This window comes from Mesoplodon densirostris, chromosome 3 (assembly GCF_025265405.1).
Source record: "Mesoplodon densirostris isolate mMesDen1 chromosome 3, mMesDen1 primary haplotype, whole genome shotgun sequence".
NCBI classification, from domain to species: domain Eukaryota; kingdom Metazoa; phylum Chordata; class Mammalia; order Artiodactyla; family Ziphiidae; genus Mesoplodon; species Mesoplodon densirostris.
The window spans coordinates 46,600,685-47,088,271 of NC_082663.1; the positions used below are offsets into that span (position 1 = coordinate 46,600,685).

The window sequence follows — 487,587 nt, forward strand, 5'->3', positions numbered from 1 at the left end:
TTTTCTTTTGGAATCTCCTTATGTCTATTCTTTTCCTTGGCTTCAAACCTAGTCTAGGCTCTACTTACAATTACTTCCTAAAACACTCCATGCCCTTAGGCTCTCTGCTCAAGTCCCGGGATCACCATAGTTATCCTAACCATCCTCAGACATTAATTTCATCATGTTTCTCAAGAACCTCTTTGTTAAATTCTGATAGCATGGGAGAATAAAAAGTGCTTGGGTTTTGGAATTGGTTAAATGTGGGTTCCAATCTCTGATCTACCCCTAAACTCATAAGTTACTTAACCTCCTTCAGATTCATTTTCCTCATCAGCAAAATGGGAATTGCAATCATAAATAAAAACAATACAAATGGTAGTTATAGTGAGAATGGATTGAACTCATGTATATTAAATTGCCCAGCAAATTAAAGATGTTCCAAAAATGTAAATTCCCTTTCTAAAATTCACACTGTTTGCAATATGGCTCACACCTGCCTTCCAGTCTTTACTTCTGCTGTCCCACGAGACAAGTTCTTTGTCCCAGCAGCTTGGCCTGGCTCCTGAACACACTGCAATGTCTCAGCTGCTAGAGTTAATCCCACTCCCCGAAGATGTTCATCCCCTTTCTTCTTGCTTATACAAATCCTTTTAATTTACCCCAGCCTATGTCACTCAGTTTGTACTTCTACTCTCCAGAAGGAAAAGGAGGTGTTCAAACAGAGCATGTGGGAAACAGTCTGCAGTCTGTAGCTCTGAAGTCCCAAGCAGGTGTCTCTCTTGTGGCAGGACCTGTGAGATCCCATGATCTCCCGGATGGGACTTGTCACCCTTCTCTGTTGGTGCTCCCATGCTTGCCACCTTACTCTGACAATCACATCCTCATCCTAGCCACTCTCGCTGTGTGGCACTGGCACTGTGTGGCCCTGCGGCTGCCCACCTGACATCCTTCTATTCCCAACGTGGTCCTCAGCACACCTTCCCTATTCTGCCCCTGCTCACCATCATACCGGATGACACTAAATAATTCTGGGAAACTTTGGTGTCCATGGATGATTTAAGGATCTAACTTGCTTGCATTCCTCAGATCTTCATCTCATCAGGTCTGGGTCCATCAATATATCTAAAGGGAAAGATGGCTCCATGGGACACAGCCCTGAATAACCTGTGAACAGCGTCTCACCATCTTCTCTCTGAGACTTTTAATGAGTGTTGTTGCCTCTCTTTTATTAGGCATGGTTTCCCAGTTTGAGACAAACACTCCTCCTTCCCTCTCAGGGTTGTAAACTCTGGGCCTGAACTGGGAGGCACTTCCAGGAGCTCCGGTGAGTGTCTCATACAAATAAATACCAAGGTTTCTGAACTGATGGAAGACAGTTTTCTTCTCCTGCAGGCTTAGTTCTCAGCTGAGTCAGAGCACTTTCAGGAAGCTAGGATGTGCCCTCAGCCTTCCCGCTCCACCCCTTCCTGCTCAGGTGAGTGATTTTAGTTCACTATGCTTCCAATAATAGTTTTCAAACCATAGAGTTCTCATTCTCACAATTAAGTGAGTTAATCCACATAAAGCACTTCACACTTCGTGTGACTGTGTACGTTGCACCATGAACAAGTGTGCCTTGCTAAGGCAGCAAGTGGGGACTAAAATCCAGCCCACACTCCATTCTCCAGACCTGGGCCTAGGCCAGGGTATGGACTGGAACTGCCCAGAGGTGGGCAGCATGCTTTTTAACCTGTACGTAGGGACCATTGCTTGTCAAGCCCTGTGCTCACCAGATGAGGGGGGAAGGGTTGTCTCTAAGTTACATGAAGGCGCTGTGTGGGCCAGTACAGGCCATGCTAAGGCATGACACAAGCTTGATATATCCCAGTTATTACAGCTCTTATGACTGAGCCCCAGTAGTGACTACCTTAAAGAGACTGTCTCAGAACCAATTTCTGAGATACCAAGTGTTAGGGCTTTAAGTTGATGGAAACATCCAGTACACAGCCAAAGGAAATGCATTGTAATCTAACTAAACATGCTCTCATCAATCTCATGTTTATTGCCCATAAACTAGCCCAAAATAATTCCTGGATATAGTTGGTCTTTTTCAGTCTTTGAAAACAGAAATCTTCCTTTAAGAGAGAAGCTACCTCATATTTTAATTTTGAACTGTAATGCCTCTGACTTAGTTATCTGCTGGGTTAGAGACTGGCTCATGGTAGTCCTATAGAGTTCTTGTTCGAGTTACAATCAGGCATAGAACACATTTATTTTAAACAAGTGTGAGAGATAGAGCAGCGTTTTATTCAGAGAGGGGCAAGGAAAATAAAAAGTACTTTTCTTCCCATTGTAAATGCTGCACAATGAAATTCTCAGACATGACATCATCAGTTTCTGGTTTCACAATGAGGAATCTTAGTCAATAGAGCTGGTTGGAGCAGAATGAGAAGCAGATGCAACTAGAATCAGAGAAGGTGACTTTTTAAGTATTTAACATTTTAAAACTCTGTTAAAAAGTATCCATTTGAAATAAGCTCTCCAGGAATTCTAGATTTTTTTTCATGAGAACAAAGGGCCGATTAAAGTGGTAGGTTTAAGGAAAGCAAGGTTTTCAAGAGTTACCTAATTTATAATATACTATTATAGTAAAAACCTGGAATACTATACTCTCATGCAAGACTTTGCTTTAGCTTCAAGGAAATTAAAGTCATCAAACAGGTTTAAATAAACGCCTACAGCCTATACTTTATGAACCTTTCTAGATAAATGGTACCACTTTCAAAGTAGCTGAAGAAAAGAGATACAAATATTTCAGTTTCAAAAAGTGGTATAAAATGTTCAGGGTAACATAGGCATTCAGAGTCAAGCACCTGAAGACTCGCTGTTGAGAGACTGAAAATCTGCAGTTCAAGGTCGGAGCAATGCCAAGGAATGGAGACGTTCTGTTAAAGTTTACTGTTCACAGTACTTATATGACTTAAGAAAAAATATGGATTCCCCCACTCTAAGTGCATGTCATTTTTGAAGAAAACATATCAAAGGAGACGTATGCTCTTTAGAAATGGTAATGTCAAGAGTGTAACATCTTCCAACTTCAACCTAAAATACTGCTAAATGTTGTAATACTTCATGGGGTTTACTATTTGCTATTTTCACAGGAATATCACAGAAAGCTCACAATTATGTCACATTCAGGAAATATCAGTAATCCATTTTGTGAAAAGCACAAAGAAGAAAGAATCTATATCAGTAATACATAAGTAATTAAAATATCTATGAGTAAAATACATTCAACCAAATAAGTTATAAGAGAAATAAAGCTTAGCCAAATTAACGTATGAAGGAGATGCTCAATCTCATCCATTAAAGGGATGTAAGATCTAAAGACTTTTTTTCTCCTGTGAAATTGATTTCAAACTTTTTTTTAAACTTGGCTAAAGTTACATGAAAGTGCAGAAAATAGCACAAACATATAAACCTACATACACACTATTAATGGGATTAAATCTCAGTGCTATCACTCAGAAGGGCAATTTGGCAGTATATAAAGACTATCACTCTTTGATCCAGAAGGTTAATTTCTAGTAATCTGTTCTAAGAAAATATTCAGACATAACAAAAGTAAAATATTTTCATATAAGTTTGTTCATTACAATATTTTTTATAATGGCCAAATATTAAAAACAAATAAAACGTCTGTCTATAGTGAGTTTTAGAAACATAGTTTGAGTGCTCGCTTCAGCAACACATATACTAAAATTGGAACGATAGAGAGAAGATTAGCATGGCCCCTGCACAAGGATGACATGCAAATTCGTGAAGTGTTCCATATTAAAAAAAATAATAATAAAACCTAATGGTATAGAGAACGGTCATTAGAAGTAAAAAAAGCACAGTATAAAGCTAAATAGAATTGGATTCCATTAAAGTGTGTTAAAAATTTAAAAAAAAATAGTTTGATTACTCAGCCTTAAAAAAGGAATGAAATAATGCCATTCGCAACTACGTGGATAGACCTAGAGATTATCATACCAAGCGAAGTGAGTCAGAAAGAGAAAGACAAATACCATATGATGTCACTTATATGTGGAATCTAAAATATGACACAAATGAACTTATCTACAAAACAGAAATAGACTCACAGACATAGAGAACAGACTGTGGTTGTCAAGGGGGAAGGAGGTGAGGGAGGGATGGATTGGAAGTTTGGGGTTAGTAGATGCAATCTATCATATATAGAATAGATAAACAACAAGGTCCTACCATATAGCACAGGGCATTATATTCAATATCCTGTAATAAATCATAATGGAAAAGAAAAGGAAAAAAACAAAAAAAGCAAAAACAAAAACAGTGTTTGTAATATGATGCAATATTATGCAGCCACTAAAAAAATCATGTTTTAAATACATAGGGAGAATAGAGAATTGTTCACTTTATAATGTGAAAAAACAGCAAGATACAAAGCTCAATATACATTAAGACTTCAAGCAGGTGAACGTGAATATAATGTATGTGCCTGTATGTGTATCATGGAGGTCACACTAAATGCTAACAGTGGTTATCTACACTTGGTGGAATTAAAATTATTTTACTTTTTTCTAAATGCAGAACATCTGTAACCAGCCTGTACATCAATTGAAATATCACAAAATATTCTTAATTCTGTATTGAATGTATTTGCCTGACACTTTAAAATACACTCAACAGTTGAGCTGAGGAAATGCAGTTGCAGTAACTCTATACTGCTTGAATGGGTTTGAAGAAACATCTGTGACCTAATAAACAAATGAGGAGAAAATCAGGATCCCAGGTACCACCTCACAGCATGTTCTCTGTAATGAGACACACTAAGCCAATCTCAACCAAAAAGCATTAAAAACTAGGGGAGACTAACCTTGACTAAGAAAAATTTGAATGTCTCACCACAGAGTCAGAAGTAGAAAATGAGGAGTCCTGTTCTCCCTGACTCTACGTGGGAAAGAGAGCTATTTCTTTATCCCCATTAAAGCACAAGATGCCCTGAACATCTGTCACAAGTGCATCTGGCTTCAAGCCACAGAAACTCCAAGCAAGCAATGGATTAAACAATTTAAGATTTTTTTTTTCCCCTTGTGTAACAACATGTCCAGCTGCCCATGGTGTAGTAGCTCCAGAATGTTATCAGGTACCTGGGCATCTTCTACTCTCTGATTCAGTCATTTTAGTGGGTGGCTTTCACCCTCATGCTTCTTGCACTGTGGTTGCAAGATGGCTCTGTCCAAGCAGAAAGGGCACGAGGAGATAGGAGAAAGGCAAAAGCTCATGCTAAGGGGACTTCCCTGGTGGTCCAGTGGCTAAGATTCTGTGCTTCCAATGCAGGGGCCCTGGGTTCGATCCCTGGTCAAGGAACTAGGTCCCACATGCCGCAACTAAGAGTTCACATGTTGCAACTAAAGATCTTTCATGCCGCAACTAAGCCAAATAAATAAATATTTTTAAAAAAAGTTCATGCTAAGGAAACTGCCACCTTAAATAGCTTTCCTGCCCAGAAACTTCCATGCATATCTCATTGGCCAGGATAATGACCACATCTTGTAGCATGGGGGGCTGGAAATTAACTTTTTTATCTGAGCATATTGCTTCCCCTTGCTGAATAATAAGGAAGAAGAAGAGTGGGAAATGGACAGGGAAATGGGAAATCACGGTCTTCCATATTCTGGTACCCAACAGTCTCTTGCACCTAGTACCAAAAGCAGACAGTTTGTGTGGGCCAACAGGTAGCCTCAAGTCTGTCTAACCAGCTCCCCATAAGCTCTCCTGATGGAGGCTGATACGTCTAAGACTATTGCCTTTACAACTCCATAGCACAAGAGCATAAACCCTCCAACCGCAAACTTGGAAAAAGAGGGGGAAAAGAATAAGTCAAGAGAACGTTTCTGTCCTCAACCGCAGACACTATTAGTTCTACCCATGATCCCCTCCCTTCTTCCTTGCTCATACATAAATCTCAGTTTGGCTTGGCAGCAATGCACCAAGTTGCAGTTTGGGGGTTGGTAAATTATAGCCACCCATCAAATTAGTTCTGCTCCCATTTTTAGAAATAAAGCTTTATTGGAACACAAATGAGCCCAATTTACATATTGTCTATGAGCCACTTTTCCACTACAAAAGCCACACACCTGAGCAGCTGCAACAGGGACCATCTGGAAAGCAAAATCTAAAATATTTACTATGTGGCCCTTTAAAGAAAAAGTTGGTAGACCCCTGCCCTAGATGATGGCCCATGGTTGGACTCATCCAACTAACACATGGGTCTTTACTCTCCCCCACTCCCTCGCACGTGGGGTGGCCATAGAACCATATAACTGGACAACTGCTGAGACACTTCTGGGGAAAATTTTAACTTCCTTGGATAAAAGGGTAGTCATAGCTGATCCATCTTCCTTCCTCCTTCTTCCTGCCTTGAACAGGGACACAAAAACTGAAACTGCAGCAAACAACATGGGGCCATTAGGAGAAAAGCCAAAAAAATCATAAAGATCTTGAACCTGACACCCTTAATCCAATATATCCATGCTGAGAACAACCTACCTCCAGACTTCTTCTTATGTGAGAAATGTAAATCCTTATTTATTTAAGCTCTGTTATTGGACTTCCTGTTTTTCATTGCAGCTGAATGCTTCCCTAACGATATGGCTTATGTCCAGGAGGGCCTTTCTGATAATTCCCAACTAAGCCCTCATGAGAGAACAAAGCCCAGCACATATTATACAATATTGTGTGGCCACATTTTTTTTTTTTTTTTTTTTTTTTTTTGCAGTACACGGGCCTCTCACTGTTGTGGCCTCTCCCGTTGCAGGGCACAGGCTCCAGACGCACAGGCTCAGCGGCCATGGCTCACGGGCCCAGCCACCCCGCGGCATGTGGGATCTTCCCGGACCAGGGCACGAACCCGTGTCCCCTGCATCGGCAGGCGGACTCTCAACCACTGTGCCACCAGGGAAGCCCATAATTTTGTGTAATTTTTGAATAGCAATACATTTTGTATTCCTTACATTAATATAATCAATCAGAGGTCTGGGGCATCACCTTATAATTACCACATTACTGCAGTAAAATATATTAATATTCACTCCAAGAAGAATGAATAAATACCATAAACAGAGGTGTAGTTTATGTCAACTTTTGCTGCTAAATTATTTAGGCTGACTGAGGTTTTTTTCACCAAATGGGTTACATAGATCTTTTTATTTCTTCAGGTCTTTTGAATTTCAAAATGGTAGAAAAAGACTTGTAGACTTGTACCACACATTTCAGTAAGATGTAGTGCAGTCTAGACAGATGAGCAAACCAAAATGGCTTTTCTCTCAATAACTTTTTGATTATATGAACTAAGCCAAGGACAGACATCCATGTTCTCAGACCCCTTTTTGTAAACTATATAGAAGAATCTCAAATAGAACGATCTTCAAAAAGCTATGCGAAATCCTTCTCCCTGACTCCAAATTGCAACTTTGGAGAATCCCAACTCCCACAGATTAGAAGGAAAGCTTGTGCTCTCCTAGGAGGAATGTGTATAAATGAACATGATGAAGACCCTACTCTTGTATTTTGGAAGAAGTCAAAGAAATATTTTTTCTTTCTTATTTATGATTTTGAGATTGTGGCCTGTGTGAGCAGAACAGGAGGTCCTGTCCATTCATCTCTTTCACCGTTCCTCTTTGGAAATGTGAGATGCATGTCCAATGCCCAGAAAACCTGAAAAGAACCAATTTCAAACATTCCTTCCCCCACCTGGTTTGATTTTCAATTTAGCTGGAAACTTGGAAACTAATCTATCCTTGGAAGACATGGACCAAGCAGAACAGCTTTGAAGATCTCTTAAGCTGAATAGCATAAAGCTATAAGCAGACTGTTATTGTTAATATCAATTATTAAACTAATAAAAAAAATCAAGGTAAACAAGTTTGATAAAGAGTTCCTCCAGGCTAGACTGGAATCAAAGCCAAAATAACAGACATTTTGGAAAATTTCCAAGCCCACATACTGGCCCCAACATATAAAATTTATTAAAAAGTCTGTCATTTAATTTAGCATTCACTTCTGGTAGCCTAGTTTACATAAATATTCTCACAGGTGGTAAGTGTATACTGACGCCTTCATTCATTGCCTTGACCTTGACTTGTCTTGACCTTGAGTCTCTGACTTTATTCACCTCCTTTGGGATCAAGGGCAAATTCTTATTTTAACGGTGACAGCTCAAAGGTGCAGCTTGTGTTTGTAGCACCTTTGTGCAAATTACAGAATGCTGCCAACTCTGGGAAGACGAATTAGAGCAGAACCGAGGGCATCATGTCATCCATTACCTGCCTTCTGAGCCAATGGCACTGCACAGCGCACAAACCCACTGTGTTATATGGGGCCAGTGTAGCTGTTGTCAGAGAGACAGAAAATTTGCTGAGGCTGAACACTTCTCAGTTCGATCAATTTTTTAAAATCATTCATCACAATTTTTGTGATCTCTGAACTTTAGGGCCCTGAGGCCCTAGAATCACCCCAGACTCTCCACTCTGCTTCCTTCCACCAAACCCTATCAACAATGAGATTGTGCCTCTTGTGCTGGACCTCCGGCTCCACCCTCCACCCTTCTCTGCCCTGTCCTGGGCTCCAAAGGGCTGACGTTCGGTGAGTGTAACACTCAGATCCCTTTGTCCTCTGGTTGGGTTTGACCAGTGTTGATGAGAAGGCTGCAGGCAAAAGAGAGACAGAGGTATTGATTCCCAAGCTCCAGCACAGCCCCCCCACACACACTCTACTTCCCATGCTTGGTAGGCTTATGGCACTGCTTTAAGATGGCACAGTTTGAACTCTGAGGTGGCCCTACCTACAGCCACACCTCCATCTCTCCAGCTCTCTTGGCTTCCACTAACACTGCTCCCTCCTGGTTTTCCACTGTTGCCAGTCCCTGAGAGCTTCACCATCTGTTGCTTCTTCTCCTAACTCCGACCACACCCTGCAAAGGTCAGAGTCCATTCATGACGGTCTCTGCAGTTACTCCTTTTGAGTGCACCATCATGCTCCCTGCCACTTCTGTCACCAGGAACTCTCACATTGGTCTCACTCCTTTCTTCAACAGTGCTACTCATCTTTCTTTCTCTTCTAAATGTCCCAGTCCTGGTTTCTGTCTTTTCACCATCTTCATATTGCCTGCAGAGAGATCTGATCAAGTCACCCTCCTGGAATCAGACAGAACCGAGCCCTGCATACTTAATTACTACATTTCAACTCTACCTGTCTCTCTCCCTTTATCTCTCCGAGCAGCAGCCATGCCCAACCGCTTGCAGTACTGACATTCAGTGCTCATCTCACCTCCACTTTTGCACTTCAGCTGTTCCTACCTCAAAATCCCTTTATCCCATTCACATTCCCTGCTGAATGCCTACTAAATATTTGAGGACTAAGTCAAGTGTTATTTTTTCCATATCTTTCTTGGACTTTCAGCTTCTTCCTTTTCTTACTGACTTTTTTGCCCATCCCACCTTACTGTCTGTGTCTTAGGAGACTGTGATAATTCTATCAAAACACCTATAAGATTTTAGTATATTAATTCGTTCACTTGTCATTTTTTCTCCTATTAGCCCTTTGAAAGTCAGCTCCCAAAACTCAGTCAGTGAAGGCAAAATGGAGGCATTTAGTACATTGAAAGGAAAAAAAAATAGAAGAAGAAGACAGACTAGTTAAAGGAAATGTCCTGTTTATGTTGCAAAATATCATATAAGGTTTTCACGTGTTGCATGAAGACAGAGTGACTTTGTGAATTGCATTTGTTATCTCAGAGTTTGGGGGTGACTATCAAATCCCTGCAAAGATTTTGATAGTAGTAAGGGATGAGTGCAAATATTCTGGGTTTTTTTATTCCAAAATTTAAAAATAGAAAATTCTAAAAGTGAAATAATGCTAGAGTTTTAAAAACAACAAATTCAGAATGAAATAAAGAAAGGACTGTTTCTCTAACTTGAAAAAAAACCCAAAAAAACACCTTCTAATTAAAAATCAGGATATCTGCATTTAACTGCTTTATGGTGACCAGCTTTTATTATTGCTGTATCAAAATGGAATTCAAGACACATTGGATGGCATCACTAAAAATATGCTAGAGAAGTTACTCGAAAAAAATGAAAGTTTGGATTTAAAGATCCCATGTTAATAGGAAAATGGTATTTATTTGACTAGTATTTACTAGGTGTCTATTCTAGATGCTAGTGATACAACTGTGAGAAACAGCAGCATGTACTTCATAAGGGTTCCATGTCATAATGCAAGTAAAATGTTTAGTGCATTTATAGGGTATTTGAGAATTATGCTCATCTAGATATTTATCAAAGGTCAAAGTTTTCAAAGATCTTTAGTTACTACATGAATCTTTTTCATCAACGAAAGAATTGGAGAAACATAAGACCACACTTTTAAATATGAAAAAAAGGCCCCATTCCCCCATTGGGTTTTGTAAATATTTAATATATTCTAATCACAATATGTTTTACCTTTCTGTTTGAACTTGACTGCCTAGTCTTTCAGGCTTTTCCTTTTCTTTTTGTGATAATGGGACTTAGGTCCTAATGGTCATGGAATAGTCCCCCATATCAGAATGCGAACTTGGCCAATTTCTACAAACTAGTAAAGCTCAGTTTGTGTCCTGATGCCTATGGACCTTAAACCTTACCCTCACTAAGTGAATTAATATTCATATAAATAAGCGTAACTCAAATCCAGAAAAAAATTTAGACTTGGGAAAATTCAAAGCACAACAAAGAATTTGTTGTTTTGAAGCATTTTAATATTTGGCCATGCTGTCAATATATTAATGAATGTAATGTCTTTATCAGGATCCTTTCTTTCATGATGATAATGAAGAAGATGATGATTCACTCACCCTCTACCAGCTCTTTTGAAAATTTATTAAGCTTATTCTGTAGGTAGTAGCATTGAAGACTGGCAGGGAAATTCAGAATGTGTATAGAATTCCAGCAGCTAAATAGAGGTTTATATATTATCTCTATATTAATACATGCCTTATTAATTCAAGTTTCACTTTGCAAGTGAAATGTATTTTAGAAATTAAATTAGCAAGGTATGTGAAAATGATCTTTTTTATATGTTTTTGTCTCCATCTCATAATTAGATCATAATTCTACCTCCAGGTTATCGATCTGATCTAAAAGACCTAAGAAAGGAAGATTTTTGCATTATTTGGTCAGTCAACATGTTAGTGCTCTATTCAGTGACAGTATTTTTGAAGACTGAAACTAAATTGCTTTACCTGCCTATCTTGCTTTCTATTGAACATTGTAATAATGACTTTCAATATTGCATGTTATGCAATCATACATTTTCATGCACTTTAACTGCATCCTTTCAATGTATAGCAGTACATTAAAATAAATTTATTATTTATCTTTTTGATATTTTTAATTTATAAAAATTTATATATTTTGATTTATAAAAAATTATGATTAAGTATATTTCTGATTATAATGATAACTTGTGTGATTCACTCTCACAGCTGTAGTACCTTTTAAAGTTGATAAAGACTTCCCTTCTTTAGTTGCCAATCATGAAAAGGGACAAAGTTGCCAAAAAAATCCACTAATTTTGAAGAAGAGAGTGCTAAATCACACATTGAAATAACATCAAAAGGATGAGAAATGTTTTTTTTTTTTAAATCTCCCATGACTCCCCCTAGTATTCTGTCTTTGATGAAATAACTAGCAGGGGAATATAACTTACAATTTGAATCATAATGAAACCTTTCTTGTTTCTTAAGATATTCTCTCATCTTTCTCTTTTTAATGTAATGGTTACTTTTTATTACAGATACAAGGTAATACTTCCTCAGGAACTTTTAAATGAAAACAGAGGATCTATTGTCTGGTTTGACCTCTAAATTATGTCTCTGATAAAATGTCACACAAATTAAGTGGTCTCTTTCTGAGAAGATGTAAGCTGTCATTTTGGGTGACAGTCAAATGAATTCCATTTACCATATGCAAATGGGGTACTAGAATCATAGGGTCAAGGCTGGGTCATCTAGAGAGGGAAATAATGTATTCAGAGTGATCAGGAAGCTGCCCCAAAGGGTGTCAATGAAAAACTACTATCCTACTTTAGTATGTAAAGAAACTGCTAGAAAATAGTGCCCAAAGTGCTGAAATTTCCTCTCTGTGGGATTTCCCAGACTGATGATATCATGTTGTTATATCATTCAGTCTCACCACATTCTCTTTAAGTATGCCATGGTGAATTTTACAATAATTAATTAATAAGGCATATCTAGTATTAGGGTAAAATTTTACTTTCCAGTCCAGTAGAATCACTTATTGCCAGAAAACTCAAATTGTAAAGCATACCTTAAAAGTACCACCCACTGAACACAGCAAGATAATATTTCCCCAACTCCTTGTGTAGGTGCATGTGGCCTTGTAAGCTGATTTATGGGCTATGAAGTGTGAGCAAAAATAATGTGTGCTATTTAGAGGTTAAAACTTTAAGATATGGGTACACCCCCACTGTCTCTTTCACCATTTGCCAAGAACAAAGACTAGGGTAAATTCACAAAATGAAAGAAGTCTGGGCTCCTGAATCGGACTTCTACCCAACTGGAAAAATAGAATTGGGAATTTTTAACTTAAGCATAATGGCAAATCATTGGAAGGTCTTATGCAGGGGAGTTCTGTAATCCCTGTGGTAGAGAGTAGATTGTAAGAAGATGTGGCAGCCAGTCTCCAAGATGGCTCCTAATGATCCCCACCTCATGGAGTTCACACCCTTATCTATTCCCCTCCCTCACTGTAACATGATTTATCACTGTGGCCAATGGAATATAGCAGAAGTGATGGGATGTCACATCCAAGATTAGGTACTAAAGACACTGTGGTTTCCATCTTGGTCTCTCTGTCTCTCTCTAAGATTCTGGGGGAAGCCAGCTGCTATGTCATGTGCAGCTCTGTGGAGAGACTCACATGTTGAGGAACAACCACATGAGTGAACCATCTTGGAAGTGGATCCAATCCCAGTGAAGCTTTCACTGGGATCCAACCCCAGTAACCATGCTGTTGGTCACTCAAGCCAACAGCTTGAGTGACCCTCAGCCAAAATCACCTAGCTAAACCTCTCCTGGCTTCCTGACCCACACAAACTGTGTGATATAATAAATGTTTGTTGTCTTAAACTACTTAGTTTTAGAGGAATTTTATGCACAACAATAAATAACTAATATAAGAGATAAGAGTATAAGCAGGATGATTAGACATGAGACTATTGCAATGATCCAGCAAAGAGATGGTTGTGATATTAACAGATTTGGAGATAAATGAGAGGATCATGTATTTTTTTTTTGTGGTGGGGTGGAGCCTAACCTGATACAGTTTATGTGGAAGAACCTGGAAAATAATCCTCTCAGTGCAAGATATTGATGTGATTTGAGTGCTGAGAAAGCCAACTGAGGCTTCCCCAAAGTGATAGTAGCAACTTTTGTGATGGTATGGACTGCATTTGTATGCTCCCCCAAAATTCTTATGTTGAAACCCTAATCTCCAATGTGGTGGTATTTGGAGATAAGGCCTTTGCAAAGAAATTAGGTCATGAGGATGGAGCCCTCATGATGGGATTAGTGCTCTTATGAGAAGAGACACACGAGAGCTTGCTCATCTTCTCTCTCCCTCTCTCTTACTCTCTCTCTTTTCTATATGAGGATATGGCAAGAAGGCATCTATCTGCAAACGAGGAAGAGGGCTCTCACCAGGAACCAAATTGCTGGCCACCTTGATCTTGGACTTCCCAGCCTCCACCACTGTGAGAAATAAACTTCTATTGTTTAAGCCACACGGTCTATGGTATTTTAATTATAGAAGCCCAAACTGACAAAGAGAGATGGAAAGGTGTTTCCTCTGTTTCTTGCACTGTGTAGGCTATTCTTGGAGCGATTTGTCTAATTCTGGGTGATATACTTGCAAAGAGCAATTGAAAAACAAGACTTATGCAGAGGATGTTCCAAAACGGTAGACTGAGGGATGGTAGAATGGAAACATGACAGTGAGAAATGACGAAGGGAAAGAGCAGTATCAAGCTTGGGGAAAAAACTAAGATCGAACATGATGGACATATAAAAATGTTTGGAGAAAAATCCAATCCTCACCAATTCTCTTTATCTGAGGCTTTGGAAATTTTACTGAGTGCTTAGTTTCTTAATTATAACTTCTTTCCAACTATTCTATCTTCAGTATGAAAGAATTAGTGAGAAAATTCTGTCCCCGAGAAGAAGCCAGAATCAATTCACTGAACTGATATTTGTATAATGTCCACAAGACATGGAGAATTATAACTCAAGAGATTAAAAGTGTATTAGAGCATTGTACTTTTTGCTCTAAGGAATAGTGGTAATTAAATAGATATTTTGTTCTAACATTGTGATCTCATTTTTAATATCCTTCAGCAAGAAATTATGGCAAATTTTCTCTCATTTCTAGAAATTAAATTTTTTTTTCCTCAGGAGACAAATGTTTGTTGTTTTGTTTTATACCAGTGTAGACTTGCCTGCTCCAGAGAGCAAGGATTCATTAATATAGCTCCCAGGAGGTAGACAGGCAGCTCATAGCTTGGTGATGAGAGGGGTCACATAGAAATAAGAAGGGAAGAGTTGAATAAATTGCACTAAGAGTGAATTGGGTAAGAAAATGTTGGAAATATTACCTACAATAGAAATACAAGTATACTTTTAAACAAACCCATGAAATTCACTTAACAAATATTAATTTAGCTCCTACAATGTGTCAACCATTTTACCAGGTACAGTAATCCAATGGTGAACAAAAACAAAACAAAATAAAACAAAAAAGCACTCAGTATATTGTCCTTACAGGCAAGTGGGAGAGTCAGATAATTACATGAACAATTATATAAACAGGAGTAAAATGGATGTAAAAGTACAACTTTGCCTAATACTATAGATGATATAATGGAGAGCTGCAAGGTATCATGAGAGCCTAAGACAAGAAGATTTGACTTTATGAAGGAGCTTAGGAAAGGTTTATCTGGAGAAGTGATAAGGTAAGATCTGAAGAAAGAAAAAGAGTTAACTGGGTTGAAGATGGTAGAAGTTGAGGGCATGTCAGGAAAATGGAATGGCTTGTGCAAAGGCCCAGTGGCTGAAAGAAACATGAAAAATATGAAACACTGACCTGAAGCCAGAAGGCCTGTACCCAGCAGAGAAGGGCAAGAGGGAGTAAAGGATGGAGAAGAAGCTCAGGGCTAGACCCTGCAGAGTCTTATGAGTCATCTTAGGAAGTTTTGTTTGCATGTTTGCAATGGGAAGCAGTTGAAGAGTTTAAGTCTAGAGAGGGGAGAAGAAGGTGACATGATTAGCTTGTCTTTGGGGGAAGGTGTAACTCTGACCACAAAGTAGAGAAACAGTTGGACAGTGAGCAGAATAGAGAAGAGCAGATCAATAATTGAGGTGAGAGGTGATTGTAACTTGGAATGGAATAGCTATGGTATGCATGGAAAGAAGTGGATAGGTCTTTGGCAAAGTATTGACAATTCGATGTGTGAGAGAAGGAGGGGTCAAGGATGATTGTGAGCTTTCAGACTCACACAACTGTTTGGATGGGTGGAAATAGGGGTTAATCACTGTGAAACAGAATACTGAAATAGGCCTAGGAATTAAGCCAGATGATTAAAAGTTTGGTTTTGGAGATGCTGAATTTAATCTAATATGAGGCCACCAAGGTGACTTTTCACACAGGCAGTTAAATATATGGGTATGGAGCTCAGAAAAGAGGTCAGAGCTAGAGATCACTGCTGTGAGTTACCTGCAAAGATGTCATAATTGAAGCAGGAATGGAGAAGAGGTAACCTGGGACTGCACGTTAAAGAACTTCAACGTTTAAAGAGAGAAGATGCGGGTAAGGAATACTGAAAGGGAGTGGCCAGGCAGATAGGTGGAGAACCAGGCATGTGCTGGGTTTAGGAAGCCAAGGAGAAAGAGCATTTCAAGGATGAAGTTATTGAGTCAACCACTGGTGACAGATCAAATAAAAAGAGAATATGAAGAATAGACTCTCCCATGCTAAACAAGAAAGATTATTTAAAGCTTCTAGAGGAGAGGGCTTCCCTGGTGGCGCAGTGGTTGAGAGTCCACCTGCCGATGCAGGGGACACAGGTTCATGCCCCGGTCCGGGAAGATCCCACATGCCATGGAGCGGCTGGGCCCGTGAGCCATGGCCACTGAGCCTGTGCGTCTGGAGCCTGTGCTCTGCAAAGGGAGAGGCCACAACAGTGAGAGGCCCAAAAAAGGCTTCTAGAGGAATTTGCTTCAACTTTATTAATTCCCTAAGTCTCAGAACTGTAGGAAGGAGTAGGAGGTTTTTTAACCTCTTGATATTGTCATAAAGGACCATATGTCTCATACACCCAAGTTCAGAGAGATGGCACAGTCACACTACTGTTATTCCCAAATGCAGGAAATCACAACTTGTAAATTATGATTTTAAATTAACCAATTATTTAAATTAGGTTTAAGTGGCCCCCATAGCCATCATCCTGACTTCATTTTGAAAATGCAGAGAAACACGAACCTGCTATTTCTAAAAGTTCTTTAGCAACATTAATATAGAAATAATTTTTAACAGTTTGAGTAGGAAATGAGAAGGAAGAAAGCTGAAGAAAAGTAGCCTGCAAATATATCATCTTAAGACTCTAAATCATCTATATTTATTTGCTTTTATTTCTTATGAGGTATGGGGATGTATTGCTGTAGCTTAGCATATTCTTGGTACTTAGTGCTTACTACACAATTTTTTTTTTCTTTTGCCATACGCGGACCTCTCACTGTTGTGGCCTCTCCCGTTGCGGAGCACGGGCTCCGGATGCGCAGGCTCAGCGGCCATGGCTCACGGGCCCAGCCGCTCTGTGGCATGTGGGATCTTCCCAGACTGGGGCATGAACCCATGTCCCCTGCATCGGCAGGAGGACTCTCAACCACTGAGCCACCAAGGAAGCCCCCACAATTTTTTTAATAGTGGGAAAGAAGAGGTAAATTTGACTCAGACAAGCCAGAATTTATTTTTAAAGTAATATTTTTAAAAATCCACGTTTATTTTCCAAAAGAACACTGGCTTACTCCTTCCAACGAAATGATGAATTATTAATATTTAGGGGAAAAAATGATGTTCTTCTGATTACCTAATACATTTCCTGATCCTCTTTCTTCCTTTTCATTTATTATAACAATATATGGGTTTTTAAAAAATATATTTACTCTGTAGACCAGAGAGAGCCTCCCTATGGGGGAAATAGGAAGAGGGGAAGGAGAGCCACAATCAAATGAAAAGCTGCCCAACAGCAAGAACAGAGCTGGACACTGCAACGGACATCTCACTCAGTCCTCAGGATGAACTCCTGTGTCTCCCTAATCTTACAGAGACAGAAAGTGAGGTTCTGAAAGGAATGTTCCTGCTCCAGAGTGAACAGAAAGAGTTTTCACTCCTCTGAGCTAGTGTCCATACTCCTCACACTATATTATCTTCTCACACAGGGTTGTAAGGCTGCATGAGAGAATATTATGTCCCCTCAGTCACCATATTTACTTGGCTGTGGAAGTCTGAAGATGCATGTCCATTCCAACTTAGACGTAAAGAAGTAATACATTTGGGTTAAAACGTGTGATATTGATTTTTTTCCTAGAAGCAGATTATAAAATATAGAGAGATAAAACCTCATTGGACATCTGAGAGGGATGGGACATGAAATAAGGGAAGAAAGGAGTATTAAGAAGGACCTAGGGATACCAAAAGTGTCCTCTTAATTTTGCCTGCAACCAACACAGTTGAAGGCAGAGTAATTGTGTTGTTGATGGAACATTCCTTCCACCTGGCACAATTAGCAAGTTATTACTAATAGATTTGTCCCCTCACATAGTCTCCAAAATAATTTTTCTCCATTTCAGAAGCAACAACTTTCATCAGGAAATACTGAGGACCCTTGCATAAGCTGCCTTTGAAAGAGTGCAAGTTACACAGCTAGAACGGCCCAGTACACAATCCACTGATGAACTCTCAACTACAACACCTTGATTTTTGCCAAGGTCATGATAAAAAATAAAATTAAGAGATCAGAATAAGTTCATGACCACAGAAATTCAGTTCTAGCTAGTGTCTTTCTCAGAATTTCCCAAATAGAACCTCTATAAATAGTCACCCTCTACCCAGAAGAATTTGATTTGGAAATTAACAGCTGCCTCAGTGAAGAATTTTAGCCACACAGGAAAAAAAAAAAAGTTTATTGGAGAAGCAGCTGCTAATTGCACTACTGTATTTCCCAAATGTGTGACTGCTTCTGAACTGCAATACACTGCTCTTTCCTGCATACAGCCTGGCTATTCCAAAAGTAGAACATTGCATCCTTAAAGTGACTTCAGTGTAAGTCTGTACAACTATAAGACTGAATACCTGATTCAATGAAGTGTCTTCAGTGCTCTTGGTTTATTCTACTAGCTAATCTGAACTCAGTACTTTCCTTTATTTTCACGCAGCTTTGCCTGCACATAGAATGAGATATGGAGGCTGAAGGAGACTGGAGCCCATCCTAAGCCATGACAGGTGTCTGGGGAAGAGGCTGTATTTTGTCAGTGTGATCTGCCGCACCAGTTGTTGGAAGACCATCACAATGTTGCTATCCAACCTCAGTAGAAAATTCAACATTTGTTTCAAATGTTTAGGTTTTCTTGAAATATTTTAAGTACTTTTAAAAGACATTAAATAGACTACTCAGCTTTTCCTTGTTTGAATGATTCTTCTTTCTCCCTCTGTTCCTCAGATTCTAGAGTTTGATCCATTGTAGATTTCTATGAATATCAAAGAATAAAGGACTAAAAAATAGGAATAGGATACATTAATACACTTACTTATTTAATAAATATGTAGTGGGAATCTGTTATGTGCCAGATGCTGTTTTAAATTTCCAGAACTCTGTGTCTAGTCCACATTCATAAATGGTTACAATTTAAGACCATATGTAAGAAGTTCCCCCAAAAAATAGGTATAAAGAAGGTGCAATATTAGTGTAGAGAAGTGGCTGGGATGATGATCATAGTATTCAAGAAGGGCTTCCCTGGTGGTGCAGTGGTTGAGAGTCCGCCTGCCGATGCAGGGGACACGAGTTCGTGCCCCGGTCCTGGAAGATCCCACATGCCGCGGAGTGGCTGGGCCCGTGAGCCATGGCTGCTGAGCCTGTGCATCCGGAGCCTGCGCTCCACAACGGGAGAGGCCACAACAGTGAGAGGCCCGCGTACAGAAAAAAAAAAAAGTATTCAAGAAAATTATAATGCCTATTGTTTATTGTCAAGTTAGAACACCTTCTGTTCTCTTCTGTCTTTCCTCTGCATCTTAGGGGCTGGAAGGCTGAGAGCTGCATTTCCATGAATCCCTTGCGAGTTAACATTTTGGGTAAGAGTCTGCCAGTGATAGGCACTTACATAAAAATATGTAAGTAGGGGCTTCCCTTGTGGCGCAGTGGTTGAGAGTCCACCTGCGCAGTGGTTGAGAGTCCACCTGCCGGTTCAGGGGACACGGGTTCGTGCCCCGGTCTGGGAGGATCCCACATGCCACAGAGTGACTGGGCCCGTGAGCCATGGCCACTGGGCCTGTGTGTCCGGAGCCTGTGCTCCACAACGGGAGAGGCCAAAACAGTGAGAGGCCCGCGTACCGCAAAAAAAAAAAAAAAAAAAAAAAATGTGTAAGTAAAAGAGACACAAAGCCATATTATTGTTCCTTTGACAGTAACAAGTCAATGTGTGAACTACAGTATAGTTGAGGGATTTTTTTAGTGACTTTTGGCATTTTCCTAAGAGTTACCTACTTTCATGCTCCAAGCAGCTGTTAACAGTAATGGTAATTTCCTGTGGTTTTTTGAACTTCCTGATTCTCTGAATGTTAGTGGCAAACCTAAGAACTAGCCATAGCCTTCCCTGACCTTTATTTCCTGTAGTCCTTCAAGCACTTACATCCTTATATTAAAGCCTTGCTTACATAAATTTCCTACATATGGCACTCTAGCTGAACCTATACCAGTCAGGAGGGTTTGGGTATGGTTGGCAGAGTGACAGGTGATCAGGAGCCAGGATTGTCTAGAGATCAGGACGAGAACAAGTACATCATCTTATCATCATTAGCATCACCACCATCATTACTAGTGTTTACTGTGCTTACTATGTGCCAGGTACTGTTCTAGGCACATATTTACTCAATCCTTAAAATGACTAATATAGGTGCTATTATTGTAAAAATGAGAAAATAAGTGCCAAGAGGGGTTAATTAAACCTGTGTAAGGTCACAGAACTACCAAGTGGTGAAACCAGAATTCATCATGTTTGGAAAATGAAGGGTACACGTTAAACAAAATTGAAGATATGACCAGAGAAACTGAGCCAAAACATCAATGAGTGGTCTTAAATATTGTTGATAAATTACTAGCTTTGTTAAAACGTTAAAAGTATTGACAGACTCACAGAAAATTGCAAAAAAGCAACAGCGAAATCCTGTATACCCTTCTCCCAGTTTCCTCCAAGTATTACATCTTTCATAATTATAGTACAATACCAATAGCAGGAAATTGACATCGGTACAATGCCATTAACTAAGCTACAGATCTTATTCAGATTTCACCAGTTTATACATACACTTGTATATGTGTGGTCCATGTGTGTTATACATAATGTGATCGAATAAATTACTGTTTTTAAACTCAAAAACTTAACTCCACAATTTTAATATGTCTTAACATATTTTCAAGACAAACAATCTTTGCTTGATATAAACTCAGTGTGAGTGAGTTTATATCAGGCTGTTTATACTGTTTGTGAGTTTATACTCAGTCTCAGGCTGCCTTGATAGAAACACCGTGCCCAGCCTCTTGGTGGTAAGAGCTCTACTATAGTATACACTGATTAGACCCACTCAGTGGTGTTCACCCACAACCGGAGAGACAAGACAAACTGGAGGACCTCCAGAGAAAGGAAAATGGATGCTGAAGGGTGATGATCAAGGGTCTGAAATCCCTGCCATACAAAGAAAGGTTGAGAGAATAGGCACTGTTTATCCACGAGAAGAGATGATCTAAGAGGATGTGATATTAAGCTGCTCATCCAACCCAGGGTCTCAGTTTTACACATGACACTTAGTTAAGCCAAGTACCCACTTATGCATGAACATCCATGCTCTTCTCATTTGGAAAGCCCTATTTTCAGAAAGACTTCATGATTCTTATTAATTAATCCTTTCTTGAATATATATATAAATATAAGTATATATATATATACGTGTGTGTATATATATATATATATATGTATATATATATATATATATATACACACACACACACATATATAGCCTTTACCATATGACCCACATAATTTAGCCTAGTGATTCTCAAAGTGTGATCCAGGATCAGCAGCCTCAGTAAACTTGGAGATTTGTTAGAAATGTAAATTCTTGAGCCCCACTTCAGACTTACTGAATCAGAAACTCGGGGGTGAAATCTGTATTGTAACAGGCCATCAGGTAAGCTAATGGATGCTAAGGTTCCAAATCTATGGTGTAGTCCTTAACTACCTGGGGTATTGTTGTATTGAATATGGATATCCTCTTTCCCCAGCTACTGCTCTGTGAGGGAAGGTTCTATGTCCTTTTCTGTGTCTCCCTAATTGTGCCCAGAACCGAGCTAAGCAGTTTACTTATTGATTTACAAGACTTACTCTATTTTGTTTGGAAAATTGTGTCTGTTTCAACATGTATCTGGAGTTGGCTTCTATCCTAGAATAACAGCTTTCTCTGACTTCCTAGGATTTGATATAGTTCGCTATCAAAGCCAAGACGATTAAAATTATAATATTCATCAGCAACTGTCAGTGGTATTAATGCATTTTTGACACCAAACTCAGAACATAAGCTTCTACTTTCCCTTAAAGCTGTCCTATCATACAGATTTGGCATCTGTACACCCTTGGCTGACCAACAGGGCTAAGATCACAGCTAAAAGAAAGCTAATGTGCCCTTAGCATGCAGCTCTATTAGCTGGCTTCCATATCAAAGCTCAGGTCAGAGAGCCTGCAACGTGTCCTTTTATCCTAGTCTATCCTGTTCTCTGAGAACACTGGAGCTAAATGCTTCCATCATTTCCACAGAAGCATCACATAATCAAGAAGTAAATATTCCTAAGTGACAGAAGACATGGATCCTGCTCTTTTAAGAATTATTTTTAGGGTCACCAGAGGGCTTCTGAGATTAGCTCAAGAGGCAATCCTTCTGCCTCCCATCTCTGCCCTGAGTCCACAGGCTATATGCAGTGAGGGCCAGGCACCCAGGATAGGAGACCCTTCGGGGGTCTGATTCCAGGTTTCCTAAGGGAGTTCCTGAACTCCTTCACTGGCTTGAGGGGGCAGGGGCTGTGGTTCTCAAACTTCTGTGTATTTGAGAATCACCTGGGAACACATTTAAAATGTACCTGGGTCCCTCTGCAGAGATTCTGATTTATTCGTCTGAAGGGAAGCTGGATAATCTAAGATTTTAGCAAATGCTCATGGAGACTCTGATTTAGGAGGTCTGTAGTTTACACTTAAACCAATTACGAGGAGAACAGCCCTACTTAGAGTATTTAGCATTGCTTCATACACCAGGGAGGTGGCACAAAGCAGAGGTCTGTTCACCACCTCTTTGCAGTCAGTTGTTAGAACTGCATTAGTGAGAGAGCATGTGCTGCATTATTATATATATGAATATATATCACTCAAGTATTATTTGTTCATTCAACAAACGTTATCACATATACTATGTCCAGGTCCTGTGCTAGATACTGGGGGAATGAGAGTCAGTTTCTCCATTCAGAGGAAGACAAATATTAACCGTGTCAATATCAAGGAGTCAAGTCCTACAAAGAGAGTACAGCGATCTGAAGAAACAGAATAGAGCTAAACTAGTGGCCAGGGCTGAGGGGGTAGGAATGGCTGATGAGGACAAGAGTTTATTCCCTTAAATTAAAATCTTGCCTTCAGTGAGGCTCATTTTAAGGATATGCGGAAAATCATATCACTATTGGTCTCATCATTTGGAAATAGAGTCTGAAGCAATATAAAGTCTTCTCAATCAACTGGCTAACTAATATATCTCAAATTTTATAAAACAACCATTTAAAAATGTGTGTAGACATATATATATGAATGACTATGCATAGAAAAATACCTGGAAATGCACACTGAAACTGTTTTGATCTCTGAATTCAGTGATTACTGGTTATTTCTGCTTTTTCTTTGCCCTTGTCTGTGTTTTCCAAATTGTCTATAATAAACTGGTATTATTTTTGTAATCAGAAAAAATATTAGAAACAAAACTAAGGCAGATTCTACAATAAAAATGAAAAGCATTCCTATAAGGAAATTATGAAGAAATGTTTTGAGCCAACATACATTTATTAAGCATCTCTTATATAGATACTAATATTCCTAGAACCACAGCTTGTAGATCTTCCACTTACCAGTTGTGTAATGTTAGACAAATTACTCTCTCTTTCCCTCAGTTTGTTTATCTGGAAAAGCAGTTCAGTCATTGCAAGAATTAAATTAATTAATTAATGTTATGTGCTTAGAGCAGAATATGACATTTGATAGTCCTCAATAAATGTTAGTTATTACTGTTGCTACTGCTACTCTAAAGAACTACTGTCTCCATTTGTGAGTCACCAGACTCTGCTGGAATATGATCAGAGATCAGGATCTCATTACTTCCTAAGATAGCCTTTTAGATTTCTGAATAGCTCTACTTATTGAAAAGGTCTGCTTTATGCTGAGCCAAAATATGCTTTCCTGGAATTTCCACCTACTGGACACTCTTATTTCCATTACTGCACTGTGTAAAAAGGTTGCTTCTCCTCTACATGAAATTCCTTCCTATATGCAGGTTACCACCATTTCTTCTCTGAGGCTTCTCTTTCTACTTGGTAAACAGTTCCTCAAATGACATAACAAGAGCAGTAACACCTGCCTTATATTTTATAAAACTTTATTACATGTCTTATGTGAGCATCTCAGCACATAGAATAAATATTACCACCATCACCTTTTTATAGGTCAATAAATTCAGGCTTGGAGAAGTAATTGACTCATGCAAGATCACAGCTAGTAGGTGGTGGTAGTGAGAATTAAACACAGGATGCCTCTTAAAAACAAGATGTCCAAGCCTCTCTTCTACATCACGTCTATTTTAAAATGTCATACTTTAAGTATAATGCTCCAATTGTACACAGAAGGGTTCTCCTGTGTCTTCAAGTACATCTTTTATTACATAGCTTGAGTTTGTTATTAGCCAGAATTCAGCCAGGAAACAAAAAACCAGTCTACAACTTCCAAACACAGAGAACTATAATAGAAGGAATTGGTTTCACATACGATAGAAGAGGTGTGAAGCCAAACAGAGGACATGAAGACATCCAAGAAATTCGCCAAAGGTGGAAGCCATTACCACCCCTAGAAGTGGTGTCCAGAGCCAGCTCTGCACAATAGAAGCTGGGAATCAAGACCTAGCAGGATTTGAGGGAATGAGAGCCACAAGACACTGGGAATGGAGGAAAAGAAATATTATGGCTTCTCTCTTTTCATCCTCTAGTTGTCAGTCAGGGCCCAGCATCAGCTGAACGCACCCAGAAACTAGGGTCCAGGGGAGCTCGGAAAATATAGATCCTGAATTACAGAGCAGAGGTGGGGAAGAGTGGGGACCAGGTCTGAGAACAACCTGGCTATTAGAGGCACACACCACACTTCTAATTCATTTTGAGCTTACTGTCAAGGTAAAATCAAGTCATTTTTCACATGAACCCTTAGTACACTAGTTCTTTTTTCTTTGTTTGCCTTTGGCAATTGATATTTTTTTTAACATCTTTATTGGAGTATAATTGCTTTACAATGGAGTGTTAGTTTCTGCTTTATAACAAAGTGAATCAGCTATATGTATACATATATCCCCATATCTCCTCCCTCTTGAGTCTCCCTCCCACCCTCCCTATCCCACCCCTCTAGGTGGTCACAAAGCACCGAGCTGATCTCCCTGTGCTATGTGGCTGCTTCCCACTAGCTATCTGTTTCACATTTGGTAGTATATATATGTCCATGCCACTCTCTCACTTCATCCCAACTTAGCCTTCCCCCTCTCCGTGTCCTCAAGTCCACTCTCTATGTCTGCATCTTTATTCCTGGCAATTGACTTTTTGAATTTAAGTAGGGTCTTTAATTTATCTTGCTTAATATCATCTTCTGACTTTTGGTCAGCGTTTCAGATGCTGTAAACCTCTCATCCCCTCTAGCCTTGTGTAATCTGGAAATCAACAAATATGATTCAATACCTATATTCAAATTATTATTAAATATTTTGAATGCGGCAGGGCTAAGGCTCGAGATCAACAAATAAGAGCGACCACAGTGGAGCACGTGAGGTACCTACCTTGGGCGCAAAATTGGGGCAGGGGGAATGCCAAAAAACTCAGTAATCAAGATAAACAATATTTTAATGTGATATATTAGAAAATCAAAATTAATGCAAAATCCCAGGGTAAACAAAATATCAAAATTATAAATAAAAACAGACCTCACAGTGATTAACATTTATCAATTTCTCAGCCTCCTGTAAATTCTCCTTTTTATGCTCTAACCTCTCCCACCCTTTTCATCTATTACTGAAGGATAAAATAAAGTATGCTGTTAAACATCTTTCAAATGCTTTGATACATTATGTTCTTGAATCTACTAGAACACTAATTTACTGACCGTGTAGAGAAAGAGAAGAAATTCAAGATCACATCTGAAGCTGATATAAATTAATGGAACATCACTCTCTAAAACCATTTTATACTAAATGTATTCCCAAGTCGATATCACTTCATACAAAATTCCCAAAATGTGGCCACTCCAACGTTACTTGACAAGAGGTAAAGTGTGGAAAGTGGACGTGGAAAGAGACCATGGTCTTAACTGATCGTGGTTAGACTATTTTGCAAACTTTACAAAATGCATGTTCTTGTGAACATGTTGTGCTGCTTCTCAGACTGTAGAAGGGGCCTTTGCAAGCAAAGTTTTATTAATTTTGTAGTAAATCCAACTCTGAATTTAGACAAAACTCCTAGTAAAATTTCACGCATGGACAATAAATCACAGCAGACCCTTCCATTGTGCACTGTTACACAGATTTGATTTCTTGCTAGATAGAATCATGTCTTCTGAACAAAATCTCTTCTCTGTAGATGAGTAGATTGGAGCATATGGTTTTGAAGATGCTCTCTAATTTGAAAAACTTACTCCATTTCATAAAATAAAAACTGGCTATTTCAGAAATAGTCCAGAACAAAAGTGACAGTCAATTTCCCCAGCATAGGTTTTTTTTGGTTTTTTTGCGGTACGCGGGCCTCTCACTGTTGTGGCCTCTCCCGTTGTGGAGCACAGGCTCCAGGCGCGCAGGCTCAGCGGCCATGGCTCACGGGCCCAGCCGCTCCGTGGCATGTGGGATCTTCCCAGACCGGGGCACGAACCCGTGTCCCCTGCATTGGCAGGCGGGCTCTCAACCACTGCACCACCAGGGAAGCCCCCCAGCATAGCTTTTATAAAAGGAAGTCTGCATATAAAGTACCTCTCTTTTATAAAATATCTCATTTACAAAAATGTTGTCTAAATTAGGAAGAAGAGCAGTCAGTTTTTTTTTTTTTCACTAAAAAAGACAAATATCCTGGTGTTGTTTATCAAGAAACCAGAAAAGAGAAAAGTCGCTGTGCACTAAAACTCCAAAAGGTGGCCTAGATTTTGGTACTTGCTAAAGAGGAGCTTGTCTAAAAATAAGCCCAAGTGTCTGGATAAGCTTGAGGATTTTAGAGAAATGATTCCAAAATGCTAATATGAATGCTAAAAACTCAAATCCATAAATGTCTTATGTTAATAGTTTAAAATTAATTGCCTTCTGAAAATAGTATCATTGCTTTACAAATAAGCAGAGAATGGCAAATCCCCACAATGAGCATCATAGTCAATGTGTTCAGAGGTATGAGAGAGTGGTAGGAAAATCTGAACAAAATGATGGGTAAGGAAGAGATATTTTGGGCCTTTAATCTTGGAGATGGTAAATACCCATTTTAGAATGAGGCACAGTCTGACTCAGCTAATCTAAGTTCATTTTTTAATCACTCTGTTAAAACCACCCACAAACAACAGACAGCTCTTCATCACTCACATCATAATAACTTCTCAAATCTCTTTAAATCTGTAAAACTGCCAGTTGACTCTAATAAAATACAATCAGCATAATACCCTATGGCTTGATATTTAAACGCTGAATTTGATTATTTAATTGATGTGGATTTTTTAACCTCAATGTTTAAAAGACAATTTGAAATATTAAGATTCGATAGTGGGCTTCCCTGGTGGCGCAGTGGTTGAGAGTCCACCTGCCGATGCAGGGGACACAGGTTCGTGCCCCGATCCGGGAAGATCCCATGTGCCGCGGAGCGGCAGGGCCCGTGAGCCATGGCCGCTGAGCCTGTGCTCCGCAACCGGAGAGGCCACAGCGGTGAGAGGCCCGCGCACCGCAAAAAAACAAACAAAAAAAAAGGATTCGATAGTTTAGAAGCATGGATTTCACCTAAAACCCACAGAAAAAAAATAGAATAAAGCCTGCGTCATATTATCAAGAGTGTGGTGTTATTTTGACAATGATCTAATTTTTTGGGTAGCTTATAAACAATACTTCTTTAGTTGTTGTTTATTCTAATGAATGTTATCTATTTTAGATACATTGCGCAGTTTTTGATTTGGCAATATTATGTCCATTAGTCAATCTTAGTTGTTTTCAGGAACATCTTTAAATCTTATCAGATTCAGTATAAATAAAATTGGATTTCATCCCTTCTCTATGCAATTGTACCTTTCAGCCAGTAAATCAGTAATTGTTTTGTAGCTAATGACTTCATATCTTTAAATCCTAGAACCACCACTGTAGCAAAAGATGGGAAAAATATAAAATATACTGAGTTCTAGCATTAGAAAATACCATCTGATGGTTTGAGTTGATCCAAATGAAGGGAAAATAGATATTGTACAAAATTATTTGTAGCAACTTGATTCTATGTGCTCTTGTTTATGCAAAAGAGGTCAAGTAAACCCCTAACAACCCACTCAGTTCAGCTTTCACATTGTGGTCATGAACCAGTTCTTGTCTGTAAGATATTCAATCATTTGTGGATAGAACAAAATTGATATTAGTCTATTCATCTTTATACTTTGAAATAAGTTTTGGCACTCATTGTTCATGAATTTAAAAAAATGTTATGCAGTGAAATCCTCTAAGGCAATTAGCATAACAGGGTTTATTTCTTCAACCAAAACCTTCTACTACTAAGGGCCTTTTTGGAAATCGAACTTAATGCTTCAAAGTACCTATGTGAAAAGAAGATGAAATTTAATTTTTAAGCTTGTTTTTTTCTTTTATTTCACAGGTTTCCCCTAGAGACAATGCAGCAGATACACTTCAGAAAATATAAAATAATTCTCTGCTTTATCTATGCTGGTAGAAATGTCTAGATTCTCATTCTGACCACAATTTATCTTTTCTCCTGTGTACATGAAAAAGGATTAGGAATCTAACCTGACTTCAGCATATGGTAATTTTCCATCTGTGATGTTAATTAATTTAATGGAAATGCTTGGTTTTAGAGATAAAACTGGGTCCTCAATGTTGTACTTACAATGTATCATTATTATTTATAGAGCACTTTGCTTTTCAGAGCATTTTCAGGAGTTTTACTAGTCAGTTTTCATTGTATCACTTACAGTTGTATGAGTACTCTCATTTGACACATAGAGAAAATCACAAATAGAGACATGAAAGCTATGGTTTACACTATGCCAAAACTATGCATTTCATTCCATCAGTGCAGCTAATCCAGTCATGGAGGAAAAAATAGCAGCTCAGTCAAGATACTTAGCACTATCTGGACAAAAAAGAAAATCAAACAAAAATAAATACACACATCTGTAGTGATGTCCTAAGTGAAATGGTCAACCAAGATATAAGTTTGTTACATAACTTCAGACCTAGCTCCTATCCACCCTATGAATTAACTCATGGTAATGAGATAAGATGAGAAGGTGACATTTTTCCTCCTGAAGAGCTAAGTAGCTTCCATTCTATGCATACAAAAAGCTCCTAAAAAGGAGTTTTTCCTATGTTTATTTAAAATAGTTTACCTCAGTTTTTCACATTAAGAATTAGATTTCCCCAAACTGTGAATATTTTGAAAAAAAAGTGATATCTGATATTTATCGAGTCTTGACTCTGTGCCGGCCACTATTGTGGATTATTTTAACAATCCTCGGAGGGCTCATATTTCTATGACATGGATTTTATGCCTAATTTACAGTGGATGTGATAGAAGTCCAGACAGAGAAGTCAAGGAACTTACCCACAGTCACAAAACTACTTTTGATAAACCTGGGACTTGGACTCAGGTCTGACCTTAGAACCTGTATGCTTTGCCACTCCATCAGCTGAGAGAGAGAAAATCCAGGGCTCAACATGACGTCCATCACTATGATTTGTCCTCACTCTTGATTCCATAGTCCCCAGATAGAGGAGACACTTGTGAGTATAACCTGAAATCATTGTTTTCACTAAAACCTCCCAGAAAAGCAATACTTCGATACCCACAGGACAGAGTGCCATACAAAACAGGAGTGTGTGGGCTTTCTCGCCTCTTCTGCACACAACATGCCGTGTGCTCCATGTCTTCAGCCATTGAAGTTCTCGGAATCTGTACTCTCATTTTGGCATCTGGAAGGTTTCAGCATAAGAGCAGGATATTGCTTATAATGGTACCTAGGAGCACTGAGTGGATGGGCCTCCTATGCATTTTTTACAGGGGCTCCAAGAGCAAAAGGAACAAAATGGCCTGTGACTAGAGCAGCTAGAAGAACCCATAGGAGAATGCCAGTGAGATAGCGCCTGCAGAAACCATAAATAAGTGGTTAGAAAAGTGTTTTACTGGAAGTCGAAGGTTCTGCAATAACAAGGGGGAGCGAAAGCCCAGAAAACTTATATCATAAGTGCTCATCTCACTCCATTTTTCACCTGTCCACCCTCCACATCCCTCAAGGCTGGGGCAGCCTAAGAAAATACAAGCTGTGAATTTAATCCCTTGACAATGTTCTTTGTACACTAACTCTTGGATAAATAATTTTTTAAACATGTCTCACTCCACTTCGGATGTCTTCAAGTCTCATGTTTTCATTATACATAGGATCACTGCCCATTATGACTAGTATTGTGTACTGTGATTAGCAAGGCCTGAGTTTATCTCCTTAATACAGCATATAATTGTCTCTGGCCAAAAAAGAAAATTGATATTGTAATTATATTCAAAGTTAACACATAAATTTAGGACGTAATCCAAAGAAACAAGTCAACAAAATAGCAGCCGTGTAGGTGCCAGAACAGGGCTAGACAGGGCTGTTACCCAAGCCTAATCATTGGTTTTTGTTTGTTTGTTTTGTTTCATGCTTCTGATATTTTTAAGGACCTACAGATGAGTAACATTTATTATTGCTTTTCATGGCTATGACCATTCTCGGAGATTCCTAATAGAGAGAAGAAAATACAGGTATGGTGTAAAAGATTTTATATTCAAGGACAATATAGTAGGCATATTATGGCAGGACATTTTGAAGAGAATGATTATAGCATACATGCACACATGCATATGAGAGTGTGGTTACAGTCGTCCTTGATAATCTTCAGGGCCTTTGTTCCAGGACCCCCAGGGATACCCAAATCTGCAGATGCTCAAGTTTCATATAAAGTGGCAATCCGCCATTGCTTGAATCCGTGGATTCAAAACCTGCAGATACAAAGGACCCACTGTATACGTTTCTTGGAAGAGGGATGGGCAGCTCAGTGCTGGCGGTATCCGAGTGGCAGGCTGGTCTTGGTAGACAGCTGAAACAAAGACATCAAAAAAAATAAAAAAGAAAAGAGCCATCTGAGTTTCCAGGAAAGGTTAGGTTAAAATCTAAAGGTTAGGACTCCCCTAACAGGTGTGGCAGTCAGGATCTGGGATTCACTCTAGTTACACACTGGCCACCCAAACATCCCCCTTGAATTTGGCTTGGGAAATAAAGAGTGACCCAGCCTTGCTTTGCCGCTAATGGAAGCATGAACTTTGGGTCCCGCATCACTCCACATAGGTGTCCTCACAGTATCCTCCCGAGGTCCCTTCATAGAAGAGCTTCTGCCTATCATGGCTTTGCTTATGATACCCATAACAACGATTAGTAATAATGCCTCATTTTGGTAGAGCACTTTGCATCCTGCTTTTGTCCATTTTACACCTGTTATTCAGTGTGATCCTCACAATAGCTCTGATGTAGAGTGAGGGTGGTATTAGCCTTGATTTGCAGATGAGGACTGACTCAGGGAAGGACTTGGTCTATGTCCAACAGCTAGTGAGTGGCAAAGCCAGTACTCCTGACTTCAGGCCACTTCCTTTGCCAGAGCCCTGGGCTGCCTCACCAGCTGTGGCCAAGCTTCTGAAAAAGTGAGCCCCAAGGCTGCTGGGAAGATTCATCTTTCAGTTTTGCTTCTCCCAATGGATTCAGGGGCAGTATGGCCTCTTTACAATGTTGAATGAAGTGAACAAAGGGATGAACTTTATTTTATTTGTACTCTCTGTCTTCGGGTTCTATTTACCACTGACTCTGCAACAATGAACAATATAACTTCTCTGATGATTGATCTCTCTGTCTTTAAAATGGCAAAGGTAATATTTGTCTCCCACTGACATTGCTAGAATTAAGGAACCAGAGCTTCTAAAATACAGTGAAAGAGATTATTTCAAAGAGATGCTCTAGAAATATGATATTTACATTCAATACATTTAAATGTGATTTTTTAAACAGAAATTAAGGTTTCACCAAAGAGTCTTGCCACATTGAACTCATCATAATTTGTGTTTTTATTATTCTTATTATTACAATTTCTTTCCTTTTCAGTTTCAGATTCTGCCATTTTATGGCCCACTGCTAAAGATGGAAATTTCATCATCTTATACACTCCACCCAAGACTTCATTTTATTCAGCTTGTTCTAGCTAAGGTGATAAATAAACATGGCTTTTTTTTTTTGCTATACGGGACTAACAACATGTTCTTTAAGCACTGCCTCATAAAAAAAGCATAAGATGATGAATCAGGTTTTACTTCAACACTAAAAGTGCCATTTTGCACCATAATCTAGCAATGGCACAACAGTGTTGCTGGCCCTGGTGAACTGATGCATCACAGTGACAGCCTAAATTAGTCAGGCTGGCATGTCTCCCACTCGGGGAAACTATAGGATGTGTAATCTCTCCAAGGAGAGCTGAGGTATAGCAACCAGACTGCTGAAGGCTTCTTAATGAATGACTCTAACAGTCCAGAGTTACTAGGAATAAAACTATTAAGCCAGAGAGACAGCTATGGCTTGCAAATTTAATATGGTGTGTTTGTTCTTGAGAAGCCATTTTTAGATAAGAAGTGCAAACTTTCACACTGAATTGGATTGTCTAAAGCACCTGAACCAACAAAATGCTTTCCATAAAGGTGCTATTGGTTGTTGAAATTGACCTTGAAATGATACAGAAGCATTTTTCTGAAAGAACCTGAAATTCACAAATCCGGATTTTCATGAACGATATTATACATTATCTACTATTTCATAGGAACTTTTTTCAAAATTGGGTTAGTGTCATTTAGCTTTTCTATCTGTCTCCTGTTTTCAGGAAGACAATGAATTAATATACTGCTAAAAGTCTTCTAAGAAATAAATACCTGTCTTTTAAAGACCTGTCTTTTAAACATCTAAGTGCTTCATTTAGTCCTGATAACCAGGGTCTGCTACCAAGAAAACAAAAGGAAAACAAACAAAAAACAAGCAAACAAAATGGTTTGTTTCTCAAAAGTTTTTATTTTCTTAAATACAGCTAACCCTAGCTCAAAGTGCTCAAAAATGTTCATCTTCCTCATGACATCTGCCTTATATTTTGGATACTTTGGTTAGGCTTGTGGATTTTGTGTTGTTTTGCTTTAATTTCTAAAGTGAGCAATGGTCTTCCATTAGCTTGCCAGGAAACTGGCCTTTCATTCTTCTCACACCCACTTGAAACAAGCACACAATGTTTGGAAAACAATCCACATTACCTTTCACAGTGTCGGAAGATTGGAATATGACCAAACGTTGAGATTCTGTCTACTTTATTGACCTAAAATTTCCTTCACGTTGTCAAGAAACTGGTTCCTGTAGACACTTGTTACACTTTAATATCAGACTGGTACTGTGGCAATGACGTTAGGTAAATAACATCGATATGTCTAATACGTTTTCTGGAAACCTCATGGTGCTTCACTGAAAAAAAGTCATCCAAACACATAGAGAACTCAATACCATGTCTGTGTAATTAAAATAAATGATACTTTAAAAAAATAAGTTACTTTGGCCAATTTGGTGCTAAACTAATAGAGTGCAAGAACAAGAGCTCAAATCAACTTTCTTTACAAGAATTTGGAGTATTGTGATGTGACCTGCAATATCTGTATTTTTTAAAACACAAATTTTTAGGTTTTCAATAAAAATATTGATATAACCCAAAGATTTTTTTAAATGTTTCTTTTGATTGTTAATTCTTGAAATATTTACATACATGTAATAAAACTTTCATATTTATTGTTGTTATTAGGACTCTCAATCTTAATTCCTGTTTTTGTACTTCTGCCCATTAAAGTAAAAGGATAACTGCAAGAAACCATATAATGTCACTCTTATACCATGAATGCTAAGAGAAAAGCCAGTTAGAAACTGGGAAACCCTAATGAAAAATTTAAATTTGCTATGCAGTCCATTCTGTGTAGTATCTACGTCACTAAAGCAAACCAGCTGTTATATGCCTGATATAAAGTGCATTCTTACTTTTAATTCTTAGCTAAGCCCATAAAATGTACCAATACAATCGCAATTCTAAATGCGTCACTAAATTGACAATGTTACTAAGTTCAAGGTGAAATTCTTTTGATGTATCTAGGAATTCAGAATACTATTATTTTATAACCTCCTTTCTTAGATAAATAATTATGACATCTTGGTATGTTTAGTTAGCATTGGCATTTCAGCTAATATTTACCAAAGAAGCTGGGGTGTCTATATTTAAATTCTTATTTCCATAAGAGCTTCACCACACTCCACAGAATATTTTAAATATTTTTAAATCGATGAGATCTATTATTTTCAGAGTACATTTCAAATTCATTCATTTTCCTGTTAAATTATTTGTCCAGTCTATCCACCTGAATTGAAGGAAATCAATTTTATTTGAAACAAGAACTCCATATTTCTATTTCAGTCCTTCCTCTTTAAAGCCAGGATGAAATCATGTCACTGTTTACTTCAACCATATACCTCTAAGTTGAAATGACAGATAATTGATTATGAGTCAGAGTCTGTAAAAGATTAGTGATCAGAGAAACCATATCTTTTCCAAATATGTTTCTTTCATTCTCATTTACCAGGTGCTACCTGTGTCATTGACTGTCATTAATATTTTTTACCATCATTGTCATAGTGGTCTTAACAAGCAGATAAAGTAAAAAAGCATGTAATGTGAACCAGCATCTAAATAAATTTGTGTAGCCTGGATTCAGTTTTTCTGCTTCTCTGTTTAGTGAGGCATAAAAATAAGGTCATAGACACTAACAGTACTAAAATATTCTAACCTAACTTTCATAGGAAAAGGAATGGAAATCAAAGGTACAGTAACATGGAAGCGGGTCACGCTAGATGCATCTTAGCTCATGTGGGATAGCACATGAATGGGATAGCAATGAATATTTCATAGGGTAACCATATAATTCATCTTCCAAATCCAGACACATTTGACTGGGACAAAGTCTGGGTAAGATTTTCCCAGGTACACAGAGGTGTGTGGTCACCCTCCACGTATATGTATCACATCTTTGCAGTACCTGGCTGTTCAGTATTAATGAGAAAAAAACAAATTGGACAATTAATCAATAGCTAAAACAACATGTTCCAAACCATCTAGTGGACATTGAAAGACCCTCTTCATTTGGATTGGAACTATAAAATTATGTTCCTGGTGCAGTGTGAGATATATTCAATTAGGGTTTCCTGACTTTTTCTTTTTTAACTGAACTGAGTTTCTGTATCCCTTCTGAATATATAACTCCTTTCCTTCTCACTCCATTAAAATAAGTCAATTAAATTTTGCCCTTCTACAATGATTTCACAATGAAGTTTAATTAATAAATCTTGCTCTAATGTATTCAGTGTGATAGGTCCACATGCTCTGTTCAGTAGGCTCTTCACAGGAGGTGGCATATGGAGGAAGATGCTTTACATCTTTTACAGCTGTGCTCTTCAGTGTAAAGAACTATCAACATGCTCTCTTCAAACCCAAAATGTCTTTTGCAAATCATAGTGAACATGGACTAAAATTTATTTTAAAGCATTTCAATGCTATTATTGTAAAGAAACAGAAATGTACATAAGTCGACTGTAGGCCTCTCCTTATTATCTAGGAATGGAATGTCTGCACTGCAAAGTTGACATGGTTACCTGGCCATATGGTTGATTCCTGGGCCATAAGTTTCTCCCTCTAGAGGGAAAATTTTCCTACTAAGTAAGACTGTAGAAGATATCTAAGGGCTCTGGAACTGTGATATCAGAGGTGGTATTAAATTCCCTATTCACCTAAATATTGTCTTACCACCATAAAAATCTGGGCTTTCATCCCAACCTATTTGACTGATTCAAGGTCTTTTTAAAGTAAATTTCGGTTACTAAATATGATTACTACATACATTGGCAAACTACATTCCAAGGAACGTTGCTTGTGATCTTAAAAGTTAATCCAAAACAAATAGTGTACTATGGCAAATAAGTTTGGAGAAACCTTTCCACTCTATTCCTCTCTGGAGATTCACAATACAGGATATAGGATACTCAAGTTCCTGAGAAGTTTTGACTTAAAGAAATGTTTACATTTATTTAATTCAGTATTTCCCCAAATAATTTGCCAGTGAGTACATTTTTCAGGGAATCTTCATGATATTGAAAGAATTTGGTATTCCTTGGAACACAGTAGAGCAATTATTTTTTAAGATAGTTGAGAAAGGATTATAACAAGAAAAAGCAACAAAGGAGGACTTACAATGTGGGAGATGTTTATGTGACTGGACTTAAATTTTGTCGGTTATCAGAAATTAAATTGCTCTCACTTTGGGGCATTCCTTACTTGATTCCTAGGAGCGTGGTGAATGAAGGAATTAATAATTGAAAAGCTCTAATGCTATTTAATTAGGTACAAAATATACTCTTTACTGAAGTGTATATCACATATTATATTGCACATACTCTTATTTACTCTTCAGTAAATGATATCAATATAAAACAAAAGGAAATATTAATAAAGACAATATTAAAAGAGGGAAGAAAACTTTCAATCTGATTTCTTCTCTTATTTTTTTTGAATGAAAAGAAATAGTTTTTGTTGTAGGTCAAAAATGTTCAAATATCATCAATATCATATTGTTCATCTTAATAGATTCCAATAGAATTTTTATTTTCCTTATTTTACAGATGAGAAAGATAAGAATCAAGCAGTGTCGTGTTCCTGATACTCAGCATGCCATTGGCCCAGTTCAGTCAAGCTTAATATAGCTGATTAAAATTCCAAACTTTTCCTACTACATCATATATTTTTATAATTTGTTCATTGTGGGTTTTGTTTTACCACAAATGTTTCTTATTTGAGGAACTGACTTTTTACCACAAGTTTTGTATTTTAAACAAGAAATATAACTTGCATATTGTCTTTGAGGTTAACTGTAATTTCTTACACATTAGGACTTTGAAAATGTATTAGCTTTCATACTTATATTCAGCTCAATTTGATTTTCACTGCCATTTATGAATTCAGTTATAAAAGTCCATTTGCAAAGATATTTTTTCATTCAGTTTAAAAATTCTTATGGCATGTTCGACATGATCCCAACTTTAAAGGTCATTTGGCTGCCGTTGATTCCAAAGCAGTACCAAAGAAAGGCATTGCTGATTTTATTTCATTTAGGCCTGCTGCCTGGTTTCTTGCAGTACTAATTTGCTACAGGCCTAAAAAAGAGAATTTGTTCTAACTTGTATGGTTGGATTAAGATATCCGATCATTCAGTATTTCATAGGCGAGATATCTCAGTACATTTATTATTTTCACCTTAAGTTGGTAGTGAAGTTATTGTACCTCAATCATTAAAATCAATTTTGCTTTGTATATAATTGTATTATAAAGCTAATCCCAGGGGCAAAATCTATGTATTCTATTCAGTTGAATTCCAAACACTAATGAACCATTATATTAAATTCTAACTCTGCATATGGGAGTTTAACATTTTAGTTTGAATTCACTAATATAATTAAATTGTGGCAATTCAAACAAAGGGATACTTTCCATTACTAAAGTTAATAAGGCATAAAGAAGTACTAGAAGAAAGCATGAGTCTATTCATATATAGATTAGAATCTCTTGCAAGTCAAGGAAAAACAAAATGGAATCTACAGGTTTCTGTTTATAGAAGAGGTTATTCCAAGTCTTGGAAATATACTAAATCTACCATGCACAGAATTGCTATAAAATACCAACATTGATTTCTCCATGTACCTTATGAAAATGTATCTTACTCATTTTTAAGTCATATCTATTTTCATTAGACTAACGTCTCTGTAGTGTAAAAAAGTCTGATGATGTTTCAAATCAGAGGCTTAAAGCAAGAGTGACTCATCTTAAGATTCCTCACTCTATCTTGTTCCTCCTCTAACCTTCCCCTGCCTGTCATCCTCCTGCCTAGTGAACTAGAGCCCTTAGCACTCATGTCACTTTGGGATTTAAGAGGAAGAGAGGATAAAGGTGGTGCAAAATTAATGGAAGAGAAAAGTTAAGAAAGAAGGAAGGTATTGGCCTGTTCAAGCTCAGACCCACCCTTGCCCTTCCCTGCTTCATTCTCCAATAGAAGAATGATTCCTGCAACTATATTCATCAGGGTTCTTTTCCACTAGTGTCCAGTTCACTTGGTCAACAGTAGACTGTAGGGCAAAAGGAAGAAATAATCCAAAATATTTTATCCCTTTACTTTCCCAACCAGATGTGTACAGGGGTTATCTCAAGCAGTGACTATATTTGCTCCATGATTTCAAACTCCTGGTAGGCAGTGACCACCATAATTCTACTTTCTGCCAGAGACCTCCAGTTCTGGAGTATTCCCACTTTCTCTCTGGGTCTCTCCAGCCAAGGGCATGGTAGCGGCTTCCTGCTGTTGCCTATCTCTTGGTTGCCTCACCACCTCCCATCTGACTTCCGAGCTCTTCCATCATCTATACAACCAGTAGCCTCCAATAAATTCCTTCTCTTTGAAAGCCCTAAAATGACTTGTGCATTCCTGGCTCACCCATGACTGATACAGAAAGGAAGACTGGAAAGGGCAGAAATGAGTCAGTTATTTTCTTTTCTAGGTAACCAGGGTTACTGTCATGATGGGTGTGGAAGAAAGCAGGGGAAACAGGACAAGAAAAGGAGCAAACATTTATTGAGCACCTTTGATGTACAAGTGCTTTATTATCATTTAATCTTTGCAGGTGAGGAAACTGAAGCTTAGAGAGTTTAGGTATTTCTTGAGATCTTATTGGTAATACATGGTTGAACAGGAATTTGAACTTAGGACTGATTCCAAAGCTTTTCCACTGCAGTACATGTCTTATCTAGCAAACATAAGGTTACATTCAAAAATAGTTCTTGAAGGGTGGGTTTTTGTTTTTTTGTTTTTTTTTTACTACTTTTATGAAGTAGTAAATGTCAAATAACTCAGGATCTGAGTCCTGCCATGGTCACATCACACTTAGCTGAAGTTAGCTATTACTATGCACCAAAACTGAAGTTTTACATCTTAAAAGATGGCCTTGTATCTCAGCCTATAGACTGCCAGGATTGGGGATGGCTAAGTGAGAAACATTCTTGAGGACCGAAGGTGTTCATCATGCACATTTGTTATTTGGGGGTTGTTTTTATGGAATCCAGGGTCCTTGCTTTTGAAAAGTAGAATTTATTTGGGAATTTTTTATCTTCTTTCCTTCACTGCAAAGGTTTATCAACACTGTTACATTTTACATAGATGTCCTCAGTACCAAAAAACAAAAATGCTGCTGGGTAGAAGGGATGACAGAGACCCATTTTTGTGTGCTCTCATCCAAAGCCTGTTTACTCCCAAATCTCGCTCGCTCTTGAGATGTAGACATGTATATCCAACTGTTTTCTGGACCTATTTGAGCATCTTCACACGAGTTTGATTCAAGCTCTCCTAAACTCACTGTATTTCCCTGAATATCAGTCTCTTCCTTCTACATTCCTAATTTATTTCGGTTAATGACCCCACAGTACGCTGACTACCCGCCATTGACTGCCAATCATCTTAAGGCCCACCTTCTTCCTCAGGCTCTTTATTCAATAAAGTGTCAAATCCTATTCAAACCAACTTTCTAAGTCCCTCCCAAATCTACTGTCATTTATTCATTCAATATTTGATTGCCATATGCCACTGTACTGGGGATACTAAAATAAACTATTGGTAGACGGGCCAAAGGAGACACTACCTAACGCTTTATATGCTCCTTTTTATAAAGTCCTTTCTCACCTGGATCACAACATTAGTATCTTTACTGTTTGGGTCATCTTTCTCCATCTTCTTCCCCACCCATCTTACTTATGTCCCCAGAATGAATTTAATAAAACTGAAATACTAGGTCACTTGCTTCCTTAAAATCTTTCAGTAACTACACATGGCCTTTGGTGCAGCCTAAATGCCTTGTGATGGAACTTGGGGGCACATCAGGTCTGTTTCTTCCAGCCTTTACCTATGATGCTTCAGACTTACACATCCACTTCTCCTGTGAACTCTTTCACCCTCGGGCGTCTATATATGTTATTCCCATTGCTTATAATACCCTTCCCCATCTCATACCTTTATTTAACCCTCACTCATCTTTCAAAACCCAATAAAAAAGAATTTTCTTCTCTAGAATCTCTTCTCTGAGTCCACCCCACGCCTGCGGCTCCTTCCCCATGATTCCTGTTCTTGGTTCCCACAACACCCAGTGCATATCTTTATCATAATATCACAGCACTTATCAGACTACAAGACAAATGCACTAGACAAATGTCTCCTCCACTCTGCTGTGATTTCCTCAAGGGCAGGGAGAGGTTTGGGCTCACTCAACATCTCCAACGCCAGGCCCTGGATTTGGCACACAGTAGACCCTCAGTACATACAAGAATGGATAGGTACCTAATTTTGAAATGGTGAAGTAATATACAACCTAACACCGTAAAACTCAAAATGAAAGCACATCTTTTACTATTTACAAACTCCTACTTCTACCTCTCTGCTCACAAAGATAAAAATAGATTCTACTTTTGCACACCCAGCTATTAGTGTAATTATCCAGTTTTCTTCAGCTATTACTATTTTCTGCGGCTATTACCATAAACCATTTAACAGAGACTGAAGCTGTACACGTGGCCCAAGAACTCCAGTCAGCAGGAGTTACTCTAGGAACTGTGAAATATCCATAAACAGTTCTCCAGATTTGACTTTTATTAATAAAGCATATCAGGGGCAGTTTGTAGTAATTTTAGAAAACTGTAAAATTACAACCACCATCTCTACACTACTCTGTACAGGATCCTAGTGCAAACAGAGCCTAACACATGAGAGAATGCTGCTTTTCTCAGGACAAAATTTTCCTTATAGTGGGATTACAATTGAACAAAAAAAGTATTTGCACTTTATACAGATCACTGTCAGTTCAGAGTAACAGGGAGAAGCTTTGTACACCTGTCAAAGGAGAGATCCCACTGAAAGAGAAAACTGTCTCAGATTTACCCCTTGGATAATTTGATAGTTTAAAAGATGGGCTTAAAACCAAAGCTTGGTACCCTTACCATTCCTCATCCTCCATGCACCAGAAGGAAAATGACTTATTTACAAAGTACTTCTCACTACTGGTGGCCATGGGAGTGTTTAGGTAGGTTCAAGCTGAGTTATACATTTAGGTGGTGCAAGTATTATAAAGTACAGAGTCCTGCCCACATTAAGATAAACTTCCGGTACCTACTGACACTTAATAACAGAGATCCGTTTCCACAGGATTACTCTAGCTTTTAGCTCCAAGCTAAACGAGTTTTGGGGAAATACTCCAGAGAGAAATTGGTTTTGGATTCAGTAGGAGGTCTATATTCTGGTTGTGAAAAGAGTGGTATTTTTGTTATACTCGTCTCTTCTCAAGCTAGATCTACCAGAGAGCCTATGACTTCACTTCAGGTATTAAAGACTGACTTCCTAGAAATTATTATTAGCAAAGTTAAAACTCTAACTTTCTAGCCTGCTTCTACACTCCATGTCCTGCCAAAGAGGGCCAAGAATCCATGATCAGAGAATGCTGTGATGCAGTGCTGGTGCCACACCAAAGACAGGAGATCACTGTTTCTGCTTTTTCATACTCTTTATTGCCAACAGTTTAAAATGGTCAACATAAAAAAAAACTGATAATAAATACTGCTCTTTGGGCTGTAATAAATAAAAAGTTTATTAACAAGGAATGCACTTTTCCAGCCACAAGTGTCTTCAAAAAAAAAAATTATATATGGCCATAGTTCACAGTTAAGCAGCCAAAAGCTGCTCCAATTACAGCCTTTAAACAACATGGGAGCGTCCTCCCTTCTCCCTCCCCTTCAGGAAGTATATTCACAGTTCCAAGTCCTCTGTCTGAAGTGCTCTCCACAGAGAGAAGTTAAGTCAATGCACCTTTCTGCAAAATTGTCTGAAAAACCTTTTGAAACAGGTACGTCAAGGAAAACTGCATTCGGGGTCACTCTCAGCTTGTCCAAGGTCCAGAACTGTGTGCCTCAGCCTGGTCTGGTTCCACCAGGTCCAGCAGGCCACGGAGGAATTGTTTTCGTACCACCACCTGTCCACCTTCTTCAACGTGCTGTAGATCATTCTACTGGCTTCCCTGTAGATCTCACAGTGGAAAAGAGGAGTCCCATAGGATCCATTCAAAAAGTCTCTTAGTTACACCTCTGTAAGAGCATGTTCAGAGCATATTCCATTCGATTTTTTAATTCTAATGAACAGCCAGACATCAGCAGAGTTGTCAGTCTAAACGTTGTAGATATCCTGTCCTCATTGATGTAGGTGAGAAGGTATTCTTCATTTTGGCTACAGATGATTATTTTTGTATGATCATGGTAGAAATTCACCTTTAAAAAGTAGACATAGATATTAGATCTCTCTAAATATTCAAGATGTGAAGAGTTGTGTCAATGATTCAATTGGCTAGGTAAAAATCATTTTTTTAGGACCTAAACATGTGCTTTCCTCAAGGGCTCATTTACCTGAAAGGTGCCATCATTGAAGAGCATCATTAAGGCCTTATCAGATTTTAGCCACTGAAGGAGGTAGAGGCGAGGTCTTCGAACATCAGTAACACTAGGCAGATCTCCACCCTGGGAGAGATTGGGAGACTTAGTGCCTATAAAAACTTTGCAGTGTGTGCACTCAGTTCTTCTAAGCAAATGCCTATCAAACTTAAGCAAGTGCCAGAATGGCCTGGAGATTCCTGGTCCCACCACCCAGAGATTCTGATCCAGTAGATTGAGGGTGGGACATAAGAGGCTGCATGCCTTAAAGTGTTGAGGTTACACAGATGCTGCTGCTCTGTGGACTACACTGCAAACATCACTGCTTGAAAGCCACAGTACTTACATCCATGAGGTTTTCCTCCATGTAATGAGAGAAGTATTTCAGCACCGTCACTTGACTAATGAATTGTTCAGGGGCATCTGTTGCTGGGAAAACAGAGCATTGGCCAAGCTCTGCATAATAGTGAACTGTTCTAAAGAACAGGAACGGTACGGAGAAAAGAACGAAAAACGGAAGCAGTTAGTCACTATTTTCAGATTTCCTTAGGGCCAAACTAAAGAACTGACAGGGCTTCCTTAATTGAACATGCTTACTTTTTATCTGGAAGGAGGCTCATGTGAGCACCGTTGTTGAAGAGGACACCTACAGTGTGGTCTGAGAGCTGGTACCCAAAGCCATATTTATTAGAGTAGTCGACCCATTTGGTGACCCACTGAAAGGAGGTGCTCAGCTGCTCTTTGGGGATGCAGTCAGCTTCGGGCATGTTTTCTAGACATCCTCGAAGGACTCTTGCCACTGTGTCTGCGACACTTCCCATGGTGCTGTCCTCGAGGCCTGGAAAGTCAGAGAGATTTAGAAAATAATGAACAACAAAACCTCAGGCTATGGTAGGCGCTAAGTCTCCCTTCACTAAATCTAAGGATGGAGGGCTCAACATTGTTCCAATCCTCTAATCGTGCTTCTTCTATGTTAAATCAGGCCTAAAACCGAACTGACTTCAGTTACTTAGTATCGAACACTGGCATTCAGAGCATCATTATTTAAAATGCAGTTGACAGCAACTCACATTCACTGCTACTGCTGCAGCTGCCAAGAGTTCCTCTGACTATCATCCGAATAGCATCTCCAATCTGCTGCTTGTTTTCCACCGCGGGTGTTCCAGATCTGGCGACTGTAGTGGTAGGTGGCTGCAGTTCCTAGAAGAGAGAAGAGCCAGGCAATAGTCAAGCATCTAAAATTCATTGGGGGTTGAGAATCCTAGTTTAAGATGAGATTGTGGCAATTAGTAGGAAAGCTTATCAAAAAGCAATGGACACAAGCCAGGTAGAAGATATTTTGGTCACTCAATCACACGCATTGTTAAACTAAGAGATAAAAATCTTCCCTTTTAAAGGGTTGGAAAGAAAACTTTAAGTAAATATGTGATCCAAGCGATAATTAACAAAGAATGAAAATGATATAAAGTGTTTATAACTATTTTACTCTTCTTTAGCATACCTCATCTGTCCTGTGTTTGCTGGGCTGCTGAGTTATCGAAGTCTTTTTCAAATCATGCCTAAGCTTGTAAATTTCTTCATCTTCTTTAGCCACTTTATCTGTAAATCAAGGAAAAGAATTATGAGCATTATTCTATCCAAACAAGGTAGAAACAGAGCTAGCCATATTTCCTCCTTTTGCATTAATAACCAACTTAAGAGCATCCAAGACAAAACCATCAGCTTTTACTTTTATCTTTGCCATCAGCTGCAATTATGTAAGAAGCACACTTTAATGCATAGGAAGCAAAAAGCTATCAACCACAATTTGCAGTGTGGATTTTTTATGCTACAAAAAGTCAAATAGTATACAAACATAGAGGCCAAATTATCTTAATATAAAAGCCTCTTTTAACTAACTTATCAACTTTATATATAATATTGGACACAGAAGAACAAAAGAAGTCTTATAACTTACTATGTGTGTCAATATATCTTGCTTTGTCTTTTTTGCCACCAAAAAGAGCAGCAGCTGCTTTCTTAAAGAAATTCTTAGCTGGGCTTGACAAGTGGAAATCTGGAACTGTATGACAACAGCTAGAAGAGAGTCTGTCTGGAGTGAAGCCCTATGAAGTAAAAAACAAGATCTTCAGTAACCTGATGGGAAATTAGGGTCAAGAGCATGTAATAAAAAGATGTCCAAAAAAAAAAAAAAAAAAAAAAGCACCAACCTGCAAAAAAAAATCATGTCGAATGATGTCATCCAAACTGGGACGATCTTCTGGATTTTTGGACAACATGCTGGCTATTAAGTGCTTAGCAGGAGCCAGCAATGAAGAGGGCATTGTATACCTTGCTTCTCTTATGCACCTGTAAGTTTCTTTCAGGTTTGTAGTTTCAAATGGGGGTCTTCCTAATAACATTGTATACCTGTATGCAAGGAAACACTTCTTTAGGAATGCTCAAAAAGCAACTCTTTTCGAGTGTTAAAAATCTACATCCAAATTTGCTTTTTGACTATTTTGGTGCATTTACTTACATTACACAGCCTAAGGCCCAAATGTCTGATTCACAGCCGTGTCCTTGTTTGTTGAGGACTTCAGGAGAAAGATAATTTGGGGTACCACATATCGTTCTAGGAAAACAAAATATGAAGATCTCATTAGGAACTATACTACTGTTTAAACTTAGTTCTCCGGATAAAACCTTAAAAGCACCATGTTGAATTTCTATTTGGAAACATTTGACTTTCGATTTCTGGCATGTAAACAACTGACATTTGACCAAGTGACTTGGTAATTTTTTTTTTAATGTGTGTACAATTTTTTTCAGCCACCTGACAAAGTGTTTTAAGCCAACTGAGACCAGGTACAGCAGGACATATTTATATATTTCAGGCAAATATAAGACAGATTTGTTTCATAATCAACTTATAGGCATAAGGTACTCTGCCTGGTCCATAGTGGCACTGGATAAGTGTTTCCTTCAATTAACACTGCAGCGGTTTGTAGATTTTAGTATCAACTGGTCTTTGAAACATTAACCGGAAAATAAAAAGGTCATATTTGAGCTCCACAAAACCCTAGCAGGATGTATCCTTCTGACTCTTACCTCCTTCTGTGTTCCAAGGGCTCCAGCCTGGCTGCCAAACCAAAGTCCCCAACTTTTAGTTCCATGGCTTCATTAATAAAAAAGTTTCCTAGATGATTAAAAAAAAAAAAAAAGATCTGAATTCCCTTGAAAAGCTGTTCTAACCAAGTACACACACATCCACTCAAGAGGCAGACAGCCAGTTGCTTCAAGTGAAAGCCATCATTCATAAGCAACATTGCACTGGTTAGATTCCAACTAAGAACATTAATATGTAAAAAAAAAAAAAAAAGGGAAAGAGGAAGCACACCTCTCTGACACAAAAGTCAGCATTTGGAGTAAAAGGCTTACCTAGTTTGAGATCTCTGTGCAAGATTTCTTGTTCATGAAGGTACTTCAGTCCAGACACAATCTGCCTGAGGTAGTATCGGACTTCCGGCTCTGTCAACACCTTCCTTGCTTTCAAGATATGAGCCATGGACTGGGAAGAGGAGAAGGAAAAAAGAGAATCTGTCAAACAAAGTTACCAAACTCAGGGGTTTCCTTGTGCAGGATGAGTGATGAAAGTTAATGCTGCAGTGTAATAATGACCTCCACAACGAAATTCCCAGATAAAGTTCAGTGTGAATGCCGCGTCAGTTTGCGGGAAGTAAATGCATTCAAATAGGAGTGAACACTTACCCTTCTACTGCAATATTCCAAAAGAATGTAAATGTTTTCTTTGTCCTCAAAGTAGTGGTAAAACTGCACTACATGCTTGTGATGGAGAATTCTGTGAAGCTCTATTTCTTTGTCAATCTAAAACAAAAAAGCAAGATCCGTCTTATTAGCCTCCCTCACCTCTGAAAAGCCAGTCTTACACATGCAGAAGACATTTTCCTAACAGGGAAGGGCCATCTTGCACACAAAGAAAATACTTTACTCAACAGTCATACACACCTTTTCCCTTTGATGAGGTTTGGCTACTCTGCTGTGAGGAATAATTTTTGCAGCGTAGACTTTGTTGTTTGTCAAATCTGTCATCTCGTAACATTTTGCAAAGCCACCCTGAAAGGAAACAAAGCCGAGACGGAATTGAGTATGGCAGGGACATGGACGGCAGATTTTTGTTTTATATATATATAAGTAAATGAGAAAGAAAAGCAAAAATATGGGAGAGGAAGGGCGGACAGAGGGATGCGGTCTACTTTTTTAAAGCTCTTTCACGAGGAAAAGCATTCCTGAAAACAGTAAGTTAGAACAGTGCCCCTTCTCCCTTTACAGAGAGGAGCTTTCCGGAGGGGGGCTTGGGGCTGGGGAGATGAGAAATAGGGTCTGAAGAGACTTGTCAAGAAAATCCTCTGGGGGGCAGCTCGAGAGAGTTAGGTCTGGTATAGAAAACCCTCGCTTCTGGCCTCAAAATCAATGTCTTTGGGCGGCGGGACGAAGACTGAGCCGCGGCTAAGGATGTGCAGTCGATCCCGGCGCTGCCAGCGCACAAAAGCAAGAGGAGGGCAGGTGAGCAGCCCACGTCGCGCCGGGATCGGACTCCCGAGACGCCGAGAAGCGGTGGGCGCGGGGACTCGGCGTCCGGCCAGGCCCGGGGAATGCCCGGGCAAACCTCCCTCCCGCCTGGCAACAGGGCGCCCGCCGCTCATCACCTTTCCCAGCACTTTGCCTCGGCAGTAGCGCTTCCCCGTGGTGGGGTCGACGATAATCCTCGAGATCTCGGCCCCTGAGTGCGAGTGGTGGTGATGGTGGTGCGGGGCGGCCGGCTGCACCTGCACCTGGGGCTGCGGCGGCTGCGGCTCCTCAGGGGGCGGCTGCGGCCGCTTCTTCTTCGAGTCCCCGCCGCAAGCCTTGCCCAGCGCCTGCTCGCACATCTTGGTGCCGGCGGCCGGCTGGTAGGTGATAGTCCGCAACAGCTCCATGGTCCCCTCGCCACCCTGCACTGCCCGCTGCCACCTCCGAGGCGCGGACACGCGACCGAGCCGGCCTCTACCCTCGAGCCCCCGCTGCAGCCACCGACCACCCACGCCCGACGCCTTCGTTCACTTGTGCGAGTGCAAACGCCCAGAGAAGTCTTATATACGGGCGGAGAAGGGGGCGGAGAATCGAAACGGGATGCGACGTCACGGGTGACGCTCCGCCCACCGGCCTCAAGAGCGCCCGGGGCCGAGCGGGAGATTGTGACGGGCCAGCGGCTTCCAGCTTGCGAGCCGCGTGTCGGCCGCGGGGAGCGCTTACCCCGACGGGGAGGCGGTCACAGACGTACGGCCGTCCCCGTGACCGCCATCCCATTCTTGGAATGTTCCGAGCTTCTGGGTTTGAAGTAGAAACCCGAGGGCCGACGCCTGGCTCCGCCCCCACCCGCCCCGCGGCGGGCGGTGCAGTGATCAGAGCCCCGCCGGGTGCTGCGGTCCTCGCAGGTTCCCTCCCCTGCACAGCCCTTCCTCACCGCCCTACAACCTGACGCCTCCGGTGTTAAGGTGTGAGTGTGGCCGGAGCCACTGCACAGGCACGTGAGGCTTCCCGGTGGCCACCTGGAGACCTTCTGGGCTGCCGCCGCCCCCGCAGTTTTACCCCGTTAGCTCCTGTCTAGAGGGACCCTGAGGGGAGGCCGTGCCCATGAAAGACAAGGGTCCGCGGAACAGGGTGTTCCGAGCTCCCCGCCGCTTCTGAATGAAGCGGACTTCGGCTGGGGCCGGCCGGCTGACCATGGCCAAGGCCTACTTAGGCCCGTGTGGCCTCTGCCCATCACCTTAGAGCAAGCCTTTGTCGGAGGTCAGGCCCTTAACCTTGGAGGGGGAGGCCAGCGCCTTGGGAAGGCTTCGCGTTCAGGATGACCGAAGACTGGGAGCAAAGGCGCCATCTCGTGGACTGTTCCAGAAGCGCAGTTAGTCCGAGTGGGCAGCGGTTAATGACTATATGGGCTTTCTTTGACAGTAAGTGGTTTAAAAGTGCTCCTGGTGCTAACTATGGTTTTACAGTCTAAATCATCTATCACTTCTTATTCCGAAGGGGTTATACGGAATGCGTCGTTTAAATGGCTCATTAAGCCACGTGGCTGCTCTGGTGCTGGGAGAGTCAATCCTAGGCCTTCCAAGTGGAGGGGATTGGTAGCATGAGGGAGGAGCATAGCCAAGTGAGCTAAAACATCGCTTAGTTTCCTATTTCCAGATTTTACGATTCAGACTTGCTAACCTGGGACCACCATTGTTTCTTGTTCTAATGACAGTAGTGCATTTCTGTGCAGGGTACCATGCTTAGTATTTTGAAAAGCCTTATTTAATTCTACATCCATTCTAAGTAGGAAATATTGTTATTCCCATTTTACAGATGAGGAATCTGGGGTTTAACGAATTTAAGTTAACTATTCTCTCTATATATATTTAGTAGAACATCCAAGTTATGTTAATTAGCAATCGACAGATTTTTAAATCCAAGTAAAGAGGTGTTAAACAGTTTTTTGATACTAATTTCCAGTGCTATATAGAATACCAGATTAATAACCCCCTGGAAGTTACCTAGAAAAGGGTTGGCTCCAGTACAGATACCATCAGGGTATGCATAGTATCAGTTAATTAAATGTGCATGGTTTCGAAGATTCTGTCTCAAGTATTTCCCACATAATGTAGAAAGGAGTTTCATTGGCATTACAGGGTAGAAAGGGAAAGTCTTCTGTGACTCTTCCTTTTTGATTCTGTAAGCAGTTCAGGGCAAGCCAAGGCATGTTTCTCATAAAGTGAAAGTAGAATTTACCCCATGATTATCAGAGCTGGAATAAGGGGCCAGCCTGGTTGTGGATATGAAGAATTACACAATCCTCCTTTTTAAAGATAAACCTAGGGGTGACCTTTGCTCCCCAGATTTATGCAAACTTATTTACTAGCCTGTAGTAGGCTTGCTGGTTTAGAAAATACTACCTAAATTTCCAGAGCTAATTTTACACCTTGTCTTTATTTTCTCGGTTGATAATGAACTTTTTAATCTATATCTGTTTATGACTTTCTATGATAAAAGGACTATGAAGAATAGTCATGATATTTTCATTATTATTTCCATTCTTTGATTGTCATATACTATAGTATATCTCTTTACCAAATGTACTTAAGCATTTGATGGACTGTTGAACATGCCATGTAAAATTCAGGTCTATCCTCCAAAACATTTGAGCATTTAATAAAATATTAACATGTATATGTGTTATGGGGCCTTCTGTCCAACTGAGAAAATCTGATTTTTTGGTTTGTGGTGCCATCATGTGGACAGAACTAAAATTGTTGTTAGTAGAACAAAAAAGAAAATGTACTTTCCAATAGAGATAAATCTTTAATTACAAAATATTTCTCTGTAGTTCTGTAGATTTAATGTAATTACAAGTGGAATCCCAATATGACTTTTAGTGAAACTTGACAAGCTGATTGCAAACTTTGAAAGTGTAAGTGATCAAAAATAGCAAACTAGGGCTTCCCTGGTGGCGCAGTGGTTGAGAGTCCGCCTGCCGATTCAGGGGACACGGGTTCGTGCACCGGTCCGGGAGGATCCCACATGCCGCGGAGCGGCTGGGCCCGTGAGCGATGGCTGCTGAGCCTGCGCGTCCGGAGCCTGTGCTCCGCAACGGGAGAGGCCACAACAGTGAGAGGCCCGCTTACCGCAAAAACAAAACAAAACAAAAAAATAGCAAACTAACTTAAAGAAGAATTAGAAGGGGGAAGGTCTTTCTTTACCAGTTATCACAACTTATAATTAAGCTAGAGCAATTAAGAAAAATTGGTGCTCTCACAGGGATAGACTGACCAATGGAATAAAGAGCCTAGAAATAAATCCACTTATATATGGAATTTTGGTATATGGCAGAGGAAACATGATAGATCATTGAGGAGAGGAAACTATTCAGTAAATGGAAGTAGAAAATTGATTTTTCCATATTAAAAAAAATGAAATCCATATCTTACACTGTATTAGTTTTCTAGGGCTACCCTAACAGAATACCACAGACTGGGTGGTTTAAACAACAGAAATTTACTTTCTCACAGTTCTGGAGGCTACAAGTCCAGGATCAAGGTGTGGGCAGGCTTGGTTCCTCCTGAGGCCTCTCTCTCTGACTGCAGATGGCTGCCTTCTCATCGTGTCCTCACGTGATCATTCCTCTGTGAGAGAGCATCCCTGGTGTCCCCTTGTATGTCCAAATTTCCTGTTATAAGTACAGCAGTTAGATCGGATTAGGGCCCACCCAAATGACCTCATTTAACCTTAATCACCTTTTTAAGGCCCTATCTCTAAATACAGTCATATTCTGAAGTACTGGGGACTAGAGCTTCATTATATGAATTTTGAAGGGAAACAATTTTTAGCCCATAACACACACCATGTACAAAAAATCTACTTCAGATGGAGTAAGGACTTAAAGAGTAAGAACAAAACAAAATATCAGTAGGAAATATAAGTAACCAACTTTCAGAGCATAGGGTAGGGAAAGATTATTTTTATTGAGATCTAGTTGATGTATAATACTGCATTAGTTTTAGGTATACAGCATTGTGATTTGATATATGTATGTGTATCTATATATGTGTGTGTGTGTGTGTATATATATATATATATATATATATATATATATATATATATACAGTGAAATGGCTAACACAGTTTATATCACCACATATAGTTATAATATTTTTTCCTTGTGTGATAATAAATTTTAAGATCTACTCTCTCAATAACATTCAATATACAATACAGTATCGTTAGCTAGAGTCACCATGCTTTACATTACATCCCAGGGACTTACTTATCTTATAATAGGAAGTCTGTACCTTTTGACCCCCTTTACCCATTTTGCCTACCTTCCCTGACTTCTATTAACCACGAATCTGTTCTCTGTATCTATAAGTTCAGTTTTTTTTAGATTTCACATATAAATGAGAACATACATTGTCTTTCTCTCTTATTTCACTTAACATAAATACCTCAGGGTCCATCCATGTTATTGCAAATGGCAGGACTTCCTTCTGTTTTATGGCTAAATCATATTCCATTATGTGTGTGTGTGTATCAAATGTTTTCTTTATCCATTCATCTGTTGATGGACACTTTGTTTCCATACCTTGGCTGTCATTAATAATGCTGCAGCGAACATGGGAATAGCGATATCTCTTCAAGATTATGATTTCCTTTCCTTTGATTATATACCCAGCAGTGGGATTGCTGGATCATATGGTAATTCTATTTTTAATTTTTTGAGGAATCTCCATTCTGTTTTCCATAGTGGTTGCACTAATTTATATTCCCACCGACAGTGCATAAGGGTTCTCTTTTCTCCACATCCCCACCAACGCTTGTTATTTCTTGTCTCTTTAGTAATAGCCATTCTAGACAGGTGTGAGATCATATCTCATTGTAGTTTGGATTTGCCTTTCCTTGATGATTACTGCTGTTGGGCATCTTTTCATTTACCAGTTGGCCAGTTGTATGTCTTCTTTGGAAAATATCTATTCAAGTGTTCTGCCCTTTTTTTTTTTTTATTGAAGCATAGTTGATTTACAATGTTGTGTTAGTTTCTGGTGTACAGCAAAGTGATTCAGTTATATATATACATATATATAATATATTCTTTTTCATATTATTTTCCATTATGGTTTATTAGAGGATATTGAATATATATAATTCCCTGTGCTATATGGTGGAACCTTGTTGTTTACCTATTTTATATATCTCAATAGTAGTTTGTATCTACTAATCCCAAACTCATAATTTATTCCTCCCCGCCCTTTCCCCTTTGGTAACCATAAATTTGTTTCCTATGTCTGTGAGTGTGTTTCTGTTTTGTACATAAGTTCATTTGTATCATATTTTGGATTCCACATATAAGTGATGTCATATGATATTTGTCTTTTTCTGACTTACTTCACTTAGTATGATAATCTCTGGGTCCATCCATGTTACTGCAAATGGCATTATTTCATTCTTTTTTATGGCTGAGTAGGATTCCATCATATATACATACCACATCTTCTTTATCCATCATCTGTCGATGGACATTTTGGTTGTTTCCATGTCTTGGCTATTGTAAATAGTGCTGCTGTGAATACTGGGGTGCATGTATCTTTTCAAATTAGAGTTTTCTCTGGATATATGCCCGGGAATTGGATTGCTGGATCATATGTCTTCTACCCATTGTTAATTGGATTGCTTATCTCTTTACAGTTGAGTTGTATGAGTTATTTATTTATTTTGCATATTAACCCCTTATTAGATATATGATTTGAAAACATTTTCTATCATTATATAGGTTGCCTTTTCATTTTGTTGATGATTTCCTTTGCTGTGCAGAAGCTTTCTTTGTTTGATGTAGTTCCACTTGTTTATTTTTGCTTTTATTACCTTTGATTTTGTCATCAAATCCAAAATATCATACCCAAGACTAATGTCAAGGAGTTTATCCCCATGTTTTCTTCTGGGAGTTTTATGGTTTCAGATCTTGAATCTATTTTGTGTTGATTTTTGTGTATGGCATTAAGGTAATGGTCCAGTTTCATTCTTTTGCATGCGGCTGTCCAGTTTTCCCAGCACCATTTATTGAAGAGACTATCCTTTATATATGTCCAAAACTATATTATGGGGAAAGGATAGCCTGTTCAATAAAGGCAAAGATTTTCAACATGCAAAATCCATTAACCATATAACAATAGATTGATAAATTTGGCTAAATTAAAATTAAGAAACTTGATTCATCAAAAGACATCATAAAGTTGGGAAATCCCATGGCAGTCCAGTGGTTAGGGCTCCACACTTCCTCTGCAGGGGCACAGGTTCAATCCTTGGTGGGGGAACTATGATCCCCCATTACGTGTGGTGCAGCCCAAAAAAAAAAGATACTTTAAAGTAAAAAGACTGGACAGCCTCTTCAATAAGTGGTGCTGGGAAAACTGGACAGGTACATGTAAAAGTATGAGATTAGATCACTCCCTAACATCATACACAACTATAAGCTCAAAATGGATTAAAGACCTAAATGTAAGGCCAGAAACTATAAAACTCTTAGAGGAAAACGTAGGCAGAACACTCTATGACATAAATCACAGCAAGATCCTTTTTGATCCACATCCTAGAGAAATGGAAATAAAAACAAAAATAAACAAATGGGACCTAATGAAACTGCAAAGTTTTTGCAAAGCAAAGGAAACCATAAACAGGACCAAAAGACAACCCTCAGAATGGGAGAAAATATTTGCAAATGAAGGAACTGACAAAGGATTAATCTCCAAAATGTACAAACAGCTCATGCAGCTCAATAACAAAAAAACAAACAACCCAATCCAAAAATGGGCAGAAGACCTAAATAGACATTTCTCCAAAGAAGATATACAGACTGCCAACAAACACATGAAAGAATGCTCAACATCATTAATCATTAGGGAAATGCAAATCAAAACTACAATGAGATATCATCTCACACCAGTCAGAATGGCCATCATCAAAATATCTAGAAACAATAAATGCTGGAGAGAGTGTGGAGAAAAGGGAACACTCTTGCACTGCTGGTGGGAATGTGAATTGGTACAGCCACTATGGAGAACAGTATGGAGGTTCCTTAAAAAACTACAAATAGAACTACCATATGACCCAGCAATCCCACTCCTAGGCATATACCCTGAGAAAACCATAATTCAAAAAGAGTCATGTACCAAAATGTTCATTGCAGCTCTATTTGCAATAGCCAGGAGATGGAAACAACCTAAGTGTCCATCATCGGATGAATGGATAAAGAAGATGTGGCACATATATACAATGGAATATTACTCTGCCATAAAAAGAAACGAAATTGAGCTATTTGTAATGAGGTGGATGGACCTAGAGTCTGTCATACAGAGTGAAGTAAGTCAGAAAGAGAAAAACAAATACCATATGCTAACACATATATATGGAATTTAAGAAAAAAAAAATGTCATGAAGAACCTAGGGGTAAGACAGGAATAAAGACACAGATCTACTAGAGAATGGACTTGAGGGTATGGGGAGGGGGAAGGGTAAACTGTGACAAAGTGAGAGAGTGGCATGGACATATATACACTACCAAACATAAAATAGATGGCTAGTGGGAAGCAGCCGCATAGCACAGGGAGATCAGCTTGGTGCTTTGTGACCACCTAGAGGGGTGGGATAGGGAGGGAGGGAGGGAGGGAGATGCAAGAAGGAAGAGATATGGGAACATATGTATATGTATAACTGATTCACTTTGTTGTAGAGCAGAAACTAACACACCATTGTAAAGCAATTATACTCCAATAAAGATGTTAAAATAAATAAATAAGTAAATAAAAATAAAGTAAAAAGGCTATAAGTTGGTAGAGAGATTTGCATGCATATAACTAACAAATATATAGGGGTCCTACATATATATTGGTAAGAAAAATGACCCAACATAAAAATAAGTAAAAGATATAAACAAGCATTTCATAAAAAAGGAACTTCTTATAGCCAATAAATGAATTTCTCACAGTTATTAATAATTAGGGAAATATATATCAAGACCCGTTAAACTCATTCAATAGGTAAAAACTAGGAAGCCTGAACACATCAAGTGTTGGAAAAGAGGTCAACAATTTGCATGTACAGTTTTTCTAAGAGAGTGAATTGATCATTCTTCCATCCTACAACCCAGCAAGAGAAATGCTTGCACATATGTACCAGGAGACATATACAAGTATAGTCATGGCAGTACTTTTAGTAATTGCAAAAAAAAAGAAAAAGAAAAAGAAAAACCACACAAACCAAATGCCCATAAGATAGGAGAATGGATAAATATATAGTGGTACATACACATAATGGGATATTATGTGAAAATCAATGAATTATACATTTCCATATCAGTATGAATAAATCTTAATGTTTGGTTTTTAAAAGGGCAAGTTAAAGATTACTCTTTTTATAAAATTCAAGAGCTAAATCTACATATTTTGTTTATACATATATATGTATTGATTTAAAATTCTGTTTTTAAAAATGTGGAAATGTTAAACAGAACATTTAGAGCAATGATTACCACGTATGAAGCAAGGGGTGTAAGAGGGAAAGAACATGCAGGTCCATATAAGTTATTGTCCGATCGGTTTTTGTATTGGATTATAAACTCAAACAAGATGTGTATACCTGGGGAGACCAATGATAACTATGTCATGAGCCAAGGAATATGGTTAGTCCAACTATGATACATTAAATCCAGGTAAAAAAAAAATACATACTTCTAACCAGCATGATTTGAGGGAAGTGAAACAATGGAAAGAACATTTCGTTATATGTATGCATTGCCAGGAGGCTACAGGGGCTAGGCTGACCATGGTACATCTCCACTGAAATATCCTGAGCATCTAAGGAAGGTGAAAAGAGACCAAACCTAGTTTTATATTTGTCACAGTATATCTAATTGATTGGATATTTAAATTTAAGGTCTAACTCTTTGAAAAGCAACTTAATAAATATAAAAGAAAAGGTTAATTTTAAGATTTAAATTTAAATATTAGGCGTGGCAGCCCTTGCAGGTCCGGGGTCAGGCAACCGTGCCCCCGGCCCAGCCATGGTGCAGTCCTGGTACATGGACGAGTCGCCGGCGACCCGCGGCGGCCCCACGGTGCAGAGCCCGTGCGCCCGGTCTGCCTGGAGTGGCTGTATGGGCTCGGCGTCCTTTACTGGACGTTGGATGCTGACAAAGATGAGAATGATCCAGAATTAGAAAAGATCCGAAAAGAGAGAAACTACTCCTGGATGGACATAATAACCATATGCAAAGACAAACTACCAAAGTATGAAGAAAAGATGAAGATGTTTTACAAGGAGCATTTATACCTGGATGACGAGATTCGCTACATCCTGGACGGCAGTGGGTACTTAAGATGTGAGGGATAAAGAGGACAGGTGGATCCGGGTCTTCATGGAGAAAGGAGACATGGTCACTCTCCCCGCCGGGATATACCACCGCTTCACACTGGACAAGAAGAACTACACAAAGGCCATGCAGCTGTTTGTGGGAGACCCAGTGTGGACGGCGTACAGCCGGCCAGCTGACCACTTCAAGGCCCGTGGGCAGTATTGAGTTTCTGGCACAGATGGCCTAGCGGTGCCCTGGGGCCTCAGGCACCCGAAAGTCCAGGACATGATAGCGGCAGAAAATCTGTCCTATTCTCCTTGCTTTTGTGTTGTAGACTTGAGGCTAGGTGAGCTTTCCTCTGCAAGATTGTTTGATCACAATACGTTTTAATGGAAGTAGCTGTAGAACCGGTTGGTACATGGAAGCACCTGTGGAAATCTGGGCAAATCCGTTCATTTTCTCTAATTCAGGACCAGTGGTTAGTGGCCCTGTATCAGCTCGTGCCTTCAGCTGTGACCGAGTGAGTTTCAACTCCCCAAACGCAGCCACTTAGCTGCCCCATCTGGACCTGATTCTTGGACTTTAAGCAGGTACCAAGCAAGGCCATGCCTGCCTTGTGTGGAGGAGTGACAGTGGATGACAGGACTGGGCAGAGAGAAGAAGCTTTTCTCCCAAAACATGGGGGGAAGCTGGGTGGGGGAGTGCCGTGGGGGATGAGCTGGCGAGTTAGGGGGGCCCTCACTTGATTATGCCACTTTCTTCTTCAAAATAGAGTAGGTGCCTTAATGTTTAAAAATAAATAAATAAATAAATAAATAAATAAATATTAAATATGTTGAATACCTTTTATGTTACATTCATTTTGACATACTGGCATTTTGTAAGTGAATAAAACTCTGTGGTAAATCCTGCCAGTAATCTTTGGTGAAGGTTTATATTATACATTTATCAAAATAGTTGACCAAACTTTTATTCATTCATCTGTCTGTCTACCTGTCTACCTACCTGAATACCCATCCACCTGTTTCCTGGACATGATAATAACAGTGTTTGAGAGCAACTCCCCTTTCCCTTCATTCACTGTTGCACAGACTGAAACTACTAATTTATTGCAGTGGACATATATCTCCCTCTACTGGTACAAAATGATAATGCCAATCAATGCTACAAAGTTTTTGTTTGTTTGTTTGTTTTTTATAATTGCTTTACAATGGTGTGCTAGTTTCTGCTCTACAACAAAGTGAATCAGCTATACACATACACGTTCCCACATCTCCTCCCTCTTGCGTCTCCCTCCCTCCCAACCTCCCTCTCCCACCCCTCTAGGTGGTCACAAAGCACCAAGCTGATCTCCCTGTGCTATGCGGCTGCTTCCCACTAGCTATGTATTTTACGTTTGGTAGTGTATATATGTCCATGCCACTCTCTCGCTTTGTCACAGCTTAACCTTCCCCCTCCCCATATCCTCAAGTCCATTCTCTAGTAGGTCTGTGTCTTTATTCCTCTTTTACCCCTAGGTTCTTCATGACATTTTTTTTCTTAAATTCCATATATATGTGTTAGCATACGGTATTTGTCTTTCTCTTTCTGACTTACTTCACTCTGTATGACAGACTCTAGGTCCTTCCACCTCATTACAAATAGCTCAATTTCATTTCTTTTTATGGCTGAGTAATATTCCATTGTATATATGTCCCACATCTTCTTTATCCATTCATCCAATGATGGACACTTAGGTTGTTTCCATCTCCTGGCTATTGCAAATAGAGCTGCAATGAACATTTTGGTACATGACTCTTTGAAATATGGTTTTCTCAGGGTATATGCCTAGGAGTGGGATTGCTGGGTCATATGGTAGTTCTATTTGTAGTTTTTTAAGGAACTCCATACTGTTCTCCATAATGGCTGTACCAATTCACATTCCCACCAGCAGTGCAAGTTCCCTTTTCTCCACACCCTCTCCAGCATTTATTGTTTCTAGATATTTTGATGATGGCCATTCTGACTGGTGTGAGATGATATCTCATTGTAGTTTTGATTTGCATTTCCCTAATGATTAATGATGTTGAGCATTCTTTCATGTGTTTGTTGGCAGTCTGTATATCTTCTTTGGAGAAATGTCTATTTAGGTCTTCTGCCCATTTTTGGATTGGGTTGTTTGTTTTTTTGTTATTGAGCTGCATGAGCTGTTTGTACATTTTGGAGATTAATCCTTTGTCAGTTCCTTCATTTGCAAATATTTTCTCCCATTCTGAGGGTTGTCTTTTGGTCCTGTTTATGGTTTCCTTTGCTTTGCAAAAACTTTGCAGTTTCATTAGGTCCCATTTGTTTATTTTTGTTTTTATTTCCATTTCTCTAGGATATGGGTCAAAAAGGATCTTGCCATGATTTATATCATAGAGTGTTCTGACTATGTTTTCCTCTAAGAGTTTGATAGTTTCTCACCTTACATTTAGGTCTTTAATCCATTATGAGCTTATTTTTGTGTATGGTGTTAGGAAGTGACCTAACCTCATACTTTTACATGTACCTGTCCAGTTTTCCCAGCACCACTTGTTGAAGAGACTGTCCTTTCTCCACTGTACATTCCTGCATCCTTTATCAAAGATAAGGTGACCATATGTGCATGGGTTTATCTCTGGGCTTTCTATTCTACTCCATTGATCTATCTTTCTGTTTTTGTGCCAGTACCATACTGTCTTGATTACTGTAGCTTTGTAGTATAGTCTGAAGTCAGGGAGCCTGATTCCTCCAGCTCCATTTTTCATTCTCAAGATTGCTTTGGCTCTTCAGGGTCTTTTGTGTTTCCATACAGATTGTGAATTTTTTTGTTCTAGTTCTGTGAAAAATGCCGGTGGTAGTTTGATAGGGATTGCATTGAATCTGTAGATCGATTTGGTTAGTAGAGTCATTTTCACAATGTTGATTCTTCCAATCCAAGAACATGGTCTATCTCTCCATCTATTTGTATCATCTTTAATTTCTTTCATCAGTGTCTTATAATTTTCTGCATACAGGTCTTTTGTCTCTTTAGGTCGGTTCATTCCTAGATATTTTATTCTTTTTGTTGCAGTGGTAAATGGGAGTGTTTTCTTGATTTCACTTTCAGATTTTTTATCATTAGTGTATAGGAATGCCAGAGGTTTCTGTGCATTAATTTTGTATCCTCCTACTTTACCAAATTCATTGATTAGCTCTAGTAGTTTTCTGGTAGCACCTTTAGGATTCTCTATGTATAGTATCATGTCATCTGCAAACAGTGACAGCTTTACTTCTTCTTTTCTGATTTGGATTCCTTTTATTTCCTTTTCTTCTCTGATTGCTGTGGCTAAAACTTCCAAAACTATGTTGAATAAGAGTGGTGAGAGTGGGCCACCTTGTCTTGTTCCTGATCTTAGTTGAAATGCTTCCAGTTTTTCACCATAGAGGACAATGTTGGCCATGGGTTTGTCATATATGGCCTTTATTATGTTGAGGAAAGTTCCCTCTATGCCTACTTTCTGCAGGGTTTTTATGATAAATTGGTGTTGAATTTTGTCGAAAGCTTTCTCTGCATCTATTGAGATGATCATATGGTTTTTCTCCTTCAATTTGTTAATATGGCATATCACATTGATTGATTTGCATATATTGAAGAATCCTTGCATTCCTGGAATAAACCCCACTTGATCATGGTGTATGATCCTTTTAATGTGCTGTTGGATTCTGTTTGCTAGTATTTTGTTGAGGATTTTTGCATTTATGTTCATCAGTGATATTGGCCTGTAGTTTTCTTTCTTTGTGACATCCGTGTCTGGTTTTGGTATCAGGGTGATGGTGGCCTCGTAGGATTAGTTTGGGAGTGCTCCTCCCTCTGCTATATTTTGGAAGAGTTTGTGAAGGATAGGTGTTAGCTCTTCCCTAAATGTTTGATAGAATTCGCCTGTGAAGCCATCTGATCCTGGGCTTTTGTTTGTTGGAAAATTTTTAATCACAGTTTCAATTTCAGTGCTTGTGATTGGTCTGTTCATATTTTCTATTTCTTCCTGATTCAGTCTTGGCAGGTTGTGCATTTCTAAGAATTTGTCCATTTCTTCCAGGTTGTCCATTTTATTGGCATAGAGCTGCTTGTAGTAATCTCTCATGATCTTTTGTATTTCTGAAGTGTCAGTTGTTACTTCCCCTTTTTCATTTCTAATTTTATTGATTTGAGTCTTCTCCCGTTTTTCCTTGATGAGTCTGGCTAATGGTTTATCAATTTTGTTTATCGTCTCAAAGAACCAGCTTTTAGTTTTATTGATCTTTGCTATCGTTTCCTTCATTTCTTTTTCATTTATTTCTGATCTGATTTTTATGACTTCTTTCCTTTGGCTAATTTTGGGGGGGTTTGTTCTTCTTTCTCTAATTGCTTTAGGTGCATGTTTAGGTTGTTTATTCGAGATGTATCCTGTTTCTTAAGGTAGGATTGTATTGCTATAAACTTCCCTCTTAGAACTGCTTTTGCTGCATCCCATAGGTTTTGGGTTGTTGTGTCTCCATTGTCATTTGTTTCTAGGTATTTTTTTATTTCCTCTTTGATTTCTTCAGTGATCACTTCATTATTAAGTAGTGTATCGTTTAGCCTCCATGTGTTTGTATTATTTATGTATTTATTTATTTATTTATTTATTTATTTTGCGGTACGCGGGCCTCTCAGTGTTGTGGCCTCTCCCGTTGTGGAGCACAGGCTCCGGACGCACAGGCTCAGTGGCCATGGCTCATGGGCCCAGCCACTCTGTGGCATGTGGGATCTTCCTGGTCCGGGGCACGAACCCATGTCCCCTGCGTCGGCAGGCGGACTCTCAACCACTGCACCACCAGGGAAGCCCATGTGTTTGTATTTTTTACCGTTCTTTTCCTGTAATTGATATCTAGTCTCATAGCATTGTGGTCGGAAAAGATACTTGATACAATTTCAATTTTCTTAAATTTACCAAGGCTTGATTTGTAACCCAGGATATGATCTATCCTGGAGAATGTTCCATGAGCACTTGAGAAAAGTGTGTATTCTGTTATTTCTGGATGGAATGTCCTATAAATATTAATTAATTCCATCTTGTTTAATGTATCATTTAAAGCTTGTGTTTCCTTATTTATTTTCATTTTGGGTGATCTGTCCATTGGTGAAAGTGGGGTGTTAAAGTCCCCTCCTATGAATTTGTTACTGTCGATTTCCCCTTTTATGGCTGTTAGTATTTGCTTTATGTATTGAGGTGCTCCTATGTTGGGTGCATAAATATTTACAATTGTTATATCTTCTTCTTGGATCGATCCCTTGGTCATTATGTAGTGTCCTTCTTTGTCTCTTCTAATAGTCTTTATTTTAAAGTCTATTTTGTCTGATATGAGAATTGCTACTCCAGCTTTCTTTTGGTTTCCATTTGCATGGAATATCTTTTCCATCCCCTAACTTTCAGTCTGTATGTGTCTCTAGGTCTGAAGTGGGTCTCTTATAGACAGCATATATATGGGTCTTGTTTTTGTATCCATTCAGCCAATCTGTGTCTTTTGGTGGGAGCACTTAGTCCATTTACATTTAAGGTAATTATTGATATGTATGTTCCTATTCTCATTTTCTTAATTGTTTTGGGTTCATTATTGTAGGTCTTTTCCTTCTGTTGTGTTTCTTGCCTAGAGAAGTCCCTTTAGCATTTTTTGTAAAGCTGGTTTGGTGGTGCTGAACTCTCTCAGCTTTTGCTTGTCTGTAAAGGTTTTGATTTCTCCATCAAATCTGAATGAGATCCTTGCTGGGTTGAGTAATCTTGGTTGCAGATTTTTCTCCTTCATCACTTTAAATATGTCCTGCCAGTCCCTTCTGGTTTGCAGAGTTTCTGCTGAAAGATCAGCTGTTAACCTTATGGGGATTCCCTTGTGTGTTTTTTGTTGTTTTTCCCTTGCTGCTTTTAATATGTTTTCTTTGTATTTAATTTTTGATAGTTTGATTAATATGTGTCTTGGTGTATTTCTCCTTGGATTTATCCTGTATGGGACTCTGTGTGCCTCCTGGACTTTATTAACTATTTCCTTTCCCATATTAGGGAAGTTTTCAACTATAATCTCTTCAAATATTTTCTCAGTCCCTTTCTTTTCCTTTTCTTCTTCTGGAACCCTTATAATTCGAATGTTGGTGCGTTTAAAGTTGTCCCAGAGGTCTCTGAGACTGTCCTCAGTTCTTTTCATTCTTTTTCCTTTCTTCTGCTCTGCAGTAGTTATTTCCACTATTTTATCTGCCAGGTCACTTATCCGTTCTTCTGCCTCAGTTATTCTGCTATTGATCCCATCTAGAGTATTTTTCATTTCAATTATTGTGTTGTTCATCTTTGCTTTTTTCATCTTTAGTTCTTCTAGGTCCTTGTTAAATGTTTCTTGCATTTTGTCTATTCTATATCCAAGATTTTGGATCATCTTTACTATCATTATTCTGAATTGTTTTTCAGGTAGACTGCCTATTTCCTCTTCATTTGTTAGGTTTGGTGGGTTTTTATCTTGCTCCTTCATCTGCTGTGTGTTTCTCTGTCTTCTCATTTTGCTTATCTTACTGTGTTTGGGGTCTCCTTTTTGCAGGCTGCAGGTTTGTAGTTTCCATTGTTTTTGGTGTCTGTCTTCAGTGGCTAAAGTTGGTTCAGTGGTTTGTGTAGGCTTCCTGGTGGAGGGGACTAGTGCCTGTGTTCTGGTGGATGAGGCTGGATCTTGTCTTTCTGGTGGGAAGGTCCACGTGTGGTGGTGTGTTATGGGGTGTCTGTGGACTTATTATGATTTTAGGCAGCCTCTCTGTTAATGGGTGGGGTTGTGTTCCTGTCTTGCTAGTTGTTTGGCATAGGGTGTCCAGCACTGTAGTTTGCTGGTCGTTGAGTGAAGCTGGGTGCTGGTGTTGAGATGGAGATCTCGAAGATTTTCGCCGTTTGATATTATGTGGAGCTGGGAGGTTTCTTGTGGACCAGTGTCCTGAAGTTGGCTCTCCCACCTCAGAGGCATAGCACTGACCCCTGGCTGCAGCACCGAGAGCCTTTCTTTCACAAGGCTCAGAATAAAAGGGAGAAAAAGAAGAAAGAAAGAAAGAAAGAAGATAAAATAAAATAAAGTAAGATAAAATGTAAAGTTATTAAAATAAAAAATAATTATTAAGAAAAAAAAATGGACGGATAGAACCCTAGGACAAATGGTGGAAGCAAAGCTATACAGATGAAATCTCACACAGAAGCATACACATACACCCTCACAAAAAGAGGAAAAGGGGAAAAAAATCATAAATCTTGCTCTCAAAGTCCACCTCCTCAATTTGGGATGACTCGTTGTCTATTCATATATTCCGCAGATGCAGGGTACATCAAGTTGATTGTGGAGCTTTAATGCACTGCTTCTGAGGCTGCTGGGAGTGATTTCCCTTTCTCTTCTTTGTTCGCACAGCTCCCGGGGTTCAGCTTTGGATTTGGCCCCTCCTCTGCATGTAGGTCGCCAGAGGGTGTCTGTTCTTCGCTCAGACAGGACGGGGTTAAAGGAGCAGCTGCTTCGGGACTCTGGCTCACTCAGGCCGGGGGGAGGGAGGGGCACCGATGCGGGGCGAGCCTGCAGCTGCAAAGACCAGTGTGACATTGCACCAGCCTGAGGCGTGCCATGCATTCTCCCAAGGAAGTTGTCCCTGGATCCTGGGACCCTGGCAGTGACAGGCTGCACAGGCTCCCCGGAAGGGGGGTGTGTATAGTGACCTGTCCTCGCACACAGGTTTCTTGATGGCAGCAGCCTCAGCAGCCCCAGCGTCCCACGCCCGTCTCTGGGGTCCGTGCTTTTAGCCGCAGCTCACGCCCGTCTCTGGAGCTCCTTTAAGCAGTGCTCTTAATCCCCTCTCCTTGCGCACCAGGAAACATAGAGGGAAGAAAAACTCTCTTGCCTCTTCGGCAGGTCCAGACTTTCTCCCCGGACTCCATCCCGGCTAGCCGTGGTGCACTAACCCTGTAGGCTGTGTTCTTGCCGCCAACCCCAGTCCTCCCCCTGCGCTCCGACCGAAGCCCGAGCCTCAGCTCCCAGCCTCGCCAGTCCCGGTGGGTGAGCAGACAAGCCTCTTAGGCTGGTGAGTGCCAGTCGGCACCGATCCTCTGTGCGGGAATCTCTCCTCTTTGCCCTCCGCACCCCTGTTGCTGTGCTCTCCTCCATGGCTCCGAAGCTCCCCCACTCTGCCACCCACAGTCTCCACCCACGAAGGGGCTTCCTAGTGTGTGGAAACCTTTCCTCCTTCACAGCTCCCTCCCACTGGTGCAGGTCCCATCCCTATCCTTTTGTCTCTGTTTATTCTTTTTTCTTTTGCCCTACCCAGGTAGGTGGGGACTTTCTTGCCTTTTGGGAGGTCTGGGGTCTTCTGCCAGCGTTCAGTAGGTGTTCTGTAGGAGTTGTTCCACGTGTAGATGTATTTCTGGTGTATCTGTGGGGAGGAAGGTGATCTCCATGTCTCACTCTTCCACCGTCTTCCCCTCGTCCTCTAAAGTTTTTAAGGTTGTTTAAAATGCGGCTATTCCTTTAAGTCATACCCACCATTCCATTGCCTTGTGTAGCATCAGCATAAAAAGTAATCTCACTTTTGAATCTATCTTAAAGGCCACAGTTCTTTTCTAAAATCAAATTATCTAAATTTTTATAAATAAAAACAAATTATTAAGTGAATATAACACAAACAAAAACAAGGTAAAGGTGTTTTAGCTTTTCCTCATCCTTGGAAGTAAAATCATCTTGTCTTATTGAAATCTTAAACAAATTTTTTTTTCAATTTTATTTTATTTATTTTTTTATACAGCAGGTTCTTATTAGTTATCCATTTTATACCTATTAGTGTATACATGTCAGTCCCAATCTCCCAATTGATCACACCACCACCCCGTCCCCAGCCACTTTCCCCCCTTGGTGTCCATACATTTGTTCTCTACATCTGTTTCTCTATTTCTGCCCTGCAAACCAGTTCATCTGTACCATTTTTCTAGGTTCCACATATATGCGTTAATATACGATATTTGTTTTACTCTTTCTAACTTACTTCACTCTATATGACAGTCCCTAGATCCATCCATGTCTCTATAAATGACCCAATTTCATTCCTTTTCATGGCTGAGTAGTATTCCTTTCTGAATGTGTACCACATCTTCTTTATCCATTCATCTGTCAATACTCATTTAAGTTGCTTCCATGACCTGGCTATTATAAATAGTGCTGCAGTGAACATTGGGGTGCATGTGTTTTTTTTGAATTATGGTTTTCTCTGGGTGTATGGCCAGTAGTGAGATTGTTGGGTCATATGGTAATTCTATTTTTAGTTTTTAAGGAACCTCCATACTGTTCTCCATAGTGGCTGTATCAATTTATATTCCCACCAATAGTGCAAGAAGGTTCCCTTTTCTCCACACCCTCTCCAGCATTTGTTGTTTGTAAATTTTCTGATGATGCCCATTCTAACTAGTGTGAGGTAATACCTCACTGAAGTTTTGATTTGCATTTCTCTAATAATTAGTGATGTTCAGCAGCTTTTCATGTGCTTTTTGGCCATCTGTATGTCTTCTTTGGAGAAATGTCTATTCAGGTCTCTGTCCATTTTTAGATTGGGTTGTTTTTTTAATATTGAGCTGCATGAGCTGTTTATATATTTTGGAGATTAATGCTTTGACTGTTGATTCATTTGCAAATAGTTTCTGCCATCCTGAGGGTTGCTTTCCATCTTGTTTGTAGTTTCCTTAGCTTTGCAAAAGCTTTGAAGTTTCATTAGGTCCCATTTGTTCATTTTTGTTTTTATTTCCATTACTCTAGGAGGTGGATCAAAAAAAATCTTGCTATGATTTATGTCAAAGAATGTTCTTCCTATGTTTTCCTCTAAGAGTTTTGTAGTGTCCAGTCTTACATTTAGGTCTCTAATCCATTTTGAGTTTATTTTTGTGTATGGTGTTAGGGAGTGTTCTAATTTCACTCTTTTACATGTAGCTTTCCAGTTTTCCCAGCACCACTTATTGAAGAGACTGTCTTTTCTCCATTGTATATCCTTGCCTCCTTTGTCATAGATTAGTTGACCATAGGTGCGTGGGTTTATCTCTGGGCTTTCTATCCTGTTCCATTGATCTATATTTCTGTTTTTGTGCCAGTACCGTACTATCTTGATTACTGTAGCTTTGTAGTATAGTCTGAAGTCCAGGAGCCTGATTCCTCCAGCTCCTTTTTTTTCCCTCAAGACTACTTTGGCTATTTGAGGTCTTTTGTATCTCCATACAAATTTTAAGATTTTTTGTTCTAGTTCTGTGAAAAATGCCATTGGTAGTTTGATAGGGATTGCTTTGAATCTGTAGATTGCTTTGGGTAGTAGAGTCATTTTCACAATATTGATTGTTCCAATCCAAGAACATGGTATATCTCTCCATCTGTTTGTATCATCTTTCATTTCTTTCATCAGTGTCTTTGGTATTTTATTCTTTTTCATGAGATGGTAAATGGGAGTATTTCCTTAATTTCTCTTACAGATTTTTCATCGTTAGTGTATAGGAATGCAAGAGATTTTTGTGCATTAATTTTGTATCCTGCAACTTTACCAAACTGATTGATTAGCTCTAGTAGTTTTCTGGTGGCATCTTTAGGATTCTCTATGTATATTATCATGTCATCTGCAAACGGTGACAGTTTTACTTCTTCTTTTCCAATTTGTATTACTTTTATTTCTTTTCTTCTCTAATTGCCATGGCTAGGACTTCCAAAACTATGTTGAATAATAGCAGTGAGAGTGGGCAACCTTGTCTTGTTCCTGATCTTAGAGGAAATGCTTTCAGTTTTTCACCATTGAGAATGATGTTTGCTGTGGGTTTCTCATATATGGCCTTTATTATGTTGAGGTAGGTTCCCTCTCTGCCCACTTTCTGGAGAGCTTTTTATCATAAATGGGTGTTGAATTTTGTCAGAAGCTTTTTCTGCATCTATTGAGATGATCATATTGTTTTTATTCTTCAATTTGTTAATACGGTGTATCACATTGATTGATTTGCGTATATTGAAGAATTCTTGCATACCTGTGATAAATCCCACTTGATTATGGTGTATGATCCTTTTAATGTGCTGTTGGATTCTGTTTGCTAGTATCTTGTTGAGGACTTTTTCATCTATGTTCATCAGTGATATTGGCCTGTAGTTTTCTTTCTTTGTGACATCCTTGCCTGGTTTTGGTATCAGGGTGAAGATGGCCTCATAGAATGAGTTGGGAGTTCATTCCTCTGCAATTTTTTGGAAAAATTTGAGAAGGATGGGTGTTAGTTCTTCTCTAAATATTTGATAAAATTCACCTGTGAAGCCATCTGGTCCTGGACTTTTGTTTGTTGGAAGATTTTTAATCACAGTTTCAATTTCATTACTTGTGATTGGTCTGGTCATATTTTCTGTTTCTTCCTGGTTCAGTCTTGGAAGATTATACCTTTCTAAGAATTTGTCCGTTTCTTCCAGGTTGTCTGTTTTGTTGGCATAGAGTTGCTTTTAGGAGTCTCTTAGGATGCTTTGTATTTCTGTGGTGTCTGTTGTAACTTCTCCTTTTTCATTTCTAATTTTATTTATTTGAGTCCTCTCCCTCTTTTTCTTGAGGAGTCTGGCTAATGGTTTATCAATTTTGTTTATCTTCTCAAAGAACCAGCTTTTAGTTTTATTGATCTTTGCTATTGTTTTCTTTGTTTCTGTTTCATTTATTTCTGCTCTGATCTTTATGATTTCTTTCCTTCTGCCAACTTTGGGTTTTGTTTGTTCTTTTTCTCTAGTTCCTTTAGCAGTAAGGTTAGTTTGTTTATTTGAGACTTTTCTTGTTTCTTGAGGTAGGCTTGTATTGCTATAAAACTTCTTCTTAGAACTACTTTTGGTGCATCCCTAGGTTTTGGATCATTGTGTTTTCATTGTAATTTGTCTCTAGGTATTTTTTGATATCCTCTTTGATTCCTTCAGTGATCTCTTGGTTATTTAGTAATGTATTGTTTTGCCTCCATGTGTTTGTGTTTTTTACATTTTTTCCCTGTAATTGATTTCTAATCTCATAGCATTGTGGTCAGAAAAGATCCTTGATGTGATTTCAGTTTTCTTAAATTTACTGAGGCTTGATATGTGACCCAGGAAGTGATCTGTCCTGGAGAATGTTCCATGTGCACTTGAGAAGAAAGTGTAATCTGCCTTTTTGGATGGAATGTCCTATAAATATCAATTAAACCTATCTGGTCTATTGTGTCATTAAAAGGTTGTGTTTCTTTTTTAATTTTCTGTTTGGATGATCTGTCCATTGGTGTAAGTGAGGTGTTAAAGTCCCCCACTATTATTGTGTTACTGTTGATTTCCTCTTTTATAGCTGTTAGCAGTTGCCTTATGTATTGAGGTGCTCTTATATTGTGTGCCTATATATTTATAATTGTTATATCTTCTTCTTGGATTGATCCCTTGATCATTATGTAGTGTCCTTCCTTGTCTCTTATAACATTCTGTATTTTAAAGTCTATTTTATCTGATATGAGTATTGCTACTCCAGCTTTCTTTTGATTTCCATTTGCATGGAATATCTTTTTCCATCCCCTCACTTTCAGTCTGTATGCGTCCCAGGTCTGACGTGGGTCTCTTGTAGGCAGCATATATATGGGTCTTGTTTTTGTATCCATTTAGCGAGCCTGTGTCCTTTGGTTGGAGCATTTAATCCATTTACATTTAAAGTAATTACCAATATGTATGTTCCTATTACCATTTTCTTAATTGTTATGGGTTTGTTTTTGTACCTCCTTTTCTTCCCTTGAGTTTCCCACTTAGAGAAGTTCCTTTAGCATTTGTTTTAGAGCTGGTTTTCTGGTGCTGAATTCTCTTAGCTTTTGCTTGTCTGTACAGCTTTTGATTTCGCCATGTAATTTGAATGAGATCCTTGAGGGGTAGAGTAATCTTGGTTGTAGCTTCTTCCCTTTCATCACTTTAAATATATCATGCTACTGCCTTCTGGCTTGAAGAGTTTCTGCTGAGAAATCAGCTGTTAACCTGATGGGAGTTCCCTTGTATGTTATTTGTCATTTTTCCCCTGTTGCTTTCAATAATTTTTCTTTGTCTTTAATTTTTATCAGATAGATTACTGTGTGTTTCAGCGTGTTTCTCCTTAGGTTTATCCTGCCTGGGACTCTCTGTACTTCCTGGACTTGCATGGCTATTTCCTTTCTCATGTTTTGAAGAACACCTTTCTATGTGAATCCTTGCAGGTTTCTTATCCTCTACACATGTACTTCTGAATTTTTTGTTCATTTTAGACCTTTTCTTTTTTTGTTCTTCTAGCGTTACTGAGATATAATTGACATATAGCATTGTGTAAGTTAATGTGTAGAGCATAATGATTTGACTTACATATATCATGAAATTATTATTGCAGTAAGTTTAGTGAATATTCATTATCTCATACAGATACAAAATTAAAGAAAAAGAAAAAAATGTTTCCTTGTGGTAAGAATTCAGGATTTATTCTTGTTAAAACTTTCATATATAACATATAGCAGTGGTACATTATATCCCTAGTACTTTTTATCTTATAACTGGAAGTTTGTACCTTTTGATTGCCTTCATCCAATTCCCCTTCCCCCCACCCCCTACCTCTGGTAACCATACATCTGATCACTTTTTCTGCGAGTCTTTTTTGTTTATTTTTGAATTATAATTAACCTTCACCACCAAGTTAATTCCTGTTATACAACATATTGATTCTATATTTCCATATGGTTCAAAATGATCACCACGATAAGTCTATAGTCACAATCTGCCATCATACAAAGTTACTACATAGTTACTCACTATATTCCTCACCCTGTACATTTCATACCTCTGATTCATTTGCTTTGCAACTGGAAAGTTTGTATCTCTTAATCTCCCTTACCTATTTCTTTCCTCTGCCGCCCCCCCAAACTCTCCCCACCCCTGGGTCTGGCAACCGTGTGTTTGTTCTATGTATCTATAACTCTGTTTCTGTTTGGTTACATTTGGTCATTTGTTCTGATTTTTTTAGGTTCACATATAAGTGAAAGCATACAGTATTTGTCTTTCTCTGTCTTACTTATTTCACTTAGCTAATACCCTCTACATCCATCAGTGTTGTCACAAATGGCAAGATTTCATTCTTTTTTATGTCTGAGTAACATTCCATGTGTATATTTATACCACATTTTCTTTATCCATTCATCTATTGATGGGCACTTAGGTTGCTTCTGTATCTTGGCTATGATATGGAATAATAATGCTGCAATGACATAGGGATGCATATATCTTTTCTATTTAGTGTTTTCATTTTTGGTTTTGTTTTGTTTTGCTTTGTTTTGTTTTTGGACAAATACCCAGGAGTGGAATTGCTGGATCATATGTTTGTTCTATTTTTAGATTTTTGAGAAATCTCCCTACTGTTTTCGATAGTGGTGGTGCCAATTTACCTTCCCAACAGTGCATGAAAGTTCCCCTTCCTCCACATCCTTTTCAATACTTGTTACTTGTTGTCTCTTTGATAATAGCCATTCTGACATATATGAGGTGATATCTCTTTGTGATATGCATTTCCCCATTGATTAACAGTGTTGAGCACCTTTTCATGTGCCTGTTAGCCATCTGTATATCTTCTTTTGAAAAATATCTGTTCAGATCCTCTGCCCATTTTTTCAATTGGGTTTTTTTTTAATGTTGAGCTGTAGGAGTTATTTGTATATTTTGGATATTAACCCCTTATCAGATATATCATTTGCATATATTTTCTCCCATTCAGTAGGTGGCATTTTCAGTTTCTTTATAGTTTCCTTTGCTTTACAAACACTTTTTAGTTTGATGCAGTCTCAGTTGTTTATTTTTGCTTTTGTTTCCCTTGCCTGGGGAGCATGGCCAATAAAAAAGAAAAACGTTACAAGGACCAATGTCAAAGAACATACTGCTTATGTTTTCTTCTAAAAGTTTAATGGTCTCAGGGCTTACATTTAAGTCTTTAATCCATTTTGAATTTATTTCTGTATATGGTGTAAGAGTGGTCCAGTTTCATTCTTTTGCATGTAGCTGTCCAGCTTTCTCAACACCATTTATGGAAGAGGCTGTCTTTTCCCCACTGTACATTCTTCCCTCCTTTGTCATAGATTAATTGCCCATGTACATATGGGTTCAGTTACGGGCTCTCTATTCTGTTCCATTTATGTATGAGCATGTTTTTGTGCCAGTACCATACTGTTTTGATGACTGTAGCTTTGTAGTATAGTTTGAAGTCAGGAGGCATAATACCTCCAGCTTTGTTCTTCTTTCTCAAAATTGTTTTGGCTACTTGGGTCTTTTGCTTCCATACAGATTTTAGAATTTTTTATTTTAGTTCTGTGAAAAATAACATTGGTATTTTGATAAGTATAACATTGAATCTGTAGATTGCCTTGGGTAGTATGGCCATTTTAACAATATTAATTGTTCCAGTTCATGAACACATTGTATCTTTCCATCTGTTTCTGTTATCTTCAGTGTCTTGTAGTTTTGTGAGTACAGGTCTTTTATCTCCTTTGTTAGATTTTTTCCTAGGTATTTTATAATTCTTGAAGTGATTGTAAATGGTATTGTTTTGTTAATTTATCTTTCTGATAGTACATTGTTAGTATATAGAAATGCAACATACTTATGTTTATTAATTTTGTATCCTGCAACTTTACAAAATTCAATGATGAGTTCTAGTAGTTTTTTGGTGGTGTCTTTAGGATTTTCTATGCATAATATCACATCATCTGTAGTGATCTGTCAATGGACAGATCATCCAGTCAGAAAATCAATGGCAAATGACACACTAGGTCAAATGGATTTAATAGATATATGTAGAACATTTCATCCAAAAACAGCAGAATACACCTTTTTTTCAAGTACGTATGAAGTATTTTCCAGGATAGATCACATGCTAGGCCACAAAACAAGCCTCAGTAAATTTAAGAAAATTGAAATAACATCTAACATCTTTTCTGACCACAATGCTATGAGTCTAGAAATGAACTACAAGAAGAAAACTGCAAAGAACACAACTATGTAGAGCCTAAACAATGTACTACTAAACAACCAATGGATCATGAAAAAATAAAAAAAGAAATAAAAAAAAAAAAAAAAAAATACCTGGAGAAAAATGAAAGCAAAAGCACAGTGATCCAAAAACTATGGGACACAGCAAAAGCAGTTCTAAGAGGGAAGTTTATAATGATACAGTACTACCTCAGGAAACAAGGCAAATCTCAAATACGTTAACTTTACACCTGAAGAAATTAGAAGAAGAAGAATAAATAAAACCCCAAATAGGGCCTCCCTGGTGGCGCAGTGGTTGAGAGTCCGCCTGCCGATGCAGGGGATACGGGTTCGTGCCCCGGTCTGGGAGGATCCCATATGCCGCGGAGCGGCTGGGCCCGTGAGCCATGGCCGCTGGGCCTGCGCATCCGGAGCCTGTGCTCCGCAACGGGAGAGGCCACAACAGTGAGAGGCCCGCATACCGCAAAAAAAAAAAAAAAAAAAAAAAAAAAAGCCCAAATAGTAAGCGGAAAAAATCATAAATATCAGAGCAGAAGTAAATGAAATAGAGACCAAAATAATAGAAAAGATCAATGAAACTAAGAGATGGTTCTTTGAAGAGATAAACAAAATTGATAAATCTTTAGCCAGACTAAAGAGGAAAAAAGATAGAGGGCCCAAATCAATAAAATCAGAAATGAAAAAGGAAAAGTTACAACTAAACCGCAGAAATACAAAGGATCATAAGAGATTACTATGAACAATTATATGCCAATAAAAAGCAAAACATAGAAGGAATGGACAAATTCCTAGAAATGTACAGTCTCCTAAGACTAAACCAGGAAGAAGTAGATAATATGATCAGACCAATTATCAGTAATGAAATTGAGTTTGTAATTAAAAAAAAAAAACACTCCCAACAAACAAAAGGTCAGGACCAGATGGCTTCACAGGTGAATTCTACCAAACATTTAGAGAAGAGTTAACACCTATCCTTCTGAAACTATTTCAAAAAATTACAGAGGAAGGAACACTCACAAATTCATTCTGTGAGGCCACCATCACCCTGGTACCCAAACCAGACACAGATATCACAAAAAAGGAAAATTACAGGCCAGTATCATTGATGAACATTGACATAGAAATCCTCAACAAAATCTTAGTAAATGGAATTTCCAACAATTCTGTTAAAAGGATCATACACCATGATCAAGTGGGATTTATCCCAGGGATGCAAGGATGGTTCAGCATCTGCAAATCAATAAATGTGGTACATCATATTAAAAAACTGAAGAATAAAAATTATATGTCATCCCAATAGATGCAGAAAAAGCTCTTGACAAATTTTAGCATCTATTTATGATAAAAACTCTGAACAAAGTGGGAACCTACCTCAACATAATAAAGGCCATATATGACAAGCCAATATGTAAAGTCATACTCAGTGGTGAAAAGCTGAGAACATTTCCTCTAAGATCAGGAACAAAACAAGTATGCCCACTCTCTCCACTTTTATTCAACATAGTATTGGAAATGTTAGCCAAGGCAATCAAATAAGAAAAAGAAATAAAAGTAACCCAAATTGGAAAGAAAGAAGTAACACTGACACTGTTCACAGATGACATGATACTATACATAGAAAATCCCTAAAGATGCTACCAAAAACTACTAGAGCTTATCAGTGAATTTGGTAAAGTTGAAGGATACAAAATTAATATGAAGACCTCTTCAAATATCTGCTTGAAAAATAATAATGGATAAATTTTTTCCTTATATTGTACAATCCATTTGAATCTAGACTCCTTCAGTGTTCATGACAAACTTCACAATGAAATCCCTTTCAACTGGAATTTTATGCATGGATCAACATCAACCTATATCCCCTTAAACATATTTTCTTGAAAGTAAAGAACCTTTTCATCATTCTATTTTAATACTGATATTTTATGCTATCACATTTTACCACTTTTAAGACTATTTGATAAAACCCGTCACTTTTGTGCATTAACCTTGAAAAATTATTTTGTTGGGAAATCTATGGGTAATGCAAGTGGGAAATCAAAAACCAGGGGGAAAAAATCTGGCTAGATTTAGTTTTAGTTTCCCATCAAAACCTTCCATACAACACAAAGACACATGTGAAGATTACTTAGAGCTATTCCAAAATAGTGCTCTTAATGTATAAGAAAGAGTTAAAGTTATTAAACTTATAAATGTTTATAAACTTATAAACTTATTAAACTTACAATTTATCAAACTCAGGCTTGATAAACAAAGTGTATTTAACACACAATGACAAAGTACACTCCATCTCTTTCAATGGATGGATGTTAACTAGTTCCACCTCAGTGATTACCCACTTTGGTTGCTGTTGTAGCCCAGGGACTTCTTCCCCTAGGAGGAGTTCCAGTGTCATCAGGAAGGAAGACACACATATATAGATGTGAAGCTGTCCTTTGTTTCAAATATCCTTTCCTCAGTGCTTTTTTATCCCTCTCAATGAAGTCATTTCCATAGGAGGCAGGAAAAGTTACAACTCAAGTTTGTTAAAATGCTTCAGACACAAACCATGCTGGAACAACCAGTTAGCCTGGGTCACACATTGTGCTTGCCTTGTCCACCAGAGGGTGACCTTATACTATTCTTCTTCCTCCTTGGAACTGAGGTGTTTTCATTAACTGAAGATCTGTTTAAGAAATATTTATACTCCATTTATTAACTATAACACCTCTGGCAAGCAATTTTGAGTCTTTCCCCATCTCAAAACTGGAGATAATATTATCTACCAAATAGAATTATTGTGAGAATTAAATGAAATATTCCATATAAAATGCTTTTGAAGGTGCTTGTAATATATCATGTTCAATAAATATTAACCATGAGGAATTTCCTATAGCAATGAGTCTAGCAATTTAGCACTTTTCCTTTGTAATGCGGGAAGCCATCTGAAAGGAGAATGGTTAATAAAACCACAAGCTCCATGTTTTTTAGTAAATCTAGGGAGAAAGATTCCAAAATATTTATAATGTCTGTCAAAAACAACCATAGTTATTCAAAATTTATATTCAAAAATCTATCTTAAATAACAATTAGATCACATAAAAATGCAAACCTAAACTTTAGAATATGTAGGAAAAAATGAGAAAACACTAACTATTAGAACAGCTAAAGCAGTGATTCTTAACTGGGACAGTTTTGTCCCCAGTAAGGGGACCTTTGGCTATATCCAAAGACATTTTTGGTTGTCACAATTGGGGAGGGGGATACTGTTGGCATCTAGTAGGACAGACTAGTGAAGCTGCTAAACATCCTGTAATGCACAAGAAAGCCTTTCACAGCAAAGAATTACCTGGACAAAATGTCAATAGCTCTGAGGTTGGGAAACTCCAAGCTAAAATAATGCTCAGAAGCAAATTTATAGCTTTAAATATTTATACCAAAAAATAAAGAATGAAAATAAATCTATTTTAAAAGTAATAAAATAGATTAACTGTTGGCTAGCCCAAACTCTACCCTTTCCTTGAAAATAGAGGCAGAGAAATAGAAAATGTACTTAAACAAAATAACCACAGAGGAAATTTAAAGAATAGTTGAAGACTACTCCATATAAATAATTTAAATCTAAGATGAGATGGATACTTTCCTAAGAAAATATTTATCAAATATGACCCCAGAAAAATTCAAAAGTTTAAACTGACCAATTTCCACAGAGGAGGTAGAATAATTTTTTTTAAGAATTGCTCCCTAAAAAGACATCAGGCCTGGATGGTTTCACAGTGTAATTCTATGAAACTATTAAAGTTAATATAATTATAATACTATTTTAGCTGTTCCAGATCATAGAATAAAAAAAAAACTTAGAATTTATTTTTATGAAGCAACCATAACATTGACATCAAGACCTGACAAAGAGTACACAAAGAAGACTGCAGATAATCTCACTTATGAATATTTATAGAAGTTTTAAAATAAGACATTAGCAAACAAAAGCCAGCAATGTAATAACAGAATATTACATCATGATGTAGTAAAAGTTTATTCTAAGTATGCAAGGATGCTTCAATATTGAGAATTTAATATCATTGATCTACAAATAATACACAATATTAATGATTTATATTAATAGACATAAAGAGAAAATCAAATAGTCATTTTCATAAGTGATTAAAAGGCCTTTGACAAAGTCAGGATCTATTCTTAAAAAAACACTCAAATTGAGAATCAGTAGATATTTACCTACAATGATGAAATGTACCTCTCAATTTGAAAGCTAGCATTGTGCATAGTGGGGAAACACTAGATGCACTAGAAGTAAAATTAGGAAACTGCCAGGATGCTCATCTTTATCATATTACCTAATACTCTACCTACCACAAGTACTGGACCTTGTAATTAAAGAAGCAAGATTACAGATATTAAAATGGAAAGGAAATAAAACTATTACTGTATGTATATGATGTGACTGTATTCCTGGAAAACCCTGGAGAATAAATTCAAAAAGAATCACTATAAAAAGTAGAATTCAGTAGCAGGGTACAGAAATTGATACTCAGAAATCAGTTAGAAAATGTAGTGGAAGAAAAGATCTTACTTACAAAAGCAACAATAACAATGAAAGGCTAACATATCTAAGAATAAATAAGAAGTACTCAAGACCTATGTGAAGAAAACTCTTGGAAGGATATAGAAGAAGACTTTGACAAATGGAAAAGCCACACCATGTTCTTGGAGAGAAAGACTCAGTATATCTTAAAACTGTTTGTTCTCCTTGGATGAAATTATAAATTAAATTCAATCCAAATAGAGTCACTTTTTAAAGAAATCTAGGCTAAAGGATTCTGAAGCTCATATAAAAAATTAGCAAGACTGTCAAGGAAAACACTGAAATAATGAACAGTGGGGGCAGGGCATTTGCCTTATCATGTACTGAAATATACCATAAAGTTTCAGTAATTAAAATAATGTGAAACTGGCACATGAATGGTCATGTAAATCAGTGAAACATGATTGAAAATCCAGAAATAGGCCCAACATATGTAGTGTCTTAGTATTTTATAAAAGTACCAACTGAAATCAGTGAGGTTTACCTTACTGCTTAGGTGTTTACTAACTGCCAAAGTGTCAACATGGTGACCACCAGGAACGAACATAAGAAGAATTCACACTCTATACCTGGCTTAATTCCAAACAGATGAAAGTTTGAAATATAAAATAGGAAATCATAAAACATTATGGGAGAGTTCTTTTATAGGCTTAGAGTTTGGTAATCTTTTAACTATTACCCACAATCCAGAATCTATAAAAGAAAAGATCCATTAATGTGACCATATAAAAACAAAAACTTTTTATCTTAAAAAAATAAGTAAAGTCAAAAGATAAATAACAAACTGGAAAAATTATTTTCAACATATACAGAGAAAGGGCTTATCTTCCTGTTGTATAAAGAGCTCTTATAAGTTGATTAATAAAAGACCCATTAGCCAATAGAAAATACATAGTTCTTATATTGGCTTAACTTCACTCATAAGAATAGAAATTGAAATTAAAACTGTAATGAAATACCATTTTCTACCTATGAAGTTGGCAAAATCCTCAAAATTTGTGTGAACATAATTAGTGAAGATAAGGAAAGAAGCAGTCTCGTGTATTCCTGGTGGGAATGCAAATTGGTACAATCTCAGTAAAAGGTAATTTGGCAAAATCTATCAAGATTAAAAATTCATGTACTCTCTTCTAGGAATTTATCCTATGGAGATAATCCCATATATAAAATAATGAATGACAAGCATCAATAAATAAAGCAGCCTGCTGGCCAAATTTAGTCCAATGTGTGCTTTTGTAAATAAGGTTTTATTGTAAAACAGCCATGCCTGTGTGCTTACGTATTGTCTATGGGTGTCTTCATGATACTCAGCAGAGTTGAGACCACATGGCCTACACAGCCTAAAATGTTTACTATCTGACCGTTTATAGAAGCAGTTTGCCAACCCCTGAGGTATAAGTTTATTCATTGGAGCATTGTTTGAAACAACGACAAGACTAGAAAAAAATCTAAGTACGTATCAATAGAGAAATGGTTAAATGTTGATATCTTCATATAATGAAAATGTAGGCAATTGTAAAAACAAAATGAAAAGGCTTTTTAAGTATTGATGTGGTGACATCTCCAAAATAAATATTTTGAAAAGCAAATAGGATAGTGTATGGTATAGTAAGGCATGTTTCCTTAGGGTGAAACAGGAAAGGAAAATAATATACTTTTATAGTCTCAAATGTGACTAGGGCATAAAATTTCTGGAAGGATTAATAGGAAACTAATAACGATAAAGGTTTTCTCCATTTACTTGTTTATACATTTATTTTTGCAGGTGGGTTATTTACTTTTCTAATCACTTTTTTATAGGTTTTAGTGTTTGGACCAGGAGAGTATATTACCTATTTTAAAATATGTAAAAATATTTTTATGACAGGATTCAGCTCCTCAAAGAGGGCTTGTTGGTCTACACTCCGTCTGTTACTGTCAATCATCTGATCAAGATTTCTGATGTGTACCTTGCCTTGTATTATTTAATTGTTTGGTGGTTATTTTTCTTCCCCACAGGTGTGAAAGCTTCATGAGTACAAGTTCATTACTATCTTCAGTGCTGTGTTCCCTGTGTCTACAACAGTACATGGTACAGAGTAGGAAATCAATTATTTTTTGGATAAATAAATTTATAATTATAAAACAGTTGAGGAGACTAGACACATTCTAGATTTGGTCTTGCATAAATTACTGAACCTCTCTGTGGCACAGAGAGGTTCATGGGGATTACAATATTGTATAAGGTGGTTGTGATTAAATAATCCAATGCCTAGAATGGTTTTAGAGCAGTGCTTGACATATAGGAAGAGATCAATAATGTTAGTTACTATTTAATATTCAGGAGAAAGGAAGGGGCAAGACAAAGAACTAGCAAGGGCAACAGGGATGGACAAAGAGAAGTTTAACCCAAGGCCTAGTGGAAAGATCTTCTCTCCAGCATCTGGTTTACTGAAAGTTGAACAAAAATAAATGGAACTAACAAGGAGAAAGAGTGAGCAAATAAGCACTGTTTTTGTTTGCCTTTTTGGTTTGTTTTTGGCTTGGGTAAGTGGAAAGAGAGAGGAGAAGCATCTAGGAGGTTGTTACCACCAGCCAAGGGAGAAGATGTACCAGCTCTGGACCCGGAACGTGAGGGAAGCTGCAGCTGTTCTGAGGGCTGGGAGAGGCTGGTGTGCTTCTCTCAGTGGCTGCCTAGGCAGTCCAAGTGGGACAGGCTTCTTCAGCTCTGCTCCAGGAGGCCAGCCCTGACAAACAGTCTGGTGCCCGGAGTGGCCGTGTGCGTAGGAAGCGACCTGCTCCTCTTGAGATGTCCCAAACCCACTTTGTCCAAACACCTCTCCACACCGCCTCCCACCGTGGCTCCCACATCCACACCTAACTCAGCTTTTGTGAATTCAGGGGTGCAAAGAGCAAGGCTGACTCTGGGAACTCAGTGTGGTGCCTGCAACCCAGGACCTCCAACCACTGGGGTAGGGACAAAGCCCTGGCAGAGAAGGAGGGATCTGGGCCGCTGGCATCTCACTGTGGAGCTGCAGTGACAGGTTGGCAGCACAGAGCATATTTTTGTTTAACATAATTGTGAAAAACAATCAAACATATAGAATTGTAAAAAAAAAAAAAAAAAAAAAAAGGGCACGGTGAATGCCTATACATCCAGCACCAGATTCAACAGTTGTTTACACATATTCGCCCCACTCTCTTGCATGCCATTTAAAAGTATGTTGTAGATATCATAACATGTTATCCTTAAATACTGCAGCATGTATCTCTTAAGATGAGGAAATTCTCATATATAGCTGTAACACTTTTATTGCACCTTGCAAAATAAACAATAATCCTTCATATCTTATACCTAGCTCATATTCACATTTTCCCACTTGTTCCGCAGATGCATTTTATAGCTGATTTGGTTCAAACTAAGAGCCAATCAAGGACCACAGACTGCATTCTGTTATGACTCCTAACTCGATAAACCTGCAAGTCAGTCCTTCTTTTGGCTTTTTGAAGAGACCGGGCTAGATGTCTTGTAAAATGTCTGTTTTCTGGATTTGTTTTATTTTTTTTCTAAAGGTTTCATTTAACATATTCTTTTGTCTGTATTTCCTTTAAACTTGAAGTTAGAAATGCAGACTGATTTAGATTGGGGCTGAGCATGTTGTAGTAAGAATACATCCTAGAGAACACTGTATAATGCCCATGTGTCCCATTAGGAGGCATGTGGTGTTGTCCCGCCATTCCTGATAGTCACTCTGCTCTCCGAGTTAAGATGCAGGCAGCCAGATCTCACCGTTATAAAGCTGCAGGGAATCTGGGGGCAATGTAGGAAAATTTTTCCATCAGCCATTCACCTAATGATTCGATCCCACTTTGATGATTCTTGATAGAACCAGTTATATCATTCATGGTTGCAGAATGGTGATTTTCTGATAGTGTCCATTCTTTCTACATTTATTAGTTGCTATTGCATAAAAAATATTTTCTCATCACCAGAGGCTCGGAGGATGGGGGCAAGGGGAATTGGATGAAGGTAGTCAAAAGGTATGAACTTCCTGTTATAAGATAAATTAGTAGGGATGTCATATACAACATGATGACTATAGTTACCACTGCAGTATGATATATAGGAAAGTTCAGAGAGTGGATCCTAAGAGTTCTCATCACAAGGAAAATTTTTTTTCTTTTATTTTTGTATCTATATGAGATGATGGATGTTAATTTAACTTAGTGTGGTAATCATTTCACAATATATGTAAGTCAAATCATTATGTTGTACAGCTTAAACTTAAACAGTTCTGTATGTCAATTATATCCCAGCAAAACTAGAAAAAAGTTTCCTTATCAACTGGGGTTATATTGTTATCCTCAACTGTAAGAAGAGTAAATTAATCCGTTCCCTTTAATTACCAATTTTCAGAATAAGGATTCCAGTGAGGGCAAGGAAGTTTTTGTTTGCATGCTTACTTTTTTTTTTTAATACAACTGTGGTTTCATGAATTTTTTATGTCTCAAGTGTATTAATCAATTATATTCACTTTTTTAAAAAATAGAGGCCCATTCAGACAGCAGAGGTAGGAAATACATTTTTTTAAATCAGGAGTTTAAATTGACATTTATCAATTCAAATTTGACTTATAGGGTTTTATCTAATTCTTTAGATTTTATACTTCCCCTCTTAAAATGAAAATTTTATTTTATAGTGGCATAACATTTATTTGCTTTAGCTCTATAATGTACATAAAATGACTTCCAAATAACAATACCAATATAACTATTAACAGTAAAACCACTGAATTTGAAGCTCTTTTTGACCTTAGAATATATCTTTCCAAAGGTTTGCAGCAAGAATACAATATTCTAGAGTGATCTAATGTAATTGTTTCCTCTGTCTGGTTATGTTAAATTCTGATATATAGTTAGTATCTTTCCTTTTAAAATATTTTCAATTTTAGGGATTACTTTTTTTTTAATGTGTAAAATATTTACATGATTCAAAAGCCAAAATTTCATAAAAGTATACTCCAAGAGGTCTTGCTTCCATTTCTGTTCATTTAATACTCTTTATGTCCCAACCCCCATCCCTAACCAGTAGATATTTTCATTAATGTTGGGTTTACCTTACAGAGTTTCCTTCTGAAAATATAAGTGGATATGTCTGCCTATCTATATCTACCTATCTACTTATCTATATATATGCATAATATATTATATTCATATTCAAATACTTTTATTTCTCTTTCTTTCTCACACAAAATGTAACATAACCAGTCCTCACTCTGAATCTGCATGAGACTCATTGAATCACCCAGCAGCTGGGCAGACAGAAGAGCCTGCTGGAAGATTGTGAGTTTGCCTTTGTCCAGTGCAAGTTCAAGCCAGAGACAATTAGGTTGTTGGTGATACACGTGAATTTTATCTCAAGCTTGGGGTAGCTGAAGAAACACCTTCACACAAAAATTTTAAATTTTAAATAGATTTGATTGTCATGCTGATGTGAAAATCTCTAGTTAAATGTGAGATCTTCAAGTAGAAACATCTGGTTGGTGTTTCTGAATGCAAAAAGAGATCAATAAGATTTCTGAGTCATCCACCTAGGGGTGATAATTGGATTTGTGAGAATGAGTCAATTCTCCAAGAGAAAAAATACAGAGAAAGTAACAAGTAACTAATTTTGTAGAAAAGTCAATTCAAATGAGCATATGCATATATTGGAATGTTTCAAGGAGTGCTGGGGCACACAGATAGTTTCAAAGAAATCAATTTACGAATTCCCAGGTGTTACATGAACTCTTTCCTGAAACTCATCTGCCTGTGAAGTACCCCTTCTGCTTGTTCTCCTTTCCCAATTTCTCTTTCACAACTGCCCTTCTCCCATTTTACAGTAGGAGAGCATGCCTCTCATCTGTGCATCCATCCATCCATCCATCTATCCAGAATTTTACTCTTGTGCATTTCCTCCAGGTGTAAATGTTACTGAACCAGGTTCGTTTGCTCGACACATGGCAAGCCAAATGCTGAGACATTGAGGTTGGCAGCAGATAAAGGGTTTATTCACGAGGCAGCCAAGTGAGGAGATAGGAGAACAAGTCTCAGATTTGCCTCCCAAAGGTGAGGGGCTCAGGATATTTATAGGATAGAGAAGCAGAGTGGTCTTAAGTGTGGGGAAAGGAGATTGGAAGTAGGAAAAAGGTGAGGTAATCAGTGTTCTGTGCAGGCATATCTGAGTTACATGCTTCTTCGTGGGATGCATGATCAGAAAGTGGCGGTGTTAGCGAGATCTGAGGGTGGAGTTTTTGGCCCTCTGACATCAAAAGGTCATCTGTGGGACGCTCATGCAGGCCCAGTTGGAGGGTCAGTGGTCCCAAACAGCCTTAACCAGCTTGAACTTGAACTAAACAAATACTCCAAGTTCCTAAAAAAAAAAACTTAAGCAACCATTACCATAGTGACCCATACGTTAGAAGTATTATCTATAGAGGGCAGTTAAAGGAGGCTTGCGATATATTGTCTAGGCTACCTGAAGTTTGGAGTGTAGGCAATTTGCAGGAACAATTAAAGGGAGCTTAGTCAATGAAGACAGGTTACAGTGTATCATTTATTAAGCAAGTTATAGTTTAAGGGATCCTAATTAATGACTGTCCTCAGTTTCATAAATACCTCTGGAGTATTTGTTCCCGAGAACAAAGGGAAAGTTTGAGACTGCAGAGCTTCTGCAAGAAGCTTCCTCCAAGTGGCAAACCTGTGGCAAGACCTCATGCCTCATCATTTCTTTTCTTTTTCCTTTTTTACTTCTTTCTTTTCTGTGCCAAAGACTTAGAATTTAGAAGCAAGATGGTTTACACAGAGACAGGTTTTAACACATTTATTTGAGTTGGAACACAAAGTCAATTTTCTGATTGATTTGTTCGGCAGTGAAGACTGTGTTTGCCAATTGAATTACATAGTGGAAGTTTTCCATAAACTGAAGGTGCAACTCCATAGTTTTGTCAAAAATGTGTTAGAGGCACATATACAATATTCACTGTGTCACATATTATATTCCTTGTGACCCTTAATCTTTTTTTTTTTTTTTTTTTTTTTTTTTTGCGGTATGCGGGCCTCTCACTGTTGTGGCCTCCCCCGTTGCGGAGCACAGGCTCCGGACGCGCAGGCTCCGGACGCGCAGGCTCAGCGGCCATGGCTCACGGGCCCAGCCGCTCCGCGGCATATGGGATCCTCCCAGACCGGGGCACGAACCCGTATCCCCTGCATCGGCAGGCGGACTCTCAACCACTTGCGCCACCAGGGAGGCCCGTGACCCTTAATCTTATGAAAAAGATTTACATATCAACTTAAAAATGTGTGGGGTGGTACATAATTTTAAAAGTTATTTTATTATGGAGTACAGGGACCAAAACATTTGAAGTCCTGTGAGTTAGAGGACCTGAAGAGAAAGAAAAGGACCATAAAAAGTCAGGGGCAAGGAGGAGAACCAGAAGAGAAGGCAGAAGAGACTCCAGTCCAGGAGGTAAGTATGATGGCAAAAAAAGAGGGGTAATGAGAAGCGCTAAACATTGCAGAAGGGTTAAGGAGAATAATAGCTAGATACAAGTCTTTGTGAATGCAGTTTCTGCAGGTGGGATAGAGTTAATAGTCTGTTTAGATCATTCAAAAAGTTGGGCAGTGATGACAAGGAAAATAGAATACTGTTTATAATACAATTTGCCAGATCACTGGGATTAAAATGGATTTTGTAACTGAAAGAGCAATTCAGGATGTTGGGCAGTGAAGACTGTTTGAAGGAATACAGTGGCAGGGGCGCAGGGGACATAGAGAATGGAACTTGCCTTCAGGAGAAGGAAGAGAGCTCTTGCTCTGAAACTGGCGGGAGTGAGCAGAGAGCTGTTGAGGCAGCTGGAGAGGAAGGAAGTGGCCAGAGCCTCCAGCTCCAGGCAACGGTCTCAGTGAAGGAGAAGCGGAGCTCCTGTGCTGAGAGTAGCCGTCTGGGTGGAGAGCAGAGGTCCAACGACTGCTGAGAAGTTATGCCAAGAAATTTCTAAGAGAAGTTTGGGAGAGAGGACCACTTTAGGATTGTTGGTCATTGTAATTTTTTTATGAGTTTTTAAAGTGTAGTTTTGTCAATACTGTCCCCTTTAAGGTTTCTATATTTTTCAAATTTCCTACAATGAACAAGGAATAAAGAAATTTTTTTTCCAAAATAAGGGGTTAAAAAATAAAAGATCAAAGAAGGTGCAGGTAAACAATGTCATCAGCCTACATCAAACTAAAAAGCTTCTGCACAGCAAAGGAAATCATCAACAAAATGAAAAGGCAACATACAGAATGGGAGATAATATTCACTAACCATTTATCTGATAATTCATTAATATTCAGGATATACAGGGAACTCGTACAACTCCACAGCTAATAATAATAATAACGCAATTAAAAATGGGCAAAAAACTTGAATAGACATTTTTCCAAAGAAGATATACAAATAGCCCACAGGTACATGAAAAGGTGCTCAGCATCACTAATCATCAGGAAAATGCAAATCAAAACCACAATGAGATGTCACCACACACCTGTTAGGATGTTTATTATAATAAAGACAAGAGATACCAAAAGCTGTCAAGGATGTGGAAAAATGGAAATCCTTGTATATTCTTGGTGGAAACGTAAACTGGTACAGTAACCATGGAAAACAATATGGAGATTCCTCAAGAAAGTAAAAATAGAACTACCATATGATCTAACAATTCCACTTCTGGGTATATATCCAAAGGAAACAGAATCATAGTCTTAAAGAGTTATCTGTGTCCCACGTCCACTACAGCATTAGTCATGATAGCCAAAGTATGGAAACAAGCTAAGTGTCTATCAATGATGAAGGAAGCAAATGTGGTATATGTAGGCAATGGAATATTATTCAAATGCCTTAAAATAAAGAAGGAAATCCTGTTATTTTCAACAACATGGATGAACATGGAGGGCATTATGCTAATTGAAATAGACAGACAAAGACAAATATTGCCTGGTATCACTTATATATGAAATCTAACAAAAACATCAAACTCATAGAAACAGTAAAACGGTGATTGCCAGGGGATGAGGGGGTAGTGGGGGAAATGAGGAGAGGTTGGTAGAAGGATTTAAACTTTCAGATACAAGATGAATATGGTCTGAGGATCTAGTGTATGATATGGTGTCTATAGTTGACAATACTGTGTTGTATAATTGAAATTTTCTAAGAGAGTAAATCTTGTGTTCCCACCAAGAAAAAAAAGTAAATATGTGAGTGATGAATGTGATAATTCAATTGGGGAATCCTTATATGTATATCAAATCATCACACTGTATGCTTTAAATGTATCATAATGTGTCAGTTATGCCTCAGTAAAGCTAAAACAGTTTTAAAACAATGTCCTCAGCAAACTCCCTTGGTACTGTAATACTGTAACGTAAAGGAGGAATCATTGCATTTATGTGGAGTAGCTCAATGTTTCCGAGTTTGTTTTGACAGTTTGAGGAGGCTTATAAAGATATCTTCTGAAACGTTAGATGAGTACTTTCCAGAAGTCTACCCACAGCTGAGCCGACAGTCAGCCATACTACCTGGTCAAATTTTGCTGGCCCTGAGTATGATGGTTTCTAATGATCAGTTTGCATAGAAGTCACGTTTATAACAAAGATAGTGATGACTTGGCAGGTATACAGGAATTGGGTGTGAAAAAAAAAAGGTTCATTGCCAAACCCAGATTTTTAGCCAGTAGAGGGCAGACTTCTCTAGGTTTTGGGTTCTACAGCATTTGCTCCTAGTTTTTCCTAGTGGTGATACAAGTATTAAAGATAGATAAAGCCAGACACTAGGTAAAGTGATAAGAACACATTATAATCAGTAATCTACTACTGCAATAGGGAAAGTTCAGCGTGAACTGAACTCAACTTTGACTTATACAGTGGTGACTGGGTGTTTAAAGGGAGAATGAGAATGAGGGTGTTGGTGAGCAGAGGCTCAGCAGAGTCCAGAAGGTGAAAGCTTACAAAAAGCAGGACGAAGTGGGGGTAGGTCCATATGAAACCCATCTGGGTTTGCTAACTAACAAAATTAGGCTCCTACCATCCCACAGAGACTGGGAGGTGGGCTTTATCTTTAAGTATTGGCTGGAACAAACAGTAAAGTCTTTTGGCAGCAATGAGTTTTCTCAGGCGGGTACTTTAAGGGGGTGTAAGGGTCATCCTAGGGGTTCAGTCTTGAGCTACTAGAAGCTATGTTGCTATTTGTTCAAGTCTTTATAGGCCAAGGTTGAGGCCTGCTTGAGAAAGGGCTTGAGAGGAACCTGGCTAGAGTTTGGTCAAGGAGACAATTTTTGTCACAGGGAATGGTATTAATACTAGTTTTATTGACAAAAATATAATTCCACTACCTTCTTCTACCAGTGGGACAATGCTGGTACTTCTCGACTTATTGACAATAATTCTGCTTTGGAACTGCCTTAAGATCTCAGCAGAATTTGGGAGACAACTTGAGAAATGGTTCTCTCTGTCCTGAGAGAACTGTTGTCTTGCCCCTGTCATTTTTCCTTTAAAGAATCTTCAAGAAGAGAAAGGGTCACTTGTGTTTCTTCACAAAACTCCATAATGTCCTTCTGTAAACCGTGCATCAGCCGGCAAAGAGAAGTAGTTAACCTCATTTGTCACTTCCGCTCCTGGGGAGGACATGCAAGCTTGACCTAACCCATCAGAGCATCATACACCCTGAGTCAAACAGTTCTTCCAAGAACTGACTTGAAACCTGACACAGGCCAGTGGTCAACTCTGGGACTTCTGGAACTGTTGAGAAGTCAGGTACTCTTGCCACTAAACTGCCAGCTGTAGATATAGCAAGCTTGGGGCTGCAGCAGATTCCAGCTGGAGAGGGCCTGCAGAGGAACGGGGGGTGCAACCAAGAGGAGGAGGTGCCATTGCTGATGACATTTCTTGAGCTGCTTGATCCATCCACTTCATGTTGTTTTATCTTGGTTTGTTTTAATTTATTTTGAAGTATTTCAAATATTCAAGAAGGTATGAAAATTATTGTAATGAACATCCATGTACCCATCAGGCAGTTTGGGAAATAAAAGATTACCAATGAAATTGAACTCATGGACTTTTCAGTTATAAAGGTCAGTAAATCTATTTTGTGTGAGCCAGTTTGAGTTGAGGCTGTGTCCCTTACAACAGGAGAGTTCCAACACATATCCAGTAAAGTATGTCCTAAGATGATCTGAAAGCATAGTACATAAACAAATGTAAAAATATAAATAAATGCACAGTGCATCAGTCACAGTTTTAGTTGCAAGTAATGGATCCTATTGAAGCTGATTTTTAACCCTTTTTGAAAAATTAAGACTTTTGTTTTTAGAACAGTTTAAGGTCCATAGCCAACTTGAAGGGAAGGTATAAAGATTTCCCATATACTCCCTGCCCTCACACATGTGGGGCCTCCCCAGTTATCAACACCCCCTACCAGAGCAGTACATTTGTTACAACTGACCTACACTGACACTTCATAGTCACCCAAAGCCCATAGTTTACATTACCTGTTCAGTCTTGGTGTTGTGCAATTTATGAGTTGGATAAATGTATAATGTCACTTATCCATCATTAGGGTATCATAAATAGTGTTTTCACTGCCCTAAAAATCCTCTGTACTCTGCCTATTCATATCTCCCCCCTTCCCCAATCACAAGCAACCACTGGACTTTTTACCATCTCCCTAGTTTTGCCTTTTCCAGAATGTCATATAGTTGGAATCATACAGTGTGTAGCCTTTTCAGATTGTCCTCTTTCACTAAGTAATATGCATTAATTTTCCTTCATGCCTTTTCATGGCTTGATAGCTCATTTCTTTTTAGCACTTTAGTATTCCACTGTCTAGATATTTATTTATCTATTCAGCTACTAAAGGACATCTTGGTTGCTTCCAAGTTGTTTTTTTTTTTTTTTAGGGATGTTTGCATATTTTATTCTTTAAAAAATTTATTGACTAAAACATTCTTTAAATTCTGTAATGCTTTACAATTTTCAAAAGTTTCACACACATTATTTCATATAATCCCATAATAACCCTTTTTCCCCCTACCCTTATATTGCCCCTCCCCCCTCCCTCTTCCCACTGGTAACCACTAGTTTGTCCTTTATATCTGTGAGTCTGCATTTTTTTGTTTTATTCACTAGTTTGTTGTATTTTTTAGATTCCAGATATGTGATATCATACAGTATTTGTCTTTCTCTGTCTGACTTTTTTTTTTTTTTTTTTTTTTGCAGTACACGAGCCTCTCACTGCTGTGGCCTCTCCCGTTGCAGAGCACAGGCTCCGGATGCGCAGGCTCAGTGGCCATGGTTCACGGGCCCAGCCGCTCCGCGGCGTGTAGGATCTTCCCGGACCGGGGCACAAACCCGTGTCCCCTGCATCAGCAGGCGGACTCTCAACCACTGCGCCACCAGGGAAGCCCTGTCTGACTTATTTAGCATAATGCCCTCCAAGGCCATCCATGTTGCAGCAAATGGCAAAATTTCATTATTTTTTTATGGCTGAGTAGTATTCCATTGTGTATCTATCTATATCTATCTATCTGCCTATCTATACCTGCCTACCACATCTTTATCCATTCATCTGTCGATGGACACTTAGGTTGTTTCCATGTCTTGGTAATTGTAAATAATGCTGCTATGACATTGGGGTGCATGTATCTTTTTGAATTAGTGTTTTTGTTTCTTTGGATATATACCTAGGAGTAGAATTTCTAGGTCATATGGTGGTTCTATTTTTAGTTTTTTGATCTCCATACTGTTTTCCATAGTGGCTGCACCAATTTACATTATTATAGCAGAATAAAGCTGCTATAAACATCCTTGTGCAGGTTTTTGTGTGGACATAAGTTTTTAACTCCTTTGGGTAAATACTAAGGAGCATGATTGTATGGTATTGTGTGGTAGTTGTACGGTAAGAGTATGTTTAGTTTTGTAAGAAACCACCAAGATTTTGCACCCTTTTAAGTCTAAGGACAGAAGGTCTCAGTGAGCCTGGCCCTGATACTTTCCTATACTTGGCTTGTCTTGACAATATGCTGTCAGGACACTTGAAGCCCCTTTTTACCCGACAGAAATGCTCTTCTTTGACCTACCACTTAAGGCCATACTCAGAAGCAGAAAATACAGAGCACCCTTTGTCCCTGACCTTGTCTCCACTAGACATCCATGTCTAGTCCATACTAGAGGCCTACCAGCTGCTTGACAATAAGCTGTACATTTTCATGCCACTTCCTAGACCTGTCCAGAGACACGCCAGCCCACCAGAAGGGACTTTGTACGCACTCAAGGAGGCTGAGGCAACCGGTGGTCTCGTGACTCAACACAACTTCTCTTCTCCAGAGAGCCTCATCTGACAGTGGAGATCTTGCCATGTCAACATGAACTGAGTCTGTGCTGGCTCTGCAGTTTTCCAGACTATTTAGTGATATATACATAGGTGGTGGAACTGTAACGAAAAGCAAGGAATGATTAACAGAAAAAACCTGGATTGCCGTTACTCTGGAGATGAGGGAAGACAGTGTCATAGGGTGGCACAAGTTTGGGGCTTCCAAAGTAGTGATGATTTTCAGTTTCTTTATCTGAGTGTTGATACATACACTGATGTAACACTGTGCTAAAGGGAGCAGCTAATGCAGGGCCTAAAGGCAAGAACGAACTGAATGCAGTGGAGGGTTCGCAGACAGCAAATGTGTCTGGGGTTCAGTGAGGGAGGGAGAAAGCAGGGGCCAGATTATGAAAATCCTTATCAGTAAAAGTTGGGTAATTCCAAGACTACAGGAAGCCACTCAAGGGTCTTAGTAAGCAGGGGGCTGATGTGGTCTAATTTATGTTTGAGAGATATCACTCTGTCAACTTTATGGCAGTATTGGAGGGTGAGCAGTGTAGGATAAAGAAGCAGTAAGAAGCTATTTCATTTGTTCAGGCAGAGATGGTGTGGTCTGGAATAAGGACATGTCCATGAACATACAGAGAAGAGGGCAGACTCTATGTGTAACAGCTTACTAAGTCCAGTCAGAGCTAAACATGAGGTCATTTCCATCAATCTCCCTGGTAGTCACAAGGGTCACCAGCCTCAGGCCATTTTAAGCATATCACTCCCCTTCTGTGAATTGTTTAATCTGGTACATCACAGGCATTTGGTTACACAAAGAGAAGGAGGGCAGTTCATAAATACCATAGAGGTTAAAAACACTTGCTCTAGATTCAGGTCACATGCTGTGAGTTTGAATTCAGGCTCTGGAAAGAGATATGGCCTTGGGTAGGCCTCAGCTTCTTCATCTCTGAACTAGTAAATAACACCCATCCCTATTCTTGCAGAAATTAAAAAAGAAAATCCACATAAAGAGATGAGAGTATGGTCTGACATATGCTCAAGTGTGAAATCAATGTGTATATACTATTAGTGCCACTTTAGCCATCATGCAAATTCCTGGCAGTTTTTAGTAACATATATTTTTGTGGTGAACTTTGAGCACTTTGCAAATCTTTTTTTACAACACTACATTTCAAGTTCTCTTTATTTATTTTTGGTTGCATTGGGTTTTCATTGCTGCGTGTGGGCTTTCTCTAGTTGCAGCGAGTGGGGGCTACTCTTCATTGTGGTGCACAGGCTTCTTATTGCAGTGGCTTCTCATTGCAGAGAACGGGCTCTAGGCTCACGGGCTTCAGTAGTTGCAGCCTCAGTAGTTGTGGCACACAGGCTCAGTAGTTGTGGTGCAAGGGCTCAGTAGTTGTGGCTCGCAGACTCTAGAGCAGAGGCTCAGTAGTTGTGGCACACAGGCTTAGTTTCTCCATGGCATGTGGGATCTTCCCGGACCAGGGATCGAACCCATGTCCCCTGCATTTGCAAGCAGATTCTTAACCAATGAGCCACCAGGGAAGTACCTCAAGTTCTCTTTTTATAGTGAAGAAAACTGAAGTAAAGAGTTAAGCGGTTCTCAAGATCATACAGCACAGAGCCATAGAATATTAGTTCAAAAGAGGCCTGACTATTCAATACTGGCTTGCTGGGGACTTTAAATACCTGAAGACCTTTTAAAAACTAGTAATGCTCAAGTTACACCCTCAGAGATTTTGCTCTAATTTTTGTGGCCTGGAACCCAAGCATCAAGATTCTTAAAGCTCCTTAATGAGATTCCAATGAACAGCTAGAGTTAAGAACCATTAACTCATTAAGATCCATTTTACAGATGAGAAATTGAGGTTCTCTGTGATTAAATGACTGGCTCAAGCTAGTTAATGTTAGAGATAACGATAGATTCTGAGGACAAGGAGATGGTCTTCAAATTCTGATAAACTAGCTAATAAAAGGAACATATTACGGTGAGATATGTCTCTTAAGAATGAACAACACGATGTTAGCCTGGTCTACTAACGAGAAGCCAGTGGTCTACAACGAAGCATAGAAAATGGGTTTCAGAGACATCGACTTGGCTGGGGCATAACACTGGCTTATCTGAGCCTATTAACAATTTATGCCTTACCACTAAATGCCCTCGTGCTCTGGGTGAATGTTCACCAATATTTACCTGAAGATGAATTGGCTTCCAGAGTGTGTTTCCCACAAGGAGAGAGAAAGATGCCCTCTTTATTGGGACCCTTTTAGACAGGTCCTCTGCCCTACCCACTCCGTTAGTGTTTGTTGTTTTCTTCACCCTCTACTCCTCCTCCTGGGAATAAAGTTATATAGGGCGCCATCTCAGAATAAAGTTATGTAGGGCACCATCTCAGTTTGGGGGGAAAAAAGTGACTCTAAATAGCTGCGATTCTCTCTCCCCCACCTAATTTCCTGCTCAGAAACAGTGTATAACTCAGATCACTCGGGGTCTTCAAGCAAAGGCCTGAGAATATGCTTTCCTCTGATGGGTGAGCCTCCCCTAGTACCCGCTTCCTGTGCCAGGTTTGAAATGGTAATAGATTGACGCTGTTCTTGGGAGAAAGGTGTCTGCTATCCAGTAGTTCTTACATCCAGTCTGACTACAGTGTAAAGTTTCAAAATATGTGCAGTTATTTTTACAGTAATGATATGTTATAATGTGCCTTGCAGAATTTTCTGAGGAAGTTGGCAGAATCAACCAGTGACTGATTTGGTGCCTATTATTAATCCTAGTTTATAATACTCTCCTCAAATGAACAGAAACCAAAAATCTGTTGAAATAGTTTATCCGTTATTTGACTTGTGAAATTATATACACAGTCTAAGATGAACAGTGTATCTTCTGTTGAACTGCTAAATTATGCATCTTTCAAATTTTTCATGAAGCAGTAAAATGTTTTCAATTTTTTTCAGCTTTCCCAATGTCCATTTATTTTAATCTGAAGGAATAAAAGGGTAAACAGTGAGGGAAGGAGATGGAGTGTTGTTCAACTGAAGTTGAAACAAGCTTCAAGTCATGTTATCTGATATGCACTAGCAATTAGGAAAGACTTATGATGAAAAAGGAGTTGGAGTGAAAGGAAATATATGGTAAACATGAAAACTGCTTTGAAATATCTTCTGAATGTGATGGCCATTTTTATACTATTCATTTGTACTTAGTAGAATTTGAAGGAATCTTAGGGATTACTGAATCCATTTTTGTTTTGTGGATGAAGAAAGCAAGATGGAGAAGTCATATTATTTGCCCAAGATCACAGAATTATTCCTTTTAGGCTAAATTGCTTTATACCTGTGTTTTAGATTGAATATTATTTTTCAGCAACACATCCCTTAAGTAAGTCAAGGTGTGCCAATGAAAGACCATATTCATAATCTCAGAAAGTAGAAATTCCCTGCTTTGACTGGGTGGAAGCTCAAGGTTCATTAGTAACTCCCATCCTTCTTACCACCAGCCTTTACCAACCTTCAGGCTCAGGAAGCTCCAGATAAAGTTATAACTCATCCAGCTCAAAGTCTACCTGCAATTTAGCAAAATTTCCCCTTCCAAATTAGTAGACCAGTTTACTGAAGAAGATGGTAATCTGAATGAATAAAAACATATATCGTTACCTCAATTTTTCATGACTTTTAAAGGTATTGTCTTCATCTCCAGTTTCTTTTTTTAAAGTAAGATACAATTACATAATGTAGTGCATAAATCTAAAATGGACAGCTTGATGAATGGTTATATATAGATACGTCTTTGTAGCCACCAAAAAGATCAAGATATAGAACATTTTCTAGCATCTGAGACGGCTCCCTTATATACCTCCCAGTCTATAATAATCACCTTTCTTCCGACTTCCACCATTATATGGTTGTAGAAAGCTTTACATGATTTCAGGAGTGGAATCATAAAACGTATACTCTTTTGTGCATAGCTTCTTTTTTTTTTCTTTTTTTTTTTTTTTTTTTTTTGCGGTATGCGGGCCTCTCACTGCTGTGGCCTCTCCCGTTATAGAGCACAGGCTCCAGACGTGCAGGCTCAGTGGCCATGGCTCACAGGCCCAGCCACTCCGTGGCATGTGGGATCTTCTTGGACCGGGGCATGAACCCGTGTCCCCTGCAACGGCAGGCAGACTCTCAACCACTGCGCCACCAGGGAAGCCAATAGCTTCTTTAATTATATACTAAGTTTGTAAGATTCATCCATGTTTTTGTGCATATCAGTAACTTGGCTGTTTTCATTGTTGTGTAGTACTCCATTGTGTGGATTTACCATGCTCCATTTACCCACTGTATTGTTGATGGACATTTGGAATGTTTCTAGAGCTTTGGGACATTATGAAGAAAGCGGTCATAATCAGAAACGGCCTTCATTTCTGTTGAGTATATACATAGGAGTGCAATTCCTAGGTCTTTTTCTTTGTTTTTCTTTCAGTGTCTTCTTTTTATAGTCCTTGACCATAATCTAACCTTTCTAAGTTGTTAAATGAACCATAACAATATACGTCTCTTTAGTCCTGATAAGTGTTTCAGGTGGCAGATTTCATAGTTTAAAATGGTCCACCAATAGAGTAACATTTTTCATGGTTCACTACCTATGGCATCCCTGATGGATTTTGCTCTCTCATTTTCTTATCTCTAACTTCCTGTCCTATATAATCTGACTTAATGTAAGGAGAGAAAAACAGATAGACTCTTGAAGGGGACATCTAGGACTTTCTTTTTATCTATTCCTCACGGAGGTGGTGTAGTATAGAGGAAAATTACTAGATCAGAATCAGGAGACTGTTTTGATATCTGGTCTAGATTTCTACTTTCTATGGAGTAAATCACATCACTTCTTTGACCTTCAGAGTGTTCAATTATATCAATAGTTCCCAAACCTGGCCACAATTCAAAATCATCTGAGGAGATGTCAATGTTCCTTTTTCTTATGAAAGTGGTACATGTTTATGAAAAAAGATCAAATAGTATAAAAGACTGTAAAATCAAAAGTAAAAATTCCTCCCCCCGACACAGTCTGTGCAATCCCTTATTCCTCTAACTCAGAAATGCCTTGGTATTGTTCTTAACTTTTAAAATGAAGATCCCTGGGCCCGACTCCAGACATAATGAAGCAGAATCCCCAGGGTCCTATGTATTTGTTATTTTTTTTTTTTAAGTTTCATAAGTGATCTTCATAGACTTTCAGGTTTGAGAATGAATTCGTTGACTAAATAATATCTCACATCTCTTCCAGTAAAATCCATTCCAGTCCCCTCAAAATTAGTTGATTTAAGTTTGCCAGCTGCTAACAGGATTGACACTAAGCATAACTAAAGCAACAGTGGTTCTATTTTGACCTCTTCTTATTCGTGCCTTCTCTCCTCACCTTCAACTGCTCAGCTTCCTCACTTTAAAATTTTCTTCACTCCTTGGCCCACACAGTGAAACTTTACTAGTTGAAAGGCAGTGACTCATTCCATTAAAGCTCTAGTTGCCTTTTGGCTCATCCCATAAACCCATCAGTATTAATGAATTTGCTAGCTAATAATATGCTACCTTTCCCAGGCAACATAATGCCTTATGCTAAAATGTATGATTCCATAATGCCTTTAACCAGTAGCATGGAATTTGGGGGCTCCCTACAGAATATCCAGGAAGATGTTTTTAGTCAGTCATGCTTTCAAATAAAATCCACATTCACAAACATTTTTCCACATCTGTCATCACCAATATTACTCAGTTCAAGTATCTGAAAAAGTACATGGTTAAAATAAATAGATATTAACTGACACAAAAGAAATTGCTAAGAATTTTAATCACAGTTAAGTAAATTGTTTGTTAGTCATCAAATAATAGGGGAAGAAATATTATCTGGATAAACTATTCAGTCCAAATTACACTAGAGAACAATTTACCTCCCACGCCCTCTGCTACCCAAACGACATGGTGGAAGGAAAATCAGGAAAAGAAAGCCTAAGTATAATTGCTATGATTAAAAAGGGAACTGTAAGAAGACATTAAAAATGTGTCTCGCTAGACCAAAGATAGGAAGGTAGGAAAACAGAACTCAAGACATAATATCTGATCCATACAAATGATTTTATAATAATTCTATTTTGAAAAAAAAATATATATAGCATCTCTTCTGTAAATTCAAAGAATGGTTATATCTATTACTTAAAAATAAATCATATCTAGAGAAAAAGGCCAGGGAATATCCCTTCATTTTATTTATCTTTAGAAAAACTAAAGTGATAAAGGGTTAAAACTTTCCTAAGTTCAAACAGCAAAATCCAGATGAACTTCCAGTTGTCCTGAGTTCTAGAGTAGACTGTATAATCTCACATAAATATTGTATTTATTACATTCCTTGCAGATTGTGTGCATGTGTGTGTGTGTGTGTGTATTATTACTTGGAAGGGTCACTAATGTTGCAGTTAAAATATTGGTAGACTGAAGATTGAATTCCCATTTCAAGCTTCACAACTTCATAACCTCCTTCACTCTGAGATCTTTGCCTAGAACACTCCTATTCTGCCTTGCTTATCTCCTTCGTGCTCTGTGAGGCTTTGCTCATGTCTTCCCTTCCCTGAGAGCTGTGAGCTGGTATCTCTTTTCCTTGCTCCCACTGTTCCCTGTGCATAACGGTGTCTTTCTTACCTCCTACTGTCTTGATCTGAAAAGATCTGTGGGTACAGCCTCTTCACTAGGCTTTAGGTGCTGCAAGGGAGTTTGTTCACTATTGCATCCCCATTGCTTAGCATAATGCCTGGCACAATGTCAGTGTCCAGTCAGTATTGACAATATTGTTCTTCGAATGTCCAATTGGTATTTCATTAACTAGATCTTCTTTTAAACTGCCTCATGCAAAGTTCATCCTGTGTGCTTGAAAAAGTTCCAGTACAACAGAAAAGGCAAAATTTCCATTACTTTATCATCTTGTCTGTCTAATTCAGCATTTCCCATTTTGGTATTCCACAGAGTTGTCCTCTGAGAGATGCTGTTAATTAAGGGTTCCGTGATGGAGACTTGTCATTCAGCCTAGCGAGACAGCTGGTATGGTGACTTTAGCACACAGGTGATGGAAGCAAACTGCCAGCCACACAGGGGGAGTGAGTACCTCACCACTCTGCCTTCCTCCCCTCCTCTGTAAGAAAGGACGTATAGAGTCCTCTCCTATCAAGTTGTTGTCAGGATTTACTGAGTAGCACACAAAGGATTTAAATACATAGTAGTGCTCAGAAAATGCTGGCGACTATTATCAAATGAAGTTAAACAGTTTTTCTTTCATGTTTGGTTTTGTTTTGTTTGCTTGCTGTAGGACTGCTCATAGCTTTTAGTATGCTGAGTGCCTATGAGTCTCCAGGTAAGCAGTACTTTCCAAATTTACTTGATGAAACTTCTACTAGAAAATTCCAGGAATAGTACACTTTGGAATATACTTTAGGAAATCCTGTCTTATCAATTTAAAAGAATATGAGCATATTCTGAACCAAAATTGGGACACTGGTTTGACATGTATAGATGTCACCTGGGGCACTGGGACATAGTAGTTGGAAAAAAGACTGTTCTAACATACAAGCAAATAAACAAAGACCTATGCATTACTACATTTTAAAATATTTCTTTTTAAAAAATTTAAAGAGCAAATAAAATGACTTATTTATTCTAAAGTGAGGACTGCCTGAAGATTACACACAGCATTAAACTTTTTAAAAATTATAAAAATTTGGGCTTCCCTGGTGGCGCAGTGGTTGAGAGTCCGCCTGCCGATGCAGGGGACGCGGGTTCGTGTCCCGATCCGGGAAGATCCCACATGCCGCGGAGCAGCTGGGCCCGTGAGCCATGGCCACTGAGCCTGCGCGTCTGGATCCTGTGCGCCGCAACGGGAGAGGCCACAACAGTGAGAGGCTCGCGTACCGCAAAGGAAAAAAAAAAGTTATAAAAATTAAAAGGTAAAATGCACACTCTTTTAGGTATTGTAGTGGGTTGAATGGTGGACCCCCAGCCCCCAAAAGAGCCATCCAAATCCTAATTCCTGGAAGCTGTGAACAGGACCTTATTTGGAAGTAGGGTCTTTGCAGGTGTAATTAAATGAAGGGTCTGAGAAAAGATCATCCTGGATTATCTGGGTGGTCCTACATCCAATGACAGTGACCTTATAAGAGATACATAGAGGAAAAGACAAGAAGAGAAGCCATGAGGCAATGGAGCAGAGGTGGGGGTGATGTGTCTATAAGATGAGGAACACCGGGGATCAGCAGGAAGCACCAGAAGCTGGGAGAGAGGCCTGGATGGATTCTCCCCTGGGGTGTCCAGAAGTACCACCCCTGCCCACCCCTTGATTTTGGACTTCTGGCCTCCATAATGTGAGATAATTAATTTCTGATGTTTAGAAAAAACAAAAATAAAGTGGAGACTGCAAATATTGCTCAAATAAAAGAACCACCTAGGCTTTATGCATCATTTTCTGATATAGTTGGAGAATTATTACTGGGTAAAGATGAAGGGCTGGACTTCCTTACTCAAAAACTCGCAATTTATCTTAATTCTTGTGCATCTGATAAGAACTTCCTCTAGAGCCAGGAAACTTTGCAAGTATGAAATGATCTGAAAGGAGGGAGTAAAGAAGGAAGTAACTGACCTATGTGAAAAAGAGGAACAAGTTCTAAACAAAAGTGGGTTTAAAACATAACCAAAAGGACAGAAGAGAGCTCGGCATACCAATCTCAAGGTAAGTAAGAACCTGCTTTAAGGTGTTTGTGTGAAAGGAAAACTATAATAAACTAGTTCATTTTAAATAATCAATGGCTTTTTATCTTATCAAACACAGTTTGTAGAATTAGGTGGCCATACGTTGAAAAACCACTTTACAAATTGAGAGTGAGGTTGATGTTTCTTTACTAGTATAAAGCCTCACAAGGATAAGAGTATGCTCTGTTGTTGCCTTGGTTTCAAACAGAAGGGCAGTGTCTGACTTAAAATTTCAGAAGTTTGTCAACAACTTGTGATTTTAAGACAAATAATTGTTAGGTAATCTGTTGGAATTGTCTTCCAAAACAGAAGCAGTCTTCCTTCAAATTGGGCAAAGTGAAACCTATAAGTTATATTTGAAGGACTCTTGTTTAACATAGGTATCCCATTCTAGTAGGTCTTTATTCATGTCTTGCAGGGTTTTTCCTATTAAGTTATTTTGAAGAAAGAGGACGGATGCATTTATTTTCCTGTAAAATGTCTCCTTGTCTTTATCTCAGAGAATACTACTTTGACAAACAGCTTTAATATTGGGAATGTACTGGAATGTCTACATAGAAGAACATAGATGGTTAAAAATAAATTCTCCTCTCGAAAATCCAGAGAGCAATTTCTTACCTTATCCTCAGAGGACAATAGTTAGCCTTCTTCACTGCTTTTGCAATCCTGGCAGCTTTTTAAAAGCTGATTAATTTCAATCAATATGTGAAATTTAGTTCAGATATGCTGGCAAATATTTACTTAAATGAGTAATCATTTATACCATGAAATATCTTACATATGGTCAGTTCTCAGCTGCTGCAAAAAAGGAAGTGGACTCTGAATTGTTAAAGTCACTTGCCAAACCTTTGCCTTTGAACACAAGCACTGTGTCTGGCCTTTTAAAGGACGGAGCCTACAAAAGTTCCAAAGAGAGTAAAAGTTGTTGCAGGCTGGGGTGTCTGTCCCTATAGTTTTATGAAATAAATGTTACGAGTTAACTGCATCTCCTATTTAATTTCATATTTTATGTGAAAGGCCAATTGAAAATTTGCATATTGATGTATTCTAACCTTGAACAAATTTAGAAAAGTTCACTGTTGTACATGAGTTCCTACTGAGAGCAGGGCACAATTTCATGGGGTTTCTTTTTTCCTGTTCATCGTGACTCTTTTTATCCTAATGCAGGTTGCTCCCTTCATTAACACATATTTAACAAGCTAGCTATTCTGTGTCTAGTACTGCTGCTGGTAATATAAAGATGAAAAAGATATGATTCTGAACACTCAAGAACCTCAGAGCTAATCATCTATAAAAATTTAGTGATGGATGTGCTTGATAGACATTCATAGAAATGTGGGTAGGAATAAGATTTGGGGGAAATTTTTACTTGAATCCAGGTTTAATCACTTCTTAGTCATTAAAGAAGTTAACTTTTTTAATCCTCTCTTTTCTCACATATAAAATGGGCATAACAGTAGTATCTATTTAACATGACAGCTGTGCATGGTAGGATTAAATGAGATAATCCGTGTAAAAGTGTTTAGAAGCTGACCCCAAATAACTAAATATTATTGATGATGACATTCAGTGGATGATGATAATCATCTCATAAGCACTATGAAATTGGATGACTATAGTTAACAATACTGTATTATTTACTTGAAAGTTGCTAAGAGAGTAGATCGTAAAGTTCTCATTACAAGAAAAAAAATTGTAACTGAGCTGAAGCATATTAACTAAATTTAGTGTTTTGATCAATTCACAATACACACATATATCAAATCATCATGTTGTACATCGTAAACTGATACAGTGAAATATATCAATTATATCTCAATAAAACTGGAAGTAAACAACAACAATAATGAAAACAATATTGGATATAAGTATTTCTGTGACTAGGCTAAAAACATACAATAATAATATTTTGTTGATAAAATCATAATAGAACATTCAGCCGAGTTGAACACTTCCATTTTTCTCTCCTCTTTGCCATTTTAAAGCATCAACAGGTAGCACTCTAAAATTATCTTAATTAAATGAAAGTTATTTGTTGGAAGTTGTGAGAAGACTAGTGATAGGAAGTCTTTCAAATTTTGTTTTAAATATTTTTAGGTATTTTGTGTTACATCAAAGAGCTCTTTTCTTTTTTTAAGTATACACTGTACCTTTTAGAAGACATGTCTTGAGTTTTAAACTGTGAACTTAAACAATTAGATGCTTAGATTTGGAGTCTTATGTTTATTTAATCATTCATTCAATCAATATTGACTGAGTGTCTTTTTTGTGCTAGGTGTTATGCTTTTCTCTAGGAGTATTCAGAGGAAAAGACCTGACCCCTGTCCACCATTTAACCAGGTAGGAAGACGCACAATTTCCTGTAATTTAGATTGCCATGCTATAATAGAGAACTGACTCATTAATATGGGGATACAGAGGAATGTGTGATTAAGGAAAAAACATGGTCCCAGATCACTACAAAGAGGGACAGGCAAGGTTTCACAGAGGAGGTGATAGGTAATGGAAATGATTGCACATCTTATGCACATCTCTTATCTCTTTGCTCCTATTGTGTTTGAAGCATTATTTTTCTCTTGAAAATTATTAGCCTTATGGTCAAAAACCACATTGAAATCTAAGTGATCAAACCACTCAGGCTTCAGCAGAGACAGGTTCTTTTAACTCTCCCCCCACCACACACACACACACAACAGCTAGTACTGTATTTTATATTAAAACAAAAACTCACTAAATGCAACAGCTAGTACTGTATTCTATCCCGAAGGAAGAGCTCACTAAATGCTGGTGCTTAATGTAGTGGTAGAAATTGGCAGAATTTTTATTACGCTATGTAATAAATATGCAATTAAAATGTTTCTAATTTACAGCAGGCACGTGGATTGCAGATCGTTCAACCTTCCCTTCCTTGAGTTTTCTACTCTGCTATTAGTTTCCACTCATTGGTGCTTCATTTTGTGATTCATTGATAAAAAAGGAAGTGGAGTTGAATGAAATCCCCCCGACACGGTGCAATTATACAACAACAATTGTATAATCATCAGCTACAACAAGAGCCAGCTTCCAAAATCAAGTTTACTCATCTCTCCTCTATGTACACCAGAATTTTGCCATGATGTTCTTTCATATCTGAAACAGAAATGCCTAAAAGAGCTTCCGAAATTACTTTCAAACCATATCCTACAAAGAATTACAGTGGACTGTACCTGTGAATTCATTAAGGGCTACACCATACTGTGAAACAATACTGTGCAGAAATGCTGAAAAGCTGGGGAAATACTTCAGTGGCCATTTCCATAGGAATTTCCCTTCTTTTACTGTTGGTGATCTGTGGAATTGGGTGTGTTAGGCACTGGAAACAACATAATACAGTGCACTTTACCTTACCAAAGTTTTTGCAAAGGAGAAAAGACTATACTAAAAGAGTCTCCTTGAGCTCCCAGGTTATCGGCCCAGGGCATAAAATCTCAGTTCAAACTGAAGACCACAGCTCTCCTGGGAAGGACACTAACATATATGACAACTATGAAAATGTGGAAGCGTGTCCTCCCCAAGCTAAAGAAGAAACAGATGAGGGAATATATGAGAACACTTGCCAGACCAATTTCAAGGAACATATCTATGGAAATGAGACATCATGTGACTATTATGACTTCCAGAAGCCTACTACTTCTGAAGAACCTCAAGATGAAAACATATACATTCTTCCGGATTCATATTAACTTTTCAAAATGTGGGTTTAGTTATTGAAGGATAAATATTTGCTGGAACTTTTACTGTACTGATAACATTATTAATCAAGTTCTTCTGTTGAAACTTAATGATCTCTGTTTTATCTCCACCCTTCTGAATCCTCTCTGCATGTATCACTGTGGATTAATTCTAGATATCCTCTCCACCCTCCTTGTCCTGGATTAATTCTGCATTATGTTTTATTGATTCTTCCTTCTGAACATTACTTGTTATATTTTTCTTCTTTTTCTATCTCCACCATCTTTTCTGGCTCAGTCTGCTAACTAGTCTTTCTGGCTCTAGTTTCTACATAATCAGTGATGCTGCATCACTCCCCATGATGTTGCCAGATTCATCTGTAGAAAATATTCCCAACGGCTACATCATTCCTTTGCATATAACCTTTCAATGTTGCCTCTTTGTAAAAGACATACTACTCATAATTCTAACTCCAGAATTCATGATTTTACACAGTTGGTTCAAATTCACTTTTCCAGTGACTTCTACTAATCTCTCACTTCGTTTTCATCAGAATCATCTGAAAACCTGCCGAACTCATCCCTCCTCCACAGCTTTGCTTGTCCACCCCCTCTTAAGCCTGCCTCGGATCATAACTTCTTCCACAAATCTCTTGAATCATTCCAAACCTACGTTTGCCTTTTTTCTTTTCCTGATCTCCTATAGATTTTGCTGCCTGTTCAATTCTTTGGGCGTTTAAACATATGAATGTTTGCAATGGCATTTTATTATTTAGTGTCATATGGCAATGTCTTAAATTCCCTACTAAATAGTAAGGAACTGTCTCATATTCATATTTTAGCTGCAATACCTAGACCACCATATGAGGCACTCAATATTATTCCGTTTTGACAAGAATTGAACTGTATATTTTACTAAGTCCTTTTGAAAACAATCTAATAAATTCATCCATCCAAGGAATATTTATTGAGTACCTTCTATTTACTTCTTACTGTGTTGTACACATGGAGGGGGTAAAAGAGGGAAAAGAAAGACATGGGTACTGAACATGTTCAGTCTAGTATGAAAGAAAAGACAAAAAACAAACAAATACTATGCTATTTATTAAGCTATGATATCTCTAAACCCACCCTTGGATATGCTGCTCTAAATTGCTCAGGCTGGAACTCTGCAAACTATCCTTTTCCCTTTACCAGGTGTATCCACGTTAGGATCTGTCAATAGCGGGCAGTGAGGAAGAGTGGTAGGCAATAAACAGGAAGCAAAAGGGGCCTTGCTCTTTCTCGTTCTCCTTGCTGTTCTGAGAAGGTACTGTTGTTGTTTAATTTACTCCAGCATCACTGGTTGTTCGCAGTTACTAGTTCTTCCAGCAGCACTCCCAGAACCAGCTTCTTTGCACCTTGTCAGAGATGCCGGCACCAGCCAAGCAGCACCCTTTCCTTGGTATCTGAGAACCAGCCCCTCAGGCCCTCCTCCAAGCTCCTGAGGGACTGGCAGGGAGCAAACGGCACCTTGAGCTCTGGGTCTGAGCCCTGCAGGACACCTCCTCCTAGTTTCTGATGATCCCCAGCCTTAGGTATGGTGGCTATTTCCTGCATTTCCTATCTCTCTGGTACCTCAGTGTCCTGTTTTTGTCTTTTCAGTCTACCAGTACTTTTTTAAAATTGATGCTTTATATTTGGTTCTCCCTTTTCAGAAAAACTGGTATGGTTTCCATTTCCCCAAGTGGACCCTGAGTGATACAACTAAAAATGGGATAGTAGGTGTTGTGAAGAAAAAAAAGCTTTCTGTTTTTGAGAACAATGGCATTCGTTCAGTAGGGAAGAGGATTTGAATTTTAATAAGATGGCCCAAGGAGGCCTCTCTAAAGGCACACTTAAGATAAGACCTGAGGGTGAAAGGGGTTATGTAAATGTGGTGATGGGCAGGAAAGGAACCAGCATATGGAAAGAATCTGAGGGATGAAAGAATGTATGGTGCTCTGGGAACTTAAAGAAAGCCATGGTGGCTGGAGCTTAGTGAGGGAGGGCTGAAGTGACACCTGATGTGTTGGCAAAGGGGGGAAGAGTAGACACAGCGCAGCTTCTCATAGGTCTTGGCAGGTGGCTTGGACTGACATAGGTGCAAGTGGAGTCTAAAAAATGATTTTAAGCAGAGGAGTGACAACATTACATTTTTAAAAGAGCTACCAGGTTGAGAAATGATGGGAAAGGGTCAAGATGGAAGTGCTTAAGACAGTAAAGAATATTGTTCAGTAACTTACTACTCATTAGTGAAAGTCCATAAAGCCTGGCAAGGTTTGAAATGGCTCCTATTCACTTTCTAGAGGAGAAAAGGATTTATGTTGATCTCAAGCATTTATGTTGGTCCCGGACTGCATGGTCATTTTGAAGTCCCAAACAGTAAGTTTTTTGCTAGAGTAATCTATACCCATGCCTACCTAGTACTCAATCTTAGGAGCTGAAAATTACCTGCCAGAAACACCACCAGAGAGTATCTCTGTCTTGGTAGGATGGTGGGAATCAGGCTGGAACGAAGAGGGGGTTTAATCCAGAACAGCTGAAATGGTTTTATCTAAAGGGATCATGAGACTCCCTGTGGAGGTGAATAGCCACAGGTGGGCACTGGAGGAGCCGCCTTAACAGTCTGGTCTGAGCCTTCATTGGGAGGTGGTAAAGCAAGGTTTCTCAGTGAGCTAAGCAAGGGCCCATTTGCTGTGAGATTAATAGTGGGTTGGGGTATATTACTCTACCCTGTTATTGGGGTATATCATTATTACCTTTATGGTGAAGTGTTAAGTCAGACTGAAGTGAAACGTTGCAAGTTGCAGGCGTGAGCACGGGGGCAAGGAGCCCGGTGCTCATTGTTGCTGGATGTTGGCCATGAAACCCTGCAGAGACTAGCTACGAGTCACAGGGTGTGAACACGCCGACATTTCTGTGAGTACATCGTAAAGCCACGCTCATTATATTTGACGCTACTGGGTCTTTTTCCCCACCCCCAACTTCCTTCCTCTTTTAATTGTGGTACGTGTGGTTACTTTTGCTAATAACTAACTCAAATGCAAACTGCTATTCTCAGCCGATGTAGACAAACTTTGTTCTTTTTATCTCTCAAGGACGATTTTCACTTTTGAGATTTTAAGAAGGTACAGAAATATTGTAAAGGATGCAGACGGGAGATAGAAATTTGAAAGGGGAGGTGGGGAGGAAGGTAGAGGAAGAGGAGGAGGAGAAAAGTGGGGGAAATGAGAGAAGGAGAGAGATAAACAAGAATAGGAAATTGGAGCGGGTCGGAGAAAGGAGGGCACGTATGGTAAAAAGAGAAGTTGAATGGCAATTTCCTTTACCCCCTCTGTTGTTTCCCCCCAACACACACACACAAGAATTGCTAGTAAGGGGCTTCCCTGGTGGCGCAGTGGTTGGGAGTCCGCCTGCCGATGCAGGGGACACGGGTTCGTAACCCAGTCCGGGAAGATCCCACATGCCGCGGAGCGGCTGGGCCCGTGAGCCATGGCCGCTGAGCCTGTGCGTCCAGAGCCTGTGCTCTGCAACGGGAGAGGCCACAACAGTGAGAGGCCCGCGTACCGCAAAAAAAAAAAAAAGAATTGCTAGTAAGGTGAGTAGATATAAAAAGAAGGAAGAAGTTTCTGCCTTTACTGCCTTTCTAACCTTGTTGAATGTAGATAACAATTGGCTACTGGTAAACACATTGGTAATTGCACCCGTCCTTGTCATGGAAGTGTACTTATGTGATCACTAGCCTTCTCGCTGGTCCTCAAACTTGCCTGAATTCAGGGGCATTACATTCTCTCAGCCCTGACTGCTCTTCCTCCAGATATTCACACTGTGAACTCCTCATTTTATTGAACTCTATGATCAAAGGACACCTACTCAGATCTGACCCCCCCAATCTGAAAGGGCCCCCTACCATGAATCTCAGACCCTTTTCCTTGCTTTAGTTGCCTTCACAGACTTATCACTACCTGACAAGTGTGCTTGTATGTTTATAATCTGCTCTCTTTACCTAGAATGTAAGTTCCATGAGGGCAGAAACATTTTCTGTCTGACTCCCTGCTTGATCACCAGTACTTGCTTATAGGAAATGCTCAATTATGTTTGCTGATCAAATCATTAAGGTGTTTTCTTGAAGACTAACAGTTTTAGTGAAATTGCTGACATACTTTGGAAAATAACAAAATGGGAAAACTTACAAAGAGTATTTTGAACATCACTAATATGCAAGGATATATTAAGCCAGATTTTAATAGAAATTCAGTGCCGTGAGACATCTTGGCCGTTTCAGTACAAGTGAGCTTTGTGCCACATCAGTAGAAGGAGCAGAGAAGATGTGGCACTTAGGCCAGTGGGGAGACTGGACATGGGGTTCCGTGGAGGAAAGGGAAAAGAGGAGAGAGATGACCCTATTTCCACATTTTTAACTGCTATTCTAAGCCACAATAACCAGCTGGTTTTTACGATTCAGGGAGTTATAAACTCCATCATCCCCTTTTAGTGCTTACATTGTGTTATCACGTTGCAGCATGGTATTCTTGTTCCGTCTCTCCCCTCCTCAGCTCTTTTGCAAGTTCCTCCCCGGGTGACTTAGACATTTATGCCTGAACTCTCCTGCCCCCAATGTCCTTTGGAAGCATTTGACTCACATAGCTCACCATCTAATGCTTATTTCTATGCAGTATTATCCTTCAGACATCTGAAATTCAGCATGGGCCAAACTGATGGCTAGAGGTCAAGGTGTGGGTGTCACTCAGAAATAGAAATGAAATTAATGACGGGATCAGAGAAGGCTCAGAGGTAAAGGGAGGGTATCTGTTGCACGGGATGCTTGCTAATAATTTCAGAAGCTGACAGTTCAGAATGTCCCAGTGTCAAAAACTTCAGCCTCAAAGTATCATGGTGTCAGTATACCATGTACTGAGTAGCTGCCTCTTCAACATTAGTGCCTGGCTCAAACAAACAAGATTTGTCCCTGTGATCCCCAGTCACTGAATTCAGGTGGTGTCACATTTAGCAAACAGTGTGTCTGTCCTTCTCTTCCCCTGACTGCTGACTGTTGAGATCTGAAACATAAAACTCTGTGTATAGTAGCAAAAGGGGTCCAGGGCTTGCTAGGCATCAGGCTAGTGGACTTGTCTGATGACTATAGGTGTATGGCTCAGTAGTGCTACTTATTTCATTTACTTCAACATTTTTGTTTGTTCCTTATTTTTAAATCTTTTAAGGATAACTGCATTGAGCTGACCTAAAAGTCAGTGGTTAGTGGACTAAATCATGAAAAAAAACACAGACCACAGACCACGGATTTTAGAATTTGTCCACTTTAAGTGAATGGTTATCTACTGATATCCCTGTGAAGGATAGGAAAATTGCAAATACATCTTGAATAAAAGCAGCTTCTGGTAGATGCTTACAGTTGGATAGACAGGAAGTTGCAGAACACCAAAGTCATGAAATTTATAACAAGGGACTCTCGTGATCTAGTAGGATAAAGTGATTTCCGTCATGTAACAAATATTTGTGAAGCACCTGTGATGTATCAAACCCTGAAGGAGTACTGGAAATTCAGCAGTGGGGTTAGTGGATGGAGAGTGTAGAGACAGACCCTGCCTCTGCATTTGGTGGGCTTACACAGTTTTGAGGAGTTCTGATACTTCTACAGGCTATTAGAATGTATTGAGGTAATGGTATAACAGGGAAGCTCGTGGTGTAATGGAAGACTCACCAGGCTTGGGGTTAAGAAGGCTTTCCTGTGGAAAATGACACCTAAACTGAGACCTGGAGGACAATTACGAGATCGCCAGGCAAGGAGGCTGAGGGAATGATGTTCCAAAAAGAGGGGACAGCATATGTGAGGACCCAGAGTACAGGATGTGTTCAAGAAGTGAAAGAAGATAAATACCACCTAAGTGTAGAGTGTAAAGGGAGACGGGTAAGAGGAAGGTGGTGCTGTGAGCAAAGGTCAGCTGATATAAGGCTTTGTATGACAAGCTGAGGAATTTGGACTCTATCCTGACAAAGCTGATACCCATGATACCAGAACAGGATCTTGGAAGGCAGAAATGGCATCGATTTTCCCAAAAACCATAGGGTATTGCAAATAAATAATTTCTCAGCTGTAACAGAATATGGGAAGCGAGATTCTGAGGTTCAGGATATGGGACTTGATTCTAACAAGCACATGTCTATGAGTTTTATAAAATAAGCCATGCTCTCCAGTGTTTTATTAAGGCTCCCATAGCTTTTAATTTAAATTCAGCTCCCGTAGTTTTGCATTTTGCGATTCTCCCAATAGAGATGGGAATTAAGCAAATGAGAGAGGCTCAAACAAAAGGAAGCATAGAAGATGGTAAATTGCCAGATGCAATCAAGGCTGATGAAGGTGTGACTGCAGCTATTGACCTATGCTGTTGCCATGGGAACAAAAGCTCTGTGGTTCTGGAGTGCTTTTCCTTTTTAAGGACAGACTGGCTTTAGTGAATAGTTAAGACTGAAAATTATGGAAGTCAGATATCCACTGCCACATGTATTCTAAACCTTTGTTAGTGACAGAGATGGTGGCTAGCTGGGTCTGAGGTGAGCTCCCCAGAAGCCCGGAAGCTGTCAAAGGCATAAGGTTGAGGCTCAATGAAAGGCAGAGTTTAGCTGTTGCCTCAGGCCCACTTCCCCAGCTCCACTCCATGCTAGACTGACATATTAATTGTGATACTGAGAATTTAGGAGGAGGAATATAATTAACTAGGCTTTATTAACATATGATTTTTTAAATATCAAATTAGGATATTGGAAACTCATCAAGCAAATACACAGAAATGTACATTTATTTTCCTTCTTAGGTGTTTCCGAGAAGACTGTAGTCCTCGTTACATTCCTACTATTAGAGTGGCTTCTGAGCACCAAGCACCATGATAAGGCTTTATGTGAATTATCTTTCTTTTTTTTTTTTTTTTTTCTTTTTGCGGTCTGCAGGCCTCTCACTGTCGTGGCCTCTCCCGTTGCGGAGCACAGGCTCCGGATGCGCAGGCCCAGCGGCCATGGCTCACGGGCCCAGCCGCTCCGTGGCATATGGGATCCTCCCAGATCGGGGCACGAACCCGTATCCCCTGCATCGGCAGGCGGACTCTCAACCACTGCGCCACCAGGGAGGCCCGTGAATTATCTTTCTTAATTCACCAACAATTCTATTGCATTTGTACTGTTGTTATCCCCATTTTACAGATGAGAAGACTGAGACTTAGAAAAGTTAAAATCTGACCAAAGATCTTAGTGTCAATAAAAGAAAAAAATGGAGGCAGGATTTGAACCCAGTCATTCTGATGAGAGACTTGCTCAGGTTATTTTATTACAGTATTATTAGTAGATGATATCTTCTGTCTTAGCATCATGGAATTTCAGACCTATAAAATAACTTGGAAATTATCTAAACTGACTTCCTCATATTGCAAATGAGAACAGTGAGTCCCAGAAAGTTTATGTGACTTTCCTAAAGTAAGACAGTGATTCCTGACTAACCAGGATCAGAACTCAGGGCTATTCAACGTAACTTGCTGCCTTTCTTATTGACAGAAAATAGAAAGGTTTTGTTTGTTTCTTAATCCAAGTCTTCTTCATAGCATCCTTTCAAGTCTCATTTCCTGAGGGCTTTGCTTTTATCTATTTTATTTTAGCTGGGCCTTCTCTTCTCTGCATTTAGAAATGATGCTGATTTTTCTAAATGTTAAACAAAGATAGTCCTAAGAGAGCAGAGTATACAGATTTCTTAATGCATGTGGTTCTCGTGTGGCTGGAGCTAAGTAATGAAGCCCATCAATCAGGAGTGGAGTGGTGCACGACATGTCCTCTTTTGGTCATTATTTCTTAGAATGTACTCTTTTGTCATCTTGTCTCATCTGGCAGAATTTGTCTAGACTATATACACTTTTAACTTAATTATCTGATAAGAGAAACACATGACCAACAGAAGAGGCGCATTCAGGGCGAGGGGAAGGGGGAGGAAGTGGGGAAATGTCTGTGACAACTGCATTACAATGAGAGGGCTGGAGAGCACATTTGAAGGAAGAGCTAATGACAAATATTCTCTCTGAGCTGGAATGGCAGGGGCCTAGAAGCTATTTTCAGTCTGTTTGTTCCAGAAGATCAAGAAGAATACTGTGAAGTACCTGAGCAAGGAAAAATCTGATGTTACATTTAAGGGAGAATCTCCTCCTTTTAAAATCAAAAGATGCAAAAGCAAAAGCAAAGCAATAATTACTTTTGAATTTGCTAGATCAACTAATTAAATCTTAGAGCAAAGGTTTGGGAGAGGACTAGAAAAGTGCACGGGAGGGGGAACATTTAGAAAAAGGAGGAATGAAAAGATGCACCAAAAAAGAACACTTGAGAATATATAATCCCCTTAATGGTCATCAAAAGAGAACGTTCTGTCTAAAGGAGAAAGCTAGACATCTACAAGGGCTAGGCAAGGACATATATTCATGAATGAGGCTGCTGAAAGGCAGTGGGGGGCTAAAAGTCTTGTATGTGGAGCAAGTGAAAGGGCTGCCTGAGTGTCTTTCCTTTTCAGACCCTCTGCAGAACAAACAATAATCAAACAAATGTGTCCCTTAGCTCTAAATCAAGATGTAGTTCTTTGTTCCTACTATTTCTAATGCGTCATGCAGATCTGTAGAAATGGTTTGATTTTACTGTTTAGTAAAAGTTCTTTCTAATGAAACACTTTATAGTTCAAGGATATATAGTAGTAAAGGAAACCAGAGGGGGAAGTGGGAGTCTTTTCATTTCAGAATGATTTTCATTTCCTCTTTTAATTAGCTGTGTTGCTTAATATAACAATACCTTCTCACCCACATGTGTTGAAAAAGAAAGCTGTGAGGCTTAATTTAGGATGCATCTCCTCGATTTCACTTAATGGGAAAAAAAAAGCTGTAATAAAGGGTGTATATTTTTAACATGTGGATTGACATGTTAAACATTTTGCCCCCTTCTCAAAGCCTATATTAAATTCCAGATCACATATGAACCCTTGTTTAATGCCAGCAGTCCAAAATGACCTATCTTGTGCTGATTTCCTTCCTCTGTCTATCCATGCATCCATTTAGCCATTACCCAGCTAACAGATATTTACTGAGGGTGCATCACCTGTTAGGCATTGTGATAAGAACTCAATGGTGAATAAAAACATACAATGCAGTCTAGATGAAATACCAAAAAAAAAAACCCTACAAATAAAAGCATAATTAGAAACATAAATAAATGCAATGAAGGAAAGAAACATGGTGATATTAAAGCTTGTAATAGAAGAACTTGACTTAGTTGAGCAGTCAGAACAGGCTACTTACACTGGATTACTAAAGTATGAATTATATAGCAGAATTTACCTAGAATGAAAATAAGAATTAATGACTGCCTTTCTACAAAAGAGGCCCATTATTATAGGACATTATCACTGTGTTGGCTTGTTTGTGTAAAAGAAAGGGAAAAATCTCCAGTTGCTTTGAAAGGCTTGTAAACTGCTATTAAAAATAATTAGAGAGAAACATGAAAATATGGGTTGAGAAAATTTCATACAGATTAGCTTTCTACACAGGTCTGGCAGGAATTTAAATATTTCTAGGCAGTGTAATAGAGTGGAAAAAATAAATGCTAAAACATATACTAGACCTATATTAGTATCACAGTTCTAATGAATATTAGCTATGTGGTTTTGCAAAAGTTATTTATCCACTCTGAGTCAGAAAATCCACAGCTGATAAGTAACACTAATAAGAATACAGTAGGGTTATTGTGGAAAGTGAATAATATGTGAAAATGCCTCAGACATTAAGATTATTCAATGCCTGGACTTCCCTGGTGGTGCAGTGGTTAAGAATCCACCTGCCAATGCAGGGGACACGGGTTCGATCCCTGGTCTGGGAAAAACCCTCATGCCACGGAGCTACTAAGCCCACGAGCCACAACTACTGAAGCCTGCGCCCTCAAGGCCTGAGTACCACAGCTACTGAGCCTGCGTGCTGCAACTACTGAAGCCTGCGTGCCTAGAGCCCGTGATTCACAAGAGAAGCCACTGCGATGAGAAGCCAGCTCACCGCAAAAAAAGAGTAGCCCCCCGCTCGCCACATCTAGAGAAAGCCTCTGCTCAGCAACGAAGAGCCAACGCAGCCAAAAAAAAAGATTATTCAATGCCTAAGATGCATGTAAAACATTAATCTGCTGTATTACTTGTCTCAGTTATATTACCTACATATTATTGTTGGACTTTTCACCATTAAGGATTTTTTTTTTTTTTTTTTTTTTTGCTGTACACGGGCCTCTCACTGTTGTGGCCTCTCCCGTTGTGGAGCACAGGCTCCGGACGTGCAGGCTCAGCGGCCATGGCTCATGGGCCCAGCCGCTCCTCGGCATGTGGGATCTTCCTGGACCAGGGCATGAGCGCGTGTCCCCTGCATCGGCAGGCGGACTCTCAACCACTGCGCCACCAGGGAAGCCCCATTAAGGATTATTTTTTATGATTTTCTTCTTCAAAGATTTTGTGCTTTGAAATATTTTGCTCAATAAAATAAGCATTTATTATATAATAATTGATTTTGATGGACATATATACACTACCAGATGTAAAATAGATAGCTAGTGGAAGCTGCTGCATAGCACAGGGAGATCAGCTCCATGCTTTGTGACCACCTGGTGGGGTGGGATAGGGAGGGTGGGAGGAAGACACAAGAGGGAGGGGATATGGGGATATATGTTTACGTATAACTGATTCACTTTGTTATACAGCAGAAATTAACACACTATTGTAAAGCAATTATATTCCAAGAAAGATGTTAAAAAATAATAATAATAATTGATTTTGAAATTTTCAACAATCATGCACTTGTAACTACCAATCAGAACTTCTTTTTTTTTAAAATTTATTTATTTATTTTTGGCCGTGTTGGGTCTTGTTTCTGTGTGAGGGCTTTCTCCAGTTGCAGCGAGCAGAGGCCACTCTTCATCGCGGTGCACGGGCCTCTCAGTATCACGGCCCCTCCCATTGTGGAGCACAGGCTCCAGACGCGAGGGCTCAGTAGTTTTGGCTCACGGACTCAGTCGCTCCGCGGCATGTGGGATCCTCCCAGACCAGGGCCCGAACCCGTGTCCCCTGTATTGGCAGGCAGATTCTCAACCACTGTGCCACCAGGGAAGCCCCCCAATCAGAACTTCTGATCAGCATGATCACAATTGAATTTATATAACTAAAAAAAAATTCTTGCACTACTTCGACTTTTTAAAATTCAAAATAGCTACCTCTTATGTGAACAGTGAAGCAGCTCTTGTCCAAATTCCTTTCCAGGAAAATAAAGGGCAAGAATGCTGAACCAAGGGCAAAGTTGAGGGAGGCTGGGCTGGAGATAGATGAGTTCTGTGCTCCTCGCACCAGCTCTGAGAGTCCTAGTTGAACTCCAATGCACTAGAACGATATAGCTTAATCCCTTATTTCAATATGTGTCAATTAAAAATTGTATCGGTTCTACTGTTAAGTCGTTGACTCAGATGTTTGGAATGACTTCATTGTCACAGAGCTCACCTTCTGAAAGTTGTCACACTTATTTTGATGAGTTCAAAGGGTATTAAAATTTGCTCAGTTTAGTCTACATTTCTGCTCAAAAGTCATCAGCTTTTGTATATCTTACTGCCTCTCCTTGGCTGCCATACTTTACAAGCTTCCCTCCTTGGAGCATTATGGAGGGCCTTGAGAAATTCTCATGATGGATACAGAAGTAATACCTAAAGAGACAGTGTCCATAAAAATTATATCCACCCCCATTTGGGCCATGCCATGATGATATAAGTTTCCCTCTTTTCAATTACGAAGATTGTTGATATGCCCTGAAGTTACTTCCACCACATTGACTGCTGGTTGAGTGTGTGCACTTGTCCAAGAGTCAGAATGATATAGGAGGTTGTTGCCTGGGTCAAAGTAATTTAAGGATGTCCAAAGTCCCAATTACACATCCCTCCTGCCTGTCACAGAGTTTGAAACTCACACCAATACAAGGTTCTTCCTTGCTCTTTAGAGTCTCTCAAATCCTTTGTTTAGATGTACAAAAATGTACAAAATACTTATGTGTTCTTAAACCATTACCCACTACTTAATACTTTCAAGAGTTGATGTTTCACATAAGTGACAGGGATTTAGAGAAGAGCCACCACACATCTGAGCAACTAATTAACTGCTTTCTTCTAAGACAAGTGATCACATAGTGCAGAGGTTCTGGAATTCTGAGTTGGTTCAGGGGGAAGATATAATGGAGTTTCAGATGACTTTTGGTAAAAAGACGCTATGAAGAAATAAGCCAAATCATCTTCATATTTCTTCTATATTCCTGCCTTCGGGTACTCAGTTGTCCTTTTTAATCCTTGACATTCATCACCATGGCTGCCTAATTAAGAGCATCTCTTACAGCCCTCCAGGTATTAGCCCATGTAATACCTCAGCACAGTATTAAGCTGAGGATACAGATACATGAAAGGCAAGCCACTACCCTTGAGGTTTATAGTCTGCTAAACCTTATAATCATTTTTCCCCCTCAAATCATGGACTGATATTGCCACTCACTTGTTAATTTGCATTATTAGGCCTGCAAATCTTTGGAATTCAATGTCAATCCAGATAAAACATGTACTGCTTTATTTTTTTTAAATGTATTCATATGCCAGGGCCATTCTAGACTGTAGTGACACAGAAATGATGTCAAATGACTCATAGACTCTTGTGAAAGCCATATAAATAAACCAACAGTTTTAGTACAATGTAATAAATTCTATCTTTAGTAGAAGTGTAAGTTCATAGTTATGGGAGCAGAGATGAGGAAGTCTAATTCTGACTGAGAGGGTAAAATGTGTCTTCAGAAAGAAATGGTGAGCTAAGATAGGGGGACAGTACAAGACTTCATTACCTTGGAAGTCGCAGGAAATATTAAATACAAGATACATATGACTTGATATGAGAGAGAATCTGAGCATGGTCACTATGGGGACCCAGTGGGGCATCATGAGAAAATCAGAAGCATCATGATAAATTCTGGGCAACCAGAGGTCAGAGAGAGTTTTACTGTTAGGAAAACACTAAAAGTAGGAGAGAGACTAAAGAAGGAGAGGTGGAAAGCTTGTAAAATATAAGTCCACACTTTTTCACTATTTTGTAGAATATGTATATGTCAGTGTGTATAGGCAGTTCAGATAGAGGGAAGTTAATGAAGGAATTGGTTGCAAAGATGTTGCAGAACTGCGAGAACAAAAAGGAGTAGGTAATTCTACTCAAAAGATCAGTAACTGCAGGAATCTATTCCCTCCCTTACAGCAGGGAGAGCTAAAGCGAAATGATCCAGACTAGACTAGAGCTCACAGTTCCCATACCCCTGAGCCTGCTGCTTGGGGACCAAGCTGTGTGAGCAGGAGCCCAGGAAGTGATGCTCAGCAGCCATCACTGCAGGAGGTACCACGAGAAAGCACAACAAGAGCTTCTGCCCACCTTCAAACCTAACAAAAAGCCAACCGACAAGGGAGCTTGGGAGTTTGAGAAATATAACATGCAGATTCTCATCCCCAGTGGTATAGAGGAGACCATAGGAAAATGATTATGGAGTTGAGAGATAATAGACACTATCTAGCAACTACATGTCCTGACTTAAGAATCCCTTAAGAATCTCCCTCCATCATCCCTACCCCCAGTATTCCATCAACAAAGAACAACATGGAGGACACTCGTGTACTTGTTTTCATTTTCTTCAGCATTACCCACATATATAGTCATGTCTACTCTTGGGAAACAGGAAATTATTCTAAGTATGTACTGGTAATAAATGAGGGAAAATTGGAACAAATAGGAGAGATACAGGTTCAGGAGAGAGCCTTTAAAAACAGTAGAAACTAACACAGCCCTGTAAATCAGCTATATTCCAATAAAAATTAATTTTTTAAAAAAGCAGAGAAGGCTAGTAGTAATTATCTAGAAAAATAATAGTCCCCTCTACTCCTAAACTATTCTTTACCAACATAAAATTTTTAAAAATCTACTTATTTTATACATTTATCATTTCCTTTTTATTTTTTTAGCTCACCATATCTGCTTTACTCCCACAATTAAAGATTTAAGAAGAAAATAAGTTGTATTTTTCCAACCCAACAGTTTCTTTTTTTCTTTTTTTTTTTTTTTAGTTAAGTACATACATTATTTTATTTAATCCTCAAAACATTTCTGTGGAGTTAAGTCATAACCATTTGCCCAACAAAATAATGAGGCTACAGAGGAATTAAATGAGTTGCCTGAAGTTACACAGGAAATAAGCATCACAGTTGGGAATCAGACATACAGTGTGATTTCCAGCCACCCTTTCCACAGCATCGTAACAGCCTGAACAAAAAGGACCTAGAAATCTTCATCTATGAGTCAGCTATCTCAGGGTAGATTACTTCCACAAATCGTATCCATTCTGTAGTGATTTTTAGTTGACTCAACTTCAGAATGACCATTCCTGCCTCTGTAACCCTCCTTGTTAACTGGCAGAGTGGGAGAAAATAAAAGATTACAGGTCTTTGAGAAGAGAAAGAATAAGTGTTGAAGTTGGGAAGGTATCAAGTAAATGGAGGGCTGGATAGTTTTAGCAAGGGAATGAGAAGGAAAGCTAAGGATGTATGTATAGAAATACAGATAAATTGAAAGATGGAGAAACTTGTACCTCAGGACTGGATCTTCTCCACTCAATGAGAAATAAAAGTGGTTTTTGGAGTGAGAAGAGAAAGGGATGGTCTGGGGAGATTTAGAGAAAGGAGAAGGTCTGGAACAGTCTGGGATTCAAGAAGAGAAAAATGTTTGAAATTGTTGAGAGACTTGTATCTTAGGAATGGATATTTTGGGGGCTTTCTAAAACATAGAACGTACCTTTTAGACCTTTTTAAAAAATTTTTATTTTATTTATTTATTTTTGGCTGTGTTGGGTCTTCGTCGTTGCACGTGGGCCCTCTCTAGCTGCAGCGAGCGGGGGCCACTCTTAATTGTGGTGCGCGGGCTTCTCATTGTGGTGGCTTCTCTTGTTGCGGAACATGGGCTTTAGGTGCACGGGCTTCAGTAGCTGCGGCAGGCAGGCTCAGTAGTTGTGGCTTGCAGTCTCTAGAGCACAGGCTCAGTAGTTGTGGCGCATGGGCTTAGTTGCTTTGTGGCATGTGGGATCTTCCCAGACCAGGGATCAAACCTGTGTTCCCTGCACTGGCAGGCAGATTCTTATCCACTGCACCACCAGGGAAGCCCTAAACCATTTTTAAGTGTACAAATCCGTGACCTTAAGTACGTTCCCAGTGTTGTGCAACCATCACCACTGTCAATTTCCAGAATTTTTTCATCATTTCAAACAGAAACTTTGTACCCATTAAACAATAACTCCCTGTTCCTGTCTCACCTTGGTCTCTGGTAACCGCTATTCTACTTTCTGTCTTTATGAATTTGACTTTGCTACATACCTCATATAAGTGGAATATATAATAACTGTGCTTTTGTGACTGGCTTATTTCACTTAGCGTAATGTTTTCAGAGTTCATCCATGTTGCAGCATGTCAGCATTCCATTCCTTTTTTTTTTTTTTTTTTTTGTATTGGGAAGTGCCCTTATTTATTTATTTTTTTTATTTTACAAATTTAATCAGTTATACATATACATATGTTCCCATATCCCCTCCCTTTTGCGTCTCCCTCCCACCCTCCCTATCCCACCCCTCCAGGCGGTCACAAAGAACCGAGCTGATCTCCCTGTGCTATGCGGCTGCTTCCCACTAGCTATCTATCTTACGTTTGGTAGTGTATATATGTTCATGCCGCTCTTTCACTTTGCAGCTTACCCTTCCCCCTCCCCATATCCTCAAGTCCATGCTCTAGTAGGTCTGTGTCTTTATTCCTGTCTTACCCCTATGTTCTTGATGACATTTTTTTCTTAAATTCCATATATATGTGTCAGCATACAGTATTTGTCTTTCTCTTTCTGACTTACTTCACTCTGTATGACAGACTCTAGGTCCATCCACCTCATTACAAATAGCTCAATTTCATTTCTTTTTATGACTGAGTAATATTCCATTGTATATATGTGCCACATCTTCTTTATCCATTCATCCGATGATGGACACTTAGGTTGTTTCCATCTCCGGGCTATTGTAAATAGGGCTGCTATGAACATTTTGGTACATGTCTCTTTTTGAAATATGGTTTTCTCAGGGTATATGCCCAGAAGTGGGATTGCTGGGTCATATGGTAGTTCTATTTGTAGTTTTTTTTTTTTTTCCAAGTAAACATTTTTTTTTATTACTTTCTGCTTTATAACAAAGTGAATCAGTCATACATATACATCTGTTCCCACATCCCCTCCCTCATGCATCTCCCTCCCTCCCACCCTCCCTATCCCTCCCCTCCAGGCAGTCACAAAGCACCGAGCTGATCTCCCTGTGCTCTGCGGCTGCTTCCCACTGTCTATCTAGCCTACGTTTGGTAGTGTATATATGTCCATGCCTCTCTTTCGCTTTGTCACAGCTTACCCTTCCCCCTCCCCATATCCTCAAGTCCATTCTCAAGTAGGTCTGTGTCTTTATTCCCGTTTTACCCCTAGGTTCTTCATGACATATTTTTTTCTTATATTCCATATATATGTGTTAGCATACGGTATTTGTCTTTCTCTTTCTGACTTACTTCACTCTGTATGACAGACTCTAGGTCTATCCACCTCATTAAAAATAGCTCAGTTTCGTTTCTTTTTATGGCTGAGTAATATTCCATTGTATATATGTGCCACATCTTTATCCATTCATCCGATGATGGACACTTAGGTTGTTTCCAGCTCCGGGCTATTGTGAATAGAGCTGCAATGAACATTTTGGTACATGTCTCTTTTTGAATTATGGTTTTCTCAGGGTATATGCCTAGTAGTGGGATTGCTGGATCATATGGTAGTTCTATTTTTAGTTTTTTAAGGAACCTCCATACTGTTCTCCATAGTGGCTGTACCAATTCACATTCCCACCAGCAGTGCAAGAGTGTTCCCTTTTCTCCACACCCTCTCCAGCATTTATTGTTTCTAGATATTTTGATGATGGCCATTCTGACTGGTGTGAGATGATATCTCATTGTAGTTTTGATTTGCATTTCTCTAATGAGTAAAGATGTTGAGCATCCTTTCATGTGTTTGTTGGCTGTCTGTATATCTTCTGTGGAGAAATGTCTATTTAGGTCTTCTGCCCATTTTTGGATTGGGTTGTTTGTTTTTTTGCTATTGAGCTGCATGAGCTGCTTATAAATTTTGGAGATTAATCCTTTGTCAGTTGCTTCATTTGCAAATATTTTCTCCCATTCTGAGGGTTGTCTTTTCGTCTTGTTTATGGTTTCCTTTGCTGTGCAAAAGCTTTGAAGATTCATTAGGTCCCATGTGTTTATTTTTGTCTTTATTTCCATTTCTCTAGGAGGTGGGTCAAAAAGGATCTTGCTGTGATTTATGTCATAGAGTGTTCTGCCTATGTTTTCCTCTAGGAGTTTGACAGTGTCTGCCCTTACATTTAGGTCTTTAATCCATTTTGAGCTAATTTTTGTGTATGGTGTTAGGGACTGATCTAATCTCAGACTTTTACATGTCCCTGTCCAGTTTTCCCAGCACCACTTATTGAAGAGACTGTCCTTTCTCCACTGTATATTCCTGCCTCCTTTATCAAAGATAAGGTGACCATATGTCCGTGGGTTTATCTCTGGGCTTTCTATCCTGTTCCATTGATCTATCTTTCTGTTTTTGTGCCAGTACCATACTGTCTTGATTACTGTAGCTTTGTAGTATAGTCTGAAGTCAGGGAGCCTGATTCCTCAAGCTCCGTTTTTCGTTCTCAAGATTGCTTTGGCTATTCGGGGTCTTTTGTGTTTCCATACAAATTGCGAAATTTTTTGTTCTAGTTCTGTGAAAAATGCCATTGGTAGTTTGATAGGTATTGCATTGAATCTGTAGATTGCTTTGGGTAGTAGAGTCATTTTCACAATATTGATTCTTCCAATCCAAGAACATGGTACATCTCTCCATCTATTTGTATCATCTTTAATTTCTTTCATCAGTGTCTTATAATTTTCTGCATACAGGTCTTTTGTCTCCTTAGGTAGGTTTATTCCTAAATATTTTATTCTTTTTGTTGCAATGGTAAATGGGAGTGTTTCCTTGATTTCACTTTCAGATTGTTCATCATTAGTATATAGGAATGCCAGAGATTTCTGTGCATTAATTTTGTATCCTGCAACTTTACCAAATTCATTGATTAGCTCTAGTAGTTTTCTGGTAGCATCTTTAGGATTCTCTACGTATAGTATCATGTCATCTGCAAACAGTGACAGCTTTACTTCTTCTTTTCCCATTTGGATTCCTTTTATTTCCTTTTCTTCTCTGATTGCTGTGGCTAAAACTTCCAAAACTATGTTGAATAAGAGTGGTGAGAGTGGGCAACCTTGTCTTGTTCCTGATCTTAGTGGAAATGGTTTCAGTTTTTCACCATTGAGGACGATGCTGGCTGTGGGTTTGTCATATATGGCCTTTATTATGTTGAGGAAATTTCCCTCTATGCCTACTTTCTGCAGGGTTTTTATCATAAATGGGTGTTGAATTTTGTCGGAAGCTTTCTCTGCATCTATTGAGATGATCATATGGTTTTTCTCCTTCAGTTTGTTAATATGGTGTATCACATTGATTGATTTGCGTATATTGAAGAATCCTTGCATTCCTGGAATAAACCCCACTTGATCATGGTGTATGATCCTTTTAATGTGCTGTTGGATTCTGTTTGCTAGTATTTTGTTGAGGATTTTTGCATCTATGTTCATCAGTGATATTGGCCTGTAGTTTTCTTTCTTTGTGACATCCTTGTCTGGTTTTGGTATCAAGGTGATGGTGGCCTCGTAGAATGAGTTTGGGAGTGTTCCTCCCTCTGCTATATTTTGGAAGAGTATGAGAAGGATAGGTGTTAGCTCTTCTCTAAATGCTTGATAGAATTCGCCTGTGAAGCCATCTGGTCCTGGGCTTTTGTTTGATGGAAGATTTTTAATCACAGTTTCAATTTCAGTGCTTGTGATTGGTCTGTTCATATTTTCTATTTCTTCCTGATTCAGTCTTGGCAGGTTGTGCATTTCTAAGAATTTGTCCATTTCTTCCAGGTTGTCCAGTTTATTGGCATAGAGTTGCTTATAGTAATCTCTCATGATCTTTTGTATTTCTGCACCCAACAGTTTCTAATAATGAAGTATGACAAAGCTAACTCTATTAAACAGCTATTCAGGTTGTTCAAATATGCTCTATGGCACATATTTGGATAGGAAAATAAGATGTATCTCTTTCAAAAGGGGATTAAATGGCTAAAGATCAGAGAACAATGACAACTGGAAAATTCAACTGGAGAACAAAAATAGATACATACCCAAAGAGAGAAGCTTGGGTTTTCTATTTAATTTATAAAAGAGTTCTGTTTTGCAAAAAAACTGATTGCATTTGTTGATCTTTAAAAGATTAATATAAAAATTTAAAAGAAGTTAAAGTAAAAACAGTAAAAAATACTTTATGCTTTTGCTTTTACATTGCTATTTCCTCTGTATAACAGTTTTTAAAAGCAGTGAGCACTAGAGGCCCAGAAATATACAATATTCTTTAGGGTATATTTTATTTTATTTTATATTTTTTTTGTACTTAAAAAAAATTTTTTTTTATTTTTTATTAGTTTCTGCTTTATAACAAAGTGAATCAGTCATACATATGCATCTGTTCCCATATCCCTTCCCTCTTGCGTCTCCCTCCCTCCCACCCTCCCTATCCCACCCCTCCAGGCGGTCACAAAACACCGAGCTGATCTCCCTGTGCTATGCGGCTGCTTCCCACTAGCTATCTACCTTACGTTTGGTAGTGTATATATGTCCATGCCTCTCTCTCGCTTTGTCACAGCTTACCCTTCCCCCTCCCCATATCCTCAAGTCCATTCTCAAGTAGGTCTGTGTCTTTATTCCTGTTTTACACCTAGGTTCTTCATGACATTTTTTCCCTTAAATTCCATATATATGTGTTAGCATACGGTATTTGTCTTTCTCTTTCTGACTTACTTCACTCTGTATGACAGACTCTAGGTCTATCCACCTCATTACAAATAGCTCAATTTCATTTCTTTTTATGGCTGAGTAATATTCCATTGTATATATGTGCCACGTCTTCTTTATCCATTCATCAGATGATGGACACTTAGGTTGTTTCCATCTCCGGGCTATTGTGAATAGAGCTGCAATGAACATTTTGGTACATGTCTCTTTTTGAATTATGGTTTTCTCAGGGTATATGCCTAGTATTGGGATTGCTGTGTCATATGGTAGTTCTATTTGTAGTTTTTTAAGGAACCTTCATACTGTTCTCCATACAGGCTGTACCAATTCACATTCCCACCAGCAGTGCAAGAGTGTTCCCTTTTCTCCACACCCTCTCCAGCATTTATTGTTTCTAGATTTTTTGATGATGGCCATTCTGACTGGTGTGAGATGATATCTTATTGTAGTTTTGATTTGCATTTCTCTAATGATTAATGATGTTGAGCATTCTTTCATGTGTTTGTTGGCAGTCTGTATATCTTCTTTGGAGAAATGTCTATTTAGGTCTTCTGCCCATTTTTGGATTGGGTTGTTTGTTTTTTTGTTATTGAGCTGCATGAGCTGCTTTTAAATTTTTGAGATTAATCTTTTGTTAGTTCCTTCATTTGCAAATATTTTCTCCCATTCTGAGTGTTGTCTTTTGGTCTCGTTTATGGTTTCCTTTGCTGTGCAAAAGCTTTGAAGTTTCATTAGGTCCCATTTGTTTATTTTTGTTTTAATTTCCATTTCTCTAGGAGGTGGGTCCAAAAGGATCTTGCTGTGATTTATGTCATAGAGTGTTCTGCCTATGTTTTCCTCTAAGAGTTTGATAGTTTCTGGCCTTACATTTAGGTCTTTCATCCATCTTGAGCTTATTTTTGTGTACAGTGTTAGGGAGTGATCTAATCTCATACTTTTACATGTCCCTGTCCAGTTTTCCCAGCACCACTTATTGAAGAGACTGTCCTTTCTCCACTGTACGTTCCTGCCTCCTTTATCAAAGATAAGTTGACCATATGTGCGTGGGTTTATCTCTGGGCTTTCTATCCTGTTCCATTGATCTATCTTTCTGTTTTTGTGCCAAAACCACACTGTCTTGATTACTGTAGCTTTGTAGTATAGTCTGAAGTCAGGGAGCCTGATTCCTCCAGCTCCATTTTTCGTTCTCAAGATTGCTTTGGCTATTCGGGGTCTTTTGTGTTTCCATACAAATTGCGAAATTTTTTGTTCTAGTTCTGTGAAAAATGCCAGTGGTAGTTTGATAGGGATTGCATTGAATCTGTAGATTGCTTTAGGTAGTAGAGTCATTTTCACAATATTGATTCTTCCAATCCAGGAACATGGTATATCTCTCCATCTATTTGTATCATCTTTAATTTCTTTCATCAGTGTCTTATAATTTTCTGCATACAGGTCTTTTGTCTCCTTAGGTAGGTTTATTCCTAGATATTTTATTCTTTTTGTTGCAATGGTAAATGGGAGTGTTTCCTTGATTTCACTTTCAGATTGTTCATCATTAGTATATAGGAATGCCAGAGATTTCTGTGCATTAATTTTGTATCCTGCAACTTTACCAAATTCATTGATTAGCTCTAGTAGTTTTCTGGTAGCATCTTTAGGATTCTCTACGTATAGTATCATGTCATCTGCAAACAGTGACAGCTTTACTTCTTCTTTTCCCATTTGGATTCCTTTTATTTCCTTTTCTTCTCTGATTGCTGTGGCTAAAACTTCCAAAACTATGTTGAATAAGAGTGGTGAGAGTGGGCAACCTTGTCTTGTTCCTGATCTTAGTGGAAATGGTTTCAGTTTTTCACCATTGAGGATGATGCTGGCTGTGGGTTTGTCATATATGGCCTTTATTATGTTGAGGAAAGTTCCCCCTATGCCTACTTTCTGCAGGGTTTTTATCATAAATGGGTGTTGAATTTTGTCGGAAGCTTTCTCTGCATCTATTGAGATGATCATATGGTTTTGTCCTTCAATTTGTTAATAAGGTGTATCACATTGATTGATTTGTGTATATTGAAGAATCCTTGCATCCCTGGGACAAATCCCACTTGATTATGTTGTATGATCCTTTTAATGTGCTGTTGGATTCTGTTTGCTAGTATCTTGTTGAGGATTTTTGCATCTATGTTCATCAGTGATATTGGCCTGTAGTTTTCTTTCTTTGTGACATCCTTGCCTGATTTTGGTATCAAGGTGATGGTGGCCTCGGAGAATGAGTTTGGGAGTGCTCCTCCCTCTGCTATATTTTGCAAGAGTTTGAGAAGGATAGGTGTTATCTCTTCTCTAAATGTTTGATAGAAATCGCCTGTGAAGCCATCTGGTCCTGGGCTTTTGTTTGTTGGAAGATCTTTAATAACAGTTTCAATTTCAGTGCTTGTGATTGTTCTACTCATATTTTCTATTTTTTCCTGATTCAGTCTTGGCAGGTTGTGCATTTCTAAGAATTTGTCCAGTTCTTCCAGGTTGTCCATTTTATTGGCATAGAGTTGCTTGTAGTAATCTCTCATGATCTTTTGTATTTCTGCAGTGTCAGTTGTTACTTCTCCTTTTTCATTTTTAATTCTATTGATTTGAGTCTTCTCCCTTTTTTTCTTGATGAGTCTGGCTAATGGTTTATCAATTTTGTTTATCTTCTCAAAGAACCAGCTTTTAGTTTTATTAATCTTTGCTATCGTTTCCTTCATTTCTTTTTCATTTATTTCTGATCTGATCTTTATGATTTCTTTCCTTCTGCTAACTTTGGGATGTTTTTGTTCTTCTTTCTCTAATTGCTTTAGGTACAGGGTCAGGTTGTTTACTTGAGATGTTTCCTGTTTCTTAAGGTGGGATTGTATTGCTATAAACTTCCCTCTTAGAACTGCTTTTGCTGCATCCCATAGGTTTTGGGTTGTTGTGTCTCCATTGTCATTTGTTTCTAGGTATTTTTTAATTTCCTCTTTGATTTCTTCAGTGACCACTTTGTTATTAAATAGTGTATTGTTTAGCCTCCATGTGTTTGTAGTTTTTACAGATTTCTTCCTGTAATTGATATCTATTCTCATAGCATTCTGGTCGGAAAAGACACTTGATACAATTTCAATTTTCTTGAATTCACCAAGGCTTGATTTGTGACCCAAGATATCATCTATCCTGGAGAATGTTCCATGAGCACTTGAGAAAAATGTGTATTCTGTTGTTTTTAGATGGAATGTCCTATAAATAGCAATTAAGTCCATCTTGTTTAATGTATCATTGAAAGCTTGTGTTTCCTTATTTATTTTCATTTTGGATGGTCTGTCCATTGGTGAAAGTTGGATGTTGAAGTCCTCTAATATGAGTGTGTTACTGTCGATTTCCCCTTTTATGGCTGTTAGTATTTGCCTTATGTATTCAGGTGCTCCTATGTTGGGTGTATAAATATTTACAATTGTTATATCTTCTTCTTGGATCGATCCCTTGATAATTATGTTGTGTCCTTCTTTGTCTCTTCTAATAGTCTTTATTGTAAAGTCTATTTTGTCTGATATGAGAATTGCTACTCCAGCTTTCTTTTGATTTCCATTTGCATGGAATATCTTTTTCCATCCCCTTACTTTCAATCTGTATGTGTCTCTAGGTCTGAAGTGGGTCTCTTGTAGACAGCATATATTTGGGTCTTGTTTTTGTATCCACTCAGCCAATCTGTGTCTTTTGGTGGGAACATTTAGTCCATTTACATTTAAGTTAATTATCGATATGTATGTTCCTGTTCCCATTTCCTTAATTTTTTGGGGTTCATTATTGTAGGTCTTTTCCTTCTGTTGTGTTTCTTGCCTAGAGAAGTTCCTTTAGTATTTGTTGTAAAGCTGGTTTGGTGGTGCTGAACTCTCTCAGCTTTTGCTTGTCTGTAAAGGTTTTAATTTCTCCATCAAATCTGAATGAGATCCTTGCTGGGTAGAGCAATCTTGGTTGCAGGTTTTTCTCCTTCATCACTTTAAATATGTCCTGCCACTCCCTTCTGGCTTGTAGAGTTTCTGCTGAGAGATCAGCTGTTAACCTTATGAGGATTCCCTTCTGTGTTATTTGTTGTTTTTCCCTTGCTGCTTTTAATATGATTTCTTTGTGTTTAATTTTTGACAGTTTGATTAATATGTGTCTTGGCATATTTCTCCTTGGATTTATTCTGTATGGGACTCTCCGTGCCTCCTGGACTTGATTAACTATTTCCTTTCCCATATTAGGGAAGTTTTCAACTATAATCACTTGAAATATTTTCTCAGTCCCTTTCTTTTTCTCTTCTTCTTCTGGAACCCCTATAATTCGAATGTTGGTGCTTTTAATGTTGTCCCAGAGGTCTCTGAGACTGTCCTCAGTTCTTTTCATACTTTTTCTTCATTCTGCTCTGCAGCAGTTATTTCCACTATTTTATCTTCCATGTCACTTATAAGTTCTTCTGCCTCAGTTATTCTGCTATTGATCCCATCTAGAGTATTTTTCATTTCATTTATTGTGTTTTTAATCATTGCTTGATTCATCTTTAGTTCTTCTAGGTCCTTGTTAACTGTTTCTTGCATTTTGTCTATTCTATTTCCAAGATTTTGGATCATCTTTACTATCATTTTTCTGAATTCTTTTTCAGGTAGACTGCCTATTTCCTCTTCATTTGTTAGGTCTGGTGGGTTTTTATCTTGCTCCTTCACCTGCTGTGTGTTTTTCTGTCTTCTCATTTTGCTTATCTTCCTGTGTTTGGGGTCTCCTTTTTGCAGGCTGCAGGTTTGTAGTTTCCATTGTTTTTGGTGTCTGTTCCCAGTGGCTAAGGTTGTTTCAGTGGGTTGTGTAGGCTTCCTGGTGGAGGGGACTAGTGCCTGTGTTCTGGTGGATGAGGCTGGATTTTGTCTTTCTGGTGGACAGGTCCATGTCTGGTGCTGTGTTTGGTGGTGTCTGTAGCCTTATTATGTTTTTAGGCAGCCTCTCTCCTAATGTGTGGGGTTGTGTTCCTGTCTTGCTAGTTGCTTGGCATAGGGTGTCCAGCACTGTAGCTTGCTGGTCATTGAGTGAAGCTGGGTGCTGGTGTTGAGATGGAGATCTCTGGGAGATTTTCGCCATTTGATATTATGTGGAGCTGGGAGGTCTCTTGTGGACCAGTGTTCTGAAGTTGGCTCTCCCACCTCAGAGGCACAGCACTGACTCCTGGCTGCAGCACCAAGAGCCTTTCATCCACCTGGCTCAGAAGAAAAGGGAGAAAATATAGACAGAAAGAATCAGTAGAAGAAAGAAAGAAAGAAAGAAAGAAAGAAAGAAAGAAAGAAAGAAAGAAAGAAAGAAAGGAAGGAAGGAAGGAGGGAGGGAGGGAGGAAAGAAATAAAGAAAGAAAGAAAGAAGGGAGGGAGGGAGGGAGGGAGGAAGGAGGGAAGGTAGGAAAAAGAGAAAGAGAGAAGATAAGGTAAAATAGAATAAAGCATGATAAAATATAATAGCATTATTAAAATAAAAATGTAATTATTAAAAAATTAAAAACAAAACAAAACAAACAAACAACAAAAAAAACGGATGGATAGAACTGTGGGACAAATGGTGGAAGCAAAGCTATATAGAGAAAAGCTCACACAGAAGCATACACATACACTTTCACAAAAAGGGAACAAGGGGGAAAATAATTGTAAATCTTGCTCTCAAAGTCCACGTCCTCAATTTGGAAAAATTTGTTGTAAAAAGAGGAAAAGGGGGAAACATCATAGATCTTGTTCTCAAAGTCCACCTCCTCAATTTGGGATGATTCATTGTCTATTCATGTATTCCACAGATGCAAGGTACATCAAGTTGATTGTGGGGCTTTAATCTGCTGCTTCTGAGCCTGCTGGGAGAGATTTCCCTTTCTCTTCTTTATTCTCACAGCTCCCGGGTCTCAGCTTTGGATCTGGCCCCGCCTCTGCGTGTAGGTCACCAGAGGGCATCTGTTCTTCGCTCAGACAGGACGGGGTTAAAGGAGCAGCTGCTTCGGGGGCTCTCGCTCACTCAGGCCGCGCAGGGAGGGAGGTGTACGGAGTGCGGGGCAAGCCTGCGGCAGCAGAGGCCTGCGTGACGTTGCACCAGCCCGAGGCGCGCCATGCATTCTCCCGGGGAAGCCATCCCTGGATCCCGGGACCCGGCAGTGGCGGGTTCCACAGGCTCCCCGGAAGGGGGGCGTGGACAGTGACCTGCGCTCGCACACAGGCCTCTTGGCAGCGGCAGCAGCAGCCCCAGCGTCCCACGCCCGTCTCTGGGTTCTGCGCTTTTAGCCGCGGCTCGCGCCAATCTCTGGAGCTCCTTTAAGCGGCGCTCTGAATCCCCTCTCCTCACACACCAGGAAACAAAGAGGGAAGAAAAAGTCTCTTGCCTCTTCGGCAGCTCCAGACTTTTTCCCGGACTCCCTCCCGGCTAGCCGTGGTGCACTAACCCCCTCAGGCTCTCTTCCCGCTGCCAACCATAGTCCTCTCTCTGTGCTCCGACTGAAACCCAAAACCCGAGCCTTAGCTCCCACCCCCACCCGCCCCAGCGGCCGAGCAGACAAGCTTCTCGGGCTGGTGAGTGCCTGAGGGCACCGATCCTCTGTGCGGGAATCTCTCCACTTTGCCCTCCGCACCCCTGTGGCTGCGCTCTCCTCCGCTACTCCGAAGCTTTCCCCCTCCGCCACCCACAGTCTCCGCCCGTGAAGGGGCTTCCTAGTGTGTGGAAACCTTTTCTCCTTCACGGCTCCCTCCCACTGGTGCAGGTCCCGCCCCTATTCTTTTGTCTCTGTTTATTCTTGTTTCTTTTGCCCTACCCACGTATGTGGGGAGTTTCTTGCCTTTTGGGGGGTCTGAGGTCTTCTGTCAGCGTTCAGTAGGTGTTCTGTAGGAGTTGCTCCACGTGTAGATGAATTTCTGATGTATCTGTGGGGAGGAAGGTGATCTCCACGTCTTACTCTTCCACCATCTTCCCCCAGCTCTCCCTAGGGTATATTTTAAATGGTACTCTGTGTCACTCGATTGAAAATTTAGGTTGAGAAATCAGGAGAAGTCAAAACTTAAACCTATAAAACAAAATCCTGATCTTCCAATTAATTTACAAAGTTATAAAATCATCCTCTAAGTATAATTTGGGGGGCAATTTGCATGGCGCTGCTCTTAATAGACATAGTTTTGGAGTAGTAAGAATTTCACCATAATCTCCTCTCCAGGGTGATTTCACACACCATAAAATAGGGTCCTTCAGACCCCTTTCCTAGTTGTTTCCTCTTCCTGGAATGCTCTTCCCTTAGGTACCCATCTAGACGATTTTCTCACTTTCTTCAAGGCTAGTTGCTTCATTTACTCTATAGTAGTAGCTAACACCTTCCTAACACAGCAAGAGTTGTAAGACATCAATCATCCAGAAAGGGCAACTTCAATAGATAATTTTTTTAATGTAATGGTTATATATTTACGTGGTTCAAAATTCAAAAGATACAAGAGGATATACAGTGAAGTTTTCCTTCTAGCTCCGTACCATATTTTCCACTCTCACCTCTTGTCACCAGGAAAAGCGGTGAGATCCAGGAATATAACCTATACATAAATGGTGGGTCACTCCACAGGATGAAGCTCACAGATTATTTCTGTGTAATACAAATATGGAGAGTTTATATTCTTTCAGGACACATGTCCCGGAGGTATGTTACACAGTTTAATGGGCTATGATATTTCATTTTCTATGTCATGTGAATAATTCCTTTTAAAAAAACTCTGAAGCACCTAAACATTACATTATGATGCAAAGTGAGCATTGTTCTTCGAAGTAACCATCAGTTCTTTAATGTCTGAGGTGAACACCTCATGGAGAAGAACATCCATTTCTATTTGTATTTTGTTTAATGGTTTTATTAGTCAGGATTATCCAGAGAAGTAGAACAAATGAGATATATTGTCTGCAAACTGGAGACCCAGGAAGGCAGGTAGTGTAGTTCAAAGCCTGAGAGCCAGGGATCTGCTGGTGTAGATTCTAGCCTGGGTCTGAAAACTTGAGAACTAGGAGTGCTGAGGGTAGATCCATGTTCAAGTAGTGAGGCAGAGAGAACAGGAATCTAACCTTCTTCTGCCCTTTGTTCCATTCAGGCCCTCAAAGGATTGGGCGGGCGATACCCACCCACACTGGAGAGGGCCATCTGCTTTATTCAGTCTACCAATTCAAATGCTAATACTTTTGGAAACTTCCTCACAGACACACCCAGAATAATGTTTAACCAGCCATATAGGCATCCTGTGTTTCAGTCAAGTTGACACATAAAATTAACCATCACAATGGCAAATTTATTAAATTTGTTAAAATTATGTATTTAATAAATCTTTGAAAATATTTTTTCATAAATATTTAAATATAAATAACACATGAATAGCAAAATATCCTTTCAATTTAAATGGGAAATACAAAATTACTATGACTGATTATTTTGAATACTCCAAAACCACTAAGATGAAAAACTTACACACATACAAACTCAGCAAATTTATTATTCTACTAACTCTTAAAACTATTCTACAGTTTCACTATCACAAGCTTAATTCATTCCTTTGTTGTTTCACACTTGATGTTAATACCTTCCTATGTGGATAGCTATACTAATTTTAATACATAGCTAGAGCTGTAGTCATATTATTTTGATAACTTCCTGGAGGTGGAGTAATCTTAGCAGATGCATTAGAAAAATAATACCTTCTCAGACCAGCCAAGGATTTTTGTTGCCAACAGATGGGACAAAGAATTTGGTTATTTTTCCCATAGTGAGCTTTCTTTTAGGTGACATATTTTATTTGTTACTTCATTGACTCTAAATCCTCACTTCTTATGTGGATATTATTATTGTCATTATTTTGTCTCCTGTTGTCTTCCCCCAGCCTTAATATACTTTCAAATAATCACTTAGCTACACAACCCACTGTTTTTATGGTATATTGACCTAGTCTATTAGCAATATTACAAACTGATATATTTCTTGGTAAAATTTTATTATTATCAATAGTGCTATATAGGAGCTTCACCTTCTAGGCAATAAGCAGTTAACATTAGGTAGTTAGCTCTCCTCATTAAGAACACTGGCTTATTATTTATTTTCCTGGAACAATGGTGACCTCCTTCTCTACTTAGTTTTGTTTGTGGCCACTGATACTGACTACATGTTGAACTCCCTTTCCACCTGATTTTTATTTTGGGTCACCTGTTAATGTTCATTCCTTCCTAGTTTTGGTATAGACTCCTTTTTTTCCCCAGACTTTCTCCATGCTTCTCTCTTTATTCTTTCCATTGTACACAGATGAAAGCAACAACATGTCTATTCTTTATAAACAGACATATAGCATATATATAAAAGTATAAGAAACTGAGCACTTTTATATATTGCAACTTTATTTGTTAAAATTGTTGTCAAACCCAAGTTCGTGTGCCCGACTCACAGTGAAGCCAAACAAACAAAAACATCGGAGTTAGGAGGAGAGAAAGGTTTAATGCAGGGGCCAAGCAAGGAGTATGGGTGGCTCATACTCAAAAGACCCGAACTCACCAGTGGATTTCAGGGAAGTGTTTTTTAAAGGCAAGATGAGGGAGAGAGTCACAAGATGCATGATCAGCTTGTTCATAATTTTATGACTGGTTGATGGTGAAGCACATTGGAATGTGGTGTCACAGGGTTTAACATCATCAGTGCTCAGCCTCCATCCAGTCTGGGCCCTATGTGCTCACGGTTATCATGCAGTTAGTTTCTCCCATCTGGTGGGATTTTATTATCTACAAGACAACTCAGGAATGTGCATCAGACACTGTTGCCCATGTTCTTTAGGGAGGAACCAAAGGTTCTGTGACTCTGCCATATGGCTGATCTACTGTTTAAACTGTTACCAGTTTTCCTGGCCCAACTGCTATTTTTTTGTAACTACATTTTCACATTCTTCTAATCATTAACTCCTTAGCTAGCTTTTTGTGACTCAGGGGAGGCCTGAGAGCCTCAACTTTTTTATAAACCAGAGGCAGGTGGAGGACATGTCGGGGGTCTGTCCCAGGAAGGCCCCATAGGTTCCTGCTCAGTTACAAAATCATTGTAAATTTGAATGTATTTACCTTTCTTTTGCTCTGTATTTTTAAAATAATGTTTATACAAACTGTTCTCTTTGGAATGGAATTAGGAACTCACTGAATTTCACAGCAAACCTTGTTCAAACTGACATAACAAGAATAATCATAGTTATTAGTATTACAGTATTATTGCTGTGGTGGCTGTGGTTTAAATGATCACAGCTTGATTAATGAGATGTTTTTTGCAGAGTCTTTGTCCTTTCAGCACTACCCCTTTTTGGTAAGAGTTAGACATGTTTTGATATTTCTTTTCCTTAAGATATGGAATCCATGACTTTCCTGTAATACCCCTTGCCTCTTAGTTGAGAATACTATTAGAATAAAATACCTGGGTTCTTGGATTGCACAAGAGGGTTGGTGATGAGCAGAAATATTTCTTCATTTGATCCATTTTCCTTGGTGACAGAGGTAAAACATATGTTTGTGTATATGTGTGTGTGTGTGTATGTATGTACACATTTGTATATGTACATATGTATTTCTTTCTTATTGAATATAATTGATGTACAATATTATGTTTCAAGTATCCTACATAGTGTTTTGACATTTGCATACATTATGAAGTGATCACCATAATAAGTTTAGTAACTATCTATCTAACTTAGTAGTTACTAAGTTTAGAAACTACTAACATACAAAGTTAGTACCACGTTATTGAATATATGTATTTCTTTTTAAAGCATAAGTTCACACTGATTTTTCTAATTGAAGCATGTGAAGTTTCATCAATTACTAAGACTTTCTTTTACATGAACACACAGGACATTGTGACGTTCCCACCCTGATAGATACTACATTGCTAGAGAAGAAAATGCTTAGCTAATGATAATATTGAGTACTTTACACTGTCTCTGTGAAATGATTAAGTCTAACCTTAATCCTGCCAACAATTCAGTTTTTGAATCTGATGACTTCATTTACAGAACGCAGTTTACCAGAATCTTAATCCCATCATCAGGTGCTCCATGTGTGTACCATCCATGCAGTTATATAGGACCTCATGCTTAGAACGGCCCCATACTTGGTTTACTGCTTTGTTATTGCTGCCTTAAAATCCTCAATCATTTTTTAACAAGAGTCTCTGCACTTTCATTTTGCCTTGGGCCCTGCAAATTACATCCCCAGTCCTGCCCACAATATATGAGCTGTTAGATTAGAATTTAAGGTCCTGGTTCCTTTACCTTTTTATTCATCCACAGTAAGAGGCAAATTTTTAGCATGTGCCTTTCCAATGAATAACAAATCATATTAAATCCAAGAGACTCACCATTTCCCCTGTGAGACTGAAATCCTATACAAAAAGTCTTCAGACAGAAGAAAACCAGCTTAAATATTTGACTGGTCACTAAGAGTTTCCAAGAGACTTAAAACTACAGATTTCTGGGAAGCTCTGCAAACTGAATCCAAATCTTTATAGAAAAGAACAGGGAAATCTGCATTTTTTTAAATCTCTAGACTTATTTTTTAACTGGTTGCGAGTAAGTATGGAAACAAGAGGCTTCATTACATTAGGCTGCTGAAATTCATGACGTGAGAGGCTCCTCTTACCGAACTCAGTTTCTGTTGGGTATTAATCTGATATGGTTTCTGCCTGTTTCCAACCCACCAGCAGGGTACCCATCAGGAGGGAACTAACAGCTACTACTCACAACCACTGTGGATGTGAGACCTCTTAGCTCTTACAATCATGCTCAGCTAACATTTCCAAGAAAACATTGGCAGAATAAGTCCTTTCTTTTTTACTTCTTTTAAAAGTTTATTTTATTAAAGTATAGTTGACTTACAATGTTGTTTTAATTTCTGCTGTGCAAAGTGATTCAGTTATATACATATATACATTCTTTGTAATTCCTTTCTAATTTCTAATTTAACCTCTCTCCCCACTTGTCTATTTCCTGTGGTAACTATGTGGGCTCATTTCATTATAACTTATTCCCCTTTCTCTTCCCTGAGTCTGATCTTAATTACAGCTGTTACTTTCTTCTGCTCAGTCTTGCCCCTTTGTGGGAAAGAGAGAAAAGAAGACAGGAGCAAAGCAGAAGCAAAAGTACCATCTCAACTTAGACACTTGGTGGGGGAGTTACTGGGGCTACCCTGACATTTGCTCTGCATACTCATCACACAAGGGGTAGATTATTTTCCCCTGCATACTCTCTATAAGGTACAGAGTGTAGGGCTTGTGAGCTCTTCAAGGAACCAGGACCTTAGACAAACAACCAAAAGGGAAGTATCGACTCTAAAGTGCACAAATAAAACTGCAAAATCAAAATTAGTCATTGCTAGCTAATGTATATTACACTTACTTAATTGTTACTATTAATAATCACAAAAATTTCATTATATTTGAAAATAATGCATAGGTTAGCTTTACCTTGCTTTGCAAGAATTCCCGAGTATACTTGATAATTGCTGAGAATTATAGCCAAATGTTCATGAGATGCATTATCCATAGCCAAATAATTTCAGAAGCAAAGTTTAAAAGTTCATTTCAATTTTTTTAATGAAAAAAAATATGTTTAGGGACACAGGGGACAACATAAAGAGCTCCAAGTAGCCAAAACTGGAACAATTTGAGCAATAAAGTAAATAAATAGTATGTAATTATAACCTAAAGTATAAAATAAACATGTATGAATCCATACTGACATAAGTAATTGAATTAAGAAATTTAAATATATTTAATGTGAGGAATTTTTAAATGTTTAGAATACTATAGGGACACCATCAAACTTAAGGATGCCAAAAGTCCTCTAAGGTCTTAAGACATCCCCATTAAAGTAAACTGCCATTATGTTTATATCAGTACTTTAATAATAGTTTGGAAAGTCAGATCATGGTTGACCTAGTAAACAGTTACCACAAGCTGCTATGTTATAGTGGTAATTTCAAATGTTTTGCTAAAGCAAAATATTTTGCAGTACCCCAATATTAAAAATATGTAAATAGAAAGACAGGCAGACAGATAGCAAAACCACTCAGCCCCTTACCCACCTCAGCAGCCCCAGGGAGCTCTGCAGAATTCTGATTATCTGTGGAACTCAGCTTGTAATTTTTTTTTTTAATACAGTGGGAAAAGCTGAGTCTTTGAAAGCAAGCCACAGAGTTGGAGAAAATAATTGGAATATAATTGTCTTGTATAGGGCATGTATCCAGATAATATAAAGGACTCTAACAACTCAGTAGGAAGATAAAAATCCCATTAATAAAAATGACAAAAAGTGAGAAGAAACACTTTACTAGAGAAAATATATGAATGGCTAATAAGCATATGAAAAGCTTCTCAACATTATTAATCACTGGGGAAATACAAATTAAAATAAGTTAACGGGCTTCCCTGGTTGCACAGTGGTTAAGAAGCCGCCTCCCAAGACAGGGGACATAGGTTCGAGCCCTGGTCCGGGAAGATCCCACATGCTGTGGAGCAACTAAGTTTGTGCACCACAACTACTGAGCCTGTGCTCTAGAGCCTGTGAGCCACAACTACTGAGCTCATGCACCACAACTACTGAGGCAGTGTGCCACGACTACTGAAGCCTGCATGCCTAGAGCCTGTGCTCTGCAACAAGAGAAGCCACTGCAATGAGAAGCCCGTGCACTGCAACAAAGAGTAGTTCCTGCTCGCCGCAACTAGAGAAAGCCCACACACAGCAACAAAGACCCAACGCAGCCAAAAATAAATAAATAAATAAATAAGTTTATATTAAAAAACAAAGTTACCACTACATGCCTACTAGAATGGATGCAATATAAGGGCTCCATAGCAAGTTTTGGGAGGTTGAGGAATAACTGAACCTCTCACACATTGCAAGGATGCAAAATGGTACAGTTACAGTTGAAAATAGTTTGACAATTTCTTATAAAGAAAAACAGCTATTTACTAAAAGACTCAGCACCCTCCCTCCTAGGTATTTGCTTAAGATAACAGGAAACGTATGTCCCTACAAAGACCGGTAGGTGAGTGTCTACAGCAGCTTTATTAACCTCTGAATATTTATTTACTTCCTGAGGAGAATGTAAACTCAAAAGTAAACAGAAATGGTCACAAGTTGTCTTTGCTGTAGAGTTCGAAATTCAAAAATCTGAATTTACTACAGAATGTTGTTTAAAAGTCAAATACTTCTTTCAGAACAAAATGTCATAGAATGACATTTTAACACCCAACTTAGGCTTTTTTTAAATTAATTTTTATCGGACTACAGTTGATTTACAATGTTGTGTTAGGTTCTTCTGTACAGAAAAGTGAATCAGTTATACATATACATAAATGTACTCTTCTTTAGATTCTATTCCCATATAGGCCATTACAGAGTATTGAGTAGAGTTCCCTGTGCTATAAAGTAGGTTCTTATTAGATATCTATTTTATTTACAGTAGTGTGTATATGTCAACATCACAAAGTCATTACTTAATGTGTCCAGTAGGACGTGCAGTGCTAGCTGATTCAATGCATGCTTTCTTAAAAACAAATAGGTGCTGTAACTTATTAATAGTATTCCTGAAAATTACAGTAATTTTAAACCCTATCTAAAGTTGTATAAAATTCATATTTTAAAAATTCTGTCACTAGTTTTAGGTTACCACATTTACGTGGATATCACAGATTGAGATGACATGTTAAGTGATAATGGATTTTTACTTGCCACAACTCTTACACTTCAAACACCAAGAGAGAAATGATAGTGCAAAGCCCTCAGGAGGCAGTTTTCTAAAAAGACTTTTTAAAATCTTCACAAAGTAGAGATGCTCCATTAGCATCTTCTCAGAATGGAATTGTTTGGTTTTTTTTTTTTTTTCTTTTTTTCTTTTGAGCGGGGGTTACTCTTCGTTGCAGTGTGTGGGCTTCTCATTGGGTGGCTTCTCTTGTTGTGGAGCACAGGCTCCAGGCACGCGGGCCTCAGTAGTTGTGGCTCACGAGCTCTAGAGCGCAGGCTCAGTAGTTGTGGATCATGGGCCCTGTTGCTCTGCGGCATGTGGGATCTTCCCCGACCAGGGCTCGAACCCGTGTCCCCTGCATTGGCAGGCGGATTCTCAACCACTGCGCCACCAGGGAAGCCCAGAATGGAATTGTTAAATCATATGTTAAGCACTCATATTTTCTGCTTTCTATGTCCTCTGCTAGAACTACAAATGTTTTCACAATTCCTTTGAGACAGATTCTTAAAATTCTCCGCACTTCTTTTAAGTGAGATAGTGGCATCACCTAATTATGAAAGTTGTCTGCTTTTCTTCTGGGAATATTAATTTGCCCGCCACACATCTTAGTAATTTTACAGCCCAGTGTTTGCTGCACCTTCCTTCCTTCTTCTTGCCGTGTTCTCCCTGATAACTTTATCTTAACACTCTTATCTCCCACCTAAAAGTTACCCAAAGTAGCTTTATATTTTTTGTTGTTATTGTTGTTGGAGCATTTAATCCGTTTGCATTTAAGGTAATTATTGTTATGTATGTTCTTTTTATTTTTTAATTTTTTAATTTTATTTACTTTTTTATACAGAAGGTTCTTATTGGTCATCAATTTTATCCACATCAGTGTATACATGTCAATCCCAATCACCCAATTCATCATGCCACCACCACCAGCCCCCTGCTGCTTTCCCCCCTTGGTGTCCATACATTTGTTCTCTAAATCTGTGTCTCTATTTCTGCCCTGCAAACCGGTTCATCTATACCATTTTTCTAGGTTCCACATATATGCATTAATATACGATATTTGTTTTTCTCTTTCTGACTTACTTCACTGTGTATGACAGTCTCTAGATCCACCCACGTCTCAACAAATGACCCAATTTCATTCCTTTTTATGGCTGAGTAATATTCCATTGTATATATTTACCACATCTTCTTTATCCATTCGTCTGTCGATGGGCATTTAGGTTGCTTCCATGACCTGGCTATTGTAAATGGTGCTTCAATGAATATTGGGGTGCATGTATATTTTTGAATTATGGTTTTCTCTGGGTATACACCCAGTAATGGGATTGCTGGGTCATATGGTAATTCTATTTTTAGTTTTTTAAGGAACCTCCATACTATTCTCCATAGTGGCTGTATCAATTTACATTCCCACCAACAGTACAAGTGGGTTCCCTTTTCTCCACACCCTCTCCAGCATTTATTTTTTGTAGATTTTTTGATGATGGTCATTCTGACTGGTGTGAGGTGATACCTCACTGTAGTTTTGATTTGCATTTCTCTAATGATTAGTGATGTTGAGCATCCTTTCATGTGTTTGTTGGCAATCTGTATATCTTCTTTGGAGAAACATCTATTTAGGTCTTCCACCCATTTTTGGATTGGGTTGTTTGTCTTTTTGTTATTGAGCTGCATGTAACTCCTTATAATTTAAATGAGATTATGTGTTGTGTAAGACAGTCTCATCGGTAGCAGCTGTGAATGTGTCTGACTGTATGTCTCTGAGGGGGTTACCTAAAAGTTACCCACAGCAGCTTTAAAGGTTGAAAACAGAAAGTGTGCTGTTTTATTGCCATACTCAGATACCTTAGGCAAAACTATGAAATGAAGCACGCCATTTTATATTCAACATGGCTCACCTTTTCTCTCCTTCTCTCCCTGACTTGGTGCCTTTTCCCATATCTTTTCCACCTCTAACTCCTAGACGCCCATATGCCAACTTCTTCTATGTAAATTAATGTGTTTGCTTGCCATCGAGAGAGAATTTGCATTTGAGACGAGCCAAAACAACCAATTGAGGAATTTGAACAACTCCAGCAAGTTGACAGGGAGCTAATTGGGGAAGGAAGTAAAGGTGTGGAAAAGGTAAAAGGAGTTTTGGTTTTCCTGCCCCAATTAAAGTGTACAGATTATTAACTATACCAATGTATTAGGCTGAGCCTAAACCTTGCCAGAATAATTCAAAATGTACAGATTATTAACTATACCAATGCATTAGGCTGAGCCTAAACCTTGCCAGAATAATTCAGAATGGGTTGAGATCACCATTATAATGAAAATGTGGTTAGAAGGCACCATTTAAATATCTAGTGTTATACATATATACATATGAAAATGTGGTTAGAAGACACCATTTAAATATTTAATGTCAAGTCCCACAGTTGAATGTATATAATGTAAAAAAAATCCTTGCAAAAAGGTGATGGGACTGCGTTATCCTGATTAGTTTCTTGTACATTTGTTTCACTTCTCAAAAAAGAAAAAAGAAAAAACCCTAAAACTCAGTATTTCTCTCTCTACACCTGCATCTGGTTACTCCCTCTTCTGCATTGACTACAGGGTTCCACTAGGAGGAGATCACTTCTGTCTTCTCACAACTTCCTGTTCTAATTCACATTGCTTTTACTCATCTTTTAAGTTCATATCATCCACTAAAAAAATCACACAGACAAACCCCTTTTGGTATAATGAGAGAAAATAAGCTTAGTGGTTAAAAAATACATGCCTATTCTTACAGGTGTCAGCTCTCAGCCCCCACTGCCCCATCATCTGTGTACCTTTGCACAGTGCGCAAACTGTACAACAATCCACTCAGCCTTGGCTCCACCCTTCCTTTCCTCCTCTCTTTCCACTTCCCACTATTATCAAATGTACTTTACTTTTCAATCTTTACATTCTATTTTGCAACCAAAATTACATGTACTTTGTATACAGATTGAATATTAATATAAAGCATTTACGTTACTATACCAATATATTATTCACTGTAGACAAAAGTATGGTTACATTTCCTATCTTTTGTATAGCTCATTGTTTTTCCAAAATTGCCATTTTTCTTTTTTATATTACCTCTCTCTCTCTCTCTCTCTCTCTCTCTCTCTCTCTCTCCCTCCCTCCTCCTCATTGGAACCCTCCTTCCTTTACTTTAGGCTAGACTATTTGATCTTGGAACCGGCTGTGTGCTTGGGTTTTTCTAATTATTTTCTTGGGTTGATGCCATTATTTCCTGGAATTCATGTCTTTTGAAAAATTTACTGTCTTGTTTTACCTGGTTGGAACAGAGCCTCAAGTAAGTGCCTACCAGCGAGATGAAGTTTCACATTCCTTGCACATCTAAGTTATCTTCTCTTTGCCCTCAAATTTCACTGATAATTCAGCTTAGAACAGAATTCTAGATTGAGCACCATTCCTCTTAGTATTTTAAGTTATGACTCCATTGTCTTCTAGCATCAAGTCTGGCAGATGAGATATCTATTCTCAGTTACATCATATCTTATCTGTTTTTTCTTCCCTTGTTCCACCAGCATACCTCTACTGCCAATGGAAATTTTTAGCATACTCTCCTTCTCTTTATTGCTCCCAAGTTTCACAGGGATTGTCTAGGTATCTTTTTTTTTTAAGTCAACTTCTATATTATTCTAATAACCTTTTTTGATAGGAAATCTCATGTCTTCTTTCAGCCTGGGCACTTCCCTTTTAAAATGTATTTGATGACTTCTTCACCTCCATTTTCTGTTCTTTCTTTCTGAAATTATTCTAACTCAGATATTAACTTGCTTGGTTGTAGACCTTCTTTTTCCATTACCTTCATATTTTAGCCCCTTGTGTTTTAGATAGTATAATAGATTATGGAACAAGGCTGCATAGATTTAATCCCACCTCCCCCTATTATCTGTGCTATCCATAGGAGTTTCTTCACCTTTCTTGTTACATTTCCACATTTCTAGAATGGACTAATAGTGGTGTCTACTCATAAGGTTGTTCTGAAGACTAAATGAGTTAATTCATTTAACGCAGTGCTTGTCACAGAGTAAGTGCTTTAAAATACCGGCTTTATTTTTGGAAATAGTATAGCATCACAGTTAAGTTCATTGACTCTGGAGCTAGACTAACTAGGTTTTAATCCTACCTCATTAACTAAGTGACCTTGACCAAGTTGCTTAATTCCTCTATACTTTAGCTTAAAAAAGAGCATCATATTATTACCTACATAATGGGCTTGTTGTGTTGACTAAACTGCTTAGAACAGTTCCTGGCTATTTGGAAAACGTTATCTATTTGGAAGAGTCCTTTGACTTTGTCTTTTAAACCTGATAATGATTTTTATATTTTGTCAATCGTATTTTAGATCTCCAAGACCTCTTTCATGTTTTCTAATAGTTCCTTTTTCATAGTATACTGTTCATGGTTTGTGGGTATAATATCTTCTCAAATTTCTCTGAAGCTACTTATTTAACATTCCATTTCCAGAACAATCTTAATTTCTTTCTGAGTGATTCTTAAAATTTGCTTATTTTCTTTTGTTTTCATTTAGGAGTCTTTCCTAAAAGTCTTGGTGAGCATTGATTGGGTCATTTTGTATTTCAGAACAAGATAATAAAAGGCTATCCTGGGTACCTGTGAACTGGAGTGGTACATTTTAATGGGTACTGTGGCTTTAGGGGGAATGGGTAAGAAGCTGGTCCTTATGTTGGATGGTCCCCGAAGTCCAGGAATCCCTGAGATTTGCTTTGGCATGGCAACATTCGTGCTGGCTGCCCTGGTTCTCCCAGACAATTTTTGTCCAGTTTCTTTAAGGAGGAAGCCTCATGTTTCCCCTCAGGGATAAATGCCTGATCCACAGCTTTCAGGAGTGACGGGGTGGGGAAGTCAGCTACTCTGTATTCAGAACTTTCAGTAATCCCCTATTTTCGCTCCCTCCATAGGGCCTTGAGTCTGAAGATTTGCCAAGGCTCCACTGGGCAGGCTATTTGTTTCTTTGGTGGCAGCTCAGAAAGCATGAGTTCTAGGCTCCAGTTTTCTCTCATTCAACCTATATGGTGAACACCATCTTTATCTTTCTGCTTTCCAGAGACGTATTGAAATCTCTTTTCGACTGATAGTCCCTCTCCAATTCTATCTGCTATTATGCATGAATACATTTTTAAATTCCTTTCAGAGTGATTTAATGGGGACTTGGGTGGGAGAGGAGATAAATACAAATGTCCAGATGGCCATCTTTAATAACCACTGCTGAAAATGTATTTTAAAATGATCCCTTGGTTTACCTCAGCTCATTTGGACACACTTGCTTTTAATTAGTTAATCTCACATCATTATCAAGTACAAAGTATGATATGTAAAGAGGAATATTTAACTGTAAAGGCATTTGTCGTGTTTGTAAATACTAAGGATTATAGAGCCCCCTCTCTGCCTCTTAATAGCTGTAGCTCATGCCTTCTGGGCCTCAGGTAGCTCTTCCTTATTGGCTTCACACCTCGTTCAGTCTCCTTCTGATTACTATATTATTCCCAAGAATATATAATTTGGGGGATTTGGGTAATATGAACATTTTAATTGCTACTTGGCATATCTCCTTTTCCCTCCCCAAAGTCCTATGTAGACTCGCCCTGCTGTTACAGGCTAGATTACAAAGAACTTTCAGGGAGCATCTCACACAGCCTGGTACTGAGCTAGCCCTAAGAAATTCACTTGATATTTTAAAATTTATTTTCTTATTGGAAAAAAAGTATTTTAGATATTTTCTGTGTGTGATTCATGGGAGATAGAGTGGAGGACAGGATGACATGTTTCCTCTGATTGTATAGCTTCATTCTATAGGATTCTTGTTAATCCAGGCCCACTGAGTTCTTATCAGTTTTTCTGACCTGAGTACCTATCAGCAGAATGCATTTCCAGGCCCTCATACTATTTTGAAGGGGAAAAGGAACCAGTGAGAGTCACATAGGAGAAAGCTTGGATGCACTTTGCTGCTCTCACCAAAGGCTGTGTTCATTTTCTTCTGTTTTCTTAGGGGCTTTCTGAGCATGGGGGGTGGGTTGGGGAGAGGTAAGAGTGTGTAACCAAATGTACTAAAAAGTTTTTCTATATACCTACTCAACATTTTAAGTTGGACATAGGAGGATGGTAGAATTACATTTCTTGGTACAGTGTACAGTGACCATCTCTCTCTCTTTTTTTATCAGGGACCTGCTTGTGGTACTAACTCAATAACATACAAATAAAGTCAAGAATGACCAATGTCTCTCTTTCTCTATTATAGACTCCACTCTAAAACTCCCTATCACAAAAAGAGGGCAGCCTTAAAACTGTCACATTTTACATTCTGGGCATAAAACTCTTTAGATGACATAGCAATTGTTCTTTTTTTTTCCTAATGAGGTTGACAGCCACTAGAGGCCCTCCAAGCCCAGAACTCAACAAGGGAACTGGAATGCTAAACAGCTCTCAGCAGCAGTGTCAGCCCAGAGGTAACTGAGGGGTTGATTACTCCTTCTGAAAGCACTTATCTGCCAGTCTTGTCCACAATGGCCACATTAAACACCTGCAATCTGTTACACAGCCTAGGTGGGTTTCTTTTCTGAAGAGTACTATAAAACCAACAATCATTTCTGGGCTCATGCATTCGCTTTTTATTCCTTTCCAGAAAATTTTTTCTTAATATTCTTCTGCTTCAAAACAAATTCTCAATGTTTACCATCTCTTTGGAGAGATTTTACAAACTGGCAAAGATGATTCTGCTTTCCCAGTGTTGATAATACTCACTGTTATTCAGCAGAGGGTCCACAGAAGATGCTTCCTTCTATCCCACGAATAGTGATGCTGAGGATTTGATTCACTGAGTCAGTTGAGTGAATGAGGTTGAGAGGCCTGAGTTTTACATCCACAGGCCATCTTGCTCTTGCCAGTATCTGGATATCCAGAGGTTTAGTTATGGGATAGTCCAGGACAGAATTTAATGGTCTGTCTTTTTCTCCACATGGGGCTCCGATAACAGAAGGAGACAGTGTTTCATATGCTTGGTCCTTCCAGGGAGGGGAGTCAAACAACAAGATGAGTATGCCAGTGCTGCATAAGTGGACCAGAGGAACACCTTTAACCCTGATCTTCCAGGCCAGGAATAAGGAGGGCTAAAGACCTCCCTACGATCGATCAATTCAACACTGAGTATTTGTAATGACATTCACTCTTTACTAAAACCCATCCCACCTCCAGAATGGCCAGAGCAGACAGATCTCTCAGCTGGTAGTCAACTCCCCTTTTAACCCATCTTCATCATGATACCACATTATCTTCCTTAAATCAGCATATTATTGCATCACTACTCTGCATCCTCCCCCACCAGTACTTGGATGACTCTGCATTGTCATTTGGAAAAGTCCAAGTTTAGCATCTTATTCAAGGTTTCCCATTATTTTCTCTTCTAGTATATTTTCCACTTCTCTTCTTTCCATGACCTTTTTATCCAAAAGCTCATATTTGCAAAAGGCCCACCTGTTTGAAATTCTCTAACAGAATGGAATTCTGCAACAAAGACTCAAGTCAGTTATAAGAAGTTCAGTGTTAACTGCCCCGTGAGTGGGAATGAACGTGAGCCAAAAAGGAAAATTTCTGGTCTTTGGGAGTGGTTCCATTCTTAACCTACTTCCCTAGTGAAGCTCTGAAAGCCCCAGAACATGGAAAATACACTTGCTTTCTAGGGACTGGGCTGCCATGTTTAGGTAAGGTTACCCATCCTTTGAGGATACCCTAGAATTTCCATGAGCCTGGAAACGTTTCGTCTTGTCTATCACAGTGGGACTAAGGAGTATAGCATGTTGATTTTAATATTGAGAAATTCCATTTTCAGCAATTTATTTTAACTTCCTTAAAACAGCATATAATTTTAAGTATCTCTAGAAAGGAGACATGGTAGATAACACTCCTTTGCCATTTATGAGAGATATTGATTCTATGATTGAACACATTGTTCATGTTGTGTTTCAGATTTGCCCAACTATCTAAGTCATTTGAAAGATTAATCTGTTCAGATTTCTTCAAGAGAAGAAGGTTTTAGATTTTTTGGATCATTTTAATCTGACATAAAAAAATCATAATATCAAAATCCTGATCTTAACCAAATGATCTTTTTACTTCATTCTAGGGAAATAATATGAAAATACCTGGTTTAGCTTCTTTTCTTAAACCTTCTTCTGGAATGATGTTTTCTAAGTTCAAAGGGAAGCAGTTGTTTTCAGGATTTTGACCTTGATTTGCACAGAATCAATCTAGCCATTTTGACTTCCCAAATCTTAAAGAAAGGGTCTTTCACTTTAACTTTGATAAATGCTGCTGTAAATGATTCCTTGTACCTTGGTACAGTGGAACATTGACCACTTGCTTTCTGAGAATCTTCATTTTTATTCTAGAAGTCAAGGATTAAAATGAGCTATTCTCTACCACATTTAGATATGGTGACCTTAACAGGACATAGTAGTTTGTATTGTCACCACCCTTGATGCTGCACATTGAAGGGAGCAGAATACGCCACCCCAAAATAAGCCTCTTTGGTATAAGGATTATTTTGAGAAACTGCACACACAGGAGAAGCTCTGAAAGCAGAGTAGAGATTATCCTTTTTTAAGGGAAATCTTTATTTATAATGGAAATTTACATTAGAAAGGAGATATGTACCAGGAAAAGAGCTATTACCAGAGATAACTTTTTTACCTGAGAGATTTATCCATATGTCAGGGCAACCTTTGTTTATCTAACATTTACTCCCCTCTCCTTCCCTGTGAATTGCTCGCCCTCAATTCCCCAACATCTTCCTTTTGTCTTTACCTGAAGATGGTATCTAAGATGGTGGCTTGGGACATATCAGGGAGTTACTCATTTTTCCTGAGTTCTCTCATGAAATTGTGAGGTATACATGTTAATAAACTTCTGTTTTTCTCTTGTGAATCTGTCTTTTATTACCGAGGTCTCAGCCAAGAACTCAGAAGACTGGAGGGAAAATTCTTTTTCCTCCTCTTCAACATTTAATAACCACTGACAGAAACCCATAAACAAAATTTATAATGATTAACACTAGCTGCTGCTTTTGTAAAGTGGTAGATATTGTTGCCAGGAAACTAAATGGAAAGAAACTAGAGAAAATCAAAGCTTTTACATTTGCAGATTTAGCATATGTGGAGGTAAGATTTGTTTCAAGGGTTTGATTCTTTTTAGCTTGATTTAATTTAGTTGACTGTGAGGTAAGGTATCTGCATACTCATTTTTAATAATCATAGCAACACTGAGTGATATTTTAGGTGATGATTTATATTTGATTTATATTTATATTTTAGGTGATGATTTATATTTGAAGCTGAGAAATTATTTCGAGATCTAGCCTCAGGAAAAACACGTGCACACACGCACGTGTGCATGCACACACACACATATATAGAGTATGAAATCTAAAATGTATAGCATTTGCCAGAAAGCAGGGCTCTAATAGAGTAAAATGTGAGCTTCAAACACTGGCTACCCAGCAGGGAAGGGCCTCATTACTAAATCTGAGATGCACTTATAAATCAAAAGAAGCCCTGAGGTAGACAAATAATTTATGTAAAATTTTTGCTTTTGCCTACATAAGTGATTACTCTAATTCACTATTTATTTAATCTTGATAACTCAAATGTTTTATTATTTAGTGAGGGTCACCATGAATTAAAAAATCACAGATGTCGGGCTTCCCTGGTGGTGCAGTGGTTGAGAGTCTGCCTGCCAATGCAGGGGACACGGGTTCGTGCCCCGGTCCAGGAAGATCCCACATGCCGCGGAGCAGCTGGGCCCGTGAGCCATGGCCGCTGAGCCTGTGCGTCCGGAGCCTGTGCTCCGCAACGGGAGAGGCCACAACAGTAAGTGGCCCACGTACTGCAAAAGAAAAAAAAATCACAGATGTCATAGATTAACTTACGTTTAACAGTAAGCTGCATTGTTTCCAAAGCCTTCTACCTGCCCAACACATATACCTTTCCCCATCTCCTTATCTAGAACACATTGAGAGCCTAGATTAAAATCACCTGGAAATCGTACACTGGTTAAAATTATAATTTTATTACAGATGTTTCAGTACAATAATAATTAAGTCATTTTAAAATCACCTGGAGGGCATTAAAACAAATAATAAAAGATAAACAAGACCCCAGCCCCACTCCAAGATGTTGGGATTTAATTGTTCCTTTATGTAAGGCTCCAGTATTCATTAAATCCCATACAGATGATCCTGATTTGCCTCCAGATGATTGATTTGCCTCCCTCTGATCCAGATGATTCCTTTCTCTGCCAGCTCCTTTCCCTGAGAGGTTATCCTGCACGCTGATGTCACATCAGTGCCCCAAACACTGCTTCATCACATCATTCCTCACATGCTCCCCATTAGTGAGCTGTTTCCAACTGTTTAAACTATAACTTCTCTAAATGGGAAAGGCTCCATTGTGTATAGTAGTCAATACTCAGTATTAATTTTAATGCTAGGGAATTATTTTAAACCTTAAAAGACTGACACAGAGCATGATACATGAGTCTGGTACCTAGTTTGTAAAATATGTGGTTACCCGTTGAGGTGAAAAACATCTTGCTTTGTGGACCATGTCTAGAGAACTGTAACTCCAGCATCAGGGCTTTATTTTTGTGGGTTAGAGAGTGGATCATTTAAAAATGCCTATATCTGTAAGAAGGAGGTCTGACATGGGATTGCCTTTCCTTTCTAATTGGACCACTAACTAAAAGGAAAATTTGGTGGGGGGTTGGTAGAGACACCTTGAGAACACCAGGCACCTCCAGAGACTCTAAGAATGAGGAGAAGTCCATGTAAGGAAAGGAGTGAGAACACTGGAAATCGACTCCCTTTACTTCACCATTTTCCTGTAATAAATCTGCTGTAAGGGGTAGGTTTACACTTGTGAAATATGCATAGTAAAGTGGGGAAATATCATTTAAATCACAATTGACTTCTAAGATTAGACAGTGTCACCAAAATAGCAGCAGGCCTTTACTTCAAATTTTTAAAAATGGGCAATTATGCTCAATTAAATATGAAAAAGTACTATAAATTTACGAAAACTAAACCATCACAAGATATTTTCTCATCGGAATATACAGAAAGATAAAAGAATGGAGAAAAAGTAAGTAAACAGACACATCTATGTTTATATGTGTATGTATACATTACTCAGTGTCTCATAGAGATGGTGTAAATTCATGAAGCCACTAAAACAATAAATAATGTACATTAAATACAATAATGTAGAAATGTACTTATTGGCATAGAAAGAAAGCATGAGACACTTGTTTTATACACATATGGTAGATTGATAATTCTGGAAAAGCTCAATCAAAAACAAGGTTATCTCCAAGTGGTACTTTGGGTATTTTTTATTTTCTCTTCTTCTTTATCTGAATTTCAAAAATCTAAGTTATACTTATATAACTTGTATAAAAATGCTTTATCATTTAAAAAAAGGCTAAAAGTGAAAAGGTTTTCTTTTTATATTGCAAGCTTATAACTCAGTGATAATTTATTCTGATACCATTTTATAATTACTGCAGGGTTTGCCAGAGATTAGATTGCGTATAAAAATAGAAGCCCAAGGAATATAGAGCCACACCTGAAAAAAAAATGGGTTCCTAAAATCTCAGTGGAAGATCATATAAATGAAGTAAATACTAGGTTTATAGAATAATATGAACACATGAATTATCTTCCAGCAGAGCAGACACAGTAAGCGAAAGTTACAAACATTTTACTGAGGCATGGGAACTATAAACTAGGTTAGAAGAACTCATTTTATCAATATTTCAAGCCTAAAGAAGTAAGAATAAAAGGAAACTAAAATTATTTTTTTGTCTGTAGTTCTCTCTTTTCCCTTTTCCAGGGACAAGCCAGCAAAGAGTGAAAATGTGCACAGAATAACGTTGAGGGTGGTGGCAAAATAGCCACAGGAGTGACACGACCTGGGAGCCCACACAAGGATTGAGGCGCAATATTTCCCAGCAAGCCTGTGCTCCTATTGCTGAGAGAACTGTGTAAATCAGATACATGCCAAACTCGTAATTCACCCAGGCACAGCTTTTACACCAGCTAGGTCAATCCAATTATCTCAGAGCAGGGACAATGGGAAGAGTGCATGAGGACATATTAAACAGCATTGCACTGGTAAAAGAGGTAAAGAGATACAGAAACTCTATACCACCACCCAGAGGGTGCCTTCATAACTTAAAGCTGAACAGAGCTTCAAGCTCCTGTCCTGCAGCCCAAAATCACCCTCCCAAGACCATGGGTCCACTCTCCTCTTGGAGCAAAAGTAAACTTTTCAGCAAGTTTTGTACATGCTACATTTTTACTCAAAATAAAGACCCTTTAGTGTCTTGAAATGGCTCCAGATAATAACAGCCAACACTTATTAAGAGTTTACAATATGCCAGGTACTGTTCTTCACCATTTGTGATTATTAACTTATTTAATGCTCATAAGCTAAGACAGGTACTGTTATTATCTCCATTTCACATATAAAGAAATACAGGCACAGAGAGATTAGGTAACTTGAGCATGATCACACAGCTAGTAAATGACAGAGGAGGCATACAAACAAAACCTTCTCTTTTTAAAAAGAATCTTTTTATCGTAGTATAGTTGCTATACAATATTATATAAGTTACAGGTGTATGATATAGTGATTCACAATTTTTAAAGGTTATACTCCATTTATAGTTATTACAAAATATTAGATATATTCCCCCTGTTGTACAATATGTCCTTATAGCTTATTTTATACCTAATAGTTTGTACCTCTTAATTCCTTACCCCTCCCCACTTCCCTCTCCCCACTGGTAACCACCAGTTTGTTCTCTATATCTGTAAGTTTGCTTCTTTTTAGTTTTATTCACTAGTTTGTTGTATTTTTTAGATTCCACATATAAGTGATATCATACAGTATTTGTCTTTCTCTGTTTGACTTATTTCACTTTCACTTAACATAATGCCCTCCAAGTCCATCCATGTTGCTGTAAATGGCAGAATTTTATTCTTTTTTATGGCTGAGTAGTATTACACTGCACATATATGCCACATCTTCTTTATCCATTCATCTGTTAATGGACACTTAGGTTGCTTCCATATCTTGGCAAGTGTAAATAATGCACCTATGAACATTAGGGTGCATGTATGTTTTCAAGTTAGTCTTTTTGTTTTGTTCAGATAGATACCCAGTAGTGAGATTGCTGGATCATATAGTAGCTCTATTTTTAGTTTTTTGAGGAACCTCCATACTGTTTTCCATAGTGGCTGCACCAATTTACAGTCCCACCAACAGTGCACGAGGGTTCCCTTTTCTCCACATCTTCGCCCAGCATTTTTGTGGAGAAAACCTTCTCTTTTAACCACCACAATGTGTCTTGAGAGAAAACATTGGTTTAGTATGAGTTTATTGCTGCTCATTAGGCTCCAGCCACAAAATAGGATCAAATAACTATCTTAAAATCTGACCAAATAGAACAGTACTTCGCCTGCTTCAGGGTGGAGATAGAGATGAATAGGAAGAGAAAACAAAAAAGAATTGAGGAAGAATGAAGAGAGAGAAATCTTGAGTAATTAAAAACAGATCCCACGATGGATAAACAAACTGTGATACATCCATACTATAGAATACTACTCAGCAAGAAAAAGGAAGAAATTACTGACACTGACATAACAGCAACATGGGTGAATCCCAAGAACATTATGCCAGGTGATAGAACCAGACACAAAAGAGTCTGGGATCTGCAGCTTATATGACATGCTGTATGATTCCATTTACCTGACATTTTGGAAAAGGCAATACCTTAAGCATGGCAAGCAGACCATACTGGTTTCCAAGATTTGAGGTGGGGGACGGTTGACTATAAAATTGTATGGACAAGATTTTTGGGTAATGAACCACTGCATGCATTTGTCAGAACTCTCACAAGTGCAACCTAAAAGGGTGAATTTTGCTCTGTCTAAATTATACCTTAATTAAAAAAAAAATACAGGACCCACAGCACCCAAAACAATTTCAAAATCTGTCTTAAAAAGAATCCTAGCAGGTTAATTTTGTTCTTTTTTGACAGATCTTCATTGAGCAGCTGCTATGCACATACAGTTGGTAGGGCTGAGAGGGTGCCAAACAATAATACACCATCCTGACCGCAGGAAGCTCAAAGCCTGTTACATTTAATCATGTGAATTGATTCTCTCTGAAGAAATCCGAGGGACCATAAATATAGCACAAAGTGTGCAATTTTTTTCCTTTCAAAGGTACCAACAAAAAAAAAAACCAGAAGATTTTAATAAGTATGAAATATAAATAATGTAATAGCGCCAATGTCCTTAGTACAAAGTGGAATGTTTCAGATATACCCCAGGGGTGCTCTTACTGAACAAAATAGTTCATGCAGCCATTAATTTCACAAATATTTATTTAGGTGTTGAGGTGTGGTGGTTAGTTTCGTTTGTCAACTTGGCTAGGTTATAGTCCCTAGTTGTTCAATCAAACACTAATCTAGGTGTTGCTGTTAAGGTATTTTGTAGATGTGATTAAAGTCCATAATTAGTTGACTTTAAGTAAGGGAGATTTTCTCAGATAATCTGAGTGAGCTGGGCCTGATTCAATCAGCTGAAAGGTCTTATGAGCAGAGCTGAGGCTTCCCTGAAGAAGCAATTCTGCCTGTGGATAGCAGCTTCAGCTCATTACCAAGAGTTCCAGACTGTCCTTCCTGATGGCAAGCCCTACACATTTCAGATGTGTCCAGCCAGCTCCCACAATCACATAGACCAATTCCTTGCCAAAAAAAAAAATTCTTTTGTTGTATATCTCCTATTGGTTCTGTGATTCTGGTTGAATCCTGACATACTCAAGGAGAGAGGAATCTAAAAGATAGACACAGATCTGGTCCTTACCAATTGTGTGGTTTGGTGGAGATGACATGGAAGTAATCTGGTGATTACAAAATAATTTTTTGATGGTAGAAGTACAGGGAATATATTGGGTGATACCTAGCCTAGACTTCAAAGTGGAATGGGTAAGGAACATTTCCTAGATGATGGAAAGTTTAATTTGAGAGTTAAAAAATTGACTATGAATTAAAAAAGTAAAGTGTGTGTGTGTGTGTGTGTGTGTGTGTGTGTGTGTGTGTGTGTATTACAGGGAGGATGGTGATAAAGTGTTCTAAGCAGAAGACCTAGTCTTTGCTAAAGTCTAGAGGCAAAAGGGGGCATTGCACAATGGATGAGTGAAAGAGACTCAGTAGAGCTGGTGTGTAGAGTGTGGAGGTGAGAGAGGAAGGCTGTGAGAACAAGCAGAAGCTAGATCATGTGGGCCTTGTGAGTCATGTTAAGTTGCTGGGCACAGGGAAGAAATTAGAGAATTTTAAGCATAGAGAACAAGTGATTAATTTTGGATTTCAGAAAGATCATTCAGGACATGATATGGATAATAGATTGGGAGAAAATGGAGGTTGGGGACTACAATCAAAAATTCAAATGGCTGATTAAGGTAACCTAGTAGAAATGGAGAGAAGGATTTAATTGGATAGATATTTAGATGGTAGAAAGTACAATACTTGCTGATTGATTGGATTTGAAGGATGATGAAGATTGAAAAGTCAATATCAAGCCAAGATTTCTGACCCGAGCAACTAGGTGGATGGTGGAACCACTTGCAAAGATGGGGAACACAGAGGAAGGTGCAAGTATGGAAGAGGGAAGGACTCTTTTGGACCTGCTGTGGCTTAGGTACCCTTGGACATACAGGTGCAGAGATCCAGTAGGCAATTGGCTGAACCAGTCTAAAGGGCAGGAGAAGATCTGGGCTCAAAATATGGATCTAGGAGCATCATTAGATCAATGAAAATTAAGGGTGTGGGTGAGCTCATCTATGAAGACAGTAGATACAAGGCAGGAGAGAGAGCAAGTTATAACCAAGAGTAACGCTGATATATCCAATGGGGAAAGAGAAGGAGAGCCTTCAAAACAACAGACACTAGTTTTTAAAATCAGGTTAAAATATGACATATCACGGCCTTCCACTTTTTTTCTTTTTACCACAATTAATATGTGGTTATGAAAAGCAGTTGGGATCCAAAGATATCAAAATGTTTTTTAGTTGTGGATGTGCTTCCTGTGTATACTAATGTGGTCTGGCTAGCATATGCTTTGTCGTTTGAAAAGCTTTTTCACAGGCATACATCTATCATTTAATCCTGAAAAAAAAAAAGCCCTCGGAGGAATCGATTAACATTATTCCTATTTTACAGGCAAGGACATTGAGGCTCAATTCAATAATTTGTCCAAGCTCACTGAAGTCCATGCCAGTGCCTCTGACTGTCAATCCCATCAGCATAGCTCTTTACAGTGGACATATTCAAAAACAGCCCTGCAGCCATGATTGACCTTATATTACAGATAGGAAAATAAAGGTTCACAGAAGCTGAGAGGCTAATCAATATTTCTTACTCTGAAAAGGGAGTAGCTGAACTTTCATTCAGATATTTTGATACTATAAAACCAGCTTTCAATACTTGTTGACTAATATAGTAATAACTTAGAAAACATTTATGGTCCATAACTTCAGTGAAGTTTTTGTTAGTCTGAGTATGTAATTGGGCCTCTGATTATCCACAGCAAGCATCATGATTTTTCTAGGAACTCACTAAATTTTTGCTAGAAGGTATATAGTTCTTTCTGAAAACAAAGTAATAAATAAATGTGAACCCTAGTGATTACTTCTCTGTTTTAGTTTCAGACTCTCCTGGTGCCATAAAGTAAAATTAAAATATAGGGGTATGATTTTGTAACCTTTAAGTTTCTACAAATACTAAATTTTGTCATTAGGATTATAATCATCAGTTACAAGGAAATTAATGAGAAACAGCAGTATAAGTCAGTGATCAATGCAACAATACTAAAAGACACTTGCAGTTTCTTCTATTATAAATTTATGAACCATTATAGGAAGAATCCACCTATAAATGTTTCCTTAGTCTACCCTCAGCCATAGAAATATATAACATAATTAAAAACAGCATATCTTCCACCTAAATGATTGTCTTGAGAAACAATGACTTAATTAATATGAAAGTGATTTGTAAATGGTAGATATCCCTGTGAAAATGGGGGTATTCTTCTTGTTATTTTATTAATGATAGCAATAAGAGTTTTATTTCAGTTAGGTAGGGTCATCCCACTGCAAAGCAAATCACCCTGCTTAAGAATCGTTTCATGAGCCATATTTTATGTTTCAACCAGAAGAATTCAAACATTCCAGAAGAATCCAGCATCAACCAAACAATATGCAGATTTATGATTCAGTAAAGAAGGCTGATGTTAGTAGGGAAAGAGCCTCAGTGTCAATGAATGTTTGTGGTTATGTGAGTGACTCCTTTTTAATGGTACATTTATTTCTACTAGGTTCTAACTGCTCAGTTCCCATAGCAACTCAAGTGCTGGAGTGATGACCAAGGGAATGACCTTGTACTTCCTGGTATAGCTATTAAGCCCAGGATAAATCATTTCTTCTTTTGCAAAACTGCCTTCCAGTCTAAGGTCTTCCATCTGCTTGACATGCACTCTAGGTAATTCACTTTACCTTTGGTTTTGTTTCCTCATCTATAAAATGAGATTCATAATAATAATGCTTATATCACAGTTGGTATGAAGATATAAGAAATTATTATTTTACTAATTTACTTTTTCTTCAAAAGTTTTATGATACCACACCTTTCACTTTGAAAAGACTTGAACTAATGTTACAGAATTTAAAAAGGGAAGATATTTAATTTGGACATAAGAAACATAATGTGAAAAAGAACACATACACTCTGCATATAATCCTATGAACCTAATGAATCTCAAAAATATTAACTTCGTAAAGAAATAAATGCATATTTTCCTCCTTCAAAATTCAAATCCAACATTATGTTTCTGTTATCATTATCTTTTTCATTGATAATTTTCTTAATTCAAAATTTGTTATGTGGAAGTTAGGATGAAGATTCTTGGACAGGAAAGTTCTGAAAGACTTGATTTCTGAATACGTACCTAAAGGGACAATTGGCAATTTGTATGCTAGTTTGGGAGTAATTTTTTTTTTTAAACTTAAGGAACTCAAATTCTGTAGTTACAAAGCAAAATACCAAAGCTGCCTCTTTGACGTTATAGGAAATTACTCAAGAACTTCAAAAACGGTCCTGCAGACCATTTCTCATTATAGAGGGGTGGGGTCACTTGTTCACTCATGTGAAATACCTGTGACATAGTGGATAAGCTTGTAGCTCTAGAGCCACACCACCTGAATTGGAATGCTTACGTTTCTGCTGATAAAAAGCAAACTTCCCATGCTTCAATTGATTTTCTCGTCTATAAACAAGGATAATCACAATATCTATCTTGTGGGTTTTATGTGAGGAGAAAATGATAAAATAGCATGTTCAAAAAGCTTAGTAAACTCTCTTGAAAAGACAGCTATTAAATGTACTACTGGACATTTTTGCCTCAAAAAAATGCCTTAGGGTTGCCTTTGTCTAATTTGTGCCTGTGATCCATAAGAATGAGACAACAAATAGACCAGTAATTTAAGCCACAATCATTCACAAGCACATAAAACATAAAACTCTTAGTGAGCGAAACTTTTTCTTATGTATTCACCTACCTGCTGTTCCAGAAATTCACTTGAGCTGCATGATTTAAACTTCTAATCATCTCTTGGATTCCAAGCTAATGAAAGAGCTGAGTTGCTGCTGTTCTCCTGGCTTCAGTGTTAGATTCGAGAGCAATTCCAACCTTAGAGTATATTCTATCCACTTCATTTCCTGAATAAGAAAATCAATTCCTCAAAACCTTGCATAATTTTTATCCTTGTTCTATCATCCACCAATCTCTTTCTCTACAGGCAAAACCAAGGAACCCAGTAAAGAAATAATGGAGTGAATTGAACTGAAATTCCATTCACTGGGGTTCAATTCAAATAGTGCTGAGGTGCTTGGTTGTGAATGTTCCAACCCAGTGTCTCCTCTAAGAGATGAAGGTAATTTTTCCCTCAAGTAGCTTCTGAGAGTTAAAAGCAACAAATCAACAACTACAAAAACACTTCCTACAAATCCATCTGTAATGAAACATCTAAGATGAAAACTCCCTACTTGGAAGTTCTTACAATCAGTTAAATCACGAGGACTAACTGGGAACTTGGAGAGAACCAATTACTGTGGTATGCTAAAAGCAACATAATGGAAGAGCCTAAGAATTCTCAGTCTCTTGACTGGCTACTCTTCACAGGGTGAACACTTTTCTACTAAGACATAATGTTCCATTAGTCAAAAGATGAAAAAGCAAGATCAGAAATTACATTTTTCAGCACTAACATAACATTAGCTAGTGTTTACAGGCATAGCACAGTGCATAGAAAAGCTCCTTTTTATCGGTTTTTCATTTACCACTAGGGTGGGACCAACTCACCTCAGTTTGCTGTGACTTTTGAGGATTTAGCACTGAAAATCCTATATCCCAACAAAGCCCTCAGTCCTGGGCAAACCGAAATCGTTGGTCACCCTATATCCCAAACCAAGTCAGTCCTACACCTAGCCACATCTACAATGTAATTTTCAGGGCTCCAAAACTGCCTTCACCAGAAAAGCATCTTCATCAGCTTGAAATACAGCATTTGAGAAAAGATAAGTAGAAGCATATTCATAAAATAGCTTAAAATCCTCCCTGTGGCTTATTGGTAACATACAGTCATTCATATATTGTATGGCAACAGGGAGACAGTCCCAGAACTCCTGCCACTCACCATGGGGAGAGAGGCCATAACGCAAGCCAGCTAAATACACCTCAAAAAGTGCTATGATGGCTAAAGTTCTGAGTACTATAGAAGCATAGGACAAATATACCTGGATCCTGGAAGAATCAAGGAAATCTTCCTAGATAGTGATAGCTGACAACTTTTTTTAATTTTTAAAAAATTTTAATACAATTTTTAAGGGTTACTTTCCATTTGCAGTTTTTACAAAACATTGGCTATATTCCCTGTGTTGTACAATACATCCTTGAGCCTATCTTACACCCAATAGTTTGTACCTATTGACAAGTGTGAGGTAATACCTCATTGTAGTTTTGGTTTGCATTTCCCTGATGATTAGCAATGTTGAGCATCTTTTCATGTGCCTGTTGACCATCTGCATTTCCTCTCTGGAAAAATGTGTATACAGTTCTTCGCCCATTTTTTAATCAGGTTGTTGTTGTTTTGATGTTGAGTTGTATGAGTTGTTTATATATGTTGGATATTAATCCCTTATTGGTCATATCATTTTCAAATATTTTCTCTCATTCAGTAGGTTGTCTTCTTGTTTTGTGGATGGTTTTCTTTGCTGTGCAAAAGCTTTTAAGTTTAATTGAGTCCCATTTGTTTACTTTTGCTTTTATTTCCTTTACATTAGGAGATGGATTCCCCAAAATATTGCTGTTATTTATATCAAAGAGTGTTCTGCCTATGTTTTCTTCTAGTTTTATAGTGTCTGACCTTACATTTAGGTCTTTAATCCATTTTGTGTTTATTTTTGTATACAGTGTTAGAGAATATACTAATTTCATTCTTTTACATGTATCTGTCCAGTTTTTCCAGGAACACTTATTGAAGGGACTGTCTTTTCTCCATTGTATATTCTTGCCTCCTTTGTCATAGATTGACCATAAGTGTGTGGGTTTATTTCTGGGCTCTTAATTCTGTTCCATTGATCTAGGTATCTGCTTTTTGTGACATAAGCTGGGATCTTAAACACATGTTTAATTTAGTGCTAGAAGTCACTAAACAAAGCCTTATTCTGAGAAAGGAGGCTAGACAGGCAGGTTTTCCTGAATATCATGCAACCAGAAACAGCTGACATTTTTGGGAAAAGGAGATGCTCCAGAGTGGGGGGAGGGGGAATGAGGACAGGAAAGATCTGGGAAGGCACCAGAAGGGGCAGAGTGTGTTCCTCCAGAGCAAACTTCTTCCTCTTATCATGTTTGCTTTCATTTCCTGTAGGAAAAACCTAGTCCGCTAAACTATTTCCCCTCTAAAGTACCCAAAGTCCTTCTCTAAAGTACCCAAGTGTCCTTCCCATTTGTATCTATTAAACCTTGCTCATCTTTTCAGTTTCCTCTGAACATCTCCATTTTCACCAAAGCTTCCTCGATCTTCGCTGATCCTCCCTGAGCTTCATCTTCCCAGGCCTCTAACCCTTTACTACATGTGTCACACACTTATGAGCTTCATTATATTTGTTTTCCAGTATTTTACATTTAAATTCATCAAAATTTGTTGAGCACCTACCATCTGCCAGGTATTTATTACATAGTAGTGAACAACTTAAATAGGACCCTTGGTCTCCTGGAGCATATAGACCTTCATTAAAAAAATAGGATTATAAGCACTGAAAAGTACAGACCATGCAAATATGTCAGTTGTACCCTCTACAGTGTCAAAACAACTATAGTGCACATTGGGTAATTCATAAGTATTTGTTGACTTGAGGAATTAAAAAATTCACTAGTGGAATTGTTCACATTAGGAAACAATAATAAAAGCAGACAAAAAAGAGATGGTACATAGAAATTATTCAAGGGTCCAGTTGAAATGTGATGATGCATGTACACACTTAATTGTATAGTCCTGGGGATGTTAAGGCTGTGAAAGTTAAATGAGGAAAATGGAGTTGGAATTTTGGGAAAGCTCCCTATGATGAAATTACAGATTATTTGTCTCTTAACCAAGCTCAATAGCATAGTTAATACATATAATGAATGCAAAGAGAACTAGAAAGGTCTGAGTTTAAATTTTGTTTTGCCTCTGTGACCTGCAAAAGTTATTATTTGCTTTGACTCTCAATTTGCTCATCTTTAAAATGGGACAGTGTGCTGATACCTCCTATTTACCCTCCTTTTCCACCCTACTCTGCCATTCTTTACTCTGCTCTCTGTCTTCGGAGGCTGAATCAACAGATTCCAAGGCTCATGATTCTGACTGGGTTTAGCCAATGGGGAGCTGGCAGGGGACAGAGGGTGGAAGGCTGGTTATTTCCTTCCAGTGCAGGCTCCATCTTCCACAGCAGTTTCTTCTCTCTTCAATGCTGCCTTCCTGGACTTTAGCCATCTGGCTGTAACTACTCCCTGGTTCTCTGTTGCTTCTAGTCCCAGGGTACACTACCATCTCTTGTTGGTTTCCACTAACACTGCCCATGGCTCTATAAATAGCCCCTTTATTAAATTTTCTACCAATTACCCAGTTTGACTGTGCAATCTTTGCCTGTTTATACAGACAACAATCATATTTGCCTCTTGCTAATGTAAACATTAAGCTAAACTATACAAAATGTCCAGCACAGTTCCTAGTATAAAGTAAGTCTTAGCAAATATGACTCTCTCACCCTCCTTCTCCTTTCTGTAGAACACTCTGGCCTTCCTAAAGACAAGGTACTAGTCTATGCTAGTATAGAATCTGTACTAAATCTGATTTTTAATAGTTTAATAACTTCTCCTTGAATAGGTCTTTGTTACTATAAAGAAAAAAAACTGTTGCTTATATCAGGGTCATTAGCAAATAAAATCAAGAAAATACATCTTTCAATGAGTCATGGCAATCTAAAGAAAAGTGTACTTCAACTATAAGTGCCTTGACCAGAGTTAAATGTGTGCTTTATAATGATATAATACTCCTCCTTTCAGGAGCACATACATACTCAGACTATAAAAGAGCACAAGGATCAGACAGAAGAAAAAGATTTATTTGACATAGGCAACAGCTTTGTGGACAAAATATTGCTTACAAAAATTTGTTTTAGAGATGATTGATAATATTTCTAGCTCAAGTTTCCTATAGATTTTGTGGCAGGGAGAGTAACTGAGAATTAAATGTGACAGAATATCTGTTGGGAAATGACCGAGTCTCCCTTTTCTCCATAAGATGATCATGGAAGAATGAAAGGTCTTCTTTCCTTGCAGTAGGGGTGATAAGGCTTGTGAGTTCTTTTGTCCAGGAATCCTTAACTTTCCTTACCTCCTGGGGATGGTTAACAGTCAGAAGAAGGAGTAATCAGCTGTTGTAAGTATGCTGGAAGGAATTTTCTGAACATGACTTTGTTATTAAAGGCTCAGGTCCATGTAAATAATGAAACTGGATTACTCAAAGAGAAACTTAATCAGCAGAAGTACTGTGATTGAGGATTGAAGAGAGGCTCTGTGAGGTTGATAGATCCCCTGAAGCCAGGGAGGTGGTGGGAGTTCTGGTCAAGAGCAGCAGAGGCAGGTGCTCATGGAAACACAGAGCCTTTGAGGTGGTAGAGACTTGATGCAATGCTGGGCTGTGTGTGGCAAGTTGAAACAGTGGCCACAGTCTCCACAGCTTCCTGTATCTGAGTCCTTTTGAAATGTGACTATTCAGCTCCTCTCATCAAGAAGTGGAGTTTATTTCTCCACCTCTTCAATCTGAGCTGAACTGTGATGTCTTCTGGTAAATATAACGGAGTGGAAGGGATGATATGCCAGTTCCAAATCTAGGTCTCAGGAGGCCTTGTGTGTTTCTGCTCTTTCTCTTAGAACCTGGAAAACTGCCATGTGAACAGATTTGAAATATCCTACTCTATGAGAGACACATGGCCTGGTCCTTCTCCCATTCCCCATCTGATAGCCAAGCAATCCAAGAAGCCACTTTGCTGACTTGTAGCTCACCACAGAGGTATGTGTAAACCCAAGTGAGACAGAAAGACCACTCAACAAAGTCCAGTCCCAACTGTCAACCCATAGAATCATGAACTAAGAATGTTTGAATCACTAAGTTTTGGGATTGTTTGTTACCCAGCAAAGCTAACTAATACACTATGAACCTATGATCTTAGGATTTTGATCAGAATCTCTATGGCCTAGCTTGGCATGGGGAGAATGGTGCTACCTGACTACAAATGGGCCATGTTGACCTGAAAAAATGCAGCATCAGTGACCATCAAAAATGTCCAGCATCTACCATTTTGCTGTGCTGCCTGTCCTTCAGGGTTCTGTGTAATCTGAGGAGGGAGGAAGGAGAAACCCTTGCCCCCATTTCTGTCAGATCAGTTGATACTGAACTTTCTAACAATCTTAATATATGGGGACTTGAGTCAAACTTTATTTTAATTAGAAAAATAATAAAACCTGGTTCTGTAGCTTATGTCACATTTTTAAAATAATAAAATTTAAAATATTTAACAAGCCCTTATGTGAAAAGGAAAGTATTATACTTCAGCTTTCCTTAGATTTTATACCCTGTTTCCCAGCCAGCATAGGAGAGATAACCATCAGATCACATAACTTTCTGGAGGAGGTTTTTGCATTCTGATTTAATGTGTGGTAATTTCATGATTTTTGAGCAAAAGTTTGGTTAAGTTATGAGATGGCAAATAAGTGTTCAAGTCCAAAGTAGTGATTGTTGAAATGTTGTATATTTATAAAGAACTCTGGTCTTAATGTCATGTGAATTGCATATTAGTCTTGGCTCAGTTATTAAGTAGTGTGTTGCTAGGTGAGTCATCATCCATATTTGAGCCTTTATCTGCAAACTCAGAAAAATACTAAATAATCCTTAAGTTCCTTTGAAGGTCTTCTAGTCTTTGTCTCGACTTCTACATTTACAATTGAATACCTTCTTATTCAGAGGCATAATTTACTTCTCCATAGAATATCCTTGAACTGATTACTCTTTCCTATAAATCTTTAAAGCAGTTACTAATGAGAAGAGCTGGCAGGCAGCTAATCAGGCCCAGCTCTGTGTTATCTCTCCCACTGATATCTTGTTATCTGTTACCTGTTTACCTGCTCTTCTGAACTAGTTTGGAACCCCACTTGAGGATGAGGATGGTGTCTTATCCTTTCTGACTGTCCATTTTAAAGTATAAAATGTAAACCTAAAAATAACTCAATGAAAATTATTGATACACATAAAATTGACTATATTAATAAATTGTGATGTACTTTCAAGATAGCCTGTTTTCCAATATTTGTTAGACCCCTTCAATGGCATCTGATGACATGCGGTGCTTTAGGCAGGTCATTTCACTTTTCTGGAATCTAATTTATAATGCACAAAATGGGAGGATTCAGCTAGATCATCTGTAAGAACTCTTCTTCATTTACTAGTGTGTCACGTTTTAAGTGCTATGGAAGTTCATGACATAGATGTTTGTCATGAGCCTCATTCTTCTTAGCTAGACTTGGCTCTCAGATATAAGCTTAGCTTAGAGCTATTGAAGGTATGCAGGCTGGCTGTCGCAGGTGCTCTGGCTGGGTGCCCACAGCATGCTCTTCCATCTCACCCCTCAACCTCCCACCTTCACCCCCAAAACACACACACACACTCCACACTGTTGCAATTCTAAGAGATGCTGCTTAGGGCCACCCTCTGTTCTCAGAGTTAGTATGTTAGATTGACTCTTTTTTGACTGGTCAGAATCCTAGAGGTAGAAAACTTAATATCTACACTCGACATAGTTAAGTTGGGTCTTGATTATAAAATTATTTTCAAAATTTTTAATAGCTTTACAAGATAATTGTTTTAAAAAGATAATGATATCTAGCTCTTTGGAAGTAAGACCTGGCTTCTGTAAAGATGTACGTCACATAACCTTCACACAAGATTACCAATCTGAAACCTGTAGCTGAATAAGTACGTTGCATGAAATGTGCAGACTGTTGTTTAAAATTCCTTTGTTTTTCTCATAATCTGCATAATTATAATGTTTGTTTTGTTTTGGGGTTTTTTTTTTTTGCGGTACACGGGCCTCTCACTGCTGCGGCCCCTCCCGTTGCGGAGCACAGGCTCGGGACGCGCAGGCCCAGCGGCCATGGCTCACGGCCCAGCCGCTCCGCGGCATGTGGGATCTTCCCGGACTGGGGCACGAACCCGCGTCCCCTGCATCGGCAGGCGGACTCCCAACCACTGCGCCACCAGGGAAGCCCTAATGTTTATTCTAAAGCTATCTTCTATGATTTGGAAATATAACATATACACTTTACCAGAAGATCTGAAATTGATACAAAGCTCCTTAGTAATATCTCTAGTGCATCAAATGAATCAGTATCTGAAAATGTTGACAGTTTTCAAATTTAAAAATGTATGAAAAGATATAAGTAACCCAGTAATTCCATGAGAGGACTATATGTAGTATCCTTGTTCCCAAGCAAGGTCAACAACAGCAACAAAGTCTAGTAAAACTTCTTTGTAAGACATTTTAAACATATTATCTTGAATCAATATTGCCTTTTTTTAAAGCTTTTTCTGCATCTATTAAGATGATCATATGGTTTGTATACATCAATTTCATAATATGGTGTATCACATTTATTGATTTGCATATAATGAAGAATCCTTGCATCCCTGGGATAAATCCCACTTGATCATGGTGTATGATCCTTTTAATGTGTTATTGGATTCTGTTTGCTAGTATTTTGTTGAGGATTTCTGCATCTATATTCATCAGTGATATTGGTCTGTAATTTTCTTTTTTTGTAGTATCTTTCTCTGGTTTTGGTATCAAGGTGATGGTGGCCTCATAGAATGAGTTTGGGAGTGTTCCTTCCTCTGCAATGTTTTGGAAGAGTTTGAGAAGGATGGGTGTTAGCTCTTCTCTAAATGTTTGATAGAATTCACTTGTGAAGCCATCTCGTCCTAGACTTTTATTTATTGGAAGATTTTTAATCACAGTTTCAATTTCATTCCTTGTGATTTGTCTGTTCATATTTTCTATTTCTTGCTGGTTCAGTCTTGGAAGGTTATACCTTTCTAAGAATTTGTCCATTTCTTCCAGGTTGTCCTTTTTATCGGCCTAGAGTTGCTTGTAGTAGTCTCTTAGGATGCTTTGTATTTCTGTGGTGTCTATTGTAACTTCTCCTTTTTCATTTCTAATTTTATTTATTTGAGTCCTCTCCCTCTTTTTCTTGATGAGTCTGGCTAATGGTTTATCAATTTTGTATATCTTCTCAAAGAACCAGCTTTTAGTTTTATTGATCTTTGCTGTTGTTTTCTTTGTTTGTATTTCATTTATTTCTGCTCTGACCTTTATGATTTCTTTCCTTCTGCTAACTTTGGGTTTTGTTTGTTCTTCTTTCTCTAGTTCCTTTTGGTGTAAGTTTAGATTGTTTATTCAAGGTTTTTCTTGTTTCTTGAGGTAGGCTTGTATAGCTATAAGCATCCCACTTACAACTGCTTTTGCTGCATCCCATAGGTTTTGGATCATCATGTTCTCATTATCATTTGTCTCTAGGTATTTTTTGATTGCTTCAGTGATCTCTTGGTTATTTAGTAACATATTGTTTAGCCTCCATGTGTTTGTGTTTATTATGTTTTTTTTTCCCTGTAACTGATTTCTAATCTCATAGCGTTGTGGTCAGAAAAGATGCTTGATATGATTTCAATTTTCTTAAATTTACTGAGGCTTGATTTGTGACCCAAGGTGTGATCTATCCTGGAGAATGTTCTGTGAGCACTTGAGAAGAAAGTGTAATCTGCTGTTTTTGGATGGAATGTCCTATAAATGTGAATTAAATCTATCTGATCTATTGTGTCATTTAAAGCTTCTGTTTCCTTATTTATTTTCATTTTGGACGATCTGTCCATTGGTGTGAGGTGTTAAAGTCCCCCACTATTATTGTGTTGCTGTCAATTTCCTCTTTTATAGCTGTTAGCAGTTGCCTTACATATTGAGGTGCTCCTATGTTGGGCGCATATATATTTATAATTATTATATCTTCTTCTTGGATTAATCCCTTGATCATTATGTAGTGTCCTTCCTTGTCTCTTGTAACATTCTTTATTTTAAAGTCTATTTTACCTGATATGAGTATTGCTACTCCAGTTTTCTTTTGATTTCCATTTGCATGGAATATCTTTTTCCATCCCCTCACTTTCAGTCTGTATGTGTCCCTAGGTCTGAAGTGGGTCTGTTGTAGACAGCATATATATGGGTCCTGTTTTTGGATCCATTCAGCAAGCCTGTGTCTTTTGGTTGGAGCATTTAATCCATTCACATTTAAGGTAATTATTGATATGTACATTCCTATGACAATTTTCTTAATTGTGCTGGGTTTGTTTTTGTAGGTCCTTTTCTTCTCTTGTTTTCCCACTTAGAGAAGTTCCTTTAGCATTTGTTGTAGAGTTGGTTTGGTGGTTCTGAATTCTCCTAGCTTTCGCTTGTCTGTAAAGCTTTTGATTTCTCCATCGAATCTGAATGAGATACTTGCCAGGTAGAGTAATCTTGGTTGTAGGTTCTTCCCTTTCCTCACTTTAAGTATATCATGCCACTCCCTTCTGGATTGTAGAGTTTCTGCTGAGAAATCAGCTATTAACCTTATGGGAATTCCCTTGTATGTTATTTGTCATTTTTCCCTTGCTGCTTTCAATAAGTTTTCTTTGTCTTTAATTTTTGCCAATTTGATTACTGTGTGTCTCAGCATGTTTCTCCTTGGATTTATCCTGTATGGGACTGACTGTGCTTCCTGGACTTGGGTGGCTATTTCTTTTCCCATGTTAGGGAAATTTTCGACTATAATCTTTTCAAATATTTTCTCTGGTCCTTTCTCTCTCTCTTCTCCTTCTGGGACCCCTATAATGCGAATGTTGTTGCATTTAATGTTGTTCCAGAGGTCTCTTTGGCTGTCTTCATTTCTTTTCATTCTTTTTTCTTTATCCTGTTCCGCAGCAGTGAATTCCACCATTCTGTCTTCCAGGTCACTTATCCGTTCTTCTGCCTCAATTATTCTGCTATTGATTCCTTCTAGTGTATTTTTCATTTCAGTTATTGTATTGTTCATCTTTGTTTGTTTGTTCTTTAATTCTTCTAGGTCTTTGTTAAACATTTCTTGCATCTTCTCGATCTTTGCCTCCATTCTTTTTCCGAGGTCCTGGATGATCTTCACCATCATTCTTATGAATTCTTTTCTGGAAAGTTGCCTATCTCCACTTCATTTAGTTGTTTTGCTGGAGTTTTATCTTGTTCCTTCATCTGGTACATATCCCTCTGCCTTTTCATCTTGTTTATCTTTCTGTGAATGTGGTTTTTGTTCCACAGGCCGCAGGATTGTAGTTCATCTTGCTTCTGCTATCTGCCCTCTCAATATTGCCTTTTGTGAGAAAAACTATGGACAAGAATCTGGGCTTTGGAATCAGATAACCCTGAGCTTCAAATCCTGGCCCAACATCTTGCTGACTAGGTGTCCATAAGCAAAATCATGAGGAAGAATGAGTTAAAATTATTTTCCTTTTAATTAAAAAGAGATCAATAACATCATGGGGATATTCAATTTCTTCCAAAGGCAAAATGAGACAATCAATAGCAATTCTTGATACAGATGCTGCACAAAGTTGAAATCAAGGACAGCTTTAACACAGAGAGTCAGACAAAGGTAACAGGGCTCAGTCCAGGAAAACCTCCTGTTTGTTTGGAAATGGTCCCAGAAACACCTAGGATTAGACACCCCACCATATCCTTGCACAGTGGATTTGAGTAAGGCGTGCATGAGGGAGTAAGTGAATCCCCAGGGTCATGCTTATCTCTTATACCAAGCGTCAGTCATTTAATTTTTCAGTGTAAGTCCTAACAGAGAGATGGTAACAATGGTAGAAACAAAATATCTAATGCTATTTTCCATTTAACCAATGTCATCATTACTAATTAATAATTATCCTTGTTCTTGGCTTTGTTTAGCCAAATAAATTATCCCCATTTAACCCTACTTGATAGAATTTTACAGTTTAATAGAGCTGATATAGACAGGGACTGTAACAACAAAGTGAATAATAGATAAACTGGATAAATACAAAAAAGAAAGTAAATGCTAGTAAATATCAGATAAACACAGGATAGGTAAAAGCCAATCAATAATGAAGAGTGATGTCAGACAATGAAAAGAAAACTGAATCCAAAGACAAAGATTTAAGAGTTCTTATCTCAGCTATCCCTCTAATGATCTATGTGACCCTGGGTAAATCATGCTCTCTGGACCTCAGGACCTTGAGCCTGCTCTACTTTCTAACATGGGGAAGTGCTCATGTTACATACTTTGTGACACTCACTGGTGGGCTCTTTGCCTTCACTTAACTCTACTTTGCCTTTTAAAACCATTTTAATGTCAACTAACCCCAGATTCATATGTAAGTGGAGAAGACTTCCCTCTTTCCTTATTTCCTCCACAAGAGCCAGACTATTCTAATCTTTGGGTAATTCCTTGATTTTAAGGCTTTAATTGCTCTTAAATTACAGAGATCCCTGGGAATGGATAAACTTTAAAACTGTTAGACATTCACATTTCAGTAAAATTGCAAAAGGAAAAAAGCAGCAAGATTTATCTTATAGTCCCCCTTATGCCCTGTAGTAGAGATTACCAGCTGTTTCCCAGCACCTGTTCTTCCCCAGTACCCATTTTATAACAGAATTCCTGATTTTCATCTGGGCACAAGTTTACCCACAATAGGGGCTACATTTCCCAGCCTACCTTGCAAGTAGGTATGATCATAAGATTAAGGTCTAGGCACTGTAATGTAAGAGCACTGGTGTATTAAAAGGGATGCTGGAATGCCCTTCTTCATTGTATCGTCCTTCCTGCCGGCTAGAATGTGGATATAAGAGATGGAGCTCCAGCAGTCATCTGGTGACCTTGGGAATGAAACTCACAGATGGTGGCCTAATTTCAAGCAAAGGTAAAGTGCTCTTCTGACTTTAGGAAGATAATCAGTTCCAGTCCAGTTTTGCTTGTTTAGTTGATCCCTGGCTAGCTTTTTTTTTTTACTCCCTTCACCCACTTAAATAACCAACTAAGGCAGGAGAAACAGGACAGAACTAAGTTCCCCCAAACCTTTCACAACGTGTTTTTTTTCCCCACAATTCAATTTTCATGGGTTCTTCCACAAATAAAAGACATACGAAAAAACTGAGGAGGTAAATCATTGTAATAAAATTTTAAGAAGGGATGAACTTCTCAAATAATAGTAAATCTGAGAAGGTTCAACACTTGTAATATTTCAACATGTTCTGTGGTATCAGACTCTTTGAATTCTGAGAATTTCAGAAGGTGTTGATGATAGTATGAAAATTATAGGAAATTTTTTTGAAGAAAGACAAGCTCTAAGTAGCTGTGCATATTTTTATTATTAAATGCCAATAATTATACACATTTAAGTGTCAGTATTACTTTATTGGTACTTCTCTTGGAAAAAAATTATAAAGAAGTGCACCTTTACATAGATCTAAAAAAGATCTGCAGTATGTGTAATAAGCTATCAATAAACATATTGATATTGGTTTTTACCTTTTAATTTTATTTGCTATTAGCTAATTTAAATGAAATTGCTTGAAACCTCCCATAACCAGTGCTCCCCTATGAGGGGAGCATTTTCAAATGTGTTTTCTGAGTAGCTATAAAAACTATTTACCTAGGTGATGTCACATTCCATTCTCATTGATTGCAAGATTAGAAGACAGATCTTAGATTTCTTTAAAAAAAAGGCAAAAACAAAAACACAATCTAAAATTATTGGGACATTTTGAACATGGTATGTTCCCAATGCATTGTTGTTGTTGCAATATTGAGTCAGTCTGTGAAGTTTTCTAGGTGTGTATTTTTGAAAAATTCTTTCACATAAAAAATTTTAAGGCAGTGTTTCTCTGTTTAAGGACAACTTGCATCAGAATTGCTAGAGTGTTTGTTTAAAATGCTAATTCCCAGACACCTCATCACTTCCAGTGAATCAGAATCTTTATGCATGCCTTGAGAATATGAATTTTAACACTCCCAAGAGATTTTCAAGCACATTTAAGTTTAAGAACCTCCGTTCTGCTGCTTTGTCTAGTGCAATGAAGTTTCAAGCAGTTTTAAGTTATTACTTCCATGTCTCTGTCAGTATCAAGTTAATTCTTTTCCCATTCTGCCTCCAATTTTTGACCACACGTGAAAGGCGGGGATGATTACTGGACTGATTAACATTTACTCTTAAGGGGAAAAGAGAGTTTTTAGATCGGGACAGAGAATATGGATAGTCACACATATCTGTGAACTGAGGGGAAAAGATAAGTGTAATAAAAGTACAGTTCCGAGATTTCAAAACTATTTTTGAACTAGTCTGGAGGAGCATGATTGTAATGTAAGGCATGACTCTGTGTTAAAGAAAGGACAGGATAACTTAATAGAGCTCTCCTATCTTGCTCTGTGGTGGTGCTTCTAGGCTCTGGTGATGAATGTGTTCATTTTCCGTGACTTCCTCTGGGTAAATAACCCGGTGCCCTATCAGCTCTCCAGCCCTGGGCCAGCAGCGGCCGTGTGTGCGCACTAATGACGGTGGTAGGTGTCTGGGGGAGGGCCTGGGGAGGGGCTGCCCAGCACGATCGCGCCCCTGGCACTTCCTAAGAGACTCTCAGCTCTTTCTCTGCAGCTGGTACTTGAAGACTCCACACTCTCCCTCCAGAGAAAAGAAACCATCTCTCTAAATTAGCTGTGCTCCCTCGTCCCTCGTTTCTCCCTCCTCCAGCCGCCACCCCCACCCCTTCCATTGTGTAGTGCGTTTAGCTTCCCTTCCTGCGTGAGACCTTAACCTCGTTTGTAGCAGGAGGGATTACTGAGAATTTCGGAACCTTGAGTTGCAATGGAGCTGTATGGAAAGGTAAGCAGAAGGGAGTTCCTCTGCATGCTATCTCGCTTTGATGGACTTTAGTGTGTGTGTGTGTGTGTGTGTGTGTGTGTGTGTGTATGTGTGTGTGTGTACGCGCGCGCGTGGGTGCCTTCTCAATGCAATTGTGTGAGTAAACCACTTTCTTTATGTGTGTGCCATTCATTCTCATTCTCCCCCGCGTTTGGTGAATGAGATTGTAAAACCACCCCACTCTGCCTGTGGAAATGTATAAACTTTCCCGATTCAGGATGGGGAGGTGTAGGGCGGAGAGTTCCAGAACGCAGCGCAGGTTTGTTTAGATTGGGAATTAGCACAAGGTAGTGCGTTTCCTAACAAGAAAAATCACAATCTAGCTTCGGAAAGCGATAGGTAGCAAAGAAAAATCTCCAGCTGAGATGAGCTGGGGACACTTTTCGCCTGCACCTTGCGAAGAAATGGTCTGTGAGGCTGAGAGCAGCAACAACCGGGAGCGATTCCAAAAGAGAAGGGAGGCTCCGCGGCCGAGTCCAACAGGAGGAGCAGCCCGTTTTTATGCTGGCTTGCCGGGAAATGTAGTTCAGGGCTCACCGATTTGCCGGAAAACTCAGCAGAGTCAGACTACAACTCCCAGGAGCACGCGGGGCTCCCAGCCAGTACGCGTGTGCGGCGCCAGGAAGGGACAGCTCCGGTGCTGATGTTGGAGCCGGTTAGCGAACACCAAGAGTGCAGTGTGGAGCGTGAAGCGCGCGGGCTGTGCACGCTTGATCGGGCTCCCGGGCCAGCACTGTCTTAGCCAGGGAGAGAGGACACTTTGCGAACAATGAGACACGAAGCTCCCATGCAGGTGGGTCTATATAGAAAGTGTGGCCTCGGGAGGAATTGAGAGAGATGCTTTCTCCCTCGCTCCCAGCATAAACTGCGCCCGATCTAAGGGAAGGTCTTAGGCAGCCACCCGCGGGGATGCGGTTCTGACTTGGTCCAGGGAACAGAACTGGGTTCCTCTACGCTCCGCGGGGCTGTGACTGGGGATGTTTTGACGCGGGTAAGAGTATACATTATCTTCCTAGGCTCCACAAGGAGGATTATAGTGTCTAAAACGTAAACTTGAGCAAACAAAAGTCAGAGGAACATGCAATCTCGTATTGGCATTGATTGTCCCTCCTGGCTTGCCTGGTTTGTGATCGCGGTGCAGACACACGGACTTACGGCGAGGTTCGGGGTTGCAAACTGTACTGTACGGGATAGAGCGAATACCGCTTGGTTAAGAGCGCGCTAAGAAAGGAGAAGCCAGTGTTAGGGTCCCCATAGTCCTCTTTCTTCAGTTAGGGTCCTAGTAGTATCAACGGAAAAAGCAAACCCATTGGGGCTTGACTCTTCCCAGAAGTAAGCAAGCCTTTATCGCTGTCCACACAACTGGTTTACTGCTGCGTTTCAAAGACTATCCTCTGAGCTCTCCTGAGTAATGTGCCCATTTGTTGTCCGTTCCGATTCCCTATTTCTGTCACATTCTTATGTTTGCTTCCTTTGATTCAGGTGCAAAGGTGCCTCTGCCTAAGCACCTTGCTTAAGTTTCGTTTTTAAGTAAAGATGAGTGATGCTTTCTCCTTTGTATGTACAATCAGTTAACGCTAAACATCAGCCTGTGTTCATTACCAAGCAGAGTGATCCCAATGCGTAACAGAAAGGCACTTTATGAATGGGATTGAGAGGGGAATGGAACACACGTTTGGAACGTGTTGTCTCTCTTGAGAACCCAACCCTGCTACCAAATCCACCAATATAAATGTTTGACTAATTCGTGCTTAAATATTTTCCACAAAAATCAAGGGCTTTAAACGTATGCTTCAATTTACTTTTTATTTATGGTATGGGTTATGTATATTAAGGTATATGCTGACTGGACTGTTCAATGAAAAAAGGTCTGTAGAATTTAATTTGTTTTTTGAAGGATTATATAATAGAAGCTCTCGAATTACCTTATGAGTTATGGAAAATTTGATTTGTTCCAGAGAATATTGGCCCCATTGTGAATCTTCTAATACCTCTGTTTGTGACTTAGTTTTTCATTATAGACCTGATGCGAAAAGAATCTGGACAGACAATAAAGGTACAGGCTGTTGCAATCAAGATATATTGGCTTATGATAATTTCCCACTACTAGAGGTACTGCCAGGAACCAACTGGCTAAATTAATCATATCTGATTACAAGTAAACATTGACAGTAGATTTTAAAAGTAGATTGTTAGTATTTAACATCAAACCCATATATGCGCTGAAGTGTTTATGTTAAAATAAATTTCTAACATATAAATCACACTGCATCTTTATTTTTATTTTCTTATAATAATTGATTAGAATGTTCAGAAGGGTCATTAAAATGTTACAGAACTGTATGAAATTAGTGCCTTAAGAACTATTTTAAATTATTTCATATCAACTTTGTAGTAGGCACTGTAATTCCATATTTTAGTCAGAACTTTAATGAATAATTAATATAAAAATAGGTAACAAAATTAATTTGCTTCTGGATGGACTTGTCATATTTAGGATGTATTTTATTCATTGGACTTGATTTTTGAAATTAAAAATTTCAATGCCCAAATGCTATCAAGAATAACATGTACATTAAAAAGAAATCAAAGACTATTTTCTGTAATATATTTCATTTAAGCACATTTATTGATTCAATTTACCAAGTAAATTGTTATGGTGGCCCTCTCTCAATTACTGTCAGGTTTTCAAACATATATAATGATAGGAAGAATAAAAACTATAAACATGCTTTTTATATATATAGAAAGAATAAAAGCTATAAATATGCTTTATATATATATATATATATACATATATATATATATATATATATATATATATGTTTTTTAAGTGACAAGTAATGTCTCAGCACCTGTACTTCTGAATCATAAGCACATAATCACTTTCCAGGTGATTTTGACATATGAAAATGCAATGAGATGAATAGTTGACTTTTTTTTTTTTCCATTTAAAGACTGAACCACATCATCATTTAAAATACATACCCCTAAGTTTCCCCTTAGGTTTCTGGAAAATGAGTCACAAGCAAAACCTCAGTCTATAGTTTCATTATCCTAGGAGATTCTTTTCCCCATATAAAAATATTTAGTTCACTTATTCAGTGAAACAAAATGTGCTCTTTAATTGCTGATTTCCTAATTTATTTCATTTTCTTAAATCAAAGAATCCTTTAAAAATTCATGTCTTTTACAAAGTATTTATTGTGCCTATGTACATAGCTTGGTGCTCTGTTCAAGGTAGTTATCTTTGATATATGCAAATTTTCTGAAGAATATTTCTCTCTGAGTTGATGCAAAATGAGGGATAATAATTGTTTTATAGGGATTATTAAAATAATAAACAGTAATAGTCTTTGCTGTCTGTATTTCCTTTGCAACTAAATAACCAGGAATAGCATTTGGTAAGTGTTCCAAATGATGGGTTAGAATTTTAATGCAGGAGATGGTCATTTCGTGTTTTTTCATTCAGTGCATCCATAAATCCTGAGGGCCAAATGAAATGGGGAATAGTAGCACTCCTGACTTGAGGGCAAGACTCTCATGAACAAATTGTCATTTGATTCAGGAGCCAGGTTGAACAAATTCCAGTTTATCTAGTGCTTTGTGCCAAGCACTGTGCCTTGCATTCAGATCTCTGTGTGTGTGTGTATGTGTGTGTGTGTGTGTGTGTGTAAAATATAAAACAGTCCTAGAGGTCACCATTATCCTAATTATGGGCAGATAACTAGAACTTTTTAAGATTAAACAACTTTCCCAACATGGTAAATTCAAAATTCTGCCAGACTCTAGAAAGCCCTTTTTCTTTCCTCTATTATTTTGGGTTCCTCAAGAAGACACAAAATGGTGGTGTAAAGGTTGAGGGCACCATTGATATAATTTGATTCATTCATTTGGTTCAGAAGAAAGAAAACTGTCTCTTCTGTTTATAAAATTATCTTGTATAAACTAAACCAAATATTTGAGAAGGGCCAATGTTTTAAAAATGGCTAGCTTTCTGTTTCCTGGGTTTGAATTTCTTGCAGGTTTGCTTACTCTCTTGCAGGACCAGTGGAATTCATTGTCTCTGTTTAAATGCTTATCTTCCATTTTGTCATCCACAAGCTTTCTGGGTCATCACATAAGTGCAGAGCCCTCTAACTATTTAGGAGACTTGAAAGGAAAACAACTACTCAAAGCATGGAGCAGAGTGCCAAAAAAGGTTATTTGGCTAAAAATTAGGAGGATTGAAGAAAGAATGTAAGTGTAGGCTGAAAATGAGGTTGAGGTGAAAACCACAATAGATATTAAATACAGCCATGCTATATAACAAAAACAACTTACAAAGAATCAGTCTAAATATCATTGTTTCATTTGGCTATGGAAGGTACATGGCAACCTTGCATCTTATTATTGTGGAATTTCTAATCACATCCAGCCTCTATGATGATCCCTTTATCTTTATAAGAAATGGAAGTTTAGTCCTCATCCCTTACAGAGACAGAGAAAAACTCTAGTTGACATTGGAGAAACAAGAACTTTTTTCCTGCTCCATTTGAGCAAATTCCTCAAGTATCCACCTTTCTTCTGTAAAGGAAAGTGGAGGATAGAGAGGGAAATTACAGTAAAAATAAATTTCTGTGGTGTAAGAATGATTTTCAATTTTCATTTTTTTAGTCCAATAAGTTGTGGTTTTATTACATGGCATTACCACAATTTTCCCCTGCCATTCTAAGCTTATATTGGAACTGCAGGTTCCTTTCCTGACCATCATATTCCAAGATGGAAATATATTTTCATGCTAAGGATTGAATTTTCCTGGGACTATTCTTACACCAAGAATACTCAACTTACTAAGTATAAACAGTTGTGCCACCTGAAAAACATGTTGTATTGGTTAAAGGTTGTCCAACAATTTCCTCCATTTTTCATTCGTTAATTGGGTCCAGAGGTTCTAAAGGAACCCTCTTAATAGCTCATAGTTTTTTACCATGCATACTATGACCTGTGAAGATGAAATCTTTTAGATTTATTTGGAATTATGTAAATTTTTAGCATTTTTCATTTGTTTATTTACAGTTTTTGAGATATTTCTATATGTTGAAATGTACAAATATTAAGTGAACAACTTGATGAATTTAAAAAAATTATTTATTTTTATTTTTTTAAAGTCTTTATTGAATTTGTTACAGTATTGCTTCTGTTTTATGTTTTGGTGTTTTGGCTGCAAGACATGTGGGATCTTAGCTCCCTGACCAGGGATTGAACCCGCACGCCCTGCATTGGAAGGCGAAGTCTTAACCACTGGACCTCCAGGGAAGTCCCAAATTTGATGAATTTTGTTAAATGGGTACACCTGTGTAATACATACCACTATAAAGATGTAGAATATTTCCAATCAGCCCCCCAAATTCCTTCATTCATATTCTTTTTCCAGTTAATCTACCAAGGCAATAAATTCTTGACTTTTTTCACCATGAATTTGTCCTGTTCTAGAATTCTATACAGTTCTGGAAAACATACAAAATGAACATATTGCAGAATATACAGTGTGTACTCTTGAGTCTGGCTGATTTTGCTCAGTATAATGTGTAAGGGATTTATTCATGTTTTTGCACGTATCAATAATTCATTTTGTTTTATTGATGCATATTATATTGGTGTATCAATCTACAACACTTAAAAAATCTATTTGTCTGTTGATGGACTTTGAGGTAATTTCATTTGGTGCTACTATAATGAAGGCTATAAACATTATCACATGGGTCTTTTTATGATAATGTGTTTTCATTTCTTATGGGTAAATACCTAGAAGTAGAGTCGTTGAGGTAAGGGTAAGTCTTTGTTTAACTTTCTAAGAAACAGTCAAATCTCTAGCCAAAATCGTAGTGCCATTTCACATTCTCACCGGCAATGTATGAACATTCTAGTGGCTTCACATCTTAACAGTGTCTGGTGTCAGTGGCCGTTTAAATTCTGGCCACTTTAATGGGTATTTATGGTATTTCATTGTGATCTGTATTTGCATTTTTCTGATGATGGTGATGTTTAGTATATTTGTATCTTTTAACTGGCCATTTGTATATCTTCCTTTGTGTAGTGTCTGCTTAGCCTTTTATCCATTATCTGGGTTGTCTTTTCATTGTTTAGTTGCAGAAGATCTTTATATAGGTTTTTTTTTCTTTTCTGGTATCTGTTTATTTAGTTTTGAAACTAGTTCTTTGAATGTATTAAAATATTTTCTGCCAATCTGTGCCTTGAATACTCATATCTTAATAGTGTCTTTTGATGAGTATTTTTATTTTGATGAAATTTAGGTTATTAATTATAAGTGGGGTCTATATTTGGACTCTATACTTTCTTTGATCTATTTGTCTTAACCATGTCCCAAGACCTTACTACATTTGTTATTTCTAGTAGTATTTTTTTAGATTCCTTAAGAATTTCCCCATAAATAATTGTATCATTTGCAAATAGAGACAGTTCTTTCTTTCCAGTGACCTCTTTTTTTTATTTCCTATAACTTATTCCACAGGATAGGAAAGCTAGTAAAATGTTTTATTTTTTTAATTTATTTTTTATTTTTTTCAATTCATCACACCACAACCCCCATCCCCCCACCACTTTCCCCCCTTAATGTCCATACGTTTGTACTCTACATCTGTGTCTCAATTTCTGCCCTGCAAACCAGTTCATCTGTACCATTTTTCTAGGTTCCACATATATGCGTTAATATACGATATTTGTTTTTCTCTTTCTGACTTACTTCACTCTGTATGACAGTCTCTGTGTCCATCCACGTCTCTGCAAATGACCCAGTTTCGTTCCTTTTTATGGCTGAGTAATATTCCATTGTATATATGTACCACATCTTCTTTATCCATTCGTTTGTTGATGGGCATTTAGGTTGCTTCTTGACCTGGCTATTGTAAATAGTGCTGCAATGAACATTGGGTACATGTGTCTTTTTTTTTTTTTTTTTTTTTGCGGTATGCGGGCCTCTCACTGTTGTTGCCTCTCCCGTTGCGGAGCACAGGCTCTGGACGCACAGGCTCAGTGGCCATGGCTCATGGGCCCAGCCACTCCACGGCATGTGGGATCTTCCCAGACCGGGGCACGAACTAGCGTCCCCTGCATCGGCAGGTGGACTCTCAACCACTGTGCCACCAGGGAAGCCCCCCAGCACCACTTATTGAAGAGACTGTCTCATCTCCATTGTATATCCTTGCCTCCTTTGTCATAGATTAGTTGACCATAGGTGCGTGGGTTTATCTCTGGGCTTTCTATCCTGTTCCATTGATATATATTTCTGTTTTTGTTCCAGTACCATATTGTCTTGATTACTGTAGCTTTGTAGTATAGTCTGAAGTCAGAGAGTCTGATTCCTCCAGCTCTGTTTTTTTCCCTCAAGACTGCTTTGGCTATTCGGGGTCTTTTGTGTCTCCATACAAATTTTAAGATTTTTTTCTTCTAGTTCTGTAAAAAATGCCATTGGTAATTTTATAGGGATTGCAGTGAATCTGTACATTGCTTTGTGTAGTGTAGTCATTTTCACAATATTGATTCTTCCGATCCAAGAACATGGTATATCTCTCCATATGTTGGTATCATGTTTAATTTCTTTCATCAGTGTCTTATAGTTTTCTGCATACAGGTCTTATATCTCCCGAGGTAGGTTTATTCCTAGGTATTTTATTCTTTTTGTTGCAGTGGTAAATGAGAGTGTTTCCTTAATTTCTCTTTTAGATTTTTCATCATTAGTGTATAGGAATGCAAGAGATTTCTGTGCATTAATTTTGTATCCTGCAACTTTACCAAATACATTGATTAGCTCTAGTAGTTTTCTGGTGGCATCTTTAGGATTCTCTGTGTATAGTATCATGTCGTCTGCAAACAGTGACAGTTTTACTTCTTCTTTTCCAATTTGTATTCCTTTTATTTCTTTTGCTTCTCTGACTGCTGTGGTTAGGTTTTCCAAAACTATGTTGAATAATAGTGGTGAGAGTAGACATCCTTCTCTTGTTCCTGATCTTAGAGGAAATGCTTTCACATTTTCACCATTAAGAATGATGTTTGCTGTGGGTTTGTCACATATGGCCTTTATCATGTTGAAGTAGGTTCCCTCTTTGCCCACTTTCTGGAGAGTTTTTATCATAAATTGGTGTTGAAATTTGTCAAAAGCTTTTTCTGCATCTATTGAGATAATCATATAGTTTTTATTCTTCAATTTGTTAATATGGTGTATCACATTGATTGACTTGAGTATATTAAAGAATCCTTGCATCTCTGGGATAAATCCCACTTGATCATGGTGCATGAACCTTTTAATGTGTTGTTGGATTCTGTTTGCTAGTATTTTGTTGAGGATTTTTGCATCTATATTCATCAGTGATATTGGTCTGTAATTTTCTTTTTTTGTCATACCTTTGTCTCGTTTTGGTATCAGGCTGATGGTGGCCTCATAGAATGAGTTTGGGAGTGTTCCTTCCTCTGCAATTTTTTGGAAGAATTTGAGAATGATGGGTGTTAGCTCTTCTCTAAATGTTTGATAGAACTCACCTGTGAAGCCCTCTGGTCCTGGACTTTTGTTTCTGGGAAGATTTTTAATCACAGTTTCAATTTCATTACTTGTGGTTGGTCTGTTCATATTTTCTGTTTCTTCCTGGTTCAGTCTTGGAAGGTTATACCTTTCTAAGAATTTGTCCATTTCTTCCAGGTTGTCCATTTTATTGGCATAGAGTTGCTTGTAGTAGTCTCTTAGGATGCTTTGTACTTCTGTGGTATCTGTTGTAACTTCTCCTTTTTCATTTCTAGTTTTATTGATTTGAGTTCTGTCCCTCTTTTTCTTGATGAGTCTGGCTAATGGTTTATCAATTTTGTTTATATTCTCAAAGGACCGGCTTTTAGTTTTATTGATCTTTGCTATTGTTTTCTTTGTTTGTATTTCATTTATTTCTGCTCTGATCTTTATGATTTCTTTCCTTCTGCTAACTTAGGGTTTTGTTTGTTCTTCTTTCTCTAGTTGCTTTAGGTGTAACATTAGATTGTTTAGTTGAGATTTCTCTTGTTTCTTGAGATAGGCTTGTATAGCTATAAACTTCCCTCTTAGAACTGCTTTTGCTGCATCCCATAGGTTTTGGATCATCGTGTTCTCATTGTCATTTGTCTCTAGGTATTTTTTGATTTTCTCTTTGATTGCTCAGTGATCTCTTTGATATCTAGTAACATATTGTTTAGCCTCCATGTGTTTGTGTTTTTTACATATTTTTCCCTGTAATGGATTTCTAATCTCATAGCGTTGTGGTCAGAAAAGATCCTTGATATGATTTTAATTTTCTTAAATTTACTGAGGCTTGATTTGTGATCCAAGGTGTGATCTATCCTGGAGAATGTTCTGAGCGCAATTGAGGAGAAAGAGTAATCTGCTGTTTTTGGATGGAATGTCATATAAATATCAATTAAATCTCTCTGGTCTACTGTGTCATTTAAAGCTTCTGTTTCCTTATTAATTTTCTGTTTGGATGATCTGTCCATTGGTGTAAGTGGGGTGTTAAAGTCCCCACTATTATTGTGTTACTGTCAATTTCTGCTTTTATAGCTGGTAGCAGTTGCCTTATGTATTGTGGTGTTCCTATGTTGGGTGAATATATATTTATAATTGTTATATTTTCTTCTTGGAATGCTCCCTTGATCATTACATAGTGTCCTTCCTTGTCTCTTGTAACATTCTTCATTTTAAAGTCTATTTTATCTGACATGAGTATTGCTACTCCAGCTTTCTTTTGATTTCCATTTGCATGGAATATCTTTTTTCATCCCCTCACTTTCAGTCTGTATGTGTCCCTTGGTCTGAAGTGGGTCTCTTGAAGACAGCATATATATGGGTCTTGTGTTTGTATCCATTCAGCAAGCCTGTGTCTTTTGGTTGGAGCACTTAATCCATTCATGTTTAAAGTAATTATCGATATGTATGTTCCTATTACCATTTTCTTAATCGTTTTGGGTTTGTTTTTGTAGGTCCTTTTCTTCTCTTGTGTTTCCCACTTAGAGAAGTTCCTTTAGCATTTGTTGTAGAGCTGGTTTGGTGGTGCTGAATTCTCTTAGCTTTCGCTTGTCTGTAAAGCTTTGATGTCTCCATCGAATCTGAATGAGATCCTTGCTGGGTAGAATAATCTTGGTTGTAGGTTCTTCCTTTTCCTCACTTTAAGTATATCATGCCACTCCCTTCTGGCTTGTAGAATTTCTGCTGAGAAATCAGCTGTTAACCTTATAGGAGTTCCCTTGTATGTTATTTGTTGTTTTTCCCTTGCTGCTTTCAATAAGTTTTCTTTGTCTTTAATTTTTGCCAATTTGATTACTGTGTGTCTTGGCATGTTTCTCCTTGGGTTTATCCTGTATGGGACTCAGTGCACTTCCTGGACTTCGGTGGCTATTTCCTTTCCCATGTTAGGGAAATTTTCGACTATAATCTTTTCAAATATTTTCTCTGGTCCTTTCTCTCTCTCTTCTCCCTCTGGGACCCCTATAATGCGAATGGTATTGCATTTAATGTTGTCCCAGAGGTCTCTTAGTCTGTGTTCATTTCTTTTCATTCCTCTTTCCTTATTGTGTTCCTCAGCAGTGAATTTCACCATTCTCTCTTCCAGGTCACTTATCCGTTCTTCTGCCTCAATTATTCTGCTATTGATTCCTTCTAGTGTATTTTTCATTTCAGTTATTGTATTGTTCATCTCTGTTTGTTTGTTCTTTAATTCTTCTAGGTCTTTGTTAAACATTTCTTGCATCTTCTCGATCTTTGCCTCCATTCTTTTTCCGTGGTCCTGGATGATCTTCTCTATCATTATTCTGAATTCTTTTTCTGGAAGATTGCCTATCTCCATTTCATTTAGCTGTTTTTCTGGGATTTTATCTTGTTCCTTCATCTGGTACATAGCCCTCTGCCTTTTCATCTTGTCTATCTTTCTGTGAATGTGGTTTTTGTTCCACAGGCTTCAGGATTGTAGTTCTTCTTGCTTCTTCTGTCTGCCCTCTGGTGGGTGAGGCTGTCTAAGAGGCTTGTGGAAGTTTCCTAATGGGAGGTACTGGTGGTGGGTAGAGCTGGCTGTTGCTCTGGTGGGCAGAGCTCAATAAAACTTTAATCTGCTTGTCTGCTGATGGGTGGGCCTGGCTTCCCTCCCTGTTGCTTGTTTGGCCTGAGGCGACCCAACACTGGAGCCTACTCGGGCTCTTTGGTGGGGCTAATGGCAGACTCTGGGAGGGCTCACGCCAAGGGGTACTTCCCGAACTTCTGCTGCCAGTGTCCTTGTCCCTTGGTGAGCCACTGCTGCCCCCCGCCTCTGCAGGAGACCCTCCAGCACTAGCAGGTAGGTCTGGTTTTGTTTCCTATGGGGTCACTGCTGTTTTCCCTGGGTCCCAATGCACACACTCTTTGTGCGTGCCCTCCAAGAGTGGAGTCTCTGTTCCCCCCAGTCCTGCTGATGTCCTGCAGTCAAATCCCATTAGCCTTCAAAGTCTGATTCTCTAGGAATTCCTCAACCCGTTGCCAGACCCCCAGGTTGGGAAGCCTGACGTGGGGCTCAGAACGTTCACTCCAGTGGGTGGAATTCTGTGGTATAAGTGTTCTCCAGTCTGTGAGTCACCCACCCAGCAGTTATGGGATTTGATTTTACCATGATTGCGCCCCTCCTACCATCTCATTGTGGCTTCTCCTTTGTCTTTGGATGTGGGGTATCTTTTTTGGTGCATTCCAGTGTCTTCCTGTTGATGATTGTTCAGCAGTTAGTTGTGATTCCGGTGTTCTCAAAAGAGGGAGTACTCAAATGTTGAGTAGAAGTGATGAGCAGACATTCTTTTCTTATTCCCAATCTTAGCGGAAAGCCATCTTTCACCATTAAGAATGAAGTTAGGTATAATTGGCTTTTTGTTGTTGTTATTTTTATTATAGATATCCTTATCATACAGAAGGTATTTCTTTTGATTCCTAGTTTGCTAAGAATATTTGTTTTTAAAATAAATGGTTGCTGAATTTTGTCAATACATTTTCTGCATCTGTTGGGGTGATCACATGGTTTATCTCCTTTATTCTATTGGATTACACTGATTGATTTTTATTTTATGTAACATTACTTAGATAAACCCCAGTTAGTCATGATGTACTGTCTGGATTCAATTTGACTATATTTTGTTGAAGATTTTTGCATTTAAGTTCATGATGGATATCGATATATGATTTTCTTTTAGTGCTTTTATGAGGTTATAATGTAGGAGTTATGGAAACCGTATAAAACAAGTGAGAAGTGTTCTTTTTCCCTCTACTTTTTGAATGATTTTTGTGTGTAAGATTGATATATTTTGTTCTTGAAAGTGTTTGGTAGAGTTTATCAATGAAGCTATTAGAGCCTGGAGTTTTCTTTGTGAACACTTTTTTTAAACAAATGCAACTTTTTTGATATACAAATATCTCTATCTTCCAGCTATCTACTCTATCTATCTATCTATCTGTCTCCCTTTAGTATATTGTGGTAGGCAGAATAGCCTTCTCCCTAACTCCTTACAGAGATGTCTGCCTAATCCCTGGAACATATGAGTAAATTATGTTACACAACACAAAGGCCTTTGCAGATGTAATTAATGTTATGGACTTTAAAATAAGGAGATTAACCTGGATTTTCAGCTGAGTCCAGTATAATGACATCAATCATTATATTGCTTGAGTCAGAGAGATGTGGCAGAAGGGGAAGTCAAAGATTTGAAGCATGAGGATTGTTGGTTTAAAGATGAAGAAGGCTATATGTCAAGGAAATAGGGACCTCAGTCCTATAACCACAAGCAACTGAATTCTGCCAACAACCTGAAAAAGCTTGGAAGTGGAATCTTCCCCAGAACCTTCAGGTAGGAACCCAGCCCAGCTGGCACATTGATTTTGGGCTTGTAATGCCTTAGCAATATGAGCAGAGGACCTAGCTGAGTTACACTGGGTCTAGATTTCTGACTCGGTAAATAATAACTGGGTGTTGTTTTAAACATCCATTATGGCAGCAATAGAAAATTAATTATACATATATAAAATTTCCTATTTCATCTTCAGTCAGTTTTTGTAAATTATGTTTTTCACCAAATTTTTCAAATTTATTGACATAAAATTGTTCAAAGTATTTTTATTACCTTTTAATTTCTTTAGGATCTATAATGATATCCCCTCATTCATTCCTATTATTGATAATATGAATCCTCTCTCTCTCTCTTCCTCCCTCCCTCCCTCCCTCCCTCTCACCAGTCTTACTAGATATTTATCCATATTATTAATGTCTTCAAATAACCAACTTTTGCCTTTGTTAACTTTTTTGTTGTTTATTTTGTATTGTATTGACTTGGACTTTTAGAAAACAACTGTGTTCCTTGTATAATACTTTAGTATAACCTTTTTGTTTATCAGGCTTAAATTATTGACTTAGAAATTTAGATCACTGAGTTTAAATGTTTCTTTTTAAAGAATAAACATAGTATTTACAAAGATAAATCTTTACTACTTTAGTAGTTGACTCCCCCAAATTTCTGAATATAGTATTTGCATTATATTTTATTTCAAACTATTTGCTTCTTTTCTTGTGGTGTTTTCCTTAATTAATGGGTTTAGAGGTATGTTGTTTAATTTCCAGATACCTAGGTATTTTTCAAATATTTTATTGATACTGATGTCTAATTAAATTCTCTTGCTACCAGAGAACATATTCTTTTTTTTTTTTTTTTTTTTTTGTGTTACGCGGGCCTCTCACTGTTGTGGCCTCTCCTGTTGCGGACGACAGGCTCCAGATGCGCAGGCTCAGCAGCCATGGCTCATGGGCCTAGCCACTCCACGGCATGTGGGATCTTTCCAGACCGGGGCACGAACCCGTGTCCCCTGCATTGACAGGCGGACTCTCAACCACTGCACCACCAGGGAAGCCCCAGAGAACATATCTTTAAGATTTCATTCTTTTGAAATTTTTTAGACTTGTTTTCAGGCTAGTGTCTGGTCTAACTTCATGAACATTTCATGTGCACTGTGAATGCTGCATGCAGCAGTTGTAACGTATAGTTGTCTGTAAACATCAATTAGCTCATGGTTTTGTGTGGTGTTGCTAAGATCATCTATAACCTTAGTGATTTTGGTCTAGTTATTCTATAAATTACTGAGAAAAAGGTTTTAAAATCTCCAACTATGGTAATCAATCTTTCCATTTTTTTAGTTCTTTCAGTTTTGCTTTATATACTTTGAACTCCTTTATTAGGTAAACACACATTTGTAATTGTTGTGTCTTCCTGAAAATTTTTCCTTTTTATTATTATGAAATGTCCTTTTTTATTTTTGGCAGTGCTCCTTGTCTTAAAGTCTATTTACTCCATATTAATACAGACACTCTTGCTTTCTTAATAGTGTTCTCATGCTATATATATATATATATATACACATACACATGTATATGCCTGTATATATATGTATATATACTATATTCCTTAAAGCTTTAACTCTGCAGAAACAATATGCCTTTTTCAACACCAGCATGTTTGAGATTGGTTTGAAGCATTATGTCAGTTTTATTGGGGTCATGAAACACTCTTCTGTCCACTAAACAATGAAACCATAAGAGTGAATGTACTAGGTCTTCAGTCGCCTAGTGACTGGTAAAAAGTCAGGGTTGGTAGTTCCCTGATGAACTCTTCAGTAAGCTGATTGGATTGGGTCTAGCATTAGGAATTTAGCTCTAGCAGGCCTAAAAGAGTCTCATTTTGTGCCTACTTGGCCTCCTAACTGAGAAAACCCTGGAACCGTAGTCACTTTGCTCCTACACTGTCAACTTTTCATGGTCTGGGAACCCAAATCATAATGTAACTTTAAGAGGTGAGGCACTGATCCTCTCATCATGAGTCTACCTGCTTTTAGTTTAATTACTTGTTAGTTGTCCAGAACGGCTCAGATGCATGCCTGAGTCTCATGAGCTAGAGACTCTTGCTAGTCAACACAGTGAGTGATGCCTGCTAAAATAGCCATAGCTTGAAGAGCCTTAAAGATCTTGAGGAAAGAGCATGTTAAGTACCGATTAGCAAAATATGACTCCCACGTGACACTTATATATGGTGTTCGCAGTAAAAGACAGTTTTTCTTTTGAATGTTTGATTCACTGAACACCTGTCTGAGTAGCAGGACTGATGAAAGGGGACAATGGAAACACAGCACACCTGTGCATGTGAACATTCTTTTGTAAGTGTGCTTGGGCGGGCTTGTTCTTTGTAGTAAATGATAGTAGCAGTAGCTTTTGAATGAGAAGTAGGGACAATTATAACTAGAAAAGTGGCTCTGTAAGTCATTCCAGTTGCACAGTCTGGAAACACAAACATGTAGACTGCTAGCCCACCGAGCTCCTCAAGAATGGTCCCGATAGTCCCTTTGTCTCATAAATGTGTGGACCATGGGGTGTTTGCCCCTGTACATGACCTACCTCGATGACTGGAAGAGGGGAAGAGAAATGTCGAGATTTAGAAGGAATGTATAGCAAATCCCTGGAGGCATTTTTCAAGGACTTAACTATTTAAAATTCATGTGAAATATTTTTTAAATGTTTAATGTTCTAAAAATGTTTAATGATGAAATTTTGGGGGGAAACACATGTTAATATTAAAATATAGTTTTTTCCCCCCACTGGGGATTTTTAGAGTATTTTACTACGTGTTTTTAAGAGAGGTTTTCCTTATACCACATAGTACTGGGTATGTCTACTGTTTAATTTTTATTTTCTTCTCAGGAAGAGATATTCTTCATTTTGTGGTTTCAGTTTAGACACTGGCCTCCTATAGATGTTGGGTGCTTTCTTATGGAGTGGAGGGAAGAAAAATCTAATTGTGTGTTATTTTTATTTTTTAAAATTTTTTTGTGGTAGGCGGGCCTCTCACCACTGTGGCCTCTCCCGTTGTGGAGCGCAGGCTTAGCGGCCATGGCTCACGGGCCCAGCTGCTCCGCGACATGTGGGATCTTCCCGTACCGGGGCACGAACCCACGTCGCCTGCATCAGCAGGCGGACTTTCAACCACTGCACCACCGGGGAGGCCCTTGTGTGTTATTTTTTAAAATGACTAATGAAGAAAGGCAGGGCCACGCACCACAGAGCTGAGTAGAGCAGAGTTGCATGTGCTGTGAGAACGGGATTGCTACCTCTCACTAGGCTGTACTTCCTCCGAGTCTGATGGGGAGCTCACAGTGAGTATCACTGGTCCTCAGAAGGTCTGGCTCCTACCAGGGCAGAGATAATACATTTCTCAGAATCCAGCTTGTCTGTGCAGGCTGAGCATTTTAGGGTATAGACCCTCTGTGCTGAGCCAACATTCTGGTGAGATCAGCTGTCCCCATCAGTGGAAGGGGTGACTGGTGAAGACCACAGCTGGTAGAGAGCACTAGGATTCCATTTCCTGTCCCACAGATCCGGGCTTAAATGTCAGATTACTCAGTCTCCTCGTATGTACGTCCCTGAGACCTTGACAGCAGACACCTGCCCTGGATTCCCTGCGGACATTTGTTAATCCAATCAATTCCAAACGTGACTGGTCAAAAGAGTCTTAAGGGGATCTTTAACAATTTAGATACCTGACCCCACCTTGAATATTCTAATTTTGCAGAATTCAGGTGGAGTTTCCCAGGTTTGGAAATCTTGAATCTAGTGAAGATTTAGTTTTGTATTCCTGAATAAAAATATATCCAGCTCTAGAGAGTGGATATTTGAGAACACAATGTCTGGTATTTCTTGCTACCAAGAAATGATGAGAAAGCATATGTATATTTTATCCATATTCATGAAAAACGTTTTAAAGGATTCTTTACATTTCGTTGCTAAGAGAGAGGCTCTTTCATTTTTATAAATTGACATCTGCATATAGGAAGTGTGAATGCCAAGAATGTTTGATGACTTTTATATTTTAAGCTTAATTTTGTTTTAAAGAAGTCGTACGTGGGGAAGATGGTTCCTTGTCTCTACAGGGTCAGAGAGAGATGTGGGACTTGGATTTTCAGCTAGTCCTCCTGTTTGCATGCCCTAGAAACACATCGCGTGACCAACATCTCAGCTTGCTTGTTTTAACACTGAAAGTTCTGCTGTGTACCATGAAACCCCACAGTCCTTGGCAAATGAGGAAAGTTGGTCACTCTAGCCACACCCCATGATCAAGACACTTGATGTCTCCAATCCCAAGGCCATCCCAGGTTCTTCAGGGTAAGGGCTTTTGTGGACTTGCCTTGCAGGCCTAGGATCCCCCTTTCCCCAGTCATGCACTTCCAAATCCCAAACTTTTGTTGACCTTTCTTTTCTACTTTTCTTTGTCTATCTGGAATTTTACTTTTGTGAATACCCTTTGCCATTATTTTAGAGAGGTATTAGCAAATGCTGGAAATGACCATCATGTATGCAAGATACTATTTATTTATTTATTTATTTATTGTGGGCTTAAACATTTTTTTATTTCTATTGAGATAGAATTGAAATATAACATTGTGTAGGCTTAAGGTGTACAACACTTTGATTTGATATGTTTATATATTACAGTATGGTCACCACCGTTGTGTTAGCTAACACCTCTATTTTATCACATAATTATCATTTCTTTTACATGGTGGAAACAATTAAGTTCCAGTCTCTTAAAGACTTTGAAGTTCATAATTCAGTATTGTTGTCTATAATGATATTGTGGACTTTGATGATTTATCAAATTCCACATCAGAAATTAGGTTAAACTTTACCTAATACCTACTCTAAGGCCCTATAAGAAGAGAGCTTCCCCATAATTATTAGAAGTTAGTTCCTGGAGCTCCCTTTCTTTTATTTTCAAATTTATTTTATTGAACTATAATAGATTTACAATATTGTGTTAATTTCTGCTGTACAGCAAAGTGATTCAATTATACATATACATATTCTTTTTCATATTCTTTTCCATTTTGGTTTTTATCATAGGATATTGAATATAGTTCCCTGTGCTATACAGTAGGACCTTGTTATTTATCCATTCTATATATAATAGTTTGCATCTGCTAATCCCAAACTCCCAATCCATCTGTACCCCACTCTCCCTCCCCCTTGGCAACCACACCTCTGTTTTCTGTCTGTGAGTCTGTTTCTTTTTCGTAGATAAGTTTATTTGTGTCATATTTTAGATTCCACACGTAAGTCACATCATATGGTATTTGTCTTTCTCTTTTTGACTTACTTCACCTAGTATGATAATCTCTAGGTCCATTCATGTTGCTGCAAATGGCATTATTTCATTCTTTTTTATGGCTGAGTAGTATTCCATTGTATATATGTACCACATCTTCTTTATCCATTCATCTGTTGATGGACATTTAGGTTGTTTCCATGTCTTGGCTATTGTGAATAGTGCTGCTATGAACATAGGGTTGCATGTATTTTTTTAAATTATAGTTTTGTCTGGATGTATGCCCAGGAGTGGGATTGCTGGGTCATGTGGCAACTCTATTTTTAGTTTTTTGAGGAACCTCCACACTCTTTTGCATAGTGGCTGCACCAATTTACATTCCCACCAATAATGTAGGAGGTTTCCCTTTTCTCCACACTCTCTCTAGTATTTATTTGTAGACTTTTTGATGATGACCATTCTGACTGGTGTGAGGTGGTACCTCATCATATTTTTAATTTGCATTTCTCTAATGATTAATGATGTTGAACATCTTTTCATGTGCCTGTCAGCCATCTGTATGCTGAGCACCCTTATTAGTCCAATCCCAGTTTCCATAAAAGTCCACCCACACCCAAGGGTTTCATGAGTTAGTAACTCTCCAAATGTGACCAGGTGGCAGGCAGTGTCATATGACAGGTCATATCACAGGGTGTACGGCCACTGGCCACATTTCCCTCCCCACAGCCTCTCCAGACCACAGAAGACTTCTATCTTTGCCACAGGTACTCAGGGTCTCAGCTTCTGTTCCAAGACGTGTTTTGATGAATGCTCTTTGTTCCATGCCACAATATTTGAAATGAGAGAGTAAATGTAATGTGTTTATTTTGGTAACTATGAAACTCTACAGAGTGGGAGTATTGGGTATCAAAGCCTCTTGTCCTCTAAAGTTAGGAAATGAGAGGGAACATGTCCTATAAAATCAAACGTTTCCATTTCAGAGAGTAGCAACAGTGAGAGTTGGGAGAAAGTGAATGGCTTGTGTATCATTTCAGTATAACAAGAGGAATAACAAAGATGATGATGGATGCTCTATTCAAGGACTTTACACATGCCAGCAATTTTACTTTGAAGATCCCACTATTATTCCTATTATTTCTATTTTCTATTTCTCCAATAGATGAGGAGATTGCAGCTTAGAATATTTAAAACAAAACAAAAACCTTGCCCAAGTTTTCACAGGTAACAGACCTAGGATTCCTTCTCAGGAAGCCTGACCCAAGAGAGTATGCTCTTTACCTACACCCACATTACACCAAGAATGTGGAATGCTCTTTTTCACAGATGTGTCTGCTGCACATACTTTAGACCTGGTAGAAAAGAAGTGGAATGGTGTTTCCTTAGCTCTCTTCCCGCTGTGATTATAAAGCCTGGGTTACCAGAACCCCAGGACTGCACTAATGACCTTCTGGCTTCAGCATCCATGTAGATGTACAGGAGCTACTGGGCAGGGCTCTGCTTCATGGCAACTGTCAGGGTTGCATCACTGGAGTCTGGAGAGCTCTCCCAGCCACTGTGGTTCCCTTCACAGCAGACCTCACTTGCACTCTTGTCTGTGTGATCTGGGTGGCCCCTTCACCTGCTGCTGCACAGCCCTCTACAGGTTCTCCCTGCCGGGAACCCTCAGTAAGCACACTAGGAATTGGGGTGAAATGGAGCATGGGCTGAGAACACTGGTCTGTGATACTAATAGGAACCAGTTTTATATGGTTTGGTAAAATTCATTTCCTTTTTCTTGACACTGTAGTAACAAACATCTATAGACATCAAAGGAGTTGCAAAAACCATTATAATGAACTTTAAAATATATCAAATTTAGAGCATACCTCTCTTCAACAAAGGAATGGATATTTTTCTAGAAGCAAAGAAAAGAAGGACCCTTACCTCTTTCTTTCTTTTTTTTTTTTTTTTACAAAATAACATACTAGTTTATTCAATGTTTTGCAACAATAGATTAACACCACCTTTTTGAAACAAATCACATCCAGTCTTATCAAATTTGTTTCCTCAACTGTAAAATAAGCATAATAATACTTGCATCTTCAGGTTCATATAACTTTTTTTATTTTATTTTATTTTTTATTTTTTTTATTTTTTGCTTTGTAACAAATTTAATCAGTTATACATATACATATGTTCCCATATCCCCTCCCTTTTGCGTCTCCCTCCCACCCTCCCTATCCCACCCCTCCAGGCGGTCACAAAGCACCGAGCTGATCTCCCTGTGCTATGCGGCTGCTTCCCACTAGCTATCTACCTTACGTTTGGTAGTGTATATATGTGCATGCCGCTCTTTCACTTTGTCACAGCTTACCCTTCCCCCTCCCCATATCCTCAAGTCCATTCTCTAGTAGGTGTGTGTCTTTATTCCTGTCTTACCCCTATGTTCTTCATGACATTTTATTTTCTTAAATTCCATATATAGGTGTCAGCATACAGTATTTGTCTTTCTCTTTCTGACTTACTTCACTCTGTATGACAGACTCTAGGTCCATCCACCTCATTACAAATAGCTCAATTTCATTTCTTTTTATGGCTGAGTAATATTCCATTGTATATATGTGCCACATCTTCTTTACCCATTCATCCGATGATGGACACTTAGTTTGTTTCCATCTCCGGGCTATTGCAAATAGGGCTGCTATGAACATTTTGGTACATGTCTCTTTTTGAATTATGGTTTTCTCAGGGTATATGCCCAGGAGTGGGATTGCTGGGTCATATGGTAGTTCTATTTGTAGTTTTTTAAGGAACCTCCATACCGTTCTCCATAGTGGCTGTACCAATTCACACTCCCACCAGCAGTGCAAGAGTGTTCCCTTTTTTCCACACCCTCTCCAGCATTTATTGTTTCTAGATTTTTTGATGATGGCCATTCTGACTGGTGTGAGATGATATCTCATTGTAGTTTTGATTTGCATTTCTCTAATGAGTAAAGATGTTGAGCATCCTTTCATGTGTTTGTTGGCAGTCTATATCTTCTGTGGAGAAATGTCTATTTAGGTCTTCTGCCCATTTTTGGATTGGGTTGTTTGTTTTTTTGTTATTGAACTGCATGAGCTGCTTATAAATTTTGGAGATTAATCCTTTGTCAGTTGCTTCATTTGCAAATATTTTCTCCCATTCTGAGGGTTGTCTTTTGGTCTTGTTTATGGTTTCCTTTGCTGTGCAAAAGCTTTTAAGTTTCATTAGGTCCCATGTGTTTATTTTTGTCTTTATTTCCATTTCTCTAGGAGGTGGGTCAAAAAAGATCTTGCTGTGATTTATGTCATAGAGTGTTCTGCCTATGTTTTCCTCTAAGAGTTTGATAGTGTCTGGCCTTACATTTAGGTCTTTAATCCATTTTGAGCTTATTTTTGTGTATGGTGTTAGGGAGTGATCTAATCTCAGACTTTTACATATCCCTATCCAGTTTTCCCAGCACCACTTATTGAAGAGACTGTCCTTTCTCCACTGTACATTCCTGCCTCCTTTATCAAAGATAAGGTGACCATATGTCCGTGGGTTTATCTCTGGGCTTTCTATCCTGTTCCATTGATCTATCTTTCTGTTTTTGTGCCAGTACCATACTGTCTTGATTACTGTAGCTTTGTAGTATAGTCTGAAGTCAGGGAGCCTGATTCCTCCAGCTCCATTTTTCGTTCTCAAGATTGCTTTGGCTATTCGGGGTCTTTTGTGTTTCCATACAAATTGCGAAATTTTTTGTTCTAGTTTTGTGAAAAATGCCAGTGGTAGTTTGATAGGGATTGCATTGAATCTGTAGATTGCTTTGGGTAGTAGAGTCATTTTCACAATGTTGATTCTTCCAATCCAAGAACATGGTACATCTCTCCATCTATTTGTATCATCTTTAATTTCTTTCATCAGTGTCTTATAATTTTCTGCATACAGGTCTTTTGTCTCCTTAGGTAGGTTTATTCCTAGATATTTTATTCTTTTTGTTGCAATGGTAAATGGGAGTGTTTCCTTGATTTCACTTTCAGATTTTTCATCATTAGTATATAGGAATGCCAGAGATTTTTGTGCATTAATTTTGTATCCTGCAACTTTACCAAATTCATTGATTAGCTCTAGTAGTTTTCTGGTAGCATCTTTAGGATTCTCTACGTATAGTATCATGTCATCTGCAAACAGTGACAGCTTTACTTCTTCTTTTCCGATTTGGATTCTTTTTATTTCCTTTTCTTCTCTGATTGCTGTGGCTAAAACTTCCAAAACTATGTTGAATAAGAGTGGTGAGAGTGGGCAACCTTGTCTTGTTCCTGATCTTAGTGGAAATGGTTTCAGTTTTTCACCATTGAGGACGATGCTGGCTGTGGGTTTGTCATATATGGCCTTTATTATGTTGAGGAAAGTTCCCCCTATGCCTACTTTCTGCAGGGTTTTTATCATAAATGGGTGTTGAATTTTGTCGGAAGCTTTCTCTGCATCTATTGAGATGATCATATGATTTTTCTCCTTCAGTTTGTTAATATGGTGTATCACGTTGATTGATTTGCGTATATTGAAGAATCCTTGCATTCCTGGAATAAACCCCTCTTGATCATGGTGTATGATCCTTTTAATGTGCTGTTGGATTCTGTTTGCTAGTATTTTGTTGAGGATTTTTGCATCTATGTTCATCAGTGATATTGGCCTGTAGTTTTCTTTCTTTGTGACATCCTTGTCTGGTTTTGGTATCAAGGTGATGGTGGCCTCGTAGAATGAGTTTGGGAGTGTTCCTCCCTCTGCTATATTTTGGAAGAGTTTGAGAAGGATAGGTGTTAGCTCTTCTCTAAATGCTCGATAGAATTCGCCTGTGAAGCCATCTGGTCCTGGGCTTTGGTTTGTTGGAAGATTTTTTATCACAGTTTCAATTTCAGTGCTTGTGATTGGTCGGTTCATATGTTCTATTTCTTCCTGATTCAGTCTTGGCAGGTTGTGCATTTCTAAGAATTTGTCCATTTCTTCCAGGTTGTCCATTTTATTGGCATAGAGTTGTTTATAGTAATCTCTCATGATCTTTTGTATTTCTGCAGTGTCAGTTGTTACTTCTCCTTTTTCATTTCTAATTCTATTGATTTGAGTCTTCTCCCTTTTTTTCTTGATGAGTCTGGCTAACGGTTTATCAATTTTGTTTATCTTCTCAAAGAACCAGCTTTTAGTTTTATTGATGTTTGCCATCGTTTCCTTCATTTCTTTTTCATTTATTTCTGATCTGATTTTTATGATTTCTTTCCTTCTGCTAACTTTGGGATGTTTTTGTTCTTCTTTCTCTAATTGCTTTAGGTGCAAGTTTAGGTTGTTTATTCAAGATGTTTCCTGTTTCTTAAGGTGGGATTGTATTGCTATAAACTTCCCTCTTAGAACCACTTTTGCTGCATCCCATAGGTTTTGGGTCGTCGTGTCTCCATTGTCATTTGTTTCTAGGTATTTTTTTATTTCCTCTTTGATTTCTTCAGTGATCACTTCGTTATTAAGTAGTGTATTGTTTAGCCTCCATGTGTTTGTATTTTTTACAGCTCTTTTCCTGTAATTGATATCTAGCCTCATAGCATTGTGGTCGGCAAAGATACTTGATGCAATTTCAATTTCCTTAAATTTACCAAGGCTTAATTTGTGACCCAAGATATGATCTATCCTGGAGAATGTTCCATGAGCACTTGAGAAAAATGTGTATTCTGTTGTTTTTGGATGGAATGTCCTATAAATATCAATTAAGTCCATCTTGTTTAATGTATCATTTAAAGCTTGTGCTTCCTTATTTATTTTCATTTTGGATGGTCTGTCCATTGGTGAAAGTGGGGTGTTAAAGTCCCCTACTATGATTGTGTTACTGTCGATTTCTCCTTTTATGGCTGTTAGTATTTGCCTTATGTATTGAGGTGCTCCTATGTTTGGTGCATAAGTATTTACAATTGTTATATCTTCTTCTTGGATCGATCCCTTGATCATTATGTAGTGTCCTTCTTTGTCTCTTCTAGTAGTCTTTATTTTAAAGTCTATTTTGTCTGATATGAGAATTGCTACTCCAGCTTTCTTTTGGTTTCCATTTGCATGGAATATCTTTTTCCATCCCCTTACGTTCAGTCTGTATGTGTCTCTAGGTCTGAAGTGGGTCTCTTGTAGACAGCATATATATGGGTCTTGTTTTTGTATCCATTCAGCCAATCTGTGTCTTTTGGTGGGAGCATTTAGTCCATTTACATTTAAGGTAATTATTGATATGTATGTTCCTATTCCCATTTCCTTAATTGCTTTGGGTTCGTTATTGTAGGTCTTTTCCTCCTGTTGTGTTTCTTGCCTAGAGAAGTTCCTTTAGCATTTGTTGTAAAGCTGGTTTGGTGGTGCTGAACTCTCTCAGCTTTTGCTTGTCTGTAAACGTTTTAATTTCTCCATCAAATCTGAATGAGATCCTTGCTGGGTAGAGTAATCTTGGTTGCAGGTTTTTCTCCTTCTTCACTTTAATTATGTCCTGCCACTCCCTTCTGGCTTGTAGAGTTTCTGCTGAGAGATCAGCTGTTATCCTGATGGGGATTCCCTTGTGTGTTATTTGTTGTTTTTGGCTTGCTGCTTTTAATATGATTTCTTTGTGTTTAATTTTTGACAGTTTGATTAATATGTGTCTTGGTGTATTTCTCCTTGGATTTATTCTGTATGGGACTCTCTGTGCCTCCTGGACTTGATTAACTATTTCCTTTCCCATATTAGGGAAGTTTTCAACTATAATCTCTTCAAATATTTTCTCAGTCCCTTTCTTTTTCTCTTCTTCTTCTGGAACCCCTATAATTCGAATGTTGGTGCGTTTAATGTTGTCCCAAAGGTCTCTTGAGACTGTCCTCTGTTCTTTTCATTCTTTTTTCTTTATTTTGCTCTGCAGTAGTTATTTCCACTATTTTATCTTCCACCTCACTTATCCGTTCTTCTGCCTCAGTTATTCTGCTATTGATCCCATCTAGAGTATTTTTTATTTCATTTATTGTGTTTTTAATCGATGCTTGATTCATCTTTAGTTCTTCTAGGTCCTTGTTAACTGTTTCTTGCATTTTGTCTATTCTATTTCCAAGATTTTGGATCTGGGAAATAGAATCTTGGATCATCTTTACCATCATTATTCTGAATTATTTTTCAGGTAGACTGCCTATTACCTCTTCATTTTTTAGGTCTGTTAGGTTTTTATCTTGCTCCTTCTCCTGCTGTGTGTTTTTCTGTCTTCTCATTTTGCTTATGTTACTGTGTTTGGGGTCTCCTTTTTGCAGGCTGCAGGTTCGTAGTTCCCGTTGTTTTTGGTGTCTGTCCACAGTGGCTAAGGTTGGTTTAGTGGGTTGTGTAGGCTTCCTGGTGGAGGGGACTAGTGCCTGTGTTCTGGTGGATGAGGCCCGATGTTGTCTTTCTGGTGGGCAGGTCCACGTCTGGTGGTGTGTTTTGGGGTGTCTGCAGACTTTTTATGATTTTAGGCCACCTCTGCTAATGGGTGGCGTTGTGTTCCTGTCTTGCTACTTGTTTGGCATAGGGTGTCCAGCACTGTAGCTTGCTGGTCGTTGAGTGAAGCTGGGTGCTGGTGTTGAGATGGAGATCTCTGGAAGATTTTCGCCGTTTGATATTATGTGGAGCTGGGAGGTCTCTTGTGGACCAGTGTCCTGAAGTTGGCTCTCCCACCTCAGAGGCACAGCACTGACTCCTGGCTCCTCAATTTGGGATGATTTGTTGTCTATTCATGTATTCCACAGATGCAGGGTACATGAAGTTGATTGTGGAGCTTTAATCCGCTGCTTCTGAGGCTGCTGGGAGAGGTTTCCCTTTCTCTTCTTTGTTCTCACAGCTCCTGGGTCTCAGCTTTGGATTTGGCCCCGCCTCTGCATGTAGGTCGCCGGAGGGCGTCTGTTCTTTGCTCAGACAGGACAGGGTTAAAGGAGCAGCCTCTTCGGTGACTCTGGCTCACTCAGGCCGGGCGGGAGGGAAGGCCACGGAGTGCGGGGCGAGCCTGCAGTGGCAGAGGTCGGTGTGACGTTGCACCCGTCCGAGGCGTGCCGTGTGTTCTCCCAGGGAAGCCGCCCCTGGATCCCGGGACCCCGGCAGTGGCGGGCTGCACAGGCTCCCGGAAGGGCGGTGTGGACAGTGACCTGCATTTGCACACAGGCTTCTTGGCGGCGGCAGCAGCAGCCCCAGCGTCCCACGCCCGTCACTGGGCTCCGCGCTTTCAGTCGTGACTCGCGCCCGTCTGTGGAGCCCCTTTAAGCAGCGCTCTTAATCCCCTCTCCTCACGCACCAGGAAACCAAGAGGGAAGAAAATGTCTCTTGCCTCTTCGGCAGCTCCAGAGTTTTCCCGGACTCCCTCCCGGCTAGCTGTGGCACATTAGCCCCCTTCAGGCTGAGTTCTTGCCGCCAGCCCCAGTCCTCTCCCTGCGCTCTGACCGAAGCCCGAGCCTCAGCTTCCAGTTCCGCCCACCCCGGCGGGCGAGCAGACAAGTCTCTCGGGCTGGTGAGTGCCGCTCGGCACCGATCCTCTGTGCGGGAATCTCTCCGCTTTGCCCTACCCAGGTATGTGGCGAGTTTCTTGCCTTTTGGGAGGTCTGGGGTCTTCTGCCAGCGTTCAGTAGGTGTTCTGTAGGAGTTGTTCCACGTGTAGCTGTATTTCTGGTGTATCCGTGGGGAGGAAGGTGATCTCCGCATCTTACTCTTCCGCCATCTTACCCGGAAGTCACCTATTTCAATATTCTCTGTGATTGAAGGCTGAGACTTGTTAGTTTGATGAAGGGAAGAGTGAAGTAGCTGAGCTGCATGTCTGTAATTCTTTCTTTGAAAATTTTATTGGAGTGTAGTTGATTTAAAATGTTGTGTTAGTTGCAGGTGTACAGCATGGTGGTTCACTTATACATATACCTATATTCATTATTTTTCTGGTTCTTTTCCCATCTAGCTTATTACAGAATATTGAGTAGAGTTCCCTCTGCTATACAGTAGGTCCTAACCCATTTGGTCCAGATCATGAAGGCACAGTCAGTACACAGACAGAGGAATCAGGATAACAACCTACTGAAAAACAAGGACCTTCCCCTCTACTTTAGCTTCCTCTCAAATACTCTTAATTTCATCCTTAAAATGGGGATAAAGGCTTTGAGTTTTCTGTCTAGTACGGAGCGAGCTTGGAAATGGTCACTCCCATTCTCTCACAAGAAAAAAGCTGAACAAACTGAAAATTAACAACTCTTCTTAGATCATCAGAGAAGTGGGGTCACGGGAAAGACTGCTGCCCTGCAAATTGGAGAGACAAATAGGCAGACACAGAGAATCACAATTTACTGGAATAGAAACCTTCACAGGGATCAGTACTAGGGTAGGAAAACCTAAATGTAATTGATGAAGAAAATGTAGACTGTAATTGATGAATTGCTGGAGGCTCAGTGTGGACAACTCTAAGACATAAAACTCCAGAGGGCCTCACACTTTTGTGAATATTACCTTCAGGAGGTCTATTATGTTCTCATAGTGAAGGTTGGAGAAGAATCTGCTCATGCTTCTGGCAGTGGGTTGGGGAAGGTAGCCATTCTGAAATACACTCAGCATTCTGTTCCTCTAACAGGGGGGTGCTAAGAGTTAGATTCTGATATCTGGGGACAGTGAAAGGATGAGGTGTGATAATATGTGTAAAGCAGAGTACAGTGTCTGTGAGAGCTGTTGTTGCAGTTATTGTACCACTTTCCTGTGCATCAGCCGAGTGCTACCCACATGTACTAAAGAAGCTATGCATGCAATAGAGGTCCAGACGCAGACTGAAAGGAGTTCTGTGAAACTGAGCTTGAGGGATACCCTTAAAACATAGAGCAATGTGCATCTTGGAAGCGTTACCATAATTTGGCATACCATCATATACCTTCTCCAGGAGTCCCACGAAATATAGAACTAAGTCAATCCCTGCTAACATAAAAGGAGACAAAGACGATTTCCAAATGCTGCCCTACTTTCCAGGCCCTTTACTTCAGATGCCAGGGTTAGAGTTTAAGTCTTCTAGTGCCTTGGCTGCTTCCAATTCTCTGGACAGCATCCTTTCAGCTTGATGGTGATGTGTCCACAGTGATACAAGTAGTGTTTATTGCTTCCTAGCTGGCTCTTGCCAGAGCAAACAGTAGCAGACACATGGAGAAACTGCTGGCCAGAGACTGCAAAGAGCATCACAATTCCAATCCACCCAGAGAAACAAACAGGGAGACAGGCAACCAAGCGCAGACGAGACCTTCACCACGAGAAACCACCAGGGGCCAGATGACATGTCTTTGGAAATCCTATCTTTTCCTTCTTGGTTTTAAAATTTAGTCTTTACTTTGGAGCTCTCAGGAATAACTCCTTTTACTACCTTTTTCTTTTCTTTTCCCCTAGGTAACAACAATTGAGATTTGAAACTACTTTACATATTTCCACACACTTCCCATACATATGTCCCATCCTTACTTTCACTCTTCCAATTTCAAAGAATTGCATTTCATTTTCTGGATAATTTACCCTCGTTCGTCCTCCCCCTGACCCTCAGAATGTTATCAGTAATAGTAGATGGAACATAGTACATTTTAAATGACTTCTTTTTGTTTTTCTCATCAGATGCACAGATGGCTTAGTACAGTTTAAATTCTTAAGCACCCAAGGGAATCCCTGCAAATAATTTGCCTTTCTCATTTATTTGGAAAAGGTAATGTCAAAAATTCTGAAGAAGGCTATGGTTACGTGTGTTAGTCAAAGGTAATCTGCTTGGTCCCTGGTCAGTAGGACTTCTGGGGAGACTAGAATTGAAATTAAAAATGACACATCAATTAAATCTACGATCTGTTCACCTGCTACTGAGCCAAGGCACACCTAGAGGGATAGCACAGTGGCTTTGCAAGGCACCAACTACCAGAGGTTAAGGATTTGCTTCAAACTTGCTGAGTTCCTTAATGACATATTGTAGAGTTCATCCACAGATTTATGTATTCAGCAAGGTAAAAAAAAAATTGTGATTTGTCTACAAACTGATTAGCATTTTGATTAGCATCTTAAGTGAGAATATGAAATGCATACTGATCAAACTTAGGAATGAGACAAATCTGGAAGGGATAACTAATATTTTTGATGAAAGGACAAAAAGTTATCAAAACAGAATGGAATTGTAAATCAAAACAAACAAAAGGAAATGTAGTAGAGTACATAATAAAGGTTGACACTTCCATTAAAAAAATAAATTGCCGAGGCATAGGAAGGGGTTAGGGGAGACCTATGTTTATAACAGTGAATGTGAAAAAAGTGCTGAGCATTTGAGGAGACCATTGTGAAGTCAGATGTGATAGGATATGAGAATCTCATTTCACTCTGCAACGACCAGATAAATATCTGGAATATTGTGACCAATTGTGGGAGCCATGCATGGGACTTTGACATCTGCAGAGATGTCACCTTTAACCTAGAAGACATGTGGGATTTTTCAGACATGTCCTGGGTGGAGAAAGGGGCTAAAGCAGATGAGATTATCCAGGCAGGAGGAGAGAAAGCTATGGAGATGTGATTGGGAAAAGAGTCAACTCTTTTGAATCATAGGCAGAATCTGGAGCACATGGACAGAAGCTGCAGGGAAGTAGATTTTAACTCAAATCTAAGGAAGAAATTTATAACAATTGCAGTTGTTCAGCAATGAAATAGGCTGCTTCACAGCCTAGCAAACTTTCTGTCACTCGCGGTGAAGGGCTGGGCTAGAACACCAATGACAAGAGGGACACTTGGGGATGAGTAGGAAGGAGGGCTTCGCTGAAGAGTCTTTCCCACTCTATGATTCTTTTTTTTAAAAAAATTAATTCAAGATTAATGCAATTTAAAGAGTTTCTTATGTATCTTTTATAAAATCCTGTTTGCTCTCTAGAAGGTTCCTTCATGCCCACTCCTGTTTTCATATTTTCCCATGAAAATTTTGGAGACGTTCACATGACTTAGTATTTAGAACTGTTAGTAAATTTACATAGTGACTGTCTATATGTTCCTTTGACATTCATATGCTGTCAAATTGCTTCATCCTTTTTTTTTATTGGAGTATAATTGATTTACAATATTGTGTTAGTTTCAGGTGTACAGCATAGTGAATCAGTTGTACATATACATATATCCACTCTTTTAGACTCTTTTCCCATATAGGTCATTACATAGTATTGAGTAGAGTTCCCTGTGCTATACAGTAGGTCTTTATTAGTTATCTATTTTATATATAGTACTGTGTATATGTCAATCCCAATCTCCCAATTTACCCCCGCTTCTGGTAACCATAAGATTGTTTTCTACGTCTGTAATTCTATTTCTGTTTTGTAAATAAAAATTGCTTCATTTCTATTCTCAGCAAGATTCGGGAAGTCTACTTCTCCATTCCCTAAGCCAGGATTTATTTCATTATTCTAAAGTTTATGAAACACATATGTTCTGAATACACATCTTTGGGGCTCTCTGTGAATACTTTGGGGGATATAAATTAGGAAATAATTTAAAGAAACCACACATCATCTTCAAGAATAGCAGGTTAGCAAACTCTTCTAATTAATCCCTTGGAGGATCTGGATCCACATATCCACCAGCCTCATGCCCCATCATCCTCGGTGCTCCTACCACCTTCTTTGCTGCTAAAACAGCTGGTATAATCTGTCCTTAAAATTGAACATCTTCTATTTCTCATGCTGGAGAAAACTCCAGTATGGTTTTCTCTATCTAAATCTCTACAATTACCTTTAAAAAATACATACAATGATGATGTCTATATTTCCACAGGTTTTGGAGTTGGTCTAATTTTGGACTAGGACTTGTGATTGATAGCGCCTTTCTTTATCACGTGTTCTTTCAAGGAAGCCTAGAAATCCACAGGACTCAGAGTCCCACCTCAGGGTAATGGTAGGCTATCAGGCTGAGAAAATGAGCAGCTCTAGGAAACTTGTAAAGTCTATTATCTAACTGTGGCTTAACTGAACATGCTTAATCCAGAACGTAGTATTTGGGCTGCTTCATATAAAAGATGGTAAAAGATCTTCTTAACAAAGGTCATTTGCAGGCCTGGTTGAACTTAGCACCTCCATAAGGGGGGAATCTTAATTGGTGAAAGGCTTATGTCTATAGGAATAGGAGTGTCAAACGAAATAGTTACCTGGCTTTCTGGGGTGTCAGAAGTCATCAGAGCAAGACATTGTTCAAACTGAGAGTCAAGAATTATAATCCTATTTTTGTTCTTGGTGAGCTGCTTCTGTTGGGGGAAGTTTACCTTAGCACGCAGACTCCAGGGCCAGAAAGGAAAATGATGATATCTGCCTGTTTTACTGGCCCAGTTTTTCCCACTGGCAGACAATCATTACAAGGCATATTTACTGAAGACAGCAATGTGGTTACATGGACTTAAAAAGAGAAATGCTTAAACTTATATTTAATAAGAAATGAAATGAAGTCAGAATGTTTATTGCCCTTAAATTTCATAATATATACAGATTTTCTTTTTGCCTTTATTCTTGCTCATATTATTGTGTTCTCCTACTGGCAGTGAGTATTTGTAGAAAGGGAATACGTTATCCCCCCATCTCCCCTTTTCTTTTTCCCTCAGTTGTCTTACACACACACACACACACACACACACACACACACACACACACCTGATTTCAGCAACCAGTGTGGTCTTAGGTGAGACTAGGCACTATATAGTGTTTCTAGCATTCCGCTATCTTCTGGGGCTTTTCTCTTTGCCATACCTCCAAGAGAAATATGTAATTATTAATCAGATTTTATAAGAAATGAAAAAAGACTGTCTAGCCTAGCACTGAGTAATAGAACTTTCTGCAGTTATGACAGTGTCCTGAACCTGTGCTGCCCAGTGTCATAGCCACAAGCCCCATGTGGCTCTTGTGCCCTTGAAATATGGCTAGTGTGATTGAGGAACGGAATTTTTAATTTTACTTAGTTTAAATATAAACAGGCATATGTGATTAGTGGCTACTGTATTGGACAGCACAGCAATTGGCAAAGAACTCATAGCATCCAAAAAGGTGATCCGGTAAATTCACTAATCACTGGGATTCACTGTTCTAAATGCTTCTTTTCTATATGGAGCCAAATGGTACTTAGAGTAATGCTGCAGCATTTTTGATAGATGTGAAAATGATCATCAAAAAAGATGAGGAAAAATCCATCTAGAGCATTTATAAATAATAGAGATAATTCTCTATTCTTTGCTAGGCGCTTTATATATCTGCTGTACAGATATATCATCTATTATTTTCACAAGTGTTTCAAGTTGGATGATAACTTTTTCCATTTCACAGAAGAGAGGAAACTGAGCTACACCGATTTAAAATAAAAAAGCAAAAGTTCCACAACCAGTAGGTGGTGGAGCCGAGGTTTGAACCCAGGTAGGGACCTTCATTAATGAATCTCACAATGAATATTTCCCACTTCAACTTTAGAGCACGGGTACATATTTCCCTAGTTCTCACTGGGAACCAGGGCTGGGGGGCGGGGAGTAGAAGGCAAGGAATAAAGATACAGACCTACTAGAGAATGGACTTGAGGACATGGGGAGCGGGAAGGGTAAGCTGGGACGAAGTGAGAGAGTGGCATGGATATATATACACTACCAAATGTAAAATAGATAGCTAGTGGGAAGCAGCCATACAACACAGGGAGATCAGCTCGGTGCTTTGTGACCACCTAGAGGGGTAGGGTAGGGAGGGTGGGAGGGAGGGAGATGAAAGAGGGAAGAGATATGGGAACATATGTATATGTATAGCTGATTCACTTTGTTACAAAGCAGAAACTGACACACCATTGTAAAGCAATTATACTCCAATAAAGATGTAAAAAAAAAAAAAAGGACATGAGCCCTCGCACCACACTGCCTGATTTGAAACCCGCCTCTACTACTTACAAAGTATGTGAAATTGAGCAAATTACTTAGTATCTCTGAGCCTTAATTGTCTCCTTTTAATATGTAAATAATAAAGGTACCCACCTATAGGGTGTGGTGAGGGTTAAGTAAGTTAACAGTTCCTGGCACTTTGTTTGAACCATATGTATTTGTCATTATCATTATTTTTTATTTGAAAGAGATTGGCCATATATGTTAGGATGTTGATTTAAAGTGATATAAATAGATGAAATAGAGATAGGCTTTGGGAGTGCTTCCCTAGAAAATAAGAGAGACTCTAATCATTTAGATGACTCAGGAAGAAACACCCTGCTGTTCAGCCACCTTGGTGTCGCCATCACTGGAATTACAAACTTTCCGAGTCCACATGCCCTGGCCAGCTCCTCATATCTTTGCTTTTCATGTTACATCTCCTTTTGTGTCTTTGATTCGTTCTGAATGCTGAGCAGTGACACACACCAGCACAGCTGGAAAGAGCCATAAGATTTGCTTTTCTGTCTTCCAGCAGGGAATTATTGCCATGGATACCAGCATCAGAGGAAGGCTGGGGAACTCTCTCAACTTGTCTCCTGAGTGGTCTGACATCTGTTTCTGGCAAGACCAATAATGAGTGTGCTGCTAGCTTCATAGCAAACGGGAGACTGATCCACACCTCTTTTGTTTTGTTTTGTTTTACCACAGATGGCCTCTGCCCAAGATGCCAGGTACGGCCAGAAAGACTCCTCTGATCAGAACTTTGACTACATGTTCAAATTGCTCATCATTGGCAATAGCAGTGTGGGGAAAACATCTTTTCTGTTCCGTTACGCGGATGACTCCTTTACATCTGCATTCGTCAGCACAGTTGGGATTGATTTCAAAGTCAAAACTGTATTCAAAAATGAAAAGAGAATCAAGCTTCAGATTTGGGTAAGTGACTTTGAACTGACGGCATCCTTCAGTCTAGGGCGTTGAACATACAAGTGTGTGAGGGAAACCTTTCTGCCTTGTTCTGTCCCCATGGGGTCTGTAAGCCTCCATTTCCAGGTTCTTTGCCACAGAACATTCTGTTTCAAAGGCAATAGAGTGTTGCCTCTTTAAGGTAGGGAGACTGAATTAAGCCTTATTGTCACTGATGCTTCTTAAGAGTCTTCAGAAGAAAGAAAATCCAAATGCCTCTTTATTGTGGTAAAGAACACTCAACAGAAAGTCTGGCTCTGTCTTTTATGGTCTGTGTGACCCGGAGCAAGTATCTGAATCCTTCTCTGCCACTTTTCTAACACACAAAATAGGCAAAGTAAATTTAGCCTTTTTAGGTTGCAGGAAGCAGCCTGCCCTGGTCGTTTTAAAGAAGGTAAACAACCAAATATAGAGAAAGCTTAGGTTTAGTCCCTTCATAAAGCCCCAGCTAAAATTTGAAAAGGGTCTATTTAATCTCCACAAACCTTGTGTTTTCAGCTCTAAGAGTTATGTTTACCTACCCAGACAGAACAAAACAAATAGGATATTTATTTTAAATAGAGTTTTCCCCTAAGCAGAAGGTTCTCCAATAAGTTTTGAGACTGTGTGGCTAGCTTTGTGCCTCTCCTCACCTGCTGCAGAAGATCAGAGATTCCTTAACTAAATAGTTGGGATTAATTTAGGAGAATACCAAGTGAGAAACATAAGAAGAAGTGTGTGTGGGTACACGTTCAAGGTAATATAAGAGCTGAAGTAACAAAAAAGATTGGTTATACCAAGAGAGAGTTGTGTAGTAAGCATTTTATGTACATCATGCAATGTATGGGTACAATGGTAGAATGTTTTTACAGTTAGTTTTGGTCCCCTTTCCCTGTCATTTATACCTCTGCCACTCAAATTGATTTGAGCTTTAAAAAGGCATTTCCCAAGAGATGAGGTTTCTGCCTTCTTCTGAGACAATTCTGATGTCTACTACCATTTGGTACTGGTGCCATGGTTGATCTGTAGGACCGACGATAAGCCTGCCTCCTCAAATATGGAAAGCTGAAAGAAAGACAAATCTCAGAGTAAAACATTTAAACTTTTTTTTAAAATAAAAGAGCCCTTAAGATATCATTTTAAATATTCCAGATGTCCTTTCATATCTTAAAGCTCTTAGGAGTAAAATTTAAAAATGCAGGTATATACACAGGTAGGTATCCTCTTAGGCAGCTTACAAGAGATTGTTACTATTTTACTTATTCTAATTCTGGAGTCTTCCAAGTCTAATTAGAACTCAGAAAAGAACTTGGAAAAATAGGCCCAGTCCCCATCGCTGCTCTACTGGTCCCCAAAGACATTTTTGTTGGGAAGGGGGTCCCTCTTTAGATACTTTAGAAACATGCAGCCCTGTTTATACAGACAGAAAGAGCTGTGTTTATTGCTTCACATTCTCTTCCTTTTGAGCTTTAAGCAACCAATTGTCATGTGAAGATAACTTTCATATCCAGGTTTAAGAAAGGTCCCTTAACTCTCAGGGGCTTTGTTGAATTGAAAATTAAATTAATTTGGTAACTACACATCTCCTACCTCTGCAACCATGTTCTTTCTGTTAATATCAAAGAAGTGTCATTCCTCTGGCTGACAGCTCCTGCCATATGTCTTAGGGATGTTTAAAGGTGGTTGTTGTGATTGTTTAGGTAAAACATCAACATGGTGTATAAATTCAATCCTATAATCTCTAGCAATTTCTCAATTTAGGTTTTTGACAGAAATGCTTTGTAGAGGTATAAAATCATTTGCCCTTAATGTAAAACAGAAAATGTTCAAATAATATACTTTTTTTGAGAATTATATTGTCATACTTACAAAAATATTTTTTTTCAAAACCCTCAGTGCTAGTACCAGGCCACAGCTCATTCCTGTACTTTTCTTGGACCCTGAAGTTCAGTTACTTCTGTCCAGGTCTTACTTCTGCGTGAAAGTTGCTCTTCTCTGAGCCAAGCAAATCCCAACTCAGGTCTCTGGGCTGCTTCTCCTCTAATACCTCCTCATGCTTCTCAATTTCCATAACTTCACTCAAAAGCCTGGGACATATAAATCTGTCTCTAATCATCCATAATCCACCATTTTCCCAAAACCTCCAACTCTCTTCACAGCTCCGTCCAGCCTGGGACCTCCTTCCAGGGTTTTCATTCTCCCATTCTGTGGATACTCACACTCCCTTCAAGGGTCAGCCACTCAGGAACCCTTCACCCAGACCTTCCTCAGTCACAACGGTAGTCTGATGGCCACTGTTTTCTTTGCAATCAAAACAATCTTATTTCTTCCTCTTAGGGATACTGGGAGCTCTTAATGTACCTGTGATTCTAGGGGTATGAAAATGGATTTTATACTACCGTATACCAACTGGTCTACTATATTGTGAACCATTCAAAAGCAGTACTCTGCAAAGATTTTGTCCTCATTGAACTTGTAGTATAGTTGGAGAAAGAAATGAATGCTCACGGAGTAACTATATATGTATGTCTATAAGCAAATATTAAATTGTATAAATATTATATGTAGCTAACAGTTATTGAACATAGAACTATGCCAAGCATCATCTATACCTTATTTCTAATTTCCACAACAACCCAACTTTGTATTTATTATTATTCCTATTTTATCCGAGAAACCTGAAAGTCGGACAAATTAAATAGCTCGTCCAGGGTCATATGTGGCAAGAGGCTGGTTCCAGGCTAGGTCTATCAGATTCTAATGCTTTGGCTTGTTCGCCTTCACTGTGCTGCCCTAATTAAGAAGTCTTCTTGAATATGGTCGTGCTTTTGTGAAGATGGTGATCTTAGGCAATGTATCCTGGGATGCTGAAGATGTTTTTAAAAGAGTCTGACCATCCCGATGAACTGAGTCATGCAGGGGGAGACAGGTTAAGGAGCAACAGGGTGGTTGCCTAAGTCTAGACATTCCTACAATAATTTTAGGGGTTCTTGCTTTATGCCATAATGTAAGTATACTAGAAAATATTTAGTTGTGTACAGCTTTTTTTGTTTATGACGTAACAAATTATTTATTTGGGACTGTATCTGGCACTGATGGTTTGCCGTCTCGTATTTAAATAACTGAACGTGAACTGTTTTTTCCAGCTTATAGTATCTTTATGCACTTATATTAATGTGTAATGAATTCATTAAGGTATCCACAGCTATCTTAGCCTATACTATGATCTGTTTCTACTTGCAACACTTCTGACACCAAATGCTGGGGTTTTCCAGACCAAGCAATTCTTCATTGCTATGCAGACACCAAATGGGTGTCCTGTAATTTAATACAGTGTTGACATTAACTACCCAGAGTTAGCACAGATCCCACAGGTAAAGGGCTCCATTCCATAAGCCTATCCCTCCTCTCCCCACCCCACTCAGATACCAATCACAAATCTGGGTGCCCTGTGCTTTTTTTTTTTTTTTTTTTTTTTTTCTTTTTGCGGTATGCGGGCCTCTCACTGTTGTGGCCTCTCCCGTTGCGGAGCACAGGCTCCGGATGCGCAGGCCCAGCGGCCATGGCTCACGGGCCCAGCCGCTCCGCGGCATGTGGGATCCTCCCAGACCGGGGCACAAACCCGTATCCCCTGCATCGGCAGGCGGACTCTTAACCACTGCGCCACCAGGGAGGCCCTGCCCTGTGCTTTTGACCTACAGGCTATAAACTCGCAGGTCCCACAGTCCCACCCCTCAGGGTTGATAAGTTGCTAGAAGAGCTCACAGAATTCAGGAAGAGTTTACTTACTATTACCGGTTTATTATAAGGGATACAACTCAGGAACAACCAGATAGAAGAGAAGCATAGGGCAAATTGTTGTGGGGATAGGTGGGAGCAGCTTTCATGCAGTCTCCGTGGTGTCACCCTCCCAGCACTGTGATATATTCACCAACCCCAAAGCTCTCCAAACCTCACTCTTTCAGATGCTTATGGAGCTCCCGTTACATAGGCACAATTGATGAAATCCTTGACCATTGGTGATTAACTCAGTCTTCGGCCCCTCTCCCCTCCCAGAGGTTGGGGTAGGGCTGAAAGCTCCAACCTTTTGATCACATGGTTTGTTCTTCTAACAATCATCCCCTATTCTTTTTTAATTTTATTTTATATTGGAGTATAGTTGATTTACGATGTTGTAATCAGCCCCCATTTTGACGCTATGTAGGGGCTAACCAAGAGTCACCTAATTAGCATGAACTCTGGTATGGCTGAAAGGGGCTTATTATGAATAACAAAAGATGATCCTTTTTCTCCCATCTCTTAGGAAATTCCAAGGGTTGTAGAAGCTCTTTGTCAGGAACCAGGAGGAAGACCAAATATGTATTCCTTGGTCTATCACACTATTATATATTTCAAAGGAAGAGAAGCAAAATTGTTTCATAGTGATGAAAACTGTCATGGATTAGTCCAATGCATTTTTACCTTTACCAAGACAGGTTACAGATCTTAACATGAGTCTGATGACTCTATTTTAAACTGCCTGTACATAGAACTGTTTCCAGGTTAAGAAATGAAGATATATATAGTGGGCTAAGGGATTTGACCTTACCTTACAGTTAGTGCCAGAGTAGAGTCTAAAATCCAGGTCTCCTGCTAGCTAAGCCAGTCCAGTTGCTAGGACACCAAGTTCACGCTCAAGGTAAGTGCTGTGTTATGACAATTGGGATAAATCTCCTACCTGGTTGCCAGTGTTGCCATCAGGCATAGGAACATCAAACTTGAAGCCAGATTTCAAGTAGTATTTCTAAAAGGTCAGGAAGAAAGAACCTGGGTGGGAAGACTGCCCAGTTTTTCTACTTGATGGGTTGCTTTTTGCATATGCTGTGGGGGAAGCTTCTGAGACCACAAACTGGATTACTGGATTTTTAACAGTCCACATTTAAAGAAAGCTTTTAACGGCTACTACAAATCATCGACATTTCTTTCTGGCTGTGTTACGCCTCCTCTCTGTGGAAGTTCACTCCTGCCTTGGAATAAACTTGTCTAGAGAAATGACATCGTTCATTTGTACTTAGTTACAAACCTTATTTTCCTTTCATATATTTATGAACCCCTCTGTCCTTCACTACATTAACATTTCTTATTGCACTTTTGTTTTATTATCATTTTTATGATTCTCAAGTCAAAAATTTTCAAAATTCTGAGGTTTCAAGTATTACAGGTGGTTCTTTCGTTTTCTGTGTCTAATGCTGTTAAGAATATATTGGAGAAAAATCTAGCATGGGTTTTTCACTTTACTTAGAGAAAAATATTTCACAGCTGGAGTCTGTAATATTTTGCTTCGAATTTAAAAGTAGTTTAGCTTTGGGAAAGGCTATGTAGAGTGGATTTCCTCCCAATAAGAAGATTGAAAAATAATATAGCATCCATTACTAAGAATATCTCAGTACTGTATTTATTTTCAGTGTCTAGATTACTACTCTATGAACTATGAGGCCTATAGCAATCTGTAAAGAGTGCCAGTAATTCTTGAAACTAGACTGTGTAGAGAGCCATGTTTGACAGTGTGGTTCCCCTGAATAAAAGGCAACTTCCTTTGTGTAAAGAAAGCACATGGACAGAGTGAAGTAAGTCAGAAAGAGAAAAACAAATACCGTATGCTAACACATATATATGGAATCTAAGAAAAAAAAAATTTGGTCATGAAGGACCTAGGGGCAGGATGGGAATAAAGACGCAGACCTACTAGAGAATGGACTTGAGGACACGGGGAGGGGGAAGGGTAAGCTGGGACAAAGTGAGAGAGTGGCATGGACATATGTACACTACCAAATGTAAAATAGCTAGTGGAAAGCAGCTGCATAGCACAGGGAGATCAGCTCAGTGCTTTGTGACCACCTAGAGGGGTGGGATAGAGAGGGTGGGAGGGAGGGAGACACAAGAGGGAAGAGATATGGGGATATATGTATACGTATAGCTGATTCACTTTGTTATAAAGCAGAAACTAACACAACATTGTAAAGCAATTATAGTCCAAGAAAGATGTTTAAAAAAAAGAAAGAAAGACAGCACATGGGTCTCCTTTTTCAGTTCGGTCTACATTGTCCAAGTCCAAAAATCAAGGTTGACTCTAATTAATGAAAGACTTAGCTTGAAAATTTTGTAGCTTAATTAGAGAATATAGGTTTAAAGTGAGCAGAGGGCAGGTAGGCAGAGGAGATCACTGTTTCCTTAGGAATTAGAACTAGCATTTTATCATTTTTGCATTCTCTTTTTCCCACCCTCACCCTTCACCACTCCTTGTCTTTTCTCTCCCTCCTTCCCCTTTCCCCCTCTCCTTCCCACCTTCATTTCTGAGCCCTGGCCAGCCTGAGTTAATAAGAAACGTCCTCAGTGTGTTCAGAGGTCAGGGCTGCCGCATACAGGATGCACATGTTGTGCACTGGACAAAGACACCAACCAGGGGTCAAGTGGGGCTGTTCTCCAGCCAGAGCGCCACATACTAAGCTGTGCTCAGTTCCAGGAAGGGGTGCCTTTTCTTTTTCACAAAGGTGTCATCTGCTGTCAAGCACGTGCTTCTGGTCCACGTGTAACCAAAGGGAATTCTGATTCCCATACAGCAACCATATACATAGGCAATAGCTATATCACAATCTTATGCAGGAGATGGATGAGTAAACTGAGAGAATACAAGCCCTGCTTCCCCAGCCCAGTCCTGGAGGAAGACGGTATTTTAAAGTATAGGTTTTATTGTTATTTAGGTGTGGCGAGGCCCACAGGTCAGGAGACAACTGCCATTGAAATAGTAGTTCGTTATGCTCACAGATTTTAAGAGAAAGACACATGGGCTCGGGGAGGGGAGAACTTAGAGTGAGGGGAATCCCCTGCGGGGGTCAGGAGGCAGAAGGAGGGGCGGGAGGAATGTGACAAGAGCCTCTATTGTGGTTTCTGTATAAGGAATGGGCCAGGCAGGGTAAGCAGGCTTAGGACTGGCTAGTTTGAATACCTGCAGCAGACCCTGGGGCATAGAGACTTCCCTAAGTTGTCAGGTGCCTGGGGTAATTATGGCAGGTGGATAGTGGCTCATAGTGTGAGAGCCCAAGATGGAGCAAGCCCTATGAGCTCTGTATTGGTGGTTTGCATTTGACAAGTGAGCTTCAGTGAGTTGTTTAGTGTCTTTAAGAATTGACTAACTCAGGGTAGGGCAGTCTCTCCAGGATCCATAAGGCCCCAGCTGTCAAAGCATCTGAATACAGAAAGTAAAAGACATGCTTAATACAAAAGGCAGGTTCTTGGAGTCCCAGGGGTGGCTTCTGTCATTGATTCCACTCTGACAAATGCTTATGATTTCAACCATTCTCACCGCAGACTCAGTGCATTTCTGGGTCTCAGTATTTAGAGACCTCAAACATTGGGGTCAGGAAAAGATCTTTCAGATTTTCTAGCCCAAGCCCTCATTTGATGATACAACTGATAATAGCATCACTTAATGAACCCAGTGTTGACCCATAAAATAAGCATTTTATGTTTATATGCATTTTTAGAATTTATTTTTTGCCAAACCCCATGAAGGAAGGTGGTATTATTAGCCCCATTTTATAGATGAGGAAACAGAGAATCAGAAAAATAAGGGGATTTGCCCAAGGTCCTATCTAGGATATGTCAGAAGCAGGATTCGAACCAGGGGATTGAAATCAAAGCCCATGTACTTGACCACATTTGTAAATGAGGTAAAAGGAGGCCAAGTGATCTGTCGGAAATCTTCAGGGGATCCAATCTGTAAACCTACATATCTTTTTTATTAATAATTTTTATTTTATATTGGAATATAGTTGATTTACAATGTTGTGTTAGTTTCAGGTGTACAACAAAGTGGTTCAGTTATACATATACATCTATCTGTTCTTTTTTAGATTCTTTTCCCATTTAGGTTATTACAGAATATTGAGTAGAGTTCCTTGTGCTCTACAATAGGTCCTTGTTGATTATTTTATATATAGTAGTGTGTGCATGTTAATCCAAAACTCCTAATTTATTCCTTCCCTTCCCCACACCTTATCCCTTAGGTAACCTTAAGTTTTTTTTCTAAGTCTGTGAGTCTGTTTCCATTTTGTAAATAAGTTCATTTGTATATTTTTTTTAGATTCCGCATATAAGTGATATCATAGGATATTGGTCTTTCTCTGTCTGACATTCTTCACTTAGTATGATAAGCTCCAGGTTCATCCATGTTGCTGCAAATGACATTATTTCATTCCTTTTAATGGCTGAGTAATATTCCACTGTATATATGTATCACATCTTCTTTATCCATTCATCCATTGCTGGACATTTAGGTTGAGTCCATGCCTTGGCTATGGTAATTAGTGCTGCAATGAACATTGGGATGCATGTATCTTTTTAAATTATGGTTTTCTTCAGATATATTCCGAGGAGTGGGATTGCTGGGTCTTATGGTAGCTCTATTTTTAATTTTTTAAGGAACCTCCATACTGTTCTCCATAGTGGTTGTACCAATTTACATTCCCACCAGCAGTGCAGGAGGGTTCCCTTTTCTCCACACCCTCTCCAGCATTTGTTGCTTGTAGACTTTTTGATGATGGCCATTCTGACTGGTGTGAGGTGATACCTCACTGTAGTGTTGATTTGCATTTTTCTAATACTTAGTGATGTTGAACATCTTTTCATGTGCCTCTTGGCCAACTGTATGTCTTCTTTGGAGAATGTCTATTTAGAATTTCTGCCCATTTTTTGATTGGGTTGTTTGTTTTTTTGATATTGAGCCATTTGAGCTGTTTGTAAATTTTGGAGATTAATTCCTTGCTATTCACTTCATTTGCAAATATTTTCTCCCATTCTGTGGCTTCTCTTTTTGTTTTGTTTATGCTTTCCTTTGCTATGTAAAAGCTTTTGAGTTTAATTAGGTCAGATTTGTTTATTTTTGTTTTTATTTCCATTACTTAGAAGACAAATTTTAAAAGATTTTGCTTTGATTTATGTCAAAGAGTGTTCTTCCTATGTTTTCCTCTAAGGGTTTTATAGTATCCGGTCTTACATTTCGGTCTTTAATCCATTTTGAGTTTATTTTTGTGCATGGCATTAAAGAATGTTCTAATTTCATTTTTTTACATGTAGCTGTCCAGTTTTCCTAGAACCATTTATTGAAGAGACTGTCTTTTCTCCATTGTGTAGTCTTGCCTCCTTTGTTGTAGATCAATTAACCATAGGTGTGTGCGTTTATTTCTGGGCTTTCTATCCTGTTCCACTGATCTATATTTCTGTTTTTGTGCCAGTGTTATACTGCTTTGATTACTGTAGCTTTATAGGATAGTCTGAAGGCAGGAAGCCTGATTCTTCCATCTGTTTTTCTTTCTGAAGATTGCTTTGGTTATTCAGGGTCTTTTGTGTCTCCATACACATTTTAAGATTTTTGATCTAGTTCTGTAAAAAATGCCATTGGTAATTTGGGATTGCATTGAATCTGTAGGTTGCCTTGTGTGGCACAGTCATTTTGACAATAATGATTCTTCCAATCCAAGAGCATGGTATATCTTTCCATCTGTTTGTGTCATTTTTTTTTTTTTTTTTTTTTTTCTTTTTGCGGTATGTGGGCCTCTCACTGTTGTGGCCTCTCCCGTTGCGGAGCACAGGCTCCGGATGCGCAGGCCCAGCGGCCATGGCTCACGGGCCCAGCCGCTCCGCGGCATATGGGATCCTCCCAGACCGGGGCACGAACCCGCATCCCCTGCATCGGCAGGCGGACTCCTAACCACTGCGCCACCAGGGAGGCCCCTGTGTCATTTTTGATTCCTTTCATTAGCATCTTACAGTTTTTGGAGTGTAGGTCTTTTGCCTCCTTAGGTAGGTTTATTCCTAGGTATTTTATTGTTTTTGATGTGATGGTAAATGGGATTGTTCCCTTAGTTTCTCTTTCTGATCTTTCATTGTTAGTGTATAGAAATGCAATAGATTTGTGTGTATTACTTTTGTATCCTGCAACTTTACCAAATTCATTTTTGAGCTCTAGTAGTTTTCTGGTAACATCTTTAGGATTTTTTATATATAGTGTCATGTCATCTGCAAACAGTGACAATTTTACTTCTTCTTTTCCCGTTTGGATTCCTTTTATTTCTTTTTATTCTCTGATAGCTGTGGCTAGGACTTCCAAAACTATGTTAAATAAAAATGGCAAGAGTGGACATCCTTGTCTTGTTCCTGATCTTAGTGGAAATGCTTTCAGTTTTTCACCATTGAGAATGATGTTAGCTGTGGGTTTGTCATATATGGCCTTTATGTTGAGGTAAGCTCCCTCTATGCCACTTTCTGGAGAGTTTTTATTATAATTGGGTGTTGAATATTGTAAAGCTTTTTCCACATCTATTGAGATGACCGTATGATTTTTACTTTTCAATTTGTTGATGCAGTGTATCACATTGATTGATGTGCAGATATTGAAGAATCCTTGCATCCCTGTGGTGAATCCCACTTGATCATGGTATATGATCCTTTTACTATATTGTTGGATGCAGTTTGCTAGTATTTTGTTGAGGATTTTGGTGTCTATGTTCATCAATGATATTGGTTTGTAATTTTCTTTTTTTGTGGTATCTTTGTCTGGTTTTGGTATCAGGGTGCTGCTGGGCTCATGGAATGAGTGTGGGAGTGTTCCTTCCTCTCCAATTTTTTGGAAGAGTTTCAGAAGGATAGGTGTTAGTTCTTCTCTAAATGTTTGATAGAATTTGCCTGTGAAACCATCAGGTCTTGGACTTTTGTTTGTTGGGAGTTTTTAAATCACAGTCTCAATTTCAGTACTTGTGATTGGTCCGTTCATATTTTCTATTTCTTGCTGGTTCAGTCTTGGGAGATTGTACCTTTCTAAGAATTTGTCCATTTCTTCTAGGTTGTACATTTTATTGGCATATAATTGCTTGTAGTAGTCTCTTATGATCCTTTGTATTTCTATGGTGTCCATTGTAACGTCTCCTTTGTCATTTCTAATTTTGTTGATTTGAGCCCTCTCTTTTTTTTTTCTTGATGAGTCTGGCTAGAGGTTTATCAATTTTGTTTATCTTTTCAAAGGACCAGCTTTTAGTTTCATTGATCTTTTCTATTGTTTTCCTCATCTCTCTTTCATTTATTTCTGCCCTGATCTGTATGATTTCTTTCCTTCTACTAAATTTGGGTTTTATTTGCTCTTCTCTCTTTAGTTGCTTTAGGTGTAGGGTTAGGTTGTTTATTTGAGATTTTTCTTGTTTCCTGAGGTATGATTGTACTGCTGAAAACTTCCCTCTTAGAACTGCTTTTGCTGCATCTGATAGGTTTTGAATCATCATGTTTTCATTTTCATTTATGTCTAGGTTTTTTTTTTTTTACTTTCCTTTTTGATTTCTTCAGTGATCCATTGGCTGTTTAGTAGCCTATTGTTTAGCCTCCACATGTTTGTGTTTTTTACAATTTTTTTCCTTATATTTGATTTCTAATCTCATAGCATTGCGGTTGGAAAAGATGCTTGGTATGATTTCAGGTTTCTTAAATTTGCTGAGCCTTGCTTTGTGGCCCAAGATGTGATCTATCCTGGAGAATGTTCTATGTGCACTTGAGAAGAATGTGTATTCTGCTGCTTTTGGATGGAATACTCTATATAAATATCAATTAAGGCCACCTGATCTAATGTGTCATGTTTCCTTATTGATTTTCTGTCTTGATGATCTGTTCATTGATATAAGTAGAGTGTTAAAATCCACCACTATTATTGTGTTACTGTTGATTTCTCCTTTTATGGCTGTTAGCATTTGCCTTATGTATTGAGTTGCTTTTTGTTGGGTGCATATATATATATATATTTTGAATTTTTGAATATTATTTTATTTTTTTATACAGCATGTTCTTATTAGTTATCCATTTTATACATATTAGTGTATATATATCAATCCCAAACTCCAAATTCATCACACCACCACCCCTCGGATGCATATATATTTACAATTGTTGTATCTTCTTTGATCCGTTGATCATTATGTAGTGTCCTTCTTTGTCTCTTATAACAGCCTTTATTTTCAAGTCTGTTTTGTCTGATATGAGTGTCACTACTCCACCTTTCTTTTGATTTCTATTTGTATGTGTCCCTAGATCTGAAATGGGTCTCTTGTAGACAACATATATACAGGTCATGTTTTTATATCCATTTAACCAGTCTATGTCTTTTGATTGGAGCATTTAATCTGGTTACATTTAAGGTAATTAATGGTATGTATGTTCTAATTGCCATTTTGTTAATTGTTTTGGATTTGTTTTTGTAAGTCATTTCTTCTTCCCTTCCTCTTTTGTTCTCTCCTCTTGTGATTAGATGACTAACTTTAGTGTTGTGTTTGGATTCCTTTTTCTTTTGCTGTGTGTATCTATTGTAGATTTTCACTTTGTGGTAACCATGAGGATTTGATATAGTAGACTATATGTATACACAAGACTGTTTTAAGTTTCTGGTCTTTTAATTTCAAATACATTTCCAATATCCTGCATTTGTACTCTCCTCATGATTGCTGATTTTGATATCATATTTCTGTGTGGATGATTTCCTACCTTTACTGTATGTGTGCTTTTACTGGTCAGCTTTCCCATTTGTAAATTTCTTGTTTCTTGTTATGTCTTTTTCTTCTCTGCCTAGAGAAGTTCCTTTAGCATTTGTTGTAAAGGTGGTTTGATGGTGCTGAGATCTCTTAGCTTTTGTTTATCTGTAAAGCTTTTGATTTCTCCATTGAATCTGAATGAGAGCCTTGCTGGCTAGAGTATTCTTGGTTCTAGGTCTTTCCCTTTCATCACTTTAAATATATCATGCCACTCCCTTCTGGCCTGAAGAGTTTCTGCTGAAAAATTAGTTGATAACCTTCTGGGGATTCCCTTCTATGTTGTTTGTTGCTTTTCTCTTGTTGCTTTTGATATTTTCTCTTTGTCTTTAATTTTTGCCAATTTGATTAATATGTGTCTCAGTGTTCCTCCTTGGGTTTATCCTGTATGGGACACTCTGCTCTTCCTGGACTTGAGTGAGTGTTTCCTTTCTCAAGTTAGGGAAGCTTTGCACTATTATCTCTTCAAATATTTTCTCAGGCCTTTTCTCTCACTTTTCTCCCTCTGTGACCCCTATAATGTTAATGTTCACATGTTTAATGTTCCAGAGTTTTCTTAAACTGTCCTTATTTCTTTTCATTCTTTTTTCTTTATTCTCTTCTGTGGCATTGATTTCTACCATTCTGTCTTCCAGCTCCTTCTTTTGCCTCATTTATTCTGCTATTGATTCCTTCTAGTGTACTTTTCATTTCAGTTATTGTATTGTTCATCTCTGTTTGTCTATATTTTATATCATCTAGGTCTTTTTTAAACATTTCCTGCATCTTCTTGGTCTGTGCCTCCATTCTTTTTCCTAGATCTTGGATCAACTTAACTATCATTACTCTGAATTCTTTTTCAGGTAGATTGCCTGTCTCCACTTCACTTAGTTGTTCTTCTGGGGTTTTATCTTGTTCCTTTGTCTGGAACATATTCCTCTGCCATCTCATTTTGTCTAACTTTCTATGATTGCAGTTTCTGTTTTTCAGGCTACAGGGTTGTAGTTCCTCTTGCTTCTGTTGTGTGGCCCCTTGTGGGTGAGACTGGTCTAAGAGGTTTGTACAGGCTTCCTTGTGGGAGGGACTGGTGCCTGCCCACTGGTGGGTGGAGCTGGGTCTTGTCCCTCTGGTGGGCAAGGCCGTATCAAGAGGTGTGTTTAGAGGTGGCTGGGGGCTCAGGAAGATTTTAGGCAGCCTGCCCGCTTATGGGTGGGGCTTTGTTCCTGCCTTGTTGGTTGTTTGGCCTGAGGCATCCCAGCGCTGGAGCTACAGGTTGTTGGGTGGTGCCAGGTCTTTGTGTCAAAATGACAGCCTCAAATATGCCAATGAGTACTCTGTAGTACCTCTGTCACCAGTGTCCTTGTCCCCATAGTGAGCCACAGCTGCTCCCTACCTCCCTAGCAGACCCTCCAAGACCTGTAGGTTGGTCTGGCCCAGGCTCCTATGAAGTCACTGCTCTTTTTCTGGGTCCTGGTGTGCACGATACCTTGTGTGCATGCTCCAAGTGTGAAGTTTCTGTTTCCCCCAGTCCTGTGGGGTTCCTGCAATCAAGCCCCACTGGCCTTCAAAGCCAAATTCTCTGGGGACTTCTCCTCCTGATGCCACACCTCCAGGCTGAAGAGCCACATCTGGGGCTCAGAACTCTCACTCCCGTGGGAGAACCTCTGCAATATAATTATTTTCCAGTTTGTGGGTTGCCCACCTGCAGGGTATGGAATTTGATTTTATTGTGAATGCGCCCCTTCTTCCATCTTGTTGTGGCTTCTTCTTTGCCTTTGGATGGAGAATATTACTTTTGTTAAGTTCAAGTCTTTTTTGTTGATGGCTGTTCAGCTGTTAGTTGTGATTTTGGTGTTTTCGTTAGAGGAGGTGAGCTCAAGTCCTTCTACTTCTCCATCTTGTCTCCAATTCCCTGTAATCCTACATATCTTAATCCCAGCAAGTACCCTTTCCACACTAAGTAATTGCTTGACAACTTTCTATATTCCCTTTTTACCTGTTCCGAGAAATTATTTATAGGTACAGAAAGGAATCAGTTATTTTGCTTGAAGTTTACTATCTGCCAGCATGAACAGGTTGTGCATTATCTGTTTTGTGTTTAAAACACATAGATCTGCACAATAGGAGGGACTGGAACATATTCCATTCACTTCTTGCTCATTTCTGGAATGCCTGTTTCCACTGCTGGGGAGTGTGTGTAGAAAGAAGAGTATTTGGAAAGAAGCATCTGAGTAAATGGAATGAATACCTGCGGGAAAATAGTGTTGACTGTAATCTTTGCATTTGGTGCTCACTTAGCCTAGTCACTCTGCCCATTGATTTCAGGATGGTGTTCAACCCTCTAGTCCGTGGATAAGGAACCAACATTTTCTGCCCAGGAGAATCCTTAAGAGAACCACAGAAGCCAGTGACAGCTGCTAAGACCATTCCTGGTGCTGTCATTTATATGGTCTTTTCCTCCCATCACATTTCTTCTAACTTAGCATCTGCTTTTCCTGGGATATTGAGAAAGGCAAGCTTTAGTTTCACTCCTGACAAGAAGTTGATACTGTGTGCAAAATGTCAAGATGCAAACATTCACTTAGACAGCTACAAGTGGTGACTCCTGCATCCTGCTGTGTTTAAACAACTCTTCTGAGCATTGACAAAATACAAAGGATGGTACAGACCTTGTTGCTGGCCTAATAGAGCTTACCAGCCATGTAGGAAGACATGAAAACAAACATGCAAGAAAAGATCACCCCACGGATCAGTAAGTGTTTTGCCACCAAGGGGCAGAGTGGCTCAGTGGCACAGGCGGGACTCTGTGGCTCAAATACTGACCCTGATCTCATTAGCTATGTGACCTCAAGCCCAGACTTCCCTATGTCTCCATTTACTTATTTGTGAAACAAGAGAAGATAACACCTACCCCTTAGCTGCTAATTATTTGCTATAATAAATACTTATACCTAGTTCAATACTAGGTGCAAAACTAACAATAAATGTTAGCTTTCTTCTTTTGTAAACAGTGTACCAACCTTCAGACTTTTGTACCCAATCAAGTAATTTAATCAAACCAAATATTTGTTGGGTGCCTACTATGTACCAGGCACTGTGCTAGGTGCTGGGATGCAATAGTGAAGGATGCACAGGGTTGGCCATTAGGAGACAACCATCTGATGGGGCAGTGATGAGAGGAGAGAGAATTCATCTTCTATAATAAGTTCCCAGGAGGTCGGGGGCACAGAACACACAGAAAAGTTGCCTAACTAGGTCTTGAGGACTCTAGTAAGGCTTCCTGGGAGCATCTATATCTGAGCCAAGAACTGATGAGTGAAAAGGAATTATTCATTCATTCATTCACTTGATCAACATTTATTGAGTTTTTACTGTGTGCCAGACACAGTGAAGGAATTTGAGGTTGAACGTAAATAACAGAAAAAATATAGATTGTGATAGTGCTATGGAGAAATAATCAGAAAAATCTGATAAATGCAAAACAGTATCAGAAGAGGGAAAGAATATTTTTGTTAGATGATCAAGGTGGGTTTGTATGAGATAACTGAGCTGAGACACAGAGGATAAGGAGCCAGCTATTTGAAAAACAGGGAGCTTTCTCTCTCTCTGTCTCTGAAAAAGTGAAAGTTTTTCAAAAAGGAGTCTTTGTTTTCTGATTTTTTTCCACCATAGCTTTATATAGAACATTTATTGCCTACTGTTTGTTTTTCAAATCCTGACTGTCATCTTGTTTTGCCCTCCATTTGAGCAAGTGTGGATTTAGATTATTAGGGCCTGAAGCTTTTACAGTTTGGCAATCGTCTTTAAGGAACAAGATACAAAAATACCTTACTTTTGCAAAAGTAACATAAAGCAGACAAACACATTTCTGGACCCCCTTGGAAGAACCTAAAGTTTAACCTTCAATCAGCATCATAGCAATTCACGTCTGCATTTGTGGAAATTTTACCTGTATGTCTGTAGAGAATGAAGGACATGTGGCTGATGTGAAGCAGTTACAACTAGTGCAAAAGAGGAACCTCCACTGGGAGCGTGCAGGCAAAGGTGTGAGGAAGAAGAGGGAGTATTGGAGGTAGGAAACTGGATTCCTGGGGCAAATGTCTTCACTTCTCTAGGTATCAGTTATCTCATCTTGAAAAGGAAAGGGATAGACTCAACTAAAACAAAACCAAAATTGACATTCAATGATTGCTAATATTCCAGGTACTGCTGTATGTGTTTATAGGTATTAAGTAATCTAATCCTCATAAAAAACCTATGAGATAGATGTTGTTCTTATCTACAGTTCACAGATAGGGAAATTGAGGCACAGAGAGTGCAGATAATTTGCCCAAGGTCACATAGCTAACAAGTAGTTAGCAGAGCTGAGTATGGGCCACCTAGCCTTGGAGCCTTTTCTCTTAACGTCGTTTTTCTAGAAGTGCCACTTTTGAATAATTGCTGGACCATCCACTTTGCACATTTTATGTTTAATACTACAACCTTGAAATGTTGGTATTAATATAGCTCTTTTAAAGATATGAGGAAACTAAGACTCAGAGAGGTTAAGTAATTTCCTCCTAGTCACAGAGCTCTTTCTACTTCTTTTAGAGTAACTTTGAACTTTATAACTCTGATTAAAAAATAAATAAATCAGCAAGTGGGCAAAAATCAACAGAGTAAATTTTTTCCAAAAATATATCATGACAATATATTCTATCCAGATTGGTGTCTTTCATGACTCTCCTGTCATCCTACTTCCTACAGGGACTTCTGGCTTAAGACTGCTGCTCTCAAACCTTCTAAAAATGGGAACACCACCTTTGGTAGCAGAAAATGGGAGTTCTGCATATGTGAGGTTCCAGATAATTGAATGTTTAAATTGACAGAATCTTAAACAAATTACATATTTTAATGAAAATCTTTCTAATCTGTGTTGTGCATTTACTTACACAAAACTAAGAACATGAAAGATAAGTGAACTTGTCTTGGACTTGACTCTCAGGATTATCGGTATGAGACCCTTGGGGATTACCACTCTACTCAAGAGTCTCCAGATTTCTTCCGTAGTCTTAGATCTACTTATATATTTCTATTTTTAATATCACCCTGTTCCCCTTCATGTTTCTAGTTGCTTCCTTCTCCCATTTTGATGTTTTACTTTTGTTATATTGTTTTGTATATCAAATCCTTTGTCCTTAGCTGAATTGAGAGCAAAGTGGCTCAGAGTAGCTTTGTGTTAATATGCAGGAGCTTTCTGTGCTTCGTGTCCACCTAGAGGGGTGGGATAGGGAGGGTGGGAGGGAGACGCAAGAGGGAGGAGATATGGGGATATATGTATACGTACAGCTGATTCATTTTGTTATACAGCAGAAACTAATACACCACTTTACAGCAATTATACTCCAATAAAGATGTTAAAAAAAAAGGTATTGTGGGAAAAAAATATGCATGAGCTTTGGTATAAGGGTGCTGGAAAGTCTAATTTGACTTCACAGAAGCTTCCCTTTGCTACTGTATTGTTATCTTCGCAAATGTATCAACTAAAATGTTTAATCTGCCTGAACACATTGGTGTTAGTTTGACCTTAGGCCTATTCTAGACTTACTTGGATTTAAATTCCCCTAAGATGGCAATATCATATAGTGGTTTTGTGCTTAAAAATGGAATCCAAAGCAAGGCTGTCTGAGTTTAAATCTTGGTTCTAAGACTTATGGGTGTGTGACCTTGGGCAAATTAACTTCTCTGTGCCTTAGTTTTTCCACCTATAAACTGAGGCGAATAATAATAAGACTTTGCTTATAATCTCTTTGTAAAGATTAAAGAAAATGATATTTATGAAGTTCTTAGCATAGTGCCTGACACATAGTATGTCATTTTTCTTTCTCAGTCTCCTGCATTTTACCAATACTATTGACCTCATCTACCTAACTCCATCCTTTCTGGAACAGAACATATACTGTTTGGGCCATAAATTGCCAGTTCTAATGTAGGCAGATATTTATATGAAGAACTTTATTTTGGTGTCCTGACATGGTAATGAAATATCCCGGCATACTGACAAGATAAAACATCTTCTGGACCCCTGGGTTCCTCTCAACAGCCACTGGTAAGTGTTAATCTGCCCAAGTGCAGTCAGCTGTGTTGTTGAGGTATTTCTTGGTGTTTTGGAGCCATCTGTGCATTTAGATAGAGCCATGAACTGCCCAAGAAAGGCAAACCCATAAGCCTGTTTATTAAATGCTCGTAAAATTGATGTTCTGCCCTGTAACACAACAATTATAAATCATTAGATCCATGGATGGAGAGCTGTTATTAAAATACTGGGATATAATTTCCTCAGGATATTGCCCAGTGATACCAGCAGCTTCTGATATGAGATATGGGCTGTATGTGTGTCACCGTCACTCATTATTATTTCTCTACTGATTTGTTTAAAGTGATACTGAACTGACCAGTTCTGACGTTATATAAACACAGCTTAAATCTGAGTACAAGTGAAACATTTAATTACTTCATATTTGTTTCTCAAGTCAGATTTAAGGAAAAAGCACAGCGTTTCCCAAGCTAGATAGTACTTATTTTCAGTACTATGAATTTTTTTCCCTCCTGCTTTTGCTCTCAAAACATTAATTTTGCTAGTCCTGAGCATGGCCACTGTGACAACTCAACCAGCAAGATCAAACTGTGAGTTTCAGTTGACAGAAATCACTTTACCCAACCCTTTGATGGATACAGAGAAGTGAAAGTCAAGGTTTCCACCTTCAAGAAGTTTACAGTCTTTGAAAACAACTTAATCAATCCTAGAATGTCTATAAAGCATCATATGCAAAACTCTGGAGTATAAACTAAAAGTACAAGAGAGACAGAAAAGTTAAAAGAATTGAAGTGGGTGAAAGTATCAACAGGGGTTGGGGGAGAAATGCACCGGGTGATTTAGGAGAGTTTAATAATTTTACAAAGGTATGTGCAGGGTTTAGGGAAGCAAGAAGGGATGGTGCAGACCTCAGAGCCATTCCCACGCCTTGGACTGAAGGGAATGGGGACCAGGAGAGAGCTGTAGCTGTAGCTGTAGGAGGGGGCCTGTGTTCTTCCAGAAGACCAAGGCTTCTGCCAGTCAGTGGTTCTGCAGGGAAGGGGCCAAGGGAAGAAATGTCCCGATGTTTCATTCCTCCTGACTCCTGACCTTTTACCTGTGTCTCTCATTGGCTGAGCCCACCATCAAGGGAGCTCTGGTTTAGCAATTCACAGAAGTTAGCTCCCTGGAGCACAGAGCAGGATGGAACTGGGTAAATAGGGCATCTGGAAAGGCAAAGGCACGTATCCAGCACAATGAAGAAGGTAGTGTTTTACATTTTCTATATAAAACCTTTCAATTATCAAATAAGAAGGCAGACATCCCAAATCCACGTTTTAGAGAACTTGAATCATAGATATTACATGGCATGCTCTTCATATATTCATACCCCTGATAATTTGAATAATATGGTACATTTCACAACTTTTGTTTTATTTTGGCTGATCACATGGTCCTCCCTAACTTTTTCAATGCGCATTCACTGGATAATTCTATCAAATGCTCAAGATACTGCTAATGAGTTAGCACTTTGAACACATATATAGCCATTAAGGTCTGCTTCATAAGGAAATTAATTTTCACTCAAATCTGGGTGAACGTCTGCATAGAAAATAAAAATACCAGTGAGCCCAGGTCTTTTATATAATCCTCTCGGAAGAGATATGGGGAAAATATGGCAGTTCTCTGTCAGTTGCCCATTTGTATTTATTTATTACGTTGACCTGAATGCAGAGGTAAACTGAGGCAAACTCAACATTGTTCAACAGGTGAGTTTATTCAGGAATAGCAGAGGAATTGCACTTTGGGACATTTAAACTCTAGCAAGACACAGGCTCCTTTGAGGGTTTGGGGTGGGTTTCTTTATGGGCAGGGAAGGGCAAGAGGGGAGGGTTCAGTTAGAGTCTGTTAAAATAGAAAACAAAGAAAGACCAGCTTTGAAAATTCCCCTACCAGTCAAAATCAGGCCAGTCATACAATCAAAGTTCAATTCAGTTTATTTTGTGAGACCAGCCCTACCTGGGTCATTTCTTGTTCATGCCTCTGGAAACTATAAGCAAAACTTCCCAGGGTTGATATTAGGCAGCCCCTGATAATTTTTTATCATTTAAGAAAATTCCAATATTATCATTTTTCTGTGAATCAGGCATTTATCAGAAATCAGTCTCTCAGTCCTTAAGTTTTATTTTCCTGAGGACACATGCATTTTATACCCCTTAGTTTCATTTTAGATTGAAAATTTTCACGATTATTAGTATCATTTAGATCTCGGAAGCTCAAACATCTGGGAAGCAGTGACATGCGGGTTTGTGTGGTATAACCCCGCTAGGCTGGACAACGTGGAGGGAACAGCTGGATAGCCAAGGCAGTCACCCTGTTTGAGTCAAACAGACCCCAGGATGGCTTTTTCTTAAATGACCAGACGTTTATGAGTGATCACTCTGTGCTGTATAAAGTGCTAGACTCCGGAGGTGAGAGAGCCAAGGACTTTTAAGCTTCCTGTCTTTCAGCAACTTACAGGATAATGGCATGGAAATAAGTGCGGAAATAAATGAAGAACAACCAAATGAGAAAAGCAAAGGATCTTTATACTGAACTCGATAGAGCTAGGGAGTCAGCCACCATTGTATTTTGGCAGAGACTGAAAGGCAGGAAGAGGAATGGGAAAGCTTTCTAGGAGAGAAGAGGGAAGGCTTCAGGTGATGTCCTGAGTGATTGGAGGCTGTTGGCAGGGGAAGTTGTAGGTGACGTCATGAGAAGGGGGGGACTTCTTTCTGATTGGTTAGGGCTGTCTGATTAGTTGGCTTTCTCTGATTGGTCCTAAGTTGGAAGTGGGGACAAAAAGAGAAGAAGCTGTCGGTTGTTAATGAAGTCCTGAGCCTTTGGGGCCAATAGTTTATAGAAATTATTATTTACCTTCCTGGATTGTCACTAGAGGTAACACTCTGGCTTCCTGCAAGTCTGACTTACAGCAGGTTGGCATTCTGAGTTGTTTATTGGAGATGAGGGGGCGGGTTTCCTGGCAGGTTGCTACAGTTTGTGGGTCAAAGTTTTATTTTTATATATGGTCTGCCTGTTGTCCGTTTGTATATTCAGACTCAAAAGCAAGCCAAACACAAGGCCAGCTTTAATGAGGGCAGCAAGAGAGATAACACAAGGAGAAATAATGAGTTTTGGTGTCCGATGATTTGATTCTGGGCAAATTATGTATATGTCTTAGTTTCTTTTTCTATAAAATAAGGATAAGAATATTTGCCTTAATAACATAGTATGTGGAATATGGTTTATATGGTGTTCTCATAGTTTTTGGGCCCATTTGTACCTTTAAAAATTATTGAGGACCCCAAAGATCTTGTGTATATGTGGGTTATATCTATTAATATTTACGTACTAGAAATTAAAACTGAAAAAATTTACTAATTTATTTAAAATAACAATAATAAACACATTGCATGTAAACATAAATTACATACTTTTAATGAAAAGAACTACATCTTGAAAAACAAAAATGTAGTGAGAAATGTGATATTGTTTTGTATTTTTGCAAATCTCTTTAATGTCTGACTTCACAGAGGACAGCTGGATTCTCATATCTGCTTCCTCATTCAGTCCGTTGCTATATCACATGTCATGTAACCTATAACCTCTGGAAACCTCTGCTGAACACTTGTGAGAGAATGAGAATGAAAAAGATAGATAATAGTTTAGCATTATTTTACAGTTTACCTCAGAGACTTTCTGAAAGAGTTTGGGGGCCCCCAGGCCATATTTTGAGTAAAGCTGCTCTGGGCCTCAAATAACTTATTAATAATATTAGCAGAAGTTTATAGCACTGTTGACACGTATCTGACAGGGCACATCTTTATATAGAGGTACTGCTTTCTACTCCCATGTGCTGGTAGGTAAAGGAAGGAGATCTTCTGACAGTAGGTGGCTTTCCTGGAAGCCAGGTTTGAAGCTCAGAGCAAAGAGTGCAAGTCTTTGTAAATAGAGGCTGAACCAGAAGGAAGTTTTTCAGTAGTATCTGAATGAGAGAATGAGAAAATTAAAGCACAAACCCACATCTTTTATGGCAATAAAAGCTACCATGGCAATAGCAAGTGCAGGAGACTGGAAATAGGTCCTCCTCAAAGCTTCTCACTGGAGCAAGAATCTCCCCCCATTCTGGGGAGGGAGGCAGGTGACAAGTGTGGCAAATCCTCTCCAACTCCTACTTAGTTTACAAACTGGACAACTGAGCACAGAGCCATTTGATTTCCTGGCCTAAGTCTCAGAGAGAGCACTGCTGGTGAAAGCAACCTCCTGGATTGTGGAATTCTAATCTTTCAAAGTTTATCAGAGGCTAAGTGTTAATTTACACTGAATTATGCATAACTGATAGACTCACATCTGAAATATACTAAAGGTAGTAGCTTGTTAACCAAAGGGATGAAGGAGCTCACAGCAGTGGGTGTCACAGTGGGAGCACCTTCCCTGGCCTCTTCAACTTATACCACCTGTGTGAAAGGCTGACCCAGACTCTTAAGGTACATTGTTGCTCCTTTATGGTAATGGAGGGGAATAATGTGCAGATATAAATCATTTCATTTTATCTTAGCTGGTAGATCCATCCTCCTCTTTTAAGAAAAAGTACAGTAGTGACTTTTTTCACCCCTTCAAATTTGGCAAAGCAATTAACCTCTGGGTCAAGATAAGCTCAGATTTCATCTCTACTGTTTAATTCTTCACAAATTTATAGTCAATTGGAAACAAGAGAGTGAGAATTGAAAGCGCTTTTCCACTTTGCTCTATGGCATGCTTCCGTGAATGTTGTAATGAAGTCTGTAGGTCTAGTTTTGAGAGTAAAATTCTAAAGTAAGTTTTGTAGTAACATAGCTGCCAAGGGTTGAAAACAGAGGTGGAAGGACAGGCCCTTTACTCAGGGACTGGTGAAAATCAAGACCTTCTGAGACCTTTTTGCCTGGCCTTGTTGATGATACCTACTCAAACAATGTAAAGGCAATTCTATGGTTGGGAGGCTCTTGACTCTGCAGATGGGCGGATCTTGGAATATGAGAGAAAAGCACATATGAAAGTAAGCACAGAAGGCTGTATGAAACAGGGGCCTAGCATTTATCAGCACCATCATTCCCCAGAGGAGTGTCTAGTCAATGATTTTAGCGCAGGAACCACGGTCTTTCCAGAGAGACAGTCCTCAAAGTGTGGCCCCAGAGGCAGGCCCTTGTCAGAATCATTTGGAGAATTTGTTAAAAATGTAGATCCCAAGCCCACCGAGTCAGAATCTCTCTGTGAGCAGAACCAGGGAATCTGGATTTCTAACAAGCTTCCCAGATGAGCCTGATGCAATAAAGTTTGATAACTGCTGCTCTAAGGAACAGGTCCCACTCAAATGGAACAATGTACTCCTGTCACATCGTGTCTGCTCATGAAGAACAGGAGGTAGGTCTACGTTAGTCTGTTAAGGTCAAGGATAGATACGGGGAGGGGTAGACATAGATATTCAGATCTGATCTCCTTCTGATTTCTGGAGCCAGAGAACATCTTAGGATGACCCAAATGTGGCTTCAGGCTGGAGGTCTATCCTTTGGAGTAGCTGGAGACAGGGCATATGTGTAGCATCGAAGCTTCAGGGCGTCCAACATACTCTACCTGACAATGGGTCTACCTGCTTCTTCATCCCATTCTCCTCTTCTCTTGCCCTATCTGCCTAGCATCCTTCCCTTACTTCAGGATTAAATACAGTCCTACTCCTCCTTGGTTGCTAACTTTGTTCCTGATTCTTTCTTTTCCCTGCTGTTTTTTTTTTTTTTTTTTTTTTTTTGCGGTATGCGGGCCTCTCACTGTTGTGGCCTCTCCCGTTGTGGAGCACAGGCTCCGGACGCGCAGGCTTAGCGGCCATGGCTCACAGGCCCAGCCGCTCCATGGCACGTGGGATCTTCCCGGACGAGGGCATGAACCCGTGTCCTGTGCATTGACAGGCGGACTCTCAACCACTGTGCCACCAGGGAAGCCCTCCCTGCTGTTTGATACATCCTTAGATACTGATGTCTACACATACTCTCTCTCTATTCCCCTTTAGCTCAGGTTTTTATTCTGTGTCTCTGAATACATCGTGAACTAAAATGGGAAGGTTCCAGTACTCTCTCGATCTCAAGCAAAGAGAGGTTTGTTTCCTCAAACTCTTTATAATTTGCCACAGTGATTTTCAAATATTTTTTAGGATATCTAGTCATTTCTTAAAGACAGGCTTGTGTGGTATCCTAGTGACTGGAGAAAACTGACCTGTTTTAAGCAAGTGAAGAGCCCAGAGTCCATTCCGTTCAACTTCCTAACCCCTTACTGAGATGAGGGCAGGGAAAGTGCAGCCTGGGGAACACATAGATATACCTCTCGCTGACTCTGTCCATGAGGCATACCCCCTGCAAAATGGCAGCTCTTATGGACAGAGCCCAGGGGCTCTAAAAACTAGGTGATGGGAAGGTAAGTGGAGGGGAGAGCATCGGTTTAGGACATCTCACCCCCAGGGGGGATCTGCCAGGACCCTAATCTTTTAATTTGTGTATTTGAGTGAAGATTCAGTAGTACAAGGAAAAACATTTGGTGGACACTCTTTCCACATAGAGAAGAGGAATGAATCAAGATAAGAGCAAGAGATTAAAACTTGCCATTAAAAGTCATATTATTGGGCTTCCCTGGTGGCACAGTGGTTGGGAGTCCACCTGCCGAGGCAGGGGACGCGGGTTCGTGCCCCGGTCCGGGAGGATCCCACATGCCGCGGAGTGGCTGGGCCCGTGGGCCACGGCCGCTGGGCCTGCGTGTCCGGAGCCTGTGCTCCGCAGCGGGAGGGGCCGCAGCGGTGAGAGGCCCGCGTACCACAAAAAAAAAAAAAAAAAAAGTCATATTATTAATTGATATTTACATGATCAATCTGTCATTTAGTTTTTTACTTTCTTCCAATAAATTATGAGCTTCTATGGGGGTCATAGACTGTGCATTATTCAGTTCAGGAGTCCCAGTGTCTGTGATGGCTGGCCCATGGGAACCACCAGCACATGTTGAGTACATGCATGAGCATGTTTATGTCTAATAGAGTTCTGGTCATGCTCATTTGCTTTATAGATATTTGGTTGTGAAGTCTCTTTGGTTGCAATCCTAAATTTTATCCACCTATTTCCAGTTCTCATAACCATCACCATTCTTCCCTCCCATTATTTCAGTTGTCCAGGTTGAAGAATATTTATTCACACCTTTTAAAAGTTGGAGGAAATATTGCACAGGGAAAGCAGATTCCCTGCAAGAGCCTCTGCTTTTCAGAAGCCAGAGCAGCATCCTGGTTAGGGGAGCAGGCCCTGACGGCAAAGTGTCTGGGATCAAATCCTGAATCATGGCTTCCTAACCTCTCTCAGCCCCAGTTACTTCATCTGTAAAATGGGCACAATTAGGATATCTACCTCTCATAATATGTTTATGAATAATAATAAATGTGTACATCACAACCTAGCACCTTGTAGATAGTAATACCCAATAAAGGTTAGTTCTTGTCACTATTTGTGGCTTGGACCCAGTAAAAACCTCAACATCTAATCTCAGAAAGTTGTGTGTTGTCATTTTGAGACTTTCCCCTGTTGATATAATATGACCAAGTGAGAGTGCCCCACTGTCACCACTGAGGAACATAACTCTCTGACCTCTTGAGAAACACTGGACGTTCTGTAAGATGCTAGGAGACCCACAAATTGTATGAACTCCAGGCCTCACAAAACCTGCGTTCACCCACATTTAGACTTCCTTTCCAGGGCAGTGGGAAGAAACTTGAGTTTAGTAACAATATATTGGAGGTTGCTGATCCTCGCTGCAGATGGGAAAGTCATTTAAGATCAAGACTTGTAGTTGGACTAAAATAGAGATAGGAAAAGACAGCATTTATGTAAAAGAACAACACTTTTTGGTAAAAGTGCATTGTTGAATTGAATTCAGTTCAATTTGGGTGCCCACAGTAAGGGGGGCATTTGACGTAAGAATACTCTGTGAGGTGACAAGGAAATTTGTTGCCTCTATGTCTATGAGTTGAATGGATGATACATCTGAGCCATCTATTTTGGAGACACAGCTCTGGAATACTGATGTGTGTGTAAAGGTGATCAACTCTTCTCTAGTTTCTCTGAGGACAAAGGAGGAAGTGTGATACTAAAATGGCCAAATGACAAGCTTATGGTCAAATGCATAAGGAAGAATATCTTGTTTTGTCAAACATGGGATCTGTTACATGGGGTGCTTGCAGTCCATCCTTAACAGAGGCTTTCCAAATGAATACCTCTTAATCTAGGTGCAATAGTTTAAAGAAAGCAGAGTAGTGAATTGATGACTTAAAAAGGCTGCTCCTACCTCCAAGAAAATACGTTTTTTGTTAAGTTGTGTCATCTGGCATGCAGAATGATCTCTGTGTTGATAGGAATGGTTTCCAGAGAATTGGATATTTTCTAGCCAAGCACAGAATTGTTATCCTAGGAATCAAAATCAGACTAATTGCGTCTGGACCTGGAATCCTCCATGTCTTGACTGGTATTGTCAGGACCAGGGTTTGTACATCCTCAGATTCTCTCTGACTTCCTCCCTGAGTCCCTGAGGCTGTACTTTAGAGCACACTGTACCTCTTGACTGATTGTCCCCTAGCTTTTGCTTTCTTTCCTGACACAGAAAGGAAAATGAAATAACCTTTCTGTTACAGTTTCAGAAGGCACATGGCCACATCATAGCTACCAGGGGACTCAGGGGCATGCAGGTCACTAGATGGTGGACAGAACATGGGGTTTGATAATGGAAACAGCAGGAAATCATAGGAAAGGACATGTGTTACATTTATGTTACTTATCTAATTTATAGTTGCTTTTGGGGAATGGATTAAAAGAAAACATTGGAAGTCTCTGAGTTTATGGAAAAGCAAATGTAAAAAAAACAAAAAACAAGAAAAGTTAGAGGACCACAGAGAATATAGCATTATGTTAATTATCTTTTAGACTTATTGCTCCTGTAGCTCTCAAACCTGCAGACTTGGGACAGCTGAAATAATTACTTATTATTTTGGCTCCACCCCTACTTTGAGACCAATCCTTCTTGGATGAAGGGAATATATAAAATCCAAATGTACTTGTTCACCTGCTCAGTTTCAAATAGATCATCTACCTGGTCTTCCCGGGATCCTGATTTCCTAGAAACTGGATATTTCTGTTTTCCTTTATCTTCCATTCCATTCTCTTGCAGGTGGCTTCTGCCTAGATCTCCTTCCTTAATATCACAGTCATTTTAGAAACTGCACGCCTGCCCCTGAATGATAATGCCTGTATATTGCTTGGATTCTGGGCAGGTGAACTTTGAGTCCTATCTTTGGACCCGTCCCTGTGTGTATGCCTCTTGATTAACCATCACTCTGCTTTTGTACTCTTGTTCCTTTCTTTACTTTTGCCTCACCTTATTGATCTGTCTGCACTCATGCTCTTGAGTTTTATGATTTGACTCCCCATGTCCCAATCCATTATTTGGACTCCATATTCAGCAAATGCTTCCTCCAGCCTATTTTCAATTAAGATTGTTTTGTCAGCTGCCTCTAATGAGGCAAAATCAAATGAAGAGGGAAAAAATGTGCCAGACCAGGATGACAAATCATTCACCCACAAGTGGTGAATCATAATCCTCTGAGTTGTCTCCTCCACAGTTCCCAGGGGAACGCTGTTGCCATGAGGAAAAAAAAAAAGGACATATGAGAATTTCAACCTTCTTATTTTTGATTATGTCAACATGTAGTACATGCTTTTCTTAATTTTTTGCCTTTGTGTAACTGTTGTATATTTAATACACCACCTTAAAATGTTGGAAAAACTAATAAGGAACATATGGAAATCAGAAATATGATTAGGAAAGAAACTCTGGGTAGTACATTAGGTTATTTTTCTTGCCAGTTTTACAATTATTGGGTAGTACCCATGGAAGGGACTTGAGCACATGGAGAAAGCATTATCATTTAATTTATTTTATTCAAAAAATATTTTTTCCATTTTTATTTTCTATTTGAGTGGATTTAAAAATTTTACTTCTAGTTCCCCACTCTTGATGTTTTCTTATATACAGAAGAGTCATATTTGGAAAACCAAAACATTTAATAATCGAATAGTCTTTCTGACCTTTATGACTCAAGAAGGAAAACAAAACAAAACCAGTCTCAAACATCCAAGCTACATTCTGTAATTCTGTACATGCTTTTCTGTCTCTTCATTTGTACTTCTCTCTTCCTCTTTCTTTTTTCTCCTTTTTTTCTCATCACTCTCTCTCTAAATGACTAGATAATTCATTATCCTTGTATATTCTGGTGCTAGAACTATAAAAAAAAAAAAACTAGGCTCGCTATCCCTGATGCCTCTAAATTCTTTCCGGAATTTTCCCATAAAAGGATTTAACTGAAGAAAAATGATGTAGATTTAGAGTGACTTTAAAATTCAGATATACTATATTAATATGTTCCTTTAGAAGATAAAAGTTTCTAAAAGAAAAGGAGGGAAGACAGAAAAAGTAGTCGAAGCTGCCCACTCAAGTCTTAGTCATAATTAATTTTAACACTGAAGTAGATTTTTGAAAAATAATTAGTTTTGGGGCATCCCTGGTGGCGCAGTGGTTGAGAGTCTGCCTGCTGATGCAGGGGACACGGGTTCGTGCCCCGGTCCGGGAAGATCCCACATGCCATGGAGAGGCTGGGCCCGTGAGCTGTGACTGCTGAGCCTGCACGTCTGGAGCCTGTGCTCCGCAACGGGAGAGGCTACAACAGTGAGAGGCCTGCGTACCACAAAAAAAAAAAAAAAAAAAAAATTAGTTTTGTCTAGTATTTTAAAAGTACATATGGGCATTGTAGAAAATATGCAAATATAGAAAAGTAGAAAGGAAATCACGAGGAATGTTACTACCCAAAGATAGCTATTAATAGTTTGGTGTATAACTTTCCAATTGTTTTCTATATGTATAATCCATATTTAAAAAGAAGATACATGCTATATCACCAACCGTGTTTTCTCTTCTATGTTATGAACCTTTTCTAAAATATTTAAATATACTTTGAAAGCCTGATTTTAAGTAGCAACATAAGAAAAATTTATTTAAACAATCTCTTATTACTAGTTTTCTTTTTTCTCTGATTTTTCTTTTTGCCACAGTAAATGATGGGAATTTACATTGATACCTCTTTACCGAATTTACCTCTTTATGTGGGTGGGTAAATCGTAGGAAATAGAATTTCTCGGTTTTTAAATTTAAAATTTAAAATTTTATAAATTCTATTATGCCAAGTTGACATAACAGAAATGCTCCAGTTCTACACTCCTAATAACAGGGCACAAGATGCCCATTTCAATGAACCTGTAATAGATAGCATGATCATTCTTTTGATTGCCAATTTTACATTTATTGTAATTTCATTTTCATCTCTTGGACTGTCTTTTTCAAATGTTTCTTTGCCATTTGCATTTTATCTTACATAAGTTACTAACTTTTCAACTATATATCTTTATTCTTATTGATTTGTGACACTTTTTTCCTGAACATAAACTTGTTTTTCTTGCAAATAAGTTTTTTTCCCCTCATTGTTTGCCTTTAGTTTTGTTTATGGCATATTTGGGGCATTCCTTTCTTTTCCTCTCATTTCTACGGAGCCACATCTATCAATTATTTCCTTTAAAATGATTGTTTCAAATAACAAGCCATACTAATTTCAAAACCATTATGAAATCATAAATATGTCCTTTTTCTTTGGAAATTATAATCCATTTTACAACTCAAGCAGATGTATTAGGCCTTAAGTGTAATGGAAACTTCAGCAAAGACTAAGAACCTGTGGAACAGTAATGTCAGAATAGACTCAAAGTTTGGAACTGAATATAGCAGGAAACAGATGATATATGTCACCTGGGGCATTAGATGTGTGCGCACCTTTAAAAGGAAGGATAGGAAACACTGTTAGAAGCTCTTCATGCAGTTGACATCATCATTCTAAAATGGTCTTCCCTTATTAAGTGGTTGTGAGTAGCAGATGCTCTTAGGCCCCCATCCATCTCCTTGGCCTGCTTCTGATTTTCAGCTGCAGTGAGCAAATCTGTGCATGCTCAGTGGTCTACCTCAAGCATATCACGCATGCCTTTCTGCTTTCTGCCCCAGGGCCTTCTCTTACAGCACAACTCACCAGGTCTATGCTTGCAAGTACAACCAGGAAGTGCAAGGCTGTGAATCACCCCTAACCCTGTAATAGCCCTCAATTAATAGAGACCAGAGCCAGGGGGTGGATCCTCTAGCCTGTCTTCTTTTAGATGGACAATTCTGGAAAACTTTCTGTATGCTTTTCAGAAGATTATAGCAGTATTGAGAGCCCCACACTCATCCCAATGACCCTGATAATATCCTTACATCGTCTTTTTCTCCTCTCCTGTCTCATTCTCCCTATTACTTCATTCCTGTTTCCCAGCATTGCCTCCCCAAAAAACTACGTGCTCTACGTTCTCTCAGGCTCTGCTTTTGGAGGAACTAAATTTCCAACAATGTCTTCTTAAACATATATATGTTAATTGCACTTGGATGAAATAAAATCCTCAAAGATCCTTTCAATCCTCAAGGATCTACTTTATAATCGTAAAGATGTTTCCGCTTCGTTCCCCAATAATGTTTGACCATCAGGGATTCCAATCTCTGTGTCCCCAGGTTCTGTCAAATAATCGGTGATTTTTAAAGGTACTAGAGAATTTCATTGCATAAATGGAATCAACTGTACATATAGGTATAGTGTAAAAATCCCCTCATGCTATGCATTCTTTTTGCAAAGACACATTCTATTTCTAGTGTCTTTGTAAAGTGCGCTTGATTTCTCTCTCACCGCCTTTCCAGCTAACAATGAATCCAGAGGAGAGAAAGGAGGGAAGCTTCTCCCGATTCCTTTCCTGGAGTCAAGCTCTTACCTGGCTCTTGGAAAGAACTGAGCTTCCAGCTGCTGGCAGTAAATTTGTCTGCCTGCCCAGGAGCTATTTTGTACCAACCAACATCTCTGCCAGTAAGGTGAATATCGGGAGTCAGTGTGTGGACATCAGAATTTCCAAAATAGGATAACCATCACCTCCCTCCCCTCCAATTCTATGCATTTAAAATAACCTCTAGGGAGAGTGAGGAAGGGAGGATTCAGGCTGACTAGGAAATTACTCTACCACATTATTTCTATTTGGATAAACATTTATCCCACAAATGCCAGGAAGGTTGGCGATCACCACTGTGGAAAGAGCTCCATTAAAATTTATGAGCCAACCTACCGTGCAGAAGTAATTATAAATAATAATTACTATGCTGCTTAGTGCTGTTATTATTTGAAGCTGCCCTGCTTCAGGTGGTATATAAGATGCAGCTGAAATATATGACTAAAAATACTCTCATTAGCATGGCCCAAGAATTCCTGACATGGAAGAACAGAATAAAATATCAGATGTCTTTCAGGGATGGTGTTGTCAGAGTAGGTGCCCTCTTCCATGGGATGCTAGCTGCATTTATCGTTACCAAATGAGAACAGCAATTCTTTTACTGTAAACTAGGATTCAGGTGCAATATTGTAATTTTACTAACTTTCCAATTGTGTAACAGGGAAGCTTCCAAAAAATAATTTTAGTTGAGTTACATTGTTCGTATTCTGCACTAAGGTTTTAAGAACAAGGAAATAAATCTTTTCAACAGATCTTTCCTTGGATTATGGTTTATCCCATCAGACCAAGCATCCTAGAGTCATGTGAGTGAATAAACTGCTTTTGCCACTTTTGATCTCTCCTGAAGGCTGGTTGTCAACACCTGTAATCAACTCCATATAAGAGAATCAAGCATGCTTTCTCAGATTTTTATCAGAGCAAGGTTAATTGTGTGAGCAGGACATGAGTTGACCCTTAAAGAAGCAGGGGGTGCTGCTGGAGCAACTGTGCTCCGTGGTCAATGGGACGGAGAGCTGGAGGGCTGCTTCCACACTGTCCTATCTATCAAACTTTCTCTTGTTCTCACTCTCTTATCTGAGAATGTATAAGAATGAGCCCTGCCAATTATAGTGCAAGTAAGCCCAAGGGGAAAAAAAAGTCATTAAGAGAGACAGGAACCCATCTGGATATAAGAAGAGAAGAGATTATGGGATTGTGTCCTAACTGATCTCCACCTCAGTATCAGCATCTGTGATTCTCAGAACCCCAGGTAGACTAAACACACCAATAACCTCATCATACTTTATTCCAACAATTTCAAAACAAGTCCCATACATTTATCTTATATGCAATCTCTATCTTAAAAATGTGTTGTTGGGCTTTCCTGGTGGCGCAGTAGTTGAGAGTCTGCCTGCCGATGCAGGGGACACGGGTTCATGCCCTGGCCCAGGAAGATCCCACGTGCCGCGGAGCGGCTGGGCCCGTGAGCCATGGCCACTGAGCCTGCGCGTCCGGGGCCTGTGCTCCACAACGGGAGAGGCCACAACAGTGAGAGGCCCGCGTACCGAAAAAAAAAAAAAATGTGTTGTTCAAACTTCCAGATGTTAATTTTTACATCATCATTTAGAATTAGGACATACTTTCCTATCTTAAAATGTTACAGAAATGGTTAGTTTCCTGGTAGAGCTACGAACTGTATATAATTCCTAAGGTACCAAAAAAAATTAATTGTAATAAAGCGTTCTTGAGAACTATGTCGGAGAAAGAACTTTGGACTTGACTGGATACAAAAAGATTAGAAACCTGTTTAGTTTTCGAGGAAATTATATTGCCATAGAAACAGGGCACTGGCAAAAATAAGCCTGTGACTTTTTTTTGTTTTTTTGACTTTTTTTTAACAACCCTTGATACTCATAGAAAGTGGGTTGCAAAACCTGCATTTCCCAAGGAGGGCATCCTGTCCAATGACAACATCAGATGAGACCATGGAGGAACAAGGACAGAGGGTCCCAGGGTGTGGAGTCAGGGCCTGAAGTGAACAGTGAGGAAGGTGCTGCTTCCTGACACCTGGCAGAAGACACACCTACTTATTAAAAATACTGGCTTTGAATTGGCATATATTTTCGACCTACATTCCTTTGACAAGAATCAGCTTAATGGCTACACGTAACTATGAGAGGCTAGGGAATAGAGACTAGCTGTGCATTTAGAAGGATGTTTCACTAAAGCAGATTTTAGTGAACTGTTGATAGACTGGGCCATACCTACGCTTCCCCCTCTCTGCTCATTTCCCTCCCGAGCTGACTGCCCTTGTTGCCTTCTCCCCTTCTCTGCCAGCCCTCTTAAAAGTCCCCTTGTCCTGGGTTGCAGTCACTCTTCACGTCCATTCAGTTTGGCTTCTGTCCCCACAGGCAGGTGAAGTTGTTCCCACTAAAGCTGGAAATGATATCCTAAGTATTAAAGACAAAGACCTATTTCCAGGCCTCATCCTCTGGATACTCAGCCACTGTTTCCTTGGATCTTCCTTGAGGTCCGAGGTGTCAGCCCCTCCTGATTCCCCTTTCAACTCTCTGACCACTTCTTCTAGTTCTCTTTATTAGTTGTTCCTCTCTGCTCTTCCTATAAATATTGGCACTTCCTAGATTTTTCCTTTGATCTTTTTCTTTTTCATCTCTACTCAGTCTTCCTAGATGATCCATTTGACCTATTTATATCTCCGAAATGTAACTATCTGCTTTTGACCTCTTTTGACCATGCATGAGACTCACTAGACAATTCCATTCCTCAGACATTCAAGCTTAATAATCTAAAGTGGAACTAAGTTTCCTTAAAAACTGCTCTCTCCCTGATCCTTGAGGTTCTCAGATGTCATAATGATGAGTAATGTTTAGTGAATATCTTCCACCTATCATGCATGCCAGCACTGGGTGAGGCATCTGACATGCATTACATGATGAAGTCCACACAGCACGAGGTAAAGTCAATATCACTATTCCCATAAGAGACAGCTAAATTTCAGAGAAGTTAAGAAATTCCCTTACAGTCACCCAGCTAGGTAGTGGCAGAGCTAGGATTTGAATATAGCTCATAGATCTCACACTGTTATCTATTAGGCTACTGTCTGACTCAATTTCTAGTAAAACGATTAATAAGATCTTTTTTTTAATCATGTTTTTCTATACATATTACTTCATAAAGTTCAATAACTTGGGGGAAAAAACAGCATTGCTTTGTCAATTTAAACAAACTTTGATAGAGATGAAAATTGATGCTAATTGTTTCAATTTCATAATCTGAATCCAGTTAGCTCTATGACTTGGTAACATTGTGGTCAACTTAACTTGGATTCCAGTATCTATAAATAATTAAATAGAAGAACAATTCCTGAAGATATGCAGAAAGAGAAAAAACAAAAGTTATTTTTTACTTGGGTTCTAAAAATAGCATAAGTGTCACCGGTAGCAGAATAGATGAACATGCCTAAAAATAATCTGGCTAACTGTTATTGATCCATTGTGTCATTTATCCTAAATTCACCAAAAAGGATTATTTTCGTATTGAACTAATATTGAGGGTCTTAAAGGACAATGATCTTTTAGCTGTTATGACTTTATCTGCTAACATACTTGACCACCTTTCCCATACTTGAGAAATCTAAGGTTACAACATGACAGGCATCAGATTCTCAGTGGTATGTAATTGGTAATTAGCTATTCAGACCAGTTATTGGCAAATGTGCCACATTTTCATTTTGGAAATTTAGGCAAATTGCACTCCATTGAAAACATATATTAAAATGTCTGATTTTGCATCCAGGTTGATACGTGATTGAAAGTAATCATTTCCTACCTTTCGAGCCATCATTTGTGACCTTCTGAATTCCCTATTGTAAATTGCCTGTTTCTGAAATTGTGCCTTTGTGTGGCCACATCCAATTAATTGCAACACCACTCCTGAAAAGGTTTCCTGCTTCAATCTCCATAAAGTAGTTCATTAGCTTTGCAGGGATTTTACTTCAATACTATATTTAGTTTGTACTCCCTGGGATGCTGCAAACAGAAGAGTGAGTTCCCTAGGCGGGAAGCAGTGGGGTTAGAAGAACAATCAAGAAATAAATATCTGGCTTTAAAAATGGTCTGCGTTGTAAAGAACAAAGCAATACAAGGATGCTCGTAAATCAACAGCACTGCTTTTCTAATGGGCTTTCTCTTACATGAATTATCTTGGGCGAGTCAGACTTCAGCTTTCTCTAATAGGAAAAATATACTGAGAGGCTCAGGGAGCAATATCTCATTCTTATTGTTATTGTAATGCTCAAAATTTTATTGAGGCCTGGTATTGTACCCTTGGAGGTACAATGTGATTGGCAACTAGACTTAATAGCTGCATTAAATGGGCAAGTAGAGTGAATGTGAGAAGTGCAGTTAACAGAAGTCATAATTGTGAGAGCAGCAGCTAAGGTAGAGGGAGATTCAGTGGGCCGGGTGTCCAGACAGATGGGATATCCTGGCTTGGACCTGCCATGTGAAACCTTGGGTGAATTACTTCTATTCTCTGGGCCTCCGTCTCATCTTCCATTGAACTAGGATCTGAAGCTAAGATTTCTAGGGTCTCTTGTGGTTCTATTATTCTATGATTTAGTAATGGCTTAAGCCAAACAGTTCACCATGTTTGGAATCAACATTAGGTTGACATCCAAGGCATTCCATCAAGCCAATGACATGGCTTAATGATAACAGAAATAGCTCAAGAAACATGTGTTAGGCTCGTATACTCCCAGAAACCCTATGAGTAGGCATTATTATTGCCCCCATTTTGTAAAGGGGAAACTGAGGTACAGAGGAATTATATTATGGGCACAAGGACATACAGCTCACAGCTGATAAGTGGCAGAGCCAGGATACGAACCTAGGAAGTCTGTATTTTTAATTACCACACTTCCGGCAAACAAACCACTGGTGATGTATATTTCAGAAACTCTACAACATAAATAACATAAACAATAATTCTCTTTCCTGTCTGAGTTTCAGAAAAAATGAGAAAAAAAGGCAAAATAGTTAACGGATGGCGGAAATTTTAAAATCACCTTTATTAATTATAAGGCAGATATTGGAGAGAGTGGCTTAGGTGTGAAAGCCCCAGAGTTAGACAGACTTATCCCCCAGCAATGGAAGGTAATGGTCCACCTACCTCTGTCCTCTCCTTGAGGAACAGAGCAGAGAGTGAGCCTTCCGTGAGCAGATTTTTCATTTGTTTGCTTTTGTTTTCCCCAAACCCACTAATCACATAAGTCACTCTGGGCAGAGTTGAGTGAGGGAAAGAGAGAGGCCAGGAGTGTTCCTCTCACTGATCTTCCCCAGTTGAAAGGAAAAATGAGGGAGGGAAAAAATGTCTCTATCCTAACCATTTCTCCTGGTTCTTCATTTATAATTTAGTTCCTCATTTTCATGCTATATCTGGTGTTAAAATTGTTTAAGATACTTGACCAGTATGAAGATAAATTGTCATAACCAGCACTAGCTGAGCTGCCATCATTTCGAGCTTCTGTTCTCTGTGTCTTGTCACATTTGAAAATGGACCCAGGAAGATTGGGAAAGTTACCCAGGAGCGCACAGTGAAGAAAGCGTGATCCTTAAACATCGTATTTACAGAGCATAAATGAAGGGCTGATTTGGCTCTCTGTTGGTTAATAACCAAACTGAGTGGTTTGAGAATCAAGTAATATTAACAAGTAAGTGATTTATGATCAAAAGCAATTGTCGGGCTTCCCTGGTGGTGCAGTGGTTGAGAGTCCATCTGCCGATGCAGGGGACACGGGTTCGTGCCCCGGTCCGGGAAGATCCCACATGCTGCAGAGTGGCTGGGCCCGTGAACCATGGCCACTGAGCCTGGGCGTCCAGAGCCTGTGCTCCGCAACGGGAGAGGCCACAACAGTGAGAGGCCCGCGTACCGAAAAAAAAAAAAAAAAAAGCAATTGTCATTTGGGGAACATCATTTCCAAGATAGTGTTAAAGGCAGAAGAGATATTAGGAAAGGGAAAAGAGACATGATTCGGAGGAAGCCTCTTGCATACGGCTACAAGGCCATCAGTAGACATATTAGAATCACTTGGGCTCAAGTGAGATGGAGCAGGTCTCCCTCTGCAAAGTTTATTAGGCTGCAGCGTGTCAACAAGTGCCACAGGCTGATTATAACGCCATGGAGTACAAATTAAGAGATCACTGGATTCTAATTTTCTCTTGTAAGCTCTCCTAAATGAATATGCAGAGCGTACATTTCCATAACCAATCATGTGTCTCGCTTCTAATAGAGAAAATATGCTTCAGATTCACAGATGCATGAAATACAACTAACTGGAAATATGGAGGAAGAAACATAGCACCCATTACTCTCTGAGTGGAATAACTGGGCGAGTCCTAGGGTCCTTTTAAAGGCAGCAGAAAAATAAGGGCACAACATTCTTCCATTCGTCTATCCACCCACCCATTTATCTAGTCTACACACGTGTTATGCGTACCCACAATTTGCCAGGTGCTATGTACAAAGAAGAAGACATAGATCTGTCTATTTCAAGCAGACAAAAGGAAAAATGTAAGTCAGCGTTATTAGTGTGATATGTGACAGATTAGAAGTAACCAAGCAGTGGGTATTATGGGAGCAGAGAAAATGAGAATCTCAGTTTATGGGAGGAGTGCAGAATGTTTTCTGGAATAAGAAGTGGTCATTTCTCTGAGTCCTGAAATCAAGGAGGAGTTAATTAGGGAGCCAGGGGGTTGGGAAGGAGGGCACTCCCTCGGGGCAGAGGGAACAGAATGAGGCCAAGGTGGGCCTGGGGCCTCAAGTAGCAGATACTGTGGACAAGACTGGTCAGGCAGGGCCTGAAGTGAGGATCTAAGTCTTCTCTACTCCAGGAGACGAGAGTGATTCCAGAAAGGAACTTCATGTACCTTCACTTTGCCGGTTGTGATTTGGGCGGGTCAGGATCTGGTGTCTGGAGCCTAAGGGACATTCTACCAGCACAGAATCTCATGAGGAATCTTTGAATAGGTTTTATGAGAAAGATGAGGCCTGATGATTTTTCCCTTGGTGGTAGGCTTGATTACTTTGGGGCTGTTTTCTTTGAGTTATGGGTGGCCTCTGGGGTGCCACCCATGCCCATCCAAAGGTGGAGTTGGGACCCCCTCTGTTCTCCTCTCACTGCACTTATCGAGTTATGCTGTCACTGACACTTAGAAACAGCTTCCGTCTCCATTTCTTGAAGGTCAGTGGACAATGTGTTTATTCAATACCTTTGCATCCTTAACACTTGGCAGAGCCTGACACATATTAGCTCTCCATAAAGGTTGTCTAAAAGAATGAACCTATGAGTAGGGCTTCCCTGGTGGCGCAGTGGTTGAGAGTCCGCCTGCTGATGCAGGGGACACGGGTTCGTGCACTGGTTCGGGAAGATCCCACATGCCATGGAGCGGCTGGGCCCGTGAGCCATGGCCGCTGAACCTGCGCATCCGGAGCCTGTGCTTTGCAACGAGAGAGGCCACAACAGTGAGAGGCCCGCGTGCCACAAAAAAATAATAATAATAACAAAATAAATAAATAAAAAAAGAATGAGCCTATGAGTATATGATTTGGCTTTTCTGATGAGTTTTAAGGAAACCTGTTATACATGAGATTTCCTAGGAAAAACGCTGTCAATGGGGCAAGCTTCATACCAGTCACCCATCCAGCAAAGCAGAGGCGATGTTCTCTCGAGGGTGACTGGCGGGCTTCCAGGCCTGCTGTGGGCTCCTAGGGAGAGGAAAGAGCAGACTTCTCACTGGTGGACACCAAGTTTGTTCTGCTGGGTGGGAGCTCTGTAAGTGGAGAGCAGAGCACGCAGTGGAAAGAGAAGGCGGCAAACTCGATATTGCCTGCTTCTCAGTTTTGCTTCCAGCCTTCCAAGGTTGCCCCCCACCTCCACTCCTTGGGGCAGGGAAAGCCAGCCCCATGCCTCACCAGCCTGGTTTTACTTCGTTCATTAAATCATGAGCCCAGTGATCACTCACGGCTGACACATCCAATTAGGAGCCACACAAGTAATCTTCCCCAAGCTGCCCCTTGGCACCTCCTGCTGTATCATATCACAGTGTGATGAGTCCGTTACGGAGAACGATGATCACACTCTGTATTGCTCACCTCCCATTGCAGGCTGTGATTATTGGTGATCTAGATCCCCCCAGAAGCATCCAGATATAAAGGAGGAGCATGCTATACTCAATTCAGTGTTCCTCTTTAGAAGCTGCATCTCAAGTCAAACTGAGATCCTCTATTTTGAAGAGCTATTGGATAAGGCACTGAAGACAATTAAAAGCAAAGTCAGGACTCGGGATGAGAAAAATCCCTACAACCAGCTTTTTAGCTGATAAGATACTTCAGCTCTTTTCTGATGAACAGAATAATAACTTCCTTACCCCCAAACTTTGAGTTTTTACTTTAGCTGATGGTTTATGTCTCATAAGAGTATCTGAGAGCCGATGGAGTTGCGTTCAGTCCAGGAGAAATAAGTACTATAGGATTTTTTTAATGACACACTGAATTTAAAGATAATCCCAACCCTCAGGTTTAATGATGCACACATGTCCCTGAGTTGACTAAATAGGTCTGGAGATTGAAGGTCGCCACATTCCTTTGATATTGAGTGCAATATAGCACTTTGATACCGCCTCATGCTCTCTTTATGGTCATTGTGTGAGGTGAAATGAATGTTATCTAAGTTTTGCAGATGAAAAACAACTGAGAGGGCTTCCCTGGTGGCGCAGTGGTTGAGAGTCCACCTGCCGATGCAGGGGACACGGGTTTGTGCCCCGGTCCGGGAAGATCCCACATGCCGCAGAGTGGCTGGGCCCGTGAACCATGGCCACTAAGCCTGCGCGTCCGGAGCCTGTGCTCTGCAACGGGAGAGACCACAACAGTGAGAAGCCTGCGTACCGCAAAAAACAAAAAAGAAAAACCAAAAAAAACCTGAGAGTCAAAATTAGTAGGTGCCACAGTAAGGGAAAATACTACTACTCTTCGATTATGAAAGTCAGAGTTTTCATCTAAGTTTTGATATAAAATAGTTCTCTGGGTATGAGCTGATCGCTCCTTCTCAGGCCCACACAGCTCTCTCCCTGGAAAATGAGAAGCCAAACTCTAAAGTCACCAAAGTCCTTCAAAGAAATAAGGACTAGAGAATTCTATATCATAAGGTTAATTAGCAGAAGACCCCAGGTTGGTCTCCATAATTGCCTTCTAATTTACTTTTTCTCAGAACATTGCTTTTCTAGTAGCAATGACTTCATTCATTCATTCATTCAAAAAGCACTCACTGGATGAGCCCTATAGGCCCCCCCTTGGAAACAGAGTTGAATGAGATTTTGCTCTAAGCATCTCCCCTTTGAGAAATCAGTTTACTGTGTGATTGTGTGGGTTTTGGGTTTACAAAATGGGCTTTTCAATGTAATATGGGAACCCCTATAGTTTTTTATAAAAGAAGGAGAACTCATGCTCCAAAATGTAAGAAAAACAGAAAACAAACAGCAAAACCTCTCATTTCTTGGAAAGATGAAACCATAAGATCCAGATACTTTTCATATTTATTTATTTATTTATTTATTTATTTATTTTTATTGAAGTATAGTTGATTTACAATGTCATGTTAGTTTCACGTGTACAGCACAGTGATTCAGTTATATAACTATATATACATATATATGTATTCTTTTTCAGGTTCTTTTCTCTTATAGGTTATTACAAAATATTGAGTACAGTTCCCTGTGCTATACAGTAGGACCTTGTTGATTATCTATTTTATATATAGTAGTGTGTATATGTTAATCCCAAACTCCTAATTTATCCCTCCCCTGCTTCCTCTTTGGTAACCATAGAAATTTATGGTTTTTTAATTGTTACCTAAAAGTCTCTGTAGAATGTTCTACATTCCCTCAAAGGAGACAAGTAAACTAAGAAATTTGCTCATATTTATCAGTGCAAGGTGGATGCATTAAAATGCTGAAGTATTTTTATTCCATGTTTTGTTCAGGGTTAGCTAATTGCTCTAAAAATCCTAAAAACTGAGTAGGCTTATACAATAAAATTTAATTTCTCTGTCATGTTGAGTCCAATTCTGATTTTCCTGTTGGGCAATTCTCCTGAGAAAGGCCTCCTTCAAGTAGTAACTCAAGGATCTGGGGCTTCCATCTTATGGCTCCATCATCCTGTGGCTTCAAGATTTCCCTGTCATCATTGGGAAAATAATCTTACTCACAATGCTTAGTTACCTCAGCTGTGAACCAAACAGAACTTTCCTTCATATTCCTCTGTCAAGAATTAGTCATATGGTCCCTGCTTGCTGAAAGGGGAGCCCAGAAATGTTCTGGCTAGGCAGCCACTTTCTAATGTATATTTTAGTTATTCAGCCATGTTTCTCCAGTAAACACATAGCTCCCGTCTCAAGTTCCCCAAGTGTCCCACCACTAGCTGGTCCACTGGGAACCCCTGAACAGTCCAGCAACTAAAGTGTTAATACCCAAAAGGAACTGGACTCCAGAATACTCTTCCATTGCTCTCCCTGGCATCTTTTCTGATTGGTGGTGCTCATTCTATACTAGTTAGATATTTTGTAGATCACATCGGCAATTTAGGTATCTCTCCAAGCTCCATTTTCCGAACTCTCTGGCTCTAACTTGCTTGTTGTGGTCACTGACCTCCAATTCCAGATTTCATCCTCCCTTTGGGAGCTCCTTTGGACTTAATGACTGGTACCTTCCCAGAATTCTCCATCTTTCCTTCCACCCTGACTTTACAGCCATAGTCCATCCCCACCTTATTCATGCCATTCCCCTCCTGAGGGTCCTAACCACCTGTGTGGGGAGTCTGACATTCCAAGGCACACAGAGTCTTCATAATTCCCTGGGCTTTCTGGACTCATCACTGTCACTCTCCCCCACGCCTGACACAGGCTCCTGGCATCTCCTTCCTTACTGTCTCTCTCTTAGCCTCCCTTCAACGAAGAGGTATTTCCATCCCCTCCTCATCAGAATCTGCCTGGCCAATATTACTTTTTCAGGAAACTCGGAACCCTGTTAGCCAAAGTAATGAACACATCTCTGCTAAAATGTCTTAATGGTCTGCCCATCCCAGACAGTGCCTTTGTCTGACAGCTGGAGACAGGTGAAGATAAAACCTTAGCTCAAAAAGCAACACACTCTTGTTCTTTCAAGCACTACAGTGGCATCAGACTACACTCTTCCTCCCCTGTCTCTGACAGGCCCTGATTTCTTTCCTGCCTTCCCGATTCCCTGCCTTTCTGTTTATAATTTACAATTTATATGCAAAGAATTTTCAGCATCTGACCATTACAAACTGAAAAAGATTGTGTAATCTCATTCTTGGAACCCTAATTAGGTGCATTTAAAACCTCAACTCATGTAGCCAGCGACATTTTAAATGAACAGGTATAAAATAGTGGCTTTGCACCGGTTCACATTTTCTTAAATGTGACACGAGGATTTCTAACTCTGATCTCCATTCAAATTTAAGGTGCAAGATTCATCTTGTACTAGTGATTTAGAAAACGGATGATTCTTGGCTAAATTCTTAGTAATATCAGGTAAGAGAGCGAAGATCAGAGTCTAGGAAGAAAGAGAGGAGGCAAAACAGGAAAATATGGTGGGAGTACAAGAGAGAGGTTATGGGGGAGGGAAGGCTGGTACAGTTAGACAGCAGAGAAGCAAACAGTAAAAGTTAAGAGAACCAAATGTAAAACTCTGGGTTTTGAATGAAGAATGAGGAATGATAAAGAATGGATTTAGCAAGAAATATAGTAACTCCAGTTGAGTCAGGAGTTTTAGATACATGTGATAATTGGCATGTGTGTGCTAAACAGGATCAACTCTGCATTCACATATAATGAAATCTTTCATACCTCAGTTTAATCAGCTTCCATAATTATGGTTATAAATTATAACTGGAGATGCTACTGCTGGAAGAAGAAATATGGCCATATTTGTTAAGCTGCCATTTATTATCATCTCTGAATTTCGTGTAGCTGTGTTTTCGTAGATGGTTTGAGGACCGGCGTTAACAACTGTGATTCCCCTATGAATTACTGAAAATGGCTAGGGAATCCTTGACACCCACTTTGAAAATCACTTCCACATCATTCTTGTACCTTCCATTCTGGAAAAGACTAATCTCCAAGACAAAGAAAAAAAGGAAAACTCAGAACTGAAATAGAGAACAGCTTTGAATGTTTGGATTAAGCAGGATTACTCATGATCCAGAGGGATCACTTTTTTGGAGCCTAAATTAAATTGGGCGTTTGGTTCCACAGGAGCTGGGTAATGTCTTTGCTTTGTAGTTTGAATCAAATTCTGTCTATAATATGTCACTGATATGGGGATGTTAAACTTAGGCAAATCAGACCCTCCTTAAAACCAGATTGTTTCCTGTCACCGTGTAATCTGCTGGATCAGCCATAGTAGCAGTGACCGCAAACCTCTGATACAAACTATGTCACATCATAGAGGTTTTTTTTTTTTTTTTTTTTTTTTTTTTTGCGGTACGCAGGCCTCTCACTGTTGTGGCCTCTCCCATTGCGGAGCACAGGCTCCGGACATGCAGACTCAGCGGCCATGGCTCACGGGCCCAGCCACCCCGCGGCATGTGGGATCTTCCCGGACCAGGGCACGAACCCGTGTCCCCTGCATCGGCAGGCGGACTCTCAACCACTGCGCCACCAGGGAAGCCCCATCATAGAGTTTTGAGATGCAAATGTTGGTCTTTACTAGCTCTGGTCTCGTACCATTGACCACTTTCTTAATTATGACTGACACTGACTGTTTTTCTAGATTCCTGTTTATTTTGTGTGTTTTCTGTCACCATTAAATAAGTCAATAAATGAGGCTGTCAGTAATTCTTTAGATCAGTTATCTTCAAAGTGACAGGGGTGATGGGAGATGGTAGAGGTAGCATTCACTCCAGGGGGTGTACAAGATAATACATTAGCAGTAAATATTAGAAAATGTATTTATGGCTTTAAAATTTAATTTATGTATATGTTTCCATATACATAATACATTGGTACAATAGTACAGTATATACTATGTTATACATGTTATACATGCTATTATATGTGTTTGTGTGTGTGTAAAAACAAAACTATACATTATGAAGAATTTTGATTTTAATCCCAGGGCATTGAATTAATTATTCATGCACTCCATGAACAATTTTTAGTCTGTATTTTGTGCCCTGCACTATGCTAGGCGCTGAGGATACAATTGTTAACAAAATAAATACAAGTCCTCCATTCAAAGCTTACAGTCTACTTGGAATAGTAGTTCTCAGGGTGATGAATATAAGCTTATAACAGAGGAGCTTGGCTTAGTCCAGGGGTGGGAGTTATCAAGAAAGCCTCCTGACTTCTTATTCTTTTATAGTTTTCCTTGGAAATTGGAATATATTTTATAATATCCTCGAATTGTCCCATAAAGTGTAGTTTCCACAATCAGTTTATATTCCCTAAAAAAAAGGGAAAGTGAACTTTTCTGTCATAAAACAATTTTATATGTTTTCTTTTCTCCATCGCCTACTGTAGAGGTGAAATTGTTATTATATGAGCTGCTGAGCTGGAAGAAGGATCATATCTAAGGTCAAGCATGGCCCAGAGGTACAGTCATTCCACTGGGAAATAACAGGAGAGATGCAGTGAATGATACATTGTGACTTGCATTTCCAAACCTCTGGGACTGGTATGTGCACACAGGCGTACACACCCCTGCAGAGCTACATATGGAAGAGTTAGGGGATTTTTTCCTTGGTAAAGAAGAAAAACAAAGAGAAAAGATGAAACAAGTTTGCTGAAATTTATATGAACTTTTGAGTATTAAACATCTAAGTTTGATTAAAAAATAATTAAAATTTTAAATGAAAACAACTTTTAATAAAATACATGTCCTTCAAAAATCAGGTAACATTTTAGTTTAAAATTACTCTAATAGGTCTGACGATGTGGTTGGGGATGGAAGCTGAGCATGGAGGCCTTATGATGGGGCACCCTGGCATGCATTATGCCCCAGTGGGAATGCATCCTATGGGTCAGAGAGCAAATATGCCTCCTGTACCTCATGGAATGATGCCCCAAATGATGCACCCAATGGGAGGACCACCAATGGGACAAACACCTGGAATGATGTCTTCAGTAATGCCTGGAATTATGATGTCTCATATGTGTCAGGCTTCCATGCAGCCTGCCTTTACTGCCAGGAGTAAGTAACATGGATGTAGCAGCAGGTACAACACCCGGCGCAAAGTCAACGTGGACTGAACATAAATCACCTGATGGAAGGACCTACTGTTGCAATACTGAAACAAAACAGTCTATTGGGGAGAAACCAGATGATCTTAAAAGTCCTTCTGAGCAACTTTCATCTAAATGCCCTGGAAGCAGTACAAATCTGACTCTGGAAAGCCTTCCTATCACAATTCTCAAACAAAAGAATCCCGCTGGGCCAAACCTAAAGAACTTGAAGATCTTGAAGGATCCGAGAATACCATTGTTGCCGAAGTCTTATTACAAAATCAAGCCTGCACACAATGATCAAAGCTGAAGAAAGCATATTACAAAATCAAGCCTGCACACAATGATCAAAGCTGAAGAAAGCATATTACAAAATCAAGCCTGCACACAATGATCAAAGCTGAAGAAAGCAGTAAACAAGAGTGCGCCATAACATCAACAGCCCCAGTTCTTACAACAGAAATTCCAACCACAGTGAGCACCATGGCCGCTGCCGCTGCAGCCAATGCCAGTGCTTCCACCTCTGCCTCCAGTACTGTCGGTGGAACGGTTCCAGTTGTTCCTGAGCCTGAGGTTACTTCGATTGTTGCTACTGTTGTAGATAATGAAAATACAGTAACAGTTTTGACTGAAGAACAAGCACAACTTACTAGTACCCCTGCTGTTCAGGAACAAAGTGTTGAAGTGTCTAGTAATACGGGAGAAGAAATATCTAAGCAGGAAACTGTAGCTGATTTTACTCTAAAAAGGAGGAGGAAGAAAGCCAACCAGCAAAAAAACACATATACTTGGAATACAAAGGAGGGGGCAAAGCAAGCATTTAAAGAATTATTGAAAGAAAAGCGGGTGCCATCTAATGCATCATGGGAGCAAACTACGAAAATGATCGTTAATGATCCATGATACAGTGCTTTAGCAAAGTTGAGTGAAAAAAAAGCAGGCCTTTAATGCTTATAAAGTTCAGACAGAGAAAGAAGAAAAAGAAGAAGCAAGCTCCAAATACAAAGAGGCTAAGGAATCCTTTCCGCGTTTTCTTGAAAATCATGAGAAAGTGACTTCCACAACTAGATACAAAAAAACAGAGCAAACGTTTGGAGAGATGGAAGTCTGGAAGGCAATATCAGAACGTGATCATCTTGAAATCTCTGAAGATGTTTTATTCTTTCTTTCAAAAAAAGAAAAGGAGCAAGCAAAGCAGTTGCAAAAGAGAAATTGGGAAGCCTTCAAAAACATACTTGACAACATGGCTAACGTGACATACTCTACTACTTGGTCTGAAGCCCAGCAGTATCTGATGGATAATCCAACTTTTGCAGAAGATAAAGAATTACAGAACATAGATAAAGAAGATGAGTTAATTTGCTTTGAAGAACACATTCGGGCTTTAGAAAAGGAAGAAGAAGAAGAAAAATAGAAGAGTTTGCTTCGGGAAAGGAGATGACAGTGTAAAAACAGAATCTTTTCAGATATTTTTATTTATTTTTATTTTTTTATTTTTTTATTTTTATTTTTTTTTGCATTATGCGGGCCTCTCACTGCTGTGGCCTCTCCTATTGTGGAGCACAGTCTCCGGACGTGCAGGCTCAGCGGCCATGGCTCACAGGCCCAGCAGCTCCGTGGCATGTAGGATCTTCCCAGACCGGGGCATGAACCCGTGTCCCCTGCATCGGCAGGCGGACTCCCAACCACTGCACCACCAGGGAAGCCCTTCACATATTTTTAGATGAACTGCATGAACATGGACAACTGCATGCTATGTCATCTTGGATGGAATTGTATCCAATAATTAGTTCTGACATTAGATTCACTAATATGCTTGGTCAGCCAGGATCAACTGCACTTGACCTTTTCAAGTCTTATGTTGAGGATCTTAAAGCATGTTATCATGATGAGAAGAAGACAATAAAAAACATTCTAAAGAATAAAGGATTTGTAGTTGAAGTAAATACTACTTTTGAAGACTTTGTGGCAATAATCAGTTTGACTAAAAGATCAACCACATTAGATGCAAGAAATATTAAGTTGGCTTTCAATAGTTTACTAAAAAAGGCAGAAGCCTGTGAACCTGAAAGAGAAAAAGAGGAGGCTTGGAAGATGAAACGAAAAGAATCTGCATTTAAGAGTATGTTGAAAAAAGCCACTCCTCCAATAGAATTGGATGCTCTCTGGGAAGATCATGAATGTCAACATCATCATTCAAAGAATAAGAAACATTCTAAGAAATCTGAAAAACATCACAGGAGTCACTCCCGCTCTCAATCAGGGTCGGATTCAGATGATGACAACAGCCATTCAAAGAAAAAAAGACAGCGATCAGAGTCTCGTTCTGCTTCAGAACATTCTTCTAGTGCTGAATCTGAGAGAAGTTATAAGAAATCAAAAAAAACATAAGAAGAAAAGCAAGAAGAGAAGACAAATCTGACTCTCCAGAGTCAGATGCTGATCAGGAGAAGGATAAAAAAGAAAAAGACCGGGAAAGCGAAAAAGACAGAACTAGACAAAGATCAGAATCAAAACACAAATCACCTAAGAAAAAGACTGCAAAGGATTCTGGTAATTGGGATACTTCTGGCAGTGAACTGAGTGAAGGGGAATTGGAAGAACACAGAAGGACCCTTTTGGAGCAACTGGATGATGATCAATAAATTATACCAAATATGTTTACAGTATGATTTAAAGTCTAATTCAGACCAGGGATTCTATTTTAAGTTCAATTGAAATAACACTGGGTTTTAATTATATCACAGAAAAAAAAAGTGCATTTACATATTGTTATTGTGGACTTTATAAAAGCAAAGGAAATTGAAAATAACTTTTGATTCTGTATCACAAATCATATTTTCATACAGTCATAACTGTCTGTGACCCTTTCATAGGGCACTGCAGAATGGATTAAAGGTGGCAATTTACTGATAACTGCAGGTGTCTCTACTTGGTTCTAAAGTCTAAATCATGAGGTGATTTGATTTACTTTATACAAGTTGGATTTTGAAGATATAATGAAAGATTTTTAATATCTAATAGTACAAAAAAAAGCACCAGCAACAAATAAAACTGCTTTTTTGTGCACTATCCAGCTGGTTAAAGCCAATATGATCTTTTACGGTGAACTCAGAAATAGGTGTTCTTAATGGAAACCTGGTAGACCCTTAACTATAGTGGTGTTATTGAGCACTACTATAATAAAGCCACAATTATTTTTTATGTCTTCTTCTTGGATTGATCCCTTTATCATTATGTAGTGTCCTTCTTTGTCTCTTGTAATAGTCTTTGTTTTAAAGTCTATTTTGTCTGATATGAGAATCGCTACTCCAGCTTTCTTTTGATTTTCATTTGCATGGAATATCTTTTTCCATCCCCTCACTTTCAGTCTGTATGTATCCCTAGGTCTGAAGTGGGTCTCTTGTAGACAGCATATATACGGGTCTCGTTTTTGTATCCATTCAGCCAGTCTATGTCTTTTGGTTGGAGCATTTAATCCATTTGCATTTAAGGTAATTATCAATATGTATATTCCTATTACCATTTTCTTAATTGTTTTGTGATTGTTATCGTAGGTCTCTTCCTTCTCTTGTGTTTCCTGCCTAGAGAAGTTCCTTTAGCATTTGTTGTAAAGCTGGTTTGGTGCTGCTGAATTCTCTTAGCTTTTGCTTGTCTGTAAAGGTTTTAATTTCTCCATCAAATCTGAATGAGATCCTTGCTGGGTAGAATAATCTTGGTTGTAGGTTTTCCCCTTTCTTCACTTTAAATATGTCCTGCCACGCCCTTCTGGCTTGCAGAGTTTCAGCTGAAAGATTAGCTGTTAATTTTACGGGGATTCCCTTGTATGTTATTTGTTGTTTTTCCCTTGCTTCTTTTAATATTTTTTCTTTGTATTTAATTTTTGATAGTTTGATTAATATGTGTCTTCCTGTGTTTCTCTAAATACATTTTAAAAAGGCTATTGTGAGGGCATTATTTTGAGATGATGTTTAAAAAGTTAACATCAAACCAGATTGTAAATTAGCTTAAATATATTGCCTTAAGGACCTGATAAAGAATGTGCCACCAAACCTTAAGTGATGGTTGCAATATCCTTGTCTAAAACAAATCAATGTTGACTTAAACATTTTTTTTTTTTTTTGGTGGTATGTGGGCCTCTCACTGTTGTGGCCTCTCCCGTTGTGGAGCACAGGCTCCAGACGCGCAGGCTCAGCGGCCATGGCTCATGGGCCCAGCCGCTCCGCGGCATGTGGGATCTTCCCGGACTGGGGCATGAACCCGTGTCCCCTGCACCGGCAGGTGGACTCTCAACCACTGCACCACCCGGGAAGCCCCTTAAACGATTTTTTTAACAGTTGTCTTTTTTTTTTTTTTTTTTTTTACAATCTGATCTTTCTCTTGCTTTTTTTCATTGAGGAAGTCTTTTACCTTCCCTACTCACTAAGAAGTACTGACTTTTTGGTGCGCATTCTAAAGCAGTTCTGATATGAATATTTTTGTACATTTTTATCAATTATTATATCTCTTCTAGTGAAAAAAATGCTCTAATAAAAAGGTTATTAAGCATTGTCCTATGCCTAAAATATGGTTCCTTATATTTCTTTATATCAGTCATAAACAGATAAATTGAGTCATAAATATCTTAAACGATTATTTTATTTGCATGGTAAACCAGAGGATGAATTGAGTATGAAATATAATAAATGATGAATAAATAATGAACTTTTTTTGAACACCAATTCACATAGTTTCTCTTTTACGTGTATGTGAATTATATCCTCTTTTAAAAAACATGGAGTAGACCAAATGGAAAATAGATAACTAGTGTGAAGCAGCCACAGAGAACACGAGATCAGCTCGGTGCTTTGCAACCACCTAGAGGGTTGGGATAGGGAGCGTGGGAGGGAGACGCAAGAGGGAGGAGATATGGGGTATATGTATATGTATAGCTGATTCACTTTGTCATAAAGCAGAAAATAACACACCACTGTAAAGCAATTATACTCCAATAAAAATGTTAAAAAAATATATGGAGTAGTAGTTTTTGTTGATTTTCCTTTTGCAGTATTCTCTTGGCTTTTTCCTGTGTTTATTATTCCATACAAATTTAATTTTGCTTAAAATAGCTTTATCATTTTTATAATGATTATAAATGTTTATTATAAACAGTTGAAACAATGCAAATATAGTCAAAGAATATAAAAATTATCAAAAATCCCATGCCTATGAGAATATAATAATTATTATTTTGTAGCATATTCTTCTAGACCTTTCTCTATACATTTATAGATGTATAGAAGTAGGTAAACAGTCTTATATAAATGACATCATGTTACAGATTACTCTTTAATCTGCCATCGTACTCATTAATATTTCATATGTATAAAACCTATTTCATATATAAAATGATTTTAATTTTTTGTCATGTATTGCTATTTTTTCCAATATCTCTTTTATTACTTAATTTTCCACAAATAATTAATATGTTTAGAAAGTACTAAACTTCTGTGTTTCCTTTTGGTAATTTTATCTTTGCTTTGTACATTTAAATCTTTGATTCATATAAAAGCTATTCTGGGAAAGGATAGAGGGATCCAGGTCTTTTTTTTTCAAAGATACTAGCTTGTCCAAGTCCATTGATTCAATAATCATTTCTCCCCTATTGTTTTGGAATGCCATATTTGCTTTTCCATTATATATTTGACTAGATTTCTATACAAAGCTTCCATTGATCTGTTTAATCCTGTCCCAGTACATTGGTTTTAATTACTCTGGCTTTAGAATACATTTTTAAATCTGGAAGGATACTTTCTTGCTCTATACTCTTTATTGTTCAAAATTTTCCTTTATTACTCTTCCAGATATACTTTAGAAAAATTCTGATAACTTGTAAAATGAAATACTATTGGGGTTTTATTTTGGTCACATTGAATTTATGGACTGATTTAGGGAAAATTGATAGTTTCACAATATTGAGTTCTTACTTACAGTAAAGAAAAAACGTTGACTCTTCATTTATGCAGTTTTTACATTGCACTCTTCAGTAGTGTTGCATAATATTCCCTATACAATATCTTCACACTTCTCTTCAAATTTATTCCTAGATATTTCAAGATTTTTATTGTTAGAGTGAGTTGGAACTTTACTTTTCACTTGTAAATTTCTGTTTCTGTAGAAAAGGTGTCAATTTTTATTGGTTTATAAGGGTCTTTTTTTGTTTTTTCAAAACAAAAAACTCTTTATTGAAGTATAGTTGATTTACAATGTTGTGTTAGTTTAAGGTGTACAGAAAAGTGATTTGGTCAGACATATATATATATTCTTTCTCAGATTCTTTTACATTATAGTTTATACAAGTTACTGAATATAGTTCCCTGTTCCATGCAGTAAGTAGATCCTTGTTTTTTATCTATTTTATAACTAGTAGTGTGTATCTGTTAATCCCAAACTCCTAATTTATCCCTTCCCTTGTCTTTCCCCTTTGGTAATCATAAGTTTGTTTTTTATGTCTGTGAGTCTATTTCTGTTTTGTAAATAAGTCCATTTGTATCACTTTTTTAGATTCCACATATAAGCGATATCATATGATATTTGTCTTTCTCTGACTTACTTCACTTAGTATCATAATCTCTTCTAAGGATCTTCTTTTTTTTGCCGTTATTATTTAAAATTGATATGGGTGAGCTTTTATTGTAAGTCTGGAAGAAAAATTGCAGATCATTACTTATGCATTATAAGTGTTTTTAGTATATTTATAAAACAAGTATACATAATGAACAAAGGTATGGAAAAATAGTTTCTCTAAAAAGTATCAATAAGTTAAGTTTTAAATATACATAAAATTATGAAACACCAAGATGAAAGAGAAATATTATATGTATTCACAATTTTACCGATGTAAGGAGGAATATTGAGTTTGGGAAATATTTCCTGTTAACAAATCAACACCTCCCAAGAAGAATAATCTTCAGCAGCCTGAAGAAATGAAGGGAAAATGAAAGGCAATGATCTGGGGAGGTGGTGTGAGACTACATTGTGAAAGATGGTTAGAAGTTTGGAATCTGAAGGTAGAACAACAGGTTCTGGTGAGTGGTTAAAGAGAGAATGAGAGTGAGAAAGGAAAACTGCAAGACTTCTGCTTGGGGAGCCTGGTGGGTTACCGTGTCATGGGATGAGATAAGTAGTACAGGAGATAACTGAGTTTTGTGTGGGTCACGTTGACTTGGTGGTTGGTGATGAGGTGGTGATAAGACATTTACTTGGTGAGGACCATTGGAACACTTGATAGAGAAGGGAACTGGTGACAAATTTAGACATCATTCGCCTTTAGGTGGTAGATGAAGTCATGGAAAGATAAACTTTATCCTAATTGAAAGAAAAATTATGACAGCGTTTTGTGCATATTAAGTTCCATAGTCTTCAGTTTACACATAATCTATTTAGGGTGCCTGTTATTCATACAATGACCACAGCCTGAAGAATAGACAAAGCATTTTAGATGAAATGACTGGAAATGAAACCCCAAACTATAAAAATTCATATTTTCTGACTTTCTAAGTTAATGTTTTCTGCATTTGCTTCTCCCTCTTTTTTTGCCCTGATTTCTTCTGCTTGCTCTTTTTGTTAGACGAACTGGCTTAGTCTAAGCATTTGATTTTAAAGCTTAGAGCAATTTAAGGTTTCCAAAGCATTCTTAGATCCACTGTTGGACCATAATATGTCATGTAGGCAATAAAGGATTGCTTGGAGAGCGCAATTTGCCCAAAGGAAATCGTTTTTAACAGCAGATAATAAAAGGGTTTTCAAGGATTTATAGGTTCTTTCCGGGGAGCACAGCAAGTTGGAATATATTTTAAACTGAGAAATAAGAAGAGTTTCCAAAAGAGTTTAATTTTACCCTATGAGATTCAAATCCAACTTTTCAAATCAGTTTTTTTTTGTGTGTGGTACGTGGGCCTCTCACTGTTGTGGCCTCTCCCGTTGTGGAGCACAGGCTCTGGATGCGGGGGCTCAACGGCCATGGCTCACGGGTCCTAGCTGCTCCGCGGCATGTGGGATCTTCCCGGACCGCAGCACGAACCCGTGTCCCCTGCATCGGCAGGTGGACTCTCAACCACTGCGCCACCAGGGAAGCCCTCAAATCAGTTTTATGACAGAGTATATATGTCTGATTATGCTGTTCATAGTTGTAATTTAACTGTTTTAAGTCATAGGAACAGTTTCTACTACAGAGAGTACTTACATAATTAATTACAGTTACTATTCAAAATTTCAGATGAAATCTTCAGTCTTAGATGAGAAAATATTTTAGGAAATCCTCATTGTGATGAAAAACCATTAAAAGGCAAACTGCATAAAGCAAGCAATAGTGAAATCCCTTCATGTCATGTTACTTCTCTCTCTTTCTAATGTCTTTCAAAATTGCATTAAAAAATCTTTGAATTAAATGTTTTTCCACAAATGTGTAAATTTGTTTCATAGTAATGATTGAGAAGCATTTGTTCATTTATCCTTTCATTCCACAAATACTTATTGTCTACTGTGTCCCAGGTGCTGTGCCAGGGGTGGGGATATGAAACACAAAAACCTCAGAGAGCTGATGTTCTTGTGGGTGAGACAAACAATACTAAGTAATCAAATATGTAAGTATAGAAATATACACATTAATTTCAGGTAGTGATAAGCAAATTACACATATATGCACATAAAATATGTGTAATATATAATTTATAACTATATATAATATATATAATATAAACATATACATAATTTCTTTAAAGGTAGATGTCATATGTGTAATAAACCTAGTTTGTGTAAAACCCATGGGGAAAAAAAGTTGTTTTAAGCAAGGGAGAGGCCACTAGAATGAAAGTTAGTTAACTCTGTTTCAAAGTGATAGTTCCAGAATTAGTGACAGAGGGGGACACCGGGAATCACTGCACAATTAAAAATAGAGAGAAAGAAACAGAAAGCTTGGGAAGAAAAAGAACTGCTTTGTGTGTGTCTATTATGTTGCGGGTATAGTAATGGACAATTTACTTATGTCAGTTTATTTAATCCTCCCAACAAAACTTGATGAAATAGCATATCTCCATCTTAACATAGGACAAACTAAAACCTGAGAGGCCAAGTGACTTCCCCGAGGTCTACCTAGTAAATAAGTGTGAATTTGAGATTTAAACTCCAGCTTCCTTATGTATTTACCACAGTGAGCGCTAGAGGAAAGGACTGTAGTTTAGGGATGAGAACCTTACTTTTAAAAATAAGTAGAATATTATTTAGCAGCCTACTAAAAATTCTTCCATGGTTAATGCATATATTAAAATCCCCCTGTTGGTTGCCTCACTTATCTCTTGCTGCCTAACACACCATGTTAAAGCTTAGTGGCTTAAAACAACAAAAATTTATTTAGCCTACTATTCTCTGGGTCAACAGTTTGACTCAGCTGGGTGGCTCTTCTGAGCATTGAGTTTTGATCATATTTTCTCACATCTGTGGTCAGCAGCAGAGAGGCTTTACTTCTGAGGTTGACTGGCTGTTTGCTGGGCAGTGGGACAATGGGGCTATTGGGCCACATGTATCTTATCATCCAGCTGGCTAGCTTGGGTTTGTTTACATGTTACCTTGACAGTTTCAAGAGAGGGAAGAAGCATACAGACCTCTTGAGACCTAGACTCAGAACTCGCATATCATTACTTCAGTCATATCTATTGGCCAAAGCAAGTCAGAAGATCAGCCCAGATTCAAAGGAGAGGGAAAATAACTGCCATATTGTGATAGGAGAAGCTGCAAAGTTATAAAAGGGTCATGCAGACAGGTAGGTTTGAAGAATTGTGGCTATTTTGCAATCTACCACATAGGCAAAAATGTGAGTTAATTGCATAGAAAAATAATTCTCAGTATTGCTTTTTGAAGTCCATACACATGTATGTATTTTTATGAATGTATACATACACATACATGTATTATATAAGTATTTCCCTATAAGATATTTTATTTCAAATGAATAAGTATAGTGAATTGAAATTATGTCTCTTCTTTTTGAAGGGGTAATGTCTTCACTACATATAATATTTTCTTTGGTCCCTTTTGAGAATTTATGCCTGTCCCATTAGTAAACTCTCAACAAATATTCGGTGAATAATCCTTTCCAGGCTTTATGTAATCTTTTTCTTCCTTTAGTCCCAGAGAGTAAGAAGCAATCATCTCTTCTTATATCACTCATGTTTGCCAGTGAGGGAGATGACAGGACTTTTTTCCTAGATAACACATAGTTTACCCCTCCAGAGTCTGTGGTGGACAGGACCATTTAGTTATACCATGGGTACTCATAATGAAGAACAATTAGTCTACTATTTACTCTGGCAGAACCAAGCCTCATTTCCCCAGCTGGCTTTTTTATAGGAAAAAAATATTAGATTTTCAAAGAAATAATAAAATTAATTATTGCCAATATTAGATTTTCAAAGAAATAATAAAGTAATTCTTGCCAATATTAGATTTTCAAAGAAATAATAAAATTAATTCTTTCTCAAGCAGCTAGAAATTGGTTCTAATTCACTGGCCACTGATTTCATGATGATCACCTCTTTCCTTAAGTTCTTAATACGGTAATTACCTTGGGATGCAAAAACCAAAAAGGAAACAAACAAACAAAATAATATTCTGCCTCTATCTCTGCAAGGTAGACAAGTATGAAACATATTATAAGGTTCCCTTAAACCTGTAAGATTTTAGTAGTCCATTATAGAAATTCTAATTGTTATGCCTTGCCTGGGATTTGAAAAGTAAGAGACGATATGGTCCCTGAGACTGACTCTTACTAACGGTATACTTATCCCTCTACCCATCCATCTGCTACCCCACCCCAGCCTATACAGAAACAACAATAAAATAAGGAAGTAAATGGTTCTTCAAAGATCTCTGGCTGTGTTTTCCTGGAGTTGAGTCTGTGAATACCAACCCCATTTCATCACACAAATCAGATATGGGAAAGAGACTACATTAGCCAGGGAAATTAATAACACTATAGACCAACCCTAATATCATAGTGACAATGTAATACAGTTTTTTTCTTGTGGTTATTTATTTCTTACGTTATGGTCTGAATCAAGTTGGGTAGCTCCTCTGTGTAGCCCTCCTTGAAGCACAAAGCCTAGGCTTCTTCCGTCTTTTAAGTCTACCATCTTGGATTCCTTTATGTTTAACTCTAAGGAAAGGAGAGACTGCATGGAGAAAGCACACACACTCTTACCTGCCATGGATAGGGCTCACTTCCCTCACATTCCACTGGTAAAACTGAATCGTAGGACCCATCTAGAATGGATGATTGGGGTTGGGGGAGTATAGAGGAATACCAACAACCTCTGACTCAGGGAGATATTCAAAGAAACTTGATTAACATGCACTATCAAAATTAAAACATTATAATGTTCATGTCCCCCTAAAATTCATCTCTTATTTCAATGTCCCATTAAAGCCTTAATTTTGGGAATATTTCATTTCCTTCATGAAATAAGCAATAGGGTTTTCGTTAGCATGTGAAAGAACAGAAGCTAAAGTATACCTTAAAGGACAGTCATGTCTCATGGGTTTTTCATTAGAATTTTGCTACCTGCAGCAAATATCATTCTATTCAGAGAAATAAACAAGTTCAATAACTGGAAATGAATGCATCTGAATATCATTTGGAATGATGTGTCCATCTTACTTTTTTTTCTTGCCATGTTATTTCTAATACACATACCCATGTTAATTAGACATGTACTTTACATCCATAGCAAAACAGTTTGTATCAACTCCAAAGAATTATTAATTTCTTAGGACCAAACACTGGCTACTTAAAACCATTTTTGTGCACACCTTTCTTTTGTATTTACCGTTGTACTCTTGACTAAGCCACTCTAATAATTCAAGTGTTAAAGACGCATCTGAGCAAGTGGGGCTGCAGCTGACTGATTGGATAAACCCTAGATGAGACAGATCTAAGTTTTTTTTAATGGATGTAATAAGTTTTATTTGGATATATTCAGTATAATTTTTTTATTGAAGTGTAGTTGATTTATAATGTTGTGTTAGTTTCAGGTGTACAGCAAAGTGAATCAGTATACATATATAAATATATTTCTTTTCAGATTCTTTTCCATTATGGTTTATCATAGGATATTGAATATAGTTCCCTATATATAGTAGTGTGTAGAGACAGATCTGACTTTGATCAAACACATGAGAGATGTCTTTTGGTTGGTGACCTGACTACACCCAGTGGGTGGCAATGCTTGAGAAGCCAGGGGCAGTGCCAAAAGAGAGGTCTTTCAGAAGATTAAAGGGACGCTAGTTAAATCCATTAACCCTATTCTTGAAAGTTGCTAATTGCCAGAACTATAGGCCCTGTATCTTTCCTCCTGCCCACCCCCCAGCTTCCTGTGAATGAATGTTCATATTACAATATCATGAATGCACCACAGAGGAAGAGATGGACAAAAGTGTAAGAGAACAAAATGGGGTGAACAGTGGTAAAAGCAAAAAGAAGCTAGAGTATCAATCATTTTCTAGTGTGAGCAGGAAGAGATTTGGCAGAGGTGACCGATCAGGGAGGAAATGTCGAATCTCCGGCTGCTCTTCCTCTCCCATATCCCGAATCCCCACTTGATGGAATCAGGTCAGGAATGACAAGATTTTTGTTAGGGGAAGGAAAGGCTGCTTGTGCTTAGTCTTTTATATCTAAAAAGCCCCTGGAGGGGACGGCCTGTAGTTTCATTTTCTCTTTTACTGGGTTGGGAGGGAAAGGATATTGTGCCCTTGTCTTGGAAGTCATTTGACTCTGGAAGGGGCAGAATGGAACCTAGGGCAGAGAAGGCAGAGCTGCCTATAACCAATTTGCTCAAGGCCAAAGGAGACGGGGAAGAAAGAGGCAGAAATCCAGGGGAGTGTCTTTGTTCAATAATAAAAGTTATGATTGCAGAGTTTTCTTTGTGCTGGTTTCTCTCATAGAACATGTTGAATTAGGCTTGTGGCTGCTTCAGAATTATCCACTTCTCCTTTGATAGGAGGAGACAATGAAGGAAAAAAATATAATGATATAAATTACATTTATATCCATACGGATAAAATTATTGAGCACCAAGCCAGCTACTTTGATATTAATTCTCATAACAACCCCCTCAGAAAGGTACGAATAAGACAATTCCTCAGCTGAGAAAACAGAAGTTAAATAATTGGTCCATTTGCCATACAGCTTGTAAAAAGAGCTGGGATTCAAATCCAACAAACTAGATGAATCTCAAAACATTATGCAGAGCAAACAAAGCCAGATACAAAAGGGAACATATTGTATGGATCCATTTGTATGAAATCCTAGAACAGACAAAAACTAAGCTATAGTGATAGAAATTAGATGAGGGGTGACCTGGGTGAGGGGTGGGAGTGTCCTGACTTCAAAGGGGCATGAGAGAACTTTTTTGGGATGATGAAGATGCTCTATTTCTTTCTTTCTCCTTTTTCTTTTTCTTTTTCTTTCTTTTTTTCTTTTTTTTTGAAGATACTCTATTTCTTGATCGTGGCCATGGTTAAACAAGCATATGTTTATCAAAACTCATTGGACTCTATGCAAAAATGGATTTATTTTAATGTATGTAAATTTTAACTCAATAGAATTTTTTTTTTTTTTAAAAAGAGGAAATGATCCTACCAATAAAGCACACTTTCCTCAAAGAGACACTGCCGCAAAGAAGGAATCTGTATGTGTCTGCATAAGGGAAGATGGGATAGAGAATATAAGTGCAGAATCACTGGCTCTTAAAGAAGGAGCTGTTTATGTTTCTTTCATCCGAATCATCCAAATAGTACTTCTGCATTTTTCTAGTCAACAACTGAATGTTTCACTGTATTTAATTAACAGACACTTACTAAAGTTATATCTAAACATGCAGAGTACACAGAGTACAGCATCCATTCTTTTGCTTAATTATTTTTCTTCTTCAAATTAAAACAAAAGCACATTTTGGGGAATTAAAATATTTAGATGATTACTTTCATTTGTACTTATATCTGTAGACATTGTTATGTACAGATAAACATTGTTGACTAATGCTTAGCTTGACTGCAGTAGGAAATGTGGGTTATAAAATTAATGTTAGTTCAGATCAAAAGGATAGTATTAGTAGACCCACCCTTGGCACAGATATTCTGCCTCGTAAACACATTTTACTAAGAGGTTTGAATAAAATTTCATTGTTATTTGTTGGAAAATTAATTTTGCTAAGAGATTAGTTATCTTTCTCCTAAGAACCTCGAGTTTTAAATATTAAAATGTGGGCTTCCCTGGTGGCACAGTGGTTGAGAGTCCGCCTGCCGATGCAGGGGACGCGGGTTCGTGCCCCGGTCCGGGAAGATCCCACATGCCGCGGAGCGGCTGGGCCCGTGAGCCATGGCTGCTGAGCCTGCACGTCCGGAGCCTGTGCTCCGCAACGGGAGAGGCCACAACAGTGAGAGGCCCACGTACCGCAAAAAAAAAAAAAAAAAAATTAAAATGTAACTCAATTTACTAAGGTGAAATAGAAGGGGAAATATTAACCCAGATATAACTATTAGCTAAAATTAAATGTTACTTGGGCAAAAGATCTGAACAGACATGTCATCAAAGAAGGTGACAAAGAAGGTGTTCAAATGGCTAACAAGAATATGAAAAGATGCTTAACATCATTAATCATTAAGGTAGTCCAAACTAAAACCACAATGGGTTACCACTACACACCTATTAGAATACTAAAGTAACAAATAAAAAAAATAAAAACAACAGCAAGAAGCTGACAGTGCCAAGTGCTGGTAAGGTTGCTGAGCAACTGAATCTCTCCTGCTGTGATGGTGGGATTTGAAATGGAACAGCCCCTCTGGAAAACAGTGTACCAGTTTCTTGTAAAACTAAACATGTGGCCCAGCAATAGCATTCCTGAGCATTTATCCCAAAGGAAGAAAAACTTATGTTCACACAGAAAACTGTACATGAATGTTCATAGCAGCATTATTCTTAATAGCCCCAAACTGAAAACAAGCCAGATGTCCTTCAGTGGGAAATGGCTAAACAAACTGTAGTTCATGCATACAAGGGGCACTACTCAGCAATGAAAAGGAATGAACCACTGATACACACACCAACCTGGATGGACCTCCAGGGATATGCTGATTGAAAAAATCAATCCCCAAAGGTCATATACTGTAGGATTCCATTTATATAACATCGTTGAAATAACAAAATTATAGGAATGGAGAACAGATTAGTGGTTGCTAGGGGCAGGGACAGAGGAGGGGGTGGGAAGTGGACATGGCTATAAAAGGGCAATAGGAGACATCCTTGTGGTGCTGGAAATGTTCTGGACTTGACTGTATCAGTGTCAATATCCTGGTTGTGGTGTTGTGCTATAGTTTTTGTAAGGTGTTACCATGGGGGGACACTGGGTAAAGAGTACACAGGATCTCTTTATATTGTCTCTTACAACTACATGTGAATCTATAATTATTTCAAAATGAAAATTTAATTTTTAAAAAGCACATTAAAGCATATAACCCTCCTTTTCAGAATCATTCATTAGCTTCCCATCACACTCAAAACCCAAAAATGCCTCAAAATTACCTCACAGGATTTGCAGGATCTGGCCCCTGGCATCTCCTTCCAGCTCATTTCTTACCATTATTCCTCTAGCTGACTTTGCACCCCACACTTGACTTCTTTCCAATTCTCAAATACTCCAAGGCCCTTCACATCTCAGGCTCTTTGCGCTCCAGCCCTGAAATGCCCTTTTTCCAGACTTTAGAATGACTTACTCTCTCCCTTAGTGCAATTGCTCACAGGTCATGTCCTTAATCTCACTTGGTCACTTAATGCCATTTGGCAAAATATCCCCTCCTGCAAGAGGACTTCTCCGACCACTGTATCTAAAAGGACATTTGTGTCCCATTCCCATATCAGTCTCTGTTCTCTGATGCTGCTTAATTTCCCTTTTGGGTATTCTTACCTGACACTACAATGTCTTTTTTTTGTTTTCACTTTTTTTGGTGGTAAAATATACATAACATAAAATTTACCATTATAGTATCACTTTTATTTATTTACCACAATGAATAGTAATTAAGTTCCATTGGGGGTAGAGCCCACATTTTCCCTACTCACTATTAAATCCCCTGGACCTAGAACAAATATTTGTTAAGTAAACAGTTATTAAATTAATGAATAATTGAGTAAACAAAAGCAATTTGGGAAAGTATACATACCTCTATGAGAGTATCTGTGGGTAAAACTTAACACAAAATCATGATATATTATTTAGTCCTGCCAGGCAGGTAATGCATAATGCTGTTATGGGTTGGGAACGGGGATTAATACATCACAAGTGAGAGAAGAGAGAAATAATACCTGATGAGCATTACTGTTTTACAGAAGGTATGGGAATATGATCTACGGAAAAATTTTTGTGTACAAACTTGTTAGCAATGCCTTTCAGTTGCAATAGTTTTTCTAGTTACTTCTTTTAAGCTGTCCTCTTGAGGAATTAGCTGCTATGGACCTCTCTTTATTAGAAGACACTAAAGCTTGGGCCCTGCCTGCAAACAAACTAGTCTTTATGATTGCCAGTATATAGTACCAGTGATTTCACATTGAAGCAGTATAATAATTGGTCGATTAAATGCTCTTCAATCTATGGGCACTCATTTCATTGTTGTTATTTGATTAATTCCTTAATGGACCCTCACTGTGGAAGAATCATCTTCTCTATGCAAGTCCTGGTACTGCTTCTCCTTGAATTATTCAAGCTCTGTATTATTCATTTTATATCTTCCTGGTATCCTCAGAATGGCTTGCATTGTATAGGCTTTCCAAAAATGTATTTTAGAATAGAGAAATGAGGGCTTCCCTGGTAGTGCAATGGTTAAGAATCTGCCTGCCAATGCAGGGGACATGGGTTTGAGCCCTGGTCCGGGTAGATCCCACATGCTGTGAAGCAGCTAAACCTGTGTGCCACAACTACTGAGCCTGTGCTCTAGAGCCCGCGAGCCACAACTACTGAACCCACGTGCCACAACTACTGAAGCCCGTGCGCCTAGAGCCCATGCTCCACAACAAGAGAAGCCACCGCAGTGAGAAGCCTGTGCACTGCAATGAAAAGTAGGCCCCGCTCGCCAAAACTAGAGAAAGCCTGTGTGCATCAACAAAGACCCAATGCAGCCAAAAATAACTAACTAACTAAATAAATAAAATTTATATTAAAAAAAAGAATAGAGAAATGAATAAACAAAGGACATTTGATTCCATTTCACATGTTTAGGAATAGGAAACTTTCATAAGCTTATTTCCTCTGAAACCCCATAAAGTCATGAAATGCTAGCCTTCTAGACATTCTTAAGTGAAAGAGTTAATGAGAAATCTGCACGTCCACTGAGGAGCATGGAGGCTAACACCCCTCACTAAATTCTTGAGTGACAGAAAAAAACCTTTTTATTGCCTGCACTGCAAACTCCTCTGGGTTTGCAGCCATAGATTTTTATGAGGAGATGTTGGGCTGTACTCTATTTTAATTCAGTGCTTCTGGCAGGTTCCAACACAGGTGTGAGAGGGTGAATCGCTAAGTAGGCAGCTATGTTTATTCGGTTAGGGACTGTATAGGGTGACATTCGTTGGCCCTCAGGAAATCAGCACAGCCCAATATAATTGACTGCATTTTATTATGTTTGGAATGTTCATGTTTCCCCAAGCCAGCTCTGCTCTGACTATAATTAAACCGAAAATATTCAAAGCATTTTCTGCTTGTAAATGGTAGTTGACAGAGAAGGCAAATAAGCTATTACACTGTCTGAGTGGGTAGCCTGGAGGGTGAGCATCTCTACTTCTGCTAAGTGTTTAGGTTAGAGACATGCTAAAACCCACCTGGAGGACAAATACAATGTTTCTTGAGTAAGAATTATCTGGAGAGTTTGTTAAAAGCGTGAGGTTCCTGGGCCAATTATACCTCAATAAAGCTGAAGAAAAAAAAAAAAGATTCCTAGGCCTTACACCCAGAGATTCTGATGCCAGACACCCAAGGAGGGTACAAAAAAATTGTATTTCCAACAAGCTCCCAGGTGGTACTGGTCTGCATACCACATACTTTGGAGCACCCCACCAGGCCAGCCAGAGTTAGCCACGTAACTAGCACTAGAGATGGGAACTGCTGGTATTCCACTTGGCTGCAAGTTAGTTGCAAATCAGCCGGAGGCCTCAGCTGAGGTAGGAGCAGATAGGCCCTCGTCTTCCCCAGGAAGAAACTGCAGCGCCTCTGAAGACAGATGTTGAATGTGATGCTAATTACGTGGGAGCTGACTCACAGGATAATGGAGGTGATTCATGGAAAGTGCTGCTGCAAAACCGAATGGAGACGTGAAAACAAGTGGTGACGTGTGGGGAATGTCAGACAAAAGCCAAAGATTTCTTTTGTTGCCTCTGAACCTTTGGGCATTTTATCTGAAGGAGACAACCCATTGCCATAGAATTGGAAAACAAAGTTATACGATGCCTTTAGATAGACTATATGGTGTGTCAATGCATCGTGGTAATAGCTGTGTCACACCCTCCTGGTTGCTTTCCCAATATCTTTTCACCCGTCCTCCATACCAACAGCACCACAGTATGGTGTTAACTGAAGACAAATGGGATTAGTTTTATACACTATTGATGGCCCTTGCAATGGAGGCAGATTTTATTGAGTGTAGCAATATGTCCAGTTATAAAATTCCATTTCTCAGCTTCCTTTACAGCCACGTTCATCCACATGGCTGAGTTCTAGCAAGAGGGATATGAGCAGACGTCTTCTAGGCAAGCTTCCAGGAATCCTGTTGTTTCCCTGATTTAAAGGAATAAAATGACAGACAGGGCTGCAATAGTGCTCTTTGCCATTCCTCTTCATCCTTTCCTAGAACGTGGTTGTAAGGCTTGAAGATATAGGACCCACCTTTGCAAGCATTAGGATAGAAGCCAAATGGAAAGATGGAAGGATCTGGGACCTTGATGGCATCCTGGAGCTTCCGTACCAGCACTGGGCTGCCTACCCCAGGTTTCTACTGTGGAAAGAAAGTATTGGGTTAAGCAGCTGCTTTTGTGTACCTGTTATATGGAGCCAAACAACATTCCTAACAGATGAAATGGGTATCATTTATTGAGAATTTACTATATGTATATGCCAACTACTTCACTAAGAATTGTATATGTATTATATCATTTAGCCTTCATGGCAACCCCATGAGGTATATTGTTCCATTCTATCAAAAATTTCTAAGGAGAATCAACAGCATTAAGAAAAAGTGCATGTTTAATAATGCCAGTGTAAATCTAGTTGGGTAGATTTGAGTCTTATTTATTTTAACCTGGCCCAGCTCCTAAGATAGTCTCCTGACACCTGCTTTATTGTGATATTGTCCTATGCATATTATATTGACTTTTAATTATCAATCTCTACCTCCCACTGGGTTCAAATAAGGTGAAACATCTCTTAAGTGAAACAGTTTTGATTCTTGTAACATGGACATAGACTATGGAGAGACATTGGCTTGATAGAAATGGCTCCACAGTAGATTCTGCCAGTATATAATATAAATTACCCATGCACAAACATTTCATTAATTTTTTTTTTTTTTTTTTTTTTTTTTTTTTTTTTTTTGCGGTGCGCAGGCCTCTCACTATTGTGGCCTCTCCCGTTGCGGAGCACAGGCTCCGGACGTGGAGGCTCAGCGGCCATGGCTCATGGGCCCAGCCGCTGTGCGGCACGCAGGATCCTCCTGGACCGGGGCACGAACCCGTGTCTCCTGCATCGGCAGGCGGACTCCCAACCACTGCGCCACCAGGGAAGCCCCATTAATTTTTTTTTATTACAGCTGCCTACCTTAAAAGCCTGTCGTGCTAAGTCATGTTCCTTCCTTTTCTCTTTAAAGAAAAGTGATTAGAACACTAAGTGGAGTAAATTAACCTGAACCTCAGAGGTAAAGGGAAAAATTAGCTTGCAAAGAAATGGTTCACACTATCTGGAATTTATTTGCAGCTTGGATATGGGGGTGGAAGGTTAGGAGCCTGGGAGATAAATGGAGACTCTAGTTTTAAATTAGATTTTAATGTCAGTCTGGAATTCTAGTTAACCTCAAAATGACTGAAATTTCTTTGGCACTTGAGTGTTTCGCAAAATCATTATTAAAACTCAACTAATAGTTTTAATTCCCCTATATGGAGAGGATCACACAAGTTTACAAAATCATATCTTCTGAATTCACATGAAGTATATAGTTATGACACAACCAGGATCAAATCATAGAATCATCAAATTTTAAAGACCTCAGGGTATCTAGTTTAATATACCCATTCATATATGAAAACACTATATAGCTAAGAGGTGGGAGTCATTCCTGCTAATATCTAATCCAAGACTAGAATTAGGGGATCCTAAATCTTACTTTAAGATTCTTTCTAGTCCCCCATGGCCTCCTGTGAAAGATTCCCCTGGTATTTTTCTTCCACATTCTAAGTCCCAGTAGATGTGTATAATTTTTTAGCTGTAGGCTCAAGCAACTGATGACTCTCAAGTGTGTCCTTTGTTGTTGAAATCAAATCCCCATCCCTAATGTGGCGTATGATATCATTTCCCCTTGACAGAATTAGAGAAAATCCCACTCTTGAGATGCAACCCCACGTTCCAAGAGCCTGCTCCCCAAGTCACAGCAGACCACACCCAGAGGCTGTTAGAACATGGGGGTGGGTAGTTAGCCTGGGGCAGGGGGTGTCCAGCTCACATCCAGCCTGCTTGCTGACAAGCTCCCTCAGCCCCAAATTCGGGGTACAACTGACAGTGATGGTATAAATCCAGGTTCCTAGGTCAGCTGGGGCCTCCCTGGAGGCAGGAGGACCTCCGTGTTAGGTGCACTGGCTCAAGAGTCAAAATACCTGGGGTCACATGCCAGCTCCATTGATAACTGGTCCTTAAATTAATCTTGAGCAAGTCGCTTGTCCTCGCTATGCTTTGATTTTCTCATCTACAAAATGGACCTAACAATATTAACTTCACAGTGTTGAAAAGATCAAATGAATGAATTATGTAAATGTAATCCCTGCTTGATCCTAGCCCTAGGGTCTGTCATGACCCTACATACTGCTCATACAGGCAAAACCAAGGTATGAGTCAACCAAAAACTCATCCTTCAGTTCTCATAAAGACGAACTCTTCCAATTTTTTTTTCATTAACCAACACTTTTTCCATAGGATGATTTGGAGATTTCTAAAGAGTATAATCTTTTTTTGCCCTCACCCTCTTTTGTTTTGAGAATTTGGAGAAGCGGCGACAGGCAGCCATTTATACCATCTGCATGAATATTCCCCAGGAATGCACACATCCACTAATCATTTTTCTACCCCTCTCATTATTCTCAGGACTGGTTTTTTTGACGGGGGTGAGGGGGGAATCATAAAACCTTTTGAGAATCTGATGCAAGCTATTGTCATCTCCTCTCCCATCAGTATTACTATCACATGCATGTTCAAACAATTAATATACAATTTCAGAGGTCAGGACACCCCCTGGTGCCTATTCCTGACCCTTTGGGAAGGCCTGTGATAAAGATTCTAAGTCTACATACACTCTTTAAAATAAAAATGTTTCCAAAGGATGGATTAAAAACATTTTTTTTAAACCTTGGCTCAGATATAATTTGAGGGAAAAAAATTGCTAAACAACAGAAGTGATTTGTTCTCAGCATCTATGGAGAAGACACATTTCTCTTCCACTATCTTTCCCTTTTTGGTGATTTTGGACTTCCTGGGCTGTGCTGAATGTGATAATGTTCTAAGTTAGCCAAATATCTGTTAAAGATCTGCCAAATTTCAAAGCAAAGCTATGTAATTATGCATTTACAACATAAAAAAGTCAAGGTGCCCAGAAAAATGTGCCTAAAAATGGGGAAATTTTATCAAAGACAAATTATGTATTTATCACCTTAAAATCAGAATTGCAGTTATTTGTTTAAACTCTATGCCTGATGCGTAATTACATGAAAGGAAGTTAAGCAGAAGCCTTATGCCTGCTTTGTGTGACAGCTGGGTCATTTTAATTTTATTGACTACATGTAGAACCTGGCCAACTTCATGGTCAAAGTCAGATTCTGGTCTCATTTCCACTACAGACTCAGTCCAGCTTTGCCCTGATGATTCACAGAGTGCACTTCAGGTGCCATATCTACATAGTCAGTATGGAATGACGTCTATGAAATCAAACTCATGCTAATGCTTTGGCCATCATACATTTTGCAGGACTTCTGAGCAGAGGAGATCCCACCTCTTGTTTCTGTTCCAGCAAGTCACAACCTCTCTGGGCCCCCATTTCTTCTACCAAGTGACAGGTTAACCTTACCTCTCAGGTCAAGTTCAATGCTCCTTCTCCCCTTCCTCACGATCCATCAGCCAAGGGCTGCTGCTGATTGTGTGCTCTTTCCTTTCCTGAAGATAATAATACTAACAGTTACCAAAAGCCTGACACTGACTCATGCCGGGCACTGTTCTTTTTTAATTTTTATTTATTTATTTTTAACACCTTTATTGGAGTATAATTGCTTTACAATGGTGTGTTAGTTTCTGCTGTATAACAAAGTGAATCAGCTATACATATACATATATCCCCATATCCCCTCCCTCTTGCATCTCCCTCCCACCCACCCTCTCCCAGCCCTCTAGGTGTTCACAAAGCACTGAGCTGATCTCCCTGTGCTATGCAGCTGCTTCCCACTAGCTATCTATTTTACATTTGGTAGTGTATATATGTCCATGCCACTCTCTCACTTCATCCCAGCTTACCCTTCCACCTCCCTGTGTCCTCAAGTCCATTCTCTAGTAGGTCTGTGTCTTTATTCCCATCCTGCCCCTAGACTCTTCACAACCTTTTTTTTTTTTAGATTCCATATATATGTGTTAGCATACGGTATTTGTTTTTCTCTTTCTGACTTACTTCAGTCTGTATGACAGACTCTAGGTCCATCCACCTTACTACAAATAATTCAATTTCGTTTCTTTTTATGGCTGAGTAATATTCCATTGTATATATGCAGGCACTGTTCTTAATGCTTCATAAAAAAAAATTTAATTCTCACAACAACCTTATGTTTTAGGTACTCTCATTATCCCCCATTGAAAACTGAATAAACTGCCTATCAGGAAAGTTAAATATCTTGGTCACATTCACACAGTTAGCAAGAGGCGGAGCAGAGGCCCTCTGGCTGCAGAGCAGGCATGCATGAAGACTCTGCTGTTGCGGTAAAGCAATAGAGTATTTCTTGTTAGAGTTCCTAGATTAAGTTGCTTATTTTCCAGCATATTTTCCTGGACTTTAGACATTTAACCAAAATTTACATACTTTGGAATTGGAATCATTTACAAAATTGCACCCCTAAAACAGTTGACATAATTTATTCTCCTATCAAGCATATTTGCTTTTAATGAAGGCCTTCGCATTTCTTCATATCAGCACTCTGGCTACGAACATAAGAGATTACCAACCGGATAGAATTTCAAAATAAAATGTGATTTACACTGAAGAGTTTTGTTTGTAGTGTATGTGACTCAAAGTTAATTGAGGTTTCACTTTTCATCTGTGTTTATGTGTGCTGATATCCAAAATCTTTGTGAGTTCATTTCCATAAGAAATAGGATATTAGTGAAATACAACTGTTATTCAGAAATACTGAGAATATACCATTTCCACCGGGAGAAAGACTGAGAAATTAAGTGAAATTAAAATACATTTAGAAATGACGTGATACAAATAAGACATGTTCTAGAAATAACTTTTTTTTTTTTTTTTGTGGTATGTGGGCCTCTCACTGTTGTGTCCTCTCCCGTTGCGGAGCACAGGCTCCAGACGCGCAGGCTCAGCGGCCACGGCTCACGGGCCCAGCCACTCCGCAACATGTGGGATCTTCCCAGACCGGGGCACGAACCCGTGTCCCCTGAATTGGCAGGCGGACTCTCAACCACTGCGCCACCAGGGAAGCCCTAGAAATAACTTTTGTGCTAACTAAGAATTATTTACATACTCACCAGTGACTCATTACTCATCTTTTCAGCTTGGTGGATAATAAACTACGTGCCATAATGCCAGAACTTTACAGTAAAGATACTTTTTTTTTTTTTTTTTTTTTTGGCTGTGTTGGGTCTTGTCTCTGTGTGAGGGCTTTCTCCAGCTGCAGCGAGCAGAGGCCACTCTTCATTGCGGTGCGCGAGCCTCCCACCATCACGGCCCCTCCCATTGTGGAGCACAGGCTCCAGACGCGCGGGCTCAGCAGCTGTAGCTCACAGACTCAGTTGCTCCGCGGCATGTGGGATCCTCCCAGACCAGGGCTCGAACCCGTGTCCCCTGCATTGGCAGGCAGACTCTCAACCACTGCGCCACCAGGGAAGCCCCTAAAGATACTTTTAATATGTGTTACTATAGAGCTTTCAGTGGGGCTAAAAATTAAAACAAAATGTATTAATAGTCCAATGCTCCATTGTTTACAGGATAATGGGACAGAGTGAAAACAGCGTTTGGATCAGTTAGGAGTCCTATGTTCTCTAAGCTGCACCTTTAATTTGCCAAGTTACTCCTTGAGTCTCAGTTTCCTCACCTGTAAAACAGGAGACTGGACAGGATGGTTCTTGAAGGTCATGTCCATCTCCACCATTCCATGGTGTTGAGACTGAAAATGTGTAAGGAATCAAACTCTGGGAAATTTTATCCTGCCTTATATCATTCTTGCTTCTTCTTGGACAACTTCTCTTTTATCCTGTAGTTTTCTTGTAAGTTGATGTATGCTCTGAGAAAACTCAACCCACTTAGTTTCTGGTAAAGCCCTATGGTTCTCTTATCCCTCACTGGCTACATTTATATGCTGGTAAAAGATGAAACCATATATATATATATATATATATATATAATGATTGTTATTTTTGGACTCCACCCCCATTCGGTCATCCAGTTGTTCTAGTCTTTGCTATTCTAAGCAATATCTCTAAGGATTTTCCAAGAATGTATTATATGTTAGCATTTAATTTTAATAAACATATTAGGTTCTTGGAGTTGGGTTCTTTGGGGTGAGAAGTTGGGGATGGGCAAGATTACTATGTATTAAAATAGAAAACTTTTGGGCTTCCCTGGTGGCACAGTGGTTGAGAGTCCGCCTGCCGATGCAGGGGACTCGGGTTCCTGCCCCGGTCTGGGAAGATCCCACATGCCGTGGAGCGGCTGGGCCCGTGAGCCATGGCTGCTGAGCCTGCGCATCCAGAGCCTGTGCTCCACAACGGGAGAGGCCACAACAGTGAGAGGCCCACGTACCACAAAAAAAAAAAAAAAAAAGAAAAGAAAACTTTTAAGAGTGTTTTCTTGTATTCTAGACATTAGGCAAGGTGCTTTGCATTGAGAACTCTATTTAGTGAATAGACTGCACTTGATAGAACCCACAATCCCCTTAAAACATGTTCTATTGCTGAGCTTTTCCCCGCCCGGTGGGATATTTTGTCAGTGTCCACAAATTCTCTGATTAGTTTTAGGTATTAGAGTGCTATCACTCTCAGGTATTAGAAAGTCCAACCTGATCCAAAATGGAACGTTCATCTGAGATCTAATTCAGAGTTTCTCCCCCATCAAGTCTGATCCAATTTGGAAATTGGAAACAAACCAGTTACATACATATTATCTTCAATCCTCTTGACAATCCCATAAAGTAGGCCTATTTCCATTTTATATAGACTAAAACTTGAAAAACCTATGTTTCATAGGATTTGACCCAGGGATGTCTGATTTTAAAGCAAATTCTTTCCACTGCCCCTATGTTGCCTCTCAAAATTTCAGTTACCCACATGGTTGGGTGTTTGGGGCGGGGGGGCTTTGGATTTGATTCTCTTATATTATGTTTCCAAACCAAGAGGATCAAAATTTTCAATTATGTTCCAATACTTTTTGTTTATCTGCATCTGTTTGGTAAGATTCAAGGGTGTCACAAGATGATCATGTCTATAATAACTCAGAGGCATTCAGAGTTAATGCAAAGAGGGGTCATGACTCCTACCATAAGACCTAGACACTTTCTCCAGCACTGGCAAACATACACAAGCAATACATAAAGAAATGTATACTGTATATAGAAATTATTTTATAGACACAAATGACATAAATCAATGGCATAAATCAATGAATTATTAAAGTGTATTTAGTGGATTAGAGAACAGGTCAGTGACAGTACCGGTAAATTGAAGAATAGGTAATAGATTGGTAATTCTGAGAACATGCAGGGTGTTGGCATTTTTCAGAATAAAATCTCACTCTTAATAAATATTTGAGAGAATCTAGACGGGGAATTTAGAAACTATCTCAGGATCAGAACTGGGTGTATTCCATGTGATGTGATATATATTATTAGTAAGAACAATGAGTATGTATATTCTATGTAAATCATCCCTGTGTATATTAGATTTAGACCTCAGGACATAATGTCTCTAATGCGTCAGGAAACAACTTTAGAGCTTGAGTCATTGCTTTATCTCTTTAAAATGTACATTAATGTGTTTTTCAGTAAATTTGATGCGTCCCAGTTTTTTAATTGAATGCTCTATAAAGAATGTGTCTGATGGATGCTACTTGAAAGTTTTTCTTTCTTCTATGCAAGAGAAAACAATGGGAAATCATGCCTAATGCCAAGAAATCATGTTTTCTGCTCAATCCATGTGAAGAGTATATGGATGACAGTCAAAAAGATCTGCCAAACTACAAATGGAGATGGTACAGGAGCTTGCATGGGCAATGCAATACAGCAATGTAATACTTAACACTGAAATTTAGTTTCCAATAGCATGAAGTTCAACACGCATGTTATGATGCTTTACATTGAATACTGTATCGTATTTAAAATGCATAGAGATCTTTTCTATAGGTTACAATGCATTAGAAGATGTGAAAATACGTTCAAAACTTAAGACACCAAAGAAGGCAAAGATATAGTGTATAAGACCTGTTCTGTTGGTCTTTAGAAATTTGAATTCTCTTTGAAGTTAGTGAAAGTATTGAGATGAAACATCTGCATAAAAATATAAACCTTTCCCAATCTGAAGTCTAAGTCACTCCTGAATGATATGATAAACAACCAAAGCACCATAGCTTTATGAACCTCCATTTATCTTCCTGGGATTCAGAGGATTCCTCTGAGTGCATTCCTCAGACCTAATGGTGACTCCAACACCTTTGGGATCATATTGTGGTTTTTGAGTTGAGTTCCCAAACCCTACCAACCATTTCTCATGCATGTAAATCATTTCGAGTAGCTTTCTCGTGTTCACCCCAACCAAGGTTTGCTTCAACCACAAACCTGTCTCAGGCTCAGTACATACCTTTCAACAGACTTCTCCGTGAAAATGGCTTTGTGTCCATCCTATACCCCATTCATTTAGGCTCTTTGAGACTAGATTTCAGATGACATTAAATATCTCTTAAAAAGAGAAAAAATTTTTTTCTCCAAATCTAATTTTCTTCACCTCTATCAATACCTCCTGGGCTATACCCTTAACTCCCATCTCTCTAATCACAATTTTCATTAAATGCTTTTAAGATTCTTTTGTCAAGATACATTTAAAATTTTCCATATATCGTAATTTAAGTTTTCTGTTTCTTTCGCCCATCTGCTATTTAAATTTTCTTCTCAGCAGAAAGCCTTGCCATTGCTTCATTTCCACACATGGCAGACATTCAAGCACAGCAAATTGGAGTCACAGTTACACTGAAATGGGAAGGAAATATGCTTCCCAACACCCCATCAGCATCTCCCACCAGAGACCATTTGTCTTATCTGCCTTTTTTTGTTTTTGGGTTTTTTTGGCCTTTTAAGCAAATGACTACCAAAAGAAAATATCAAAACCGAAATCAGTAGTACCTGCCACCAGTGCTACGCAAATCACCAGATTTGATCATACAAAGTTCAGGATTCCTGTTCAAAAATATTCCTCATGGTGATCTGAGATGAATGTATCTTCTAAGCTCTCAGTCATCCTTACTCAGCCTTCTGGTTTCCTACTTTGGTGACCCCTCTGTGACATCCACTTTCTCCTCCAGGTTGTTTTTCGTGGGTTTGGTTCCTTTCCATTTAGCTTAAACCTTACTCTTTTAGCAGGTCCCCATCTGGCCCAAGGTATTGGCCCTATATCTTCACCCTGTGGCACTGTGAAAGGACACCCTTTCCTGGAACAGCTTGGCTCTTGGCTCTGCCACGCAGCTTGGTCCCATCAGCCACTTGCCTTTAGGGTCACTTCAAAGAAAAAGTCCCTGTGTTCCCCAAGCCTCAGGAGACCCAGGTTGCTCTTCCTCAGGTATTTTCTGAAGCCTCCCTCATTCCACCTCCTTCAAGGACCAAGGAAATTCTATAGCACTCTGATAGCCTTCTCTCTAACCACTAAAGAACCCATTGTTACCCTGAATTCTCTCTCAGCCCTTGCTTTTATAGACTATTGGTGGAGGATGGGCTAATCTTGGCAGCCCGTTTGATCACCCTCTTTTCAGGCCCTGCATTGATAACCATAGAACCTGATTAGTATGTGAGGATACTTGATAGCTATTTTCCTCAGCTTTGGGTCCTCAGTTGAAATTCCAAAACAGGAAGTTTTTTGTTTTAATTCTGGTTTGTTTTGTTTTCCTTTGTCATACAGATTTTTTAAAAAATTATTTACTTAAAATTATCAATGATTTTTATGGTTTCTAGTTTTTATATTTGCTTAGAGTGGCTCTGTTAGGGTTACCGAATCAGGTCCGACTACTTGCCATTTAAAAAGCAATATTCGGGAGAGGCAATGTTGATAGAAAGGAAAGTGGCCTTTGATCAAAATGCTGGCAATCTGGGGAGATAGTGGACTCAGTGTTCCTCAAAAGCCACCTCCAAAGATTTTGCTCAGGCATGAAAGTTTTTAAAGGGAAAAAAGGAAATAATCTCAGTTAATCATTGAGATCGGGTGTCAGAGTTGTCGCCATCCCCCACTGTGTGCAGGCTTGTCGACTCGCGATTTTTTTTTAGACACTATCTTGTTCACACAGTTTGTTGGAAAGATTACTGAAGGGAAAGCTAGGGAAGAGGTCTGGTCATCTATTAATTACTTATTCTTCATTTTTACTTCTTTGATTTACGGAAAGAACCAGCAGATTAGGCAAGATATTGCATGATCAAAAGATTTGAAAGGCGTGCTAGGGGCAAAGATGAGTAGAGCATGGGGTGCCTAGTTTAAGGTTAGTGACAAGACAAAAGGGGCCTCCTGCAGAACGCTCTTTCCTGCCAAAAGCTGCTTACAAATCCCCACTTGTCTAAACATTCCATTATTATGGGATTATGGGTGAAGGTCCGTCTTCTGTAACTTCTTCCTGCTGACATAGGGTGCCATATTCTTAGAGTGGAAGATGTCAACAAGGGTCTGTAGCATCTCTTTGTTGACAGTTATAGTTGTCCATTTACATATATGGGCAGAGCAAGCTACAATTATTTTGATGTCCCCAAAGGTATAGATTATTATAAGCAATAGTGTTAATCCCATTCTCTTAAGGCCAGTTCTTGGAATTGTGCTAGCCATAAATTCAGTACTGCTCAAGATGGAGTCTGGTCATCGTGCAGTTAGCTTTCTTCTCTGGTGGCAGTTATAGTATCTGTAAAATGACTCAGGAATGTGCATCAGACACTGAGTCTGTGACTCTTTTGTCCTAATCATTAACCGCTCAAGCCTCCTCTTTTGTGACTCAAGGAGGCCTGGAAGACTGCAGCTTTTCTATAAACAAGAGGCAGGAGACATGGAGGGGCCTTTGTACTTGGGGTGGGGGGTGCAGGGTTCTGCTCGGTTCTGGTAGTTTACTAGGGGTGCCATAACAAATGTCCGCAAACTGAGTGGCTTGAACAACAGAAATGTATTGTCTCACAGTTCTGGAGCCCAGAAGTCTGAAATCAAGGTGTCAGCAGGACCATGTTCCCTCTGAAGGTGCTAGGGAAGAATCTCTTCCAGGTCTCTCTCCTAGCTTCTGGTAGTTCCTGGGATTATGGCAGCATATCTCCAATCTTCACATGGCGTTCTCCCCGTGTGCTTTCTATTTCCAAAATTCCCCTTCTTGTAAGGATACCAATCATACTGGATTAGGGGCCAATCCTATTCTAGTATGGCCTCATCCTAGCTTAACTAATTATACACATTCTGAGGTACTGGGGGTTAGGACTTCAGCATATGAATTTGGAGGGGGGCTCAATTCAACCCATAATATGCTCCAATATTTATTAAAACTATCCTGACTTTCCCATAGAGCTTTCAGATGGCCAGCAAGCCAGACTGATAGTTTTTTTTTTTGTTTTGTTTTTCTTTTCCCCATCTGTGGTCCACCTTAAATTTATTTTGGTATAAAGTGTAAGATAGGGGTAAGGATATGCCTTGATATTTTCTTAAAGAGTTAGCACAAATTAAAGTGTCTTACCCATTATATTATCCTCTTCACAACCTGGCAAGGTATTTGAATCATAACCAGGTACTAAATAAATGTCCTTTAAATTAAGTCAAATCACCGACAAGAGAACTGAATTGTTAACTTCCTAACTAGATGATAGCTTATCTAACTGTTTGATTTCAGGTTGTGAAGAAATCCTAGAGAAATGACAAGGCCCATAGCGGTGAACCAAAGAATATTGGGTTAAAGGAAATACTAGCATTTTCTACTTATTTAAGGAAATAAACAATGTTTCTGTGACATATCTTTTTCAGTAGCCTATAGGACAGGGTGATGAGCTAGAATTGAAGACTGATTTGTAAAACAGTTGTCCTTTTCTTTCACTGGTTTACTAGGAGGTATCAGCTACATTATTTGGGGTGTGTGTGTGTGTGTGTGTGTGTGTGTGTGTGTATTCAGTGTACATATGTGGGGGGTGGCCAGTAAGTAAAGAGACCAAGAAGCAGCCATGTAAACTCTTGAAAATACTTATGAGCAACATTTTAGAGCAATGATAAAAATGATTGTTGATCCATTCTAAATTTTAAAGCTTAGATAATCCTAATTTATGGTGCTAAATTCATAAGTATTTCTCACATAAGACATGAAAGTTATAGAAACTATTGAAAACTAAGTTTTGATAGCTAGTAATGAAACTTATGTCGGTCATGTTTGATGTTTGGTAACAAAAAGACATACTTGGAACATTTTACTGCAAATAGATGAAATTCATACAGTGTCATGTATATTCATGTCCAAAGTAATTACAGTTTTTCATCTGTAATTTGAAGGACGTACATGAAGTCAACCAGACTGTTGATTAGCTTCATTAAGTAAAGATGCTTTGTCATATAAGGTGACAAGATAAGTCACTGACTTTGGGGAAATTATTAGGAAAAAATTATTGTCAAGTGGTCATCTCTCAGTAAAACAATGTGTTGTGGGTTTTTTTTTTTTTTTTGCTGTTTTGTATTTTAACAGTCTTCCCTGCATGTCTCAGAAAAGAGCATTAATGTGTTAACCTTTAGAAAAAAAATACTTCTTCTATTACTAGCAAAATTTTTCCCTAACTCTGCCTAAGAGATTTATTTTAAACAGTAAAATTTGCAATACAGCTATTCTCTATTTTAACAATAATCAAACTGCAAGTCATTCCAAGTCCAATATAATCGTGATTTTTCAAAAAAGCTTAGAATAATATGAATAATGCTAAGCCCCTTTATCATTGACTCAAAAGGATTATTCTGATTAAAAAAAATCTCCTTTTGCTGTCTTTGCTGGATGTGGATATAAATAGAAAAGCCCTGTATAACCAAGGAGAGGCTATTAGGAGGCTATTATATATTCAAAGAAGACTTTTTTGTCTGCTTAGGGAAGGTTATCATTTTAGATTCTGGCTAATAGGTGCTTCCTGACCTGATGGACTCCATACTGGTTATATGTGCCCCTGACATACTCTTCCACCCCAGTCATCCAAGCCAGAACAAGGAGACATGTCAGCTGCTGTGAGGAGGGAATGGTGTGGAGTGAAGGAGAAGACACAGTGTTGGGTGGGTGGTACAACCAAGGGAAGACAGTGAGGGTGCTGCAAATGCTGTGGTCCAGGGCTTGAGTTGTGGCTCACTTTCTCTGTGACTTTCATTGGGTTAATTGATTGCTTTGAGTCTCATCTCAACAGCTGGAACTAGATACTCCCTATAGCCCCCTTCATCTCTCAGATGCTAGGTTTCTATTACTCTTAACAGGATCACCCTTGAAAGGGGAATCTTTGTCCTGACTGAGGACACAATATTTGCAGGATTGACATCTCAATATTTTGGAGGCAGACAACTCTGTTACATGTTGAGCCTGCGTTCTCATCTAGAAGATGCTCGTTATCCTGTCAAAGCCTTTCACCTGATAGTTTTTCCACATGGAATGACACTTTCTATTCCTGATAGTCTCATAGCCTTCTTTTCTCTTACCAAAGGCAACTTTTCCAGTTAGCATTTTCAGTAGCTGTCTTCCTGAAAAGAATGCCTTCAGGTGGTCTTTACTGTATTCGAATGCTTTTAACCTCAAATTAAGCTATCCTGTGCTGCTCCTTGGCTCAAAAACCAGAATCAGAACCAGCAAATCCAAATGTGAATTAGTCAGCAAATTCATGCAGCCTTTTCTTTGCACAGTGAAATAAGCAGAGGCAATGTTTTCTTCTGAGTCCATGGATGGCAAACATATCCTTTTAGGAAATGGAATGTTTGATGTTAAGTAAGAAATGTCTGCTGAGCTCAGGCTTTTAGAGGTTCAGTTTGTCAGCAGATTTTTGTGCCATTCAAATTTTTGCTTATTTCTTTTGAAATCTAAAATTCCTCCATGTGAATATTTTAAATGACTGATGGCCATAATTTTATAAACTGAAACAAATGGGGAAATCAGCTTTGTTTACAAGTGATAGGGAAATGGGGCACTAATTTATAGCAAATAAAAGAATCAAAGCGAAGGAGTTATATAGTTTATGAATCAGGGGTTCAGAAATCGCCCATTTAGAGAAAATGGAACACCTTAAAACAATACCAGCAATTTAGCTCCATGTTAAGTGGGCCTTTGAACCTTCCCTCAAAGTTCTAGAACCTAGGGGCTTCCCTGGTGGCGCAGTGGTTGAGAGTCCGCCTGCCGATGCAGGGGACACGGGTTCGTGCCCCGATCCCGGAGGATCCCACATGCCGCGGAGCGGCTGGGCCCGCGAGCCATGGCCGCGGAGCCTGTGTGTCCGGAGCCTGTGCTCCGCAACGGGAGAGGCCACAGCAGTGAGAGGCCCGCGTACAGCAAAAAAAAAAAAAAAAAAAAAAAAAAAAAAAAAAAAAAAGTTCTAGAACCTAAAAAAGATAGGTAACTATTCCAGGCTGTCTAACCAAAGAGAAAAACTTGTAATGCCCAGAAGCAGATCAAGAATGATTCAGAAGGATCACACTTTTTGAATGTAGCATTATTGAAGTGAACTGTGAAAAGATAATGACCTGGATGCTTTTATAATGTATACACACACTCACACAATTCCAAGCAACTATTTAGGGAAAAAAAAATCAGTTACTCCCTGCATTAGTTTCCTATTGCTGCTGTTACAAATTTCCACGGACTTGTGCTTCTCCTTGTCTGGAGAGATGGGTTATCTAACTTGCTAGCCTCTCATTTCCTTGACCTCTGTATCACCTTCACCTTTCATTCTAGGTCATTTGACTACTCTTAGGGTTACATCCTGGGCATCTCTTTTGAATTCTTAAAGTCTGACCTCCCTCTCTGACTAAAACCACTCAGTTCACCCAGTTTTCTCACACAGGAGTTCCACTACACATATAGTGAAGAAGTTGAGGTTGTAAGGTGATTTGTTAAACAGTAGAGAAAACAGAAAAGTATAGGAAAGGAGACTTCTGGTTAAACAGAGAAGGCTGAACACCGTTATTTCTCTCTGCCCTCTAAGCCCCCAATAAGAGAGCAGGAGAGAGGAGGGCATGAATGCTGCTCACAATTTTTGAACAGGGAAAGCCACCAGAAAGGGGAACTGACTTACCAGGTGGTAAGAGCTGCATTTCAGGTCCAAGGAAAGGGTAGATCCATGCTGCTGACCCTTGTAAATCTCAGAACTTGAAAACATCAGGCACCATAAAAGGTGGAAATGATGGAGACGATCTGATAGATTCCCTGATGTGTTTGGCCAAATGGTAATGGTATTAAGAGGTTGATGGAACTACTGGAAAGAATTAATCATGAGCCCACAGACTATGAAGCAAATGAAACATGAGGTCATTATTAACTTCAAGAAAATCTAAAAGATGAACAAGAGACACTACTTCTCTCAACAGTGAAAAATAGTCACATAGTTATAAAACAGACCATTTGATGGATTGAAACCTTGTGCTCTTTTGCTGTAATTTCATTGAGAGTTTGGAGGGAAAGGAAATTGGGGTAAGGGTGTCATTGAGCTCAAACCTCCTCTATTATAAAAGGAAGCCAATAGATAATGTCTAAAACTGACCAATTAGAAATAGCAAGAAAAATATATTACTGAGAAATATAGGCATCAGAGTGTTGGGGCCTTGGGCTGCTGTTTTTCATAATATGCTTTTTATACTTGGTGTACATGTAACTATGATTAAAATTAGCATTTATTAAGATTAAAAACAAACAAAGGTTTGAGAGGGTCAGGAGAGAGAAGCACAGAGCAGAGGAAGTACAGATGTCTAAAGCAGGTTACATTTTATTTGCTGATGTATATGAAAGCGTAGACTCACCATTAAGATCTCTTGAAGCAATTATTAACACTATCCATCACAAGCTTCCTTTCAGTAACAGCAAGTTGAAAAATTTGTTTTGGTTATTTACCATCTTATCCATTAGGATAGCTATGTAGCTGAGCAGTTACGTAATGGGTCAACCTAATACTGGGGAGGAATTGAGTCCACACCTTTGGGAGCAGAACACTCTCTAGGACCCGCCCCCCGCAGGCCATCCCAGGGAGAGACCAGAGAGTGCAGGCGAAGGGGGAGCTGGAGGCTGGCCTGGGATCTTACAAAACTTCCTGGTAGTGCTGAGACTACAAATCAGATTTTCCAATTTTCAGTTTTCACTCTGATGCATTACAGTGCCTCTCTAGGCTTCGAGAATCATCACTACCATAGGGGAAGGAGGGAGAGTTGAGTTGGTGGGAAGTGGCAAGTTGTGGAAAGAAATGTCAGAAAAGAAGAAAAGAGCCCTAAGGAGTTATATAAACAATGGAGCAAGAAGGGGAGTGAGTGAAAACAGAGGGTGGGGCTTCCCTGGTGGCGCAGTGGTTTGGAGTCCGCCTGCCGATGCAGGGGACGCGGGTTCGTGCCCCGGTCCGGGAGGATCCCACGTGCCACGGAGCAGCTGGGCCCGTGAGCCATAGCCGCTGAGCCTGCGTGTCCGGAGCCTGTGCTCCGCAAGGGGAGAGGCCACAACAGTGAGAGGCCCACGTACCGCAAAAAAAGAGAGGGTGGCAGGAAATGGCTTGATCAGCATCTTTGTTAATTTTATTGATATAATCAGTCAAATAAAAATTTGCTTATAAAACCATGCATAAGATCCTAATAGGACTTGATTATATCCAATGGATGTGCTCATTTCTTTTGACACTGAAGTTAAATATGCTTCAGGCAGGTGGGGAAGAGGGGGCTGGAAAACTTGTTAATAAGATGAAAGAATGAGCAAAGTGAAATTTTGTTTTTTAAAAAAAAGGTTTAAAAAATTCTTAAGAGGACAAGGAAAGGGAAGAAGTAATCAGCGTCTACCAGCTTACCATCAGACAATTTTATTTCCCATCTCATTCAGGTTATTGGTTCACCTCTCCCTGTGGCCCCTCATCTATGCATTCCATAAAGGCAGGGAATATATTTTATGTATCTCTCTATCCTCTGGGCTTGATGAGGTGCTTGGCAAGTTGTAGGTTATCAATGAATGTTGCTTGAACTGAACAGAATTAAATGTCATTTCTTCTTTCAAATTTTATTTTCCCACTCTAAAGTTGGGTATTACACTAGGTTATTTCTGCTTAAGGAATTATTCCTAACCACTTATTCACTAGGATTTTTATCTGGATGTGATAGGTATAGGGGAAACTGAGCCAATTATTTGTATAATTGAACTGAAAAAAATTGTGCCCAAATCCTCTAAGTTATTAATCTATTCTCTGTAAATTATGTATATAATTGTGTACACAATATCAAAGACAAACAACAATATAATTATCACCTACAGTTGCCCCTAAATGTCTTCCTTTTTAGGTCCAATTAACAAAAATATCAACAATTACTCCTGTTATGACCTAGGAGTTCCATCATAATCTGTGTCCATCTTAAATCTGTGTCCATCTTTTCTTTGTTCTGCATCTCTCTGATTCTCATTCTCTCTCTCTCTCTCTCTCTCTCTCTCTCTCTCACACACACACACACACACACACACACACACACACACATGCACACAAATACAAATTTAATTCTTAGGACCAGCTCTCCTATTTAAATAGGGAGGAGAGGAAAACCTCTTATCAATGGTTTTAATTTTGAAATAAATTTATACATAACAGGGTCAACTCTTGACCCATCCAGTTATCCAGTCCAGTGACTCCTAAAACAGTCACCTGGAGGAGAGTAGAAGCTTTAACCTTTTTAACAAGATCTCCCCAACAACACTACCAGTTTGAACTTAAGCCCAATAACTCTAAAAATAGAGTTAAAAAAAAAACCTTTATTTTTAAATCTCCAGGTGATTTCAACCAGTGACCTAGAGCTCTACAACTTTTTTCCTTTGCTAACAACCCCAATCACCCAGCTCCCTTGTGAATAATAATGACAGTATAGTCATCTTTGTTTTCTTTTGTGGTTTATTGGGAACAGGATCATTCTGTCAGCCTTCCTAAGTCGAAGCCCCTCTAGAAATGATTGCGGTTCATTTCGTCCACCCACTAGATACCAAAATAACCTACTCTCTTGGCAAAATGTGCAGGCACTCCCCAAATCATATTTTATGCCAAGTTTTAGAAGAGAGGGAACCATGCCAGAGTTCATTTTAAAATCAAGTTCTATTTTCTATTTCTAGTGCTGGTGCATGGTAGACAGCTGGAGGGTAGTTTCATTTAAGTTGATTTCTTCCTTGACACTCTTTCTTTTCAGTTATGAATTAGATAGAATTGTGTTAAAATGAACTTAATTCTGTACTAAAACAATAATAATAGTAATTGCAAGTAAATAAACCTCAGTAAATATTTCAGTAATAATATGCTTGGTGCAGCAGTTAACCTTTTTTCCTGCATTTAGGAAATATTATATGAATGTTAGGAAGCTCTACCTAATAAATCCTTGTCTATATAAATGTGCCATAAATTGAGATATAGGGCAAAAAATAAAGAGATCCAATCTACGTAGAGACAATAGGGCACATATTACGTTCATATAATGAGCCTAATCCAAGTATTAGTGCAGCTGATCCTACATATAAGATAAATTCAAAATATACTTAAGAAAGAACATTGGCTGGGCATTTAGATGTACTGGTATCTTTTCTAGTCACTGCTGTATTGTTTTGCATTCTTCAGTTTATGAAGTCTTAGACCTTTACTATTGAAAACATTTCTGATCTAAGTTCCTGAACAGAATTGCTAAGGTTTTATTTGACTGATAATGTCTGTTTATTTAACCTTCCTCACCTATTAACCATCTTTGACACTTTGATTGAATATGCTATTCCCAGCATATCAGCTGTTTTAATTAATTCTCGCAAATGTTTTGCAAAGGCCAGAATGTTTGTTTCTATAGAGATATCTCAAATCCTTTTTTCTTGGTGCCAAGAGCTATGGATTTTTTAATAACCTGTTTGCTATCTGGTAGAAACTGGAATTTTCTAACTGTGACTCTGGAGCCGAGCGTTCTCCTGGTTTCTGCAGGGTTCCCATAAGGAAGGAATCCCATTAAAACTATTATCAATTTTGTTGACTTTTCCTTGTTTACTTTTTCTTCTTTTAAACATAAGATGCCCCTCACAGCTCTGAGCCTGGCTGGCTGAAGGTTTTTTACCCAACAGCATATTCTTCATGGCAGCTGTGTGTTCCATGGAACAACCCTACCTCTTCTGCCTTTCTCTTTAAGGTAAATAGAAGGATTTCCAAAACCAAGAATAAGAGAAGGACAACTCTAAATTGCAGCCTTCAGTATTTGGCGACGTGTTTACCTCTCTCAGGTCTATAGGAATGGTCTTATTCGATTGTATTCAAATATAGTCTATTCCGTTTTGAAAGTCAACCTTTTTATGCTGCTAAATTACAAAGTCCTTAACTAATGTACTGCTCTATACAAAAGGCTTAGCTCTTCAGCTATCATAAGAACACGTCAGTGCTACTGTCTTCTCAGGCCAAAGATTCAATAGAGAAATCAGGACACCTTTAGGTTCTTTATGATTTCGCAATCCATTTTAATTTCTTTGGATGTTTTATTGGTATTTCTTTGACCTTTAATTCTGTGAACAGGAATTGATTATAAATTAGGCTCTCTAAACATAATGTGCATCTTTGGTTATTAATGATGATAACTTAATACTATTCAGAAAATCAGTAGACATGGTCTTCTGATGGATCCAATAATGATTTCAGTGAAGTCAAACATGTATTTGATTTGGTTTTACCTCCTTTGTAATTTTTACGTTAACAATTTGTTAGTATTCCTGTTGAGTTGGATATATATCCTCTATAGTAGGGAAGAGAGACAGCTGACATTTATTGACCTTTTTCTGTGTGCCTGGCATTATGCTAAGTATTCTATGTAGTTTATTTTCATTTAATCCCCACAGAAGCTCTATGACGTTGATGATACTTTTATTCTCATTTTTACAAATGAGAAAACTGAAGCCCAGAAAAATTGAAGTAATGTTTCCAAGGTAATATGACTACTATGAGGTTAGAACAGAATTCAAGTTAGAAGGTCTGACTCCAGAACCTGAATTCCCAACCATTATTATATACTACCTCTCATGGTAACCAATGTTACTGACTACTGCAGTTCCTAGTTTATAAAACAGTAATGGGATGAATAAGATTTGTAATAACTAATAAACCCAGTTAACACATTTAAGAATTGTTACAATTGATCATGAGATAAGAGGCTATTATTAATGGTAGTTTGCAGAGGTAGATTTCCATGTTAAACAAGTTGCTCTTAAGCCATTTAGCTTATTAATAATAGCTTATAGTTAATTCATAAAGAAGTCACAAATTATGATGTTCATAACATTTCCAGTAAAAAAAAAGTAACCTGAAATCCTTTCAAACCTACCTGGATGTTCTCTTGGAAGTTCTATAAGCTGGTTAGGGAGGAAATAAAGAGAGAAAATGCTCCATGCTGTGGTATGCTTAACTTGTAAGTTTTGTTGAATGTCATGTTGTGTGGTATTTTAAGACCAGAGCCTCTGATTATAAAGCATGGTAACTTTATATCTTGTAAGATTAAGGTAAAGACTGGCAATCACTCTGATAGGCAATAAAGTTTATTATAAGTATTATTATTTTAAAGAATATTAGAGAAAAGAGGGAAGTCACAGTGTATGGAGTAGTTATGAAACTAATAAAAAACTTTTCATGGCACCATGGAAGTATGAGCTTGGAAAAATCCAATGTATGGTCCAGATTGAAACCAGAGGAATCATTGAAGAGAAAGTGTTTTTATGTGCACTTCCCACTTTTGAAAATTAGTTGTCTGGCTGTAGCATAATTTACTTCATAAAAGTAGCCACAATTCTTCGACATCTGTAAATGTCGACCTCTGTAGATGTCCTATTTTGCTATTTCTACGGACACTTTGGAAGAAATATTGTGAGTCTAATCAGTGAGTGATGATAAACCTACACAGCTCACTTTGTTGATATGATGAACAAATTGCTGTGGAAACATAGAAAGATAAAAGAGCAAAGTGGTGAATTCCCCACTGCTGGCACTGTAAGGGTGGACAGTGTCAGAGAGTTACCAAGAAACAAGCATCCGTACTGAGCTTTGAAGCTCAGTAAGTTAAAATTCTAGAGGGATGCTGTTATTGGTTCCAAAGTCACATCCAGGATGTCTCAACCTACTAGACTATTTTATTCTTCCTCCTCCATATTCCAAAAAGAACCTACCTATTTTCAGGAGTAGGAAGAACTTGCAAAGGATAAGGTCTCAGGCATCTGCATTTCCCTCCTTTACTACCTTGATCACCATCAGTGAAGTTAATATAAGGGGGTCATGATGGAAAGCCAGCATGGTGTGATTGATGCAGCACTCAGAAAATCAGTTGTGTCCTAGGCAGGAAAATACCTTAGATATCTAAAGCATATCTGAGATGCTTGGCCGTTCTGTTTTGAAGAGATTATCAAATTTTAAGATTTTCTAAGTTCTCTTGAGAAACAGATCTAGTAACTCTTGACCTTTTACCATCAATTAATTCCTTCCATACAAATGATGTGTATGTTGAGAATCTGTTATATACTAAACACTGGATTTTTAGATTTGAAAGACCCAGTCCTTGCTCTGAGCAACTCATGGTGGTGTTTAATGTAAGCATGAGACTAAATGAAGTCTTTTCATAAATGGCATGTATATGCCTGCTACATAAGCCAAATTATAGTCAATTTTTCTATTTTCTATAGTAGATTTATTATATTTTTGATTCATAAATCTTTCAATAGATGGCTATTTTATTACCTTATTATATATATATATATATATATATATATATATATATATTACAATACAATTTTAAAATTATGAAAATGGCACCGGAGCTGAAGGAGTAAAGATGAGTTGAATTTATATTTTCTTTTCTAATATTACTTTTTATATTCATTTTGATTCTTTTCCTGAACTCTCTTTATACTAGAATTATAGGTCATCAGACTTGCATTGATCCCCTCTATAGTGGCAGTGGAAAGAAATAAAGTGGACAACACTTGGATTTTATGGCCTGAATGGACAGAGAAGCAGAAATATATGCAATGAATCTGGCAGTAAGGCACCTCTTGTGGTTCCTAGACTGACCCATCTATGCAATGAAGTAGCTCCTCTATAGAATATTCATATCCTCTTCATTTTGTTCAGTCCTTCTTGTGAAGGATTCTGGTCAATGTGGCAGGAATGAAGGAGAGATGGGAAGGAGAGAAGTTGGAAGGGGTAGCTAAGAAACAGATTACATGGGTTCTTATTGACCATATAAAGAGTTTGGATTGTATTTCAAGTTCAATGGGAAGGCACTGGAGGACTTTACATTTTAGAAGATTGTCTGCTGTGGGTGAACGTGTAGTGGGATAAGTTCTACATGTTTTCATAAATGGACGAAGGTTTCTTCCTCTAAACAGAGAAGAGCTTTAAACAACCAGAGTATTAGGGACACAGAGATGGGGCATCTACTTGGTGAGTATTGATAAAGTCTGCAGGAAATGGAAAGCCGAGGGAAGAAACAAAGAAGAGAAGAAGAGATATTTGTCTGTGTTTGTCTCCAGAAGCTCCACATTGACGTAGATGTCAGAGAGAAACTAGCCAAAACACTTTCACAGTCTTTAAATGCACTGATTAAAAGGTCTAGCTGGAAGGGGAAAATATGGATGATTACCAGACATAAAGAACTGTCTGAGAGACTTTGGCATTCAGGAGGAGCTGACTTGGTACAAAATGTCTTTCCACAGAACAGAAAGCTTCTGATACGTGGGGAGCATGACTTGGGCTTCCTTCATTGCACATTGCGCCTAGAACACAGATGCTCAGTGAACACTAAGTGGGTGTTTGATCCTTAAAAAATATATATATATATATATATTTTTTTTTAATATGAATTTATATTTTTTATAATATATATTTTGCATTATATAGTTTTGGACAAGATTTTATCTGTTTTCTGTTCACCTACTGTCACTGAAAAAAGTACAGCAAATAAATCCTATTTATACCATGATTTAATTAGCGTGTGGAACTGGTCTTCTTGTTCTTTAATCATAAATGAATCATTCCACTCTTCTTTTCACAAAATGTGATTGTGTTCTGAAGATTGATGGATCCAGGCACATTTTGGACTGGAGGAATCACAGTCTAGACTCCAGCTAAAGCAATAAAGTGATGCTTTTTCTTCAAGGTCAGAACACTCAAAGATGAGTAGGCCTGCTGCACAATTACAATTTATTTAGACTCATGCATTACATCTGGCATGAAAATAGTTCCAAATGGTTGCATACTTAGAAACTCAAAGTATGTGTAATATAGAAATGAGAGAATAAGATTGTATGTATATGTAATTTAAATACATCCCAAAATATAGACACTTGCCTTTTTATTGCAGTGTTTTATAAACTCAAAGTTTAGCTAGTAGAATCATCAATGTGTGTTTAAATGTTTTACATAATGCATTTGTCAAAAAAATAAAAAGAATTGATATACCATTTACCAGAAATACAAATATATATTTGCTCATAAGAAAATAATATGCAGGGATAAAGGCTAGGCTGACCTCATATTTGTAAATGAATAGTAATGCACATATACCATCTCCTCTCCTCTTCCTCCTCTTTCTTCTCCTTCTCTGTCTTCCTTCTTCCTTCCCTCCTTCTTCCTTTCCTTCTTTCTTTTTTTCTTTCTAAAGGCAAGATTATAAAAATATAATAGGCTTTGTAGAAAAAAATTTAAATACAGAAGAATAAACAGAAAATAGGTAACTGCTAATATTTATATATTTTCAATTAATCTTTTTTGATATCTAGATCAATATACTTTATTAAGCAAAACTAGGACTCTACTATAGAATTTTGTAACCTGCTAAGAATAGACTTGGCTTTGACCTGGATAGTAAGTGTGGCTAGAACCTGAACTTTTTGACAGGAAAATCTAGGGCAACCTATATGTTGAGTTAGCTAATACTCAGGGTATGTGGTAATTAAAGCTGACTTCCGTGAGGAGGAGAAATGTAAAGAACTTTTAATAAAAGAAGAAAGGGATGATTCAGAAATTGCATGTGGCAGCCAAATCTGAACTCTCCTTATGAATAACATCAAATTTATTATTTTATAATCCTATTTCTGAGGGCAAAAGGAGGTTTTATTTGGAATGATTGTGTCTTAGTATCCTGTTGAAGCAGTTTTTCCAGGCATTAAGCCAGGATTTGAAGAAATTGCTTTATTTCTTTCAAGCTACTAGTTTAATCTAGTAGCTTACTAGACCTTACTAGTAAGGTCCACAGAGCACCTCCATCAGAATTTCCTGGAGGGCCATTCATAGTGCAGATTCCCGTGCCCACTCCTGTCCTCCTGAATCAGTCTTTAATGATGGGGCCCAGGAATTTACAATTAACAAATTTGATGTATAACAAAGTTTGAGAATCACTGCACTGAAATTCATAAAACTTGTAAAAATCAATGTACTAAGCAGCTTTTTAGGGGCCCTACAGTGTGTGTTAATGTACATTCTCCCAAGAAATAAATTCCTTTAAAAAGACTTAACCTTAGTAGTCTTTAGAATTGAAAGAGACCTTAAAAATTATGTAATTCAATCACATCCCTAAACAAATAAGGAAACTCGAAAGATGAAGTGACCTTTCTGAAGTCTCAGAGCCAGTTTGTGAAAGAACTGAGCCTGTTACCCAAAAAGAACCTCTGACTCCAAGTCCAAATCCCTTTCCTTCTGCACACTGGAGTGTGCTTTACTGTAGCTGCTGGGTGACTTATGTCAAGCCTCTGTTTCCTCACAGTAAATGCCATTTTAATCTTTGCTTATTTACTTTCTAATGACAAATCCTAACACCAATTTCTTTATAAAATCACATTTTGGTGTTTAAAGAGAAACACGCCTGGCTTTAATGTAATTATGAAAACTACAGAGCCATGAAGTCTCCTTTGTTAACTGCATACAGCATATAATCTGTGGTCCATAATTCTTAAGTTTGCCTGCTGGTGTACTCAGATAAGAGGAAGCAGTGAGAGTTCCAAATTAAAGGATTCTGATAGAATAAACTGCATAGATATCTCTATTTCCAGAGCAGGAAAAAATTCTCCTTGTTTAGTGAGGTGAAAAGTAATCTAAATAGCAGAAAATAATCTCAAACACAATTCTTGAAAGCACTGAGAATCTTATAAGTAAAGATACACAAAAACAATGCTGTATAGGTACTGTATATATCACTTATTCATGGAATCTAAAAAAGCCGAATTCATAAAAACGGAATAAAATGGTAGTTAACAGGGACTGGGGAGTGGGGGAATAGGAGAGATGTTGTTTAAGGATGTAAACTTGCAACTAGTGGATAAAAAAGTCCTGGAGATCTAATGTACAGTATAGTGATTATACACAACAGTGTTTGTTATAAACATTAAACTTGCTAAGAGACTAGACAAAAAACAAAAACAAAACAAAACAAAAATGCTGTACAAATGATCTGTGCAGAATGTTTCTTGTGCTGAACTTCTATTCCATTCCAGAACTGCAGTCAAAAAAAAAAAAAGAGAGAGAGAGAGAGAGAGATACGTGATGGACAGTTAAAATGACTTTTACTTTGCCTGAATTATTTTGGTTGCCATATTTTCAGAAGGCTAAAGGGGAGCTAGCTCTTCCTCTTTTCTTTTTTTATTGCTGTAACCTTCAATCACTCTCTAGCTGGACATTTAGCTCCAGTTTGAATTAGGAGCTGTGGCCCCTTGCTCAATACTGCAAAGACTGATTTGTTAGACAGTGCTGTGCTCACCATTAATTAACACCATTAGAAACATGTGTTACCAAATCAGAGAGAATTTCAAGCTCGTAGCTAACTGTATGCATTTCCTTTTGCTCTGTTTCATGGATGGTAGGCTCAAAGCGAGTGACAGTGCAGTGTCATATTCAGAACCAATTTCATCGAAGCAAAGGAGAATATAATTTATTATTTTTGACCATCACTATGATCTTTTGATTTTTTTCCTCAATCTTCAGTAATGATTTTTTAACCATCTGGTTATTTATGACATCATGTTATATGTTAGAAAGATATTTCTTCAGGAAATCTCTGCTCTCAAAATACTTTTAAACAACTGACTAATGAAATAACTGTATATCACTTAGAGTATTTTTTAAGTTCTTATTTTTTAAGTAGGCAAAGCAACCTTGACCTTCAGGAAGAAAATAGCTTCTCACAAGTGAATTTTATTTCAGCAGTTAGAGATAAGTGACTAGTCCAAATGTGAACTAGATTCTTCTGTCTCATGGCCAGCAGTTTCGCAGTATCACTGTTAAATGGAATTACTGGTAATCTACAAACAATTGGCTTTCTTTTATAAACTCTTAAAATTTTTTGACGATGAGCTTGACATTGTGGCATTTGGATTTCTTATTTATTAGGAAAGCAGGTAAGAGGGACTTGAATTCAGAATCCAAGATAAAGCAAATGTGTGTTTCAGTGAATGTTATAAGGATAAAGAGAATTCTTTTGGAGGGAGTATAAGTCTCTTGGAACTGGGTTTATGGAGCAGAACTAGATGACACAAACTTACTGTTGAAAGGACTCCTTGAATAAAATGACTTGTTCCCAAGCACTTCTGTCCACCTCTCTCCACTTGCTCTGATTCCCTCTCTCCAGCCTCCCTCTCTTCCTGTCTCTTTGGAAAGAGGCCCTCTGGTCTCTAACCTAATTTAACTTGTTTCTGGAAATGGAGCAAATTAAATTTTACATATTAATGTGCTTATGCCTGAAGTATCCATCTTCCTATGATCAAGAGATTAGGCTGCATTTGATTTTATGTTGACCAATCCACCTCCTCTTATTTTTATATTGCTCATAGTAGCCTTGTATTTCATTTGATCATAGGAGATACTGGATATTACATTGTTGGTGCCTCCAATATAAAATTATGATTTTATGACTTGTAATGTTTCTCTGATGGTTTTGGGGATAGTTGGGACTTTTTTTTTTTTTTTTTTTTTTAGCTGTACGCGGGCCTCTCACTGTTGTGGCCTCTCCCGTTGCGGAGCACAGGCTCAGCGGCCATGGCTCACGGGCCCAGCCGCTCCGCGGCATGTGGTATCCTCCCAGACCGGGGCACGAACCCGTGTCCCCTGCATCGGCAGGCGGACTCTCAACCACTGCGCCACCAGGGAAGCCCGGGACAATTTTTTTAAATGCACATTAATCTAGTGTCAATAATCATTGAGTGATCTAGTAATAAGTGTAAAGAAAATACCAAGAATAGAAACTTTTTCTTTTTTTTTTTTTTTTGCTTAAGGAGTAGCTTATTGTGTCCACGTTGAATAGTAAGCTTTACTATCTCACTAATTAAGAGGAGAGGTCAGTCAGTTTCAACTACAAGTTGTGGGACAGCGGTCTTGGAAGGAGAGAGTTTGAGCACCTTCTGGATAAACATATTTTTCACCTTTTGCTTTGGGCACCCATCCCAAGTTTATATCTTTATTTACAGGTAAATGGCTACTTCCCTTATTGATTCACCAAAACTTGTATGATAGGAAAAGCAGAAAAACCAGTAATCAAAAAGAGTTATTAGAAAAAAAAGTAGGTTCGTAATATAATGAGGACATACCTATTTATAGATTGTTTGGTTTTAGAACATCTCTGCTTCGGAGTTTCCACCTAGGGCTAAAATAAAATATGTCCAAAATCTGAGCTCCTTGTCTTTTCACAGATGTTTAGTAACTTCTTTACTTCTTTGTAGTTCCCAAAAACATGACGAACCTTCCAATACCCAGCTTCACAACTTTAACACCATCTATCATTTTCCTTTTGTAATCTTGTGGTTGTGTAGTCTAATGCTTTAGAGAATGCATAACTCTCTTCTACGACATCCTTAACATTGCTTGCCCAGCCTGTGTTCAAACATGTCCAGTGACGAAGTACTCACCAGCTCATGAGGCAACCCCTTTTTTTCTTAGTAAGTTTCTCTATTTTGATCAAAATCTATACATCTCCAATCATTTTTACCATTGAGGCAAAGAGTCTTCATACTTTTTCAAAAACCAGCTTGGATAAAGGCCCAAGCAAACTTTTAGTCATTATTTGTTTGTTTTTCTTTCTGTGGCAATTTCAAATTTTTATTTGCTTGTCTCTATTTGTTTTTTAAATTGCCTTGGACACGTTGAAGTAGGTCTTCTGGCAGAAAGAAGTTTTAAAGCTCAGAGATGTTTGCCTGTCCACTTGAAACAAATTGGAAGACCACAGCAGTAATCTCATTTCCATTTGAGAAAAAAAAGATCACATTTTAGCAAAGAATGACAAAGTATAAGACACCTTTACTCCTTGGTCACTCACATTTTATTTAAATAAGAATGGTTAACAGTGGTTTATAGTCACATCTTTGAAAAAAATGACACCCCAAATTAGATCTATCACACCAATAATATATATATGTATATAATATTATACACACACAATATATGGCATATGCATTATTTGTATATTCTGTAGTGACTTTAAAACCCCAAAATATAAGCATGAAACATATCAATAGATAAAACATTGCATATAAGAAAGAAAATTTTAAAAATGAAAGAGCATTTGGGAGTTACAATAACTACCATGTATTGCTCACTTGCTAGTCTGAGCTCTTACAGTAAACAAATTGCCTGTGTTAGCTCATTTAATCTTCATAACAACCTTGAGAGGTAATCTATCATGATCCCATTTTACAGTTGAGGAAACTGAGGTGTAGAGAGATGAGTTGACTTTTCTAAGGTCACACAACTAGTAAGTGATGGAGCCACAGTATGAGCCCAAATCACCTAACCCCAGAGTCCCTGCACTTCAAAGGTATTCAGCATTAGTCAAACCACCAGCATCAGAATGACCAAAGGTACCTGGAGAGAGTGCACATCCCCAGACTCCACCACCAAATCGACCAAAGGAGAACTTCTGAGAGTGTGGCACTATTTTAAATGACCAAATGTAATTTTTATATAAGCCAGTGAGAAGGAATAGGTCTCCTAAAATTTCCCTGAAGATAAAAGGTAACTCTCCATCTTATCTGTCCCTCCAAGCCAACTCTAAGCAACAGAATTGATTGCTCTCGGTTCCAAAAGGGGAGAAACTCTGACCCACTTGGTCAAGGTCTTCAGAAGTAGCTTAGAATTTTTTCTTTGGATATAAAGAATCATTCATTTGTCCTTTTATGAAGGATGATGGATCTGTGCAAATCCAGCCTTACACCCTTGCCCATCTGCCTGCCTCTCACATTTGTGAAATAACTCACCAGGTTGAGCGTGTAATCGGGCAGAATGAAGAACACACAGGGATCAGACCCTGACCTTATTAGCACAGCATGATCCTCAGGCCTGGCATCCTCCAGCTGAGTGCTACCCAGCTGGAGAAGTTTCTGTCTTTCCTGTAGGAGAAGGATCAGTAGATGCCAGTGCATCTGCTCTCTGACTCTGCTTATCAAGCTATTCAAGCAGTAGAGTTCTGTTGACATGGTAAGAAAAATGTGTTTGTCAGGCACACAAGCCATAGAAGAACTTTTTGCATTGAAAGTAGAAATTTGAATTATAGTTGGAATATGAATGCCCTTTCAGGCTTCTCATGCCAGCAGCCATGTTGTTAGTGAAATTTAAATGTGGGAAGAATGATTTTATGGGCTGTCAGATTGTTTGGCAAATGATTTAGGTCTATTTGGTCTATTTGTGATACAGTGATTTGGGTAACTTTTTACTATGAAAAATAAAAACTAAACGTTGCTTTATGCATGGGTTTTATTTCACATCAATAATGATTTTCTTCATCCTAGTTAATTTTACTTCTTAAATGTAAAATGCTAATGTGTGAGTGTTTTATATACTATACAGCATAAATCTGCCTATCTGCGTCCTCTTTCATACAATTCAATACAGGCTGTCTTTTATTTGATCTGGAGATAATGCGGTTGATTTATTTGTAATGACTTCTGGAAATTTACTTTTTCTGACTTAATAGAAGATTTAACCCCTAACTGGAATTCACGTTGAATAAATTCTGTAGATGTTATTCTAGATTTAGATTGTAACACGTTTTAATACAAATTTGGCTTCTCCTTTAGATTTTGTTTTCTTTGGTTCTGTGGTCAGGTTTCAGCCCTTTCAAAAGCAGCATCCATAGTAACAATGTTAAAGGGGCCCTGAGTGCCCACGGGGCTCTCCTCTCCCAGCTCTGGCCCCTCTGCCTCCCCAGAGGGGCCTCCATAACTCACAGCCCAGCCCTTAGATACCCTGTCTGCCTTTCCAGCTTCCACAAACCTTGCAGCCAACATCCAGGCCCCATTTCCCCCAATAAGTCTAGTCCTGTCTTGAATGAAGATTTGTAAAAAGAAAAGAGCCACTTCCCATGCTCTGTCAGAAAGACTTCGAAATACTGAAGTCTAAGGAAGTCACTTTCAGACTTCTGAGACTTAATAAAGCTCCTTGAGTTGTTCCCCTTGGGCACATCTCTCTTTAACCCTATAATCGTCTTTGTAGCCCACCTCTGACCTCTGCCTTCGATTTCAGTCCTTCTAATTATGAAGCTGAGCCCCAGCCTCAACTCTGCATGGGTGTCTGTTCAGAACTGAACAGAAAAGAAAGAGAGAACTGCTTAAATAGCCATTGAAACTATCTTTCAATGGCTTCAACATAACCAAAAAAGTAGGCAGAAGCTAGGGTTTGTCTTCTACTTAGCTGTGTGATCTCCAAAGCTTATTTGCGATTACCATTGATCTTAGGAGACCCTGGATGGCTTTGTGCCTTATAAAATTTGATCCTATATAATCTCGTACAGAGATGTGAGGTCACAAAGGCCACACATGAAAGTGCCCTATGCCGGGTGAGGCCTGAGTCTGAGTGTCCCTGTTTCTTGACTGCCAGGCAATGGGCTTAATATTTTCTACCAACTTAACAACTTGTAAAATAGTACTCAACAACTCAAAATTGCCTTTGATGTTTAGATATTTCATATGGATCTAATGTCATCTCATTATATTTTTTGAATTATTTATGATGAAGGTTATATATAAAGAAACAAATAAATATATTAGACCCACTTCAAAAAGAGAAATATATGCCATTATTGATAGTAGTACTATTTCTGGTCAAGTCAAGAAGCCTTTCCAAAGTAAACTTCTCCCTGGCCTTCCCGTGCTTCTTGCAGAGCCAGACGGTTACTTTATCCTCTTGCTGCCCAGGCCTGCTGCACAGCCAGCTGCCTGCTCCGAGCTTTCTCTCTCTGGATTTGGAGCACATAATGAGATGCTACAATGACTTCTGTTTCTCTAGCATCTGGTTTCTACGTTTTCATTTCCCTTTGTCTCTCTTTGTATTTTTGAGACTTCATTCATTGGACATAGTACTTGTCGTTCAATGATACTTATCAACTACACTGAGCGGTAGTCTGAGATGTGGAAATCATTCCTTTAATCTTGAAACACCGTTGTTATTCATTAGGCCTTTTGTTTCAATGCAGGTCAAAACAATCATAAAAATAAGACTGTGCAGAGGATCTTAAAGAAATTAGTAAGCATAATCAAGTAATTGTCATGATAAGGATTTAATTGTGTATTTCATCTTTGAATTCTGTTCCCTTTTTATGTAAGGGGGCATGGAGAGAGAAAATGAGGGTATGTAGATTCTGGGTGATTCTGAAGGACAACTACCTTTATTTTCTCTCCTCTCTGGGAGATGGGAGATATAAGAAACAATGTTCTACTGAGGAATCCAGTTGCATTTAACAAACACTTCCTATTGGGATTTGACATGTTTCAATTCTGTACTATCTTTAACACATTCACTAGTAATGATATTACCTATAGGTTACAGAGAACTTATAGCTTACAGAGAACTTTTGTCATTTGCAACTTGCAATTCAACTCCGTATCAGTTACTAATTTCATTTTGGAAATCAGGATACTGATTCTCAGAGAGGTTAGGTGATATTTCTAAAATCACTCAGCATATGAGTCTCAGAGCCAGAGTAGGAACCCAGGTGTTCTAACACCAAATCCTTGTTCTTTCCTCCACATGTTGCTGCTTCTAGAAAAAAAAAAAAAAGAACCCATTTATTGAGCACCTAGTGTGTGCTAGAAGCCCTTCAATATGTTCATTTATTTAATCCTTACAACAACCTTGAGAAGGTAGATAGGTAGATAATATTATCCCTATTTTAGCTAGAAAGTGAAAATTCAGAGGGGTTTAATTACTTAATCCACCTGGTACTGGGTCATAGATTACATTTTCTTTCTTCCATTTCGGATTATGGATCCTGCTCTAGAAGAAACAGAATCTGTTCTCAGTTTCCCCCACAAGATACTACAGTTTAAAAGGGAGTAGGGAATCATACTGTCCATTTGCAGTGCCTGGTGAATTATCAGGTACCAAACAAAAGCCTTCTGCAGTACTTCACAATAAACATTGTTTTAATCCCTGCAGAGGGATTGAGGTAAGTAAATATGAAGGATAAACATCAATGCCAGTCTCTCCACTCCCTGTCACTTCCATGGTCTTTCCATGATCCCAGTTGTGGTTGTGTCTGCTAACTACCTCACCTCTGCCCTTCAAAACCTACTCATCCCTGAGGACTGGCCTTACCTTTTCCTGGAGACTTTTCCAGCTCATTTCAGTCAACCCCTCTAGCACAGACTGCACACATACTACAATAAACACTGCAAATACAGCCAGGGTCTCAGATCACTTTATGTGCTTTATTTTGGCAATTTGTGGAAAATACAAACTCTTTGTTTTAGAGATTGTATCATATGGATGCTTATTTTGTATTTTTCTCGGTCCCTAGTATAATGTTAGGAATACAGATTTCCAGTGTTTGATTAGTTTTTAACAAGAAGTTAACCCAGACAGAATATTCATTTGTTAAGACAACCTGACTTTTTCCTTGTATAATTTTGATCCCAAATGTAACTTTCACCTAGGCATTAAATTGCCTAGGCTAGGTTAAGAACTAGTTTTATTCTTTGGTTAAGACAGTCCAGAAGAATAAGAAGAATAGCTATTTGATAAGACAGTTTTTTAAAGATATACTTGGATTCTACTGAGAATGAAAACATAAGATCAAGAGGACAAGCATGTGGAGGCATATACACACATGAAGAAGACACGGAAGTCAGAAAACACAGGGGGCGTGGTTTGAGAAACATGGTCAAATTCTGACACAAGGGGATCGAAAAGAAGAATAAACACGTATAATAAATATAAATGTAAAGATAAAATTGGAAAGGGATGGGGCCAAATGGAAAAAAGCCTAAGGAATTTGGACTTTATCCTCAGGATGAAAGGAAGACATAGGATGGTTTTGAACAGAGGATAAACAGAAATACTTAAGGTGGTAGGTGCTGGGTGATCTCAAATAGCAGTGCCTTAGGGAACAGGCAACAGCAGAAAGGAGAGAAAGGCAGATGACCCGTATAAAAGAGGCAGCTGCTACCCAGCCTCAGCCCTCAATGGCCATACAGCAGTTTGTTACCATCTTTTAAAATTTTTCAAAAGAAATTGGAAATCTGGGCTTTTGTGTAAAAATCTCCACATTCTTCAATGTTGGCTTAGAATTTTTTAACGACTGTGTAAATCACATGAAACACCAGTGAATCAGATGCCAGCCTGTGATCTTGACCTACAATGAGTGACACAATCACTTTTAAGCATGGGTAACTAAAGAAAGCTGATCAGAGAAAAAAATAAGCTGAACAGCTAATGTGATGATTTAACAGGGCAGAGACCTCATGAGAAACAGAAACACTCCTTTTCTAGAGGCAGACTCATGCCACAGTGTATATTTTATACCCAGTTCTGCTTTCATTGTAAAGCTAACAAGTTTTACAATGTGTAACTCAGCTGACCTTTGGAACTTTTTCAAACCTTTTTTTCAAACTCTTCAGAACTGACAGAAACCATGTCAGAAACTATGAACTTGTTTTATAGATCCAGGCCTGTTTTCAGATATGAATTAAATTGAAAAAGTTCCAGAAGACTTTTGAGTCAATAAGTTCATTATTTAAGTGTTCATTGATCTACCACAAGTCATAACCTGGGACTTTCCTGAGCAGCCCAGGCTGTGTGGTCACATTACTTTCCTGATATCTGATTGTAAGTCCAAAATAAAGGGGGGGGGGATAAAGAATGGGAGAAAAGTAGTTTGAAGAGATAGTGACTGGATTTTTTTCTAAAATTTTGAAAGACAAGAATCCTCAAAATAGGGAATCACAGTGAACCCCAAGCAACATAAATAAAAGAATTTTAAGTGTAGCCACGTCATTGCAAAACTGAAGACCACCAAAGATGAAGGGAAACTCTTAACAGTAGCTTCAGAGAAAACAGTTTACCTAAAATAGAACAATAATTAGAATGATAGCATATTTTTGAATGTATCAACTGAAGTCTATAAACAATAGCATAATGCTATAAAGAACAGATGGAGTATAACTAGAATTTACACCCAATAATATATATTTATTGAACATTATTCATGAATAATGGCTAAATAAATATATCTTCAGACATGCAGGAGGAGAATATTTACTATCAAAAGACCTTCACTGGTGAGATTTCTGAAGAATGCACTTCAGAAGTATGGAACCGTAGTTTAATATGTATTGATAAGAAGAAATTGTGAGCAGGGAAACTGGAAAACATAGGATAAATATAAATGAATAATGTCTATGTAAAACATAATAATGTCTAATACAGGGGGTAAAAAGTCAAGATATTATTAGAATATGGAACATTGTACAACATTATTATGTAGAATGGGAAGGGATGACTGACAGATTATTCTAAATATTTGAATTTGGGTAAATAAAGATAAAGATATAATTAAATTTTTTTAACACAAATTTTGAAATTTTAATAATCACTTTATATATAGCAGGTATAACTTCCAAACTAATAAAGGGAAGAATAAAATTAGAAAAAAGTGAAAAACATTCAGCCAAAGAGGAAGCAGGAAATGAATAGAAAGAATTACAGGAAAATCAAACCAAATATAAAATAAGATAGGAAACATCTATGCAAAGATAGTGGTAATTAGGGTAAATATGAATGGACAGATTTCACCAGTAAAAAGATTCTGATGCACTAGCACAAAAATCCTAGAAGAGGGGAAAATGTATTTAAAGACATTCTATGAATTGAGAGCTGAAACAGACTTAGAAAATTTATTTTCTCATTTACAAATGAAGACATCAAAGCCCAGAGGGGCAAGTGAGATAACCAAGTTCACACAGCTAAAATGTGCCAGATATTCAACCAGAACCTGTTAACATTCCTTCTGACCCCTCTTGCCCCTGTTAGTATTCCCCATCGCCTCCCCAGCCTCCTCCAGGAGACAGCCCTCTCAGAGGTGGGTTAATGGCAAGATGTCTCAAGAGCAGCTGCCTGCTGTGGTGTTTATTGCTAACCTGTGGGAAGTCGGGCTCCTCTACCACCTCCCCCTCCTCAACCCTGCCTTCTCTCTCCAGGTCTCAAATACCCCTACATAAGCGCAGATCAGCAATTCCATTGCCTAAGCAGACATCCATCCAACCAACCAACTGGCACATGGCTGTGCAAGTGAAAGCTCCATCCCTTCGTAAGAAGTTTGGTTGGAGTCTTAGTGCCAATTTTAGGGCAACAATAAGAATCCCACTCAAAAGCCTATTATCCTTTAAAACACAGAACACTTGATCTGCTGGCAAGAATTTTGAATTGCATTCTGTGAAGAAAAACAATCACCAATTTTGACTAAAAGCTCCAAGCTGCCTGAATTTAAATATTTATGCCCTAGGTTTTGACAAAGTTGAGCATAATCAAAATCCCACTGAGAAGAAGAATGTCGAAAAGATTAATTAGAAAGAAAGCAGGGCTTCCCTGGTGGTGCAGTGGTTAAGAATCCTCCTGCCAATGCAGGGGATACCGGTTCGAGCCCTGGTCCAAGAAGATCCCACATGCCGCGGAGCAACAAAGCCTGTGTGCCACAACTACTGAGCCTGCGCTCTAGAGCCTGAGAGCCACAACTACTGAGCCTGTGTGCCACAACTACTGAAGCCCGTGAACCTAGAGACCTGCTCCGCAACAAGAGAAGCCACCACAATGAGAAGCCCTTGCACCACAACGAAGAGTAGCCCCCTCTCACTGCAACTAGGGAAAGCCTGCATGCAGTGACAAAGACCCAACACAGCGAAAAATGAATAAATAAAAAAAAGAAAAAAAGAAAGAAAGAAAAAATGGCACCTTTCTCTGCCTTTGTGTTAATTGTTCTTAGATAACAAGCTCTTAAATGAGTGAAGATGCCTTTACATGCTTTTGATTGTAAATTTTATTAAGGTCTTGAAGAGAGTTCATCTGAGCATTGAAATGGAGTTTACTGAAAAGTGTCTCCAACTTTCATGAGCAGAAACACACAATTGGTAGATGTGTTAGGTTCTCACTGACAATAGAGTCTAAGGCCCCCTATAAAAGAGCTATATACAACCGTTCCTCTCTTCCAGGAAAGATGAATTGCCATGGTAACACTGCCAAGAAATAATAGGTCAAGTTTTATCCTTGTGCCTCAGGGTTATTTTATTAGGGTTTTACTTGGAAGTGGATGCCATTGTAAAATGAAGGTTCGGGTATTTCAAAGCTAAACATCGTGCCAAGAAAATCTGATCAATAAAGTTGGCTGGTGTGAAGAGGATGGATAAAAGACAGTAGGTAAGAAGAACATCTACGTTGATCAAAGAACTATTTAGAGGCCAGTTTATTAGAACTCTTTTCTAAAATGTGAGCTTCATTTACAGATGCTTGTATAACTAAGTGTCTGTAAATGAATTCAAACTGACTGTACAAGATCAGTCGGGAAAAGTGGTTTGTAAATTTCATTTTAATGGACGATTAACTGCTGTAAGGAAAAAAAGTTCTTATTCCAAAAATAAGCATGCAACAAGAAAGCATAAAATATTTGAGCTTCCTGTTTTGCTTACTATTTTTATCAGACTATGTTCAATGCTGCTTTATGCCTGCCTATTTATGGAAATTAAAAAATAAATACAACTGGGAGGAAAGTAACATCACCTAAAAGAAGTCATGTATAATAATCAGCATTTTGTTGTTTCTGTTGTTTTGGAGAGTAGTGTCTCAGTGTATGTTATGACTTTAGGTTTTTCTGTAACAGCATTTCAAAAATTGGGGGATGAAATTCCAATGTGAAACAGTATATAATGTGTATCGCTTCAAGCAATGGTGCTCTGTCTTTCTAAGAACAATATATGTATGTATTCATGTATATTTAAGATCTACTTTTTTAAAGCAATAAGATATATCAACTCATCTTTTTTGAATAGAAATAGTTTTTCGTAAATGGAATATAGTTATGCATTTTAGCATAACATCTTCGTGAGACTATGTTAGGCTTCTCAATAAGACTGCTGTTAATCTTCTATATTTTCTCTCCTGTAAAGTAGTAAAGGGGTATGTGGATAGCTGTGAAATTTATATTGCTTTTGCCCTGATCATGAAGATTGCAAACTGGGGTCGATGACTGCAGTAGTTTCCTACGGCTGCTGTAATGAAGTACCACAAACTTAAAACAACAGAAATTTATTGTCTCACAGTTCTGGAGGCTAGAAGTCCTAAATTAAGGTATCACAGGGCCATGCTCTCTCTCAGGCTCTAGGGGGAGAATTCATTTCATTCCTCTCTCCTAGCTTCTAGGGGTTGCCAGCAATCTTTGACATTTCTTGGTTTGTTGATACTTCACTCCAATCTCTGCTACTGCTTTCATGTGGCCTTCTCTGTGTCTCTGTTTTCTCTTCTTGAAAGGACACTGGTCATAGGATTAGAATCCACTGTAATCCAGTATGAACTCATCCTAACTTGATTACATCTGCCAAGACCCTATTTCCAAATAAGGTTATATTCACAGGTTCTAGGGTTAGGACTTCACATACTTTGAGGGGTGGAGGGGGGACACAGTACAACCCATAACTGTGACTATGAATTGGAGAACCTCACCACTGAGCAGATGGTCTCAGTTACAATTTTAAATTGCTATGCTGTCTGGTTCTTTAGAAATGATATTTCATGTCTAATATTTTGTAGACATGTGAGGAATATGTTATCCTGATTAATGAAATGCTTTTAAAGTGTAGAATTTTTAAATATACAAAAATACGTCTCGAATACATAAAATAAATTTAATAAATATCTATCACAGTCCGTAACTGGTAATAGGTGTTCACTTATTGTTTAATGAATGAATGAATCAATCACCCAATCAGCATTAATATTAAATTATATTGAGCATCATTTAATCTTCCTTTGATGATTCAAAATAATTCCTACAGGTAGAAGGTAGCAAGGTACAAGTTAAAACATTGCAACTTGCTTGAATGCTAAATGACTGAGTGTTTATTCCATTTCACATATTTGTGTCTATTTAGAAGTTCACTAGATAAAATGTGTTTTATGTCTTATGTTGCAGTGTTCTCATCCTACATTGCTGTTGATTTCCTCTTTGGATTATTACATATTATTTCCTTTAGCTTAATTAAATTACCTTTGTTGATCAGTTAACACCAATGTGTTCTGGTTTAGTTTCTCCACCTATAAAATTACCTAATTTATCATGTATCAGGATTGTCTGTCCTTCAATCTATTTTCCTCTGTCTAGACATTCAATAAATGTATTTTGATGGTAGTGATATTATTTGAGTTATGTTTCTTTACTAATGATTACTTCCATTTTCCCTTTAATCCAATACAGAGAGAAGTAACCACCAAAACAAAAACAAATTACAGTATAACCCAGATTTTACAAATGAAAGCTATTTGCTCAATCCTAAAACTGCACATTATCTCTGTGTGACCTCAGAAGTGTTTGAGAATGCACTACATGCAGTTAAAAAAATAAAATGTGGGCTTCCCTGGTGGCGCAGTGGTTGAGGGTCTGCCTGCCGATGCAGGGGACACGGGTTCGTGCCCCCCACCCGGGAGGATCCCACATGCCGCGGAGCAGCTGGGCCCGTGAGCCATGGCCTCTGAGCCTGTGCGTCCGGAGCCTGTGCTCCGCAACAAGTTTCACCAGAGAAAGAAAACATAAGGCAAAAACAGACAAAAATGCCAAAATTCAAACTGAAAACGTTCCTAGCTACTACTTATCAAACTGCTAATGTTTTCGATTTTAGAGCTCTTTTTTGACAGATATTCAAGTATTTGCTAATCAAACCTATCATTTAAGCCAAAAATTCCTCCTAAAAACATGATTGAGAAGTCAAAATATTTAAGCCAGGGGCTTCCCTGGTGGCGCAGTGGTTGAGAGTCCGCCTGCCGATGCAGGGGACACGGGTTCGTGCCCCGATCCCGGAAGATCCCACATGCCGCGGAGCGGCTGGGCCCGCGAGCCATGGCCGCGGAGCCTGTGTGTCCGGAGCCTGTGCTCCGCAACGGGAGAGGCCACAGCAGTGAGAGGCCCGCGTACAGCAAAAAAAAAAAAAAAAAAAAAAAAATTTAAGCCAGCTAAGATGATTTTATTTTTTCTTAAAAGAGAGAAAAATGAAAGCTAACTCTCTTTGAAGAAAGCTTTCATTTTTAAATCATATTTTTATCCCTTTTTTTGTGAAAGATTTCCTGTTGTGTTTTTCAGTCACCAGAAGCCTACATTTATAGAAAACCAGCAGGTATCTCCAGTTATTAGAAGTAACTGGGCAGAGCGACAAGGCAAAGCCAGAGTTTAGAGCCATTTTCCTGAGCAGATTGAGAAGTACCATTTTAGTCAGTTACCTTTTGAGATTCTCACATTTAATTACGTTAGTGGCACTTGACATTATAAATGTTCTTTTCTTTCCAATATAACCTTCTATCATTATTAGTAAATGTCAAATGTAATGAAGTATTTTTTCTGACTCCTTTTTCTTCCTAATATAATGGGAGAGAAAATGCTAGTGAGTTTGTAATCTTAAAATTGTTTTCGGTACTCAAAACCAATGCAGAGCCAACTAGTGTCTGTTTATTAGCTTAATTTTACTCTTTTTATTTTCTTTGCATTTGGAAAGGAAATTTCCTCTTTGTATTTCTTACTACACTTCCCCTACTTGGTGCAATTTCTTATTCTCCCTGAGAGCTCTGAGGTGACAACTACCTCTAATGAGATTGTGTTTCTGGGTTCAAGGCAGAATCCTGTGGAAGGTCCTGCCCCTTGCTGTGACTTAAGTGCTGTCTGAAAGCTTCTTTTTTTTTTTTTTCCTTAAAAGCTGTTTTTGTCCCCCTCTCTCTGTTTTAAAATTTTGATACGTAATGGCTATCCAACCCCGTGCTTTCCTGTAACATCTCAATCATAATGTAACGGGACCTAGATTTCTGCTCCCTTGAAGATTAAATACACTTCCAGTGTGAAATTGATATGTTTTATAACGCTAGATCTAGTTTCTTTACTGTCAAAATAAAATTAACATCTTATGAAAGAGGAAGCCATCACTGGAAGAGGTCAAGAAGAGAGAGAAAATGTCATAGTTTTTCAACACAACATTATTTAGTGTCTGTATTGAAGACATGCTTGATAGGAAGGGTCTGGGTCACCTTTTAGCAGTGGCTCGGGCATATTGGCTGTTTTCTCCTATTGAGAAATTGGGGGAAAGCTGTCTTTTGTATAGAGAAAGCAGCAGGAAGGGGGTCCCTAACCTGTAAGAAGGCTACTCGGTCAATGCCAAAAAGATATTTTAGCAAGAGATAAAGAAAGCTATTTAAAATTATTTCACCATAGGAAAAAAAAATGGTAATTTTATAGATAATGTATTCTGAAAAATATGAACCCAAGACAAAAGTGCCTAAGTTTTAAAATAGAATGACTAGTTATAAGGGGTTCTGTTCCCCAGAGAGCTAAAATATATTACACAATCTCTAATTATACCATGCTTTTTAAACACAGTCTTTGGGCATTTGGTTCTCTAACTTTCTCCTTCATTTCACAGTTGGATATACTGTTAATGGAATCATATCCAACGAATATCCAAAAATATGCAAATAAGCTCAAGATTGGCTTCTTTCTGTCTAATAAATTTGTATGATTGTCCCAATTACATGCAGTTTTTGATTTCCAAGTTTATCTCTAATATCTATACCTTCATATTTATAAAATACTAAGCAAAGTATAGTAAAATATTCAAATATCATTTGATTATATATCATTTCAATTTTCTTCATAGCATTTTTTTATATTCAAGGAGTGGTCACATTTTCATGTGGTGAAATCTAGACTTTTCCTTTTTATTTTCTGCCAATTAGTGGTATGTTCTGAAAGACCTTCCTCATTTGTTTTGCTTCATTTTTGCTATTTTGGGTACCATAATCTGTTTTTATCTTACCTTTGGAAACTTCTTTCAAAAATATTACCCAATAAACACCTCTAATCAGGCCAGCCTTATCCCTACTCCAAGTGTAGAGTATACTTGTTGCTCATGAACAGTCACACCCTTTGCTAATTTTCAAGTTTTATTTCACACGCCCACATCCTTCTGGAATCATTTGCTGATTTCCTCAGCCTTCTTTGGTTACCATTCTCTGAACTTCCAGGAGCCAAATAGAATAAACCACACAAATTAGGAGAAAATTGTGAGCATTCTTGAGTTTCCTACTGTTAGTCCAAGGTGGAGTGCAAGCATCTGAGCAGGAGGGTACCTACAGGTGAGGAACAGTGTGTCCAACATGAACCTGTTCTAAGAGTGAGACCCAGGAGATGTTCACTTCATTTTGATGCTAAAGGAACTTCTTCTTGAATCATCCAACACATTAGCTTTCCCTTCAAGACCTATTAATATTGCCTTAGGGGGAACTGGGATGCACTTTGTATACAAAGGAGACATCTCTGGGAGAAGGGAAGAAAGAGGACCCAGACCGAAGTCAGATAGAAGGTGACATTTCTGTCCAAAATGCTAAGCACCTAGAATACTAGGACAGAGAAATCAGAGCCCAATCCCCTGGGAAAGTGGTGAAGGGGGAAGCCAAGGAGCATTGGGTTATAAGTTATACCCCAGATCCTGAGAAGACAAAGGAGAAAGAGTTAGTTGAATTGAGGAATAATTTCTTCAACTACACCGTGCAGTATCTGTGACCTATATAGGTCATTTCAGTGATGTAGCTGCCTCTGATTCTCAGATTTCACTGCTGCATGAGACTCTTTTGCAGGCCCTGAGCCCCTGCATTTGTAAGCTGCCATCTACCATCCTGTGTTAGCCTTGCCTTCCCACATTTCAGGAATAACAGCCAGTTCTTACCATTTATTGGCCACTTTTTATGTGTCAGGCTCTGTGAAGCACTTTCCATGCATTATTTCATGTCACCCAAACAAGCATGCTATACTTTAGGGGGTTTAAGTTACTAAAGGCTCAGCAGCTTGTGCATGTCCCCCCCGGCAAGCTCTCTAATGGGAGAGTGGGATCTCCAGATCTGTCCGACTCAAACACCCACACAAAGTAGGTTTTTTTGTTTGTTTGTTTGTTTTTTGCGGTACACGGACATCTCACTGTTGTGGCCTCTCCTGTTGCGGAGCACAGGCTCTGGACGCGCAGGCTCAGTGGCCATGGCTCATGGGCCCAGCCGCTCCACGGCATGTGGGACCCTCCCGGACCGCAGCACGAACCCGTGTCCCCTGCATCGGCAGGCGGACTCTCAACCGCTGCGCCACCAGGGAAGCCCAAAAGTAGGTATTTTAATTGTCATTTTACCATTGAATAAATGGAAACTACACTGCATGCTTTTAAATGCAGGGACCTTTTCATAAAAGGTCCTTTTCTTTTTTTTTACCTACAGAGGCTTGTACTTAACAGATAGACAGTAAATACACAATGATGGAGCTAATGTACTCTTCTGGTTTTAAACTCTACAAAAGCCACAGATTTTGATATGTATGATCTTTCTTATTTTCTATTCTATAGTTAAATGCTCCTTAATGGGAATGAACATATGTAGAAGGTACTTTGAGCTAGTTCTTTACACCCCCCCCAAAAAAAAAGGATTTGCTCATAATACTGCAGAGTGGCCATATGAAAATCATTAGGAAAAACAAGACTGAAAAACATATATAGCTATACATTGTAAATACAATTTAGACTCTCTGTTATGACTATTTTGGGAATAATAATAACCAGAAGGTGTATTGCCTCATTTTCTGACAGATTATTATTTTTATTTTGTAGGACACAGCAGGCCAGGAAAGATACAGGACTATCACCACAGCCTATTATCGTGGAGCCATGGGCTTTATTTTAATGTATGACATCACAAATGAAGAATCCTTCAATGCAGTACAGGATTGGTAAGTAAGAGCAAATGTTCGCATTACTAATAATGACTTTTTTTCATTCACTTCTCTCTCCCTCCTCAAAGCAGTGATCACACCACAATGTAATATGTGTATTTTTATATACTGTGATCCCACTTGTGTTTCATACAGCAAACAAGGGCTAGCTATGCTCAGACTCACTGAAGGATTGATAAGAAATCATTTTGATGATTTTGCTCTATTTTATTCACTCCAATGCTTTGCATCCTGTGATCTTTAGTTTCATCGGGACAAGTACATTGCTTTTGATTTTTTGAAGTACAGATAATGAATGGTCTGGAAGTATACTGGTCTAAAATAGGAATCTGGAAACCATGAACCATAGGCCAAATCTGGACTATGAGCCACAACTGGCTCACCACTTGTTTTATAAATAAAGTTTTATTAGAGCACAGCCAGGTTCATTTACTTATTGTCTATGACTGCTTTCATGGTACAACAGCAGAGTTAAGTAGCTGCAACAGAGACCATACAGCCCACAAGCCTAAAACGTCTTCTGCCTAGCTGTTTACAGTAAAAGTTTGCTGACCCCTTATCTGGATTTGTTAGATAGTTTTCAGTTTTCCTTCAAATTGAAAAGTTCCAAAGGACTGGGATGAAGAAAAAGAAAAATTGAAACCTTTCTTGACTCCCAGCTACATCAAACCATGTGAAAACACCTCTGTCTGTGTGATTTGCTATGGGGGGTTGACTGCTGTGGCTGCAGCTCCTTCAGCCTATTCCACCAGCACCGCAGGAGGAGACACTGAAAAGCTGATGGTCGTGGTCATGGGCATGAATTAAAGCAGCAGGGTGGAACAGGGCTACTTTTCTGTGGAAAGAGCCAGAGTCTAGTTGGGCTTTGTGTGGTATTAGGAGGAAAGCGAGCTCACTGGTAGGACCAGGACTAAACAGACACCACATTTTAACTCCAAATACAGTCATGGCTTGTCTTATTGAAGGAAAAATTAGCAATACACAGGTAAAATAAACATTATTTTTTTCTGTTTCACATGATAGTATTATCCAAAATGATTTTTTATATGTGTATCAGCTCAGTGAATGTCAGATGCTATTAAAAATTTCAATTTGCCTTAGATCGTTTCTTTAAAATTTTTATTGCTTATCTGAAAATGCACCTACATCTTTCTTATTTACACACACACACACACACACACTTACAATACAAAAATATAGTAATAATACCACTAACAATAGCAACTCAAAAGGGAAATATATAGCTGTAAACTGAAAAAGACAAGCTTAGGACCTCCATGAAAAAATAATTATCTTCAACTGAGGGGCATAGAAGAAGGCTTAAGTACATCCCTTTTTAGTAGACTGACTATTGTAAAAAATGTCAGTTCTTCACAAATAAATTCATAAACTCAAGGCAATCCCAATCAAATACCAGGAAGTTTGGTATAGAACGGAATGAAATAGAGAGTCCAGATATAGACACAAAGCCACATGGGATTTGGTTTATGATAAAAGTAGCATTTCAAATTAGTAACAAAAAGGTTGGTTCAATGAATACCGTGGTGCTATCCAGTTAATTGCCACACATAGCTCTGGCACACATATTGTCATACAAAATGGTCATTTTAACTTTGACTATTTCCTCTCAGGAAATGATAAGACCCAGGAGTGTTCATGAATTAGATTTCAGACATCAGGGTTCCTAAATCTGTTTGCACCCATAGCTCTGGCCCGTTGTTCCAATGAACGTTATATGACGACTGAGAAGAGATGGATCTGTTGAGTTCTTTGAAACCAAGTGATAACAGTGCCAAGAGCCATCCTAGCAGTACCTCTGACTCTCGCATCAGAAACACTGTGGAAAAGGGCAGCTTCCTCATGCCCTCCTCCACGCCTTCCCTCTGCAACCCCACCCAGGCTCCCTCACCTGTCAACAGACCATGTGCCCTATCTCACTTCTCCCCTACCTCCTCCAGTTCTCTAACTATCTGACTCTATTTACCCACTCTTTCCTTTGAAATTCTGTTTCCTGTTGTCTTAGAGGCACATTTCCCAGATTATTCTTGTGTCTCTCAGACCGCTCCTCTTTCTACTTCCTAGCTTTCACTCCCTCCCTCACCCAGCAAAGGGTAAGCATCCTCTCATGGCTTTTTTCTTGGGCTTATTCTGTTTCCTTGGCCATCTTATCCACTTGTACACATCATTTATCACTTGTACCAGATGGCTCCCAAGTTTAACTATCGGGCCCCAGTCTGTCTTGTGAAGTGTATTGTTGCGTTTCCTGGTAGCCGAAATATTTATACACCTGGACATCCTGCTGCCATCTCAGAATCAATTGTCTTCACCTGAAACTGCTCACCTTCCTGACTTCAATTTTTGCTGTTCATTGAGGCCACAATGCTTTGCCACCCAGGTTCCACCGTGTATCCAGCTCTAACTTCCATCCATCCTATTCTGGGGCCTGATCTTGCATATTAATTTTTTCCTGACTATCCTTTGAATCTGCTCCTGCCTGAGAAATCACGTGACCATCATGGCTCCACTTCTTCTTCTTATCTTTTGCTTCTTCCTTTATAATAGCCTTCTAACTGATCTTTTCCCCCTTAGATTTCTTCCCATCCCAATCCATCCTACCCCACTGCTGCTATAAGAGTCTCCCAAAAGAACATGATCCTAAAGATCATGGAAGACTCCTGCCCAAAAGCCATGACTTACCATCACCTCCTTAATTAATTAAAACTTCCTCAGACTGACTTCCAGACACATGACATCATGGAGTCCCTATATTTTTACAGTCTCATCTCTCACTATTCTAAAGCCAAACTGAACCGTTCACTGTTTTTGGAACTGAGCCTAAACTTTCCAACCTTTGTGGGTTTTGTGTTTTTTTGTTTTTTTGTTTTTTTGCGGTACGCGGGTCTCTCACTGTTTTGGCCTCTCCCGTTGTGGAGCACAGGCTCCGGACGCACAGGCTCAGCGGCCATGGCTCACGGGCCCAGCCACTCCGCGACATGTGGGATCTTCCTGGACCGGGGCACAAACCCGTGTCCCCTGCATCGGCAGGCAGACTCCCAACCACTGCACCACCAGGGAAGCCCCGGTTTTGTGTTTTGATGGTACCCTCTATTTTGCATTTCTTTTTCACAACCTTCCACTCCACCTCCCCCAGATATCTAGATTTGTCAAAACCCAACAAAGCTTATCCATAAACCAACTCTTAGTCATGTTTTCATCCACAACTGTATAATCATTGGTTTACTAGGGATTTTTCATTCATTCAACAGGTATTGAGCACCTAGTCTTTTTTTTTTTTTTTTTTTTTTTTTTTTTTTTGCGGTACGCAGGCCTCTCACTGTTGTGGCCTCTCCCGTTGTGGAGCACAGGCTCCGGGCGCGCAGGCTCAGCGGCCCAGCCGCTCCACGGCATGTGGGATCCTCCCGGACCGGGGCACGAACCCGGGTTCCCTGCATCAGCAGGCGGACTCTCAACCGCTGCACCACCAGGGAAGACCAGAGCACCTACTCTTTGACAGTCAATCTGCCAGATGTTGTAGTTACTACCTATGCCAATATTTACTATCTCCGTTAGTGGATCCACCTGCACCCAGTTGTCTGATGTGGAAATCTGAGCTCTAATTTTGATTTCTCTCTCTTTACCCATTACATCTCACTGACCACCAAGTCCAGGAGTTTTAACTTTCTGAAGGCCTTTGTCCTTACTGCCCCTGTCTAAATTCAGACTGTCCTGAGCTCTTTAAGAACCTTAGCTCTCAGCACTTTAGAAATTTTCTACCTTGTATGCTTACTGGCAAGTCCCACCCTCTCCAGGTCATCTATCATATTGCCGTCAGAGCTAAGTAACGTCTCTCATCTTAATAATAAAACCTTTCATAATGTCTTATTACTTATAGTGGAGATTCTGGGAGCCTCTTTGAATCACTGTGGAGCCTTGACAGCATGAAGAAGCCCAGGCTCCACTCTATACAAACAAAACCAAGTCTGCGGTGATAAATATTGGTATATGTATGTGTGTCGGCTCTAAAAGTGATCCTGATGCCCATTTCTGGTTAAGACCATTGATTTAGAATTAAGTCCACACCCTCTAACGTGGTGGGCAGTGTTGCCTCCTCATAGCTATTCCATTAACATCATCTCCTACCACTCTTCTCAATTTACTAATGTTCCATTCTTTCAATAACTCTGTTCCTCTGCTTGGAATACCTTCTCTGCTATCTTTCTAAATTCTTATTCTCCTTTCAAGGCCATCTCAAATAACAACTCTTCTATGAAGCTTTTGATGATACCACTATCTTGTTTCCCACCCACCACAATTTCCATTCCCAGTGGACAATGCTATTCACTCCCATATCTCTGCTTCCATGCCACACTAGCACTTTCTGCAGACCACATAAAAAACCTAGCAGACTCTGTTTTTATCTGATTACATTTTGTCTTCTGTACTGCAGCGTGAGTTCATTCATCTCTTTTCCCTAGTACTGAATACAGTACAATTTTATTTAAAATTTTTTCTAAATTTTTATTGTGGTAAAATATACAAAACTTAAAATTTACGGGGCCTCCCTGGTGGCGCAGTGGTTGAGAGTCCGCCTGCCGATGCAGGGGACGTGGGTTCGTGCCCCGATCCCGGAGGATCCCACGTGCCGCGGAGCGGCTGGGCCCGCGAGCCATGGCCGCGGGGCCTGTGTGTCCGGAGCCTGTGCTCCGCAACGGGAGAGGCCACAGCAGTGAGAGGCCCGCGTACAGCAAAAAAAAAAAAAAAAAAAAAAAAAAAAAAATTTACAATCTTAATCATTTTTAAGTGCACAGTTCAGTGGTATTAAATACATTCTTATTGTTGTGCAACCATCACTACAGTCCATCTCCACAACTCTTCATCTTGCAAAACTGAAACTCTGTGCCCATTAAATAACTTCCCATTCTCCTTTATCCCCAACCCCTGGACCATTATTCTACTTTCTATGTCCACGAATATAACCGCTCTATTCATACTACTCTAAGTACCTCATATAAGTGGAATCATACAGTATTTCCTTTTTTGTGTGTGACTGGCTTATTTCATTTAGCATAATGTTCTTTATTTTTTATATTATTGTTGGAGTATAATTGCTTTACAATGTTGTGTTATTTTTTGTTGCACAACAAAGTGAATCAGCTATAAGTATACATATATCCCCATATCCCCTCCCTCTTGCGTCTCCCTCCCATCCTCCCTATCCCACCCCTCTAGGTCATCACAAAGCACCGAGCTGATCTCCCTGTGCTATGCGGCTGCTTCCCACTAGCCATCCATTTTACATTTGCTAGTGTATATATGTCGATGCTACTGTCTCACTTCATCCCAGCTTACCCTTCCCCCTCCCCATGTCCTCAAGTCCATTCTCTACATCTCCATCTTTATTCCTGCCCTGCAACCAGGTTCATCAGTACCGTTTTTTTTAGATTCCATATATGTGCATTAGCATACAGTATTTGTTTTTCTCTTTCTGACTTACTTCAGTCTGTATGACAGACTCTAGGTCCATCCACCTCACTACAAATAACTCAATCTCGTTCCTTTTTATGGCTGAGTAATATTCCATTGTATATATGTGCCACATCTTCTTTATCCATTCATCTGTCAATGGACATTTAGGTTGCTTCCATGTCCTGGCTATTGTAAATAGAGCTACAATGAACATTGTGGTACATGACTCTTTTTGAATTATGGTTTTCTCAGGGAATATGCCCAGTAGTGGGATTGCTGGGTCATATGGTAGTTCTATTTTTAGTTTTTTAAGGAGCCTTCATACTGTTCTCCATAGTGGCTGTATCAATTTACATTCCCACCAACACTGCAAGAGGGTTCCCTTTTCTCCACACCCTTTCCAGCATTCATTGTTTGTAGATTTTTTGATGATGGCCATTCTGACCAGTGTGAGGTGATACCTCATTGTAGTTTTGATTACATTTAGCATAATGTTCTTAAGTTTCATTCCATGAAGTAGTATATGTCAGAATTTCCTTCCTTTTTAAGGCTGAATAATATTCCATTGTGTATATATATACCACATTAATCCAATATGTATTTTGAATGGATGATCCAAGGAACTATAGAGGTTCACATACTTCCTTGATATCCCAACAAAAAAATATAGAAATTACTTCAGACCAACATAGGAATTAATGGTTCTATTCTTCCTCCCAGCAAAGATTTAATATCATATATGTATTGCTGCTATGGTGATATTATATTCAACTTTTTATTGTTGTTAGGTATATAGTTGTCTTAAGTTCCTAATAGAATATAAACTATTTGTAGAGAAAAATTTTGTATTTCCTACTTAATGTAGTAACTAGCACAAAATGGGTATTTTAAAAATTACTGTTAATTAATGAACTCAACCCATCAAAAACCTTGGGAAATGTTTAAGGAATAGAAATGGAGTTGTATAGTAAGAAAAAAAACCTGTTTGGGAAAAAAATCCAGTTCAGCAGTACTAACTTGCTTACATATACAGTATTGTCCAGCAGCAGTGGGGAAGGAGGGGCTTGCTGATATTCCACGATGCCTTTCTACAACAAGAAATAAGGTATTCGTAAGCAAAACAAGTACAAAGGAACAGATTCTTTAAATTACTGGTATCCAAGTACTGACCTTAAGGCTAGAAAAAATACAGAAAAACATACATAGCAAAAGAAAAATTAATTGAAATGTATTTGCAGCTAAAGTTTCAAATACTCTTCTCAACAAAATGTACTTTCATTATATAGAAAGAAAAGAAAATGCTTGTTGGCTGTGATCTCAGTAAAATCCTTAAACTATCTAACTGTAGGAAGATTTAGATGAAGTGAATAGTTTCTTAAAATTTAATTACACATAAATTCTAGTCAGTTAAGAAAGCAAGTATAGAGATTTAGAGAGAATAGCAGCAAAGTAACAAATCGTTTTGAGGAAATAGAGGCTGTCCCTTTTTTGAAAACACGTTAGACTGTACTTTGAATTTTCCAATAGAATTTTATTTGAGAAATTAAATTAAATTAAATACTCTCTTTAGCCAAGTTCTGTAAAGTTAATACAAAATGAAGCTCACTGTGATCTTATTTATAAGTTTATCTTGAGTCTACACACTTTCAAAAAGAATGTGAAGAAGTAAACACAAAAGATACATAGAATATGCTTAATAAAATAGGAGTAGAGAGTGACCCCAAAAATCAGGAGGGAATATTGTTTTAGCCCTAGTTCCCTAGAAACAGGGTGGGAAAAGCTTAAATGCTAATACTTTGCTGGGAAGTACAGTCTCAGGGAAGCAAGAGAGAAGAAAGGGGTGAGTGGCACAGAGAAGGGGGAAGCAATACCAGGGGACGTCTGGCAAACCAGTCACCACTTGGTATCAAGCGCAACTGACCACAGGTCTCACAGGAACTTCTTCAGAGAGACTGTCAGGTAGAAGAAGGGAGAAGAATTTCCCCATGAGCCTTTGTCTGCTACTGGTCAGAGGTTCAGACTTTAACTCCTCCACATTTCTGTGTTACACATCCGTGGATGACTCATTTCAGTGGCAACAGGGAAGCTTCACTGTGGAAGGCAGAGCTGTGTGGCATTAGCCTGAGGTGAGCTGCTTTGGGTCATGCCCATGTCATGCTGATAACAGAGGTGACAGTTGAGCAGAGCCCTTGCAGGAATGGAATGGAATGAGTGGCTGGCCTTTCAGACAGGTGAGTCCAGAAGAATTTGAGGGGGCACATAAGTTTGAGGGTGTCTGATAGAGAATTTTAAAGCTTATGGAAGTGTAAAGGGCAAAATGGCTCTTGTGTTTAAAACAAAATTTGGTTCTGTGACTCTTTAAAACCGAGGTGAAAACCATGGCTGAAAAAAATAATTAAACCTGATGTAATATTGTATTACAATATTAATAGCTCTCAATATAGGAAGGGGTAAAAATTACTATACCAATCCCTGAGGGCAAAGAAAGTTTTTTTTTTTTATTAAATTCTGCTGGAAATATCTTTAATTTGGGAATACATTGGGTTTATGTCAACAATGGCTTTCACAACTAGTACTAAAAAGACCTCATGAGACTCCTTTTTTATAGTGTCTTTAAAACATAGAAGACAAACATTAGAGTATGTTCAGTGAAGACCCCTGTGGGAGGCTCGGAAAATATAATCCAAGCACATAGACTTCTTGTGGTCTCAGACGATCCAAGAATCAAATGGTAACCACTCAAGGGAATGCATGGATTCCATGCTACCTAGACTATCCTCCCTAAATTCCATTTTTCTATGTTATACCTTAGATAGAAGGCAGTTTGAGCTTATGTTCTCTGAAGAGGGCCTCAGGTGCTTGCTTATACTGCATCCAATACTTTGGAAACGAGATGCTGACCTTGTATTATTATGCTTGTTAAAGTCTTTCCAATTTTTTTTTGACATCTCTGAGTACAATTGCTTTACAATGGTGTGTTAGTTTCTGCTATATAACAAAGTGAATCAGCTATACATATACATATAACCCCATATCCCCTCCCTCTTGCGTCTCCCTCCCACCCTCCCTATCCCACCCCTCTAGGTGGCCACATAGCACCGAGCCGATCTCCCTGTGCTTCGCGGCTGCTTCCCACTAGCTATCGATTTTACATTTGGTAGTGCATATATGTCCATGCCACTCTCTCACTTCGTCCCAGCTTACCCTTCCCCCTCCCCAAAGTCTTTCCAGTTTTTGAACTTCTTTCAGTTCCTTGAATACTTCTAGGTTCCATATACTTGTGGGTTTCTCTTCCTCTTCAGAAGAGGCCTTTGCACATGCCCTGCCTTCTACAAGGAACCACATCCCTCCAACCCTCACACAGATCAAGCTAATGTCCTCTCATCCTTTAGATCTCAGCTTGACCATCATTTCCTCTGATAGGTTTTTTCAACGCCAGATGTGTTTACTTGCTCCTATTGTAGGCTCTTGAAACACCACCACTGGTTTATCTTATAAAGTAAATGCCTATTTCATTTTATGGTTTCCTGCTGGATTCCAAGTTCCTTGAAGACAAGGGCTATGCCTTCTCTTTTTCGCCTTTATATCTCCTTGCCTACCCCAGGGCCTGGCACTGAGTGGCTGCTCAAGAATTATTTATTGAAAGTGAGTGAAACCCGCATGGAAAGTGCACATCTAGTAAGGTTATCTGAATTGGTTGGCATATTTTTTAAAAAGACACAGGGAAGTAAGGTGGCTCTAAACAATCACTTTGGATGCTACAACAAGGTTTACAGTCTTCTTCAGCTTTGTCCAGGTGGCGAAACTGTGTGTCACCGTGGTCAGTAACTAGACTAATTGGCCAGATCCCCATTTGCTCCAACCTGCAGTTTGTTAAGGAGACAGCTGTGTGGAGTTCAAAGTCAAGAGCAGCAATTTAGTGACTCCATAATTTTGAGAAAATAGAGGTTACCTCTTTTTTGAAAACATTCTGTGGTTTGAATCCTCTGATGGGCTTTGATTTAAGAAATAAATGAATGATTTATTAGAGAGACAAGGCCCAAATAGATTTAGATAGTTCTAGAAACAGAAGATCACCACTGAAAATTCACTGCCTTTGAAATGTTGCTCAGAGGAGTTGTGGCCTAGAGAGTTTCCTGGGTCTCAGTGGGAGCGTGATTCCAGGTATATGGAATTCGGATCTGCTGTGCAGGCTCTTCCTGAATGTCTAGCACTAAAACTCAAATGTTTATACACATTGCAGTGAATTTTAACTTGATTTAAATTCTTCCCCATTCCTGACTTTAAATGCATTTCTGTTCTAAGTATGGCATGGCCACAAGCTGCTGTATTTCCTGTAGGAGATTGTCTTTGGTTTACTTCCCCCACCTTATTTATTTACGTTCTGCTTTTGATGACACAATGAGAAACTATAAATATAAGTTGTTTTTTTTTAAAGCAGGAAATCTGGTGAGCAGGTTGATGTTTTTTAAAAACCACCAGACTGAGGATAAAAGTCTCACACCATCATCCCACCAGTTTTAAATAATTCATTTCCATGACATTCAGGGTACTATTGCAGATGTGCTGGAACTGGAATGAAATTTCACCTTCAAATATTCTCTTGCTCTGCAGTTTTCTGTCTCTTTCTTTTTCTCCAAAAATATATAATGGTCTTAAATGAAGGTGACCTCATATTCAATATGAAAGAATTTTAGCCTGGTAATAACAGCTGAGATATGATGAGCAATTGCTAAGCCTTTGTTCAGAGCTTCCTAATCTTGTTCAAGTTCTTCTCAGCTACAACGTCAGTTCTGTGACAGCTTGGAGGGGGCAGTGGTGGGATCAGAGCACAGACGTCTGACCCCCGAGTTTTACCACCACCCCACACTGGGCATCGAGGTGTCTATCCTCTCCCTGGATCTTAATGACTACATTTCTTACTGCTGCTTGGACCCAGCCATAAAACAGTTTTCTTCCTCTGAAATTTTCACATCATCCAACTTAAGCTCAAGTTTATATTTATAAGATAGACAGCTCCTAATCCACAGCTCCTTCCCAAAAAACAAAAACAAAATATACCCTGTTCCCTCCATTGTCTTTTCTGTCTCCATCTTTGCAGTTTATCAGGCCAAAAACATTGAGGTTAACCTTAACTTCTCATTTTCTCAGAGCCCACATCCAGTCCTTTAAAAAAAATACTGTTATTATCTTGGCTCTAATTTCAAAATACATCTCTTCTGTCCTTCGAGATGGTTATGCCTTATAAAGTTATCAAGAGTGTTGAATTAGTGAGTATAGAATCTGCCCCACTGGGGGGGTATGGGGTTAGGTTCCTGTGAGCTTCTGTTCACAACATGTTTGCCAGCCGATCAATACATTCCTTACGTTAGGTGTGTTTCTTCTTCAAGACACTGTGTTTAATATATATTGTTGATTCCTGACATCGAACTCATGGCCTACAGCAATGCAACTCATGCTGACAGGAAGCTTATCCAACACACCTTTTTCCTCTGTAAGGGACACCGCAGGCTTCTTGCACTCGGGAACATGAGACAGCACTTCAGCATTATGCTTGGAGGTCATATTGAACAGCAAAATCATCAATAAAAAACCCAAAATGTGAAGAGTATGACTCCAAATGTATTGTGAAAGGGCACTTATTTACAGGGTGAGAGCTGAAACAAGAAGGCAGAACGTGCCCTTGTTCAGCTCAACTAGGAGTATGTGTTTGGGCCACTCAGATTTCTGCTCATTTTGCTCATGTCTGTAAATGTCTGTGAAAGTGCCATGAGTACTTATTCTGAGGTTACAGATAAACTTTAGCAAATCAAAAATATGGAATCCGTGAATAATAAGAACCAATCATATATTCAAAATCCCACCACTCCACCACCACCACCCCCGCCCCTCCCTGTTTCCACTGTGTATTAGCCTTCTAGGGCTGCTGTAGCAAAGTACCACAGACTGAGTGCTTCAAAAACAGAAATGTCTCAGTTCTGGGGCTAGAAATCCCAGATCAAAGTGTCGGTGGGGTTGGCTGCTTCTGAGGGTTGTGAGAGAGAACGTCTTCCATGCTTCTCTCCCTCTGGCAGCCTCGGGCATTCCTTAGCCTGTAGAAAACATTCTCCCTGTGTTTTCATATCATCTCCCCTTTATATGTGTCTCTTTCTGTGCCCAAATTTCTCCTTCTTATAAGGGCACCATCCTATGCGATTAGGGCCCACCCAACAACCTCATCTTAATCTGATCATCTGCAAAACCTTATTTTCAAGTACCATCACATTCATAGGTACTAAGGATTCGAACTTTAACATTTTGGGAAGGGGATACAATTCAAGCCATAACATGCTGCTACCACCCTGCTTATGCTACCATCATCTCTTATCTGGATTATTACAATAGCCTAATTGGTCTCCCTGCTTCTAGCACTGCCCTAGCCTCCAGAATCTTCCCAGCACAGCAGATGGAATGAGCTTTTCAGACTGTAAATCAGATCATGTCACTCCTCTGCTACAAATATTCACAGCATCCCACCTCCCCTGCATTAAAGCAAAAGCTCTTACAAGAGCCTACAAGCCCTGCACAATTTACCCACTGCCTCTCTGACCTCACCTTCTCCTGCTCTCCCTCTTGGCTGGGCTACACCAGCCTCTTTGCCATTCCTAGAGCATACCGGACATGCTTCTACCTCAGGGCATTTGCTCCTGCTATTCCTACTGCCTGGAAGTCTCTTCCCCAGATATCTTTATGGCTCTCCCCTCATCGGCTTGCATTCTTCACTGTAACATCACCTTATCATCAAGGTGTGCCCCTCCCACCCTATTTTTTATTGCAACCCTCTTTAGGACTCCGTATCCCCTTTCTTGGCCTTATGTTGTTTCCATAGCATTTACCACTCTCTAATATATTTTCTAATTGACTTATTTACCACATCTGTCTCCCCAGCAAGCATGCTTCACAGAATATCAAATCTCTGTCCCTTTTATGCAGTATTATATCTGTGTGTCTAGAATAGTCTCTGGAACATACTAGATGTTCAATAAATATTTGTTGAATGAATGAATGTATGAATGACAGAAAGAGAGGTATATAGGACTAGACCTTACTCATTTTGTTTCTTCATAGTCTTCACAGTCCTAGGCACATATCAATTACATGCCCTACAAAAAGTTGATGGCCAAGGGCCACAACAGTATCAGAATATTTTGAAGAAAATAAATCAGTGCTCTCAGTTCAAGTGTGTAGGGAAGTACTGCCTATCTCACCAAACTTTTGTCTATACTGTAAGACCTTCTAACTTCTCAGTAAGATGGAGCTGATATGTAGGTAGCATTGATGAAGAGAAATCAAAATGTGTCTCATCTTCCATACTGGGCAAAGTGACTTGAAGTTACCTGGTTAGTTCCTGTAGGAACTAACCCTGATTCCAACCCTAAAATGGTCTTCTTTTATCTTTATTTTTGGAGGGGAGAGTATATGTGAGGAATGCCTTAGAACAATAAACGTACAACACATATTTGGGGGCACGTAAAAATGGCCAGAAATGTCATCTAACTCAACGAGAAATATTTACTCATCTCTTATGGCCTCAAAGTTCCATCAACCAACTTTCTGTCTCTGGATTTTTTTTTTATTTCTTTGTTTTTTGCACTTATTCTTTCATTTGCTTGACTTAGTTCTGGCCCAGAATTAGCTCCATGAAGAATGCAGACACGTTAAAAAATGTAAAGCCTGGAATTAAAGATGTTTTAATTAAGTACTTAAGTTTACTCAATATCTGCCCAGACCAAAGAGGGCAAACCTGGGCTTATATTCTGGTCACAGAGAATCTTTTCTTTTTTTTTTTTTTTTTTTGGTGATACAGGAAATAGCAAAAGGCTTGAAGACTGAAGCATGAAGCACATATTAGCAGTTAATGTGCTGATTATGTACAGAGAAGGAGCTAGGGGAATAGAGATGCCTGTCCCATCTGACTTTGTGTTTTGTCGCCTAACCTCATCTGTACTTGGAGGTGGTAATTATAATTCCATAAACACTGACACTAAAGTCAAGCCTAGAAGCTAAATTCTTGTTCCTGAAGCCTTACCTAAGACAGGCTATATAGGAAATATAAAGATTAAATAAAAGACTTGGTCTCTTGGATGAAAGATATTATATAAATATGATTGCTATTTGTTCTGCTTCACTTATACTCTGAAAATAGACTTCTTGGCAGCTCCTTATGTGCAGCTGTGTGTCAAAATGTTTATTGCAAATACTGTTATTTTCTCACAGGATTTTCTTGGTTCCTATCTATTTTATTGTACCTTCTTTTCTTTGAAATTAGTTGCCTGTCTTTGGGGAGTGGATTTGTCTTGAAGGACACTAATTATACCTGTCACATAACTCCTCAGAGAGGAGATTGTGGTAAGAGCTCATTTCCTAGTTCTAGATGTTCAGCTTGGTTTCTGGGTAATATTGTTAATGAAAAAGAAAATATGTGGGATTGTTGATGATCCTATTTAGAAAACAGAGTTTTAGGCTTTAAAAATGAATGGTTATGCTCATGCCTTACTTGAAACTTACTAGTATTTTCCATCATGAATGTAATCTCCATCAAGTCTGCTTTCCAACCTCAGTGAATAGTTAGAATGTTTAGTACATTATGACACATACTGTTGGTCCTCATTTTCTTTTCTTTTTAAAAAATATATATGTATGTATTTATTTATTTGGCTGCACTGGGTCTTAGTTGTGGCATGCGGGATCTTTTTTTTTTTTAGTTGCAGCACGTGGGATCTTCATTGTGGCATGCGGGATCTTTAGTTGCGGCATTCAGGCTCTTAGTTCCAGCATGCAGGATCTATTTCCCTGATCAGGGATCGAACCCAGGCCCCCTGTATTGGAAGCGTGGACTCTTAACCACTGGACCACCAAGGAAGTCCTGGTCCTCATTTTCTAATTGTCCAGTCAGTAAATAATATGCACTCAGCCACTGCACTGTGAAATGAGTAAAGGCCAAATCTTCTCAGTCTAAATTGATACAACCCCAGTTTAATCTTACCTATTTCTAAATCTATGGCACTATTTGCCTAATGTGGGGCTCCCCAGTCTAGCTGGAGGGTTCTGGAACCCTATTTATTCATTTAATGTTGGGGTGGCCTTGGTTATTTATCTCTGCAGTCCAGTTGATTGAGATAATTATCCTCATTATCAGTTGTAAACCAACCCCCCTACACACCCACTCCTTAAAAACTAATAGACATTGAAGGAAACTATTCTAAAGAGAAAATTAGAAAAAGAGCACGATATTAGTTATGGGAGGATTATGTTTTGCCACTGGAGAAGATAGGTCATGGTGTATGATGACTGATTCCATTAAATTTAGACAGAGCCCCATATTAAGTATTGTCACGTACCTTTTCCTTCCCATACTATCAATTTCCAAAGCAAGAGCAAGAATTATGGTGTAAGTAAAAGGAGTTACAAGCAGCCCAACCATGCCACATTCTCCATGCCCTCAATCTCATGTTCTTTAGTCACAGAATACCCTTTAGAAAAGTTCTCATTTATTTTTTTTCTCATTGTGTTTTCTTCTTTATTTTTTAAAAAATTTTTATTGGGGTATAGTTGATTTACAATGTTGTGTTAGTTTCAGGTGTACAGCAAAGCGAATCAGCTATACATATACATATATCCGCTAATTTTTTAGATCCTTTTTCCATATACAGAGCATTGAGTAGAGTTTCCTGTGCTATACAGCAGGTCCTTATTAGTTATCTATTTTATATATAGTAGTGTGTATATGTCAATCCCAATCTACCAATTTATCCCTCCCCACTTCTCTCTCCCTTGGCAACTATAAGTTTGTTTTCTACATCTGTGACTCTATTTCTGTTTTGTAAATAAGTTCATTTGTACCATTTTTTAAAATTCAACATATAAGTGATATCATACGATATTTGTCCTTCTCTGTCTGACTTAACTTCACTCAGTATGACAATCTCTAGGTCCATCCATGTTGCTGCAAAAGTTCTCATTTAAAGTCTATTGTATCCTGTGATCCAAATGTAATTCGTATATATCAAATGAATTTTTTTTTATGGTTTTCCTTCCCATAGCATACTGAAAGCAACAGCTACTGGATGGCAGGTGAGAGAAGAGATGTGTCAAGGCCTGAGTGGTGTCCTAGGTGGTTTTCAAACTTTTTTTGAACCAAATACTTAGAGCCATTAAAAGTTTTTGAGTAGTCATTCCAACATATGTCTACCCAGAGTTAGCCAAGGTTAAGAGCACCGTCCTCCTCAAGACTGGACTCATTTCAGATACTACATATCAGTTTGGCATCCATAGGACCACTCTCACTTCTGACCAGCAGGCTGCAAATACAGGGTTTCCCATGACTACTTTTAGGTTTGATAATTCACTAGCATGACTTACAAAATTCAGGAAAGTGCTATACTTACAATGATAGTTTTATTATAACAAAAGGATTCAAATCAGAACCAGCCAAAGAGAGAAATGCAGAGAGCAAGATCTGGGAGGGTTCCACATTCAAAGCTTCTGTTGTCCTCAGGGACACATCACCGTCCAGGCACATTGATATGTGACAATGTGCAGGAGATTGCCAACCAGGGAAGTTCACCTAAGCTTTCATTTCCAGAGTTTTTTGTTGGGGGTTTATTACATCGGCATGACTGGTTGAATCATTGCCCATATACTTGAACTCAATTTCCAACCCACCTCCCCTCCTCAGAGGATGGCCTGATATCACCTGACTCAAAATGCCAACCATCTAATCACACAGTTGGTCTTTTTGGCATGGCCCCCCTCTCATCCTGAGTTATCTCACTAGCATTAACTATCTGATTTGCTCTAAAGGGCCCACCATGAATAACAAAGACACTCCAGTCACTTGAGAAATACCAAGGTTACCTCTCAGGAGTTGGGGACAAAAACCAGCCAAATTCTTTTATTACACAACATCCATTTATTTATTCATAAATAATAAGCATATACCATTATGCCAATCTATAATGCATATTACAAAACAAACACAGAAAAGTAGATGCTAAAAAAGGATGAGTTAAATATAAATAGAGCTTCTAATATTGTCTTCCAACACCCTTGTGAAAGACCACGTTGTAGAAAGCTGCCCTAAACAAGCCCACCAAGGAGCCCTGTAAGGCTGACAAAAGTGGTGCATGCCAGTTTCAGCAACACCAGCTGGTCTCCCCTGGGCCCCCCACTATTCTTATTTGCATCTCACTTTCCCCTTGTCATTTCTTCCCACTCTTGCCCTTGTTGGCTCCCTAAATTTTGTTATTCACATCAGTTTCATTGCCACTGAAGTGAAACATGGTGATAAGGCCAGTATGACAGGGTCATGTTGATAGAGCCCTCATCAAAGTGCCCATGTCAGAGTGTCAAAACATTCTTTTTTTTTATGAGCAATAGTAGAACAACAAATATTTTTACCTCCAGTTTCATCCCTGACCCCACTTTTGATCAAACCCCTTCCCTCAACCTCATGCCTTCTCTAAATCCCAGTGGGCTTAATCCTGAACAAGACATTTTTGAAAGCTTTGTTATGGCATTCAAGGAGTTAAGTATAGTAAAATCTAGCTGTGGTCCCACTGACCCAGCACTTCCTAAATGCATATCAGATATTTAAACAACATGAAAAAAAAAAAGGATGCTCTGCTATAATTGAAATTATTTCCTTATCTTTCTGTTTTGGATAAGCTGTGAACTTTAAATATGAATATTAATATGGTAATTTATGTAAATCTTTGCTTTCATAGTTTATATTCTGGAGCTGAGTCTTTTCTGAATTACTAGAGCACAAAATTTTACATCCGATGACCTATAAAAGTACCAAGAATGACTTAATTTATATAGCTGAATAGAACAGCTTATTTTAGGAGAAGTTTTCTTAAGCTGAGAGGAAAAGTTGCCTTTTTAAAAAAATTCCCTCAATTTAAAACCAACAGAGATAGGGATCTGGGAGGGAATGAGAAAGGTAGAAAGAAGGGAGCAGAATTCTTGGTTAAAGATCTATTTTGAAAAGGGCAAGAGACACCAAGCTGAGAATTCTGAGGCTGGTGAGGGGAGCTATAAAGGCTTTGCAGACCATTAATTGAAGTCCCCTGCCTCAAAGTTAGACAAATCCAACAAACCAAAGACTGTATAACCTTGGGAACTTGACAGTATCTAACCTTTCTCAGCCTTCGTGACTATCTTTAAAAGAGAGAAAGAATTCCTAACTTACAAGGTGATTGTAACAGGAACAGAGGAGACAATGTAATGTACCTGGCATGCTGTAGACACTAAAGGACTTTATCTTGCCCTTAGGTCTATATAAGACAGTAGGGCTCAATCCAGATTCCTCATTAGAATCATTTGGACATCTTTTCAAGACACGGTTGTCCCTCAGTATCCAAGGGAAATTGATTCCAGAACAAAATCCATCGATGCTCAAGTCCCTTATATATGTGTGTGTGTGTTTATATATATATATATATATCTTTTTAAAAACCTGGATATGAAGCCTACAGTATGCTGAATATAGCTTACAAGATTCAATTCGACTAACACATGTTTTTTGAGGGGGAGGGGTCACTTGGTTGGTTGGTTGGTTGATTTTTGCAATTGAGAGGTCTCTGCATGGCAATCACTGCGAAAGTCACCAGGCCACTATTGCAGAATCCCCCTTTGTCTCTAAGATTGCCTTTTTGGTCAGTCTCTCTGCCCTTGCCTCCCCTCTGTCCCCTCCATGAGGCCAGGGCTTTTATGCAGCCACCCTCTGATTTCCAAAGCCCCCATTCTTCCAGGCCTACTGTTTCAGAAGTAGATGAGGTGTCATAACCGCATGCACCTTTCTTCACTCTGACCACACCAGACCACAGGCCATACTCACATGTGCGGTGCATCTCGATCCCTCTGCTTTTCTATAGAACAGAACGAGGGGTTCCTGTCCTGACTGCAGACTTCTGGAGTCTTCCTTGTCTTCTAAAGCTCACCTTGAATATCCCCCTTTTTAATAATGCGGGTCCTGAGGCCTAACTGACACCAGCCACGGGGCAGGAATTCATTAAGTGTTAGTTCCCTTCCCTTCCTCCTGATCAGGATCAGTTGTTCCTCACTCAGGGGCTCCCCCTGTACTGTCCCTTATAGATCTCATAAGCACTTAGCTCATCCTGCCTTGTATGTTCATCGCTTACCTGTTTGTTTCCTCCACTATGCTATGAAGTTCTTGATGTTCAAATATGTATTAGACTTATTTATCCCTACGTTACCCAAGCACCTCTCAAAGAATCTTATACTTAGTAAGCACTCAATTAATATGCAATTGATGAGTGAATGAATGAGAACACAAATGCCCAGGCCCAACCTTCGCCTACATAACTCCCCTTCCACAGGATTTTCTCCCTGTCCAAACAACTCCTATTAGCTGATTGGTTTGATGCTTTCCAGGGCCAATTCAGGTTAAAACAATTTACAGAATGTGTATAATTGTTATTTGCTTTGCTAGGGTAGATGGGAACATTTGCACTTTAGAAAGAGTTTTATATCCCTAAACTGATCTCCAACTTCTAAGGGATTTGTGATGAATATAAATAGGAGGGTCTTTTTGTTCATTGCTGAGGCTAGGAAAAAACAAAAAGCAAACCAACAAAAAACATCCTCTCATTCTAGACAGTCACCATCCTCCCTGTAACCAGTTGGTCAGGGAATCAACACAAGGAGCCAGCATCATTCTCTGGCATTCTCAGGCAGCCTTGTAAAGAGCTCCCAGATATATGGGACTTAAGAGAAACAAAGATCACAAAGGGAAGAGAGGATGGGTTATATGCTGAATATTTAAACTGGGCATCGGGAAGCAGCTAACTTCCTGAGAGTCAGAGTCATTGCACATGTATGCACACACACATTGCCATCCTTGTGATATTTCAAGAGAATGGCCCGTTGTAGCCTGAGCTTAACATTAAGGACTTGGACTTATGACTTCCCATTAGCAGCCCCTACACACCAATGTGATTCTGTACCATCTTGCATAATAATGAGCTCATCCATAAAGTACATGTTTGGCAGCTAGAATGAAAAGCCATATTTTTTTTCATGCTTCTTCCGCAGCTGTGGAGGGAATGCAAACAATTTCCCTGAAATCAAGAATCTGATGTAGATCTTCCTGAAGTAAAAAAAGTATTTCACAAAGTTGGTTTGCAAGTCAAATGTGTTTATGGATTCTGAAAAGATCCTAAAACTGTAACACTCTGCAAATTTATTATTTTACTAATTACTATTGATATTTATGTCACTGATTCCTGTTTCTAGATCAGAAAACTGCTTGATTGGTTCTTTGAGCTTGATACTTAATTTGTCTATCTGGGCACACATACAAAAGCTAGCAGGGCTTCCCTGGTGGCGCAGTGGTTGAGAATCTGCCTGCCAATGCAGGGGACACGGGTTCGAGCCCTGGTCTGGGAAGATCCCACATGCCGCGGAGCAACTGGGCCCGTGAGCCACAATTACTGAGCCTGCGTCTGGAGCCTGTGCTCCGCAACAAGAGAGGCCGCGATAGTGAGAGGCCCGCACACCGCGATGAAGAGTGGCCCCCGCTTGCCACAACTAGAGAAAGCCCGCGCACGGAAATGAAGACCCAACACAGCCATAAATAAATAAATAAAGCAAACTGTCAAATAAATAAATAAATAAATAAATAAAAAGGAAAGAAATTGAGACATATGATACAACATGGATGAACCTTCAGTACATTAAAAAAAAAAAAAAAAGCTAGCAAAAGTACAATGGAAGCTAAAACTGAAGCTGTGGACTTATTTCACATATTTCACTTTCACATTCTTAGTTATTCTGACAGAAGCTTCAAGCCCTCTCACTTCCCTCAGAAATCAAGACATACTATGAGTAGATACAGCTTTTGTTGATCCACCACCTACAATGAAATCCTCTACATTTCTTCTAACATTATTTCTGACCAAATTTGTTTTTAATGAGATTTTTAGGCAACAGTAGACATGTATTATGATAACATTCAAAGGTTCCTTACTAGAACTTTTAATAGGGTTGCTGGATGTAGCAATGAAAGTGTAAACTGTCTAGTTAAATTTGAATTTCAGATAAATAATGCATACATTTTTAGTATAAGTATCCCCATGCTATATTTAGGACATACTTATACTAAGAAATATTTTATCATTTATCTGAAATTGATACCTAACTGGGCATCCACTAGTTTATCTGGTAACGCTATTCTTTAGAGACTTACAGACAACCTGGGTATAGTAGAAAGTTTTAAAAACACTCACGTTCTAACATTTCTCTATTAAACTTCCCTTTCACTGCTTTCTGCCATCTGCCTCTCCCATTTTTCTGGAGGTCACAGCTGGTAGCCAAAAGCATGTTATTATTTAGTCAAAATATTTATTATGTCTGAGCTTCCAAAGGCTGAGGTGAGAAATGCTCACAAAGAAAACAGCATAATGTGTGTTGATTGGTACTCATTCCACAGCCCCCAACCAACCCTATTTCCATGTTATTTTGTATATATAATATATATATATATATATATATATATATATATATACACACATATATACACATATATATATAAAATCTCATTGTTTAAATATTCCTTTTGTTCACCAACAGAATTATTCTTTAGCTTGGGACAACATAATGTAAAAGTCTGTCAGTCTAATGATATTCAGCACCAAATCATTTACTTTGTAAATACTCAGGAAATATTTATTTTAGATCGCAGCAAGCATTATAATGAAGACCTTAAAAAAAAAAGTTCTAGGTCTTAAATGGCTCCAAATGAGATTTGATATTGCCTATGCCCAACCCTCCTACTTATTAAATAAACCCTTTCATTCTTTCAGGCATTTAAATAATACACTTAGAATAATCTTTGAACAACAACAGGAAAGAGCTTTTAGTGTTACTACATGGCCTTAAGGATATCGGCCTTATGAACGAATGACAGATAGAACAACAATAACAAAACATGTGTTAAGAAAGTAGAGAACTTTCCCCCTACCTTTGCTATCCCTGCCCTCACTCTTGTTAATATAGTGGAGATTAGGAAATTCTTTAATAGGCACATAGGCTATTCCACAATATTTAGAAAGAATTTCATGGGTGAAATGATGTAGCCATCCAGACAGAATGCTGGGAAAACACTAAGAATAAGAAAGATAATTGACCCTTTTAAGCATTAAAATCTGCACAGATTTTGTCATTGTTTAGCCTTGACATTATAATTACCTGCTCTTATGTCTTTCTTTCCCCTAGGCTGATTATTCCTGTGAGGTGATAAGAACCTTGCCTCATTTTTAGGTTGAGATTGTCTAGCATAGTGACTGGTTCATAGTGTGTGGCAGTAATTATTTCAAAAAGTCTGAGAACCATTGCTCTGAAGTAGGATGTAATTGCAGTGAGAGAGTTAAGTAAAACTCCTCAACATTCTGATTTAGGGAAGAATCATACCTCTAACTGTGTTGGCTTGCTCGTAGCACCAGCCTTTCATTTCTTAAGACCTTCAAGTAGTGTGTGTGTGTGTGTGTGTGTGTGTGTGTGTGTGTGTGTGTATCTTTCAGAAATTAAATCTACATAGATAAAGAAACATATGTATACGTATGTGTATGTGTATATGTAGATATTCATTTACAAAGTATTTAAAAGAAGGTGTAGGAAATCTTTATGGGCAGAGATGGCTCCATCAAATTTATGCACACTCTTCTATAGTACTACTTACTGGGAAGAAGTTGCAGTCAGGGGCTATGTTTCCCAGCTTCTCTTGCAGCTAGGTGAGCCATGTGATTAGTTCTCATCAACAGAATGTCAGCCAAAGTAATGTCTGCCACTACCAGACCTTGGTGATGTGAATTTGCTTTCTCCATCCCTGTTATCCTCTTTTAATGGGCTCCACACAGAATCTTGGAGACCACGGGGTGAAGATAGTAGAGCCTGAAGATGGAAGGAGAATGGGTTTCTAGAAATCACTCCTGGAAAGAGAGCTCCCCTCCACCCCCTGAATCAGGAACATTTATTGTATATATTATGTATATAAGGAATAAACTTCTATCATGTTTGAGCTGTAGGCATGTTTGCTCCAGAAAATAGCCTCACTACTAACATAATTTACTAGTAAGATTTTACTTAACACCTATTCAGGTGCTTTTTCTGTTCTCTTCAGAAGCAGTTGTTTAGACTATATATTCTTATAGTTTGCCCTTCCCCATCTTTCCTTTCTAGTGCTTAGAAAAGTCCCAGTATTGAGGAAATAGGATTCTTAAAGAATTCCAAAGTGATTGGTTCTGTGTGAATTTTCTTTTCACTTAATAAACATTAATCTAGCAGTCATTATATGGATCAAGCATCCTACTAAGCCTGGGGAATAAAAAGATAACTGATTAATTAGCTAAAGAAAAAGACATATGAAGGATAAATTACAAGGGAATGCAATTTTTTAAAAAGTTACAGCATTATGAATAAGTCTCTGGGAGCCAGTAGAGCTACTTGGAGGAGAAGAAGGCTTCACAGAGAATGTGACGTTGAGTTAGGTCTTGGAGAATGAATGTGAGATCTGTCAAAGGATATGAGTCATTGTTTACATCTTGTAACCATTTTTACAATGAAAAGAGGATATTGCTTTTTGTTTGTTTGTTTTTGTTTGTTTGTTTTGCTTTGGTTTTTTTGTGGTACGCCGGCCTCTCACTGTTGTGGCCTCTCCCGTTGCGGAGCACAGGCTCCGGACGCGCAGGCTCAGCGGCCATGGCTTACGGGCCTAGCCGCTCCGCGGCACGTGGGATCTTCCTGGACTGGGGCACGAACCCGTGCCCCCTGCATTGGCAGGCGCACTCTCAGCCACTGCGCCACCAGGGAAGCCCAGGATATTGCTTTTTATAAAACTATATTGGTTTGTCATATCAAAATTGGTCACATTCATCAGGAATAACTATCCCTTTGTCCTACTTTTAGTCTTTTGCTGAACAAAATTTTCAGTTATTAACTTTACCTTAGTAATTTATCTTTTTGCTTCAATCACCACAATCTCATTCACAATTTTTTAAGCGTGAGAGCTTTTTAACTCAAATTCTTTAGTCCTTCTGGGATTTATGGTTGTATATGCTAACAAATAAATTATTTCTTCATTATTAATCCATTTTTATTAATCACTACTTATTTGTCCATTATTTTGTTTTCCATGGTATTGTAATTTATTAAACTTATAGGCTTAGCTCCATTCCAAGCCTCTCTATTTCGTTCCATCATTCTAGTCTTCTATTTTTAACTCGCATCACACAGTTTGAACACCTGGTGCTTTATAAATACTTTTATGTACGATAGAGCAAGCTCCTCAATGTTAGCTTTCCCTCCTACTCAAATTTATACAATTTTTACTCTGGCAAGGGACTGATTTCCAAGGGCCAGGAGTCTAGAAACTGATAAAATTAACAAGAAGCGATGGAAAGGTTTAGGAAGAAAAGGAAATAGTAAGCTAGGTAGTTGGTGCCGCTTACTTCTTGCTACTATGAATGCTTCAAGGAAAGAGATCTCCTTATTCTTTGTGACTCTGTTTAAGACCTTGGAAAACAGATGCATGATATATGTGTTGAATCACTGCTTGGCCTTGACTAGTTTCTTTTGCAAGTCAGTAACTCAATTCACAGATAAGTTGGGGAAGAGTTGAATTCAGCAATTCTTTGTAATAGATAAAAAAGCTCAAGGAATTTATTAGAAAACACTGAAACTTTTAGGTTATAAAGGCTTTGAAAAAGAAAAATAAAAGAAATTAGGTCTCTGACTCTTGAAAGCAATTAACTGGGTATCAGATTTCACTCTGGGTCCCCTTAATATGTATGGAAATTATTTCCTCAGTCAGTAGAGTCTTTGTAATCAGATTGCAAAACTTTCGCTCTTTACCTTATGAAGCTCATTATGACTCATAGCTTCATTTTAAAACCAAGATTTAAAACTAGGTTAGATTTAGAAAGGGTGCTTTGCTTATAAAAATAAAAACTGGTCCCATCATATATAGATCTTGACCATTATCCTGTCTGCGGGTCTGCTAAAAGGTCCGGATCATAGTTGAGACAGGAAACCAAAGGTATAATTAAGGAGTGTCTATTTTGTTTGCCACCATATCTCCAGTTACCAGAACAGTGCTTGAAGACACATAGTAGGCATTCAATAAACATTTTTTGAATGACTCGGTGTCAAATGTGAGTCGCAGCCAGCAAGATAGCTCACTGAAGGAGTAATTTTAGATCTAAGTCAGGGATGCTGAGAGGAGGTCAGGAAGCAGAACACAATATATAGATTAAGGCAAGAGGTTTGGACAGAAGCCACAAATGGAGGTACGTGGAGAAGAGGGAGAGAGACCGTCTGGCATTAGGTATAGTATGTGAATGAAGAGCTTATTTGACTGACCTGACCTTGTATTTGTAAAACATTTAATTGTTTTTCAGAATGCTGAATTGAACCTGCTATTTCTGTATTTTTAAATAGAACTGTGAATTAATGATTTAAATGTAGGTCAGAGGTGTAATTATTGATTTTCCTTAATTTGAAGCCTCTCAAACATTGCCTTTTCAGTTATACCTCAAAACAAAATAGCAGATTTAAGCATAATAAAGTGTGAAAGAAAATATGGAAATCAGCTTTCAGACTCAGTATGATTACTTTGATCTCTGACTTAGGGAAATGTTAAATGTATTTAGAACTCTAGACTTTTCTTAAACTGGTAATAAAATTATTTCAGAGATTCAAAAAAACCCCATGTTTCTTTAACTGAAACTAGGGCTTGTAAATGAAATTCAACATAACTACATACTGAAATCACTTCTTGAGCCTATTTAATAACTTTGTATTTCCCTTATTCTGGAAATATTTAGCAACAAATCTGTCATCTAAGCAGTATCCCTAGCAGAAGAAATAACAACCCAGTTCACAAAATACTACTGCTGTAACTTAATGGTAGAACTGCAATTCAGTTCTAGGAAAAGACCAAGATATTAGCACCTAATGGTCTATCAGGGATTTAAGAACTCAGCCAAGTGAAAACTCCCAACAGGACTGTGTCCTAAAGGAATATCCTTGAAAAGAAGATCCAGGATTGCTTTGGATAGAAGAGGTCCAGAATCACAGTACAAAAAACTCATTGAATCAACTGCAGAAAAAGATTTTTACAAAGGAAAATGCATATATTCTGTGTTGAACATTTACATATGTTCATCTTAAACTCTTAATCTTTAAGGTTTTCTGAGGTACCAGCAGTGATTCCAGTCAGTGAGAATTCTCAATAGTTGTCTCTTTGCTTGATTCCAAATGGGAAATGATTGCTGCTGGACTTTCTCCAGCTATTAAGTGAAGTATCAAACAAGAAAGAGGTATTACAGCTTCGGGGGAAAGGATAAAGCACTGAAATTCCTTTACTCTACTTTGCTCAATTTTATTACTTCTCAACTGCCTAAAATGCAGATTTATTCATCATTTTAAAATATAGTATGTTATTTGAATAATGTAATCATATACCAGCTTCCCAAAAGATTAAATTATGGAAATTCACTCTGAATCTGAAAATAGTTGTTGATGACTTAACTCCATGTAAGGAATTAGGCTAAACTCTTTATGTCAGTTGAGATGAGGGAGCCATCCTTTTAGGATCCCAGGGAGAGTCAGTTTTAACTTGAACCTTAAAGAGTGAAAAGGGATCATTAAAAAAAATGACATTCCTATTAGAAAAGTGGTTAATAGGGTGTTTTGAGCATGCTTAAACTTCCTCCAGTATTCATAAATATTCATGGACTCAATTAGTTATTTGAAGCTTGATGTTTTGCTGCTGAAGGAAAATAATTATCTGCTAAGGTGGGTGTCCTGTCTGGAGGCTGCATTTATTTTAAAATGTGTGAAGGAAACTAGTGGGGAGTATCAGTTTGATCTATGTGGAGACATCTTTTAACTGAACTGTAGAATTAATTTCTCTGACCCAAAAGAAACAAGAATCTTTTTTTAAGGAAAGAGATCTCACATGCTTTTCCTCATTCCTGAATCATGGATTTTAAGCGGTCATTTCTTAAAAATAATGTTCTCATCCATTTATAGAGTAAATCCTCAGCTACCCATTATCCAGTTTTCCAGAACCTCTAGTTTTCCTGAAATTTTTCAGATCCGGAAATAATTCTTCACCCTCAACTATCCCCCTTACCTCCAATAGGCTTTTAAGGCAGGAAGGAACTCCTGAGCATCTGGAAAGGGCAGCAATCAGGAGAACTGAGGCTGACCACTGTTCTCATGAAATGCCATGGGGTTAGTTCAGTATCTGGTGTACCCAGGAAGAGAAGCAGAAGGCCAGGAGGGGAGGGGGCGCCCTCACTGACTGACCCTGTCCAGAGAAGGCATCAAGGCCAGAAGCGGGAGGGGAGTGATGAGACAAGAATTAAGAAACAGAACGAAGAAGAGCAGTGGTGCTGGTAGTGTCAGGGCGTCAATGACCATTGTGGGGCTGGTGGACGGACACCTGGAGAGGGAGCACAGACCCCCCTGCTCATTGGTGGGACCCCTGGCTTCCCTCCTCCCCAGTCTGTAGCCATTTAAATATTTCCACATTGAAAGGTTTTATTTTCTCTGTTGAAGAGAGGAGAAGAAGAATTCTTGCCAACAGTAGTGGGCCAAAATTTGTCAGATGCTGGATTCCAGCTTGCTGGGAGGGAGGAGGGAGGGCTAGAGGTTGGGGGAGGGGTATGAAGATCTGGGACAGGTGGATTCTTCAGTTTGAGAGAGGAGAGAGTGCGCAAGATATTTGGGGAAGCGTTCCATCATGAAAGATTAAAATCTGGCACTTATAGGGTTAATCGCCATCTCTGTGTTGTGTGGAGTGAACTGTACAATATACTCTGTTTCTCCCTGGTTGGGACTTGCACTTTACAACACAATTATTATGCTGTCCATGTTATTAACAAAGGTCCTGTAGAAACACACTAATTTATGTAACCAAAGCAATTTAACAACTGTGATCTAGATAACATTGTCAGGGAGGCAAGCTTTTTATTGTAGGGCTGAGCCTTATGTCTTATGATTTCAAGTTCAACCTTTCCCAGCTCAGGTACCTTCCACATGGCAGTTATTAGAAAAATGCTTGCCAAAGTGAAAAGAGGTCAGGGTCAATGTCACACTCAGCATGAATGGGTGTACAGCCCAAACCCAATTTAATAAGGAAGGCACAAAGCAGAGGTAATCTTTGTCTTTTGCGGGGGGCAACATACACCCCGCCCAACACACCGACAGTGGTAACTACCCCCGGCCAAGGATAAACAGGACATTCATACAACTGTGCCAGCCTTGAAGAGGGACAGCAGCAAATGGGAACCAGAAATAATTGTTTATATGATGATGTTCAATGTATTGATACTGTGTTCCTTCTTGAAAGACAAGAAACTGAAGCACAAAATCCAGAATAATAAATTGCACAGATGTAACATCCTGTCTAGTATTTGTTACACTGAGCACTGCCGGTGACCACCTCCATCTTGGGTCACCCAGCAAAATCCAGAATGCTAAATCTAAATCTCCTTGCGTATTTTCTTGACGTGTCTCTCTCTCTCTCTCTCTCTCTCTCTCTCTCTCTCTCTCTCTCTCTCTCTCTCTCTCTCTCTCTCCTCTCTCTCTCTCTCTCTCTCTCTCTCTCTCCCCTCTCTCTCTCTCTCTCCTTCCCCTGCACAAATCAGTAAAAGCTCTTCTGTCAGCCCAAGTTAAATTCCAAGCAACATAGACAAGGAAACCAAAAAAGGAAAAAAAAAGTGAGAAGAAAAATCTGATTGGCTCTAACATGCAGAATATAAGACATAGAATTGGAGCTGACAGCTGACACGTTATTGACTAGAAATCATTCTCTAATCACTTACACAACAACCCCAAAAGCATGGCAGCCACACAGAGTTGTGACAAAGAGGGCTATATCCTGAGGATAACAGAAGGGCACAGGCAAATAATTTGCAGAGAACCTGAGTGACAGTGCTGGTTTCTAACTTATTGTTCTAGGGCCCTGCCTTTTGATGTCCTGATTTAATGTGGTTGTAAGCCTGAACTAATCTGACGTAATAAAAGCTTAATTGGCTACTTCCAATTAACACTTCCCTTTTAGTCTGGCTATTTGTTTTCATCTGATCAATAGCTGTTCCTCAGGGCAGGATTCACTTGGTGTGTTGTGCATTCTGAAATGATGTTCGTGTTTTGGGTACAATTGTAAAGTGTAAGTCACCCCTAGTAATTGCGTGTCTGAGTGCTGCAGTGGCTGTATCACTGTGAGCTGCTGCCAAGCTGGACAGAACTGGACATCTGGATTGGGAGCAGGCAGGATGGGCATCCAGAGCTGGGAGCCTCCGGATGATTGCAGCGTTCAGGAGGGGAATGCCTACTGCCAGGGCTTGTGCTTCTCCTTGGTGATGGTCTTGTCAGGCAGGGGCAGCTAGGAGGCTCCAATTTTGAAAATTCCCAGTTGGCAGCATTTCAGAACCCAAAGAATGCTAAGTCTGGGGACTGCTGAGTGCTATGAATTAGTATGCAAACTTTCACATTATCACCGATTTTATTACACTTTCCCTTTTGAAGTTAAACCTTTTTATTTATTTATTTATTTATTTATTTATTTATTTATTTATTTATTTATTTATTTTTGGCTGTGTTGGGTCTTCGTTTCTGCGCGAGGGCTTTCTCTAGTTGCGGCAAGCGGGGGCCACTCTTCATCCCGGTGCGCGGGCCTCTCACTGTCGCGGCCTCTCTTGTTGCAGAGCACAAGCTCCAGACGCGCAGGCTCAGTAGTGTGGCTCACGGGCCTAGTTGCTCCGCGGCATGTGGGATCTTCCCAGACCAGGGCTCAAACCCGTGTCCCCTGCATTGGCAGGCAGATTCTCAACCACTGCGCCACCAGGGAAGCCCTAAACCATTTTTTAGCATGCAAAATAAGGAGGTTTGAGAACTTATAATTCAAATCAATGTGGTATTCATAAACCCACACAAGTATTTAATGAAATAATTTTTATTTATTCGATTATTGATACTTCATGACATATTTCTACCTTCCTTTACTTTTTCTTTTTTGCTCTTTATTTGGAAATAATTCCAATCTTATGGATAAGCTGTAAATATAAAAATAGTGCATCCTGGGCTTGAAATCCTCAGTATGTCTACCGGATAAAGCATAACTCTCAAAAAAAAAAAAAAAATAGAGCAAAGAACACCAATACACTCATATACCCTTTACCCACAATCACTTATTGTTAACATTTTACGCAGTTGACTTTGTGTGCACTCTTTCTCTCTCTGGCTCTTTCTATAGGTATTATATACATATTATTATACACATAATATTTTTCTGAAGGAATTGGGGATAAGTCACATACTTCATGGCCCTTTACTCCCAACCTCAGTGCATATTTCCTAAGAATGTGGATATTCTCTTACCCAGTAGAGTAAGCAACTTCAGGGCATTCAACATTGATAGAATTCTTTAATCTAGCTTTTATATTTTAGTTTTATCAATTGATCCAGTAATGTGCTTTATAGCATTTTCCCATCTAGTATAAGATCAAATCTAGGGGCAGGTATCACATTTGGTTGCCATGTCTCTTTAACCTCTTTCAATATGGAATAGTTCTACAGCCTTCTTTGTCTCTTCTAATATTGATGTTTTGGAGGTATAGAGAATCACCACCCCTCCCCCTTTTAAAATAGAATATTTCTCGCTTGCCTGATAGCAGCCCCCGTGATTACGATCAGGTTATACGTTCTCATTTGGAATGCTGCCCAGGTGATGGTGTGTCCCTCTCAGGGTATCATATAGGGAGGGATACTATGTCCATCTGTCACTCTGTGGTGATGTTAACTCTCATCACCCAGTCGAGTGTTTTTTGATTTCTCCACTAGGTAATTACTGTTTCATTTTCTCCCCCGTAACTAATAAGCAGCCTGTTGGGGACACTTTAAAGCCATGCTAATAGCTAGTTCCTCATCAAGATTTCCTTCTAGATTTAGCATCCATTGATGACTCTTGCATGATCCAGTCTTTAATGAATTGTGTACAAAATTAAGATTTTCCAATTTCTGCACTCCCTCCACCCTTGCCACCAGCTCTCAGCATTCTACTTCAAGCAGAATTCTCCCATTTATTTCTTTACTTATCTGTTTATCATCAGCGTGGACCTATGAATTCAAATTTTTTCCCAATAGTTTATAAACTTGAAATAGAATTTTAATTGAATGGCTTATTTACTCATTTATTCAGTGATTATTCATTGAATGCCTACAATATGCCAGGCACTCTGATACATCATGGGGATACAACTATGAGCGAAACAGACAGATGCAACCCATCCTTTCCCATTCTTACAGACATATTGTTTCTATAAGTACATCCAGAGGTTTGAGGACAGCTATAGCCTAGAAGAAATTTTTATCGAACACCTATGTGTTGAGAACTGTCCTAGGAGCTGAGGGTACTGATTGAGTCCCTACCCTCAAGGAGTCTAATGGGGGAAGATATCAACAAACAAGTACATAATAAATAAGGTGTCAAAAGAGTTACTGGTTTTGAAAAGGGCTGTGAGAGAAAAAAGAAAACAGGAACTAGGATAATGGATGATTACCAAGGTAACATAGAGGCCAGCCATGATTAAACAGAAATGCGGGAGGACAGCTTCATCATGATCTCTCATGAATGTTTGAGTGGTGCTTCTCTGGGCAGACGTTCAGTGCATTTTGTTCTTCCTTTGGTGTTTTTCCATGATCTTCTTCTAGCTTCTTTGCAGCAGCCTCTGAAGGAGGACCAGGGCATACTCCTGCTGTCGCCCCCTTCGTGCGTCCAGCCTTTAGATTAGAAATTCCCCAACTGGTGACTGCATGTCAGTAACTTTTATACCGTGACACACAAATGACCAAATAGCCAAACCAAGACAGTTTATACAAAATACCACCTACCTCAAATATTTAACAGATATTTAAGAAGAATGCACTTTGTGCCGGACCATGGAAAACAATGGTGGACAAGAGAGACTGTACCTCTTCTCAGTGGAATGGAGATTTAAACGAAGGGTACAAACAAGTAAGTAGGCAAGGTGCTGTGACAAGTATAACCACAATGCTAAGTATAGGGCCCTGGGGGACGTTAAACAAGAGAATTCTAGCCCAGACCGGGCAAGTAGGCAGAAAGTGCTTTTTAGAGGAAGTAAAGCCTATTCTTAAAGACTGGTACAAGTTAGCCAGAGACCAACAGCTGTTCCCTGCATCCAGGTGGCAGGAGCAGCATTTGTAATGTCACAAAGAAAGTGGGCACATACACCCTGATTCCCTAGTTCCCCACTATACCCTCAGTGTCTGGCACATAGTAGATGCTCAACAACTATTTTGCAAAGAGTGAGTGGGTACATGCATAAGAGATATTCTGTCCTCAGAAGTAAAGATAACCTTGATAAAATGCAACATAATTCAACATAAGATTCTTTATAATATTTAGCATATTTGATTCTACTTTCTATGCTACCAACTTTACATCCATACTGTAGCTTTAACTACATAATGAAGAGGAAGATAGAACAGTTTTAGAGTCTGCTGCTATTAAACTATTTCTGCTGATGCCTTTAAATAGATGGGTTGTAAAGCACATTTATACCTAGAAGAACTGACTTCGCTCATCCATTTAATTTTTCCAATTAACTGAAAGCCAGGTTGACTTGGCTTTGGTTTGCTCTTTGTGGTCAAAATTTAGCATCACAGTACTGATTAATTAGTGATGAATCATTTAGCTTAAAATGTCATAAAGTACACGTTGGCAAGTTTAGAGGATGAAAATTGGGCCACAGAGTAGCAATGCATTCAAGTGCTGTTCTTTGTTATTAAAAATATCACTGCCAGAATGGAACTGATAGAAGCAGCAAAGATTAGGGTTTCTTTCTCCCTCTTTTGTGTCTCTGACCTAGATAAGAGACCTTATCTGATCCTAACTCCTAACCCCTTCACCCTTTACTTGGGACCTTCCCACTCAGCCTCCTTGCCATTCACTTGGTTGTGATGAGTGTGCATCATTATGAGTAAGATAAATGGCATTATTATCAAAATAAATGTGCAATGGATTTATGTGTCAATAAGATTTGGGTGTTTATTTGTATGAAAAATTTAGCCAGTTGCTTGTTGTTCACCATAACTATATGGAAAAGTCATGAAAGTTTTGGAATATAAGATCCCCGGTATAATATAGAGGTTGAGGTTATGAGTCCTGAAGTTAGAAGCTTGGATTCAGTTCCCAGTGCCACTACATTAACACTTTGCATCAGATTCCTCATTGTAAAATGGGAATGTTAAAAGTACCTACACTATGGGTTACTATATGTAAAGCACTTTAGTGTGGTGATCCACTGATGCTCTCTAAGGCTCCTTTCAGAATTATGAGTCTCAAGAATGGGATGGCCAGAAGCCTAGAATATCACCCCTGCTGGGATGTGAGCAATTATTATTAACCAAGCAAATTGCCTGTTCTTCCTTCTTGTCTGGTGTTCAGGATCTTGTATAATCAGTTCATATTCACAATTATTGAAAACGTATTTTTGAGAGCCCATTGTGGACCTAGCTCTATGCTGGAATCCATGGTGCATATAGATACAACTCAATTCTGCCCTCAGGGAGCTTCCAATTTAGTTACTGGAGGCATGGCGTGGATACATGTCTAACAACGTCAGTACGACAAGTCCAGTACTTAGTACTGCACTTGTACTGACAGGTGGAGGCTGTCAGTGAAGAGTCCTAGAGAGATATGAGTATTACTTATATATCTTAATTTTCCAAAGAAAGACATTATGTATGCTTTTACAAAGCAGTTTATATAACATGAGTTATATGATCCCATTCTCTCCCCCCTCCTGTGTCACACACACACACACAAACACACACACACATACACACACACACAGCAAGAACACGTTTAGAAGGACATATGCCAAACTGCTAACTGTGAACATCTGTAACAAATGGATTGGGTCTGGGAGCAGAGGTTACATTCTACTTTTCTTTAATTCCTTATATATTGATTGAATATTTTTTTACAATAAGCATTTTATATTTTTTAATCAGAAAAACCAGTGTAATATTTTATTTTAGTAAAAATATATCAAAGGTAAATCCCTGAAAATGTTCAATTTATCTCTCACATTAATGACTTTTAACCTGATAGTCGTATAACTTGTTCTTTCATTACAAATGAAAATTATGCAATTAATTAATGTATGCATTTGCAATACCCACAAACACTTTTTAAATTTCATTTTGGAATGACAAACCCCTTAAATCCATATACTGCTTGCTCTAAAAAAAATAGATCAATTTCAGGATCTTGTTTGATATAAGACTTTTTACTGTTTCCAAGGTAACCAATCATATCTCTAGAAAGGTTAGCCAAGCTTGTTCTTCCTTCTTCATTTTGAATGCTCAGCTCTTTTCATTTCCTCATGAAAACCTTAAACTTTTACACACACACACACACACACGCACACACGCACACACACACACACACTCAGGATTTTACTTGCTTTCCATCAAGGACAAAAGGTACAACAAAACTAAGTATATGCTTATTGATCTTTAAACTGTTTACTGCAGGCAGCTGTTTCATGATCTTTTCTGTCTTTATATATCATAAATGATGACCGACAAACGTTAGGTGATTATTCATAGAGGAAGCATATTAATTTTTTATGAATTCCCAGGTAACTGCTCCTCAATTTATGACCTTTCTTCTTGTTTTGTTTTTCTCCTGCATAGATATTGAAACCCAAGAATATGCCAATAATGTATAGCAAAATAACAGTAAATTTGTGGTTTAATTCTCTGTACCAGAATTATCCAATAGCCACATATGTAATTTTTAATTCCCTATTAGTCACATTGAAATAGCAAAAAGAAATGGGTAAAATTAGTTTTGAAAAATATTTTAATTAACCCAAGTTATCTAAGATATTACCATTTCAACACATAATCAATATAAAGATTATTCATGAGATATTTTACATTCTTTTTTTTTTTTTTGGTAGTAAATCTTCAAAATACAGTGTTCAGGGGCTTCCCTGGTGGCACAGTGGTTGAGAGTCCGCCTGCCGATGCAGGGGACACAGGTTCGTGCCCTGGCCCGGGAAGATCCCACATGCCGTGGAGCGGCTAGGTCCATGAGCCATGGCCACTGAGCCTGTGCGTCCGGAGCCTGTGCTCCGCAACGGGAGAGGCCACAACAGTGAGAGGCCCGCGTACCACACACACACAAAAATAATACAGTGTTCATTTTACACGTACAGCACATCTCAATTTGGAGAAGCCAGGCTGCAAACCCTCAGTAGCCTTTTGTTGCTGAAAGCTGCCATATCAAACAGCAGAGATCGAGATGGTGGTTGTTTACTTCCTTAAAACTGCTGTTATTTTATTACTGAGATATTTAAAGATATAAGCTATTTTGCGGGATTTTCTTTCCTTCCTGAAATTTGGCTCATAAACATGTCAAATTGTCTTCCTTAATGGAAAATATTTTATTTCCACTTTTCATCACTATTTGTTTATCCTTTTGATGGATTTTTCTTTCCAGTAACTAGCCTTCTGAGGAAGCTACAATTTGAATATTTCTTAGTATCTGTTAAAAGATAATTTTCAGCAAAAGGTAAAGGCATGACTTTCAGACAGATATAAAATGAACACATATTGAAAAAGTTAGTTTACTCATATGATATGAGGGAACCAGGCAGGTGTATAACTGTTTCAAAGGAAAAGTCAGAAGAGTATGAATTTATATGGAGGTAAGCAATGGTGAGATGAGTTGCCAATGGGAATATAACTGTTTTTCCCACAAGAGGAAAGTCAATTAAATCACTACCAGGTAGGACAGAACTCACATATCTATCATTTACCTACCACTTACAAAGGGTTGCAAATTAGCTCAAAGACATGAGTAGGACTAGAATCTGATAACCCAAAAGAGTATACTGTAGATAATGCAGAGTTATCCATTGAAACACAAAATGTTTTTTACATATCAAAATAATAAATCTTGATATGTTACTTTTGTTGACTATATTTTGTTGAAATATGGTTATAACATATCATGAATATACAGAATATATCTCCTGTGACTAGAGCCTATCGGCATTTACTACATTTTATGTCTATTCACATTAAATTAGATTTATTAAATTATTCTTATTTGAACTTCTAAGCACATTAAAAGTTTGTATATCTACATCTAATTTTCCATAGTAATGGAAATGGAAATGGGGTTATTTTTTTAAAATTAAATTTGCTAATTACCTCCTCTTGACTTTAGGTTTACCATCTACTTCTGTAAAACCTTTCCTCACACCTGATAAGAGGTTGATATTTTAACTAAGCTGAGGTTGGCTTCCTCCACCTTTGGAACAACTTGTGTTAATAAACTAAGAGTTGAGAGGGGGAAATAACAAGGAAAAAGGAGAAAAAATGGTGGACCCAGAGAACCCACATTATAAAATATTATAACTAAAAAGTACCTATATTTATGCCTTTGAATCTGATAATCCATTTAAAACCACCTAAGCATCAAGTCCCAGCTCTGCCCCCAAATTGTAAGCTTAGGCACATTTGAAAGATTATGCTTCATTTTTCTCATTGATGAATCAAGGAGTGATATTAGATGTTTGTTAACCTTCCTTCCAGCAATATGATTCTTTGAAAGGAAGATCTCCAAAAGTGCATTTTCACTGGAGCACCTCCCCCCACAGGTACTAAAACAACGGGAAACAGAAGCAGGTCCCATCCTGAAACCAGTCTTCCAACACTAGATAAGTGGCTTTGGCTCTTTCCAAGCAGTCTCCCTGCCCTCCTGATGAAGGCATCCAACCCATATTATAAGAGTTGCAGGCTGTCACAAAGGAACAGATGACCAAGCTTTTCGCACATTCTGGGGGCTTATCACTCTGTTTCCACTTCCACTGAAGAAGAAGTTCCCACCTTTCTGGTTCACAAGGTAGACATTTAATAAAAATTTGCCTTCCTATGACTTAGAAAAGAAAGCATAGTGATTTAGAGAAGAAAGCCATTTTCTTTTGCCGAGCAAGCAGAAATAGCAATAAAGCAAAACAAATGTGCCAATGCAGAGAGAAATGGCTGATGGCATCCTAATAGGACACATGGGAGCATTTGGAAATTTCTTGTGGGACTGGGTGATAGAATGGAAGAGCAAGGGATGGGAAGTCAGGAGGCACAGGGGCTTCACCCAGCTCTGCCAATTTTTTTTCATCCTTGGGGAGTCTCGTTCAGCTTATCCCAAGTGTCATGTCTCTCTGATTGGATAAGGTTTAATTTTTAATTATTTTCCTTAAAAGTAAAACAAATAACAATGAACGGCATTAAAATAAACCAGCATATTTTTTTGGCATACATCAAACTTTGAGATCCCTTTGTAGAACCCAACTCACAAATTTGTACTGTACTGATATAGAAATACAGGGTCAAACTTCAGAGAGGAGGACAATCCCCTTCAGTTACTCCTTCAACCTGAGGACTAGGAATCTCCCCTCCATGTAAATTTACAAAGGACTAGGTTCCTGAGGATGGTTCTGAATCTAACCTGCATCCCATGTGGCCATGGTCAAGGCCTGTAGGTCAAACTGCAGGATGGTATGTGCAGCTGGGCCATGACATTTAGAAAGCAGCTGCCCTGTACTTATATCTGGGACTCTCCATTGGGAGGCTTTCAAGATGACTATTTCCATGGAATGGTTTTATCAGCTATTTCTCTTTTCAACCTTTCCTATTATCTGTTATAGCCATTACCCTAACAGAAGGAAGTGTTAAGGAGAATATTGGCCTTAAGAGTTTCTTTTCTTCCATGCATATCATAGTTAATATTTTCAAGCACTATCTTTTTTGATAAAATATATTTTTGAAATATTGTATTTTGAAATTCAATTGACTTTCTTTAAAACTGTCAAGAAAATGAACTAAAAAGAGGGAAAATTCTTTTTAAAAAATGAAAAAAGAGAATCTGATTAAAAAACTAAGGATTATGCACTGCTTGGGACAAGTAAAGTCAATAGGAAACAGACCCCTAACTTTCTAGGTGCAATAAGCTGCATTCACGGCCAGTATCTTCTCCTACAGTGGGGTCAGGCCGAGAGGTCCAGCCTGCCTTTGGAGGCCTGGACTGTTAAACTATCACTGACACAGGTTTTCCATTTCCACCTCCCTCAGCTAACATTTTCCTTGCACTCGCTTTACTGCAGATCAGAGAAGAAATGGTCGTGTAATGGGTCCATACCATAAGTTTTATCTTTCTTTCCTCTTTTTAATGGGGCTGTCTATTTACAGAGATAGCACTTACTCATTTTAGAAAATGTAAACGATGCATCATCATGGATAAAGAAGAAAGCACAGATGCTCATAATCTTACCTCCACTGATATTTCTTGAAAAATATCCCATGCTACCTTTATAGAGAGGTATATAATTTGATGTGAACGGAATGATATTGAACATATTATTTTGCAAACTTATATTGTTATTCAAAAATATATTGTGGAGATCTTTCCATGTCAATCTAGTCATGCGTCACACTTTTCATGGCCATAAAATATTTCACTCCGTGGATACATTATCTAGCATTTATCTAATCAGCCACTTATTGATGAACATGATAGCAAGAGATAAAACTGGAATGAAGTCCAGAAGTAAGACTGTAGGTCCATGGCAAGAGTCCAGAGACACAGCTGCCCTATGGCGCCAAGTGGAAATATGAGAAGATTAATGCCAAATCCAAGGCAGCAAATGATCAACTGAGGAGGTTCTGGCATTTTTAGATTCTTCTAAAATTATTGTATAATTGTCATGAACATGATACCGAAGCTCCGGTATGAACCAGAGATTATTGGTGGGGTTCAGAGTCTAGGAGGTAAATGTAGCTCAGCTAAAGGAATAGTCAGAGCTTTCAGATGAGATAAAGGCTTGGTACAAAGGTACAAAGGCAGTAAGACATACCTGTTAGGGTATAAACACTAGTATAGGCTAGGATGTACAAGCTGATATACAGCCAGGAGACACAGGCAGGAGCTAATTCCAAACATCCAGGTGAGGGACCTAGGTACCACGGGGTCTGAGGAAGAGATAGGGAGTAAACCTCAGGGGACTGAGGACAGCATCTCAGGTGATGCATGAACACAGGACCACAAAACCCAGGAGGAGACCCAGGACAAGGACTCTCATAACTTTGCCCTGGAAATCAGACAAGAGAGGGCCAATACGTGTGCTCTGGCTTTCAGGGGAAGCAAAATTCTGCTGGTGCTGCCAGTTTAAGAGAAAGCCAAGTTATCTGTGATGTCTGCACAGATTTCATAACAGACCAACACGTTGTAAAGAGGGTGAGCAGTTTTCTAGTGAATTGAAGGGATGAGGGCTGCCAAATCTCAGAAATCAGGCCAAAATACTTCACCTGACAATCCTCAGCTCTGAAAGGTGGGCTGAGACATTGCCAAGCAGTCTAGCTTTATCCCATTCTACAATTCTGGCGGGCATCCAGCCAGCAGATCCTTAGCTTTATTCTACACACTTCTTTTATTCATTCATTCTTTCAATACATATTCATTGAGCACCTGCTGTGTGTCAGATACTCTGCTCTGTGCTGCAAACAAATAAAACACAGCCCTTGCTCATTTCAAAGAAGAGAAATTACACTGTGCCACATCTGCCAGTCGGTAGAGAAGTTTGGGTTAAAAGAGAAACTTGTTTTATTCAAAAGAAAAAAGGCTAACATCACTTTACAAATCAATACGAGACTTGGGGTGAGGGAGATAAGCATTCTGCTAATATTTCAACTAACGCTTCTTATGTATTCAGTGGATTTAAGGAGCCAAGCTAGAGTCATATTCATATTCAGCAAATGTTTACTGATCACCTACTATATGCCAGGCATTGTTCCAGGCCCTGGAGATACAGTAGGAACAAGAGAGACATTGGAATTTATAGCCTGGTGGAAGGGGAAGAAAATAAACAAGAAAAATACCAGTGATAAGGGCTATGCAAAGAATTAAATTATAATGATGTGAGAGGCTGCTATAGACTCAGCAGTCATAGATGGCTCTTTGAGGAATTGATGTTGAAGCTGAACTCTGAATGGCAAGAAGGAGCCAGCCCTGGGACAGAGGATTCCAGCACCCATTAGTACAAGACCTCCAAGTCTGGAACATATGTAGTGAGCCTGCAGGAACAGCAAGAAAACGCTGTGACTGGAATAGAGAGGGTAAGGGACTGGGTGGCAGGGGGAGAGGTTATTGTGAAGGCAGGGGCCCGTCATGCACATGACTTTGAAGCCTGTAGGACATCCAGGGCAGAGCTATGGACTAAGCAGGCAGCACCTCCAGTCACCTTGGTGCTCAAAACAAAAGTAGAAAGACTCTTGATCTGAGTACTTCTTACCCTATAACAATCATGATGGCACCACTGAGAAGAGTTTAAATTCTACTTTGTCAGAACCTGATTTTATAAATGCATTTCCTGTATTTCCATACAGTAGGGTGGATCAGTTAGTCATTCATTTAACACAAAATTATTGAGTGCCTACTAGGTGCCAGCCACAGACAGGTCTAGCTGGGGAGATAGATGACAAATAAATAAGGATACAAATAACAAACAATAACACGGTATTGGATGGTGATACATGCTATGGAGAAAATAAAGCTGAGTAATGGGATGTCGCCCCGGGACTTTTAGATCAGGTGCTCTGAGGCGTGACAGTTGAGCAGAGATGTGAATGACAAGAAGAGGCCAACCATGTGAAGACTGTGGGGTGCTGCAGGGAGCAGTCCAGCCAGAGGAGGGAACAGCAAGTGGGAGAAGGGTAGCCAGGAGCTTGCTGAGTCCAGAAGGGACTAGGAAGCCTGTGTGGCTGGGGCCCAGAGAGCAAGGGTGACAGTGTCAGAGGTACAAGACCCTACTCAGAGGGCTCCTTAGGCAGCGGCTATTCTGTGTGTAATGGGAAGCCAAGGTAGTGTCTTAATACTTGCCTTTTGAAAAGATCGCTCCCACTGCTGTGTAGAGCTTAGAGTGAAGGAATCCAAGAAAGGAAAACCCAGAGACCCATGTAGAGGCTGTGACCACAGTCCGTGCAAGATGTGATGTCCACATGGGCCAAGGCAGTGGCGCTGGGGGAAGCGAGAGTGAACAGTTTCAGAATAGATATTGAAAGGAAGCCAGGCAGGGTGTAACAATGACAGGATAGAGCAAGAGGAGCCACGGGTGGCTCCTGAGTTTGGGTCCTGAGCTCCTGAGTAGATGATGGTGGCAGTAAGTGGTGGGAAAGACCTCGAGGGGTTGGCTTTAGGCAGCACTGGGGATCAGGGGAGGGTTGAGGTAGCAGTGTATGGGCTATATCTTGGATCACTCATATCTGTAATTTCTACCAGACGCCCAAGCAGAGACGTTGAGTTGGCAGTTAGATATTTGAGTGTGGGGTTCAGGTAAGGGTTCAGGGTTAGAGATGTATGCACGCGGTCCCAGCATTAAAGCATTAGAGTATGTGCACACTGGTCCTTCCTTCCTAGCACAGACGGGTAGGGGATGCTGAACACATGCTGCTCGTTTCCTCATGCTCTTTCTTCTCTGGGAGAGTAAGTGGTATTAGGAAACTACCTCTGCTTCAAAAAATAAAGAGAATCCAGACAGCCCCATCTTTAACAGTAAAAGAAAAGGAGCATTGTCAGAGTTCGATTTGATTTGAGGAAGCTTCTGAAATTCTGACTTAATCTTCCAGTGCATCATTTTATTAGATTTGGACCTTTTATTTCTTTCTGCTTTTATGAACTTGCATTTCAGCTGCATCTTCATATGTAACTTCTGCCAAGAGGTAAAATAGTTTATGCATGTGTCTTTGAGAGAAAATTAATCATCTGTAAGATTCTTCAAGATATGAATTTACGCTTAATATTCTCCCCCAAGGAATACTAGTAATGTAAAGTATTTGGATCAGATTATTTCTGATAAATATGAAGCTCTGAAGGGTGTTAATGAAAAACAGTAGCTAAATCACGTGTAAAATGTTCTTATACCTTAAAATCACGTTCTGTGAAAATAAATCTAGACACATCTAGCTTAGAAAAATATAATGTCTGGACAACGATGCTGCTGTTCATTCCATAATGATAATTATAATTATCTTTGCTAGGTTTCTATGTAATTTAATTATTCACTTCAACACAATAATATTATTAAAGAATAAAGATGGTAATTATTAATATGTTCTGCCCTGGGGTGAGAGTGGGATGTTTAATTAATGAAGCACCCTTTCTCTTACCTGTGGGTGACTCACTGATAAGATGTGTGCAATACAGCAGGCTGTTAGGTGTTTTCTCCTGCTAATGGATTATTCAAATCATTTTCTCAACCAGAGTGGAAAAGAAGTCACTGTCTATAACCCAGAAATGATATTGGCAAAGAAGCTGAATAATCAGCAGAACAGCTTGGAATAGTGTTCATTCTGGATGACTGACAAAATACAAAGAGGAAATCTTCTTTAGGGTTTGATGTGAGGCTGAACCCAGTTCAGGTTTTCTTGGAAGTGGCCTACTTCTTTGCCTAAGATGTTTCATATTTTTTAATTTTTCTAAAAGATAAAGTTCCCAAATGAATTATAGAAGAGGTCTTTAGTAAAAGGCATTTTATTATAGTTTTCCCTCTTTAAAGACCATGGATCTTTTCAGACCTTCAGCAGGAAGACGTAAAGTTGGAAAAGCTACCACAAATTTTATCCTACTCCACAGCCTAGCCCAAATGTGGGTTTATAATTAATATTCATTATGATTAATCATAATAATAATAATTCTTTTTGACCTTAAGTATGTCTTTTTTTTTTTTTTTTTTTTTTTTTGCGGTACACGGGCCTCTCACTGCTGTGGCCTCTCCCGTTGCGGAGCACAGGCTCCAGACGCGCAGGCTCAGTGGCCATGGCTCACGGGTGCAGCCACTCCACGGCATGTGGGATCTTCCCAGACCAGAGCACGAACCCGTGTCCCCAGCATCGACAGGCAGACTCTCAACCACTGCACCACCAGGGAAGCCCAAATATGTCATTTTAAATAAAATTCAATGAAGTGGTTAAAGACAAAACCAAATAGTTTGGGAATAGATTAGATTCTGAAAGACACACTCTCACATATGCTTCACACACACAAAAGCATACATATCACAAGATAATTAATACATACACATTTTTTAATTAAAGAATGATCCAAAATATTTAATGAATACTCCAAGTGTTTTATAAAAGACTAAAAATTTTTTGCTATATATGTAATCTGGCCCATAGAGTAATGAAAATGTTTCCTTATTGGATCTGACCATATAGGGGCCAAACTCCCAACTTCAGTATCAACAGCTCCTGCTCTGACAAGATCAATTAGGCAATGTGCCCATGTCTTCATAAGGACCAAAATCATGAGTAAGCTACTAAAAAATCACTCAGCAATTGTTTGTTGGAAAAAGCATAATGCTAGATACCAGTTAAGTAATTATGATGAAGTATGAATATATATTTAATAATTTATATAAATATGGGTATACATATGTAATTGGTCCTGCTTTAAAAGAGATTCCAATATGTCAAGGGAGAAATAAATACTTAACTAAATACTAGTGATTTAGGGCTTCCCTGGTGGCGCAGTGATTGAGAGTCCACCTGCCGATGCAGGGGACACGGGTTCGTGCCCCAGTCTGGGAAGATCCCACATGCCATGGAGCGGCTGGGCCCGTGAGCCATGGCTGCTGAGCCTGTGCTCCACAACGGGAGAGGTCACAGCAGTGAGAGGCCCGTGTACCACAAAAAAAAAAAAAAAAAAAAAATACTAGTGATTTAAATGAGACGAAATCTCCCAAAACTCTTGGTCTGATTATGTAATCTGTCAGAATCATAGGCTTATTATTCTTTAATGAATGTAAAGAGAAGTGAAAAATTCAAAAAGCTCCTTTTCTTGGTTGCTAAAAAATTTACAAGTATTTATACCTTGTGAAAAATATTATCCAGCAACAAATTTATAGACAAAGGAAACAGACATTCAAAGTTTCAGAAGTTAAAGGTTAGAATTCTCAGGATATAACAACCATCTCTAGAGTACAGGTGTCCTCAGTAACTCTTTTTATAAAGTAACACTTTCAAGGACAGGTTTTCAAGTAGCAGAAATCAGAAAAGAATAGCTGTAGTTACATAAGTCTCCACTTATGTGGAGAGTTTAATTGATACTCTTGTGAATGAGCCAGAGTTTAAGATTGATACTCTTGTGAATGTTCTCATGTTCAGAATTCTTTTTTTTTCATTTAATTTTTATCTTATATTGGAGTATAGTTGATTTACAGTATTGTGTTAGTTTCAGGTATATAGCAAAGCAATTCAGTTATACATATACCTATATCCATTCTTTTGCAGATTCTTTTCCCATATAGGTTATTACAGAATAATGAGTAGAATTCCCTGTGCTGTACAGTAGGTCCTTGTTGATTATCTGTTTTACATATAGTAGTGTGTATGTATTAATCCCAAACTCCTAATTTATCCCTCCCCTCCACCTTTTCCCTTTATTAGCCATAAGCTTGTTTTTGAACAAATTCTTTTTTATGAAGCAAAATAGTGTCTGAATATCTGTGTCTGAAAGGGAAGTGGAAACATCTATTTTTTTCTGAGATTATTTTTACTGGAAGATGGTAATGGAGGAATTGGTATCTCAAGGCTAAACACTGTAATCTTATTTGTTAGCATCAAGAGAAGAGGGAAGCTTTAAGAAACTCAAGCTTATACTGTAATATGGAACTAGAAAAGAGTAATCATGGAATTACTTGTAGAGCAGAGACATGTGATAGACTATTGCATTGGTAATGCCTGATAAACAGCACCTCCGGTATTTACACCCTTATGTGGTCCCCTCACACTGATTCTAGGCTTGGCCATGTTGATTATGTTGGGTAATGGGACATTAGCAAGCATGATGCAAGCCGAGGCTTGATAAATGCAGCCTTGAATGGCAGGATCAGGAGAATTCACTGTATTTGGTTAACAAAAGGGAATTAGTGAAGGTTTTTAAACAAATGCCTGACAGGTTCAAAGTAGTGCTTCAAGAATATGAACTTGGGCTTCCCTGGTGGCGCAGTGGTTGAGAATCTGCCTGCCAATGCAGGAGACACGGATTCGAGCCCTGGTCTGGGAAGATCCCACATGCCGTGGAGCAACTAGGCCCGTGAGCCACAATTACTGAGCCTGCGCGTCTGGAGCCTGTGCTCTGCAACAAGAGAGGCCGCGATGGTGAGAGGCCCGCGCACCGCGATGAAGAGTGGACCCCGCTTGCCACAACTAGAGAAAGCCCTCGCACAGAAACGAAGACCCAACACAGCCATAAATAAATAAAATTTAAAAAAAAAAAAAAAAAAAAGAATATGAACTTGAGGGACTTCCCTGGTGGTGCAGTGGTTGAGAGTCCGCCTACCGGTGCAGGGGACACGGGTTCGTGCCCCGGTCCGGGAGGATCCCACATGCTGCGGAGCGGCTGGGCCCGTGAGCCATGGCCGCTGAGCCTGCACGTCCGGAGCCTGTGCTCCACAACGGGAGAGGCCACAGCAGTGAGACGTCCGTGTACAGAAAAAAAAAAAAAAAGAATATGAACTTGACTGTGGTGTGTAAACTAGAGTCACGTGGAGAAGCTTGGTTGGTGATCAGGGTAAGGAGAACATTTGAAAGATTATCATTATCTAAGTTGGCTTCTGCATTAGAATAGAAGAGCAAACAATCAACACTGATATATTCTCTGTTTATTAAGAAAAGACAATTATGTCTCCTGCTTTGTTTTTTTTTCCTCAGGATTGCTTTGGCAATTCTGGGTCTTTTATGGTTCCATATAAATTTTTGGATTATTTGTTCTAGTTCTGTGAAAAATGTCATGGGCATTTTGATAGGGATCACATTAAATCTATAGATTGCTTGGGTAGTATTGCCATTTTAACAATATTAATTCTTCCAATCCAAGAGCATGGGATATCTTTCCATTTCTTTGAATCCTCTTTAATTTCCTTTATTTATGTTTTTCTAGTTCTGAGCGTATAAGTCTTTCACCTCCTTGGTCAGGTTTATTCTAGGTATTTTATTTATTTATTTATTTTTGGTACTGTTTTAAAAGGTATTGTTTATTTATTTATTTATTTTGGTAGTTATTTCGCTTTTAATTTTAAGTAGAACAGAAAAGCGTTGAAGTTGAAAGGATTATAGGTTAATGCTTTTAGAGTGAAAATGAGAAAAAAATTTCTGAGTAGTGAGAGAGGAAAAAAATCATTTTTCCAGTTTTTTAATCTTCATTTTTAGTTGGACCAATGTATATACTATACACTAATTAAGGGAACTTGCAGAACCATACTGACAGTGTTTTTTTTAAACATCTTTATTGGAGTATAATTGCTTTACATTGTTGTGTTAGTTTCTGCTGTAAAACAGTGAATCAGCTATAAGTATAAATACATCCCCATATCCCCTCCTTCAATAGCCTCCCTCCCACCCTCCCTACCCCACCCCTCTAGGTGGTCACAAAGCATAGAGCTGATCTCCCTGTGCTATGCAGCTGCTTTCCACTAGCTATCTGTTTTACATTTGGTAGTGTATATATGTCAATGCCACTCTCTCACTTCATCCCAGCTTACCCTTCCCCCTACCCATGTCCTCAAGTCCATTCCCTATGCCTACATCTTAAAAGGTATTGTTTAAATGTAAGTTGGTGCAGTATGGAAAACAGTGTGGAGGTTCCTCAGAAAACTAAAAATAGAATTACCATATGACCCAGCAATCCCACTACTAGGCATATACCCTGAGAAAACCATAATTCAAAAAGAGACATGTACCAAAATGTTCATAGCAGCTCTATTCACAATAGCCCGGAGATGGAAACAACCTAAGTATCCATCATCGGATGAATGGATAAAGAAGATGTGGCACATATATACAATGGAATATTACTCAGCCATAAAAAGAAATGAAACTGAGCTATTTGTAATGAGGTGGATAGACCTAGAGTCTGTCATACAGAGTGAAGTAAGTCAGAAAGAGAAAGACAAATACCATATGCTAACACATATATATGGAATTTAAGAAAAAAAAATGTCATGAAGAACCTAGGGGTAAAACAGGAATAAAGACACAGACCTACTTGAGAATGGACTTGAGGATATGGGGAGGGGGAAGGGTAAGCTGCGACAAAGCGAAAGAGAGGCATGGACATATATACAGTACCAAACGTAAGGTAGATAGCTAGTGGGAAGCAGCCGCATAGCACAGGGAGATCAGCTCGGTGCTTTGTGACCACCTGGAGGGGTGGGATGGGGAGGGTGGGAGGCAGGGAGATGCAGGAGGAAAGTGATGTGGGAACAGATGTATATGTATGACTGATTCACTTTGTTATAAAGCAGAAACTAATAAAAAAAACAAAAAGAAAACAAAAAGATACATGCACCCCTATGTTCATAGCACCACTATTCGCAATAGCCAAGACATGGAAACAATCTAACTGTCCATCAACAGATGAATGGATAAAGAAGATGTGGTGCATACATACAATGGAATACTACTCAGCCATAAAAAAGAATGAAATAATGCCATTTGTAGCAACATGGATGGACCTAGAGATTATCATACTAAGTGAAGTGAGTCAGAAAGAGAAAGACAAATACCATATGATATCACTTGGTTGTGGAATCTAAAATACTGCACGAATGAACCTATCTACAAAACAGAAACAGACCCATTGTATAGCATAGGGAACTATATTCAATATCCTGTGATAAACCATAATGGAAAAGAATATTTAAAAAAGAATGTCTATATGCGTACAACAATCACTTTGCTGTACAGCAGAGATTGGCGCTGCATTGTAAATCAACTATACTTCAATAAAAAAATTAAATTAAAAAAAAAGTGAAAATATTTTTTAAAAAAAGAAAGGACGACAAGAAGGAACTAAAGCACCATGGTGATGCAGTAGCTCTCTGGGACCACTAGGGCTGTACAGCTCTAGCCAAGTCCCTGCAGAATAGGGATAGATATGTCCTTTCATTGTCATGAGAACAAAAAAGAGAAGAGGACAAGCCCATGGTGTTTGTCTTTTGGTTTTATCTCCTTTCCTGGCATCCCATAAAGGCACACTCCAACTCATTCCCAAGACCTCCAGACTTTTCTAACTATCCTGGATGGCTCACTTCCAGCATAATGATCTAAATTTACATTCTCCTGATTTCCAGAATTCATAGCTCAAAAATCCTAAATTGCTCAGACTTTACAAATAAGGTAAGGAAATCATACTTCTCTTGTATAGAAAACCCTACAAAGAGTAGAGAAGTAAAATATTTTTAAGTGACAGAGTAAAATCATGACGCATTCACACAACCATGAAGCCAAGGCTGAGTGTCAAGTTACAGGTAGGAAGGTGGGGCAGTCAGCAGAAAAAGGCATTGAATGCTTTTTATGTATCATTTGACCTCTGGAAGTTACATAAAGAAGTTCTCCCAAGAGACCAGCAGATTCATTCTATGTTTCTGGGGGAAGTGAGTCATTATAAAGATTTCAGATAAACTCCTAAGAGGGACAGGCCAACAGTGGGGTGAGCCAACCTCCTCAGGTTGAATAGAATTTTGTAAACCAGTCAAAGTGGAGAGGTGAGGGCAAGGTGAGCCTGGGACCAAGGGACTAACCAGCTATAAGTTTGGCCTAGAATAGAGTACATACTGGTCCTAATTAGTGTCCAAAATTACGGCAAATGGAGGCTTGTATTGAGGAAGATGTTGGAGAAAGTCACCTCCATTCGTAGAAGCCTGTCCTTGGGAACTCACATAAGGGACTCTCCTAAGTGGACTTGGAATCAGATTAGAGTCATCCTCGCTCAAAGGACTGCAGCTGCCTGCTTCAGAAGCTAAATAAGTAAGGACTCACCCCAGAGTAGGCCCGAAGTGTCTGTTGAGTACTGAGGATCAGTTTTCAAAGCATCATTGTGTGGAAGCCAGATAGATACCCCTTTTGGATAATTCATGGGGAGTGAGGAGAGAAGAGCCCCCAGAAATATGTATCAACATTTTTGTTATTCAAAGTTTGTGGAGTAATTTATACTGGGTACACTTGACTGAGGCCAGTGCTGATTCCTGGGGGAAAGAGGGCACGGCTGTTAATCAGTGTCATTCTTCCAAATTAGGTGAGCACCCCCAGGGTGACGGAAGAGGCAGTGGGCAGTTAGGGTTACAGGCTGATCGGTTGACTCCCCCCAACTCTCCCGTCCTCCCACGACACCCCCTTCTAGCAATCCCGGGACCAATTGTCTGCTTTTCTCGGCTTCTGCTCCCGGGCTGCAAATGATGCTGGAGAAATCAGATACCTGGGCCAGTTGGCACCAGGACAACCTCAGCTGGGCCCTCCATACTACTCGGCAGTCCTTTCACGTGTCCTAACCACTTTCTATTTACAGTGCCCGAAGCAGCTGTTCCAAAGCCTTTCATTCTCCTCAAACAGCCTATATCTCTTCCCTCTCCTCATTCTCAACTACTATCTCTGCTCCTACCTCAATGAGGAAACAGAGGGCATCACCTCTGCACCCCTGGTCCCTAATGTAGCGTCCCAAACACTGTAGGGGTGCAATAAATGAATGAGTGAATTCATGAGCGAATGGTCATTGGTAGATGTCAGTTTCGCTTCCTTCCTCGCCTGGTATCAGGACCTATCCTTGCTTCCTTCATGCCTACTTGAGAGAGAGAATTCTCTTTCTGCTTTTTCAAGGCCAGGCCCTCCACCGAGGTTCCCAGTTCTATCTGCCCACATCTTTCCCAGGATTAGGCTCCTCATTGACGTCCTCCACCTTCTGTATCTCTTTTCATCCTCTACATTTCAGCCCACACATGTACTCAAGTCTCTGGTTCAGTCTCCTCCACCTACTATGTGCTGCATACCTATTGCCTGCGAGGCACTGCCCTTAGCACTAGAGAGATATTAGTGGAGAAGAAAACAGAAAACAAATCTCCTGCCCTTTAATGGATAGAAGGCAGATCATATATTAGTGAAGGAAACAAACAAGTTAAAAATAGATGTGTATAACTGCCTTGGGGAAATATATGCAGGAATGGGGCACTGAGTACTAGAGAGGGAGTGGGGATGCTCCTTTAAATGGAGCTGTCAGGATGGGTGACACTGAGCCAAGATCTAAAGGCAGGGAAGGAGTAAGCCATGTGGAAACTCTGCATTCCATTCATAGCAGAGGGCAAGCCAGGTGAAGGTCCTGCAGCAGGGTGGGAGTGTCCTTAGTGTAAATTGGGATCAACACGGGAAACTGTGGTTGGAGCAGCATGGGGAGGGGACTGGAGCAGGATATGAGGCCAGGGGTTCAGGTCCTGAGGGCCTTGGGGGGCATTGCGGGTCAGGACTCTGGCTTTTACTCTGGATGAACGGGGAAGCTCATAGAAAGGTTTCGAGTAAAGGGATGACGTGAGTTGACGAATGTAAAGGTTCTCTCTGGCTGCTGTGTTGTGAATTCAGGGGGCAGAGGTAGAAACAGGAAGCCTGGGCAAGTTCACCCAGGACCGCCATACCCTCCATCTTCATTCACTCCCATCTGTTTTAGGCTCCCACTGGTCTTCTGAAAATACCCTTGGTTAAGGTCACAAATGACCTAAGTACCAAGTGCCAGGCCCTGGAGGTTCTGCTAAGTGTCTGTGTGCTCCTTTATGAAAGCTCAGGGCCAAAGCAAGCCCAACTGTGCCCTTACCTATTACAAGTACTGCAGAGTTAGAAGACCCCTCCTGGCTGGTGTAGTGGAATCACGACCGCCACTGAGGCCTGACTTTCCCTTTCCCATCTCCTTGGAACAGTGTTTGCTGACTGAAATCCTACAAAGGCTGACAGGTGATGGGAATGGAATGACCCCTCCAAGATGGCAAACTTCTCACCTCCCCACAATAAGTGTCACATAGGCAAGTGGTTCAGAGCTGCCAGACATTCTAAGTTTCCCAAAGAATCCTGAAAACTGAAGTTTTGTGTCAGTTGTCAACATTTTTAAATCTTGGTAATGAACTTAAATTTTGAAAAACATTTTATGGACCAAACAAAATGTTATCTGTAAGTCATATGCAGCCAGCAGGGCACCAGTTCGCCAACCTTCTTAGAGGAATTGCTGAGCTGAGTGTCATGAGGGAGTACGCTGGCCTGGCACTTAACTGCTGAGTCAGTGCCGACTGTAAGGTCATTCATTGTTTCCCCAGTTTGCAGCCTTAAACTCCTGCATGCAACTCTAGTTTTTGCCATTTCCCTTATTCAGACCTTGTTTTCTCTTGAGTTCCTGGCAGCCCCTTGCCTGCTGGGCAACCCTGCATGTTGCATCACACACCAACCTTGTTTCTGCTGCTTGCTCCCTGGCTGTGACCACACCCTGCTCTGTTCTGCTCGCCCCATCTGCCACCAGACACATCAGAATCTTTTCTGGTTCTCTCTGCAGCAACTCACACCCTCAGCCACCATTTAGGTCTATTCCACTTTTCTGGAGCCGACTGGTCTAGATTCAAAGCCCTGCTCTCTAGCTTATGAGCTGTAGAAACTTAAGGACGTCATGTAACCTCTGCATGCCTCCATTTTCTAATTCACAAATTGGGAAGTGCCCATCTCACTGGATCTTTGAGGAGTGTACCTGGTCAATTATATTTTTTAAAAACCTAATATGCTGTATTGCAGGAAGTAACTAAAACAAGCAAACAAAATGTCTCTCCCTTTCTCTCTCAACCCCACCATTCTTTTCCCAAACTCTTTTGATGAACCTCTCCTTTCCACACCTTAAATACTGGTGTTGCCCCCAGAGTTCTGCTTCCTCATCTCAACCTATATGCATCAAGACTGGTTCTTTACACTTATTTGACTTCAAAGAATATCTATATGCCAGTGACTTCCAAATATAACAAGGCTAACCTGAGCCTCTTTCTTAAGCTTTAAGCCCATTTTTCTCTTGAACACTTGGGTGCCCTCACACTTCTCTAATTCAACATAGGTGAAACTAAGGCTATTGTCTTCTTCCCAATCTTCTACCTCATTCACACCACTCCTCCTTTCTTTCCTCAGTATTACTCAAGGTAGTAACACTAGCTGCTGAAAGAGAGAAATCACAAAATCTTCATGCCTTGCTACAGTAAAACTGGATTGCTTGCTCCCAGCCCAATGTATATAATGGTCCAGTGCAGCCCTGCAGGGGTGGGGTGGCGGGGAAGTTCTGCTCCAAGCACTTTTCAGAGCCGACCTCCTTACATCCTGTCATGTGGCATCTTCAACACCTTGCCTGGAAGGTTACCGCCGATGGAGAAGAGAGAGAATGCACAGGTCTGGAAGTGGTGTGTACATCACGTCTGCCCTCACTCCACTGCGCAAAATGCAGATGCATCACCCCAACTAACTGCAAGAGTTCTGGGCGGTGGACTTGGCTGTGTGGCCAGGAAGAAGAGTAGCTCCCGCAACAAAGGGTAACCCCCGCTCGCCGCAACTATAGAGAAAGCCTGCATGGAGCAACAAAGACGCAACTCAGCCATAAATAAATAAATAAATAAATAAATAAATAAATAAATAAATAAATAAGAATATGGGGCATCGCTAGGATCCTCAGCCATGCTAGCCAGGCTTCCAAGATAGAAACGGGAGAAACAACTTCCATTTCATTTGTTGAATCTTAGTAGTTCCACCTCAGAAAAGTCTCACCTCCTCTGCTCTTTGCAATCCTCAACCGCATCAATTCTTGCTGGAACTTTTGACTCAGCCCCCAGTCTTCGCTGGCTTACTACCGCTCACTTCAGGATAAAAACAAGTCTTGCTCAAGCTGGCTCTAACCTACCTTTTCAGTTTCCTCCTTTAATCCTTTCTGCAACTCCCTCTATGCCCTGCACCAAACTTCCTTACTTCTTTCTTCAATAAGCTGCCAAGGCTGTATGTATGTGTGTGTGCCAGGGTTGTTTCTTTGTTCTAGAATGTCCAGCCCTTCCTTCACGACTTCACAAATCTTCTTTGAGCCTCAAGACCCATCTCAAATATCACTTTTTCTTAGAAGCCTTCCCAAGTCCCACAGTCAGACATAATTTGTTTATGTGTCCAACAAAACAATTCATATTACACTATAGCATTTTAGCACATTTACTTATAACTGTTTTTATGTGTCTCTGTCTCCCATAAGACTGGGGATTTCTTGAGGAGGAGGACTGTGTTTTTATGTATAATTCCTTCAGCCAGATTCGTTGTCCCTAAATCTTGTTCAGAGCTGGCACATTGTGGATGCTCAGCTGATGCTTGATGAATGAGTGAATCTTTTTGTAATTATATCATAATGCAAATTAGAACTCTACATTTTTATTTTTAGACTAATCCAGCCCAATATTTTTCTTCACTTCAGAGTTTTATTATTTATGCTCTAGGAGCTAGTAGCCATCTAAATCTTATAGGATTTTGGATGAAAATTTAGTAAAAGCAGCATCCTTCACCAGCCAAGTTAGCCGACTTTTCTCTGAAGATTGTGTAGAATACTATAGTAAGTTCTTGGCTACATCTCAACAAGAGGTAGGGCCTTCCAGGATTTTACCATTTTTACACATTGCAAATCCTAGACTCATTAAAGAATAGGTAAAGGAGAGCAGGCATTTGTTGGTTTTCTGGGAGCTGGTTATTTCTTCCACTTCCACTTACTTAGAGTCATTTCCAATAAAAAAGGGAATGCAAGGGGGCTTCCTTGGTGGCGCAGTGGTTGAGAATCTGCCTGCTAGTGCAGGGGACACGGGTTCGAACCCTGGTCTGGGAGGATCCCACATGCCCCGGAGCAACTGGGTCCGTGAGCCACAGCTACTGAGCCTGCGCGTCTGGAGCCTGTGCTCCGCAACAAGAGAGGCCGCGATAGTGAGAGGCCCGTGCACCATGATAAAGAGTGGCCCCCGCTTGCCACAAGTAGAGAAAGCCCTTGCACAGAAATGAAGACCCAACACAGCAAAAATAAATAAATTAATTAATAAACTCCTACCCCCAACATCTTCTTTAAAAAAAGGGGTGGGGGGGAATGCAGGCAGGGCTAAGGTGTGAATCTCAATTATCCAGTTCTGCCTGACTTTAAAGCCTGGATAAAGGCTAGAATGGGCTTTGATACTGCCTAGTAATTGCAGATTGCCTTGCTTTTCTTGTAGGAGTGAGTGATAAGGAGTGAGCCTCATCATTAAATGAGACGTGCCAAGAACACTAACTTGCTTGCCCACGTCTCTGCCTCTCACACCCAAGCTGAATGTCAAGGTAGTGCACTAAAATTATTCATACCCCTGGCCTCATCTATCATGTCTATGTGAATGACACCCAAGCATATGTCTTGAGTGTAGACATCTCTTCCAAGTTCCCTATATCGGGCTGACTCTGGGCATTTCCACTCAGATGACTCAGGAGAATCTCTAATTCAGCATGTCAAAAAGTGAATTAATCACCCTCACTCCCCAGCCTACTGCAGCTCCTACCGTTTCTTGCTCAATTAATAATATCGTCATTCTCCCAGTCAGACAGGACTGAGAGCACAAGGTCATCTTTGAGGGCCTATGCATCCCATCAACAATTATTTCTTTCTTTTTTTTTTTTGCGTTACGCAGGCCTCTCACTGTTGTGGCCTCTCCCGTTGCGGAGCACAGGCTCCGGAGGCGCAGGCTCAGCGGCCATGGCTCACGGGCCCAGCCGCTCCTTGGCATGTGGGATCCTCCCAGACCGGGGCACGAACCCACGTCCCCTGCATCAGCAGGTGGACTCTCAACCACTGTGTCACCAGGGAAGCCCAACAATCATTTCTTAAGCCACATTCATTCTGTCTCTGCTCAACCATTACGATAAGATCTCACTCTATTTTTTCTATTTTCGAATACAGGCAGCCCAGAGCTGAACCCTCATAATGTCAGTCTCAGAATGAAGAGGACAAGCCAGTGCTAACAGAACAGAGTCACAAAGACATACTGACCACATCCAAGTTTTCACTCTGGCTCTTAATTTCTGACTGTCTTGACCACCAGGTCCAAGTATATTTATATAAAAAAACCTAGAAGGTACTCTTTAACTCAGAATTTTGTGAAGTCAACAACTACAAAAAATGAACTTGTTGATTTGTCAAGAATGAACCCATGACAGATAGTCAGAAAGATAGATATATGACTTTAAAAGGGTGTTTTAGAGGAGCTGGAACTGAATCACTGGAAGATTGTCTGTGTGTGCGGGGCCATCCAACTTCCTAATTATTGCAATGAGTTTGGGAGAGTTTAAGGGTGTGGAATATTTAGGAAACACCAAATAGGTGCTTATTCACATTTTTTAAAGGGCATGGTACCAACAGGCCATGAGGAAAATAACTTGAACTTAGCCCACAGTCAGGATCAGATATAGAGAGATACCTTTCTGGTGGTACTTTGCACAGAGGAAGGGAGACACTGTGGGGAAAAAGATGACAGCTCTAAGGACCCGAAAACCCTGGTGTGTGAACGTCCTCTCAAATAAGTGGTCATGAACCTCAGAAAGGTATTTCCTACTGGCCTAAGGCTGAGGAGCACTGAGGGGCAGAGAAACAGAGGTCAGCAGTGTCATGCATGTACTATTTTTAGGAAATTGGGGGCAGTGGAGCAACGCTGGTCAGATAGCAAATGAGGGTAAGGCCTGTGGATTCCAAAAACATGGAACTGCAGATGTGCAGGTAGCAGCTCTGATTAAGTGAGACAGCCCATCTCTCCTCAAGGAAGACTGAATAATTTAGAGGGAGCTTCTGAATTTGGTTTCCTGAGAATCAAAGCACTGGTATTTGGAAGAGCTCTAAAAGGTAATACATTTATCCTCACTGATCTGAGAGACCTGGGGCTTAACAGTTTATGTGAAGTATAGCAATCTATTAAGAATGCTCCTTGGGTACCAATATCTCTCTAAGTCCTTTTCTCTAAGAAAATGTTGGTCTGATCTGGATCCTTCTTTGTAACTTACATATGGTCTCTGTCTCCAAATCATCTAAGTCTGGATATCTTGTTTCTTACTCCAGGGTCCTTAGTAACTAGCTTTTGCTCTTTGCTTATGTACTTGCTCAGAGTATTACCTTTATGAACTGAGTGCTTGTCAGTTGATTTTCAGTGAAATCTTTGCTTCCTTCCAATAAAGTCAGCAAAATGCAGATAGTGGCTGTGTGATGCTGCAGCTTTCTGTCTCCTTAGTCAGAATAAGCCTGTGTCTGTTTCAGGTCTCTTTGGTGGCCAGGTTAGAGCTGGTATAATCAGCATTCTGGGATCCCCTGGGGTCTTAGGTGGACGTTTTAAAACACTCCGTTGAAAGGTAGAGTTGTTTATTGTTTAATGAATGGGCTGAAAATAGGTACCCTACCCAAGGATATGTGACTAACATGATATATCTAATATTTTATTATTAATCATCTATCCCATAGTTTTCAACTATATACTGGCTGTAATTTAACTCAGATCTTCCTTTATCTCTAGAATTCCTAATGTGTTTTTTTCCTAAATTACACTCCAGCCCTATCTTTAAAACTCTGTCTTCTCCAGGCAAGGAGAAATCTCCCTAACAATCAGTCAATCAAATAAAAAATTTAAAAACCTCCAGCCAAAAGTACTCACAGCTGCTCATCAGATTCACACTCAACTCCACACAAGTGTGAGCTTCTAGTGTTTACTGTTAACACGGATCCTTTTGGCCAGGAGAATAGTCCTCTGGATAGATATGATTTGATTAAAATCAGTACTTACATATCTCTCCCTTTGCTATCATCTTAGTTTATTTCTTTCATTTGAACTCGTAAGAGTCGCCTAATTTGGTCTCTGTATTTCCAATCACTTCCTTTCTTTCTTAATCTGAATATGATTTGAGAAACTGTTTTCTCAATTCTCCCAACTATGGTCCTTAACTAGTATCATTCTAGATACATAGGAGAGAAGTTACTTTGTTACATACTATCCACACTTTTAAGGAATCAGGACTCAATTCTCAGTTGCCAAAGTGGGGAGTGGAAACTCTCAGCAAGTTAATCTTAAAAATCACTCTTCTGTTCATGTCATCACCCTTCTTAGAATCTTTCAGTGGCTCCCGAGAATGATAAAATCCTTTAGCTCGTAGGGCCTTCTGTGATCTGGACCCAACCTACAGCCAGGTGCGCTGGCATCTCTCCAGTTCTCCAACCCATTCTGGGCCACATCAGAAAGTACTCTTCCAACTTTCCCCTCCATTTCCACCACCCCAGTTTCTGACTCCCCACTCTGTATGTCTCCATTCATTTTTCGAGGCCAAGCTCAGATGTCACCTTCTACATGAAACCTTTCCTGACTCACACTTCTGGCTAATCTCTACCAGATTTTACTTTTTTATTTTGTGGAACTTACTACCGTCCACTTTTTATTTGAGGGCTTCTCCTGTCAACCTCTTTGGCCTGAAAGCTCCCAAGGGAGGAGCAGTGCATCCTCTTTCACCCCTTATCCTCATGACTAAGAGGTATAATGTCAGTAAAGCTTTGGTAAAAGCATGAATGAATGAATGAATGGGAATGGGAGTACTTTGCCACCTGTCTATTGGCGCACCACTGGGTTAATTTCAACTGGTTAAGCAGACTAGGCTTGGAAGAGGAAAGCATCCCGAGAGTGAGTGAGCCTCACCCGTCTACATGCTTGTGTGTGCCATGCAATGGCATGATGCCTTAACTCCCTTCAAAAATCTACAGGGCCTCTGCTTCCTCTAATAGCCCCAGCCCAAATCTTCTATCTAGGCTGTACCCAGAATTTCTTAGTGCACACTTTAACACCTTGGATGCAGTATTTAAATAACAACTCCAACTGTGAATAGTCATTGTGTCCACTGTTATTCTATGTACAATTGCTAGTCTTTGTGACCGTCAAAGCAAATGTTTACTCCAGTACTTCTACATAGTATGTTCCTTTGCAGTGACTGCTACATACGACTTTATCTGAAAGCAGCCCAGACATGAAAACTAAGCTTTTTTTTCCTGCTCAGAAATCATCTCAACAATAATAACAATTTTTAAAATGTTGCGTTTCTGAAGTACATTATATTTGAGAATTCTAATGTACTGTTGGAACATCAGTCATGCCAAGGTATGGATCAGTCAGAATTTTACTCAGAGTATTAGTGTTATCCCTAGAAAACATTCATAGCCTTCAGCACCTGAACAGAACATAGAAGGGTAAGAATTATTTCTCAGGAGCCCAGTTCTAGGACCACATTTGCCTTTCAGATTTAAAATGTGAAGGGTTTTTGTTGCTGTTGTTTTCCAACAGCCTTCAGTTGTATTATGCCCTATACTGTGATTTATTTCAGTTGTTTCACTTCTTTCCTGGTAGGAAAGAGCCATACCATTCCTCTTGATTTCCGTAACACTGCATATTCATAGCTATTCCTTTTGGCTTCAGGAAGTTGTTTTTGTCATCAGTGTAGTGCTGGTATTGTCAGAATATATGTTTTTACACTTATTCCATCCTCTCTTTTTTTAGAAACTAGTAAGAGCCCAACACAAATGCATATATGTTTATAAAGCACAAATATCCCCCAAATTGCACCTGTAACAGAGATAAGATTTTTAAGAAATTGCCATATGATATGCCCATCAAGAGAACTTTTTTCAGATTAAAGGTTGTAAAATATCTTCACCTCCAGCTTGGCAGTGTAAAACGTATATTAGTTTGTATGGTGAAAAACTTCAAATTGACACTTTTAAGTCTTTCAGAATAGTGAATATCTGAAATGCAGGAATAAAGACAACATGTGTGAATCATTCAGGACAAAATGATTTTCTCCAGTGCCCATTACACCAAAATGAATTTATATTTCCTTCCAAAGAAGCATACTCTTTATATTAGGATATTTCAGATAAATGATTTTTTGTTTTTACTGAAACTCATAGGAAACCATTATTTGTTTTTTAAGTAGGTCTCCCACAAAGTATGAGAAAGTAGAGGCAAAGTGTTTTCCACATGGCACTTGCTTTAGATGAAATCCTTTTAAAGTGAATGCTTTAGTAAGGCTGCTGTGTTCCCTGGAAGGGCTTATTCTGTGGGTCTCTTTGGGTAGGTGGCCAGACATGCCCTGGAAGTGAACTGGGGGCTCAACTTTTCAAAATTTGCCTTTCTTCTCTCCCCGCTCTGTATCCTCTAACAACTTCCTTCAGTTTTCCAAAGCAAACCAGGAACCCAGAGAACCTATTGTTTAGCACTTAAATTGTGGCTGAGTTCAATCCATTCATAGTAAACAGAGCGTGTTGGTGTCACTTGGGAGACTAGAAATGGGAACTTGATTCTGTTGTGAGTGAGGAGGCTGTGCGTGAACCGTGAGTCAGCACTTTCCTTAGCAACCCTGGGACGTGCCTGGTTCTCATCTCAAGCTGAGGGATGTGGAAGGTCCGGAGTGACAGGCAGGCCATCCTTGATAGGGCAAAGGTCTGCTTTTCCTTCTCTTGTTTGAAAAACTATCTTCAAAATTAATGGCTGAGAACACCTTTCCCAACTCAAATGTGAGGAATACAATACATAATTGTATTTTTACTTTAGGACTGGCTTTCCATGTATGGCTGCTTTTCATTAAAGAAAAAAATTGTGTTACAAACCAATAAAGGACCTTACTCTTATTACCAGATATTCTAAATATGTTCCTTAAGTAGAGAATGCTGGAAGGGAGTCAAAAAGGCTAAAGGGGGAGTGTAAAGAAGAAGAGACCATCTACTTTTGCCCTTCCTTCCCTTACCTCATTAGCTTACTGGGAAAGAGTCAACGGGCCTTTAAGGACCATTAGCAAACTTTCATAGGCTGTGTGAGATGCAGACAAACATACTTAAGAATGTATCTGACATATATACACTAATATGTATAAAATAGATAACTAATAAGAACCTACTGTATAAAAAAATAAAATTCAAAAATTCAAAAAAAAAAATGTATCTCAGTTCTAAAGGAGAGTGGTTACCTGTCTGACCCACACATTCTAGGAGTGCCTCCCAATGGAAACGGGGTTGGGGGAGGGGGAGTAAGGGTGGAAAACTAGACCCAACCCTTTTTCTGCTGCAGCTTGAGGTGGTCTGGATTTTGTATCCGTAAACAAGGAGGACCAATGTCCCAGTTTGCCCAGGACTATTTTGGTTTTAGAACTGAAAGTCTCGTGTCCCAGAGGCTTTCAGTTTTTTGTTTTTTGTTTTTTTGCGGTACGCGGGCCTCTCACTGCTGTGGCCTCTCCCGTTGCGGAGCACAGGCTCCGGACGCGCAGGCTCAGCGGCCATGGCTCACAGGCCCAGCCGCTCCTCGGCATGTGGGATCTTCCCGGACCGGGGCACGAACCCGTGTCCCCTGCATCGGCAGGCGGACTCCCAACCACTGCACCACCAGGGAAGCCCGAGATTTTCAGTTTTAAAACCAAAATAGTCCTGGGCAAACTGGGACATTGGTCATCCTGAAAAAACACAATTTAGACTCTCTTCACCATTGAAAGTCTTCTAAATCCCAGACATTTGAAGCTGGCTGCACACTGGAAACATCTGGGGAGTTGTAAAAGCCACTGGTGTTGGTGTCCTGCCCCTAGAGAATCTGATTTCTTTGACCTGGGGTGCAGCCTGGCCTTTGGGATTTCCTAAAGCTCAGGTGATTCTAATGCATTAGGACCCAGTTTGGAAACCCCTGCACTAAATGATTTTGCCAAGTTATTTGACCTTTCTGAGCTTCAGTTTTTCTTTTAGTAAAAACTTGCCCTGCTTTTTCGCATCCTTACTTTTACAGTAATATTCAAGCTTCCACAATTTGGGATGTGCTGAATCAGGGCATAGGAATCACCTGGGGATCTTGATAAAGTGCAGATTCTGATTGAGGAGGTCTGGCAAGAGGCTCGAGACTTTGCATTTCTAACCAGCTCCCAGGTGATGCTGAGGCTGCCATCCACGGATCACGCTTTGCATAGCAGAATATGCAACATCAAAGGGAGAGAAGAATTACTCAAAACAACCTTCTTTCCTTTGAAGATTAGTGGACGTTATCAAGGAATTTGTTATTAAGGGAAGCAGGAGGGGATGGATACATGGAAAAAGTGGCTACAGTGGGTAGAAACTCAGGTATATACATTTGGGTATGTGTTAGGTAGAATAATGCCTCCACCTCTAAGATGTCCTCATCCTAATCCCTGGAACCTGTGAGTATGTTATATGGCAAAGGTTGCTGATGGAATTAAGATTGCTAATCAGCTGACTTCAAAATAGGGAGAGTACCCGTGATTGTCCAGGTGGACCCAGTATAATCACAGAGGGTCCTTATAAGTGGGAGAAGCCTGTAGAAGAGAAGTCAGTGCCGCGGAGCTGTGATGGGAGAGAGGCTGTGCTGGCCACTGCTGGCCATTGCTGGCTTTGAGTGTTGGAAGGAAGCTCTGAGCCAAGGAATGCAGGCAGCTTCTAGATGCTGGAAGAAAAGCAGAGAAACAGATGTTCCCTGAGAGCCTCCAGAAAAGAACTCACCCCTGTGGATGACATGCTGATTTTAGCCCAGTGTGACTTGAGGCCAACTTCTGACCTACAGAACTGTAAGGTAATGAGTTTGTGTTCTTTTAAGTATTTATTGTAATTTGTTTTGGCAGCAGCAGGAAAGCACTACAAGTATGATATTAGTCCACAACTTGGGTAAGAAGCACAGTTATATTCTTGATAAGTCCGTTTCTTACTCTGAGGCCCCTTTCTCCTAGCCCTGAACCTCAGTCCTTCATGGGGTTTTGAGCCCCCGTCCACACCCTCGGGTTTGGCCACAGTTCTGGAGTCCAGAGTTTAGAGGTGGGTTGGGAGAAGGAAGCTGGACAGTCCTACTTCTCCCCAACGCCCATTGGTAGGTGGAGTCTTGGCAGGACAGCCTGTGGCGGCCCGTCTACAAGCAGCAGTTGACCACACGTTCTCTGTGGGTCCTGGCATCTCCCGGACATGCAGAGGACGGTGGTGCTCCCTTCTCTCCATCCCCCCTCTGCCGCCCAGTCCAGGAGGATCTCAGCTTTTCTCTCTCCACGCTTCTTCAGGGCACTCTGTATATACCTCAATGAAGTCCCTAAATTCACCCAGAGGTTTGGGCTTTGGAAAACAGTTCAGAAAATAGACCGAGCAGGTTATCTTTATTTTCTGCGAGACCACAAGGCTCCCCTGGGGCTCTGAGCCCAGCTGGCTTTGCAGCACAGGGGACAGGCAAGGCAAGCAAAAAGGGAACAGAGCCCATCCAGGAAGAAAAGACAATGAGTTCATTTGTCAAAATATTAACCATCTACATGTGTGTGAGAAGAAAACAGAATGAGGTTTATTTTATGGTTCCACTCCCCAGCAAAGAAGAAAGATCCTCGCTGCTATAAACGTGTTACATCTGCCCGGCACGTACACAGGTAGAGAAGTGTGGGGCTTTTTGAGGATGTTAGAGGCAAGCTGAGAGGAAGTGAAGAAACCCAAGGGGAGGGAGGTCAGCTTAGAGATAAAGCAGCAAGCGCCAGGAAGTTCTGAGCACCATTTCAGGATCTGAAGTTCCAGAAACTAGACTCTTTCTAAGCCCTCGGGGGTGACGTGAGTGGCCACTGCAGGCAGTCCCCTCATCCCCAGCACGCATGCCTAGTGGACCTGAGCTCTGCATGCCTGTGGGTGCCTCACACCTGCCCCACGGGAAAGCCCTGGGGGCTCAGGGTTAAAAACCTTCCCCCTTGCACTGCAGCCAGGCTGGCGCAGGAGTCTTTTCTGAACTTTACAACTTAGAGTTCTTTACGGTTTCCGCAGCAAAAATAAAAGTAGCCTCTATGTAAATTGTCAGCATTTTCTGTACAGATTTAAGTTATTACAGTGCCTTTGTAGGTGACAACCTAGTAGATTATAGTAAAATCCAGTCTTATCAGGAGACTGAGACTTGGGGACTGCCTAAAAAGTCCCTGGAGAAGGGTAGATGGAAAAAATGCTCATGTTGATTAATCTGGGAGTGTAATTGAGTGGTTTGGGTGTTATATTCATCTGTATTTTCTCAGAGAACGTTTGGTTTGTACAACTTATTAAAAGTAAGCAGAAGCACTGTGGCGGGGACAGTGCTGAGAAGCAGGCGGAGGACTCATCCTCAGCTTTCCACGGTGACCTGCTCAGCCCTCCTGCTGCAAGGCCAGGACCTCTGTGTGGGCAGGCGTGGTGGGGCTGTGGGCTCCCGCATTACTGCTTGGAAAAGTATGGCCCTCCTGCATCCCACTGTCTATGCACCTCCTAACGAACAAGTTGGTGGTGTCTTCAGACCCTCTGTTGTGGTCCTGACCTTGGGCTTGCCCCTGTCTGGAAGTCACCAGCTTCCTGTTGATATAAATTGCAAACAGACCTGAGTGCAAAGTCGAATGTGTGTTAATCAGTTGGCACATGTCCCTTTGTACCAATATGGGGGAAAAAAATAAAAAGAGCTCCCTCTTCCTTTGAGCTTGGGATTTGAATTTGACTAAGCAAGGAAAAGGTTAGGGGTAGCTCTGGAGAGGGGTGGCCCTTGGGAGAGGGGGCCTCTGCGGTGGGAAAGCACAGTTCACAGCAGGTGGGGTAGACAGGAATGTGGGTGCTGCTCCTGCCTCGAGCGCCTCCCCCACTGCCCACAGCCCCCAGAGGAGTGGGGAGGAGGATGCCAGACAGAGGAAGGGGCCTTGTGGGTAACCACACTCTGGAAAGGACTGTGATGGTAGCTGATGAAAAGCCTAGAGAGGGTTTTCTAGGGGCCTTTCCCCCTGGCCAAATCCTTACAAGAGCCTCAGGCCCTGCTGCTTATGTGGCTGCTGCATCTCCCCCTCCCTCCCAAGAGGCAGCTCCCCGCTTTGCTGTGTGCCCCTATGGAAAGTGTGAATAAAGCCTGTGTCACAAGGACGGGTGTGACCTGGGCAGGGTAGGGTGGGGCCTACCAGCACTACGACTCTGAGTGAGCTGGCACATTTCTGTATATCTTTTTTCAATCCTTTTTTTTTTTTTACATCTTTATTGGAGTATAATTGCTTTACAATGGTGTGTTAGTTTCTGCTTTATAACAAAGTGAATCAGTTATACATATACATATGTTCCCATATCTCTTCCCTCTTGCATCTCCCTCCCTCCCACCCTTCCTATCCCACCTAGACTGACACAAAAACAGAAATATAGATCAATGGAACAGGATAGAAAGCCCAGAGATAAACCCACGCACATATGGTCACCTTTTCTTTGATAAAGGGGGCAGGAATGTACAGTGGAGAAAGGACAGCCTCTTCAATAAGTGGTGCTGGGAAAACTGGACAGGTACATTTCTATAAATCTTGAATCCCCAGGGCAGACCTACCCTCCTAAGGAGAGTGCGGTGGACTGCAGGGGTGATGGTTGGGGAAAAACTAGTTCCTTAAATCTGGAACTCCCAGGGGGACACCCGCCAACCTCACTGGGCGGGGACTAGAATTGCCCTCAGATGTTGTGAATACTAATCAGTTACAGTAAGTCTAGTGATACCGACAGTTGATGTGCGTGAGCCCACTTGCATCTGAAGATTGTCAAGAGTTCTGTGGCTGGGCAGGCGGGGCTTCTTCCCTTGTTCCTCAGGTGATGAGGATTATCAGAGCCTGTGCTAGAAAGTTCTCATTGTCCAAACCCTTTGCCAGGGGTGCTGAACACTCCCCTCTGCTGTGGTCAGTCAGGGGCTCCAGGCCAAATAGAGATCAAACCTTTTCTGCACAAGAAAAGGTGCTATAGATAAATCCCCAGGTAAAGAGAAAAAGGCAAGTGAAATGCAGGTTGGGGAGGAGAGAGCCAAGCTACTGTCCCCTGCCTTCCGCCAGGCCCCATGCCACCCAGGTCACTGTTTGTTTCTTCACCCAGCCTGCTATTAGCAGTTGGCCGGAAAGCTTTGAACTTAACTGATGTACATAAAGCAAGCTGTTCATTTAATCTGCACATTTAATTCAGCGGCTCTGTGTGCTGCTCCAGGCTGGCTCCTTGCCATATAAGGCATTCACAGGAGCTTTCTGCAGCCCCCCTGCCTCTGTCTTGAAAAGCAGCCAAAGATGGCTTTGCGCTTGATGCATATGCTGTAGGCCGAAAATCTCACGGCACTGCCACCACCTTGCCTGCCAGGTAGGTCCTGTGTGGTCCACTTCTGTTTCTCCTGTAAATGAGAACATGCTGAATTCTAACATTTCGGTCTTTTTGAGGTGAATGATTGGAAAGAAAATCAGCTTTAATTTTGCTTGTCGATCAGATTATATCAGGAACAAATGCATGCATTTGTATATAATTGCCTGGTTGTGAAAATGTTGCTGGACTTGGCTTTAGTGTCTTAAGACAGGTTTGATAAAAGCTTCAAGCATCCTTTCAGTAAAATGTGCATTCCAAATGCATGAATAAGGTTCCTAGGGATGAACAGTGTGTGGTAGGCAAAGGAGGGACATTTTCTCCTGTAGAGTGTTCTCTTCTAGATACTATGAAAATACGTGTATAATTAGAATTGTATTGAAAGGTGCCAAGAGATTAAATAGATGGTTGCATTTTGGTATTTTCCCAAATAAGCAATATTTGCTACAGAAATCTCACATTTGGGATAATGACATGTAAATGTGTCCTAGTCCCATTTCCCTAAGTGGTTTCCATGGTTTAATGACTGTCAAATTTGTGAAATATCTGCAAAACCAGATGATGCCACCGGTGTGAGGGGGAGAGTTAGGAGATTACTAAAGCTAGTCTCTATTTTATTTTTTTTTAATCTTTGCTAAGGAAGAGGGTGCAGGCACGGAGGGGTGGCGTGGGGTATGTAAGCATGCAGCCTGGGGAAACAAATAGTAAGGGAAAGGCATGAGAGAAAATATACATTATAATTACAAAACTGGGGTGGAAGGAAAATGAAATTTAGCGATAAGCCGGGCCTTGGTATGGATGGGCGGGGGAAACAAGGAGCCACTGTCTTACTTGGTCAGGCCTTATCACCACTGCCTGCTTTGAGCACCAGCTGCCTCATTTAGGGTCTGTTCTCACAGCATTAACCAAGGTGAACCTGTTACAAAACCCTGACAGCGAATGACAAGATCTTGAGATACGGTGTATAGACAGGATGGCTCAAACCAGATGCGCTTACGACTGACCTGTAGAACAACAGAAATCTGCTCCTGTCATTATGCAAATGAACTATGTACCTTCTTTCAGCTGTTACCAATCTATCGAACAGCTATAAAGTAGCTGGCCCTTTGTTTATGGTCTCTCTTGAATTCTCTTGTTACCTACGGTCTTCTGAAAGTTAGTACTTACAAATAAGAAAAATTAAGTCTCAAGGAAGTGAAGTGTCTCAGCCAGGGTCAGCAGGCTAACAAGTGGAGAAAGTAGAATTTGGACTCGGATCTTCCAACCTGGGAAAGTTCATGTTCTTTCCTCTTTTATGTGGCCTCTCGATTTAATTTCCAATTGTTACAGGAAAAATAGTAAGCAGAAAAAGGGACATACAAATAAAACCATTTTCCTGGGAAGATTGGAACTATACCTTAAGTCAGTTAAATCTTGGGCTTCCCTGGTGGCACAGTGGTTGAGAGTCTGCCTGCCGATGCAGGGGACACGGGTTTGTGCCCCGGTCCGGGAAGATCCCACATGCTGCGGAGCGGCTAGGACCGTGAGCCATGGCCGCTGAGCCTGCGCGTCCGGAGCCTGTGCTCCGCAACGGGAGAGGCCACAACAGTGAGAGGCCCGCGTACCGCAAAAAAAAAAAAAAAAAAAAAAAAAAATTAAACCTACAGGTGTTTTTATTTGTCGCCTGAATTTTCCAGTGGTTCAAATGTGTTGAAATTAGCCAGACACACAGGGACACTGTTTCCCAGTGTTGGTTATACATTGTACTAACCTGGAGAGCTTTATAAATACTGATGGCCTGGTTTCCATTCCTAGAGATTCTGATTTAATTGGTCTGAGATGCAGCCTAGGTATCATGGCTTTTAAAAGCTCTCCAAAGATTCTAATGCAAAGCCAAATAGCTCTTTCCCTCTTAGACTTCTCCTGAAGTCTAGAACCATTCATGCCACTGATTCTTAGCTATCTTTGCTTTAGTATCCCACAGGCATCTCAAACTCACCATGTCCAAACCAGAATTGTCCTTCCACTTAAACCTGACTATCCTCTTCCTACATCTTTTTTTTTTTTTAAACACTAGTTATAGTATTGAGTAGAATAGACCTCCTATTCTAAGTGACTCCTATCTTTAGGTGAACATAATCCTGAGATTAAAATAGACATGCCAGACCACCGGCTGTCTGCTGTGTAAATTTATAGAGCTTCCGTGGAATTCAAAAGTCTAGCGAATCCAGGCACTGACTACTGAGAACGTTGTGATAGTTCCCTCCCGGATGCCAAGGAAGAATAAAGCTCAAATGTTTTACATCAAAGTTAACTGAAGTGAACATATGGGTCTTATTGTCCATAAGAAAATCACCTTTCAAATTTCAGGTGGGCAAGGGGATTTGGTTGGCTAGGTTTTTACCATGGACTCACCTGGAATCAAGGGAGATTTGGTCCACTCAAACCACGTGGGTACTCACAGTGGAAGAGGGGTGAATCCCCAGGGGAAAACGTGGGTCCTGTTAAAAGAAGAGGAGTCAGAAGTTGGGCTGGACATAGAAATCCCTGATGTAATCTCTGCAGGTGCAAAGAGAAAGACATCTCATCCATCTGGGGAGACAGGAATTTGAAAGGGAAGGTACAATTGGGGTGAGTCTGGGAAGATGGGCAGAGTAGGAGGAGATATAAAAGAAATTTTAAGTATTGCCAATGATTATACTGTTGCTGAAACAGTTCATGTTCCCCAGTATTCCCCTCCACTGTTGTGAATCTAAGAAGCCACTTAATCATCTGCTTAAATCAAATGTTTAGGTTCCTTGAAGATTCTATTTACAAGGAAAGAGACCATATCATTCATGTACTCAGAAGTTACTATGCAGTCTTTTAAAGTGAGAGCCTCCTAAACTTGAGTTTTTTTCTTTACATGAGACAGATACTTTCATGAAACTATAAACAGAACTCACTAAGCTTAAACTCTTTTATAGAAAATGAGCGAGCTACTTTTCCTAGATAATAAACTTCTCCAGCACAGAGACCATCCCTGTCATATGAGTTCCTTTGTATCTTTAATTACAAAATCAGAATGAAAAGAAATATTCACTACATTCTGCTTACCAAAGAGCTAGACCTATCTTGCTATAATATAATGAAAAGATTGGCAGTGATACTTAGAAAAAGTTTCCCCTGACGAAATACTGCTTCTTTCTGCCACTGGCCTTCCATGTAACTTTAAGCAAGCCGTTCAAATGACTTATGTCTAAAATGGTGATGATATTGGCTGATAGTAACGATGACTGATGATCAGATTGTTTTAAATATCGGATGGAATAAGTAAATGAAATAGCTTTGTAAATAGCAAGTACTATACAACTGTGAGATGACGGTGGTGTACATTTTTGGTTTGGGTACGAAGGGATGTGGAGGGAAGCAGCAACATACCTAGTATATTTGACACCAGAGCAGACCCATTATGCCATTACAGATCCACAATCAATCCCATTATCTTGAGCCCTCAGAGCCCTGCTGGTACCACACCAAAAGAGACTGCTTTCAGAATTCAGTTATAGGAAAGTTTTCTCTTGTGTTTCCTACTATAAATATTTCTATTATGAGAATTACAGACTTCATCTTTGTAAATTTTTGCTTGGGCAGACAATTCAGAATAACTATCTATACCCACATGCCCCAACCCCCTACTACCACCCCTGGTCTCTCTGGCCTCCGCCTGGCCTCTCTTCTTCTCTGAAACAGTCTCTCCCCTCTTTCTTTCTCTCTCTCTCACATACACACACACATATAACACTATAGTGTACATTAGTTATTCCCAAACATGAGGAGCTTTTAAAAGTCCAGTTTCTGGGCCTCACCTCTGAAGAGACTGAATCAGTATGTCTGGGATGGGGGCCCCCAGCTCTACAGACTTTAAAAGCATCTCATGCGTTTTTGATGGTCACTCAAGTGAGGAAATCCTTTACTAGTGACTGGATTTGTATTTTTCTAATTCTATGCTCATAAAATTCTATAATTCACTATGGTCCTGATTTTACATTTCTATTTTGCCATTTTATTGTCTGTATCCTTATTTCATCTTGGAGATCACCTCAATATAGAATTGGAATTTAATTCTTAAAAGGTGGAAGAAATCTTTGCTTTTTCCCCTTTACGAAACCGTGAATTCTTACAATTGTGCATGCAGAATGCAAAGTTGCAGGTTTGAAGGGTCATAAATCAGCTGCAAGTTTCTCAGCAGGATATATATTAAAATGTATGACCCTCTGTTCTTAGAGCAGATCACTAAAGAACTTTCCATACCATCAAATGCAGTGAAAAAGCACAGTGCTTTTCATACCCCCATGTGTAGTATATTACTCGAGTCTCCCTCAGAAATGTATAAAACTATTTTCTCTACTTAATACCATTTTTTGGTCCTTCAGACAAAATTCACAATTGCAAAAGAAAGAGAAAAAAACAGGCAAAAATACAACAAAACACAGGAGCTTCTGAGAAGCGTGGTAACTTATTACTTGGCTTTTCTACCTGCAGGATTATATGAAACAGGAAAAAGCAGTATTAGAAGCAATAACTTCTAATGGTTTCTCAGCTGATAAGCATGAACCAACTTGTAGTCCAGGTTGCATCACTGGTTATGCTTTTAAAAATTATTTTGTCTATGTCTTTACTAGATGTTGAATGCCAGTCATTGTGACTATTAACTGATCAATTCAGTTTTTTCATAGGTGAATCATCAGTTTTAATTAGTTGCTATAAACAAGCATTGACTGAGTATTAAAGTATTCCAGACAGACAGAACTAAATAATGTGTTAATTTTTTTTAGATGTTGGGGGTAGGAGTTTATTAATTAATTTATTTATTTTTGCTGTGTTGCATCTTCGTTTCTGTGCGAGGGCTTTCTCTAATTGTGGCAAGCGGGGGCTACTCTTCATCGCAGTGCACGGGCCTCTCACTATCGCGGCCTTTCTTGTTGTGGAGCTCAGGCTCCAGACGCGCAAGCTCAGGAGTTGTGGCTCACGGGCCTAGTTGCTCCGCGGCATGTGGGATCCTCCCAGACCAGGGCTCGAACCCGTGTCCCCTGCATTAGCAGGCAGATTCTCAACCACTGTGCCACCAGGGAAGCCCCTGTGTTAATTTTTATAATACCCCTATGAAAGAGGTATTCTTCCCAGGTGAGGGAAGTGAGGCTCAGAGAAGTTTAGTTACGTTTCTCAAATTATTCAGCTAGTAAATTACAGAGCTGAAATTAAAATCCAGATCTGCAAGCTCAAAAACCTAGATTTGTAGCCAGAATGCTGGTGGTTTTTGTACTTTGGTGTACGTAATAATCTCCTCTGAGAACTTGTTTGAAATGGTGGTTTCTCCCCCAAGATTCCCCTTCAGTAGGACTGAGAGAGCTCAGAAGTCTGCATTTGAACAAGCCATCAGGCGATCCTGACCATGCTCAGGAAAGGCTTGCACTGTGGCTGCCCTGCTCGGGAAGACGTGTCTGAGTTAGGGAGATGAAGGAACTCCCCAACCCTGTGCTATGTACATCCCTTGGGTTTTGTCCCTTCAGAGCTCAGGCCACAGGAATCCACACCCCAACCTACCCACCCCGGTCTGCTGGGTATTTGTCAACCAGAAATTTTAACGATCATATTTTTAAAAGAGAATCCTGAAAATGTGTGTTCAACATTATTTAAGGTAAAAGGCCACAGGAGCCTTGTGAAAATGATTGAGAAAATGAAAGCTAAAAGACTCAGAGGTGAGAAGATGGGTGCAGCTTTTTCTAGCTTGTTAGGTCTCCATTCCCTGATAATGGGGGTTGCCATTAAAGAACAGCACACTCAGCAGGAACTGAGGCAGCCTTAGGACCAAAAGAAAAACTCCACAGCAGTGAGAGAAAGAAAGAAGGTAGGATAGAGATGTTGGCATAAGATGTAAAAGAGCAGGGAAAAAGCAGGAAGAGAAAAAGAGGAAGACTATGGAAATGTGAGGCTCTTACAACCAGAGCAAACCATGGTTAAGCTTAACAGTGCATCAGTCCACTCCTCCAAGTGTTCAACTGCCTTCCTTTTACAATTCCTGGGACACCTGCAAATGACTAGCTCCACTAAACTTACCTTCCTCAGATCTGTATCTCCACCAGTCAGGTTCACTTATGTAATGGGTTTGCCCAGCAGATGGCCTTTCCTGTGAATCTGAGGTAAAATGGTTGCAAGGAGAGAAATAACAGTCCAACAGGGTCCAGGAACTCCAAAGCCTTCCCTATTAGTTCTTAGTGTTTGCTCCAAGTGGCATAAATACTTTAAGGCAACTCCTCACCTACGTCATTAAAAACTTTCTGGACCATATTGGAAGAAGGTGCTTGGCAGGTTCTAGAAGCATTGTGTGTAGTATTGGAGAAATGGTAACTCACGCTTGGCTCCACCACCTAGTAGTTGTATGATGCTTGGCAAGTCAAGTAATTTCATCGGGCGTCAGTTTACCGAGCTAAAACATGTTGGTTATAGTGCAGCTATACCGGGTGGTTGAGGGGGATAAGTGAATAATCATTTAGACAGGCCCTGGCAGGTAACAGTTGTAGCAGGGTTCAAAGACAACTTCCGTGAAGAGGTGATTTACAAGGGTGTTAGCAGGGATAAGAGAATGAGGTGGTAGGTACCTGGAGACTGTCACAGCAGGAATCCATTACTACCCTTAGAGCGGAAGGCACAGAAGATGGAGTGTTAGCTATTCTGCAGTGAAAGCAGGAGCTGTGAAGTCTGTAAGACCTGCAGTGTGGAGCGACCAGCTACTGCCAGAGAATCAGGGAAGGAGTGGCCTCTTTCTCCTCCTGCCATCTGTGCTCCTACTAGAGCCTCCCATTGCCAGACCCAATTGGAAGCCACATGGGAAGGATGCCCAGATGACCTAGTTCCTAGGGGTCAGCTTCCCTGAGCACCGAGCAAGGCAGAGATAAGCATAGGATCGATGGGGAAGGAGAAGTGGGCCAGGAGTTTTTTCAATGAATTCATTTCAATGTCTCAACCTTAATGTACTACATAGACACCCACAGCTTCGTATTTCCAGACAAAACTGCATGAATAGGGTTGAGGGAAGCAGTTCTTATTTCACCAGTAATCCTATTAATGATAATTTGCCAAGTCCAGTAATGAATCCAAGCTAAACATTGCTCTTCCTTTTCTCAAAACCTCAGGACCACTTGGTTATATACTTGGAAAGACATTAACTCTTGGACCCAAATCCTGTCTCTAAGATACATAAACATCCTTTCTCTCCCTGAGAAAGGTAGTGTGCTTCCCTAAAGAACTTTTTTTTACTGCTAATGAGTATTTGGCACCAAGGGCATCAGACTCTCTAGAAGACGGAATTTAAAAAGCAAGCAATGGGCTGCCCTGGTGGCGCAGTGGTTGAGAGTCTGCCTGCCAATGCAGGGGACACGGGTTCGTGCCCCGGTCCGGGAGGATCCCACATGCCGCGGAGCAGCTGGGCCCGTGAGTCATGGCCGCTGAGCCTGCACGTCTGGAGCCTGTGCTCTGCAATGGGAGAGGCCACAACAGTGAGAGGCCTGCGTACCGCAAAAAAAAAAAAAAGCAACTCATATACTGCTGCAGCTTACACTTCCTTACAGTTCTTCCCCAAGACTGATTCTCTAGATAGTGGCAAACTTCTCGACAAACTACAGCTGTCTCCACTTGAAAGTATGAGTCTTCCCCACTCCCTCCATAGAGGTAGGGGATAGTCAGCTTGCTGGAGTTGCTGGACCTGTTGGCCTCTAGCAGGGATCAGAGAAGGAGGTATCCATGCAATGCTGAAGATGGAAGCAGAGGTGTGACTGGGACACGAGCAGCTGTCAATCATTTGGCCAGTCTGTAGGTACCATGCAGATCGACAAGAAAGAGGAAAGCCTTTTAACCACAGGCCTAGAGGACTTCTGGAAATTCTTGGTCAGGTAGCCCCATCATAATTTCTCCCATGGACAAGATAAGATCTGGTGACCAGTTTGTACTCTACTATGACATTAACTTGACATTTTAGCTTCTGCACTTAGAATACAATTATCATAAAAGCTACCACTTGTCAAATGCCCAGTGTGGTCCAGATATGTACCAAGAGTTTGATACTTTTGTTCTAATCATCACAACTCTTCAGTGTTAGATTGTGACACATTAAATTTAAAATAGTCCCTATGGGGAATTCCCTGGCGGTCCAGTGATTAGGACTTGGCACTTTCACTGCTGGGGGCCCGAGTTCGATCCCTTGTTGGGGAACTAAGATCCCACAAGCCGTGTGGCATGGCCAAAATAAATAAAATCCCTAATGATACTCACAAGGGTGGGAGGGGTGGAATCTCTTTATAGAAGAATGTCAGTTAATACAAGGAAAAAGAAAAACAGAATTGGAAAATCAGAATTTTTCAACCATGAATGTAGTAACTGATTTAAGCAAGTCATCAACGGGTGTTAAAATGTTAAGCAGATAGAATGTGTACAGTCTCAAAGCATCACGCCCCAGGTTAGTTATTAATTACAAAGAGATAAAAAATACCTTTACAATAGAAAAACTTGGCGATACATTAAGCGTGTGAGCAAAGTTAACATCACCAGTAATGGGACAAACTGATATTATGTGCCTTGTGTTAGTTTGTAATGGGAAGTGTTCTCATTGAAATGTTTAACCTGAATCTAGTCATGAGGAAACAGACAAATTCAGATTTAGGGATATTCTTCACCTGTCCACAAATGGCCTGAATTCTTCAAAACCGTCAGTGTCATGAAAAAAAAAAAGCGAAGTGATCTAAACTAAGACTACAGAGATGACAGCTAAAAATATAATGTGTGATCTTCTAGGATCCTGGATGGGTAAAAATCAGGTACAAAGTTATGTACTGGAATAATTGGGGAAAGTTGAATGTGGTCTACATATTAGATAGTAATGATAATATTAGGTCAGATTTCTTGGTTGACTTGATGGAGCCGTGGTTAGGGAGGAAACTGTCTTTTAGTCTTAGAAATCTGTGAAGTATTTAAGTGTCATCAAGTTTGTAATTTACTTTTAAATAGTTCAGCAACAACTTAAGTGTTATGTGGAGAGAAAGCAAATGTGGCAAATGTCAACAATTCAGGAACTTTTGTGAAAGCTGGGTGTATGACAACCGTAGGCTTGAACTTTTATAAACTGGAGTTGGGAGAACACACAGTATTTTTGATCCCACTCTTTCAAAAATGGAAACTAAGGTTGAGATCCCCCTGCTAGTACACATGCTAGAGCTAATATTCAAACCTAGGTCTTTCCGACTTTACAAACTTTTCAGTACATTTTGGCCCTGGGATAGTCCGTGTGACCCCAGTCAGTGTGAGATGGTCTTGAAAAAGAATGTCACTTATTTCCCTCAGTTCCTCATGACCAGAGCAGATAAGGATCTCCCCTGAGAGCTGAGGACCTGGGCTTGGTGTGCAAGTGTGCTGCTGGCCTCCTCCCTCAACCCCTTGTGAAAGAGGCAGGCATTTCCTTCTACGAATATTACAAACAGTGGTTTCGAATTTGCTCAATGTCAGTTATTAAGGCCCAATGCAAACTCTTGTGGAATTCTAGGATCTAAATTAGCTCTGACTTTTCATCATCTCAGAACACAAAACCTAGCAGACAGCAGAAGGCAACTTTGAAGACAGCTCTAATAGAGGTCAACATAATGCACAGTTCTTGCGGACTCATTTTACACTGATGACATCTGAACAAAGGAAGGGCGTTTCTTCAAATCCATTGGCCCCCTTTCTTCAAAGCATTTTTCAGCCATTTATGAAATCTATGATCTATCTGGTGTATATGAGGTGATTAATCATGCAATAATGTATTCAATTGAATTTGAAAACATCCATCTCAGGTAATGTCTGCTCCATGTTCATGTACTCAGATAAATCGGCTCAGGCTTTGTAGTGAATGGTGTTAGAAGTTTAAATTTTCTTTTAATCCCTTATGTTGTTCCATAATAACATATTCTTATGGCATGTGAATAAATCCTCATTAAATGTCTTCAATTAATGTAACCAGGTAAAAAGTAAACTCATTCTTCGGTGGTATGTAGGCAGTAGCCCCACTTCTCCCTTATATGGGTGCCCTCTAGTTTTACCCTACATCTAGTTTTTGGATGTTGTGAATTGCTGACAGGAGCCAGATCTTTTTTTGGAAAAGTGTTTTGTGCAGACAGGAGGGGAAAGCTCACAGTAGGTTAGTGGTGTCATTAGCAATTTTTTTCTTTAAGAGCAGGAAACTATAATCCAAGGGTTTGAAGCTACTCTATATAGGCTGGTACTTCTCTCCCACTAGGAGATGCTTATTTTCTCCACCCCTAAAGATGGGTATTTTTTAATGTTTAAGTAAATCCCTGCAGTGTCTTTGTGTAATGAAAGAGCTGTGCTTCAGTTCCTCCTGTGGAGAATACATCAGAGTACAGCCATGTGCTGTGTTTCACCTGCCACACGTGGAGGGGAAGGGCAGGGGAAATCACATTTTGTGGGGAACCTTCCACCTTTTTTTTTTTGGCGGTACATGGGCCTCTCACTGCTGTGGCCTCTCCCGTTGCGGAGCACAGGCTCCGGAGGTGCAGGCTCAGCGGCCATGGCTCACGGGCCCAGCCGCTCCGCGGCATGTGGGATCCTCCCGGACCGAGGCACGAACCCGTGCCCCCTGCATCAGCAGGCAGACTCCCAACCACTGCACCACCAGGGAAGCCCCTTCCACCTTTTTTGAATGGAATTCTTTAGTAAGTTTGAGGAAAAGGAAAAAAATTAGAGAATGTATGAGACTGGATCCTTAAGTACTGGCTTAGCTCTGAGAGACCTTTGATCTGGCCTTTCATCCTCTTGTGTAACTAAATGCCACTAAATAATTTTTCAGGCCCTGTCTAGTCATTCCTAGTGAAAATATGGCTTTACCACATGAATTCAGTCACTTCCTTCCCACCTGGAATGATTGCCATTTTTCTTACAGTCAGTGTATTTAGCAGCCTAACTACATTTGCCCTGGGTACATTCCTGAGTGTCCAGGTAGACAGGGGAATATCAACAGGGCTGCAAAAGCCCCTGTAGAGGCTTGAGACTATGGCACCTCCTTGAGGAATATGCCTGTATGTCTCTTGGCCACAGAACTTGCCACTCTCACGCTGGAGTACTATCTCTCTCTCCGGCTCTAAAGGGTTTCTAGCAAAGAAATATACAAGCCCATGTTTGAAATAAGAAGCAGCAAGGGTAAGACCAAACGTCTCAATTAGAGTTCCAAGGATCAGTCCTACAGACCTGGGCAAGGCCAAGATTGCATGGAACAGTGAACCAGTGGGATAAGGAATTAGAGCAACATGCAGAATTCCATCATGGTGCAATCTAGGAAACTGGTGGTGATGCATGAGAGAGTAGCCTATGTGGTTCCAGTCTGACATGAGAACCAATGGGAAGCAGCAACATGTGAGTGTCTGGGGAAGTTCAGAGGCTAGGTTAAAATTCAAATCCAGCCAATCACTGAAGATTGAATTCCTCCAAGGATTTTGGAATTCGAAACTCCTGACGTTCTTTCTCATTGTGCTACGGCATGGCATCCTCTCATACTCATAGTAGAGATAATTATGAAAGTTAAGAAATTTGAAATTAATATCTCAATCCCAGAAAGGGGATCTTTTCTGGTCAGAGGTCAACCCTCTGGAGATGTAATGAGACCAGCAGATCCTGGGACTTCCATTGCTTTGCACAAAGCTGACCCTTTAAATGGTGCAATGTGACAACTTGTCATAATACCCGAACTACTTCATAGGAGTCTGAAAAAACTAGCTAGGGATATAGAAAATCTGCTCCTTATGTAAATGTGACCAATTGAATGGCCTTTGAGCACTTAGCTTTCTAGCTATCACACCCTTAGTGATTATTACTGGAGTCATGCAACAGTGAAGAAAATATGCAGCTGCATTCTTTTCTATTCTCCATAAAACCATGCATTAATATGGGATGTTTGAAAATTTACCTTTTGAGTGAAGCATTAGACAGAAGTTTTTCTCTATGAATCATTAGAAGTATATAACTAAGAGAAATATAAATTTGGAAGATTTTTATACCTGAGGTATGAAAAATCTGTTTTGAAAATTTTTAAAAATTGCATTTAGTTACAGTAAATCAATCTGACTTTTTGAGTGTATGTCTTCTTGTAAGAGAAATGCAAATAAAAACAATGAGAGATCTCCTCAGACTTGTTAGAAAGTTATCAGAAAGGTGAAAGATAACAAGCGTTGGCAAAGGATATGGAGAAAAGGGAGCCCTCGTATACTGTTGGTGGGAATCAAAGTTGGTACAGCCATTATGAGAAACATTATGGAGGTTCTACAAAAAATTAAAAATAGAACTACTTTATGATCCAGCTATCTCTCTCCTGGTAATATATGCAAAGGAAACGAAACCACTATCTCAAGGAGATACCTACAATCCCATGTTCATTATACCATTATTCACAATAGTCAAGGTATGGAATAGTCAAGGTATGGAGTAGTCAAGGTATGGAATGGTCAAGATGTGGAAACATCCATTGATGGATGAATGGATAAAGAAAATGTGATATATCTACGTGTATCTCATGCACGTATACCATGGAATATTATTCATAAAAGAAGGAAATCCTGCCATTTGTGACAATATAGATGAAGTTGGAGGACATTATGCTAAGTGGAATAAGTCAGATACATAAAAACAAATCCTGTATGATCTCACCTATATGTAGAATCTAAATAGTCAAACTGATAGAACAGAATAGACTGGTGGTTGCTGGGGACAGGGGGAAAGGGGGACATGTTGTTCAAGGGGTACAAAGTTTCAGTTACATAACATGAGTAAGTTCTAGAGATCTAATATACAGCAACGTGACTATAGTAAACAATATTGTATACTAGAAATTTGCTAAGAGAGTTGATCTTAAGTACTCTCACCAAAAAAAAGAAAAAATGAAAATAGTAACTATGTGAGGTGATGTGTATATTAATTAGCTTGATTAATTAGCTTTGATACATATATCAAATCACCAAGTTGTACACCTTAAATATATACAATTTTTAATTGTCACTTCAATGAAGCTGGAAAAAATATTCAGAATTAGCTTCTTTTTTCTCATTTGTAATGGAACCCATTTTCCTTACTAGTGGACTAGCACACTTTAATTTCAGGTTCAAAGGGATAACAAATGAGCACTCTGCCAGGCATCTTTGGTGTTTGTACTTATGAGAAAATGCATTTATAGTGCAATGGTTGTATGTGCACACTCCCAAATGACAGGGAAATGATACAGAAACCCCACATAGAGAGTTTATAGGAAGAAATGTCAGCTCACATGTAATGGCCTTGGCTGCTGACATTGGCAAGGTTATAACTAGACTGATAAATTTTAGAAATTACAACTTTTCTTATAACTAAGCAATCAGTGACTTGATTGTATCAGCTGCCAAAAATAGATCCTGAAAAGTTTTCCAGCTTTCTGTGATGGGCTAAGAATCTATACAAAGGAATTTTTTTTTTTTTTTTTTTTTAGCTAACTGAATTTTTTTTATTAGTTTCTGCTTTATAACAAAGTGAATCAGTCATACATATACATCTGTTCCCACATCCCTTCCCTCTTGCGTCTCCCTCCCTATCCCACCCCTCCAGGCGGTCACAAAGCACCGAGCTGATCTCCCTGTGCTATGCGGCTGCTTCCCACTAGCTATCTACCTTACGTTTGGTACTGTATATATGTCCATGCCTCTCTTTCACTTTGTCACAGCTTACCCTTCCCCCTCCCCATATCCTCAAGTCCATTCTCAAGTAGGTCTGTGTCTTTATTCCTGTTTTACCCCTAGGTTCTTCATGACATTTTTTTTTCTTAAATTCCATATATATGTGTTAGCATACGGTATTTGTCTTTCTCTTTCTGACTTACTTCACTCTGTGTGACAGACTCTGTATGACAGACTCTAGGTATACAAAGGAATTGATTGTTCCAGATGAAAGGGATATGGCAGTAGCTGGGTGCACATAAGGGTATGGGCTGAATTTATACAAGTTTAGACAAAGAATTGTGTATTAGAATTGGGTATGATAAAGGCTAAGCTGCTGTCACAAAAAGTCCCTAAAATACAAGGCTAAATGTTACAAGACACTGCTTTCTGTTTCATTTAAGAAACACAGCTGGACTAAGCTTGAAGGACATCCATGTTCCACAAGGTCATTCAGGGACACGGGCTTCTTCCAACTTGCTGCCACAGTCTTCCTGCAGCATGAGTGTCATCTGCGTGATGGAAGCTGGGTCATAGCTTCACCCAGATTCCTACAAGTGGGACATGTGAGATGGTCCAGGGCAAGCGTTTGTCTTTTGAGGGAGCAAGGCAAAACTGCACCCATCCATTCTGATCTCATTGCATTAACCAGAACTCAGTCATTGTATTAGGATTCTCCAGAGAAACAGAACCAATAAGATATGTATATATTATATGTATTAACTAGATAGATAGACATATAGAGATAGACACATTAAAAGGAATCAGCTCATGCAATTATGGAGATTAAGTCCCATGATGTGCCATCTGCAAGCTGGAGACTCAGGAAGGCCAGTGGTGTAGTTTAGAAGCCTGATAGCCATAGACCGGATGGTGTAGAGTTCAGCGTGGGTCTGAAGGCCGAGAACCAGGAGTGCCGACAGCAAGGGAAGATCGATGTCCTAGCTCAGCAGTCAGGCGGACAACAAATCCAACCTTCCTCTGTCCTTTTGTTCAGGCCTTCAACACATTGGACGATGCCCACCAATATCAGGAAGGGCCCTCAGTCCCCCAATTCAAATGCACATCTCTCCTGGAAGCACCCAGAAATAATGTCTAACAGCTATCTGGGCATCCTTTGGCCCAGTCAAGTTGCCACATAAAATTAACCATCACAGATGTATAGCAATAGCTTAGCTATAAGGATGTCTCTAGCTGGTGGCCCTGTCCCAAGAAGGAAATTGATTTGGAAGTGACAAATAGCAACTTACTGCCTGACTAGCACTTCTCACTGTTAAGGTTGTTATTCTCCATAACCAAGCCCTGTTTCTAAGAGGATCATGTTAATACATAATTGAGCTGTCTGAGGAATAATTCAGATTTTTGTCAATTTAATAAAGTGCTGGGACAGTAGAGTCTTATTACCACGTTAAAGTGTTAACTCTTTCATATACAGTTTTCTGGTATCAACTGCCTGCTCAGAGCAGACCAGCCACCAAGTGGCACCTTTGTTGTCTCCCTCCTGTTAGTTTTATTTCCAGTTGGGCTTCTGATATCCGAAGAACTATGCAGGCAAGCTCCATTTCTGGCAAAAGTTGTAAATGAAGAAAGACAAGTTCACTGCATTAGGTTTCACTGAGATCATGCATGCCTTTTTTTTTTTTTTTTTTTTGCGGTACGCAGTCCTCTCACTGTTGTGGCCTCTCCCGCTGCGGAGCACAGACTCCGGACGTGCAGGCTCAGTGGCCATGGCTCACGGGCCCAGCCGCTCCACGGCATGTGGGATCTTCCCGGATGAGGGCACGAACCCGTGTCCCCTGCATCGGCAGGCGGATTCCCAACCACTGCGCCACCAGGGAAGCCCATGCATGCCTTTTTATTTCGGAGACCGTCACAAGTCAAAGGTGGCATTTGGTATCCAGTGTACTGCCACGGAGGTGCACAAGACTTACCAGATAAACCTCTGCTGTTCAATATCAGAAACAAGTTAATTGTCTTCCAAAACCAGTTTTATGTATGTGAAAATAAGGATAGATTTTGATCATCTGTGTCAGCCCATTTTCTCCTGAGCAACTGGCCTTCTGCAAATGATCCAGAACTATCTGCTGCATAGTCTCAGCTGGGGTGATTTATCGTGCAGATGGAAAGGCATAAATCCTCTGTAGAAGATAGTTGGGAGACCAGGAAGATAAAGGCATTCAGAACAATAAGCTTTAAAGGAATTCAGCTGGTTCTCTGGGCTTTGTGAAAATATGAAATTGTTACAGACTGTCGGGATCTTTAGTTGTTCTTTCTCTAAATCCAGTTATCTGACAGGAAATTTCTTCAACAGAAATTACTGGTGACATATCTTAACACAACCAACATTATTTCCCTTTCATTTTTTGGAAGGCTGGTAAAAAGCAATTGACCTACCATTTTTCTTGTCTTCCTCTGCATTCAAGTACGAAGAGCCCCTTGGTTTTTAATTGGGGTTTTCAATCAGAATTTTTCCTTGTTTGTGTGCTTTTACACTCCCATTACTCTCACAGAGCCCTCAGGACTTGCTTTTGTTCCATCCAGGTTTCTCCCTCCCCAGGCAAACTCTCAACCAGGGAAGGGGAATGAGCAAGGGGCTCAGGGCTGCACATGAATCATGTGGCTTCACAGTTGCTTTCTTCTTCCCAAAGAGGTATCTGTCTTATTTAGCACCATTGCTAGCACATCTTTACCACTTTATTTGCAATAAAGACAAATTTAGGAAAGAATATTACTCTAAAGCTAGTTTGGCTGAATGCCACAGGAGGAAAAAAAATAAAATCACTGTCCACAGTGAGGTGTGTGTGTGTCTGTAGGTGTGTTGCATATTCCAGAAGTATATACATGTTTCTGCAGAGAAGTGTTCACACATGAGCACTCAACTAACATCCCTTTCTTGCAGAAGGTACTTATAAGAACACCTACAGTATGTAAGCTATGATTTCTCTACTAAAAGATTTTCAATTAAGATAGATTTTTCACATTTTAGTGCTCATAAAGGCCTTAAGATAGTGGTTTTGTTTCCCTATTTTTTTTTTTTTTTTTTTTTTTTTTTTGCGGTATGTGGGCCTCTCACTGTTGTGGCCTCTCCCATTGTGGAGCACAGGCTCCGGACACGCAGGCTCAACGGCCATGACTCATGGGCCAAGCCGCTCCGCGGCATGTGGGATCCTCCCAGACCGGGGCACGAACCCGTGTCCCCTGCATCGGCAGGTGGACTCTCAACCACTGCGCCACCAGGGAAGCCCTGTTTCCCTATTTGTATTCACAACATCCATTGACCTGCACTGGATGTTTTATATGATTTTTATATGCTGGAGATTGCAATAATGAAAGTCAGAATTGGGAAGGGATAAAGATATGCTTTAATTTATTTAGGTTTTAATTTATTCATATATTTAGAGTGAGTTTCAGAACTAGAGTGGTCCAATTTCACCAAACTGAAGTCATTTATTCAATCATTTACTAAATACATATTGGGCACTGTTCAATACTTTGGAGAATACAAGGTGGTCTAAGGTTCTATTTTCAAGAATCCAACTCTGTAACGCAGAAGAAAAAGACTCATGTATAATGCTTTTATAACAACACAAAATAATATGGTAGAGAATTAAGAGCCACATGAGCAGTATAAATACCAAGTACTATAAGGACCAAGAATACAGGAAAAATAGCTTGAAGGGAGAACTCGTCCTGGAGTTGAAAGATGGACAGACTTTGAGTACGTAGAAAGGAAAGAGATGGTATTCCAGGCAGGGAACATAGAAAAATGTGCTCAGATGATGAGTTGGGCTTGGTTGAGGAAGGGTGAGTAACACGTGGGAACAGAAGTAGCAAGAAATATTCCTACAAAGATACCATGAGCCCTCAGCCTGGGTGGGCAAAGGTGCAAAGGGCAGACATGGAGCACTGCAAAGCCCCTCTCCCCCCAAAATGACTTTACCATGAGAGAGAGCGTGGAAGGGGGTATGGTGGGGGGTGGAGGTGGTGTCTGATATCAAGTCCGTATATGACCAGGGGCTGAGCTTGTTCCACTTAATTTCAAAAACGTGTGTTTGGATTTCTATTAAATAGGTTATCTGGCTCCCTTATTTTTTTTTCCCTGTCATTTTAAGCAACCTGATTGTAGATGGGTTCATATCTAACAGAAATTGTAAGAGGAGGAAGGAAAATGTATCTGGGGAGAGAGAGAGGGAATATTTAATCCTCTGGGCCAGACGTTAGCATAGAAGCGAAGGATGCTAACTCTGGAGCCTATCCCCTAGGTTTGTTTCCCCACACCTCCATTTATTAGCTGTGCAATTCTAGGCAGATGCTTCAACTCCCTCTACCTCATTTCACTCACCTGTTAAATGGGGATAATATCAGTCCCAACTCCTGGGGTAGTTTTGGGTATTAAATGAGATCGAACATGTAAAATCATTTTGAAAGCTCCTAGCACATTGCAAGTGTTCAATAAATGCTAGCTATTGTGATCATAGAAAGAAAACACAGGCAACCATTGCCTCAGTTTTAGAGGGGGAAGAGGATGAAGAGACTGAATGAGAATCTGATTGTCTTGGATATGTTTAGTGATGTAAGGATATTGAAAACTCTGGTCAACCACAGGAAGGAGATTCAAAGTTTAAACCTAATCTAACTAGTCACAGATCTTGTGGTCCCAGGAAAACAGAAAGTTAGCATGTTGTTGTTGAATATGAAAAAGGCCACCCCCTCAAAAAGAATCGTTCTACTTAGAAAGACTATTCTCTATAGCATTTTTCATTTTTCCAATAAAGCAATAAGCGTTATAAGCATTCAGGTGTTGCTTGTTGGTGCTTCTTCAAAGCAACCTAAGGAGCTAGCTTGAATTCATTTGAACTAATCAGACTCGACGACTCTGCTTCCTACTAAAGTAAAGCACAAGCTCCCTAGATAAGTGATTATTTAAGGAAATAAATCCCTTGGTCTGTTAAAACAGGGTTTCTCTACCATGACACCATTGATAATTTGTGCCAGATAATTCTATTAGGGAAGGGGGGCAGACGTCCTGTGCATTGAAGGATATTTAGCAATGCCTCTGGCCTCTCTTCACTAGGTGCCAGTGGCACCTCCTTCCTCCAGTCATGACAATAAAAAAATTGTGCCCAGACAGTGCTAGATATCACCAAGGGGACAAAACCATCCCTAGTCAAGAACCTCTGTTAGACTCATTGGATGGAAACCCATTGCCTGTGTTTTTCAAACAGGAGAGTGTGGCCACAATGGATACTCGTACCTTTGGCCCATGTTCACTCAAATAAACCCAGGCTTTCATCTCAGTGGACTTGGCAGAAACCAACCACTTCAGGAGCCAGTATCAGTGGCAGTTGGGTGGTGGGGTGAAGAGGTACGAAGAGAGAGGAAAAATCAGAGATGCACAGGTGACTTAGCAAGATCTGAATACTAGTAGCATCTGCCAGCCAAGCAGAAGGGCCTGGTAGTGATGTCATCACCTCGCTTCTTCTGCAGAATGGGAAAGCAAAGTACTTGGCTGTTAGAGGAGCCATTTTTCTTTTAGAAATAATTACCTTGGTTTTTATCTCAAAGTTTCCTGTGTAATAGGACTGTGAATCTACTAGATATGTTCTGCTTCTTTGCCTTCTCTGATATGATAGGCTTTTGAAGGCAGCATGCCAAGCTGAAAGGGTTGTCTGGATGGTTACTGCAGTTGGGAAGCAGGACCTTTCTGACCAATTGGTGACCTGTCTCCTCCTAGAAAGCTCACAGCCACAGACTGACACTCATTTTCAAGTTTCAATTCAGTTTGGGGCGAATATGAATTGGGGGGTGGGGTTCTATAGTGTCTTATATTGCTCATCTCTAACTTTGAAAAATGCTAAGATTCAAGAGTCATATATTTCTAGTTTTTAATTTGTGTTTCTATGATGCTTTTTTTTCCTGACAAAAAGATTTCCAAAACTAGGACCTTCTCTTTTTTTTTTATTTTTTTTACAACTTTATTGGAGTATAATTGCTTCACAAAGGTGTGTTTCTGCTTTATAACAAAGTGAATCAGTTACACATATACATCTGTTCCCATATGCCTTCCCTCTTGCGTCTCCCTCCCTCCCAGGGACCTTCTCTTTTATCAAAGTTTGCCTCCAAAGACACTTCAGGTACAAATTCTTCAGTGATATTTTGAAGTCAAAAGCACCATTTTCAGGGAGAGCCACAGTCCTCGAGGGATATCCCTCTATTCTTATCTGAGAAGAAACAACTTTTGGTTAAAATGAAATAATTTCAAACTCAAAAGAAGTCATTACACCCAATGGAATTTAATATTCCCTTCCATTCATACATAGCATTCCAGGGACACTGGGTTATTAACATTCCCTGGGCACATCACATATTTTCATTTTGCTGGATTTTTGCCCTTACTTTTCTTTAATGCTAGGATGCCTTTTGCTAGAGAAGCTGGCAACATTATCTTCTCATAGAAAAGCAAGTGCATGGAGAGTAGAGGAAAACCGTGACCACCAAATATGGTACCTGGAATTGCAAATGTTTACTCTTGCAAATAGAATTTTCATGAACCTGATTGCTGAAATGCTGAGTCCAGAAAGCAGGAGATTGAATGATGTTGCTAATGCTAAAGGAAACTCTAGCACCTTCTGTGGTTATGGCTATGATATTTTAAAATATCTTAGTAGTCCAAATAAAAGCAGACCACAGTGAACAAGTAGAGAGTCTATCATGCGGCAGAAAATAATTCAGTGAACAAAATGCTTTTTAAGATGGTGATTTTAAGTCTGAATCAAATACAAATTAAATATGAGTAGAAATTCCTTAAAGTAATCGTTATTACTTTAAATGTTAACCTTAAATGTTATTATTCATTTCATTCTAAATTACTTAATTGCATTACAGGTCAAATTAAAAATTGAAAAGAACTTTCGAGCCGCTTGCTTTGCCACTTACCAGCATAAAATTTGCCTTATGGGTTTACTTATCAGATCAATCAAAAATAATGAGGAGGGGGAGAGGAATACTTCAGTCAACTGATTGAAAGTGTTAGCTTTATTTCCTGAGACAAAGATCTAGTTTTCTTGTCATTAACTTCACCTTTCAGCTCTTGGTTTTCTCCTTTGGAGTCAGGCAAGAATATTTATTCTTTCAACAGCTTTTCCTCTGTGTCAAATTCTCAAGAAATGCTGTGTCATGTTTTGTTATTTTACAATCCTTTTCCTTTTTTTTTTTTTTTTTGCCGGAAGCCAGCTACAGTTATTTCAAATAGCTCAGTAAACACTAGGCTTTTAGAATTTTGACTAAATGGCTTTTTCTTAACATAGCCTGTATTTTTCTACATTTACTATTATTTCTCTGTATAGATAATTTTATTTTTCTCTTCTTTTTTATTTTATTGGATAGTGCCCACTGCATAGTAACTAAAACCTGGTGTATAGCCTTCAGTGTTCTCACAGCTGACAACATATATCCATTTAGCCTAATTTGATCTTTCTGGAGTTGATAAATTATGATGAGAGAACCTCTAGTTAAGTTAACTTTATTGTTTACTGTTCTTCCTTTCCAAAGCCTGTGCGCCAGAGGAAGCCTCCGCAATAGTTGGAGAAATAAGGTAGCCTAGACTTTTGAGCTACAAAATAGTGTCCTGTTTTGTTTCCTGAGTGAAAAACTATTCAAATGTTAACATAGTGTGTCAGTGAGGATCCAGCCCAGGAAACAGACGTTGGCCAGGTCATTCGATAGGGAGAATCTAATCCCAGATAACTAGGGGCAATGAGACAATCCAGAGATGATCAACCACTGGGTTTTGAAGTGGGGTTTCTAGAGCCCACAAACTGGGGGCACCACCTACCAAGAGCTGGAACTGTCCGTAGAGCTGCCGCCTCTTTTAGAGAGTCCGCTCAAAGCAGAAGCGGGGGGAGCCCTGAGCTCTGCCCTCCTCCCTCTCCAGTCTCCCATCCAAGTCTCCCACTGGAAACCAGCTGGCAAGGCAGCCTGGGAAACAATCGTGCAAGGGTCATCCTCCTGCCATCCAGAGCGCAGCACGGGAAGGGAAAGAAACAGACCGAAGAACAAATAGGCAAATGACTGCTGCATCTAGAAAGCACTGGACGAGAAACAAAAGTGCTTCTGTTGGTACAGAAGTCTTCTTTGTGTGTGCTTTCTCTGTGTGTGTATTAGAATTCGTTGTTCTGTTTTAATTTGAGGTGTGATGATTACTACCTAATAGGATCTTCTCCAGAAGCATGGTGGTGTTGGGCAATTTCTTCTAAAGCAGGAGTACAGGGGCAGATGTGTATTTCAGGAACACGTGCTAATATGCACGAGCTGCATCTTCTTTTAGTGGATGTATGGCTCTTGCACAACAGTTGTAGCTTGTCCTCCTCGCTTACTTCTAGAATTTTCCCCCACCAAACTGGTGCCACCAAGGTCTTGTTTGCCTCCAAGTGCTATAGTATGGACATGGATTATTCTGATCCTACAGAGGCACGATGAGACCAGGACTTCATCTGAGCATCCAAGCTGAGCACAGTTTCTACGAACCACGTCTTTACTGCACAACCTTACTCTTCTTTATGCCAGAATGCCTTTTGCTAGAGAAGGACTGCGGTTCACATGCACAGCCTGCAGCTGGACCCCTTACCCCATGCCTTGTTTGAAGGGGCATCTAAAAAACCGAATACCAGTTACTGTCAGCAGCCTGGGCCGATGGCGACTGTGGAGCTCGGCCTTTTCATATTTTCTGGTTTCCTGAGGCCAGAGTTCTCCCCAATGCAAAACCTCTTTGCTCTTGTTCATGTGAAAAACACTGTCATTTCAAAGGTGAGAGAGAGAGGCGATTTTACAGTGATTTTTATGGCAAACAATAGAACAATGCTTCAGACATGTTGAATGGGAGGGGTTAAAAACCAAATGTGTTGGAAGAGTGGACAGTTCCTGGCTCTTCCAAATCTGTTTTACCAGAACCTAAGGCCTACGGAAGGGGCCAGAGCCCCCAGTTAAGTCTGTTCCTTGGCCCTGAGGATAATCTTTCTCTGTTTCCCGTTTATCATTTTCTTTTCCTCCCTACTGCCCTTCCCTCTCCCCAAGACACGAAGCTATCTGGGGTGGCCCCTTCCCCACACCCCCGCTGGCTCTCACTGTACGGGGGGCAGTCTGAGCTGAATGCATGTCAGTGAACCACTGAAGTCAGATCCAAGGGTCAATCCCCAGATCACCTTCCCCCCGTTGCCCCACGCATCCCCACCACCACTGCCAACATGGGACCCCCAAGCAGCCTTATCTCCTCACGCCCCTCTGAAGGCCTCCTCCAGCTCTTCAACCCAGAGACCCCAACCCCATCCTAGTACCATGATCCTCTGTTTCAGCCTATGCATTTCTCTGACTTGGAGATTAAACCTTAGACTTATGAATACCTAAAAGACCCATGATTATCCTTCTGAAGGGGCAATGTGCTAGCTCCTATCCTGCATCTGCCACACCCCTCCTCTACATCCCAGAGGTCCAGCCTCCACTTCTCACCACCCCCCTGGTCCATCATCCCCCAAGCTGCTGGAACAATCACCACAGCCTTCCCACTGGAAGGGCCCCCCACTTACCCTGCCCATTTGACCATTAACTTTTCAAAATAGACTCTTCTCTCTGGTGAATGTAACAGCCTGAAGATGGGGGCCAAATCCTACTTCTTTCTCCCCCCAACTACAGTGATGCTCAAAATGTGCTTGGACCACCTGAGTGCTTGTTAGAAATGCAGAATCTCAGGCCCTGCCTCAGCCCTCCTAAAGCAGAATATCTGGGGGTGGAACTCAGAAGGTGGGAGCAAACCTTCCAGGTGATTCCGATGCAGAATATCTGGGGGTGGAACTCAGAAGGTGGGAGCAAACCTTCCAGGTGATTCCGATGCCCGCTAAAGCAGAATATCTGGGGGTGGAACTCAGAAGGTGGGAGCAAACCTTCCAGGTGATTCCGATGCCCACTAAAGCAGAATATCTGGGGGTGGAACTCAGAAGGTGGGAGCAAACCTTCCAGGTGATTCCGATGCCCGCTAAGTTTCAAAAAGCGGCACCCTGTGTTGTAGACACTAGTGTCTTATGCACAGTAGTTGATGAATAAACACCTGCTGATTTGAGTGTATTTGTGAGATCACAGTATGAGGTCAGGCCGCAGCTCCCTGAGAGCACAGCCCATATCTTTCTTTACTGCTGGGTCCCCAGCTCCTCAAGTAATACCTGACAATGCATTTGTAAGGTTGAAAGAGAATTAGTATTTTATTTTTGTGGTTGTTTTCCTCCCACTTTAACCTTTTCCAATTAAAGGTCACAAAACAGCAAAGAAAATCACCATGAGGATTGTTTAGAGAATGATTTGAGATAACATATCAATGCCATATGGAAAATTAATATCATTTGCCAGTAATAATAATACCTTCCATTCATACAGCACTCTCTGGCTTTCAAAACTCCTTCATGGACATCTCCTCATTGGTCTTCTTGAAAATCTAGTGAAAATATTAGTAGGGTTTGTTCTCCCCTCTCGGCAGAGATTCAAGAAAGCTAAGAGAATAGTTCTGGGTTCTCTGAATAAGGTACAAAAATTAGAACCCACCACTTTGAACTCCTACTCCAATGGAAAGGTTTGCAGTCCAATTGCATTATATTAGCTGAGGATTTCTGGTAACTTACCCTTAATAGGTGTTCATTTTACAATTTCTTCATCTGCAAAATGGGGAAAACAATAGTATCTACCTACAGTGTTATTGGAATTAAATGAGATAATAATAAATGTAAAGCACTTAGCACATTGCCTGACATAAAGGGTTAAATTAATGATGTTACTGTTTTATTATTATCAATTTATTTTATGTTTAAATATTATGTATTATTTATATGTACATAAATATGTATTATTTATTTTTTATTATACCACCAGAGTGACCAGTACTTCACATGTGGGGTAACAAGGGCTAGGGTCTTCCCCATCTCAGAGGGTGTTCCTTGTTAAATTTAGGGGACATTTAAGGCATTTAGTCCAACTCACATGACTAGGATTGTTTCTCACTGCTGCCCTCCCTTGGGTCTCCTGCTGATTCCTGTGGTCATTACACCTAATAACCCATCAGGATGGTTGAGTATATCTACTGCAGCACAATGGTGATTTCTTTTCTCAAGTATAGGTTGGCTAGTCATTCCAAATACATGCCTTCCTTCCATCAGGTGATAAGTTGTAATGGTTAATTTCCTTTTATTGATATTTTATTTTTTTATTTAACATATTCTTTATTCTGTGATTTCATTTATCTCATAAAGCGTAAACAACCTGTAAGTTATGTTCTGCCAAGTCTTATACTTCTCCAGGTTCCCCTGCTGCTTTTCTACAAGTGTTAATGTTTTTATATGTACCAGGAAAAAAGGTTGGAATGCACTTTTTGTGTGTGTCATGTGTTAATCTTATTTTTTAAATTATATTGGAGTATAGTTGATTCACAATGTTATGTTAGTTTTAGGTGTACAGCAAAGTGATTCAGTTATACATATACATATATTCATTCTTTTTCCCGTATAGGTTATTACAGAATATTGAGTAGAGTTCCCTGTGCTGTACACTAGGTCCTTGTTGGTTATCTATTTTATATATAGTAGTGTGTATAATATATGTTAATCCCAAGCTACCGATTTATCCCTTCCTCCCCACATTTGTTTCCCCGTTGGTGGTTTGTTTTCGATATCTGTGAGTCTGTTTCTGTTTTGTAAATAAGTTCATTTGTATCAGTTTTTTTAAATGAGATCCCACATGGGTGACATCATATGGTATTTTTCTTTCTCTGTCTGACTTCACTTGATATGGTAATCTCTGGGTCCATCCCTGTTGGTGAAATGGCATTATTTCCTTCTTTTTTATGGCTAATATTCCATTGTATTTTTATATATATATACCACATCTTCTTTATCCATTCATCTGTCAATGGACATTTAGGTTGTTTCCATGTCTTGGCTATTGTAAATAGTGCTGCAATGAACATTGAGGTGTATGTATATTTTTGAATTGTAGTTTTCTCTAGATATATGCCCAGGAGTGGCTTTGCTCACTCATATGGTAGCTCTCTTTTTAGTTTTTTAAGGAACCTCAATACTGTGCTCCATAGTGGTTGTACCAATTTACATTTACATAGGAGGGTTCCCTGTTCTCCAGCATTTATTGTTTGTAGACTTTTTAATGATGGCCATTCTGACGTGTGTGAGGTGATACCTCATTGCAATTATGTTTTGCATTTCTCTATAATTAATGACATTGAGGATCATTTCATGTGCTTTTAGGCCATCTGTATGTCTTGTTTGGAGAAATGTATATTTAGATCTTCTGCCTATTTTTTAATAGCATTGTTTGTTTTTTTTGATATTGAGCTGCATGAATAGTTTGTATACTTTTGAGATTGATCAATCCCTTGCTGATTACTTCATTCCAAATATTTTCTCCCATTCTGTAGGTTGTCTTTTTGTTTTGTTTATGGTTGCCATTGCTATTCAAAAGCTTTTAAGTGTAATTAGTTCCATTTGTTTATTTTTGTGTTTGTTTTCATTATTCTAGGAGGTGTATCCAAAAAGATCTTGCAGAGATTTATGTCAAAGAGTTTTCTGCCTATGTTTTCCTCTAGTAGTTTTATACTGTTCAGCCTTACATTTAGGTCTTTGATCTATTTTGAGTTTATTTTTATGCGTGGCATTAGAGAATGGTCAAATTTCATTCTCTTACATGTAACTGTCCAGTTTTCCCAGCACCAGTTATTGAAAGGACTCTTTTCTCCATTGTATATTGTTACCTTCTTTGTCATGGATTGGTTGACCATAGGTGAGTGGTTTTAATTCTGGGCTTTCTATCCTGTTCCATTGATCTATTGGTCTGTCTTTGTGCCAGTACCATACTGTTTTGATGACAGTAGCTTTGTAGTATAATCTGAAGTCAGGGAGCCTGATTCCTCCAGCTCTGTTTTTCTTTATCAGGATTGCTTTGGTTATTTGGGGTCTTTTGTGTTTCCATACAAATTGTAAAATTTTTCTTCTAATTCTGTGGAAAATGCCATTGATAATTTGATAGGGATTGCACTGAAGCTGCAGATTGCCTTGGGTAGTATAGTCATTTTCACAGTGTTGATTCTTGCAATCCAAGAACATGGTATATCTAGCCATCTGTTTGTGTCATCTTCAATTTCTTTCATCAGTGTCTTATAGTTTTCAGAGTATGGGTCTGTTGCCTCCTTAGGTAGGTTTATTCCTAGGTATTTTATTCTTTTTGATGTAATGGTAAATGGGACTGGTTTCTTAATTTCTCTTTCTGATCTTTTGTTGTTAGAGTATGGGAATACAAGAGACTTCTGTGTATTAATTTTGTATGCTGCAACTATACTGAATTCCTTGATGAGCTCTAGTAGTTTTCTGGTAGCATCTTTAGGATTTTCTATGTATACTATCATGTCATCTGCCAACAGTGACAGTTTCACTTCTTTTCCAATTTGGATTTCCTTCATTTCTTTTTCTTCTCTGATTGCCATGGCTAGGACTTCCAAAACTATGTTGAACAGTAGTGGTGAAAGTGGACATCCTTGTCTTGTTCCTGATCTTAGAGGGAATGCTTTCAGCTTTTCACTGGTGAGAATGATGTTAGCTATGGGTTTGTCGTATATGGCCTTTATTATGTTGAGGTAAGTTCCCTGTATGCCAGTTTTCTGGGGAGGTTTTTTTTTTTTTTAATCATAAATGGGTATTGAATTTTGTCAAAAGCTTTTTCTGCACCTAATTGAGATGATCATATGGTTTTTATTCTTCAGTTTGTTAACATGGTGTATCATGCTGATTGATTTGTGGATATTGAAGAATCCTTGCATTTGTGAGATAAATGCCCCTTGATCATGGTGTATGATCCTTTTAATGTATTATTGGATTCGGTTTGCTAGTATTTTATTAAGGATTTTTGCATCTATGTTCATCAGTGATATTGGCCTGTAGTTTTCTCTTTTTGTGGTATCTTTGTCTGGTTTTGGCATCAGGGTGATGGTGGCCTCATAGAATGAGTTTGGAAGTGTTCCTTCCTCTGGAATTTTTTGGAATAGCTTCAGAAGGATAAGTGTTAACTCTTCACTAAATGTTTGGTAGAATTCGCCTATGAAGGTATATAGCCCTGGACTTTTGTTTGTTGTAAGTTTTTACATAACTGATTCAATTTCATTCCTGGTAATTGGTCTGTTTAGATTTTCTATTTCTTCCTGGTTCAGTCTTGGAAGGTTGTACCTTCCTAAGAATTTGTCCATCTCTTCTAGGTTGTCCATTTTATTGGCATATTGTTGTTTATAGTAGTTCTTATGATCCTTTATATTTCTGTGGTATTAGTTGTAACTTCTTTTTTATTTCTAATTTTATTGACTTGAGTCCTCTCCCTTTTTTTCTTGATGAGTCTGGCTAAAGGTTTATCAATTTTGTTTATCTTCTCAAAAAGCCAGCTTTTAGTTTCATTGATCTTTTCTGTTGTTTTCTTCATCTCTCTTTCATTTATTTCTGCCCTGAACTTTATGATTTGTTTCCTTCTGCTAACTTTGGGGTTTGTTTGTTGTTCTTTCTCTAGTTACTTTAGGTGTAATGTTAGGTTGTTTATTTGAGATTTTTCTTGTTTCCTGGGGTAAGATTGTATTGCTATAAACTTTCCTCTTGAACTGTTTTTGGTGCGTCCCATAGGTTTTCGATGGTCATGCTTTCGTTTTAATTTGTCTCTAGGTATTTTTTTATTTCCTCTTTGATTTCTTCAGTGATCCATTGGTTGTTTAGTAATGTTGTTTAGCCTCCATGTGTTTGTGTTTTTTACAATTTTTTTCTTGTAATTGATTTCTAATCTTATAGCATTGTTGCTGAAAAAGACCCCTGATATGATTTCAATTTTCTTAAATTTACCAAGGCTTGGTTTATGGCCCAGTATGTGATCTATCCTGGAGAATGTTCCATGTGCCCTTGAGAAGAAAGTGTATTCTGCTGCTTTTGGCTGGAATGTTCTATAAATATCAATTAAGTCCATTTAGTGTAATGTGTCATTTAAGGCCTGGCTGTCCTTATTGACTTTCTGTCTGGATGGTCTGTCCATTGATGAAAGTGGGGTGTTAAATCCCCCACTATTATTGTGTTACTGTTGATTTCTCCTTTGATGGGTGTTAGCATTTGCCTCATATATTGAGCTGCTCCTATGCTGGGTGCGTATGTATTTACAATTGTTAAATTGTCTTCTTGGATTGATTTCTTGATCATTATGTATTGTCCTTTTTGTCTCTTGTAACAAACTTTATTTTAAAGTCATTTTGTCTGGTATGAGTATTGCTACTCCAGCTTTGTTTTGGTTTGTATTTGCATGGAATGCCTTTTTCCATCCCCTCACTTTCAGTCTATGTGTCCCTAGATCTGAAGTGGTTCTCTTGTAGACAACATATATACACGTCTTGTTTTTATATCCATTCAGCCTGTCTATGTCTTTTGGTTGGAGCATTTAATCCATTTACATTTAAGGTAATTACTGATATGTATGTTCTTGTTTCCATTTTGTTAATTGTTTTGAATTTGTTTTTATAGGTCTTTTTTCTTCCATTCCTCTTTTGCTCTCTTGTGATTTGCTATCTTTAGTGTTGTGTTTGGATTCCTTTTTCTTTTGCTATGTGTATCTATTGTAGATTTTTGCTTTGCAGTTACCATGAGGTTTTGATATAGCAGTCTATATGTAAACAAGATTATGTTGCTGGTGTCTTAATTTCCAATGCATTTCCAATATTCTGCATGTGTACTCTCCTCTTCTCACAAATGCTGGGTTTGATATCCTGTTTTTGTGTGGATGATTTCCTACCTTTACTGTATGTTTGCCTTTACTGGTGAGCTTGCCCATTCATAATTTTCTTGATTCTAGTTGTGGCCTTCTGTTTTCTGCCTAGAGAAGTTCCTTTAGGATTTGTCGTAAAGCTGGTGAATTCTCTTAGCTTTTGCTTATCTGTAAAGCTTTTGGTTTCTCTGTTGAATCTGAATGAGACCTTTGCTGGGTAGAGTATTCTTGGTGTAGGTTTTTCCCTCTCATTACTGTAAGCATAGCGTGCCACTCTCTTCTGGCCTACAGAGTTTCAGTTTGTTGACAACCTTATATGGATTCACTTGTATGTTACTTGTTGCTTTTCCCTTGTTGCTTTTAATATGTTTTCCTTGTCTTTAATTTTTGGAAATTTGATTAATATGTGTCTCGGTGTGTTCCTCCTTTGGTTTATCTTGTTTGGGACTCTCTATGCTGCCTGGACTTGAATGAGTGTTCCCTTTCTTATTTTAGGGAATTTTTCAGCTATAATCTCTTCAAATATTTTCTCAGGCCTTTCCCTTTCTCTGCTTCTTCTAGAACTCCTCTAATGTGAATGTTGGTGTGTTTAATTTTGTCCCAGAGGTCTCTGAGACTGTCTTCATTTCTTTTTATTTTTTTCTTTATTCTGTTCTGTGGCAGTGATTTCCACCACTTTGTCTTCCAGCTCACTTATTTGTTCTTCTGACTCAGTTATTCTGCTATTGATTCCTTCTAGTGTATTTTTCATTTCAGTTATTGTATTGTTCATCTCTGTTTCTTCTTCAAATCTTCTAGCTCTTTGATAAACATTCCTTGTATCTTCTTGGCCTGTGCCTCAATTTTTTTAACAAGATCTTGGCTCATTTTTGCTATCATTACTCTAAATTCTTTTCCTTGTAGATTGCCTATCTATACTTCACTTAGTTGCTCTTCTGGGATTTTATCTTGTTCCTTTGTCTGGAACATATTTCTGTGCCATCTAATTTTGTCTAACTTTCTGTGTTTGTGGTCTCCTTTCTACAGGCTACACGTTTGTAGGCCTTGCTTCTGGTGTCTGCCCCTTGGTGCATTAGGTTGGTCCTGGGGCTTGTGCAGTCTTCCTCATGGGAGGCACTGGTGCCGGCCCACTGGTTGGTGAAGCCTGGTCTTGTCCCTCTGGTGGGCACAGTCATGTCAAAAGTGTGGTTTTTTTTTTTAATTCCATTTTTTTTTTTACAGTAGGTCCTTGTTGGTTATCTATTTTAAATATAGCAATGTGTACATGTCAATCCCAAACTTCCAATCTAACCCTCCACCCCACCTTTCCCCCTTTATACCATAAGTTCATTCTCTAAGTCTGTGAGTCTGTTTCTATTTTGTATATAAGTTCATTTTTATCATTTTTTTAGATTCCACATATAAGCAATATCATATGATATTTGCCTTTCTCTGTCTGACTTCACTTAGTATGATAATCTCCAGGTCCATCCATGTTGCTGAAATGGCATTATTTCATTCCTTTTAATGGCTGAGCAATATTCCATTGTATATATGTACCACATCTCCTTTATCCACTCATCTGTTAATGGACAATTAGGTTGCTTCCATGTCTTGGCTATTGTAAACAGTGATGCAATGAACATTTTGCTGCCTGTATCCTTTCAAACCATGCTTTTTTCTGGATAAATTTCTAGGAGTGGGATTGCTGTATCTTATGGTAGCTCTATTTTTAAATTTTTAAGGAAACTCCATACTGTTCTCCATAGTGGCTGTACCAATTTACATTCCCACCAACAGTGTAGGATGGTTCCCTTTTTTCCACACCATCTCCAGCATTTATTGTTTGTGGACTTTTTGTTGATGGCCATTTGGACTGGTATGAGGTGATACTTCATTGTAGTTTTGATTTGCATTTCTCTAATAATTAGTGATGTTGAGCATCTTTTCATGTGCCTCTTGGCCATCTGTATGCCTTCTTTGGAGAAATGTCTATTTAGGTCTTCTGCCCATTTTTTGATTTGATTGTTTTTTGGATATTGAGCTGCATGCGTGGTTTGTAAATTTTGGAGACTAATCCCTTGTTTGTCTATCGTTTGCAAATTTTTCTCCCATTGTGTGGGTTGTTTTTTTGTTTTGTTTGTGGTTTTCTTTGTGTCAAGGGGTATGTTTTGAGGTGGCTGTGAGTTCAGTATGGCTTTAGGCAGCCTGTCTGTTGATGGGTGGGGCTGTGTTCCTATCCTGCTGGTTGTTTGGCCAGAGGAGTTCTAGCACTGGAGCCTGTAGGCTGTTGGGTAGGGCCAGGTCTTAATGCCAAAATGGCTGCCTCCAGGAGAGCTTATGCTGATCAATATTCCCTGAGGCCTCTGCCACCAATGAGTCACAGCCAGTCCCTCCCTCCCCAGGAGCCCCTCCAAGACTTGCATGTTGGTACAGCCCAGGCTCCTATGGATTTACTTCTTTCTGCTGGGTCCCAGTGTACATGAAACCTTGTGTGAGCCCTCCAAGAGTGGAGTCTCTCTTTCCCCCAGTCCTGTGGAGCTCCTACACTCAAGCCCCACTGGCCTTCAAAGCCAAATGCTCTGGGGGTTCCTCCTCTCAATGCCAGGCCCTCAGGCTGGAGAGCCTGATATGGGGCTCAGGACTCTCACTCTTGTGGGAGAACCTCTGTGACATAATTACTTTCCATTTTGTGCATTGCTCACCTTGCAAGCATGGGATTTGATTATGTCTTGAAAGTGCCCCTCCTACCATGTTCCTGTGGCTTCTTCTTTGTTTTTGAATGTAAAATCTTTTTTTTTTTGGTAGGTTCCAGTCCTTTTTGTCAATGGTTGTTCAGCAGTTAGTTCTGATTTTGGTGTTTTCATGAGAGGAGGTGAGCTCAAGTCCTTCTCCTCCACCATCTTGTCTGGAATCAAGGACCTGCTTTTAGTTTGGATGCTTGCTGCCTCCTTCCTCAGCATGTGCGTTCTGTTAACCCCTTGATATGGGGTGTGCAGGTGCAGTGGCCCTTGTGCACTCCTGGGATGGCAGGGACAGTGCTTGCCACCTGCTCACAGTTCTCGTAGCTGCGGCTACGGTCTGTGTGTTTCCTGGACAGTGAGGGCAGTGCTTTGCGCCTGCTCATGAGTCTCCTAGGGGTTGCTGTGACCCACATGCTCCCAGGACAATGGGGACAGTGCTTGGCGCTTGCTCATGGGTCTTGCAGCAGTGGCCCCTGCTCGCCTCTGGAGCCCACAATGGCAGCTGCAACTTGCGCCCACCCCTGGAGCTCCTGTAGGCAGTGACCTGTTGCCTGGGAGCACTCAGAGGGGAAAAAGCTCTTCTGGTGGTCCCACCCCTCTCCTTCTGTGCCCCCAACAATGGCACCTTGCCCCTCTGGTGGGCCCAGGCCTCCTCCGAGTACACCCTCAGTTGCCACAGCCCAGCCTCTTCAGGCTGTCTCCACGCAGCCAACCCCGGTCCTGTCCTTGGGTCAAACCTCTAAAGCCTGAGCTTGAGCTCCCAGCCCCTGCCCACACCAACAGATGAGCATCCCAGCCTGGGGAGTGCATGGCGGCAGTGCTGACCTTCTGTGCAGGTTACTCTGTTTTGCCCTCCACAAACTGGGTGCTGTGCTCTCCTCCTAGGCTCTGAAGCTCCCCCTCCATCCAGGCTGATCTCCCTACTGGTGAGGGGACTTCCCAGTGTACAGGAACCTTTCCTCCTTCACAACTCCCTCTCTGAGGTGCAGGCCCCACCCAGATTCCTTTCTTTTTCTTTTTCTTTTTGTCCTACCTGGTTTTGTGGAGGTTTTCTTGCCCTTTCGGAAGTCTGAGGTCTTCTGCCAGTGTTCAGTAGATATTCTGTGTGAATCATACCACTTGTATATGTATTTTTAATGTTTTTGTAGGAGAAGGTGAGCTCTGTGTCTTTCTCCTCCGCCATCTTGAGCCCTTCCCCCTCTGGAATGCTTAATTTCCTTTTAAAATAAGGTAAAATCACAACTTCCATCCAAATATAAAATAAACATGTTAAAGATTTTATTTAACTTAGCAATTAATGATGGAACCAATATAAGTTGCCAAGGTTCAAGGGAGTAGTCAGTGAAAACACGTAGAGGCAATGGGGAATGCTGGAATGAATTTACCAATATTTGCAAAATAGGTGAATATCCATGGGGCGATGATCAATGACATTCCACCAGACACAATTCATTTGCACTTCCATTTCCTATTGGCAAGAATTCATCTATATTATTATCCATTTTCTCCCATTTACAGAGTTGTAAAATAGCTCAAAGTCTATGAAAAGCAAGAGATGATCTGGAAAGATGTGCTCATGAGAACTCCTAGGCATCTCTTTTGCCCACTTCAAAGTCTTCCACAATTAATCCTGACAGTGGGATCTTGCAAGAGTTGGCTAGTGTTAGAGGAAAGGAAGATATAACTATATTATTTTATTTTCCTGCCTGGAATGGAGGCTTCACAGTCCTAGACTTCAAACAGGCTTAGCAGACATTTCTCCTTTTCCTGTCTTTATCTCCTCTTAATGTCCACTTCTCATTTCCCTTTGGCTCCCACTTGCTCAGTCCTGCAGACTTGTGGTTTCATTACCCTCATGGAAACCCCGCCTACCCCACAGGAGGAGACATTCCCTCCTCCTCCTCCTTGGTCCTTTCTTAATGTCTTGCATGCCTCAGTTCTCAGGCTTCCTTCGAATGTGTGTGGAGCTTCTCCTCTGCTCAGCCCCCCGGGCTATGAAGGGGAAGGACAATTTTCTGGTATCTGAGTGAGGGCAGAGCAGATGCTAGGTTCTAAGTTCAGCTTGCCCTTCAGCTAAGTAGCAAAAAGCCTTATCAAAGACCATTCATTCCCTCAGGATAATACAGTCTGATCTGAGAAAAGGATATTTCTGTTAACCTGGATTTGGCCTTGCCAGTTGTGGAAGAATAACCCAGGCATTCTAGAGCCTAGGAACATCTGTCCCTTTCCTGGGTCAGACTCCCTTCTGCTCACTGAAGGGGGGGCTCTGTCTCTGTTTTCCAGTGGGTGATGCTTCCACCATCCAGTTGTTTTTCTTTCTGGCATAGAAGAGAGATGTCCAGTTGTCCCTACCACACATATGGATTAAAAAAAATAGAATATGACATTCTGTACAAACAAAATGAGATTAGAAATTATAACAGAGGCATGATAGAAATGGATCTAAAGTTGGTTTTAGACTGACAATGCAGAATCTGATGTGGTCCCAGGTGGTTCCAGAACCACACTGCTCAAGATGACTGCTTCTTGAGTTCTTGAATAAATGCTCACTATTTGCTCTCAGCAACGGACTTCCTGCAAAGAGGAGGATCAGATCCTTCAGACCCATCCAGTTCTGCTCATTTCCACATGCAGCCTCATGACTCTCATATATATGGAGATTTAGAGTATTTTGGTCTCCTCAGGAGACATTATTTTTTATTTTTAAAAACCTGTCAGCTTTTTGGCATATGAATTTCTTCCCAACTTCCATGTTCAATAGAATGTAGTCACTGCTCTTCTCTGTGGAAGTAGACGAGGAGGCATGGAGAGTCTTGGGATACAGACTCATATCAGCCACTAGGTAACTGCATCATGTCCATTAACATGTCACTCCACATGTTGAGTTTCAGCTTTATCATCTACAAAATGAAGGAGTCAGACTAGGACCCTCCAAAACAACTATTCCATGGTAATGAGGTGCTAAGTTACTCCCTGAGTATCCTCATCCTGACTGTTGGTGCTGGAGCAGAAAAGAATGTGATTCCTGTTGGCTGGAATGAATAGCTTATCACACAGATGGCCTTTGCAGGTTGTAGAGGGGCCAACACTTGCTTTTCTCTACCAAGGACATGGTCAGGATGTCAAAGACCTTGGAAGAACTCTGCCAGCAATGCGTCCTGAAAGGGATGTCATGGGGCACTGGCATCACATACAGTGGTGATTCTCCTCCTGTGCTGTTTCAATTTTATGCTGATATTCTGAACTTACTGAATTCCTTAGGCATTTTTGCCACATTCGGTCTATCGTTCACTCATTCATTTGGTCACTAATTCACAGTTACTGGCTGAGACTCTTCTTTGTGCCGGATGTTTTCCTGAGTACACAGTGGTGAACAAAACAGTTGGGGTCCCTGACCCCCTGTAGTCTAGGAGAGATACAGACAAGTGAGAAGGTCCAGATGAGTGAGGTACAGGGTGTATGGGGGCCCATATGATGAGCACCTAGTCCAGAGGAGGGATTGAGCAGAGACCAGATGGAAGAGGGCGAGGTAGCCTGACACAGAGGCCATAAGTGTGTTTTAGACAACGGCACATGTGATAGCAACAGGTGAATTACTTGCAAAACTAATGAAGCTTAAATTCTGTGGTGTACCAGGAAACAGACTCTTTGAAAAAAAGGCAAAAACAAAAGAAAAAAATCTGATTTGTAGCATTTGCTAATTTCCATGGTATAAATACACCCATCGTGGTCAACGTTAAGGTACAGTTTAACAACCAACCCACAAAAGTCCTTAGTATTTAATAATCGGTGCTTTCAAGCCGGTACTGCCATCTCCAGAACCTTGCTAGGATGCTTTTGGTCCCTTACCTGGACAAGCCCATTCCAAGTGTATTAGTTAGGGTTTCTCCTGAAGCAGGCTCGTAGAGGGGAATTTGTATACAAGTGGTTTTTTTCCAGAAAGTGTAAGAAATAGCCACAGAGGGTGGGGAAGTTAGCTGGGGAAAGGAAGACCACCAATAAATGGTGTTTCTGCCATCATGGATAACTAGAGTTTCCTCCTTCTTGAAATTCTGGGAATCATTGTGGCAGCAGCCTGAGGGGCAAGGGAGTGGCAGTAGTTATACACTAACTCCTGTCAGTCACTGGCTGAGGTCTGTTCCTGGGGTGTGCTCTTTCCCTGTTACATTTGACTTTCCCTGATGGGTAGAGTGGCCTTCCGTTGCTTCAGAGAAGACTTTAAAGCCAAAAGCTGCAGATACTGGCAGTTGGAAGTCAGCCAGCACGCAAGGAAGTAGCAAGCCCTGGGGGATATGTGCAGAGCACCGACAGCATCTGCTACAAATTGCCCTGTACCTAATTCTGTATTTCTTTTTTTTTTCTCTTCCATTATGGTTTATCACAGGATATTGAATATAGTTCCCTGTGATATACAGTAGGACCATTTTGTTTATCCATTCTATGTATACTAGTTTGCATCTGCTAACCCCAAACTCCCAATCCTTCCCTCCCCCTTGGCAACCACAAGTCTGTTCTCTATGTCTGTGAGTCTGTTTCTGTTTTGTAAATAAGTTCATTTGTGTCATATTTTAGATTCCACATATAAGTGATATCATATGGTATTTGTCTTTCTCTGACTTACTTTGCTTAGTATGATAATCTCTAGTTCCATCCATGTAGCTGCAAATGGCATTATTTCATTCTTTTTTATGGCTGAGTAGTATTCCATTGTATGTATATGCCACATCTTCTTTATCCATTCATCTGTTGATGGATAGTTAGGTGTTTCCATGTCTTGGCTATTGTAAACAGTGCTTCTATGAACATAGGAGTGCATGTATCTTTTTGAATTATAGTTTTATCCAGATATATGCCCAAGAGCAGGATTGCTGGATCATATGGCAACTCTATTTTTAGTTTTTTGAGGAACCTCCATACTGTTCTCCATAGTGGCTCCACCAATTTACATTCCCACCAACAGTTCAGGAGGGTTCCCTTTTCTCCACACCCTCTCCAGCATTTGTTATTTGTAGACTTAATGATGGCCATTCTGACTGTCTGTATTTCTAATTTGCATTTTTTCCTTAAATTGGGCCCTCACATTTTTATTAGTTTTAGGCCTTGCAAAACCTAGAGCCACCCAAAGTGATAGCTCCTAGTTGTTGAAAAATGTAGCATGTTTGAGAAATTCAAAGAAATTAATAAGGCTATATCAAAGTTGGGAGGAGGGTGGGTAGCAAGAGATGAAATGAGAAAGCAATGCTGGGCTGTTATAGGTTTGGCTGAGATTTGCTGATCTCTGTAGAACTCAGCTGGGCTCCTCCTGCTTTTTCATTCCTCTGGGACAGGCTGGCAGAGCAGCCCCCTTTCTGGGATGGGCTCTTCCATGATGAAGAGCAAGAATGCCAGAGGGCTGATGAAACTCACAATGCCTCTGATGCCTATTGCTCACCAGTGGCTCAACCAAATCTCCTAATATTCCATTGGCCAAAGCAATTCACCTGGCCCAGTCCAAAACCAGGAGAGCAAGGAAATATAATTCACCTACAAGGAAGGAGGTGATGACTCAGTGAGATCAGTAATACAATCTACTCTAGCATTTTCACCAAGATATTAGTGGTGGTTATCTGGGGTTAGTGAGATTTCTGATAGTTTATATTTTTTGCTTTAGCTTTTTCTCTTATTAGAATTTTTAATGAGAATATAGCAATTTTACCAAAAACGATAAACCTATTTCTTTAAGTAATTAAGGATATTAAAGGTTGGAGAACATTTATTTGAGGATACATTTTTAACATTTCCTTTTATAACTCCTTTATTAAATGAGTTAATGTACATATGAAAAGCCTATCTCCTCAACTTCTGAGACTACCTGTTAGCTTTTACAGTATATATAAATCATTAGGTTTTATTATATTCCTATTTTTGTTTCCTTATTACTACTCATTCATTTTAAAATGTATTTTGTTTATACCTTTTATTTTGTATGTATCTCTGTATACCACCTCCAAACACTTTGAGTGTTAGATGGGAAGTAAAGAAACAGATTATTTTAAAAACTGAAACGGGCTTCCCTGGTGGCGCAGTGGTTGAGAGTCCGCCTACCGATGCAGAGGACATGGGTTCGTGCCCCGGTCCGGGAAGATCCCACATGCTGTGGAGTGGCTGGGCCCGTGAGCCATGGCCACTGAGCCTGTGCGTCCGGAGCCTGTGCTCCACAACGGGAGAGGCCACAACAGTGAGAGGCCTGTGTACCACAAAAAAAAATAATAATAAAAACTGAAACAGGTGTGGACGAGAGAGCAAATCAGCTGCAGAGATTATTTTTTTAAATGCTTATGATGACGTCCCTAAAGGTTCTGATTTAATTGTTCTAGGTTGAAGTTATTTTTAAAAGCTCTCCAAGGGCTGAGAAAAATTGAATAAATAAATGATTAAGTTAGTATCAAAGTAACAGAAGGGCCAATGCTATGCGATGAGCAGTAGGAGATTGGGAAATTCCATAATGACTTGAAGTCTGCTGAGATGCTGAAGGCTGAGGCTTCCGAATATTGAGGAGAGTAAGGGAAATGGATGCTGAGGAGAAATTTGAGCTTCCAGAATGAAAAACAGGACTGCTGTTAAGATCTGTCTGAGATTCACTGCAGGGGGAAGAGCTGGTCATATTCTCCCTGACACCTCATTTTCCCATGTATAGCCCAGATCAGACCCTAAGAGATAACTGCTTTTTGGGTTACTGAGGTACATTTTGTGGACCGTTTTTTGGAACATTATCACTAATAAGAGTCTCTTCTCAATGAAAACAGGTTGAACTCATAGGAAATTATTTATATACCCAGAACAAGAGAGGAGAAATAGAGATATTATAGGAATTTGATTTGTCTGTTTACAGTTCTCCTAAATTATTTTGTGCAGAGTTCAGTCATTTATGTATAAAATATGAAAATCTCTTCATCTCCCTCTGCCTCATAATATAAAACAAAAACAAAACAAAAATCAAAATCCTCTCTCCCTACATATATATTTATAGAGGACACATAAAAATATAGAAATATATATAGAGAGGGGGGTTATTGTTTTATTTTTGTTTTTAACTAAAAGACAAATAACTTTTTTTTTTTTTTTTAGTAACCAGGATCTCATTACTGGTAAGGTCTGAGTTAATTGCCATTTGTAGAGTAACTATGGTGACCAGCATGTTGCTTCTGAGTCCATTAATCTTGTTGAGGTTAACAGTAAATCCCAAAGGATCTTTTGCAGTGATTCAGAAATAAATCATCTTCTCACATGTATGTTATTTGGTGACAGCATTTTCTTTAAATATGTCTCCCTAACAAAGAAATAAGACAATCCCTAGTGAGGTGATATAAACCCATTCCCGAATAAGAAATATTACAAAATATAGCAAATGACTGAAAAAGTAGATACATAGAAATGACACATGAAAGGAGGGTTCACTCAGTAAACATGTACCATACTCCTAACACACATACCAAAAAAGGCCATTTACTCCTTAGTAATGTATCTGTACAGGACCTCAGCCTTGAGGTATAAACCACAGTCAAAATATGATATTCTTCAATGAAAGAAGACTCAAATTATTTTTTAGATTATAGAAATTAGAAGGGATGAGTTGACCTGGACTGAGGAAGAGAAACAGCTGGCTGCCCAAGCTGGGACTAATAATGTTTTATATTTGTGAAAAGGTGTTTGCGACGTAGAAAGTAGAGCCTGACCCTACCTAAAACCACATTTGTCCTACAACATCCCTAGAGATTAAGTACAAAATGTGGTGGCCTCATTTTACAGATGAAGATGCTGAGGCTAAAGAATGCAGAATGACTTTCCCATACTCAGTATTAGCACTTTCTCTTAAATGAGCTGAATAAAATTGTTAGGATTCTGAGTTGGAAGGGTTGGGGATTGGATTTTCATCCCAACATTCTTCTGCCCTTAATTCATATTGCACATAACTCTGGGTCTTTCTCAACCCATGAGGTTTATATTTTCTCATCTCCAAGTATTCCTGAGCTAAAGGAATAATCCAAGCTCTCATTTCAACCTAGGTCTTCATACATAAAAGAAATACCAAGAAAACAATAGTGTTTTACAGAAGCTAAGATGCACAATTACTCATATTTTAACATCTCTGAAATTGGGATGTGTCTTACAATAAATGACATTGTAATTGCTGATGCTGTATGAGAAATGGATTCCATTGCCTGTACATGCGCCAACATGGTCATAGCTGTGTATACTGTCCTTACCTCAACTGAGTGGTGGAACTGTTACAACGTAGGTAGAAAGTTATTGTGTATATGGGAGGGGGGTATCAGTTTGATGTTAGGGATGTGAATACTCATTTGGAGTAACGACCATCATTTCATATCTCCCTGCAAAGCAACATGGTGGTGCTCTACAGGTCTTAAGGGAAGATACCCACAAGCAGAGGGTATGTTGACTTATTGAGGTAGTCATAGGATGATCATCTTTCATGAACAAAGCAACTGAAGACAGAAAGAATTACTAACTCCCTCAAAATACATGAAAAAAACTTCAAAGTAACAAGAAGCTGATGTAATTGACAAGCGTGTCTAGCAGGACAATTGTTAACCATTGTATCATAGTTTCATTGGCTGCTGCTTTTTTTTCTTGGCCATTCGTAAAGTAATTTTTAATCTTATAATCCATGGCATCTTAGATTCTATGATATGTAGTAATTCATAAATCAGTCAGCATGGTTCTGTTCCCCTGTAGCTTGTGATTGGGCTATGCCTAAAGCTACTCTGTTGATGGTGGACTTCATCAGAAAGTCCAGAGTCCAAAAACAAATCTTCTTTGATTAACCAACTCTGGCAAATTAATGTTTTGTTCACTTCAACACAAACGTCTCAGACCACAGTTGATATTGAATTAAAAAGAGAAATTGTCTCCAATGGCTCTTGAAGCTTTTAAGATAACGGTTCTTTATAATTCCCTAATTATAGAACGTGTTCGTTTTTAATTATTGGCAATTTAGGACATTGCGGAGGTTACAGTAAAATATTTCTGATATAGGTACAGTTGGAAAGGGGGATGGTTCTGATGTAATCATGGCATCCCAAAATTATACACACACACAGTATAAACAGGGAATGTTGTGTATTCATAGATGTATAATCTATCTCTGTGGCCTCCGGAGACCCCGTGAGTTATTATGCTAGAACTGAGAGACTCAGACATGTTTAATGGCACAAGCAAGCATTCCATTAACTTGGTTAAAGAGTACAAATCAGCTAGCTGAGTTGTTTCTTCTTTACCTTCACAAAGGTACACCCCGGCCAGGTTTAAGTTTATACAGTCAGGGGTGCAGCAGGAAGAGTTTAACTAGGTCAGAAGAGTGCTAAATTTTTTCTGTCAAGCATTTGTCCTTGGTAAATTCAGTAAGCCATGCCATTACATACCAGCCCCAGCCTCTTCCTTACGCAAGTATGACACTCACCTGTGACTCCCGTCTCCCCAACTTCATTCTGCAAATTTGCGTTCTAGCTGTGTGCCAGGATAAGAACTTTCTCCATTAACGTAGGGGCTCTCAACCTAGGACCTTTCCAGGCATAGGCCAAGCCTTGGCTAACAAGACCTAGAGGAGGAAAGGGATAATTTTTTTAATTACCTAAGGAAATCTGATTAAATTTGAGTTCCTTTGAAAGAACCTTTGGAATTTATTTATACAACTATCTTAGCACTTGAGATATAAGGTGTGTCCATGTATAGAATATTTTTTACACCTTAATTCACTCTAAATTCATCATTCTTCATATACCCTGCTCATAAGATGGGGTAAGTGAAAAGTATAGATTTTGAATGTCTGCCTTTATTTTCCCAGTTTATAGATACATGCTGAATGTGACTATTGCTAGAGGAATGTATTATTCTCTTAGGTGTCAGAATTAGAAAGGTCACATCCCCAGATTTTTCTGAAAAAATATGCTGCACCTTGAGACGCTCACATGGAACCAAAGGTATCTTTCACCAGATATTTTAATCTCATTTGAAAACTTGTACTTGGTTCAGGGAAGTACTCTGAAATAAGACCTTAGCTGCCTTTTAGCTCTTCTTTTTTCTCGGAAGGGAGAAATAGTGATGACATCTCATTAAAAGCTCTCCTGCTGCCATTTAAAGCTATTTGCTTTCATTCTCTCTTCAAGCTGAGAACAGCTCATCACTATTTCCTATGTAAAAATCCTGAAGTATTTGACAATTGCTAGTAAGAACATGCCAAGCTTCTCTTTTTGACACTTTACAAATCCCTTTATTAAACTTTCATCATTTGTTTAGCTTTTCTCTCTCTCTCTCTCTGTCTCTCTGTCTCTGTCTCTGTCTCTGTCTCTCTCTCTCTCTCTCTCTCTCTCTCTCTCTCTCGACCACCCACGGGGTGATATGTCTTTCCCACCTATCTTGAATTGTTATCAAATTAGAACGTGGCCAATAAAAAGGGAGGATTAAAGAACATGGCTTCCTTTCAGCTTCCTCTCTGAAATGATAACAAATACACTAGAACTTCACTTCTCAAACTTGTAATGAGTAGTACAGATATCTGTTTAAGAGCACAGGCTTGAAAGCTTTACTGCCTGCATTTGATTTCCAGATCTACCACTTTACTAGCTGAGTTGTCTTAGGCGAATTTTTTTAACCTTTCTGTGCCTCATTTTCCTCAACTATAAAATGAGGATCATAATATTATCTCCCTTGAGTTACTCTAAGGATTAAATTAAGGTAACATATATAAAGAGTTTAAAACAGAACCTGCAAATATTAACTATTATAATTATCAACTAAGTTTCAAAATCAAAATTTGGTTATGTGCATTATGATCTATACCAGAAGCTTATTCTGAATCCTAGATATCCTGTTTATAGTAACCTAAAACACAGCTCATTGTATTATAATTTTGATATTAATCAACCTGGCATTTTTCTCTTAAAAATGTAAGGCATGAGTATATTAGTTCTTATAATGCTTTTTAAAAATATTATCATTACCCCCAGATTTCCTAACCCAATTGTCTTAGCTCTTTAAGTTGTGACTGTAACAAGGTAAAAAATTTTTCTGTGATGGACTATAAATAGTGATCAACCATCTCAGGTTTCTTGGAACTGAGGGGTTTCTTGGGGCATAGGACTTTTACTGCTAAAACTGGGAACATCTTGGGCAAATTGGGATGGTTGGCCACTCACTCCAGCTATAAAAGTACTGTATAAGGTGGAGTAGAAGGGGGAAAGGAAGAAGCAGTAGTAATATTAATCTCATCAAACACAGAAGAATTCTAAATACAACACCACTGTTCCCCTGATTTTTGACTCATGCAATCCCTGATGAGTATCTGAAGGGTAAAATTGCACTGAACTAATTCATTCTAAATGTCAGGCATTTGGGCTTCATTTTTTCTGTTATCATCATCTGTGGGATATATTTCTTCTCCTTCATTTTATGCTGTTGCACTTTCCTCTGATCATATTTTTTGCCTTTTTTTTTTCTTCTTCTTGTAGGTCAACTCAAATCAAAACATACTCATGGGATAATGCGCAGGTTATCCTGGTTGGGAACAAATGTGACATGGAAGATGAGCGAGTCATCTCAACTGAGAGGGGCCAACATTTAGGAGAACAGCTTGGTAAGAAACAAATGATCAAATTAATGAGAAAGAGAGCATGGTAATCACTTGTAACACAGTGCAGAGTCCCAGCTACTTGCTAGGATGGATTTAATGAAAAGATTGTCAACCCGACAGAAGAAACCAATACAACACCTGTAAGTAGTACGTGGATTTCCTCCCACTTTCCGTGGTATCCTTAGAATCCAAGCACAATTAGAGAAGCAAAATTGACAGCCAGCCTTTGGATTTAGTACAAGATGTTCAAATTCCATTGCATAAGAAAGACAGGATGTACCTTGGATTTCTTTGGGGCTTTTTCTCTATATACAATATTTTATACTGAGTGAGCACTTTATTATGCTATATGATTGTTGTTGATTATTGATTATATTATATGATTGTTATTGATTATTATATGATTGTTATTATGCTATATGATTGATGTTGTTTTCAAGTTTCCATTGGAGGAGGGTGGGTAATAGTCACAGAATAGGTCATGTTATAGATTCTGGTTCTAAAGACACCACTGGCAATGTGTGTTACAGTTACAAACCTCTTTGAGACTCAATCTCCTCATCTCTTAAGAATGAGTATTATGACCCATGCCTACTTTACCAAGTCCTTGTAGATAGGATCAACTTAGATAAGAGATAGATATGAAAGAGTTTTAGAAATGGCAAAGCCATTTCAAGTGCAAAACATTGTGTATAGGGGGAAAAAATGCTTGAGTGAGTAGGGTAGAGTTTTGGTGCAAAGGAGGGAATCATGATTGATTTTTTTTAATAATTTTTATTGGAGTATAGTTGACTTACAATGTTGTGTTAGTTTCAGGTGTACAGCAAAGTGAATAAGTTATACATGTACATATATCCACTCTTTTTTAGATTATTTTCCCATATAGCTCATTATAGAGTATTGAGTAGAGTTCCCTGTGCTATACAGTAGGTCCTTATTGGTTTTCTATTTTATATATAGTAGTGTGTATATGTCAATCCCAATCCCCCAATTTATTCCTCCCTCCTTTGCCCCCTAGTAACCATAAGTTTGTTTTCTACATCTGTGACTCTATTTCTGTTTTGTAAATAAGTTCATTTGTACCATTTTTTAAGATTCCACATATAAGCGATATCATATGATATTTGTCCTTCTCTGACTTACTTCACTCAGTATGACAATCTCTACATCCATCCATGTTGCTGCAAATGGCATTATTTTGTTCTTTTTTATGGCTGAGTAATATTCCATTGTATATATGTACCACATCTTCTTTATCCACTCCTCTGTCGATGGACATTTAGGTTGCTTCCATGTCTTGGCTACTGTAAATAGTGCTGAAATGAACATTGGGATACCTTTTCAAATTATGTTTTTCTACAGATATATGACCAGGAATGGGATTGTTGGATCATGTAGTAGTTCTATATTTAGTTTTTTAAGGAACTTCCATACTGTTCTCCATAGTGGTTGTACCGATTTACATTCCCAAGAGTGTAGAAGGGTTCCCTTTTCTCTACACCCTCTCCAGCACTTATTGTTTGTAGATTTTTTGATGATGGCCATTCTGACTGTTGTGAGGTGATTGTAGTTTTGTACAACTACTCATTGTAATTTTGATTTGCATTTCTCTAATAATTAGTGATGTTGAGCATCTTTTCATGTGCTTTTTGACTATCTGTGTGTCTTCTTTGGAAAAATGTCTATTTACATCTTCTGTCCATTTTTTGGTTGGGTTGTTTGCCTTTTTGATATTGAGCTGCATGAGCTGTTTGCATATTTTGGAAATTAATTCCTTGTCGCTTCATTTGCAAGTATTTTCTCCCGTTCTGTTTGTTGTCTTTTCTTTTTGTTTATGGTGTCCTTTGCTGTGTAAAAGCTTTTAAGTTTCATTAGGTCCAATTTGTTTATTTTTGCTTTTATTTTCATTACTCTAGGAGGTGAATTCAAAAAGATATTTCTGCGATTTATGTCAAAGAGAGTTCTGTCTGTGTTTTCCTCTAGGAGTTTTATAGTATCCAGCCTTACATTTAGGTCTTTGATCCATTTTGAGTTTATTTTTGTGTATGGTGTTAGGGAGTGTTCTAATTTTATCATTTTACATGTAGCTGTCCAGTTTTTCCAGCACCACTTATTGAAGAGACTGTCTTTTCTCCATTGTATATTCACGGTTGCTGGTTTTGATATCATATTTGTGTGTGGATGACTTTTTACTACTACTATATGTTTGCCTTTACCAGTGAGCTTTCCCACTTGTGATTTTCTTGTTTCTAGTTGTGGCCTTCCCCCCACACACACACCTAGAGAAGTTCCTTTAGCATTTGTTGTAAGGATGGTTTGGTGGTGCTGAATTCTCTTAGCTTTTGCTTATCTGTAAAGCTTTCAATTTCTCTGTCAAATCTGAATGAGAGCCTTACTGGTTAGAGTAATCTTGGTTGTAGGTTTTTCCCTTTCAACACTTTAAATATATCACACCTCTCTGTTCTGGCCTGCAGAGTTTCTGCTGAAAAATCAGCTGTTAACCTTATGAGGATTCCTTGTGTGTTATTTGTTGCTTTTCCCTTGTTGCGTTTAATATATTTTTCTTTGTCTTTAATTTTTGTCAGTTTGATTACTATGTGTCTCGATGTGTTCCTCCTTGGGTTTATCCTGTATGGGACTCTCTGCACTTCCTGGACTTGGATGAGTGTCTCCCTTTCCCATGTTAGGGAACTTTTTTTTTTTTTTTTTTTTTTTTTTGTGGTACGCGGGCCTCTCACCGCTGTGGCCTCTCCCGCTGCAGAGCACATGCTCCGGACGCACAGGCCCAGTGGCCATGGCTCACGGGCCCAGCCGCTCCGCGGCATGTGGGATCCTCCCGGAGCGGGGCACAAACCCGTGTCCCCTGCCTCGGCAGGCGGACTCTCAACCACTGTGCCACCAGGGAAGCCCTAGGGAACTTTTCAGTTATAATCTCTTCAAATTTTTTCTCAGGCCCTTTAACTTTCTCTTCATCTTCTGGGACCCCTATATTGCAAATGTTGGTGCATTTGCTGTTGTCACAGAGGTCTCTGTGACTGTCCTCATTTTATTTTTCATTCATTTTTCTTTATTCTCTTCTATAGCAGTGATTTCAAACACTGTCTTCCAGTTCACTGTGTTCTTCTGCCTGTTATTCTGCTATTGATTCCTTCTAGTATTTTTATTTCAGTTATTGTGTTGTTCATCTCTGTTCTTCAAATCTTCTATTTTTTAAACATTTCTTATATCTTCTTGGTCTGTTCCTCCATTTTTTTCTGAGATTTTGAATTATATTTACTATTATTACTCTGAATTATTTTTCAGGTAGATTGCCTACCTCCTCTTCCTTTAGTTGTTCTCATGGGTTTTTATCTTGTTGCTTTGTCTGCAACATATTTCTCTGTTGTCTCATTTTGTCTAACTTTCTGTGTTTGTGGTCTGCTTTCCACAGGCTGCAGGATCATAGTTCCTCTTGCTTCTGGTGTCTGACCCCTGGTGGGTGAGGTTGGTCCTGAAGCTTTTGTAGGCGTCCCAGTGGGAGGGACTGGTGCCTGGCCTCTGGTGGGTAGAGCTGGGTCTTGTCCCTCTGGTGGACAGGGCTGTGTCAGGGGGTGTGATTTGAGGTGGCTGTGAGCTCAGTGCAACTTTAGGCAGCCTGTCTTCTGATGGGTGGCACTGTGTTCCTATCTTCTTTGTTGTTTGGCCTGAGGCTTTCCAGCACTGGAGCCTGTAGGTTGTTGGGTCAGGTTGGGTATGGTGCCAAAATCAGGACATCCTGGAGAGTTCATGCCAATCAGTATTTCCTGGGGCCTCCACTACCAGTCTCCTCGCCCCACACAGCAATCTACAGCTGACCCTTACCTCCCCAGGAGAGCCTCCAAGACCCCTAGGTAGGTCTAACCCAGGTTCCTATGGATGTACTGCTTTTTGCTGGTCCCAGTGCACATGAGACCTTGTGTGCACCCTCCAAGAGTAGAGTCTCTTTCCCCCAGCCCTGTGGAGTTCCTTCACTCAAGCTCTGCTGGTCTTCAAAGCTAAATGCTCTGGGGGTTCTTCTTCTCAATGCCAGATCCTCAGACTGTGTCTTGGAAGGTTATTTTTATGTGGGAACGTTTCTGTGTGGCCTGCATGGATTTAAATTTTTTTGGTGCTAGGGCTGTTTTTAGTATAGGTGTCTGCCACCTCTTTCCTCAGTGTATGCTGTCCATTATCCCCTTGATAGGAGGTGTGACTGGTGTTGTAGTGACAAGAGCTTGCATTGGATATTGAACCTCCCATTTGTTCTGTGGTTGTCACTGCCCTGTCAGGGGTGGGGTCTGCTCCCTAGTTCTTGGAGTAGAGGCCCCCAGATCTGTTTCTTGGCTGTGATTCTGATCTGTGGTGTGAGTTAGGTGGGACTGGAGCACTCCCACTGGGAGAGAAGCCACTGAGTATCCCTCCTCTGGAGTTGTTCACCTGTGGGTGTGCTCTGTTGTGTCACCTTTCACCCATTGTGTGAGCTCTCAGATTACACTGATGTTGGCACTGCTCTTGGCCCCACCTTAACTGTGTGGGTGTGCCGGCAGTTGGCCTGGTGTCTCTCAGGTGCTGTTTTCACCAGGCCACTAGTGTAGATCCACTGAAGTCAGGTTCCAAGATTGCAGTAATCATGGATCTGCATCCACTGTGGGTGCTATGGGGTCAGCTCGGACTCTGGCCTGGCCCAACACCCATGTGTACATGTCCATAAAGTCCACAGCTGCTAAAGCTAGACCCATCTCAGCTACAGGAGCACTCGTTGTCTGTTCAGATGTTCTGCAGGTTCTGAGTTTACAAAGCTGGCTGCAGGGGTGTAAATCCACAGTTTGCACAGCAGTAAGGGGAGATCTCATCTCTTCTTCCTTAGTTGCACGGTCCCTGGGGCTCTGCTGTGGTTTCAGCCCCACCTATGCATGTGGGCCACCCACAGGCATCTGCTCCTGAGGCTGCCCCAGAGCACATGAGCCTTCCCTGGTGGGAAGGGGGCACAGAGGAGGCAGTGGCTGGGGGACACCATAGCAGGGACTGGTGCGTGGGGAGAGAGGCTGCAATGGCCATGATTGATTTATTAATTCAAGGCATTTTTTACTGAGCACCAGTTATGTATCCTGCACTGTGTCAGACATCACAGGGGATACCAAAAAATTATGATCCACAGTCCTTCGGCTCAAGTTGCTTTCAATCAAGTGGGGAGACCAGAGATACACACAAGAAAGCAGAAATAACAAGACAACAACAAAAATAGCATCATGGGAATATGATAAGCTAGGAGACAGACACCAAGAGGAAAGCAACAGAGGGAGGGAGGCAGACACAGGTGTTAGAAGGAGATGTGAGAGTGAAGTGAGATGGGAGGCAGATAAGGAGCAATGCAGAGGAAACAGAAAATGTATGGAAATGAGCAGAACAGCTAGGAAGAGGTGAGTGATGAGAGGAGCTAACAATCATATGGGTTAAATGGAAAGACGAGTTTTGAATCTTCCTGAAAGGAGAGTAGAATATGAAAGCCATGAGGAGGAGAAGAAACATCATGAATAAAGGGCACAGTGGAGTAAGGACATTGAGAGGAACATTGGGAGGACAGTGAGTGGAAAAGTTGGAACCCAGCGTAATGTTATGGAAGTAGAGTGGATTTGGGGAACAAGTCCAGCCCTAAGCAAATGAGCTGGAATTTCTTTCTTTTCCACCCTTCCTCCATTCCCCCTCCCTCCTTCCCTCCCTCCCTTCCTCCCTTCTCCCTCCCTCCCTCCCACCTCACTCCCTCCTGTCCCTTTTTCCTCCCTCCTGTCCCTTTTTCCTCCCTCCCTTCCTTCTGAGAGTCTGGCTTTCTAACCTTTCTGGCCAGGACCTACAGTAAGAAATGCATTCAACCTAGGAACCCAGTGTATACATACGTAGAGAGAAAGAGAATGAAACCAAAGTTTTACAAAACACATTTACTCTTATTAGATGAGATTTGTTCTGATGCTATTCTCTTTTCTATTATTTTTCATCTTCTTTTTTCTTTTAATAATGGTTTCAACTCACTAAATAAATCCTAGGATCCACTAATGTGCTTCAACACGCTATGATTTGAAAAACACTGTTCTGAAGGGGGTACTTTGTGATTAATCTGCAGGGAGTGTGCAGCACAGATTAGAAAAGCAGACATCCTCTCAGTGGGGCACCCTGTCACTTGGTCATCTCATAAATGAACTATGCACAGTCCAGTCTGAGAGTGTGACCATTTCCTTATGAGATTAGTGAGCTCATTGGACCAAAGGCTATCACCCAATGACCGTGAGAACCCTCCCACCAAACTTTCTTACATTCGCCCATGAGAAAATCATACAGCTGATGTCTGTTCTTTCTGTGGCTGCCCTCGAGCTTTTATCATCTCGTTCATAGGGCCTCTCCCCATTCCATCAATTTAACAATCTTTTTCCCCCAAAAGTCTGAAAAACTTGGCTATCTTTTCTTAGTCCTCTTAGCATCTCAGGAAGTTAGGAATGGAAAATAGTAGATTCCCCAAGAGAAGAGAGAAAAGAAATCTGGGAGAGGGTTGGCAGGGTGGCTGCCTGAGACAATCTCTTCCCTCCCTGTATTTTCTTGACTAGTCAGGCATATGCTATGTGGAGGGAAGAAACTGCTACACAGACATAAGTGACTTCTGTATATAAACCTGAAAATTGTTTGGTTCAAAGAACAATAGATGGGAGACAATATTTTAGTGACATTGAGCCAGGTAGCTGGTTACATTTTTTACCATTGTAATAAATTACCTGGGTGTTGAGAAGGTCATGTTGTGGAAGGGGACATGTAAAATGGTGTGACTGCATCAAGAGGGCAGCCTTCCTTGGAACCCCGCTGACTGACATAAACACAAACCCTTTTCGTGCGGTACACAGATGAAGGAAAGTTCCTGAAATTGTGAGGCAGACATGGTTTATGTACCCATACACATTCTTCCAATGATTTCTGATTGATTTTTTGCTCTGTATTCAATAAACCCCAGCAGTTGTCATAGCAACCAACACTTGGGCATTCTTAGAGAGTCGTTTATCTTCTTTAATGTGGTTCTTTTCATGACTACACGCCCTTCTGTAAATGATCATGAGAGATCATTTATATGGGGAAAAAAAAAACCTCACAATCAGTTTAAAGATTTTAAAGGTCTTAGCTTTATTTTTTTTTAATTACTGGTAAAATTCCATTGTCCAGAACAGCATCACACACACACAAAGGTTGGGCACTGTTTTTTAAATGTCATTACCACATCTTAGCAGATGGTTCAAAAACACTGCTGTATTGATCTAGTTACAATTAATTATCCATTGTGGATGGTTACATCCATAACATTTGCTTATCCTAATGAAGGTACTTGATGGAACTGAGCTGTAGCTGAGGTCTTTAAAATACTTGTATGTCAGATGCCCTTGCCAATCCAAACATTTACAATACATTAGGTGCTTGGGAATACAATCATAATGCTACCTTTCAGGAGCAACCATTGTAGCGCCTGTGATAGACTATGCAGGCAATCAGCATTTTTCTGGTCTTCCCTTTCCTGGTTGTTTTGTTTCATTTGGCCTGCTGGGCATGCCCTCCTTCTTGCATTCTGCCATCTTGGCTTCTATACCATGGTGCTCTCTCTCCAGCCACACCTTGGCTGTTTCCTTGGGAGACTCCTCCTCTTTCTCCCTCTTGCACTTTGCCTTTCCATCATTGGCTCACCACTCTTCTCTCTCTGCACTCTCCCTTAGATATTCCCAACCACTTCTGAGGCATGAACTCTGCCTATAAACTAATGATAGACAAGCCATGTCTTAGCCCTGACCCTTTCACCTGACTGTCTACCCACCTGCCAGCTGCATGTATTCAATACTTCTGATTTGGGGTGGTCCTCTAAATCATGTGCAGCTGAATCCTCTGGGGTTCTTTTTCAAGTGCATATTTGTCAACCCTAACTCAGGCATGCTGCATCAAAGTTTTGGAAGGCCAGGAATCTACATGTTTAACAAACAACATTCTGACTTTCCTACAACCCTAAAATTTTAGAACACTGGCTTAAATAGCTGCAAGTGTTTGGAGAAGGTAGGGAACTGCCCCTGAGCTGAACATTATCCTATAGCTAGTGTCATTCTTCCCATGTGTGTTTTTGACATTTACTATAGGCACATGTACCTATAACAATATATAGGAATGTTTTCGATTTTTATTTTTATCCAAATGCCAAATTTATAATATGGCAATAATATATATATATATATATATATATATGTACAGTCTCATAAGTTGTTTTAAATGTAAAAATATTAAATTAGAAAAAATAGAAATAATTAAAGATATAAGTTTTCCTAAAATAAAAGTAATATAACTGGGAATAAGAACAAAGAAATGTATGGAGGAGAATGGATTTGTATTGCCCTGAAATTATAGAAGAAAGAATACTTGAACCATTTTTACAAGCACTGAATGGGCAGAAAGTGCAGAAACTCTGAGGTTTCCTAAAAATGTAGTCAGAGAAAGAAAAATTGCAGATAAACTAAATTTGCTTCTGGAGAGAAGTGATGTTTTTAATAACTAATTTGTAAGGCTCTAATTTTGTTTTTAATTTGCATTCATATTTCTTCCTAAAGCAAATAACAGATACATATATCCTATTACTCTCCATTCAAATAATTGTCATGATATCATGTGCCTGTATTACTAAATTCCAACCCTGTCGTCTCCATCCTTCCTCCTTGTCTAGCACAGGGAACCCATGAGGATTTCTGACAACTATAAAATATTCTTATACTTTGCCATCTTTCCAACCTGTAAAATTTGTTTCCCCTTCTTTTCACATTTAATGACTTGTTTTGTTTATTCATCTTCAAATGTTTATTAAACACCTATAATGATATTAAGGAGTCATGAAATATGTATCTTCCTCCTCATGGAGCTTAATGTGTGGTCTACATGTCAAAAATACAATAAAATATCGTGAATGCATAAATTGTTTCCAGCCCTGTTTAGGGCTGGAAAACATCAAAACAAGTATAACTTGAAGGATGAAGGTGGGACATACAGATCTACAAATATATAGTTCTTTCTGTTTTAAGAATATGAAGAGTGACAAAAAAAGTCACATTCTATGTCTATACACTCTGAAACATTGATTCAATAAAGGCTGGCTTAATTAAACGGTTCCTTCAAGGGAATAATTTCTTGAAGTAGAAAAAGGTAAATTAAAGACAAATCAGAAAGGATACACCTTCACATAACAAAGAATATACTAAAAGAACTGATTGTTTCTGGAGGGGGGAGGTGGTGCAGACAGGATATATTCAATATAGTTGCTTCCCAAAAATTCTAGATAAATCAAGTAAGGCAGATATGCCATGGCTAATAGAGTTTGGACTCTATGGGACATTTCTATCCCACCAAGAATAAGAGTTTGAGAACATTGACCATGCAGCTTCATATGCCCTGTTATCACTCTTGGGGACATGTTAACTAGGGTGAATGGAACATCATTGTTACCAAGCCAGGAAAGTCTACCTCCTGAGATTTTAGTGCCTGTGCTGCTGATTTCTGCTGAGACTGGATGACTTCAGGGATGCCTAATTTAGGAACTCTGATTCTAGGATTCTTCAATTGGTTTCTAATTTGAGTCTTTTAGTGTAAACACCCTTGTCTTTCATTGCCAACTCAGGTGAGAATGAACAAAGCAGTAACTTCACTGAACTTTGGATCCATGCAGTCTGATCCTAAGCAGCCAGATTCTCATTATACATTTTCCATTGAAGAGAATTATAATTACCAGTGTCACACCTTCCTGACCGCTAAGCTCCACTTGAGTCACTGTATACTTGGAACGACCTTGAGATACAGATTAGGTCTTAACTGTGTTTAGTTTTCTGTTTTACAATCCAGGAGAGAATTCGGGTCTATATAACTGATGAGCCTATTTAAACTCTGTTCATGGACCCCAGAGTCTTCCAGTGATCCACAGTGATCCAGTGAAAGATGCCAGAAAATGATTAGATCACTGTTAAGGATAAATTTTCTCAAATGCAATATTGCCCAAGTACATAATATTTATTTTCAAACAGTGCACAGCTTTATGGAATTTCCTCCAACCAGTAAATTGGAAAACTCCTTGACTACTCATTCTGTGCTTTATAAGAAACCTCTGAAAATTCTTGATGCCTCACTCTCTGGGCCTTAATAATTACACTGAGACAGTTACCACTAAACCGGTTAACAGCAACTTCTTAGTACCTTTAGAGCATTATTTTAGGGAATCTATAAGGAGGACTACTTAAGGTAGGTCCCTTCTAAATAATGAAAAATTAAGGTATTGTAAAGTGTGCTGTCTTTCTTCTTTGTTGCACTGAGAGAGCCACATAAGACTGCTCTGAGACTAGGAATAACAGAGATAAATTAATTCAAGTCACAGGTAGGCCTCAGAACATTGAGGGGATCTCACTTCTTTCTCAGAAAATTCAATTCAGGCAGGACCAAGGCGAGGAGAGGAGAAAAGTAAATAGAAGGAAGATTGAATCTAGAGAAGGGGTTCTCAAAAATACCAGTGTACAAGCTGTACATCAGGCCAGTTAAATTGGGATCTCTCTGGTGGGACTCAGTCAACAGTATTTTATTTTATTTTATTGAGGTATAATTGACATATTCAGGTGTGTAACATAATGATTCAATATTTGTATGTAATGCAAAATGCAAAATGATCACCACAGTAAGTCTATATCCATCACTATACATAATTACAAAAACTTTTTTCTTGTGATGAGCACTTAAGATTTATTCTCTTAACAACTTTCAAATATGCAATACAGTATTTTTAACTATGGTACAGTGCTGTACATTACATCTCTGTGATTTATTTATTTTATAACTGGACATTAGTACCTTTTGAACCTTTCATCCATTTTGCCTGCCCAACCCCCGGCCCCCACCTCTGTTCACCACCAATCTGTTCTCTGTATCTGCAGTGGGTTTTATTTTGGAGAGTTTTTTGGTGGGGAGGTGGTTTGCTTTTTTTTCTGAGATTCTGCATATAAGTGAGATCATACAGTATTTGTCTTTCTCTCTCTGACTTATTTCCCTCAAGGTTCATCCATGTTGTCATAAATGGCCAGATTTCTTTCTTTTTTATGGCTGAATAGTATTCTGTTGTGTACGTGTGTGTGCATATGTGTGTTTATCCATTCATCCAATGATGGACACTTAGGTTATTTCCATATCTTGGCTACTGTAAATAATAATGTAGTGAACATAAGGGTGCCTATATCTTTTTTTGCTAGTGCTTTTGTTTTTATTGTATAAATGCCTAAAAGTGGAATTTCTGGATTATATGATATTTCTATTTTTAATTATTTGAGGAATATCCATATATGGCTATAACAATTTATATTCCCATCAACAGTGCACAAGGGTTCCTGTTTCTTCATACCCTTACCAACACTTGTTAATTTTTGTATTTTTGGTAATAGTCATTCTAACAGGTGTGAGGTGATATCTCTTTGTGGTTGTGACTTACATTTCACTGATGATTAGTGATGTTAAACATCCTTTCACATACCTGTTGGCCATCTGTATGTCTTTGGAAAAAATGTCTATTCAGATCCTCTGCCCAATTTTTAATCATATTTTTTGTTTATTTATTGCCTTTAAGTTGAACAAGCTCTTTATATATTTGGATATTAACCCCTTCTCCTGATAAATAGTTTGCAAATTTTTTCTCCCATTCTGTATGTTGTCTTTTCATTTTCTTAATTACTTTTTCTTTTTTGCTGTGCAAAAGCTTTTAAGTTTGATGTAGTCTCATTCGTTGATTTTTGCTTTTGTTGTTTGTGCTTTGGATATCATAACCAAAAAGTCATTGCCGAGACCAGTGTTGAGGAGCTTCTTACCTATGTTTTCTTCTAGGAGTTTTATAGTATCAGGTATTGTGTTTAGGTCTTTGATTCACTTTGAGTTGACTTTTGTGAGTGGTGTGAGATAAAGGTCCAGTTTCATTATTCTGCATGTGTTCATCCATTTTTCCCTACACCATTTGTTGAAGAGACTATCTTTCTTTATTCGGTGCTCTGGGCTCCCTTGTCAAATATTAGTTGATCTTATGAGCAGGAGTTTAATTCTGTGCTCTCTAACTTTATTCCATTGGTCTGTGAGTCTATACTGTTTTTTATTACTGTAGCTTTGTACTATAGTTTGAAGTGTGATAGCTCCAGCTTTGTTCTTTTTCCTCAGGATTGCTTTGGCTGTTTGGAGTCTCTTGTGGTTCTATAAAAATTTTAGGATTGTTTTTTCTATTTCTGTGAAGAATGCCTATGGTATTTTGTTGGGAATTACATTAAATCTGTAGATGGATTTGGATGTTATGGAGATATTAATAACATTAATTCTTCCAATCCATGACAGTATGATGTCTTTCCACTTGTTTGTGTCTTCTTCAGTTTCATTCAGCAAAGCCTTGTAGTTTTCTTATAATCTTGTACAGATCTTTCACTTCCTGGGATAAATTTATTCCTAAGTATTTTATTATTTTTAATGCTATTGTGAATGGTATCTTGTTCAGATATTTCAACCTTAGTGTAAAGAAATGCAACTAGTTTCTGTATGTTAATTTTGTATCCTATAACTTTACTGAAATTGTTGATTAGTTCCAAACTTTTTTGGTTGAGACTTTGGAATTTTCTATATACCGAATCATATTGTCTACAAATAGCAAATCATTCCTGATTTGGATGCATTTTATTTCTTTGTCTTGCCTAATCCCTCTAGCTAAGACTTCCAGTACTATATTCAATAGGCATGGTGAGAGTAGGCATTCTTGTCCCATTCCTGATCTTAGTGGAAAAACTTTCAATTCTCCTCCATTAACTATAATGTTAATTGTGGGTTTCTCATATATGTTGTGGTATATTCCTTCTATACCCAATCTGCCAAGGGGTTTTATCATGAAAGGGTGTTGTATTTTTTTTTTTACATCTTTATTGGAGTATAATTGCTTTACAATGGTGTGTTAGTTTCTGGTTTATAACAAAGTGAATCAGTTATACATATACATATGTTCCCATATCTCTTCCCTCTTGTGTCTCCCTCCCTCCCACCCTCCCTATCCCACCCCTCTTGGTGGTAACAAAGCACCGAACTGATCTCCCTGTGCTATGCAGCTGCTTCCCACTAGCTATCTATTTTACATTTGGTAGTGTATATATGTCCATGCCTCTCTCTCACTTTGTCACAGCTTACCATTCACTTCCCCATATACTCAAGTCCATTCACTAGTAGTCTGTGTCTTTATTCCTGTCTTACCCCTAGGTTCTTCATGACATTTTTTTTCTTAAATTCCATATATATGTGTTAGCATACAGTATTTGTCTTTCTCTTTCTGACTTACTTCACTCTGTATGACAGACTCTAGGTCTATCCACCACGTTACAAATAGCTCAATTTTGTTTCCTTTTATGGCTGAGTAATATTCCATTGTATATATGTGTCACATCTTCTTTATCCATTCATCTGATGATTGGCATGTATGTTGTTTCCATCTCCGAGCTATTGTAAATAGAGCTGCAATGAACATTTTGGTACATGACTCTTTTTGAATTATGGTTTTCTCAGGGTATATGCCCAGTAGTGGGATTGCTGGGTTATATGGTAGTTCTATTTGTAGTTTTTTAAGGAACCTCCATACTGTTCTCCATAGTGGCTGTACCAATTCACATTCCCACCAGCAGTGCAAGAGTATTCCCTTTTCTCCACACCCTCTCCAGCATTTATTGTTTCTAGATTTTTTGATGATGGCCATTCTGACTGGTGTGAGATGATATCTCATTGTAGTTTTGATTTGCATTTCCCTAATGATTAATGACGCTGAGCATTCTTTCATGTGTTTGTTGGCAGTCTGTATATCTTCTTTGGAGAAATGTCTATTTAGGTCTTCTGCCCATTTTTGGATTGGGTTTTTTGGGTTTTTTGTTATAGAGCTGCTTATAAATTTTGGAGATTAATCCCTTGTCAGTTGCTTCATTTGCAAATATTTTCTCTGATTCTGAGGGTTGTCTTTTGGTCTTGTTTATGGTTTCCTTTGCTGTGCAAAAGCTTTGAAGTTTCATTAGGTCCCATTTGTTTATTTTTGTTTTTATTTCCATTTCTCTAGGAGGTGGGTCAAAAAGAATCTTGATGTGATTTATGTCATAGAGTGTCCTGCCTATGTTTTCCTCTAAGAGTTTGATAGTTTCTGGATTTACATTTAGGTCTTTAATCCTTTTTGAGCTTATTTTTGTGTATGGTGTTAGGAAGTGACCTAACCTCATACTTTTATATGTACCTGTCCAGTTTTCCCAGCACCAGTTATTGAAGAGGCTGTCCTTTCTCCACTGCACACCCATGCCTCCTTTATCAAAGATAATGTGACCAAATGTGCGTGGGTTTATCTCTGGGCTTTCTATCCTGTTCCACTGATCTATCTTTCTGTTTTTGTGCCAGTACCATACTGTCTTGATTACTGTAGCTTTGTAGTATAGTCTGAAGTCAGGGAGCCTGATTCCTCAAGCTCCATTTTTCGTTCTCAAGATTGCTTTGCCTATTCGGGGTCTTTTGTGTTTCCATACAAATTGTGAAATTTTTTATTCTAGTTCTGTGAAAAGTGCCAGTGGAAGTTTGATAGGGATTGCATTGAATCTGTAGATTGCTTTGGGTAGTAGAGTCATTTTCACAATGTTGATTCTTCCAATCCAAGAACATGGTATATCTCTCCATCTGTTTGTATCATCTTTAATTTCTTTCATCAGTGTCTTATAATTTTCTGCATACAGGTCTTTTGTCTCCTTAGGTAGGTTTATTCCTAGATATTTTATTCTTTTTGATGCAGTGGTAAATGGGAGTGTTTTCTTGATTTCACTTTCAGATTTTTCATCACTAGTGTACAGGAATGCCAGAGATTTCTGTGCATTAATTTTGTATCCTGCTACTTTACCAAATTCATTAATTACCTCTAGTAGTTTTCTGGTAGCACCTTTAGGATTCTCTATGTATAGTATCATGTCATCTGCAAACAGTGACAGCTTTACTTCTTCTTTTCCAATTTGGATTCCTTTTATTTCCTTTTCTTCTCTGATTGCTGTACTAAAATTGCCAAAACTATGTTGAATAAGAGTTGTGAGAGTGGGCAACCTTGTCTTCTTCCTGATCTTAGTGGAAATGCTTTCAGTTTTTCACCATTGAGGACGATGTTGGCTGGGGGTTTGTCATATATCGCCTTTATTATGTTGAGGAAATTTCCCTCTATGCCTGCTTTGTGCAGGGTTTTTATCATAAATGGGTGTTGAATTTTGTCGAAAGCTTTCTCTGCATCTATTTAAATGATCATATGGTTTTTCTCCTTCAATTTGTTAATATGGTGTATCACGTTGATTGATCTGCATATATTGAAGAATCCATGTATTCCTGGAATAAACCCCACTTGATCACGTTGTATGATCTTTTTAATGTGCTGTTGGATTCTGTTGGCTCATATTTTGTTGAGGATTTTTGAATCTATGTTCATCAGTGATATTGGCCATTTCTTTCTTTGTGACATACTTGTCTGGTCTTGGTATCAAGGTGGTGGTGGCCTCATAGAATGAGTTTGGGAGTGTTCCTCCCTCTGCTATATTTTGGAAGAGTTTGAGAAGGATAGGTGTTAGGTCTTCTCTAAATGTTTGATAGAATTCGCCTGTGAAGCCATCTGGTCCTGGGCTTTTGTTTGTTGGAAGATTTTTAATCACTGCTTCAACTTCAGTGCTTGTGATTTGTCTGTTCATATTTTCTATTTCTTCCTGGTTTAGTCTTGGCAGGTTGTGTATTTCTAAGAATTTGTCCATTTCTTCCAGGTTGTCCATTTTATTGGCATAGAGTTGCTTGTAGTAATCTCTCATGATCTTTTGTTTTTCTGCAGTGTCAGTTGTTACTTCTCCTTTTTCATTTCTAATTCTATTGATTTGAGTCTTCTCCCTTTTTTTCTTGATGAGTCTGGCTAATGGTTTATCAATTTTGTTTATTTCTCAAAGAACCAGCTTTTAGTTTTATTGATCTTTGCTATCGTTTCCTTCATTTCTTTTTCATTTATTTCTGATGTGATTTTTATGATTTCTTTCCTTCTGCTAACTTTGGGGGTTTTTTGTTCTTCTTTCTCTAATTGCTTTAGGTGCAAGGTTAGGTTTTTTATTCAAGATGTTTCCTGCTTCTTAAGGTAGGATTGTATTAGTATAAACTTCCCTCTTAGAACTGCTTTTGCTGCATCCCATAGGTTTTTGGTTGTCGTGTCTCAATTGTCATTTGTTTCTAGGTATTTTTTTTATTTCCTCTTTGATTTCTTCAGTGATCACTTCATTATTAAGTAGTGTATTGTTTAGCCTCCATGTGTTTGTATTTTTTACAGATCTTTTCCTGTAATTGATATCTAGTCTCATAGCATTGTGGTCAGAAAAGATACTTGATACAATTTCAATTTTCTTAAATTTACCAAGGCTTGATTTGTGACCCAAGATATGATCTATCCTGGAGAATGTTCCATGAGCACTTGAGAAAAATGTGTATTCTGTTGTTTTTGGATGGAATGTCCTATAAATATCAATTAAGTCCATCTTGTTTAATGTATCATTTAAAGCTTGTGTTTCCTTATTTATTTTTATTTTTCATGATCTGTCCATTGGTGAAATTGCGGTGTTAAAGTCCCCTACAATGAGTGTGTTACTGTCAATTTCCCCTTTTATGGCTGTTAGTATTTGCCTTATGTATTGAGGTGCTCCTATGTTGGGTGCATACATATTTACAATTGTTACGTCTTCTTCTTGGATCGATCCCTTTATCATTATGTAGTGTCCTTCTTTGTCTCTTCTAATAGTCTTTATTTTAAAGTCTATTTTGTCTGATATGAGAATTGCTACTCCAGCTTTCTTTTGGTTTCCATTTGCATGGAATATCTTTTTCCATCCCCTTACTTTCAGTCTGTATGTGTCTCTAGGTCTGAAGTGGGTCTCTTGTAGACAGAATATATACGGGTCTTCTTTTTGTATCCATTCTGCCAATCTGTGTCTTTTGGTGGGAGCATTTAGTCCATTTACATTTAAGGTAATTATTGATATGTATGTTCCTATTACCATTTCCTTAATTGTTTTGGGTTCATTATTGTAGGTCTTTTCCTTCTGTTGTGTTTCTTGCCTAGAGAAGTTCCTTTAGCATTTGTTGTAAAGCTGGTTTGGTGGTGCTGAACTCTCTCAGCTTTTGCCTGTCTGTAAAGGTTTTAATTTCTCCATCAAATCTGAATGAGATCCTTGCTGGGTAGAGTAATCTTGGTTGCAGTTTTTTCTCCTTCATCACTTTAAATATGTCCTGTCAGTCCCTTCTGGCTTGCAGAGTTTCTGCTGAAAGATCAGCTGTTAACCTTATGGGGATTCCCTTGTGTTATTTGTTGTTTTTCCCTTGCTGCTTTTAATGTTTGCTTTGTATTTAATTTTTGACAGTTTGATTAATATGTGTCTTGGCATATTCTCCTTGGATTTATCCTGTATGGGACTCTCTGTGCCTCCTGGAATTGATTAACTATTTCCTTTCCCATATTAGGGAAGTTTTCAACTATAATCTCTTCAAATATTTTCTCAGTCCCTTTCTTTTTCTCTTCTTCTTCTAGAACCCCTATAAATCATGTTGGTTTGTTTAATGTTGTCCCAGAGGTCTCTGAGACTGTCCTCAGTTCTTTTCATTCTTTTTTCTTTATTCTGCTCTGCAGTAGTTATTTCCACTATTTTATCTTCCACGTCACTTATCCGTTCTTCTGCTACTGATCCCATCTAGAGTATTTTTAGTTTCATTTATTGTGTTTCTAACGTTGCTTGATTCATCTTTAGTTCTTCTAGGTCCTTGTTAACTGTTTCTTGCATTTTGTCTATTCTATTTCCAAGATTTTGGATCATCTTTTTTTTTTTTTTTTTTTTTTTTTTTTATTCTTTTTTTTTTTTTTAATTTTTTTTTTTATTTTACAAATTTAATCAGTTATACATATACATATGTTCCCATATCCCCTCCCTTTTGCGTCTCCCTCCCACCCTCCCTATCCCACCCCTCCAGGCGGTCACAAAGAACCGAGCTGATCTCCCTGTGCTATGCGGCTGCTTCCCACTAGCTATCTACCTTACATTTGGTAGTGTATATATGTCCATGCCGCTCTTTCACTTTGTCACAGCTTACCCTTCCCCCTCCCCATATCCTCAAGTCCATGCTCTAGTAGGTCTGTGTCTTTATTCCTGTCTTACCCCTATGTTCTTGATGACATTTTTTTCTTAAATTCCATATATATGTGTCAGCATACAGTATTTGTCTTTCTCTTTCTGACTTACTTCACTCTGTATGACAGACTCTAGGTCCATCCACCTCATTACAAATAGCTCAATTTCATTTCTTTTTATGGCTGAGTAATATTCCATTGTATATATGTGCCACATCTTCTTTATCCATTCATCCGATGATGGACACTTAGGTTGTTTCCATCTCCGGGCTATTGTAAATAGGGCTGCTATGAACATTTTGGTACATGTCTCTTTTTGAATTATGGTTTTCTCAGGGTATATGCCCAGTAGTGGGATTGCTGGGTCATATGGTAGTTCTATTTGTAGTTTTTTAAGGAACCTCCATACTGTTCTCCATAGTGGCTGTACCAATTCACATTCCCACCAGCAGTGCAAGAGTGTTCCCTTTTTTCCACACCCTCTCCAGCATTTATGGATCATCTTTACTATCATTATTCTGAATTCTTTTTCAGGTAGACTGCCTATTTCCTCTTCATTTGTTAGGTCTGGTGGGTTTTTATCTTGCTCCTTTCCTGCTGTGTGTTTTTCTGTCTTCTCATTTTGCTCATCTTACTGTGTTTGGGGTCTCCTTTTTGCAGGCTACAGGTTCATAGTTCCCGTTGTTTATGGTGTCTGTCCCCAGTGACTAAGGTTGGTTCAGTGGGTTGTGTAAGCTTCCTGGTGGAGGGGACTAGTGCCTGTGTTCTGGTGGATGTGGCTCAATCTTGTCTTTCTTGTGGGTAGGTCCATGTCTGGTGGTGTGTTTTTGGGTGTCTGTGGACTTTTTATGATTTTAGGCAGCCTCTCTGCTAATGGGTGGGATTGTGTTCCTGTCTTGCTAGTTGTTTGGCATAGGGTGTCCAGCACTGTAGCTTGCTGGTCGTTGAGTGCAGCTGGGTGCTGGTGTTGAGATGGAGATCTCTGGAAGATTTTCACCGTTTGATATTACGTGGAGCTAGGAGGTCTCTTGTGGACCAGTGTCCTGAAGTTGGCTCTCCCACCTCAGAGGCACAGCACTGACTCCTGGCTGCAGCACCAAGAACCTTTCATCCACATGGCTCCTCAATTTGGGATGATTCATTGTCTATTCATGTATTCCACATATGCAGTGTACATCAAGTTGATTGTGGAGGTTTATTCCGCTACTTCTGGGGCTGCTGGGAGAGATTTCCCTTTCTCTTCTTTGTTCTCACAGCTCCTGGGTCTCAGCTTTGGATTTGGCCCCGCCTCTGCGTGTAGGTCACCAGAGGGCGTCTATTCTTCGCTTAGACAGGACAGGGTTAAAGGGGCAGCTGCTTCAGGGACTCTGGCTCACTCAGGCTGGAGGGGAGGGAGGGGCACAGAGTGCGGGGAGAGTCTGCGGCGGCAGAGGCTGGCGTGACGTTGGCCGGCGTGACGTTGCACCAGCCCGAGGCACGCCGTGCACTCTCCTGGGGAAGCCGTCCCTGGATCCCGGGACCCCGGCAGTGGCGGGCTCCACAGGTTCCCCGGAAGGGGGGCGTGGACAGTGACCTGCGCTCACACACAGGCTTCTTGGCAGCGGCAGCAGCAGCCCCAGCGTCCCACGCCCGTCTCTGGGCTCCGCGCTTTCAGCCGTGACTCGCGCCCGTCTCTGGAGCTCCTTTAAGCAGTGCTCTTAATCCCCTCTCCTCGCGCACCAGGAAACAGAGGGAAGAAATACTCTCTTGCCTCTTCGGCAGGTCCAGACTTTTTCCCTGACTCCCTCTCGGCTAGCTGTGGTGCATTGGCCCCTTCAGGCTGTGTTCATGCCACCAGCCCCAGTCCTCTCTCTGCTCTCTGACCGAAGCCGGAGCCTCAGCTCCCAGCCCCGCCCGCCCCGGCGGGTGAGCAGACAAGCCTCTCAGGCTGATGAGTGCTGGTCGGCACCAATCTTCTGTGCGGAAATCTCTCCGCTTTCCCCTCTGCTCCCCTGTTGCTGTGCTCTCCTCCATGACTCTGAAGCTTTCCCCCTCCGCCACCCCCAGTCTCCGCCCACGAAGGGGCTTCCTAGTGTGTGGAAACCTTTCCTCCTTCACAGCTCCCTCCCACTGGTGCAGGTCCCATCCCTATCCTTTTGTCTCTGTTTATTCTTTTTTCTTTTGCCCTACCCAGGTATGTGGGGGAGTTTCTTGCCTTTTGGGAGGTCTGAGGTCTTCTGCCAGCGTTCAGTAGGTGTTCTCAAGATAATTTTTTATTTCCATCTTCATTTCTTCTTTGATCCTTTGATTCTCAGAATTGTGCTGTTTAGTTTCTACATATTTGTAGTTTTTCCAGCTTTCCTCTTTTTGCTGATTTCTAGTTCATGCCATTGTGATCAGAAAAGATAGTTAGTATGATTTCAGTCTTCTTAAATTTGCTAAGATTTTTGTGTGTGTGTATTGTATGGTCTGTTTTGGAAAATGTTTCATGTGCACTTGAGAAAAGTGTATATTCTGCTGTTGGATGGAATGTTCTATTATATATCTGTTAAGTCCATTTTTTCTAGAGTATGGTTCAGTTCCAACATAGTACCAAATAGGACTGGGGCAGACTCATCAACTCTCTTGGATCCTCAGAGATCCTATCTACTTACTTGCTAATACACAGGTGGGAAGAAATTTCTTGGGTGTCCTGGTATGATGTGCAGAGGCAGTTTGCTTTTGTTATGAATGTCCAACTCATTTTAAATAAAAGGGGAGAGAAAAAGGGATGACTCACACTGCCATGATGCTGACGTCACTTCATTTGAACCTTTTTTTGTTTGTACAATCCTTAGAGTTAAAAAAAAAGGGTTTGGAGATCACTGATTAGATGATGGTTTATAGGGGAAGAACAGGAAACTTATGTGTGCACACACACATGTATGTCACATAAATCAAAATCTCTAAAGCTGGAGTACAGACACTGGTGTTTTAGCTCCTCTGATGATTCTAATGTATATCCAGGGTTGAGAACCCCTAATTTAGGTTCTGCCCATGTGTTACCTGATTGTGTTGAAGTTGAGGACCATAAGCCTAAACTGAGCAGTGGCAGTGGGGTACAAATGGGGAGAGAATCTTTTACATGTTTAGGCAGTAGAACTAACAACACTTGGTGAATATTTGGATCCTGAAGGCTTAGGGGGGTAAAAGATGATCCAAGGTTTCTGGCTTGAGTAACTAATTGAAGTCATTATGGAGGGACAATTTGGGAGTAAAATCAGCATGTTAACAGGCAGAAGTGAAGAAACCCAAGAAGAAGCAGAGGATGGAGAGTCAGGAGAATGGAGCTACTTGGTGGAGAGCCATAGGGTGAATGGGACAAGATCTAGTGAGCAAATGGAAAGAACTAACATTAAACCTAGGCACTGGAAATCAGAAATCCATAGTTTTAAAGATGATAGTAAATTATTTTTCAAATGCAAGTAGCCATCCCTTTCTTTTCTATGAATTTAAATTGTTGTAAAGAGTTGCCTCCATTAAATGCATTTTTTATAACATTTCCTAATTTTGTATGCATTTCCTAATTGGTAGGAAAAAGTAAAGCAAATCATAAGAACTGGCCATCGTGGCCATGTCTGCATTATTAACCTTGTCTTTAGCAACAGCCCATAACTAGTTTAATGGTTGGTGGGGTGCACATTTTTGTAGCTAATTTCAATTCGTGTGCTTCAGCCTATCATTATAGTGTCAGTTTAGCTTGCCAAGGGCCACTTAGTTAGGTGGGGTTACACAAGCCAGAGAAGTATGAGCATTTCTGGTGGTGAACATACTCCTGCCTGGGCTATTTTAAAGCTTTCTTGTCAAGCTCAGACCTGCAATGTTGCCTCCAGCAACCACACTTTAATAATGGATATTTTTCCTTCAGTTTTTTAATCTCATTCCCTTGTCCCTACAAAACCAATTATGTAATAAAGCCAGGCTGAGGAGCCAGAAACTCTAATGAAAAGAGCAGTACCCTGAAGCCTATTTTTAAAACTGAAACCACTTGCATCAAATATGCATTGACTTTATTCTTCAGAAGATTTTTAAAGATTTATTTAAATCTTACTCATAGTGTTTATGAAAGAACAAGAATTTCCAATTTCTGGATTCAGTGGGGAGCCCCAGCAATGCTGTTTAAATGCTCTAAGTACCTGTCTGCACACAACTCTCTGCCCAGAAACATGGCCACCCAACCATTATTTCCACTGGCTCACTTTCTCTTTGGCTAAGGAGTCTCAGGAGGTATAAAGCAAATCAACAGGGTCCATTTTAATGTGTTTGGGTTAGTTTAAGTGTGATCCTACTTGTGAGGTAGGAAGGGAAGGGACCCCTACTTCCTCCTAATCCTTGTCTCCTTTGAGCTCACCAATTCATATGAGCTCTTGCTCTCCATTATCTCATAACCTTATGAATCTCTACTCTCTTTACTGGAAGCTAAAATTCACTCCCTAGCAAGTATCTGTTCTTTATGAATAAAGTGACTGTGTGCCCCAGTTTGCTCAGGACAGTCTCAATTTATGCTCATTTTTCAGTATGAGTATTAATAGCACCCCCTTTCAGTCTCAAAAATGACTTGGTTTAAATGATAAATTTTATGGTCATCCAGCCCATGAATCCCCACCCACACAGCACATTTGAGTGGTAAACTCAACTTCCTCATTTACCTCAGGGTTCTGCATGCTGCTACTCTTGTGAACTGCCACTCATTTAATATTTTCACATCTCCCAGTAAATGAAGACCCTGGTGAATCCTTCTTTGACTCACCACTTTCTTTAGTCAACCCCACTAACCTAGGTGGTCTTTCCCATATTTCTCCTTACTGATCCAGATTTCTACCAACATTGATCTCTGGTGATATCCTCATTCCCATGAGTCCAGCTGCTCCAAGGGCTGCCAATATGCTAAATATGTTCTTGCTAAAGAACCTCCAAATTCCCATTGTCCTACTACCACTTGTGAATCAAAGCTTATCTTCTAAACAACTTCAAATTGATATGTCACATGCCCCATCTTACAAAATTATCCATCCCTCACTTTTCTTACCTGGATTTGGCTCAGAACCTTACCTTTGCTTCTTCTCTTAGAATGATCTTCCAAGCTATGACCTCTTCTCATTTTGTGAAATGTTTAAAAATGAACCCAATTCCATGTTACAGAAATCTGTATAAACTGGTGGCTTTGTTTTTTATTTGGTTTTTAAAAAAACAGCAAATGCTAATATCAATGTTACTTAACAATAAAATTAAAATCAGATATAAGAAATACAAACTGCAGCATTGGTATAGAGTTTAATCTGCTAAGTGTTGAGAGTTGAAAGAGTTTAAATCAATGAGGACCATTTGATCACACTGAATTGTGAAATATATTCTTGGCCAGCACAGTTGGCAGAGGTCCAGGTCTGTTTACCAGCTTTGTACACTTACCAATATTATTTCTTTTCCCTTGAAGCAAAATTATCAGAGCAGGGGAGAGTGGGGGAACAAATCACACTAACCAAATTCACAAGGGACTGATTTTTAATTAAAAATGCCTTTTATTATCGAGAAGTGTAAATGTTACATCATTGATAATATTTCTATCAGCTAATCAGTGCATCCTATTGTCAATTGATAATACCCTTAGAAAAGGCATTCAATTTCATAAGGTTTCTCAGTGGCCCTAGAGCAAAGAAAAGGGAACCCAACAATATTCACTCATTTATTCCTTATTGTATTGACTGTTTACTATGTGCCAGGTCTGTGACATTAAAGGAATACCAGTGAGCAAGGACAATGTTCCCTTTTCCAATGGAAGTGGGCAGGTAGGCAAACTTGAATACCCAAACAACTTGGTCAGGCACCCTCTCTTTCCCCTTGACCATGCTGAACAGTAAATTCTCTCAATCCTGACTCTCCTTTTTCTTGACGCCATGCAGACCAACTCCATTCTCTCCTGATGGTCTCACCTTGGAAATTTTAAAACTCATTAGGCCATGGCTAAGAGAAAGATCTTGCCCTCTGTGTTGAAATTTGGGAGACACCCTAGTCCCTTAATGGATTTTGGGAAATTTCATGCATGTTCTCACCAGAGTCATCTGTTAATCCTATCTTGCAGTGAATTATGCCTGCATATGGCTAATCTCATGTACTTTGTAGCACTAATTTAGCACCTTTATTCCTCAGTGGGTGACTTATTCTTGTTTCAATCCCAAATTCCAAGGATACACTCTATTTGGTACCTGTAGGCACCTCTTCCATATCTGTGTACGTGATATCTAAACCATGGTATTTCATTCATGAATGTCATCAGAAATTTTCCCCACTAAGTCTAAATACTACACCCTTATTCTCTCTTTTGCATTTAGTTATTTTCATTGAGGTATAATTGACATATTATATTAGTTTCCAGTGTACAACATGATTCAATATTTGTATATATTGTGAAATGATAACTACAATAAATCTAGTTGACACCCTTCCCCATTTATAGTCACCTTTTCCCTGTGATAAGGACTTTTAAGATTCTTAGCAACTTTCAAATATACAGCACATTATTAACTATACTCACCACGCTGTACATTACATCCCCATGACTTAGTACTTTTTGACTTCCTTCACCCATTTCATTCACCACCAACCCCCTCCTGTGGAAACCTATGGAAACCACCAATATGAGCTCGTTTTTTGGTTTGTTTTTTTAGATTCCACATGTAAGTGAGATCATATGGTATTTGTCTTTCTCTGTTTGACTTATTCACTTAGCATAATGCCTTCAAAATCTATCCATGTTGTTGCAGATGGCAAGATTTCATTCTTTGTTACGGTTGAATAGGATTACATTGTATAAGTATATACCACATTTTCTTTATATTCAATACATTCATCCATTGATAGGTATTTAGACTGTTTCCATATCTTGGCTATTGTAAATAATGATGCTATGAACATAGAGGTTCATATATCTTTTCAAATTAGTGTTTTCATTTTCTTCACATAAATACCCAGAAGTAGAGTTGCTTGATCATGTGGTAGTTCTATTTTTAATTTTTTGAGGAACCTCCATACTGTTTTCCATAGTGGCTGCAAAATTTGCATTCTTACCAATAGTGCACAAGGGTTCCCTTTTCTCTACATCCTTGCCAACACCTGTTTTTCATGTCTTTTTGATAATAGTGATTCTAACAGGTGTAAGATAATGTCTCATTGTGGTTTTGATTTGTATTTCCTTGATGATTAGTGATGTTGAGAATTTTTTCATGTGTCTGTTGGCCATCTGTTTGTCTTCTTTGGAAAACTGTATATTCAGATCCTCTGCCCATTTTTTAATCAGATTGTTTTTTTTCCTGTTGAGTTGTATGAGTTCTTTATATATTTTGGATATTAACCCCTTATCAGATATATGATTTGCAAATATATTCTCTCAGTAGGTTGCCTTTTCATTTTGTTGATGGTTTCCTGTGTTGTACAGAATCTTTTGTTTGATGTAGTCTCACTTGTTTAATTTTGCTTTTATTGCCTTAGCTTTTGGAGTTAGATCCAAAAATCATCACCAAGACCAATGTCAAGGAGCTTACTGCCTGTTTTCTTCTAGCAGTTTTATGGTTTCAGGTCTTACATTCAGGTCTTTAATCCATTGTGAATTAGTTTTTATGTATGGTGTAAGATAGGGTTCCAGTTTTATTCTTTTGCATGTGGCTTCCAGTTTTCCCAGTACCATTTATTGAAAAGACTGTCCTTTCCCTATTGTATATTCTTGGCTCCTTTGTTGTAAATTAATTAACACAATATACATAGGTTTATTGCTGGGCTATCTGTTCTGTTTCATTGAGCTATGTGTCTGTTTTTATGCCAGTACTGCACTGTTTTGATTACTATAGCTTTGTAATCTACTTTGAAATTAGGGCACATGATGCCTCCAGCTTTGTCCTTGCTCAAGATTGCTTTGGCTATTCAGAGTCTTTTGTGGTTCTATATAAAATTTAGGATTGTTTGTTCTATTTCTGTGAAAAAAAAATGCCATTGGAATTTTGATAGGAATTGCATTGAATCTATAGATTGCTTTAGGTAGTGTGGATAGTTCAATGATATTAATCCCACCAATCTATGAGCATGGAATATCTTTCCATTTATTTGTATCTTATTTCTTTCATCAATGTCTTATAGTTTTTAGTGTATGGGTCTTTCACCTCCTTGCATAAATTTATTCCTAGGTATTTTATTCTTTTTGATGCAGTTGTAAATGAGACAGTTTTATTAATTTCTCTGCCTGGTAGTTTGTTATTAGTGTATAGAAACAGCAGATTTTTGTATATTGATTTTGTATCATCAACTACCCTGACTTTGTTTATTAGTTGGAAAAATTTTTGGTGGATTTTTCATGTTACTTTATATGTAATATTATGTCATTTGCAAAAAGTGACAGTTTTCTTTTTTGATTTGGTTACTTTTTTTTTCCTTTTCTTGCCTGATTTCTCTGGCTAAGGCTTCCAATACTATGTTGAATAAAAGTACTGAGAGTGGGCATCCTTGTCTTGTTTCTGCTCTTAGAGAAATAGCTGAAAGTTTTCCTGATGAAAGTCATCAGAATAGAAGTTTTACCCCCCCTAAGTCTAGATACTACACCCTTATTTTGTCTCTCTCTTTTGCCTTTACTTTAATTAACTGACATTCTCCTGGATTGGCTTTAACTGACAGAGAAATTGCCATTCTAAGAAAGAAGTTTATTCAAAATGCATAAAGAACTCATACAACTCAATAACAAAAAGCACATAACCCAATTAAAAAATGGGTAAAGGACATGAAGAGAGATTTCTCCAAAGAAGACATAAGCAAAAAGCCAACAGGTATGTGAAAAGATGTTCACCATTACTAGTCACTAGGGAAATGCAAGTTAAAACCAACAATGAGATTTCACTTCATGCCTGTTAGAATGGCCATAATCACAAAGACAAGAGATAATAAATGCTGTCAAGGATGTGGAGAAAAGAGAACTCTTATGCCCTGTTGGTGGGAATATAAATTGGTACAGCCACTATGGAAAACAGTGGCTTTTTGAGGATTCTCAAAAAAATTAAAAATAGAACTACCATATGATCCAAGTTAACAAAAACACTAACTTGAAAAGATATCTACACTCTCATGTTCATAGCAACATTATTTACTATAGCCAAGATATGGAAAGAACCTAAGTGTTCATAGATGGATGAACGCATGAAGTTGTGGGGAGTGTATACACACACACAATGGAATATTATTCAGCGATTTTAAAAAAATGAGGAAATTCTACCATTTGCAACAACATGGCTGTACTTTGAAGACATTATGCTAAGTGAAATAAGTTAGAACAAGACAAATACTGTATGATCTCACTTTTATGTGTAAACTTAAAAAAAATAAATACAGCCAAACTCATAGAAAAAGATATGAGATTTGTGGTTAACCAGAGGTGGGGGAGGGAGGAGTGAGAGTTGGATGGAGGTGGTTAAAAGGCACAAACTTCCATATATAAGATAAATAAGTCCTAGGGATATAATGTACAACATGATAACTATAGCTAACACAGCGGTATGGTATATAGGAATGTTAAGAGTAAATTCTAAGAGTTCTCATTACAAGGAGAAAGTTGTTTTCCTGTTATCTTCTTTCTTTTCTTTTTATTGTATTTATGAGAAGATGGATGTTAGCTGAACCTAATGTGGAAATCATTTCACAATATATGTAAGTCGAACCATCATCATTCTGTATGCCTTGAGCTTATACAGTGATGTATGTCAATTATTTCTCATTAAAACTGGGGAGAAAAAAAGACTTCAGGATTAATCATCATCTCATCCTCTGCCTTGATGGCTTAATGAACAAAGAAGCTGCTGCTGGAGAGACGGTTCCTTTTCCAGATTCAAGATTTGTCAAGAGAAGGGATGGCTTAATTACAACTTTCAGAATCTCTCACTATATGTAGGAAAATCATTTGCATGAAGCTTCACATGCTTTCTGTGTCTGTTCTAAATAGGACAACTAGGCTGTGTTACCATAGAAAGGAACTAGATTTAGGCTTTGAGGAGAATGTCCTGATTTTAAGAGTGGGTAAACATTAAAATATGTTACTCAGGGTGGATAAGAATCCCCAAGAACATTTTTCTGAAGCTGACAGCTATCATTCTATAATGTTTGAGTGTGGTGCTGCCAGGATATAAGATAGAAATTAAGGGATGCATGGAGATTAAGAAAGCAGGAATTAGAGTCAGACTTCATTTCTTGCCCTGGTCTGCCAAACATGTGACCCAATCACTTTTCTCAACTGTAAAATGGGCAGTGTGAAAATACTTCATGGAGCTTGTCCCAAGATTAGGAAATAGATGCAAGATACTTGGCACAGTATTTGCACATAGTGTGTGCTCAATAAAAGTTAGTTATATTTAAGATTCCACATCCTTGGATATCACAGTGAGATCTCATTAATTTGGGCCCTGATAATTGAAAATTTATTACACTACTTGCTCTATTTCACATGCATCCCTCACAGCAAAAATAAGTCACTGATAATGCATATAAATATATTTGTAAACTAAAATCCTACACAATAACAGTTATTGATATTTTCACTTCATAAATAGGCTGTCTGGAAATTGTCTCCTTTATCATTGAAAGCCTATTAAAATGTTAAGAAGGTACAAGGGGAATATTTAAATGATTTAAGAAAACAAACTCCTTTAGACACTCAGCAGCTATTTCCATCTACACAGTTACTCTGCCAATCATAAATGATCCTTCTTTACCAAAACCAATCTGACAGAACCTCCACTTCAACACCTGAATTCACAACTACTGAAGTGTTGAAGTGTAACAACTCTGCGTTTCTTCAATAGTTTCAGAAATGTATTTTTCCTCACAGTTGGATAGAGATGGTTGGTTTTATATCACAAATTTTCCACAGGGCAAAAACAAATTAATATTACATGGAATTCTGTACTGGGTAAACCCCACCTAGAAAGAATCTGGCTGACAAAATTGCTCACAGCTGTACTCACTTTATAACTATAAACAAAAGAATAACTGATTCTCTTTTATTTTTCCATTCCCTTTCTGCCCCTTCTCCCAGCAATCAGTCCTTTAATTAGCCAAAATCTACCGGACATCTGCTGGTGTCAGGCACTATATTAAATGTTGTGTGAGATAGAGAGAAGTCCTTATGGGACACACAATCTAATTGGGGATCAAAATACACCTAGCATGTGGAGGTGGGGTGGGGGGAGGCTGAGAATGGGGATTAACTACATAATGGATACAGAGCTTTTGGCAGGGTGATGATGATATTCTAGAATTAGATAGTGGTGGTGGTTGCACAATATTGTGAGTGTACTAAAAGCTACTGAATTGTACACTTTAAAATGGCTAAAATGGTGAATTTACGTTATGCAGATTTTGAACCTAGTACAAAACAGCAACTACTAAGTTCCAAATACAAGGTAGAAAGAGAATTAATAGGGAGCAGGGGATGTTCAGTGCACACTGGAGTCATCCAGCAAGACCTTAGAGCTCAGTAAGGTCTCAGCTAGGTCTTTTTTTAAATTTTTATTTTATATTAGAGTACAGTTGATTTACAATGTTGTTAGTTCCAGGTGTACAGCAAAGTGATTCAGTTATACATATACATATATCCATTCTTTTTCAGATTCTTTTCCCATATAGGTTATTACAGAGTATTGAGTAGAGTTCCCTGTGCTATATATTAGTTATCTATCTTATATATAGTTGTGTGTGTGTGTGTTAATCACAAGCTCCTAATTTATCCTCCCCCCACACCTTTCCCCTTTGGTAACTTAAGTTTGTTTTTGAAGTCTGTGAGTCTCTTTCTGTTTTGTAAATAAGTTCATTTGTATAATCTATTTAGATTCCACATATAAGTGATGTAATAATGATATTTGTTTTTCTCTGTCTCACTTACTTCATTATAATCTCTAGGTCCATCCTTGTTGCTGCAAATGGCATTATTTCATTCTTTCTTAGGGCTGAGTAATATTCCATTTTATATATGTACCAAATCTTCTTTACCCATTCCTCTGTTTATGGACATTTAGGTTGCTTCCATGTCTTGGCTATCAGCTAGGTCTTGAAAGTTTCAAAATCAAATACCTACAGGGGATGGGCGGGTGATGCAAATATTTGAAAGAGTGAAGCTGCCAAGTGTAAGATTCAAACACAGTTTGTTTTACAAAAGTAATGTACTCTCCTTTCTCTGGAAACAATAGGCTCTTCTCTTATGTAGCTTCCATTTCCCCACTGTTAATAGAGATGTGGGTCAAGAAGTGCCAGTGCAAAAGGAACTAACAATTGAAACATGGATTTCATGCCAAAGAGACATGACTGTGACAGAGTGACAGATTGTGTCAGCTGAAGAGAGACTGCCCGTCTGACATAGACCAGCCACAGATATCAGGGTATGCGACCAAAGACCCATGAGTATTCCAAAATTTAAAGATAAACCAGAAATCTGAATTTTTTTTCCAGTTTTACTGAGATATAATTGAGATATAATTGACTACAGCACTGTATAAGTTTAAGGTATACAATATAATGCTTTGACTTAGATATACAATGAAATGACTACCACAATAAATTGACAACCATTTAAAAAAATTTTTTTCCTTGTGAAGAGAAACTCATAGGATTTACAACTCAACAACTCTTATGTACATCATAAAACAGTATTAACTATACTATTCACCTTGTATGTTACATCCCTAGTACTTTTATATCTTATAATCTTACAAATGGAAGTTTGTGCCTTCACCCAGTCTCCCACCACCTCATGCCACTTTTGGTAACCGTAAATCTGAATATCTTTTTCTATGAGTTTGGGGGTGTTTTGTTTTGTTTAGATTCTACATGTAAGTGTGATCATACAGTATTTGTCTTGCTCTGACTTATTTCAATTATCATAGTGCCCTCAAGGTCCATCCATCTTGTCACAAATGGCAGGAATTCCTTCACTTTTATTCCTGGATAATATTCCATTGTGTGTGTGTGTGTGTGTGTGTGTATTCCACCACTTCTTTATTCATTTGTCTCTGGACACTTAGACTGTTTCTATGCCTCATCTATTGTAAATAATGCTGCTGTGAACATGGAGGTGCAGATATCGCTTTAACAGTACTTTTGTTTCCTTTATGATATTCTTAGAAATGGAATTCCTGGATCATATGGTAGTTCTATCTTAAATTTTTGGAGTAGCCTCCATACTATTTTCCATACTGGCTGTACCAATTTACAATACCACCAACAGTGCACAAGGGTTCCCTTTTCTCCATCCCTGCCAACATTTATTATCTCTTATCTTTGTGATGATGGCCATTCTAGCAGGCATGAGGTGATATCTCATTTAATTGTGGTTTTGATTTGCATTTCTTTAATGATTAGTGATGTTGAGCATCTTTTCATGTGCCTGTTGGCTGTCTGTATGTATTCTTTGGACAAATGTCTATTCGTATCCTCTGCTCATTTTTTAATTGGATTATTCTTTTTCTGCTATTGAGATGTATGCATTTCTGTATATTTTGCATATTAACCCCTTATCAGATAAATGGTTTGCAATTTTTTTTTCTTTTTTTTTTTTCTTTTTGCTGTATGCGGGCCTCTCACTGTTGTGGCCTCTCCCGTTGCGGAGCACAGGCTCCGGACGCACAGGCCCAGCGGCCATGGCTCACGGGCCCAGCCGCTCCGCGGCACATGGGATCCTCCCAGACCGGGGCACGAACCCGTATCCCCTGCATCGGCAGGCGGACTCCCAACCACTGCGCCACCAGGGAGGCCCGGTTTGCAATTTTTTTCCCATTTCATAGGTGGTTGCTTTGTTAATTTTTTCTTTTGCTATTCAGCTTTTTAGTTTGATGTCATCACACTTGTTTATTTTCTATTTTGTTGCTTGTACTTTAGGTGTCATATGGAAAAAAAGTCATTGCCAAGACCCATGTCAAGGAGCTTTTTTCCTGTTTTCTTCTTGGAGTTTGTGGTGTCAGAGCTTACATTTCAGTCTTTAATCTATTTCAAGTTAATTTTTGTGAGTGGTGTAAGATAGAGATCTATTTAGGTTTATTTTTTTACATGTGGATATGCAATTTTCCCAGAACCATTTATTGAATCAACTGTCTTTTCTCCATTGAGCATCCTGGCGCCCTTGTCAAATTATGTTTGGGTTTATTTCTGGGATCTTCACTCTGTTCCATTGGTCTATGTATCTGTTTTTATGCCAATACCATACTGTTTTGATTATTATAGAGTTATAGTATAGTTTGAAACCAGGAAGTATGAGACTTCCAGTTTTTCTTTCTTAGGATTGCTTTGCCTATTCAGGATCTTTTGTGGTTTCATGTAAGTTTTAGGCTTTTTTTTCTTTTTTTTTTTTTTTTACTTCTGTAAAAAATGCCATTGGGATCTAAATAGGGGTTTCATGGAATCTATAGATGGCCTTTGGTAGTATTGACACTTTAATAGTATTAATTATTTCCATTCATGAACATGGGATGCTTTTTCATTTTTTTTGCCCCTGATTTTCTTCATCAGTGTCTTGTTTTCACCTTTTAAATCTTTTAAATCTAAACCTTTAAAGTCTTTCACCTTCTTGGTTAAGTATTTTATTGTTTTTGATGCTATTATAAATGTGATTGTTTTCTTTTTCAGATAATTTGTTTTGATGGTATAGAAACACTACTGACTTGTGTATGTTAATTTTATATACTGCAGCTTTACTGAATTTGTTGATTAGATCCAACAGTTTTTTATTGAAGTCTTTAAGATTCTCTATGTCTAAAATTATAGCATATGGAAATAGAGAAAATTTTTACTTCTTCCCTTCTAAATCTGATGCCTTTTTAAAACTTTTCTTGCTTAATTGCTCTGGCTAGGACTTCCAGTACTAGATTGAACAGGAGTGGTCAGAGTGGGCATCCCTGTCTTATTTCTGATCATAGAGGAAAAGCTTTCAACCTTTTACCATTGAATATGATGTCAGCTGTGGGCCTGTCATATGTGGCCTTTATTTTTATGTTGAAGCACATTCCTTCCTACCTAATCTGTTAAGAATTTTTATTATGAACAGATGTTAAATATTTTCAGTGTTTTTTCTGTGATGTATCACTTTGATTGACTTGCCTATGCTGAACTATCCTTACATCCCAGGAATAAATTCTTCTTGATCATGGTGTATAATCCTTTTACTATGCTGCTGAACTTGGTTTGCTAGTATTTTATTGAGAATTTTTACATCTGTATTCATCAGGAATATTGACCTGTAGTTCTTTTCTTACAGTGTTTTTTTCTGGCTTTTGTAGCAGGGTAATGCTGTCTTCAAAAAATGATTTTGGAAATGTTCCCTCCTCTTCAATTTTTTGGAAGAGTCTGAGAAAAATTGACATTAATTCTTCTTTAAAAGTTTGATTAAATTCACAACTGAAGCCATCTGGTCCTGGGCTTTTCTTTGTCAGGAGATTTTTAAATATTTATTTTATTGAAGTATAGTTGATTTACATGTTATGTTAATTTCCACTGAACAGCAAAGTGATTCAGTTATACATATAAATACCTTCTTTTTCATACTTTATTCCATTATGGTTGATTACAGGATATTGAATATAGTTTCCTGTGCTATATAGTAGGACCTTGTTACTTAGCCATTCTGTATATAATAGTTTGCATCTGCTTATCCCAAACTCCCAATCCATCCCTACCCCCCCAACCCTTGCCAACCAGAAGTCTGTTCTCTATGGCTGTGAGTCTGTTTCTGTTTCGTAGATAAGTTCATTTGTGCCATTGTTGGGAGATTTTTTATTACTGAATCTACTTACTAGTAAGTGGTCTGTTCAGAATTTCTATTTTATCCTGATTCATTCTTCATAGGCTATATGTTTCTATGAATTTTTTATATTCCTTCTAGCTTGTCCAGGTTGTTGGTATATAATTGTTCATAGTAGCCATTTATGATCCTTTGAATTTCTCGGATACCAGTTATAATGTCTCCTTTTTCATTTATAGTTTTGGTGATTTGAGTCCTCCTTTTTTTTGGTTATCTAGGTAATGGTTTGTTGATTGTATTTATCTTTTCAAATCAACTTAGTTTTGTTAGCTTTTCCTATTGTCTTCCTGTTCTCTAGTTCATTTATTTCTGCTCTAATATATTATTTCTTTCCTTTTGCTAATTTTGGGGTTGATTTCTTCTTCGTTTTCTAGTTTCTTAAGGCATAGAGTTATGTTGTTTGAGACCTTTCTTGTTTCTTAATGTAAGTATTTATTTCTATGAACTTCCCTCTTAGAATGATTTTTGCTGCATCTCATAAATTTTGTAAGTAGTGTTTCAATTTACATTTGTCTCAAGGTACTTTATTTCCCCTGTAATCTTTGATTCATTAGTTGTTGAAGAAGTATTTAACTTCCATGAATTCATGAATTTTCTATCTTTATTTTATTGTTGATTTCTAGTTTCATATCATTGTGGTGCAAAGAGATAGTTGGTCTGATTTTAATCTTCCTGAATTTTCTAAGACTTCTTTTGTGGCCCATCATATGGTCAGTCATCATATGTACATTTGAAAAGAATGTGTATAGTTGACCCTTGAATGACATCGATTTAAAGTGCATGGGTCTCTCACAGACATCTCCATCTCAAGGCTAAGACTCAGCTCCACTCAACAACCAGCAAGCTACAGTGCTGGACACCCTAGGCCAAACAACTAACAGGAGAGGAACACAACCCCAACCAGTAGCAGAGAGGCTGCCTAAAATCATAATAAGGTCACAGACACCCAAAAGCACACCAGTGGATGTAGTTCTGCTAACCAGAAAGACAAGATCCAGCCTCATCCACTAGAACACAGGCACCAGTCCCCTCCACCAGGAAGCCTACACAACTGACTAAACCAGCCTTAGCCACTGAGAACAGACACCAAAAACAACAGGAACTATGAACTTGCAGCCAGCAAAAAGGAGACCCCAAACACAGTAAGGTAAGGAAAATGAGAAGACAGAAAAACACACATCATATGAAGGAGCAAGGTAAAAACCCACCAGACCAAACAAATGAGGAGGAAATAGGCAGTCTACCTGAAAAAGAATTCACACAAATGATAGTAAATATGATCCAAAGTCTTGGAAATACAAAGGAGAAAATACAAGAAACCCAACAAGGACCTAGAAGAACTAAAGAGTAAACAAATAGTGATGAACAATGCAATAAATGAAATTTAAAATTCTCTAGAGGGAATCAATAGAAGAATAACTGATGCAGAATAATGGATAAGTGACCTGGAAGATAAGATAGTGGAAATAACTACTGCAGAACAGAATAAAGAAAAAAGAATGAAAAGAATTGAGGACAGTCTCAGAGACCTCTGGGACAACATTAAATGCACCAACATTAGAATTATAGGCATCCAGAATAAGAGAAAAAGAAAGGGACTGAGAAAATATTTGACGAGATTATAGTTGAAAACTTCCCTAATATGGAAAGGAAATAGTTAAAGTCCAGGAAGCACAGAGGTTCCCATACAGGATAAATCCAAGGAGAAGCATGCCAAGACACATATTAATCAAGCTATTAAAAATTAAATACAAAGAAAAATATTAAAAGTAGGAAGGGAAAAGCAACAAATAACATACAAGGGAATCCCTATAAGGTTAATAGCTGATCTTTCAGCAGAAACTCTGCAAGCCAGAAAGGAGTGGCAGGACATATTGAAACTGATGAAAGGGAAAACCTACAACCAAGATTACTCTACCCAGCAAGGATCTCATTCAGATTTGACAGAGAAATTAAAAACTTTAAAGACAAACAAAATTTAAGAGAATTCAGCACCACCAAACCAGCTTTACAACAAATGCTAAAGGAACTTCTCTAGGCAGGAAACACAAGAGAAGGAAAAGACCTACAATAATAAACCCAAAACAATTAAGAAACTGGTAATAGGAACATACATATTGATAATTACCTTAAATGTAAATGGATTAAATGCTCCAACCAAAAGACATAGACTGGCTGAATGGATAAAAAAACAAAACCCGTATATATGCTGTCTACAAGAGACCAACTTCAGACCTTGGGAAACTTATAGACTGAAAGTGAGGGGATGGAAAAAGATATTCCATGCACATGGAAACCAAAAGAAAGCTGGAGTAGCAATTCTCATATCAGACAAAATAGACTTTAAAATAAAGACTATTATAAGAGACAAACAAGGACACTACATAGTGATCAAGGGATCAATCCAAGATGAAGATATAACAATGGTAAATATTTATGCACCCAACATAAGAGCACCTCAATACATAAGGCAAATACTAATACACATAAAAAGGGGAAATCAACAGTAACACAATCATAGTAGGGGACTTTAACACCCCACTTTCACCAATGGACAGATCATCCAAAATGAAAATAAATAAGGAACGACAAGCTTTAAATGACACATTAAACAAGATGGACTTAATTGATATTTATAGGACATTCCATCCAAAAACAACAGAATACATTTTGTTCTCAAGTGCTCATGGAACATTCTCCATGACACATCATAACTTGGGTCACAAATCAAGCATCTTTTCCAAATACAATGCTATGAGACTAGATAACAATTACAGGAAAATATCTGTAAAAAATACAAACACATGGAGGCTAAACAATCCACTAATAAATAAGAGATCACTGAAGAAATCAGAAGAAATTTAAAAATACCTAGAAACAAGTGACAATGAAAACATGACAGCACAAAACCTATGGGATGCAGCAAAAACAGTTCTAAGAAGGAAGGTTATAGCAATACTCTCCTAGCTCGAGAAACAAGAAACATCTCAATCAACATAACTTTACACCTAATGCAATTAGAGAAAGAAGAACAAAAAAACCCCAAAGATAGCAAAAGGTAAGAAATCATAAATATCAGAAAGAAATGAAGGAAATGATAGCAAAGATCAATAAAACTAAAATCTGGTTCTTTGAGAAGATAAACAAAATTGATATACCATTAGCCAGACTCATCAAGAAAAAGAGGGAGAGGACTCAAATCATAAGAATTAGAAATGAAAAAGAACAACTGACACTGCAGTAATACAAAGGACCATGAGAGATTACTACAAGCAATTATATGCCACTAAAATGGACAACCTGGGAGAAAAGGACAAATTCTTAGAAAAGCACAACCTTCCAAGACTGAATCAGGAAGAAATAGAAAATATGAACAGACCAGTCATGAGCACTGAAATGGAAACTGTGATTTAAAATCTTCCAACAAACAAAAGCCCAGGACCAGATGGCTTCACGGGCGAATTCTATCAAACATTTAGAGAAGAGCTAACACCTATCCTTCTCAAACTCTTCCAAAATATAGCAGAAGGAGGAACACTCCCAAACTCATTCTATGAGGCCACCATCACTCTGATACCAAAATGAGAAATATATGTCACAATAAAAGAAAACGACAGGCCAGTATCACTGATGAACATAGATGCAAAAATCCTCAACAAAATACTAGCAAACAGAATCCAACAGCACATTAAAAGGATCATACACCATGATCGAGTGGGGTTTATCCCAGAAATGCAAGGATTCTTCAATATAAGCAAATCAAGCAATGTGATAAACCACATTAACAAATTGAAGGATAAAAACCATATGATCATCTCAGTAGATGCAGAAAAATCTTTTGAAAATATTCAACACCCATTTATGATAAAAACCCTCCAGAAAGTAGGCACAGAGGGAACTTACCTCAACATAATAAAGGCTGTATATGACAAACCCACAGCCAATATCATTCTTAATGGTGAGAAACTGAAACCATTTCCACTAAGATCAGGAAGAAGACAAGGTTGCCCACTCTCACCATTATTCAACATAGTTTTGGAAGTTGTAGCCACAGCAATCAGAGAGGAAAAAGAAAAGGAATCCAAATCAGAAAAGAAGAAGTAAAACTGTCACTGTTTGTAGTTGACATGATACTATACATAGAGAATCCTAAAGATGCTACCAGAAAACTACTAGAGCTAATCAATGAATTGGGTAAAGTAGCAGGATTCAAAATTTTAATGCATAGAAGTCTCTTGCATTCCTATAGACTAATGATGAAAAATCTGAAAGAGAAATTAAGGAAACACTCCTATTTACCATTGCAACAAAAAGAATAAAATACCTAGGAATAAACCTACCTAAGGAGACAAAAGACCTGTATGCAGAAAACTATAAAATACTTATGCAAGAAATTAAAGATGATAGAAACAGATGGAGAGATATACCATGTTCTTGGATTGGAAGAATCAACATTGTGAAAATGACTGTACTACCCAAGCAATCTACAGATTCAATGCAATCCCTGCCAAACTACCAATGGCATTTTTCACGGAACTAGAACAAAAAATTTCACAATTTGTATGGGAACACAAAAGATCCCAAATAGCCAAAGCAATCCTGAGAAAGAAAAACAGAGCTGGAAGAATCAGACTCCCGGACTTCAGACTATTCTACAAAGCTACAGTAATCAAGACAGTATAGTAGTGGCACAGAAATAGAAATATAGATCAATGGAACAGGATAGAAAACCCAGAGATAAACCTACACACATATGGTCACCTTATCTTTGATAAAGGAGGCAAGAATATACAGTGGAGAAAAGACAGCCTCTTCAATAAGTGGTGCTGGGAAAACTGGACAGCTACAGGTAAAGGAATGAAATTACAACACTCCCTAACACCATACACAAAAGTAAACTCAAAATGGATTAAGGATCTAAATGTAAGACCGGACACTATAAAACTCTTTGAGGAAAACATAGGCAGAACACTCTTTGACATGAATCACAGCAAGACACTTTTTGACCTACCTCCTAGAGAAATGGAAATAAAAACAAATGGGACCTGATGAAACTTAAAAGCTTTTGCACAGCAAAGGAAACCAAAATAAGATGAAAAGACAGCCAACAGAATGGGATAAAATATTTGCAAATGAAGCAACTGACAAAGGATTAATCTCCAAAATTTACAAGCAGCTCATGCAGCTCCATATCAAAAAAACCAAACAACCCAACCCAAAAATGGGCAGAAGACCTAGACATTTTTCCAAAGAAGATATAGAGATTGCCAACAAACACATGAAAGGATTCTCAACATCACTAATCATTAGAGAAATGCAAATCCAACCTGCAATGTGGTATCACCTCACACCAGTCAGAATGGCCATCATCAAAAAATCTACAAACAATAAATGCTGGAAAGGGTGTGGAGAAAAGGGAACCCTCTTACACTGTTGGTGGGAATGTAAATTGATACAGCCACTATGGAGAACAGTATGGAGGTTCCTTAAAAACCTAAAAATAGAACTACCATATGACCCAGCAATCCCACTACTGGGCATCTACCCTGAGAAAACCATAATTCAAAGAGTCATGTACCACAATGTTCACTGCAGCTCTATTTACAGTAGCCAGGACATGGAAGCAACCTAAGTGTCCATCGACAGATGAATGAATAAAGAAGATGTGGCACATATATATAATGTAATATTACTCACCATAAAAAGAAATGAAATTGAGTTATTTGTAGTGAGGTGGATGGACCTAGAGACTGTCATATGGAATGGAGTAAGTCAGGAAGAGAGAAACAAATACTGTATGTGAACATATATATATATGGAATGTAAAAAAAAAAACAAAAACAAAAACAAAAGCAAGTCTGAAGAACCTAGGGCCAGGACAGTAATAAAGATGCAGATGTAGAGAATGGACTTGAGGACACAGGGAAGGGGAAGCTGGGACGAAGTGAGAGAGTGGCATGGACATATATACACTACCAAACGTAAAATAGTTAGCTAGTGGGAAGTAGCCACATGCACAGGGAGATGAGCTTGGTTCTTTGTGACCACCTAGAGGGGGTGGGATAGTGAGGGTGGGAGGGAGATGCAAGAGCAAGGGGATATGGAGATATATGTGAACATATAGCTGATTCACTTTGTTATACAGCAGAAACTAACACAGCATTGTAAGGCAATTATACTCCAATAAGGATGTTAAATCAAAAAAATGATAAAGTGCATGGGTCCACTTATATGTTGCTTTTTTAAAATAAATATGTTGAAAAAAATTTTTGGAGATTTTCAACAATGTGAGAAATCTCACAGACAAACCACATAGCCTAGAAATATTGAAAAATATTTCTAAAAGTCAGGTATGTCATGAATGCATATAATATATCTAAATACTAATGTATCCTTACATAGCAGTTGGGTGAGTGAATTTAATATAAGATTAATATTATGGTATTACATTACCATACAGCATGCCCCTCTCTCTCATAATTGGAGAAACTTGGTAAGTGGGTTTTTTTTAATAAATGTTTCCAGTACTGTCTTATGAATATGACTAATATTGTATGCCATAAATATTTTATAATTAGTTTGTAGGCTAGGCTACCATGAAGCAATCATGTTGCTGCTTCTTCATTATCAATGCATTAACTTTTTCACATTATCTTTTCATTTTGATTTCTAATGTTAGTAATAAGTATAACATCTACAGTGTTTTGTGTCATCTAAGACAATATTAATGTGCTGATACTGACATACAATTTATCTTGTAAATGGATGACAAATATATGGTATTGAGGAGTGTAGTACAGTAAATATATCTTCTCATAATTTTAAGTCTTTCATCTAACTTCATTGTAAGAATATAGCATATAATACATATAAGTTACAAAATATGTGTTAATCAACTTATGTTATTGGTAAAGCTTCCAGTCAACAGTAGGGTATTAGTTACGTTTTTGTGGAAACAAAGATTATACATGGATTTTCAACTGCATTCTGTTGTCGGATAGAATGCTCTGTGTAGGTCTGTTTGGTCAGTAGTGTTCTTCAAATCCTGCTTCTTTTATTCTATCTGGATGATCTATCCATTGTTGAGAGTGGGGTATTAAAATTCCCAGCTATTATTGTATTGCTCTTTATTTCTCATTTTAGCTCTGTTAGTTTTTGCCTTATATATTTAGATATTCCACTGTTGGGTGCATAAATACAATTTTTGTATATCATTATAGATTGACATCTTTATCATCATATAATGACCCTCATTGTCTCTTTGTACCATTTTTAGTTTAAAGTCTGTTTTGTCTGATAGAAGTTTTTCTTTCAGTATTTTGAATATATCATCTAATTGTCTCCGGGACTGAAAAAAGTTTCTATTGAGAAAGCTACCACTAATCTTATGGGCGTTCCCTTGTCACTTCTTTCTTTTCTCTTGCTGCTTTCAGAATTCTTTATCCTTGACATTTGACAATTTAATTAAAATGTGTCTGATGTAGCCATATTCGGGTATATCTACTTAAGGTCCTTTAGGATTCATGGATCTGGATGTCCATTTCTCTCCCTAGGTTCGGGAAGTTTTCTGTCATTACTGCTTTAAATATATTTTCTGCTCCTTTCTCTTTCCATAATGTGGATATTGGTTTTTTTTTATTGTATCCTATAAGTTCCACAGACTTCCTTTACTCTTTCTCATTTTCCCTTTTGCTCCTCTGACTGGGTAATTGTAAATGTTCTGTATTCTACATTGTTGATTCTTCCTTTTGTGTGGTTGAGTCTGCTTTTGAAGCTCTTTATTGAATTCTCTAGTTCATGGTATTTTTCTGCTCTATGATATGTTTTTTGAAGTTTACTATTTTTGTTGAACTTCACGTTTTTTTCATACATTGTTTTCCTAATTTCATTCAGTTGTGTGTTTCTGTAATTCACTAAACTTCTTTAAGAGGACTGTTCTGATTTGTCTGACAGTTCATAGATTTCCATTTCTTTAGTGTCAATTATTAGAGCCTTACTAGTTTCCTTTGGTGGTGTCACGTTTACCTGATTTTTCATGATTCTTAATTCTTTACACTGGTATCAGCACATTTGAATAAACAGTTTCCTCATCCAAACTTTATAGGTTCACTTTGGCAGAGACAGTTCACCAGTCAGCTCAGTTTGCGTTTCTGGATGTGTCTCTTGGCAGCATCCTTGGTGTGAAGCCACTGCCCAAGCTCTGAGGTTGGGGGGTGGGTGTGTGCTGCTGGCTTGGTTCCTTGCCCAAGCCAGGCTACAGGGTGGGCTCTGTATTTAACTGGGTTCTCTGGCCATGCTTCTTACATCGTTGGAACTGAGTACTATACTCAGCAGTAGATGGTGTTATGAATTAACTTCTCTGCCATGGCAGCATAGCAGGACATACCCCAGAGGTGGTACAGCTTGTTTAGAAACCTGAATCTGTCAAGATTGTACACTAAATTCCCTGGCCAAATGGGGCCACTGGTTTTGCTCTCTGAAGACAGGGAAAGCCATAGGCTGTGCTCTCTGTTTAAGTGCCAGTGTAAGCAGGGCTATTAGATAGGCTGCACAGCTCCCCATATGCTCTGGTTAGGTACCCTGGTCAAGTGGGCTGAAGGCTATATTCAGCAATGGGTGGAGCTATGAATTAGTTTCCCTCCCCCGATGAAAAAGGAGAACCAGATCCACGTCTGGTCTTATCTCAAGCCAACCCACATCCCAAGTTCCCAAGCCATACAGGACAACCGACAGTCTTTGCTCTGCAGAAAACCAACTCTGCCTGCCACACTCTCTGCTCAAGTGTTGTTGGGCTATGCAGCTTCCAGGTGTTCTGACCAGCCTTTTTGATTAGGCAGTGCTGGGAGCTACGTTCAGGAATGAGCCAGGCTATGACTCAGCTCTTGTGCCTGAGTGGGGGAAGGCCAAGTTGCAGGGAAAGAAAGCTCTTTGAGGATCTGTGTCAAGCAGAACCATACCCTGCTGTGTTCCCTGGTCAGACTGCACCACCATCTTGGCTCCACAGATGAGCAAAGCCACTGGTTGGGACTGCTCCTTGGGTGCTGCAGATAGGGACTCAATCTGTCAAGATCCAAGTGCTGGTTGTTGTGAGCCTCTCCCTGCACATTATCACAATCAGATTCCCAGTGGCTGAGCCTTACACATTCCCTTGCCATCCCTTGTGGGATGTGTGTGGAATGGAGGCTCCTAAGAAGCAACCCACAATACTGGGGAAGCTGAACATCCACCCTGGGCTCTCTTTCCCACTGGAAGACGTATAAGCTCTTGGTGTGGTGCTGTACCAGCCTGGGGCAGAAGCAACACAATCAGCATGTCGTTGCTCTCCTTACCCTACTAATGCAGTCTGTCTTGGCTCTCTGGGTGCAGACGGGTGCTTCAGCATCTTCCACATGTTCTAGAATTTTCTCAGTGGTGTCTTATTACATGAATAGTTGTTAGTTGTTCCCCTTGTGAAGGAATGAAGTCAGGAATGACCTGTGTCATCATCTTGTTGATACCACTCCAGAAATCTAGATTTTTTAAAGGTAAGCTCAAAATTAAATGTTAAGTCTGGGGACCAGATATAACATACAGGAGCCTCTGTCTTGAAGAGTAGGTTGGATTGGGAAGGGGAAAAGGGTGAAGGACAATGATTCAAAGAGGTAACTCACACGGGCACAGCTGCAAGGAGCTTGTGTTGAGTCTGTACAACAGATGGGGAGTGGACAAGCTTCGCTGAGTGCAGGATTCTGGGGGTGGATTGACTGAGAATGATGAACTGTAGCATGGACAGCTGCTACACCAGCAAGCTCAGAAAGCTTCCTTTCCTCTGTATTGTTTATCTGAGCTTTTCCCACATATGAAGTGTGTTAAGCTAATATCTGCAGAAGGAAGGACCAGGAGGAAACCTCTACATTGAGCAGGAATGATCCTTGAATAGTTTCAGAATACTAACAAAGCAGGAGAAAGCTACCTACTAGTCAGGCCTGGCTAAGGGCAAGGACTCAAAGACTAGAATACTTGGCCTTTTGTTTTAGCAACACAGACCTTTGGCTGAGCTCCCATTCTCCAGCTTTTGTCTGCTTTCTGCAGCCCTTCTTCAGGCAAGTGGGTCAAAATCCTTATCAGTTCCTCTGAAGTCTGTCTCCAGGCTGGGGCCCAGCAGGGAACAAGCTAATACCATAGCTTGTCATGCTGCTCAGCAATCCCAAGATCTGGCCCAAATGTCACCCACCTGGCAACAGAATGACCTTTCCTTGCTGCTCTGTTTCATTCAATTCCACAGGAAAGGGAAGACATTGAAACTGCAACTAGAAAGTCTTCTCATTTAGGAGTTTGAGAATAGAAACCTAAGGACAGATCATAGATTTTTAACAATTAGAGATGAAAATGATTTACTGCACTATGATTTTTATGGAATGAAAAACAGTTGTAATTTTTTTCTCTCAAAATGAAGTTGAAAACAGTCATAGTGCCCCAAAGGGTGTTTAGGATTTTCCTGGGGTGGAGAAAGAGAAACCATTCCCCAGAATGTCTTATGGAAACAAATGGTGTTTCACAACATGGCATAGCCATTGATGCATGGGAATATGAAAAGGCTGAGAAGGTAGTAGTTAATGCTCAGTATTTGAATATTTGAGTTGTGATTATAACCATTAATGCAGTACAATTGCAAGGGGAACAGAGTCTCTTGTGGGGTGCTGTGACATTTCGGTACTCTTCAGGTGCCAAGGGGAGCCTTCCCAGGACTTGCTACCTTGATGAGAAGCATGCTTTCAGCCTTAAGCTACCCTGTGTGGGTATTGTTCTGAAAAAGTGCCAGACTGATGTGGGACCCGGCACTCACTTGACCTTCAGGGAGCCAAGTAGAGAGAGTGGTGCCAGCAGCCAAGCTGAGTGTGGTTCTTGTTCCTCATATTCACCAGAATGTATTCAAATGTCCTCCCTGATAAGCAGCTTCTCTGTCATCTCCACTGAGGCTAGAGCAAAAACAATGGACAAATACATGTTTGAAAGGTTTGTGTTGGGTGTGAGGCGATATTTTCTGATTGACAGAATCCTTTGTCGGTGGAATGGTTCCCCCAGTAAGGCATGGAGATTCCTTCTGGAGAGATCTTTTCTGGACAACATACATTCTCATTCATTTAAAACAGTGATTCTTAATACATATATACATACACCTTACTGAGATCTAATTCACATACCATGCAATTCACCCATTTAGATTGTTCAATTCAGTGGTTCTTAGTATATTCACAGAGCTGTGCAACATTTACCACAATCAATTTTCATCACCCCAGGAAGAAACGCTATGCTCATTAGTGTCTACTTCCTATTTCTCCTGACTCTATAGATTTGCCTGTTTTGGACATGTCATATAAATGGAATCATATACTATATAGTCCTTTTTTGTCTGACTTCTTTCACTTAACATAATGTTTTCAAGGTTTATCTACATTGTAGCCTGTATCAGTAGTTTATGGCTGAAAGGTATTCCATTATATGCATATTCCACATTTTATTTATCCATTCATCAGTTGATGGACACTCAAGCTGTTTCTCTTTGTTTATTAATTATAACTATTGCTATTATAAACATTTCTGTGTAAGATTTGTGTGGATGTTTGTTTTCATTTCTCGTGGTAATGTACCTAGAAGTGGAATTGCTGGGTCATACAATAAGTATGTTTAACTATTTGAGAAACTATCAGAATGTTTTCCAAAGAGGCTGCATCATTTTACACTCCCATCAGCAGTGTATAAGGATAGGAAATCTTTTATAACTGGAAGTTTGTACTCTTTGACCCCCATTTTGCCTACCCTGCCAACCCCACCTCTGGCAACCACCAATCTGTTCTCTGTATCTCTGAGCTTAATCTTTTTATTTTACATATAAATTAGATCATACAGCATTTGTCTTTCTCTGTTTGACTTATTTCACTTAGCATGATGCCCTCAAAGTCTATCCATGTTGTTGCAAATGGCAAGATTTCATCTTTATATGGCTAATGTTCTATTTTGTGTGTGTATATATACATATATACATGCGTATATATGTACACATATATACACACATATCACATTTTTTAAATTCATTCACACACAATCTTTGTACTCTTAGGTTGTTTCCATGTCTTAGGTATTGTAAATAATGCTGCTATAAACATGAGGGTGCATATGTTTTTTCCAGTTATTGTTTGGTTTCTTCAGATAAATAACCCAAAGTGGAATTGCCGGATCATACAGTACTTCTATTTTTAATTTTTTGAGGAACTCCATTCTGTTTTCCACAGTGGCTGCACCAATTTACATTCCCACCAACAGTACACAACGGTTCCATTTTCTCCACATTCTTGCCAACACTCGTTATTTTGTTTTTGATAATAGCCATTCTGACAGGTGTAAGGTGATGTCTCATTGTGGTTTTGACTTGCATTTCCCTGATTAGTGATGTTGAGCATCTTTTCATGTACATCTTGGCCACCTGTTTGTCTTCATCAGAAAAATGTCTGTTTAGATCCTCTGCTCATTAATTAGATTGTTTTGTTTTGTTTTTTGCTATTGATATGTGTAGGTTACCTTTTCATTCTGTTGATGGTTTCCTTAGAAGCTTTTTAATTTGATGTAGTGTCACTTGTTTCTTTTTGTTTTTGTTGCCCTTGCTTTTAGAGTCAGATCTAAAATATCATTGCCAAGACCATTATCAAGGAGTTTACTGCTCATGTTTTCTTCTAGGAGTTTTATAGTTTTAGGTCTTACATTCAATCATTTATCCATTTTGAGTTAATTTTTGTGTATGGTCTAAGTTAGTGATCCAGTCTTATTCTTCTCCATGTGGTTGTCCAGTTTTCTCAGCACCACTTATTAAAGAGACTGTCCTTTCTCCACTATATACTTTTTGTTCCTTTGTTATAAATTAATTGACCACATCTACATGGTTTTCTTCCTGGGCTCTCTTTTCCACGGATCTGTGTGTCTGTTTTTATGCCACAAAATACTATTTTGATTACTATAGCTTCATAATATAGTTTGAAGTCAGGGAGCATGTTGCCTCTAGCTTTGCTCTTGCTCAAGATTGCTTTGACTATTTGGGGTGTATTGTGTGGTTTCATATAAAATTTAGGATTGTTTGTTCTCTTTCTGTGAAAAGTGCCATTGGAATTTTGGTAGGGATTTCATTGAATCTGTAGATTCCTTTGGGTAGTATGGACATTTTAACAATACTCTTCCAATCTATGAGCATGAACTATCTTTTCATTTATTTGTATCTTCAATTTTTTTCATTAATGTCCTGCAGTTCAGTATACATATCTTTCACCACTAAGGTTACATTTATTTTATTCTTTTTTAGTGTAATTGAAAATGGGATTTAAAAAAATTTCTCTGATTGTTATTAGTGAATAGAAACAAAACAGATTTTTGTAATTGATTTTGTATCCTACAACTTTACCAAATTTGTTTATTAGTTCTACAGTTTTGTGATGGAGTCTTTAGGGTTTTCTATATGTAATATGTCATCTGCAGGTATTGACAGTTTTACTCCTTCCTTTCCAATTTGGATGACTTTTATTTCCTTTTCTTGCCTGATTTCTCTAAAACTTCCACTACTGTGGTGAATCAAAGTGGCAAGAGATGGTATTTCTGCCTTGTTCCTTGATCTTAGAGGAAAAGCTTTCAGCTTCTCACCATTGAGTATGATGTTACTCATTGAGTATGATGTGGGCTGGGCATATATGGCCTTTATTATGTTGAAGTACAGTCCCTCTATATCCACTTCATGAGAGTTTTTTTTTATCATACATGGATGCTGAATTTTGTTAAATGCTTTTTCTGCACCTATGGAGATGATCAGATTTTTATCCTTCATTTGGTTCATGTGGTATATCATGTTGATTGATATGCAGATGTTGAATCATCCTTGCATCCCTGGAATATAGCCCACTTAACCATGGTGTATAAAATCCTTTTAATGTATTGTTGAATTTGGTTTGCTAATATTATGTTGAAGATTTGTTCTTTAGGGATATTGATGTGTAATTTTCTTTTCTTGTTATGTCCTTGTTTTGGTATCTGGGTAATGCTGATATCATAAAATGAAGTGTTGCTATTAATTTTTCTTTGATAGAATTCACCAGTGAAGCCTCCTGGGCTTTTATTTGTTGAGTGGTTTTTGATGACTGATCCAGTTTCCTTACTAGTAATTGTTCTGTTCAGATTATTTCTTCATGATTCCATCTTGGATAAATTCCTAGAAACATAGGTTGTCCAATTTGTTGGCATATAATTGTTCATGGTAGTCTCTTATGAACCTTTGTATTGCTGTGGTAAAGTCTCTTCTTTCATTTCTGGTTTGAGTTCTCTTTTTTCTTGTAGAGTCTAGCTATGGGTTTGTCAATTTTGCTTATATTTTCTGAGAACCAGCTATTACTTTTTTGTTTGTTGCTACTTCATTCATTTCAACTCTGATCTTTGTCAGTTCCTTCCTTCTGCTAACTTTGGGCTTTGTTTGTTCTTTCTTCTTTTTCTAGAGGTATTAAGTTTGAGATTCTTCTTGTATCTTAACAAAGGCATTTTATCACTAAGATTTTTTTTAATTTTGGTAAAATACACATAAAAATGGCTAACATGGTAAATTTTATGTTAAGTGAACAGTTCAGCATGTATTAACTTTGTTTTGCAACCAATCCCCAGAACATCTTGCAAAAGTGAAACTCTATACCTGTTAAATGACAACTGTTTTTCCCTCCCTCAGACTCTGGCCCACCACCTTCAGTCTCTCTGAATTTGACTTTTTTGTGACTGGTTTATTTCACATTGCATGATTTCAAGATTCATACATGTTGTAGCATGTGTCAGAATTTCTTTTAAGGCTGAATAGTAGTCCAGTGTATGTATATACCACATTTTGTTTATCCATTCATCAGTTGATGGATACTTGGGTTAGCTTCCACCTTTTGGCTATTGTGAATGATGCTGTAATGAACATGGGTATAGAGAGGCTAGTGAATCTTAACCTTTTGTGTGCATAAGAAACCACCTAAGGAGCTAGTTAAAGGGCATATTCAAGGCCCTTCTCCTCCTCACAATTCCAGTTCAGTATGTCTGGGGGTGAAGTTTAAAAGCTTTTAAGTACTACATCCCTTGGGCAGAAGAGTGAAATCTGGTTTGTACCACCTCTCTCTGCTGCCTCACCCTGGGACAACATTAAATGCACCACCATTCACATTATAGGGATCCCAGAAGGAGAAGAGAGAGAGAAAGGGCCTGAGAAAATATTTGAACAGATTATCGCTGAAAACTTCCCTAACATGTGAAAAGAAACACTCACAGAAATCCAGGAATTATAGAGATTCCCATACAAGATAAACCCAAGGAGGAACACCAAGACACATTCTAATCAAAATGACAAAAATTAAAAACAAAGAAAATAGTAAAAGCAATACACAAGGGAACCCCATAAGGTTATCAGTGGAAACTGTAAGCCAGAAGGGAGTGGCATGATATATTTAAAGTGATGAAAGGGAAAAACTCTACCCAGCAAGGTGTTCACTCAGACTCGACAGAGAACTCAAAAGCTTTACAGACAAGCAAAAGCTAAGAGAATTCAGCACCACCACACCAGCCTAACAACAAATGCTAAGGGACCTTCTCTAGGTGGGGAAAATAAAAGCCATAATTAGAAACAAGAAAATTACGAATGGGAAAGGTCACCAGTAAAGGCAAACATACAGTAAAGGTAGGAAATCATCCACACAAAAATAGGATATCAAACCCAGCATTCGTCAGGAGAGGAGAGTACAAATGCAGGATATTGGAAATGCATTGGAAATGAAGAGACCAGTAACTTAAAACACTCTTGTTTATATATAGACTGCTATATCAAAACCTCATGGGAACTGCAAACCAAAAATATACAATAGATACACACACAAAAGAAAAAGGAATCCAAATGTAATACTAAAGATAGTCATCAAATCACAAGAGAACAAAAGGGTACTGGAAGAAAAAAGACCTACAAAAACAAATCCAAAACAATTGACAAAATGGCAATAAGAACATACATATCAGTAATTACCTTAAATGTAAATGGATTAAATGCTCCAGTCAAAGCATAGACTGGCTGAAGGGATATAAAAACAAGACTTGTATACAGGCTGTCTACAAGAGACTCACTTCAGACTGAGGGGCACATACAGACTGAAAGTGAGGGTATGGAAAAAGATATTACATGCAAATGGAAATCAAAAGAAAACTGGAGTAGCAGTATTCATATCAGACAAAATAGACTAAAATTAAGACTGTTGTAAGACACAAAGGACACTACATAATGATCAAGGGATCAATCCAGGAAGAAGATATAACAATTGTAAATATGTATGCACCCAACATAGGAGCACCTCAATATATAAGGCAAATGCTAACAGCCATAAGGGAAGAAATCGACAGTAACACAATAGTAGTGGGGGATTTTAACACCTCACTTTCATCAATGGACAAACCATCCACACAGAAAATCAGTAAGGAAACCCAGGCCTTAAATGACACATTAGACCAGATGGACTTAATATTTGTAGAACATTCCATCCAAAAGCAGTAGAATCCACATCCTTTTCAGGTGCACGTGAAACATTCTTCAGGATAGATCATATCTTGGGCCACAAATCAAGGCTTGATGAATTTAAGAAAATTGAAATCATATCAAGCATCTTTTCCAACCACAACCCTCTGAGATTAGAAATCAGTTACAGTAAAAAGAAACTGTAAAAAAACAAACACATGGAGGCTAAACAATATGCTACTAAATAACCAATGGATCACTCAAGAAATCAAAGAGAAAATCAAAAAAATACCTAGAGACAGATGACAATGAAAACATGATGATCCAATACCTATCAGAGGCAGCAAAAAAGCAGATCCAAAAGGGAAGTATATAGCAATACAACCTCACCTCAGGAAACAAGAAAAATCTCAAACAACCTAATCTTACATCTAAAGCAACTAGAGAAAGAAGAACAAACAAAACCCAAAGTTACTAGAAGGAAAGAAATCATAAAGATCAGAGCAGAAATAAATGAAATAGAAATGAAGAAAACAGTAGAAAAGATCAATGAAGGCTGGCTCTTTGGAAACACAAACAAAATCAATAAACCTTTTGCCAGACTCATCAAGGAAAAAAGAGAGAGGGCTCAAATCAATAAAAATAGAAATGAGGGAGGACCTTTAAGATGGCGGAGGAGTAAGACAGAGATCAACTCCCTCTACACAAATACATCAAAAATACATCTATGTGCAGAACAGCTCCTACAGAACACCTACTGAACACTGACAGAGACCTCAGACTTTCCAAAAGGCAAGAAACTCCCCATGTACCTGGCCGTGTGGCTTTCAGGGTCTTGGTGCTCTGGCTGGGTTTCAGGCCTGAGCCTCTGAGGTGGGAGAGCCAAGTTCAGGACACTGGTCCACCAGAGACCCCCCAGCACCTCTCTCTTAATGCTAAGACCCACCTCCACTCAACGACCAGCAAGTTCCAGTGCTGGACATCCCATGCCAAAAAACTAACAAGACAGAACACAACCCCACCCATTAGCAGAGAGGCTGCCTAAAATCATACTAAGTTCACAGACACCCCAAAACACTTCCAGATGTAGCCCTAACTGCCAGAAAGACAAGATCCAGCCTCATCCAACAGAACACAGGCACCAGTCCCCTCCACCAGGAAGCCTACACAACCCACTGAATCAACTTTAGCCACTGGGGGCAGGCACCAAAAACAATGGGAACTACGAACCTGCAGCCTGCGAAAAGAGACCCCAAACCAGTAAGTTAAGCAAATGAGAAGACAGAGAAACACACAGCAGATGAAGGAGCAAGGTAAAAACCAACGAGACCAAACAAATGAAGAGGAAATAGGCAGTCCACCTGAAAAAGAATTCAGAGTAATGATAGCAACAGTGATCCAAACACTCGGAAATAAAATGGAGAAAATGTAAGAAAGGTTTAACAAGGACTTAGAAGAACTAAAGAGCAAACAATGATGAACACCACAATAAATGAAATTAAAAATTATCTAGAAGGAATCAATAGCAGAATAACTGTCACAGAACGGATAAGTGACCTGGAAGACAAAATAGTGGAAATAACTGCTGCAGAGGAGAATAAAGAAAAAAGAATGAAAAGAATTGAGGACAGTCTCAGAGACCTCTCAGAAAACATTAAATGCACCAACATTTGAATTATAAGCATCCAGAAGAAGAAAAGAAAAAGAAAGGGACTGAGAAAATTCTTGAAGAGATTATAGTTGAAAACTTCCCTAATATGGGAAAGGAAATAGTCAAGCCCAGGAAGCACAGAGATTCCCATACAGGATAAATCCAAGGAGAAACATGCCAAGACACATATTAATCAAACTATCAAAAATTAATACAAAGAAAAAATACTAAAAGCAGGAAGGGAAGAGCAACAAATAACATACAAGGGAATCTCCATAAGGATAACACCTGATCTTTCAAAAGAAACTCTGCAAGCCAGAAAGGAGTGGCAGGACATATTGAAACTGATGAAAGGGAAAACCTACAACCAAGATTACTCTACCCAGCAAGGATCTCATTCAGATTTGACAGAGAAATTAAAAACTTTACAGACAAGCAAAAGCTAAGAATTCAGCACCACCAAACCAGCTTTACAACAAATGCTAAAGGAACTTCTCTAGGCAGGAAACACAAGAGAAGGAAAAGAACTACAATAACAAACCCAAAACAATTAAGAAAATGGTAATAGAAACATACATATCCAAAATTACCTTAAATGTAAGTGGATTAAATGCTCCAACTGAAAGACATAGACTGGCTGAATGGATACAAAAACAAGACCCATATATATGCTGTCTAAAAGAGACCCACTTCAGACCTAGAGACACATACAGACTGAAAGTGAGGTGATGGAAAAAGATATTCCATGCAAATGGAAATCAAAAGAATGCTGGAGTAGCAGTTCTCATATCAGACAAAATAGACTTTAAAATAATGACTATTACAAGAGACAAAGAAGGACACTATATAATGATCAAGGGATCAATCCAAGAAGAAGATATAACAATTGTAAATATTTATGCACCCAACATAGGAGCACCTCAATACATTAGGGAAATGCTAAAAAGCCATAAAAGGGGAAATCAACAGTAACACAGTAATAGTAGGGGACTTTAACACTCCACTTTTACCAATGGACAGATCATCCAAAATGGAAATAAATAAGGAAACTCGAGTTTTAAATGACACATTAAACAAGATGGACTTAATATTTATAGGACATTCCATCCAAAAGCAACAGAATACACTTTCTTCTCAAGTGCTCATGGAACATTCTCCAGGATAAATCATATCATGGGTCACAAACCAAGCCTTGATAAATTTAAGAAAATTGAAATTGTATCAAGTATCTTTTCCAAGCACAACATTATGAGACTACATATCAATTACAGGAAAAAATCTGTAAAAAAATACATACACATGGAGGCTAAGCAATACACTACTAAATAACCAAGAGATCACTGAATAAATCAAAGAAGAAATCAAAAATTACCTACCATCAAATGACAATGAAAACAAAATGACCCAAAACCTATGGGACGCAGCAAAACCAGTTCTAAGGAGGATGTTTATAGCAATACAACCATACATCAAGAAACAAGAAAAATCTCAAATAAACAACTTAATCTTACACCTAAATCAATTAAAGAACAAAAAATAACCCAAAGTTAGCAGAAGGAAAGCAATCATAAAGATCAGATCAGAAAAAAAATAAATGAAGAAAACAATAGCAAAGTTCAATAAAACTAAAAGCTGGTTCTCTGAGAAGATAAACAAAATTGATAAACCATTAGCCAGATTCATCAAGAAAAAAAGGGAGAACACTCAAATCAATAGAATTGGAAATAAAAAAGGAGAAGTAACAAGTGACACTGCAGAAATACAAAGGTTCATGAGAGATTACTACAAGCAACTATATGCCAATAAAATGGACAACCTGGAAGAAATGGACAAATTCTGAGAAAAACACAACCTTCCAAGACTGAACCAGGAAGAAATAGAAAATATAAACAGACCAATCACAAGCACTGAAATTGAAACTGTGATTAAAATCTTCCAATAAACAAAAGCCCAGGACCAGATGGTTTCACAGGTGAATTCTATCAAACATTTAGAGAAGAACTAACACCTATCCTTCTCAAACTCTTCCAAAATATAGCAGAGGGAGGAATTATCCCAAACTATTTCTATGAGGCCACCATCACCTTGATACCAAAAGCAGAAAAAAAGGTATCACAAAAAAAGGAAATGACAGGCTAATATCACTGATGAACATAGATGCAAACATCCTCAACAAAATACTAGCCAACAAAATCCAACAGCACATTAAAAGGATCATACACCATGATCAAGTGGGGTTTATCCCAGATATGCAAGGATTCTTCAGTATACACAAATCAATCAATGTGATATACCATATTAACAAACTGAAGGAGAAAAACCATACGATCATCTCAATATACACAGAAAAATCTTTTGACAAAATTCTACACAATTTATGATAAAAACCTTACAGAAAGTAGGCATAGGGGGAACCTACCTCAACATAATAAAGGCCATATATGACAAACCCACAGCCAACATTGTTCTCAATGGTGAAAAACAGAAACCATTTCCTCACACCAGTCAGAATGGCCATCATCAAAAAATCTACAAACAATAAATGCTAGAGAGGGTGTGGGAAAAAGGGAACCCTCTTGCACTGTTGGTGGGAATATAAATTGATACAGCCACTATGGAGAACAGTATCAAGGTTCCTTAAAAAACTACAAATAGAACTACCATATGACCCAGCAATCCCACTACTGAGCATCTACCCTGAGAAAACCATAATCCAAAAAGAGTCATGTACCACAATGTTCATTGCAGCTCTATTTACAATAGCCAGGACATGGAAGCAATCTAAGTGTCCGTCAACAGATGAATGGATAAAGAAGATGTGGCACATATATACAATGGAATATTACTCAGCCATAAAAAGTAATGAAATTGAGTTATTTGTAGTGAGGTGGATGGACCTAGAGTCTGTCGTACAGAGTGAAGTAAGTCAGAAAGAGAAAAACAAATACCGTATGCTAACTCATATGTATGGAATCTAAAATAAATAATAAATGGTTCTGAAGAACCTAGGGGCAGGACAGGAATAAGCAGATATAGAAAATGGACTTGAGGACACTGAGAGGGGAAAGGGTAAGCTGGGACAAAGTGAGAGAGTGGCATGGACATATATACACTACCAAATATCAGATAGTAGTGGCAAGTAGCTGCATAGCACAGGGAGATCAGTTCAGGGCTGTGTGACCACATAGAGGCGTGGGATAGGGAGGGTGGAAGGGAGATGCAAGAGGGAGGGGATATGGTGATATATGTATACATATAGCTGATTCTCTTTGTTATACAGCAGAGACTAACACACCATTGTAAAGCAATTATACTCCAGTAAAGATGTTAAAAAGAAAAAAATGAAAAAGAAGATACAACTGACACCACAGATATACAAAGTATCATAAGAACTACTACAAACAACTATATGCCAATAAAATGGACAACCTAGAAGAGATGGACAAATTCTTAGAAAGGTACAACCTTCCAAGACTCAACCAGGAAGAAACAGAAAATATGAACAGACCCATCACAAGCACTGAAATTGAAACTGTGATTAAAAATCTTCCAAAAGCCCAGTACCAGAGGGCTTCTCAGGCAAATTCTGTCAAACATTTAGAGAAGAACTAACACCTATCCTTCTCAAACTCTTCCAAAAAATTGCAGAGGAAGGAACACTCCCAAGCTCATTCTTTAAGGTTACCATCACCCTGATACCAAAACCAGACAAAGATACCACAAAAAAAGAAAATTACAGGGCAATGTCACTGATGAATATAGATGCAAAAATCCACAATAAAAATACTAGCAAACCAAATCCAACAGCACATTAAAAGGATCATACATTGTGATCAATTGTGATTTATCCCAGGGATGCAAGGATTCTTCAATATATGCAAATCAATCAATATGATACACCATATTAACAAACTGAAGGAGAAGAACCATATGATAATCTCATTAGATGCAGAAAAATCTTTCGACAAAATTGAACACCCACTTACGATAAAAACTCTCCAGAAAGTGGGCATAGAGGGAACCTATCTCAACATAATAAAGGCCACATATGACAAACCCACAGCAAACATCATTCTCAATGGTGAAAAACTGAAAGCTTTTCCTCTAAGATCAGGAACAAGACAAGAATGCCCCTCACCACTTTTATTCAACATAGTTTTGGAAGTTCTAGCCATATCAATCAGAGAAGAAAAAGAAATAAAAAGGAATCCAAGTTGGAAAAGTAGTAAAACTGTTTACAGAAGACATGATACTATACATAGAAAATCCTAAAGATGCTACCAGCAAACTACTAGAGCTCATCAATGAATTCGGTAAAGCAGCAGGATACAAAATTAGTACACTGTAATTTCTTGCATTTATATACACTAACAATGGAAGATCAGAAAGAGAAATTAAGGAAACAATCCCATTTATCATCACATCGAAAAGAATAAAATACCTAGGATTATCCTACCTAAGGAGGCAAAATACCTGTCCCCTAAAAACTATAACATGCTGATGAAAGAAATTGAAGACAAACAGATGGAAAGCCACACAATGTTCTTGGATTGGAAGAATCAATATTGTCAAAATGACTATACTACCCAGTGCAATCTACCAATTCAATGCAATCCCTATCAAATTACCAATGGCTTTTTTTTTGCAGATCTAGAACAAAAAATCTTAAAATTTGTATGGAAACACAAAAAGCCCCAAATAGCTAAAGCATTCTGGAGAATGAAAAACTGAGCTGGAGAAATCAGGTTCCCTGACTTTAGACTATACTATAATGCTACAGTAATCAAGAGTAAGGTAGGGACTTCCCTGGGTGGCACAGTGGTTAAGAATCCTCCTGCCAATGCAGGGGACACAGGTTCAACCCCTGGTCCGGGAATATCCCACATGCCACGGAGCAACTAAGCCCATGTGCCACAACTACTGAGCCCACGTTCCACAATTACTGAAGCCTGCACACCTAGAGCCCATGCTCCACAACAAGAGAAGCCATGGCAATGAGAAGCCCGCACACAGCAACAAAGAGTAGTCCCCACTCTCCACAACTAGAGAAAAGCCCACGCACAGCAACAAAGACCCAACGCAGCCAAAAAAATAAATTAGAAAAAAAAAAAAAGCAGTATGGTACTGGTGCAAAGACAAATTGCTGTGTCAATGGACCAGGACAGAAAGCTCAGAAATAGACCCTTGCATCTATGGTCAATTAATCTATGACAAAGGAGGCAAGAATATACAATGGAGAAAAGCCAGTCTTTTCAATAAGTGATGCTGGGAAAACTTGACAGCTACACGTAAATGAATGAAATTAGAACACTATCTAACACCATACACAAAAGTACACTCAAAATGTACTAAATGTAAGGCTGGACACTATAAAACTCTTAGAGGAAGACATAGGCAGAACACTCTTTGACATAAATCACAGCAGCATCTTTTTGGATCCACCTCCTAGAGTAATGAAAATAAAAACAAAAATAAACAAATGGGACCTAATTAAACTTAAAAGCTTTTGCACAGCAAAGAAAACCATAAACAAAGTGAAAAGACAACACACCAAATGGGAGAAGATATTTGCAAATGGAGCAACCAACAAAGGATTAATCTCCAAAATATACAAACAGCTCATGCAGCTCTATATCAAAAAAACAAAAACCCAGTCAAAAAAATGGACAGATGATCTAAATAGACATTTCTCCAAAGAAGACATACAGTTGGCCAAAAAGCACATGAAAAGATGCTCAACATCACTAATTATTAGAGAAATGCAAATCAAACCTACAATGAGGTGTCACCTCACAACGGTCAGAATGGCCAACATCACAATATCTACAAACAATAAATGCTGGAGAGGATGTGGAGGAAAGGAAACCCTCCTAGACTGTTGGTGGGAAGTGCAAATTGGTACAACTGTTATGGAGAACAGTATGGAGGTTCCTTAAAAAACTAAAAATAGAGCTGCCATATGAGCCAGCAATCCCACCCCTATGTTTTTTCCAGAGAAAACCATAATTTGAAAAGATACATGAACCCCAATGTTCATTGCAGCACTATTTACAATAGCTAAGACATGGAAGCAACTAACTGTCCATTGACAGAGGAATGGATAAAAAAGATGTGATACATATATACAGTGGAATATTACTCAACCATAAAAAAGAATGAAATAATGCCATTTTCAGCAACATGGATGGATCTAGAGATTATACTAAGTAAGACACTTAGAGAAGAACAAATATCTGTTGATATTACTTATATGTGGAATCTAAAAAATACAAATGAAATTATTTATAAAACAGAAACAGACTCACAGATTTCAAAAACAAACTTATGGTTACCAAAGGGGAAACATGGTGGCAGCAGATAAATCAGGAGTTTGGGATTAACATATACACACTATATATAAAATAACCAGCAAGAACTCTACTTAATATTCTTAATAATTTATATGGGAAAAGAATCTGAAAAAGAATGAATGTACGTAACTGAATCACTTTGCTGTACACCTGAAACTAACACAACATTGTAAATCAACTTATAGTCCAATAAATTTTTTTTTAAAAAAAGATGTTCTGAACCATGGTGCAAGGCTTATCCAGCTTGGAACAGTGCTGTGTGTGCCAGAGAGAAATTAGAATGGATGATTAGTGTTTCTGTGATTAACTGAAAGTGTTCACTGATTTGTTGATGAAAACATGTGTATGCTGCAGTTATTAATACAGGATGATATAGTCTGAGGGACAGGTGTCCAAGGCTATAGGCTAAGTCAGTAACCTATTTATTAGGAGATCTCTGTCACCTTTCACAATCAGCTTGCTCTGTGACCTTGGGCTATTTATTTGATCTGCTGAATCATACTGTCCTACCTAGTAAATTGGAAATGATCTTCAAAGTTTTATGAAAAAGACTGTTTCCTAGGGATCACTGACTGAAGTGCTGGCTTTCCACTGATGTTCATGTGTATGAATAGGAGGTTAAATATTTCTAAGAACAAGGTCATGATACTATAGTTGACGTTAGTATGATACATTGGGAGGTAATGACCATAAAACCCAACGATGACCCAATAGAAGAATAAAGGCTGAAGTGTTTGAATTTGTGGTTACAATTTAGTCCATGAGCTTTAAATACCATGGACACCCATAGGTGTGGAGCGTGGTAGCACATAGAGTTGCTTGGATGAAAATACTGATTCCCCTGGATGGAGAATCATTTTTTGCACAGTAAACTTGCTTTGCCCTGAATCCAAACAACTATGTGCTAAAATAATGATGTTGAGTTTGATCCTGAATATCTCATTTTATGACAAACAGCACGTGTGGTCAATGAGAGGAGGCCTAATTTCCAGAACCTTTCACATATTTCTCTATAGACATATAGCTGTCCTGATGGCCACCTTGATGAACCTTAAGCAGCACAAAATACCAGAGTACCTTTGGAATCATTAAGAAAAGATATTTCATATGTTTCACCCGGAGTGTTAAATCTAGTTAATCACTCTCTAACTATGTAAATTGATGAAAGTTTGTTGTATTACTTAACATAGAACTTCTAATTCAACTGGAACCAAACAGTAGGCTCTGCAGAGTATCTGAAGGCGGAGGAGAGTGTTCCGGTTTAGTTCAAATGGCAGCTGTGCTATTACTGGCTGATCAAGTGAATGAGCAAAGTACTCAGCCATTTTGTGCCTCTATTTCCTTATCAATAATTTGGAGAAAATACTGGCACCTACCTTACAGATACAGTGTTTTAAATAGTACCTGTTCTACAGTCACCTCCCAAATGTTAGTTTCTTACTATTATTGTTGTTATAATAGTATTATTTAATTATATAATTATTATATAATTATATAATAGCATTTTCTGGTTTGCTTGGCACTTTTACATATATTTTCTCATTTGAGCCTAATGTAAGACAAATGTCATAAATAAGGAACATAAGAATAAAAACATGTCTTTCCCATGGTCACAAAGCCAGTAAGTATTGCTCCTATGGCTAAATCTCCCATCTGACAATCCATCCCTCTTACTACATTATGGCACCTCCTTCTCCAGCCATGCTGGATAAATGGAGGGCTGTTATAATATGGTGTTCTCTTCCTGGGGTTCCAGGTTAAGGTCAAGACACAGAGCATTCTGGCTCCTGGGCTCAAGGTTCATTTTACTTATCTTAAGTTGTACACCAGCAACATTATGTGTCTCTAAGCCCAGATTAAAAGAATCACATTTGATAAAGGTTTGCATGGATTACTGTGGTTTGTTTTACAATGGCCAAATCTTTTGATACCCTTCAAGTTCAGTGCCTTCCCCCAAATCATGCTAATAAATAAAAGATGTGTTAACAGAAGCGATGAGAGAAAAATGAAACCTTTGGAGAAAAAAAATCCCATAATTTGTCACAAAGTCTCATTTAGGGATCCTGATTTCAGTGGGGTTTTGGTATCTTGTGACTTAAAGCACCCTCCTGTTAACACTGAGAAAATCCCCACAAGGATGCAAATAGTTCTGACATCTAGTCAAATATGGATCTAAGCAATTGCGCTTTCCAAAATCTGGATCAACTTGTTGAAAGGTGAATGATCTAGCCCTATAGATTGCAAATATTAGAAAAGAGAATTCTGTTAATGCCAGATAACATTTTTTGTAAAGAAATTAGGAATTTAAGAGAGCTATATAAACACTATCCAGAGAGACAAATGAAAGAGAAATACAAGGCAAAGAGGGCTTGAAATATTCACCTGGCTTAACTCGTGCTCGCTTCTTCAGCTCAAATCCTGTGGTTACTCACTTGGATTTTAACAATAGAATACACAGTAACTAAAGAAATTCGAGCTCAGATATCGTCATCTATCTTAACTAAATTAGAAATTTTAATTCATGAAAATTTCTTTTTGTTGTTTATCTTCAGTACTGCTTAAGAAAATAAGTATTTCTAGCTCATGAGAGCGATTTTGACATGGATTGAAAATATTAATCCATTTTTTTCTCTTTTGGCCCCAGGAGCTGGGATGAAATAACATGATTTAATCATTCTGAATCCATGTGGCTCCTCAGAGATAGGGCCAGATGTAACCAGAAGGATTTATAGGGTGTAAAATTCAGAATGGATTAGGACAGCATTTCTGTGTTCAACCCAATACATCCTAAATCAACATCCCCTGGATGGACCAGAGCAATCTCTGGCTGGCCTAGTGGGGAGGTTGTCATGGCAACTGACTGGCAAGCTCAGCCCTTGGAATGTGAATGCAAACAATAGAGTGACAAGGCTGTGTACAGAGCAGCCTACTAAGGCTGCTTCTACCCAGGTACAGTGACACATCAGTCGACGCATGAAACTGTCACTGCATTTTCTTTGTAACTTCTTGCACTTCTGGCAGCTTATTTGAAATGTATCGTGTCCTTTCCCAGATGTTGATAAAACATTGCTGCTGACAGGTAACAGAAGATATGGAAAAATCAGCACCAGTAGCTAGCTGCAATGGTATACAAAGCCCTGGAGGGCTGTTAGGCTAACACCACTCAAATTTCCTAAAGGAGGCTGAAGCATGCTTAGGGTAAATCCAATGATCCTTTAGTGCCACCTTATGTCCAGTTAAATACTGGAAATTTACCAAAGGCCTACCCTCAAACGCTTTACTAGGCAGCAGTAGGACAGACATGGAAAAAGTTAGAGCTGCATTATGTTGGAGTTTGGGAGTCCCTTTCACAGCAGAATATGAACATGAAGCTTTCTAAGCCTCAAGTTAAAGAAAAAATGAAAATTAATAATTTTGGTAGAATCTGAAATGAGGGAAGAAAAAAAAAAAAAGCCAAATAACCCCAGACCTAGAAAAGATTAGAAGAGGCTGCATGCTGATCCAGGGGTTGTAGGAAGAGATGGCAGAGACAGACTGTGTCAAGGATTCTTCATGTCGTCCTTACTAACTACCTCTTGCCAAGGCTTTTTTTTTTTTTTTTTTTTTTTGTCCAGAGAAAAATAAGATGTGAACATCACTAATTCGACTTTATAATTCTTGTTAATGGATAGCAAGATGGTAGCATTTGTTCAAATGGCACCTCATCCTGCCTCTCATCTCCCACCCAAACCAACCCTACCAGCCACTGCCGTCCCACCATCACCATGTCCCATTTAATTTCCGCAGAAGTATGAAGTGACCAAGCTGTGTTTCTTTGTGTTTCTTCCAGGTTTTGAGTTTTTTGAAACAAGTGCCAAGGATAACGTTAATGTGAAGCAGACATTTGAGCGTCTCGTGGATATCATCTGCGACAAAATGTCCGAGAGTTTGGAGACAGATCCAGCCATCACTGCCGCAAAGCAGAACACGAGGCTCAGGGAAACCCCTCCTCCACCGCAGCCCAACTGTGGCTGTTAGTGTCCCGGTACAGGAAGCTCCAGAGGGGCTGGTTGCTAAAAAATAGCATTTATAAATGGTCAATTAGCCTTCATTTATACTGCCTAATAATTATTTGAGGGAAATCTTTGATGTCTGTGGCTCGAACATGCATTCAATTCCGGGGAGATTTCCGGTGTTAATAAGTGGCAAATATGTGATCTTAACTTTGTAAGGACTATCCATCTATAAACATCTGATGTTTGCATGTGATTTGTTATTTGTCTTCTAGGCTCTTTTTGTTTCAGGTTTCTTAGATTAAGCTACTGCTGGGACCTCCGATTATAATTTCAGTACAACTGAGTTTTGGGCTACGGGTTCAAATTATGCTATTCACTTGTAGGGATGATAACCAAGAAATTGGTTGTGTGTGTGGTGTGAGCAGGGCGAGATCTCAGGAGGCCTTATTTGCTTTACTCTCAATCGAAAATCAAGTGGAAATATTACTCATGATTAGGGAGACTGTCATGGGTCTGGTTGGTTTACTGTTCAGGAAAGGTATCTATTTTTCAGTGTTATTATAACTGAGAAGACCATTGACTATAAAGAAATTGAAATATTGTTTAAGGCCCTTGCAAATTTACCAAGAGATTAATATTTACCTGACTGGAAGTAGATTTTAACAGTAGTCTTAGTTTAGATGTTTAAATAAGGAATACCTAACCCAAGACTGCACCACCCAACATTCTGAATATTTGAGGGCACTGCCAGACAGAGGTATCTGCTGAATGTGTTATGTAACAAGCATCTTAACCAAGAAGGATATGAGTAGCAGTGGGATTCCAAGGCCTGAGCTCCCCCCATGACATATACCACCACGACTTTCTGGAACAATCGCCAACTCTTGGAACAGAGGTTAAGTTGGAGCTTGTTAGAGCCCCTCTTCCCATAGGATGTAGGCTTGCTTCCCCAAACATTACCTTCTGCTCGCACCTCCCTAGGTTCTTTTACCTGGCTAGAAGTCATTTAAACAGTATCTCCATGGCTCTCAGATTGAGGAAAAGACAATTATCATCTCTAAACTTTTTCAATCCAAGTATTTATACCTTTAAGGCATATCCCCATTCTGTAAGCCTTTAAACACGCTTAAGTTACTCAGAGACCTCTCTTTGGAGCTGAGAGTTACAGAAAAATCTTAGGGTGCCATAAGCAATTTGAGAGGAGAAAGGAAACCATTTGAACACCCAGATTCTTTCTCCTAGAGATTCTTTCTCCTGGATTTCCTGAAGACCATATATGATTAACAAGCAAACCAATCCTACCAGCGATTCTAAGTGAGGACTGAAAAGAGACACAGCATCTGTATCACCACCCAGCATTGTTTACAGCTAGGACTTCAAGGCAGCAGGCACACACTGGCATATTTGGAAGGGCAGTTCCATTAAGTGAACTTTCCCCTTTTTTGCTGATCATGTAAAAGATTTTTTTCTCTTTTCAAAAATAGAGACATTTCCCGTGAAAGTATTGAGCGCAAGATTTTTGAGCAAGGATAGTGATAGGGAAAGATGCATATCTAAAGAGATCTCTGGAGAATAAATGCCTGCAAGTCAGGGAACTAGGTCACATATATTACTAGTAAGTTAGAAGATGAAAATTACAGGAGAAAGCATTTGGGATGTCTTAAGCACATCCACATTCTTATTATTTCTCATCTTCTTAGCTTAAGATCCACTAACTGGCAATAAATCTTCACTTTGGCACTCTGCAAGGTAGACCTTAGCCTCGTGAAGACAAGAAGACATTAATGCTTTATTAGATTTTAATGGGGCAACTAGCTTCAAAAATCACAGAAATTAAAGTGAAGGGAAGAAAGACAAGGCAGGGGCCATCAAAGCAGATTTGTTTGCAACAGAAGCCTGTTTGCATGATATTGTAATATTTCTTTAACATGGTCTAGAAAATGGCCATGTTAAATGATATAGCTGTTAAGCTGACTTTTACAATCTAATATGAAGCAATAGAACCAGGAAGACCTTCGCATCCTCTCTCAGACCTGATCTCACATACATACGTACAGATGTCAAGGACCTCAATATGATGTCTCAGATGGCTTTTTCAGAAGGACGTTGATATGCATATTATTGTAAAATGGAAAGCAAAATCAGAGGGGGTAGAAAATTGGAGAGAAAGTTGAGTTTTGCCCTCTTGTAAACTCCTTCCCTGAAGAGCTAATTGCCATTGAAATTAAGTGGCTCTAGAACCAGAAGACCTAAGCCAAGTACCCACTTACACAATGTCAAACATACCAGACTTGAGCTACTGTATGCCAGTCTGGAGCATAATGCAAGAATGGCCCAGGTGTCAGTGCCAAGGGACATCCAATAATTTCTATTTTTCAAACCTCAATGGAAGTAGAGGCTTACTAAGTGATTCTCAGTTCTGAAGCCCCTACCCCAGTGTGAATTTCTAAGTGAGACACTTCCAAAAAGGGTTGTCACAGAGCTCAATGAATTGAGCACCTATGCTCCTGCTGTAAAACACATGGAAAGAGAAAAATTCTCTATTCCTAATCTCATCAAGAGATCCTGGTTTTAAAATCAAGTTTGGCAAAAGAAAAACCAGCCTAGGATTAACTAAGTAAACTTCTATTGGCATCAAGCTATATTATTTATAACACTGTGGTTCTAAGGTTTTTCACCCTTTAGGCCATCGTGCACACAAATGTGTATACATACACACATGCATACAATACCTCCCATATTCTGTCTGCCAACAGCTTAAATAACCTCAGATCAGTTTTACTAATGGCCTAACTAAATTTTTATTCAAAAGGACAAAGACATCTTACAAAGTGTATGTTTGTGTTAGTGTGTAAATTGTAGACCACCATCTTTTGTCTTTGATGCAACTCAATTAGTGTTTCAAGAACAAATTTCTCTTCCTGTCTCCTCATCACCCCATCCCTCCGATTACTTTTATAATCAAACCTTGTTTTGAGCAGATACTTCCAAGAGCTTTGGTTTGGGGACATTCCTTTCTGTCCTAAATGTAAATGAAAAATTGGACTGGAAATTATTTCCTCTAAACAGCCATTTAGTGGACCCACATTTCAGCTTTCGGGGTTGTGAGTGGATATAGAAGGTGCATGAAGTTTCTTAAGTCCTAAGATGGCAGTTTACAAGTGAGCATTATATCTACGGGCTTATAAGAAGAATTGCTTTAAGACAGTGAATTAATTCATTGCCACTGCCCCAGCTGAGCAGCCTCCACTGCCTTGATAAACTTCTAACCACCTCTTTAGTTTAACTTAAAATCATTATCCCTTTGCCCACCTAGTAAATAAGTGCTAAGATTTTTATTTGGAATGGGAACTATGATGATGCCTTTGGCTGTTGCAGAAAGCTGCAGCGTTATGTTAAATATGAACTATGAATTCCACTATAACCACAATTATACAAGACATCTATATACTCAACAAACAAATATGTATTTCACCTACTTAACTCTTATCCAGATTAATAATAGCTCTTTGGTTCAGCACATTAGTTATCTTTCAGGAACTAATTTAAACTTCCAATTTTAACTACATCTATACTGAAGATAGACTTTCATGGATGC

The 487,587-nt window shown here is 39.0% G+C and overlaps 3 protein-coding genes, 1 long non-coding RNA gene, 1 other non-coding gene and 2 pseudogenes across 5 annotated transcripts; 6 read left to right on the top strand and 1 right to left on the bottom strand.

Moving 5' to 3' along the window:
* Window positions 1-3,693: 3,693 nt before the first annotated feature.
* Window positions 3,694-3,800, top strand: LOC132487347 (U6 spliceosomal RNA). Its single transcript, XR_009531628.1, has one exon. It is a non-coding gene; the product is annotated as a U6 spliceosomal RNA (small nuclear RNA).
* Window positions 3,801-41,646: 37,846 nt separating this feature from the next.
* Window positions 41,647-47,698, bottom strand: PLK2 (polo like kinase 2). Its single transcript, XM_060092911.1, has 14 exons — window positions 47,291-47,698; window positions 46,590-46,697; window positions 46,332-46,448; window positions 46,002-46,131; window positions 45,672-45,759; window positions 45,100-45,195; window positions 44,792-44,990; window positions 44,539-44,686; window positions 44,083-44,180; window positions 43,652-43,781; window positions 43,179-43,419; window positions 42,928-43,057; window positions 42,558-42,668; window positions 41,647-42,422 (listed from the first exon to the last, which is right to left on the bottom strand). Exons 1-14 carry the CDS (start codon window positions 47,558-47,560, stop codon window positions 42,231-42,233), a joined length of 2,058 nt encoding a protein of 685 aa, XP_059948894.1. The 5' UTR covers window positions 47,561-47,698; the 3' UTR covers window positions 41,647-42,230.
* Window positions 47,699-56,208: 8,510 nt separating this feature from the next.
* Window positions 56,209-56,746, top strand: LOC132485217 (acireductone dioxygenase-like; annotated as a pseudogene).
* A 42,408-nt stretch (window positions 56,747-99,154) lies between these two features.
* On the top strand, window positions 99,155-102,314 carry LOC132485218 (uncharacterized). The gene is made up of 3 exons (XR_009531398.1): window positions 99,155-99,240; window positions 101,536-101,600; window positions 102,131-102,314. It is a non-coding gene; the product is annotated as an uncharacterized LOC132485218 (long non-coding RNA).
* A 203-nt stretch (window positions 102,315-102,517) lies between these two features.
* On the top strand, window positions 102,518-103,206 carry GAPT (GRB2 binding adaptor protein, transmembrane). Its single transcript, XM_060091708.1, has one exon. The coding sequence runs from the start codon at window positions 102,518-102,520 to the stop codon at window positions 102,980-102,982; it is 465 nt and encodes a 154-aa protein (XP_059947691.1). The 3' UTR covers window positions 102,983-103,206.
* A 101,209-nt stretch (window positions 103,207-204,415) lies between these two features.
* On the top strand, window positions 204,416-484,011 carry RAB3C (RAB3C, member RAS oncogene family). The gene is made up of 4 exons (XM_060091709.1): window positions 204,416-204,643; window positions 312,704-312,822; window positions 421,253-421,377; window positions 483,824-484,011. Exons 1-4 carry the CDS (start codon window positions 204,416-204,418, stop codon window positions 484,009-484,011), a joined length of 660 nt encoding a protein of 219 aa, XP_059947692.1.
* LOC132485220 (pre-mRNA-processing factor 40 homolog A-like) lies at window positions 250,313-253,328 on the top strand (annotated as a pseudogene).
* Window positions 484,012-487,587: the final 3,576 nt, after the last annotated feature.

Excerpts from the sequence above, each read along its gene's own strand:
- PLK2 (XM_060092911.1), bottom strand. The coding sequence starts at position 47,560 with ATGGAGCTGTTGCGGACTATCACCTACCAGCCGGCCGCCGGCACCAAG. Across the intron at positions 44,687-44,791 it reads GACATGATTTTTTTTTGCAG|GGCTTCACTCCAGACAGACT; the intron begins GTTGGTGCTTTT and ends TTTACTTCATAG. Across the intron at positions 43,782-44,082 it reads GCAAACACAGGACAGATGAG|GAACTGCAGCCACCTACCAC; the intron begins GTATGCTAAAGA and ends TCTCTCTTCTAG.
- RAB3C (XM_060091709.1), top strand. The coding sequence starts at position 204,416 with ATGGCCTCTGCCCAAGATGCCAGGTACGGCCAGAAAGACTCCTCTGAT. Across the intron at positions 204,644-312,703 it reads GAATCAAGCTTCAGATTTGG|GACACAGCAGGCCAGGAAAG; the intron begins GTAAGTGACTTT and ends TTTATTTTGTAG. Across the intron at positions 312,823-421,252 it reads TTCAATGCAGTACAGGATTG|GTCAACTCAAATCAAAACAT; the intron begins GTAAGTAAGAGC and ends TTCTTCTTGTAG.
- GAPT (XM_060091708.1), top strand. The coding sequence starts at position 102,518 with ATGCTGAAAAGCTGGGGAAATACTTCAGTGGCCATTTCCATAGGAATT.